General features: G+C 40.4%; 3 protein-coding genes across 17 annotated transcripts; 2 read left to right on the top strand and 1 right to left on the bottom strand.

Annotated features, from left to right (window-relative positions):
• Positions 1–31685: 31685 nt before the first annotated feature.
• Positions 31686–63925, bottom strand: HDAC11 (histone deacetylase 11). Of its 3 annotated transcripts, XM_064518868.1 has the most exons (11): positions 63784–63906; positions 63315–63349; positions 61904–62052; positions 58629–58729; positions 53655–53771; positions 46188–46230; positions 44497–44573; positions 42736–42798; positions 40427–40523; positions 36698–36876; positions 31686–33643 (listed from the first exon to the last, which is right to left on the bottom strand). In XM_064518868.1, exons 3-11 carry the CDS (start codon positions 61968–61970, stop codon positions 33401–33403), a joined length of 987 nt encoding a protein of 328 aa, XP_064374938.1. In that variant the 5' UTR covers positions 61971–62052; positions 63315–63349; positions 63784–63906; the 3' UTR covers positions 31686–33400. The 3 variants fall into 3 exon arrangements, with proteins under 3 accessions (XP_064374938.1, XP_025955338.1, XP_025955339.1); XM_026099553.2 differs by lacking the exon at positions 63315–63349 and having other exon boundaries at positions 63784–63925; XM_026099554.2 differs by lacking the exons at positions 53655–53771; positions 63315–63349 and having other exon boundaries at positions 63784–63925.
• A 176-nt stretch (positions 63926–64101) lies between these two features.
• NUP210 (nucleoporin 210) lies at positions 64102–157595 on the top strand. 2 transcript variants are annotated; one of them, XM_026099549.2, is made up of 41 exons: positions 64102–64234; positions 79139–79204; positions 96885–97021; positions 97858–97989; positions 103693–103789; positions 106441–106591; positions 109590–109722; positions 110531–110689; positions 111163–111231; positions 111562–111668; positions 112726–112866; positions 114158–114295; positions 118189–118344; positions 121636–121834; positions 123317–123462; positions 125675–125896; positions 127182–127355; positions 128655–128847; positions 129122–129228; positions 131234–131338; positions 131470–131571; positions 135839–135967; positions 136685–136812; positions 137732–137867; positions 138175–138237; positions 138863–139042; positions 139235–139315; positions 140346–140477; positions 140661–140819; positions 141378–141469; positions 142965–143139; positions 146161–146336; positions 147698–147915; positions 148448–148584; positions 149392–149515; positions 150395–150541; positions 152511–152761; positions 153383–153602; positions 154176–154271; positions 154407–154490; positions 155626–157595. In XM_026099549.2, coding segments are annotated over exons 3-41 (5361 nt in total). In that variant the 5' UTR covers positions 64102–64234; positions 79139–79204; positions 96885–97020; the 3' UTR covers positions 155727–157595. The 2 variants fall into 2 exon arrangements, with proteins under 2 accessions (XP_025955334.2, XP_064374936.1); XM_064518866.1 differs by lacking the exons at positions 64102–64234; positions 79139–79204 and adding an exon at positions 87686–87921.
• Positions 157596–229198: 71603 nt separating this feature from the next.
• IQSEC1 (IQ motif and Sec7 domain ArfGEF 1) lies at positions 229199–569961 on the top strand. Of its 12 annotated transcripts, XM_026099533.2 has the most exons (17): positions 229204–229708; positions 293209–293238; positions 389736–389822; positions 413471–413515; positions 516578–516860; positions 520313–521577; positions 537587–537748; positions 540199–540321; positions 541120–541286; positions 544561–544700; positions 546425–546454; positions 548824–548949; positions 551913–552012; positions 555475–555636; positions 556288–556464; positions 563865–563914; positions 565213–569961. In XM_026099533.2, the coding sequence occupies exons 1-17, from the start codon at positions 229434–229436 to the stop codon at positions 565825–565827; spliced, it is 3837 nt and encodes a 1278-aa protein (XP_025955318.2). In that variant the 5' UTR covers positions 229204–229433; the 3' UTR covers positions 565828–569961. The 12 variants fall into 12 exon arrangements, with proteins under 12 accessions (XP_064374931.1, XP_025955318.2, XP_064374925.1 ...); XM_064518861.1 differs by lacking the exons at positions 563865–563914; positions 565213–569961 and adding an exon at positions 560235–560548 and having other exon boundaries at positions 229199–229708; XM_064518855.1 differs by lacking the exon at positions 293209–293238.
• The last annotated feature ends 6755 nt before the right edge of the window (positions 569962–576716 follow it).

Raw genomic sequence — 576716 nt, 5'->3', positions numbered from 1 at the left:
AAGTGAGGCTGAAATTCTCCCCAGTGCTTGAGCTTCCAGCATCATCTTGTGCCTGGATCCTGGCCCAGCCAAAACGGTATCGCTAACTGGAACATTACAAAAAGTAGCAGGCTATGGTAGCCACTCCACAAAGTGCCCATTTTACAAACCACCAATTATCTGCTGCTTCTCACTAGTGGTCTGTTCTGCCTGTATTTCTACCTTGCTCATATACCATCACGGGGAGATGGCAGCCTGCCTAGTCTGCTCGGCATCTGCGTTCACATCCAGCATTTCCTCCATCTCACATACTTGGCTACACATACCGGGAGTGTCAGATAAACAGGGCTGGGGAGTCAATGGGGAGGAAACCTATGCGACATTATGGAGGTATTAATGACGGTGGTTAAGACAAAGGGAAATTGAAGAGTAATTTGTCTTTTGCCAAAAAAGAAAAAAAGGCAGCTCTACAGTGAATGTGCTTTTTTTTTTTTTCTTTTAATCACAAGGTGGTATAAACATTTCAAGCCACACTAATTATTTTGTGTTGTCATAGTTATTCAGTGTGAGCAAGAGGAAAAGGGGATGGAAGCATTCAAAAATGCATTGGGAAATTGTACACTTTACCTTACTCTGCTTGTGATCCGATTCACTCACCAAGAATATCGCCCTGGACCACCAGCCGTTGCGTGCGGGATCGATGCCCGTCTGCTGCAGAGGGCTCAGCACCCCCAGCGCCGCCCCAGCCGAGACCCTTCCCGACGAGGGCTCGTCGGCGAGTCGTGGCAGAAGGCTGTTTAGCAGAGCGCCGCTCTGAAGAGAAAAACCACCACTGACAGAGGCGGGCAGAAAAACTCAGAACAAAAAGGCAGAAAATACACATGTATGCTAGAGCTGAACATGACGTGAGGCCAGTTAACAGCACCACTCTCTTCACAGCATAAATCATTAAATGTCACTTACATTCATTTAAAAAACAAGGTTGTGTTATCACTGGGTTGTTTGATTTGATTCAGAGGAACTAACTAATCTGTTTTATACATTTTTTAAAAATTGCCCAGAATGCCCAGCACGTTTGGGTGGTTGCTCTTATTAAAGTCAGTAAAAATCAAAAAACAAATAAGATATTCCTGGCAACCCAACATGATGCATCTTGCATCTTGCCAGTTCCAGATCCAAGTGGTGCACACACTGGTACCTATTTTCATCTGGGAAAGCCTCTGCGAATGCATAATGCTACTTCTCCAGCTGAAATAATATGCAGACCTGTGTGAACCAAATGTTCACAGTGGGCACATTTTTTCTCCTACTGTTTCCAAACAAAAATCAAACATAAATAGTAAGACATCAGCTCATCTCTACTAATGAATGGCAGCATGAGAACATCAGAAGTGTTTCAAGTGAAACTGAATTAGGCTTTTCCTGGAGTGGAGCAGGAACCTTTGTGCTTGAAAAACTCATTTTCCTATGAATCCATGGGCTATGGACAGAAGAAGCCTTCCCTTTTTTTTAAATACTGACTCAGTCTTTCATTTTAACCTTCCATTCCTTATAAGCACCAAATACACTGTTAAACTAAGTAAGAATCTGATTCCAAGCACTGAAATGAATCATTCTGTCAGCCAGAAGACACAAGATTTAATTGTTAATTTACTTTATGACTTATCCTATTACTCACCACAGTTGGCTCCTCTCTGCAGTGGCTCGTTCACCTTCTCTGCCTCCTCTCCTGCTCCTAATCCCGTCCTGCCCTCTCTCAAGCCAGGCAGAGGCAGCTTGGAGAGCATCAGCAGCAGGTAGGGGGCTGCGAGAAGCTGCCATTCTGCCCCTTTCGTGGGAACGCAGACAGACTTCTTACAGTTTAAACGACGCTGCTGTGCATGATTCAGAGGAAAGGAGACTTAAAAGGGGGGGGGGGGGTAAGAGGCTGCTCTGACTAGGCAAATTGCAAAGTGACATCACGTTGCTTGAGATAACGGCACCCGCCACGAGGGAGGTGCACTTGGGGGGCCACCACAGGTCCCTGTGGTGCCACAGTGTCCCAGGAGTCATGGGCACCTGGAGACACACCAACCCCAGCAGCACCAGGAAAGGCAGAGATGCACCTGCTGCCTTCTGTACATCTCCAGCCAAATCCCTCGTAAGCAGCATTGAAAAATGGTTTGTACAGAAAAATGAGCTTTACCCACTGAAATCAGGAGGATTATACCAAATCAAACAGACTGAAAGCTTGGGCTCAGCATGCATTTACTCCTAGGCTGCTGCCCAGGGGAGAAGGGCTGCCTGAAGGACCTGCTCCTCAAAGGCGCGTGACAGAGAGCTCGCCGGCGGCTCAGCCCCTGCGGAGCAGGGCGCACGGCATCCCTCGGCGTGGGCACGGGCAGGGACAAAGACCGCAGGGCCCTTCTGTCGTGGAGGAGCTGGATGAACGAGGGACCCGTGCCCAAGCCAGCTCAGCCATGCCCGTGAGGAAAAGCAGCAAGAAGGTTTCCCAAGTGAGCGTTACGGGAGGGAGAAAAAAAGTGAGGGTTCAGGAAAAAGGAATGTTTCATGCGCACAGAGGCTGTCTGTGTAATATGTGTGTATTTTCACTTAAAAAAATTCATATATATATATATATGAATCTTTTTTAATTATATAATTATATTATTATATAATTATATATATTATATAATTATATTATATATATTATATATAATATATACATATATATTTATATATATATATAATAATTATATATATATATATACAATGCTCTTGAATCAGAACTAAGCTAGGAAAACAGTGGTGATAATGCTCTCTAATGCCCTGGAAATAAACCCATGCAGTCCCAGAATTTCCTCAAGTTCAGAGCACGTAAAAGGCTGCAGTCTGTGCCAAGCTGCCACCTCGCTGCTCCTTGCAGCTCCTGGGAGTCTGCAGGACCCCCCAAAGCAGGTGAAGCGGGTGGATGAGTAAGGGGCCGTGAGGCTGCTTTCTCCTGAGCAGCCTCCTGCTCTGGATTCCCCTCCATGACATTCTTACAGCTTGGGCCATTGAGCTACAGGAAGCTTATGAATTCTGGGTACTTCCAGGAACTGACTGTATCCCTGAATATTTTGGTGCAAATTCAGTGAATCATTTCTTACTAGAACATATTTCCACATAAAGAAGAATAGGGCCTCACTGACTCGAAGAGCCTCCCACTGAAGGGGGAGCTCCTAACACGGGGACTGCTGAAGTGCAGAGGCCAAGAGGTTCTAGGCATCCTGCCTGCAGGCCAGGACTGGAGCAATGGAAAATCCACAGTGGGAAGGAAACAACAAAGCAGCTGTTATTTTGAAATACGGCTATAATTTTCCTGTGTATTTTGTCTATGAGTCACTAGTGACAGATTGAGAAATTTTGGTGCAAAGCTGATGCCTGTGTTACCTCAGTGTGTGCCGTTCCCCGGGGGACTGAGCCCAGTGGTGTGCTTGAGAGTGGAGACCTGGGGAGAGATCCTGGAGCCGCTTCATATGCTGAGGGTTAGTGTTGTTTCTGGGGGCAAGGGAGAGCTGCCCTGGAAGCCCGCGCTCCCTAGCCGAGGCGTTGGAAGAGCCCTGTGTTCAGGAGACAGATCCCGTTTAGATGGATGTGACAGCGGTGCCTGCACGAAGGAGAACTCAGTGAAGATACTCCCTAGGGGCACAAACACAAAACCCACGTACGCTTCCACCAAACCGTCAGAGCTACAGTTGCCTGCACCGACACTCTACCCTTACAGCTACTACCCCTTCTGTGTTACTAAAATAAGATATGTATATAAACCGTATTCCCACGCGTGCCGCGGGAAGCAGCATTAACCACCGACTGAACGCCAGCAGCAGTGTCCCTGCTGCTGCTCGTGGCCTCTGCTTCAGCCGCTCCACCACAAACCTCTGCTCTTTCTTTCCCCAACCCCTGGCAGCAGCCCCACTGCTCTGCTTTTCCCCGTTACAGTTTGCTGCAGCAGGAGCCAAGGTAAGGCCTGTCCCTGGTAAGTAAGAGACAGAGAAAAAAAGAGAGAGCAGAGATGGGCACCAGGCCCAGGCTGCCCTGGTAGTGAGGATGAGGAGGGACAGCCATTCCTGAAGTAGCTGCAGACACACAGACTCCACTGCCACCCCCACCCCTGCCAGCAGCAGGGCTCGCTTTTTAAGCCCCAGTAAATAGCGAAGCTCTGATGTTTTGCTCTTCCCAGCAACATGGTGCCCTAGACAGCTACTCACACCGAGCCAGCCCTGCTCCAGGCACGGCCAAAAGGAGCAAGACTGTTTCTCCAAGATTTCTGACGGGAAGAAGAGAGGCCCAAAGCAGGTACGCCAGCAACAACATCGATGCTTCCAGCTGCTAGCTAGGCACCTCTTTCCTCGGGAAGTCTTTCTTCCATTGGCATTAGCAGGCGATGGTGGAGAAAAGTCGCAGGGTGCTGCTGCGCGGGGAGGACATGCCTGCAGGACAAGGGCCACAGAAAGCATCTGCCAGCAGGAAGAGGAATCGCAAGCCTTCATGTGCCACTACTGCCAAGCACCGTTAAAAGAAAGCAAACGGCAACGGAGCAGGGTATTTTCTTTCCATTAAAAGGCCAGCAGGACCGCAAGCTGTTGTTTGTGTATAAAAATGTCAGTGCAGAGATGGAGGAGTAAACTAATGGTAACATCTGCTCTGAGAAGCCCTCTGCAAAACGATCGTGTAATATCCAGAGAGAAACATTTGTGCAGTGGGCAGCAGACAGCCATTGCTTCAGCAGGAGAGTAGCAGGACGAGGGAAGAGGAGGGGAAGGTCACATTCAGATTCCCCCGAGTCAGGCGTCCTCATCAACGCCTGGCAGCGTTCGCAGCTGAAGAGGTGTGAGAGACGCTGCAGGAAAAACAAACTGTCCCTCGGAAAGGTCTAGCAACTGAAAAACGGGAAAAGAACAACAAGAAAACACCCTTAGAAACCTTTCGTGTCCATTCCAAATGCCTGAGCAGTGAATATGCTTGCACAGGGTGTGTTCAGTCCTCTTCAGTTGTCAAGAGCAGAAGGATCCAAACTGGGATCTGAATTTTGTCTGGTAAATCACTGCAGAACTGGACTCAGAGCCTCGTGGTGCAGTCAGGGCTTTAAGCTCCATGCAAAATACATACAACCACAAGTGACAACCACATCAAAGATCAGCACTTGAGCAAGGCATTCGAAGTTATCACCAGAAATCTGAGCTATGCATAGGGCAGAAACGACTATCTGTCTCACAAACACTTGGGAAAAGTCCGTACCAGAGCCAATGCCCTTGTCTCTATCCTTGTGTGCAGGGTCACCCTGAGATGAGCCCGCCGGGATCGGGGAAGTGCATGCAGCTGAACTGCCAACTGCTTTCCAGCATTATGCGGGGCCTGGAGCGCGTCGGCCGCTGCCTGTGGATTGCGGTGGAGCTCAGGAGATCCCTCCTGCGTTGCAATGCCCCGCGAGAGCGGCAGAGTTACCGGAGCAGCAGGAGGAGCATCCCACCATCTTACTGTCAGAATAAACCTTTGCGCAATACATCACAGTCCTTCAGGATACTTCTGTCACTACGCTTGGGTGAAAGGCGTGAGCATTGGCACGTGGCTGTAGACACCTCAGGAACAGTGAGACGTATAAGGCGGCTGCAGGAAGACTCTCAGGTAGAAGGGACAATACCATTTTTCCCTCAAAGCCAAAACCAACATTTCAGAAACTTTGAGCTTCCACTGCTTTGAAACCTAGGCCTCTTGTTCCTCAGGAAATTCCTGGATGAGAAATAGCTCTCTGACTACATATCAGTGGTGATAAACAAGAATGGATAAGTTTCTATTGAGATACACAAGGAGACAAAAGGAGATATTGGTCATGCAATCAATCCATATAGTGAAGAAAACTGTCTGTAAATAAATCCCACTACTTTAATAGCTGTTTTTTCACAAAAAGTATTTTTTCCCCCCATCAGTTAGAAATGATATTTAGGGATAACTCCTAAACCCAGAGGAATGCACTAGAAAAAATATAGCTTCTGCAGTCCTACCAAGGCACTTTGGCCATAAACCAAGACTCCACAGGACTACATATTGCACAGAGGAAGGAGCGAGCAACAGGGTAAGCAGAAGTTGTGGTTAACCAGCTGCTGTCACGGTTTAGTCAAGCCTGACAGCAAGGCAGGCTGCTAGGGGATGGCAGAGGTGTATGGAGATGACTTTGTAACTGAGCTAGAACAGCGCAGTGACTTCTTCAACAGCGAAACTCTGCATCCAACCTGTGGCTATTCCTACATACCATGTCAAGAACAGATTTCTCTTAGCAAAGAAATAATCAAATAAGACAGATGTCGGCATACATGGCATGGAAGGGCCTAGCTGCCTCATCTCTCTTCTCAGCATATTCATGCTTGGCTGAGCTAACTGTCCTTGACAGATTGCTTTCTCCCCTATCAAGTCAATACCACATCCAAAAGTTAACACACACTTCATAGCTAGACTATGGGGACCTGGTTTTCACGAGGATGGATGGAAGCCCATATCCTTTTCCCTATAACATGCTCCCACAGGATTTTATTATTTGTTGTGCCTAAGAACCTGAAGTCTACGGCAGACAGCAGCCCGGTGCCGAAGCACACAACATAGCTGCCAAGGGATAGCTCAGGTCCCAGAAGTGATACAAGGAGCACAGAACGCTATGAAATAATCTACCCTACACTAGCGCAACAAGCGGAGCAGAACAGCCCTCGCAGAGCTCCAGCCCGCCAGACTAGACTGCTTCCAGTTTCCGAGCTAGTGAGTTCAGATTCCTCTTGGGCAGTGAGATGTCACGGCACAGGCCGCAACAGAGGGCAGATCCCAGGAGCCCATGATATTCTGGGCAAGCAAAATGACACAAATAAAGAAAAAAAAGAAAATGTCCTTGCCTGCAGTGTAACTCTGTATTATTTACAGTAGTATGACTATACTCATTTAACAATACTAGGTAAGTGCATTTGCCTAGCTGTGCTGCTTGCCCACTTTCTGGGAGCACTCATGTTACATGAAAGAATGAAATGCAGACAGACAGAAGCACAGATTATTTTAATGACAGCAAGAAGCAAATAGTGCACTTCAGCTGTTAGTTGAAAGGGAAATGGTAATGCCATTTTTCTTCAATAATTACTTCCTCACAAAAGCCCATTTTTGATGCAACATCTTTTCGCTTCTAAAAGAATGAAATATTTTTGTATATCTAGTTTTAGATCTGTGTCGACTGAGGTAGATATAAAGCAAGCGACCTGAGGAGATGCGCGGGTGAGCGATGGCTCGGTCTGCCTGGCCAGCAGCGGGGTGCTAGCAGCAGTCCCCATTCCAGGAGTCACACCGAGCCTGGAACTCCCCCGGTTCTGCGTTTGCACACGCTGACGAGAACCAGGGCCCTCGCGCCCTTTAGAGAAGGTTTCAGGACACGATCTCTATCACAACTCAACATCTTTTAGTCAAATCATCCTCTTTTTGTGAAATATCACCAACACCACTTTCAAAGATCATGTACACCTTAAGGAGTACGTTCCCTGGCTTTGGGTTTTTTGGGGGCAGTGGGGGAGGAGGAGGAGGAACAGAAGCTAAACATGAAAAAAATGTTTAAAAGCTTGGCTGTTGTCTTTGTTTTCCAAACAATGATAAATCACAAGAATATTTTTTGTGATACAAAATAGTAGCCTTCCTTTGAGACCCAAAAATCCAGTGTTTAATCCAACTCTTGTCACAGCTCCGGAAAAGTGAAAATATTCTGAGAATTCCTGCAGAACAATGATTAATATTTTACAACTAATTCTTAATCTTTACTCTAGAACGCACTAAAACATTCTAGTGAGAATTAGCCTGCTGTAGACAATCTTTTTGGGTTGGAGACTTGCACCCAATCACATCCAGGTAAGTTACAGTCTTGGCAATTTAGCCCTTTTCAAAGGTACGCCAGGGGATTTTTGTTTATTTGTGTATTTGCAAAAATGTTTCCTGGATAGGACATTTCGGAGAAGGTAACGTACTATAGCATCTACGGGTAGGGTTTAAACACTGCAGAATGCAGGAAGCTCTCCCAGCACCCTTCCAGCCGGTCAGTGACGGGACTTGAAGTCCCAAGGGTCTCAAGCAGTACACATCGCAACGAACACCAAAGCTGTGAACACAGTTCCTCTTTAACATCTATACCTACATCATCCCTAATCCTTGATATTCTTAAGGTAAATTTCACTAGGTAAGATTTGGGCCATAAATATGGATTTGGTTTACTGTTGTACAAACTCTTTCTATCTCTTCTAAAACTTTCCAGGGGGGATTTCTTTCAGCTTTCTGTTCTGCTCCACTGGGAGATAGTCAGCCTTGGTTGTTTCCCCTTCTGACTCCTCCATAGACAAGCCTTTTAAAGAGGTAGCGCAGCATGTGTTGTTCTGATCTGTCTTTCCCAGGGAACTTATTCTAGTGCTGTAAAAGACATTACTTTTGCAAAAACAGCTCAGCAGGATTTGAGGAGCTTTATATCCTTGTTTACATTAGCTTGTTGGATTCTCTGAATAAGAGTTTAGCTTTCGTTGAATGATATATTTCACCTGGCAGAAGAACTGATGCTCCATTTCTTAAAGGCTAAACTCCCATTGACTTTAATAGCTGTCTGGCCAGAATAAGACCTGGAAAACCATTTAATGAAGCCATTTAGTACTGAAAATGGCCCAATATATGTATGAAAAGAGGCTTGTTTAAATGTTGGAGTCAATTAGAGCATCCCTTGAATTAGTCAATGGCAAATCTTTCCATCTCCCTCCCTCCTGTCCATGACTTGCAAGCAGCATGTTTGACATAGTTCTTTTCCCCAGAAACTAAACTATGCTTTTTTATTCTGGGAAAAAAAGCAAGCACATTGTGTGTTCTCATCATCATCAGAATGAGTTACCTAATACAGTATGATGTTAACAATTTAGACTGTGGAAGTATCTCCTCAGACTGTAACATTGTATCTAAAACATTTCTATAAGCTGTTATAAAACACACTGTATTATCACTTGAAAGCATAGAAATATTACAATGTTTAAAAGCAGCAAGATACAGCATTACAGTCTGGGCAAATAATTCCAGAGTCAACCATAGCAATATGAAAGCATTCTTCTCTAAGATTTTTGACTTGGTCTAAACTGATACCACTGTCTGTCTTGGAACACGCTGCATCGAAACATTTTGTATCCAGAGAAACTACTTATGGAAAAAAGCAGGCTGAAGGAGAACTCTTACTACAGGTAACTCATCACTTGCAAGAATAACAATATCATCTTGCATTAGAATTGTATTTGGATGTAGACCAGAAATAATATCTGGTAAAATGAAAACAAGGCAACAAGGATCCCTGGAGCCCACTTGCAAGCTAAATGAGGAGGTCCCTCCCTCCACTCAAGTGCATTGAGACGGAGCTGAAGCGGAGTCCACCCAGAATGGCTGGCCAGATCTCTCCCGAGCTCACCACGCTTGGAAAGTGCTACGGCTGGTCTGGTTTTGAATGAATTCAGAGCTTTTGTACCTGTAGCAGGCAGTCAAAACAATTAAATAAATACTATTCAACCACGGAGAACAAGTCGGACTGAGTTACCTTGCAACCCTGAGCTAGTCACTGTCCTGCTTAATCCCAACTATAGCCTGCTGTGCTGTAATTTAGAATAAGCTGCTCTTATTTTCTTATAATTTATTATATATGTCACATATGTTAGGGTCATGACACTGAAACGAAGGAATTGAATCGGTGTTAGCAGACAGCAGTAGCCAAGAAACAAAACACACTGAGAAGGGACCTTGCCTGGAAGATAGCCTCACAATATTTTGAGAGAACAGACTTGCAGCCGGGGGCATATTTATATTACACACATATTTGCATTACGTTCACATATTTTTACAGCTTTCTGAGGCTTGGTTGGCTAGGCAATGTCATCTATATATTTCTGCAGAGGACCATTAGACTTTTTACTCTTTCTTGTTACTTTGATTTATTTTTCTCTTCCCAAAAGATGGAGCAATAAAGGTTAGAAGCCCCAGGGTCACTTTTTCAGAAGTCATCAGATGCGTCTTTACAACGACGTACAGAAAAACAGTTGTTACCTCTCACCTATGCATTCCCCATTTTGCATGTACAGTTCCAATAGTTTACGTGATCAAAAGAGGATGCATATGTGATTTTTCTGGAGACATTATTGCTCATAACTAGAGCCTGTGCTGGACATTGCCTTTAAAAATAAATGTAAAACTGATAAGAGGAATTAATATTTCAAAATAAGAGTTAAAATATTCTCTAGCTCTCCCAGAGATTAGTAAAATTCCTCCTACACATACAAAATTAAAGAATTGCAAATACTGAGAAATGAAAAAAATTAAGACCACTAGTATTTTCTGTCAAAAATATTTCCCCTTCCTTGTTTACCAAAAACTTAATGATTTTCTGAAAAACAAAAAACTTCAAAAAACTTCAGAAAAATCAGAAAACTTCTCCCAGAGAAGTGGGACCTCTTGAGTCAACTGAGACTCCTCCTTCTCCTCCGCGCTCCCGAGCAAGCCCACCTTCCCTCCCAGCACCGCGTCTCTGCCGTCCCGCCGATCGCGAGGTGCAGCAGTGACGCACAGCCAGAAGAGAGGTGCTGGCAGTACTTCCCTTCACATGAACATGCTGTAGCAATAACCACTCCAGGCATTTTCGCACTCTTACCACTGGAAACACTACACCCCAGCTTCTCCTTCAAAGCGTCCATACTTTTTCAAAACAGCCCTGGTCCTACATTCAGCTCTGGGGTTTCAGAGAAGGAAATACAACCAGTACAGTGAGGCATGAAAGGGGGGCGGGGGGAAAGGTCAACTTCTATGGACTAAATACCTCTGCTTTAGGATTTTTCATACTACTTCTGTTAAAATTTCTTCAAAGTTTAGATATTTCTCCATTTGGGTGTGGAAGAAGAAAGAGTACATGAAATATCTTTAATTGGAAAGAAAACAAAAATCCAAACACAGCCATGTTGTCCGTAAAAAGAACAGACAAAATGCTTTTGCTGATGTGCTCAGTACATGAAGTACTGCAAGATTCAGACTTCCTGCCAGAGTTTCATATCATCCATCCAGGCTAAGTCAAAGTATTTCTTTAATAAAAAACAAACCCAGGAACTCTGATAAAAAAACTAGTTTTAGTTGTGACCAAGGTAAATGCAGAAATGGAACAAAAAACTTAATGTTGTAGTTGGACTGGGCTGCATGGCCAAATCACCTGAAAGTAAATCCCTTGCAGTTACCGTGGGCATTTTAAAATGCGTTTGTTAACTTTAAAAGGAGGAATGAAAAATGTCTCTTTTGCTAAAAAGATAGCTATATTGTTGTGTAATGAAGAGCAGATGTCAAAAAGTATTTCAAAGTCTTTAAAAAAAATAGAAAAATAGTACAAAAGCTACACGCCATAACTTTCTCTGAGCTGCTACAGTATCAGTTACAAGCTTTTTATGCTACATGTGTTGTCACTTTGCTTTAATTCGATACCAAGGTCCCTAGGAGCTAAGGCATATATAGTATGCATACATCTACCCCTTCCACAGCACAAGCATGTCGCTAAAGGGTAAATCTCTTCCCAATATCAGGGAATTTGTTCTAGCGCAACTAGTAGCAAAGCATGAGCCTTTTGGAGGGCAAAAATACAAGATGGATGTGAGGTGAATCTTGCCTTCCTCCTCTCCCGAAAGCAAACGTGCACTTTGCCCAGGAGACGGGAAGAGGGCACCCTGCGCGGGTCCAGACGCGAGCACCGGGAGACACTCGCCCTTGCCTTCCCTCCGCACCAGCACAGCAAGGGCCAGCGCAGAAGCCAGGACTCTCCCACTGAGAAAAAAGGGCTGGATCCTCCTCCGATACATGGCAGCGGAGTTGCTTTGACTTTATGGAGTACAGCCAGCTTACACCACTGAGAAACCAGCTCATTCTTTCAGTGTGTGTTTAAGCTGCAAAATTGAGTTCAAGTTTCATGTACAATTTTATTAGAGGCCAGAACTGTGACCAACTGTTTATCTGGTGTCTGGCCTAAGTGCTGATAAAGATTTGGCTGAAATTTATACAATCTGCCATTAATAAACACAATTTATGATAGTCTCAAAAAAAAAAAAAAAAAACCCACAAAACAAAAAAAAAACCCAGATATGACCACTGCTGGCTCCATTAATGGCATTCTCAGCAGAGGCCAGGGATTTAGTCAGTACGGAGACAAGACTTAATCCTTTTCTTCTCACTAAATGCTAGCTTTTTTAGGTCAGGCCTGGGACAAAAGACTACGTAAATCTAGAAACTCCATGTCAGAGATGCTAGGCTTTGTTCATATTTGCTGAGTTGCTTCAGTACAACCCAATACTCCATAATTCCAGAGACCCATTTAAAGAATGTATTGGCTCCAACACCCATGCTCCAGTTAAAGTGATAAACTCTGAACCTGAAATGATATATGTACAAGCTTAATTTTACACACTAGAAGTAGTTATGCTTAAGTGCAGTGGGACAAATCACAGCTCATAAACACCTTTCCAGAACTGGAGGCATAGAGATTAGAGACAGAGAAAAATCTATTACATCATTTAGTCTGGGACCCTTCTTTACCCCACCCCCCACCCCCTTTTTTGTCTTTGTGCTTTACATTTGTACAGTACTTAACATAGCAGGATCCCAGTTCCAGACTAGGTCTCCTCAATGCTACCCATAGCACAACTGCTAAACACCACAGTGCAAAACACTAAGGAAAAACAGCGTATGCAAATTGACAAAAACTGAGTATACAATAATGCCTTCAACTTCCATTCATGATGTCTGATCAAACAGAATTCAAGAAGGAAACTAATTTATTTGGCAAATGTTACCATATTTAAACCCAGCTTAATATAATACAGGTACATATTTTATTGTCTACAACACTAAAATTTGCACTTACCAATAATGGAATGTACACAAATCTGATCCTTACGTAAGCTCTACATATTTAAGGAACTTGCATTTAAATGTACATATACTTTGCAGTTTGAATTCATCATTTGAAAATTCCATGTCAGTATTCAAAAGCCAAGACACATTTCTTTTCAAGATCTGTGATGAATGAGATCCAGATACAGGATTGTTTCACTTAAAGTATCATCAATGCCAAAATCTTCATCCAAAGAAAAATTCCAAGAACAATTATGAGGATCTAAATATCAAAGTACTAGTTCTTCTGTATTCCTAGTGAAAAAGAAATCTAAAAATGCATGGATAAATCGCTTTAAAAGTACATGTCAAAGACATTAAAGGCAGGCACCTAAAATAATTTCTAAAATATTGCTAAAAGAATAACTTTTGGATTGCCTTTTCAGTATCTAATATAGCATTCCTGTGATTTAGTGCTAAGAATATATATATGTTTACTCATTATAATATGGTATTTAATCAGCAGAATTTAACTCCTCTAGCTCTATGGTAGGACAAAAGTCCAAAGAAAGCTTGAAAATAATGACAAAACCTGCAAAGTTTCACTGAGAAATGTTTTAAGATTCATCTAGGTTCCTGTCTCCCTTCATCTGAACCTTTTTTCTTTCAACTATCGAAGTACGCCAAACCAGACAGAACAAAAATTCTTGGTGTTCAAGGTTACCCCACTGCTCAAATTTGGCTGCACGTATGAAAACACCAGCAACAAGATATTGATATATTCTCTGACAGCTCTTGCCAAAAGACCCCAATCACAAGCCCTATGCCTGCTTTGCCCATGCTGTTCCCACCTCTATTTCCCCAGCACTTCAGAGCCATGGCATCCTACACTGGCTGCCCACATGTTGCAAGTCCAAACATTTCAAACATATAGTCCTATCACCACCATAACTGCAAAAGCCTGATTCATGAATCTGGACACTCCGTATCTACCCACTCCTTGAACTTCAAGGAGTTCCTAGTGAATGGGCGTTTTTAATGTATCTTAACAGCAAAACAGAAGGGAAATTGTGAAGGCTTCCAGCTGAGGAAGATCTGGTGCGGTATCAGTGAAGGCGGGCACCCCACGCTCCGGCAAGGTCAGCAGACTGGACTGGCTGCTTTAACAAAAACAGCAGTGTTTGCAAAACACTCCCTGGTACTAAAACATCTCCAAAGAGCTGGACAACAGCCTCTTGATACATTTTTGGAACAGGCCCTTGTTAGCAAACTTTTATTGATTTGGCAAAGAAACAGTGAAGTTTAAGCAGAGTCTAATAAAAAACTGTACACACAAACCTGAATTTCTCTTGTGCTTTTCAGTGAGTTTGTATCCTTGCACTGCTGGTCTGGTGCTTATGGAAAACAACAGTTCAGGGCAATGGACACAAATATATGTAGGAGTTGGGGCATTGCAGCATATAGCTTGTTTACTGATTTGAACAAGTCCTGAGAGAGATGAAAGGTAGTGAAGAAGTCCAGAGAAGAACTAAAAAGTAACTCTGATGATTAAAAATAAAAAAAGAAATGAAAAAAGCATAAGGTGCAGGGAGGGAAGGGAAAGGAGGGGGAGAAAGACAGACACTGGGCAACAGGCAGAAGACTGTACTCCATTAGACAACATCCTGAAACACTAATAACAGATGACCCCGGGGCTATATATTGGTATCATTTCCATCTGTAATCCACAGCAGTTGGAATGAATCAGTTATTAAGATAAATCCAGCTTACAGCCGTTAATCAAGATTACTTATTTGGTCTTCTTTTGGAATCAAACTAGAAATGACAATGCAAAGGGGTGAAATAGTGGACAGTATAATTTTTTTTTTTTTACTTGTAACAGCATTTAAAGTACTGCTACCACGTATTTCTCCACCAAACACCTCAATCCCGGCCCTGCTCAGCTGTCACCAGTGACACAGCTCAAATGCCCAGTCGAAGAGCCTTGAAAACACTGCTTGGAAGCAAGTACAGCAGGCTCCCTCAAGTGCTTGAGCTGTGATGGAAACAACTCTCTTCTGCATCGCAAGCAGAACTGGGCAAACAGTGAGCATTTTTGAGGTAATACTGAACAGAACTGAACTTCAACGTAGCCATATTCATCTTTGTTAGCATTCAGAAAAATGGCTGTTGATTAAAAGAAAGTGAATATTATCATACCTAAGCCATTAACCAGCAATTTTTACCTGGAGTATGAGGACAGACTTCACTCAAAGGTTTGATTTGCTCACTCAAGACAAAATTTGCATTAAACTCATTCATGAGCTCCACATACGCTCACAAACATTAGCATGATAACCATTTAAAGCACAGAAACATGACGAGACTTAGGTGACCCATAACACTTGTATATCAAATCATTAAAATGATTTAGAATAGCAGCATTATGGTTTAAAAAATTCCAGAACTTCAATAGTGAATGTATTTATAAAAAATACTGCTTGTTAACAATAAAGCTATTAAATTTGCTATATAAACTGTCATATATGGCATAACTTGCATTCATACACATGAATCTATCTGGTTTGTTTGCCTGTAGTACGCAGGCATCCTTTGGTAAAATGCATGAGATAATCACACTTCTGGTATAAGAGAAAACTATGGATTTACTTGACTCAAAAACAAAACAAGAACACATTAGAGTAGGTTGTACAGAAAATCCACAATGTTCGTAGGGTTTTTTTGCTTCTTGTTTTTGTTTTTAATTTTGTGGGCATACACAGAACCCATTGAGCATAGCCATTTCAGGCTATTTTCACCACAGATTCAAGTTAGCTGCACTCAAGTTAACTCCTCTTGCATTAACTTTGCTTAAATGAGAATGGATACAGCATTAAATATTATTGAAACTGCACATAGATTGTATTAGCAGCTGGGGAGCTGTGCTAGCTCATGCTGTAAGCAACATCCCCCAAGAGGCAAGCCAACTCAAGTTCAAAAACACCAAACTCTCTGCATGTGCAGACAGGCCTGGGAGGTATAACTAGAGGTAAAACTGCAGTGAACATTAGCCTCAGCAAAAATCACCTATTATTTCATTTGACATAGAAGAGAATTTGATGCAGTCCTATAGTAAGTTTTAAAGACGAACCTACATGTTCTCCTAATAAAATGAACACGAACCGTATATATTCGCCATTGCTTATGTAATTGATTTGGGACTCCAGCTGTATAAAATTGAAAAGCTCTATATATTTCCATGTGCAGAAAATCGTTACTAGCTCTCCATGATATTACCAATCAGCCTACAGCATTTTCTTAAAATAAGTTCAAAATTTATGAAGGTTGCAAGCATCTTTGAACATTCTGAAAATTCTTATTCATGTAATTTTGCAGAATAGTACAAATTCCTTCTCAAGACACTGAGATTTTTTTTCTACTTGTGTTTCTCAAAAACAGCCATTACTTCATCTCTCTTCTCCCAGAACGATTATCTTTGTTAATCAGACATTCTAATACGCCAGTATTAAAAAGATTCATATTTCTTTCATGAGGTCCTTTATCAAGACCTTGGTGGTTTTTCTTATATTACACATCCAAGAAGCACCGTGTTTTGAGTTTACACCTCCCTCTCTCCTCCTTACCTCCAAAGCTTCAGGGCTGCAAAGCTCAGGCATCTGTCACTCAAAACTAGGTTTCCCATCTGGACGTCTTTCAGGCAAATCAAGCCTCAAGAGATCTTTGCACCAAAATGATTTGCAAAACGGAAAAGCTAGTCCTGTGTACAAGAAAAAGCATTCTCCACAAGTGTAACATAGGAAATTAATAAAGCTGACATGCATTTGTAACTGTGATAGTGCTTGTGGCAGCATTAAGCAAGAAAGTCTGCACAGATACTGCCTAACAGAGAAATACTTCCTCGGAAATGAGAAATGTGCTCGTTTATCTTCAAGACACAGAACCTACTAGTCATGTTTAATGGGAATCATATATGCGGACTATAATATCCATTTACCATATGATAATTTCCATTATTTTTCCTTTTTCTTGGGCTCCATGAGGTTCTTTGCATCTCCATCATTAATACAACAATAGGAGATTTTCTACATAAAAGGGGTATTTTACATAGCTTACATTTATGGGGAGCAGATACTATTATGGATATTAAAGAATCACAGAGGGAGCTGCTGAAAATCAGTGTAAGATCTGTTGCAGATAAACATGATCAGTTTTTATACAATACACATGGGCACACTCATATTGAAACTGCATAGGAATTGACTGATGAATACTTGCAGTCTATCATATTTCCTCATGGTTATAGTATCATTGTATCAAATTGGATTCAGTCTTGGACATCTCTCAGTGATTCACAACAACTGAGCAGAACTTGTTCTGTGACTTAACCCAGCAAATTACCTTTTTCCAATCTGCAGGATATATGGTGCACAATATACAAGAAAATAACCAGGTCCTGGAGGAGATGCATTTATCTGATTCATGAGGAAAGGCTTCCAAATGCAGTATGTTCATGATACAATAGAAGTGAGCTGTGGGATTTAACAGAGAACATCTACTACTATGTTCAGATATCCGTGATGGTTGGAACAGCTCTGCGAATGCAGTTGCGATATTTAAAAGCTAGGTACATTCCTGATGCCACCAAGGGATGAGGTACAATTAAATACTGCAATAAGCAAAAAGAGTAACAAGTTCTATCAACTGATCTTGAAACTTCTCTATATTCTCCTGTTCAGATACAAATAGAGGAAAAAGTACTTTTTGACAGAGAGCCTAGGTTTGAAGCTCAAAGTTTCTGAGACAAAGATACTGACAAAATAATAATAATTCCACCTTCTTCCTTTCCAGCAGAGAACTGGAAAGCATGAGAACATCATGCCAGCTCTGCCATCACAAGCCTGCCCTCTGCAAAAAAGGCACACACCTTTCACAGCTGCTCTCAGCCCTGCCTGGGGCTGGACAAGGCAGCCTGGGCTAGGGGAAGGCCAGCGCATGGCTGGTCCCTCCCTCCCTGCTGGGCTCACCACACCAGCCCCGCATCGCCCTCCCCTCCCTCAGCCAGCTGCCTCCAGCCTCAGTGACTGCCATATCAGTGCCTGAGGATGGGGAACATCAGAAGTGGAGCTGCCCAGAGCAGAGGTGTGGGTCTGGGCAAAGCGACCTACTCTCTCAGACAAGCCTTACTGGAGTGCTTAAAAGCAAAGGCCAAGCTTAGGAAGCCTCAAAGAGATCACAGCAATAAGCACGATCCTACTGATTGCTCACAGATGAGAGCACTCAACCAATGCACTGCTCTTAATATTGCAGGTCTTTTAGTGTTGCTCTGGCTTCCTCAAGGCACTGAGCAATAAGATCTGGTATTTGCTTTCACCTGAGGATGTTATCTTTCCCTGGGCATTTATTCAGCTCTTAAAGTAGAATCTTAACATATGGCAGCACTGTGGATAGTTATGGTGTGAAATAAATAATAATAAAAAAAATCTTATCAGAGATCAAGCGAAGCCAATAAAGAGACAACCCCTGTGATGTAGCAGTTTTAAACATGTAACACTTAATTTCCCAAATAATAATGGGGCAGTGTCCTCTAGTGGTTAAAGTACTGGACAGGGAATTACGAGTCCAGCAATCAGTTCTTAGCTTTGCAAATAACTTGTTATATAACCTTTGGCAACTCGCTTAGGATGCGTTCCATAAAGCTGGTAAGGTGCCTAACACCCATTTGATTTAACAGGAATTGAGAACTAATTAAGCACTGGCTACCCAAAGAGTTTCGGAAACTTGGATCCAAGCCAGCACTTACTGGTGTCCTACCTGCAGTGTTTAGCATGAACACGGATATCTCCCAGTGCTAGCCTAGCATTTCTAAAAGGACAGAATAGGGAGGATACTGGGAAGGGCAAGGACAACCCTTCAGCTTGTGGGACCACAGGAAAAAACCACTGGGAGGCCCACAATGCATAATATGCTAGCTCTGCTTCTCCAAAAATGGAAAAGCAACTCACTGTGAAGACTTGTGAAACTGGTATGAAACATCCACATCCTAGCGTAAGAGGTCTAGGAGATCCTGCGTATCAGAGAGTCAAAAATATTTAGTACACTCAGACTCCATTGAACATTACTGTCCTATTTTACTGTAAGCTTCCTACATTATCAAAATCCTAAGACTGGAGTGGTAACAAAAGAAGGGTTTTGTGGTTCTGTACACAAAACACTGCTCTTTCAAGGCTGAACTGAAAATGACAACTCAAACAATAACCTGTTAGAACACCTCTTAACAACTTGCTCAAATACACTTTACGAAAGCCAAGAAAAGTCTGTTGTTTTAAATTTCAGTTATGCTGTCACGCAGTTTTCGATTAGAGAATAGGTGCCATTGCAAACCTTTAAGCTTGGTTAACTTAAGCTTTTTGTATTTTCATCTGGAAAAATCACATTCCACACAAAGACCAGCTAGAAGGACTTGTAAAAATTTAAGAATTAGATAGACTGAAGTGAAACATTACAAAGAGTACCCAGCTCCTTTGGTTATAACAAGGTGACAAGTTCAGAGATGTTTGCATCTCCAAGTTTTGTTTTTAATCACGCCAAGTACACTTCTCACAGTACAACTCATTTCTACTTTAGCCCAGATTTAAGTGACAGGATCTGGCCTGGTTAAGTTGATTACAGATATTGCAATTAATAAAATTAATTAGATAAATACTCCTGTAACTAAATTAATCCTGTCAAAAGCACATATACAGCAAAACGATGGCATGCCACACAAGTTCAGTCTGAAACCAGAAAGGATGGAAATAATTTTAATCAGATATCTCTACGAAGAGAACACTATCTAGCATATATAATAAATATTCTCAGTTCATTGTAAAATTGGTGGATTTCCAAATAATAATGATTGAGATGCATTGAGACATGTTACTAGGGAACTTGATGAAATGTTATAGTTCAGAGAAAAATTTTTGACCTAGCGGGAGTCCTGGAATTTCTCAGAGCATAACATATTTCTATCTTTATTTCAGCCAAAACCAGCAGGCCAGTCTTCAACCTTAAATGTTTCTCCAGAGCACTTAGAGCTTCTATAATGGAGACAGAAAACCTAATCACATTTTAATTGAGCCAAATCAGACTTCCAAATTCAACACACATTCAAGAGATTTCCTCCAGTTAAAATATAAAACCGCTAGGCCCTTCTCTAATAAGCAAGTAATTCAGCAAAGACAGATTGGAAGGTTTAAAGATGACTGTGTGCCAAGTTGAAAACACATCTTCTAAAAGTGTTACCATTAAGATGAATACTGGTATGTGCGGGCTTCAAGACACTGGATCTTCCTCCCCAAGATTATGCAACCCATCAGAACAGCTGGGTTCCCTATTAGCTTATTGTAAACACTGGTCATCTTTCCCATTACCCTGTTTTCTCAGACTTTTCCTGTGGAGAGAGGCTGAATAAAAGATGGTGGTAAGATTGCCATAGGGCCAGAAAGGCAATTTACTGGAAACGAGCTGGGCCACACAATGACATAATGAGATGTAGACCAAGAAGCAGCTCATGAAAAGATTTACACAGTGGCTCAAAGCTTGTTAAACTGAGTACTTTTATTTTTTAATTGCAGAGCACTTAATTTGTTATAAATGCAGTAAAAGTTTAAATAAATAACTTAATTTCTTAATGAGCCTCCTGATGTTATGGTACCTAGCTGTTTAACCAGAGCTGTAACATATCTGTTCTGAAATGATACCAATCCAAGACCACAACCCTCTGAAGCGGTCCATCTTATAAGACTCTGATTGCTCCTGCCACTACATATATAAAGACATCCTTGCTTTTAAACACACAGACAATCCCATAGAGTTAGGCAACAAGAAACCCTTTTGGAGAAGTGGGTTTTAACTGGGTCAATGGAAACAGTACACTAGCTTCAACATGGCATAACTAAGTCTTTCAAACTTGGAATCAAACATGACTGAACCTTCCCTTGTATAATGCTGAGGGAAACCTGCCTAAAGCCAGTCAAATTAATTCCTGGGAGAATCACAGTAAGTGTCAATCTTGTTTGTATGCCTAAAGAACTAATTGTTTTCATCTTGGAAGACATCACAGATGCATCATACTGCTCTTCAGCAGTATTCTGAGACTCAGGAGTCTCCAACATTGAACTTAGCCGCTTACAAGTTTGTTTAGGTCCTCCACTCCCCCCCCCCCCCCCCCCCAAATTTTTACATCTCATGCAGCATCAAAAGATCCTTCTCAGGCAAAAGTACTAAAAATGACAGCAGAGACATAAGAGCAACACTTATCTTTATTGACGTTTAAATGTATGTATTCTAAAACCTTATCACACTTAATGATGATTCTGCATTCCTCCCCATATCAAAAGCTCTTCCAAGTTATATCCAGTTTTAATCCTACTCAGAGGACTCTAAATGCACTGTGATAACATACACACCAAGATGTAGTGCAGACTTCTCCCCCCCACACACACACTTCTCTACAATATGCAGTTAGAAAGGTATATTCCATGCTGAAGGACATACACTTCAAAAACCATATGCTGTCAAAAAGCTCAAATGCAGAAACACTAACGACATAGCACTGCCTTCCCAGCTATCTCTATTACTTCAAGGAACAAACATGTTTTTATCTATGAATAAATAATGTCTACAAGAGTGTAATGATCACAGAAACTAAGTCTGATTCAAATAAACAGTTCTGCTTTTCTAGGGCAGTTATAGAACTTCTTTAAATAGGAAAAATAAATGTGATCCTCTGCCTAATAACTGATATTCCTCTGCTAATACTTCCTGGTATATTGCAGGTTACTTTAAGACACCTAACTTTTAACTGCTTTGACAAAAGTTTAGAGGTAATTTATTTCTCTCATCATCATATGACTAAGTTTAACGGAAATTTATCATTTGGTTCAAGCAAAGTATTGCTATTTCCTCTATGGAAATGGAAACAGTAAATCATACATTTTTCTCACATACCATATTTTGAAAGGTCTGCATTCTTTCACGTTTCAGGCTCAAATGTTCCCACAACTAAAGCTTATTATAAAAATGTTCAACTCAAAGCACTCCCACCTTCAGTAACCAATCAACCCACAACACACCCCGCTTTTACATGTAGCCTTATTCATCCAAAATAAATAACTTAGTCTGTTCACTGGAGATTTATTATCTTAATGTGCTCATTTCATTGTTGGCCTTGGCAGAGATGTGCGGGTTTAGAGTAAAAGATAGTAAAAATCGACAAACCTTAAATCCCAGTGTTACAAAGTCCTATTAGGTAACAGATGGAAAAGATAATTAGCCTACAACTCAACCTTCTCATGCTTAATTAGGATTCCTATCTGAGAGACACATTCTCTCAGATTTTATTTTCATGACAATAATGGCTATTATTTTCAACCGCAGGTCCTTGAACCAGAGGAAACTGAGAACTCCTGAAATATGGAAAAGAAAAAAGCTTATGTTCTTCTCTGTATTTAGTAGTTTGGTTACACATCACAGCTATTTACAGCTGCAAGATAACCTCCTACACAGCAGTTTCAGGGCTATCTTGGTGACAAAAGGCCAGTCTAAGTCTCCAAGCCAATCTCTCTTTGCAAGAGAGAAGGAGTTATATAATCCTTGGCTGCAGCAGGAGCTGATTGAATAGTCACCATGCAGCATAAAATATGCATACATATACAGATAGCAATGATACTTATGTCTTTTAACTTCCATGCAAGCAAAGTTAAACCGAAATTCTGTGACCTCCATTAAAGTTTGTGAAGGAATTTTGCAACAGACTTGTGCATCTTGGGTGTACCTTTCCTAAGGAGGTTTTGTGTCCTCACTCTGATTCTACAAGTTATTGTTACCCACAGGAAAAAAAAAACCTTTTCAGTTGTCAGACTGACACCTCAGCCACTGCATGTCCATATCTTTTCCACTGTTTTGCTGATAAACTTGCCTACTAGTTGTATTTTCACTCAATTTTTAAATAGTTAAAAATTAATAATTAGATTTTAAAATGAAATGTTCACCGATTTCTTTGTATAAAATCCTGCACCACAGGAACCCAGTTAAAGTAGAGCAGAATACCACAATGCTACCTAATAACACATAGTAACTTTTAAAGACAAATTTTCATACATAATGTTCTTCCATTTATGTACTGTCAACTACCAAAAATGACCAGACCTCTTGTTGATGATACATAGATATTGAGTCCGCCCCATCTCACAGAAAAAAATAATTTGAAAAACTCCTGTATAGACTGTAAAAGAAAAACAAACCCTTTCATAGAAGCAATGGAAGTAGAATTAGGAAAGCAGAAAATTTTCTTTCAGATCTACAATTTTAATCTCAGTGGAATTCTTCCAAATAGTCAAAGGAAGAGGAACTCAGCCAACCCTTTGACTTGGAAAATCTCTTCCATCTCCTTTCAGTAGCTGAACTGCAAAACTGCTACAGCAGAGGTGGAAAGAAATGAGATGCAACCAGAGCCATAAGTATTAGATATACTAGGAGTCCAGTTTGATAAGCCTGAGCCACTGCCAGTAAGGGAAAGAAATTAAAAACAAACAAAATTAGAACATTTATAAACATTAGAACAATTAAACTTCAAGCCTACACTATAACCCTCATTAGTTATCATTCTCCAAGTCTTTGGATCTTTATTCTCCCTGTGCAGATTTAATCAGTCCTGTCTAAATGTGGAAGGTTAACAGTCATTGTCTAGGGTGAGTGACAGCATTCTTCTCTCCAAAGTGAGCTACCATCAAAACATATCTACTTGGATATTACTCCAACTTCATACCTAGAACTCTTCTCAATGACTAACACCACCCCTTGTACACTCATTTAAACAACAGAGGAAGGAAAAAATATATTTCCACATTTCTAAGTGTCCCCAAAACAGTCATATTGTCCCTGTCACCAACAGGGTGACATGCACCTCAAAAGTGACATAGGCTATCTTCCTAACACATAAGTATAGGATAGGGGGATAATAATGCTTCCCAGTGAGGAAGCAGACATGTATCAACTCACTGCATCTCAAAGACTATTTCCTCACAGTCTGTAAAATTTCAAGGTCTTTGAATGTGCCTCAGAAAAAGAAACAAGAAGTGCATCTCTGTTGTGCAGTTGTGCAACCACTGCTGATTTCATTATCTCCACAGCCTGTGCTTTTTTTTTTTTTTTTTTTTGGGGGGGGGGGGAAGGGGGCATAGCAATGCCTTCATGATGAAAACTAAATCAAATCCAACCCTCCAAAAAATGTCCAAACACTGCACAGGGAATCAGGGCCAACTTTACCAGCACTATCCTTGACAATACTTTATAGATTTATACTGTATACAGCTAAGCTTAAATATTCCTGGTGCCTAGCTGGAAAAGGACTTGCATGTGAACTAAAACTCACAATCCCAGTCTCCTGGCAAGAACTCTAATCCCCCTCCCCCAGTTTTTTTTTTTCTTTTTCTTTTTTTTTTTAATAGAATTGACCTTAATCAACAAATCATTCAAGTAAGAGAGTATATCACATTTCGCTATTTGTTTTGGACTATACGAGATAGGGCTTAAGTAATGATTGCTCATCTCTAGAGAAAACTGAAAGGTTTATCTTTGATTTTATCTGTACCCTGAAAATGTTTCATTTCAGCAACTAATTTGAAGAAATTTAGAGTCTGAAAAGGAGACAGCACATATAATTCTCTAGTTGTGAACAACTTGAAAATGTCTATGCTGCCACACAGGAATGCCTGATTTTTGTTGCAGCATATGGCAAAAATCAGCCTTCCACTTTTAATCAGGAAGAATATAAACAGATGGTAATTGTTTTGGATTCAGTTTATTGCATTCTTCATTTGGTGATTCAGCTTTACTTCCTCAAGCTTTGTAGACACACCACATCAAGAACCTTAGGTGTTTAAAAATAAGATAGAATTATTGCCACTACATTGTGAAAGACAGTTATGTATTATGGCTTGTTAATACTTTCAGATATGAACATTTGTTTTCAGAAGTCAAAAAATAAGGGGTTTTTTTGACAACCTTAAAGTACATTCACTACATCCAGTGCTCAAACTGTAGCACTTGAAGTAATACAGTGCTTGCTGTCCTGTAAGGAAATTTGTCTACAAATACTGTACAAAACAGATTTACAATAAGGTATTTTTGCAGTAGTGAGGTGGCCTGCTATGACACTACAATAGGCGGTATCTTTAAGGCTGACATTCCATTGTGACAAATTATTTAAGTTATTATAGAATTTAACTTGAATAGGTGGTGTTACATGTGCACAAAAGGTTACAGAAAAAAAGATCTATATATTACTAATAGTCTGCTTTTGTGACTAAGCTAAAGATGCTTCGCATACTGAGTGGAGAACTCTGCCTTATACTTCCTGCCATTTAAAATTTAGCAAAAGGCATCTCCTGCAGTAACACTTCAGGAAACATACTGTAACTTCAACAAGGAGCAAGTCCTTTTTCAATGGCCATTCATGCACCCTCAACATCTACACAGAGCATACTCTTCCAGTTGCCATTGACACAACTTCTGTGAGACAGAATGAATTCTGGAAAGAGCTTTTGAACAGCATTAAAATTGACCTTTGCTTTTCATCCTTATCTCAAAATTTAACAAAGTATTTTCTGAATAAAGTGTTACCTTTCCCAAGACATAACATTTTTTTTAAAATGAGTCTTTCCTTGAATTAAGTTTTTGCATTTAACCAGCATGGAAATACAGTTTAACTTTTCAGTAAACAAATTAAGCCAAACTACAGAGTCTGTATATACTTCCTGAGTTTTTGTGACAATATATGGAAGACTGTCCACAACAGCTGGTATATCTGATTAAGAATTAGTAGTTATATGGTTGTATCATGGACAGTTAGATATAGGACTTAGCAGTTTTCAGATTAAATTTTCAGCTTTTGGTCTTTTATCTAATCATAACATGTACAGTCCTATCACTCATCGATTTTTGTTTCAGTATCTTACTCCCTATAGAGTAAATGAATGCATGCTAGAGAAAATACAAAGACTTCTCTTGCCTTTTAACGTAGTCAGTCATTTTTTTTACTGCAGCATTCATAAAACCTGTACCTGCTTTTAATGAAGGTGTGGGTAAAACATGGATCTGTTCTACAGCTCAGTGAAACAATTTGGAAATGTCTGAAGTGTTAAAACATTAAAATGTATTCCCTTACTGGGAACTCCTAAAGCTTTCTAACACTATCAACAGTAAATATAAGTCATGAGGAAAGTTTGCTTAAGATGCATGGGTTTATTTATCTTTGTCTATCATTTGAGCTACATGGAGAAGTTACTTCACTATATGATGTGTTTATAAGTCAGTAAATATAAGCAGTAAGCAGAAGGAGGTATCGGAAGAAATTGCTGAGGAAGCAAGTTGGTAGAATGTATATGCTACTCCTCCAGAAATCAAAACAAGGCTGTCTTTTACTGTGGCTTCCTTGAAATCTGCATCCTTGTGACAATGCTTACATCTAGAAACAGTAACAGAAAAAAGACAAAAGATCAGCACTATCTACAGAGCTACAAAGACCGCAGATGCTACTGCATACTAGAAAGAGAATGAAAGACAGAAGTTGACTTTTCTTCTTCTCAAAGAAGGGCTGAAATTTGTTTTCATACAGTTTTTTTTAATTTTTACCATCTAAAGTGATTCTTTGACTTTCAGTACTCTTAGTTGCCAATTCTGTTCAATAATAGGACATGAAGCTCTGCTCTGGCTTTATATCCTCATCACAGGATGTTTCTTTGAGCAGTCGGTACATCTAATTCATGTTTGTAGAATTTTGTTCTGATTCTAACATGCTAGCTGGAGCTTTAAGTGCATTATTTAGTTGTATGCCTAAGTACAAATGCTTAAAGAATTTCCTCTTAGTTTCTATAATGTATTCAGCACTGCTAATGCAAAATTGCCCAGAAGTGTGGTTTTTTTTGTTTTGTTTTGTTTTTTTTTTTTAAAAGCTGGCTTTTGAGAAACAATGGCCAAGATGAAAAAATTAGCTTCAGGGTTGATTTCAGAGACAGCATTCCGTGAAGCTGAAATAATTAATCCAAAAAAGGTAAATTTCACCAATATTCCCATTGGCAACTTCAAATGGCCTAAGGACTTCCTCTAACAATATTTTAGGAAGTTGTTGCAACTCACATTAGAAGATATGGATGATAATAATCAGTGTACTGTGATATTATAGGACTACTGGAAAACCTCACATACAATATTGTAAAGTTCAGAACTAGAAGCCCAATATTCAGAGGTGTTATCACCTTTCTTATGGATTGCAACTGGAGCTACTCAGCTGTGCAGAGAAGCATAGCCCCGAAATACTCCTTGGCATGCCTGAGACCAAGCCTGTGCTTAAGTTCCATGCTGGACTGCAGCTGAGCTGTGACCATTGCTTATGACATCACTTTAAAGATGTATAAATGCTATGACAGAATCTGTAAGAATCAATACATTTTGAATAAATTATCACTCAAATCTCACAATGTTCAAATAATTAAATATTTTAACTGATCTGGAAAAAATAAATATGAATTAGGATTTTTAGAACCCTTCAAGTGCTTCAGGACTTCACACTCTTGTTCACATCCACAAAGCAACAATCAGGACTGCATCTTATACCACTATTTCCTCCACTAAACCAAAACAGTGCTATTATATGAAATCAGGAATGATTACATTAGTTAATTGTCACCTGCAGCAATACTTCCCCTCCCCCCACTTTCCACTAATCTGTACTTCTGTAATTGCCAAGACTACATCTTGTGATAAAGAATAACTTATCTAATTTACAGTAATACTTCAAGACAAGCATAACATCTGGAAGCCAAGAACCATCAGATGTAGTTTCTACATACCAGTTTCTGCAAGTCCCACCAAAAAAAAGCTCCATCTACTTCTAGTATTTGTTTTGATTTTTTTTTTTAAAGGAATCAAATTAAAGTCAAAGATTTTGTTTCCATTTTTGAACAGGTTATTATGAATTATTTCTATTCAGGCGGCAATCAATTATCTCTTTCTGAACTAGGACCCTATTAAGCTGCTTATTTGAAAACACAAACAATTGTCAATAGAATTTGCTGCGTATACATACCACTTACTCAGGTGCGTATGCAGAGCCTGCTTTTACACATCAGCTTCTGAAAGTCTCGTGCACTAAACACAAGTAATAGTTGTGGGAACTGAGGACCAAAATGAGTAAGCCCAAACTGCACTAAGCCCTTATGCTGCAGATTTCTAATTGTCTGGACACCTCTGAAAGGTGAAAAACTGGTTAAGCTGTACCCACAGGTATCTGGCCATTGGAGAACAGCACCCAATCAGAAAAAGTCCTAGTCACCATCACAAACAAGCAGAATGTTCTTGGTGACACTTTTACTGGATGACAGTGGCAGGAAAGATTAGCAAAGAAGCAAGAAAGATAGAGGCCAACATACAAAATATTGAAGATGCAAATGAATATCCTGATACCTACATATACCAGGGAAGATTCTACTCGATTCTACAAAAAGCAAAGAGGGGCTCCTGTTGACTGTAGCTCTCAACAACACACACAAGAGGAGTAAAGAGCAGGGTACAACTTCTAACTTATAATTAGCTTTTCAGTGTCATTATCTCAACTTTGCTATTATCTTAAGCCCATTTTGCCCTCCTCTGTACCTGAAACAAAACTAAGGGCAAAGCCACAGAACAAGTGACAAGCTACCCTTTTGGCTAGCAGAATTGAGAGCCGTCTTAAGACATCAGAATCAAAAGAAATCAGACAGATCTCCTTGCTTTCACAAAGTATTTCATCTGTTACAACTCTATTAAGGATTAACTTGAAGAAACTATAAAGACAAGATGCATTATCTTATCTCTGAAAACACAGATATTCAGGTAAAAATGAAAAATCAGTGTATTCAAGGCCAGCCTAAAATAGTCTGTCCTTGTCAAGCTCAAAGGATGTTACATCACAATTGGAAGGGCATGCAAAACTAAATAGAGGTTAGATCTTATTAGTGGAAACATGTAACTAGCATTATATCTGACAACATATGATTTAACTAATTATCCGTAACGTTAGTTTTGAAGGAAAATGATTTATGAAAGCATACTCTGGCTCCACAGACCATTGTATTGACAAAATATAATACTGCAGGACTGGTAACACAAGATGTGCCTAATATTACTTGTCATAATTTCTATACTTAATTCATCTCCAGCCAAAAGTTTGATCTCAGGTAAGCTGCTGAGGTGGAAGTCAGAATTGTACTGGGCTACCACTCCAGAATCGCAGTTCCACCACAACTATTTCCTATGTCTATTCAACCTCTCCAATCAAAGTAACATTTTATCTTAGTTTCAAAAAGTCACTATACATACAGCACATCACATTTTTGCACATTCAAAATGCTGTACGAAGCAAAGAAGGAGTTATTGTTTTGCCGTAAGCCTCATAACAGTCAGTACTACACCTGCATTGACTCAGGAACAGAGCGAAGACAACCTCCTATTCTTATTGTCGTGATAATCATATCAGAGAATTAGATCTAATAATAGGAATTAGTCCTTCATACAGTCTTCCAATATTTTTTTTTCATTCTATTCATCTTTGGTAAAAGTGACTGGTTGTAGCAAAATGGGCTGCATAAAAGAGAGAAGAAAAAAGTTAGATGGATACTGGATGGGAAGTCTAACAGATTACCAGAAATATCAGCATCAAGGAAGACTTAAATAAACAAAAGACACACCTATTTAAAGCCTAAACTAAAGGCTGGCATACACAGACCAATTTGCAAGCTCTGGACCTTCCTCTAGAACGGTTAGGGAATATACAACTCATACTAAATTCAAGGCAAATTCAGCTTGGGGCACAGTATCACTTGAGATCAAGCCCTTTTTTATTGTTTCTCATCTGCCCTGCATTTTAGAATCAACCAGGGGATAAGGAAGATTGTCTTTCATCAAGTAAAGATAGCAAGTGAGCTTGCTTCTTCTCCAGGGGAAAGCAGTTTTCTTGAATGAAGAATGTTTTACGATTATTCAACAACTGCCACAGCACATAGCACCAAGACCCTCAAGCTTTCTGAACTCGGCAAGTTCCTTTAGTGCCTGGCAGCACAGCCTGAGCAAAGACTATATCCCAGATTACTAAATTATTAACTTCTGTATCTGTTAGAGGAGCATTGTTCTCCTCAAACTGGCTATGTTAGTTATGTAGTGCAATTTGTAAAGTACAAGAAATTTCTGTCACTTCAGAGACCATGAAAAAGGTATACAGCCAGCACTAAAGAGTGTGCATGGCTGTACATGACAGAGGGCAGAAAGGCTGGTGAACAAGTCTGGTAGCATGACCAGGTTAGAGAACAGTTTCAGAATTATTAGGTTCCTCAAGTAATGAGGGCAGCAAAGAGTAGGGACCCTGGAAGTCAGGATATGCACTACCTACACCACACATACAAAGCAGACTACTAATTCATTTTCTTAATCTCCATATTTTAATCACAATTATCCAAATACAGCATTTCTCAAATTCTTCCATGGAGTACTTCATGATGCAAGTCTGAATTCTGCAATGCAGAGTGTTAAAAAACACCAAAAAGACAAAACCACCACCACAAAAAAAGCCTTAAATTCAAAGGAGACTGATATTAGAACCTACAGCTAAAATTTAGTCAGTATAAGACCACCATCAAAATCCCTGCAGTGTTTTGAAGCTAAGGTCTATGCTCTAAATCAGGGTAAAACAAAGGTAAAAGGGGCTGGAAATTGACAAACTGTCAAATCAAATAGATGAAACAAACTTCTATTAATTCTTTAAATACATTTCACAGAAGGTGACTAACAGTAAACTCATGTTCTGAAGCTACTGCGCAATCCAAATTAATACTTACTTAAACAATTTGAGTCCAATGTCAGGATCTACTACATCTTTCTTCAAGGTCTTTTCTTCATTATAGGTTAGGTTATTAGTTCTGAAATTCTCCTCCGAGTCCCACAAACTTTTTGTCAAAGCTAAACATTTTGATAGTTATTGGTAGCTGCAAGGTTTCCATGATGAACTGTTAACAGGCAAAGTGCACTGAACATTACAGGAATTAAGAACCCACAAACATCTTTCAACTTAGAAACAGCTTCATCTTTTGTTTTAAAGAACAGTGGTCATTTATCTTGAAATAGCTTCATAAGGTGTAGGACTGCATCTTGTTTAACAACTCAAATATTACACTAAATTACAAATTCTGAAATATATGGAACAGTGTGCTGATCCTAACCTTAGAGTGAACACTGAAAATGCAATCAACACGTCAGTGGTTTAAGCAGTCAAATTTTACTTCAAAAACTTGGAGGCTCTTCTGCATTTAGTTATCCCTCTGCAAGGACAGTCACTTATAAAGACCTCCAGCAAGCAACTGTAGTCCTTACACAACTTAAGCTTATAGCTTAATACCTGTAATGATAAAATAACTTAAAATGGGAGTTAACATATAAGTGAAAGAATGTAACTTAGAATTAGTAGGTGTCTTTAACCCTTTATGAAAATGTCTTAGAAAGTGTTTGGACACAAAGTTTCCAAGCTCACTTTAAGAGCACATTACCTCTCAGAGAAATCATCATCCACTGTTAGCAAGCATTGGACTCTTTACCCTAAGACTTACTGCAATTTCAGTTACATTTTACATATGAAAAATGCTCCTCCTTGTCTTTTCAATGAACTATTCCACTCAAAATCTTTGTCACCCAAGATGTGTAAAGTGAAAGGAAAAAATCAGTCAGCATTATTCAACACCATTTTAATTTCCAATGAGGGAAAATATAAACATGTTAACACAAACAAAGTGTTTTGGAAAAGACCATATGGCACTACTACAGAGTTTTAGTTCATAGAAATATAATTTATAATTTTATAAAAATTATAGGAAAGAATAGCAATATCTTTAAGTAACACAGTATAGAAAAAAATAAATCTCAACATTAGTACTTTGACCACCCATCTAGTAGGAAATTTAAAAGTGCTTTTTAATAACAGTGTTGCAACTCAAGATTAGTGCAATATGCCAAATCTGTTCTAAAGCAAACATAGCAATTGTGCAAATTTCCTACAAATAAAAACCCTACCAATCTCGAAATTAGCATTAACTGAGGTAAGTATCCTAATTAGATTTAAACACTCCTTAAATGGCTTACACACTAATTCTACTACCATGAGGAAAATACTGGTGTCCCTTCTTAAGGAGGCTCAAACCTTATCACATGAAACTTGTACTACAAAGAAGTGAATGCTTAGAAGTTAAAAAAAACCTCCTGAAAAATATACAGTTTAGTAAATTTATGACCCAATGCTATAAACAGTATCTAATGCAAAGTATATTAACTTAAATAAAAACAAACTTTGCTGTTAATAAATGCACCTAATTTGCTTTTGAATACACTATTTTGTTCCCAAATCATAGTATCTCCTAAAAACTCTCCTATAAAGATATTACATAAGCTTAATGTAGCAATTTCACAGTATTTTTATTCTACATATGAACCGTTTGATTACCAACTATGACTATAACTATGATTAACACTAGTCTGAGCACATGAAAAAACATAGCACTAGTAGAAAAAAAATCAAAATTAACTCTCCAGTGACGGTTGATACATGACACAGGCTGGTTAGTACCAGTTTATTACAACAAGAGGTACTCTGAACTTCCACTAATTTTATTTTCTACAAGATTTCTCAGAACTCTAAAGTTAATTCTAATTTCATCTCTTTATTATGCAGTTTTCACTGCATAGTAACTGTTGTCTTTTACATGCAGGCCTCATTTTTAGAGATGCAGAAAACAGACTGTTAATGCTGAGCCCTTAGGGATCATTTGCATATTGACATAAGTATTTCATATTCCTTTTCTGAAATTGTTTATAAAGCAGAATTTAAGTCACTGTCAATAACAGGAATAAAATATAAATTAATAAACTTTCATTCTAATAGGCCATGGCTTAAAAGCCAAATAATTGAACTGTTTTTCATAGTATTGCACATGAACTTTAGCATTAAACTGACAGTTGAAGACTACACAGAATTCTTAGTTTTCAAAACAATAAATAAAATGTAACATATTTAACAGAGAATGACAAGTTGGGTTCAGTCCAGATTTCTCCCACCACTGTGAAAAACACATCATCTGAAATACGTCTGGGACAGTCTTTGGATACCAACTGCATAGTTCTTTAAACATCATAGACTATCCATAACAATAAGAGATTTGAAGTTTCCTACAGTAATATTATAAACTGAAAGACAGTGTCCTTCAGTATAAGTCTAAATTAGCTCACAAGGATATAGGTTCAGAAGTTAAACACAGTTATTCTGTGACCATGTATTATCTGTACTTTATTTTACAGGCAAGTTAAGTCCTTTTTGAATATATTAACCCTGGTAATGACATGGAGACCTCCTATTCCTGAAACAGTAAGTTGTTTCCTAATATTTGGGATCTTGTCATTGCAGTGACAAGTTGGTTAAGTCTGCAATAGAGTTTCGAAGCATCTGTTCTACCTTAGGATTTACAGCTCCACTGGTTGCTAGCTCCTTGTCAATAAGCCCCAGGTTGTGCAAATTAAGAATGGAATCAGCAATAATCCGCGCTGTCCTCTTCTGATAGCCTCCAGACGTCACCATCAAGATTGGAATTCTGCGGCTTCTGGCAGCCTTGAATACTACTTCATCTCGCTTCACAATTCCCTACATATTTAAAACAATTACAAAAAGGTGATACAAATACAGTATTTTAGTCTTTAGAATTCTAGCCTACGATTTACAGTATTAGATAAGCAACCAAGCCCTGTGTTTTATAGCAGGAACAAAATACTTCAAAGTCTCTTTAACAGCTTTACAAGATCAAAAAAACCCCTCCCCCCAACACGGCAAAACCAGAAATCTTTCACTTTGTTCTTAGAAGACACAAACTGAAGTCCCCTTCTAAAATCTCCTAGAAGAATTCCTGCCCCAAAGCCATAAAATCTAAACTGACCATGTGATCGAAGTTTGAAAATTTTCACCCCATTTTACACATGATGAATTGAGACTAAGAAAGATTGCCTGAATTCACAGAGCATTTCGGCTCAACTTCTGTAGCACTCCTCTCAAAAGCTAAGCAACCTGATCAATTTTTCCCACAAACCTGCAGTAAAACCAAAAATTCAAATCCGATCTCACATATCCACATCTATTTCCTTAATTATAAGCTTCTAGTTTCTTCAATAAAAGCCTGTATTTGATACTAGAAGAGTATCAGCTCAAAATTTAAATGTTAAAGTACTAAAAGAGTTGGAGTAAGGGAAAGGGATTAAAAATGCAATCAAATACAAGAAATGAAGAAGAAGCAGAAGTGGTACAAAATGAATCTATGCTAGTCAGAGGGGTTAAAGTGGAGGAACACTTTTTGTAAATACATTAGGAAATACTACTCTGCCAAAAAAAGAGAGAGAGGGAGACTGACCACATGTAAATGGTAAAGGGAACGAATAAAATTCAAATGTAGCTGAAAAAGTATTTTGTAAAACCATGCAACAATAAAGGTTTCTTTATAGCTTGAGACAGCCCTGTAAAAGAGGAGGAATCAGGACTAATAAATGAAAAACAAGACAAAGGAAACAAGTATTTTATTGGGAGTAATTCCTTAAAGGAATTAAAAGAATTACAGAATGAGCTATGAGTCCCTTGAGAACCATCACTGGATATAAGAAACATTATGCCACAAGAACTGTAAGAAGTCACAGTTCATAAGAGCCTAACTTCCTCCTTCCTCCTCCATGATCTCTAGTGGCTGATTCCAGAAGAATTCAGGGAAAAAGACTGAATTTATTTCCAGCATTTGCTTGTTATCAGGAAAGAAAATACATAAGCTGAAAATAACAGCCCGATATAGTTGCCACTTACAAACGAAGCTAACAGGGACGTGCATGCTGCTACTCAAATATTCTGGCTATAACCTGAAGCACCAAGAGACTGCCACTAGTAGCAATCTATAGATGCGTAATTTTGAGTACAATTAACACTGTGGAAAGACTTTAAAATACCAATGACATTTACAACTATATCACTGAAGACTGAAATAATGAGGCATGAAGAGACGAATTATCCAGGCTCAATGCCTTCAACTTTTGTATTTCCAATAACCTCAGAGCTTACCAAGCTTGGTCAAACATGTCATTCACATGTAAGCCAACAAGATCACAAGAACAAAAAGCCCAGCCCTCCATTCAAAAAACAAAAGCTTGAGCTGCAGAAATGTTTTCTCCATCAGGGACCTGAACCAGTGGCTGCATGGAGAGTGGACATACTCTGCCTTTTAACTCAGCTTCTACTCAAAAGCATCTCTTCACCTTTCTTTTCCCCCAGCCCCTATATTCTGTCTCTCTTCCTCTGCATAGCACCCAACAAGGTGCAGCAACTAATTTTCCTTGGCAATTAGCAGTATTCCTTCTCGCAGAGTGCACAAAGTTTCAAAAAAGCATGTCTTAAAGTTCTTTACATATATCACCAGCCTCCATTTGTCTTGGTGGCCACTCCTTTCCAAGAAGCTCTGTTCCATCAAATGAGATCTCGCAGCTCAAGCAGTATCCTCTCCCAGCTGAAAACCAAACAACTCCAAGCCCCTCAGCACTTCTTTCCAATTGGAGATTTCCACACAGTCACATGAACAAAACCTGGAGATCCAGTGTAGTTCCTGAGTTGTTCCACCCCTGGCCCAGCAAGGACTTCACATGCAGTCAGAAAGCACTGAAGAGACTCCTCAGTTACATAGACTGTAAGAATGAGGAATTGCATAAGGAAGTAAACAAAAACAGCAGGGACCAGGGCTCTATGCAAGCAAGAGAAAGTGTTTGAGAACTGAGGTAAAATGAACAGGCTAAGTGATTGCTCAATTAGAAAGGATTCTGACAGTTCACAAATCAAGAATGCATTTCTTCTGTATTGAAGTGGTGGAGGGCAAAAAAGGACCAAATATAAAAAGCAGGAAGAGACTGAGGAATTGTCAGAGGAGGAATCACACAGAAACTGGAGGAAATAAGGGATCTGTAAGTTTTTGTATTTTGAGAAGTGGGGAACCTGTTACAGCAGGAAGATCAATTCCTCTGTGAAGCTATATAGAATAAATCAAAATTTAAATCAGGAACTAGATTAAGGAGGAAAAAATGAGAACTGAAAAAGGCAAAAAAACTGAGCTGAAAAAGGGCAGTGATATTTGAATAGAAAAGAATGCAGAAAGGGAAAAAAGCTGTTTGTTAAGAATATGCAGACAGGGGTGCACAAAATAGCTAGAATTGGAAGATACCAGAAGAATATTTGGAAAAGATGGGAGTGCTACAGGGAAATGGAGTGCAAGGTACCTGCTAGGTGTAGGTGAAAGGAGAAACAGAGAATGCATGTATGTATGGGAGGAGGACTTCCTAAACATAAGAAAAAACAGGAGTTGAGTGACAAGTGAAGAGATATACCTCTCTGGGTACTATGTGGATGTTCAAAAGCAGTACACTTCATAGAGAAAAGATGAGGTATATTGAAACAGGCACATGAAGAACAAATATTTTGCGTCAGCAAAAGAAGAGAAGATAAACATGGGGAAAGGGCAGAGAAAGAAAAATGTATCTGTAACAGGAAAAGGTTCTGTTTTAGTCTGAAATATGTTTCTTATCTTCATCTAACAAACTTCCACAAGTAACTCATTCTGAGGCCTACCTTTGGTATTTGTTGAGAAGAGAAAGTCTGTATATATTCCAGTATTATACAAACCTGAGGCGAAATAGCAAGTCCTCCCAATGGATCACCATCTAGAATATCAGTTCCAGCATTATAAACAACGATGTCAGGTTTTAGTTCATTTAATGCTCCTTCCACATGAGTCTGTACCTTCTGAAGATACTCTGTGTCCTCTGTACCCCACTCTAATTCCACCTTGCGTTTTATGGCACCTAGAAAATGGCCCAGTGTTATTGAATATACAATTTGCTATGAAAGAAAAAACAAGATGTAGATAACCAAAGAGAAAAAGATAATATTTCTCAAAATTTTGAAAGTACTTTACATTTTCACAGAATCTTGAATTAAAAAGCTATTCAACAATTTGTTTTCCCAGCAAGCAGCAGCAAATGTAAGCACAATGACCTGGAAAAAATTCTATTGAAGAGAGAACATTCAATGTACAAAAAATTTCCTAAAGACAATAAGTAAAGTGTTATTGAAAAAGGGTGATTTACCAACCAAAGAAATGAGAAAGTCATTAAATTAAAAAGTAACTTACTTAAAGGGCAAGGGAAAGAACACACAACTGCTAATATAGAAAATTAGTTGGAAAAAAGCAGATGAATATCACTGAGACAAATAATTAAGATTATTTATTTTTAATCAAAACTTCACAAATTCATGATCATTTGCTGTTATGTCCTTTATGAATGCCTTTAGCTTTGCCCCAAGCATTTACAATTTAATGTTCTTATCCTACAATCTGACCAGAAGCAGCAAATACCTATTAGTAATTTAAAGCAAATTATTTCTAATGCTTCTAATAAAGCAAAAGAGAAGGGTTGATGAGGTAGAAGAGGAAAGAAACTCAAGGTTATACATCCTAGCTTTGGGGATTTTTAGGCACTTACAACTCAAAACATGAGCTAATCAAATTATTTCAGAGGTCCTTCAAGGTACGACTTTTGCCTCAGCATACTGACTGCCCTGAATTAAATGACTGGAGGCCCTAAATTTTAAGTGTGGTTTCAGCACCCACTGAGTACGCATGAATGAATGCAACATGATGACACTTACTCATGCTAGTGATTGTTGGGCAGTTCTTGTCCTATTTCTCATGCTTGTCCAACATTAGGGAAGGGTCTTTTCCTTTCTATGTTTTTCTCATATCAAGAATAGTTTAAGATTTGTTTCTTTACAATATCATCTTTCCTGAATTCCTTTCTTATCATTATATAAAACATTCATAAAAGTCTGCACAGCTGTACTCCTCTGAACAACACTTAGTCTCTTCAGGGTAAAGAATATGCTAGATAGAGCTTTAAAGAATGAGGTGAACAAATTAGCATGGAGAACAAATCCTAATGGTTTCATGGGAACAATACGTAACAAACTAACACTCATGAAAAAGATTTCATGCTTCTGCGGGCATCCTGTCTTCACCTCCAACACACAAACCAGAATTACATTGATTAGTCATTACCCAGCTCAGAGTTACTACTGATAGACAGTGAAGGATGCATGAGGTTACAGTGAACAAAATTTTTTATTTCACAGCCTCTCTCCCTTCCCTCCATCTACTGCTAGTTAATGAGAATACTTCTAAAGCTTTCAAAACAAGTAAAGAGACACTCAGTCCAACAGCAAAGCTTTTCCAGGGCCTAAATTTTGAGCCGTAGCTGTCAACTTTATATTGCTCACCCTTCAGTGAACTAGGTCTTTTCCCAATGTCTCTCCTCCTCTTCTCTCTCCTCGTAATTCTAAATCACTTCTCAGGGACACAATATGCTGATGTTTGGGGCTAAGCATTATGCAATGCTAGTTAGTCTTTTTTTTAAATGAAGTATGCAGAAAAACAACTTGTACAGAACAGACTCCTCTATTAACACAGGAAAAAAAGGTAGTAACTCCAGGGAGACAAAGATGAGTTAGGATTTACCCTAGGAATTCAAACTCCCAGGCTTAAACCTATAATTCCCTTCAAAAGATTCCCCCTCTGATCTCATCTTAGGCTGGTCACCTAGCACAAGAAAGTTTGAAATATTCCAATGTTGAACTCTTATTTAGACACCCTTATTCAACCTACAAGGAATTACATATTCATGTACCTTTGAGCCTTCAGTACCTCATACTTCATCTGTAGAAAGGGAACAACAATATTTCCAGCTCCGCAGGAGTGAGGAAACCCCCCCCCCCCCCCCCACATACCTAGGGTGCATTCCAACACTACTGTTGAAAGGCCATACATGTACCTGGAATAGCTAGGTGCTCAGGAGTCCCAGGTAATCAAGAGAAACCAAAAGGCAACTCTCCTCAGCACAAATATAGGGTATACTTCAATAGACATGACAGTGAGACTCTCCGAGCAGCAATACTTTTAGGACTGTCACATACCTGTCTCTCAATACAAATGTGTGTGTGTGTGTGGGGTGGGGGGTGGGGGGGGGGGGGAAATCAAGCACCAGCTCTTAATATTTGAATGATTTCATTTTTTTTCAAATTGCTTCACATTCAGATATGTCTTGTTTTCTAAATGCTGATAAAGGAAGTTCTACAGATAAGACAGTACCCAAATATGTTACAAATTACAACTCTGAAAAGAACATGAACTTTATTCACATATTGTTAGCTAATCCTGAATGATTTCTTTTAACTTTAGTCTAGGGAAGCATTCCGAATGAATCTTTGTAAATGTAATCTAGGGAAACATCAAATTCTAACAATTATCTTCAAATCAACAGGATTATTTAATTTACTGTTCTAAACTTGGCATGAGCTTTTGAATGAACTGCTACCACTGACCACCCAGTACTAACCCCTTGCATTCTAGAGGTTTACTTGTTATCAAAACGGTCCACAACTTCTTTAAATGTTCAAAAGAACTGCAGAACACTGTCTTATGGAGAGAATACAAGAATAGTTTCACAATGGATACTTTTTCAGTATATTATAAGAAAAAAGACTTCAAACAGCTAAGCATTAATATACTTAAACTAAAAATTGCTTTGTGCACAGATTAGAATGTAAGTACATTCCTCCGGAACATTTGAGAAAAATATCTCCTGACTAATGGTAACAACTTATTCCTTTTTTTCCCCCCCTCCAATTTAGGCTTTAAATATATGATCCAAAAAGTCCAAGCATGTGATGCAAGTCTAAAAAGTATATTTAAATGTAAACAAGCATATTTAAGTGTGAATAATTCTTTACTCAGTTCTTCCAAAATTGCTTCACTCATTATGACCTCAAAATAGCAGCTTGCTTCATGCATTTTTTGACCTCAAAATAGCAGCTGTCCAATCTTCTGTTCAGACTATTCCATGACTTTCCTTTTATAAATAAAAGTTCAGTGTCAGCAACACTTATCCTTAAGAACTCATGTACAGGGATATAGAGTTATCATGAAATAATATTTCTCCCTTGAACTCTCAAATTCAAATCCCGTGTGTTTATAGTATCTTATACACCTTATGTCTCCAAGTTTGTCTCCCTAATTGGGAGGACATTAGTTTCAGGCCAAAAAAGCTTCTAGGCAAGAGGCAGATAAGAAAGTATACCTACAGCTCCAGGAACCAATTTCAAATGCTTCTGACATCCCAGTGAAGAATATAGCATTATTACGATTGGGACTTATAATGATCACTAGAAGTGGTATGTTCAATGTAAAATACAAAGAAAGTTTAGTTAACACTACTGCAAGGAGACTTAGTAAATGAAAAAGTTACTTAACAACACAGTAGCTGCTTTACATTTTTGAATATTAATTTCAAATATACTTACGTTTAGCAAATCCATCCCCTGGATAAATGTATCTATTGTATGCATCCATAATATATACCCTATTATCATCCATGAAGTCCCTCTCATGCCCATTTCCCTGAAGGAAATTCACAGTTAGTTTTTTTTTTTCCCCCAGCACACCCATACAGAACTAAATAATCTGCAATTTCTACAGGTAATTAAAACAAAGATCTAATATTTAAAAATCCTGTGACATTCTCATGCTTAAAGTCTTGAAGGTTGTTTTGACGTGTACAGTTTTGGGGGTTTTGATAATATCAGTATTTTTGTGTCTGAAGACTGTAGGTATTATAAAAATCAACATAATACCCTCGTGAAAGCCATAAAGTATCACAGTTGTCCTTATGCATTTAAGTGAGCAAAAATTACAAAGGTAACTGTGACTTAGACCAAAGAATAAAACTCTCACCTTCCAATTTTGCAAAAAAAGTCAGTTCCAACATTTAGAATAGCCTGCTACAAGGGTATTTTAAAAGATCAGACTAAAGTTCTTCTGATAATTCAAGTCCTTGTGGGATAAGTAATCCTTGGAAAAGTTATAAGAACTAAATACCCATTTAATTCAATAGTTTTAACATTTTCTGGTTTTAAACCAGAAAATCCAACAGAAATACTGTATTAGCTGGAAAGATGGATGCTCAAGAGAAAATTCAGACTCTGAACGCTTTTCCCTCCATCTCTGAATTTAGATGGTATTCTTTTGGCTCTCATTTAGACTCTTGTCACCTAGCATAAAACAATCTTCCACAGCAAACTCTAAGTTATATTTGCCAAAATTAGTGTATCATGGGAGTCAACTCCAAAACCCACAAAATATTCATTAGAATTATTTCTTTCAAACTACAGAAACAGAAGTCCACAGATAAATCTTCAGTACATTTTGTAGAATCCCTTGGACAGTTTAAACTACACTTCTACTATGACTTCTCCTCCTGAAACTAAAAAATAAAATTGGAATCACAGGGTTAAAGCTAGCCAATACATATGAAAAGAGAAATTGGAAGCATCAGAATACCCCACTGTTTTTGTTTAGGCTAAAAATTAGGCAGCTCCTACTCTTTCTTCATCACCTTTGGTCCACAAAGGAACAGTTAATTAACAGAGACTTAAAACGAGAGATTCTGGGTGAACCATTTTATTATGACAGGTGAAACTAGCAGATGTACCAAGGATTAGGACACTTACACAATGCAAATGTCTGTATACTTAAAACAGACCTGCTGATCTACTACTTCATAAACCTTTGGTTCCTCCCAAAAAGGAAACAGTTACCAAAAAGGATGATTTAGTGTGCTGATTGAAGTCAGCAGCACAATACCTGAAAATCAAAACATATTTCAAGGAGTCTTAAAAAAGAGCACCATTACAGGATGACAGTCATCCTTCAAAAGAATAATATATACAAAGCATCTTTTTATTGCATAACTGTGCCTTTATTTCCACAGCAATTTTAGGATGCCTTAACTTGCAAATAGGAGAAATGATGGAAGGCTTTTGCAGCCATTAGACTTCCTCACTGCAACCAAGCTGCTTCAAAAGTGGATTACTTTCACCTGTTAAAATATCTTTGATGTTTCTGATTGATCTTAACTTTAGTACCTTAGCTACTTTTCTATAATAATAAAATTTTATTTTTTTATATATATATATATATATATATATATAAATATAAAATGTAAATAATTTCTTCCTTTTTATTTAAACAGAAAAAAGTTATTTATAAAGTGGACTAATGAGTTTGCAAAACAAATTTAAAAGTCTCCTTTTAGCCACTTACTAGAATTTGTGTTAGACACCCTATCAAACATGAGATTTATTTTCAGTACCCATAGTAAATCACTTTTCCAGGTGAACAGATATATTCTATTCTTCATTAGCCTGAAGTCAGGTTTTCAAGTACCAACAGCAAAGGTCAAATTCATCTCCTGCAGAAGCTGCTGCAATTATCACGCATGCTGAACTAACTGTAATGCTGTTTAAGAGATTCTTGTTTCTTCTGCAATACTGAACTATTCTAAGATGGTTATGCTACAGACCAGCATGCAAGTAAAAAATATTTTTACATGTAGCCACATGATGGAGCTACAACTCAGTTCAACTTTATTCAACTGGTTTAATAGTCAGTTGGAGCATAAAACAAACTAGGCTGATCACAACTTCTATTATCTATGATTAACTTTGTATTCTGTGATTTGCCACTTTATAAAACTATTAGGAAAAAATGGTATTCATCACCCTTGTTTTTCTAGCAAAACCTATGCAGTACTGAACACAGATAAGTTACTCACCTGATGAGCATCCAGATCAATAATTGTGGCTTTAGAGACTCCTTGTACTCTTTCAAATAAGAACTGAATATATAAGCAAAGAAAAAGAGATAATTAGGTGACAGATTAAACTGAAAGCTTGAAGCTTGCACAGTTTTGACCTGAATGAAGTACACAGCATATGCATTTCATTTTCCAAATAAAGGGCTACACAATTTCAAAACACTAGATAATGAAAACTATTTACTTCACATAAAAACCTTATGGTTATAGGATAAAAACCCTATACATTTGCATCATATGAATGAAACACTTCATGGACGTTTCTGCAGGTGGCTGCCTACCCGAAGAGAAAGTTTGCCAGGAGAAAGAGTAAGTTCCACTCATCTCCTCTTTCTCTCACAAAGTACCTGACACAATGTAGGATCAAGGAGTTGTTTCTACAACATCACGTACTCTAACTTGAAGTGGGCTCCACAGGCAAGGCATAAACCCAACAGCAGCAAATAACAGAATGGAGTCCATGGTAATACACCCTGTTAGATTAGTATTGGCTCTACACAAGCATAGTTGGTATGCCTCTGCATCACACAGCAGTTAGGCCCAACTAGGGCTTATAAAACCAATCCTAGCATTGATGCCAGAGGCAGGAGTAGAACCAGTGACAGCAAGAACATGAAGAAAGCAACAGCAACAACTGTAGGCTGGAAGAGAGTGAAGCTGCACAGGCCCTGAAGTGCCAAGGAGCTAACTTTATAAAACACAGATCATAGCACATTTCTCAATGAGGCTTATCAGCAAGAGTGGAGAACTGCACTGTGATGACAACCAACTGTACACGTATGGAATTCCACCATTAAAAACAAAAAAGCTGCAGAAGGGGCCATATGCCTTAAAACTACTTTTTAATCTAGTACAATTAATTTGTTATTGCATGTTTGAGAAGAAAAATACATTTAATTCTCCAAGTCTTAACTTGGAGCTTGGACAAGCTACTATCATTGACACTAAAAAAAAAAAAAAAAAAATCTATTGTTCTTATACAAACTATAACCAGCTATACTTTCCCAATCTGTGTTTAAATGACAGGGAAAACAGAACACTATATATTATTTTCTGCAAACCAGTACATACAGAAATTAAGGTGTTGTGTCTTAGTGTGCTGCAATCCTTAGGGCTTTATGTTTACTGATATTTTATAGATATTCTAGTACAGAAATATACTGTAGCACATTTGATAAAAATAAGCCTTTGTTACAGAAGGCTCTTGCTTCAGCCTTTCAACAGCTAATACCAAATGTATTTCTTTATATCCCCTGGTTACTTCAGAGATATTCACAATTTTATTCAAGTCTGAGCCTTTCTTGCAACTTGATTCTGAGAGAGGATTTCTGTCTCTACATAGGCCTTGATTGTAACCACTGAAGCTCACGTGGACTTTTCAGATTCAACTGCAAGACAGGGATAATTATCACTGAAGATACTAAATGACAATCTAGTTTGATTTCTAGTGTTTTTTTGCAAGAAAACATTAACATCACAATTTTAGCAGGCCGTATTTCCATTCATAATTCTGATCCCTGCCTGCAATTCTTCACTTCCATTTAACAATAGCTGCACATTATGTATTGCAACATCAAGTACACCAAATCCATTCTCCTACTTGTCTACAGATGGTTTTATTTTCTCCTGTTAAGACGTAAATTAGGAAGTGCTTATAAATGTATGATTCTTTCCCACTTGCACAAATGGTAGAAAACACTATTTTAAAATATTTCTTACCTTAATAGCCAGTGTGATATCAGCATATGCACAAAACCCTCCACCTTTGTCACTTGAACAGTGATGAAAACCACCCCCTAAAATAAACATTTTAAAGAGGGGTGAGCAGGTAAATACTGAGGAACATGTACTGTCTCTATAAAGAGAGAGTTCACTTGCATGTCAGGCTTTTTTCTTTAGCAAGTATCATACCTAGAGCTGTCAATCCCCTACACAGCAGCACAAAACATCTGTATCTATCTTATATTTGGCCTGTCAGGTCACTGAGCAAAGGATCAGCACATGCCCATTTTAAAGGGAATTGTCCCTTTAATCTAGCAACTATGATAAGAACTAAGTAATATAGAAATGTAATATGTGGCACCTACATGACAAAGTATACTATGAAAGTTCAACTACTCCCAGGCACAAGATCAGAGCTGCACTTTGTTCATGCCCTCAGGCAGCATATCCTAATGAAGCCAAATTAACATTATGAGGCGATTGGAAAAGATAGCTTTTTTCCATACCAAACACTAGGTCAAAAAAATACCAAATAAGAACCATTATGTTGTCACTATTTGTACACGTCATTACACTGTAAAAGAAAGCTTTTGCAAAGACTCAGAGCAGAAGGAGACTTTAAGAACACCTCTAAGACACAAGCATGCATACACTTTACACCAAAAAGTACTTAACCTCCCTGCAAAACACTTCATATACTAAGCCACAATTTTACTGAGAAATCTGCTACCAACATTTCAGCCAGAAATTTAATAAAATCACTCATTTTGTGTGTCAGAAAATGACAAGCTTTGGGTTTTTTTTAATGTCTGTTTTGATTTCAATATTGGATATTTACTTTGTGAAAAACTATATTTTAGAGTATTCCTTACTAATAGTGGAGAAGTAAAAGATAATTTTCTGTTACGCTATACCAAATCGTCCTTCTATTTGAAGGTAGAAATTTACTGATACTTAAAAAACAAACAGGACAGCTGCACAGATGCCACTATGTAGTATTTACTGCCTTTAGAAACATCAAGAAGTGTAAGAAATAATTGAAAATTCCAGCATTGATGAATTCTAGGAAGTCTACAAGCAAGGTCTCACATGACAAAACATTGCTTCAGTAGTTTACTGGTTTTGCACTATTTGATAAGAGCAGATTTCTATTGACTGTATTCTTCATAATTTGTTCATTCATTTCTTTTTCAAGAAAAATAGAATTAAAGTACAGCACTGCCAGAAACTAACCAGTACAACCCAACTCTCCAGCATATCAACTAACCCCTGACTTGGTGTCAAACAAACTGGCTGATGGTAAGGTCTATGAAAATCTATATATAATTTAATGAAAATAATTTCTATTGAAATATTTAATTTACTCCAAACATTTTCCCCAAACTTATCTCACTAATTCAAGCCAAACACTTTTCCTAGAAAATAATCATATATCTTTACCTAGTTACCTTTTTCCCCTCCCTCCATTCAAAGAGTATTTTAACTACAAAACTGCAATATGCATGACAATGAATGAGAAAACAAACCCTGTACTTTTTTCCTTCCCCCCCGCCATTAGAGTTGATTTTAGGTAGGTACACTTGAGTCACTTAGTTATTAAAAACAGAATACACATCATGCTAAATGAGAATAATATGATTTTAAACATGTTGTTTTAGTATCATTTAATTTGCTACATTTGTACTTACCCACATTGATTGCCCAGCCTCTATCAACAGCAAGCTTTCCTGCCTTAAGAAAATTACAGTAAGAACTTCATGAATGAATGAGCCAACCATTTAGCACTACAGGCTATCCTAAATGCAACTCTTTGCATTTCTAACATGCCCACTGAAGTTTTGGAAGTTTCACCTCTGCAGGTCATTCTGAATCAGACCTCTCAATACAAAGCATACAAAACTATTCTCTGCATAATTAGTGAAGAAATACTTGATATCACTTATGTATTTTATGCTCTGGCAGTCATACAGCTCTAAAACTAACTGTGCTTTACAAAGATGAACATCGATCCCTAGTAGACAGGTGAAAAAGTGAAAAGTGCAGGATACTTATAAGAACCATTCTTAAAACTGGTAAAATCTGAGGTGGTACTGCTTCCAAAAGTAGAAATATTGGTAAGAGTAGAAAAATGAGCAAGAACCACTTAATGTTCTTCCTGTTCATGTAAAAATAGGAGGAAAGCAAGCTTTAAATCCTAAAAATATAGATTAACATTGTTTCAGCAAGGGAAGAGGGAGAGAAAAAAACCCAAAGTATGAAGTGTGTCCTGTGACACATTTTTTAAATGATGTAATAAGCATCATACAGACTATTATCTACACCCCCTCCCCAACAGACAAACAGTGGCTGTTACTCTCCTAAGGACTCAAATTACATTCAAGAAAGGGAAAGCATTGACAGAAGAGATACATAATGCTTAAATGATGAATTTTTAAATGAAAAACCTGATTTTTTTTTTTTTTTTTTTAGCCAAGTAGAGTCAGGCAAGTGTTTAACTGCAATATTCTTAAAGTGTCCTGTTAGAAATGGGAGCTATTACCAGTTATAATAAAGAGATTATTTTTCCAAAATTATGGAAAGAACATAATATATTTTCATCACTTATGCAATTCAGTTGAGTGCTCCATCAATAATATTTATATTTGAACAGCTCTAGTTACTAAGGAAACTTCTGGGGGTAGTAAACATTGCCCCATGTTTACTACTGGGGTAGTAAACATTAGCATACTTCCTAGTGATTCCTCATAAAACAAAACCAACAATCTTCCTATATTGCTAAAAAAAGTCACTAAAGTGGAAAAACCTCAACAGGAATTTTAATGATGAACAGGACCATCAGCAATTGCTGAAAATAGTCCATACTTTTAACTCTTAATGTATAAACTTTACTGTCTGATGAACCAAAACTGCTTTTAAACAGTACATATATTCCCCCATAATGAAAAATAAAAAAGGCCAAGATGAATGCATACAGCAGTCAAGATCAGTCAAAAAAGTGACAGTGATGTCACCAATATTTCAGGAGGCTTACTATATTAGGCACAATACAAACATCATAGACAACTAATGACCAAAGAGCACACTTAATATGCTCTTCTAGATGAGCATGATTTATGACTAGTGAGCACACTTATGAAATTAGAGATAACAAAAAGCATAATGCAAAAGCATCACGAAACATTGCATAACAGTATTGACTAGTTAGAATCAAGTTGAAATAATAGAATTCACATGTGTAACCATCAAGACCCTCAACAGAAAAATCAAGGCTGGAATATTAGGATATTCTAGACTTCTAGACTCTTCTCTATACTTTTCTCCCCAATCATTTCCTTCATTCCTTAAAATTGTTCCTGTTCAGTAAGCCCATTTGCCTATATAGGACTCTGCATGTTGCTGTCCAGACAAGCCTTTGCAGACCAAGAAAATTCTCATCTCAATAACAATTAGTGACTCCAGTCAGAAATATAATACAGAAGGAGAGAACTGCCTAGGAGTCTCAAGTGATGCTGATAGACTGAATGGAGACAGAAGCGAGCTACTTGTCACTCACAGAAAACAACCAAAAATTTTTCAGTGACTACAGCTATAAGAAATGCATGAACTCAGAAAGCTATTTTCTTTCGCTCTACTGCTACCCAGTCTAGACATAAGAAATTAAATTAGTGTTTAACTTGTTAACATGCTTAAAAAATATAGTTAAAAAAACACCCATCAAGCTGTTTCAGACTTTCCCATGCAAGATAACTACACAGATATCAGCAAAGACAGAATTTAGTGCTGTCTTCCAACTACTGTTGGTAAGTTTCCAGGAGACAATCTTCCAAATGGCTTGTCTGCATTTGCTATGGGGAGATATACTACGCTCTGGTTCTGCCTTTTCCACTTTTGCCAGTTAACATTGCCTAAAGAAGTAGTACTTTTTGTCATCTATCCAATACCATCATCCAATAAGCTCAAAAATGTATCTATAACCTAGCATATTCTTTTCGAATTCCTAATACACTTAAATTATCCTTAAAGGCTGGTTTAACATTTTCAGTATTTTATCTGGTTTTCTCATGACTGGAGATTTTTTAGGTTTTTAACAAAAGCATCAGAAACTGTTACAGTGTACAAACATATCCACTTATTTCCTACCTTACTGTTTTTTGATCCTAACACGTACATCCAAGAAGAGAACAACAGAGGAAGAGTATTAAAGCAGAAATATGAAATGGAATTTCAGAGGTGAGAACAATAGCAGCTTGGAGGGTCCAAGAAGGGCAAAATAACTTATAATGAAACTATTTTCCGCCCACAAACCTACATAAAACCCAAATGTAACAACTTGTGAGAATGGTAAATGTCACAGGATTCACTATTGTCCTAATGACTTGGGAAGAAGTCACTGGTCATTTCTATTTAACAGTTCAGATCAATACGCAGCAGCTACCTCGCTTCACAGTAGATAGTTTCAGGATCAAGGAGGTGACTCTCTAAACTTCCTCGCTACTTTTCTGTGTGTCGGAAACTTGCTGAAAATCTTTCTTTGAAAACCTCCTCCTTTGCTATTGTACCAACTCTCACCTTATCCTCCACACATAAGCAATATTTTTCTAAACACATCTATATCTATGTAGACAGATTTTTAACTACTCTTAGTACTTTATACTATTATGAAAATTTACATTACACATTATAAACAATAAAATGTGCCAGTTTGCAAGACAGCTCAAACCTGATAATACATTCAAACTTTCTGAAGTGATCAGGATACTTCAATATCTATGACCAATAAGTAAGTCTTATGCTTGTAACAATCAAATTGCACCGTTAGAAGATATTTCTCAATCTTAACAGTAGATATTTAAGCCCAGGCACAAGTCGTCTATTTTATTCCTTTCTCCACTATCTTGTGGTGACAAAACCAACAACTGGCAGAAAAAGAGTCACAAGTAAATTAAAACTCCATTATAGTTATGGAGTTGGACTGAGAAATTTATTTAGCCTGCAGCAGTAGGCAGAAATATTAACAAGCCAAGGCAATTCCTTTCATTAACATATCATGCTTTAAAAGTATGCGTATGTGCCAAATACTGTAATGCTAAGTACAAAATTTCAAGTGTTAACTTGGGAAAAAATATATTAAAAAATGTAAGGTTTATAGCTATCATACAATCAACAAATAATTTGTCTAACTAGTAGGGAAGCTGCACTAGTCATTTTTTTCCTTACTGTGATAGAATTTTAATGAAAAGAATGTGGGTAACTTCCACTAGAATTGAACACTAGACACCTTCCTTGCTAAGTTGATAAGTACAATGCAGAAACTCCCAGAATCCACAACCTACATTTAGACGGTCTCTGCCCTGAAGAATTTACACATCAATGGCACCATGCTTCAATAACTCATGCATGCATTTACATTTTTTAACTACTTGGTGACCCATAAAAAAACTGGTCAAAAGGCATTAAAAACAAGTGTAGAATTGGAGATAAGTGAGAAGTTGGTAAGAAAAACACTACAAGTAAAAAGACAGATGGGTGGAAAGGGCCTTGCTCAAACTTCAGGTAAGTGACCAAGCAGGGTCAGGGTTTAAGTACAGATTACAATCAGTATTAAAAAAAAATGCAGGAAGTTTCATCCTTTACACTTTCCTCCTACAGACTGCAGTTACAGTGCCTACGTAAGGGGCTGATTTGGCATTCAGCACAAACACAGAACCCAAAACTTCCCACAGGCCAGGAACAAGCAAGCCCATCACAAAAATGTTCTGCCAATGCTAGGAAAGGTTCTGTTCCGATCATACTTCATTTCAGAAGAATTCCATACGTCCACCTCAGACTTCCCCTAATATTAACTGCTGGTCACCTCACTGAAGGGGTTCGACCCTTTCATTTGTGCCAAATGCTAACTCAGTCTGTTTGGGAAGGCAGAAGCTCACGGCAGCAGGAAAAAGATGAGACAGACTTAAACAAAAATGTTTTTGAATAACTAAATATTGTAAATACTAAGTCGATCATTGTTTAAGGACCCTAATTAGAATACAAGTATAATCACTTGCAACCTAGTGCCATATTGACTCTAGCTCAGTTTTAAGGGCTTTTGAGACAACTTAAATTTAAAAATTAAAAAAATAAGGCACATGGTTTCTTTTGACTTGACAGAAAAATCTTTTATGCTTGAACCTTGTAACTACCAAGATGATGCCACAGACACCAAACAGAGGTATTAGGAGACAAAACACCATCTCTACTCCACTGCTTGGTTTCCAACTTACATTGCATTTCACAAAAGGATGCCACAAGCCTCAGACCATTTAGAGAATTAAATTTTGTTAGAAAATATGCTCTTAAAACTATAAAAATGAAGTTTCCTATACATATACTGCTATATATATTTTAAACAATGTGAAGTTCAAAATTGTCACGATCAAATGCGTCTCCTCTTGTAGCAAATGAGGGATTGAAGCATTTTTCAGCAATTAATAACATACAATTAAGCACCAATGACTATCTCTTCTGAATTCTTATCTCTTGACATCCTAAGCAGTTGCATTAAAAGTAAAGGCTTTTACTTCTTCTACAGGCATTTTTTAATTTCAAAAACTTAATATCATATCAAAAAGTTAATATCATATATCCTCTTATTTCTTCAGGAGAAGAGACCAGTTTCCCTTGGTTTTATGTCTGCATCGAACTGTAAAAAGAGTACATGCCTCTAAGAACTGTAAGATAAACCCTTGGTTATGTATGTTGTCATATTTCCAAAGCTCAGCCTGAAAGAAAAATGCTACAGAAAAGTAATTTGAGTACTGGCATCAGAAAATATGAAAGGCTGAAAAAGCCTGAAAATACATTTGTAAACATACTAATATTCACTTGGTATTGCTTACAGGAGGCTTCTTGCCTATGAGCAGTGATTAATACTGCTATATGAAAGCAAACACAGGACAGGACATTTTACTCTATGCATTTCAGATCACTGCTGATACAGCACTTCTTCAGGTCACTTTTTCATAGGTCTACTGACTTCTCTTTTGGGAATAAAGAACTTCTAAAGGTAGCATCAATATACTGAAGAAATACAAATAGATGTTTAACATTCTCTAAGTCAGTATTTTCAGTCTAACATTAAGCAAAATAAGAAATTAAAATCATTTCATTTTAAACAACGGTCTTCATACAAATGATGTTCTCCTGCAGTACTAGTCAACAAATACACATACCCACATATTTTGGGCACCTGGGATGAAAATTCTTTACTTAATTAATTCACAGCATGACCATTAACCTTTGAAAGCTGAGAAGGTATACAGTGTTAAAGCCTTCAGGTACTTTTAGATACTCATCCCCAAATCTACCAGTTAAATGCGACACAGATTTAACAGAGTTAAAATACCGAAAAAGACTGTCTATATTTTTTTCCCTAATAATGAACTGTGATATATCAGATCAGGCATTGAACAGATCTACCATTAAAAAAGTAAATACAACAGGAAAAACAACATATTTCATCTTGCCTTAAAATCTGATAATAGTTGGTTATCTACTTTCATTTCACATAGTAAAACCCACGAGGACTGAAACTTAATAGTGCCCAGATCCACTTATACACACTAATGATAGTATATTGACAGTTAACCTCAGGTCAGCACAACCAAATACTTGTAAAGCTGCTTCATCAAATTCTTTTGGGCTCACTCACATAATTCTCTCAGGTCAGACTTGCAAACAAATTCATCATTTTCATTATTTTGAATGTCAGGCTGCACTGCCTTTTATGTATTAGACATAAAAGAGCTTTCTATATTACATGCATCTTTAATAAATCCTTGATACATTCATGAAAGCAAGCATTTAAAAATAAGAAACCTTATTCTAGTGTACCATCTGATTCCTAAGGACCTATACGCTGGTGACAGAAATGGGAAGCAACCTAGTAGCCTATTTCTGAAAATAATGTCATTACTTTATCATTCATTTATGGCTTCTCCACTTTTAATATCTACTGACTGCAATGAATTGTATTCTTTTATCTGGCACACACGCAAAAAGGCTTGCTGATCTACAGAAAAATGTTCTTCAATAACTGGCTTCAAGCAGATAAAGAAAATCAATCTGGGGCTATCCTTTTCACATGCATCTACTCTTACAGCTAGCTTCAGAAAGAGCAGCTAAAATGCAGCAAAGACTCATTTATATCATAATGTTAATGATTTCAGGTAAAATTGTTTTCCATTTACATAACTGCCACAGCTCAGTGCCTGCAAAGACAGACTGGGGCTGTCACCATCTTCTCCCTGCACCATGCAGTACCATTTCTGAACTTGAGTTCTAACACATGAAGGAACGACAAACAGAGCAAAAAGCTCCATTACTTATTGTCCTACTAGTTTACAGTTACGAAGGCATCTTTTCCCCAGTAGACAGTTCAAATAACACTCCTGACTCCACCTATTGTTTTCTTTCCTCCTTGTTACTCAACATCTCTAATAGCCGTTTTCAGGCAAAATTAAATGGCTAGTGATACTTACACAGCTCTACTGGCCAGAGCACTCATTCAACTAATTAGCAAACAATTCTATTAAGATGAAACAAGATATATCTTACTCTGGTTCAGCTGAGCTGCCTGTAGAGCAGTTACAATAGAAGAAGCAGAGAAGCTAACTTTCATTATTACAATTATACACTGAATAAAATGAGCAAGGTCATCTGATTTTTAAATTTAAACACTTAACTGTTCTCAAAAATAACTAACCCATGCACCTCTTTCCCTAGAGTAGCAAAAGCTTTAGTAAATGATGTGCTTTAAAAATAGTTTTATGTTATCAATTTTAAAACCTTGCATTCCTAAAATTTGCCTAAACTAACTCAGTCTCTGTATTTGCTGTAACTCTGCCATATCTATCATTGCCTGCATAGGCTGCCCCTTACTCCTTTCCCTGCTGCAAGCTAGACCCAGTAACATCAGGTCCCTGTCCTTTACCTTGGTATTTGCTAACAAGTGCCAGACTTTGCTCAAGCTTAAGACTGACCACTGCTAACCCACTTCCTTCCATAAGGCTTTAAGGCTTAAGGCTCCAAATTATACAAACTATCACCACTCAAAGATTTCTAATGTTTAGATCAACACATTTGAATATAACAAAACTGAATCAAGAGCACCTTACCATTATTGTTCCTCCTGTTTGGGTACGTAGAGGTTTCAAAACCTTTCTCTGAACAAGGAAATTGGGAAGAAAGAGAACTGGTGGAATTTCTGTAATTGTAGCGACAACAAATGACCACTGCAGGGGGGAGGGAAAAAGGTTCCGATTAATGATGACATTAGAATTCGTCATCAATTATTTTTTACTAGAAGGAGCTCACAGGGCTTTTTTGTACAGATCTCAGTGCTCACAGACTTATGTTCTGGATGCAAGTGACCACATATTGTTATTACTAACCTCCAAATAGGTTCCTCCTCAAGACGCAATTATGAGAATCATTACTTCTAATCAAAACACCATCACTATGCTTTTGGAACTTTATATCAAATGCTGATAAATCAGTAGTTTTTCAGTAAGCTCCCTTAAAAAAACAGTAAAACAAAACCCCCAAAACTAATAGCCCTGAGGCTGCAAGAGAGAATTGCAAAGTTTCTTTCAGTGGTATTAATAGCTATCTGTACTTAATACTTCATTCAAATCTAAAATATCTTTTCCAGTGCTGAATCAAAAAATATACCAAGGAGAAAGGAAAAAAATCTTAACTAAGAAGTTCAAATACTGAAGCAAACACACAGTGTGAGCTTTAGCATGGAGAGCTGACTAGAATTTATTTAGCATATTAAAGATTCCTAGAGTATGTTTCAAGGAAATCTTTTGTTAAAACAGTCATATCATCAAGAAAATGATTTGAAGGTTGGAACACAGAAATACTTGCAATATGCGAACACTTATTGAAAACACATGTAGATTATTTCAAAGAACTTCTACTAACATTGCTACCAGCAATAAAACTTCTAAATGTATTTCAAAGCCTAAGTCACAAGTAAGACTATATATCCCTTCCACATTTCAAATTGTTAACAATACTAAAACATTCATGTACCAAGTATTATGAATTGAAAAGCCCGTACAAAGATTTTGAATGGATCCCACTTTCTTCAGTATTAGGAAATTTCAACAGATTCTGCATATGCTGTAGCCTCATTACTGTTAGCTGTATGTTTACAAATTATAGGACATTTGAGTAGTCAATTTAACCAAAGACAATGATATGCCAATTTCAGGGTTTTCTGATATTCGAAAAAACTTAAGTTACTTTGACTTCATAGTTGTCAACCCCTCAACTAATAAGTAGTATATGAACCAGCATGGAGGGGGAAAGGTGGTATTGTACATAAGGTTCTTGTGCTATGTATAATTTGTCAACAGTTCAGTTTAAGCTCTTAATACTTTTATATTTATAAAACATTGTTATATAACCTCTCCACCACTCACAAAGTACTTTAGTTATTTTGTAATAGTCAAATGTGATAAAATCATTTTGCATGATATTTTGCATTATATTTTTGCATATTTGCATGATATCATTTGCATGATATACTTTTAAACAAGTATATTGTAACAAGCTAGATTCCACCCTATTGCTCTAAAATGGAATTGCAAGAGATCATATTTGGTTCAAAATAAATTTTGATATGCAACGTGAAACATCACCAGGAAATCTCAGAAAGTTTAAACAGGCAGTTAAAATTTTTTATTAATCCCAAAAGGAAGAAATGGTAGCAATAAAAACTCAAGTCAGTAAGTATCCGTTGCAGATTTTTAAAATCAATGCAAGACCTTCATGCACGGTATGAGTAAAGAGTAAGCAAAGCTTTCCATTCACAGTTGAGGACATTTACAGAAGCATTCTGAGTAAAGTCACTGCTTTGAACATAGGTTAAGTCCTTTACTGTGTTCACGTAATTCTTAATACATGGGGAAAAAGTCATCTAACTAAGGAAAGTCTTGGGATTCAGGAGCACAACTACACACTTTCACAAAAAAAACTTCTTCAAAAGGGTTAAAAGGTTTAAAACTCCTTTAGACTTTAATTTTAAAAATCACTATTTTTTGCATTCAAATTGTATATATCATAGTAGAACATCAGTTACTATTTCTTTTGGGAGATATTTGCTCTCACTCATCCATCATCAATTAATTGATTCTCTAATAAAGTACTTGTAGACATGTACCTACGTAACTTAACCAAAATTGCAACCGATTCTGGGTTCACAAAAGAGTACTTCAATAGTATGCCTTCATTTATTCTCTCTGCCTATTAACTCTATTTAATCCATTTTCTTTATTACTGTCAATCATAAGATTTTTTTTAATGCCTTCCTGTGTTTCAGATAAGTAACTAAATATATGAATTTAAGTCTCCGATTTTTCAAAATTTTGCTCCCTCTTTTCTTCAAGAGAAGAAAGCAGTCAGGTGAACCATTAATTTAAAAACTTTAAAAAGGTTAACACCCTCACCCCAAATTAACCACTAGGCAGCATCATTAACTTCGACTAAGTATAATACTGTATCAAGATGTTACATCAAAAAACCCAAAAAACTTCAGAAACTGTAATTTTCCTAACTTAAGCCCAAATTCTATAACAACATCCAAGTTTAACTTCAATAATGAATAATTTCTTGAATCTTAATACAGCTACCTATATGAAGTCAAACTTATAAATGTACTACTTGGCAGAACTTCATTTGAAGTATATTACTATTAACCTCAGTTCCCTTAACAATAAAAACACCTTCTTAGCAAGGTTAAAGCATTTTCCAAACTGTATATATGGCAATAAGTACTCAAGAACTACAAGTTAAACTGAAAATTAAAATATTGGAAAGAAAGTAATTGCTTTTATGATGATACATCCTTTGCTAATACAAAATTTGCTCATGCAAAAACACGAATGATCAAAACCGAAGTTTGATGTATTATTGCCTTTCATGTTATGCATTCATTACATTCCAGAATTTTAAAATAGCAAAGTCAAATAAAACTATGCAATTTTGTTCTTTAGCATCTAAATTTAAATTGTGTTTAAATCTTTGATAATTTTCTGTAGCAAGTTCCAGCTTCAAGGGAAAATTCATAGAACCAACACCAAGCAACTAATGTGATGTTATTTTTAGAAGCTCACTGGGGAGCAGGCTACTTAAGCCCATCTTCAGCATATAAAAAAAGCAAGTTTAACTTGAATTAATACAAGATAAAAATCTTAAAGACGACATGCAGTCTTCTCCATGGACTTTCACAGAAGTCTCCAGGTCAAGGTAAGAACACACTATTAACAACAGTAATAGGGTACTGCACTGGTACAATCTAATGATAGCCAGGTGCTAATCCCAGGAAAACCAAGCAGCAAGCAGTTTAACAGATACTTTAGCTGCAAGGAATGCTCTGCAGCGTTCCCTACACAGGAATGCTGCATAACACACCATAGTGCAAATATTTATATCTGCCAGATTTTGTTACTTGTAACCGAGTACCCTTGTTCAATTTTCTCAACACACATATAAGAATCCTTACCATTATAATAACATTTTTGTACATTTCTACAGTTCTTAACCTGATAGATTAACATCTGCATGGAAATTTAGGTGGGGGATAAAAGCCATTTTTTGATCTCAAGAATGTTTTTAGAAAGCCACTGAACTACACAAAACTTTCATCAATGAAGTTTGAAAAAAAGGCAAGGAAAAGCACAGTAACATAGGAAACAAACTGAGACAGTAGATGACAGCATGAAAAACACATGAGCTGAGGAACTGGACAGGGGAATATTAAGGACTTCTGAAGGTGCTCATTTTATCCAGATCAAAACCACATGTTTTCAGCCGCCATATCTATGGCCAACTAAAACAACACACACAGCCCAAAACTCATTCTGTGATGTTTGCTTGGATACCTCAAACAGCCAAATACATCATAGGCTGAAAGGATTATTTTTATCAGCCTACTTCTGCTGTGTTAAATCTCCAGTGTCCTACAGCCCTTGCTAAATACACCACCTGTAGCAAGTTCACTGTGTGACAAACAGGCAAGCACCTCTTGTCACATGACAGATGCACTTGCATGATAGGGCAGGAGGAGTCAAAGCTTATTAATTTTAACTTTTTTTTTTTTAAACTAAAACTTGCATAATTCAGAAAGATACAAAACTGATCAGGTGAGTTTACAAGTTTTAATCACCTGTGTCACTTCTAGAAGAGCAAATCCTGCATACCACTGACACACAAGCATGTTCCATGTCATTTGACTTTCAGTATTCACTCACATGTTATCATAAAACACCTGACAGTCAGATAAAAATGATTCACATGTAAGACTCGTATCATCTGAAACTCTGAAATTTCTAGGTTTAATTTCTTTGCCTATCTCCTTCCAAAATTTCATAATGCTTATATGCAGAAAATTCATTATTTTACATAACACTAAAACAAAACAATGAGCGGAAAAGTACTGCAGGCAAATTGTACAAAATTCTTCATTACCATAGGGATCTACACTCTTCAAAGGTAATTTGGGAGAGGAGAGAGGGGAGGAAAGGGAGAAATCACCTCAATTCAAAAAGCCAAATTTTGTTGCAAAGATTGCTCATGTTACTTTACACAGGGCAACCCTTCCTCCTAATGCAGATCTAAATTTACAGTATTGCTTGATCTACTTTCCACATACAATTTTGTTTCTCTTCAACCAATGCTCAGCCTATCTTTAGGTCAGCTTCTTCAGCTACTGTTAACACACTAAACACCTCCTCCTCTCCCAAATGTGTATGGAAGTTTCCTAGCAAATTCATCCCCAAATTGTAAATGAAGAATACTCAAATGATCCATTATTTTAAGAGACCTAGGCATTCCCAGAAATGCAAACACCATTGTAGTCTTCAGAGATGATGTAATAACATAGAAAACTACGCAAATTATTTGTCTCAATTAAAAAATTAGCACAGTAGATTTCGGGTAAGACACAACAACATTGAATTCAAAATATGATGATACCATTCTACAGTATATAAAAGTTGATTCTAAAATGAACTTAGTAGGATATCTGTTGCCCTTGACACTAATTCCAGACAGCTTGCTTGAAAAATACATAAGTACAGTACCTTCAATTTATTAAGGTAGCGCCTTGTGTGAACAACCAAGAGATCATCTTCAGTAGCTTCTCGTGCCTGTACAATCAAGTCATCTACAACTAGTTTTTCTTCTGAAACAAAAAGAGAAATAAGAGTTGGCACTGTATATCATGGCAGGGTGGAATATGGGAAGTTAAGCCAAATATGCTACTTTGCGATTCCTGCATCCTAGATGTGAATCACTACAACACCTTTTTTGTTTATTCAGTTTTTACAAGTTCTCCAAATACATACACTCTATACATGTAAGATACTAAATTAGTGTGAATATAACAAATATTGTTTATGAGAAATGTTTTCAGAACACTAACTTCTTGTTCAAACTGAAAGACAAGACAAGTAGGACAGAGATACAATAAGAATCACAAGACAATCTAGGGCTTGATGCACTTGAGATATCTGAGTGCTCATACCAAGAAGTATTCACCTCCATCCTTTAATATGCTTTTAGAAATTCCACAGCTGACATTAGTATTTAATTCCCTAAGTCAAAGCAGAGAGGAAGAAAAAAAAAAATCAAGATTCAAAACAAAATAATTACTAGGATGCTTGCAAAATTGAACACAGACTTAATTGGGATATTTAGCTCTAACACACCCCTACCTACATTTAATTCAAGAAATACCTACGAGCAGCTATTTATTCCTTTCCCTCCAAGTGACCAAAAGATAGCTTATTTAAAACCTAATTTTACAAGAGCAAATTAGGAAATATCCCTCCAAGATTTCTGCATGTGGCAAAGATGATACATTTTAAGGCATACATCTAGCTGTACTTGACAGAAGATTCTTCAAGTTAGGTGTAACAAAAAAAGCAGTGCAGAAAAACATTGTTGCTTTGCATATTATCATGACAAACAACAAATAAGGGTACAACACTGATCTTCCTAAACAAATTTTGATATTTAATTATTTCGGGGCTACAACTGTATATCTCCTCCTATTTTATACTTCTACACTTGAAAAAATACAACTTATTAATGAGATTTTTTTTTCCTGAAGTGTTATAGAACCTTGTAGAATAGAATAGAAATATAGAACCTTGTAAGAACACCTGTAACAATATTTGTTCTGGCAAGCTTATGTTCCTCCTGACAGACTTGAAAAACATTTCATTCATTCTTGTCAGATAGAAAGCCAAAGTGCCAACAGTGTCATCCTTAGGGAAGGTAAATGCAGAAAGATATTTTCATCCCTAGTTTTCTAGGAAGTGATCAGAAACAGTGTAGATCAACTGTTTCCAGCAGTTGCTACAAAGTCAGAGAGTGTTAAAAACTGGGAGCTTCCTGGAGTATTTTGTGGCTTCTTCCACTTTCACAAAGCAAGAAGTATAAAGTGACTGGGGACACAGATTTTCTGTGAAAGGTGGAAAGTAAAGTGTGGACGTTTCACAGAAGAGCTAGAGAAAAAGCCTTTACACAGAGAAGAACAGAAAGGCAAAGGCACATGGTATTATTTAGGGAAATGGCTGTGGAACTGAAGACTTAATAATTTAAGGCTGTTAGAGGGAAGATCCAAAACCTCAGTAACTGAAGGGACTCTTAAAATTAATTTAACTGACATACGAGCCAGCCTGAAGTAGGAAGGGCAACACTTAACTGCAAAAGATCATCAGTTGAAGGACTACATAGATGGAACAAGCCTGGCTCTGGGACTACCTTTGTCTTGGCAAGAGCAAAAGCACAGTGGGTTTTCTGGATTTTTTTTTTTTCCTCCAAACTTGATCAGCACACTTAAACTTCAGATGAAGAGATGCCAAGATTTTATAGGCATCCTAACCTTGATTCTTTCATTTACAACTCCTTAAATTATTTCTGCATGTATCTTAATTTGGTTAAGCAACAGCACAAGAATTTCTGCCCCTATCAGAGGCATCTCAAAGCTCTACCCAAACACTACCACAATAACATCCCAAGGTTGATACAGAATGTGTCTATACAAGCTGCATTGATCTTTCTGCTTGAAAAAGGCTCTTTGCCAGACTGTCTGCAATCTCAGAAGTTATGCTCCACGTCCATTTTATTGCAGCAAGCTAGTCATTAACACTTCTAGTTTTACAAGTCAAATGGAATGCTCCCTTCCTTGTTACACCAGATATAAAAGCAATGGAAGCACACTGGCTATATAAAAGTTACACACAGTAGTGCTTGCATTGCAATTCAGGTCTTGCAAGCCAAACCATTTGTAAGCTTGCAGCTAACACTGGAAGGATTTTCCATTCACTTTAACAAAACTGGAGTCTGTGTTCAGTTTCAGGTCCAGGTTTGGTCTTCAAAAGACAGAAGAAGAAAATCACTGCTGTTTGCAGTTCCAGTTTAAGAGCTAACTTAAATACTTTCTTTCAGTTTTAGATTAGTGCATGAGGGCAATATTTTTACTATTTACTAGTCATTAAATATTGCCAAGTATCCAAACATGCAGCTCTGGGCTATGCGCATAAGACTCTAGCATTCTGCACCTACCTCAGGTTAGGCTTAAGGTCAAGATTATGGTGCTAACTTCAAAGTTAAGCACAGAAATGGTTCTCAAAAATTCCACATGCTTGTTTCTTGTGAAGCCCAAGCAATGAAATTCTACATTGTTCATGCTTACATTCAAATTGTAAAGACCAGAAATATTTTAAAATAGCCTATTGTATTGCTGCATTCATGTCTCTTCATATTCCTTTTTACTCACAATTTTACCAAGCTCTGAGCCAGAATGAAATTAACAAAAACTAGTTACTCTGACTAGTATTATTCACGCCTCTAGAGAGAGCAAATTGTTTAATGAGCCTGCGATTTCAATCACATTTCAGGAGCTTCATTCTGCACAGACACCATGACTGAGACAAAACCAGAGCCGTGGGCTTTATCTAGTAGAGTGGGCTAAAAAATGTGTTTTCAAAGGACTGTGAAACAAACCTATTTATGAAAAAGCCGCAGTGTGAATGTTTGCTCTAACATTAAGCACAATGTCATCTTTTAAATATTGCATATGCAAGTTCTTCAGCAATGTACAACAGATGACATTGAATTCACCTCAGAAATCCTAATGACCAATTTAACTTGCTAAGAATTAAGTCTCCAAATATATAAAAATATTAAAACACTCCAAATATAATAAAAGGGCACAGCTTAAATCTACAAAAGAAGCAATGAAGAAATACAGCCACTATTATGTTGGCAATTACTAATGCAAGTCTGCAGTAATTATATTAACTTTTGTGCAAATATTGGTCTAAGAAGTACCTTCTTGTTATTTTACCTTTCAAGAAATCGATTACTTTTCCCCATTTCCCTGCATCAAAAGGATGCAGTTTCTCAAGTCCCATAAATGTGATGTTGTAGTCTGGAGAATACACGATAGGCCAGCATGTTGATGGAACATCCTGATACAACTCAGTTCTGTGAGGCCTTTAAAAACAAAAAATAAACTAGTCACCATTTCCAGCAACTATATACGAAAACGAATTATTAACTTAATTCTAAATTACAAATTTGGCATTGTTATTGATATCAACTTTATATTAAGAATAGTTCCTGAAGATGCTATGTGCCCTAGTTACCAAAGGGAGCACTTGCTTGTTGTTTAATCGCTCTTCAGCGGTAGCATCAGGGAGATTATCATATCTTATTTCCAACTCACACAGTTAAACTCTTGAACAAACAAGTTGTGGGGGATAAAGGGATAACAAAAGACTGAAAAATGTACATTAAGGAATTATATATACTAACTTCATTGCAGAAATGAATGGAAACATTTGCTTCCCTCCTCCGGCCTTTCCAAGTTCATTAAGCAGTAACTCTAGCTTAGAACATACATCCAGTTTTTCAGTCAACATAACCTTAAATAGACTCACAGACTAGAGTCATGTTTTAAAGTCTGTATCTAAACATAGTTTCAGAAAATCACTCTTCCTACATGTGATGCATCTAACACGTGACGCATCTAACAATACATGATTGAAATGACTTCTGGATCCTTTTTTCCTAAAAGGAACAGATTATTTTACAACCAGCCCAGAAAAAGTAATTGGGTTTGTATCTATGTACCACTCAACCACAGTATGATACTCCCAACTCCAAATCTCATGTCCACAACGCCTCTGCTAACCAACTGTTATCTCTCTCCAAATTTTTATGTTCTCTAAAACTCAACAGCACAGCCAGGTCAGATCCCTCCTTCACAACGCCTTTACAAAACAGGCAAGAAATGCTGTGTTTTGCATTTAGAAACATACATGTTGTCTGTTCAGCTAAAACATGTGTGCATATTGGTCAAACAGCCAGAACGAAGAGAGTTCTCTTTCCTTTGCCCCAAACCCAGCGTTACCAAACTACGCCTGTGACATCTCTTGCTCTGCAAAACTAAGTTTGCAAAAGGCTTCACAAGTTACTGAGCAAGACAGAAGGGTTCTTTGTCAGGTAAACAATACAAACAAAAACTCCCTTATTTTCAGCCTAAATATGCTCAAAAAAAGCGCCTTCTAAAATCCAATTTAAAAACAACAGCAAAACACAAAGACACAATTGAAGTTTTTAACTTAAATCTGCAGCTTAGATTCCCACATAACTCCCACAAACTGTTGAGTCAGGCCTCGCTGGATTGTTCTGTTGTCGCACCAAGTGTTAAAAGACAATTTCTGCAAAACGTAAGAAGCCCGAAAACGCTCTACCCGCTCTTTCGAAGCGGTCCTCAAGCCTAGAAAAGCTGAGAGAAAGAGATGTGTCATCCTCCCGGCGCGGCTCTTCCCCTCCCGCAGCTCGCCCCTGCCCTGGGCACCTGGCCCCGCCCGGCCCGCCTGGCCGCGGAGCCGGCGCACCGCACCGCACCGCCGGGACCCGCTTGACCTCCCCTTGGCGCCCCCCGGGCTCGCGGCTGCCCGCAGCCGCCTAACCTCACGCCCCGGAGGCGGCGGGCAGCCGGGCAGGCCAGCGGCGGCCCCAGCGGCGGGAGGCCGCCCCCGCCGCCCCGCACGGCGGCACCTGGCGGCCAGCACCACCTGTTCCCGGGCGGGCCCAGGGCCGCGGCAGGCTCCACACCCGCCTTCCCCGAGAGCCGCCCCCGCCGCGGGGCCCCGCAGCTGCTGCCGCCCGGCAGAGCCGCGCCCGTGCCGGCACCGCGGGGCCCAGCGCGGTACTCACATCCCACCGCCTTCCGCCGGCAGCGCTGGCAAGGCCGCGCGGGGCAAGGGGCGCCCCGGCTCGCACAGCCCCAGCGGCCCGGCCCGGCCCCGCCCCACCGCTCCGCGAGGGCGGAGACACGGAGGGGCGGGGCGGGGCCGGCCCGGGCAGGGGGCGGGAGGACGGGCCGCCGAACGGAGCGGAGCGGAGCGGAGCCCTGCAGGGCCCAGTTGGCGGCTCCGGCGAGGAGAGGGGCGGGGCGGGGTGGCCGTTAACGGCTTTTGTGGCGGTTGGCCATTTCCCGACGTGCCCCGCGGCGGCCGTTAACGGCTGGGGGGCATTTCCCGACGTGCCCCGCGGCGGCCGGCTCAGGTGCGGCGCGATGGAGGCGGTGGCTGGCAGAGGCCGCGGCAGGGCTGCTGGCTTAGGTCAGGAGTAGCGTTGAGGCCACGGGGAGATGTTACTGAGGAAGGTAAAGTCACCTGTTTTTGAGGTCTGGTTTCCTACAGAAACGGGACTCGCGCGCTCTGGCTCCCTTATTAACTAACACACGTTACAGTGGCCAGGCACGGTCGTGTGTGACAGAGGTGCAGAACTGCCAAGCCCCCGCGCTCCCAAGTCCCGAGGAAAGGCCGTGGTACCTGCGAAGCATGGGGTCAAACTGGGGCCAGGCTGACCCTGCGTCGCTGCAGGAGCCCGGGTGTCCCTAGGCCTCTGCGCTGGGCGGCAGCGTGCAGGGCTGGGGGCAGCTGTTGCTCTCGCAGCTGCTGAGTGACGAGTGCAGGAAAGGAGCTGGGGTGCTTGGGGAGAGCTTATGTCTTGTGAAGGCAAACTAGCGATTTTTGTAAGCACGAGGTAAGAGCTGACACAAAAGGTGTGACTAGCAGAAAGTTGGTGGAGTGACAAAGAATTCTCATATGTGGAAACTCATGTATTTTCGCTACTCACAGAAAAATGTTTTTAATGCTGTCTTACACATAGGAATGTATGTGATCTTAATGATAGAGAAGGACTACAGAAGATCAACTGCAAAATCAGCCAGATAAAGGAAACTAGGAGATCACAAGAAGATTAGTTGATTTAATGTCAGGAATGTTAGAAAGTTTAAACCCTAATACTAAGGGGTTTATGTCACCTACTGCAGTGATTTTATGTTGAGGAACTCAAAGCAATTCCACATTTACAGTATTTCTAGACAGGAAAATATCATTTTCATTTCAAAATAAAATTAACAAGGTACCAGTGAGCAAAGAGACGTAGAATGTCGGTAGTAGAATAAGGAAAACAGAGATGAAAAAATGATTTTATTTAAATCAGTAGCAGAACTCCCATGGATTTTGTTAGGTCAAGATTTACCGCGAATCTTATTTCCAACTTCACAGGTACTAGACGCATCAGAAAAATAACTTAGGTTCAAGTCAAAAGCCAATTTCTAAGTGTACTTTACTTATCCTACTTGAGTATATACAAAAAGCATTTCTTGTGTAATTGTACAGCTAGTCAAAAATACCATCATGAAAAATGGTTCAATAGCAGTAATATCCATCAAACAACTGATAAATGTACAGAGGTATTATTTTCTCAAGAGGAATAATGTCTTTTTATGAGAGTTCCAGATAAATGACTTTCCTCTTAAAATATGCTGCCTTTGGCTTGGCATTCAGTTTTGATGGATGCCTGGACTTCACCTTGGTATTTATTTAGCAGCAGGAGACTGTTATCCCAAGAAAACATTCTATCCCTTTGACATTATCTTTTAATTAACATTTCTTTTTGTTCTGGCCCTTTGTGCACATGCCTCAGTATTAGTTCAGTATATCTACCTTTTGTTCCTCGTTACTGACTGCTTAATGCTTGGTGCTTAATTAGCATTTGAGTTTTGCTTGGTTAATTAGTTACAAATATAATGTGTTATTCCATTTTCATATGAATTAACTTTTAAAGTTGAATTAAAAGTAAATTTGCAGACTGTTTCCTTGTTTGTTGAATGCTGTAAATAATTTTTTCTATGCATGCTGCCATTAATCATTTAGATCCAAACTATGACACACCTTTCAAAATGGAAAGTTTACTTGCTATTGTTTTCCCCCAAAAAATCAAATGAAAATGTCCTCTCATTCATTCTGCTTAGCTAGGATATTCATTGCTTTCGTCTTCCTCCTCTTGTGGCAGAGTAAGCTGGGTTTTTCTAACTTGCAGACAGGGCTCAAGTAATGCTGATTCCTAACAGGCTACTCAATAGTACCTTTATCTTTCTGCATCGGTTGCCAAGGTGTGCTCTCTTGGAGGCCCCCCAAGAAAATGCTATACATATTCAGATTAATAACTGCTCACTTTTGCAGTGGTCTGAGTCTTTTTGGCTTCAGCATAAAGAGAAATATGATCAAGATGGATACCTACTTCAGGGTGGGGCAGACTATTTAAAATATTACAAATTATGAAATATTTTCAGTAATTTCTCTGCATTCTAAATGTATTTCTCATTTGAGCATTTTGTGATTGTTATCCTTAATACTGCAGTAATTCCAAGGAGTTCCAGTTATGCGCTTGGAATACCCTATGAGCCAGCTGCAAGTGGACAGTCCTCACCCCAGAGAATTTACAACCCAATTGTGCAAAAAATTGCAATTAGTTTCATGACGGCAGTGAGCCTTACTGCTGTCAGTTAGACTACCAACAGGTTTTAAAGAAATCATATGAGGCATAGTGTTGTTGTTCGGTCTGGTCTTTTTATGTAGGAAGGTAACAATTTCCTCATGAATTAGCCATGCTTGATTCATGCTTGACACCCTCTGTGCTCCAGTGTTTCTTTGGCAGCAGAGTTTTCAAGGCAAGTGAATCAGGAAAACTTACAGATTGGTAAAATTTAGCAGAAACAGAGCTGAGCTAATAATGACATTTTTGGCTCACTAGTCACTCTGAAAAAGCTTTTTAAAGAAAATTTGGGGCTCAAATAATTTTTTATGTCATTGCAATATTTAAAATAAACTAAGTGAAATTTTAAAACACAAATCAGTTTATACTGAAATTGTGTTTATTTAAAATATATGTGAAATATTTTGTTTAAAAAAATCAGACTCCAGAAACTTTTAAATTAACATACATTCACAGAATGTATTGAAATAACTGAATCCATACTTTTTGCTGAAAAATAGTTCTGCTGAGTTCTAATCTTCAATTTACAAATTAGAAAAGCAAAGCAACAAAAAATAAGTCAGCAACAAATACAGGAACATGACCTAAGTCTCCTAGAATAAAAGCATGTGCAGAAAATCATCACAGACTGTATAGAACACAGCTTTCTCTAAGTTTCCTGGTATCCTTTAAAAGTAGGCCCAAACTCACAGTAAAAATGAGGAAATAGATTAATTACAACCCAGCTTGTACAGTATACTGACATTATTTTCAGACTGATGGCTCTATCTTCCCAAGACAAAGGAAATGTTTTCCCCTTACACAGTTCTGCTTCTGTTGAGACAAAGTGCAACTTGAATGGTTTTGACAATATTATGGATAACACTAGTGTCCTGTTGTAAGGGAGTTTATTAATTGCCACAGGCTTGAAAGCACAGGCATATCATTGTTATAATAAATAGCCAGCAACCTATTAACTCTCAAGGTTTGGCTAGTTTAACATGCCCTTAATCATCCAGATCATTCATTTCATGCTGAAGATTATGAAAAGCACCTTTGAGAAGAGAGAGTTCTTTCCAAAGAGATTCAGATAAAGACCCCTGGAATTCTTTTCAAGCTATTTATGTTATTGCTCTTTTTAAAGTGCAGGGATCCACATGTGCAGATCCATTTGAAGATGGATCTTAGAGTCAGAATTGCTACCAAAAAACAACTTTCAGACAAGCAAGAAAAATCTGTCTGAATGGTGTCCCGTATGAAAGAGGTTGGCTGGTTGGGCCTGCCAGTAATTGCATCAGTTTATTAAATTTATTCATGTAATCTGTATTCAGTCTCTAGTAGAACAGAACCTATCAATACTGCTTTTATTTGATAGAGATGGTGATGATAGAAGAATGAGGGATGTTTGTTGGCAGTCTGCCTGATTTGCAGGGATGGTGAAAAACCATCATCTTCTCAACCTGTCATAGAACAGGTGATGACTTTTCAGTTCTGATGTTTTATGATGGTGAAATGACTGAAGCACTATGATGAATGGTGAAACATGGTATTTTACTGTATCAAGAAACAGTAGGGTTATAGTTAGAGATAAAAGTCAGTGATAGCAAACTTCATGTCACTGTGAAAATTCTTTCATAGGTGAAGCAGTTTCATAGGTAAAGCAGTCCGCCAAATTGAGAGTCATTGCACTTCACAGTATTATTTTAGCCTGTTAGCAACTTTCCAGCTGGAATTTGCTTGTAACACTAGTAGATTGCACTGGAAGAGCAGGAATAATTCCAGTAGGCTTGATCGTGGCCTGGCGTGTGCAGCTACCCTCCTCCATTATCAGGAGGCAACGTAGCTACCTCCAAAGTCTCACCTCCATCTTTTGTCACAGCAGAGAGTGCTCTGTAGAAAACTATGCAGATAACCTCATTTTGTTTCAGTTGTGAGATGCAAGATACCCTTACATTAAGATGTGTGATATACCCTCAAGACTGAAAGAAGAGCTTATTCACAAATCATTTGCTGTAAAATTATTATGAGTTTATGGTCTTGAAACAGATAGCATGAAGAAATGTGCTCCAGATAAGATCAGAGATGAAACACCTTTTAAAGGAATGTAAAGCAAAAGCTGGGATTTTCATTTACGTTGGCACTTACTTTTCCTGTAAACATTTTTTATGGCAACACAGTACATGAATTTCCAAAGAAATTTTACTAGATGTTTTTCAATCAGAAAAAAAATAATAACATTTTGAGAACCTGTGGTGCTTTAGTCTCTTTGATCCTGAAGGCTTTTATCTGTCATGTGGTGACATGACTGACGTCAGACATTTACTTCCATGGTGTGTAGAGAATGTGAAATTATTGATTCCTATAGTCCAGCAGAGCAGAAAAAGGTCTGTGCTTTTTATAGCTCAGAAACTGTTAAAATTTTCTTCCCTTACTGTTGCTCAGAACAGCTGGAAATGCGGACCTTAAAGATATTATTCTCCTCACAGTCTTCTCTTCACTGTTATTAGCTTAAGTCCTTCTCCCTTGCTGAATTGCACCTAGCCGAAATCTTCAGTTTTTAAAACAATAGAGCATGCTATCACTAACCCCCACTTCATACCTTCAGTGTTATGCCCTTTTCAAAATGAGAGATGTAGTCTGTTGCAGCAGAATGCAGATGATACTAATCCCAGCAAGGGTTTTTTCAAAATAGGCTTAAAATAGCCTTTTCAATTCACTAGCGTTATTCTGCTTAAGGCCTTGAGCCAGCTAGTGAAGGAAACGATAAGATTTGCTTTGCTCTCTTACAGTATAAATATCTGTAGGTCAATATTAAAATAGGGAAAATTGTATTTAGTGCAATGAGGTGCTTTCCAAAGCAAGAAGAGTTTTCAAAACAGTAACTCATTTGCCAGTCCCTTCAGAAGCACAACTAGATCCTTAACAGGGTGAACATGAGCATAGGAGAGAAACAGAATGAAACTAGTAACACAATCTCTATTACCTCAGATTTGTCTCTGCCTTAATTTGTTTGCATTCCCCTAAAGCATATTTACAAATATATGTATAGTATAATTTCAGTGCCAGTCACAGTGAAAAACTGAAGGCTAATACTCTGATAGCTATCAAAAAAAAATTGTGTATGTGTAAAGTTTTCATAACATTCAGCCACGAGAACAACCAGATAAGCTAAAAATGTTTTCATATAATAATTAATATATACAGCTAAGCACATTTAGTTGACATTGGTTCTGTTCTGATTTCAAAGTGCTTTGATAATGTGAGTGATATTTAGTCTGCTTATAATACACAAAAAAGTTGAGAAGTAAAGTACAAATTTCTGTCCTATATTTTCCAGTTACATTTGATACGAAATCCATTCAGACAGTGCTGACTGTATGAGCTGATGGTACTCAGCTGATGGTAAAAGTAATAAAGTAATAAAACATTGGTAAAATATTTGAAAGTATACTATTTCTTATTCTACAAGGAAAAGATTAAACTCCGTATTTCAGGACTTCTTTTTGTTTCTGATGGTGTCACACATTTCCTATTTTATAGGTAACAATGTGTGCTGTGGTATTTAATTAAATATTTTTTAAAAAGAAAAGAAAATGAAGTTTTATGGAATATTTCTACAAATGTCAACAAGTAAAATAGGAGAATTCCCATTGGAACAAAGTGTAGGAAAAAGATGCAAATGTCCAGCCCAAAAGTGTCATGAGAAAAGATTAATTGGGACGATTGGAAAGCCCTCTATATACACATTACACATTTCTCAGCATTATAACATTCTTCATAAAATGTACTATACAGTAAATAGTTCAAGGACTTTCAAGCTAATGTTGCAAAACATGATACACAAAATTTCAAATTCCCATGGAAGAATCATCTCTAAAATGATAAGTTAATATACAATGGAAACCTGATTTAAATATATAAGGCAATTATATTTGACTGTTAGTTTACTACAGTTAAGAAGTTAAAACCAAGCATGCAAGCAATAACTGGGAGCATGAATTTTCTGCTACCAGCAGCACAGTTAGCATTTGCAGTGATGAGGAACACTTCTAATGTCCCAAGGGAAGTAAGTGGTTCAGTAAAGCACGTGAGATGTTGCTTGTGGAAAAAATTAGTATGACACAAAATAGATACTTAAGACATTTTCAAATCCATTAACCCTTTTGATTTTTTTCATAATTGTGTACTAGTTTTAAATTCATAAATTGTAAAATAATGATGCTGCAAGAGATACCATGAAGAAATTTCGCTATTAATCTGAGCACAGTCAACAAAACAAAGAAACCACATTAATAAAAAAATTACAAAGAAGCATCTCCAGACATATCAGCTTTGTTCCAAGCTTTAAAGGTTTGATATTCAGAAACTCTACTTTAGAGTCAAAAGCCTTTAGCCAAAATTCTCTACTAACACCGTGAGATGTTTACATCTAGGAATAACTAAGTTGGACATTTCATTTGATCTCGAATTATAGCACAACTGAAAGGTGAATTCTTAGATAACTAGTACTCAAACTGTATTAGGCATCACAAATTAATATCAACATTTTGGATTACCTGTCTTAGCAAACAGGTAGCTAGTACAATCTGTCTCCTTATGGCTGGCAATACTAAATAGATGTTTCAGTTTCTGGATGGTTATGATATAATAATTATAAGAATACCAACATGGTAAAAATACAGTGGAATAAGGCAATGCAGCTTTTGAGATAATCACCTCAAATCACTGCATCAAGCCAAACTGTGATTATTGAAGCAAAGAGCTAAAAATAGCCCAAGCTATTACACAAAGTGTTTCACAAGAAAAGTGACATACGTGGAAGGATGCTTGGGATATTCAGAGCTTACATAAAGACAGTGAAAAATACTCATGTCTTGGAGATCAGACTTGCTAAGGAACTTCCCAGTGGCATTTTTAGGTTCCTTTTTAGGGTCACTGTGAGCAACATTTTTTAAAATTTACTTAATTACTATTGCTCGAGAATTGGATATTCTGCCTAGAGTCATTGACAGGAATGGGAAGGACTCTGTAGCAGTGCTCGCTCTGGTTTTTGTCTAGGAAACTCTTAAGGAAGCCAGGAATCTGTGAAGGAAAGATAAACCCCATCAGCAGGGAGATACAGTGGCAAGGGAGCATCTGCATTGGCTCTGTGTAGTTAGAGCACGATTCTGGGATGCTCTCGTGGGTGGTCAACGCAGCTGTCATTCAGAATCTACCCAAAATCTAATATGAGGTAAATACTGCCACATCGCGCTCTCACGTCTGCAACATGATCTCTGGGTTTATTTTCCAGAATGCAAAATAACATTTCTTATTTGTATTGCAATAAAAATTCCTGCTTACGAAGAACTCTGCTATAACCGTGATAGAAAAAACATGGGAACGGAGACAGATTTAGTGCACCCTGATACAATCCCAGTTAAAAAAAAAAATTGCTCTTTGGAAAGCATCTAAGCCAGGCACCCTTCTTAATGTCCGTACAGAGGAAGGGAGTTTCAGAAAAAGATAAGACTCTTCCATTTTCCTCCATTATTTTCCATCTGACTATCAGGCAGAATTAGAGCAAAAGAAAAACACATTTTTCAACTGTCTCAGCAAAACTTCTCTTTCTGATTAAGGACCAGCTCATTTCTCATTTTAGTTCCGCAGGAAGTTGTTTTCACAAAGATATGTGCTGATCACACAATGTGATGGTAATAAACATCCTTCATTTCTAAGGCTAATAGGCTGCTCGTCAGTTGAAGTATGTCAGTGACCAGCAATTAGCACCATTCTCATTTAGCTACTGTGATTACACCAATTCTTGTATTAGTACTGCTTTAATTGTAGCTTATATCATCTTGATTCATGGTGGGTGGTGTTTTAAGGCATCAGCAAGGGGTGGATGACTTTTCTTAGCTCCTTGACTTACAGGAAAGCTGGAAAAAAACTCCAGTGAGTAAGGCAGCTTAGCTCCCTGCCTGCTGACCTGCTGTGTGTCGTGGAAACCCACTTCTTCTTCCCACCCAGTCCTTCTCTCTAATCAGCAAGGTGTTCATAAGAATATTGGCTCTCAAGTCTAGCTATTAATTTGTTCTTTAGACTAAATAAGGGATTACCATCAAGGTGACAAAGTCCTGCAGGGTCAGTCTGGTACAGTAATTTAGTTAAAATCCTTGGTCCTTATAGAATCCATGTATCCTCTGGTTGTATGGCTGCTATCAGGGAGACAAAAATCCTCCGTTTGGAACATGGCTGAAACCCCAGAAGTCTGCAACCTCACATCTATTGAAAAACACCAATTACCAAGTGTGGTGAACCAAAATACACAGCAATGTCTGTTGTCTTCCAGGCTCTCTCCATTTGAGAGTGGTATCAACCTTGCCTCTGAAACAGAGTTCTTAATAATTAGAACCAAAACTTTGCATAGATGCTCACAAATTATGCATTCTTGGTGGGGAGGGGGGGTAAAGTTGGAGCTCTATGGATGGAATTACAGAGTTGTTTGTGCATAAAATTAAGGAAAGCAGAATTTAAACATATCAAAGTTATAAATCATTGAGTTTGCCCCTAAAACTGGACATTTAAAATGAGTGGTTGCTTATGAATTGTCTATCTCTGTGGCTCAGTTGTTCATCACTATATTTAGTATTATTAATACTCTCACAATTGTGTCTCATACAACTCTTCTGACTTGCTGGGATGTTGGGGAAATCAGTTCACTAGTGTTGGTGCTTGGATGGGTGGATGTGACAGAAAAGGAAGGTTTGAATCATGTACAGTAGATGAGGCTTCAGGGCACATACTTGAATACTGAGAAAGCAAAATAGCAAAGCACCATCCGTTCTGTGCCCTTGAATATCACAGGTTTTTTTCAGAGAGGTCCTTGTCCATATACCAGCACTGTCTGAATAGGCAATTGAAGACTTCAAAATCATACATGTGAAAAAGGAAGCATGTTAAATTTCCACAGATAACCTCGTTCTGGCATTTCCTAACTTTTCAGTGCTTGTTCTTTTAATTTTCATACATTTTTAGCATATTTTTATTTGAAATATCTGTAGGTTTTGTAACATCTTGTCCTCTGGCAAGCTATTACTGGCTTATTTGGATATTTGCATGACTGAAAGTGGTGTTTGGTGAAACACAAAGCAAAAGTAAACAGTAGTTTTCCCTAAGCAGATTAACCTCCTTACAAAACCCAACATTCCCATCACCACAGTGCAGATGTTTCGTTCATGTAAATTGAACAGTTGCAGTATGTTTCATTCATGTAAATTGTCAAGACAGCTAGGTCTTTGGGGAGGCACCTTCCTCATATTTTCAAAATATGTTTAAATAGACAGAACTGGAAGGCCACAGGCGTGAGATCAGTCATCACAGACGATTTTTACCTCACTGTGAATGCTCCATTGATGTGGTGTGATACCAGTGCCCTCCTGAGAAGACCACAAAACCTCAGTGTATTTTGGACTTGAGGTTAGCTGATAGATAGGTGAAGTCACAGGTAATTAGAAGCAAACTCCCTAGTGAAGGCATAGCTCCAGAAACAGAAGATTGTGAATTATTTTATGTGGGTTTGAAATAAGCTACATATAATAGTTACTCAGATGGATGCACTCTCCTGGTAATGCAATATGCCTTGATAGTGCTTTATGCTTCATCTTTCCCATTTACTGGAGTGCTGGTATGGAGTTGGCTGACCAGCGGTGATGTAGTCAAGGATAGGTACAGTTTATCCCTTTTTAATTTTGGCATCATACACACTAATTTGACCTCTCTGAAGAGTTTACCTGCTTTGTTAGTTCTTAGACAATCACATTTGTCTGCTCTTTTATAAACTAGGACAGAAGGGGTAGCTGACAGAAAGGGGAGGAGGAGACAGTTCCATGCAAACACAAAACTTTGGTTACCTTCCAGTTTTAGTCTTTGATATGCAAGTTGTTGGTCCATTAATGGAAAAGCAAATTCTTAAATGTTACAAACCTAAAATTCAGCAGTTTGCAAAGCAAAGCAATCTGTCTGTTTCAACTGCACTATTTACTCTAGTATGTAATACCCATTTGTAATACCGTAACTGGAATGTAATTAACATTATTCATTCATTATCAATATAGGCTAGAGCACTGGGGAGTTGCTCTGGTATCAGGCAAAGAGGCAACACTGACAGATGAAGAGTAAATGTCGAACTGCAACAAAATGTAAAGTCATAACATATGTAAAGACATGATCAGATATAATCAATGGCCAGGTGAAAATTCAGGTCACCAGCCTGAGCTAAAAGCCCTGGCTTATGCTTGCAGGACAGACGAGCTCTGTTTTGGGAGTAATGTATTGTCTCCTATTGTCTCTAATGTGTTAGAAGAGTTACCTTCATTTTTATTTTTTATTTAAGTAGGGGAAACATTAAAAAGATGTGTTTTGGTTGTCAGTTCATTACAGTCCCCTCTGAAACAAAAGTAGATTTATCTAATTAAAAAGATACCTTGCTTAGTCTTCTAAGGCACCAATGATTTCCCTTTAACCTTAGTCTAAACCTGCACCAATGCAATACTAGTAGAACAGAATGCAGTCTGTAGCAAAATTCAGGACAATATTTGCAAAATGCTAACATTTGCAATCAAATTCTAGGCCATATATCCTTTTCTCAAATATGCTCATTTCATAGGATTGGATCAATTTATAGCAAAAAATGCAATTTAAATATAACAATTTACAAGGCATACAGTGCACAAAGATAAGCATATCCAAATCTATTGAGGAGTAGAATGTAATCATAATGATGCAATTTTTTAAAGAATTTGGGAAGTCAATAGTATATTTAGTTATTTTACAGATGGGTATTGCACTGAAGGAATATCATGTGCATTACTGAATTGGTTTTAGTTAAATTATATCCTCTACAAGAAGCAGATCTAGAATTAAGAAAATGGCATAGTTAAGAGACTGACATATGTGTAATATTCAAATTACTAAGCAGATGTTAATATTTTGCAAATATAGTACTTGCACATGCACATAGTCCTGGAATATAACTAATCTGTTTCCTTCAGTGCAAGGTGAGAATCAGGTATAAAATGGAAGTAAAAAAAATCTTTATGGAACTTTCAGTGTAATTTTTTTAATGCAGTGGAATTACTCACAGTCCATAAAGCTAAGCAGATACAAGATCAGATCTGAAAGAAAACTCCGTGAAGGTTAAATAGAATGTGTTCAGAAATTACTAAATCAAAGTATATCATATTACAAAACTACGCAATGGATAGTGTACATTTTTTTCTAATTTAATTTTAAAGTTAAAACTATGCGGGCTATTCATTATTTATACAGAAAAATCTCATTTGGCTTCTATTTTTCACCAAGTACTTTTCAATTTGAAAGGGTCATTTGATTGTAATTAAGCCAAATGTTAATGAATAATTCACTAGCTTTTTCCTTCATCCTGTCCTATTAATTACTTTCAAATAATAACAAATCTTTATTTAAATAATTGGTAATACTCAGAGACTCAAAGCTGTTACAGCAGTCAGTCATGAACAAAGAAGATTCTATTTGTGAAATGAAAACTAATAAATAAAAAATATTTTTTCATCAGCTTAAAAATTTCCAAAAACTTAGGCCTTCATGCAACATACTATTGGGAATCTATGTGTAATGTCATATGATAAACACAGAACTAAAATTGGCATCCTTGTAATTAATTTACAATGCATAAAAATATTGAGGGAAGAATTCACAAAGAGAAACTACATGCTGTAAAGTTACTTTAAATCTTCTTTCCTTTCTCTGTGAATTATGTCAGATACCTAGTTATATAGGACAGCATGGCACTTTTGGAGCTCCTATAATTTGAGGTGTTTAAAGAACTTTACAGATACTAAGTAGAACACCATGACTGTAAAATAATGTAATAATGAGCCAAATTCTGCTTATTTTATTCATGTGCTTCACCCAAGTTGTTGCAAACTGGTTGCATGAGAAAAGTAAGAACAAATATTGGTGACTGTTACTAAAATGAGCCAAAATTTAAAATGTATAGGGAAACCTGTTTGGAAACACTGTACTAGTAGTTTTGAATTTGGGTTGCATTCATACCTACAAAGGACTGTTTGTCAGTCCTACTAGAGAAAAAGCCAAATGCTGCAATTTTGCCCTGAAACAGAGTTTATCTTACAAGAACCTCTAGTCTTGTAAGGTTTCTGTTGCTTACACTGTAACTAACCTTGGCCCTACCCTCAGCATCTGCAATGCTAATACACTCTTATATTGATCTCCCTGTCTCTTTATCCCCCAATCAGTATGCTTGTTGTGCAGATAGTCGATGTGAGATAAGGATAACTTCTAGCCATACTTAAAAGGAATGAAAAGCAGTAAGAAAAGTAAATGAGGAAAAAAAGAGAATACAAATGTGTCTCTAGAATCCTGAGAGGAAACATTTATAAAGAACATAAAAAATGGTGTCACCAAGATGCCAGCTAGTTAGGAGAAATAAAATGGAAGATTAATGTTGATGTGCTCAGGGTGATCATAAAGGAATAAAAATGAACTGATGACATCTTTAGAGAGCAGATCTTTTCTTGGTAAATCTACAGAAATACATCCAAGAGACTATCACCAAGTGACACTGAGCTTCATAATGAAAAGTAAAGGGAGGCAAACCTTTTTCACTGATCCACATGTAACCCAGCATCTGTTATAGCAATAGGTTTCCAGCTTCTTGCATCAGAAATGAAATGGAATTGAAGATAGATTTAGGAATTATTAGACTTTGTCCTGTCCTGTCATAGCTCATGTGAGATGAAATGACCATTAACTTATTGTGAAGTTTAAAATAAAGTTGAGACTAATATTTTTCCTGCACAGCAGGTCTTTTCTATGCTTTCTTTTATATTATCATACCTTATTTAGATTTTGGCTCCTGCTGATCATTGAGCAGAGTTTTTAATTGTACTGGGTGACCTTTTCCCTTAGCACTTGGGGATAAGTTAGGACAGGGTCATAGAAACAGGCAGTTCAGATTTTTCGTTCTAACGTGTATTAACTTGCATTTGTCAATGTCCAAATTTCATCAGCTGTCATGCTGCCTATTTGTCTAGTTCTGTTTCTCTGAAGTTCATCACAGCCTCCTCTTACAGGAACTTACACTAAATAATTTTGTCATCTGCAAATGCTGCTGACCTCCATTTTTGTTCTACCCTCATCCCTGCCTTTCCAGATAATTGATGAATATATTAAATACTAACTACAGTACTGATCTTTGGGACATACTGATATTAACCTCCTGCTGAATTGAAAACTGACATCCTAATGAATTAAATTCTCTATATAAGAAGAACAGTGTTGACAGTGAAAATCAGGATGACTTGTGCTTTAGCCTTAATCTAAAAAAAAAAACCCAAACTCTCTGTGAGTACAAACACCTGCAATTCCCACTGACTCTTATGGGACTTGTGAAAAACAGGCCACTGAGCATATATAGTTTTAGGCAACTCAATCTGACAGCTATTGCCTCAGCTTGAAAATGCTGCAAATATCCTAAGTAAAAACCAAAACCAAAAAGATGAAATCTCATTTCTGTATACCTGCTTCACTTGCTGTTTACAGAATCATTAAACTATCCAACAGTACTATAAGCATTTTCCCCATGAAATTGTTACATGCTCCTGGGCTAGAATATCCTTGGAACTTCAAAATGAATTTGGATATTTGATCCTGACAGGACTGTCTATAGAATTGAGAGCTAATCAAGCCTAAATTAAAAGATGAAAAACACAAACAGCTTGAAAGTCCATTTCTTTCATACTGATGACTATAGCTATAATCAGTATTGGCAAGACATGCTTCCTTGCCAAAGTCATTTAGCTTTTTCTGGATATCAGAGAATTTCTGGAATTTCTCTGACATTTTTATATAGTATCTGTAGCAGACACTTCTGTATGCAAAATATGTGTGTGTGTATATATATATATATATATATATATAAATACATAAAAGTATCACCAAGCCACACAGAAAGAAGCAGTTCCTTTGTGTTCTGTTAATGATGTATAGAACCTTAAATATATAATGTACATCAGCCAAACTTTGAGTTATTTCTGAAACTATTATACTTCAGAATGTAAAAAATGCATGGGATTTATATAATAGCTTTAAAATACTCTAGTTAGTATCCTCCAAGTACAATTCCTGTTTGAACTTCATATCAAAGAATAACTAGCGGAATAATGCAAAAATGTTAATGAATATTCACATGCTCTTGAAATGCGTCTCCTTCATCCATGAACATTTTTTGAGAGATCAAATTTTATTACCACAAATGTTCACAAAAAGTTTACAAGTATAATAATGTGATTATGTTATCAACATTTTAATAACTTGTATTGCTGAGTTAATAGGTCTTTTCATATGAAATTTTATACCTATGAAGTTCTTTGAAAAATGTGCCTTTCCTCACTGAAGTTTGCTGCATATATTCTGTTCAAAGAAGCTTCCTCTATTTAGGTTGGAGGAAGATTTTTGAAAAATGCCTAAGGGCCAGATTTAGTTTCATATCGTGTGATGCTAAGCAAATTCTGCTTACGTTCTAAAAAATGGAGCATTCTGCATTTGAAGTCTAACTGGATGCTATGTGCATCATTAGGCCCACGCTCACTTTTAATAGTCTGGATTGCCAACATTAGAAACTAAAACCCAAACTCAAAGACAAGTTAGGAGCCTAAACCTAAGTGGAAGTCATTGTAACCTGGCTATGCTTTACTTTCAGTGGTCATGCCTGAGAGGAGGACAACATTGTGTCTCGTCATCCATCTCCATCTGTCCACCATGGCAGGTTAGAAATCTGTTGTTTACTGGAGCATTGGACCAGTCAGATACACTGTACTTAATCTGTAGATTTTAATATGCATAACAGATATGTCCAAGATTTCCTTGTGTCCAGCAAAAGCTACTGCTACTGTCCAGCCTGACAAAAGTCTCAGTGTCCAAATTTCACCCAAATCAAATTTCTAGATATGATACAGGCCACCCGGGGAAACTAACATATAGTAGACTGGGAGGTGCTTGGTATATTACAGAGATGGGAGATCAGAAGTGAATTTCTAAATTAATCTCAGACTTCCTTTATGGAATTTGGTTTCACATCTGCAAAATGGAGATAATGGGCAGCTGTGAAAGCAGGTTAATTAAATGCTTGTGAAGCCCACTGTGAAAGAGGTGAAGTGGGAGATTAGGATTCAGGACAGAAAGGGCAAAAGTGAAAATGAGGCCTGTATATGACTAAGAGTCAGAGAAAACACAGAAATAGAAATCAAAATGGGAAAAAGACATATGTGTGTGGAGATGGCCACAAGCAGCAAAAGTCAAATCTCAGTTTCAAAAGCCATGGGGTTTAACTTGCTGTGTCATGTTTGCTAACCTGGACACAATTTTACTCATGCAAGCTGTGTATGCATTGCTGCTACTCTACCTTAATTTGCCAAGATTTGGGATGTATTTTTAAAAAACAAGAGAAACCTTAAAATCTCTGCTCAGCAGCTGATTATCTGCCATGAATTTGCCTCACTCATACTGTATTTACCTTTTTTTCTCACAAATTCACAGTCCTTTCATACTGCAGTAACTTTCTTGTTTCATGAATGACATTTCTTTTCACCACTGAATATTTCATTCCCCAAGGTACCTTGACTGGTTTGTGGCTTTCCTGGAGGAATGACCCTGAAAGGAATTAAGGAGACAAAATAGAAATCAGTAGACTTTAATGCAGTGTATGTATCTGACTTCTGTGCTGGCTCCTTTACTTCCCACGGTCGGGTCACCCAGCAGTCTCACAGTTTTACTGTCAGGCACATAATGGAAGCCTTCATGGGATTACCCAATAAGACCTAGGTCTTACTATGACTTCGTACATCTCTTGATACATGATATTATGTTGTGTATGGCAGCACTTCCTACTTTTTCTACTATCACTCTACTACAGTAACATAAATTTCCTTTGGAAGAATTTGTTATACATATAGCAGAATTTGTCTTAGGCTTCTTCATTATCAGCAAGGTGCTGAATTTTTTTGTATTGTTGTGATATTAGAATGGAAAAAATAGAATTTTTCATAAAAGGTATAATTACATTTGAAATACACATTATGTACTTCTAGGATGTATGGAGAAATACAGCAAAAGTCTGACTGTCTTGCTGCATAGGTAAAAAAAAGCCCTCTGGATCATTGCCAGTGCTGAGATACATAAAATCAGAAGACTTCTATAGGAAGAGAATAGGAGAAATAGAAGATGATGTAGTTTTATAAATTGTCCCAATGTGGTCTTTAAGGCACAGAAAAAAACAAACCAATTCAGAACAGTCTTAACATTTAAAAAGACTCAGAATTGCTCTTCTTGATTGCCCAATTAAAATTTCTGAGGTGTATATGCCGTAATTTGAAACCAAGTAACCTTGAGAAGATCATAATTCACTTTCCTCAGTAATATTAACAGAGTCATTGAACATACTCACATGCCTATTTATATTTTATTTTCAAGCTTTAAAAAACTTCTTTGCTTTCATAAATTTCTTGGACGTATTTAAAAGGAAAACAAAGGTTGGGATTTTTGTTTGTTAGAGCTTCTTTCTTGTGAGTTCTAATCATTCATGCATTCATTCACTTATTCAGTGAATAGCTCATTAATATGATTTCTATCTGTGTATAAAGGCACATGGCAAGAACCGTCTTATGTAATAGTTTGAAAAGACAGCTATAAATAACCTATTTTAATAACCATAAATTTACATTAGAAAGGTAGATAAACTCTGCAGTGAAAAACATTTATTTTTATCTGATGATACTGTTTCATAACCTCAGTGTTATCAGACTCATCCTGAATAATGTAGTAAGGTCTTGGGGTTTTGTACCATCTGGGAAATTCTGGCATATCAAATGGATTTATGTGATAGGAATATACATTTAAAAAGAGCTACATTTCTCTTTTGGGACTCAATGATGCTTACCTGGTACACATTCAAAAACTCCCAGTGACATCCATGGTAGATTAGATTATGCAAAGAATGGCAGGTTGGGCCCCTTTTTTACTGATTTGCTAAACATAAGTGCTTCTTTCTGAATAATTTGAAACAAGTCAACCTTGGTGGAGTTTTAAATTTTCCTTCTTTATTACCATTACTGACTGCCTTCATTTTAGAAATTTACTGGATTTATGCCTTACTTTTGCCAAGCTTCTAGTCATCTTATAGTCATACAGCTTGGAAGAAAAATGCTAGCAGGCATAACCGAAGTGTTCAGGTTTATAGTTGCTATCAATCCATCATTAGCTCTGTAGAGAACAGTTGTAAGGCTGAGAGGATGTTCTCATAAACTCTTCAATAGGTGTATGGAGATATATAAAGTCTAATACAGTAAATTGAACATGATAACTCTACTAGTAGAAAAAGTGATAAAGAAATAATTGAAAAAGGAATGTTATTTTATGTGCTGTGCAAGTCTGTGATACCTATTTTAAAGTAATGAAGTGTAATGCCCCATATGACAATTAGATCCCTGTAGACAGACACAAGCAGCTGAACAGAGGCATAATGCAGAGGCAGGAACCTATCTATCTCATGCACTTCTGACTGCAGCATCAGTGCCTAATTAATCAGAGTTTTTCCAGTCAGTCTTAACAGCTGTGCATGTTTGTATTTAAGTAAAATCTTCCATTTATTTTTTAAATATTGGATGGTTATAATCAGATACTCAAATACAATATCAGTGAACTACTAATATCCACCAGCTTGTTTTATAGTAGTAAGGGATACCAGTTGTGATCTCTAGTTCCTTTGATGACTATTTTTAAGCACTTTTTTTGCATATTGGACGACTTTATATACTTCTTTGACTAATGGTCTTTTGATGGAGGTATTTGGGTGGTCTTTGCAGCTGTAACCACAAGAGGATGGAATCAGACTGCAAACCAGGTAGGAAAAAGCAGAGTAGTGAAAGCCACAGACCTGGTCAGCCAGGACATTATTTAACGCATTGTACCTAGAGAATAGAGATGAGTGAGACAGAATGGGGCCGCCTTTCTGGGCAGATGTATCCATGTGCATCCACTTTCCAGCAGCAGGTGCCATTCAGATTGCCAACACTGACTTTGAACCTCTGAAGCTGGAGTGTTATCGGATGCAGCCTGCTTGCCTGTCTGAAGGAAAACTGACCAGCTTTCCCAGCTGCTTTGTAGCAAACAGCTTTATTCTTCAAAATTAAGCACAGCATCAAATACAAAAAAGCCCCATCACTGTTATTCTCACCTTAAGTTACTATTTCCAGACACTTTCTTTCTGAAGGTCTATGAACATACCCTTTGCATCTCCTGCTCAGCCTGGTGCAGGCAACTCCTGATCTCTTCTCAGCCAGGTCTCTTTGTCCTTAAAGGAACGGTTTTCTTCATTAAACATATTACTATTATTTAATTAGTCTCTCTTTAGCCTTTAAATCAAATGTTAATTTATTTGAGAAGCTTATGAGGAGGACAGTGCAGAGTGTTTTTCATTGTTCTGCTGCATGAGCCCTGATTCTTCCAGTTTATACACATTTAATTGTTGATGCAACCCAGAGTCACCCCAAATTGTTCACACACATTTAGGTACATATATGTAAGGGCTATGGTTGGAACTGTCCTAAAAATTGTACTAAGCTTGGCCCAGTATACTTTAATATATAATCTCCCATACCTCATTGCTTATCATTTTGCTAGAATTTTACTCTCTGAGTTGTAATTTCTGAGAGCTGCTTTTTGTGGGGGAACATTTTTAAAGATTTTTAATTTTTTCAGACATTTTAAAATATCAAGTGCCTGAAAATAAATTCAGGTGTTCCTCAGCCGGGTTTTTTAGTAACCTTTTTTTTCTGAATAAGCGCTAGAATGTGAGGTTTTCTGCAGTCAAAATTTGGCAGAGACTGAGGCCTCGATCCACAAAAGCAAATACACACACACACTTAATATTAGATACATGCTTAATATCCATTTCAGGTTGGTTCAGCCTTCCTGAATGTGATGAGCCCTACAAATACTTGTATTGCTGAGAGATGCAAGGTATATACTGTATACCCTTGAGATCTAAGACTCTGAGGCAGTTCAAAAGGAAGACCAGCAAGCAACCAAGCAAGCAGCACCACTATTGTGCCATTGAAATGCTTGTTTTTAAAACAAGGATTTCAAATTGTTTCACTATGAACAGAAAATCACCTTGTGATATACTGATACAGGTTTTCTCTAGCTTTATTAAAAAATCTTTCCACCAGCAATTAATTAATTTAAAATATTTAATCCAAGTATATGTCTCCTTGCGTTCCTTGGTAGTGTTTTCAGATTTCCAAAACAACCAAATGAGTTTGTAAAATCCTTCAGTAAGATTCCCCCTTTTATTTTAGTATTTCAGTGTAAACATTATCAGTACCTGATGTTTTGTTATTTACTGGGTATATGTTGATTGTCTCTTGAATCACTTTAAAATGTAATTCTTCCACAAATGGTTCAGCTGCTTGGAGAACAGCCATTTATTGTTTGCCTTTATCCATCTCACAATTAAGCAGCTCATTAAAGTACTCCCTCTATTGTTTTATAATTGCATTCTTTGTGACTAAGAGATTTCCATTTTTGTTCTTTATCAGACTTATTCACATGTGCATTGATATGCATTGATATGTAAAATTATCTCATATTATTAATACTTCTCTCCTGCTCCCCATCTCCACCAAACCATGCCAGCTAACCACCCCTCTGGATGAACATATTTTTAATGAGTATCTTTGCACTGTCATTCTAGTCTCAGAAGGATGTTTCTGACTCTCTACAGGTCCCATCACTGCAGTATGGAGAAAGAACAGCACTGCAGTGACTATACTAAGTCAACCTATGATTTTAATAACTTCTCACAGAGCCTGGAGCCAGACTGTCTGCTCCCTTACCTATTCTTCTCTAGCTAAAATAGTCTCTAATGCTAGTGCAATACTGCAATGCATGACTTTCAGTTTAACTCAGCAGAAAATTCACTTGGTAATTTTACAATGCAAGGGAAATTGCAAAGTTGCTCTCCACCGCTGAGGACGTGAATGTCTATTGCGTTAATCTACTCCTACTCTCCTAAACTTAGCATGCTTTCAAGTATGCACTTAAAGATACATCAGACATTTAATTGATGTACTTAACTATCACATTTCCTCAGAAAGCTTTAATGTCGTAACTCCACTTTGCTGTTTCTTATGAAATATTTTAAGTCACCAAGTCTAAGAAATATTTGAGAACAACAGTAATTTTCCAATAAAGCTTTGAATACTCATCACTATACACTGCAGATGAAAAAAATTAATACTGAGATTGCAAAACCCACTTTTAAAAGGTAGAAATACTCTTTATCAGCTTATTCAGAGCACAGGCTGCAAGGTGCTCACTATTGACTTCTTATCCTCTTTGTTGTAATTACATTGACGGTAAACACAATGTTTTAATTTTATCATGGGCTATTTTATTACATCCTTCCCTAATATCTGAGTGTTTATGGAGCTTACCTTCATAACAAATCTATGAAAAAAGGTTAAGGATTGAATGACAGAAAGAGTAAAGACAGAAGTATCCATTTATTTTAGGGAGCAAACTAAGATGTAGTGGCTTTATTTGTTAGAGCATTTAACATTTTAAATATTTCTGGGCCTAGCTCCCAGTGACTTAAATTGCAGAATTTAGCTCTTCTGTAAATCAGACCACACAATTTCAAGATGTACATTCAGAAAATGAGGAATATACAACTAGAAGCTACTACAAGAAGTGAACTGTCCAGCAGCACGCAGACCTCTAGGATACAGAATGGAATAGTCTTGCTGATGTACTGATAAATAAAACAGTAGGTGAATATATATTTAAAAAACCCTCCTAGGTAAATAAAAAGCCCCAGATAAGTTTACTTGCTCAGAATAGGTGAGAACTAGTTAATCTCTATAGTGCCCAAATTAGAATTGGGCAAACTCTCAACTATGTCTCTGGACAACATCCAATCTTCCAGGGCAGAATTCAACTACTTTAATTCTGAGATGATCCACATCTACATTATTTATCATACTATTTCAGTGTACACATTGCAGTACTAATAGTGATGCTAACAGCTAAGCTAAACAATAATGTTTTTGTCATAAAAATATATTTTCATATCTTTATATGTGGGAAGACTGCTTTTCCTGTGCTCTTCATGCCCTCGGAAAAAAATGGTAGACAGACTAAAAGTCCTTTTTAAATATCCTTTTAATCTCTGAATATATACCATCCCTTTTCCATACCTAAACAAAATAGGTCCTCTATACACAATAGCTTCATTCACTACATAGCTTTGATTAATTCCAGGAGTGTGATGTTTCCCATGCACTGAATGGTGAAGAGATCTTACCACAAAAAATATGTTGCTATAATTATATAGGTAAACGCATATAGACTTAAGGATAATTAAGACTGCAATATCAACATGACTTTTGACTTACAAAATACAATGACCCTTCAGAATACTTTCAGGTAATGTTCTAAGTTTCTAAAAAAGCAAATCATTCACTACCCAGAAATTCCATCATATGGAATCATATTTATCCCAACACAAAATATCAGTTAATTTAAAGCTTCAGCAAAAACATCTGTAACAACGTTACTGAGTAGTACAATGTTGTCAGCCACTATGAGGTCCAGTCACTAGCTGGAAATAAAATATATACATTGCAAGATATTTACAAGATACATTAAAAAAAAAAAAACAAATTGAGAGTTGTGATTTTGGATTCCGTTCCAGGCTCTGAACACTTAAATGATTACAGATCATTTGGTTCTGATTAAATCTTTCCTTTTCTCTCCTTTTTCTTCTTCTTTCACTGCCCTGCTTCCTATGCTGTTCCAACCGTGCTTTTGAGTAATACAGAAGAAGGTCAAGCTAGGTTAGCTGAAGAAATCTAGCTATTTACTCTGCTCCCTGGAAGAGGTCCAAGCTTCTCCTGCCAAGACTGCTTCCGCTAATTACCTGGTTTGCCCAGTACACGTACCCCCAAGTTCCTCTCCTGAAGTTCTTCACCTCCCGCATTTTAGTCTGTCTACCATTTTTTCCGAGGGCATGAAGAGCACAGGAAAAGCAGTATTCCTATGTTTAAAGATATGAAAATATATTTTTATGACAAAGGCATTATTGTTTAGCTTAGCTGTTAGCATCACCACTAATACCGCAATGTCTACATTGAAATAGTATGATAAATAATGTCAATACGGATAGGTAATATCCATATCCCCGAAGGATTCCTTAACTATCAGCCCTATTTTAACAAATGATGCCGCAGTCCCCAGAGGAGCGGCGTGCAGCGATGCCCTGTGGCTTCACTGGGGCCCGTGCGAGGGAAGGCGAGCCCGCAGCCGCCTGATCCCCGTGCCGCTGCCAAGGCCTCTCCCGGATACCTGGTTAATGCTGAAGGACATGCTCCGTTTCCAAGCAGACTGAGGCGAGCTAGTGCGATGATTTAGACTTTGGAGGAGTACCCTGTTGATCCTAACCATTAGCTTATCACTTTCCCAACTCTGCAAGAAATCCCAGGGAAACCCAATTCCTGTCTCAGCAGCCCCAGGAAGCTTGTGCACTTCCATTGCACGTACCCCAGAGCAGGCTTTCAGTTGTGCCAAAATCTTCAACAGTTTTACTTGCCAAATATTCCTCGCTTTGACCACAGCCTTTAACGTTAACATTTATGTCATTCAAAATTGTCTGCATCATCCCAGCAAATACATTCACCACCACTCACTAGGTTTTTGCCAGATATTACCATCACAACCAAAGCACTTCAACAGCCCTTAGCACTGGGGATGTCCTTCACGTGAGACCCAAATTAACCTCCATTCTGTCCTTATCTTTTATTAATTTCCTTATTAGTATTATAAAGCAATTATCCGGCCACGGCTGTTTCCTGGAACTGAAGCAATTGGAAGTAAAATTGCCTCTCTGAGTGCACCGCGCACTGCTAACGGCGCGGCACCCCCCGGGGGGGGGGGGGGAATCCCGAGGCGGCGGACGAGTTACCCAGCTCCGCGGCGGCCTCCGGTCACAAGCGCAGCCGCGCCGACAGGGGCGGCCCGGCCCCGGCCCCGGACCCCAGCCCGCGGCCGCCGTGCGGTGCGGCGGGGGGGCGGCGCCCCGGCCGGGCCCTCGCCGCGCCCCTCCGCCCCCGGGGGCCGGCCCGCCCCGCGCGGCCGCCCTTTCCCGGGCGGGCGCCTCGCAGTGCTGCCAGCGCCGCGGTCGCAGCCAGCGCCGGCGGCCCGCGGGACCTCGCCTGCCCCCGCCGGCGGCGGCTCCCCGGCGCGGAGCATGGCTGCGGGCGCCGCCGCGCCGCGGCCGCCAGCGCTGCTGCTCCTCCTCCTCCTGCTGCTGCTGCTGCTGCTCTGCCTCGCCGCCGCCTCCAAGCTCAACATCCCCAAGGTGCTGCTGCCCTTCACCCGCAGCACCCGGATCAACTTCACGCTGGAGGCCAGCGAGGGCTGCTACCGCTGGTGAGTGCAGGTGCGCCGCCCGGCCCCGCCGCCCACACGTGCGGCGCCGCCACCCTTTGTCCGCCGCCGCCGCCGCCGGCCCGGGGCACCTGCGCGGCCGGGCCGGCGCGGGAGGGCGGCACTTATTGCGCGCCGCGGCGGGAAAGCGCGGCCGGGCCCCGCCTCGGCCTGCCGCCCGGAGCGCCGCGCTGCCCCCGCTGCCTCCTCGGCCGGGGGGGCGTTTCGGGCGGCTCGGGGGGCCGCGAGCTGCCCCGGCGGTCCCGGGCGCTCCTTCCCGGGAACAGAGGAGCACCTGAGGGGAAAGGCCGGCGAAGGCTCGGCTCGGCTGCCCTGGACAGCATCGTTGTTTTCCACGAGGCGCTCTGAACCCGCTTGGCCGAGGCTGTGAATGGAAGCCAGGGCTGAAAGGTCCTGAGGAAAGTCCCTGCGGGCTGGAGGGCACCCCGGCAAAGGCAGCGCGCCGTGCCGTGCTGTACCGCGCTACCCTGCACCATCCCAAGCCGTCCCGCGCCGTCGCATGGCACGTGTGGCCGGCTGCTGGGGACCACAGCATGCGGGGCCTGCCCTCGCGTCGCCGCTGGGGAAATACGCCTGTCCCTTGGCAAGCTCTGTCACCAAGGATGGGCAGTTTGAACTTGGTTATGCTGCTTTGGAACATAAAGAATAAGGAATTAAATCACAAAGCACTAAGGTGAAACAGAGAACTTCTCAGTGTCACAATAAACTTGGGCGATACGGTGAGCACGTTGGCTTGGAGGATGAAGTCAAAAAGTCTTAAAAGATGAAAGTTTTGCTGGGGCCTGGTCTCCTGGAGGCTTCGCTGAGCACATGGGGTGTAACCGAGAGCTTCCTGCCCAGGGCCCCTTCTCCCGCCCCGGGTGCGAGGAGGCATGCGGAGGGGGGCTGCCGGCAGAGTAGCCTGCTGAAGGGATGCAAACTTTAGCTGTGTCGAGCACAAGGGGTCTTCAGGCAAATACCATGGTGTGTGCAGGCTCTGTTGTAGTCTTTCTGTTAAGCAGGTGCTCTCTATTCCTCATCTGTCCTTTAATATGCTAAAATTGCAATTTGGATGGATAATGAGCAAGCAGTATCCATCTGAAAAAAAAAAAAAAAGCAAGTCAGATATGTTTAGGGTGGTACTTCCCTATATGCCAGATTGTATACTTACACTGTTTGTAGCAGTTTTTTGTTATTAAGTTTGTGGTTGACAGTTACTGAAATACAACTCCTTAGGCGATCCTTCTTGCTCTCTGTCTGTTTGCCACTCAGACCTCTGTGTCAGAGCACATTTCCCTGGTGGTCCTATATGCGTCTCACTTCTGGCCTGGTTACAAGTCTTTGATCTGTGACAACCTAAAGTCTGCAGGTGTTCGTGCATAAAAGCGGTAATAACAGTTGCACCGAAAGTTGACCAAAAGCAAGTCACTAGGTGCAGCTGCATGTGTTTGTGTGATTTAATTTCTGTAAGGGCTGTTTTAGTGAATATCTCTCAAGTATGGGGTTTGTCTTTTTCCTTACCATAATCTGTGAAGTCCTTAAAAGGATATGGCATAATTAGTACATGTAGTAAAGTACATTCTAGTAAGGCAGAAGATGGACTCATCAAAATGCTAGTGAAATTTGTGGGGCGTAGCTTCTCTTTCCTGTTTCGCCAGTGATCTGCTGGGTGATGCTGGGCCAGTTACAACCATTCCCACATGTGCCACTGTTTAATTATCAGGAGAAGTGTGTAGACCTTTGTGAATCTCCTTAGATCTCTTCATCTCTTGATCTCAACCTTATACTCTAGGGAATGCCAGACTTGGAGCCCACATTTGACCTGTTCTGTCTGTGCCTCTGTAACGAGGGTGACTGTGTAGGCTCTTCAGAGCACGTTACACTGGTATCAGGTGCCAGCAGTGGGTCGTATTTCTTGTCTAAATAGGCTTCAACTTGTTTTGCCATTTTCTCCCTATATCTACCATTGGGAGACTAATTTTGGTTCAGAATTAAGGAAACCATGCTGACCTCGTTTAAGGTGTGCCATCAGCGTCTGCTCTGGGGTTGTAGATGTGCACTCACTTCCCCTTTGCAGGCCCTGGCAGGATGTGGGGGGTAAAGTTCTGCGTGTGCTTACAAAACCCTTAGAAGGAAGTAGTAGCTGGGGGGGGGGGGGGGGGGGGGAATGAGTAAAAGCAGTAAGGGTTGTAATGTGCTCTGAGCGCATTTGCTAAGGTGCATCTGCTGCTGTCTTTCCCCCCACTCTATGTCCTAGCCCCTGCAGGCTTCTAACTGTGGGAGATTAGGAAGAGGTTTACTTTGGGGGGCAGATAGCTCCACATCTGTTTACTGACAAGTTTCCCATATTTCCCTGTGAAAGCTGTTGACACTAGCAATTATTGGAAGGAGGCAATTAAACTAATGAATTTAGGAAGTACCAAATATAATGTTGTTAAAAGTTTTAATTATTCTTCCCCCAGTATCTGTAAAATGATGAGTGGATTTGTATGTGTGAAAGCAGGAATTCAGAATGGAAACTATAAGATTCAAGCTCTTTGCCTCTGAAGAGGGAACTAAGGTTGTGTAATATGGATGATTGTTAGAAGTAGCATATGAAAACTATTCTCATATTTCAACAGCAAATTTTTTTGTTAGAAGTTTTATTCTCAAAGCTTCATTTTCAACGCATATAATGTTCCTGTTTGTAAACATTGTGCATGGTGCTATCTTCAGGTATAAAACACAGTCTGTGCGGATGTAGTCAGCATTTAAATTACATCTGTATTTATCTTTTAATTACCTTAATCCAGCAAATACACCTGGAAGAATGAGAGCATTCAATAGCAGAACTCTCTTCTTGAAATCTGCCTAAATAATTACATTTAAACATTATTTCACATCTGTTAGAATTGAGATACCTCAGGAGAATCTGTAGGAAGTTAAACTTTAAGAGCTAGCTTTAAGAAACACAGCCATTTCAGCCATTGACCACTGAGGTCAAAGTTGTTTTATAGAATATTGTATTATTCAGCTATTTGAAGGTGATAATGGTCCAATATAGTGGTGTTTGTTGCAAATGCAGTGAAAGAGTTTGTCTTCCTGAATAAATGTTTTCATACGAGAATGTCACTTACTATAATATATAAACCTCATTCGCATTATGGGAACAGGTGGCTGAATACTGGAGTAAGAGATCCAGTAGTTCAGTATTATTGAGTCACATAACTTGCAGAGATTGATTGCACTGGTACTTGCGGAGAAATCAAAACCTAGATGCAGTGCTGCTGTTTGAGTAGGTACACAGCAAAGTTCAATTCCCAGCTCTTTATCTTGTGGTGTTTCTGATATTGTTTTGTAATAAGTTGGTTTAGACAGATATGGTGGATTACAGCATTTAAAAAAAAAAAGTAAATACAGAATTGCTGATCAAATATTGCTTTAAGGCTGACAGTCTCATCTGCATTATTCTTTTATATATATATATATATTTTTTTTTCCCAACCCCTAGCTATGTGTGTTACCACAATCCATCCTTGTTTCTCCCAGAAGAACGTCTTATGTGAGATACCGACTGCCATTTTCCATATTCTGATGAAGAGGCCCCTGTAATCCTTGCGCCTTTCTTTGGTTCTCACCTGCTCTGCCTTTCCCCCTGGTAAGGGCTTCACAGCAGGTGACAAAACATCCCCGCTTTCCTCTGAGAGGTGCCCACACCGCTGACCGCAGCGTAGACTCGGTGTTCCGCCGCGTATACTTCTCCAGCACGGCTTTCAGCGAGCTCGCTGGAGCAGCAGAAGCAGCCCAGAGATGGGCCAAGCTGTCCTGATCAGTGAGGCGGGCAGGGCTGCGCTGTGCTGCGCTGTGCTGCGGCGGCTGCGCTCTTCTGCGGGCCCGAGTACAGCAGCGCGGGCAGCCGAGCCTGCAGCGCAGGGGTTCTGCCAAAGCTGAAGAGGCGAAAGGATTCATCGTGCTTTTTTCTCTTGACAGACCTGCAGCACAGGTTTACTGTGGAAGAGAACTCTTCTGAGTCTGAGCACTTCTGCCAGGGGAGGAGGACAGAAAGAGCAGGGACTCTTGTCAGCTGTGGAGTTTCTGTTGCTGAGCACCCATGAAATGCTCTAAGACTTTTGCTTTCTCCATGTGGATCTTATCTTAGCGATCTAAACTTTAAGTGTGTGTACATACGAGAAGGTTTAGCAGAACAGATATTTTGTGATAATGCTAAATGTCACACTTGTATTTTGGAATAACACTACCATTTTTAGAATTTTTCTTTTTCTTTGTTTGCTGTTTGGAAATTAGGGTAAGCTAATTTCAGAACAACGTGTTTAGACCAACCTTTCGTTCTGTTCATTGCATCGGCTGTTATTTCAAAACACTGAGGTGACTAGCAGACTGATCATGGCCTCTTCCTTAACACAGCTAGAGAGGGTGCAAAGTAAGCAGTTACAGTGAAAATACTTTTGGCCACCTGTTGATTTGACAAAATAAATTGATTTCAGTTGGGCGTCTGCACAGGATTTTGAAAACAGTAATCACTGGCTTAAAACTGCTTCCTTTGAAGTTAATAAGCGTGTCGGCTGAGCACCCTTAGAAAGATCCCACAAGCAAAAGCTTCATCCTTTGTTCGTTCTGTGGTGTGTGATGTTTCCATTTGCCTTTAATGCTGAACTGGATGAAGAATTTTTTGCTGCTTTGTTTTCCCAGTACAATAAGAGAGATCCTAGAAGAGGGCTGAGCGAACACTAGAGAGAGAATTGTCTGCTGTGTAGTTAAAAATCCTTAAGATGCAGGGGAACTCAGCCAGGCTCCCTATGTGTTTTCTTTGGAATGGATTCAGTTCCCATATCCTTGCTTCCCAGGGAATCTGGTTTTTATCGTACAATTACAGTTGACTGCATGCTGTTTTGTCTCTTGTGTATTCATTTTGGTGTGCAAACAGTGAGTTAACCTGGAGAGTAAGGCACAAATTAGGCACCTGATGTATTGGTCAATCCAGTCTTGTCAGGCTCTTGACAACCTTTACTTCCCGGTTTCACTCTGGCTAGGTATCTGCCCACATACCCGATAAACTCTAAAATTTTAGATCAACTGACAGTTGCGGCACATCTTCAGAAAGGCAGGTTTCTGCTAATGCAGTCAGTTGCATTTAGTCCAAAGAGTTGACAAAACAATGTAATACGCTGAAGCAATAAAAATAACAGAATAATGTGAGAGTTGCAGAGGAAATTGTTTGTCTGATCTTTAAACCAGCTGCTGAACAACTTAACTGGAATCCTTGAAGTACTCCAATGTGACATGATAGAAAAGTCAATAAGTGGTGTGGGAATAGGATTGCGTAGATCTGTAGACATAATCTTGGCACATAGTTTGTGTCCATGGCAAAAAAATTCAGGAATGAAATGGAAATCGGCAAGAGGACTGACTGACTGTAGTGCAAGTTTTGTAAATACCTTTGCAAGTAGAATCTCATTCTGAGAGAAATATACTGGGACATATGTTAGCTTTTTTCCCCACTTCCTTGCTCTTCTCTCTCGTGCTTCCTCCCCTGCCTTTCTTCTAGACCCTGGCATGGGATTCAGCGCAAGTGCCAGAAATGCTTCCCACTGCTTGCTTCTCAGCGTCTGATTTTGACCTCCAAAAGGACTAGCGCTCAGTATCACACGCTGATGTGCTGCCCAAAATCTGCAGGAGGTGGAAGATGATACAAGATGCAGTACTTGGTGTCATTTTAAAGCAAAAGTTTCTTGTCCGTGTAGGACACAGCAGTGATCCCAGTAGAGTAATGCTACTGTAATTACAAGAACTATAGGCACTTTGATTAGTGCCTTGTGCTTTCTGTACTTGACCCTGAATGGGATGTATCTCTAAATGGAAGGACTGTGCTTTTTTGGTGTCACTGAGTGACATCCAGGGGTCATCTAATATTCCATAGGTCATGGTATAAAAAATGATAGTCATACACATTGTTTAATAATACAAATCCCCGGCAGGGCTTGCTTCACCTGCCCAGTTCAGGAAAATTAACAGAAGTCCTGTTTGTTATATAACTAAAAGTGTATTTGTACTGTATAAAAATTGTAATGACTTCAGCTGGTATTTTACCTCTGATTTTTAACTACTGTTAGAGGACAAATCATACCTAAAGTCAAGTTCACTGTTCCAGTAATAGCTAAGAATTAACCAGCATTCAGCTTTAAAAGCGTAGAAACTGCTGTATAATTTTAGAATGCATGCAAGTTTACAGCTGTAATTAAATGCAAACATCTAGTTTATCTTTTTCCTGCCTTTTTCTAATCTGAAAAAATCCTATAATTAGACTTTTACAGTATGGTTATTAGTGCAAACTGTAGTGGTTGTGTGTTACAGTACATAACCATGTAGTAGAAGAACAAATAAAATGCACAGTGAAACCCCTTTCGTGTTTGGAAATGCAGTCTCAGACTGTAAAAAGCAAAATCTCACTCAAAAATCTTGTGGCAAAGAGTGTTAAACAATGCAAAGAACTATGTAATAGAACAAAGTAGAAGTAAATTCCTTGGATGTTTATTTAAAAGTATCTGCATGCATATTGAGTCAAATCTGCATGTTCAGCTTAAAGAAACTGTTTGGCTGTGAATACTAACATTGTTAGAGAAACTTGCTAAAACTTGGAAAACTGTTTCATCATTGCCTGAGAAGTTACAGAATGAAAGGTAAATAACTAGCTGTTATTATTAAATTAAACACTGTATAGCAAAGTTGAAGCTACTAATTAAAACGGGTAATGAACCATATTCTTATAGAAACAGTGCAAACCCTAACATAAAAATATGTTCACATACAAAGTGTGCATTTTTAAAGTATAACAGACTTCATCTTCAGGTTTAAACTTTTAATTGGTGTTTAAATTGTCCATTGCTAAGTGCTGTTAGCAATCTGTTGAAATATTTCAAAACTTCCGTGTTAGCAGTTGCTACTATCATTTCAAACTCCTTTAAATGGGGTCTTTGTCTAAGGAAAATATTCCTGGAAGCACATCAGTAATGTGAATTAATATTTCATTAAATTAGTGAGCTTTGTCCAGAACAGCAGTATTATGCCAGCTGATAAGCAGTGTCTGTCAACCTGTATACCTACACTGGTATGCCCAGCTAAAAATGTTCCGACTGGGTTCGTGTGCCCTCAGATTACAAGCTTTTGGGGGCCCCATTGGTTGCACAGGGTAGTGTGGTAAAGTGCAGCCCTATAGGTAGGGAACTAGAGTGCTGACGCAAATGGATTTTTCTGTCATATAAAGTTTCTCTGGGAGAAATGTAGTGTTCCCTGTCGCGCTGCTTTGGCCTGAGCCCTCTCAGGCTTGTGTGACTGGGTTTGTGTTTGGAATTGAGCCTTTTATTACTTCGGTTTGCGAAAGAGATCTGCAGTTTTGTTAGTGATCACAACTGGATTGGTCCATGAAATTTGAATATATCATGTTTTTGTTTTTTCTGAAATTAATATGTTTTTGGTCAACAAGGGACTGGGGTTTGTTTGTTTTCCACCAGTTTGGATTGGTTGCTTCTGCTGATAACAAAAGTAGTAAACCCTAAATCTGGGGAGGAGAGCATGTATGGTATTGCTTTTTCCTTGAAACTCTTCTCCTCCAGCCCCTTGCAGATTTAAAAGACTTTTCCCATAGATCATAGGCATTCTTGGAAAAGCTCCAGAAGAAAGGTCTAAATCGTTCCAGCTTCGCCATCTTTACCCTTGGGGTCTAGCACACAGGCTAATTATATTTATCGGATTACGCAGTGGCTTATCAGAGCAGCTGTCATCATCTGCGAAAAGTAATTCCTAACCGTCCCTGCCATCAACAGCTTCTTTCATTGCTTTAATCCTTCCCAAGGCCCTTGGGCCAGGGCCCTGAGCGAGGAGCGGCGCTGGGCCCAGGCGGGGCGTCCCCGGGAGCTGGAGCCCGCCTGCCGCCCTTCTGCCACCCCCGCGCAGGGGGAGCGGGAGCCCTGCGGCGCGCTGCCGCCCGGTCCGCTGAAGCCGCTGGCCAGCAGCGATTCCCCGGGGGGAGGCGGGCTGCCCGCCTGCTCAGGCCTCGGCCCGGCGCTGTCAGTGTTTCAGATTTGATTTCAAGATGCTTATTTACTAATAGCTTGTTTTAAATTGATTCCCCCCCACACACACGTACTTTGAAACTTTTGGGGCGCAAGAAGTGAGATTTTTGGGCTCCGCATCCACGGTGAGCTTCCCACAAAGCTCCTTCCTGGAGCAGTTGTCTTCAGAAAAGTGGCAGAGGTCAGAGGGGGAAAGCGGGAGATCCATCAGTTTGGGGTCAAAATTCCATGTGGGCTTATGTTTCACCAAAGATGACTATACGAGCTTGCATGTTTTAGTATGTTACATGCTTTAACTGAACAGAAGAAATCCATTTTTATTTTCTTAATTAAAAAATATTGTTTCTCATTTGTTCTGAGCTTCTGCCTTAGCAAATATAAGGAATTGTGATGTTCTGTAATCAGGAAAAGCTTCTGATTTGTTTGGAAGTTTACTTTGGCAAATGTTTTGAAAATGCCAGTTACAAATGATGAATGGAGTTTTTCATGTGGCTCTTAATTAAAACTTAATTTTACATCCTGCTTCAGTATTCTGTATTTATTTTTGCTTTTTATTCCACCCCTCTCAGCTCACGTCAGAGGTTTTGTAACTTTGCAAACAGCTGGTGGTAACTTTGAAGTGACTGAACGGCATATACCGGTGAACATGCTGCAGTAAGGGGAATACTACTGCGCTTGTCTGCCTGGGCTCTCGGGCAGCTTCAGATCTGTGCTTTCCTCCTGCCCCAGGCAACCCCAGCTTTTGCTGAGGTCCCCAAGTGATTCAGCTTGTGGGAAAGTCGGATCCTTATCACATAGTATGTTTTACATAAAGTATGCTGGTGGCTTTTAAACCAGTCCTTTAGAGTTTCTCTCTAGTGCTAGCTTAAATCCTGCTAACACAGGCAAATCTTGCAGGTCCTCCACCAGACCAGAGGTTGCCAGCATAGAACTGGTGGATCAGGGTGAGCACCAGTGTTCCCAGAAAGCTCTCGTCCAGGCACGGTCCTCGCAGCCCACGCGTCAGACAAGTATCATTTTTGCTGAAGATATAAGTAAGTTTTAACTTTCCTGTCTTTTTCCTATAGGCAAAATGCACATCACTGCTAGTTTATGGACATCATGGCATTGTTCAGAAATAAAATACAGATTTAGGAATACACAAAACAAGAAATATCCATTCATTTGCATAATCATTTTAGACTTTCCATAGGCCTGTTCTTTAAGTTCTGTCTTTTAAAGACCGTAAATCAATATTAATGAAACATCCAGGAAAGCAGGTAATCCTAAAATCTGAATTTCTTAAAAATTTGGGGATTGCTGATATCACTTTCAGTATGTGTTTTTAATATAATGCAAATACAGGTGTTTGACATTTGGGAAACTGAAAGCTGCATTTGTGTGTCTGTCATATAATCTATCCTGTTAGCTTATACAATGCCAGATATGGAAAAGGAGATGAACAAGTAAATGTCTTGCAGTCACTAAATCAGGAAGTACACAGGGTTTTATGGATTCCCTGGGTAAAAGTTATTGAGTCCTTTAGGATGCGGGCCATGTCTGACAGTTGCACTATACAAACTCTTAATGTGCAATTAGAGAAAAGATTTGTTGCTGTAGTTGGAAACTGCAGATTTTTAAGATTTAATCTAAAGTTCAGTGAGGAAGGCAAGTGCTTTTCTTGCTTGTTTAACCATAATCACCCTTGGACTGGGTGTTTCTTAGTCAAGGTCATGACCTATTTTATGTTCCTTCAATGTCAGCAGCTTGTGTCATTGGCTTAAATTTGCAGGGCTATTCGAGATGTATTTTGTCATGTTAGCGTGGTTGTTTTCATGGTGAGCATGTTCAGTGTTACTGATTTTGTGTCATCTTTTTGGCATCTCTTAAGTGACTGGACAAGTGCTTCGATGTGATGCTATAGTTGATATAATTCATAGCATCCAAATTGTGTCCACAACAAGAGAACTCTATCTTGAAGATTCACCACTGAAGCTAAAAATTCAGGCCTTGGATTCTGAAGGTAAGATATCTCCTAGTAAGATACAAAATATATTTTGAAATTCTTCATTGTCTAATATATGCATGGTGTTTATTTGAGACAAAATTGAATGTTAGAAGCCAAGCTGAGTAATTTATATGGGAGTCCTCTGGATAATCACTTCAGTAGCCTATTGTAATATTTTTGTTAAATTTTTTTTTTATTGAAAGAATAAAACCTAGATACCCAAGTATCTAAATAGGAGAATAAAATGCCACTTGATTTCTGAGATCTTTTGCTTGCTCTTTTTCTTTATTTTCCCAGTAAACTTAACTCTAGTGTCAAGAGAACTTTTAAGTATCAAAATTTAAAATAAAGATGTCAGCTCTTACTCCTGACTTGGAGGTAGAAATCCTAGAATGTAGTGGAAAAAGTCCTAATGTTTGTCTCAATTAAATGACACATCAGGATTTAACTAGACTAAGCAAGGCTGCACAAAAATATGAAGTAGTATGTTTGTTTTTTTATGAACTGAAATAGTCTAAAGAATTTTGCAAACTGACTTTTTTTTTTTTTTTTTTTTTTGAGTCCAAGCAAACATACAACAGGATGTTTAAAAAGATGGTGTTGAGGACCATCTACCAAATGCTTGGATTAATATTCCTTAATTATTATAGAAAGTTTTGCTATAGAAAGGTATGATTAAGGTTCATGGGAATTAGTGCATTTGGATGGAATCTGTAGTTATTTAATAGGAGCAGAAAACTTCTGCTTCATATACCATCTCTAGCATCAGAAAAAGAATCTTGGTGCTAGTAAGAATTTCATGCTTTGGTTTCAACGACTGATTTTTATGCATGCATGGACGCTCACACAAAAACTGAATGATTCTTGAGACAGTTACTGAGTTGAAAGCAAATGATATGTAAAAGCTTGAATCATTTGTGTTTGGGGTAGTTAATGAGACCCTGCCCACATTTGTTTATTTCTTAATCGTGTGTGTCGGGTTATGTACAGCAAAATGTTAGTAAGTAGAAGTAATTCCATTTTCTTATACTGTGTGTAACACCAGATGCTTGGCTTGGTGTTTCTGCAAGCTCTCAAGCATGCTCAGTGGACAGATTGACTTGGATGACTTCCAAAACAAAAGTTTGAACGGGAGCAGTGGTTTGAAACCCACAAAGAATGTTTAATCTGAGTGATTGAAACAAGATGTTTGTTAGAAGCCTTAGGCCTAAACTTCTGAATCTCAGTTAATGGGATCAGAATACACCCGAAAGCTCTGAGAATGAGATCCTTTTCATCTAAGTAACTTGGGGGGCAGTTCCTTGGAGAACTTTGGACATACTGCAATCTCAGTGATCTTTCTCTGCAAGGTGTTTTTTTTTGTTTTTTGTTTTTTTTTGGTTTTTTCCTTTCTCCAAGCATTCAAGAAGAGTGGCTAGTTTATTGGAGGAAATAATGTTTAGGTAAAATCAGAGAATTGCATAAATTTTTTTTATATGCAGGAGGTGCAGAAATCAACACAAAATAAGGATAAGTGGTTAAATGAAAATTGGGATAAATCTACTTAGGTTTGCTGAAAACGTGTATCACAGAACACATAGCAAGCTTCTTGCTGAAATCCCTGTTTGTGTGTGTGGGGGCAGGTGACTATATACTTTGTATCATCTGGTATGTATACAATGTTGCAGTCATGCAAATATTTTGCTGGTATGTAAAGAAGTTATAGTTGTGTGGATCTAAGGAGTATGATATGTTTTGGGCTGATGGTGATTTACTGGATTATTGCAGCTGGTATAGGTCAGTTTGTTTGTTAATATTGATGCTTCTACTCCTGTGTGTATTGATGTATCTTCAGGAATAGTTTCTTTCCTTATTCTTCTGTATGTATTGTCAGATATTTTTTCATGAGCTGTATATACTAATCAGCTGCATTAATTCAGATAACTTTTGTTAATAACCCACTCCAAACACAAACTCAATCCCCAAGTACAACTTTTCAGAGACTGCATGGGGGGAATCTGGTCTGAATAATGCAAGAGGGTAAGATGATTTTGAATATCTTTGGCCAATTTAAGTATATTTTATCTCCATTAGCACTCATCTCAAAATAGCTTCTGGTTATGCAAATTTTTCTAGTTATAAAAAGAAATACAAGTAGTTGCAAAGTGTAAAAAAAAAAAATTGTAATTGTTTCCTTTAGAATGTTGAACTTTTTTCAAGTTATTTTACTATGACTTAAATAGAAGAGAGTTAAAGAAAGGAAAGACTTGAGAATTTTTCTTTATTTGTAGATAATATTGAGGAATTGTCAGAATAAATATGAACTCCTTTACTTAATTTCTTCAGGATACTGTATTTACTCCACATCTAGAAAAAGTTACAAAAACAAGAGTAGTTTAATTCATGTGATTAAACCACTTAAGTTATGGGAATCAGAACAACCTTCTAGTCAGCCTTTTAGGTGTTTTGAAAAGGTAAAAGTCCCTTAATTTAAGAACTGAGTTTGTCATGCCAGAGTAACTCTCGTATGACAGAACTTCAGCCTCTTAAAATAGAGATCTAAGAAAATGATGAGTAACCTGAGACTTACAGAAGGTCTAGAAAAGTTGCAGCTTTGTATGACCTACTTATTTTTAGCAGCCTTTGGACCTAATACTTCAGAAAGATTTCTGAATGTTTCCTACTTTGCTAACTTCCTGTGAATGACATTTCAGTTGCATGCCATAGTAAATTTGTTTTTAAAAAAGAGGATTTTTAAAAAATTTTAAATATGTTTATGATGTATGTGGTGAACTTGTCATAAGAATTCAAGTCAAAAGTATTTTGTAGAGTAGAACAGAAAAAATAATTTTTATTGCTTTTAGTTGATTTTGATACTACTTTAATTTGAAAAATAATTTTCTACATCAATTTATCTTTAAGTATTTTGAGCCATCTTCCCAACAGGTAGTGTGCTAAAATTACTGTAATTTTTTGTATGCTGGGAATAAGTGAATTAATTTATCATAATACACTGGGATACAGGGACCTGAAAAGGAATTTAAAATGGAGAAGCAACGTCTACATAACTAAAATGCGTTGCAAACAACCTTTGTAAAACTGCCTGAAGTAGCCTGGCACAAGCTTTATGTGAGAATTAATGGGGGTTATTTTGGGGGGGGGTCTAGAGTGCGTTCAGTCTTGAGCAGAGAGCGAATGAGATCATTATAGCTCTTTGCTCTTCAGCTTATTCGCAGAGCCAAATCCTGCCACCCGTAGAAGTCAGTGGAGCTCTTGCCCCTCACGGAGCCAGGCGGTGGGATCCAGAAGGCCCCATGTTTTGTCCCTGTTGTTCCGACACGGGGTGTAGCGTCTTGGGAAGATGACTTAGTTCATTCCTTAGGTTGCCTGAAACAGCTTCCATCTGTCTCCCACGTCCGATCCAAGTCTGTCGAGACGTCTGGTAATTTAAAGGGCTGTGAAAGAGTTTGTCCCTTGCTATTTATATCATTCCAACTGTTTCTTAACTGCTTCCAAGATGTCTTACCTAGCTGTAGTTTTGTCAGTAATGACTGCCTGTCTCTTCCTGTAGTAGAGGTTCAACGTGAGGCAGCAGTTCTGTCCTTCATATTTTTTTAAATGAGCAAGCAAACAAAAAAACCCACATGGAGTCCCCAGTTACAGAGATCTTATCAAATCTGAATAATTCTGGGAGAAAATTCTTGGGTTTTGGTGGGTAATCGGTGATTCTCCCACTTCCAAAGTATCAGTCATCTTCTCTGGCTTTAACCCAGGAAGATGTAGCAGCGCCCTGCCTCCCAGACCAGTCTTGAATCTGCATTCACTATCTCTGATCTGATGATATAGGAGCGTTTTTGTCATCACTAGTTTTATGAAGACTGCAAATTGTTTCTACCAGGCAGTACTGCATCCGGTGACTCTTCCCTGGTAGCCAAACGGCATGAAGGAGGAGATGGGGAAGTGAAGGGGGTACCTGCTCATGCTGTGTGAGCTTGCATTCGCTTGGCTCTGAGCGTGCCGGGGATATTGGCCTCCTGCCTGGGTAGGTCAAAGCCTGGGGGTGGTGCCCCTTCTCCCCCTTTGCTGCGGAGCTGCTGCAGCCTGGCCAGCGCGAGCTGCTTCGCTGCCGAAGCCTCATGAGGAGCTCTCAGAGGAGCAGCTCTAGGCCAGGTTGCGGGCTGCACGGGGAGCCTGGGGGACCTGAGAGCCAGGTGATCCTGCAGGAAGGGAGGAGGAAAGAGGCTGTTGATGAGAGGGGCCATATCATCCTTCAGACTCTCCGGTGCTGCCACGGGTAGGCTTAAGCCCCTGGGCTCCTGTTGCCATCCATGCTGCGGAGATAGCCCGTGTCATCCGAGGGATGGCAGTGACAACCTGCGGTCGCCTGGCTCCTCTTCTGTGCTGAGGGACCCGAACAGGAGCCAGGGCATCCAGGCCAAAAGGCAGTGCAGAGGCTGTAAGGATGGTGTTGCGCTTTTGCCACCAGCTTGCTGTAGCGCCGGCCGTGCCCGAGCGTAGCTCCTCCGGGGTGCCGCAGCGTGCTCATCTCTGTTGGCCCCGTGGTTTTCCATTTGAGCAAGACCAGAAGAATATAATCTAGCTTTGCAAAACTAAACTGTATGTTATTAAAGAAAGGTAAACTTGATTGCATGTTAAATAACACATTCTCAAAAAATTTTAATTATATTGACTTGTGTGCTTAGAGTTTTGTGTTTAAAATTCTGTGTATTTGGGATTTAGAGCTGCCTGCAATAACTTGTACAGAAATGGGAGAAATAACATAGGCTCTGAGTCATGAGTTTGGGTTTTTTTTTCTGTTCTGTCTTTTTTGTGTCTTATCCTATCCTGTATTTTTGTGGCTTAAAGATGTCAAACCTTTAAGCATTAGGACTTGAGAATGAATTTGCTTTGTTTCATGCTTTATTAATACAGAAATGAACATGAAAGGGAAAGAGCAGATGAAAATATGTTTAAAATACAGTAAATACTGAGATCTCAATTCTGTATTTGTCTCAGTGGACACTAACTCAGAGCAAGATCCATTTTTAAGGTTATAAGATCTCTCAGATTAGCAGCTCATTATGCTTTCATGTAATTATGATAAATCTTTGCTCTCTGTTTATTCCTTTTGCTATTTTAACGTGTATTATATCACATGTTCAAGGGGTTCAGAAGTTGGAAAAAAAAGTGTTCAGTTTAAGTTCTTTAAGTGAAGACTGTTGTCTCTATTATGGATAAATCAATGTTGTGTTCAGAAGCACAGCCGTATAGGTGGAAAGTGTGCTTCACTACTGCTCTGAACTCAGGTTGCCCGAATAATGTCTCAGATCTCCGTATTTCAAAATTCTGAACTGGAGGTTGTTCAACAAGTTTTTTGGTGTCCAGCCAGTATCCAAAAAATGCTGGGGTGGTTGTGGTCGAAGGGGAAAGGAGGTGACTAGTGCCCAGGAAATCCTAGGAGGTTGAACGGTGGAGGATAGGTTGCGACACCTGCCCTGATCTAGTGGGTTTTAGGAACAGCATGTGACATTCCAAGCTATGACTTTCCCGAGGAAATTTCACTATCATATCCTTAAAGGAGCAGCGTCACATCAATATGAAATCAGTCTACCTTGTTTTACTTGTGCAGATTCAAGTTGTTCCTGTTAACTGACTTTTCTGTTCATAGTTTGTATTTCTGGAGGACACTATTGTTGCTTTTTGTTTCTGTTTTAATCTAACTGTATGTCTGGTTTGTAGGAAACACTTTCAGCACGTTGGCAGGGTTAGTCTTTGACTGGACAATAGTAAAAGACACAGAGGCTGATGGCTTCTCAGACTCCCACAATGCATTACGGTAAGTTCATGGACTTCCCCCACACACACACACAAAAAACCCCACGTATAATATATGTAAAATAGTGCTTATGGGCCCATTGCTTTAGGGGTTGTGGGGGGATTGTTGTTTGTGGTGTGTGAGGGGGGTTGTTTGTTTGTTTTTAAAACATTCAGCAACCTGGACACTGTCCTTCCTAGTTAATTTATCAGTTGATGGTGTTAATGAGCAGCCTGGGTAGCTCTTATCCAACAACTATAAATACATAGATATGATTGCTGATCTCTGTCAAACATCTTGGGCAGGGGAAGGTTTGATCAGTAGGGCTGTTATCTAGGGATTCCAGCTGAGGGATTCTTTAGAAAAAAGCAGCCCTCTTCCACTGCAGAAAGCATTTTGCTGGACTCGACCAGTTCTAGGTTTCAGTGAACATGCAGTTCTAGCATTGAAATAGCCTTAAAAGTAGCTAAGCTTTAAATCAGAATGAGTCAAGTGACTGCTTGCAAGCTAGATGCAGCTCGTAAGACTGGATGAAATGCATACTAGTAATTCAACACAAGTTACTCAATATACTGTCTTTCAGACAGAGTAATTAATGAAAAGCATTTGCTGAAGACCACATTGTGGTGCTTGATTCATCACAACTACTGACTCAAGAAATAAGCTGACTGGAATTTAGAAGTACTGTATTTTGTGGAAACTGCTATGTAAAAATCTTATAGTGCTTTCCAACTCATTAGTGAGAAGGTTTTTCAGCACTCCTGTGTAATAGGGAATGATTAATCCCTCCATTTAATGGAGATGAAGTTCTTGCCCAAAAGATAGGGAGCTCATCTGTGGCAGGGATAGAATTCAGACCTTCTTTTTCTTTTCTTTTTTTTTCTTTTTTTGACTCCTACGTTTGTTCTCAGACCATCTTTTACTCTGTTTTGTTATTGCTTTTTATTAAGCATATGCTATATGTTTTACAGTGTTGACTTCATTGTTCTGTTCTCCAGCTTAAAATAATTGAACTTGAGTGACTTCCATCCTTATTAAACTTACCAGAATTGACGAGTACTTAACATTACCTCTTCTGGGGTATTTTGGATTTGGATTCCCGAAGTTTTGTCTTTACACTGACATCAGTGTGCTGGAAGTAAACAGTTAGTACTGTTTCTGTTGTCTAGCAGTGCTGTGCTAGTATGCATCATATTAAATGCCACAATGAATGCTGACTTTACTCGCTGTAAGTGTTAGTAGCAAAAGTGCCTCCCAGATACACTTGCATTTCTGACTAGACTAGGAACACATGAAACATCCATTTTTCCAGACATTTCTCAAGTAGAACAGTAACCAAGCCCCCGCTAACTTATAGTAAGGTTGTAAAATAATATAGATTTAAACTCGTATGCCAGAGGCTTCAGTTACTTGAGAAAACAACTTACAGCAAAATTTAGGTGAATTGAGAGTTATATGGTAATGCAGGAAAGTGTATATCTTCCTTTAAAAGAACTTTGCTTTATTCATATGATGTTTGACTATAATGTGAGGAGATGAGCTCCGTAGTAGAGCAGAATGGTTAAAAGGTAATTTCCATGCTCAAGCCTATATTCTAAATGCATAGGAAGTGGGATATTGGCGGGGGGAAGCAAACATGAGTCTTTGCCGCTGAGTAAACACAAAACCCAATTGTTCAGCCTTTGAATAACATCAGTACAGGAGCAAACACGTGCTGTCACCTGAGAAAGTCTGCTAAGCCCATAATAGACTTGCAGCTGCAGGTATATGAGTGTATATGGCCAGCATCCACAGTGAGACCCCGACAGCGTACTAATTTTTCAGTGGGGCTTATGATCCAAGTCCTAGTCTATACAGAGCTTTTTGCTTCAGTAGAAGTATTTAACTAATATTGATGTATCTTCTACTGTTGGCATAGCTATAACAGCATAGAAATATTTTAATGGTGTTATAGCTTTGCAAAATAAATGAACTGTCATTAGTATGTGGATATTGACACCTGTTCTCAATATGGCTTTACTGTTTTTGCTGCGTAGGTGTAGAGAGAGCAAAACAAATTATGTGCATATATAAGCTGGCTACCATTAAAACATGATCCTTTTCAGTTTCTGTCCTCCATCCTTTACCTCTTCACCACAAATTCCTTTCCTCTCAATTGTCACGTCTCATCAAATTTTCTAACAGTTACTGAAAATATTCTGCATGTAGGGTTGTGGGGGTTTTTTGTTTGTTTGTTTCCCCATAGATGTTTATTAAATGCATCCTAGATACTTTGGATAGGTCAAAGTTGTGTTCTGGTTTGTTAAGCTGCTGCTTTTGTAAACATAAGTTGTGGGTCTTTTGCGTCTGTCATTGCACAATAATCTAGAGAGCTTTTGCAGTCCACACCCAGGGTATTTAAAAAAAAAAAAAAAAAAAAAAAAGAAGAGTCATTATAGACAAAATGTGCAGCCTTCTGATATTTCTTAAAGGCCCACAAAGAGGCTTCAAACAAACTTTTATCCGTCACACAAATTAGCTGCAGATATATTCAAGAATGAGTGGAATTTGGATATCTGGTCCCAGGCAGACATCTTAAATTTACTTAAAACATCTGAGCTGGAAATAGATACCGTTACAGTTTCTGCATGGTTTGACAAAGATTGTTCAAAATTTTTCTGTTCACCTTTCAGTATACTCAAGTTCTTAGAATCCACCTATATACCACCTTCCTATATATCGGAGATGGAAAAAGTTGCCAAGCAAGGAGATACCATTTTGGTGTCTGGAATGAAAACAGGGAGTTCTAAATTAAAAGCAAGAATACAGGAAGGCGTCTATAAGGTAAGAAACTTGCATTCATCGTTTTTTATTTAGTCTTATATCCAGCGTTATGGGAGTAGTCTGTTTGCCCTGCCACGCTGTTCCATGACATCTGTTCCCTTTTTGGCTATCACGGTGCTGGGTCTCTGTCCTATGGGTTCGAGCCTGTAGCCTGTATCGCAGAAGGGGACAGTGCTGTGCTCTCGATTGCCCTGAGAAGGGTTTGAGACTGGTGCAGCTTCCTAGCTGTAGTTATCTTACCCAGGGTGGGGCATGTCCCAGAGAGAGTCTCTGAACCTGACTCTCTCTCTGACAAAGGCACTGTAGCAGGGGAACACACTTCAAATACTTGCGTACAATTCTGTTATTCCTGCAAACTAGAGTCATTCATATTGCATACCAATATCACTATGTAGTGTAGGCCTCTCTAAAATAAATAAAATTACTGTTATGTTGTATTTACCTTTATTTCCTGATGTGCTTAAGATGAGACTATCCCTGGCTTTGTACAAATACTTAGTAACTAATTTTACCTCATTAGATCCTGGTCTCCACGGGCTTTGGGATCAGAATGTCAATATTCCAGGAGTGTTTAACTGCAGTATTGGCATTCTTCCTAGCTGTTATACAGATCCATGCTATTTCTTTCTTTGTAACTGTGGTGACTGTGTTTTTCATTTAACTCTAGTAACAAAGTTGTTGTTTTCTCATGATAGAATTTACAAACACCTGAGGTGGTTTTTATGGGTTGTTGCTTGCAGGAATACTTTGCATTGTGTTAATATCAACTTAGTACTATACCATGTAAAAAATACATCCATGTATACAAAATCGTGGGGGGATTTCTGAAGTCCATGTCATACCTGCAGTCTGTTGCTGCAGGTTTGTACTATTACTTTTTGTACTTAATGCTTCTGCTTAAACCAGCATTGCCTTGCACTGTCTTAACTATACCTGAGAAAAAGTGTTCTGTGAAAATATTATCTAAATGTATGCAATGCTAGTAATGTTTCAGGAATAATAGTGCATCTTAAGAATTGTATTTTTGTTACATTTTACCTTTGATAAGTAATTCTGCTGATTGTATTTGTATATATTTTTTATTTGTATGATATCAGAGTCTGAATCTGGTCATTTTGTTCATGTTTCTTGAACTCATGAGTTGGTTCTGAGCTAATACTGAGTGTAATTGAAGTGATATTATCCCATTTGCAATTTTACATGGCTTTCTGGTTACTGTTTCATTTAAAGCTTTCACTGCTGCCAGACTGATCATCTTCAGCAAACTTCCCTCAAACAACTGTAATAGAACTTACACAATTATATATTGTATTCCTAATTTCATAGACCAATGAGTGTGATACAGAAGTTCTGTGGAAGTACCTTGTTTTTACAGTGGGGAAAATACATTTCTACATGTCTGAATAGTCACTGTGCATCTGTCTCAAGTATGTCTCCAGAAAACAACCAAAGTTATGTTCAAGACAGACCGTGGGTTTTTTGGGTTTTGTTTTTTTTCCTTTGTATGGTATTACTGAACCATGTATAGATTGGAATTGCTTACCCATTTTAGTTGTTGGGGAGACTGGCAATGAACAGGGAATAAAATCAGATCAGGTTGCTTCTGGAAGGTGCCCGCTGAACTTTCATTTCACTTTTCTTCTTGAACCATGGTCAGATTACTCCTACTTATCTCCATTTCCACATCTGAAAATGGGTGGAGATAGCAAGTATTTGAAGTAGAAGATATGATTCGTTAATGCTTATCGATACTTTTGAGATGCATAGCTTCTTAATGGTATGCTGCTCTAAATCATCTGCCAGCTCCTGTGCTAAATCAGGAGTTCTAAAGTTGTTGTTCTTCTTCCTAATTTTTTTTTGGACTCAGTATTAGTGCATTTGAAACTGTGACAGTGGACCAACACAACTAAGCTGTTGCGACTAGAGCAACCATGTACTGCTATATGCGGTAGGTTTTCACAGTAGTATTGGCTCAGGTGATGGATGCCCCGATGCTATGAGAGCAGGTTCAAGCAGCAGTTGTGGCTGGCTGCAGTCACCGGTGGTGTTCAGCGGTGCAGGTCGCTCTGCAAGGGCTGGAGGGATGTCTCTGAGCTGTGGGAGAGCTCAGTCACCCTTGTAGCACATGGGGCAGGAGCTGCAAGGAAGGTGCTGGAGGATATCGTAACTCACATGCCTTAGTCTTCATCCTCACTGTCAAGCAGAATGGTTACCAGCTCGTGCCTGTTCAGAGAGGGTTTGTGTCAAAAGTGCTCTTCAGACTTTAGGGCTTGGCATAAATCCCCAAATTCTTATGCAATAAAGACGTAACTTCATTAACTGAAATAATTCTGAAAATCTTTTTTTTTTTTTTTTTTTTTAGTACACAATCCAAATAGCTGCAGTGGTCTGCAGTGACATATTTTATTGGAGTTTCAGGCTGGGTGGTGGATTCCAGCTGTGGTGAGCTGTAGAAGGCTTTTCACAGCCCTTCCAATCTCTAAGAAGGTCCCCCTTTTTTTCATACTGGCCTTCAGGTGGTTTTGCCCTGCACTCTACGCTCACACTTAGTGTTGCAGAATTTCGGCAGTAAGATACTCTAGCAATCAATGTCAACATCTCTGAGTTCTTTGGCAGTATGTTCCTTCCTTTAAAAAGGAAGAAAGAAAAAAGAAGGAGCAAAAAAAAAAACCTTCCTCCCCCCCACCCCCAAGGTATCTTTCTCTTGATACTTACTTGATAAAGTATTCATTTAGTTAACTTTTTAGGGGCTTGCACAGATTCAAATAAGTGTTCTTATCTATTTTTGCTTATTTTCTCTGGGGAGTTAACATATCAGAGCAGATCTGTATACCATTCATTGTCTTGTGCAGTCTTCTGCCTTTACAAATCTAGAGGTGGTAATAAAGAGCTTATTACAGAAAGTGTATATTTTTCATTTATAGATTGTAAGTTATTGCTACATGATACTTGTTTCAAACAAACAAATGAACTACTTATTCTTTTTCTCAATTGATAGAATGTACATCCTGCAGAAGTCAGATTGCTTATTTTGGAAAACATCCTTTTAAATCCAGCATATGACGTTTACCTTCTGGTAGGAACATCAATCCAATACAGAGTTCAGAAAATAAGACAAGGGAAGATTACAGGTTTGTCCAGTTCTTTTTTAACGTTTGGTGTGAATTTGTCATTTCTGAGAAACTTTTAATTGTATTTGGACAACTTTGTTAATATTTAGTGGTGTTTTCCTAAACTGTGATGATACAGCCGTTTAGTCTTTTCTCTCATAAAAGTTGTGTCTGTAAAGGATGTAGTGTCAGATTTGTCAAGGACGTAAAGGCAAGGGTAACTTAGAGGAATAGGAGCTAAAAATATAATTTTAGATATGTTAATTTGTTTCACATTGACTAAGAAATCAGATAAAAACTAAATTTTAGGTTAGTTCTTTTGCTAATGGAGAGTATTTTCTGATGAATGGATTTGCCTTATTTTCACAAGTGTCATCTGACTTGCTTTACCCCCAGTTCAGAAGTCTGTGAGTTTGTAATTGCATCTGTTGTTTACAGGGAGCCTGTGCTGTTAATGACTTTTTTTGTTCTTTTCTAGAAACTAGATATGAGATACTTTAGACCTGTCTTCAGCTAGTAATATGGAATAGAGCAGCAAAAATTTTCAGTAACTCATAGAAAGCAGCTTTAGCACTTTTGAAACTGGAAATTAATCTGATGTTAGGTCTAAACAGTAGGCAATTTTAGCTGGTAGCTGTAGCTTCAAAGAAATGAAAGTTAGGTGAGAAGCTCGTGTGTGTTGATATAATCAGAAATGCATTTTCTACAAAATAATGACTTAATGTGTACACTAGGCATCAATAAAAAATTAATCAACAGTAATTAGCAGCATCCAAACACTGACACGTTTGCTTTTATTGCTTCATATGTCGTCTTGTTTTATGTACAGAATTAACAATGCCATCTGATCAGTATGAACTGCAGCTACAGAACAACGTGCTTGGCCCTGAGGGAGATCCGTCTTGGCCGGTTGCCGAGCTGGATCAGGCAACGTCAATTGTAACTGCATTGCAGCAGGGACAGGCTAATCTCATTCTTGGGCACAAGAGTATCCTTTGTGTGTCATGCTTTTCCGTTCAGGTCCTCGTGGCAGGAGACAAACTTCCCACTCTTTGCAGCACAGAAAGATAAAATTATCCACGCTTGTACTAGTGGTCTTGAAAATCGGGAGTACCTGCTGAGGTCGTGGAACGCAGCATTGCTGAGTTCAGTCTCGGCAGAGCTGCCTGATGCTTTGACATGTTCTAAGACGTTAGACTGGAATAAGATCAATTCAGTCATGTCGGTTCCCCTCAGTCAATGTGGGAATGTGATGAGGCTTTGTTTAATTTTTATATTTAGAGCATTATATTCTAAAATGGCGGGATCTCGCTGCCAATGTCTTTGGGGATAGTGGGGCTAATTTGTTTTCCATGTACAAATAGCTTTAAATATCCAAAGAGGCTCAAGCAGCACCAGAAATGAGCTGATTTTTAACTTGACTTTAGAGAAAACTTTTTTGTTCCTTTACGGAGACTTCAGGTATTCGCATGCAAGGGGTTTCCAGACTACCAAACAGCACTATCTATGTTGTGAATCCAGGTTATTTAGGTTGGTACTGGCCATAACTTTCCTGACAGCTTAATATCATTTCTTACCTTTGTTCTTGTGCTGGTGTTGGGGGTGTGTGTGTGTGATTTCCAAGTCCCTTTTGTTTCTCTCGTGACTTGTTATTTTAGAAGAGTTGTCACATTCATAACATTAGCTGAATGTGGAAAGGGTTTAGTGGTAAACCTTTTTCTCCTTCACTTTCACCTTTGTATTCAACAACTTGCAACAATTAAGGTGCATCTTCAGAACGTAGGCACCAGAAGTGAAATGTTTATATTCATTATGTAAAGAGCCTGTTGTCTCCGTTATTCATTATTTCCTGTTTTGTAGGATTTACAGTTCACCCTGGTGATAGATGGATCCTAGAAACAGGCAGAACTTATGAAATTACAATTGAAGTGTATGATAAATCAAGCAATAAGGTGTATTTATCTGACGTAAGTGTACATATACTTTTTTCTGAGTGTCTGTCCCCTAAATCCTGGGTTCCTTTGAGCAGTTGAGGTTGAGCAGTTTCTTGCTTACTTTGAGTTGGGACATTTCAGGGCTTGTTATTTCTTGCCTTTTTCTTTTTAATAAAGTTTTGTGGGTGGTTAAAGTTCACTAGAGTCTAAGTGCCGTAGGAAAATGGGAAGAAGTCTGACAATGTTCTTCAACCGTGCCATACATGCAGTGCACTGGAAGTTGCAAACCAGTGTAACTGGTGGAGATCAGTACTAATGTTGTTCTTAATCTCATCTGCCTCCTCCAAATACAATTTTATCACCTCTAGAGTCAATCTTTGCTATTTTCAAAGAATGAGATAAAGCAGGTTTACAACGCTCTGGAGTAACTAGCTATTTCCTTTCAGTTGTTTATGGGGAAAAGCCTTGATAACTAGTTAGCATTTAAACAGTTTACTTTTTATAAGATGAATTCTAGCTAATATGTTCTGAATCTCTGTTACTATTAAAATCTAAAGGAGAAAAGCTTTAAATAGTTCATTTGCAAACAGATTGATGTTATTAAATTATTGCTGTTCAGAATATAGTGCATCTGTGAATGTTATTTTGTTTGCCCTTATGATTGCTTCCTGAAATACAGATCTGAGTTTCAGTCAGATCTCGGGAGAAATGTGTTATTGGGGCAGTAGTCAACATGTTTTTCCCATATTGTGTTTAAGAATTACAGTTTAATTGTTGTAAGGTTGTTTAAAAAAAGATAATTTTTAAGAGGTGTAAATACTGCTGCCTTTTTCCATGTTAAATTACATGTTGCTGTTAAATGAAAAAAAAAAGTACGTTTTCTGTGGAGCTGGAATTGTGCTGTGTCTAAAATGTATGATCTTGTTAAAAGACTGTGACACTTTTATGGGTGAAAAGTTCGTCAGCTTCAGATAAACAACTTTGAACTAAATTACTAAATTTCTGTTCCCTCACTGATTTGTTGCTAATCTGTTTATGGCTATTAATGTCAGTTATTTGTGACAATATGTATTTAATGTTTAAATTTTAGAATATCAGAATTAATACCAAGCTGTCCAAAGAATATTTTGAGGTTCTGAAATCATCTATGAATGGATCATATCATTATGTGAAAGCAATAAAGAAGGGTCAGACCATTATTGATGCTGCACTGACATCTATAGTAGATCAGGTATGTTTTCATAATTACTGTTCTGCTTTACCAGTAGACCTAAAAAATGCTTTACTTGCACATTAGTGGCTTAGTAGTTGGCAAGCCTTCTAAAAGGAAGGCTAAGAATTACATGGGTCTAAGCCATCATTGTTTGAATAGATTAAGAACGATATCCTGAAATTGTTACTTTAGGAAAACTGTCAACTAAGTCAACAGAGGATTTGCTTAAGTAAAGACTGTGGGATTTTGCTACTGTGTGTGTGGCAAACACCTGTTAACTGGTGGTGCACAGCACTGACTTTTCTCTTTTTTTTTTTTTTCTTCCCCCCCCCACCCCCCATGGCAAATATCTTACATGGGCTCATAACATATCCTTGTGCTGGTGCAAAGGTCCTTTCACATTCTCTGAGCAAATTTTACAATTTATTGTGGTAGGATCATCAGTGTCATAACCTGGCCTTGTTCGGCATTCAGTTACATTTGGAAAGTTTTCTGTCATTTGGTAAGTGATGTTAAATGCTGGAATGAAAATCTGCCAAACGTATCAGCCTACAAATCTCTTTAAATTAATATTCATTAACTTTCTGCTAATTGGGCAGGCTGCTGAACGTATGGCTAACTAGGAAAAGTGGTGTGAAAGTGATCTGCTCTTGCTCAAAACTGGAAAGATTCAGCACTTCAACCCATCTGCTCTGAAATCTTTTTAGTGACTTCTTGAGTAGGATTTAGTGGTCTGGAGTAGGATTTAGTGGATCCTTGTATATGATAGGCACGTTCATTCCCTGTGTCAGACAAGTACTCCTGAATGAAATTAGATCTACTGAGAGCTATTAATACTTTATTTCTCGCTGGAGTTATAAAAGAAAAGAAAGTATATTGCGCAGGAGTGTTATGGCATTATAGCAATATGTAAAGGCCAATTTTTCAGGATGGGTTGAGGAATGGGTATGTTAGGCTGAGATGCAATGTCTTCCCCTGCTATCCAGTGTGGAATGTGTGAGGGTAAATGTAAGTGTGGAGTTTCCAAATTAGTTCTCAAAAACTGGGAGTTATGGAAGAGTATATTTCTTACTGCTGTTTGCCTTTGAATGGGCCTGGGCACCTGTATTTCCATAGTAATATTACTTAATACAAGAGTACAGCTTGCTGCAACAAGCTCACAAATAACACTGCTCATAACAAAGTGACCCTAAATCGTTGCTTTGCATTCTTTTTCTCAGAGGTGTTTTCAACTACTTGCCTATAAATAAAGACTGAAAGTTGTTCCTAGATGGTAGTACTTACAACACTGTACTGTTGCTTTTTATAGGATGGAGGTGTTCATACATTGCCAGTTCCAGTGCGAAACCAGCAAGATGTTGAAATCTATGTTCCAATAGTTCTTTCACCCAGCATTTTGACATTTCCATGGCAGCCAAGAGCAGGAACCTACCAGTACACCATACAGGTATGCAAAAGAAGCATCTAAATGCCGAAAGTATTGCTCAAGTGAATGCAGTGAGGCCTGTAATTACTTACGTAGAAACAGCTTAGGTTGCTTCAGGCACAGTAATATCTAAAACTTGTTTGGAGGAATTCCTCTGGATGTTAGTTGCAGAAATTAACGTGTAGTTTAAAAAAAAAGTCATCTCATCTTCTGTGCATGTGCACACACATGCCCTGGCTTGGAATTACAGAAAACATCCTAGTTACAAAACTTCATAACAAAAGAAAAAATAGAGGCTGCCATTTACTGTAAACTCAGAGTATGATTCGAAAGGTGCAATGACGTGCAAAAAGGGCATGACAAGATGAGCAACCAGCTCCCTAGAGACCCTCAGCATCAGTATCCTTCACTCTCCACATATCTCTTGCTTTTAGTAAAAAGCCGTAGGGAGGGAAAGGCCACGTCTTTATTTACAGTATGCCTTTCTAAAGAGACTTTTTTCTTAAGTGTCTTACATCTTGTCTTTGCTCCCACACTGCTAATCCTTTCATATGCTTCATAAAGCCAATTGCTTGTCTTTCAGCATCCAGTGTATATTCTAACCGGGGAAAAGAACCTCATGCAAAACCCTTCCTGAGTCAGGATTCTCACCTCAGTGCCATCTCCTCCAGATCCTCCTCTCAGGGGTTTCATGCACAGTTCCTGCCACTCTGTTTTAGCGTAAAGTAGTGCTGAGTTACTGGTTTACCTTCAAGTAAATGGTATAGGAGGAGCAGAGGCAGCAGGACACATGGTGTATTTAAGGGGAAAAAAAAAAACACTGAATGGTTACTTTTGCATTTCTCAAAAGGATAGAACTGTATTCACTGGTGCAATTCTGAAGTTAAGGTCATTGAGTTTAATGTCATCTATATTTTTACCTTCTATGGGATTCAGATTTACCTTAGCTCATGCTATGCCCAACCACACCAGCAGAGTGTGGTAAAAATTCTTGGTACCAAAATGCATTTTCAGTGCTTCATTAGAACTTCTGCTAGAGCCCAGTGAGGAAAAGTAAATGTGGTGTTCTCTGTTTTCCACCTCTTTTACAGATCTATTCTTGTCTCTTTGTCTTGTACATATCACTAAATGTCTCACTACAGAATGTTCCTTCCTGTTAATCAAAAAATCTGCATTATTTTGTACTGTGTGTTTTTCATTTAAAAAATAGTCAGGATTTTTTTTCCCCCCTCAACATTTGAATCAGATTGTATTTACTGAAACAGAACACTTTCCCAAGCTGTCTGTTCAACAATACTAGTGGTTGTTTACAATAGCACACAGCGTGACTGTTGTCCCTGCTTGCAGATTAGTTTTTGCCTCCTACTCGATAGTTTTTGAGTCAGGCTATTTTAAACCAGTGAATGGACTCTCTCTGAAAATAAGTTTAAAGGGATTTTGGATCTAGGCATATTTTGTTTATAGCTGAAGAAGTAACTCTTTCCAGATGGTATCAGAACGGGTTTTGGGTTTTACTTTGTCAGCTGTCTGTTTTTGTTGGTTGATTTGCTCATATTTGCATTAATAAGATGGCTTCTGTTGCAAGTAAAAATGATAGCCTGCGGATCTTTTTCCTTCTGTGCATTCGAGAAGCTAGGTGCCATCCTTATGAAGCTTAGTACATGGCAGTCAAACTGAGGGCTATGTTTTTCTGGTGTGGGCATCACCCTTACTGATAATACAGTCTGTGGAGTGGAGTTTAGCTAACAGTCTGTGGATCACAGAATAGGTGGGGTTGGAAGGGACCCCTGGAGATTGTCTGGTCTCACCCCTGCTCGAGCAGGGTCACCTAGAACAGGATGCCCAGGACTGTGTCCAGGAGGGTTTTGAACATCTGCAAGGATGGAGACCTCACAATCTCTCTGGGCAACCTGCTCCGGTGTTCAACCACCCTCACAGTGGAAAAAGTTTTGTTAGGTTCAGACAGAACTTCCTGTGTTTCAGATTGTGCCCGTTGCCTCTCATCCTGCTGCTGGGCACCACTGAGAAGAGAACAGTTAAGCTGAAATGGGAACTGGCTTATTCTTTTTTCTCAGTGCAAACTGACTGCTAGAGAGAAAAATGTAGTAATACATCTGGCTTACATGGCAAGGAGATGTGACTCTGCAGAATTATGAAGAATTTGGTATTTCTTTGTTATGTCTTCTGCCCATTTCCTTATTTTAGCTGAAGGTATCGTTACAAAACACTTTAAACATTTACATTCCTTAACTAAATGTTTTTCGCCGTATCTCACACATTTCCTTCTGTCAAACACCATTACTTTTTTAGCCATTCATCTTTATCCAGTGCTCTTTGTGTAATCGGGTTGTACAGGTGCTTATGGAAGAGAAAAAGAGAAGTGACTGTTCCTCTCATTTTCTAGGAGAGGCCAATTAGATAAGTCCAGTTTAGTTTAGATTATTTTCCATGCTGCTCTTCTAGACAAGACTTATTTTGTTGTCCATTCTTACGTCAGTTTAATTATGAACCAGGTTAGAGCAAATGCTGAGGAAGCTAAAGAAACGAAAAAAATGCATGTAAACAAAATCTCCTTGCAGTGTTCACTGATGTTTCACCCATTTTTTCACTCCGATGGAACTTTAGACTTTTTAAGTTGCTTTAAAAATGCAATTTATTCTCAGTGTACCATATTGTAAAAGATTACTCTTGACACTGTCTGATGTTCCATAATGCTGCTTAAAAACTATGCTTTACAGAATCATAATGATTATCTTTGTTCAGCAGCTAGTGTTACAGATTAAGGAGGAGAATATTCTGCTTGTGCTGGCAAATGGTTTTTTTTGGCCCTTTACTTTATAAACCTGCAGCAGATGTTACCCTGTCCTGACTGTCAACTGTTCCTATTACTTAGTGTAATCATTTGTGTCTGTTGGCGTGGGCCATGATATCAAGTAACTCATTCTTACCCTTATGTGGAATAATTACATTCACTTATGCTCTTCTTATCTTAAAACAGCCCTTCAATAGCTGGGAGCTTTGGGGGAAAGGGCTTTTTTGGTTGGCTGGTTTGGTTTTCTTATTTTTGGAATCTCCGTGATAAACCTGAGCTTTTAAGTTTCGCAGTTACTGAATCCTCCCTCGCAGGAGGAACCCGCTCCTGGGAGCACAGCCTGTGTAACTCTGACCTCCGTAGTGCTTGCAGCACATGCAGGCGGTTTGCATTAGTGCCTGTCCTTCATTCCCTGACTGGTCAGGTGCTGGAGCAGCATATTTGTTAAATGGCCACAGGTAGATGTGCTGATCTTTAGAACAGCTACAAAGATCTAATGCCAAGAAGTGATTTTTTTTTTTTTTCCTGTTGTTCCTTTCCCTCCTTGCCTCCCTCTTCTTTTCTTTTCCTTTTGGATCCCTTAACAATTTCTACTGGCAGCAGCTAGTTGATACAGTGTGTCAGGCTAGCAGCTCTGAGACCCAGAATCTTTGAGTTTGCTCTTTGGTTGTCAGCAACAGAGATGCAGTGGGAGTTTTCAGAAGTACAATAATCCTATGTGCCAGGCCTCTGGCGTGCCAGCTTGTGAAACACTGTGCTGTCTCCAGGCACTGTCAATCACTGGGACCTGCAAGTATCAGACATCTGCAGCTGGGAGGGAGAAATGTTTGGGTTAGCAGCACTGGTGAGCACACAGTATATGTGCCTGAAGAAACCTGAAATTAAAATGAATGAATTGCAGTAATCTTCTCATCTCTTACTTGACCTAGCTTATTTCGAAGTGCTTAGAAATTATTTTGGTTGTATTTCCTCGATAGTGGCATGATCAATGCTCAGTGTGTTCACAGCTTTTCATGCAAGGTGTTCAGGAGCTTGACAGTTAAGAAACATGAAAACCATTCACTTTGTAAAAATATTTGAAAGATTTTTATCTCTGTTCTAGGCTTATGGTGGAAGCGGAAATTTCAGCTGGTCCTATTCTAACCAGGCGGTTGCTACAGTGACAGTCAAAGGAGTAATGACAACTGGAAGTGACATTGGTGTCAGTGTTATTCAGGCAATTGATGTGCAGAATCCACTGCATTATGGAGAAATGAAGGTAAAACTTTACATTCCCTGGTCACTCTTGAAGATGGCTTTTCAAAAACAATGAAGAAGCTGAGCATCCCATAGGCCTTCCCCTTTGCAAAGTGTTGCCAAATGATTTGCCTCGCTGCCCTGTGGCAGGGTAAGTGATCAGCTTCAGAGTTTATACTTCTGGGGATTCGAGCTCTCTCTGCTGCATTGATTAAAGTTCCAGTTTGTCCCCCTCCTTTTCTTGGCAACTTTTTCCATGATGAATATTTTGAGTGCAAGAAGGAAGCAGTCATTTACTGCTGGCTTAGCCATCTAAGTAGACAAGCCAAACTAAAAATACTTTCTGCAGGGGCAGAGGTGGGTGAGGGAACAGAAGCAATTGGTTTTCCCCTTGATATAGAAATGATGAACGTTAACATGAAGATGTGGTAAGGAAGCGGAAACTGCCTAGAAAAGTGCCCAGAAAAGTGGCCAGAATCATATATGTGCCACTCAATAAACCTAGATCCCGTAGCTGACCAAGAAAAAGAATCCGATAGGAATATTAGAGCATGGAGAATGAAAACATATACTTTGTGAAGAGGGATTTTGTCATCCCTATGCAAATCATATCCTATTCTTAGCATTTTGTCAGGGCGTAAGGTATAGTGAAGAAATACAGGGGTAGTATATGTGATCTACCCGCAAAACAGTGCGTGCAAGGATACGTGAAGAAGTTTCTCTAGTTGATGCTTATTGTAAATCTACAATCTTCAATATTTTTCCCTAGAATTTTACTGATTTGGAATTTTTTCTAGGGACACAAATGATTTTCCTTAATGAAATCATGCCAATGCTTACTCTCTCTGTCAGGCTTTTCAGAACTGCCAGACCAGTAACTTGGTAGAATAGAAACTAAAAGTAGGTACTACTGCATGCTGTATATTTACTGCCGTGAAGTAGTACTGCTCTGCTATCTTCACAAAAAAGGGTATTGGCACTAGTTGATCTGGTCAAATTCTAATCTGGCTAGGTGCCTGTCGAATCAGAAATAGTTTTTGCAAGTGCTGTGTTCAAGTAGTTATACAGTGTTGCTCATGCTATTAGGATTGAAGGCCCAAATATAACCTGTCACTTACGAGCATGTTTAATTTTAGACACATGCACTGTGTTGGAGCAGTAGCGAGATATTTCTATCACATTTCTATGAAATGCAGCTTCTGCAGCAATAGCACATCCTGAATTCAGGCATTTGAATCTGTACTTCAATTCTGTGCCTTTTGCAAAGAGCTAATTACTGGAATGGAAACCTGACAGAGAAGAGAATTTTGCTCCTGACCTGAATAAAAGTAAGAGAATATACTGAACACATGTGATTATGCCAGAGTCCAGAGACTCTAGGCTTTTGTCTAAATGCATAGTCATAAATAAAACAGGCTTGATTATGCCACACAGATACTGTTGAGGCGGGCAAACAACCTCCATCTGGTTAAGGCTTTATGAAGATGGTGGTCCTGGTTTCTGAGGAAGCACAGCAGCTGATTTAGGAAGCAAGTCTAGCAAGCCCTTGGCAGCATACGTTCCTTCCACGACGCATGCATGCAATTTAGCAGCTGGTGGGGAACAAATGATTGGATTAAATCTACATACATTAGCTATACAAAATATCTCATCACTCTTAAGTTTTCCCATGTGCAGCATAGCTGTAGCTTCTGTATTGCACTTCTGTTGCACCAGAGTACCTTTTAGCAAAAGTGTTAAAAAATGTTTGGTCAAGACTGCCAAGTCTGTCCCATAATGAAGAGAAAAGTATGTAAGTAGAAATCTTTTTGTTAGTATGAGTGTTTTGGGAAAGATATTTTTAACAAAATTCTGCTTGAAACAACTGCATCTACCAATTCTGTTTTTTAAGGGGCAAATTAGTTTGTTCTTTTCTGCTCAGATTAATTATGTCAATTCTACAAGATGCATTTGAGATAGACATCACATTTAAAATAATGACTGTTCTGGTTGTTAAAACTTACACAGAACCTAGTTTACAAACTTGCTCTAAGATTGCTCCCTGGATAACCCAGGTTCCAGTGATGCTGCTTTGTACCAGTATCACAGCTACCAGTGTACCAGATTTAGGAGTGAGGATTTTTATTTAAAACCTTTTATCCTCAAACATAAATTTAAGCTTGAAGATGGAAGAAAATATTTCTCTCCGTGTGAGCTTTCAGAGCTGTGTATTGCACAATCTGAATAGGTTATTCTTTAACATCTTTGTTCTTGTGTTAAGAATTACATTCTTCTTTGAATAACTCTGAAGAGTTATTTATTGACCTCAGTGAGCAAGTATTAGGAATAGTTAACTGTGTTCACAATGATTGCAATTTTAATACTGTACCGCAGGGTTCAACAATTTGTCCTAAAGCCATTTGTAGGTAGTCAAGAAGTTTAGGTACTGCAGATGGAAAGCTTTGATCACAGCAATTATTATGCAACCTGCAGTCAATCTTTGGAAGATTCTTTGATGCTTTTGAAAAAGTAGCAAATCAGAGTAACAAACAATACACTTAAGGCCTGTCCATCAATGTAACTGATATAATAGCTTCTAAGATCTATTTCTGCTAGTCTTATTTTTGGAAGTAATCCTTTTGATTTGCAAGGTATTTCTGACATAAGGATTACTTGTGGAAGCAGAAGGCACTAGATGTGTTTACTTATTTTAGATCTCTGATATATTACGGGGGATTTAAAATACTATTAAAAATGCCCTGCCAACAGAAATACAACAAGAGTTAAGCCTATAAGAAAATCTTTGGGCCATTGGTTCCCGTAATTTCTTCTACATACCTGCCGCTATCAGCAATGCAGACTGAAGGCCACGGGAGCCTTGCTGAGGTCTAGCTCAAACATTTATGCTGTGGAACTCAAGTTCAGATACCAGGTCTGGCCCAGCTGGTCATAGTGCCTCCTGGAGATGTCACGCTCTTTAATCCACACTTTAAAATCTATACAGCAAAAGGGAGGTGGCGGAAAAGAGAATTAATACAAGTAGTAGCAAAAGGATCACTAGGCTAATGTGACCTTGGACTGTTATGAGAGAAGAGGACTAAAATGGTTGAGAAATCTTCCTGGCACCTTCTGTTACCTTTCCTTGTCAGGTGAAACAGTAGCAATGTTAAATCTGAGAGGAATTGTTTCCAGCTGTCAGAGGGAAGTTAGCTGTTAAGAGATGTATATACAAGGGCTAGGGAAAATGAGGAGACCATAATGAAGTCTTGTTTTCTGGCACCTTTCCGTGGAGTTGTTTGTGCATCTCTGTCGTCTTGTTCCTTTCCTCCCTCAGGTGTATGTGACTGAACCTAGTGGGATGGAGTTCCTGCCCTGTCAAGTTGAAGCACGTGTTGGGCAAACGTTGGAGCTGCCCCTGCGCATAAACGGTCTAACAAACGTTGAAACGGGCGAGACAGTCCCGCTGAGTGACTGCTCACATTTCGATCTAGTTGTGGAAGTAGAAAACCGTGGTGTGTTTACACCGCTTCAAGGTGACTTAACCCCTCACTGTTTTGAAAGTTAAATTAAAATGTTACTAAGTCGCGTATCTTCTTTAAATTACTGTTTTGATTGTTGTGTAGAGGATCGCTAGAGAGGTGCTTTACTTCAGAGGTGGGGGTCTGAGGAGACAGGAGATGTTGTTTTGAGGAGGTACTTACTTCTTATGCAGCAGAATTTCCCTTTGAAATTTTTGATGTTTTAAAGGACTCTGAAAGCCTTTTGGCAATTAGATGCTGAAGAATGTGCAGTCTCCCACATCCCTTTCTACTGCCTTAGTATTTTTAATGTGCTGCTATAACAAAGCTGATGGGTTTTCCCCTCAGAGGGGTCCAGGTATATTGTGCTTTCATGGTGAATTGGAGGATTTGCAAGAATACTAAAATTAATAACCGCTTAGCCCTACTTGCCCAGCTGTACCTTTCAGTTCTATAAAGGCACTAGTCATTATTCACTTCCAAGAAGCGAAGACCAGCTGCTTAAATTTTGCCAAAGCTGTGTCATTCTTAAGCTTAAGCTCGCAGCTTTGAGAAGCACATCTTGTCGGGTTTATTAAGAGTGTAGAATATGTTTCTCTCCCCCTCTCCCCCTCTCCCCCTCTCCCCCTCTCCCCCTCTCCCCCTCTCCCCCTCTCCCCCTCTCCCCCTCTCCCCCTCTCCCCCTCTCCCCCTCTCCCCCTCTCCCCCTCTCCCCCTCTCCCCCTCTCCCCCTCTCCCCCTCTCCCCCTCTCCCCCTCTGCCCCTCTGCCCCTCTGCCCCTCTGCCCCTCTCCCCCTCTCCCCCTCTGCCCGTTTGCCATTAACGGACACTGGACAGTTTGTCATTAATGTCCAAGCAGACAATGAACAACCTGTTTGTCCCTGTGTCTGCTGAATTCAGTATGTTGTTTGGATGTACTATTACTTTTTCCAAGTGCCTCTTGAATGGAAGCTCTTTCCTGTGCTATTGAGCCAGTAAAACCAGTCTGCATTGTACCATCTGTGTGCCTGAGAGGCAGCGATTTTAAAATGTCACTACATAATTAGCTGTTGTAGTGCTTTTTTAGAAAAAGGAGAGGAAAAAAAAAAGCAAATGTACACAAAAACTGAGAAATGTCATGATAATACCTTTCCTTCAGCCAGTGAAAACTTCAGTTGTAGTCAATACTTCTGTGCAGGAAAGCTGACTTAATTACAAGCCGGTTTCACTTGAAAACAGCAAAATAAAAGTACTCAATTAAGAAAACTATATTAATTTGTACTTCAGAGAAAAGACTTGTGTCCTGCTTAGGACAGTGTGAAAATAAAGAAGTTTGAGATATGGATACTTCAGTAAGTGATGGGTTTGATACAAAAGACTGTGAGCATTTTACCCATTTGGTTGGTGAGATCTACATACTTCTGGTGGAAATATTTCTGTCAAGAAAAGCCATCTAGAATTTTAATTAAAATGCATAGCCAGTTCTATCCAAAGGTGCTTTTTTTTTTTTTTTGACAGGGAGACTTAAGCCGACTGCTGATTTTTGTAGTGGAGTCAGAATGAAAGCTGAAACTCAAGGATACACAACACTTGTTGTTAGTTACACCCACGGTCGTGTGCACCTTAGTGCTAGCATCACCATTGCTGCCTATCTACCATTAAAAGTAAGTCTTTTTTTGCTGCGCTTATTTAAAAAAACAAAAAACAAACAAAAAAACAGCTCTTAATGTCTTAAATGACAAATAGCAAGCTGATATTATGTAACTAGTATGTAAAAAAATTGAGGTGGTGGTTTGATTCATAGGAAAAAACTTATGATCTGTCTTAGAGAATCATGTTTTAACCCTTTCTGTATGGAGCACATATACTGGAGTTTTCCTACGTAAACGCTGCAAGATATAACTATAGAGGAATGGGTAAGTTGGTAGTGAACTAACAGGTTTTTGCAAGTTTTGAAGAAGAAAGTGAACATGATACTCCTGGCCATTTTTCAGATTTTATGGCAAAAGAGTCACAGTTGCTGTTATCTGTAGAAACATGCAGGACAGTAATAGGAGTCAGACCTCTTCAGAGTGAACTGCAAAGGAGCAGATATTTTGAGGGTGAGGGATAACAACATTTGTCTGTAACACTGAGTTCTTTCTAGCTGATTTGCAGTAACCTGATTTCTAAAAATTCTAATTCACTCATAGCCATCTTCCTTCTTTAAAAAAGAGAAAAAAAAAAGTCTGTAGAAATTTGAAAAACAGCTTTGTATTACAAGAACACCTAGACAATTCATTCATGAAACTGAATCCTTCGGAAGTTGGGCATGTCTTGTTGTACACAGCATAATTATTTGAATTAGTAAGTTCGTCTTCATCAGACTCTAAGTGGGTTGAAAATGATGCGAGACTCAAAGCCTTTGTTTTTCAACTGGCTTTTTTAACTGATTCCTTGTAAATACGAAAAATATATCTCACTGCTGGACAGTTGAAACAAAAACTTGGAAAGAAAGAATTTGAATACGAGGTCAGTATGTGAAAATACAACAGTATGCTCATGTTACCCTCTCTCTTTAGAGATCAAGCACTGAATCCACAAAGCTTAAGTCCAATATGTTTGACCATAGTATTCCCCCCTCTCCCCCATCTGGAACAAAAGCTTGTGCAAGTCATATGACTGTGCGAGTGTGATGATGACTACTTCTTAAAAATGCTTTTCTGTCAAAGATCTTGAATCGCAGAGAACGTAACACTTGGAAGATGCTGAGACATCCTGAGCAGTGTATGTAATCTTTTCTGCTATTGGCAGTCAACGTGGAAAGGTTTAGTCCCTTTAATTAGGAATTATTCATATGCATGCTATCATTCACATTCCCTAACAAAGCCCCTTGAGGCATTATAATGTTGCTTTTCATGTACAAAATTAAATGCCTCTAGGGTACTTAGCAGAGCCCATATGTATTAAGAAAGAGCTTGGAAGAGTGATTTCCAAATTTTCTTTTCCCTCCTATCAGTAGAATGAAATATTTGTGATCCTCAGAAAAGGAGGACCCAGGCATTTTGCTGTCAGATATTATCCATTAAAAAGGAATTTATAGCATAAAAAGTGAGAGAAAGACAAACAGGAGTCAAAAGAGCAGGAAGACAATTTTCCAATGGGTTTTTACCTTTACCTATAGTACAAGTATAACCAAGGAGTAACTGGGAGGAAAGAGGAATGTTTATAGCCAATCCTTCACGCGCCTCCCACCAAGCACTTACAGAAAGAATTAACCATCCTTTATGCTGGTTACTACTTCTTTCTTACCATATTCTGACAAAAACGAGGTTGTGGAACACAAGCTGCAAATGATAGTTGTGTATTAAAATGTCAAGTTAATTTCTGTGGTGATTAACAGCACAGGCAGTCCTGGTGATGTACATCAGAGTGGAATTTTTGTAGAGGTTTGAAGTGAAACTTTAAGTCATATGTAGGAGAATGATTACATGCACAGAACTGTTGGAGAGAGCACTGTCAAGTGAAAGGATTTTAAAAAAGAGTAAAACTTGACATTACTTCAGTCATTACAGTACTATTTTAAAAATGTAGTAGAAAATTATTTCTCTGGATATATTCAAAAGCATGTATTCAATATCTTTTCCTTGCTGTAGTTTTTCATCAAAGAGATGGGATTAGAATGTACTAAATATTTTTCTTCAGACTCTTGGAGTCCATTGGATATAACCTGACAGATTGTTGCTTACAAACTGTTCTATGAAAAATCATAACCTAATCAAAATAATAAATAAATATAGCTCTTAAACTAAGAAAGTGAACTTCACAAAAGAACGTTCTATCGAAATATAAGACATGTTAATAGAATCATTAATTCATAACTGTTGTTCATTTCAGACTATTGATCCTCCATCTGTTGCTTTAGTGACTTTGGGTTCCTCTAAAGATCTGTTATTTGAAGGAGGACCCAGACCATGGGTACAAGAGCCTTCGAAGTTCTTCAGGAACATCACTGCTGAGGACACACATAGTATTGGTCTCTCTTTATTTGGACTTCCTACATCTCGGAATAATATCCAGCATTGGGTTAGAGCGTCTTGCAAAAGCCTGGGAGAACAAGTAAGTGCCAGAAAGTATTTATATTGTTCTCCATCAAACACTGAGCTAAGGCAATTGAGGACTTGCCTCAGACAGATTTATGATACCATATAGCTTTTAAATAATGAGTACTTTTTATAAAAAGCTAGTAAGGAACTCGGATAAGTACATTGCTTATGCATTTTGTTTGTTGTGATGCTGGTACAGGTTTTAGGGGTAAGCTTTTTATAAAATTAGGTTAGCGAGTGGTTTATGATGGGTTTATTGCAGTATAAAGCCACGGGAACCTTTGTTGTGGTTGATAATAGAACAGATAGATCCTAATAATTGCAGCTTACTTTGATTTTCATGAATAAGATCATTACAGGAGGTTGCCGCAGAAGGCTGACCTGTCAGTCTGACCTGCTCCTCTGAACCAAGTTACGGCCCAGTATAATTCTGTTGATTTCAAATAAATGAGTCATATGAGTATGCTAGCCTAATATTTAGGCAGCCTTTGAAAGTAGCCATAGTCATGTTCGACTTGATTTTGTTTCTGCTGCTTGCAGAAGAGATTTCTCCTGCTTTAATGATGCTGGCCAGTTTATAAAGCATTTAGCTTTGATTTTAATGTTTATTTCTCCTGTGATTTTGTAAGGGCTAAGCATTTTAGTGTGGCTGGCAAATTGTTTTACTCATGTCCTCGGTGGACACTGCTATTTCTGTAAGTGCAAATTCAGAAAGGAACAAGCATCTTGCTGTTGTCTCTGGCTCTGCATGCCTTGGCTGCTGTCCTCTGTACTGTACAGCACTGATCACATCTGTATGGTTTGGGCTAGCATGAGCACAACAGTGGTTAAGACAAGTAACCAGAGCTACCTCAGCCTACTGGGATAGCCTGCTTCATGATTACATCATATGTGTTTCATTGAGGAGTAAAGAGGGAATGTAAAATAGAACATAAGATGTTTTTAAACATGATAAAGTGATTATAATTATTGTCTTTGAGCTATTCTATTCTTGGTGACAAGAAAACAAACAGCTTGTTGGCTTCATAAGTTATGAAAGATTTGTCATTTGAATTAAGTTTGATAGTAATAAACATGAAAACCCAGGAACAGTTCACAGCAGATAATGATATGGAACCATTCTTAAAATATGTCTCCTTTTACATCTTTGTACGTCTTCATTGGTGCTGTAAATCCACAAACATCATCTTTTTGCTTGTTTATTCCAACACCGCAGTATTACTGAGATGTGTGAAATGAATGTGCTTGAACTAGTAGTCTTTTTCTCTTCTCACTTTCCTGTTTTCCTGATTGTACAGGTTATTGCCTTAACAGTTGGAAACAATCCCACAATCACCAATCCTTTTCCAGCAGTTGAGCCTGCTGTTGTGAAGTTTATCTGTGCTGTCCCTTCACGACTCACTTTGACTCCTGTTTATACAAGTCCTCAGATTGATCTCTCGTGTCCTTTGCTGCAACAAAACAAGCAAGTGGTAAGTCTGAGAAAGCAGTGACAGGAGAACAATGTTCTTATAACTTGCCATCAGTATTTGGACTGTTGCACAGAAATACCACAAAACAGCTGACTTGAAGGCTGCAAGAGCAGCAGTAACTCCAGTGTTTGGGTGGCACTAGTTCAACACACAATCTATTGTTCTCTATTTCTGCAGAGAACAGTTGGCATGAGATTCCTGTGGTGATTGTTCAAGTATATGTTTATAAAAGGGACCATATCAGAAAATAAGAGCATATACAAAAGCATATGGGTTGTGGCTTCTGAGAAAAGTCCTCCTGTGAGGAGACCTTTCTGTGTTCTCTGAAAAAGCAGGATAAGCAGAAAGGGAGAGGAGAAGGAAAACAGGACAAACTTTAGAAAAGCACGCATGCACACACACAGCTTTCTTAGAAAGTTTGCCAGCAACTGTTTCTAAGGAAGGTCCTTCTTCCCTATAGCATCTCATTCGAACTATTCCATTCGGTATATAGAGACAAACTTTACTATGCAGTTGTTATTGCGTGAGTGCATTTGTGTGTGTCATATTTGTACAGGAACAAAGACAGCAGATGTAAAGCAGTCTTATAACCGGGGAATATTGTTCAGTGACACCAGGTGCATTCAGCTTTGTAAATCTAGGCCCCAGTAGCTGGACAATGCCTGGGTATAGGTTATTAAGCATAAAGAACTGTTCTCTGCATCCAAATGGCTGCAAGCACATCTTGTCTGCTGAGTAAACACTGTATTTGTCATGTTAATATCACCAGTCATATATACAAGAAATCCTAGTTTAATAAAACTGCAATCAATACTGATTTGATGAATCTCACTAACTTCCTGTTTAATAAGGAGAGGGGAAGGAGACTGTTGTATATTATAAGTCATTCTTGAGTTCAACTGTCTTTCTTGCTCTGTATGCGTCAGACTTAATTTCACTACATCAGTAGTGAAACACGCACTACTATCACTCATACTTTTCACAAGATGCACATTAGACTTCTGATCTGTATCTTCTGGGTAATAGTAGTATTTTTCTTAATTTGCTTGAACTCTGAAGACTACTCAGGCTGTATGTGTTTTTTGCTTTCATTTGTTTGGCAGTGAGTTACCCTGAAACAGAAAACTCTCCAAGTTGAAGTACAGATTAATGACTGCATCGATAGCTCACTTTTAATGAGCATTTCTCACATAACGGATCTTTTAACAAATCTCATGGAACTCAGAATATAACTTTTTTCTTTAATGATTAAAATTACTCTCGCATCTATTCAGTTCAAAATCCTCATTCCTTTTTCAGGTTCCTGTTTCAAATTATCGCAATCCGGTATTGGACTTGGCTGTGTATGACCAACAGGGCAGTAAATTTGATAATTTCAGTTCTCTTAGTGTTATCTGGGAATCAACGAAAATGTCCTTAGCTAATATTGAGCCTGATATGCCAATGGAGCTCACACTGAAGGAAGATGCAAGTGGTCAAAAGAAAATGCACGGTACGAATCAGTTTAAATGAGTATTTCATTGCTTGAAGAAGGCGTGGATTAATCCTGTTAGAAAATTTCTGAGCTTGATTTACAGAAAACAACAGCAATGACAACACCAATTACTGTAATCTGTGAAAGTCATACTGCAGCTTGTCCTCAGCACACATTTTAAGTGTGTTTTTAAAAAAAATTGTTTAAAATGATAGTATAAGATATTAACAGTGTATGTTTCATCTTCTTCTTCCCCATAATCAGATTCATTTGGATTTTTCTTTTGTTCCAGGCTTGCAAACTGTTTTAGTTCACCATGAGTCTGGAACCACTGCTATCTCTGCAACTGCAGCAGGATACCAGCAATCTCATCTCAAGGCAGCTGAAGTGAAAATACCGGTACTCCAAACTTGGGTTTTCTTTGTCTGTATTTCCCCACAATGCTTAGTGTATAGTGTTCCTATATATGTATTTCCTCAGTGATGCATGCATAATACATAATAATCTAAAAATAAGGCAATTCATTAGCTGCTTCTGAAGATAGATTCATACCACTGCATTTTTATAACATACATGAGTGTTCCTGCTTTTTTTTCCTCCCTTACCTTCTGCTATTCATATCACACGCACATATATGTGTGTGTGTGTGTGTATATATATATATTTTTTTGTACCATCTGGACAAGGGGATTACAAAGAATTGTTTCACTTAAAAGCCTAAATCAAAACAAAAATTTAAATGAATTGGTGGAGCTCTGCTGCTTTTCCTTCACTAAAGCAACCATGTGCTCGGTGCAGCTGTCACCAGGGAAAGCAAATGTATTCATGATTTCTGCTGGAAAACAGAGTAGAGAGGTTCTGCATGGGCAAAGCAAAAGCTGACTGATATCATCAGACTATACGTAAAACCTGGGCTTTGATTAATACTCTTGTACTTTGACTTCACTTCTGTCTGAAGAGCAAAACTTGGAGCGCAGCTTGGAGTACTCTTAATTCAAAGCGGGTAACAAATGGGCACTAGCAATGTGAAATACCCTGTGACCCAGAGTTTTGTTAGTGTGGCCCAAGTTTGGCATCTGGGTATGAAATTTCTTTGGAAGATAATCAGTATTGCCATTTGGCTCTTGGTTTTTCAGTGAGGTTTCCCCGTCTGCTCCTGTTGGCAAGCAAGGTGCAGATGCATGGCTGCTGAAGACTTTGACTGTAACTTAGTCACAATTACTAGAGTAGAGATCCAGTCCTTTGCCTTCTAAGCTATTGGGTTCTTTTTTTGTTGTGGTTTGTTTGTTTTTCCTCTCAGGAAAATTGAGTTGTAATAAGAGCGTTTGGTGTCCTGCTGTGTTTTGTTATTCACTGTGCTCTGCCTTATTAAACCAATATTCAATATTCTCTCACACATTTAGAAGTAGCTAGAATAGTGAATTCTCTAAACATTGCCTCCTGAGTTCAGAGAAGTATGTTGTATTTCATTGTGGGTGCGCACACATGCAAAATGGCTCTGAAGTTCTCTTAAGTCCTAGTCTTTGTGTTTAAGCTTGGGAGGAATCTCTTGGTTAGTTGGAGAAGAGTAGCTGGAGATGCCGCTTCTGCTACTGTTACAAAGGCTCATGTGTTGTTTGTTTAAGCTGCATGATTTGCCTGCTGTTTTCAAATACATTAGAAGCAGTCTGCTGTACTCAGCTTTCAAACTTGTCCATACTTTCTTGCAAACAAAAACTCAAAAATCTAATTGATGGTATATTAAGATGTCTTGATCATTGTTCCCTGTTTAAGCGGAGCATCCTATTATGTCATTAGGAAAAGATGACATCCTTTCTACATCAAGGAAGTAATTTTACTAATTAGGTGAAATGGGTACATAATACTAACTTCCTCTAAAAAGCATTTTCCCTATTTAAGTTAATGGTATTAGGAGTAAGTGATTAGATTTGTATCTGGTCTAGTGCTTATGTACTTATATGTAAGGGAGAACTTCTTTTGGTGGCCTGTTCAGAGGAATCCTAAAAAGATGATCTTGAAATAGAAGAAAATATCCTCTCTAATGCTTTGTCATTCTGTGAGAACTTATAACATGTCTCTGAGTTAATAGGCCAACCTGGTATGTTAGACATGGTTAATTATTCCTGGCAAATCTTTAATGCATAGGCCTGTGTTCTTTGACCTGGACATAACGCAGAATATGGCAGCATGTCCTGTATATAACCACGCGTGCAGAAATGAGAGAGCAGCAAAGCCAGTTACTTGACTTTTTTGTGGATGTTATATTAACCTAAACTTTTCTTCAGGCACTGGCTCTTTGCTCATCTGCTTTACCTGTCCTTCTCTGCGTATACAAAAGACTTGCACTGTTTTCTGACTTTGGATGCTTGGTATAACAGCTGGTAAATAAAATTGTTTCTTTCAGTATGAACCTCTTCTACCAGTGTCTGCCATTGTTGAACTAATACTAGTAGAAGATGTGAAAGTGAGCCCTACCGATGTCTCCATTTACAATCATCCTGAGATCCAGGTAATGAATTCTAGTGCTGCTTATTTAACTGGAAGAGGATGATGATGGGAATTATGACATTGGTAAAGATACCAGTTTCAGCAAGGTTCTAGAAAGATACAATCTTATTTTGTATGCTTTTCTGTTTTTAGGCAGAACTGTTCATCAGAGAAGGTTCTGGATATTTTTTCATTAACACAAGTGTTGCAAATATTGTAAGAGTGGCTCATGAAGAAACTCAAGGTATTGCTCTGGTAAGTGAAGTAATTTATTATTATATGTCTTTTTAGTGATCTGAATATGTGATTATTTCTGTTGTGTGTCACTTTTGGGACTGGAAGGAGTAACTTTTTTCTGAATTCAGACTCATGCTTCTGCAGCGTGCAGCCTCTAGGCCATAGTGAAGAGGTTACAGGCATTCAACAGAACTACCAATCTCCTAGAAAACTAATAAAGCCTATTTGACTGTGACAAATAAAGCTTATTTGACTAAAATATTGATTTCATTCTTTCATATTTATCCTATTTAATTTTATTGACCTGTTAGTAGAGATGTGAGAAAGTACATGTCTTATGTTTTGATTTTTAATATCTCAGATTTTTATTTAGTCTGAGAAGAAAGTATAATCAACTATAGTGATATATTACAATGATCTAATTGTGTATTTTAGAGCAGAAGGAAGACTTGGGTAAGAAATGAACTAAAATATATGCTCAAACAATTATCTTTTATCATAGCAATAAAGCTAGCTGCATGATAGACATATGCTGTGTTTCAGTACACTGGCAATCTACATCTTCTTTCAAAACTGTCAGTCCATTTTAGCTATCTTTGCTGTTCCATAAGCATATAGAATGAAGTTTCTGTATCAGTACCATTGCAGCTTAAAAAAAAAAAAAAACATGTTCAGTCATAACAAGAAATGTATATTATTTGAGTCCCTTATCAGGAGTTCTTATTGACCTACATGCTTGTATGCAGTACAGTATATGTCTCTCCCTGCATCTGCTGCTCTGATGGATTGAATTTAATTTACAAGGCAGATAGCAGGTGTATTTGGCAGTTGTCAAGAAAGAAATAATTAACTGCCTTTTCTATCTTAATGCCTTATATGAGGGTAGGAGTCAGATTTCCAAGAGAATCCAGACTGACACACAATCAAAATATTTAATAAGAACTTGATCGCAAATACTGCATAATGATTATGAGAACTATAAAACTGAGATGTGTCTGTGTGGAAGTGAGATTAGCATCTGTGAATCAAAGTTGTAAATACTTTAACTGTGAGCTTTCTATTAGTTAAGAGACAAATCCTTGTGTATTTTGTGGATTCAGAGATGCTGGGGATTTTTTTTCTCAATACACAGATATACTTGGATGGAATCTCTACATTTGGCAATTATCTGACATTAACATTTGAGTTCTTTTGTATCATGTAGTTTTGCAAGCTATACTCAAATAGAGATCTCACAAAAGTAAGGTCAATGGGCTAGCATAACAGAGTAGGGACTCAAGTAACACATTGCAAACACCATTTGATTTATATAATTCAATATCCTTCTTTCACTGAAAGTGGTGCTTATGCACAAAAGTTTTGATGGAAGGTAGCTGTGCTGTGTTTAGAAGCAGCGCGTCCTATTTTCTGTTACAAATGCTATTTTACCATTACCACATTGTACAACTATTGCCCTACCATTTCATTGTTGTTGGTAGTTTTCTGATATGCATGGCTGGAGAGGCAATAAATGAATCTTGGGTATCATGTTCAAGCTTCATGCTGGGGTCTCTGTACTAGCAGTTTAAAGTACTGGAAATTGTTTCACTACAGTAATGATGCGTTCCTATACAGTGTATTTAAAGGATAAAAGCTAGTACCAAAATTTTTTTTTCCTATTACAATATTGTAGTAAAATATTCCTGATTTCATAAGCACAAAATGACTAATGATGTGACAGAATTATTCAGGAGCGTTATACAAAAGAGGAATTAGTTTCTTCAGTGATAATGGAATCTTTGTTGTGAGTCAGCACTGTTGAAATCTTCAGATTCTTCTTGCTTCCTACTAAATATCTTGCCATCAGTATTTCATCCTAATATTGAAAACAAATATCTGTTAGAGTTGGGGTCATCTCCCTGTTAAGTCTTAATTTTTTTTTCCAATAGAAAATGCGATTAAACTAGAGCTATGCTTGACATCATCAAAGGGCCCAGGGTATGAGATGTTTTCTACAGTGAGCAACAGTAAAATTATATACTTGCATTGTTGGGATCATTAGACACAAATTGAAAATGACTTAAGCTATTTTGAAGAGTATTCTTTTACATATACAGATTAAATTTATACTTCACAAAATAAATTAGTTGTGAACTAATGATGATAAAGGTGGGGGGGTCATTGATCAAAGTATAGAAAGAAGTACATTTTGATTCTCTCTAGCTGTGGGAAGTGAAGGGTGGGAATATATTCAGAGACTGAGTCAGCTGGACATGGGGTGGGGGGGAAATAGAGGGGCTTATTTTTGAATGTCATACACTGTCTCAGTTCCTAACAGTTCTTCAGCCACATCTCCCTCATGGGTGTAGCGTTGCTTTAGCTGATGTACACATGGTAATTTCGGAACAGAACAGTGAACTTAAGCAGCGCAGCAGTGCGAAGAAGGCAGACTTTGTGAAGTACAAAATGAGATTTGTTTTAACTACCTGTCAGATTTAAGAAGGGAGAAAAAAAGAAAAAAAAATACTTTTTTTTTTAATGTTGAAAAAACATTTTCAAAAAACTATTTTAAAAGCATATCATTAGTCTTGTGCGTTATGCTTGAGTTAAGTATGAATATCGTCCACAGATTTTCTTTCTGTGGAACCCAGCAGAATGGTCCGTGTAGAAAAATAGCAAACTCCAGTTTTAAATACCAGAATGCCGTGTCAGGTATCTGCGGAGCCACACTGGTGTGGGATAGTCTGTTGGCATGACAGTAAACTGTTGTGAGAAACCAAATCCAAGTTATCTCATGCACCAATTCGCAGACTGTTTACTGGGATCCCTATTGATACCTTCTGTATCAGCTACCTGATTTTTGGCTCACCAGTTTATCTGCATGTGGGTGGTGGTATGGGAGAAGGAAGAATAGTGGGAATGAAATGAAATGCACCCTAGACTAGGGAGCTGCTGGACACATAATAGGAGATGAGAACAGAAGAGGTAGCCGGGACAGGAACGGTTCTCATTCTTGTTGTCATGGCCGTGCTTGCTTTCCTGTCCTGCCCCCTGCTCGGTTAGCTTCTCTTTCCCTTCTCCCAGCCTGAACTGGGGCCCTTGTCCCTGTGGCCGTGCTGCTTCTCCTGGCCACATACCTTCTCTGCTTCCCATGGGCGTATATATACAGCCCCCTTATATATAAATATATATATATATAAAAATATATATATGTATATATAAGCTACCCACTTTGGGCATTTCTGTTCTGAAAGCTGATATTTATTCAAACTTTATATTCCTTTTTATTTTGAGGCAAAACTAGAGTGATGCTCTCAAAGAACAAAATGACAGCTAGTCCAACTGTTCTTACTATTTAACTCCTGTGGTGCTGCAAAATAGTACTAGGAATTTTATTAAATTCCACTGAATTGGGAGACCTGGCTGTCTATGAAACCAGGTTTAAGAGCATTCTCTTTTGTGAGCCAGATGAGTAAATAGCGTAGGACACCAAACATCTGCATGTTTCTCTGGCCAAAGTGAAAACACCAGTGGTTGAGAGAATTGTCAGGATTGTCTGAGGTATGCGGCAGGATCAGGCAAATTGAAAGAGAGAACTCCAGAGATGGCGTGAACAAGCAATGGAAACATGGCTTGAGAAAATGTGCCAAGACGACCTTGGGCTTGGTATCTTTTTCCGGGGGCTTGTGTTTTTGAGCAAAGGTCTGGTTCTTCATTGTTTGATCCTTGCTGTGTTCTGGCAAGTGTAATGCATGTTCTTTGTTTAAATAATAATACTTATATCAAAGAAATGCCTGGTTTTGCTGATTGTCCTCCCACCCGAAAAGATCTACCACCAAATTTTGGCTATTTGTTCAGATTAAAAGCACTAACTGTAAAACTATGTATCCTTCAGGAAGCAATACCAGTGCTTTAGAGGGATAGTCTCTGTCCCTGTTTTTTTTTTTTTTTCCTTCTCATTGTTTTGTTTTTTACTCCACTAAGAAAAGTTTCATTGCTCCAAATGAGAAAAGAGAATAACAGGATGCCAGATTGCTTCTAGATTAAGATCTGTTAATTCAATTGCTGTCCAGAGGCCATTTGCACTAAATGAATGAAAAGAATTTACACTAGCTCAATCGTATGATATTGTTGAAATATGCTTTACAGCTTTACTTTTGCTTTAGTGGAAGAATCATCTGTGTCTGAGACTTGGAGACTCCTGCATCCAGGACTTCTGCCCTAGAAGGAAAATAAGTTTCATCCTATGGATGATAAGCAAATGAAAATGAAAAATGACGTAACAGAATTTTCTTTTGGCAAATAGGTGCATCCTTTGCTTCCAGGATCAGTGACTGTAATGATTCATGACTTGTGTTTGGCTTTCCCTGCGCCAGCTAAAGCTGAGGTTTATGTATCTGATATACTGGAACTGTACATCCGAGTTGTTGACAAGGTCAGTCACTTTTGAAGCAGTGCTATTAGCTCACCCAGATTGCCATGATTCCTTGTGCTGATCATGAATATGAAGCTGAAACAGATATGAGATAATGTTGTGTAGTGCTCAGGACCCTCCACTACTGCTGTGACCTGAGAGAAATTGTTTGGTCTCCCTATGCCTCTGTTCTTCTCTCCCAAACTTACCTGTTCAGGTTATAGCACTTCTGAGTGAGTGTCAGCTGTTTCTTACTTTGTGTTCAGTGTGGCGGTGATCTCAACTTTCACCTTTACACAACAATGTAATGTAGTTAATTCATAATTCATATGTGCACGCTAATTTGCATTTCCTGTTGTTTAAAGTACATGAGAGTGATTCTTTTTGGAGTAAGTTTTGCTCCAAGGTCACTTTCCATATGTCATGCTTTAAAAACAAAAAGAAAGTTCACCTCATTTTACTTGCAAACTTGAGCGTATCTTATACAAAGTAAGTGTTGATAGTTCTGGATGTTCTGCCACCTGAAACATCTGAATTCATTTATTTAATCTGACACTAACCATAGCTAGCAGGGTTTATCCTTTAAAATCAGTGCTAATCTAACTTTAGGGCCTTATCTTTAATATGCTACCAAAACTGTAATACAAAATAAAACAAAAGCATTTATGTTAATAAATAAGTGATTTTTCTTTTTTAATATTTAAATGAAAAATTACTCTATGTAACTATACATTTCAGGTGGAGATTGGAAAAACAGTTAAAGCTTATGTCAGAGTTGTGGATGACTCTAAGACACCTTTTCTGGCGAAATACTTTGCTGTCATGGATCTAAAACTAAGGGCAGCATCTCAAATTGTTTCACTTGTGTAAGTTAATGGATTTTTTTCATTAATCTGTAAATATGTTTATAGGCAGAATAAGCAAAAATACGAGTAAAGGTACTGGTTTGGAGAGGTGGTAATATACAGTGACTGAGTCTTTTGATAATGCAATTAATTCAAAGGCTGTATTTTTTTAATGGAGTGTTTCAGAGTTTTAATTACCAGTTAGGTGACTTAAAAATAATTATTTGTAGGGATAACTACCTAGGCTTAACCTTTCAGTCTTGTTGACTCTGACTGAGAGTGTATTAACACACTACAATATTTCATTGAGCCTTAAACAGTGACGTTGCAAATAATGTCACATGAAAACTCTGTTTGTGGAGACATGTCTGATGTTATCAAGCTCATTCTGTCTGTTACTTAACCTTTTAGAAACAGGTAGGCTGAATCACCTAGAAACTTGATTTTCCAAGCTTTAAACACAATGATTAAAATCACAGAGAAAGAGAGGGTTTTCTTTGAACTGTCAGTTTTTAGAGTTGAGATAATAAGTAATAAATATTCTACTATGTATGAGGAAGAGTGTGTTTGTGTGTTTTTGCATGTATGTTATGCAGTACCACTTGACTATATTTATACTAGTCCATTAAATAGTGTCAGGGTATGTGCTTGAGGCTTGTCCCACTGTTGTCCATACTGGATAAATTGTTTGTGGGCTCTCTGGGAGAGTTTTGGTCCATACCAGCCAGACTCTTCTTTAGTATTTCATTTTAAGATGAGATGTAGGCTACAAAGAGACATTTCATGATGTTTAGTGTTGGACTGTGGTGGCTACAATTATTTTAAGATTGTCATTTAGCAGCCGTTACGATGAAACTGCTCTGTGTTAAGTGCTTCACATTCATTATTCATGTGATTTATTCAATTAACTTTCCTAATTCAATGTGTGTGTTTGCTACAGCCCACTCAGTGAAGCTCTCGATGACCACACTGCCGCTTTTCTAGTGCGTGGAATGGCCATAGGTCAGACTAGTCTTATGGCAACTGTCACTGACAGAAGAGGACAAAGAATCAGCTCTGCTCCACAACAGATTGAAGTAAATAATTTCAGATAAAATATGCATATAAAGAAAATGTATGTTATGGTAGCACAGGAATAGTATGGATGTGTTAATTTGCTGTAATGATTCATTTCCTTTTTCTGTCCAGAAGTTTACCAAATGCTAGTCCATTTCACATTTCATAGTGCTCTGCAACTGCAGGTGGTGAGATTAGTTTCTGCAGGATCAATTTACTGTAATTAAGCAAATAAAGACTTAATTTTACTTTTGTATATACTGTTGTGTGGCATAATTGATCTGATTGAAATAGCATCAACACAAGTATCCATATTTCCATTTTTAGGTCTTTCCTCCATTTAGACTACTGCCAAGGAAAGTGACCCTAATTATAGGGGCAATGATTCAGGTAAGGTATCTCACTTTTTTTGTTCCTTTTATAATTCCTATTTTAAAATAAATATATGCAATTTTATTCTTCAAGAGAAAGTATTCAATATAGCAATATAGCTGTGTTCATACTGAATGCTCTTCCCCAAAACAGAACAGTTTCATTCTTGAATTACCTTCCATTTTACTGTGTGAGACCAAAGGTTCTATATTTTTTTTTGTGTCCAATGAGTGTCAGCTCTTCCATTGGGAATACTAGCATTCAATGAACTAGGCAAATAAAATTAGGCATAGTGGGCTAGTCATACAAACTAAAAATGGAACAGAACTACACCACTTGTGGCAAAGAGAAAGCAAAGTAAATTTTTCTTAAACTCTCTGGGTTAAACATAGTATCAGCCCATTATGCTCCACAAAGCATGCGGTCTGCTTTTGTGCTTGGCTTCACATACTTCCCAGGCCCTCTTTGTGGATGGACCAGTGTGCTGGGGAAATAAGCTCTGAGATACTCTGGAAGGTGCAGACACCCTTTCGTTACCAAAGACATTGTAGAACGCTGAGCAAAGAAAGGTGCGCACTGTTACATTGAGCAGAACAAGTATCTGATGGCTAAATTCAGTTGTTCTCTGTGTTATTAATTACAGATCACTTCAGAAGGAGGCCCTCAACCTCAATCCAACATAATTTTCTCCATCAGTGATGAGAAGATTGCATCAGTGAACAGCACTGGACTTGTCAGAGGAGTGGCAGTCGGGAATGGGACAGTGACAGGAGTGGTGCAGGCTGTTGATGCAGAGACAGGAAAGCTTGTTGTGGTATCCCAGGTAATGTTTTATGATACTGTTTGGAGCTGTAAGAGTCTCCATTTAACTCAGGTTTGGTTCAAAAAGGGCGAATAATCTTTTCACATTAGCATTTTCATCTTGTGCACTTTGCTGGTTTCCCTAAGGTGATGGAAGACTAGTGTTTCTTACGTTTAACAAATGCTTACAATGTCTTCCTTCCATCCTTTTTAGGACAAAGTGGAAGTCGAAGTAGTACAGCTGACAGCTGTTAGAATTCGTGCACCAATTACACGAATGAAAACTGGTACACAGGTTAGTTGATTTTCATTGCCTTAAAATTCTGACCTGTGAGTTGTGACCATTCCTATTAGACCTCCTGATGATAATACCACCCCAGCTGGCAGGCCTTCTAGTCTGAGGGATAACACCAGGGCTGCAGGGATGAATGTGCTTTCAGTGGAGAAGCTCTTGGTTGGACATACTGAGGAAAACTGAAATCAGGACAAGTTTACCTCGTATACCAGACTGATTTTTTCAGAAATTCAAGACCTGCTGAAGAAGCATGTTTGTATGACCAGCAGGGAATCTCTGAATGTGAAAAAAGCTTCTCTCATCGTCAGTCCATTTTCAGTGGAGGCTTTCCTCCTTTGTATGTTAAAAATCTACAAATTTTTACTGTATCCAGTATATTTATTATTCAAATTATCTTTCAATAAATTGTTTTCAGAGCCTATATTTCCTCTATTAGTTACTCATCCCATTAACTGGAGGCTTCTTCAGATGGCCAGTGATGCTAGCTGTAATCTCAGGTGAATGAATCGCATCAGGGAGGGGAAAAAATAAAAATTCCTGTTTTGTGCTCTTAAATTAAATTGTCTGAGGGATGGAGGGGAATTTGATGCCCAGAGAGTTAACCAGGGAGATCATCTAGGAAAAGACATAGAAAATACTGAAATACATAACATAACTGAGATGAACTGATTTGATTCTACAAATGGATAAATGGATTACTGAACTAATAATTTTCTTGATGAAGATGGGCACTTGTTTTTTGAGTGTGTAGCAAATGGGAATGAATCAAAACTTACCTTGTACTAGGTGATGCTTATCTGAGTCTTCTGTCTGGTATACCTTTACAAAATATACAGTAGCCAAGCCATTTCCTTCATAAGAAATACTTCTCATAAGAAGTACTGTCTCTTGGTAATCTTTTTCAATTGTCTTGCTGAATTAAATTTAATTATATTTGCTCTGTGCACATTTAGCTAGTGTATGTCTCAGAATTACCTAAGAAAGTTTTTTTTTTTTTTTTTTTTTTTTTTTTTCCCCTCTGTGTTTCCAGATGCCAGTTTATGTGATGGGCATCACCAGTAGTCAGACTCCTTTTTCATTTGGCAATGCAGTACCAGGATTAACGTTTCACTGGTCTGTCACAAAGAGAGATACTTTGGATATCAAGACAAGACACAATGAGGTAAATGCTTTGTGTGTATACTCCTGGAAAAGGAAACTGCTGCATAATGGGAATTGAGAAAATATTGTTGCTTCCACTTACTCAGATTCAAAGAACCATTGTTGATGTTGGGTGTGGCGTTTCCTCCCTAACAATTCTAACTCAACTTGTGAGCAAAATTTTAATCGTTTTCTCCTGTCCAAGGCTTCTTTTCAACTTCCGGCAAAATATAACTTTGCAATGGATGTTTATGGCAGAGTAAAGGGAAGAACAGGCTTGAAAGTTGTTGTGAAGGTCCTTGATCCTTCAGCTGACCAATTTTACAACATGGCAAGAGAACTGTCAGATGAAATCCAAATTCAGGTATAGTGGTGTTCTTCATACGTCATTTTAAGTATCTATTTCAGAGCTAAATTAAAGTCTGAAGAGCAGGGTTTTGAAAGGCAAAGGTGTCGTTCTGGCCTTGATCCATCTTGTTGTGCTACTACTCTTGTTGGTATGTTTTTCCCACTATTTGGAAACCTTCAAGATCCCCAAGTGTTGGCAGGTTTTGCCACTGAACAGCTACACACCAGTGTGGTGTCTGAATAAATGTTCAGCAGCTAGTTTTTGGTGTGGACCACTCCTGCTGAGACTGAAATGACTTGTGTGCTGCAGGTGAGCAGTTAGAGCTATTCAAGAACCTTGGTGCTGTATTTTCCCCTGCCTGTTTAATACTTCTTGTATATAGGGTTCATTTTGTATGTCTGTGTGAGTGTGTTTGGATCAGCAGTTAGCTTCTGAAATGAATCTCCTGATTTACATTATGTTGGTGTTTTAGTTTTATTTGGTTTGGGGCTTCTTGTTTTTTGAAGGTGAAGTAAATGGAACGAAATTACTTGCTGCACACAGCAGTAGGCTAAAGTGGCTTTCATTTTCCAGGTATTTGAAAAACTTCACCTAGTTACTCCAGAAGTAGAAGCAGAACAGATATTAATGTCACCAAACTCCTTTATTAAACTTCAGACAAACAGGTTAGTGATAATTTTTCATACTGTGATTTGTCAGCTGTTTACTGAAATTGTAAAGCATAATTCTATGCTTAAAATAACTTTCATTTCAGTCTTTTAAAAAGAATATCACAGAGCATCCATTCAATGCACAACTTATCATGTGATTAGTAATATCTTACTCCTGTGCTTAGTCTCTGTCAAATCTTGTGTTGGTCAGGTTGTAGCTAGCAAATGCAATAGCTGGAACTTTTAGATCCTTATTTTAAAAGATGCCAATCCCCTAAAAGCAGTAGCCCACTTCCACTGGATTTTTTTCTTATGGGTGATCAAAGCTCTATAGAAAATAGGTCTCTTTACTTCTTGCATAGAGGCTGTGACAGAGGCTTTGGAGATGAAAATGTCCTTTCCAAATGAGATGCTGTTTATCTATAGTCTGTTTTCAAAGATTAACATTTCAGACTTGTCTGGGGCGTGATATTTGGTTTTCCTAGCATAAGAATGGGCAGATACAGTCAATAGGACATTCACTGCAGAGAGAGGTCAGATGCATTTGCTTTTTAAGGAGAGGGAGAAGTTAAATTTTCACTGGAACTCAAGTGACCCCATGACTCCATGTCTGCTTTTGAAAAAGATATATGGGAGCCCTGTCATTCATAGTCACTTGCTAATGTTTTTGCTAACTGCTGCCTCTTCTGAGGTGATGCCAGCAATTATTCTGATAAGCTCATGGTTAAAACCAGTTCATGTATTTTTCTGTTCAGTATTTCCACTATCCACTGTTGCAGCCCCAGTATCTGAAGTATGACACCAAAACAACTTGCATTATTGCCAAGAAAAATGGGAACTGAAATATAACTAGCATGCTATGTTTCCTAGGATGGAAATGGAGTATCTTCATCTGAAAGGGGGGAAGGGGAGGAGCGGGGAGAGCGGGAGGGATTGAGAGAGATTTTAGAGCATGTATTAAGTGATACTTAAAAATAACTAATGACTCAGAATGCCCACTAATTACAGTTTATGTATTTGCTCACTTTATTAATATGCAAATACCACAGTGAGAGTTACTCCAGAAATTAACCTTATGTACAGAACCATCTCCAGGAGACTGATGAGATCTACTTAATCATGTCCCTGACTTTATCTCTAATATCGGCATTGACCCTGGCAGGCTAATATGCTTCTAAATATTGTTTACAGAAAGCGTTTGCAGAAGCTGTATGCTCTAACCTTATCCATTAGTATTAGGAGTCAAGTTCACGTCAGTGAATGATGACACTGCAGGGCTGTGGGCAGCAAGTAGATCCAAATACATGCCTAGGCCCAGATAATACTTTTTCCAAGGGAACTTGAATCAGAGCTTGAACGTTTCTTTCTTAGATTAGAGCATAGACTTTGCAGCATTTATAGCAAAACCTAAAAAAGCACACATCAAACAGCACACTTTCATGGATTTGAATAATATATTGCTGTAAATATGGATATACTTACTTAAGGGAGTCTCCTTTTCTTTCTGAAGGGACAGAGTGGCTTCACTGAGTTACCGCGTCCTGGATGGACCAGATAAAGTTCCTGTTGTGAAAATTGATGAGAGAGGTTTCCTTAACTCTGGGTCTTTGGTGGGATCATCAACAATTGAAGTAATTTCACAAGAATCATTTGGAATCAACCAGACCATTGTAGCTGCAGTTAAGGTAGTGTTTTCTCTTTTTCTTTGCTGAAGTCAGAACTGATGTTGTTTTCTGTGTTAGAAGTATATCTTTATTACTGCATCAATCAGAAATGTTAACTGCCCATTTTAGACTTCAGTTCTGAGAAATGTGAAGTATAGGACTTGTATTCAAAGCCCAGATCTGATATTAAGTGTAGTACACAAGCTAGACAGAAATACAGACTAAATCCTAGCAGATTCTTAAATGTGGTACATTTTGCAAAAAGGCTTTTGTGTGCATGTGGCTTTAAAAGCTTAAGAAGAAAAAGGTTTTCTAAAAATCTCTTAGAAGGCCAATAACTACAGAAATTCAAATAAAAGATATTACTGTCATAACCCCTGCAAAATGCAGAGAGTGAAAAAGGTAAGTACCTAGATTAATGAGTATAAATGCAGCATCAGTTATGAGGCACATAAGTAATACCTAGATTTTTGAGATATCAGGGATGCAGCTGTACAGCACAATTAATTAAAACATAAGACTTTAAATTATTTGTAATTTTAATAATCTTATTCACTGCGAAATGCCCCCTCCCCCCCCCCCCCCCAAATGTTCAGCTCTGTCTGTAGGACAGCATGTAGATTCGTCCTCCTGGGAGAAGAACGAGGAAAGAAATAGTGGTTTAGTTCTTCTAGTACCACTCCTGCTGTTAGGTGGGGGCCAGTGAATTCCTACAGCTCTGTTAAAGGTGACCTTGTTTCTTCTCTTCACTGCTGGATCCAGCCACTGAAAGGCAACTAATGACTTTGAGTTGGCTCAAGTGATAATTAGCATATAGTGGGACTGAAGCTAAACTCCCCCTTCATGCTTTCTCTCCATACAGTATTTGCATGTCGTAGAACTATGGAATCAGTAGGCTATGATTTTAAACCTGTGAGCTCTTTGTAGTAGGAAACATCTTTCTTGTTCAGCATCTTGTACAACCAATTTGTTTTCCTAGGCTTATTAGGACTGCACTACTTGTATGGAAATAACATGTTTAACCTCACAGCGTCCCTGTGATGTAACGGGCTGCTGCTGCCTTCATTTTATGGATGAAGAACTGAGGCATGGGGATTTTGAGTGATTTCTAGCGAAGGTCGTGGAGAAAAACTTGTGACAGAAGAGGGCATGAGCTCAAGTCTGTTGTGCCATTCCAAGACAGGTTCTCTCCTTTGCACTGTCCTTTCTTTCCTAAGCTCTTGTTTTGTCTACTTACAACTATACACAATTAAGAACCAAACTGCTGCAGCAGCATCACTTAACACTTAGACTTTCAACTTTGCTCGGGAAAAGACTATCTTGTATAAGCAAGGAGGACAATGGAAGTGAGGAGTGACAGTATGCCAAAGCTTACCGTGGAAGCAAGATAAGCACTTGTCCTTACTGGCTGTACTTAACTAAAATATTTTTTTTAATCACAAAAATGCTTTAAAAACTGAGATGTTTTAAGAGTAAATAGCTGCTTTCATCAGTGTTAAATTTGGCAATTGTCCCTTGTGGGCCAGTTTCTGAGATTTTAAAGTAAAGCAAGCTTGAAAATCTGTCAGGGAAATGGCTTTTTTTTTTTTTTTTTTTTTTTTTTTTTTTTTTTTTTTTTTTAGCTTGTTACCTCAGCTAGTTGGGCAGATGACTATATGCACTGATATTTTAACTTATTATATCAGCCTGTGGAGCAGACAGCTGTATATACTTGTTAGACACTTTTTTTTTTTTTTTTTTTAACCAGACTCACTGGAGATGCTATTTGCTTGAGGGCAAATTTATCCTTTCCTTTTTAAGTTTTGACATGTACATTTCGAGATAGCAGAGTCTTGCATTTTAGCTGAGCCTCTTAGGTCAGAAAAAGGGATTTTCCTACAGGATAAGCTTGAGGGCTTCTTTTAAAATAGTTTTCTCTGTATATTTAAGGTTTTTTGTTTTTCTTATCCTTTCGCTATTTATTTTCCAAAAGATGCAACTGAAAGAGCAGATGTCTGTCTTTCATTTTTGCTGGGTAATTTTGTTAGTTAACCTAGCTAAGTTATTTTAAACAATGTAAATACTGTTCTTGATTAAGTGTTGTGAAGTTATTTTCTTTCCACAAACTTTCTGTAGTGGAACGTTCCTGCAAAAACGTGGGTGTGTGCACATGTGGATAATGTGGCAGATTTCTCTAAAGCATTTGAAGGAGAAATCCCTAACTTCTGTCTTGACTGAGGAGAGGCACTGAAGCAGCAGAACGCAGGCTGCTGACCAGCTAGGACTTGTCAGGTGCAAGCCCAGACTGCTCATCTCCTGCACTTAATTTCTGTCAGCCCATGCCTCAGGATAGCTGAGCTGCAGCAGGGGGATAGGCCTAGTCGTGGGTCAGAAAAGCAGCACCAGCACCGACCTGGGAAGCATTTGTGGGTAGTCTCCCTCCCACCTCCAGGAGCTCTCTTGTCACAGAGACCATTGTCAGCCTGTCTGAGGGGCAGCAGTTTGTATTCTTGGCAAGGATCATTAGAGAACAATTTTGTGGCTATTACTCATGTTTCCTCCACCAGGCAAACCTTCTCCCAGATAGACCTAAGACTTTTCGAACCTGCCTGTATCATCACAGCTTCCTCAGCTGGTGCCTGGGAACTGGGGAAATGGCAAAGACTTCATCCCCGTATTCTCACACATTGCAAGTTACTTGCTTCTGTTCTTGTAATTTGGGAATGAATTAAACTCTTTATTTCAAGACTTACTAGGAGGGAAGTCTAGAGGCAATTGGTTCTCTTGCATATCCAGGGAGTCTTAACAGTTTTACTTCACAGGATAATAATGCAATTTCTGAAGTCTGTGATATGGGTTCTACATCATTATTGCTCTCTTCAACTCCCAGTGCTATTGGAGAAAAATATAAAGAAGTAGATGTACTGATATTAAAAGTTCCATGTGTTGGTGCTGTCATATGGCTTTGTATATTTGCATCATAAAAGTCCTTTTAGATGACTATTCTATAGATGCACCAAAAAAAGCAATTCGATTTTGTTTTTCACTGCTGATGTTTTTCAGGTCTACCCCATCTCTTACCTAAGAATCTCCATGAGTCCTATTCTGCACACACAAAACAAAGAGGCACTATTGGCTCTCCCGCTGGGTGTAACACTAACCTTTACAGTCCATTTTCATGATAACTCTGGAGATACCTTTCACTCACATAATTCTGTGCTCAACTTTGCAACGAACAGGTAGGTATCTACCACAGGTGTTCATTACAGAGACAGCACGAAAGGCCAAATACACATACCTGAGTCACAGGAACAACAGAGATGTCAGTGGAAGATAAAGCCTGGACTGGGATTAATAAAGAGGGTTTCATCTCTGAGGTCTTCAGAGGCACTGTCTCAGAAAGAAGAGTTCCAGTTAGCAGCTGGCATGCTCCAACAAAAGGAAAATAGGTCTAGATAAGCATGATCCTTAGTGGGGTCTGCTGAGGTACCTTTTTACTTTAAATGATTCTGAACCATCAGCTTGCACATATCAATGGCCTATATAAACAATTGATCTTATTAGCATTTTTCTTCTTCACTTCTCCTAGTGCTTTGTTACACTGACCTACTTAACCAGTCTTACATAAGACGGTGAACTTTCTGGATCAGAGAGACTGTCATCAGATATGCTCATACAGCCTTTGCACAACAGAGCCAGGCCTCACAAGGCCTTTTGGGCCTTACCTCAAGGAATAATAAATATTATAAAACAATCCTCTATGGTCATTTGTGAATGCTCATTAACTCCACTTATTAGCAGAGTTTGTTTTCTACAGAGCACCTGGTAGTTATACATCAGTGATCATGATTAAAAGAAAGAAAAGGGGTTGGAGGCAGTATTTTTTCTTTCTTCTGTCTAAATGATCTAGAGGCATTTCTATAGCACACAAAGGTCCTTGAGAGAACACTGACCTGTCTTCACAGCCAGGCGCAACAGAGCTGCATCAGCATGTGCTCATTACTAGCCCCAGAGAGAGAAGCAATGCTTATTAACCTCAGGTGCAGCACTGCGGTGCTCCAGCTCTACTGCTGTCAAGACCCTGCTTAGTATCCTTGTGTGGTACTGCCTTGGATACCACCTTGGCAGTCCCCGTGCTAGGTGCACTTACGTGCTCTCTGTTAGCATGTCTGAGAACGCTGAATTTTGGTAAATATCAGAATGTGGAAATACATGAAATCTAGCATTGTGAAGTTATGGCTGAAAAACTGCATATTAGTGTCTTAATTTCTTTGCTTCTTACCCCATGAGAAAAGGGGAAAGAAGAGACTTAAGCTCATTTTAAAATTCTAGAATAATTAAAATTAGGAAATAGGTCTAACACACATTTTTGACCCCAGTATTTCCTCAGCATAACCTTGTGAGAAAAGAAATTAGCCTCAGTGACAGTTAAATCACTTTTATACTTTCTTCATTTCTGTCAGTCGTCATTAGAAGATAACCATCACTAAAAACAAGGAATCAAACCAATCTAAAAAGAGAGTTTGTACCTACTATATATGGCAAAGATAAAGACATTAGAAACTTGGCTTAATATAAAAGCCTTTCTTTTTATCTGTAGAGATGACTTTGTACAGATTGGGAAAGGAGCCACAAACAACACATTTGTAATCCGAACTGTAAATGTGGGCTTGACCTTGCTTAAGGTTTGGGATGCAGAACACAGCGGAATTGCAGACTATGTCCCGCTCCCTGTGCAACATGCCATCTTTCCTGAACTCGTAGATGTGGTGGTAGGCGACGTCCTGTGTTTGAGCACTTCGCTTATAAATCAAGAAGGTAAGGAGCACTTCAGTCACTGTGTTTATGCAGCTATATAAATTCACTTCAGTGCTGACTCTTTCTCATTCTCAGGAAAACTAAATGCATAATTTATGATGTTTGTTCAGAATCAAATGTCACTGTTCTTGTTAATGATAAAAATAGGTTTGATCAACTCCTCTAACTTTAATTGTACCTGCAATATGTTGCTTGTATTGAATTCACGAGTATCAGACTTCAAACATTCCCATTCTGTTAGTTTGAAAGGCTTGTTTTTATGGGAATGATGCAAAGAAACAATCAGGAAGGCCTAACTTCACTCCCAGCTTTTAATGCTTAGCATTAATTTTTTTTTTAAGAGTAGAACTGCAGGTCAGTTTGGGGTTGCCCTGCCAGCCTTCTGTCAAGTGAGACCTGCAGATTTTGAAGTGTGTGTTTAAACCCATGCTGCCCACGCAACGGGTACGAACATAGAGACATCAGTATGCAAATGAAGTGCCTCAGTTACCATAACTCTGTTCTGCAGTGTGCAAACGGTGTGTCTTCACAGGCGTGCCGGGAGTGTGGAGCTCCTCGTTGAGCAGCGTTCTCCAAGTCGACTCCAAGACCGGCGCAGCTGTGGCGAGGGATTCTGGCATTGTCACTGTTTACTATGAGACTCCTGGGTTACTTAAGACATACAGAGAGGTGAGGCACTGTTAAGTCCTACTAGAACAGTTAAAGTCTGCTTGCTTCAGGTGGACCCTCAGCAAAAAATATATTCTATGGGTTTTTTTAGTTCTAAATATTTAGAAACTGTTTTTTAAAGGAAAAAGAAATGTATAAATATGTTCCTCTTTAATCAATGAAAGCATTTGACATGTGTCCAAATGCATCATGTTTATAGTTCATATCATCTGTGTCAGGGAGGATTATTTAGCTTAATTTGTATTTTTAGCCTATACTGTGTTTATATCAGACATTTGATTCCTTTGCTTGGCAGAGTTGTTTCCAGATGCTAAACAATTTTAGTAAAGATACTTTTGTGAATGAAGTTTGGCAGGGTATACCAACAGGAACTTTCTGAAGTGCTGCACTATATATACCGTGCATCACCAGTCAAAATTTTTTGAATTGTTTTGTTCATTTTATCTACTGTGCAGTAATGCCATTGACTTACAATTCACTGTATCAGCAGACATAAGCACCAGACCTTTTTAAAAATTGAATTTAGATGTAGAGGTTTATGCCTGTTAAACAGACTGATTTATGTATATTGGGTAGAAATGGAAAAAAGTCTTCTTAGCTTAAATTGCCTTGAAAGGCAATTTGTAAAATCAGAGGAACGTAGGATTTATTATAAAGAGCAATACAAAGCTTGGGGTCTTCTGATCTGTTATGTGTACAAGGATGAGTGTACATCTGAATCAATACAATCTGCTCTTGCCTTAATTATTGTTTGTTTAAATAGTTGTTTGTAACAACACACTTCATCCTTTTTCTCCCCTCCCCAAGATACTGATTAACATACCTCAGAGGACTACAGCAATGCATGTAAGTGGAGTGAAAACAAGCTTACAAGGAGTTGCAGCCTCCAAAGTAATAGTTTCAATTGGGGAAAGAAGTAAAAATTTGAAAGGTACGATGAAAAAGTCTTTATGCTAATTGTTTGTTGCATGTTTCTGTATTCATGCTTAGCTTTTTGAGGGGGAATGTTTGTTTGTTTGTTTGTTTTTTCAAATAGCCTGTGAAGTTGCTGTAGCAAGATCTCCATCTCTAATGCCTGTCCAGAGTCCTAGGGGTTCTAGGAGGAATCTCAGGGCCATACTCGGGGGAGCGTACTGGGATACTATTATGACTTCACAACTAATAAAGTCAGCAGATAATGGAAGTGTCACTCTTTTAATAACATCAGAAAACAGCTAATAGGCAATCAGCTGATTGCTTTATTTTGTTTAATTGCCTCCTTGAAGTTGATGTATTTTTCACTCAACATGTTTAAACTAGTTATCATCCTTAAATCTTTTACAAAAATTTTAATCAATTAGAATCACTTAATATAAAGATAAAACATCACATTGTGTCTCCTAATCAATAAACTGTATTTTGCTTGATCACAGCACCTTTTAGTTATCACTTTAATACTTAGCATTTGTTGCAATGCTATTTTATTGCATCTTATGTAAATTACTACCCTACTGAAAAACTTCTTGACAGCTACTAAAGTATAAACTGAGACTCCCAGAATCATATAAGTTATTCAACAGATACATCTGAGCAGAAAATCCTTTCTGGTTCATTATTACCTGCAAATAAAATAAAATAAAATAAAGTTTTCATTTGCTGTCTCTTTGGGATTAGATTTGAGACAGGACAGCTGTCTGTTCTTCCCAGCTATTTTAAGATCATCTTAACCTTGTGGAACCATTTTAGAAGGTGTGGCAGAGTGACTTGGTATTTCAAGACATGGTTTTCTTCTACAGGGGAGCCTCATAAATGATTTTTTTCTTCCCCTTAGGAGAGTGCTTGCCTGCTCAAATTGAAGCCATTGCTGAATTACAACCAGAGTCCATTATCAGTTGCCATCTAAATTTTGACAATGATGCGTTTGATTTCCCAGCACGTGATATTTTCATAGCAGAACCTGGATTTGATGCAATTTCAGGTAAGGTGAGAGAAGATGCAGCACTGAAAGCAGACACTTTGAATTCTGCTGTGGTTCAGTCCAAATGCCCTTTGACCACTCAGAGGCTTCAGCAGAAAATCTGACAATCTTAGCTGTGTAGGTTCTCCAGCTTCAGTGAGTTACTAATGTGAATTCTTCTTGTTTAACTTTAGTTTTCTGCACATGGCAAAAAGACGTTTATTTGTTTTTAATGAAATCTGGAAGTTGGTGGCAGCCCATTCCACATCTTTCTTCCTGACTCTCAACTGTGATTTTGAAAAGCTCTGCCTTATACAATGCTGTGGAAGCATTATTTTAGTGGGGCAAAACCCCAAGCCTAGATAATTTTTTCAATTACAGTGAGCCCAAATTTAGGTCCTAATTTTACAAATTGCTGCTTACATACTTGTAGGTAGGCTACCTTGAGACAGAAGTGATGGTAGTACAGAACATTGGCATAATGGGTCAGGTTGACCCGCTTTACAGAGCTGGCAGCTGCCATATTTTGCTCCAGCCAAATTGTGCAGAAATAGATTGCCTTGTAATGGGTTAATTTAGGAAAGAGTTTCAGGCCTTGTATCTGTTAAACTATGGAACTAAAACCCATCCTACTTCAACTGCTACACACTAGCACTCAGGTGACAAATATTCCAAAACTGGGAGCCTTTGCAGCAGTAGAAGGCCATTAGCTCTTTTAGGTGTTTTCTTGCCAGACATTAATTCCTTTCCCATACACATAAATGCGGTAGAGCTTAAGAGTAGGGATAAGAGAGGCAATCATGAGCTTTAACTTCTGCGTACCAAAGACCATTAAATTTCATGAAACTATCCTCTTGAGGTAAATACCCTTTGTGTTTAATGCTGGCTTTTTGATAGCCCTGCTACACGTTGTTATTGCAGTATAACTAACCTCAATGATTAAAATGAAATAAACTGTTTAAATGTGAAAATCTTGTGGAAGTAATACATCTTGATTTCTTTGTATTTGCATTCTGGGATTTAAACGCTTCTGGAATTTATCATGCTGTCAACCTTTGCCCTGCAACCTGAGTGCTATACTTTTTTACGAATGCTAGAATTCTTATGTATTCTCTAAACATCATGAACTGGGGCTTAAAAGGGGGGGAAAATACCAAATACTGTGGAAATTTAAAAATAATGTTATGTTTATGAAACACTGGTATGTTGTAGACAACTTTCACAATTTTATTTCAAAGAACAAAAACACCACAGTTAGTATAGAAAGACAAGTTTTTAATTATCCTTTAGGTTAGTCCCTGTATCCTTTGTGTAATATACTATTATACTTTGCATAATAGTGGCTGCCTCTATTACTCAGCAAGGGAAAGAAAATAAGGGAAAACGTGTCTGGCAAATTCTGCTTGTTACTTATGTTTTTTATCCTCCATACTGTGGGAATTTTTTGTTATATTTATCGCTAATAATAGACAAATCCATCTCGTAAATTAGAAACATGGTGAATATCTAACCTTGAATGAGATTATTATAAATAATAAACCATGTCTCCACAGAATTGATTATGTTCACTGAACACTGGAATTCTAACATTAGATGATGAGTGTGATATATGATGTTAGATTTATGTTTCAGCAAAGATTTTTATGTAAATATTTACATATACAATATATTCAAAGTGAAATCGAGTCTCACTGGCATATTAAAATGAAATCTCACAGGGGCTGAAGACTAGCTTTTTTTTTTTTTTTTTTTTTTAATCATGAGGTTAAGTCTGGAGCAAAATATCTTCTGTTTCTTTACTACTGGGATTGTGATTCTTGGATAAGCGGACAGACTGTCCCATTCACCCACCCTCTCCTGATTTTGCTGTTTGTTGAATTCAGCTTTCTTCCTTAGCTAGACTCTAAAGGGCTTACATAGATCTCCCACCACATGGAGAGAAAATCATAAAGATAAGCAATTAACAGTCAAACTGCTTTTGTTTTTCTAGGACATTATACCTGTTCCATCACAATGCACAGGCTTACTGACAAGCAGCTGAAGCATCTCAGCATGAGTAAAACTGTGCTCAGAGTTACAGCTTCAATCCAAGGCAGCCATTTCTCTGGAGAGCAGATCAGCGCTGAGGTGCCATTCAATCCTGGGTTTTTTGCTGACCAAACAGAAATGCTTCTAAGTAACCATTACACAAGCTCTGATGTGAAAATATTTGGTGCCACTGAAATTCTTGATACTCTAGAGGTGAGTGTGCTTCTGAAATGTATCAAAACACAGCTGGAAGCATTCTGAACCCTTGCATGCAATTTTCTAATCAAAGGAACTTTTTGCCGCCATTACCAGCTCAGGATTGTTCCCAGGGTGATTCTGAGATATTCATCGCAGGTGTATTACTCCTCAGTTTTCACTCTTGCTTCAAGGTAGAAGAAGTGTTTCAGGTTCCACCTGCAGCAGATTGATCCCTGTGTGCTAGTGGGACACGTGGGTGGGGGGAGCAGGAAAGCTGCCTGTTCCCTACTGCCAGGGGCACTTGCCCACTCACTTGTTTGACTCTGCCCAACGTTCGCAAAGCCCAGCAAGGGGTACTTTGATTCTGCCTGTATGGGGTTATCCCACATCCACAGAAATAGCAGTTATTAGGGCAATCTTAACAGTAAACAGAGGTGAAGGGCTGCTGGTATCAGTGTGAAGTTACAACCCGAGCCAGCTCCTGCTATGAGGGGTGAGTTGCTCTACATTTCTGTGGAATAATATATTTCTGAAGCATGGCCTGGGAGATGGACATGTGCTGTGTTTTATTTATTTATTCATTCATTCGTTTGTTTATTTCAAAGAGTCTGTTGTGGGTTGTTCTTTCTTTGGCAGGTGAAATGTGGGTCACCAATGGTGAAGGCATTTAAGAAGGAGAAATCCTATGGACTACCTAGTTACGTAGTCTACACTGTTAGTCTGTCTGATCCAAGAGTTTCAAGCCAGGGATCCTTATCAACCACTCTAACCATCTCTAGTCCTATGACTGACCAGTCTATCACTATCCCAGTGACAGTGATTTACTTGACTGACAGAACCAGTGCACAAGTGAGACGTAAGTTTATCTCTCGACTTCATATGCCAGAATAAACCTCTAACTTCCATTAATGTTTATGCGGTCATAAAATCTGGTGTGTTTAAATCTGAGCTGGCAGCTAACATTGTCATTGACATTTAAGCTGCTCACTGTGACTGGAAGACTTGAATGCAGTTGTTCATTATGACTGAAACTGAACATATTTCCCTGTTGGGTCAGTCCAGAATGCTCTCTTAAAGTTAGCATGAATATCCTAGTGCTAAAGTATTCTATAGTAGTGTTTTGCTTTGTTTTCATTTACTGTCAAACATACCCTGTTAGTTTGAAAACCGATTAGCAGATTGGGGCTGAGAAAATAAAGAACACTGCATATCAATGTCTTGAGTTGTTGTGGGCAAATTTTGAAGACTACATTGGAAATAGTCATTCGAATCTAAGTCATTACTGAAGTCGATCAAGTGTATTTAGCATAAATAAAAACTCAGACTGAAACAGCCAAAAGTAGGGAAAGAACTGATAACTCCTAAAGCAGATTGGAGAGATGAGATGCTCTTTTAACACAATGTTGTCTCTTCTTAATTGGTTCTACAGATGGAGCCAGTTTATTCCAGCACTTTCCTGATTCCTATCAAGTAATGTTCTTCACACTCTTTGCAGTATTAGCAGGGACAGCTATTATGATCATAGGTAAGAGAATGAAAGATTGCAGTAATATTTTTTTTTCCTGTAACTTTTTACAGTGTTAGCTGTAAGATAGGAAGGAATAATTTCATGCTTAATGACTGGGGTTTTTTGTTTGTTTGTGTTTTGACTGTCTTGCAGCCTATCATGCAGCTTTCTCACCAAAAGAAGAACAAACTCATCCAGCATTTACCCCAAGGACAACTCCTCAACACAGCCATAACAGTAAGCAGCTGTTACACAGTTATAAATGAAATTAATTGGTTAGTCTAGATATTGCATTTGAATTGAAAGTAGGGAGGTATCACAAGGAGAAAGCCTACATACTGAATTAAATTACAACAAGCACTGCACCAGTTTCTAGAAAATGTTAGCCTGGGTTCCTATGGTGATAAGGCCTAGGCAATGATTCACTTGTTTTCCTGTCTATCTTCCACCCACCCCCTAGTCGCTAATACTTCTGACACTATTGGCCAGTTGCATCTACATTGGAAATGGCTAGTGTGTTAGAAGTGTGAGAATTCATGAAAATCAGCAGATGGAGAGAGGAGAGCAATCCACAATTGTCCTCCTACTGAGGGGAAGCAAAGCGGAGGTTAGTTGCTAATACAGTGTACCTGGCAGCAGCTGGCAGGCTACTCAGTTCATTGACACCAGACTAGCTGCAGCATGTGCAGCCGTCCTTGGGCTGTCAGCACGCTGTGAGGTCGCGGGAACTGGGGCTATTGCAAGAGGTGTGGAAGTGGAAATGTTTGGAAGCAAAGGACACAAGTCTACAGAAGACTTGGTTGTGTTGTTCAGGGAACAGTTTGTTCCTTGACTGGTTTTGATCTTGCAGCCATGTTTTATCTGTATCATTTGACATCATAATTACTTCCAATTTTACTTGTTTGCAATGGAGCAGCATAATCAAGCTCTTCAGAAAGGAGTTTGCAAAAAATAGCCGTTCACTACAAGATTCTGTAATCACATAGCAGTCGTTATTAAAATAGTATTCCCATTATTACAGATATATGTCTAAGATATCGGTGAGCTGAAGTCTTGTTCGTGGAAATACATGCCTGACATTTCAGGTGACAAAGCAAATCTGAACTGGAAGTTATTTGCTGAAATGCAATGTATTTTGCCCCCCTCAGAAGATTTAATCAATTCTTTAACTAATAGGAAGACTTGCAAAAAGTTGATAGTTATTACCTGTTGAAAAAACATACTATAAGCTAAAGGGATTATTTCACTTTGAATGGATTTTTAGACTCACTTGCCAGGTATTCCAACAGATGATTAACAGCAGCTATTTGTTTCCTACTTCCTTTACCATTTTTGAGTATGACTGTTTTTCTCCTTTTCTGCTGTGTTTTAGGTTTCTCTGTATCACCCACACCTTCCTTCAGTCCCCTGTCCTCAAGCAGGAGGACAAGCCCATCATCCACGCTCTGGAGCACTGATTATGGCTCACGTTAGAGGCAGCAGGACTCATCAGCGTACACTAGGGCTTGAGAATAAAAAAAATTGGTGCCTTTAGCAAGTTTAAGAACTTTCACAGTTTTGATATAATTCAGGTCATTTCATAAATGTAACTAACTTCATAATTTTTTTTAATACTTCAAGCTGTTTGAATCTTTTTATGTCAGTGCTTCAGTTCTTTAAAATTTATCTGCTGTTTTATGCTCAGTTAACAAGGATGACTGGACAAAAAATGTTTGTGCTAAGCTAGCTTTCTTGCACTCTTCAAACAATTAGAAGTTATGTCTATAGGCAAGTGATACAAGTTTTTTATTTACTTTCTGTGAAAATTAACTTTTTTCTTAATGAGCTTTTTAAAAAAGGAAATAGAAAAGCAGGTCAAACATGAGCCAAAAATGTGAAGGATTGTATATTTCAGAGAATTATAGATTTTTATTTGGAGTTCCAAAGACTCAGGAATGTACTGCACTGATAAGTGTTCTTATGTTTAGCCTTACAATGTGATACATCATTATAATTTGCTTTTTTAACATTAGGAATGCTGGAACAACTGTGAATAGATTTTGAGTTTGCTACAAAAACAAAACAATCCAAAAAGTGTGGCTTCCCTTGGGTACAATTGCAGTATTCCTTTCTTCTTACTGTAAGCACTTTTTTGGGGACTGAAAATGTGAAAGCATGTGCCTTCTAAGAGGACCTTTCATTTGATAGTACATATTTTTAATTGAAGGCAGTTGTTTTATCTGTGTTCTCATATAATACATTTTTATAAGTCATTTTACATATGGAAGTACCTCAATGGAAACTGAGCCTCCTTTTATTACCACTAGCCAATTGGTGCACTGGAAAATAAGTAGCTTATTTCACAATTACCATTAGTGGTCTTTTCAGTTTGTTCAATCTGTTTGTCTCTGGTATATTTGTGTACATACTGATACAGCCACATCCACAATCTTAACTTCAGCTATACAGTAAGATATTACTGGTATGACCAGATAGGGAATATTTGTAGTATAATATTCTACTAATAATTGCTCACTTGTATGTCCATAAAATTACAACGTAGCATAATCAGTATTACTGATTACTGGATTTTTGTTTTGTGTTTGTAACTTTTCTTACTGACTAGGACACAGATATAAAATGCACAATTCAGGGTGCACCAGAATGTACTCTACTAAATCAGAAAATTGATCACTGCATATGCTCAGATGTGTTTTGCTTTCTAAACAAGATGATGGCAGTGAGGTATGCTGACCTGAACTTTTTTCCACATTAATTTTAAACACACAAAGATTAACTGGCTCCAATCCTTAGCCCTAAAATATTTCCCTGAGGATAGGAAAACACCTCAGTTGAGATTCTTGAAGGACAGAATCCTTCATTTTAGGGATCGTAATCATAGTCATTTTTAATCCATAAGCTGTATTTTGCAACTATCAGGTAGGGGCTTTGTTTGTATATGAACAGTGTCACAGTTGCAATTGTGAATAATATTCAGGAGGCCTGAACTCTCATCCTCAAGGTCTCATATGGTCTAATGACCATAATGAAAATAATTGCAATTGTTCTGTTTCGAAGAACAAAACATCTCATGCAAAATATATTAAATATGCAGAATTATGCAGGCAAATAGTCAAAGGAATGGAATGCGCACACAGTATATAGCCTATAGTTTTGGTTTCATACAGTATTACAGAAAAGCAACATCTTCACATATTTTCACTGAGTCCTATATAACTTATTTGCTAGTTTTTGAGAAATTGTGCCTTACATGCTAGTACTGCTTAGAATTGACAATTTGGATGTAAATAATAAGCATTTGTATCTGTATTATTTAATAAAGCTTTGTAAGATTCCTTAGTATACTGTCTCTGAATATTCTTGTCTTGACTGTTTAGAATTTATCATTAACTATGTTGTGTGTACTTCATCTCCCATAATTCATGCCCACTCATGTGAATATGCTTTGATTTTTTTTTTTCTCCTACCCCTACCACAGTGTGTCATTTTATGTGACAATCTGTATTTTTGACTGGTTCCTGCTGGCTGAATTTTAAAATACATTTCCCTGTCACCGCCACCCCCAGTCCTAGAGTGAGAGAAAGTTGTTAGCTGGGAAATCCAAGTGTTAGGTTTAACAATTAAAAGGGAGTTGATGGGAAAAATCAGGTGAAACAGGATCAGGACTTAGTTTTTTTTGGTTAGCTTGGAATCACTAATAGAAGTGCTGCTCTTAGATTGTTAGTGTTGTGTTAATGTTAATTGGGTTAATTAACAAAATTGTGGTGTTCATAATGTACTCTATTGTGCCTGTTACAAAGACACTGCAGTTTAAAATGCTTTCTACAGCACATAACTGGAAAATGGATGCAGTGAAGCATTTGAACAAGTGAAGTGTCCATTCAACTTTTTCATACGTTGTTGTCTCCTAATCTTATTCCTTGCTAAACACAGTATGTTAGATCATAGATCGTTCATTTTATGTATGTATTTGTTTTTATACATGCACTCCCTGTCTCCATCCTAGGAAGTGGCTGAGAATGCTATCCGAAATAGCGAGCTTCCAGGGCACGGCCGCTGGGCCCTGTCCTTAAAACTTCTCAGTATCAGCGATCATGATTTTACATTCTTAATTTTTCATTTTTGTTGGTAACTTGATTTGAGATGCTTTGTCAACTTTTCATCTAGTATTTGTTGTTAGGTATTCCCACTTTTCTCTGAGCATCTTCAAGGCCTACTGAAATCAGCGGTGGATGAAGAGGTTTGTCCAAACTTCCCACTTGATTCATTTGGATTTTTAAGGAGAAATGTCCTCTCTCTCTCTCTACTTCCTTTTACAGAGAAATGAAAGGGCTGGGAATATCTCAGTGCTACTGTGCTAAGCATTTCAGAAGTGCTTACAGGAGAGGTTTTACTCTCCTTGTCTTCCTCCTCCTCTTTTCTGCTCAGCCCACCAGTCTGGCAGCGCGAGTCCTGAGAAAGGAATCGCTCCAAGCGGTGGGAGTACTTTGGCACATGCCTGCTGTTTGGTTCACCTCCGGAAGCAAGTGCTTGCAGTCTGCTGGCATGCATCTTCAGGAACTGTGACTTGCCACAAACTGCTGGAGCTGGAGAAATCGGTGTAACGGAGTAGGTGTGGTTCCTGCTGCTGACTTGCAGCGTTAAGAAATGGGTTTTGAGCCGAGAAACTCTGGGTGCTGTCAGACAGCCGCTGTTCTGGGGGCTATTTGGGGATAAAGTGTTTCTGAGTATGTTGCTGCCAGTGTAAAGCACAATTGCTGAGAAAAAATTCTTAAGGATTTGACTAGAAAGAGGTTTGGACTTGGCATCTAACGCTGGGCTCCCCTCTGTACGCTTACTGCTGGGCTCAGTGCTGCTCCTGCACGTTTCTGCGGGAGCAGACTGTTGGGGATGTGTGTACTCTAAGTTAGAGGTCTAATGGGAGTCGATTTATCCTTTTATCAGTTGTTAAAGTATCAGTTGCTGCACTCAAACCCAAATCTTGGTCCCTTCCCATTCAGCAGGAGCTTTTGCATTAGCTTTTAGTAGGTGCAGGATTTTGTCCATGCAACAACAAGATGTTAGTTCTTGTATTAAAAGCTTGGTGTGATGTGGTTTTTTTTTTTTTTTTTTTTTTTTTTTTTTTTTTAATGGGCTGACTAGAGCTAGGTAAACTATGGAAAAAATCAAGCCAGCCTTGGGCGTAGTTGGTCTCCGTGCCCGCCTGCCCGGAGCCGTGGGCGCCTCGGCCCAGGCTCCACCATGGCGGCCTCGCGGAGGCGCCTTCCCGCCTCGCGCCGGCCTCGCCGCCCGCCCCTCCCCCACCGCAGCGCCAACGGCCGCGCGCGCGGCGGCGGCGCCTGAGGCGGCGGCGGCGGCTGGGCGCGTGCCCGGCAGCCCGGGGCAGTAGCGCTCCTCACGGGGACCGGGAGCCGCCGCCGCCCCGGTTAACTTCCTTTGAATGAGGGAAAAATCCCCTCAAAGGTACGGCGGCGTTCAGGGCTAGCAAAGGGAGGAGCAAACTGTGCCTTTGAAAGGAATTACCGTTCCCGAGGGGGAAGGAAACGTCGTGCTGACAAAGCAGGCGATGTTTGCTGAATGTGTTTGGCAGATGTTCAAATGCTTGTGTTAGTAGGAAGTGTTAGTAAAACTCTTTTTTTTTTTTTAATATAAACATCATACTGAAATATATCGGGGGAAAAAACAAGAGTACTCATTAGAATTAACGTAGTACTATTACAGTTTCTGAATTGTCTTTCTCTACTAATTAAAGTTAGCCTCAGGTCTCCTGTGCCTCTCTGAGGCAGAACTATTGAATGAAAATCTATTTCAATCTCCTGCCCTTTGGTAAAGTGGCTTGGATTGCTCTCCTAGATACTGTCACTAGAACATAATTAAATGGAGGGTATTTACTTGTGGCAGCAGGCATAGAGTCCTGAAAATGTGATGGGTTTTAATCTGTGCAATGTAGTTTCTTCTTACAGTTCTTGTGAATAGGAAAAAAATAAATCTTGTTTGTGGTATTTTATGTGAGTGTGAGCACAAATTTTGTTGAAACAGTCTCGAAATACCTGGATGTGCGTGTGTCTGTTCACGCACACAAACCAAGCACTGCGACAAGACAAGGCACGGATGGTACCTCGAATGGGTAGGGGATAAAGAGCCCACTTTCTGCTCTAGGTTGTCTCATTGCATACAGAAAACTGCTGCCCATCAACAGTGGTTTAATAGCCAGACTGCAAAGAATCACTTAATTGGATTAGCCTGACTAGGCTAATGCTATACTTCAAGTCAATCTACTCACTAATATAACACCCCCAACATAACATAATCATTATTTCCCCCTCTCTCCACTTAAGAGGGAAAAAAAGAAAAAAGAAAAAACCTGTGTGACCAGATAGTGAATAAAACGTTGCACCAACTTTTTCAGTTAGGAGTCCTTTCTGATTAGGAGTGAGGATAACTACATAGTGCTTCAGGAGAAGGTTGTCCCAGCAGCATGTCTGCTGTGTTTTTGTTTTTAATTTTGGGTTTTGTTGTTTTTGTTGTTTTTTTCTATAAAGAAGTTCAGTTTTACAGGTGTTGTGTAGCTTTTTTCCTAATCACTGCATGTACTTTAAGATAATGTCCAGATCTGCATCTCTATTTGGTTGTCAATATGTGCATTCATGAGGTACCTCACTTTTTTTACTGTGAGGGTGACTGAGCACTGGAGCAGGTTGCCCAGAGAGTTTGTGGGGTCTCCATCCTCAGGGATGCTCAAATGCTGCCTGGACATGGTCCTGAGCGACCTGCTCTGGATGAGCCTGCTTGAGCAGGGAGATCAGACTAGACAATCTCTGGAGGTCCCTGCCAACCTCAACCGTTATGTGATTCTGTGACCTACCCAAAAATGTCCCCTGAGGATTTCTCAGTACAGATCTCTTTAAGAAGCGTGGTCTGTTCTCTTTTCAGTTTCTCCAGTCGGACATACAGCTGGAGGAGACCAGGGTCTAGTCAGAGCATGTTGCTCTGCCTGCCTCCCTGGCAGAGGGTCTTCAACAGAGATAACCTGGCTGCTTTGTCTTAGAACTCACCATTAGGCCTGTATGCAGAATCTGGGTGCAGTGGTCAGCTTTATTAGTATATATGCATATATGTCAGAAATCACTGACCTACCATTGTTTTTTTACCATGCTGGGTACAGGCGGGGTTCTTGAATGAATGCCAGGGGAATAATCTTAGTTAAATCTTGGAGACTAGGTCTTGCCTTGCATTGTTTTGAGGAGGCAGTAATAGCCCAGGAGTGCAGGGTACCTTCTACTCCACAAATGCAACAGCCAGCTACTTGTAGCAACTTAAAACCTTGGAAGCTTGATCATTACCTGTAACTTTAACTGCACAGGTTGCACAAATGTACATTGATACAGTGTATTAGTGAATTACATATCAGAGTAAATAAGTTGTTATTCAGGTATAATGCAACTGTTAGTAAACCTGCATATAGGCTGCTGGCTTAGATCTGCATGATACTGGTGTATAAATATAGTCTGTGGCTTGTACTACCAGAAGCACCAGCCATTTCCCTTTTAGAGAAGTAGAAAGGGGTAAATAGCAGAGCATCTTTCCCTGTTTTTTGTAAATACCTGTACTTTCTTGCAGGGTGGCTCCAGAGATCCTCTGCCAGCAGTGCTCCTCTGTACGGCTGCCTATGCAAGACAGACTTTGAAACTTTGATGTTCACCAGCATCTTTCTTGGCCTTTTTTGTGACATGCTGCTTGCACCTACATTATTCTGTTTCTCATCGTTTCACTATAATTGCAGTGAGACATCCTGATAGAGGAACTGTAGATGGAGGAGCCCTGCATATAACATGTGGTCAACAGGCAAGGTATCTACTTTCAAATTAGTTCCTCTTCTTTTTTTCCTGATAAGGTAACTAGATATTTTATTCATACATTTAGTTTCGTGTAGCTTTATTTTTAGTTTGAATGAATCTAGCTTTACTTTTCAGCTATTAACTTCAATGGGACTACTTTTGTGTGTAAATATAGGCACGGGATTTGGAAATACAGTTTCTCATGTTCTTCTCTTGAAGCTTTCAAAATTAATATAAGAATGGGATGGTGATTTTTCTCATTTTTTCATATTTGTTGTCATTTTATATGAGCTGTGCATTCTGAGTTTCACTATCAGTAAGCAGAGAACCATTTTCCATATTTTCCCTCATACCGTTTGTCCTTTCTATATTCAAAGCTATTTTTATCACAGGTACTGTGTTTACCACTGCAGGTGGCCTGCTCCAGAGCTTTTTGTATTAATAAAGCATTTCCTGCAGTTCATAATGTCTTCACAGTTCGGCACAGTGTCTTGTTTCTCTGTTTAGTGTGCTAAACTGCCTCTATTTCAATGCTTTGGGGTCTGTCTGTTTTGCCATAATTGCTAAATGGCTTGCAAGATGCAGTTGCTGTTTTCCATTTAGCGGACATTGTGTACATGTTTATAATTCACCCAATCATCCATTTTTCTGAATTCTTTCTCTCTCTTTTCTTAGTTGCCATGTCATCTTTAAAGTGCTGTTTCTATTCTGCGCAGTCCCAGGGACTATGTTGTCTCTGGGTTTTGCATTAGCATAAATAAGTATATTTTCAAGCTGTTGTGGTTACAGATATGTCACAGCATCACTGTTGTGACATTTTATTCATTTTCTTTTGCTTTTCATATGGGAATGGTTTCTTGCTGATCGAATGTGAAGCAATGTAAATAATAACTTAGATGTGAAGTTGTATTCCAAAACAGGTATATTTTGTGTTAGAACTCTACAACTTTAGAAACTGTTCTTGTTGCTGTTCAGGAAAGATGACCGTCTTCCAGTGCAGACAGTGGGGAAATAATATTAAGCCTCATAGTATTACATAGCTTTATTTCTACATATAAACTGCATGAATCTAGATGTTCTGTTGGGTAAGGTGGTTACTTGGTACCTGTACATATTTCTGCGTGAGAGGACTTTAATGACAAGCTTCTGTATCAAATGAGAGAAATACTGAGTTCTCCTTATATGTTGTCTTTTCCTGGCAAGACTTCTGGTAAGTGTCACATCACATGCACCAGATATCTCAATATTATCCTAAGCAGAGGCCTGGGATGTTTCAAGGGGTGTTTCTCCTGCACTATCCTTCACAAAGGAAAAGAGACAGACCTCAGCAGAGTTAAGGTACTGAGCTCACACAACCCTTGCAGTTTGCAGGTGTTTAGCTCTTGCTGCAGTGTCATCAGACTGAGTCTATTTTGAAACCTGATCTGGAATTTCCAAGTGTGGAATGGGATTGTGGACAGCAATGTGACTTTTAACACTGCTGATGTACTGTGCTTTGGATTTCCTAAGGAAAGAAGCAGAAGGAATAGAGGAAATAGCAAATGGGTTGAAAGTAGCAAAAACAGAATCTAGAAAATGAATTAATATTTATAGGAAAAAATAGCAGAGCTTCTTGAATTCTAAGACAGTTATTTGTATTTCCATCAAGGCTGAATTTTGACCTAAGAAGGAAAAAAAGAGAGATCAGAGTTAAGAGGAAATGCAATGAATAACCAAACAGAGGAATTGCCTCTATTCTCTGTGAACACAAGAACAGATCAGAAGCAGTAAGTCTGGTGGATTTAAAGGAGAAAAAGCTTTAAAAGCAAGGATTATGATGGGTACAGCAGGAAGTACATTTGTCTGTATGTTGCTTTTGGCAAAGAAACCATGTGAGAAAAGACAGCGTGTTGCCTAAACCCAGAGTTCAGTGATGAGGTCTGAACTGCAGTAATTACAGAAGAAGCATCCTGTTATGGGAGATGTCTGAGCCAAGGGATTTTTTATTTGCTTTCTGAAGCCTCCGACGTCCAGATGGTAACTTTGGGTCAACTGACGTGAAACACGTGGCCTAGGATATACGTGGCAGAGAGCCCTACTACAGTTGCGTCTCTCCGCTTTACGCAGGGAAAGTAAGGATAGCTGCATCTGCATTTATGAAGATCAGAGAATGAAGATGATGCTGACTTGAATCTTTCCCTCTATCAGGAGAGATGTGCTGCTGTAGGGAATGATGATTGTTCATTTGTGAGAGACAGGTACAGAGTCAGAATCTTCTAGGAACAGGAGACATTAATCTGAGTCCCAAAAGCTGATCTGTAGCATTAGGGAACCATGTGAAGGTATTTTCTGGATCTTATCATCATGGATGTTGTTAACTTAAACTGCTTTAACAGCAGATAAGATAGTGAGGATGTCATCCAGAGTGATCCACTATGGGTAGGCGTAAAGGAGATGAGGTGAAAAATCCAATTTCTTCCATTGAATGATCTCAATATACAATTTAAGTGGGGACTAGCCAGACAGTACTAGGCCTCTCGTGAGGTAGTAATCAGAGAAAAGAGTGAGAACACAGCAGCTTCCTCACACAAAAGCAAGTTGGCTGAACTTGTAGGACTGCTAAGATCATTAAGCATATCCACAATAAGGTGACGCTACGATACGTAAGGTAACACAGAAATTATTTACATCATTTTCTGGGGAGAACGTCTTCTGCTTTCGTAGTGAGGAAAAAATGAAGGCCAGAAGGACTGACTAAGCTGTCGGGAAATAAGAAACTTCGTAGTGTTCTCTGACCCAAGAAATATTCCATTCCCAATTTTGGAAGCTAATTCCAACCTGGGAATGTCCTTTGACATTTCGTATGTGAAAGCAAGACATAACTTTCCAGTAAAGTCAGACCAGATAGTCCTGCAAACAGAGGACTTGATTCTTTGGTTGCAATAAGAGTATCCCTAGTAATTAACTTTAGGCTGATATATGTTAATAGCTTACTGTAAACACCTTTTTTTTAAAAAAAAAAAGAAAAGTGCAGAATTGTCTAAGTAAAATCCAATTTACTGATAAACAACCTCTGACATTCTAGAACTAGTTTTAAATAATTCTTCTGTATCAAATGTATTCATCTTTGAAAGAAACAAGAGGTGGGAGATGCTTTTGTCTTTTGTGGCAAATAATTTATTTAGAAAATAAAATTCTGAGAATCTGTTAAGTAATAAGAAACTGCCCTTAGTAATAAAGTAGTGAAAATTGCCATATTTTACCCAAAAGGAAGGGAAAAAATTCACTTTCTAAAGTAATAACTTGTAATTTGACAGTATGAGTCACTTGCATTATTAGGAGTGAGTCATAAATAGAAGAGGCACTAAAAAAGTTATTTTTTCAAAATATATCAAGGTAACAAAGAAAATACCTCTTATAAAATGTTGCTAATAAGATAGTAATCCATGGACAGTCTGAGGCAAAGCTTATTTGCAATGTTTAACAAAATTTACTCATCAAAAAGGCTATTTTTACAAATGTCTCTCTTACAAGTTAAAAATGAAGGGTAAAAGCTGTTTTCAGGGTTTTTTTTCTACAAAAGCCAATTAGCCTGCCTTTGGTGGAAAACTGGATCAAACTTACAATTAGAAAAATGCTATGAAGCCTTTAGTTTCAATATTATGATGCAAATTCACCAAACAGAGATCTGCACTTGAACTCTTCTGCCACACAGAGTTTGATTCAAGTCAACATGAGCACAAGCAGAGCTATTAACAGTAATTGGGCCTCATTACATCATGATTGTTCCTATGTATATTTGATCTTTACCGAGATGTTGGGATAAATTGAATCTAGGGGGGAACTGGGAACTTCAGAATAATAGTAGTGATATTTTTAGCCTGATTTTCCAAAGAAAGGAGGCATGTTCAGAGACATGCCTATGTCTATCTGCTTCCACTTACTGTTTTACTTTTGAACTTGCTCCCTGATCCCAACCAAACTGGGTAACAGAATGGGCATCTAAAGGATTACTAAGTTCCTATGAGTTTTGCAAAACTAAATTGCTATGTAAAGGAAACTCTGTAACTCACTTCTTAGTGCAGTCAGTCACCTCTTGGTAGCCTCTACAGAAAAAGACATAGTCCTTTACAAATGCCCAATTTGTATGAAACTTGTGAGTTTGCAGTCCACCATGAAGATCAAATCTGTAGGTAACCAAGCATCAGTAGCCTTACTTTTCATCCAAAATAGAGAAGGATTTGATTATATGGCAGAAGTACTCCAAGACAGAAATTTTTTAAAGATTGTGAACAGAAAAAAAAATGAAATAAAGCAGAAATGTTCAGTGCAGTATAAATAGAATCGGTTGTGGCAAGCTGAAGATTTAATGAGACAAAGCCTCATGAATGGTACAAGCTAAAACAGTAAAGAATAAAGTCTGTAATTTACATCTTAACAATTGTTCTGCATCATTGAATACATTTCACTGTTGCTTAGAGTGTTTACCCATTATTAACAATAAAATCTACAACAATGGCAGGCACAAAACTAATATTAAGTGGGAAAGAATGAACTTGAACAAAAGGAGAAGCTAAGAAAGAGGAAACGTTAACTTGTAAGCAAGTTTGAGACAGAGAAGAAAAGAGCGACTCATTGCAGTAGCAAACGTTACACAGAAATAATCACTCAAATTGCTCTTGCTACTTAGTAATGAATAATGCAAGATAGCACCTATCTTGCATTTCTGAACTTGAGAGTTCTTAGCTCTGTAAATTTTTCTGTATTCTTCCCCACAAATACACATGTATAAAATGAAGTTTCCTTGGTTTTCTGATGACTAAATGGGTAAACCAGTACGCACTACTCCCTTTGATGCAGCAAAGAGAGAGAGAGAGAGAACAGTCATTTACAACATTCGCTTTCCTAAGTAGCTGAGACAGTGGAAGCAATGTACTGTAATCAGTGTGCTTGTTAGGGAACCGAGAGATTGGAGTACTATACCCACCTTTACTACAGATTTAAGGACTGAAAGCATGTTTGTCCACTCAATTTCCTCTATTCTTTGTTTAGTCCACCACTTGTCTGATGTAATTCCAGTTTGTGTTTGTACACTATGTGGCAAGACAGTGGGCTGAAGGAGGAATGGCTGGTGTCTGCCAAGGTCCGTGTATGGTCTCGTGATCTCCAGTAGCCTTAGAATTTCATTGGCTGCTCCTGATACTCTTAGTGCCCTTCAAAATTCACACATTCTCATGTCAGATGATTTCAATGCTATCATAGACTTTGTTTTTATTTTCTCTTCTGGAGAGTGTTTTGAAATAATTAATTTCGATTATATTTTGATTCTTTATTCAGTGGCTCTTTATATCACATATAGGTAGAAAAATTATTTATCAAAGACATCAGGGAAATGATACTGTTTCATGAATTTTCTTTTGTTGTTATATACTGTGTAGGGACAGCAGATTGACCTTAAAAATGTGTAAATAGTTATCTAACAGCTACGTGACTCAAAAGAGACTCTGAAGAGGCTGAATCATGGGAGTCTAGAATAACTCTGCCAGTTTGTGATATTCTTTGCAATTTGGAGGACAGCAAAAAACTTGGAAATTGCTGTCAGCACCCACAGACAAAGGAGTTAGTGTGAATCTGACCACAGTGAGGTAAAACTCAAGAGCTCAAGTTGTGGCTGACTAGGTAAACTGCACACCGAATACTGCCCATTGTAACTATCGATGGGTATGTACACAGCTCTCTGTACCTTTCCGCCTGCAAAAAAGACTGCACTCTATGCAGTCACGTGAGTGACTGGATGTGGTTTATTTTCTCCCCATAACTTTCTCTTTACACTTCTCTGTCTTTCGGCGTCACTCCCTAGTGTCATCTTTGCATTGGAAGCTCCTGGCGAGGTTCTGCTATAATTTGGGTTTTCATTCACTTGCTAGATTAATATTTGACTTTAAGTTGGTTTAAGAATTGCCAATAGAAGTAAATGGCCTTGAACTCCAGCACAATAAATATCTCCTGGGGAGAAAAAAGAATGTCTTATCTTGAGCATCTGACCCCAGCTGGTTCATCCTCACTGCCAGCTGTTTCTTGCAAGGGAGGAAAATGAATAAAGTTACCAAACAAAAGATTATTTTCAGCAAGTACCTAAACATTTAAGGCTAAACATTCTCCTTGGAACTCCAGGATCCAATTCCAAATAAGCTGCTGAATTGAAGGATTATTTTGGTAGCTTTATAGAAATATTGATCTACTTCAGGTGTTTAAAGGTCAACTAGAGTTTTTTGTTGTTTTTGTTCTGTTTTGTTTTTTGAGTCTGACATTACTTAATTTTGGGTCCTGGATTCTGCCTTCATACAGGTTGTGGCCCAAGATGCTGGGACTTTCATCATCTCTATGTTAAACAGATTATTACCATTTGTAAAGTTTCCATATTCCACTCTTACTTTACTAGAGAAATGTGGAAATGGGTCATTTTCCTTGTCTCACTGATACGAGATTGCATCTCTTTCTTCAGCCAGAGTAGATGGATGAGAAGTATTGAAAAAGTGGATAATAGGCTCTACCATTCCATTAATAATTGGATTATATGATTTTAATTTATCCATATGTATCTTGGAGGGGAAAAGAAGAGTTTAGGAGTAAAACATGAAACAGCAACTCTGTTTCTCTTCCAGTTACAGTGAATATCCTATTATAGGCAGCCAGGTATAGACAGGGGTTTTTTGGCTGATTTTATATTTATGTTGTGCAGTAACATAGTACAAAATGCCAGTGTTAAGAATGAGGTAAAGGTAACATGATCCAAAATGCTGAGTTTTGAGGCCCCAAGACACTGTAACACACCCTCCAGATTAAACCCTGTAGTCTTTGTGACTCCCATTGTGTAAACAAATACCTTGGATATCAAAACTTTTTCCTTACATTCTTCAACTGAAAATGCAGCAGTTACAGATATTATTCAAAGAGGAAGATAATCATACAGAGTTTAAGTCTTTTCTGCTGGGCTCATCTACTCCCTCTGCATCACAAACCACAAAAACCTCTCTGACTGCATTTTTTTGGGGCAAGAATGTCCTGTAGTTCCTTTGACATAAAGCTCCTATTTCTTAGTCTTAAGACTAAGATGTTCCCAATACTGAGTGTAGGAACCCCATCACCTAAGCATAGCCTCTGAATTGCTGGTTCCCACATTCTGCTGGCATGTAATTTGCACGAGAAGATAGTTTTGCAACTTGTACAAATTGCTTAAACTTGATGATATGAATATCTAGCTTATCACTAAAGGTCAGTGTAGATGTCTGCTTTCTTCTTATCCATATCAATCATTACTGAATTTTAAACCATCTTTTCTCTCAGAAAGGTTAAGTTATTATTCACAGCCATGGGTATTTTTAATGGTATTTCCTACATGAGCACCAACATCCCTTGTATACTTCAACGAAATGGGAATTTTGCTGCCAGCTGCCATAGCATTTGAATTAAAGAGATTAAACATTAGTGACCTAATTTAAAATTAGATTCAGATTTTTATTTTTGAGACACTTGAGAGACATTGGAGCAACACTTGATGCTGCCAAGACCTTGCTCGTATGTTGTCACTTAGCTGTCAAAGTATGCAGCATTTCTTTTATTTTTTGTAGAAAAGTAGTGGTTTGCAATAAGGTTAATGCATGCTCTCAGCCTGCCTTGAAGATTCCCATTTTTCCCCCAATTTATTCCTGAGAGTAGCATTTTACTTAAACATAATTGACATTTTCAAGGACATTTTTATCAGATATTTGAGTTTTGATTACTGCATTGTTTTTAAATTTTATTTGTGAGTGTTATTCAGTGTGACTTAGCTTTACCAACCACCTGTGGATTTTTTTTTTTTTAAGTTGACACTTAAAATGTTAGGTTTTATTTGCATTTCCAAAAACAAGACCTGCAAAATTGGAATTTACATTTATTGATGTATTTATTTGTTTATTAGCTAGTCTATTTCTGGACAAGTTAATACGGAGAGAATTATCTCAGTAGCAAATTAGGAATATACCTAGAGGGGTCAACATAGTATTCACTCATGGGAGCACTGACAAAGGCACTACTAACCTGTGGCATAATGCTACTCCCATTTACACCTACAAACCACAGTAAGTGCAGAACTGTGTAAGAATGAAGTACTTCCCTTGCCCTTCATTCTGATGAAGGGAATGGTGATAAATACATACACTGCCTGAATCTCAACGTTCAGAGTCCATAAAAGATCCCATGGTCTCATGGTGCTGATTGTGTTGAGAACTATATTGCCTGTTGGGCAGAGAAATTACAGTCTATTGATATTTTTTCCTCACATTTATGTTCTACTAATATGAGGCAAGTGTCCTGAGCAGACTCTGGTGTAGCATCAGCCCTTTCCTGTTACCAGCACACCTCACTCAGCCTAAGCAATTTATAAAGAATAGGCTGAAACAGCTTACTGACAGAGTGTGAGAAACTCCTAATTGCTTGTTACTGTGAAATGCAGTTCATAAAATATATGTAGAACATATTCTGCAATAGAAATTATTTCTTTTCATTCTGTTTACAGATTAATGTGTAGGATTGTGTTAGTGTTGCCCTGAACAAAAGCCATCATTTTTCACCAAAAGAAGTTGTTCTTCTATGCAGCAGATTCTGAATACTTCTCTTGGGAGTAACACTTAGTAATCATCACAGCTTAGATCATGAAAACAGGAAAATTGCCCTGTAGAACATGCTTGATCTTCTTGGAGCTGTATTGCAATGTGTAGGTAGAACTATAAATCAAATTTTTATTTTTTTTTAAAAAAAAGCTCCTTCTAAAACCTTTGTTTTACTTAAGCCTTGGGTGCTCTCAGGAGTGTCCTAATAATGATGATACACACAAATAGATCGAATGTGCCAAAATGCATAAATGAGGCTTCTATTCTTTCTTATGTTTCCAGTTTTTATCTAGTAAATTCCATATCCATATTTTTTAAAATGACATATTGGAAGTAAAGCTGAAAGATCTGAGAGTTTTTCCACTTCAGATGTTTGAATTTATCTTTTTAGAAAGTGGCACTACTAATAACCTTAAATCCTCATATGCCACTATATCAAATGTGCTCAGTTTATGTAAGAAAATAGTTATCATAATTTTACCTGGAATCTGAAAGTCAAGCCATGCTCTTTCTAGCTGGTGGGTTGCCCCCAACTCTAATGAGTAACACCATTTTTAATGTGTTGTGCTCATTTCATCCTCCATTTATTTTTGAAGGATCTGTGGTTACATATCTTTGAAAATCATGGTAAAGTATTGTGTAATTCAAATGTATCTAACGCTTCTGTTGATAATATGGGAAGTAGAATGTAATACTACTCACTATACTACATCCGTGTGGGCTCCAGAAGTTAATGATGATAAAAAAACCTGTCATTAATTTACAATATCCTCTATATTAAAATGAGCAGAAATGCCTGTTCAGTATGAAAATGATTTACTTTTCTTTTTCTTTTTTAACAGTCATTTATCTGCATGCACGTTATTTGCTTAGAGTTCTATGGTTTCATTTTTTTAATTCTTTTTTTTTTGTAGTTTTAGAGAAATGAACTGCGTCTTAAGACTTCTGCTTCCAATACTGAATGCCTGGAATTCTTTAAGAACACATTGTTTTTCAATTTATTTTTAACACATGCTTGCAAATAATTTTCCTGTGAAAAGTACACTCTGCTTTCAGTGTTCCTTATCACAGTGTATTTTGCACCTAATAAGAAGCTTCAATAAATAGACAGATGCTTCATTTCTTATGCCTTCTGAGGTACTTAAGCACAACTGAATCTTGTAAAGTTTAAGGCCATTCTCAGATGAGGACTGGGGAGGGGAACTGAAGGTTTAGAAATTGCCACCCAAAGCTGATGTGTTGTGCAATATTTATCTGGATGAAGGTATATGATGAAAGCATAGGAAAGTACTTTGAGTTTGGATGATTGTATCTAACACAGGGAAGGAAACACCAGTGAAAAAGTATATGCGAAAATACATGGAAGACTCCTGCCAAGCAGCAGTCTTGCCTCTTAGTAACTCAGTACATCTTGCCTGTTCTTTTTGAAGGTCCTGTTTCCCATGGTGTTCTCGGTATCAGTCGATCCATTTAGAAACACAGCGTTAGCCAAGGAAGATTTTTTGCTGGCCCTTGGAATAGTAAGTTTGTCTTTTCTGCTGCCATTACACAGTTAGCCTCTCTGAAAGGACTGCTCCTATCTCAGTCTAACAGCGATGAGCAGTAAGGTTTGCTGCTGTTGTTTGTTTTTTAATATCAAATCATTTCTATTATATGTCATTAATAGAGATTTGATCCTTTCCTGCAGATCAGCCCTTCAATTTAAGGGTGAAAAGTTGTGTATAATAAAGCAGAAAGCTCAAGCTCTTCAAAGTCAGAAAGCTTTGATTTTTTGCAAGGTGGTGTAAAGCTGGATGTTTCTTGGTGACAGAACACCAGGACGAAGACTTGCTATCATTCAAAGCTGATTAATTTGCCTACAGTCTGCATACCTTTAGCAGTTTAATCTTCAACACTGTATTAAAAATGAGGAGGGAAATAAATTAAAATGGACTATTGCTCCATATGAAGCAATAAAATTTCCTCTGCCAAAATAACATAGCAGAAATTATAGGATCAAGGTTAAAACTTGACTACAGATATTTAAGAAAAGGAAATTTTCTATCCATGTTGTCATTTTGGCAAATGTGCATGTTTTGTGATTTGGGTTTTGGTCATTCCCCCCACCCCCCCACCCCCATGTCACAGATACAAATAGGAACTTTGCATCTCAGAAAATTTTAAAGCTCATACTGCTATTTCCAAACTCTGTAAGATGTTTGAGTGTATCTATAGCCTTTTCTTGTTTACTGTTATCCCTGTGGGATAACAGGTCAGCTTTGTGCAAGTACTGTGTTCAATATCCCTTTACAAATGGTTTTATTGCACCAAAAGTGGTAACTCCTACATACAGTCAAGTTTAAAGAGGTTTTATAGATGCTAATTTGTCTTATGAACAAATTGCCACAGGACAGCCAGATCTCAAAATTTTTCCTGATAGGACCATATACTTATAATGTTGTAGGGGAAAATGATCTGATGAAAATAATTTGAGTATCCTGTGTCAGCTCTTCCCTGGGGAAGAATAAAACCAGGGTGATTGTGTATATATAACATGAGTCTGGTACTGTCTAAATTACTTGCATCTGATTGATGAAAAACTTCCCTTTGTGCTGAACATGGATCCAACTAACTTCATTTGATGGCCCCTAGCTGCACTGGATGAGCAAGTGACCATTTGATCCATATAGCTACTTTGCATGCCTCAGGATTCTGTAGACCTCAGTTATATTCCCACTTTTGTCTCATTTACAAACTAAGGAGTCTCAGCATACTCAACCATTTCTTGCATAAAAGCCATTCCATACCTTTGCTCATCCTCATTGCTTCTCTGGAACTTTTCTGACATTAATATGTTTTTTCTGAGATGGGCAGATCAGAACTGCATAGTGTATTCAAGGTGTGCCTGAGCCATGAATTTATACAGCAGCATAAATATGTTTTCTGTTTTAACTCATTAAGAAAGAAATAGACTTTCACGGAACTATCTATTGTAACCCTAAGCTTTCATAAAACTCTCCTTTATGGACAAACTTACTCTTTGAGCAAGTAGAGAAGAAAAGTGTCTGTTTTTCCTTGTTGCCTTTTGCTGGTCTATAATGGTTCCAGCAGTTTATTGGATGACAGTCCTTTGGTCAAGATCCCACATTAATTTCATCAGGGAATGATTAAGGAATAGATTTTTTTGGTACAGTCTTTCTCTAAGTGGGGCCTGTTTTTAATGGTTAGCAGTGTACATACTTAAAATCTGCATTGAATCTTGTGGCCCATATGTGATATAGACGCATAATACACAAGATGAGGATATAATCATAATTTGAGGTACAACACACTCTCCATAATTTCTTAAATTTTGGTTACAAAATCCAAATCTGTTAAAATAATGATCCTAGATAATAGGATGGATTTTCGGTTCTGTGTCATCTAATCTAATTTCATGCATCAGGCAGGATAAGACCCTACCATAATATTGCTGGAAACTTATTTTGCTTGGTCATAAAATTATCCAAGTCTGTTGTAATTTTGTAGGTGAATATTAGTGCAGTGAAGTCTGTGATCATTTTCTGTCCTGGCTTCGAGGGAGAGGACTGTGTGCCACGAAGGAATTTATTCTCCCCTAGTAAGATCAAATGAGGCCAAACAGGCTACTTTATGCTATTAAAATGTTACACTTTAATTTTGAGGTCATTTAAAATGTTTGTATTCTCACTGTTAACTATATCTTCTCTATTATATTGCCTTATCAAAATAAGTATCTTCTCTAACTACTTCTTATACCCGTCAGCTACTTAAACTAAAATGCTGTACATTGCCTTCAGTTCCTATCCAAGTATTGTTAATAGAGTAACGTCTGTGCAAATCAATCTCTACCTCCCTGGCGACAAGCTAGTTTGTCCTCTGTCTGAACTCTATACTCTCACTCAGCTGCAATTGCAGTCATCACTGTTCCAGCCCATATCCACTCCGGGTGATGGTCACCGTGAATTGATGTGCAAATATTGTTTAGTCTTTCCTTATTTTTCAATACAAGGTCCAGCAGTGAGTAACAGAAGTACGTGTAGTAAGCACTGGATAGAGAAGTTTTTCTTTCAGAATATGAGGGGGGGTGGAAAGGGGGCAGTATATTCTCATACTTGAAAACTATGCTAAGCCATAGTTTTGAATGCAGCTTTGGGACATCAGATATATGGGATTTGGGGTCTTCAGATACTTCAGATACATAATTTAGATGGACGCTGTGATATTCTGGGAAGCCTTTAAAGTGAACTGTTTTCCTTCCAAAACTAAACTGTGCAGGTTCTCTGTATCCGTTACACCCACGTCTGGTTTCTTACCTGAAGTGAGCATCTTTGTAAATGTAAATGGGCGTCTTTTTGTTCACTGCTCTTAAGTCCATCAGCAGCACTTCTCCCTCTGACTTTGCATGTGAGTTGTTCTAATGATTACAAGTGCCTGACTCCCAACCCTGTAAATAGAGATCTTCTTGGCAAAAAGACCCCTAATTTCGGTAATGAAACTCTTAGACCAATGTGATGGATTCACATTTTTCAGAATTATCCAAATTATCTCTGCAGTCTTGTTCAACAACTCCATTTTGTCATTTAGACACCGATAAATTAACATAACATTTGCCAAAGCAAACCTTCTGTTTGATTGAACTGGTGTCTTTCTGCTGATTCTCCCAGTATGTGTAAGAGGGGTTATTTTGATATGGTTGGACTATGTAATGTGATGTACATATATTTTGATGAAATCTGTCAAATGTCATTGTAAAGCCATTCAGTGTGCTCTTCAACAAACCAGCCAGAATTATAGAGCAATATGACTTTTGAGAACACTATTGTAAATGTGTCAGAACATATTCTGGCTGTTACATGGAGGCTTATCTTCAAATAGCATCCTGCTGTTACAATTGGTAATTACTATCGTCAATAAAATCTCTCTGGTTTCAGAAATAAAATAAGCCAGTTTATATATAGAAGCCACTACTGAATAGGACCTTAAATATTTATTTACCACTCTTCTTGCCAAATGGTCTTCAAGGTGAATCCTTTCATCCAACAAAACCATTCAAACAGTAAAATCCAGGTCTTCAGGCAGCCATGGTTTTGCAAATGACTGAAGCAGGAAGCAAATTATGAATGTTGTTTGTCTAAATAAAAAGTCATTGATTCTGTAAGCTTGAAATTGTAGAATTATGTCTTACTAGGATATAAGCTTTGTAGTGATCCCAGCCCCAGTCAGCATGATCTCGCATTTCAGGCTACTTAGAAACTCCAGGGTAAGTAATTAGACTTCAGTTGTTACAAATGTACTATCTACTGTGTTTTCACATAAATGTCAGTCTTGGCATTTTTCAAAACACAATAGTCTTGACTTTGAAGTTTTAGAATTAGTGAACCACTTGCGGGGAAAAAAAAAAACATAGGATTTGGTTAACCATTACATAAAATACCAGTGTCTGGTTCTACAGTTTAGTTTTACAAATGAAAGTCAGCAACAGAAAGCAAAGCAGTTTGCCTTTTAGGCATACTGTTTGAAGACTTTTAGGCCTCTGGAGAATTGAAGTAGTTCTAATTAAAGACTAGCCAAAATTTAGAAATAGTTGGAATTAATCTTTGGGGGAAAAGGGGCAGACAGAATCTCTTAAAGATTGATCTTAAAGAATTATGGTTTAGGTAGAGGGTAGTATATGAGAAAGCAAAGACCTTTGGAAGAAAAATAAATCCAGAGTGAAATAGTCTCATAAATACAGCAGGGAATGTTTTATGCAGTTTTAGGAAAAAGAAATATAGAGAAGTAAGAGGCAGCTTTTACTTCCTAAGTAGATTTGTATAACATAGTGAGACTAGCAAAGGAAATAATGTTAACCATCTTCATCTCTCATTTTTATGAGAGGCTGGATATGTGGAATAAAACTATGTGAGGAGACAGCAAGTGGGGAGAGGAAGGTTTTCTCCAAGTAGCTCAACTTAATTGTGAGTAGTGTTAAATTCAGTGTTGTCTGTCTTTCAGGTTAATATGGTATACCTTCACGTGAGCTAATGATGTTTGTTTTGCTGGTAGAATTTGGCCATAAAGTTTTTCTGACAGCAGGTCTCAGGTATTGCACTGTTCAGTTGTGCTTCAGGTGTTCTATTAAGTAATTGTTATAAATTTCTCTCAGTGTAACTGATGCCATCTGCATGAATGGATGAGACTGTGCTAAGTCTACTATTAATTTTTTAGGTTGTTTCATTCCAGGTAAATATTTAAAGTGAATGTTTTTCCAGTACATGCAGCTATTCAGAAATAAAACACAGTACATGCAGGTGAATTCAAGCAACAAGAAGAAGTGGTAACATAAAATCTTTCACAATGCTAATGAACTCTAGTAATTTTGTTGTTCTCTGAGATCAAGTAACTTCTAAATCACTATTCTTTGAATACTATAACTTCTGTAGTTTTCTGCCCAAAGGTTCAGGCAGTATTTTTAATGTGCGATGTGTTGGGGATCCATTTTTTTAAAGGAATAGTTCTTCTATTTTCAGATAACTTCAGAATTTCTTAACTTTGGTTCCTTGTCTGGTCTTATAGTGAAACTGGAAGAGCCCATAAATCCCAGTGTAACATTCAGGACATATAATTTATTCCGTGGGTACATTCAATCATATAATAAGTCAGATATTTTAACTGTCTACCATGATAGTTGATTACTTTACCAAAAACTCGAATGTTTTAATTTCACTGATGCATTCATTTGTAATGAAGGAAGTAATAATTTAACTTGTATCTTCTCTTAAATTTGATTGTTTAACTAAAGCATGTCAACATTTATTAAATAAATGTGACTTTACGAACAAATACATCAGTAAGCTATGGACTAAACACAATGAAGTTTTGTATGCTAGTGAGTGTTTGCTGTTTTAAGTAATCATCATTTCAATGCAGGCATGCATGTGAATAACATCGAACTCTGAGTTATGAACTCTTCAAACCAGGTGTTAACTCTAGACTCATTTGTAGCTAGGCAAGCTCAGATTCCCTAGAAATTGATATTGGTGAGATGGTAAGCAGTGCACTTTTCTCTAATGGCGTATTTAAGTGAGTCATGTTAACACATTAACTACCTGATGGTGTTGTAAAGCATATAAACATTCCTTACAGTCATGTTTGTTTCTGCATACAAAAAATTTGCCATATAACATATAAATGACTAGAAATTCAGTCATCCATATGCTTTGCATCAATACCAACTTCTATTCTAGAGTAATGAATGAGAGAGTTGATGGTTTTCTCATGAAAGAGAAAAAACAATATCTGTTAATGTACCCTTAAAAAAAAAGTGCTTTTTATGTTTGCTCTAACCAGATTTCAGTGTGACTCGTGTGTGATCTACCTGCCTAGCCTTTTCTAAGATAAATATCTGATGCTCATTTGCTATATCGCTTTACATTGTTAGAAAGGAGAAAGAGCTCAAAGCTTAGGTCACTGCAGTTTTTGTGAAGAATTAACTGATGTATTTGTGTGTGAACCAGTAAATACAGATGTCCTTGGACAGCATGGGGCAGGTTCATTTCAGTGGTTTTCCTGTATGTGTATCCTACTCTCTGAGCCTTTCTTTCCTCAGCATCTTCTTAGCAGTTCCATTTATATACTTGTACCTTTTATGAGTGACTGAATAGCCACCGATTCCTATAGATTCATTTGTCTGTCTTCTTGGTTCAGCTATTCCTCAAGCTTCTAATTCAATATATCTTTCAGTTGCTGTAATGTTTGTAGTTTCAGAAAAGCTCTTAGCATGTTAATGTTGCACCTGTATTGCTCAGTTGTTACTTGCGATTCAAAATTTTTAGCTGTACATCAGTGTGTTTTGGGGGGGCTTTGGAGCTCAAATGCTACAGTCTAGAATTATTGCCAAAAGCACATTTAGAAATCTGTACTTTGTTTATAAGTGGTGAAATAATGGGAAGTGCCAGTCTACAGTATCAGGTAAACTTGTAGCTCCAGCAGGAGTATGTCCTCTAGAAGGGGTGTGCCCTTTCCACAGACACTGCATCCTGCAGTTTTGTGACTCTACAACTGCTGATATACAAATGCTTGTGAATAACAGTTTCAGCCATTTTTATCTGTGTATGTCTTAATTAGTATGACTATGCAAATCTGTGGATACCCATTTGGGTTTCATTATATGGATTTGCATGTGCAAAAAGACAAGTTTGTTCCTGGCATAGTGGTTCCTTGATTGCCTGCAGCTGCTGAATTTGCATATGCCTTGGATATTGATCATAGTTATTTGTAAAAATGCAAAGGCATTTATTCAAAGTTCGTAAATAGCTTATAATTTTCCATTTAATGATTAGAACATGAAACCATGAAAACTCATTTAACAAGCGTGTCCAAAGCAAGCTAAGACATGGGTCTAATTTAATTCCTAATCTTAGAAATTAAGTCATGTTGTATTGGCCTCCTTCACAACATGGTTCTTGGCATTCCCTTCCCTTGGTTTACCAAGGTTGTAAGACAGTGTACGGTGTAGTATTCCCTTTGGTTAAATTAGTAGAAAGGTGTCCCCGAGAAGGAGAGGAACTATAGATTAACTCATAGTACATCAGGGAGCTTGTTCTTTCTCCCTTCCTCATCACTGTATTGCATGTTTTCCTTTATGGACCTTCATTTCATTACTGTTTCATAATGTTATTTGCCATTATGCAAATTTTTAATATATTTTTATATCCTGTACACTGATTGTATGAAACATTTAAACCTATAAAACTCAACTGAGGACTGTTTGTTTGGATTTTTCAGCGGAGAATGAAGGAGAAGAGAAAGAAGGGAAAGAGTGATTATTTTTGGAACATGCAGCATTATTTTAGTGCTTGATTATATAATTGTAAAGTATTTTGAACTCTGCTGTTCAGAATCCCTGTATGCAGAAAGTCAGAATTGTTAACCTCATCTTATTTTTGGGGAGGCAGAAGTACACAAATGATTTGCCCAAGGTCCCTCTCACGCCAGTGGCAGAGCTGAAAATAAAACCTGTGTTTTATCAGTTGAGTTCATTGCTCAGTCTATGACATCTAACACTGAAGAGAAACCAGGGTAGAAATGGAGAGTACTAAAATACACACAGTGATGCACTCAAAATGATATAAAGCTCTTTTCAATTCCCAGACATATATTTCTGGAGATGAAGTTTGTTAACTTTATATAAAATAATTTGCTTACAATGTCAAAAGGCTAAAACTATTAAGTGAAGAAACTTGCTGCAAATCAGTAGTTAATAAACCAGTACTTGTTTTAAATGTTAAAATAATAAAACTACCTCTACTTTTTTATCAGGTCTCCACGTTTGAGTACATATCCAAGAATCAATCAAACATCTGCTTTACTGGTGGCTAGTTGTGCATGAGAAGGGCAGCCTAGGGCTCAGAAAGAGAAGAAACATGCTGGTTTTTGACAATCTGCGTTGACAAGCATGTGAGCAGATTGTATCTTTGAATCTTTCAGATCAAGATTTGTTTACTGCAGCTCAGCCAGGCACACCTGATAGAGTAATGCCACAAGTCCAATGCTTGATGTTACTGAAGCTGACTTTGTGGAGTTGAAAGTGGAAGGTGATGTTTTGTCTAAAATACTTGTTTTTATTTGCATCTCATTTGGAAATATTTTACTGTTAATAAAATTTAGTTCATTACCCATGTAGGTGGGAATCTGATTGCACTATGTACATTACATCAGCAGCATTATATATTTCAAATGAAAAGATATTTCTGTGTTAATCAGAAGTATGACAGTCTTGCCCAGTGGTATTGCATATCTTTTGGGGTCATCAATCTACAGATAGGAGAAGCTGAGACTACTGAGCTATTTAAGTATCAAAATATGTTATCTGGAGTGATTCTGGGATAAACTACTAGTGCATAGTTTTTGCTTTCTTCTTCCATGTTCCTTTAGATTTTCCAGTTTAAAAAAAAAAAGTGCCTGATTCATCAAAGTACTTAAATATGTACCTAAAATTATGCCTAGTTTAATTAGTTCCATTTATAGTTGTTCTAATCAAATGCATAAACTTTTTAACATACTGCTGTTATGAACAGTACGTTACTAGATCAGGGCTTTGAGAAGAGAAACAGATCTATATGGAAATTATTTAACTGCATAGAATTTCAGTCTGTAATTCAAAAGCTTCCTGCTATGTTCAAAGCCCAAACAACCAAGTACTTTTCAAATAATTAGTTGATATGCACATATTCCTGAAGGATTTTGAGATGTTTAATCTAGCAGAAAATTACTGTCTGGTGGACAACAAGGGAAAAAGCTTAACAAATTTTTACTTTAATTTTTTTTAAATGTAGACAATTATAGTTAGACAAGAATAAACCAGTATAGTAAGCTAATGAAAGGAAGGGGAGGTACTTCCTGACTTTCACTAAAATTAGCTTGATGTGTAGCTAGTACAGATATTATTACCTATACATAGTATTTTTCCTATTAGATATAGGCAGTAAAATCATTCCTTTAATAATACGCCTATCTTCTCATTCTTACTGTAAAGTTGTAAATAGTTAATGAAGTAACATTGCTTGGTTATGAGGCAGTGGGCAAGTTCCTAAAGTTGGCAGTGATCTGCAAGGTGGATCTGTACCAATTTCCCGGACTTGAACAGCGTATGCAAGAGTTTGACACTAGTGCTGTTATTCTAATGGTACTAGCAAGGCACTCATCTAGAAGGTAAAGACTGTAGTTCAGACTCTCTGCCAGAGTATTGCTTCCCATTAAATATTTTCATTTGTACTGTAATGCATTCAGAGTGTGTGTGTGTGTGTGTGTGTGTGTGTGTGTGTGTGTGTGTGTGTGTACACATATGCATCAGGAGACTGAGGAATCCTTCCAGATGGAGATTACTTCAGGCCACTATATGGCCTAGAAAATCAAAATAAGCACTAGAGTTTCATAACAGTTTTTTGACCTAACATTATTTTATTGTTGCAGTGGTCTAGAAGGGATGAGCTGTGCGGATTTTCGTGTTTTGTCTGTGTGACTTTTTTTCCTTTTGGATGAAAGGACAGCACTAGATCAGTAAAATAATTTTTATCAAAAAAAAAAAAATTCAGCAGCATTATGTCTGTGGAATAAAGTGGCTGCCTAGAGGGGAGAAAAAGAATTAAACTCAATCCAAAGTGGTGACGGGCTAGGTGTAATTCCATTAATAAATCTAATAAGGATGTAATTGGAGTCTTTATCCCCACTTTTGGTTTATTAAAAAAGGTGTTATAGGTAAACTATTTACAGCAACTTAAAAATTTATAATAGTCAGGATGACTGTATGTACAGCCTGTTTCATGCATTAAGTGAAGGAAGCGCAGGGTTTTCATGTTAGAATGGAGGTGTCAGTGGGAGAGAGAAGGAGGAAGGATTACAGAAATTTGGCTCTGTATTTACTACTGAGAATGGTAGGGTTTACCATGGGATAACTAACCCAGATTAGCTATCCTTCAGCAAAATCCCTGTGGAGCTGATCTGAATGGAAACACAGTGTTCCTGCCAGAAAACGGCAAACACACATAGGTGTTTGTTCATTCAAGGTTGGTTGTTCGTTTTACTTGTTATTCACGTTCTACCTGAATTATCTGCCAAATCTGTCACAAGACAAGTTCTTACATGTAAGAGCTGCTTGATTGGATGTCCCTCTCAAAGGGATAGCAGTCTCCTCTCCACGTTCATGGATGTGATACTGGAAAGGTATATCTGTATTGTGCTACACTGGCCCATGTGAACTTATCAGCTTGCATGTCACCATTATGCTCCAATGACTAGTATATATGTGTCTGTGGCATATGCTGATCCAATGTGGTATAAAATTGTATCCTTGGAGCTCTTCTTATTTTCACTGACACATCCTGAAGAGAAATCTGGGTGTCCGATTGTGCAGCACACATGCATCAAGTGTGAAACGTTGTGGCACATTAGCCTTCTCATTCTCCTCCTTACACATATAAATCCATATCATATAGAGGAATCTGCAGGCAGCACAGGATATTGCGGAAGCATGTGAGCAAAACCATGAGCTCCAAAGCAGGAGTTTCTCCTACAGGTATTGTAAACAGTTCTTACCTGGAATCATCATCTACTCTAACCTTGAAAATAATTCCCACAGTGTGGAGAGCTATTGAAAAAGACCCTGACAGAAATTATTTGCTTTCAGCATGGAAGTGGCAAATACACATGCACAAAAAAGTAACCTAAAATGAAGGGTAAACTTCTGGCTCATTGAAAGTCACTGATGAAACTTTCAGGTTGGAATCTCATGAAATAAGCCTTTAAGCATTTTGCTGAAATGAATATTTTAAGAAAAGTTAAACCAACCAAAAAAACCCTTTCTGGAGCAGTTAATGAAAAGTGTTGCAAAGGAAACACTGTGACCTTGAGATATGACATAAATATCCCATTTCCAGAAGTGTTTCTAGAAGCAAATCTGACACTGTAAGAATATAGGCAGTGTCCTCTATTCTAGAAGGGGCTGTCTTATTCTCCTTCTTTAGATTTGGCAGACTGGGGAGGTGTAAGACTGTGTCACAGTAAGGAAAGGACTGAATCTGTGCAGATACCATGTAGATGTTGCAACTCTGTCTTAGACCGTAATGCAAAGATACATGACAAGTCTATCCTGTTCCCCCACATAACAATATGGTAACTAGGGCCCTCATTAGAAAGAGAAATGCATTGGTGTTGGCTAGCTGCATTTGCATGTGTCCTTTGAATAATGGCTATGGATATATTTTCTTTAGAAGGCACAACCTTTTGGCAACCTACGCAAAGATTTTTCCCCTACTCATTTAGGTTGGCAAGATAGCGAAGAAATTAATAGTTTATAAATAATATTACCTGCAGAGTTGTTGAACTGCAATTTAACTTTGTGCTATTTTGCTCTGCTGGCAAATTTACAAGCCCTCTGGAATAACTTGTCTTAGCTTTTTGGTAGGTCATTTGTAATGAGGACATTTCCCTGTGTGCCATTCAAACACACAATGACAATCACCCCAGTGGAAGAAAGCATTCATTATTGCTATGGTATGGCCCAAGCCAATAAATTCTGGTGCTACTGTTAATCAGGCTTGCCTATTGCACAGAAAGTATCCCCTGCCTCTTCCTGATTAGAGTTCAGATCAGCTGTATAAACATTCAAGGAACAAATCATCCTAATTACAAGGTATTTAGAAAACTAGGAAGATGAATTGATATTTGTTGTTCTTTGAACTTTAGAATTACTCTGATAATCAGTATATTGTGTCTATTTTTTAAGGTTAGAGAAAGTTCAGGCTCTGCAGATGCATCTGGAGTGCAAATATCCAGCCCACAGAGTTCTGGCAACCTTAGTGGGGCTTGATGTGGCTCTGAGTGCTCTGAAATCTGATGAAGAGCATTGTAAAAGAACGAGGTGGGGTTTATTGCATGAGGACTCTACTTACATCTTTTCATTACACTTGAGGAAGGATTTGTGTTCTTTTCAAAACATTAATGCCAAAGCACATGTCCGCAACCCTGACCTCCACAGTTCTACATCAAGTTCTCATCTTGAGTGGCCTTTCCTCCACTTATCTAGGATTAGTATAGTATAATCTTCATTATTTTTTCTTGTCAATTTGCACTTATTTTCATTTTTTGTGAACTATACATTTCTGGTAGGGGTTCCAGAATTGTAATTATAGATCAACTAGGTTAGAAAATGCACAACTAGAACTAGTAAGGACCATGAGTGATCATATAGTCCATCTTGTCATGCAAAGGAGGATTAAGTATACCTAGACTGTTCTTGATAGGTGTTTTGTTGAAACTCCTGCTTAGAAACTGCCAGTGAAGAAGTGTCTGCAACCTCCTATGGTTACCTGGCTGCTGAAGAACTCTCAAGGCAACCTATTTGAGTATTCAGTTACTGACATCTTAAGTCTTAGCCCTTAGTTTGAAGGGCAGCTCCCAGATGTAGCTCCACAAGCAGTGCTCTTGCTTGATGCATGTGGGACATTGTGTTCAGCGAGTCTGAATTCACTGGGCATGCTAGTGCGCATATCTGCAGCTGTACATAAGCTGTCCCAGGTTTTCTTGAATCTTAAAGTGAGCTAGCTCACTTTGAGACTCATCCATGCTTATGCCATGATTAGACTGGTGGGGAAGACTAGAGGATGTTTTTGTTTTGGAGGATTTTGCCTAGTATCCAGCTTAAATATTCTCTTTTGCAATTTAAAGTTTAAAATTTCTTCTTGTATTCTCTTCAGCTGTCATAGAGAATGATCTTTACTATGATGTTGTTGTACTGGAAAGTAGTACTTTACTACAAAGTTGTGCTACTACTGCTTTACTACAAAGTTTTCTTTACTACAGCACTTGGAAGACTGTTGTCATGCATGTGTTTCTCTCATCCTTTCTTTCTTGTTCTTCTCTTTTCTCACAGAAATGAACCTACTTCCTTTGGTTAAGATTCTAAGCAGAGTATGTTTTCCACCACATTTATCATACCCTCTCTACTAACTTTCAAAGCATGCAGCCCAAAACTAGATGCAGGATGCCAAATGACATCTTACCTGCTCAAAGTAAACACAGAATAAATGCCTCCTATTTCTGGTGTATGGCTCTTCTCTTAACACAGTCTACAGTCAGATGCTTCACTCTGACTGCTAGAATATCTTCTTCCACAATACTCTATGAACATTTCCATGCAATGGTGTTTTTAATCAGTTGTGCATTCATTTATGTAATGTTTCACCCAGAACATATTTTCTTAATTTGTTTTGAAGAATGTTTTGCAGGACAATGACAAAACCTCACTGAAGTTAAATTACATTGTATGTATGTTCTGTTAATCTGTCTATTAGACTTGGCTTAAGGTGAATTGTTTTTGAGTAAATTGGTTGTAATCAGTTTGTTTGGTTTTTTGTTTGTTTGGTTTTTTTTTTTTTTTACACCTCAATATGACTTAATTAGATACAAATTGATTGTTTGATAACGGTTTAGTGTCTTTCCAGGAATCAAATTAATCAGATTCAGCTGCAGTCAGTTCTTATTCCTCTTATTAGAGAGGTTTGGCCTTCTTTAGTTCTCTTGGATTCTAAATCTTCTTGAGGAATTCCTGAAGACTGCTAATGCTGAGAGATTGCTTTGACTGATTCCTTAAGTATTCTACGGAAAATTTCTCTTTTCTGTCTTTGTATCTATCCCAATATTAAAATAAATTGCATTGAGCGTCTGGTCACAATTGACCCTTTTTGTGAAGACTGGAAGCATTGAATATTACTGTATGAAATTCAGTTTTCTCTGTTATCTCTCTTCCTCCATTATTAAAGTCTCCCAGTTATTGCTGATCTGTGACTTTGGTACATGGAAATCTTCCTGTACCTTTTTGTGTACCACAATATCAATGACTGCGACTGCTTCCAGCTGCTCTGTAACAAGCATTGTATGTGCAAGCAAAGAGATATTCCTGCGACTTTCTCCCTTCTGTTGCACAGAGATGGCAGCAGTGGAGTCTTCTAGCTCTGTGCTGGACTGCGTAGGCATGAAGGAGTTTGGCCTTTGGGCATCAAACGCTCCTACTGCATGGTTCTCCATGTCATGCAGGGAAAAGATGGTGGATTCCTTTTTTTTAAAGCAAAGCAAAACATAAACAACTCTGAAGTAGATTGTATATCCTCAGTGTCACCTTATCACCTGGTCTTCCTGGCTGACCAGCCTGCCATTCCCCGGAAGTTGTTGGAGTCTGCTTATTCTTAGTATTAGTGTCTTCATTCTGCCATTTTCATGTCATCAGCTTTCTTGTGACTTAAATGTTTGGAAGTTTTTTCACTTGCATTAAATTAGTTTTCATCATTTGATTTTTTTCAAGCAGTCTTTTCTGTTTGCTGAGTGAGGAGGATCCATGACACTACCCCATCCTGCTGGAGTGAGGAGGATCCATGACACTACCCCATCCTGCTGGAGTGAAGTCAGTGTTCTAGCAGCTGCTGAGTGATAATTTGGGGTTTTAGACCCAGACAGCAGAGGAATAACTTCTGTTTATCTTCCTTGCCTTGGTCTCTGTCAGGCTGCACAGGCAGATATGCTTTGTTGAATCTTGCCTCAGGAAACATGCTAGTTGCTTGACTTTTTTATTATTTATTTTTTACTGAAGCAGGCAGCACTGAAAAAGTAAATGTGATGATTTTATGCCTTTAGTTATGATTCTGAGCCAGCCTTGCATAGGAGATGAATGAGGTTAATGCACAGTACCTTCAGAACTATCGTTTCTGACTAACTGTAGGCTAGAGCAGAAAATTCAGTGTTGGTTTATGTTCTATTAGCAGGTTAACTTTGCAGCCATAGGGCTAGAGGATTTTTTTCTGCTTTAAATATAAGCTTAGATTTCAGAATACTATTAATCAGCAGCTTTAACGGGAAGGATATTTATGCAGCTGTATAATCACATTATATACAAGACACTGATCTTGAGACATGGTATATTTAAAATGGACAGAGTTGGCAATTATTATTACTTTAAACCTGTAGTTCATTTTAAAATCCAGCGTTTAATACTGCTATTACAGGAAACTGATTTTCACATTCTAAAAGCTTGCACAGCCCTACTCCCCAGCACCAGTCTCTTGGCTACCATTCTGAATTTGCTTTTTATACCATTATATTAGTAAGAGTCTTGTTATCACTTGGACAGTCAACTTAAGCCTTCTGGCCGCTCAGAGGAGGTTCTGTTACCATTCAGCTAATGTACGTGAGACTTTTGGCTCCTGAGGCTCACAGTTGTGTCCTGAGGAATTGATAGTGTGAGGTTCCCATTTCACACTCACTTTCAGGAAACAGAAGTTGGCCAGTTTAGAACTGTGCTTCATCTCTCCAGCATTATATTGTACTAAGCTATTTACAAGCCAACAGGGTGGTAGTTCATGCAGCTTCTGAATTTGATATTGGCCCGCATTGACTCTCTTGTCAGTAAACTTTTACCTTTTTAGCATGATTCATATTATTTTATCTAACTTCCTGTAAATTTCACTACACTCAGTTCAGGCTTATGCTGTTGATGTTTGCCTAAATCATAGCTCATAGCTCGTGCCTGAATGTATATGTGTCATTATTTTATTATTTTTTTTAAAAAAAGAAAAGCTCAATAAATCTGTCATTCTAGGATAAAAAGTCTGGAAAAATGACAAAGATAAGAAATGAAGGATCAAAGCATGTAAGATAAAAGCAAATTCAGAAGAATACATGTAAGAATTGTAAGACTAAGAGGCTATTTAGATTTGCTCTGCAGTGCTTTATAATTCTGTTTTAACCCACTTTCCCACACTTTGTTCATTTCCTTTTGAATGTTTATAATGACCAAACTGTACAGATAAATTATTTTCTATTGGATTATCTTTTTACTTTATTTTTGCATTTAACTGGACCATTGAATAACAGGTGCATTTGTGACTGTAGGCTGTGGTTACATCCTGCTGATAAATGGCCTAATAGAATCAGAATTATTTAGGTTGAAAAGTGACCTCTGGAGGTCTTGTCTAAACCTCCCTTTCGAAGAAGGACCAACTTCAAAGTTAGGTCCAAGTTATCATAAGGAGGAAAACAGTGTCATAAAAGATACTTGGTTTTGATATTATTATATATGCTAAGTATTTATGGGACACATCCATAGAGGGTATTATTATAACATGCAAGTGTATACACTTGTTTATAGGGGATTTCTTGAAATGTTTTCAAGTGAGTTCTGGAGGTCGCTGTGCCTGAGTTTGGTGATGGGGTCCCTGGAGAGTTTACTGTAGTAGAGGTATGAGAGATGCTAATGAATATCTTGTTATCATAGACGAAATGAAGAGATCTTAGGTCCTGTGTAACAGTTCTTTCCCTCCTTCCCTCCTTCCCTCCTTCCCTCCTTCCCTCCTTCCCTCCTTCCCTCCTTCCCTCCTTCCCTCCTTCCCTCCTTCCCTCCTTCCCTCCTTCCCTCCTTCCCTCCTTCCCTCCTTCCCTCCTTCCCTCCTTCCCTCCCTTATCCTATTCTGGATGAGTTTGTGTCAGATATAATCTGCTGTCCATATTTGTATTCCTGTTCTGCTATCTAGGGATTTTCTATTTGGAAGCTACTGTTGTCAGAATTATTCTCCTAAAATGAGTAATGGGCGGTATCTCCAAACAGTCCTTCCATGTGGTATGGGTATTGTCTGCCTCACCATATCACAGCAGTATTCCGGTTTTTCCACTGCATTTCAGGTGATGTCCTCTTTAGACATGTGACCCTTTGTTTGCCACTGAATTAATCTCTCTTTTTCTGAATGGGAATTGTTCAATCAAAGGGTCAAGCAGCAGTTCTGACTGTTTTTATAACATTTGTTGGTATTTCTTTTCTAATCTCAGTCAGTATTTCCATCAAGCAAAAGGGAAATGTAGCTTTTAGCCTATTTAGGTGGCCTGTTTTCATGTTGTTAAGATGCCACCATCCATACTCCACAATATGCCTGGTTCAGATGGAAAAGTTGCAGCATGAAATGGCAACAACAGTTCCCCTCTTCTGAGGAATCTTAGCGCTATCTTTTTTGTGTGCATTCCTCCTTTTCTTCAGCTGCAATTTGGATGCATTCCTGTAGTTCCTGCTGGGAGGCTGAGGTTGCCAGCACAAGTCATCCATTACTGTACTTAAAAGAATTCAGCTTAATTCCCAGTGATCCCTTGGAGGCATTATAGTTCCCTCTTATCAGCATTTCTGACCAAAAGCACCCAGGTTGATTCGAATCTCAGAGTATATTGCCCAAGTAACTGAATCATTCTGATGCTGGTCTCCTGATTTCTAATTTTCATACATTACAGTTTGGTTTCGGATTTGTTTTTACCTTGTTAAAATACTTAGTAGTTCAAATGCTAATAGTCTTCTCGCAAGAAAATCTCAAACCTATCTTGAATGGTTATTGTGTTACTTGCAAGAACATTTGTTGAAATAACTACTTTCCAAGGCCTAATTTCAGACAATAACTTTTATTTAATTTTTTTCCTCTCTTCTTTGCAGGTTCGCTAACTCCAGTCACCTGTGATTTAAAGCCTCTGATCAGAACCTACCTCAGCCTAAATGTTTCTGTTGTGAAGATCTGTCCGTGGAATGAAAACAAATGTTGCTCTCTGCAATTCTCCATACACAAGGTAATGATCGAGAATTCCAAAAGCATCTTTAATGGCCAAGAAGGATGTTGGGGTACTCCATAAATACTCTTCTAAGGAACTCACACTCTCAGAAGACACCTGCTCAATGCTCAAATTTTGCAATCACAAATCTGGCAGAGAAGAGTTTAAAACAAAGGTTTTAGGGTAAATAGCTGTAAAAAAAAAATTGCACTAAATTATCAAATTACTCAGAGCTGACAAAAATTAAGGTGCTGCAAACTTACAGTAGTAAATTCAGCCTAGGCTCTTGATATTAAATCTTTTCATCTTTTTTTATGTGCTTGCTTAGAGACAATAGCTATGGGAAGCTATAAACATGGGAGAACACATATGATCTATTTTATCACAATCTGGCTAATCTGAATTTTGTTACCTTGAAGATGCTGGGAGAAGTTAAACTTCTTATGCTGCCACAAATTGACCTTAAAAGCATCTCTGCATGGGAACTTGTGGATCCATTTTTTCCCCCAGTCAGTATTTCCTGAGCACTCAGAGGCCCTTTCACATCTTCTGATGGGACTGACAGAGCGCCTCAGTCCTGCACCATTCATTGTCTGAGGGAAGAGCCATCACACCTCCATGGGCCAAGAGGTTCCCCCTTCCCCTTCCTCATCTGCTTTTTAAAAAGATCAAGAATCCCAAACTCAGACCCTTTATCTCACCTTATGATGAGCTGCTCCCAGAATACAAGGCCTTTCCTAGAGCTGTGTTTAATTTATCAGAATAGGTTTTGAAAGTCTAGGAGTAGGGAAAATAGTTCCTTCCAATAAAATGCTGCTTCAACTTACTATAAAATAAATAAACCACTTGCCTAAATCTGTAACTTATTGGTGAAGTAAGATGTAGTTACCTCAGTAATATCTCAGTAAAGGACAAGAAAGAAAGTGCTGAGACTAGTTAACTAGAAATTAAGAGGGCTCTCAGGAAGAGCAAGTGTATGTCAGGTGTCAGAGAGAGAATTCCTTGGAGATGTAGAACTGCTCTCTATGAGCTTTGTGCTTGGGCTCCTCTACTACTAACATGCCCCCACAGCTCAGGCAGAGGCTTCAAGGTGCTGTTTGTTCTTTTTGTGTAACGCCCTCACATTTTGCACTTTATTTGTTACTTAAATGGCAGTACACTTTTTTAACCCAGAACTAGTACCTGCTTTGAATAGAGAACAGAAATGGATTTGTTTCAGTGAGTCTCTCCTGTCCCTGCAGACTGCAGTGCTAACTGCTACAATGATGATACCCCTTCCATAGGGTCTAATTATTGCAGAATGTCCCTTGCCACCTCAGTGAAAAGAAAAAAGAGAATACATTGATGTAGCTGAGAGCCAGTCTTGCTGACAGTTTATTCTTCTCTGTCCCTGAAGTTTTCCTTTCATTCTAACCATTTAAAACAGCCAGAGGTTGGAAAAAAAGCTAATGAGTAAAACTGGAGAGACTTCTTCTGTAATATTTGGCTGTTCTTCCAGCAGCTTATTTCTCCAATGTGACCTGAAAGCAGAGGATGATTTGCTTCCTTTATGGCACTGTAACTCTGAAGATACAGCTTTGAGAGACAAGATCTGAACCCAGGAACTTTTTTCTACTTTCTATTTTGGAATGTAGTTAAACATAAAATTAAGGGAAAAAATTAATGACACAGAGAAAGAGCTAGTAAGCCAGTTTAGAAAAGCTGCAGCTCTGTCCCACAAGTGTGACACACCAATTTGCCATACCTGTTTTGTAGTATTAATGAACAATATACAGGATGTAAGCATACATGAAAGTATATATTTATTTATTTATTCCTAAATTTGTCAGCTCTTTTGTGATCAGGACTGCACTTGGATCACCGCACCACCAATACAACAGTATTTCATATAATACCCTTTCAGAAGAGTACAAAAAGCAAATGTTTTTAAGGACCATGACAAATGCAACTCAGTTGTTCTTACAAATAGGTATTACTCTAGTAACTCAACCATAAAAAAGTACTTCTTGGGATTTGAGTATTTCTTTATACCAAGGTAATCAAAAGAACTCAGTAATACTTCAGTATACAAATAATTTTCTTGCTTTAATAAAGGCAGTTTGTCTAATAATGTAAGCCATCAAATCAGGGCAAGTCTACGAACAACAGCATTATTGCTAGGGGAACTTTCTGAAATAGAATAAACTCTAGGAGTTTATATAGGGTTACAGATTTTGTCTATTTCTTTTAATTTCAAAAATAAAAACAGCTAAGTGACATTGAGTGTTTACAGTTAGCAACAGTCTATTGGATGCCTATTGGTTTTAAAGACCAACCTGTTTTATAATAAATATACACTTCCTAATGCTAACTTACACTCTCTTAGGCACCTATGCCATCTGGTATTTCTTCTCATATTTGAAGGAAAAAATGAAATTTATGGGGGATATAGAAGAATATGTATTTATATATCAGATATGGAGCTCACAGTCAAATCCAGGTTCTGCTCCTTCTTTTTTCCATGGACTTCCAGAGTAATATGAGGAAAGCTACAATGTGGTTTAGACTTTTGCCAATATTTAGAATAAGAATTAAAGTTAACAGTTGCACATTTTTCTTTCTCTTCTCAAAAAAAAAAAAAAAGTTTTCTTAACATGGCAAGGGAGTACACTGTAATGCTGTCTTATTAACAGTAAGCAGACCAAGAATTCTGATTCCTGAACTGCTTTTCTTAATCTTTAGTTACTAACATTACTGCCTTCTCAGAATTTCCTTTGTGTTGGATTGCTATATTTTTTCTTGTTAGATGTCACCGACTCTTTCAGTTGCTGCTGAAGTGTTTTGTTCATGGTTCTGACTTTGACCCTTCAGAAAAGCCTCTTCACACTATAATTTTATTGTACTTAATAACAACACATCACTGATACTTCCTTAACAGAAATGCTTTGCCTCTTCCTTTTGAAAAAATAAAAATAGAATAAAATAAAGTGACTGCATGAAAATCCTGGATACAGTGTTCTTTCAGGTACAATAAGCATGAACACTGGTCATGTACTGAGACATTCCATATAAATTATTCAAATGTCATGGCTCTTACCTTTCTGTCTTTAGAGCATAGAGTGTTTGTGAGCTTTGGAACCAAGGGCTTGGAATTTTTACAGCTGAAACCTGGAAAGTGAAAGAGACCCACTTGCTTGGTAATTGTGTGCCCAAAGAGTGCACTGCTGCCTGCAGACTCTGAATTAAGCCATAGCTTTTCAGAACTGCAAGAGGAGACCATCACAGCCAGGAGTACTGAGAAATACTGACTTGGTTCACAAACTGTAAGCTTAAACTTATGCTTCCTGGACTGTCCTCAGCATTGCTTATGTCCCTACTCTGCCCACATGCCTAGTTCTATTCACTGGCTAACTAGAATTGCACTTCCATGCAATCCATTGAATTTTTTGCTCCCACAAGTTTGATTAATGCTGATCTAGATTAGTAGACTAGCACTGAAAAATCTACTGTCAGCGTCCTCAGTGAGCCTTCACTGGAGACTCGGAATATCCAACACTTGCAGAGCTATATATCCTTGTAGTAAAATCAGTCCCATCAGCCAGATAATTAAGCCCATGCTTAATTTAAAACCTATGCAGTAGTTCCAGTGAAATGAGACTAGTACCCCAGAAAATAGTCATCCAGTTCTTTCAAGTCTTTTCTAGTTACTCAGACTACAGTAGAATAAAATAGCTTTTTTCTGAGCTGGAAGCCAGTTTCATATTCTGATATGCATGCTCTGATATTGAATATGTAATTATGTATAATAATTATAATATATGATGTATGTAATACGTAGTTTTATATGCTTCAGCACAGGACATTAACCATTGACCTGCATTAGCTGTGTTCTTGTTCAAAGCTGCTGGGATTCTAATCCATTTCTCACTGAAATCAATGAAAATGCTTTCATTGTTTCAGATGTAGTTCCTTTATTTAAAAGTATAATCCTTTCCATGATAATTTGCAGATGTTTACCCAGACATTTCCTTAACATAGCTTTTGGGGGTCTTAGACTTCCTATGTTTTGATTTTGGGTGTCAATGCTTTGTTCTTTGGTTTCGATTAATTTTTTGTGAGTCAGAATTGTGGAAGTTTCTTACTAATCTCACCTTACCAATGATAAATATTGGAAGGAGATCAAAACAGCACTGTATCTTTTTGAAATGTATGACTTGTCTTGATAACAGCATAGCAGAGAGTGTTAAAAATGTAAAAAAGAAAAAAATAGCTTGACACTGTTATTTTGCAAGTCAAACAGCTTATTGTGAAATAAATAGCCAAAATGAATTTAAATAAAATTCTTCAATGCAGTAGTTAAGACAAAGTATTGAGAGGGAGGGAAATCCATTCCAAATGATAAAATCCTCCTTAATGAAAGTTGCTGATTCACATTCAGTGAGCAGACAGCTGTGAAGATTTAAGACATTATTCTCACCAGCTGTTAATCATTCTTCTCCTGGTGCTTATTGCCTGTGGAGTAGAGTTGGCAAAATGTAATATGTGCCTAGGTTTCAGAGACTCACAGGTCAACCTAATAATGCAAATCCACCATCGTCAGTGGTTTGAATGAATATTCAGTAGACAAATGGGTATACCTTCAAATCTTCTGGGGGAAATCACCACTACCAAAAGAGCAGGGCAGATAAGCAGGACTTAAAGTGCAGGAGCAATATTACTTAAAGCTCTTTTCAGGAGGGGCATGTCTTATGAGAGTGAGTACATCTAAATTGGGGAATCTGGGACTGCAGCCTGAGACTGGCTGATTTCCCCAGCCATATCCCCTCTCCAGTGTTGGGGATGACACACAAGCACACATTATTTTTCACCTCCACTCCTGCATTCCTGGTATCAATAGGGAGAAAACCAATGCTCAGTGTTAAAAGGGAACTTCAGTGTTCTCTGGCTATTTAATTTATTTTGGGCCTAAAATTAAATACAATGACTTCATGGAGACTTTTATTTACTACTACTTACTGTTTTCTGTAATTCCCAGTTTCCTTTAGAAGCAGAAGTAAAAGAAATTGGGCAAGAGAGTCACTTAGGGCATCTGAGCTCAAGTGAGAGTTAGTCATACGCTGAGGAAAAGGCAAGAAGCTTGTCAAGTAGTATTTCAAATGCAAGGGCCAAAATCCTTGATGTGTTGCAAACTGTTGTAATTCAGCTTTTTTCAATGATGCTAATTCTTGCTAACTGATAATCTGTTTCCTCAGCAGACTGACCTCACTTGTAGAGTGGGGGCTTAATGTTCATGTTAGTTAACAAGCTGTAATCGGGAATGTCCATGATGTTTGTTTTGCATCCTTCCTGAATTCAGTGATAGTTTTAATATAGCCCTGTAGCGTAGGAGAATAGAATTTTTCAAAAGCATCAGGCATGATCATGAGCCAAAGGTCCGTTTTTCAAATATAACTTACTCATATAAGAAACTTTGGTTCATCAGTTTCTCAGGAATATCCAAATCAAAAGAAGAGCAAGCATTGGTGAGTGCAGGGTCATGACAATGAAATCAAGGCGGCAAGCAGGATTCTTTCAAACTGGCATGAGCAGAAATAGAATAACTAAGAAAGGTGTTAGATTGTTCTGCCTTCAAATGAGAGTTTTGGTAGAAGTTTTAATAAAACAAGTTTATCCCAAGACATCCAACTTCTTTAGGCACTGAGTCTTCAGAAGCAAATTGGAGAAAAGATTTCTAATACAGAGAAGAGTGTACAGAGAAAAGGCTATCCTAGAGGGGAATAGAGGATATGGCCTTTTTGACCTGCTCTGCTGTCCTGCTAACATCAGAAGTTCCAAGGATACTTGAAGATGATGGTGTAAGCTATAAATATACTACCCGATTCATGGAGTGTTCTAAAACTATAGTTCCTGTCCTCAGCTGCTCATTTGCTAGTTGCTTCAGAAAGTAGAAGGCAGTAGCAACCACCAGTCGTTTGCCAAAAAGCATCTTGAACGGGGAAGGAGCAAACTGTAAAAATGAGTACAGAATAGGGATCTGAATTTTAACAACCATTGTCTCTGGGGTTTGTATCTGTGGCTGTGACATCTGGTTTGCAGTTTGGGAGCTTTGCTGTGATGGTATAAGAAAGTCTGCATGTAATGAGGAAGAGTTCAAAGTATCTCATATGTTGTTCTGTGCTGAGAGAGCTGGCAGCTGGCCACACTGCTTTCTTACTGTAAAGAGCCAAGACAGAAAGCTGATATTATGCCAGTTCCAGTTTTTCTGTTTTGTATTTTTTCTCTGCAAGTGCTGTGCTGAGCTCATTTTAAGCTATCTTTTGTATTGTATTAAAAATATGCTGGAGTTATGGAGATTATGCTGAACACCTGCTCCTGAGCACAACCATGCCATGTTTTATGTAAAAGGATCCCAAAGCACCTTACAAGCTGGGAATCTTGCCCCAAAACTTTAACCATGTGAGCATTCAGCGTGGAGCTGGCTCCTCTCAGTTCCATGAGCCTGGCTGTGCACTGAAGGCCTGCTGGAGCCAGCCTCCCTCCGAAGGGCTCTCTTCCCTGGGGCCTGAGCCACAGCCCCCCACAGTGCAGAGCAAAGCCATGCCACACTGCAGGCCGGCTCCTGGGACGGTAGATGTGGCAAAGAAAAGAGATTAAGGTGGGCTGCGGTTGGCTTGTACTCCATGAGAATAAGCAAGTTTTCTTGTAGTGTGTGCTTGTACTTTATGAGAGAAAGACATACTTTCTTTAAAAATTGCCGTCTTTAACTCACTGTCTTGCTTCAGAGTAAGATTTTCTACTGTGTAATGATTCAGTACCTTCCTATTATTGTGAGCCAAGTAGAAAACTGTTTCAGAGGGTTTCCCTCACCTTTTCTTGCACCTCTTCTGAAATTCTCGTTGGTCTGCTGTCCAACAGTTGCATGTGCTGATTCAGATTTGAGGTAGATATTGAGGTACTGCAGACGTAAATGCACACTGTATATATATGCTACATATTGGCCCTTTGAGAAAGTTGTGACAAGGTAGATGGAAACGTAGCATTTGGGAGATTAAATTGCAGGAATAGTTTTTCAGAGATTTTCCTCAGAATTGCTTCTCCAATCATTCATGCCTTAAGAATTTTTTAGAAATGTTTATACTTTTGATATACTACTGTATCAGGGACTTGTTGAAGTAAAATGGCTGAAATGCCTATTTTATTCCATGTAATTTCATCTTTCAAATCTAGTTTTCGCAGAGGTTGCAGTGCCTATAACCAGTCTGCCTTGCACTGACATGATTCCTTAAAAAAAAATCACTGTAAATAAGAACTGGAGCTACAAAAGGATCCAGGCATTGTGATGTTCAGTGTTGCAATGTCAAATTCTTATTTATTTGGCTCCACAAACCAAAATATTAGTGGTTCTGTTTCACATATAGGGAGAACTGTGCCTCGCAGTGGACAGCAAGCTGAGTGGGGAGATATGTCAACTAAACAAGAGGACATAGCAGTGATCTTAAATCCTGCCTATCGCTAGAATTTAGTGCCAAAACTTTGACTATTGAGATTCCCAGGCCTTTTCCTCTCAAAAAGAAAGAGGCCTGTTTGTATACAATAGGCTACTGTTTCAAATGGTGTTTCTCAACTTCTCTCTTTAAATGAATGGCCATGTAGCCCTTGGGAGAAAACATAAATCCAGGCCAACATCTGGTAATGCTGGACTAAGGAGAGGGGAAGCGATAGGATCACAGGAAAACCCGTGTTGGAAGGGGCCTCAGCAGGTCACCTAGTCCAACCTCCTGCTCAAAGCAAGGTCAGCTAATAAGTCAGACCGGGATTTATCCAGCCTGATTTGAAAACCTCCCAGGACCGACAACATAACCTCTCTGGGCAGCATCATCCAGTTCTTGGCTGTCCTCATGGTGAAAAAGTTTTTCCTTACATCTAGTCAGAACCTTTCTTGTTTCAGCTTATGCGCATTGCCTCTCATCTTCCCACTGTGCACTTCTGTGAAGAGCCTGTCTCTCTCTTCTTGATAACCTCCTCATAGGTATTGGAAAGCTGCACTTAGGTCCCCAAAGACCCCCCTTCTGCAGACTGACCAAGCCCAGTTGCCTCAGCCTCTCCTCGCAGGGCATGTGTTTCAGCTCCCAACCAGTTTGACTAGCCCTCTGCTTAGCTCATTCCAGTTTGTTGATGTCTTTCCTGTATTGCAGAGCTGAAAACTGGATGTGTTATTCTAGATGTGGTCTTAATGAGTGCTGCGTAGAGGGGGATAAACACTTCCCTTGATCTACTGGCTTTGCTCGATTCAGTACAGCCCAGGATGCTAGTAGCCACCTTTGCTGCCAGGACCACTGCAGGCTCCTGTTCAGCTTGCCATTCACTGTTGCCATTTTACTGTTTGTAATTACAGATATTTCAATGAAGCACGGACACCTCCTGATAGGCTGTTGTTAGCTATGCTTGTCAGGGGGCACTGATACTTACTTACAATTGTATGAGAACATGTTTGTGTTGTAGAAAGAAATGGGAGAGGATGGAAGAAAAAATAGGCAGTCATTTCATAGACAATGTTATATTATATTATGAACCATAGCATGAGTAATATGGGCACAAAGTACACACCTAAGACTTCACTGCAGCGCAGTCTAAGAAACAGGAAGGTGCAAGCTTGTACATGCCTCCTACACTAGAGGCTATTTTGAGACAAACTTAGTTTTTGGTCCATCATCTGTTTGTAGAAATGCCACTTCCATAAAGGAATTCAAGCTCAATGAGATAGAGAAGAGAGGGGGATTGAATCACTGGTGTAGGGATCAGGCTAGTCAATTGGCTACTAGTTTCTAGTTCAGGGACTGATTAAACAGCCACTGAATACGATGTGGTGCCCAGGTTTTTGCGTGAGTTATGCAATAGGTATTTGAGTTGTTCCGCGTTGTCAAACGGGATATTTCTGGGTCTGCAGCGGAGGCTGAATTTTAGATAATGAAGGAAAGTTAGTGTCAGAAAAAGAATAGGTGCCTGGGTGAGATGAAGTATGAGGATCATATTCTTGGAATTAAGCATTTAAATTGAACCTAAATTCCCTTTTTTGGTCTAGACCAAGGGCTTTGAGCCAAAGATAATTGCTGAAACTGTCATCCCCTTGGACTTCACCCAGGACTGGGAACAAGCTGAACATTGACAAGAAATTATGATCATGAACCTGGGACGATAGGAGCTGTGTATCTGCATATTGCTTTGTGGAACCTACAGGCTGTTAGACTATTTGAAAAGGACAGAGGCAGAAACTTTGCTGTCATGCATTTGACATTCAGTATGGAGAAGGGAAGAGGGCAGGATGAAAATGACAGAGCAGAAACCTTGCCTCACATTCATTTGAATTTCCATACAGCTGTCAGAACTTTGACCTTCAGCACACCTTTGAGCACTAATACACGTTCTTTTTTCCACACTGATTTTTGATGGGATAGCAGCTCTGCTTGCGTTTTCTACCAAAATATATTACAAAGGAAAAGCAAATTACCTTGTCATGTGGCTGTATGGCTACTCATTTAGGTTTGATTCTAATTTGTGAATTTCCATTCCTTCCTACCTTTGATACATTCTTCATACTAATGTATGAAGCCCTCTGCTTAAAGGCTTACCTGTGATTTTTTTCTGGCAATTACTTCAGTGTTCTTAGATATATAAATATGAAACAGAACACCTGTAAACTTTTGTCAGCAATTAACTAACATATCCACAACAGCAAGCTGTAGTAATTCCTTAGCAAAATACTTTCAAAATCTTTAAGAGTTTTAGGAATCAATTGTGTTCAGGATGTATAAGTATAAATCCATTTAGTATCAAAAATTATATAGGAAATGGTGGATAGTTTAACTATTTTAAAATTCAGGATGTTGTTAAATGCAGGAAATGGGAAGTTGCCTCCTCTTTTAGAATTTTTATTTTTGAAAATGGGAGGACAAAGGTGTAAATACAGGTTTGATTTTACACAGACTTTCTAGTTAAGTGCTTTATGTTGAATTGAATTGCATTTAGTAACTGCAGATACTAGAGGGACTTAAAATTTAAATGAGGAATAATTTAACAGGCTGTTGCTGCCTGAGGCCATAAAAAGTGCAGAGGTTAATGGTAAGGAGGAACAAAGGTCTCCACTTCCTGATTAAACCTAATCCTCTCCCAGTCTGTTTCCTGTTCTCCATGGGGCATCATCATTTTTGCTGTTGTCTGCCAAGGTTACTTTGTGTTCCTTATTGCCCCTGTGATAAAACTAATAATCTATTCTTGTATATGCAAAACTTACAATAAATGCACTGTGATTTTTTGGTGCATAAGGAATGAAGAATAAAGATTTAAGACCTAAAAGTTGCAGACAGTGGTACCATGCTAGCATTTTTACCAAGGGAAATTAGCTGATGAACTACTATTATCTTTAGTGTGGATCATGCATGCCAATATCATAATCCATTATCAAAATCATTAGAAAGAGAGATGTGTTGAGTTGTTTTACCAATATAAGTATCAAGATATGAAGATTTGTTGGGCCCTGCCTAATCCCAGTTTGAGTGAGATGATTTTTTTTTCCTGTGTCCAACTTGATGACAAACTCTAATCAGTGTGCAATAATGGCAGTTTTTAGACTGCCCGCTTCTCATCCCATTACAATCTGAATACAGTGATAATATGAACTATTAGTACTTCTTCCACTATTGTTATTTTTAAATCCTATTTCAGTTGTTCACTGCATCCGTTTAGAGAGGAGTCGATTAAAAAATCCAAAATACCTGAGGCAGAGCATAATGGACTAATACCATGAGCAGTCAGGAATCATGAATAAAATAACATTACAACTTCCAGCAGCAGATTAGGCACACAGGATAATTCGAAGTTTTTATCAACACAATGAACTGATTTTGACCTTTCCCTAAGGAGGTTCTACTTGACTCTGAAAGCAGGAAGATTAACCTACGTGAAGAGAGAAGAACTTATTTGCCTACACACATGAATTTCTGTATTGTCATTCTTACATCACCTACATCAAAAGTAGGTAATGTAAGTAGCTGGTGGTAAAAAGAGATTCTGACCCAGCTTCTTCTTGCTTTTCTGCTTCAATTCATGCAGCAAATGTAGAAATCTGAAGGTATCTGCTTTATGCTATAAGAATAGAAAGTTTCCAGATTTGATTCAGAAAGTGGTAGAAACTGAGGGGTACTTTTACAAAATAATATTTAGCTTTTGTAGAGCACTTTCTATAAAAGCTGTTACAATGTCCCAAGAGAAACTGAGTCAGGGAGATGAAGCATCTCAGAATTCTCAATCAAAATTCAAAGCACTTATCAGCACATGATAGATGAGAGAAGGACTACAGATAAATACATTGTTAAGCAGTTGTAAATTATCTTTTAACAATTACACTTGACTGTACCAGTGTATTTTATTAATCCTTTATAAACCATGTATAAAATGGTTTCTTCTTTACTACTTCTTCAAGGTATCCTATTTCTTTAAAGTATGCCTGAATTGCTGAAGAGCCTGTCACTCTTGTGGGTCATCCTTTCATCTCTCTGGTGGAAGATCTGAATGCTGATAAGTGTTCCTGTGCTGGGAAGTCAGTTGTACCGGGAGGTAACTCAGAATAAAAGGTATTTATTTGTCCTGTGGAAGCCTTTCCAAATTAGTTTCTGAAGCAGTGGTGAATGAACTGAGGAAAGAACATGTTCTCAGTGCTTTTTTGCATAGGAAATCAGTAGTCACTTTTCATGAGCTTATGTATGAAACATATAGAGACAGGTACAAAACACAAGATATTAAGTATTTCAGCAAGATGACAGTGAGAGAAGTAGAAAGAGGATTTCTTTTCTTAATGGATCAAAGTATCCTCAGTGTCTACAGCTATTTGACCTGAAAGAAAGGATTTGAGAATACTTTTCGCCCACCCTCCCCTACAAGATTGGTGTACTCTTTAACTGAGTAATTTTGATGTTGCAATAATGATCTTTGCAAGGTTTCTCTCTAGAAGGCATCACCTTGTCTCTTTAGTTTTATTTGAGCTTGCTGCAGTTGTCCATGACAGAAACTCTTCATTTTGCACTGTTTTTACAGCACTTTACACTACAACATCTGGTCTCTGACTAGGTCTTCTAGGTACGTGGTAATACAAATAAGGAAAAATAACTGGGGAAGTACGGCTATCTGCATTGAATAAATAGCTGCTGCCCAAATCTTGGTATCTTTGCCAGTATTTGAGGATAAGACCTAAGGATTGGTAATTTTTTTTTAATGTATAAGTAACAACAGTGAAAACAACAAATAGGATGATCTTGGCAAAGGGAGTAGTCTCCTACTGAGGGATTCATTGAATGGAAGTAAGTACATCCAGATTATCATGAATTATCTTTTTTATAAAGAGAGTGAGTTTATAATGTCAGTCCCAGGTATGGCCATGTAAGAAAAGGGCAGTACATGCCTCTGCGCTTCAGGGTCCTGGAGATGTAGCCCAACAGACTGTGCAGCGTGAGTAGTGATCCCTGTCATGCTCAGTGAACAGGCAATACGAGGCAGCAGGCTTTAGTTCACAATGGCAGGAAGTCAGTAGCACATGCAACTAGGCAGATGTCTATGAAACACTGCCTGTAACTTCAAAGGGACCTTTGAAAGGTTATCGTGAACCTTTTTAGAATGGGAAGAAGATAGATGAGGTGACAGGTGTCATGGATACTTGTCCTAAGTTCAAACTATGGCAAGACTGAACATGTGTATTATTGTGTTCTTTCGAGAATGTGAACATACTACCGTGTCTAAGTCAGAACAAGCCAGGAGAGAGAAGTACCTTTGCTCCAGAATGTGTTCTATGAGCTTCATCACCTGAAAAAAAATTGAAGTTTTCTTTTATAGCAAATACTGCACAGTGTATGCAACAGAAAATCTGCCTACCGTGTCAGAGACTAAGTTACTACTAACCCGGACAGTTTATCAGTGACAACTTATGAACAGAATTAAACAATTACTGTCACCCACTGCATATGAACTCAAAACTTAACAGACATCTAAAAGCTACCTAGTTCATACAGATTGAAAGCAGTGTATTAAGAACAACAGTAACGAAAAGGGATTCATTTGCAGCCTTCTGAGGCAGGGCACATGAGGGAATAAACCAGAACAGAGCAGGCACAAGCAGCCTGGGGCTATCACTTTTGTATTTCATATAAATATTTCTTTCCAATACATCATTTTATGTCACTAGAGCTATGCTTTCCTTGCACATAATAAAGAGAAGATATCAGATAAAGTGTTTACGGGGAGGAGGCTTATGAAATGAGAGGAGCCAGAACTATTTTTCAAGAAGGATTCCATTCCCAAAGAGCATACCTAAGTCAAGTGATGGGAATGGATAAATGCAGTGAACCAGGTCAGTTGATAGCATGCTGACTGGGGAAAAACCTTTATTTCACGAAACACCTGCTTAAGAGAGTGAAACCCACATCTCCTGCTCTCTGTGAGAATGCTGGGAAAGCAGAGGGATCCTCATCTCTTACAGTCCCTGCAGCTTCTGGGTCACCAGGAGTAAGGCAGAACGTCTAAGATCTTACAGCATAGCGTCAATACTAAAAATGTAAATGTATAAATATGCTGAATATGAGCTGTGCTTCACAGAGATCATGCACTGAGTTCCATTTGTTGTTCTCAGATGCAAATTTTGTTTTAGTTACATTATATGATCAGAACAGAAAGCACTGGGAAATGTAGTTCATGACTGCAAGGGTGCGTGGACATCTTCTGGAACATAAAAGAGAGGATCCCAGGCTCTGAGGTGGCATAAAGTAGTAAAGATGAGAGAATTTTAGAGGAACCTGTTACAAACACTGATCCTTATTTCCAGTTGTCCTTGCTGGTCCTCCTTAGAAGAGGCAGGAGCCTAATTTGCCTTTACCTATTGCCACCTATCTATCAGCTTGAAGCCTGTATTGCTGCTTCAGTGTACACAAGTTTGCACATATTGTTCTATTTAGTTGTTTTACTGAATATGGTTATGGTGCATTTTGATAAAATTTCAGTAAGGAGTCACTTGTAATTACTCCCTGTGGGAGAAGGAACCTCTGTAACGGAGGAAAGGAGATGATGTGTGTACTGGGACAAAAAGCTGTACCAGCATTGCTTCAAGGTGCTTTGGCTGGTAAGGTATATTATAGCCCTAGAAAGAGACTTCTTAAAGCTAAAGTCCATCATTAGCAGGGGTGCCAGTGTGAGTTTCTTGACCCTGCCTTGCAGTCAGGAGAAGAGTTGGTTAATTATTGGCATTTAAAACATAGCACCAATATCAAAATGTGGATGCTGCATCAGACTCATTTATAGTGAGTCACTAGACAGTTCTGTATGTTGGAGACAACTTAAAATTAATACTCACCTTGGATTTATCCAGAAGCGTAATGTACTCTGTTTTTTCTCATTACCTGAGCAAGTGGTCAGTAAGTACACTGTTAATGTTATCTCAGTTATTAAAGAATGTCTCATTCTAATTCAGATACATCAGTATAATCTGTGCCTTCAGGATTTGTTCATGATCATGCGTATGGTTTTGTGCTCCTTTTGATTTCTTTCTTGACTTTTTAGACACAAAGCCTCCCTTGACGGCAAAATGTCATTTTTATCTATAGGCTTACATTGTTTCGCTGTTTTAGCAACAATGGAAAGTTATGATTCTAAATAACAATGCAAGTCTGCCCAGTCCTGACCCTCCCACTGCTCTCTGTTATCATGAGTGAGGCTCCTGTAGTTAAAAAAGTTATTATGCCGTGCTCACAATAGTTCACATTAGGCAGATAAGAAAGTAGTAGTTTTCTTATATGCTATTCTAAGCTTTCTTGGAGTCTCTATATTTTTGAGTTTTTTTTTTTTTAAATAAAGGAACATCTATATGATGGATGACTTGTAATTTAGACGAAAAAGCCATTTCCCTTTCACGTGAGTTTTCTTAGATTTTCTTGTCTTGCTAATTAGTAACATGCTTGGGTTTAATAATGATACTTATCATGAACTTGGACCTTCTGTCCAAGAGGTTTTCCTTTGTAGCTATCCAAGCTTTTTGAGAGCATTAGCTGAAGTGTGAGACTGAAGTACAGATTACTTCACTGCACCTTATAACTCCTGTAAGTATTAATTAGATTTCTTTTAATTAATTAGGTTCTGTTTTTCAGTAGTTAGGCATTTCATATATTGGGAAATAGATATTTCAAATATTTTGAATGTCTCACATCATATGGTATGTTGAGAGATGGAAAAGTTCTTACTTCATAGAAAATTATTTTTTACTGAAGTTATTAAAAATACTGATTTTTCATTAAAAATGCTACACCTAGAAATTTCAGTTCTGAAATGCTATCACAGTGCCTCATAGGAAACAAGACACATAAGAGACACAGTTCATATGTCTCATTTGTCTATTCCCTCGTAGGTGCTGGCTGCCCTTCTGGTACCAGGAAACACTGTCACACTATAATCCCAAGGCCCTTTCTTATAAGCTAATTACTGTAAACAGTGCCTGTATTCATTCAAATTCCCCCTTATCCCAGCCCTTCTCCCTACATGGGGAAAGTTATGAAGTCAAAATTCTATGACATATCTCCATTTCCATAGCAGCCAGCTCTGACTTGATTATTATTTACATGTTACTTTTAGAAAAGTATAAGTTATAGCTGAGTAAATTCATCACAGGTTCAACTTCTGTAATTGATCTAGTAATGTTTTCTCCTCGCAGACTGTGGTTTGAGGGTATTCAATGCTGTTCTACAAATTGGCTATTTATTCTAAATCAAAACCGTTTCTTCTGTTAAGTCTAATGTGTTCCAGCTGAATGAATGCACAAACATTTTGGGTCCCAACAGTGAAATTCTCTTGCTTTCCATTTCTGTGAACAGTTGTGCTAGTAAATAAGACTCTTCATTCAGATTTAAGTAGCCCTTTTCAGAGGTCTTAGTGGGATCAGGTCCAGCTACCTCAAAGGCAATCAGTTACTCCTTCAAGGCTACTACATTTAGAAGAAGCTATGGCAACAAAGATTAAGGAATCAGGATTAATTTTGCCAGATATCCAAAGAGCTATAACATGATTTTACTGAAATCAGTGATTAAACTTGATCTTCAACAGAGCAGGGATCTTCCCAAATATCATCAAGAGAGGAAGTGTAAACAGGAAAAAGGAAATGTCAAAATATGGATTGCCAAAAAAAGAGAAGGGGAGGAATCCACATTTTTATTAAGGTTTCTCATTCTGGATTAAACCATTTTAGTGTTGTATATCTAATTCCTTAAAATGCAATGTAGGTGTTTGATGATTTGCACACTTATTTATTGCATGCATATTGTATGTATAGTAGTGCACCTCTAATTAAGCAATATATGTACATGCTGGCTTTTTCATTTGTTGACAGTGTTGGTCTTGTGAATATTCAAATTTCCTGTCCTGTTCCTGACAAGTGCAAGTTTTTGCATTTGACAAATAATGTTTGCACGGCAGGAACTTCTGAGTATATAATACTTCTATTCCTCAATATTCTACTAGATTTCGATCCATTAAAATGAACAAAAGAACTTCTAATAAAAAAGTTCTTACAGATGAACACAACTTTTTATACTGCTAGATGAAAGAAATATATTTTTCAAGGTAGTATGTTTAATTGTCATCTTTTTTTGTGCTCATCAATGGACCTAAAGAACCAGATAATAAACCTTGTGGCATGCTCCGATGTTGCTCTGAGAATAGTGTGTTATACTTCAATAATGATATTTTCTCATTATTTTTTCACACTAGGAGCATGCTTTTGAAGATCCTGCTGTTAGTTGCATGTCCTAATGATAAAGGAGCAAATCTAATTTTTATTGAAAATAAATGATAGCAAGGGAGTGAAAATATTACTGGTAGGAAGTCTGGGATTTGTTTGTTCCAAAACTGAATATGTCAAATGAAATCTGCTGGATTGTGAAGAACCAATTAGAGCCTCGAGTTCAGTATCTCACAGACTGCTGGCAGTGGGAAAGAATGCCACCTGTAGCACTAATATTAAACTGACAAGAGTGATGCTAGACAACATGTATGCATATTCAGAGCTAAGGAGAAATCAGACTTTAAAATAGTGTTACTGTGATTATTTCTTTTTCCACCCTTCGTGTTCCCTACCCTTCTTCAGCTCTGATATCTCTCACTGCCTACTTTTTCTTGGAGTCATAGCTGGAAACCAGGAGTGGCAACTTTGTAGGCATTTCAGAATATTAGATCTCATATGCTTTGAAAACATCCTGTCCTGAATTCAGAAGGGCTGAGCACTAGTAGCGTCATTTGTACTTTATGGGAGAAGTACAGGTTTAGCAAAACTGTTCTTTTATGAGAGTTCACCAACTAAAATTCTGGTCAAGGTGAAGAGAGAGAAAAGTGAGATGTCAGTGAGAATCAGAATACACTGTGGAAAACCAGTGTATTCTGACAGAGTGGGTCAAGAAATTCAGCAATAGGATATCTTTTAGGAACATCAGAGTTTATCAGCTTCTGAGTGATTGGTTAGAAAGGAAATTTTTGGTGATGGCATGCAATCACTCTTTACATGGTGGTAAGACTGGCATTTCAAATTCTCGGAAATTTTATACAGAAAATAGTCATTTTATAACACTAAAACTTTTTGCAGTTTTGCACTAGATTCTAGTACAGGGAGAGTTCTGCCTGCAATGGTTGTGATAGAAAAGATCCATATCCTTGGATTCAGGCCAGGGTCTTCTATGCAATGTGCTCACATCACAGATAAGCAGTCTAATAGTTTTATATGCAGTTCTCAAGCGAATGTCTATCTTTCATGATGAGAATTTAGGTAAACATTCATTTTGTAATGAAATATCCACTTTATGCAAATCTTCACTGGAGGAGAGGGACTATATTTATACATAGTTACACTATATTTATGGCCATGTGCAAGATCCTGCTTCACCTCCGATTGTAAATTAAAGTTGAACCTTCTTCCTTCAAAAGGAATGACCCAAATTCTATGACACTCTGGAAATGCCCTCACTCCTCCCCATCCCACTCACCAAGGAAAAACTTTAAAAGTCTCAGTTTTCTCCTGCTGTGAAAAAGGAAGGTGTTTAGTAACATGAGAAAAGTAATGGATTTGAGGGTGGAGCATGAGGAGGACAAAGCAGCAGCCATCAGCTCTGTGTGAATTTCAGGTAGCGGTCACCTATGCAAAAAGCTTAAGTTACCTTTGGGGAAAGCCACATCCAGCAGTCAGTGAACGGGGCAGCAGGTATTACTGTAAAGCTGTGTTCCATAGCTTACCCAACACTGTGTAGGGTTCTTTGACCATAGATCTAGTATGTTCTCAAAATTTCTAATCATTTCTTTGTCCTAATACTTTTACAAAAAACTCCTCTTATGTGGAGCCCTGCAGAGACAACTACCCAGGAACTTCATTTTAGTGCAACAGGGAGCGCGAGGAAGTCTGGCATTCTTGCAGCCACAGGGACTTCAGGAAGACTTGACCCAACTAGATGATCTTGCTGTAGCTATAACTTAAATGTCTCCAAATACCTCACTCTAGAAAGGAAATAACAATTTTATTGATTTATTCATCATTTAGGAAGTTGTGGGGACTTAAAGGCAGGTCTCCTGAGTCTCAGAACATCCTTCCTCTCTAGATACTGTAGTTCAGATATAGTGCTGAAGATAGAGGGAAGAAAGCAGAATTCCATTTGCTTCTTTAAAAAACAGGAACAGTGGGCTTCCTTGTGTAATACTTTATAGTGTGTGTGTCTTGTTTTGCTGGAGAATGAATTAGCTTTTCTGTGCTGGTTTTACTTTGGCTCCTCATTTTGCAATTGGAAATCCTGGAAAGGCTGATCTAAATCTGTAGAGAAATAACATAAACAGTTGGTTTTAATTTCAACAGATTTGAGTACTTTCAATATTTCATGGGATGCTGATAGCCTATCAGTGGAAAATGTATGCTTTGAGAGCCTGGCTATGATTTATCTTCATATGAAGTCTGGCATGAATTTCCAAAACACTTCTAGTCAATGACAACACGTTTTTTTATTTTACTTCCTCCCATTGTTATACAGGAAAGGTCACCTGATGAGTGGCTACAAAACACGGCATTAAAAGTTCTAAAAAGTAATTTTTAGTTATGCACAGGCGAAAAGAAAATTAACTGAGTTGCCAAATGTTTGAAATACTCATTTTGCATATGTTCGTGTTCATCAAATAAATTGCAGTACATAAACAAATTATGCATTGTTCACTTCAGCCATTAACTGTAAACTTATTAATGGTGCTTAGGAACTAAAATCACCAAGTGTTATTTCAGTTCCTTGATTTTATAGCTGAAGAGTTTTAAACTCAAATGGAGAAGAACTAATTAATTCAGTTTGAAGTAATTCAGACAACAATGCTATGTTAAAAAATCCAAACACAAATATTTGAATTCTAATCATTTTAGTTGCCTGGGATGACTATGATGTGAAACAGAAGCTTTAAACTTGTGAGGACAGAGAAGTAGGGTATTCTTAAAAAATTTGCTTCAGAAGTATAGAAAAAATTCTCAGAAACAGGAAAAAAAGTATAACGGATATGTATAAATGGATTTCTAGCTTTATGTTGTGAGATTGCAGCACTCAAAACTTTTTTATTTTAATTACCTTATAATTTTTTCAGTCAGGATTAAAACTTGGAATGACCCAAGAAAATAAAGTGTGTGAGCAATCTGGAAGCCAAGCATTCTCTAAACTAACAGATTTGACGTTTCGACTGAAATGGATTGCAGATATCAGTGTATGTCACTATCTGAGCAAAGGAAGCTGGTTTTGGCAGCAGCCCTTTAACTACGTGGAGGCTGATGATGATATTCTGCTCTTGAGTAGGAAAAAAATATACAGAATCAGTAGGTCAAATTGTCATGTTTCTGTTAAAAGGAAGGTTATAGAAATATCCCTGTTACAGCATTTCCCCTGGAAACCTCTGTAATATGGAAACAAAGCCAGGTTCACAGTCAGGAGATAAAAGAGCTGAGAAAACAGTAACAGCTCTAACATGTGACTGTGATAAATTAAAAAGAAATGTGAAGGCCAATCATTTTAGTCCTTTCTCAGGCAAAATTCTTTTTCAAGCTGTGAGCATTGGTGTTTTGGTAATAATGGATAATTGTAATGGCAGGGCTAATAGTTCTTATTACATTATCTACTTTATTAATCCCTGACAAATATTTAATGGGATTAAATCTATCTTCTACTTTAGATTTATATAGCACTTTGAGGGCATAAACTTTATTAAAGCTTCATGTAATAGATATTTGAATTCTGATTAGAATATTTCATTTTAAAACATCACATCAGCTTTATGTTCTTCATTTTCTTCCTATTTGATCATTGCTTTCCAAACTACGCTTCCATTACTTTAATATTTTTTTCTATTCCCTTAGCTGCAGCAGCTTCTAAGATAGTCCTTTCAGCAACTGACCACTCACAGTAAAACCACACGCTTTCCACCAATTTTTATAGAAGTTGTTCCATGTCTAGCAAAGAGCTGTGCATCCTCAATAATTATCAAAATCAGTGAGAGTTGACACATTCAGTACAGAAAAGGGACTCAGTTTCTTGCAGGCTTATATTCACAGTCGTCCTGTCTCTCTATGGGTTTATGTATGGGCAAGTATGCATACAGATTTTCCTGTAGAAATCAAAAATAGGAAGGAAAACTCATCTCCACCCATTTTGTGCTTTAGTCAGGAAAACACAGCGTTCATTTATAAAGAGATACAGATTTCCCTTCTCTTTACTTCTACAGAATTAATGTGCAGCCATTACATGAATCTATTACGATTCCTGTGTAATTGCAACCAGGCAAGGAATCTGCCGCTCTCCCTTAGGCCACTGCATAACCAAAGGTACTTTGCAGGATACGATATGATTGCATGGCCTTTTGCGAACAGATGTTAACTTCTCTGCCCATGCTTCAAGCCAGAAAAGAAAGAAACCAGCTCAGATTCGAAAGCTGGATGTACATATTCAACAGATCCTTTAAAATTTGGGGCCCAAATTCGCAGCTGTACAACTATTATTTGAACAAACGTGTGGTAAAATCAATGTATAATTAATTGATTTGCTGAGCTAGGTGCTGATCTGAATAGTCTACAGTTATGCAAATTTTTCACTACCAGCTATGGCAGTAAATTAAATGAGTTTGGTACATGCTAATATATATTATTTAGAATCAGGTCAGATGCTGCATTGTGCAGCCATCTTCTGCAAACCATTAATAAACTTTGCACTGTTTTCACTTAGGACCTAAAAGAGAGGAGATGTCTCTCTGGCAACAGTCACGTAGTCCTCTCTCAGCAGTCCTCCTTCTCAGCATCATCTCACTGTCATCCTTACCTATGGATAAATTGTTCCTGGTACTCTTTTAGTGGATTAAACATGCACCATCTCCACGGTTAGTATAAGCAGAGTAGATACCTCAGTGATTACGCTGAAATACTGATCACCTAGGAAAGTAACAGTAGGTATATTAAAAAAGGAAAAGAATATGACATTATTGCCTCTCTCACTGTTTCACACCATGGTTTATTTGTTTATTTAAATGCAGAGCATAAGCTTCAAATACATTGGGCTTCATAATTATGCTGTCAAACAACCCTCTAAAGTCTTATATGAACCTTCAGATCAGTTTAATCTCTTGGCGTTTCCTTAGCTAAAACAGTATTGCTTATGCCTGAAACAGAGGTGTTACATTAGCTGAGTAGCTTTGGGATGTATAAACTGGCATCTGCCTTCTAAATAGAAGTTTGTATTGTGCATTGATGAATGAACTTGTGTGCATTTCATTTAAATGGATGATCAGAATTTTTTTGAAAGTAAATATCTACCTACGTTAAATTACATTTTAAAAAAATGTTATATGACTATTAGTACATAGCTGCTCATAAAATTAGCTTTTCCTGTCATGATGGATCCCTTGAAATTTTCAGCTAAAAGAATTTACATTGTTTAAGATTCACTGCTTAATGTTGAAATTCTAGAAAGGCTGTTTAGGTGCAAGTATTTTTTACCTTACTGTATGGAACTGCACAATGCAACCTATTCTTTTGCTGTCATTCCATTGTTGCGATGGATCCAATTATACAGACTTACACAGACTAAAGAATCTTGCATTTTTCCTTACTAACTCATTTAAACAGTACCTATTCCCCCCACCCTAAGATATTTACTGCTTACAGCAGGGAGAAGAATTGTTCTGCAGCAAGCCAAAGTTTTGCACCTTTAAAAGAGTGTAAGAGCTGCTATATAAATGATTTAAAAATAAGAATTAAGGGCTAATTTAAAATACAGTTGTTGTGGACATGACATATCAATTCATCCATACAGCACATAATGAGGGTGGAGAGTAAGGTCAGCTTTTAAAATATTCATAACTGAACTGAGAAATTATACTTTCAACTATTAGTTGAAAATATAAAGGCAATTCCTGCTTATGGAGCAACAGCTGCTGCCTGAAGTCAAGTGAAAAGACTAATGGCTAATTATTTTAATAGTGATCTAAATATATATATACCTTGAAGCAACTACTGCACGACAAGATGGCTGACTCTTTTGGGCTCAAGGACTTCAGAGTCTGAAGTTATGAGACCACAAAGTCATTAAAAACAAGCTCCTTTTCAATACAGCAAAGATCGGTGTTGTTTTGTGAGGGTTTGAAGATTTCAAGAGGCTGAGGATAAACAGAGGCAGCAGAAGGGAAACTAACTTGGATCCTTAGACTCTAATCAGTCCTGGATGTGCTCAGGAGGTATCTAAACAGATGTGGTTGTTAAGCTCTCTGTATCAACAGTTCTGCTCAGTAGTTAAAATACTCCCAAGGAACTACTTCAAAGTTAATTGATACAGTGTCCCTACCAATATTAGACAAGAGCTGGAAAACAATAGTAAATGTGAGGCTGTATTCAGGTGCTGGAAGCAGGCAGTTCCCTAGTTCTCTGCTGTTGAGCTTTCAGGCATCAGGACTGGGTTTCAGCTGCCCGTACCTCCATGCAGGGTTTGCCTAATTTTGAACCCAAACTCAGCGGTACAGGTAACCCTGGGTTCTCGGCATGCTCAACAAAGACCTTTCCTAGGATCTTTCCTAGTGTTTCTAGGATTATTGTTAGTAAAACACACAGGCAATGATTTGTCTATAAGAAGTTCAAGTGCAGTATATAAAAGCAAGAATCCTGCTTGTTTGCTTGAACCTAAATGGGAAATGAACAACAGTGAAGAGGCCACCGAAGTCGCCTTCCAGGCAGGTGGGGTGTTGTCTCAGTGTTCTGCTAGGATTTGGGATCTGGTGCTCCTCATTCTTCCCTGTGGAAAACTTTCAAGTTTCTGGAGAAACACCTCAAGGCACTATGCTGAAATGGCCTTTGTCTTGTCCTAGAACTTGTATTTTTTCTTTCCGTGGCATGGGGATTTCGTCTCCTCCTGTTCCCTATCCCTCAATATTATTGCTGTTGTTCACTGTAGGCATTCTCACTAGCACAGTGTAAATACTGTATTTCCTGTTTGCACTGCAGCTCTTTGTCTTTCTTTGCTATAATGCTTAGAAAATCAGTAAAATATTGCAAATAAACCATTGCCTTACTTCATCACTGCTAAACTGGAAAATCAAAATGTAGGAGAAAAGGGAGAAATAGATGAATGAATTGTTCCCTCCGGTTGTGTCTTCCTCTCTTCTCGGTCCATTCAGTAAAGTATTTTGCTAAATGCTACTTATTGTAATTTTATTTCATTGGTATTCTGCTTGGAAAACACACTCGTTACTTTGACTGCCGGGGAGACATTTTGTAACTATGCCATTAAAAGCTCTCTCGGCTTCCTGTTTCGTGACATCGTTTTCCTCTCACAGCACAACAGACTGTTCTGGTCAGACCGACATAGAAACACGGACTGCGATGGCAGTCCCTGTGACTGTTTCCTCATCCTACCAGAGCAATTAATGCAGCAGTGCTTCTCCACCTTTTTTACTCCTCCCTTTCAAATCTTTGCCACTAACCTTCTGAATCATTTAATTTGATGGCTGAGTAGAAAAGGCTCCATGTACCAGTGGTGGCTTCCAGATCACAGTTTCAGAACCATGGGAGTATGCAACCAGTTTTGATACTGTGCCCAAACCTGTTTCTATGCCCTGCTCCGCAGCCTTAGCCCCATGAGCGATTATGCATGGTCAAGTTACATGGCTATAAAAATGATGGCATTAGGATCTGAGTCACTGAAATTGTAGCCAGGCACCAGGACTGTTAAAGCTCAGTAGGTGCAGCAGTTAGTGTGATGGACTCGACTTGTATCCCCCTCTCCCCACCCCAGTCAAACTGCATCTTCAGTATTTACAGTGGCCTCTGAGCAGACTATTTGCCAGGCCGACTGCCCTCTAACACTGTCTGCCCCATTTGATGAAGTCAGTGGTGCCAAGAGACAGTGAGCTGAGCTGGGCAGGCTGCTGGATGCTTTCTCTATCAGGTATTCCGCAAGAAGACCCACCTCAAAGACAGCCCTGCTACATGGTTGACTCATGTCCTTTTTGCTTGACAGTACCTGTTGACACTTACATGTGTGAATGATTCAACTAAACATGTTTTCCTCCCTCTCACTTATCACTGTGTTGCAATTGGGCATTCTGCATGTGAAAATTACAGGTTACTGTGAGCTGTGTTCGAAAGGGTGATTCACAGAACAGCGTAACAGGCAATTGTTGCTAGCATCTAGTGATGACTTCATCCCTTGCTATTGTTTCAGCAACAGAAAAAAGCTTTATCTAGCATGGGTTTCTGACCCTTCGCATAGTTTTTTCTATCCTTTACTTTATTCTTGTCCACCATCAACCCTTTTCTAGTTGCTTTGCACCCTTAAAAGCATTAGGGTGAAAAACGGCTTTGTACCCTCAGTTTTGCCACAAATGGTGAAGGTCACTTTTTTTGTTATTCCCCTGGATGTCCTTGGGCCAGAGATCAGTGTGCTGAGCCACTTTTGCAGACAGGTTTGTATCATTCTGTGTAAAGTCAGGAGATAATATCACCTAGAAATGAGGTCAGTCACACAGCTGAGAGAAAGTGTATACAAGTTGTACGTTGCAGTTGTACATTACAAGTAGTCAGCAACCAGAGAGAGGCAAATGACATTGACCAGTCGATGGGGAGGGATGATTCTCTCTACTGGGGCACAATAGCCCCCAAAAGTTGCAGGTGTTTGCTCAGCATTAAAAACACAGATAGCTGAAGAGGACCAGCCAATTGGCTTTCACCGCGTTCAACACAAGGACAGAAACAGGGTAGATACACACAGCTACATGTGACCATCAGCAACCAGTTTTCCTCCAGAGAAAACCTGTTCAATGAAATATGCTTAGTGGTGAGTCTTAAGACCGAATTGTTTCCAACTGGAATGGGACTTTTTAAATTCAAAGTCAGGCTCCTTTCCTAGTGGGGGATAAATTAGTGACATGAAGTTACACCCTGCAGGGTTTATGATTCTTAGTCAGCAACTCTGCTTCGAGAACTGACATCTACAGACAAAGATAGAAGGCAAATCTGCCTTCTTATTCAGTTCTCTCTTCTCAGAAGGTTTTCATAACAGATGTAACCCTGCCACATAACATGTCTTCTCAAGACTGAACATTTCCTTGTATACTAGGAACAAGAACATGGAGACCGTGTTTAACATCTATACTGGCCAAAATATACATCACTGTACCGAACTGTATTTCCAGGTACGCAAGTATTTATGAGAGAGGCCAAAATACTGAAGAAAACCTTCCCATAGAACGGAGTCCCTAAACATAACTTACAAAGATGAATTTCAAATTGTTCCCCCAAAGGATTTTCACCTTTTCATAAATGTCATAGTAAAAATAGCTTAAGCATGAAATCTATGAATCTGACTTGGCTAAAAAAGCTAAAGGTTTGGGGTATTTGTAATAAATCATATATCCCAAAATAGATCATATGCAGAAGTGAATAGTGTTTTTGCAATGCAGAACTGTATATTTTCCCTTTAGTAAGGAAAAGGTGGTTTTCCCTAAAAGAAGGCATTCTTGAGGAGTCCAATCATGAAAATCCATAAATGGGGGCAGTTAATAGGTCATATACATAGACAGTGAGTGGAACAAGTTTCATCTTTTCTTTTCTTTTGAGATGAAATTGGGCATTATTACACTGTAATATATGTACTAATATGTCATTTACCTGGGCATGATGATGAGTCATGGACCAAGTTCTATTTTAAATCTAAATTGTCTTGTCTTTGTGGGAATCTTTCAAAACTAGAGTGAAACATATTCATGTGTTATAACATAGACTCGGTTGCATGTATCTCCTAAAGGGAATTGCATGGTTAAATACCTTTACATTCTGCTGGAAATTTATCCTCTAATAATCCTATAAAATGTTTTCTGCAGATCTAATTTTTTTCTACCAGCAGATGGCACTTGTAGTGGGTTCATTTTGGGAAAATAAATGTATTATCTACAGCATGCTAAAGCAAAGCATTAAATTCAATTTAAAGGCGGAACACTGTTTACAAACATGGACTTGGCATAATAAAGGACTGCTTTCTTTGCCAGTTGGATTTGGTAAGAACTGATATGCAGTATTTCGTTGAGCAGCATATTTACTTCCTTCTTTTTAGAAACAATGTTTGTGTAGACCTTGTCAAGAAATCTTCGTAATTTTGCACTGAAGCAATGTAATAGGAAGGGTTGGATGTCTCAGTCACAGTTTTGCTGACCTTGCGTTCACCATGTGATGCTGTAAATGCTCCTAAGCGGAATCTGGTTGATAGAAAATATCATCAAGCACCTTTCCCATGGAAAAAAAGAAAAAGGAACAGGAAAGGGAATGGGAGAGGGAATGGGAGAGAAAAAAGAAAAGGAAAAGGAAAAAAGTCCCTTGTCAGATTACAGTTGTGGTTACAGCAAGCAGAACAAGAGCTTTGTCTGTCTACTGCAGGTTGAATATGATGGTGATAAATCCCTTTTGTGTCAGGTATTCTCTGAAATGATAACAAATAAAAAAGCAAAGGTCAGCATGATTTCATAAGCTCTCTTTTTGCTTTGGGTGGGACCTAGCTTCAAGGAGAGTGTTTACATTAGGTAAATGCTTCACGCTTGCCTTTCTACCTTGTATGGCAGATGTAGTGGCAGAATTTCTGTGAATTTAAAGGAAAAAAAAGCTAACAGACAATAACAGAATAATAAAATAGTAACAAAACCTGACATGACATTCATTTCTAAAGAGATACCATACACATACTTTCTTGCTGTTGAAAAACAAAGACCATATTTGTTTTTATTAATATCAATTTCATCATTCTCTGGGAAATGGAGTATTAAGAAGAAAGCATTACAAGAGACAAAAATATGAAAGAGATGATGAAAATAACAAATACAAAACTACAAAGTCAAAGGGCTGACAAATCCTTACTGGAAGATCCACTTCTTTTATTTTGAAAGTGGGGTAAAGCCTGCAACATTTGATTGTTGTTCCTTAAAGTATGAAGACACACAGAAGGAAAATACATTTTAGTGTATATATAAACTACAGTCAAAATAGAAAAGAAAAGAAATGGTGGCAAAATAGAATACTCTGAAAAACTAAAAAGGAACAGGTTGAAACCTGCTCACAGTTGTGGCCATACCCTTTTCACCAGATTAGATAGATGTTCCCAGGGCAGAATTTATTCCATTCTACATCAGAAATTCCTGGAAATCTATTTTAAATGTCAATTTCTAGCTAGCATTAAGCAGAGAAATGATACAATGATGACCATCACTTTTTGAAGAGCTGTAGCTGGAAAGCAAATTGTCTGCAATGTGAAGAGAAAAGCAGGGCCTTCCCAGGCCATATGTTATATGAAGGAACTATGTTCCTCAACAGAGCTGAGTAATATGAATACAACTAGGAAAATATTTTCTTTATATTGCTTTAAGCATCACGAAATACCTTTCTAGAATAAAAGGCAGACCCCAACATTAATAATATATCTTTTTTTCTGTAGTAATTCCACAACTAGATGCAGTAAGAGATTTACAAATTTCAGGATTGCTGGTAGGGAAAACAAAAGCTCACTGCTCCCAGTCCTATCATAGTGTGCTTCAAAAATAGGGTTCAGGATCAGGCACCACAAACCAAAGTAGTTCACTAGTGCCAGTTTTGTGTCTCGGTCAAGAACTACTCACATGAATTAATTCAAGATACAAAGGATTGTTGTTGATTACATGGGGTTATGAAATACAAAGCTCAATACATTTGAAAGCTTTATACTGAGATCTGCATTTGGTTTTCCATGTGGGAAAAGGACCAGATTTATCACATAATTCAGACTGCACCTTCTCTACCAAAAAGGTAGCAGCATTTCCAAAGGTAGAAGTTCACTTAAAATAAAGCCTCCTGAACAGGTTGAGGATCAAAACCCTTATAAATAAAACTGAATTAATTCCAATGCAAATTTCAGAAGAGGGTAGGAGAGGTTTTAAAAGTCAGCACATTTCAGTCCAAGATCCTCCTCTGTGATTGCAACCTGAAGCGTGCACAAAGACTGAGGCCTCCCAGTGATGAAGGTAAGAATCTACCACTTGTCAGACACTTGACTTTTTTTTGATTACATACATATATTAGATACAGTTTTCTTACTTTCCTGTTATTTGGGTCTTTATAAATCTTTGTAAATATGTTACCTGTTTGGGATTTTGTAAATAAATATTTTCATTTGTTCATAGCTTTTTCCTGGCTTGAACGAAGGACAATTTCAAGGTGACTCACCAACATCAAGACATATTTCTATATATTCTTCTTGCAGTGTGTAGCATACTAGTAAATCTCTGCAAGGCTGCCAAAGAGTAAAGAGAGTGCACCTGCACTGCTCTGCACAGGCCTCAGGGAACCTGGAAGCTGAGAAGCCTCAGCACATGGATTATCCTTGGGTGATCGCTGTTCACTGGGAAATCTTATGAAGCAAGTTATTTTGGAGTGTTCCTTAGTCTAGAAAAACCTGAAGGAGTTTGTCACAAACTCCAACTTAGTCTGTAAGACATTCTTAAAAGTCTAAGATTTCAATCCCTGTTGAGGGCCTGGGAAGAAACTAAATGTGTCATTTACACTGAAAACTACTTTTGATATGGTATTTCTCCTCCCATTCAGTATAATAGCCTTGTCAAAGGGAAATCTCTGAATATCTGATTAACACTTTGTTGGAGATCTCAGAGATGATTCAGAACATTATTATTTTCCTGATAAGTGACCTTGTTTCATTTTGACAAACTAATAGGACAAAATCAGAATTATGAAGGAAACAGTTATTTCTTGATATATTGCACTTCCAGAATTGACATCTCCATAATGAATTCTTTGTAGAAGCAGCATATTCTTCTTCTTATTTTTCCTTTGAGTTGAATTTCAATTAATCTTTACAGTGAATCAAGTTACTTTTGCCTTGAGATAGTCATTGACAAGGCTAGTTCTGGAAGCTCCTTGTCCTAGAAAAACTGTTCTCTCTGCCAATCTGTAATCCACCATATAAGTGCTCACTGAACATTTTGCTGCCACAATATTTTGTCATCCCAAATGACAGATTTTCAGTCTCTGTGATAAAGCCTCCCTTTGAGAGATGGCTCAGATATGAAAAAAAAAAAAAAACTTCCAAAAGCAAGTACATTGCTTTTTTTTTTCCTTCAACTGGGAAGAACCCAGCTTCCAGAAATTACTTCATTTTTCTCAGACTCTAAAAAGAGAGCACTAACAGGGCTTTTCAGGAGTACCAATCCCAGTGAAGCCAGCTAGTCATACCCACCAGCACGTTAAGATCCTTGTCTGTATGACCAAATACTAAGAGACTGGGGAGGCACTATGTTCATGTGAGGCATTTTAATTGTAAGTGGTTAACAGTATCAGGAAATGTGATGCTAGAGCCACATACTCTGTAAGGACAACACACCCTTGAGACTAAAGTCCTCCATGTGTCCACACTGTTTTGGAGCCCTGCTTATGCAAGACTAGATTCCTATTGCAAGAGTAGAAAAAAAGGAAATAACAACAACAAAAAAGCTTCTTTTCCACTATTTGGCAATTATAAAGCAGCAGATATATTTTTTCATGTTAGCTTTGACAGAAATAACTCCCTTATCTTTAAACCTCCATAGAGTTCAATAGAGCTTAACTACATTGCTCTAGGGCTTCTCAATGCAGTTGCAGTACAAACAGTCATAAAACGGAGAGAGGCTGACAAGTTACAAATACTAGTTTGAAGATCAAGTGATAAAATACCTTCCAAGGCTTCTAGGCTGAAATTGTAAATAACGGACCATTATTAATGATACGCTCTAGCATCAACACACTTCACCCTCCTCCCTTATCCTCCTCAATAACATAAAAGAGAAGAGATAAGACTGATCTTGTTCGACCTTAGTGTGTTATTGTTCAGTTTTCCATTTCCTCATTTTGAATTTTTACATAAGACATCTTCTTCTCTTAAGATTTAGCACTGTTTGTTTGGGTAAGAAGCAATTGAAATTGATTTGTCCATCTTGTGATGCATTTTCTTTTTCGGAAATGGATAGAAGAGTTTCCAGTCTGAATTTGCAAATCTATTTTTAAGTATTTGCAGCAAATAAAGTGAGAGAACTTAAATTTCCCTCAGCTGTTGCCACTGATTCGGCTGGGGTATGCTTTTTACTCTTCATTTACAAATGAATAGCTATTTCTCTTCGCATATATACATTGCCTCGGACAGAGATACATTACTGCTTTCTCCCTGGAAAACACTATATGGTATAAAAATACCCACAACTGCAGGTAGATGTGAATAAAAATATGGTTAGTCGGAACAAAAATAGAGTCTTCTGATTAAATTAATTGAAATACACCTTTATGACCACAGTATCAAAAATTTACTGATTTTCTCATAGTGTAAAACAATTGACTGGCAGATATAGGATTTCTCACTTTCATCTTTCTACATATTTCTTCATCAATCTCTAGGTCACATTTTCATGGGGAGAGGAGGAGAAAAAGTAATTTAAACTATGGATAAATATGCCATAGTCAAGGCAAGTAGTATACCTCAACCCTTCAGGTAGAAGTGCCACTTCTGTTGCCTACATTTAATGAAATAGCTTTCCTCGTTTGCTATAATTTAGGTCTGTATTTTAAATAGGTGCTTTTTCCCTAGCACATAGCTATTTTTTGTCATTGAAGGTGATGTAAAATCTCACTATATAGGACAACATAGAGCTCTGTGAACTAGATGCACATTAGGGTGCTCCAGAGTTGAAAGTACGGCAGTTGTCAGCACGGTGCTGTGGCGGAGCTAGTTAGCAGGGCTGATCGCCTGCTCCCGCTCAGGGAGAGGACTTGCTGCTGCTGATCCTCGCTCCTGCGACCTGAGGTAGCTCTCCACACGGCACTGCACTGTGTAAGAATCAAAAAATAAAACCTCTTGTGGGAATGGAAAAATTTCCGGGGACTTTGCCTTGTGCCGTTTTGTTGGTGTAAAAGTACCTGCACCCTCACGATACTCTTCAGAGACAGATGTGCATTACAGCATCCATTTTGCAGATGGGGAGATGGAAAGTTTAGTGCCTGTTATCACAGAATTAGGAGCTGAGCTTGAGATTAGCGGTTCTCAGTAGCAATCTATAATTATTTGCAAATGGTCTTAGTCAATGACTGCCTGTATTAACATTTAGCTGCTAACATATATTAAGGAATAAAATGTTATACTTTGTTACATATGTTACTTTGACAGCAAATAGCATAGCTGTCCTAGGGATGCTATAAAGTTAAAGTGTGGGTAAAGTGGTCCACAGCACTAGTAAGACTGGCCAAATAATGTATATATGTACAAATTAAAAGGTGGCCTACACTATATGAAAAGCTTAGGAACCCAAGCCTTAGGAGCTATGTTTTATGATTTATATGTTGTTGTGATACATAAATGAGTAAACGGTTCTTTTCCTCCACGTTTTGTTGATGACAGGGATTCACTAAACTAAACAAAAAAATAATTGTTATAGATGGCAGTAACAGATTAAGCCTCTGTAATGAGCTTCCTTTTCAGACACATAAGTGCTTCTCGGCTGATCTGTAGATCTTAATTTTAACACCGTTTTAAACCATTTGTAAGTATACAAGATTTCAAATGAGTTTGAACATAAAATATAAAGGTTAGAAGGTATGGGATGCGTATTACATGGAAAGATAGCCAGGGCTGAATATTCTAGCATTCAGAAGTCATTAAATGCAAAAATTAGGCTTGTCCGTAATTGTTCTTTTTGATCCTATATATATGTTATTGTATACCCTGCATTCAGATTATTTGCCATTTTATCCATTCAGTTTGGACAGAATGAATATGTATTCAAAATACCATTTTATACTTATTTTTAGTGTTTTGTCCAATATTTTATTTATTTTGTTTTACTATTTTAACTTGCCTTTGAAGACAACTATTTTTTCTAATGTAAAATATATTACTATGTCATCTGAGTCAGTTTCTGTTCATAGCATCCTCATGAGTGAGATAGTATTGTGCCAGTTACAGACGGGAATTGAGAACAAAAAATTAATGAAAAAATTCATTAGAATTTTCATTAATTTTAGGTGTCCAATTTGAATTTGATTGCAGTATGGCAATGGAAATGTATCGAATCAAAATGGAATATAACATCTTAAAATGAAAAATAGTGGGCTAATTTAACTAAGGCAACATAGATAATTATTCCTTTAAATATCACATGGGAAAAAAAACACATGTTCATGTGAGAAAGTGTTATCTATTAAGTTTTTCTCCAGAACAGGCATCTTCAAGAAAAATATCTATTTAGGGCTTCTTTTTGCATTTAATTAATGTTTGATTTCTTTAATCTATGTTGTATGCTAATGCTTTTTGAGCTCTAAAAAGAAGCGTGTTAGAAGGAAGTTACTTGTAATCACAAGCAATGGTAATGAAAAATTAAAATGAATCATTTAGCAATCTGACGTTTATCCTTTTGCTTTCAGTGAATTCATAAAGTTGTAGTTCTGGGTTTTCTTTATCTCCTTTCATTTTTTAATATTCAGCTTCCTGATCTGATGTCTAAAGATTTTTTTTTCCCACCCCATAAACCTGTACTGTTCATCTTTATCTAATGTAAACTATTATTTTCCGGCACTTAATCTGCTCTTGACACTAAGTATTTGATGTTGTAGTATAGATTTTTCTTCTTCACCCACAGTTTCTCTTAGAGCTTAAAATATTATGTTTTAACAAAGGGTGTCCTTCAGTCCAGCTCTGGTTTGGCTTGAATCTCAGCTTAAGTACCAGGAAAATGATTTTCCGCACCATTTATAAGATAGCTTGTTTAATTATCAGAGAAACAATTACAGCTGTACTCAGAATTTCATAATATTTATTACTAAATTTGAGTTACAAATTCCATTTAATCCTCTTTTTTAAATTACTTTCCACTTTCACAGCAAAATTCTTTTTGGATTGAAATTGTCTTGTTTGTTTTCACTCTGAAAAATTAATCTGAATAAGAAGAGTCACAAAACTCACCCAAAGCTCTTAACCTATACTCTCAGTCTGAACTATCATAAATTCAGTTTTAAGCAATCTTACTTTAATCTTGTTTGTTCTTATAAGAGGTCATGAAAATCCCTGTGATCACTAAAACCAGCAAGTTTAAGTGGCTCCAGGTAAATTTATAGCCCAAATACCCTCACGAAATTTAACACAATTAAAAATCACGTTTGTTGGACCACGTATCAGAAGTAAATCAGTATGTGTAAGTTCCTATCTCTCACTGGTTTTACAGATAAGCACTCATCTGTTGCCACAGTGCACACTGCAATAGCAGATAACAAAATGTATTTTCATAGACATTTGGCAGAAGCATGCACACTTTCTTGGGGTGATCCTGTGCTACGGTATTTCCCAAGGCCCTAGCACTGCTGATACCCAAGGCCTCACGAGTGGTTTGCAGATCCTCCACTAACCACACTAACTGCTGTGTTTGCAAGTGCCCCACATTTCCCCCCACTTTGCTAGGACACGGCATCTCTCCCAGCACCCAGAGTCTCAGCACACATCCCCGGTACACACGCCAGCTGCGCATTCAGTGTCACTGCCGCACCATACTCCGCAAGAAAAAGTATCTGTGAACCATTTCTTCAAACAATGTACTCTTTCCTTTACAAGTACATCAGAGATCTTTCTTCTTTCCCTAAAGGAGCAAAATATTTCTTGCTAATTTCTCCCACGCATTTATATTAGAGTTGTTTAATACCTTAAATTAACAGTGCTTTTTATGTTATAGGACAAAAAGAAAGATGTAGCCCTTTCCCAAGGAGTGTGTATTAGGATACAAATTTTTGCCTACTAACATTACCTACTTGATATTCTTACCAAAATCAAGGTACATGGAGAGAATTGACAGAAACTAACAAAAATACAAAGGAAATATCTTTATGAAAGGCTCATTAGAGTTAAAGACTTGATTAAACTTATCTACTCTCAGACAGATTAGCTCTGGACCAAATTCTACAGGTAAAGTTCTATGAACTTCAAGGTTAAGCTACATAATCCAGAAGAGCCAATTTTTTATTATTACTTTTATAAATAAATCATACAAATAGTAATAATGACTGATACACTTAAAATCAGAATTCATAAAGTTAAGATTGAACTTTCTACTGTCTTGTGTGCATGCCTTAAAATATGGTCTGTAGTTCTCTCATGCTTAGCTTGCTACATCTCACGTAGCTCATAACTTTGTCAGGGCCAAAACGCAACCTAATTATTCAAGTGCCATGAAAGCTATACAGATACAACGTTGTAATGCACACAGTATGCTAGCAACTGCAGGTTTGAACTTATAGCTATCCACTATTCTTCCATTTTAGAAGGACTGAGGTACAAAATCCAAGACAGGGATTCCATGGAGTGAGTTTCAATGTATTCCATTTATCCAAGAAAAAGTTAAAAGGTAATACAATCATGCTAACAAAATCAAGAGATTATCATGAAAAAATACTTGTGATGGGAAAAGGCACAAGGAAATTCAGTACTTGGAAGGCAAATCAGATATACTGATACAGAAAACAAGATGTCAGTTTTTAAAAGTGGGCTATATGTAACCACTGGCATGGATAAAACAAGCTAGAAACACAGTAGGTTCTTAGAAGTTGAGATCTTTGGGGGCTAAAGATCTTAAAGGCTTTTAAAAACTACAGGTCTAAAACTTTTTTTTAAAAAAAAAAAAGAATATGCAATTTCTTGGAGTCAAATATGAGTCTCATGGGCAGTATATGGCCTACTGGGACAATATTGCATGTCAGCAGCATAATTTCTGTTGCCTTCTTTCTTCAGGGAATCTCAGATGTGTGCAGCAAACAGCCTACAAGCAACGTTGATTCTTCTGGTATTACTCAGCTGATGCCCCATCGTCAGCCCATGGGATATGAACAAGCACTTCTGGGTATATGGTGAGTACGCAGTTAAGTGATAAGTAATGACATATATGTCATGTATCATTAGAACACATGAAGGAGGATATATATATGAGGCACATGGGAGGAAAGAGGTCAGTACCTACAGATTGGATCCTGTGACTGAAGATTCATTTAAGTTAAACCTTGTAACTGCTGCCACCCAGGCACATGACAGGACAAATGCATCTGTGTGATAGGATATGGCAGGATTGCCTTGTCACAGCTGTGTGACAAGGAAAGTATTAGCTACATGGTCCACCCTTGCCTGAGGGCCACTGCTGCTGCCTGTTGAGAAGTTACATGCCCAATACAGAATTTTTTTAATATTAAAAGTTATTTTGACTCTGTTATGCAGGAGAGTAGTCTAAACTGTAGTAACAGATTTAAAATTACTTAGTTTCTAAATACAATGCAGCAAACCAGGGAGGGAGGGAAACAGAGGAACACAGAGGGAGGGAAAGAAATAGCAAGGAAGAAGCGTCTTCCATTCCATTTTTTTCAAAGAGATAGAGGGCAGAGTTAAGACTGAGCACAAATCACTGCATGAGTTGCAGGGACTTGGGTTTTTTTATCTCATACTTATCTAATTAATTAAATGGAAAATATGTATCTGAGGCTTTTTCCTGGAATTATCTTACTTTGAAAAAATTACTTCAGCTGTTTGTGTGTTCACTAGTATAAACATTATTAGCCATGCCAAACTACTTTTCAAATATTAACATTACAGGCTTAATTTTTATAAAGTAAGAACCTTTATAAAGTAAGCTTAAAACTGATAAAACATCCAAACAAGACAGGTGCATACCACATACCAACAAGAGCCAGGTTTTCAGAACTGGTCAGGCAAACATGCCCTGTTCTCTCTTGGGCATGTAACAACACTGAGCCACACACCTTTAAGTCCTGCAAGCAGAGACGTCTCTGAACCCCAGATTGATTCAGTCAGAATTTGTAGAGGACATTGGAACTAATACCACTACACTCACAAATGGCACTCCACAGAGTATCAATTGACCAGAAAATACCAGGATTCTGAGACAGACTAAAATTGAGGCCATCTTCAGGATTCTCCAAAGTGTGATGGGATATTTATTGCTAACAGTAAATTAGAGAAGCTCACATACTAAATGAACATTTCCTTTCATATTTAAGCCTTCCCTGGCACTTTCCCAGGCAAGAATTAACCATGTACTGCTTAGCTTATAAAAACAGACAGTCTGAGGGAAGGTATTAGCAAGTAAAAAGAATGCTATTTTGGTAATTTTCATATTTAAAAAGGTTAGGCTTGATGTCACTTAATTTTCTAACTGAGCAAATCTGAACAATCTGGATCTGCTTTTACAATCTGTGTCTGACACACAGAGACTGAATATATTACTGATTTCATCAATATGCTTATTTTCTAAGTTTACCTCTTCTTGCTGGTTTACGGAGCGTGATGAAGCATACAGGCCTTTTGTGTTTCACAGAAACAGTCCCCTCACACACAGTACTCCTCCCTGCTCCTAAATACTCAGTGCTAGCAAATAACACACAAAGTACCTCAGGAACATGGCCTGGGAGGCCAGGTGCTAACCCAAGGGGATCTCCGGGGGTTTACTGTATTTTCCAGTCTAATTTATGGTTTCCTGGGAACAGTCTCTAGCAGGTTTGATTTTATCCATGTTATCTACGTGTAATCATAAGTAGCTGGGCTTCTGACTGGCAGGTGATGTCATTAGCTTGTTAATGAACTCCTGAGAAGCAGTAAACTTACTGGTATCCTATCAAAAAAACCTCCAAATGCAAACAAACAACAACAACCCAAAAGCTCCAACCCTTCACAAACTATTATTCCTTCGTTAGCTTATCTAAGAAGACTGTAAGCCATTAAAAAAGACAACTTCAGCATTTGGGAACTGAGACTTTCGGTTTTGATCTATAAAAGAAAGAAGGAGGTAGGTAAGAGGCGTATGCCTCTTCAGCAGTGTTGCTTGGGTCCCACAAACTCAGTAATTTCTACCTAGCAAAGATGCCTTTGAAACAAGCACTAGTTGTACTAAATGCTGCTGCTCTTCCACTTGAGCTGCCCTTTTTGTGAAACACTTAATAAGCTTTTAGTGTCTACAGATACATTAATGAGTTTTGGGCATCTTGCTCTGCATTTTATTTTGAATATATGAAGCAAGTTCACTTGCTCTATTTATTGATTTAACTCTCTGATAAATATCCTAGCTACATCAATTAATACTATGCAGGTTACCCCAAAGAGAAAGTGTAATCAGCATTTCCTACCACAAAGAGCACAGTAAAACACTCTGCAGTGATTTATTTTGAGTAAATAGTATTTTGAAAAAAACTGACTTTCAACAATTCTAATGAAAAATTCTGATCAAGTTGGAAAAGAAGCTTTGGCCTTTGTATGAATTGAATACACAACTCTTGAAAGATCAGCCAAAGATTTTTCTGTGAATTCACGATCACCACTAGCACTGTAAATTAGTCTTTCGGGCTTCAGTCACTTCCATAGTGACAACAGCTCTTTGTGGCATATGTGTCCAGAGCAGAAATAACAGTCTTGCTGATACCTTGTTTCTGTAAAGAAATATGAATGCATATGCAAATTGCCCGATAAATCTCTTCTCTCCTAGATTTATCCTCCCTTCACACCCCCCTTTTTTTCCAAAATTGTTAAAGAAACTGTAAGGGGGGGGGGGGTGAGATACACTGTCAGTTTTGGAACTCTGTACCAAAAGCTTCAGCCCTTTGCTCCAAGGACGGGGCCTAGAGTCTCCCACTGCCGTAGCACCACGGCTGCTGTGAGCCCGCCACGTCCTCGCTCTGCTGAGCCAGCCGTACTCCAGACGCCACGCGTCCTGGCAAAGGCAGGTGACAGCTGACACCACAAGAACGGGCTAGTGCATTAGTGACAGCAACAACCACTATAAAAATTGTAGTCATTGAGAACTTGCAAAGTTCAAAGGTGGAAAGAAGAGGTAAAAAGAGGAGGAAAAAATCAGGGAGACAAGGAGAGAGAAAAGCATTTCTTCACCTTCCTATGTTCTTCCTGCAGATCTCCCCGTTTCCTTTCCCACTCCCCGTGTTCATGAGCATTCCCACACGCGCTCACTCGGGATGCCACAGGACCCAAATCTCAGCAACTTTTTTGGCCTGAAGCAACCCCGACAGGAAGCAGTGCTTCAGCAACAGAGGTTTTACACATCCCGGCTGCTGGCGGGAGAGGCAGAGGTTTCCGTGCCACGCAGCAGCGAGCACGAGCCCGGCTTGCAGCACCCTGCTAGGGAGCTCCCAGCTCCCGCACCCAGCGCCCCGCCGCTCCTTCAGTAATGACAACGCGCGGCTCCCCGGCGGCGCCTCCGCTCTCGCCCCGCGGCCCGCAGGCCCCCGCCCCGCCCCCGCCCCAGCCCCAGCGCGCCTCTGCCAGGGCCGCGGCCGGGGCCGCCCCGCCGTGGCGGCGGGCAGGGGGCTCCGCGGCGGCCGCCGCTGCCCGGGGCCGCGCCCCCGCCCGCCGGGAGAGCGCGCCGCTGCGCGGGGAAGGGCCGGCGGCGCCCCCCGCGCCCGCGGAGGGGCCGCGCCGCGGAGCCCCTCCGCCGCCAGCCCCCGAGGAGGCAGCGGCTGCTGCTACTTAAAGCGCATCCCGGCGGCGGCCGCGGCGGCTGGAGCGGGCGGGCGGCTGGAGGGGGCCCCCATGCCGGCTGCGAGCTCCGCGGGGGCGCGGGCGCTGCCAGGCGACGGGCGCAGCCGGCTGCGGCTCCGGCAGGGCGGGACAGCGCCCGTGCGCCAGCGGCGGCGCGGCGGCCGCGCTCCGAGCAGCAGCAGCGGCAGCAGCCCCGGCCGCCGGCTCCGCAGCCCGCGGCGGCCCTGCCCTCGCTCGGCGGCGGGGAGCTGCGCGCCTGCAATGGCGGCGCCGGCGAGGAGCCGCTGCGCGCCGCTCCTGCGCTCGCCTGGGCGGCCGCGGCTCTAGGAGGGGAAGAGCGGACCTCGCAGGGGGGCTGGTTTCCGGCGGGTTATTTATTTCTTCCCTCTCGCTTAAGTTCCCAGCGGAGCGGGCTGGCCGGCACCTGCGCCCCCCACCTGCTTCTCGGAGGGTGGAAGGTGTGGGGAGGCCATGGAGAGCCCGGCGGAGAACCCCAGCAAGGCGGCGGAGTACCTGAAGGAGCTGAACAAGATCATTGAGACGCAGCAGGAGCTGCTGGAGAAGCAGAAACGGAGGATAGACGAGCTGGAGCAGCAAGTGGCCAAGTTGTACCACGAAAATGCCTGTCTGCAGGACGAGCATCACCGGCACCTGGCCACATGCAGGCTCCAGCAGGGCGTCCCCCCCGCGTACCCGGTGGGGGCAGCGGTGCTGAGCGCCATCCAGGAAAACGCGAAGCACGAAAAGTAAGCGCTGCCCGGGTGTGCGTGCCCTTTGCGAGGAGGGGGTCTCTGCAGCGGGGCTTCCCTTCCTCTCCCTTCCCTCTCCTGCCTTCGGTCTCCCGGAGCCATCCCGCTTGCGAGCCCTAGGAAGCGGCGCAACTCTGCAGCGGGCGCCCCGGAGCGAGCTCCGGGCTGCTCGCCGCGGAGGAGCGGTCCTCGCCCGGCAGCGGCGCGAGCGGAGCGGTCGCTGTGTCGCGACACCGCCAGCCCGTCCGGGTACCGCTGCCCCACCGGGCTCGCCGGCCGGGGGGCTGCGAGCCGCGGCCCCGCTGCTGGAGGCTGCCCTGGGCGGGCGCGCTCGGCGGGGCCGGCAGCCCTCGGCGCTGGGGGCGGCGCGGCCGGGCCCCGGCACGCAGCCCTCCCCCAGGGCCGGAGCGGTGGGGCCGGCTCTGCCCGCCCGGCTCCCCGGGGCCCGCTCCCTGCAGCGCGGGCAGCCCGCCGGGGCGCCCGGGCAGCGGCAGCGCTGCGGAGGAGGCGCGGCGCGCGCCCGCGCAGCTCGGGGCAGGGACCCCGGGAGGGGCAGTGAGCGCTGGCGGCGGCGCCGCGCAGCCTGGCTGGAGCCGGCGGGAGCGCGCTCGTCCCGGGGACACGCTTGGTCCCGACCTGGGCATCTGTTTCCAGAGTCTGTAATTAATCATATGCTGCTTCACGGCGTACGGGAAGCTGCTTAATTGCGCGCGATTCTTAAGTAACAGGAATTCAAGAACAGCGGTAACTGAAGTCGTAGCGCTTACCCGACTTGTTTCTGCTTAGGGGAAAGTATTTAAGACTCAGTTTTATTCGACTGGAGTGGGAAAAGCATGCATCGCATTAGGAGCCTCCTTTGCTGTTCTGACACAGCACAATGGGCTATTTGTACTCCGGTGTAGCCGAATTCCCCGTACTTGTGAATAAGCGCTCCGGTGTAGCCCGGGTTTCGCTTTTCCGCCGAGTCCAAGCCGTCCTCGCGGAGCAGCGCTCCGGTGAACTTCCCCACGGCGGTGCGCGCCCCGGGGGGACGGGCGGCGGCAGCCGGCCCTGCCCGTCGCCGTCCCGGCGGTGCCGGGCTCGGGGGGCCGGCGAGGAGCGCGCGGGGAGCCGGGAGCGGCCGCGGAGCGGAGCGGAGCGGATCGGCGGGAGCGGCCCCGGCGCGGGGCTGAGGGCGAGCCGTGCGCGGCGGGCGGGCGGGCGGGGAGGCGCCGCTGCCCGGGGTCCCGCGAGTGCGGCGCTTTGAAGTCGCCTGCGCTCAGCGGGGTCGTGCGGGGCGGACGAGCCGCAAGCGACGCGGAAAGTGTCGCTGGTCACTCACTGCCGCCTTTGCCGGCTCCCGCTCCCGAGTGCTTCTCACCCGTCTGATGCAGCAGGGTGGAAAGGGAGGCACCTCTGCCGCCCCTGCCTTCGTTCCTGCTGTAGGACTGATAACGTTTAGGGATTTTTCTGATGATGCTGGAGTCCCTTTTTAGGCTTTTTCTTTTCTTTTAAAACAGAGATCCGGTTTGGAAAACAAACAAAAAAGGCTCCATAACCAGACAGGAGAGCATATGCTATTGTTTAACAAGCAGTCCTCTTAGAAAGAACCATTTTCAGAAAGTATAGAATATTTACCCAAATCCTGCCCTATGCACTCACATCTAGCACTCAAAGCTTTTGTGGCTCTACTCCTAGTTTGATGCATCAACTCGGCTATCTTGTCACCTTTACCTCTGGCAAATTACGTTAGTAAAAATTGTACAAATAGCTTGCCTTGTTTGATATTTCTTTTCGACCAGACCAAGACTCATTTGCAGAGCCCTTTCTAGGCAAGCAGCTCTGAGGACTTGGAGGCTTTTAAGTCTCTTAAGTGGATTTGATGCTGGGATCAGAGTTAATCTGGGATATTTATGGCAGAGTTGTATTGCTTGGAGGCATAGCCTGCAGGGCTTAGCAGGGAGCCTGGGAGCCAGCCATCCTTGCCAGTCTGGTCCCAGGCCGGGCTCTTTGGCCCACATGCAGGATGCTCATCCTTGGGGAGATGGCTGCTGCTCTCTTTGGGTGTTTGCAGGGCTCCTTCCTCTGAGGAGTTCTGCTCCTCTGCCCCCAAGGAGTTGTCCTTTTTCCCGTTCTCTTCTAGGGAGTGAGCTTTTTCCCTTTTCCAGACCTGGTGTCGCTGGGTGGCTGGACCTTGCTTTTCCGCCAGTTGCACACAGGATGCCTGGGGCAGTGCCTCCTGCAGTTCCAGCCACCAAAATGGCTTGCTCTGGCTAACTGCAAAAAGGTGGAGAAAATCTGCCTTGGAGATTAGGAAAAACCTATGTCTTAAGGACTTTTTCCCAGTCCTGCAGTTATCCTGGCTTTCTGAAAACATTCACAGAGGAGTAGTCTCAGTATCCCCAGAATTGAATGTCATGTGCACCTTGTGTGTGTTTGGGGGATAAAGGTCCCTTGTTTGCTGGTATTCTGTAACAATTTAGTATAAATAACACTTGCTGACAGGAGATGGTGTGGGGGTGGCATGTCCTCCTTGTTCCCTTCAGCCCTTGGTGCGCAGCTCTTGCCTCTGTCCCCTTCCAGGGGCAGCACAACTGCCTCACGCCTGAGTGTCAGCAGCAATCACTGTTCTTTCTTACCCCTCAATACTTCAAAGCTAAGATGATTAGAACCCTCTTTAAAGGAAACTGGGATGCTCTTCATTAAATACTTACAGAAATCAGTACTTTAGAAGTCACCTGTAATGCCTGCACCTTGAGACTTCAATAGCTTTTTCCAGACAGTGCAGGCTTCTCTCTCCACAGCAGTGTGACCTGTGTAAAGTGGATGTGGATCACTGTCTGCATCCACTGATGTGGATGACTGTAGTGTTAAGGCAGCTGTTTCATACTAGCAGGTGGTGGTTGAGTTAACTTGGATAACTTGTGTGATACAAAAGAAAGCATGGAAATGTACAGGAGAATATACTTGCATTTAGTTTTTATACTTCATAAATGAAAAAACACCCTACAGAAGTCCTGAAACTTCTCATTTCCCACGATGGGATGAATGTACAGCTGAAGCTTGTTTAAACAAGCTTCGATGAGCCCAGATTTCTGGAAGAAAAAAATCCTAAAAGGTACAAATACCATTTTGTGTCCTTGTAAAAAAAGGACCGAAGTAGAAGTAATGTTTGTCTTTTGTGTGGGTTGCTGGTGTGGGAGAGAAGAGCAGAGGCAAGGATTAGTAGGTGCAGAGGTGTTTATTGTCTTGCAAGCAAGGCAGTATACCAAAATAAGGTTTGAGTGCTGTTTCATTTAATTTTGTGGTAACTTGCTGACTGTGAATCAACCTTAAAATCCATAAGTGGAGTTGTGGATGATCAGTTGATTGCAAGGCTTTCTGTTAGAAGTAATGAATTGGCATGTTAAAGATAACAATAGGTATTTAACTAGCTGCAAAAACCTAATTTCCAGTTGATACATTTCATTTAACACTTGAGAAAACAGCAAAAACTTTAAAAATAAAAATAAAAAAATAAAAAAACTTAAAAAAGCTCAAACTCAGGTCCTCAGTGTAAGGAAGGCATGTTTGACATCTGTTTTGGTTATGTACTTTTTAGTGTAAATATGCAGAAACAGACTTACTGGATTTTTCTCAAATATGTAAGTACAGGAAGTACTCCAGCCCTGAAATTCAACAGTGGCATGTTACTAGATTAGGTTTGTACTTAACCTAATCAAGTGGAAACTCTGCTGCTTTTCCAATGAAAAAGCTCCCAGTGAGAGTTTGGGGAGGTGGTTGCCTGCTAAGAAAGAAACAATCTTAGAAGGCTGTTATTTATAATTTAGTGTAAAGTCTGCACCTGGCTTGATGATTTTTGCTTCATTTTTAAATGAATCTTGGCTGCCTTTGTTCTATGGCGGGGGGGGGGAAATAGTTGCAATTTAGAATTCGAAGAAACCCTTACCATCTTTAGAAGATAGCTTCAGTTGAGACTGACGTGTACGTAGTGTAATCTAGTAAATGGAAATTGTCGCTATGGTGCTAGTCACATCTGAAAGCTGCTTTGTGGCCTATGTAAAATGAGTTTGTGGCTTTGCATGTTGCTGTTGGCACTGAGTGCTATCCTTGCTCACAATCTCAGCAGGAAGCCAAAGATTGCATTAGTGTCGAGACTAGCCTGACCTTTTTTTTGCCTCCAGGGATGCTCTTTACTGAGACAGACTGTTGGTATGATGTAAATCATGTTTCATTGCCTGTGCTGCACTTTAACAGAAACTCATTTTTATTTGCTTTGGTGAAAGTAGGGGTGTCCAACTTCTACAAAAGTATATGCATGTTTGGATTAGACTTTGCTTTCTCTGCCTTCTTGACAGCAAGCATGTAGATGAAGTGCTTTTGCTAGGTCCTCTATCTCAATCAGCTGAGGAGGAAAGTGTGATTTTTGACTGACAGTCTTGCTGGGAGAAGCCTCTAATAGAAGTGCAGTGTAACTAAAAATTGCAGCTCTACCTATTTAGCTTGTTTTGCTTTGGAAGTATATCTTTCTTTACCAGTGCAAAACATAGTTTTTGTCCAAAATGAACACTTTACTGCTGTGGTATGCTAATTATTCTGTAAGCCCTATAGTAGTGAGGGATGACATGATTCTGAGGTTGGACAGAATGTAAACTCATATCTTCAAGTAACTTAAAACACTGCTCATCTTGTTTTTAACACTTAGCTCAGTAGTCATCCCTTTCCTGTTGTGTGAATAAGAACTTCTCACTGAAGGGAGTGAGGGAGTGCTTTTGCTTTTGAAGCATGTGTTTCAACATCATTAGTGTGATTTGCACATCAGCAGATGAGTGAGCATCACTTAAAACAGGCATTTGTTGTTCTGGCATTCTGGCAGACTGTAGGAAATCAATAGTGTGAACATACGTAATAAGACATGAACTTGCTAACTAAACTATTTTGGTTCTCTGAAATGTTGGCAAATTCTTGTATTTAACATCTGTTCAACATTAAGTAAAATGAGAACACATGAAGACAATTAATTTGACAATTGATGGAGAGCATATAACTAATAAACAAAAAAACCCATGGTAATGACAAAAGGGTATGCTGGTATCATGAACCTTGGGAATTAAAGGATGGAGAGAGAACATGGGCCATGAAGAAAATGGCGAAAATTTGTGCTGTTTTGTCAGGGAAAAATAAATGCAGCAGAAAGTAGCCCTTTGTATAGCTTAATGAGATTTAAAGATGATTTCAAAACTGGAAATGAAGTAAACCCATCCCATTTAAAGCATACCAGACCTAAAGAATTCAAGTGCTCAGTGGATCAGGGACCTTTCTCTATTGAAGCCTCTTATTCTGCTGACACAGACCATAATGTTGAGCTCCCTAATTTGGGGCTTCTGGTGTTGGGAACTTCAAGAACAAAGTATGTTTTCCTGCTAGTTAGCGCTTTGATGTGCTGCTACTGAATTCACTACTGACACAATTGAAATGCATTTCCAAAGATCTGCATGTGGAAAATGTTTAGTAAAGTTCATGGACTGTATGTCCCTAGTGAGTGGATGAGAGCTACTGTAATTACTGAGAGTAGAATGCAGGTATGAAGACTCCCTTCCCACTCCTCCAAAACAGCCCCTCTCCAAAGGAAGCCTGTATATGATGCCCATAGTTCACCAGCAATGTATTGGTTATTCTCAGTTTTGGCACGAAGTAGAGAACATGAGTCTTGGTCTTCTAGTTATTATCAGAAAACGTGGCTGTGAGTGCTGTACGTTGGCCTGAGTGCAGTAGGGGAACTTAAACTTGAGCAACTGTGTTCTTAACGTCTCCTGAAAAGTCAGTAAGTTAGGAACAGTGCACTATTGTCCTAATAAGCTAATGGCTTTGGGGTCAATCCTAAAATTAATGTAATCTTCAACATAGTAATCACTGTTTGTCAACACAGTACACTTCTACATCCTTAATTGTATGTTAGAGGGATGGTCCTGAACAGCCGTATAGGAACATGCTGTATGGGTGCAGGGGGGGAAAGCAAAAGTGTTTTTCACAAACATGCCAAGCACAGTGCTTTTGAAGAGGAAGTTAGCTTGCTATTGAGCAAGAGAGCTTTGTCCTTTTCCACTTAATAAAGTAGTAAACGGGGGGGGGGGGGGGAGGAATTCAGCATAGACATACATGTTTCAGAATCTTATTTGTAGTCTTCTTGGCTTGGTTATTTGTGTAAGAAGACAAAACTTCATCAGTCATTAGGGAAGGTGTCTCTTGGCAAAAAACAAGTTTCAGTTTTCTTGAAAACCTGAAGCAAAATACATCATGCTCAAAGGAATGTATCTGCATGGAGAGCTTTTTAATAGCAGATGGTAGAAGCTATGAGAAAAAAGAAAAGGTATTTCAAGGTGTTTTATCACAGCATACTGTTAGGAGAAGTAAATTATTAAAATTGGTAAAGGATTTAATGCTTCTTGCAAATAGTTTTACTGGGTATAAAAATGAAATTAGGTGGCTGTTACTCATGAGCTGGTCGAATGATGCTAGACAAGGTGCTGTGCCAGATCCGGTGTTGTATGTCAGACCATGGTCTTAGATGCCGAGTAGTTGCAGAAGTACATGTATGTTTCCAGGTCTTTTTTTTTTTTAACGGAATGAGGCTTGCTAGGAAGGCCCACAGTGGTGGCTTCCTCTGTACTTCCAGTTTTGACATTGCTCTAATTTTGTTGGCTCCTGAAGAGTACAGCTGTGTAGACCTGCAAAACATCACAGTATAATGAATTTCTCCTGAGTTCTAGGCATTATGACCCTAATATGCAAAGAGTTGCCTGTAAAGTAGACAGCTGACATCCAAGATGAGTTAGATATCTGCTTTCAGAGCCTGTTTCTGTGTGAGGGCTCCTGCCTTCCACTTGCAGGTGGCAAGAAGGTCATTTCATGTTATTCACCCCACACTGGGGGTGTGTGGGAAGCTGCTTAGGTAAGTGGATTTTGCAGGCCACAAGTACTTCCTGATATGCAGCCCACACTTGTATTATTCTAATTTCATCCTATTATTCCTACTCATGCCTGCTTTATTATGTTAATTCCACCTTTTTTGATGGCTTATGGTCTGTAGATACTTTTAGGCTATTCTTGCCAGTGTTCCTGTTTTTCATCTTAGCTAAGTGAGTCTATAACTTCATTTTACCTGTATCCTTGCCTAATTGCCCCATTTTTCTCTGCAGAACTGTTGAATTAGAAGTTTGGACAACCTGAACAGGCTTCATTGCAATAGAGCAACGTGATTTAAGGAGGTGGTATATGATGTGCATTCTGGCTGGATTCTAGGTCTTTGGTAGCTATCCGTGCTGTGGGCTGCTTTTCTTCCACCCCCTTTACTAGGGGCTTCCTCTGGGGATTCTCACCAGTATTCCTCTGAAATGCTGATTCTCAGCTGCTGTAATTTACTATATTAAAGACAGTGGAAGCAGTGTAGGCTTGCACTAGCTAGAAATGTGATTGAGGGTTGTTTTTTGTGATCATTTCCATGGTATTGTGATTAAGGACAGGAGTAGGAGTAAGAAGTGTTCTTATTCCCAGCTGGTGACCTGCTGTTTGCCCTTGACAAAACTAAGCATGGAGATAATGATTTTTATTTTGCAGATGGACAAGTCAATGTTAAGGTTTACAATCATCTCTTAACAGACTGCTCAGAGCTTTAGGTGGAAAATTATTCCATCTTATATTGCACTTGAGACAAACATCAAGCATTTTTCTTTCAGTCTTGAGTTTCTTCATGGCTATATATCAAGCTGCTTGTTCCTACTGATCTTATTTGTATAGTTAGTGTAGAGAAAATCTAATGTTGCTGTAGAGTGGGCAAAGTATTTTAACAGGGTTAATGCTGTAAAGCGGAACAGCTTTCACAATAGAATCCGAAAACATGAGTCTTCTGGTCTTGCCATTGCTAGGTATATAAATGTATTGTTGCATTTAGCAAACTATATAATTCTGGATGGAATCTCACCCCTCCACGCTCCGCTTAAAATACCCTGTATATCAGTGTCTCAGTGACTTGTACTCCCTCTGCTGGCTGGCTTGTAATAGTTCACGCCTCCCTCCCCCATATATATTTTCTGTGGGAAACTGGTATAGCAGCTACTTTTGAACTCCAAGAGCTATACTTCTTGTGCAGAGGTAAACTTTCCTTTCAAACAATACTATTCTAAAATATACACAGAAAAGAAATTAATCTGCTATGTGGCATATGTGTAGATTGAATGAGTCTCACTGCAGTGATAGATAAGAGATACTGCTATTCAATAGCTCTCTACAGCAGTTGCTTGAAACCTAATACATGTTATTTGTATGTCAATAAGATTTCCAACCAGATTTTCCTCATGAACATGAGTAAGAGACAAAGACATACATGTAGCACATCACTTAACTGAACGACAGTAACTCAAATTTTGTGAGTATAGAGTTTTGTTGTGAATAATTGGACAAATATAGCAGGGGAAGGAAGGTGGGGAAGCAGTCCTCCTGTCCATTCTTAAAATCTAAGACAAGGTAATGAGTTAATACCTGTCTGTGTTCCTGCATCTTCACTGGATTTCTAGTAACTGAAAACATCTGCAGGTTGTTTTGACCACTCACAGGTGGGAGTTTTTAATGACACTCTTTGGGCAGTGGAACATGCAGCTATAAAATGAACAGACTAGAAGTTTTATTAACAAGCCAAGCTTGCCAAACAGTAAGCACATTTTTCCAGGCTGTGGGAGAAGGTTGTGCCCATCTCTACAAACTAATTTCTGCTCTAAGAGGGTTTTAACTGACAAGTAAATTAGACTGCCAAATGGTGTTTGATAATCGTGCAGGAAGAGACAGGGGTTGTGGAGGGTGAGTTTTACATGTTGACCCTGAAGAGCTATAAAAACTGTAGGCTAACGAATTCTTGAACCTCCCTTCCCCTGTAGAATGTGAACCATCTTCTTGTAGACTTAGTTTCATGAGTATTTTTAAGGAAGAGGAGAATATGACCATGTTAGTACCTGTAGCTTTAACATGCTTTTTTCCCTACTCACCTCTGCCATCTTTCTGTCCACTGGAATAACACTTGTATATACTATGAAGATGAATATTAGATCTGTAACTTCCTTTCTGTGCCTGTGCTTTTTCTGCGTTCTTATTGGATCTCTCCAAACTTTACGTGTAAACTTGAGTAGCACAAGGTCTGTGTATCTGAAAATGAGTATTGATCAAGGGGAGATTGACCCACTTCATGACCTTTGTACTAATGTGGATTTGCACTAGGACTGGGAATGGTCATTCCAACACCCTATCTGGAGTCTCCTGAACTTCCTTGTGGTGCCAGTGCCTGTTTGGGACTTGCTGCACTCTTTGGGGTGGCTAAATGTACTTGTGCAGCACTTCTACCAACCAGTTCTCCCAAAGTAATCATGCTGTAGCAAACAAATCCTTGATGGGTTTCCTGGCAGCCAGTGTTGAACCACTATGCAGCAAACTATGTATCTGGAGAAGCCTGAGGCCCTAGCAAATTAAGTGTTTTTAATATCTGTTCCATTTATTAAGAGTGATACTAAAACTACCATTTGTATTGCCCTCTAACTTCTCCCACTTCTTACTTTCAAGTAGTTTGAGCTCTCTAAAACAGATCTTTCATTTTACCGCGTTCAGACCTTTGCTGCCATATCAAATCCCGTCTTCTGGGAGAAGTTTAGGGTTTTTTTGTCCTTATAGTTTTTCATTGTGTAGTTGTGAACAGACTGATCTGAACAGTGAGGGATTATTTTGCCTGCACCATCCTGCAGTGTGGCTCTGAAGGGAATGCCTGCCAAAATAGGAGCCAAGGGGGCACAGTCTGAAGTACTGTGTGCTGTTGGATCTATTATGGGGTGCCATGGGGATCACTGAGTCCAGGATGTGCACAAGCTGTTTCCTGAAGTTATTTAAAGACGACAGTTTGGTATTGCTCAGTTGGTTCAAAGTTGAATTCGAGAACTGAACAATGCCTACTGCTTTTGCTTAATCAGCTGGCAGTCTGTGGCCCAAGGTGTTGCCTTTCTCCAAAATCTTCCACAGCTCTTGTGTGCTCTCTAAAAGCTGGGAAAGCGGGAGCAGGAATCCAGCTTGTCTGCTGTGTAATACAGAAGGTCTGATAGTTGCTAAGGTTATTGCCTCACTAAGCTTACTATTGGAGAGTCCTTGCCCACTGCCTGATGTGACCTTCTGCTTAGAGTGATAGGCTGTGGCAGTGGACTGCACTCTTGGATCAGTAGACCTCAATATATAGCTGGCGCTAGTTGGGGATGAGAACTGGGATATTGTAATAAAATGAGGAGAACTCTACCTTTGTCTACCTAACTGGTTTAAATTGCCTGTATTTTGGAAGTTTGCTACAGCAAAGTCATGTTTTTCATTGACTTTCTAGAGATGTTATTGATCTCCGCTCATGTTTGGGGAATTAAAATCTTCTATTTGGGTGCACTTTGTGCACTCTTAATGATACTGGATGTACAGCAAAATGTCAAGGTGTGTGTGTGAGATTCTAGACAGACTATTGTCTTGCATTTTAGGTTCAGGCATGTCATGTCAATCTGCAGTTCTGATCTGGTAGTCTGGCTGTCTCTGAATTTGAATACAAGATTGAAGAATCAATGGCAAACCAAAAGCAAGTAACATCACTTCTAACACTCACTGCTACACTACAGTAGTAGTATATATCAGCATTTTTCCAACTTGGTCTGTTGGTAGGATAGAGATCTATAGAAATGTCTTACTCTTCATCCTTCACAGGTGCTCTTAAACAGGAGCAAGAGCTTTTCTAGGAATTTCACGTGCGTTTATTAAGCCTGTTGCGGAAGTACTTGTGTTGCATCTATTCTGTGGATGTAAAGTCTTCTGATATGGATGTTAAGAGCTGAACTGTGTGGACTCCGCTCCTGCTCCTTGCATATTCCTTCCAGGTACAAAGCCTGAGTCTTTGGTGCTTTTAGCTGTTCCAGTTCATGTAGAGTTGCCGTGCATCATGTGCCCAGGGAAGGCTGCAGACAGGCATCAATCTCCCACCCTGCAGTATAGCTGGGATGTTGTAGTTGTGCTACATTCAAAGGGACTTCTCTGCAGCTCTAGTCACAACGGCTGCAGTGGAGGAATTAGAGAGCTGCACTCCTGTTCTCCGCTCTTGCTGCTTACCTTGCTGCATTCACTTCATCTTCCTTTCACCAGTGATTTGGAAGTAGAAACTGGTTCAGACTGCATTCTGCTTGATGGTCTTCTGTTTCCTTAATAAGCTGCTTTCCTTAGCTGGACACTACATATGTTCCTTTGGAAGTTAAACTTGAGCATTGTTACTCAAATCCAAAATAACTTGGTGCATCAGCATTTTAAATTTTAAGCCTGAGTAGCTGGATCCACTGACACAATGCACCCCGAGGTGCATGTATGTGAGGTGTTGTGTGTGCGCGCACTGTATTTTTGACTGACTTGCTTTCTCTAGATTATGCAGCGGTGTCCCCCGTCCATGAGTAGATAGGGCTTATGTGAGAGGTCCTTATGGTGACAGCTGAGCAAAAATTCATAGTGGTAGGAATATTACTACTGTTTTTTACTCCCTGCTAGGAGTTATGATTAACAGTGTCTTGTCATGGAGAGTAGGTATATTTTGGCTTTTCTTGTATCCTCTCTCATGTCTAGACCTGTAGTGGAAAGATTTGAGTAATCTTGTTTTCAGGTTGGGGGAAGTGTATTCTTCAAAGCACATCTGCTTCAATATTTGTTTTTCTACTTGGCTTTCTGCTTGTAACTTGTTTTGAGTATTCTCTTCTAGAGCAAGGAAAGCTGTTGGTAAATTAGGCACCAGTCTTGTTTTATGTACAGGCCAAGTGCATCGTTGGAGATTAATCTGTTTACTTCTGAGAGGCTATCTTTGTCTTATGCAACTTTTTGCTATGTAAATATCTCTTAATTGCAAAAGAACCTGCTTTTTAGAAATGCTTAAGAACGTGTGTGTGTTGGGTTTCTTGTTTGTTTTTTGTTTGCTTTGGTTTTTGTAGAAGTAGCATGGCATAACTGTTTCACGAGTCATGTTTGTTAGTGAAGGAAATTAAACCTCTTAGGCTAGATGGGGAGTCTCTGCTAGACAATCTTATTTAACTGAAATTATACTTTGCTTGTGATAACCAGTGCAGTGACCCTTGATCTTTAAGTGTCTTTGTTAACATGCTTAATTTACTTTATGAAGGTAACTGACTTGCACAAATGTCACTGGAGCTTTGTTTAATTTTATAGCTTGTGTAGATCTTTAATTTTGTCCATCTCTGTGCATTATATTAGTATATGCTCCTGTACTGTGGCTAAATGAATAGCAGTGACTGTTTAATAACTTGCTATTGTAATAATAAATATTAAGTAAAACTGGTCTGATGAGCTTTGTAGTTTTTAAAGTGAATCCAAAGGATTCTGGACAGTACAACTAATGAGGCGGCTCTTGTCTGTTTCCTCTGAGGGAGAGTTATAAACTTTAACCAGTTTAATTTTAAATACTTTTTGAACCAAGCCCCAGAAGTTCACTTCTAGACTGGGTTTTTCATTTAATTTAAAATCCAATAAACTTTTGGAAATAGTTTACTGCTGTTTTGGTAGATTTGGTTACTATGTTGAGTGCAAAATGTGAAAGTTAGTTTACTGCTCTTGCTCAACTGAATAATGTTTCTATTGGTGGAGGGTTAACTTGGCAAAAAGTCTCCTTTGGACAGAAGTAATTGCTAGTAGTAACCTCTTAACTGTTATAGACTTGCTCCTTTTCCTGATAATGGAATTCTTTCAAGAAGTCTGTCTTAATAATTGATGTCCATCATATTCCATTATTGTTGCCAATTAAAATTAATTCCTCCTTTATTTTAGGAAGAGAGAGTAATAGGAAACATTCAAACTTGCTGCTTGTAACTTTCTGCCAACTTAATTGTGTAGTGATTTTAATTGAATTTGAATTCATTGTCAGCAACAGATTGATCGACTTGAGCAGGCTGCTTTTGTTTCCAAAGAGTAATGACAAGGTAGGGTAGCTTGATCTCCCTGCTCTGGGTAGCTTAGACCGGTAGATTCCTGGGAGATAGAAAAATTTGCCCTCTAATTAGTGGAAGTCTGAATTAGCTGAAATAGGAAGATATGTCACAATAAGTAGTAATGCCTGGGATGTGGTGAAATTATCCAGAGTAAATTGTAATGCCTTGAGGATTCTGAGGTCTGTGGTGGTGTCAAAGGAGATATCTTGTTCGCTCTTCTGTTGGCTGATTTCATATTGGCCTGCTTTAACATCGTATGCAGAACTACTGTTCTGCCCAATACATTGGAGAAAATGTAGTAAATAAAGTACGGTTGAACACATCAGCTGTAGCTTGGCAGTTTGAGGCATCCTGTAAGGTAATTCTTTGAATTGAAAAACTTTCAAAGTTGATAAATTCAATCCTTATTTTGCAGATGTAGGTGAGTAAGTTGAGTCTACTATCTCAGTCAGCAAGGACGTGTTACATGTCAGAGATGCTGGATCCTAATCCTGACTAAGTGCATCTGAAAAATGGTGTACTTCCAGTGAGGAAACATGGCAGTGGGATAACTTCTTGCTAGTGTGGGCTAACACAGGTCCTGGTGAGCTGACGCCCCATGCAGCAGGTGAGCAGGGAGACTTCATGAAGCAGGCTTGAAACTGTCCAACTGCAAGGAGGTGAAATACCAGAGTGTTCTAGAAAACTGTTAAAATGGCTCAGATGTGACTCTGGAAATTCTGGCCCCAGTACAGGAGTAGCAAATGAGATGCAGTACTGAAGTTTCCTTAACCTTACTAAAATAGCTCTTGACTTACTCATGCACACAGAATAAGGGAGAGTAACACTAGGGTCACTGTGTGCGTGTGCACACGTACACTTTTTCTTACGCTGCTTGCATGCGAGCAAAGGGGAGCTAAAAAGAGATTGGGGCTTCTGCTGGAGAGAGCTGTGTGTTTGTCACCTGTCTAGCACTGTCGGTGCTGGTGTGTCCCGGGTCTGGAGCCAGTCCTTGCTAAGTGGATACCCTTGCACAGCTGGTAAGATGTCTCACACCTGAGGACTTAGTGGATGCTGGCGTGTTGTCTTGGTGACTGTAAGGCAAAAAATAGAAGTTCTCGCCCTTCCTAGTTTAGGATGTACCCACCTGTGGTGGTTGCTGCTTGATCTTTCCTAGGCCTCCTGCTGAGGCGGTTAGGGAGGAGAGTATCCTATACGTTTGCTGCAGTTCTAGTAAACGTTTGTTTTGCTAATCAAGTCCTGGAATTTTGTTTACAATATTTTAGTAGTGGGAAGGAGCGAGAAGGCAAGCAAGCTGGCTTTGGTGCTTATCCCCTGCCACATGTGTATCTCTGTTCTGAAAAGAAGAGGGGTTAGACACTTGCATATGTAGCACTGCATGTTCTTGGCATATGAATGCATGGCGAAAGTGTGTTCTTCTAGTGTACTTCAGTATGTTTAAAAAAAAATGCTATTTCAAAATACCATCTCCCTGAGCAGGGCAGGTGGAGTAAACTATTTATCAGTTTAATTATGATGTCTCCTCTGACTGCCATATTTAGGCAGCAAACTACCTAATTTCTGGTTTGGATTTTGCCTTCTACTGTGCGTTCTCATTTTCCCCTTGCAAGGAGAGAGCTCCTCCTGCAAACCCTCGTGCCTTCCTGATGCGTAGTTCCTCGCTCAAGAGCAGAGCTTGCTCTTTGTGTTCTGCTGCATCTGGAAAGCAGTGCTTCTGGGAAGCCTGCTGCTGTGCTTACTCTGTTTAGTTGTTCTGAAGACACTACAGCTGTCCCCTCTCACATTTAACTTTCTACATTTGCTTAGCTTTCCTAAACTCATGGGAGTCAAATTTAGGGTCCATCTGTTATCTTGGCCTCAAAAGACAATTTTGCATGGGCTTGTTTCTCCTTATTTCTTTCATGTAGATGTGAGTTGTTTGGGTTTATTTTTAAACTTAACACCAGTATCTCTCTGATGTTGTACTGCCCAGAGAGCTGTAGATATTTTTATCTGGATGTGACCCATAACCGAATGTTAAACATCAAAGTCAGTGTTGGAGACTTCCTGATGGTAAAACAGGATTATAAACATCCAAAGGTAGCTACAGAGCACAAACCTATTAACAATTATCTTATTTCTGTGTACAGTAGTTGCCTTTGGATTTGCTCCTTTAGTAGCTCTGGGGAAAGGTTCCTCACTGAAGCTGCTGGGTGATAATCTTACGTGCTTTTGACAGAATGTGATTCTCTGTAATGGAGACTTTGCAATGAATTAATACCTCATTGCGGTAAGAAGGCAGACTGAAGAATATAGCGCTGTTTGCTGTCTTGCTTTGATATTGAGGAAAAATTCCACGTTTCCTACCATTAAAAAAGAAAAATACTGTGGACAGTAAATTATACTTTAGAAAACTTCTGTTTGTCTGTTAGTGTTTTCTTTAAAAAGAAGGGAGGGAAGAGGAATGCAAACACTTCTGTGGCCCTTGTAGAGTTCATACTCTTTTACCTTACTCAAGCAAACATGGCAAAACAGGCACTGATCCTGCTTTACCATTCCCCACCCAACAAAATTTTCTGTGGTAAACAGAGGTACTAAATAGAGTACAGATAGTATTGAAGAAAAACAGAAGACATTTCTTCTTTGTCATCTCCCCCCCCCCCCCCCCCCCCCCACTATTTTCAGAGAACATTAATCTGTGCACTTAGCCTTAATATATTCTGTCTGCTTGCTCAGGAAGAACTTCATTCAATGAAACTTGTGGGTAGCTAAGAAGTTGAGAAATAAGTCTTAGTCTTATTACTGCATCTTAGAATGAACCTAAAATGCATCATTATTCTAATTCATGATGTCTTTCACTGTGCAGAAGAAAAATGTCATTTCTATCTTGTCTTCACTTACTATGAAATGCAGCTTGACTCAATCAGCAGTGATCATCTAGCTGTTGCTAAGTATAGCAACTATCGGGGGTGGTGAGAGACTTTCAAGTTTGCTTTTTAACATAGTAATAATTTTGTCCTCTTGAAAATACATTATTTTTAGAGCTTTACAAATAAGAGTGATGTGGAACAGTTTATAACTAGAGGTGGTAAAAATGAGGCACAGTGAGCTCCTATGCTGAGATTTTTCTGTATAAATTTTCTTTTAATGGAATACCTACAGTGCATTTGACTAAGCAGTCTCTCTTACCCTGTTTCTTCAGTGGTTATTTTACCAACTTATAGATGAAACATCCCAATTCAATTCACCTTAGAAAGCCCTTAAATGGTAGTCTTATGTAGTAGCCAGATCCTCTTTGTAGGTTGGATTACCTTTTGGTTTTTAGTGTGTTTTTTTTTAACACCAAAACAAAACAAAAAAAAACCCTCTAAAATGTGTTCTGACTGCCGCCTTGGAAAAAGCTTTTATACCATTGGTCTTTCTAATGACTTTAGATACCCTGGACTTCTAAGGCAGGTTCTTAGAATCAGTTTTTTTTTTTTTTTTTTTAATCAAAAAGGTAAGAATATCAGGAGTGGGTTGATTTGTTTGGGTTTAAGCTACTTGCAGTTATGGGTAGCTATGAAACAGTGTCCTAGTTCAGAAGCGTTCTGCTACTACAGAGTGCTTCAAGCCCATGATAAACTTAAAATCCACAACTATATTATGCTGAAAAAGAAACTGCAGCATTGCAGTAGAAAAGAACATGGTAAGAAGTTTGCTGTTACATGGAGCTCATTTAAAAAACAAACAAAAAAGCCCTACTTCCAAAGCAAAATGAATTTCTGTCTGAACAATTCTTCATAATTAAATGAATGTGTCAATTGGAAGAAAAGACCAGAAACTGAGTGTGGCAGTTCTATTCTGGGTGTCTCAGTAGCTTGTATTGCTGACGAACAAGTCTTTGCTTAAATTTTTAAGTCTAGGTTTTATTTACTACTGGAGTTCTCAATAGAAGTGGGTTTTTGAGTATCCCAAAGTGGCATCCAACAGACTTGTTTGATTTACTGCTTTCAATATTGTAGATTCTTTAGCAGCATTTTGCGTTTTGCAGATCCAGGCATGGAGTGATAATGGATTACATCATGAATGTAGATAAATATAGCTGGGAGGCTCTTGACACTGCTTCAGTGGGAGTTTTGCCATTCACATGTCAAGACTGCTGGCAATATCTAAGTTTCATAAAAGTAGGTGTAGAAAGCCTAGCTATAATGCTAATGCTTTTCCTGAAACCATCTGGTGTTGGATCTTCAGCACTAATGAAAATCTGTCTCCTCATTTAAGAAAGGAAAGAAAACCCTTCCAGAACAGTCAACCTAGAAAACCGACTGTCCCTGCCTTTTCTCCCCAAAGGAAAGAACCTAACAACAAACATGGGGAATGCCCATAAAAGGTGTCTCACTAAATGCCTTGCTTAGAAAACATCCACTGATATGTTTAACCCAAAGACAGAAACTTCTACTGTGTTACTGTTAACGCTGAAAAGTAGGTTTCAAGATGAGGATCTGAAGATCAGATGGTTTGTCTGCAGTTATTTAAGGAGCAGGCTGCTGACCTGCATAGATTCTGAGTTGCTCCTCTTCCTTGTTTTGTATTCTGCTCAGTAAAAGCTGACTGTGGTGAAAACCTTGCTGAATTACAGGGTGGATGGAGCAGCTTGTCTAAAGTGTTCTTCTTTTCTGGCCATGTGCAACAGCAAGCATTTCAGCGAATACTCTTCTGCCCTTAGCGGGAATCATATGTCAGTATAATGTGTGAATGAAGAGCCTAGAGTTGAATACTTACAATTAAAAAGCACTTTAGTAATATAGCTATGAATTGAAAGGTAGGCTTGGTAAGTGTGAAGACTACTTTCCCAAATGAATTAAGATCTCATGCTTAAAGTATTGGGGGAAAAACTTCAGGCTAGAAGTTGCAATGCTATAATAACAGAAGGCAGTAAGTCTTGAAAAGCAAGGAGCAGCCTGCATAAGAACATATGTTTCCATTGTTATCCTTCAGTGATGGGAAAATAGGCACAACAAAAGTGAAGAGTAAGCATAAGCACCACGACGTGAGATGTTTTGGCCTGCATGGCTCATAACGATTACCAAGCTTCCCTTGCCTGTGTTATTTCAGAGGCAGGACTGGCTTCTCCGTCTGTTCTGTACAATGCCTGGGACTCCAGTCTCCCAAACAACTGACTGCACTAGTTTAAACCTGCCCAAAATTAGGTCACTTGTATCATACTCTGATAGCTAAAGGATTCTTGAACAGTAGCTGAGTTCACCTGTTTATGCAGCATGAACTTCTCTTGGTAGAAGTGTACAAGGTATAATTTCATTTGAAATATAAAATAAAGGAATAATTTGTATTTTGGTCAACTTTAATGGCTTTCCAAATGCATTTAAATATTTAAACTTAGCTTCTAGTTATGTTATTTTGATAATTTCTGATGAGCTCAGAGCCAGGCAATAATGTTATATTTAAGAATCCTGAAAGTTTCTAATCTGTTTCCATTGGGTTTTTGTTCCTGTTCAATTGGCCAAGCATCATACATGAGCACATTTTAAAACAAATAGTGTGAGTATTAAAGCTGGTGTCTGGTATATCAACCTATGCTTTACTACTTCCAGAGCTCTATTTTCTGTGGATAGGGCATGTATCAATATCTGCCTTCCAAGCAGGTTGCCTGGTGTTTTTATTACGTGTTTATCGTGATGCAAGTGGGGCATTTCTAGGATTTCTGCCCCTCCCCCCGAAGGTAGTCCTTCTCCCAGTATTTTCAGGAGTTTTCCTGTCTCTGATCTCTCTACTAATTTGTTACTTTCACTCATTGCACTCAAATTTGCAGAACTTCCATCAGTAGGATTTGGTGCAAAAAGGAGGATAGGCATGTGTACATGTACAGAAGAAAATTAAATGGTTGAAGAGTAGCAAGCTGGCAAGCATGAATTTTGAACTTTGTCTAAAAAGTGCATAGAGTGAGTGCTAGTTTAATTTTCCTGCCCATTGCCACTAGTACAGTAACCCTCTTCTGTTTAGTTTCATTTTACATTAGCAGCAAATAAGGTACCCGTCTAAATGCTCACGACACTATAACATTGGACAAGGATGTAAAGATACTAAGCAACTTTGACTTCATTTAACTGATGAACCAATATTCTTCCACTCTCATTTTCCCTCTGGTATGTCTTAAGTCAAATGCTGAGGGTAAGCAAGCAGGTATTCTTATTTCTAGCTGTTATGAAATGATCACCTTTCTGTTGATATTTGGGCTCATTTTAGTCTCTGTTGCTATCCAATAAAAGTACTGGATCAAATCACACCTGTTGTCAAACCAAATGAAGTGAAAACATTCTGGTCCAATTCCTCACTACTTCTGACAGTATTGGATGTGATCTGATGACTTGACTGTAAAATATTACTATGATTCTTCATATAATCTTTCCTTTATCTCCTTTATAAGATTGTGCTACACTGATGCATTCTGTCAGGTTTGGTTGTGCTATTAAAGGTGTACGGTATTATAAAACCCAAGTATAGCAGGTTATCACCATGCAGAAATCAGATATAGTAGAATAGCTGTAGTGTCCTTGTTAGTACTTTTTAATAACCCTTTTAATTATTCATTATGTTTGTGAATTAGTCTGATATTTTGCTGTCGTTTTGAGGCATATATTAGCATAGCTTTCCTGGACTTGGACAATTACTAATGAAAATGAGGTGCCTGAAATTCCTCTAAGTACTTGTAGAATAAATGCATACAGCAGCTTATGTTTATATAGATGTTGACTTAGTTTTATTCGAAACAGGTCTCAGTTAAGTTACCTTCTCAGTAGACTTGAAATACAGTTTTGCTGTTGTAGTGGCGAAGAGTCTGTTGTCATCTCCTGTTTTGTTCCAGTAGATTATAAACTCATGCTTTTATGTGCCTTTTTATAGATAAGCTTCCTATTTCCAGATCATGTGTTTCAGGGCTGTGCGGTGTAACCTGTCTTGGTAAATCAGCTCAGCTGTAGGCTAGCTTGCAGCACATAGAATGATAATAGATTTCAAATTTAATAATACTGAATGATATAAAATGTGCTGGCAAGCTTCTAACCATCACCCCTTGCAAATGGTTTTAGTAGACTTGTAATTGATATTTGAGGTAATTAGTGCATACTAGAGGTTGTGCATTACTTGAATTTTCTGCATAGATCAACGGACTGATTGCAGCATAAAACGTTATTTAGAGGTTCACAAGCGCATTAAGGACATCCCCGAGCTCTGCAGTAATGTGTTCTTAATACAAACCAGGAATGTGTAGTTTTGCTTGGAGGGAAATTTAGGAGTAGTGGCTTGATTTGCCTAGAACAATGAAGTGTTCCTGTCACTTCCAGGAAGAGCTGCAGATGCGGAACTGACGAGAGCTGTTAATAATGCAGCAGGCATTTATCTTTGATGTAGCAGTATATGCAGCTGTGCTAGAATATCACAATAGGTGTTTAAGAATAATCCAGTATTAATACTTATGTGTGAAATGTATTTAGGAACCCACTTTGTCTTTGGAATTGGAATGATGTTGTTTGAATAATTAAATATACAATGAAATTTATGGATGTCTGAGGGTTGTTCTCCTGTACTTGTAGATGGCTTCAGAGTAAACTGCTCAAAAGGTGGATATGACCTGACAGCTTCTCTGCATATGTTCTAAAGCTGTGGGTGGCAAAGCTGCTCTTGACTGAAGAGGAACTGAGAGATTTACCAATAAAGGCTGTAAGTTCAAGAGTAGGTGCCCATGAATAAATGCTTCTGTGCTGTGACTCTGACAGTTTGATTCTTAATAGTATTCAGTTTCGTCCTTATCAAATTCAGTTGAAGCTTAGCAATCAGGAAGAACTAAGCCTTGCAAATCCTTCAAAATGTGTTAACTTCAAGCACACTGCAGTTAATAAAGTCCATGGGACTACTGGTAGGAATGCACTTAAGGGGCCTGCTGGATTAGGATGTATATTTTCTGAGGATAACCAAGCAAAGCTAGTATTGTCATTGTTAGTCTGCGTGCCAGGAGACCTATGTGAAGACTCCTCTGTTGCAGCATTATTTTTTTTCCTGTGCAGAGTGTTCAGCATACACAAAGTATGCTGGTACCACTGGAAGCTGGTGCTCCAGGATTAAAAATAATAATAATAAATAAATCTACAGAGCTTCAAGTATCTCTATTCTGTTCCAAACAAATCTCTATCCAGCCCCTGGCTGAAACTTTGTAGCTGTGGAGAGGAGCCAGTCTGTGGCCAGGAGGAAAGCCAAAGCCAGCTGTCAAGAGGAGAAGCTGGCAGCTGGGTGAAGCATTTTAAAATAATTGTGTAGGGAGCAATCAGTAAAAGCTCTCACTGATTTTGCTAGCCATGCTTGTCATTTCAGTACACCATTCATTCATTCATTCAAAAAAAAATCTTCAATATAGTCATATAGGAAGCCAGAGAATTCAGTCATGTCAACTCCCAAAGTACAGGGGGGCTTGGGAAGCACTGCTGAGGCTGTGTATGGTGTTTGGGGAGGGTACAGAAGTGCTGTTATCTCGTGCTTAGTATCTGAACTCCCACCTGCTACAGTCATGTTCTAGAACTCTAGTTTTTGTTTTGGAGATGATAGTGATATTTTTGAGCTGTCCTTTTGATGGATTTTGTTATGGCATGTCTTAACTTTCCTTGCTACAGGGAAAAATTCTTGGCTCCCAGTAAAGTGCTGGTAACTGTGGACTGACCTGTATTTTTACTTGCAAAGGGGAGTATTTTGTTTGAAGTCTTTGCCAAAAACCTGACAGCTTGAGAGCAGGGATGTAAGAAAGGGGCTCAGTGTAATCAATTTGTGAGAAAGCTACTGAGTTCCTCACTGCAAACTTCCAGTTTAAACATATAATGCTTTTCCAATCCAGGCACACTAGATATGTTCCACAGAAGCTTTGCAGCCAGTGCACTTCTTAATCTGTAAATGCTTAAGAGTATTGCAAGCAATAATGGTATTGACAACTGAAATATAAAGTCTTAAAGTGACAGCACTGAATTTTTATTTTTATTTGCTGTGATGGAACTTTAATAATCTGCTCTATTAGCAGATGCTTATTAGATGCAAAACCTTAATTTATACCCTTTCTTCTTATCTCTTGCTCAACTCCCTCTCACTCTTCCCTCCCATCCTGGCAATAAAGCACTCACTAAAATTTAGCAGGCTTGGGGCAGACCTGGGGTACCCTTGCATTCAAGGATCTTCAAGCAGTTTATCAACCTGCCTTATCCAGGTTGCATGAAGCAGTGATTCTCACGGCACTCAGAGGCAGTGTAGCGAGCTGCTTAGGTGTTATGTCATCAAGCAGTGTGACCTGTTTCTGGTGTTCTGTATTTAGATTACCAGCAAGACTCAGGGCACCAGTGTAAAGTTATTTAAAATTAATTTACTTAAATTTGAGTAAATGCTTCTCATCAGATGAGAATAATTACACTGATATACTTGAGATTCAAGTAAAACTAGGGAAATCTAAACTGATAGTGGTGTGGTTAGTAGCAAACTTAGTGTGAAGCTTTGGGTGTTAATATTCTAATTACACTTTGACGTGTGTGTATGTGTATGACGTGTGTGTATGTGTATGACGTGTGTGTATGATGTGCATACATATATATTTATACACATATTAGTGGCAATTTGAGGGCAACTAAAAGAACAAAATTAGCTTAGTTCCAAGAACTTAAAGCTTCTTTTTTGTGGGAGTAGGGAAGCTGAGAAGAAGGAAAACTAAAAGGAGTATCAGTAAACTTTAAGAAGCAGTTGCTTTCTTGCTTTAATTTTAGTTTTCACTTCTAAGCTTGCAGATGAGCTGTGTGTTACCTTTTGAATTGTCCTCATGAGAACTGGCTTTGCGTAGGTCTGTGATCTTAACCTGTCTAAAGTCTAGTAAATAGTGGGAGTGAATCTTCTAAGATAAAAGTAAAATATCCTGATACTAACAGGATGAGCTGTGGTCCTGGGACTGTTGCTATTGTGGGGTCTGTGAGCCTGTGCAGTAAAGTACCTTTTGCAAGCTGTGTGCTACCTTCTACTCTGTTTTTTCCCCTTATTAAAACAAACCAAAACTGAAACAACAGTTCTGCTTAAAATATTTAAAACCACGTATAGAATTTTATTTGTAACAATCCTTGCTAATGCCAAATTAGCAGTGGCATATCCTTATATGGTTTATTCAACTGTTTCATACTAAATACTGGTATTTATGAACAGATAAAAGTTCCTTGTTAAACCAAACAAAATTAAGTTAACAATATGGATCGCTAAGCTGATGTGGGAGAGGGAGAAAAACAATTTCTTTTCCTTAAAACTACTGTTTTGTTTCTATACTCCTTGTATAATTTTAGCCTAACTTATTCTATAAACTAGCACTTAATTTTAAACTGAGGAAAAGGTGGGCAGCACTGCTATTTCTCGGGTGTACAAGTGCAAAACTGCAGCTTCACATCAGTTTTTGACTGATTTGTTGGATCTGTAAACAGAGGCTCTGGTTGGGGGTAAGTTTTACACACCTGAGAAAATGAACAACTGGATCTAATGATCATGTCTTGAATGATGTGCAAGATTAGATCTGTTTTCCTTAAGCGGTACTTCTAAACGCCTTATGGCTTGTTCTGAAGTAGGAATAGAAATACCTGTAGGATTATGGTAACTAAATACATGGAAGCATATGTCTGTACTTGTTTGGGACAAAAGGAGTATGTTAGCCATCCCATTTCAACTTACTTCAGTGAAAGTTTAGACCTTGCCTCAGGGTTCAGCTGCCCCCTCCCTTGTGCCTTTCCCCCAGCGCTTTGGGGACTAACTGAACATAACATGCAAGTGAACGAGCTAGCCTCAGAATAGCCCTTTAACTAAAAATCTGATTCCAGCCTTCTTATGCAGTATTTGAAGCAATTTGGTGAAATGCATACTTCATTCCTTCATTCGCCTTAAAACCAGAGGAATCAGGACTCAAGTGATGTGTACAGAAAGCATTGTTACAATACTGACTTTTGTGGCCCGTTGCTGATGATCGATAAACATGGATAGATAAACAATATTGTGTGTTCCTATATGCTGTTGAGTTTGGATCAAGGTGATTCTCAGAGGAGATATTTAGAGGGGTGAGGTGGTTGAGAAAATCATCTGTCACTCCCGTCAGAAGCCTGGGATGGGCTTTGGTGCAGAATTGAGATCTACTGGTGAAAACTAGTTAACCTGTGTTGTCCATTCTTTGAGAGGCTTTCTTCTCTTGACAGCTGGTGGCAGCTCACTGCTATGCTGGGTCACTTTGCAAATTCTCACTAGATGAAGCACAAAAGAGTCCATTGCCTTTACTGTATTTCTTTTAAAAGGTGTACCTGCATCTTGAGCAGTATATACTATCTTTGAGCCATTGCTAAAAGTGGCCATTAGCGCTCTCCTTATACTACTTGTCCAGATAGTTTTGTTTGGTACATAAATATCGTTGTTAGGCTAAAGGATATGTGACTCTAATGCAGTGTTCTTTATTGAAAGTGAAACTTCTGCAAGAAAAATGGCAGGAGTTGTATTACATAAGCTGACCACCTTGAGCTGACATCTTTTCCCTGGGGGAAGTAGTATACTCCCTGTGAGTGGGCACATGTCCACATTAATACCTGGGTAGGAATACAAGCTGTTAAGCAGTCCCATGTGTTAAAAATATTTGCTTGATTTTTTTTTTTCCCCTTAATGCCTAGATAGAATTTTTGCTATAGCCCGCTGGCTGGGATGCCTGTGCTGAGGTCGAGAAGATATATCACTGTTACAGCAGCTCAGAGCTGGATTAACTTCAAACCTCTAAAAATAGCTTGCACAGCCATCAAAAGCAAAAATGCTTTTTTCTCTAGTGAATCATGTATTCTGAGGGGAGGGCACATGAAAATTAATCTGTACTGCCTTCTCCTTGGAATCTGGCAGAGAACAAGCCAAACAGGAGAACACAATGCTGCCGTACAGCTTGAAATGGAAAAATTCTGCAGCAGTATTACAGAATAACACATGACAAACAAGGTTTTAAATTTGATTATATTAAAATCTACAATAAATTCTTCTGCCTCTGAATACTTTTTTCAGGCTTCTAAGGTTGCAATTAGGAGACAGTTATGTCCCAGTGTATGTATCATAATTTAAATGACTATGAATAGCTTTAATTCATCCTTTTTTCCTCTCCAGTCCTTCTATGCTACTTCAGCATTTTGTAATAGCAGCTTTTGTATAGCTGGTTATTAGTGATCACTGGTGTTGATTAGGTAAAGTCCAGTAGCTTCTGGAGTTAAGCACGCTGTTCCAGGTCTGGTTTCACTGAGATACAGTAGGAAGGGCTAATTTTCCCAAAATGCTGCTTGTTGGCTCTTTTTTCCCTTTTATGTTTCCAGAGAGATAGCGCAAGTCTAACTCTGCTTCTTCCGCATTATCCCAACTTTTCAGCAGTAATCCTTCTGCTGGTGGTTATCTATGGAAATACAAACAGGTTCTTTCTAAGCAATGTCACACTTTGCTTTTGCCTGAAGAGTAACAATGGGAAGTAAGCAGTTCTCACAGGTAATTGCTCTACTTTTACCCAAAGGGTTTTATAGTTCTGTATTAAGCTATGATATAGTCTGCAATGGGATTAACCAGTAAGTTGTTCTTTAGAGTTTTGACTGTCTCTTACTTATAAAAGCTATAGAGAAATAAACTAAGGTAACGAATTAACTGCTCCATCAAAATACAGATGTGCAACTAGTCTGGATGCTATCACTTCTAGACTTTTTTGAAGCAGAAGAGGTGAGATGCTTTACCTGAACCGTTCCAGAGGGGTTGGTTCCACCTGTAATGCCCTGGTGGCTTGAAGGACCAATTAGCTGCAAGATCAAAAGCTGCGAAATAGATATCTGAGGTTGTTCTTAGTGGCAGGATGAGCAGCAGAGGTGTTTAAGAGCGTGTAAAGCGCACTGTTTACAGAAAGTGTAGCTAATCTTACAAGCACAATTCAACTGGATATTTCCATTTATATGTAACTTATATTGTCCTGATCTGTAAAAATACAGTTTAAACTGGTTCAGCCACTATTGTTCGCAGCAACAGTATGAAAACATGTTAGATCCACGTTTAAAAATAAAACAGTTGTCACTATATAGTGAGTTGGAAAATCCTTGTTCTTTCTGTGCTGGTTGAGGACCTAATTACTCTAGAGCAGTTCCAGTTACAGCTGTTAGGAGTGAGTGAACAGGAATACCATAATAAAGAAGGAATTACTCCTCCTAAACATGTATTTTTAGTTAATGAGGCTTGGAATAGCTGCTGGCCTGTTGGGACAAGTGCTATTAAAACACCCTGCTGTCTGCTGGAAAGAAATAGTTGCCATAAGTCACTGTAAAACTTAGCTCTTCCTTCAATTATGTTTTTACAGGATGGAATGACTATAAAAACAGGGCTTCTATTATAGAAAGTATCTGTACTGAAAAATCTCTTTAATAAAGGTATTTTAGACATGGAAGAACTGTTTTGCCATGCTTCTTGTTGACTCTTTTAACTAGGAAGGGAGCAAAAATTCTAGCGCTAAAAATCTTTTTTCAAGGGTTGTCACTGCAAAACTTTAGCATTGGTCAGGACTGCCATGTGCTGTACCAACTCTCAGCTTGAAACTTGCCTTTTTTTTGTATTTGTGTGTCTGATCTTAAGCACCAAGTTTGGTTGTCAGCACAAAATGAACGGAATGAAATGAATGTCTTCTGTGCTTTTAAGGGTGATGAGAATGGAAGGGGACCTCTTCCATCCTAAAGGATGTAAACATAAATGAATTCATTTAAATACATTACATAAAATACATACAAATTACATAAATTCATTTTCTGTGAAATTTCATTTCACTGATGTAAACATAAATGAATAGATATCTTAAGCCAGAAAACTGAATTGCATATTGAATTTTAATCCAGCCAAAACTTCTGTTATAGTCATGGAATTTTTCTTGTTGGTTCATTTTTAAGGCCTTGTATTTTTGTTATTCATTGTTTTCCTGCTTCCTTGAAGTTTTCATTCTCTTACCTGAGACACATTGCAGACTAAAGCGGTTGCTGCTGCATTTCCTATCTGTCTGAAGCTGGAAAGTTTCATGACTTAGAATAAGGTTAAAAGATGCTTATTTTAATTATTCAGCCCCGCTCTCATGGTTGAAACTCATTATATCTGTTTTTAAAAAGGGAAAACATGTTACTTCATGCATTGAAGTTACTACGGAAAGATTTATACAGTTTTTGTCACGCTTTAAAGAGGGTGTTCAACTCGCAGCAACTGATGAAGTGCCAGAGGTGGTTGAATGAATAGTGGCATGCAGGGGAGTGTTATGTCTGCAGAGCTGTGTGGAGAGATGGGCTGTAGATCTGAAGTTAAAAGGAAAAAAAAAAACTGTTAGAAAACTAAATATACAATACCTGTGTTTGCATGGCTTTTAAACTTTCCATTGCAAAGCTGTGTAAGGACCACTCAATGCCATGTCTACTTTCCGAGGATGCTGATGAATGTCTGCTCTGTTTCATAGTATGCTTTCAAAGACTGTGTTGGCTGTTTAAGCAAATAGATATGGATTTCTCTCATGAGCTTCCAAAGCTCGTGGCTTTGGAATTTTAACCTCTTCATATTAGAACTTAAAGCCCACTTTTCTTGAAAGCCATAAAGAAACTGGTTCTCAGATGCAGCTGTTCTAGTGCTACTGTTTAGTCAAATAGCAGTGATGAGACATTGTTTACTTCAGTTCCAAGCTTTATTTTCTAAGTAGTTCTTATTTTTATCAAATATTTCTTGTCAGGATGAGTGAGAGCAGTTAAGTTTCCAATACAGAGAATAACTCTCTTAACTCAGCTGTTCACTGACTCTATGTCCATAACCCTTTTACTGACCTAGTCTGTCTTTAAGGAGTGATGTGGTGATGTGTCAACAGAAGTGACAGTGGTCCCTGAAGCTTAGTGATATTGTCACTTGAGCAGCCACATAACTTCAGCTCATTGGTGATATTAAACTAATTGGTTATTAGCTCCTGGGCTGTGTTTTTAACTAGTCAGGCCTCTTTGTATCTGTGAAATAAGATGATCTTGTAGTTTTTGAAATGAGTTATTCAATTAGACCTTGGTGTGGCTTTCTTCTGTTTCAATAACTATCTTAAATGGAGTGCAGGAGAATATTCAGTTGAGGTTAAGCCATCAGATATTGCAAATATCAGTTTTGGCCTGTTTGAATGTATAGAACAGCGGAAAGGTAAACAAATACTACTGCTTACCTGGATCCTAGAGTGCCCCGGTTGGTGTCAGAGAAACAGAATTGTCAACTCTCATTCCCATTGACTGCTAGCTCCTCCACACTTGGACGTAACTGCTTCTGTGATGAGTCACTGACAAATTTAATTACTGTCAATTATTGCCTCTATTACAGAAGTACTTTAGACATGCTGAGTCTGCTGCAAGCTTTCTTCTGGAAAGGCAAATAAATGACTCTTGGGAGACCTGATGGCAGTGTAAAGTCTCTAAGGAGCAGAGCAGGGTGGCACAAAGCTTAGTCTGGTATGAAGTCTTTTTGCTTGAACCCATTGGCTCTATCAGCATAACAGCAGCTTGCTGAATGAGGGAGGTACAGCAGGAGAATATAGGATTGGTGGCTGGAGTCAGTGAACCAAGTGTCTGGATTGAAGTGGCAGCTGTTCTGTAGACACCTTCTTTAAGTCAATAAAATGCAATTCATAAAGCTTCTTGTTCTGTTTGACAAGACTTGAGAAGTGTAACTGAACTCTTTGATGTGAAATTGTATTTATTCTTAGTTCTGAAGCTAAGACATAATTATCTTAAGCTTGTAGGCCTAACGTGATAGGAAACAAATTTTTGCTGCTAGTTGCTCCGCCTTTATTTGGCCATGCTAGTTTTAAGGGGTTGATGGAGAGCGGTCAAGGATTTTTGTCTTACATTTGTCCTCAATCTCTGAAATGTACTTGAAATAGAGTCTTAGAATTTTTCATGGATAAAACAGCTCAGAGAGGTAGTAGTGCCCTTCTGAGGGGTTGCATCAACACCAAGTAATGTGTTCGCATTGATGGGACAAGGCTGTTTTGGATGTCTATCTCGTGCTTGTATTCATGTAAACAGGCAGGCTTTTGCATTGAGGATGGGTTTCTTTGGCACTCTTCCAGGTTGCAGAAACAAAAAACAGTACCTTTGGTTTTCTTCCATCTCTTCATATTTATTAATAGATTAATTTTTCATATTTTTTCATTTTTAATTTCTCTTTTTTCCTGGTGTACAGCATACAGACTGGCCTTATTTATCTAGGTTATGTAACTTAAATCTACAAATATTTTAAAAGCACTGAGGATAGCATGCATCAGACTTGCATTTTCAGGAGTAAAATGTGGTTCATCCAGCTGAAGCTAGATGAGCTCACTGGTGTTCACAGCTGCTTTAAAAATAATGTAACTGGTAAAAGTGGCTTTAGGTTACACATGACTTGAAGCTTTGATTCTGAACCAAGTACTTATTCCTGGTTCTTAATCTACCCTTTTCTTGGCAAGCTAAGGGAGTCTGTGTGAAGGCAATACTTCAGGTGAAATCCTCATTCTTATGAGGCTTCCTTAAGCTCTCTGTGTGGTTCATCAGCTGTTTAAAACCAAAACTGCAGGCACTCCCAGGTCTGGCCCAGTGTTTGTAGCTGTTTAGTCTTCATGGGGAGGACAGATGTTGCATGAATTTTACACCTTCATCTTACCTATTAAGACTTGCTATCTTTCTTTAACTGAATAATGTCCCAAATATTTTTGGAGTGTTTGCTGAGCTGCTGACAAATGGTCTCAGAGTACCATTCTGGAGACTCTTCACTTCTGAAGGAGTGTGTTATTAATGTATATGTGCATACAACTAATAAGAGCATCTTCTGTTCAGACATTTATTAATAAAGCAACAATAACTTTAGAGGGAGGGGAATAGGAAAGAAACTGAAGTGCAAAGCTGTTAATGAAACTGTTAAAAACTGTGTAAAAACTGACAATTAGGAGGAAAATAGACCTATGTTTTAACTGTAACCACTAACTTGTGATACTTGATTTTAATCATGGATAACACAGAAATAGCAAGTCTTAAACAATTACTTTCTGAATCTTCATTCTGGAGGCAGCAACCTGATGTCACTGATAAATACTGCTTTATATGATTAGTACTAATTTATACCATAGTGGTAAATGATTATTACATAATAATTTATATAATAATTTGTATAATTAGTACCAATCTGCGTAATTACTATAGATGTCGAAGTGAAATTTGGAGGGTCGAAATTAGATGCTTAACAACATACTTTCAGTAAACACTAAATATCATTCTGCAGAATTATCTTTTAGAATATTGTAGATGCTTGAAGTCTGTGCTGACTATGCAAGCATACTGCAGATATACAAGAATTTGGGTTTTCTGGCTCTCTGTGAACTGTTGTTCCTTTAGTTGCCTGTCTTTTATCTACCCAAACTTCAAAAGTTTGGGGTATTTTTATCTTTGAATTGTATTGAAAGGATCATTTGTTATGCTTTAATTGTTTTTTTTTTTTTTTTAAAGTAAAGATGTGTCAGTTCTTTTTTTTTTTCCTTCCCCCCCCCCCCCTCTCTTTTGGAAGGCTATTAAATTAATTCCTGCAGGCTCACTGCTCTTTTTTGTCCCCTTACTAAGAAATAAGAGGATTTTCTTAACAATTTAATAAATATTTATAAAACGTCTCTCAAATCCAGCAGAAATTTTCAGCATTTGTTTTCAGTATCCAACTGTTAATACTGTATGACCCCTTAATTTGGTATGTAAGTTTATGTAAGTTTTACCCTTAGGTAATAGTCTGACTGAAGAATTTTTAAAAAGTGAGCTGAAAATCTCCACCAAGATTCACTGCTGAAAAACTGTTTTTTAAAGTTGGAAGAACTCAATGAAATCGCTTTTGCACCATAAACACAGTTCAGAATCATGGATAAGCAAAGAGTCAAATATATATAAAAACAAACAAACAAAAAACCCACCATAATTTAATGGCAGTTCAAGCTACTGTTAGACAAATTGTGAAAGAAATAGTGAAACACAGCAGTATTCCCAAGTTATTCCAAGAAGGTGTTTAAAAATAAAATCACTTAGTTGGAGGCTGTATGTAGCACTTTAATTGGCCTATGGTAGAGATTAGATTAATAAATGAATCTGAAATTTCTTATTTGTTTGTACATTTTTGAGACTCTCCAAGAAAACAGGCTGAAGTAAGGGTTCTTTCTAATAAGAAAGGCCATGTTATTTCATGAACTGGGACCAAATTGAGAGGGGAAGAGACAAGCAAAGGGACTAGGGGAAATCAAGTCTTTAAAATTATGCTTTATGATATTCATTAGCAGAACTACACTTTAGAGTCTTAGAACTAGCAGCTAAAGTCCAATTTCCATACATAAACATGAATAACATAGTCCCTTCTTAATGTGGGATTGTTCCTACAGGAGTCCTAAGATCTCCCCTTCCCCTGTCTCCTACAAAGGAGAGTTCCTGCAAGCGAGATAGCTGTCTAGATTGCCAGCAAGTGGAAATACTTCACATGCAACTTCTTCCTTCAGAGAGTCTCCAAGAATGGTCCTATCTATCTCCTTAAGCATCAACTCATCTGCTGTAAACCTGGTTTATCCTCTTAAAATGGGGCCCAGGAGACTGCAGCAGCTTGTCCCTAAGAGCAGCGAGCCAGTGCCAGGTCAGGAAGTACCTTTTGGTCTGTCCCATGCCCTCTCCAGTTTGTACTTAGTCTTTCTACCTGATGCTCTTAAAGGTCTATGGCCTTTAATGGGGCCATGCACTGCTTCCAGGGAGACTAGTTCTGTTGGCAAGTGAGTGTTTTGAAATGGACTTCTGAAGGTTTTCTTTCAGTCAATGTTAAGTTGACCAGTGTCTTATATAATGGTAGTTCTGTCGTAACTACTTTTGGTCTGTTAAGTAGAACAGACATCAAGAGCCCTGATGGCTCTAGAATTTTGGTTCTAGGCTTTTAAGGAACACAGTGCTAACAGGTAACCAGAAAGTTCCTCTCCAAGTAGATTACAGTTTAAGTGCGTCCCAAGCTTTGAAACCTAGCAGTTGGGCATTTTTCGTAAAGTATGCAGCTCTTAAATTCAGCCAAACCAAATGCGTGGAGTATGCTTTAGAGAGTCAAGCTCTGGGTTGTCATAACACAAAAAATTGGATTGTTAATGTCTCTTGTAACTAGTGTGTGGTCCTTGAAGAAATTTATTTAAAGCTATTTGTTACTAGGAGTAAAGCATGCAGTTTTAGTGCATTTTAGTAGTTAATAAAGCAGATGATATGGTAAGGAATGAACTATTTGTGAAGAAAACGTGTAGCTCTTTGTGCACATAAATACTTGTGTAGCCTAATGAATAACTGACACCATAAAATCTATTTAAACTCTAGCCTGCTTGATTTAAACTCTAACTTGCCTGATGCTCTGGTTTAATATGACATTGATTTTTCTCTTATTTCCTTTGCTTTTTAGTTTATTTTATGTTGAAGGCCAAATACATAGGGCCTTCATACGTAGTACATACATAGTACATAGGGCATTCAGTACATAGTACACATGAAAATCTCTTCCAGAATCTGCAGTCATGTGCAAGCCCTAGTTGCTGGTTGCGTCCTTTCTGTCACAACACTGACATGACTTGCAGCGTTGGTGGATTTTGGAGGAGAAGCTTTGCTTTTCTGGGCAAACAGGTCTTTCTGTTCTTACTCAAACCATTGAACAAACAAAACAGAAGTGATCATAGCAAGTTCATTTGCTTGTTATGCTCCTGGGAGAAGAATTCCACCGGGAATAAAGAAGTCAGTAATAGGTTTGTTTGCTTTAAAAGCTGGCTCTTGCAGTGTGGGAGTTATCTTTTGGATTGGGCTGTTCAACAGTCCAGATTACTACTCCACTTGAAACAGGTGATCCTCTGTCCAGCGGGGACGGCTTCTAAAAGAATGTCCTTCCTGAACCGTGGGAAACGGAGGAATTGGTGTCTATTCTAAACTTGAATTTTTCCTGCTTAAAGTAGCTCTAGATAAGTGGGCTTTCTTGCCTTTGTTTTAATGTCAAGCTCTTGTTAAGGGTGTGCATTTGTTGTTATTCCACTTCTGAATAGTCCATTTTTTTTTAAATGAAGTCCAGCAAAGACTCTTAACCATGATATATAGACTGTCATAACTGATGTGCTATATTTTAAAATAGAAAGTTATCATGAGCAAAAAGGGATCATTTATGGGAAGAAGTCTGATTCAATGACTTCTTGAAAACTTGGGTTTTTTGGAAGATAAAGGTGAATTTTCCAAGTTGAACTGTGGTTCCCTCTTAATTTCCTTAATGAGGAACATAATGCCCTTTCTGTAAGGGGGGGTTGTACCATGAGAGAAAAGAACTTCCATATTTCCTAGTGATTTTTTTTCCCTCAAGCTAGCTTTAAATGAGCTCAAATGCCAGATACTAGAAACAGCTGAGATAGACTAGCGTGGAGCTCTGTGATGGGTTTTACTGAGGCTGATGGCTAGCTAAGTCTCTGCTTTGCTGTGGTCTGCTAGGCAATTTCATGTAAAAGATGTACTTGAGTGTTGGCAGTGACCGTGTTGGTGATGTTAGGATTTTTGGTTGAAAAATCTAGCTAAAATCTTGCACTGGATGTTAGAGTTTAAGCCTTTCATTTACAAGTTTCTTGTAACTGCTGCAATAAAGATGAAAAGGGTAGAGGGAAGTGGCTTTAGTGGGGTGCAAGTACAACAGAACATGTCAGATAAAAGCTTTTCTAAGACACTTTTTTTTTTTTTAAGCTTCTTAATAGCTGTGGCGTTCTTCAGTCTATTCTATTACTGCTGGATAAATCTTAATGTGTTTCTGCTCTGTTTAAGCATCTTCTGGGCTGCATATATAGTCTAACAAATCTCTGTGCTGATAGTCTTCTATAGCTTGGGTTCAGCTCAGTCAGCCTGTTAACTAATGTCACTGCGAACCATGCAGGTATTGGGGGCGGGTGGCCCCATGGCTGAAGTTTGTCGTGTTTGATACTGTGTGGAGAACTTAATCTGTTCTATACCTTTTTAGGAACAGCTGCTTCTGATCCGTGTGCCATGTTCTCCAAAAGTAACTTTAACTGGAACAGGCTCTGATAACTCACTCCTGAAATGCACTTCTCTGAGTCTTTGCTAGGAAATGGCACATTTGGAATAGACAGACGTGAATTCAGTATTCTTATTTTTGTATCTTGTACATGACTGTCGCATGTCTGTCTTGGACAGAACAACTTCATTGCATACTCTTGGGTGGCAAATAAAATTATGAAAAATTCTTTCAGTGGCACTTCTGATGTGACAGGGAAACTGTTTGAATTTCTGTTCTTCGTGCTAAATCACTTGATTCCTTCTACAAATAACTGTCCTTCATGGGGCTGTGCCCTTGGCCAAGAACTAGGGCATAGATGACCACTCTTCTGCACAAGATCAGACCAGGTTAACTCTCTCGAAATAGTGACGTAGTTTTTGTGGGCTGATCTTTCCTCACAGGGATACTTACTGCCTGGATTTGAGTGGGGGGCCAGGAAATGGAAGCATGAATTGGAGATTTAAAAATACAAAATTGTAGTATTTATTACCTCTTTTAAAAAAATGAATTTACTGCTCACTTGAATTATTAGATCTTAACTGGATTACTTCATTGTTCTGCTGATGAAAGAATTAGGGAATTTGTTTTTCTGTTTCTTGAACTGAGAAATCCAGTTTTGTACAATTTTCCAAGCAAAACAGGTTGCGGATGCAGTGACGGAACCCTTTGAAGCTCTTTGCTTTGGATGCTGGGAGAACGTTTGGCTTTCTTAGCTTTATCTAAAATATACAGTTTTTCATGAACTGCAGCTCTATGCCCCTGTTTGAAGAAACAGAGCAACTTAAATGTGATTCATAAGAATTAAACTAGGAATATAGTGATGAAATGTGACAAAGAGCATAAAGATAAAGCTGAGGTGAAGTGTATCTGAAATCTTCCGAAGAGTTGGACTCTTCGGCTCTGTCTGAAGAATTCCACCTAAATATTAGCTGTGAGAGAACAAAGTTGTGACATACTGACAATGCTTTACCAATTGGCTTGTAGAAGACATGCTACAAGTAGAATTAATTCTGAAAAATGAGTGTTTTGAGCACGATTAACAACTGCAATGGAAAAATAACCTGAGTCTTCTGCTGCAGGAATAGACAAACCTGATTTAGGTGACTTGCTTTAAACTATGACAACTAATAATAATGACAGCTCAGAGGCTGTATAACTGACTTGCATGTTCTTTTAACCACGGTTCTTATACTCTCTTTTTGTTACTGCTGTTTCTAAATCTTACACAGGAAATGTTGTCTGGAGTGAAAAGTCAAGATCTTGGTCAGCACTTAATGTAAGGTGACGCTCACCATAACCTCCATTATGACAGTGTAGAGTGCTTATTAGAAAATACATATGTAGTTATTAGGTACAGTGAAATTCTGAACCTGAAGTGGTACTGAACCTTTTTCACCTCTGAAATCCACCATTTGTCCCCTCGATGATGCACTAAGCAGTCTCGGGTTAACCAGGATCCAACAGCTTTTGAGTGAAAGGAGCTGCAGTATGCTCCTTATCTTCCAGTGCTTTATGGACTGTCAAAGTAGCTTTGTTTTCTGAAATAATAACTTTTTGCTGGAATGGACTTAATCATTGCTGGTTTTAGGCAGAGCGTTGTTAATCTTGCTCAAATTTAGGACTGTTAATCTGAAAAACTACGAACCAGATTGGGGCCCATTTTGCCCATTTCTAAAGCCTCATTTCAGCCTCTGTCTTTCTGTCTTGTCGGCTGTTGTTGCAGCAATGATTTATCAGTAGGAAGGCAGTGACTAAGGTGTGGGAAGTTGCTTACTATTTTTAGCTGTTTTTGTTTAATCGAGTATATTCACAGCACACAGGGTAATGACTCCAGGTTTTCTGCTTGCGTCTTGTGATCGATACTCTTCCTCATTAACTTTGCCATCTCATTTTCTGCTGCTTGAGAGTGCCAGCTGTGGCTATCCATCTGCACTGGGCAGCTGTTTATATTTTTCCTTCCAGTGCTGCTATGTGAAGGCTTAGCAACTCCCTGGCTCCGCAGTACTTACCAGAAGTATTTAGCTTCGAGTATTGACAAACTGTTAAAGAAAAAAGCAACAATAAAAAAAAAAAAGTTGATTCAATTTGACAGTCTTCGGAAGAAAATTGGCACCTTCTTGCTTCTACTTTGGGAATTGTTTATTCTGTTTGAGGGATACTGGATCAAAGCTAATGGAGTAGTTGTGGTTTATTAAATTGTATTAGGTTACATGGAGACTGGTAAGGCTTATGGACAGAATCCCTTTAACAAATGACTGAAGTAAGCTTTTGAGGGATGCCTTTTTTCATGTTATTGACTGCATACCAGTGGCCTGGCTGAGGAGGAGAAAATCCGGTTCCCAGTTGCTTCCCCGCATGAAGCGAGCTCCTAACGCTGGTAGGCAGGGAGGTGCCACGCAGCCGGGGAAGCAGCGTGGCCCCCGTGGATGGCTGCTGCTCCCCTGGAGCCAGCGCTGCGTAGGCTTTGCTGCCCTTGGGTACTGCCAGCCCATCTGGGCCTTCTGTGTTTAGCTACCAAGTAGCTTGAATGCTAAATGGTGGTATTGTATGTTCATATGTATATTATTTTTTTTCTCTGAAGACTTAGGTAGTCAGCATGCCATTCTAAATGCTGTATGGCTTTCTGTTTGCTACCTGTGTAAGCTACCACTAATTTGAAAGTATACTACAGATGATACATCTTTCTAAAGGCTGTCTTTCCTCTTCACCCTGGAAACGTATTGAAAAGATGGGTAACAAGTGAGATATGAGAATTTGGGGGGGGGGGGGGGTGGTTGCTGCTACCCTACAAAGGTAGGAGCTGTAATCTTTAGTGTTGGATAGGAAACATCCTGTGGAAGCAGAGTTTAGTCATAATCCAGTCAAACTGCCGAACTGGGATGCAAGTCAGTATACTTTTATAGGAATAAGTATTAATCATGTATCTACATGATTAACACATGATACATGTCTACTGGCCATGTTGTATTAAACCCGCATGATAGAAAATTAATTTTTTTAATGCATGAGAATGATTAATACTTGGCCGCTGGGTGACTGCTGCTTTGTAATCAATCTGAAACACTTAAAAATCCAAATGAGAAGTCTCGATAGGGTGTATGGTTCCTGCAAGATCCAAGTGGTGGAGAACATTTATATTATTGACATTGATATATGTATGAGCTGAATTTTTAATTGAGTGGATGTATTGATATTGTTGGGTAAATCAGACTTTAATTTTCTGCATTCAAATTGTACTTTGAACTACATAAGCATTTTTGAAACAATCTTTGATTTAGCTGTTTATTTGAAAATGACCATTTCAACATTAACGAGGAGCCTGTGTGCACACTTTGCACCTACCAGCTTCCCCTTTCCTGCAGGCGCACACATACTGTCTTTTCATCTGTTTGCAAGAATGTGAGCAGGGGAGAAGACAAAAAGGCAGTCAGAGGCTGGGAATGTTATGCAGAGAAATACCTTGGCAAAAGATAACAAAATGCCTTTGTAGTCTGCTTTGATATCTCAGGCCTATACAGATCCGCTGTCAGGAGAGCAGTGTGCTGCATGTTTAGACTAAAAGCTGTCTCCTCTGTTCCTAAGGATTCTCCTTTCTCTGGTATCATCTAGTGAGAAACTTCATTTATAGTTCCGTTTCTGATGGAGCAGCGTGAAGGAATGATAATACCGAACTCTCTCTCTTTATCTCTCTCTCTCAGCAAAAAAAACCCAAAAAACCAAAAAAACAAAAAACCTCCCTCTTGGCATTTCAAATGAAAAGTGTTTTAAACTTTGGATGTAAATTTAAGAAATTGAAGTTGACTTTTTATTTGAAGTGTTTGGGACTATGATAAGTAATATTTCTGAACTACTCTTTATTGCTGAGCTTAGTTATGGTATTAAAATAGAACAAAACAAAATTGTGCTGTAGAAGCCGAGAGCATCGCTTGTAGCTGTAACAAAATTCTCCTAAGCACTTACCTGAAATAGCTACCGACAGTAGAATTGTTCTAAATTTAGACTGTTAGAAATGTTGAGTGAACTATGTAAACAGGACACAGGTGAAAAATCATATGCAAAGATGCTAATGCCTTGGAAATAGCTGGTTCTGTGTGCAATCTATTTCAGTAAGAAATGAATCAAGCTGCAGGTGCTGCATTTTTTTTCTTACTGAACAATAAATGATAGAGGATTGAAAAACAAAAACAGCCAGGGAAAGATCTTGTTTCAACAGATGGATTTGGTGTAGTCCCTCTAGTTGTACCTCTAGTACTTTCTTTTGAGTTTTGCCTCTGCAGTAACTTGAACGTTCTACTCAGTAACCCAAAAGCACCTGCTATATAACTGCTCATCTTGATGTATGGAATAATAGCAGATGTGCACTGCTCCTTTGTATGGTTTAATGTACAGCCTTCTTTCTGAAGGCTTTGGGTGTGAGTGGTCAGATCTGATTAAATTCATCTAGATCCCTTAATACAGAAACAAAGTTAGCATTTAGTCCTTAAAGCAGGAACAAAAGAGGATAGCTGTTGCAGATGATGGAAAATTGGTAGCTGATAAGGCACTGCTCTGAACAGAACAATTTCCCAAAGCCTTGGGAACTGACCTGCTTCCGGAAATGCCCTATTGAAATGTAGGAAGGGTAAATAGAAGGTAGTAAGAAGGCTCACCTCATCAGCACAAGTTTGAGTAACATACATTAGTCTAGAGCTTAAATGAGCTTTTCACTGTACTGCTCAGCGTTATCTGGTTAATCTGATTCCCTTTTACTGAATCAAATGGGTTTGGGTGCATCAGCTGACACTAGGGAGTGTAGGAGCTTCAGAGATGTGAATTTCTGTAGCTTGAACTAAATCTGACTGTCGAGTGTTTTAACAAATCCTTACTGTCTAGGGGTTGAATGAGATGTTACCTGTTCTTATCAACAGAACTTCGTTTGAAAGGGACAACTTGGCATTGGTACCAGTTTGTTGGTCAACTTTCAGTTGACTGACACCCAGTTGATAGCCCACCTTGAAAAACCTGAAAATCATCTTTTTGCTCAACTCTTCTGCAAAAGGTGTTATGTGCATTCCCCCTCTCCTTCCTTTCTGGAACTGTCTCTGATCTGTCATCAACCACATGATGAAAACTGTGTGTGTGTGGGGGGGGAAATAACTTCGATAGTAGTATCTTTGGCTTATGTTAGTTGACTCTACTGACTTGAGACTGAAGCCAGAATTGCCTGATGTGCTTGAATTGGCACAACTGAATCTTGAAATTTTCTTGAATTGAGACTTGAATCTTAAACAGAACACTTGATTTCTGTTACTAATAATAGCTGTCTGCCTTGGCTCCTGTTCATCTTTCTTGGTTCTCCCTGTCTACCCACTCAGAGCCCTGTTTTATATCTAACTGCATTATTTTTGTCATGTGGAAAAAAAGCCCACTAAGCATAAACTAATGTGGAAGTGTGTGTAATTTTAGTGTCATATTTATAACATATTGGTAGTGTCTTAGAATTAACACTGTAGACCAGTCGCACCAACTTAGCCAGATGATAACCATGTTCTAGGAAGTAAAGCCTGCAAAGATGCATTTCTTGTACAAGGTCCTTGTTTTGACTTTCTACTAGGTTCACTCATCCCTGCCAGAGGCCCTTATTAGTCTTATTTGAGTAAGGAATTTAGCAGTCTGGGGATCACTATTAATGGCGTAAGTAATGAGGTGGCAGTGAGGGCTGTAGAGCTATGAGGTGGTACCCTACCCATGTCATGATGTAGGACGAGCTGTGTACCTAGTCATGCTTCTAGGAAGGAGCACGTATCCTGACTGATGGGCAAAATTTGGCTTCTCTTCTCTTCCACAAGGAGCTAGGTAGTGTGCAAGCTGTAGCCCTTGCATCCTTCCCGTAACCTTCATCGTGAGGTTGGAAGTCTCTTCTGCCTTCGGTTAATCTGTTCTTCTGGTCAGCTGCTCCAAGGGTGCTCCATTCTGCTGCAGAGTAGGCAGTTGTGTGCACAGTGCTGCTCAGAGGTGCTGTACCTGCCAAGTAGCTGTTTTAAAACAAAAATATATACGCCTTGTTTTCAAATGTCACAAAGTTTTGCCGATTGTGAAAACTAATTAATTGTAGAAGCGCCAATGCAGTGGTATCTTCTGTGAAACTTGTCATAAATGTCCTAAAAACAATTTTCCTGAAGTATAAAACTTGCATCGTCTAAGTGGAAAATTTGGCTATTGTGTTTCAGTTCTGTGACTGATCTCAGGAAATGTTAAGGCCCATAATAAATCCTACTGCAATAAATAATATGCAATAAATAAATTGGTCTCATTACCTTTCTTCTATATGTAGGAATTTCCTTAGTCTCTGCTTGTAGGTAAACTTCCTTTGCCTATGGGAGAAAAATGTGTAGGCTGTGATTCAGTGAGGTACTTGAGCATGTGCTTTATGCTTGCGTCATGGAAGGCGTTCGGCTGAAGGGAACGCTGCTTGAGAGCTGCGTGCTGCTGAGCCCCAGCTTCACACAGTGGCCCAGAGGGCATCTGCTCTCCAGCGAGAAACTGCGAAGAGCAGAATATGCTCTTTGCTGCACTTGAATGTCAGATGAGCAACAGAAGATGAGACTACTGTGGGCAGCAGACACACGGCGAGGTGAACACCATTGCTTTGCAGATAGTTGGTTTGCTGTGTTCTGTTTTTGTTTTTCTTGGCAAGTTTGAAAACTGCCTCGGTTCTTTCACTTAAGTGAGTTTACTGTGACATAGAGAAATACATGATTTATGAGGGTCTCATGCTTAATATAAACTAATGAATGTCTGCATGTGCTGTCATTTAAATTGCTGCTTAAACTTTTGCGTAACAGCTTGGATCCTACAGAAGTAAACAAATGTCCCAATGTGCCATGTAAGTGATGGGAAGGCTATGTAAGGAGCACACCATCCATGTCAGGGAAACCTTAATAGATGATGAGATTAACAGTAACACAATCCTTCAAAATTTGCGCATGGTATCATTTTGAGAACTTAAAATGCGTAGGTGGAAACGAATCCAAGGATAGCTTGTGACTGATCTTAAAGCTGAAAGAAATTCTTCTAGATTGTCTGAAATCCTTCTAACAACTTTCAGTAAATTGTGTCGTTAACAGGAATGTACCTTTCTGGCTGTAAAACAAAGCCGTAGAGTGGAATATAAACCCAGGACAGGGAGCTGGCAATCCAGGCAGCTAGCCTGTTTGCTCCAGCCTCAGGTTGGAGTCCAGCAAAGCTGGTTTCGCACACGGCACCGACGGGAGGGGCGAGCTGACGGCGCGAGCCCTTGCTGCTGCTCCAGGAGGCCTCTCAGAGCCGCGAGATGCTGCAGTCAGTTATGCTGGGAGCTTGCTGTACCGCTTGGCAGCACGTGGTTAGAAGTTTTTTGCTTCCCTTCAGTTACAGGAGCTTTTCTATCGACTTGTGTGGTATTCAGCTGCAGGACTCTGGACACTGGTTTTCACGTGCTAGTGGATCTGTCTCATGTCTGTGTTTTTTGTATCAGTAATGCTGGTCCCTGACTTGTGCAAATGTAGCATTTCTCAATTTAATTTCAGAAGAAATCATTTGTAACTTATACTAGTGAAGGATTTTGGCTGTCTAGATTGGCTTTTTCATTAAGACAATTTTTTAAACTGTAAACTGAGTTTCTCCTGATTAGACACACCAGTCTGGATTCTCTCCATATGTTGTTTATCTTGATTAGCTCTAGTTGTGTGTTCTTTGGGCAATGTGCTATTGTTTAAAATCAACAGCTTAAATATTTAAAGTAGTAGCAGCTGCAAAGGAGACCAGTTCACAGCAAAATGTAATGGCAAGCCTAGGCCTAACAGCTGGTTTGTCTGCCTTTAACTGAGCTGTATAGGAACCACAATTACCCCGGCTGAGTACCCCAAAAATGCAAAAGCCAGTTTGCATGTAAAGATTAAAGATGTTTGTTTGACTTCTCTAATGTTCTGAAAGCAGTGTTTGTTTAAATGCTAGTTCACTCTTCCAGATGCTTGGATTAATTAGGAAACTAAAATATTTTTGAATAGCTCTTGTAAAGATCATTTTGTAAGCAAATTTTAGGGCACTGATTTCTAGGAATCTAAAAATGTTCTCTATAGCTTAAGCGATTTTGCAGGTGGTCCTAGTTTATGAATTGCTTTTAAAGATGGATTGATAGTATTTTAGTGCTACGAATGCAAACAAACCAATAAGCCAAACCTCAGGCTCTCTCTGCTCCTAATTCTGTGCTGTTTTTGGCATTGATAACTTCACTAGCAGCTTCCCTACTGGCTGTCCCTAATGTGTATGCTCTATGCAGTTACAAACATAATCTTTAACTGTGTGTGTATATATTTGTATATATGTATGTGTATGTATATATGTAGGTAAACATTCGTTTACCTTTGCTTGCCATTATTATTACCCTGTAGGTATTCAAGTTTACTCAATTGTCTTGACTTAATTTCAGTTGCATATGACCATCTTTGTCCAGGTAGTGTCTGGATTCTGCGGGCTAGGCGTTAAGTAAAATATTGACAGATGCTGAGAAGCAAGAGATGAGTATCTTCCTTGGCATCAGTGTGGTGCAGTGGGCCTTTAATGCTGTTTCTGTATATTCACTTCAGTTATCAATATCACTTTCTTACTTTTTAGTTCATACTCCTACTCCCTTCAGTTTGGAATTAAACATTTAAAAATAATTATCTGTAAATATTAAGAGCTGGTAAAACAGAAAAGGATTTAGATAATCATCTCATATTACTGCTGCCTGCTAGTCTTAATCTGGTTTATTCTGCTGCTCTGGGCAATCTGTTAGGAACTAGACTGCAGAGTACTTCTTGTCACAAAGCGGTAAGTGAAACGGGAAAGCTGTCCGTAACCCCCGATGTGTACGTCGGTAAACTGAGATAGCGAAAGGAATGGCTGTGTGTAAGAGAAGGCTCCTGGGTGACGTGGGGATTGTTAGTTCCTAGCTCACGGATTTGAAGCTAGGGCAACTATGGAGTTCATGGGGTGGAAGTGGTCACCTGGTCCCCAGTGCCACCCCCGCAGGTGGGTAGTCGTGGTGGGACACCTGCCTTGCTGGGAGCGCACAGCGATGTGCGACTGTGCTACCTGGGATGCTGGAACAAGCAGGAGAGCGTGCCTAGGATCAGTAGCGCTAGGGAAGCGCGGGTGGAAGCAAAGACCTTTGAATTCCTAATCTCTCTTAAGCACAGTGGCAGTTGTTAATTGTACTGAATCTTCTTATGCTTCTGTAGTGGTGCTGTCAGCATAGTGAAAGACCTGTGTTATTTCATACCTGGTGTTAATCATAGCAGCATAATTGGTCAGTACGAAGAATGGGCTGCGAAGCATTTTGTGTACTTGGTGCAGTCAGCTTCGTGAGAGGTGTGGAGCCCCCGGCAGCTGCTGAGCCCTTGGTCACTTGGGCTGTTTGGCATATGTGAAATGGGGCTTCACGTAACACCCCTGTTGGATGCCAGCATCCAGCAGTGTCTCTGAAAATGCTCCTCTGCAGCAATGCCAAAGACAGGCTTGCGGCAGCAGAGTATGGTATTTCGGTGGAAGTGATCCCAGAGTTTCTTTAGTACCTTTACAAGGGTTCCTTTAAATCCTCCTAACTAGGATCCCAGTTAGTGGACTCAGAACAAACTCGGGCTCTGACTTTTCCTGAACTTCAAAATTGGAGATCAAATGCTTCTGTTTTAGGTGTGCTCAAAGAATACGGGAGTGATGACTGAATGCAAAACTTGATTTCTTGCAGTGTTGTTATGATATACAGTACTGGAATACTGTGCAACTTGTCTGATGGTATCAAAAATAATGTTATGATCTGAGATGACCTTTGTGAAGTAAACTTACCTGAAAAAATTAGTAGAAGTATATTTGAATATGGTGAGCTCTTTCTCGAGTGGTGTGTTTAGCCATAGATGTGCCTAACAGAACAGGTTTGCTTTCCTCAGGATCTAAAGGAGTTTCATTAAGTCTGTGCTGGGAGAAGTGATATTGTTAGGCAGAAATGCTTTAATTTTTGTTTTACTTCAGCTGAATGTGTTTTGCTCTGTAGAATAATACTTGATTAAAATCTGAAATTAATTTGCTGCCCCTTGTGGCTAGTTCATTTGAATAAATAACCACTCTTACCTACTTAAAAAAAAAAAAAAATCACAATGTTAACCCAAACTAGACCTGTGTTCTTGGCAAAGGTGAGCAGTATGTCATTTCTCTCCTAGAATGCATATCCAAAGCATACTTGTAACATGGTAATGTGCCACTTCCCTGGGTGGCATAAAAGACTGCGGACTTTTTACTACAAGTTGTTTTTAGAACAGCTATGCAGAAAATACAGAGAACTTGCAGAAAATGTGGCATTTGTCATCGTTAGCCTTTAGACAATTGACTTGGGGCATGGATGCGCTAGAAATCTTTTGCAATATTTCTCAAGCTTTTGTGTCAGACTTCTAGTGAATAGAGAAACGAGCAATTTGCCTGTGGAATTTTTCTTTTGGAAAGTCTATTGCCATTCTAACAGGTGCGGGAGCAAAGACATGTACGATGAAATTCTGCAGTCATAATTATTTAATAGTGCAAAGATTCATCTCAAATTAGCATTTGTAGAATTTGAGGTTTAACTGGCCAGCTTCCAAAATAATGGTTAGGATTATGCAGTAGATCATTTATCTGAGATTCCCATTAATGGAAGAAGTAGACCTGACAGGGAGTAGAAATGAATTTACAAATTTGCTGTAATGTATGGAGATGTCATTTCTGTAACATAAGGGATAATGAGAAGGGACGCACTTTTCATGTTCTTTGGCCAATGTTGTTCTTATACACATAATAAATGAAAACTTACGAAAATGAAGCAACAGAAAATTGCATGAGGGGGGTGGTGCGTGGGTATTGTATGTGTGTTTTTTTGTTTTGCATTGATGAATGAAGAATTGAGAAAATGGTACTTGAGTGTAGCTTACGTAGTTCACTGATGGTCACTGCTATAGCAGGAAAAGCTCAGAAGCAGAGTTATGTCTGCAAATAAATAGCCTATATACAAAAATGAAAAAGCCAAAAACCCATGAAACTGACTGGGTAGTTCATGGGGTATGTAAATAGCTCATGACTGAATGAAGTACTTTATGTAAGGAAAAATAGTTATTTTTAGAACTTAAATGTCTGCCATGCAGCAGTTTCTAAAACTACATTATAATGGCTTTACTGTGCATATCTGTAGGTTAAAAATGCTTTTGTTTCACATACTTTCTGGTCATTATTAATAACACTTTACAGTCAAAAAGGCTAGTACTTAAATTTTCTACAGTCTATTTATTTTTCCTGGACTACCAACTTATTTCAATGTCACGGCATTTCTGTCCATACAAAAGTCACAGCAATGCTGTGAAATAGAAAGAAGTAATACAACACCTGCTTTCAGCAGCAGCTCTCAAAAATAATTTTTTGTAGGAAGAAGTTTGTGTCCCAAATGACTTCTGAGTTTGTTCAGCTTTTTTTTTTTATCATGGCAATTATGAAAATACGTGGACGGCAGAAATCATGACTAGTAAGTGCACATGAATAGCCAAAATAAATGTGGACTTGCAAAACTGAGGAATATTACAGTATGTTTCTAGTTCCCTTTTTTGAAAAAGAAACTGGATGTATAAACTGCTTCCAATTTTAAAGGCACTGATCATATCTCTTACAGCAGTTAGTATGCGGCTTGTACGCAGTGTAATGCTCTGATAGCAAGAGAGTGTGTTACTTCTGAGCAGATGTGTGCTAGAGCATATTGTGTATACAGCACTTCAATAACGAGGTAGCTGTGAAAGTGATACCATGAGTTGTAGACTTCAATACTAAGCTTATTTGTAATGTTTCTACTGTTAATTAGGGTTTATGTAATATTGCATATAAATCAGTCTGCTACAGAAGTATAGGATTTCACCTTCTCTGTCACATTAGGAAGCTTTTGCTCTTTGTGCACCTCGTCGAGGCACAAGATGGACAGAATTTTATCCCAGGTCATTGACAGCTCCTAGGAGTAGTCCAGACTGAACTCTTTTTTTGCGGCGCTATAAATGACCGTTTCTGATTCTGACCAAGCACCTACTCCCTGGTTTGTGAAAGATTCTGAGGTAGCATTCTTAGAGCTGTGATATCTTTCTGCGGAGAAGCTATTTTAGGACACTAAGGTTTTTATGACTCTGAGCTTCTACATTTTGATGTGTGGTAATGGTGTTGCAAAACCTATTAAAGTAGATGTCTGACTCTAGTCAGAAAATACTTTTTCTGGAACTCACTGAACTATCCAGAACAATACTGTGGAATAAAGACTTTTAGGCCAAACCAAAAGATGTATGGAAAAGAGTATGACTACTTTTGGGACTTTAACTCTCCCTCCAAAAACTAACCCCTTTACTCTTCCCCAAAGAAACTTCAATCAAACTTGTCTTGTTATTGCATAAAACACTGAATGCTCTGACCTCGGGTGGTGTGATTTCATCTAACGTAACCGTACAATACTAAAGCACTTAAGGTCTTTCATTTAGTCTTCAGAACAAGAATTAGGAATCAGTTACATGTAATGAACTGCTGGAAGCTCGCTTTATAGATGCATGCATGTGGTGTCTCGTGTATGCAGTTCTGATTTGTGGACTTTCCCAGTGACCGGGATGGCCACGTGTTTGAGATAGCCTTCGCTGATGAGCCAAGTGATGTTTTTTGTTCTTACTCCCAGCACTACGAATATACTGTGTGTAGAGGGACAGTTTAAATGTTTGACCTGGAGTGCACTGCAATAGCACCCAAGTGAAACCTTCAGAGCTGAAGGGTGGGTGTTGAAAATAGTTCCCTTACTGATGGATTTTTATGCTAGTACCTTTGCTGAAGGCATCTTTTATTTAATGCCACAGTTGGAGTTTTTCTCCTTCTGTTGAGGTATTGTCAAGCTTTTCATTTATTGGAGATATTTATATAGATATGCCCTATTGAGTTATCTCCAGAAATGTCTCAGTCTTTTTTGATGTCTCTTGGAAGCATCTTAGCTAGAAAAAGTATGACTATCAATATCTGTCAGTGACATATGTGCAAACTGTGCTGGGGGTGCCAAGCTGGACAGAGCTTGTACTGAACCTGTCCAAACCTTCTTACAGTAAGCTTAACAGAGTGCATATATATGCATTCAAGCTCAGTCAGATATTAGACTGAAAACAGAACTTGTGGCTTTTTATTTAGGAATTAGAGATCAGCAAAACAGAATAAGGAAGAAAAAAAAAACCAAACCTTGAACAATCCATTACACACACAGCCCTTGCAGTCCCAGCTTGCCTTTGGGCTTCTGGTTGCAGTGACATCCAGGCTTCTCTGTTTCTAGGATGTTCTTTATTGTGGCTTCTGAGGCCTGGCTTCCTTCTCCAAGCAGTGCGTAGGGTCTTTGGGGTTTGTTTGTTTTTAATGTGGTGACTGACCACTAGCTAGTAGATAAATACGAGAAGGTGTGAGAAGAGGAATGTGACCCACTAGCTATGTATTCATTTGTTCATTCCTGCTTCCATGAATGCTGGCATGATTTTGTATAGATTATAAAAGCTAATCCTGAAGCCCTGCCAATTTATGATCAACACTTAAGACAATATCTTGCATCTTTTTTCAAATCAATTCTGCAGTATTATTACATGACAAATGATGACTAATACAACCCTCTTACTGCTTTCTCTTTAGGGTAAAAGCAATTAAGAGCTATTAAATGTTAGGATTTAACAGGACATTGGTATGTGTTGAGATTCATTTATGCACACTTAATTGAAGGCAGAAGTGATCAGCAAACATCAATGTAATGAACTGCACTAACCTTGACATGCTTGACTAATGTAATTATGCTTTGTCACTAGTGGTATGTGTTAATCTCAGTGAGTTATTTGCCTATGAATAATCTTATATAAAAGATCCGAAAGCAGTACCATGCAGTCATCTTTTCATGTATATCCTTAGGTGTTTCACATAACACTGAATTACTAGAAACAAACAAAAAGGCTTCTAGCGCCTTAAAAGAAGGAAGTTTAAATGTCAAGAATGAAATCATCAGGCTTGATCCCATAGGTGTATGTTATCACAAGACTATCTTTCATAAAAAGAGTACAGAAAGTAAGCAGACCAAAATCTCCACCTTCTGTAGAAGTGCCAGAAAGCATACATCATGTCTTGTATCTGCTTACAGGATCTGCTGCATCCTTTCCTTCCTGTTTGCTGTAAATACTTGCAGCAAGTGTGGAGGTAGATGAAAAAATTACACCATAGACTTTTGACACACTAGATTTGGAATTGCTTTGTAAGTGCTATAAGCGCAAACTCTTTTTAATTAGGGAATGGAGTATATTTTTACATTTTACTTGGGTTTTTTTTGAAGTTGTTAAGACATACTTGAAAATTAGACAATCTCTTTTTGTAAGTCTCTATTTAAATATTCTCACTGATGTTTTCATACAAATCTGAAGTGCTTTCAATAAACCTAACCTTGACTTGACAGTCACTTTCTCAAGGTTCTAGTCCATTTTAATAACTCAGTTCTAGTGAATTCTTGCCAGTTTCTCGAGCTGCACTTCTACAACTGCTTAAATGGCATAGCTGCAGCCACTAGGCAGTAAATCCACCGTGAATGAATGGTGCAGACCCCGAATTTTCTTTCCTAATGGGAAAGAAAGTATTAGTTTTTGCTTAGTAGATGCTCAGTGAAAACAGCAGTAAGCAAAAGAGCAAGGCTCCTTTCTTAGAGGTTCTCTCCGATGTGTGCATGACCAGTTTAAAAAACATATGAAGTATTAATAAATGTTTCAGACTGTCAGTGTTGGTACTCCTTGTTTTTAGGAGAACTGCTGCTTCTGTGTTCTTCCACAAGCTATACAGAATGAGAGGAGACTTGTTACTTGTTCTGTTGCTCAAACTTCTCATTTTTCAAGTTAGTCATCATCTGAGCAACAGGATCAAAATATTACTGCTTCAGTGTTTTGGGACTTACTGTTAAACCTAAGTGTTGATATTTAACTTTCTCACAGTTTATAGTTACATTCAGTAAAATATAAAAACTGTATCTTTGTTTTTAAGCTGGATGTGAGCATGCTTACAGCATCGTCTGATCTGTTCCTCTGCATTGTGTCAATAGCTCGTATCACAGAGTTCAGCAATGCTTATGGACAAGCTGGTGCTTTGCAAGTGTTTGATCTGCTGAATAACTGCATTACCTGAGCAGTGTTACATAGGTATTTTTCCTCTTCATTGGGTATCTGTTTTCTTTAAGACCGAACTATCATGCTAAGAGGCAAGAATTTGCTGTGCAGGGAAAATGCACTTCATTCTTCAACTTTTTCTGTGCATCCTTCTCTATACAGGTAGGAGCTGACACATTCTTTGGTGCTTTCCAGTAACTGCTGGGTTTTAACGCCAGCGTTCGTTCTTACTCTTTGCGCTGCTGATACATCTGTCCTAGTGAAATCGCTTGCTGCCCTAGGCTGGATTTAAATCTGCGGTGTTTTCTGTGAAAAGGGAAACAACCCTAAGTTAATACCAGTCTGTGGACAGCAAAAATAATTTTCAACTCTACTACTGAAGATAGTAGATAAATGTAAACTGTGGCTGATAGCAGGGCTGGGGGAGCAGAATTTGGGTCAGAATTCATACTTGTAATATAATTATTCCTATCCTTAATTACACTTTCTAAATAAAACTTATGTTCATGTTTGAAGCTTATAACATGAGCTCTTCTCAACTGTTTTTTGGACTTTCTGCCACAGTGAAATTATTAAGTAATGGTAAGAACCTTATTTGCTGTCCAACCCTTTTCAGTCTGCTGAAGCACATGAAAATACTAATACAAGTAGGAACACTTCCATCTTGCCAGAAGAGGAGAGAATAAAATTTACTATAGCCTGTCAACATTAAGAGGTTGAAATATATCTTGTGTTGTGGTTAAAAATCAAATACTACTGATAGGTAGTATGCATTTTGAGGTACTGAAATGAGGTTTTCTGTAGGAATTTACTTCAGTCTTAACTTAAGAATTACTGCTTTTCTGGCCAGTTACTTAACTCTTTCCCTTAAAAATTTTAGGATTTATAAGGTTTCTTCTGTGCCTGTCTTCTGGGCCTTGAATGATGTGGATGATACAAGTAGGATAGTATATTATGGCTTGTGCTGCACTCGTTTTGCATTCTGGCAACTTGTGCAGTGTGTTGTGATGTGCTTATATAGTAACAGTACAAAACTTTTAACATGCCTGTTTCAGCTTATAGTTCTAAAACTTTGATTTATTTCAGTGTACTAATGGTGAGCTGTTGCTGTAGACAAGTGGCGAAATTAGTATTTCTTGCTGTAGTGTTGTGGCTCAGCTGTATTTACTTTATAGAACAAACACTTGGATTGGTTCATGTAATCTAATAACAAAGTTCCTGTAGTATTCTCTAAGCTTCCTTAATGAATTTCACATAAGGGATGAACTTCTAAAGCTTAATGTTTCAGCAATATTCAGAGCAAAAGAATTCAAAAGAAGTTCTATTCTTCCAGTAGTAACTGCTTGTTCTGTGGGGTCGTCTTGAGAACTGGGAGAATAAGTAATTTTGGTGACAATAGCACAAATGTGATATTTTGTAGTTAGGTTGCACTCATATCTTGGGCAAGCTTAACAGTGAATTTGCAAGTACGTTGTGTATTAACTATGCAGTTCATACTGAGGCTATTGAACCAGAATTGTAAGCTGGATAAAAGTACCATAGGGCTAAGGGGAGGGAAAAAAAAATCAGTGTAACTTAATAGTCAAATGAACACAATGCATAGGTCATTCAGTCCTATGAAGTTTGGTGCAAATGGCTGAAACAAAAATAGCCTAGTGACAAATGGTATAGATTTCTCGATTTTTTTTTTTTTTTTTTTTTTTTTTTTTTTCCTCAGGCAGGATGACTTGACTGCCAGTTCACAGCTGCAGCCCAGCTCCTTATACAGAGGAGTGGCTGCACAGCAAAATGTTAGAGTCGATACCGCTCTCTTTTGCCTTCTCGAGGAGCATGTCACGATGCTCGCCCAAGGGAAGTCTTCAGGAAAGCAAAACTGTCTTCAGTTCAAGGCACATCCACACAAAATACGGGCTTTCAGATATGATGCAATGTACACAGCCAAGTCTGTATCAAATTCAGCAGACTTTCTGCTTTTGAGCCAGGAGTCAAGAATACAATTTTCCTGTCTTCAACCTTCTCACCAGAAGTAAACTATTAACAAGATGAAGGATTGCATTAATAAATGTATACCTGTGCACTGTACTGTCTGTACAGAAGTAACAAGGATCGGATGTCCTCTAAATCCTATATTCTGAAATAAGTGCGTAACATAAGTTTAATCATATTTGGATATTTGTAATTCTTTTCAACCAACTCATCTATTTCCATGTTATAGCTAAAATAATTGTTTAGCACTGTATTTTCCAATCTCTCATCACCAGCAGGCATAACTTTCCTAACTTTAATTTAGTTATAGCTCAATTATAAAATGAAAGTACAGCAGAAAAGGCTTCAGCTGCCCAAGGAAAGATCAAGTGTTTTTAGTGGAACCAGTATTTTGTGCTGATGTTGCCATGAGAATCGCCATGTCCTTGCTGCTATTGTCTCTTACACTATTTGAATTAAAGTTAATATCGATTGTGTAGAAATTACACCTTTTGATGGTAACCTAACTTCTATACGTATAAAACAAGCAGGACACCAAAGTGTCCAGTCTCTTGCTTTTTCCCCACTACTGCAGCCAAAACACTTGCTGCTATGCAAATACATGGATACATAGCCTTTGCTAACACCTGAAAAGCTGCTGAAGATCTGAAAAAGAACTGTGCTGAAAATACTACTAGCAGCATGACATTTGAGTTGATCTAGAATTGTAATGGTCTCTCTAAATAACCATTTGTAGAGCAGAGATGTTGTACAGCTTTCAAATGTATAGGTATGTTTTCAAGCAAACTATACTTTTCCCTGTAATCTCTCTTGTCCTCAGCCTCTGTTCAGCAGTGACTGAATAACACACATCTGCAATAATTGTAAATGGAGACTAGACTAAGATGCTGGAATCATTATCCATGGTAGCTGCGCTCCAGGAGGAGAGAGAAGTTTGTGAACTTGTGCAGGTAGCAGCGGTCCATCAAAATTTCATGAACTAAAGAGACTAGTCAAATAGTGACAGTTGATTTATTGTAAAGCAAAAAGGAATCTTTAATTTCAGTATGTATACGTTAGATCTTTGAGCTTAGCTGTTTCCATACAAGTGGACTGTTACCGCTTTTGTAGCGTTCAGAGCACCGCAACAATGGGCTGTCGACGCGTGAGCACCTGAAAGGATGCTGCTCCCCCCGGTTCCGCGGCCACCGCATAAATCCGAGTGCTGGGTAACAAACTTGAAGGTATTGTGTTTCTTGCACATTTCCAGTGTGACTGCCTAGAGGGCAAAGTCTAGTTAAGCAATTAATGTATTGAGTGCCAGACAAACCTTATCATAATTTTTATTACTTTGTGCTAGTGCTACTCATTGGGCATTATTTAAATTTTGATAGCAGCTTCAGCATTGCTAAAAAATACATTAATCTGTTTATAAAGGCTTTTTTTTGACAACAGCCAAACAAAAACACATTATCATATGTTGAGCAGAAGGCATGAAGCCAAATAAGTGCTGTCTTTGAATTTGGCAAAAACTTGCTGTTTATGTAGCTGAGACTTATTATACACCTGTTCTTTCTTTCCCACCACCCCCACTGTTTCCCTTGTAATCTTCTTCATATCAGTAATCTCCTATCTAAATATAGTAGGTTGGTTTGCTGAGTAAACAGCAGCAGGCAGCATTCTGTAAATAGTTCACGCTACAGAGGAAAAAAGACTGAAAAGTGGCAGCAAAAGGTCTGCAAAGACAGTATTCAGGGAGGGAGTGGAGCAGCTGGGGCCTTAGAGTACCTGTCCTTGTCCATACATCAGAGGAGCTAAGGCTGAGTATACTCAAACACAGGCGCATTTGGGCTTTGTCGCAGTAGATTTCCAAAAGTTACCTAACAGTCCAGAGGTCCCCTGGCCTTTCCGGGGAGAGGGGAGGGAGAATAGTCTGCATTATTATTTCAGTAAAACCAGCAAGGGCAAGAGGAGGAAAAGGAATATATAGAAAAGAAGTAAAATTATTGCACAAGCTAGCAGCAAGCTGTGTGCTTAACCTCTCAGTTGTACCATCTGCCTGCAATGTCAAAGGAACAAAGAGGGATGCAGGCAGCGGGCATAGCAGGAGCCCTGAGTTAGAGTCTCCAGTCTAGGTTCCCATTGCTTTAATGGTGTAGACTGACCCACATCAGTGTGAATCAACCTGAGAACCTGGTACCCAGCTAAGTACTTGATGTCCTCCTGTTCTTCAGAAGGCTTTTGCTTTTGTGGGGTAAAAGGCTATAAAATGCTTTTTAGCAGGCAAATCTAGCCTCAAAAATGTGGTGCTGTGAATATGCTCTTGCTGCAGGTGAACGAACACAAAATCCGCTTTCACTGAAGTAGTGTGCTTATTGTGTCACCTGCTCTCAAGAGGAGCTCTAAATTTGCAGTACAGCTATTTACATCTGTTCTTTAAAATCATTCATGTATTCAAAAATCAGGATTGAAATGTGCTTCTGTGAACAGTGACACAAAATATGATTTAGGACTGTGGGGTTTTGGGTGCATGTTCAATTCGAACAGTAAGCACTTGCCTAGGAACACTAGCAGTGAGAGAAAGAAAGGGTAGAACATAGCATGGTTAGCATGTTTGTCTTTAAGAAAGCACTTTTATGCCACAGCTTTATGAATTTCTGGTTAATAAAAATGTTAACCATAGGGGAACAGACTTCAAATACTGGACACCGCCATTCTAATATGAATTTTGCTGAATGGCAGGAAGGATTGGAAAGAGGTGCTTTGGGGATTAGCTGTGTGGGCTGCTTTGTGAAGGGAGGGGGAAAGCAGTTGTTTTTTTCAATGCTCACAGCATTATAAATCTGATGACTTGCTGGCAGTGTCTAGGTCAGCACGTGGTGTTGGTGTGCTTGGTCCTAAAGAAAATGTAGTGTGCCGTTGGCAAGAGGCAATGGAAAATACCAAACCAAGAAGTGAGAAAAACCGGAAAGACTGATAGTACAGGGGTCTCTGAGGGAGCTGTTTCAGTAATGCTTATGGAGGATAAAGAAGGTATTTAAAGTAATGCTTCTAAAAGCTGTATGGATTAGTTAAAATGCTCCCTGAATGTTGTAATCATACTGAAGCTTGCTTTTTTTTGAGGGAGCAATTTTAAACCAAAACAAAAAGCCCGCATTTTTCAGAAGGCAAAAATTAGGCTGTGTTACTGCATCCCATGTCAAAATTGCTTCGAGAAATTTTAACCTTAAGATTAGATGATGATTAGTGTGGGCATTTTATTTCGGGGATGGCTTATTCAATAGTAACTGCCAGTTTTAGGACAGATGGAGTCTGACTAGCAGCAAGAAAACCATTAGCTGTAAGGATAGCCATTATAATTGAAACTGAGACCTCCAGGCCTCTAAAAAGAACCCAAGAATCCTGACTATGGAATTTTTTTTTTCCTTATAGTATGGCATGTTTTAATTTCTGCATGCAAAGACTGAGAAGCAGCACTGTAATTCACAACTAAGATTTAACTGAATAGACTAGATCAATTATAAACGAATTTAAGACTTGAGTTCCATCCTTCCTAATGCCTTCTGTCTAATGTCTTATAATATTACAGTGTATGTACTTGTGTTTTGTATCTTTTTAGGTTTTCTGATTTAGTGTTATCTGAGAAAAGACTTACATCAGTGGCAACAAAAACTCAGGTTGCAACTGGTATACCCCTATGTCCACTGAAATCATATTGACTTCAGTGGCAGAATAACATGCATAGAAGTCAGTGTAGAATAATATGTAACATCAGGACTTAAACATCTACCAAAAATAATCTGGAAAGTGTCAACATTTGAGTGCCAACATGTCTCTCCCGAATGCAAGCCAAAGCTAGACCACTGGGAGCAAGTTTTGCCTTCAGATGTTTCAGGCTGTCTTTGTATCAGAATTATCCAAGATACGGCTAGTTTAGACTGAGGTTAATTCATAGGTTAGCTATCTTACTATTTTAATACTTTTCTTACATCTGAGTGTGAAATATAGCTTGAAAGCACCACTTTTTTATGACTTTGCCATTTTAATGATAAATCACACAGACTTTAAATAAGAATCTGTGTGGGAGTTTTAATGTACAGATCTCTGCTTTGAAATAGGATTTAAGTCCATCTTAAATAGCAAGTTTTATGCAAAAAGTAGTATATCTTACTTAACATCTTCTGATGGTTTAAGTTGCATAGGGAAGTCTCAGATGGTGGATTTTGTTCTGTAGTTATTGTTGGATCAATGACTGAATGAAATCCTGGGATGGAAGGCTGACATCTGTGACCCAAAAGCTTTATTTGCTTTTCTTCCTTATGGAATAAACATTGTGAGATCTTATGTTGTATAAAAGATAAGTGTATAGATGTGCTGGCATCCAAAGCCTGAGGATTAAAGACACAAATTCTATGGGAAGAACATCATTTGTTCTTATTGAAGGCTCCTTGGTTGCTCACTCTTCCTCTAAATAATCCAAGTGTGTACCTAAAATAAATTTTGACAACAACTGTATGTAGCGGATTTTATTAAGAAGACCCCCTGCTGCAGGGGAAAAGGTGGAATTAGCTCACTTGTGTAGTAGTTAATGGTGTAATAAGAATTAGCTGTCTTTTGGGTTTGAAGCAGGTGCACCATTTCAGTTTTTGTAATACCAATGGTTTTGTTTTAAGCAATTCCAAATTACAAACAGCTGAACATTAAGCAAAAGCAGGTAAAATGGTCTTGGTGGATCATAAAACCAAGATATTTTAATCTGTTTTCAGATTCAATTACTCGTTGTTCTGACACTGACTTTAAGAGTGCCCCCTGCTCAAAGTGAAACATATACTTTCCTTCCATATGGCTATTTGGCACTGTGCTTTCTTAGATCATAAATTGGCTTCACTGCATGTTCTAATTGCTTAATCTTGTGAGATGGGTAGCGATGCCGGACTTCACGTAAAGCAAGCGGCAACTTGAGCCTTTTTAGCACAGTGCAGCATTGCTCTAGAGGCAAAAGTTTTGCTAAACCCTATGTGCTACCTGCTGCAGAGGAGGGTAGTACAAAACACTTGTAAATGAAGCTTTTCTTGTGTGTTGTGCTTGGCTGTATTTTGGGAAGGCAAAATATTCTACAGATCACTTTCTCTTCTACTCTGTAGTATATGTAAAGAGGCTGCAGTCTGGATGAGGTGTCTAGAGGACTATAACTACCTAGAAATGGTGGAGTTCTTACGGCATATGCCCGGTTGCTTTGGGGGAACATGAGAGAGATTGCCCCTTATTTTTTGCCTCTCATTTAATTGCTTTCTCTTCCTGAGACAGGCAGCAAACACTTTGGTATAGGAAAAGTAAAAATATCTTCCAGTTATTGCATGTTTAGACCACTGCTCCATCAGTCTGCTGCATGCAACTTCATTAATGTGCACCAAGCAATGGCCTCTCCCCTCTCTCCCCACCGTAACATGAGCAATTGTGTGTGAAGGGTAGCAGTATTCCTCAGGTTAGCTACAAGTGCTGTGAGGTAGTCTCAGCTGTACCCTGAGCAGCTTTCTTATATATGCATTTAGCAATGTTCTGTTAAATAGGTACTGAAAGCTATTCCAGGTGGTAGGGTGACGAAGCATCTGCCCAACGTGGCTATTTATTTGCATGCTGGAAGAACTGTTTCTGTGCCTCTCACTGGGCAAGCAGATGGTGTTGCTAACCTTGATATCAAGCACACAGCACAGACTGGAGGGATTTGCTTTTTATGAAAACATGTGGGGCTTTGTACCCCATCCATTGCGTCAAACTATTTTCAGATGTTAGAGGAAAAGAGAATCTAGGTTGCTATAAAACATGTCGTAAGTGAACAAGGTGATAGAGAGGAAGAGCTCAGCCCAAATGCTAGCTAGCCTGAAGCTCAGTAGCGTGTGCAGCAGAGGATAATGGCTGGGCAACGAAATCAGTCCGATTTCTTCATGAACTTGTCATCAGAGATCCCTGCAAGAGCATTTGGAAGAGGCACTCCTGGACAGTGCTGACTGCACACGCTCCAGAAATAGATATAACAAGCTCTCTGAGGGGACCATATGCCAGTGGCTACACTTGCTTATCATGGATTATAAATTATCTATAGGAGAAACTTTTGACTTGACTTACCAGATGCTGTGGGTGTGGGACTGTGAAACCATATTATACTCCTGTCTACTTGTGGGGTCTTAAAGTGGGTTTTAAATTCTGGTTTTTGGTGGGTTTTCTACTCTGTCACATAAAGCAGAGTTTTGATGCGTCCTGAGCTTGTCATCTTAGACAGTTTTACAAGTGGCTTTACTGCTCTAGCTGTTCTGTTTTTACAGAACATTGCAATAATTGTAATCCTTGCCCAAATAACCTATCTGCTAAGTCTGGAATTGTTGCAGGAGCAGTTGCATGATGCATCGCTCTGTATAATATGCCTCATTGGTTGTAAACAACATCATTTTGAAAATGGTTGAGCCGAAGACTTGTTAAAGTCTTTTGAGAGAGGAAAAGCCCCTGAATGAGCTCTGCCTCTGAAGTTATGCCTTTTCTGAGTTTAAGGCCCTGCTCTCATCTAAATCCACAAGGGACGTGAATATTCATCTTTTACATTCCCAGTTCGGGTGGCTTTTCTGTCTCGTACTTTTCTGAAAGACTTCAAAATTGTTGTGTTCCTGTAAATTGCTTTCAATTTTTATGAACTGACAACTTCCCACCAAGAATGTTTTGCTGAAAATTACCAACTAACTCAGTAACTGGAAGCCGAGGTACTTTGTTAGTAATTGCCTACTTGGTGCATTTACAGGAAGGTAATGATGACTTATCCCTTGGGTATGAGCAGAACAAAAGATGATATTAAGACACTTTTGTAGCTTAGTGAGCTGTCTTCTAAAATCCCCAGTCTTCAAAGATGTGGGCTAACAGAGGGAGGATGGTGGCAATATTTAATTTAAACTTAAACAAAAAGTATTCAGGATTTTAAGTCATCTTGCTCATTTCCTGTCTCGTGTAAGTCCTGACCAGTAATGTGTTTTGTCTTTGCTTCGTGTTTCAAGGTTTGTTATGATAGTACCTGTTTGTCCTGGTCTCTGCTTGAAGTGGAATTACAGTAAATACTGATATTAGCCAAGATATTTCTGCCTCTGACTATCCCAATCATAAATAGGATTTGTTTGCCGTGGTTCCCTGGGTCAGGAAGAAGCCAGACGTGTGCTTCGGTGGGGCGTGCAAGCTGATACTTAGCCCTGCTCCCAAAGGTGGTGGAATAGCGGAACCAAGCAAGAGATGGCAGGAGGAATCTCTTGAGAAAGTTGCAGGTCATTCATTATTGATATATCTTAGTTGTATCCATCGATTATGTTCTGTTTAAACCAAAATACTGTAGCATGGAAGATATAGATTTTATACTTGCCCCTTCCTTTAAGCTTGCAAAGTAGTGCAATATATGACTTGAGACACTTTTGCACGCTCACACCGTTGTTTCAGCGGTGACTGTATCCTTGGTCTTTCCAGGTGAAAAGGAGAGCATAATCCAGAACCTAGCACAGGCTTGCAGCCTAAGCAGAAATGCTAAATATTGATCTAAAAAGCCTTAATTAAAAACTTAAAGATAATCTAGTGCTCTCAGACTTAGTTTTTTTGTTTTCTTTTGTTTTTCTTGGCAGTGTGTTCATTCAGCCCTGCAAATAAAATTACTTGTTGCATGGGTAAAACAGAGACCGTCTCTGAATAATTCCGTGGAATTTACTTGAGTAAATCTTAGCCTGGAGGATGCAGTTGCAAAATTTAGCAGGTTTTTTTTTATGTTTAGCTATCCTGAAAACAGTTGCTCATCTGCAAAGGGAGTAACTTCAGAGAGCCATTGATGATAACCTTTGTGCAGCTCGACACAACATGATGAATAGCACATTGTAAAGGCCCAGTCTTTCCCTTGCCACCTTTGCTTGCTTAAAAACACCTTTATAAAAAGTAAGCCTTTGATTTTAGTGATAAGAATAGTGAGTTAGTGAAAAGGTGCTCCAGGGTGACTGACTGCTGCTTCTCAGGAGCCCGGGATGCTGAGAGCGCTGGAAGACGCGCTGCCTGTGTGCGGGTGTGCTGCTGCCTGCTGCTGCCGCTGCCTTTGGGACCCTGGTCAGGGGGAGGAGCAGGAGACTGAGGAGTTAAAAATCCAGTTGTCTCAGCTATATTTGAAAACTTGATAGTACAAGTAGTTACATATAGTATTTTTTATAATTGTAAGGTGTATGTTCTCCAAGATGTAATTTGCTGAAAACTGAGTGTGGGAAGGTGTCAGTTTAAACAGATTTTATTCATTAATTTTTTCATTACTGATGGTGATGCATACGTGAGTTGATTTCTCCTCTTCCCCTTGTGTTCAAGTAACTTTCAGGGATACAGTAATCATGTAGAAAAAATTGCTTTAAAGTTGCCGTTTGTCTACTGGAACATGTGTGCATATCTGAAACCTGACAGCTCACAGTGACCAGATAGACAGGGTCCAAATGTGTGGATGGAAACATAAGAGATTCATGAATTAACATAGTGTCAGTGTTGAATTAAGTTGCAGCCTGATGCTAGAATTTAGCCCGTGCCACGCTCACCTCTGTCCTGCTTCATCTGCATGTGCTAAAAGGTGACACGGAGTGTATGAAGGCAGGTCGTCAGACTGCCTGTGTCGTTAAGGCAGGCTGCCAGGGTGGAAATGCAGAACATTTCCATAATCTCTAAGGTCTTACGCGTATGCTTATACTTTGAAATGTTTTGAATAAAATGAAGTAACATGTCATTAGCCATTCAGTATCAGATCCTGTCTCTTAAATATTCATTTGAGCGCCCTTCTGTATGTGGATTTGTGGGATTGTTTTTCTATTCCTTGTTTGTTTACAAAATCTTTTCAATATGCAGTAAAGTAAATCTTGTGATGCCAATAAGGATGTATGGTAATATCAGTAACAAGTCATGAGAAATCTTACAGAGGTCAGGATTGTTCTTTTTAGATACTGTGTTGGCATACAAAATGATACAGTATGTTTATGTAGTGGTGAAAGATCCTGTTAACTGTGAATTGTTCTTAAATGAGGGATGGTGATAATTCTTCATCACTTCAAGTAAAAAGACAATTCTAACAATTTTAGAAACCTTTTCTGAAAGGTGGTTGTGCTCAACTACAGATCTTGAGTTGCCTCCTCTCCTGGATGCTCCAAACTCGGAGGTTATGCAATGCAAATACTTACTGCATTTTGCTTCTAGGCAGAAGTTGTTTCATTTTCCTCTGGGCAGTAGAATTTGCCAGTGCACTGAATTCCCTTGTTCTGTTTTAAAGTATTTTTATGGTATTAGCTGTCAGTATGCTCAACCAAAATTCTTTGTAGCTATATGTGGCCACCTTTCTGTAGCCCGGTCCACTGAACTACAGCCTTCAAGATTCCCAGTGCCAAAGTATCCTATGTGACAAGAGACTTTCTAACTTCATCCACTGTATTTTTTCCTCCTTTACTTTCAGACTGTACTTCTAAAAGATTTCCTTGAGCTTGAGGAAAATCAAGATAATGTTAGAACATGTAGTGGTGCAGGGAGGTGACAAAAGTCTTCAGCACCTGTTTCTATGAGAGATCCTGAAAATTAGGTTTTTTTCTGGCATAAGAGTTATGAAACTTCTGCTAGTCATAACTCTTTCTGCTGCTGCCAGCATACTATGCAAATTGTCACAGGAGATGAAGTCATTCTCATACAAAAAAATCAGTCTCTTTTCAGTCATGACCTGGAGAAGATATGAAATATTTAGCATTTCATACATTAAAGCAATACCCTTGCCTTTGGTTCTAAGGAGGCAACTTTGGTCCTAACTTATCACTACTTCAGTGCTAGAGTTTGCAAACGTTAGTTTACTTGACAGAATTTTCTTAAGCGTAACTACGACTTTTTTTAATTAAACTGAAATCCAGGTGTTTTTATCATGTGAGCCCTTAATGACTGACCTGAATTATCAGCAGGACTTTTTTTTCAGGCTCCTGAGGTAGACCATTAATGCAGAGAGGGTAAGTGGTAAGGTGGAATCTGTTACCTTCTAGAAAGACCAGGTTTTACTAGAGAAGCAGTGTAAGGCCAGCTGGGGAGTCTGACAACAGAGGAATCCAGGACCTTTGGTTCGAGAACAGATCCAACCTTCTGCTTAGTTTGTCTGTACTAGCTTTCTGCTTTAGCTTCTGGCGCCCTCGTAGTCTTTTATCATTTTCCTTACTGGTCCATCCTGCTACCTATTTTGAACCGATAACCAACTATGCATACACAGTTTGTCTCCTGCCTTCTGCCATGTCCGACCTATCTGAGTAGAGAAGTCAAACTTCAAGGCCTTGGCTAGTAAACTCTACATAGTCTCATATTTTCACAGGGATGGTGAAGCCATATACGAGACACCACAATGGTCTGTCTGGTAGTTTTTAAACTGTGCTTTTCACTGTAGTCTCCACCTATACTCGTGTAGAGATTTGGATGTGCAGTTAATTTGTGAGAAGTACAAACACTTTAGCTTCAGCATGAAACTTCTTTTCTAAAAAGAGGAAAGTATTGTGTATAACTTAGTTTGTAAAAGCAGGCAGATTTCTGAAATTTTCTAAGCTAGTTTGGCCTGAGGCAGACAGCAAGCATGGAAAACCTCAGCCAACCCCCAAACGGTTGGAGGTATCGTATGTCGCGTTAGATGCCCCACTTGGCTCTGAATGAAACGCTTGCCTGCGTGTCTGTTGGGGGCTCTACCAAGATGCTGGCTGAAGCCCAAGAAGCAGCACAGCCCATTATCCCTGGTTCAGGAGATGTTTCATGGCGTGGGGTATCTGTGTTCAGTGCTATAACTTCATCCAGTGAAGCTTGGGAATATGTTTATAAACTACAAAGTCTGCAACAGAAAGTGGCAGACTTGTGTTTCGCAGTGCCAGCGCGTGATTTGAGGACAGAGTGATCGCTAAGAAGCTTCATCTGGCTCTTTGATCTGGAACTGGATGACTATGTTGAAACAAATGTATTTGCAATAATCTGAATTGGTTCATTTTTCTCTCTCACTGATTATTAAGGAATTCTGGTTGTATCTTATGCCCTGCTGTACACAAAGTTAAGATGTGGTGGCTGGTTTGTGCAGTCACCATCATGGTTCTGCAGTAGGCAAATAAAAATCTATGTCAAAAGACAGATGTTTAATGCCCTTTACAAGTTTGTACTGATCACCTTTTTATTTGAGTTCCTGGGAAGGGTTTGACATGGAAAGTGTGTTTTGAGGTTTGGTTCTTATGGGAACTCCTGCTTTGATTTATACACTTGACTCCTTTTTCTCAGCTTTACCTTGCAGATCTACTGATGTATTTAAGGTTTCAATTAGCACTGAGGCTGCATTGATTTGGGGTGAGGAGGGAACAGAATTGAGCAGATGGCTGCATATATTTTGTTATGGATTTTGTTTACTTGTGAAACGCTAAAAGTATTGTTTGTTCCTCTTCAGAGGAGGAAACTGTTGATATGTATGATATCAAACCCCATTTCCTCACTCTAAAAACAAAATGAGGCGAAGAGGTTTTGTTTCAGTTTTCATTGATAAAATTATCTGACTTTGAGAAAAATATGGCTTTTAAGAGCACCTATAATGTAGTATATTTTGTCCCTCATTTGGCATAATTGTGAGAATCAGATGTGTGAGTTATTAAATGTTTTAGATGACTTCTGTTTGCAAACTATATCCCTTTCTAGTAGTGCCTGATAAGTCTGGAGGTTAGATTACTAAATGTATTTGTCTATGACCTTTTCCAACTAAAGACTGAAGAAAGGCTAAAAAAGTAAAAGCTAATCTGCTTTTAGAATAATGTCAGAGGCTGCTGTTCTTCCTTTACAATTATAGAGCATAAATCTATTACTGCGTGTTTACAGACGATCTTTATGAGGATTCAGTGGATGACAGCATATATGTAATTATGCAGTTATTGACCTTAACTGTTATCCTTTCTTTAAACTTCTAAGAGATTTATTCTAAGTAGTTTTTTTAATGGTTAATTAATAGGGGAAGTATAAAAAGCCTTAGAAAAAGCAAGTGAAATGCAAAGGGAGAGATGCATAGGGAATTCTCCCATTTTTAGACTAGCTGGCTTATAAATGCTAAAAGTAGTAATGTCCTGACTATCTGTGTGTTAATTTACAGGTCTGAAGGTGAAAGTTCAAGAAGCCTCAGGTATGTGTTCATTCTCATTCCCTGTTTCTGTCATGCTGTCCTTGTTCTAAGAAAATACTTTCTTTATTTAAGAAGTGCTACTTTATTTAAAAGCACAAAATAGAAGCAATGTTGTTTTTAAAGAAATGTGGTTTTAATTTGGTTCTACTTAGCATGCCACTTGTATTTTCTGTAAAGGATCTTCTACATTGGAGAAGTCTAGTAATGGATAAGATGGCACTTCCTGAACTTTTCTGTCTGTAGTATGGTTTAATTAAGACTTGTATCTTATGTTTTTTTCAATTTCTTAACAAAATGAAGCCTGATAACTGCTTAAAGTTAGTTTCCAGGGTTTTCAATCAAAATGCATACTAAATGGTCATTTGTACTGGCAAAGGAGTGAGCTGGCTGTCATTCTTGGGGTGCACCACAGTGAAAGCAGCACCTGCTTTGGGAGAAGTCCACGTGCTTGTTCTAGCTTGGTAGAATCTCCACTTCTTTGCCTGACGTAGAAAACCTTCATTTGCTGTCACAATATTGCTGATGCGCTTGGAAGACTCTGATGATTTAGTGAATTTAATGTAATTATCAGATACTTCCCTTCTATAACTTATGCATTTAGTATTTTACACTTGATGGGATTTTTTAAACCTACCTTTTTGAACATGTGGTTGAGTCAGACTTGTAGATCTCCTAACAGTGCTTTAAACATGACTGAAGATTTAAAACTATGCACTTGAATCTGAAAGTTCCCTATGCATTAGACCCTTACGGTTAAGTAGATGCCTTGCTTCAGGAGGAGTGCGGCCATTGATTAATGATAACAAGGTCCAAAATATCAGGGTTAATATTCTGCGGTTTGCTATTCTCAGAATTGTCAGGACTTTTCATTTGTTGACATTTTACATTATTTCCTTTATTCCAGGAGGAGAAAAAAAAAAAAAAAAAAGCCATCACTTGCAGTATTAAAATCCAGTTCTTGCCTACCAGTATGCAGACTATCCACAAAAATAAGTGAATTGTGGAATAATCGATCCAAATCGGGAGAAATGAAAGCTTGGAGAAAATGACCAAAGATATTCTGAAAGTAATGTTTTCTTTTGCCACAGAAATCAAAATCTGTATGGAACTGACCCCGAGTGAAGGGTGTGCAGAAGGTGGTAGCATATTCTTAATATACAGTAACAGAACTGGACAAAACCATTAGCTGCTATAGTTCAGATCACAGTAAGATACCTGTGTTTTATTTACTGGTTTTTAACTCTCAGTAGAGTTGCCAATATGCTTATAAGCTATGGAAGGAATAATGTTTATCAGCTGTTGGAAATCAAAAATAAGTCCACTAGTATGTGAATTTACGGAAATATAATTGAGGCTGCATTTTCACCTGTAATACTCGGTCTCATTTTGACCTGTTGAACCTCCTATAGGATTTGGTTATTTGAACAGTGCGCGGCATCGCTGCTGCTGCTGCCCTGCGTTCGGTAGCAGTGGGGCTCACCCATCAGTGACCATATTTTGAGGTATTTTAGAGCAGATTGCGTAAGCGCAGCTGAAAGCCACTTACTTTGGAGCTGCTTTGGGTGTTACCTAAAAAATAAATCTTAACAGAGCTCTACCAGTGCCCAGCCCATGGTGCTAGCACACGTCTTAATGAGCTGGGGGTGGGGGGCAGGTACAGCACAAAATGCAGGACGTTTGGTGGGTTTTCTCCTCTCTCCAGTGAATTAACTGTGTTATTCAGCATGAGCCTGAGTTACTGCAAGGCATACTTCCATCCTTTCACAACAGCCTAAGGTTAGGCTAACGGAGAGGAATCCAGTAGCAGGCCACTCGAGCAGAAGGAGCCGAAGGGGGAATGCTCTCAGGCAGCCTCTTCAGTCCTGACCTACTCTACTTGCACCGTTTCCTCAGAGCAGAAGTGAAATGTCATTGAGCATGTGCTTTTGTATATTTGCCTACATAAAATCCTGGTGAGCGTTTGTTTTGTCGCGGACGAAACTCACTTATCTCTAGGTAGCTTCTTCACCTTGTGGCTAATTTACTTCATACTGTTTTCCTTTTTCTTATTTCTAGATGGATGAAATTTAATCATCTTAAACGAGGTGCTAAAGTCAGTTTAGGGGATAGTGCTTTTAAGCACTGTGGGGAAAAGAAATCATCATTTCTCCTCATGCAGTTAAAGGCATCTGAGTACAAAATACTCGCACGATCAATACGCTGCCCGTATCGGGTCAGTGTCCTTGGCCAAGCTGAGTGGAAGGCGTGAAGGGAGCTGCAGCAAGGAGCTCCTGGCAGCTGGTGGGCCACCAATGACAGGTACTGTCCCAGCATTAACTGGACAGGTACCAGAAGTCCTGGACTGATTTCACTCAATATGGTTGCAGTTAATAAGCAAGAGAGTATTGGTTAGGGTTGTAATGTGTTTGACTCTTGCTAGCATCAGTGCATAAGATACAAATATAGCTAAAACCTGAGAGATGCAACCACTTTTTTTTTTTTTTTTAAACTTCTTCTCTGGTAGAAGTTTGTTCTGAGATCAGATGGATAATGAAATTTGGCCTATATTTCTCTGTCACTAGATACTTGTATCTCCTGACAGTTTAGTGGCTCCTTACATAGAAAAGAGATCTTTCTCTCCCTCCTGCTTGAGTGACACGGGCATGGGAGTAACCAGTGCAGTAATTAACATTCGTTTGCATTTCTAGCAGGTGTATAGAGGAGCAGCTGATGTCTTGAATTCAGTGCGGGTCAGAACTGAGACCTCTGACATGGACACTCACTTGTAGAGCGGGTTTACCTTGGCAGCCAGCTCCATTTTTCCCCGTTCGTATCCCCTCTTCCATCCTGTAAAACGTGAGCTATCACCATCCTCACTGCACTTTAAGTCTTCTAGGAGGGTCCTGTTTAGCAGTTCTGCCTGCCTCTATGAGCGAGCAGTAAGGGGAAGAAGTAGGATGCAAAAGGGAGAGCAGTATCTTCTTCCTTCCCCCCTCCTTTCTTTGTAAAGCCTGTGATAGGCACCTCTGTTTAGCAGACTGCAGAAGTCTGAAGCGCAGTGTGCCGGTATGGGTGGGGTTTGGAAACGGCGGGTGCAGTTTCAGTGGCTCTTGGAGCTGAGTGAGTATAATCAGAGCCCTAGCTTGAGAGTCTGGTTTTGAAATAGCTGGCTCTTTTTTCACAATGGAATATCCAATACAGGTATGTCCTATAACTTGATACTGTTGCAGAGCTGCAAAAGTTACTGCTGTGATAGATTTGTTTTTAGAAGCCTTATAGCTTTTCATAAGTCTAAAAGTTTATCCAAAAGACATCATTTTGAAATGCCCCGAATTTCAGTAAATGCTAAGTCTGACTATGCAGAGGCATGTTTCATACAGAAAAGAAACATGGTTCTAGATAATCTGCGGACCTGCTTAAAAAGAATAGGTGGGGAGTCATTCTGACTTTTCCATGGCTTCCTTACTGACTAAAAACTATGAATTATCCCTTTCTGGAATGACAAGGGATGTTGTAAAATACATTCTGCTTATAATATTGTTGCATTATGATAAACGTGCATTGGTTTTCTCTTGGTGAATACCATGCAATTTTCAAGCATGGGTATTTATGCTAAAGCTATAAAATAATTTATCTTGCTCTGAATACTTTACATTCTCAGATGTAATGAACACCTAGCCAGTGAGCTGTGATGGTCCTTTTTAATTACTTATCTTTGTTCATATGTTTTCAGTAGAAAATGGAATTTGTTTAACAAACAATGTTAATGTTTAGTAGTATGATGTTGTACTCTGGCTCTCATTCTCTTTCCCTTTTTCGCTCCTCCGAGAGGTTAATGGCCCTATGTCACATGGTGGCTCCAAGACCTAAGTTTTCATTAACCATTTCCCTCGGTATTCCTTTGCTGCTTTTTCTACCAGTAAAATAGGCGAGCTGTGAGGCGCAGTTTGGCTGGCCCCAGGTGCTCGGTGCCGTCCCCGGTGTCGCGCCGTCGCTGCTGCTTGGGTCGGTTGCAGCAGCGCGGAGCCCCTCGAGGCCTGAGCTGCCCTGGCCGCAGCCCTCCTGCGCAGAGTGCCTCGTCAGTGGGACCGCGGGGTTTGACCTGTCCTCTTCAAGTATTTGTGTTCCTTCTCAGTTGTGAGCTTTGTAAAAGAGAAACGAAATGTGAAATGGGGTAGGCTGTAAGTAACTAACAGTACTGTAAGAAAGCAAGTGGTTCTGATGGCTCCTGAGCTGTGACAGATGCAACACTACTGCCAAAGCAGCGCGGTGTGCTGTGAATAGCCACGTAGTTTAAGAAATAGCTGAAGAAAGAGGAGAGAGCCTGGAGGAGAGTAACAAATAGGGTGGTTTAAGTATTAGCTATGGAGAAAAATTCAGCCAAATGACTAAATTTAATAGAAAAGTCCAAATGAGACTGTAATTACTATCCATGTGTAAAAGGATGGAAGACAAAGTTTTCTGTGTTGAGGGTCATACAAAAAAGGCTTAAATTCTTGTGAAGATGTAGATTAAATTAAGTGGAAAAATAATATTTTAATTTGCTTTAGAGTGAGAAAGGATTGTGAAATACCAGCCTGATTCTGTGCTGAGTGGCGAGTGGGAGGAATGGCTGTTCAACAGACCTTGACAAACTTCAGTAATTGAGCCAAAGAGAGAGAACGTCTGGCAGGAAGCAGAGGTGTTTTTTTCGTTTTTTTCTTTTAATATGATCTATTTTAACTGTGTGACTCAACCTCTTCTCTGATAACCTGCAAAGTACAAGTTTTGGGGAAATAAAGACTTACAAACTTGTAAAAACTAATTTTCAAGGTTCTGTATATTGCTTTGAGATCTACATGATTCAGTAGCTACATGTAAAGGTCGCTGTTTCTGGCTGCTTTAATTGTTGCATAAAGGCTTTCCCTTTTTTTTCTTTTCTCTTCTTTTCTTTTTTTCTTTTCTTTTCTTTTTTTTTTTTGCAGTCCTAGAACAAAAAAGTATAAAGTCATTATTTGATACTAATAATAATAAAAAAAATATTACTTTTTCTTACAGTTTTCTACATAAAACTCAGGCTGGCCCTCTGAAAAAGAGTGGAGTGCGAGTTGTAACATGTTAATTTAAGTGGCAGTTTTATTACTGCTAAGAGAAATAAAATATACAGAAACTGTTTCTAATAGCTGAGGTGACTGTGCAGTTGCCAACAGCTTTAAAATTACGTAATTACATTAGTTCAAATTAAAAAGAAAAGTGGATAGCAGTACATATGCATCAGAGCTGTTATTCCCCTCATCTGTAATAGTTAACTCTATGCTCCTGGTGTTAAAAATGTATATGAAATTTTCCCCCTAAAATAGTGTGAAAAGTCTACTTTTACAGAATAATGTGAATGAGTGAAAATTGAAAAATTTGGGAAACAAGATTGGGAGTACCTATTCATATTTCTCTTTACAATAATCTGTCACCCTGTGCAGTCTGGAATCATGCAAGCAGTGCGCTGTACGTAACACGTCTGCAGGAGATGCTGTGGTTTGAAGTCTTAGTGCAGAGTGCTCTTCTCAGTAACCGAGAGAGATGCCCAAGAAGGGAAACCACAAACAAATACTGTGGGCAGCTCATCCTATGTACTGCATACCGTATGCTCTTTGTGTGTATATGTATGCTTAACAAATATTTAGGAATTGACTGACTTTGTTGGGATAATTAGTTTCAATCATTCCTTTGTGCTTCAGTTTTGTACTGCGAGTCATTAAATTGGGTGCCCACATGATCCCTGAGGCTGCTAAGGAAGAAATTTTAGCCGATACAGAGCAATCCTTTTGATGAGAAGATGGTTGTAGTTAGGTAGTAGCACAATATCGGAGCTCCTTTGGGTGATCAGAGCCCCAGTCCTGTGAAGACTGCATGCAGAAGAGCTGCAATGAAGCGTGGCGGGAGGCAATAGCAGGCGAGGTGAGTTAACTGAAGTTAGGGGGTCGGGGACACAGCACAGAGCAGACTCGGGTTCTGTTCCAGTGTCTTACCCCGTAGGCACAGCTAGAGGCTTGCACAGTATTTGGAAGATGCTTGCTAAGCTGGAGGAGGAGAAGGTGGTGCTGCTTCCTGCAGCCCGGTTAACTAGTCTCGCGTTGCTGTCTTATGCAGCGGTGTGTCAGAAATCCTCCCGCGGCCTCCATCTTCTGCCCTGCCGCTCGCGGTATCCTGCAAGTCAGCTGATCTCCTTAGAGATTTTTTTTGAACAGTTAGAGAGCAGAACATGAACATGTATTTGCTGTAGCTGACTGGCAGTCATGATTTGAACTCTGTAATATCATGCTTTTCACAAATACTTGTTTCGCTTCATATTCATCTTACTCTCTGCTCTTGTAAGTGCAATGTATTCCCAGTTGCAAAGCTTTTTCCTCAAGTGTAATTGTATTCAGAGTAATAACTTGCCAATGGCAACAGCGGCTTTTTAGGTACTTCAGTTTTGGGAAAGGGAATGTAGAAATTGATTCTAAACTGCAACGAGACCTTCAAGATTTCCTGGTGATGCTGAGTGCCTTAATTTTTTTAAGTGCCCATTTTGAGGTGTTTTAAAACTGATTTTCAGTGCTGACTGTGTACCCCAGCAATTGGTGTGTTTCAAATTACATCTGTGAGTTGCTGAATGGAATTTCTAGTACGTTTCAAAAAAGCTTGCCGGTCCAGTGTTGCTAGCTAATCAGTGATGTTTAGCATTGAGTGGTGAAAAAAGATGTTTTAAGTAGTCCAATTTAACAACTCTGTTAATATAAGTGAGGCACATACACTGTACTTCACACATCTCCTATTGTTTTTATGCATCGTCCATTGCAAGAAATGCCAAAGCAGAAAATTACTTTCTTTTGTATTGAGACAGCATAGTCAAGAAACTGGTTAACTGCATATTAGTTCTCAGGCAATACAGCCAGAGGCACCCAACTGCCTCAGCATGATGTGTAGCTGCGTGGTAATACTAGGGGAAGATTGTTGGGGAAGCTCTTTAACCTGACAATCTTCAGGAGAAGACCATGATCCATGAATATTCTGTACTTTGTATGGTAAGATTTTTATCTTTATGGATGTTTTTTCAATGTACTAAATCTATGGATATAATGTTTCATGACTCAAAAGCTTCGCTACTGTAAATGATTGCTTACAATCACAGCCATGACATCAGTTATGTTTTGGGACAAAAGCTTTTGCATGAACTAAGGATTTTTTCCCTTATTACTGTTTTCCATACGTTCAATTGGCAAAGAAATATGATAGCATGGAATTAAAAGGTGAATTAATGGGAAAGAGGGCTGAAAACAGATATCTGTTTTTTAATAGCTGTGTAAACAAGTCTTTCCAATTTAATGAGGCTTTCACATCAGGTAATGTATGATACTAGTATTTTGACTTGTGAGTTACTGAGATTCATATTTTCTACTGAAAAGTAGAATTGATTCTTGCTAAAATAAAATCAGATACCATCCAGGTGGATAAACTAGCATATGCAAGCATTTTGCCTAAAATTATTTCCACTGGAAATAGACAGCTGTAATTTATGCAAGTTTCTCAGTGCTGATTGTGCTCAATAGAATTCTCTTGACAGGCTGGCAGTTGTTGAATTTGCAGTCTTGAAGGAAAGACAAAGCTCTGTAAGTGGTTTCACATTAATTCAATGCAGCTAATTTTTATGCTCAATTCTTGCAGGAGTTGTTCTTCGTAAGTAGTCCCATTGGTTACAACGTAAGATAAGGCTTGCTTAATGAGCAACATGTGTGCACAACTTAATTCATAAGTTGAGTGCTCGTAATGCCACAGGATTTGTCTTTTGTGTAGATAAAGTAGTTTAAATTTCCTTCATGATTTTGCTGTTCCATGGTAAATGCTGAGTTGCTTTTGTTCTTTTCTGTTAGGCTTCACATGAAAAGCTGGCTAAAACTAGGGGGTAGAATATGAATATAAAGAAGAAAAAGTGGAATATCTAATGCTTCCTGTGTGATTGGTGATATTCTTCAGTGGCTTTCGTTAAAGTTGGTTTTGCAGCATCTGCTGAACTGCTTGTAATTACTTGGTTAAATTTTCATTACTGCTCCCTCACACTAGTCAAGTCGGCCTCCAGTGTTCGGAGCTCATCCTGAAGAGGAGCAGCATGTGTTTCGAGTAGTTTAGCACAGCTATTAGAGAGGGTTCTCATTGGGCCCCCAACCAGCTATGTGGATTATTGTTTTAGTAGGGCGAAGAGATCCTGCTCTGCAGCTTATACTAAATCAAGTTGCCTTCCTGGCTTCTCATGATGTCTGCGCTTCAGAAGAGTGTAGCATGTGATGGGCAGTGCAAAGCTGTCCTTGGTCCACGGGCGATTCCACTGTTGCCTGGAGGAAGTGTATTGTTAGAAGGCGAAGTTGTCACACAGTGAGTCCAGGTAGCCCCTCACTGCTGTGGCTGTGGCTGATGCTCCAGAGGACAGACTGTGATCTGAAGTTGGCTTAGTTTATGAATTTGAAGTAGTTATCTTTTTTTTTGTGAGACAAGTGATTGCATTTGAGTAGCCATGTAAGGAGAGGAATAAAACCTGACTTCAGATTTAACTGGCATATTTTTCTGTCCAGAATACTGAAAATCTAGTCTATACTAACCACTGGGAATCTGTGTGTGTATGCAAACTGACAGGGTCATGAATAGGAGACAACAAATTCTGTTAATGACTTGTCTGTATGTATGTGCAGTGGCAAAAAAAAAAGCTGTGCTTCTTTGTACGTGACTTGTTTCTTTCCAAAGCATTCCTAGATTAGACTTTAAGATTCTAGGCTAAAGCAACCTTTGGCTTGGATGCGGTGTGACAGCTCATATGTCATGTATGCACATTGACGACTTAAAATCAAATGGGAGAGAGAACTTCTATAGTACTGCTTCTTCCTGGTCTCATTGCTTTATTTAATTCCAGTCATCATTAGACTAACTCTATCCAACAGGAAAAAAGGCAGCAAAAATAGTTAACTGCTCAAGAGAATTTTAGAGGGCAATCTTTCATTTTTACTTTTTTAATCTGTATTCTGGACAGTTTTGTGGCTCAGTGTAATTCAAGTGTAATTCATGAATGATCCTTGGATTAGAACTTAGCGGTGATTTAGATATCTGGTTCACAGTCTGAGCTGTTTTAATGATGCTTTTGGAAGGATTCCAGTAAGTGCAATTGGAAGTAAATGGAAGATCAGCCGAGTAAGCTATGTTTTGGTGAAACTGAGAACAGCATAGTATGTTAATATAATATAAGAATAAAAGGAACACTTTGGGTTTAAAAAAATCTAAAATATGCAGTAATTTGCTATCAGCTAAGTATCCTAATTTTATTCTTGGCATAAAGATTCAACACTTCATTTGCAATGTAACCACTTTATAGGGACTATTAAAATAAATTTGTAGTGGTCAGCAATGTACATTGTGGCCTAGGTGGTGATTGGTCATCTTTCCTGCAGTTCTTGCTCTTTCTGATGAAAGAGGAAAGAGGATTTTTCTTTCCCTTTTATAGGGTTCTCACTAGCTCTGCCTTTTCAAAGCTCAATGGCTCCTAGCCTTCAGAGGCAGTGCGTTCTCATTTAGAGGCACAGAAAATATGCCATTAACAGCCTTATTTTTACCCAATAAAAAATAAATAAAAATCCTCATGTGGATGTTTGTGCACCAACAAAAGATTTTTGACTAATGTAGCCCATGAAATTTGGAAAGTAAGATACAAACTTTGAATGATTTGCTTGCCTGACTTGGAAGGAGGATAGGAGGAAGAAACATGCCAGCAGCAGGGAAGTGCTGCTTGTGTGGGTACTGTGCTTAGAGCTGTGTTCACAGGCCCCTGAGCTGCCACGGCAGAGACTCCTGCCTGTTTTAGAGAGCAGGAAACTGTTTCTGAGAACAGCTTCATGCTTTCTTAGCACTGGTCAGAACTGTTGGACAAAAGACTTGGATTTGGGAAATGTACGGTGTCTTTGAATTACTTGTAGTCCAGAGCCCTTGACTGATTTGTCGTTAGCCTCAGTAACTGTCTAGTTTGTACTTTAGTGACGTTGTAGCTGCCTTTCCCACCAGCCATTCTAAAATTGATTTCACCGTTACAGGAGAACTGTCGGCACTTCCAATCTGTGCATCATGCCTATCACGAACTGATCAAAAGTGGAGGAGGATGGTAGGGTTATGCTGATGCTGTAATTTTGAAGAGTGCAGAACTTCTATATTGCAAAAGAAACAAGTTGAGACATGTGACGGAGACCAAAGGTGGTGTCATGCTACCTCACTTGCCGTCCCATCCCTGCCAAAGCCCCTGGTGCCTGTCACTTTGCCCAGATGCTGGCTAGAAGACCTCATCGGAGTAAGACCGATTGTCGTGGGAGTTCTTCTTTAGTTTGTTCTTCTCTGTCCTTTGCTCTTTTGTTTTGGCATTTTTTTTGTTAGGTGAGGGGTACTACTTATGAAACTAAAACTTAATTTATTGAATGAAGCTGTAAACTTGTTACTTTAATATTTGGCTCCAGGATGTGACTAATAGTAATACAAAAACTGTTAAAGAAACTTTAAGAATAATATTCCTGTGAAGACATCCAGTTACTGGGTTGGAAGGTAGATTACTTCTATTTAAAAAAAAAAAAAAAAAAAGAGAGAGAGAGAGAGATCCTGTAGCAAAATCATGAGACCATTTAAGATAGAGACATAACCCTTTTTTTTCCTGCAGCAATTGAGCCCTGCTTAAAAAAATCTAGGATTAAAACTGGCACTCAGGAAATGGTCATAGCCCATGTGCCAATTACTACATTGAGTTGGCGAGAGATTCATTTGGCTAGCTGAATGGAAGTGCGAAAAAAAAAACCTGAAGTGCTTTCACTCCTGAAAAAGCCGTTTGGAATTTTTTAGGCCATTTGCTAGCAATAAGAACAAATGAGTCTGCAATTTTAAGGGGGTAAAAATGCAGTTGTGACAGGCTGTGCAGGTGCTAAGTTGGCACTCTGGTAGTATAGCATGTTTGACAGATGGGTGCAAGCTCAGACTGCATAACTGATGTCTGCAACTGTTGGCATGATTGCCGATCAAACCAAAGTGCAAAATGGATCGAGTGTGGAGAGTTAAGCATGTCTGCTCTTCCTTTTGCAGAGGAATGGTTTGACTAGGGATTCTTTAAGGGTGACCTGCTCACTCCTGGTTGTAATTTTTATAAGCATATATTTTAAAGGTGGTTTTAATGTTAATCTTGTCCCTCTGCATCATTATTTGTGTTCCCAGGAAAAGGAATTTGAAGATGCATGTCTGTTCAGGGAACCGTTCTTCCGCAGCGCTATGAGCTCTGTAGCAGCTTCGTGACACCTGTGCATGCTAGCGGAGCTGAGGGGATGCTGGCACAGGGACTGTAGACTTATGGGCAGTGAAGTAGCTCTGACTCTGGAAGTGCTCACTGCTGTGTGCTGTTTGGAGATGATAAAAGGGTCTACAGAGAGAGGAGGAGGTGCTTTTTGTTCAATCCCTTGTTTAACCAGCTGATTCTGCCTAGGATGTAGCTCTAGCCCTAAAGTGATGAGTCTTCTCTCTCCTCTTGCTCTTGCTGTAAGACCCTTATTTTATTGCAATCCATTTATTGCAGTCTTTAAAAACCGAATGGGTGGGAGATGGTCCTTTCAAGTCTTTGCTTCAGCAGGTGAGAGTCATTTGTTAGTGCCTCAGGATACAAAACGTACCTTCTTTCTTGTGACGTGCAGTGATTGCAGTGCCTCGACACTATGAATATAATGCATCTGCTGTTTAAGTCTGTTTCTTTAACAGCAGTCTTCTTGAAAAGAAGCAGTAGACAAATTTTGGGAAGACATAAGAAAGCAATGCCATTTTGATAGCATGAAACAGAAAGCTTAAATGCTCTCAGGATCTGCACTGAGTCTACACTGTTTCGTGTTCTAAGGGGTTTGCATAACAGCTTGTGCTGTTGTTCCCTCCTAGCATACACTTGATGATAACTACGTATTTTCCTAAACAACTCTAAAGTAAATCTTGGTCACATTAAGCTTCTGTTTATAGAATATATGGTTTCCACAACTTCAAGACCAAACCAATCTTCAGTTGTGTGGGAACTTTGAGTTCTTCCGATATTGTTCCAATAACATGCACGTTTCCCATTGATATAGCGTATTATACTGATCTGAGTGTTAAATAGTCAGGATTTAAACTGAACTTAAAAGAATATGAAATTTTGAATGCATTTATGTAAATATGGATCCAAAAGGGCCTGTGAGAAGTAGTTGTGCTCTATAACAACATTAAATACATGTGATGACTTGTGTGCTTAAAGGACTCAGATGTCTTTAAGAATGCTAATTTTCTGTATAGAAGCAATTCAGTCAGAGTCATTTTAGTATATGTGTCAATAAAACATACTGAATTACTTCTAAAGAAATTCACGTAAGGCATTTAAATACATATTATTTGACAAACCTTAATCACTCTTAAAAGAATAGTCTGTTAACATCCTGTTAGAACTCCATACTGGGTACCAACAGGAGTGTGTGCTTCTGGAACTGTGTAGGGGAAAAATGGGATTTTACCAGATTTTTCCTTCCCTTTATCTGAATTATTTTTGTAGCAAGCAAGTAGTATGAACACATCCTAAGTGAGAAAAGCTGAAGAAGCCAGAGGGAAGCTTCAAGGATGACTCCTCACTTCAGCTCACTCTAGCTACATTTTAGGGAGATCCAGTAGGTAACTGGACAGACAGATTGCTCATAGACATACTTAATGTCATACGCACAGTACTACCCTCCATATACTTAATGTCATAGGTACAGTACTATTCTCCAAAACTTCCTTGATGAGTATCAATTCTTGAATGCCTATATGTTCTATGTGTGAATAGAATATATTCACTAGCACTTAAATGCATATATACTCTATATGAGTTTAAGTGCTAATGAGTCTTGAACACTGTTCTTGATGCTCATAAGTAGTTGTTTAGCTTTGTATCTTGCTGCAAGTACAAGATCATTGAAACTATAGTGTCAAAAAAAACATGTAATGTTGGGTGGTATAAACCTCCTCAATTTAAAAAAAAAAAAAAAAAAAAAAAAAAAAAAAAAAAAAAGCTCCTACATCTACTGAGCAACAATGAACAGCAGTTGGCCTTTCATTCTGTTAAAAGTGTGTGTAACCTAAGTCACTACCAGTCTGAGGCTTCTGTGGAGGGCATTTAATGTACGATTCAGTAATGAGCGTCTTCATTATCACTTCAAGGCCAGAGGTCCTGCTGCTGTTCCCTGACCAAAATAGGGCAAGACAAATGGTTTGATAAGAAAATAATGGAATCTAGCTTTGTTTTTTGGGTGGCTTTTGGTGGTTTTGTTTGTTTTGGTGCTTGGCTAGTGGCAAAATTGGTATCTCCTCTTTGGAAGAACGTAGGAGGCTACTAGGCCCCAGCCAGTGGAGAACTGGCCATAGAAGAGGGATGTAAAGCTGCAGTAAGGCTTTTCTGTAGACAAGTGAATTCATAGTTCTTTATTCAGAAAGGTAGATGTGGATCTTAAAGCTTGGCTGTTCTCAGTTACTGTTACAAGTGAGAATTTTTAGCTTATTAAATTGATTCAAGTGAAAAATCTAAGTGCCCTTAACCCAGCCTGCAAGAGGTGTTAACTTTTGTTCTGAAATCCATAGGTTAAAACCTAGGCTACTTTTTGTCATACTCTCCCCTAACAGTAACAGTAGTGAAAAGTAGTATGTGAGTGGAGAATTTCATCTTAAACCTAAGAACCAAGCAAATGGACAGCCTGCACTGATCTCTGTGGAGTATTTGCAGGTCCATTCTTCCCGCTGTAGATTCCCCAGATGCCGTTAGCTCTCCCTGACTTGAGCGTCTTTGTTTTGCTGTGGGGTGGAAGTAGGAGAACTATCCTGCATAGGCAAACACCTGTAATAAAGCTGTGCAAGTTTCATGCAGCTGTAAATAATTCTCATTGTAGAATGTAAATTTGTCATTTATGCTCACTTTTTTGGATGGTAAGATATTTGTTTTTGAGCTTAAATTATGAGTTGTAGCTATTACCTGTCAATTGCTTTGTAACAGTTGGAGCTGATGCACATTGCCTTCCTACTGTAAAACATAATGTGTGCTTAGCTGACCCTTAAATGAACTCTTGCTATGAATCCAGATTGAGTTTGCTATTTTGAAAGATGGTATAGTATGGATTTACCTTTTTGGAATATCAGGTAATGAAAACAGAAGTGTTTTGGAGGTTAAACTTTTTCCTAGGGAAGAGATTTTGAAGCAGTAGTTGATTACTTTCCCCCCTCCTGCCTCCCCCCTCTGCGTCAAAATAATTGAATCACATCAACAGATATCTGTACAATCTAAAACTACTTTTGCATGTCTTCTGTGGCTTGGTAGGTCAGATACCATGGTGTTGGAAGTCTAAGATTAAAAAAGAGGTGGTAGAAGTAGTATTAAGGCCAGGGGCACAAGACGTTCAATACTTGCACTAGAACGGGAAAAGGGGCAAGAATTCCTTACGCGCTCCAGCTTTGCTTTGCCCCCAGGCTCGTAGGTGAATTCACACGGGGAACTACTAATACCTTCTAGAAGGATTTGTTCTGCTGTGAAGTGCCACAGCTATCCTGAGCTGGGGGCCTATGCTGTAAGTGTTTCTGGCTTGGCTGGGACCGAATTTAAGCAGCCAGGTGGTGAATTGAAGTGGTCAAGTGCCTTACTAAGCAGAAAAGCTAATTGTACAAAATAGGAAATATTGTGAATTATGAAGACAAGGTGAGTGTTTTTGTGTGTGTGTGTGTTAAATGAATATAAATTTAAGACTGTGTATCCAGATCAGTTATTTTACTTCTCCACTAATACTTGAAGATAAGCTTGACACAGGATATTAATTTTCTGTTAGCTTGGCATCTATAATGAAAGCTACCGACATTTAAAATAAGGAATAAGAAGTAGAACATGAAACAGTACAAGTACACAGTGAGAAGTCAGAAAGTGCTTAGATGAAAGCAATCTTACAAAAAGTGATAAATGTGGCATTGAGAGGTCTTGATCAACAAGATCATATCATGTATCTTCCGCGTAAACTTGTTCACACTGAATACCACAGGGTAAATTTTGGTAAGCCTAGTGAAACGTTCACTAGGGTTCCTGAAAACTTTCCCTATCCTTACAACGCAAGTAGTCCAAAGGCATCCCGGGTGTGAACTGGGAACAGGTCAGACTACATGTTCTTGCTCCCTCCCCTAGGGCAAGCGGGATGCTGCTCCTCAGGCAGCGTCGTCCCCACTGGAGGCTGTGGTCGCCTGTCTGCGCTGCAGCGCGCTGGACTGCTGTGTGCTGGCGCTGAAGGCCAGAGAACATAACCTCGTCTTGCCTTTCGCAGGAATTCCTCAGCCGACCCAGTTATTAGTACTGTGAGCTATATATTTGGTGGAACATTTCTTCCTTGTTTGCATTGCACAGTGGCAATGTTACTTCACATAAACCTCTGTACTGCCACTGCCAGAGCCACGCGAGCTGAGAACCTGCAGGCTTTGGGAGGCTGCTGTGGGAGGGAAGGGTCTGCTCAAGACTGACTGCGCTTTCCCTGCTTGTGCCTTCTGTGGCCCTTCCTGTGAGGAGTGGCCGAAGTGCAGGATGCTTACCTTCTCTTTGTGCAAGGTAACGGGCTTGACTGGTGAAAACAGTGGAGAGGGTGTCTTCTGGAAAGATGGAGGTAACTTCACTGTGATGGATTTCAAGATGTATTTAAAAAAAAATAGTTATTCTTTATAGCTTATAATGGAAACTTGCAAAGGACTTAAAAAATCTGAAACATGAAATAATAGGTGGTGGTGGTATTTATTCCCTGCAAAGTCTGCCATACTTACGCTTAATATATACAGCCAGGAAGGGTTACAGAAGTGGGAGAGAACTGAATTTTTTTAATCACTGATAGTTGGAGGGGAAATGCCTTCTGATAAATCATAATGAAATACTAGAAAGAAGTTCAAAAATTCTAATACTGAATTACAAATTTTACAGAAGAAAATAAGCTTAGGTAAATAGACTAAGTATAAAGTAGCTTAACTGTTCTGTGTGCAAAGCCCTGCACGGGTGGGGGGCAGGGGTCTGCCTGGTGTTTCCATGTGCCTGGTAGCAGGGAATCTTGTTTGGAGTCTGCTTCTTTCCCCTCGGCCACCAGCCCCTGGCAGCCCCTGAAATGTCTGAGTGCTGCAGCTCATGGGGAGCAGCTTGACCCCGGCCCGCCTGGAGCAGCTCTCTCCTGGGGAGGCAGTGGCTAAAACGTGGGAGCACAGGCAGTCAAGGCCGGCTGTGGTACAGAGAGCTGCAGGGGGGGAAAATGCATTGGCTGTGAAACGTCCGCATCTGTTCAGAAGGTCACTGAAGGAGTGTGCAGTGCGAGTCAGTGGAGAAGGGGGCAAAGCAGGAGCTAATGAAAAGTCAAGATAGGAGATAAGAGATTAGATTAGATTAGGAGAGAGGAAGGTTAGTGCCAAGACAGCCTTAAACTTGGGTGAGGATAATACTAAGCTTTTCCAGGGAATTGGCAGAAAGAGGAGCCTGAGACAAGATGTGTGTAATGTGACTTGGTGGATGTTGAGGGGATGGGATGTAAGAGGACATTTGAAACAGAAATGGGGAGAAAACATTAATTTTTGATAGTAGCCTACAAAAGTAATTGGATTCTTTGAAAGTGGCACTCAGTGCCTGCACAGGGGGAAGTAATGGGATCTGACCCATTTTTACTGAAGTTGCATAGACTTAAATGATTAATTTTGAGTCCCAGCAGTGTAAGATAGCTTTGGTGTGCTCAGCCAGCTCTTCTTCTCAAGTAGAAAAATTTTAAGGTAGTGTAGCTTGTTTGTTTTTATTTTAAAGACATTCAAGGAGAAATGTAATTTAAAATTCAGAGAATGGCTTGCTGCTACCACGTATTAATTTAAATTGGCAATACCTTCAGTTAGATAAACGGAGCTGCCCCTCAATAACAGGGAGTAATAACAGAATCAGAGACTGATGGAGTTGCAGCACAGTAAATGAGGTGGCTCAGCCACAAAGTAAATCTGTAGTGAAAGGCAAACATAGACAAATATTCAAATAGTCATTTCTGCTACTTAATCCAGGATGCTTGCTGCACGTTTTCGTTCTTCTGGCAAGGAGAAATTTCCTGGGGAAAGTCGGTCTGTGTGCCCTGCACACGGAGGGGAGGAGCAGAGTGTCCCCTTCTTGAAGGAAGACTCGGATCAGAACCGATGGCGGCTCCGTAGGCGGGTGCTGGAGGCAGGATGCTGACCAGGATCATTGGAACGAATGAAACAAACCTGTTCAAAGCACTGCTGAAGAGCAAAGGACTTCTGCGGAGGGTAGTCTGTGAGGGAGCTCTAGCTGATGGCTGTTCTTATTCCTGATGATTTACCACCCCCATTGCCAAAACTCATAGATGGGATGGTCGCGAGTATGTGCAGTGTCCTGGCAGTGCTCAGGGGCGATTGCAGCCAAACAGGACAGTGTGCTAGGATGAATTTTAGCTGCCTTTTTCATTTGGTTTTGAGGAAAGTGGGACTCTGGTCAAATCCCCAAATAAAATAGGTGGTTTCGGTTATGGGGTGTGACGGCCGGGGAGTGTTCAGATACCAGGGAGTGCTGCTAGGAAGAAACGGGGGACTCTGACTAGCGAGATCAGTCAGTTTGACAGCTCTCTGCTACTGGAACATCACGAAGTGCTGCAGTACCTCTGTGAATAGAGACTGGGACGTGCAAAGGAACCAATCAATTGCAAACCGTAATTAAAAAGAAGTGGCAGTGACTTCAAATAGCTTTTTAAATGCAATTTTCTCTACAAAATAATGACAAATACCTTGCGATAAGAGAAGGCTTAGAGTATTTTAATATCTTTGTAATGAATAAATAATCTCCTTTGTGAGGTTAATGAAAGTGGATATGATGTGAAAAATGAAATTGTTGTTGCTCTTTAGGAGCTCCTTTCTAAAGCATATCCCTCTAGGGTCTTGACCAAATACGAGCTGCTCGCAGAATAATTGTTTATGGTGTGAATTTATGGTGTTGATTGTTTATTGCATGCAGCAGTCTTGCCACCTAGTAAAACTAGTCTGTCTCCAAATATTTACTAAACTGCCTCTTAAGTCAACCTTGCATATCTAGCCTTTCTTCTAATTACATGACTATTGGTCTGCAGTTTCATAAACACTGAAAAATAGCATGTAATTAATCTCTTTTATTGGTAAGACCTGTCATTGAAATGAGGGCAAGCATTCCTAACGTGGTGCAAGCTTCTGCTTTCGTAGACCCCTTTCTGTTATGCTGACACTAAGTGGGTATTTTGATGTGTCAAGTGACAAGATAAACACAGCGCAGTTGCCATTGCTGCTTTTTATAGTTCCGTAATGGCTGTTCTATACCTCTTAAAATGCACATAATGCTGCGAGGCAGCAAGAATTCATTCATTGTGACTTACTCATTTAAACCGGCCTATAAATAACTACAGAAATTGCCTTACCCATTTAGAGGTAAAAAGCCAAAATTTATTTCTTTGAAGTACCTTACTCTTTTTATGTCTGTCCTTGATTGCTCACTAGCTGTAAACAGAAGTCAAAAGCGAGCACCTTCGCGGTGTCTCTGTCCCTGCAGTCCCCAGCCCGGATGGCTGCGGTGACACCTGCGAGCTGCAGGCCCGGCCCTGCCCTGGGTCCCCCCTGCAAGCCAACGGGGCCTGGCCTCAGCCTGCAGAAGGGAGGGAACGGCACTGGCTTTCTTGGGAACCCTAAAAAATCTAGGATCATCATATAGAAATATGCAAGTCTACAGTTTTAGTTGGGAAATAGTTATGTTTAACTGTACTTGTTTTCTTTTATAAAACTGCAGTAGATGTTTAGAACACTTTTCTTCTAACCCTGCTTGCCGCGTCTTGGACAGGAGCTTCCCGGCCCTCTTCTGTTTGTGCATGCATCTTTTTCTGCCGGCAGTTGCCAGACATCTGGGTAGACAGGCTGAAAATATTACTTGACTGGCCCTTTCTCTGCATTTTAAAGGCCCTCTTTCTTTTGATTTGATTTTTAAAAAACAAGGCTGTTTTGAGAGTCCAGCTTTGTGAACTGGATTTTGTTACAGTTGGTTCTTGGAGGTACTTTGGCTGCTTGCTGTAAGTTTTTCTGGAACATGTGACAATAGTTACATTGCATTGTTTTGACAGTGATTAGGAAGGAAAGCTCCATTGCCTGAAGGATTTTAGAAACAGTCTCAAAGATGCTATTTAACTTCAGGACTACTGGTAGACAAAACTCTGTTCTGCCCACAGTCTAAGTTACTTCTGTTCCTAACACTGGAAATTATACTGATCACTAATTGGCATTTCAAAGTGCTGTAGTAATGCAGGTAATGCTAGCTCAGATCAGCTTTCCTGCTTGGGTTTAAAGTACTTGTGTAAATTACTGTGGGTTCTCTGTGTGTGTGGTTTGGTTTTTTTGTGTGTGTGACAATTCATGTTTTCAAAATGTTATCTGAAAAGATGCTTGTCATAGTTTACAATATGGTCATATTACAAAGTCTATTGAGTAATATAATCATAGCTTTAAGAGAGTGTATTCTGGCTGTGCCCTCTTGTCCCCTTTGGGGTTCTCTCTTTCGCTGTGGGGCACAGGTAGCTTCCCCCCCCCCCTTCTTTTGATGTTGCTTTATCCTTTTTCTAGATAAGTATTGTTTGAATCAAGTTTCTTTGCCCTATTTAAGGTTGTGGTATTTCTACAGCTTAGATGAATGAAATGTGATTGCTCTATGCTTTGTATTATTTGTTGGCATATTTACGGCACTGGCTGATTGCTTGTGTTGTAGCTTGCCATGCAATTGGTTTATGCAAAGGAAAAAATAGAATCAAGTTCCTGATAAACAGAACGGGGAATATTTTTAGAAAACCTACTGCTCAACAAACCCTGATCAAACAACACAAAACATGTCCTGTCAACACCTTCTGATGAATAATGAAGCAATGCTGGCCCTCCATCTCTCAGAAAGAAGAATTTTTTCGAACACTTGAATCTGTGCCTGTTTCTGCATAAATACTTCATTTTATGTAATAGATCCTAATAAATAATAGTGAATTGTGAAACTGGCAGTCGAAAGATACTTAACGTTTGTTCCAAACCTTAACCACTTAATGTTCAGCAATCACTAAAATGCACATTACTTGCTAATAAACTATTTCCTGAAGCTCACAGCTGCATTTAAGATGTTTATAGACAATTTTTACCAAAAAGAGCTCGCTATGGCTCGCTGAGAAATCCTTGTTACGTAAGGGCTTTTTGCAGGCAGTCTGACCGTGGCGGGGTCACTCTCAGAAAACCTGCATGGAAGCGTGTGCTGCCGGGAACCGGAGCTGGGGGCCAAGGTGCTCCCAGAAGCAGCGGGCTGTGGGAGATGGAGGACTTGAGGTAACCTGGGATAAATTTCCACTAGTATTGCTTGTGCTGCTTGTTAAATCAATTCTCTCTAGTGAAAGTATATAGCACTGGCTTTAGTTAACAGGGGCTTCTTTGCAAATAAGTTGTCTTGTCTTAAAATCCAGAGGAACTGTCTTAAGTTGGCAAGAGAAATGCTTCTAGTTGGTGTTCTTTTATATAATTGTCTTTAGGAGGGGAAAACCTATTTAGATCTTCCTTGATAAAATACCTAGTTAAACTTGGCATGTGTGCAAGCTACTGCTTGCAAAAAATAGTGTCCTGCAGCCTTTGAAAAAGACATTCTAAAAATGTCAAAACAGAATATTTCCTGCTGGGAATTCATGGTTTGATTTTTCAATCTGAGCCTCTTCGCAAAAATGGTGGAAAGCACCAATACCAAAGTTGAAATATGTTAGATGGATTTTTAAAGTGTCACTTTGTGTCAGTGCTGTGGTGTTAGCTAGTGCTTTGTTGCCTTTTCTGAAAAGCAAAGTGAATTACCCTTGTAGCCCTGGAAGTAGAGCTTTAAGCCCATGCACGTGATAGTAAGATGCCAGCGTAGGTGATGTGCAGGTGGCGACATTTAGCAAAGATCTGTTCTCTGTCCTAAATGAATTAACAGGAACAAATTATTTCAGTGCTTTAGATTCTTGTTTAACATACTGATGTGTTACTAGAACTGTAATAGCCAAGTATGAGGGGTGATTCCCCCCTCTCAAAAATTCATAAAGGTCACAGTCTTTGTCTCAAGTTGCTTTTCCTTAAGTCTACTGATGGGAATATCAGTGGTGAAGGGGGGAGTAACAGCTTTCTCTTGCCAAAAAATCCTCTTCTTAATACTGAAGCTGAACAGCTTATATGAAATGCACAAAAGTTGCTGTGCTGTATGCAGAAAATACAACAGATAGATAGCGAATCAGAATACAAAACAGCTGGTAAATAGAGTAATGGAAATTTAATAACTTAATGTTATCAGGAGTTTCAGTATTAGTAAAATGCTATTAATGATGTTTTAAATTACATTCTGGGATATTTTTGAAGTGGAAGGACAGCTATAATTCCATAGGAAAAGCTGCATTCTGAAATGAATTTACTGTAGCTTAGTGAAATTAAATCAGGAAAATGCAAATATGCCAGAATTTATGCAAGAAAAATAATACACAAGTCAAATGATTTCAGTTGATTTCAGTGACCTCTCAATTTTTTTCTGTAGCTTTTGTTTTAAGCGTATTTTCAAGCAATGGAAACTTATCTTCAAGGTAAACACTTTTGACATGGTTTGCATGAATGTTACAAACAGATATATACCAGTACAAAATGTGGCACACACCTGAATCTTCAGTGTGTCTAAGAAATCACCTTCAAGAAGTAATTTTCTCCATAACATGGATGCAATTTCCAATTCTTCTCCATAGGGCTATAGTCACAAGCTGTCTTTAGTTAAGATAAATTTCCTTTCCCTCTAGGAAGTGCAAGAAAATAAGCCTTGCCCTTGTTAACGATGTACTTTGCTTTCCTTTTATACCCAGTTTAGGTGGGTTCAAGTGGTCCTTAGATGGCAGCTACCTAAGTTCCTGGGAGGGGAAAAATAGCTTACAGTGAACAGTTGGTGCATCCGGAGGCCAAAATGTGAAAGGTAGGTAGGTAGCCGTAGGGACCTGGGGCAGCAGAGATCTCGGAAGGATGTTTTGGGGATCAAGGGAAGGTCGGAGGCAGGAGAGCAAGTGGAAAGGGTAAGAAAGGGTGGGACAGAGGCAGTGAACAGGACTTCAACTGGGCGGGAGGGAAGCAGCAAGTAATAGAAGAGGGATAGGTTATTGCAGTTGCAGCCTCATGTCAGGGAGGGCAACGGAAGGGAAGACAGCTTTCAGTCATGAAAACACTTGCATTTGGTTTTATGTAGACTTAGCTGGGAAAGTGAGTGACCACATGCAGATTTAAGAAGGGCCCTGTCCCCCAGAGTGCCAAAACAATGAAGAGACACTGAAAAAGCAATTTTATTTTTTTCACTTTTTTAAACTTGGTCAATTTTAAGTTGGTCAGATGGTTCCTGGAATTTTGAGTTCCTGCTTTCTGAAGGATTGGCCAGAAATACTGCTTTTGTTTTTGTGGTGTTTCCATCTTAACAGTCCCTTTCCTTCATAAATCCTAGAAGTTACAAAACAGAGGGAGACTCAGACCAGCCTTCATGCACAGTAGTCCTGAGCCTTGCTGAGCCAGCTGGGGGGGTTGATCTTTCCATGCCTTGCCTTAGGAAGAGCTGGTTTCTCTAAGCCAAGCCATAAGGCGTTTGTTTGGTTCTGGATTAGAGCTGTGATTCTGGCAGGAGAAGGAAGAAAAAAATGCTTGTGTACACTGATGTGCCAGGTGTCTTAAATACCCAAGCAACAAGCTAGTAATGTCTTTGTAAACATACTGGCTTTACACCATAAATGCTATTGCAGGGGAAAGGGAGAGGAATGAGTGAAGGATGCTCCTGGCAGAAGATGTCTGCGACCTCGAAATTAAACCACCGAACCTGCCTTGCCCTCGCCCTGCGCCTGGCGGGTATGCCCTTAGCAGCCGGGAACTGCAGCGCGCTGAGCAAAGGCTTCCCTTCCTACACGTGCCAACTGTGCACTTTTTGAACTACCCCAGCGAAGAGCTATGATAAGTTCTGTTCTTTCCCTGAGTGCCTCACTGGCCACTTATAAATTGATTTCTCTTGTAAAAAGAGCCACTATAAAGTGGAAGAGCTGGAAGCTCCCCTGCTGCCTGTGCTTGAGCTATGAGCAGGGTGGCAGGAAGCAGGAGGAGCTTTGACTTGGTGACTGACGTGGTGCTTACAGAAAACTGGTGGGACTTGCTACCCTCAAATAATAGAGCAGCAAAGCAGGGAATGAAAGTCTTGGTTAATCCTGGCTCAGGGCAGGCATTAAATAGTTTTTCCTAGTATTAAATAATGCAGGAGGAAAGGGTGTGCATATATAAAAATGCATACAACTTAAGGCCCATGTATTTAGTCCTGGTGAGCAACTTTTGATGACTTTGGTTTTAGTGCCTGTGTTCTTCAGAGGTAGGAAGAAGGAGACTAGGGTAATAAAGTTAAAATTTGGAAAGAATGGCACTTAGCAGCCGAAAGGCATCTCTAGCCAAAAAAAAAAGACTGCATCTAAAACCAGTGAGTATCTTTTACCCAGCCGTGTGATTCTGCTGTTCAGTTGAACTTTTTTGTCATTTTTCAGTTCTCTGCTGTCTAAAGATGGTGATTCAGGTGACAGGTAAGGCCTGTTCTTCCATTTAGTCCTTCCCACAAGAATGCTACAAATTGTCCTCTACAATACAGTTCTAGCCCTTCGATACCTGCTAGTAAACTGCATGGCTGGAGATGCACCCTATTTGAGCTATCCTGGAAAAGGTAAAGAATTTAAAAATAGATAAGGAGTCAAGGTGCCTGTTCTTCCTTAAATCTTCCTTGCCAAATTTTGAAGTTCCAGTTCTGAGACCATGTAGTTGCCAGTTTTAGTACCACTAGGTTTAACAGTAAGGGTCATTCATGTGAAACCCACATTAAAAATAAGCAACGTGCTTCTCTCTTGTATCTCAGCGCTCCAGTCCAAAAAGGCCTAAATCCTTCTTTGAGCTGTGTTTTTGATTTGTCTTTGTGATGCAGAGCAGACGGGTCACTTCTGAAGTGTTGTTTTTAACTGGTTGTACCGAATAGAAGTGGTTCAGAACTGCACTGTCTGGATCAGGCTGCGCAGTTCAGAGCAGCTCTAACGTGGCTTTGCTGGTCTGGCTCGGAGAACGCAAGAACGGTTTAGCCAAGAGGCTGGATTCCGGCACAGGCAGTGCTCCACGTACCTCTGCTTTTTACGGGAGTGTTTAGAAAGCGTGCAGTAAACTCATGGTGAATTTACAGCATGATATTAACTACTCCCTATTTACTTTCCATGTAGTCTTGCTGCGTGCAAGTTAGGCCTCCCTTTATTGCACTAAGTCTTTGCAGAGAAATGGTAGGAGAGCACTGGTACTGGCTTTACAATATGGAGAAGCTGATAATGGTTTGGAAGAAGAGACTTAGTGTCAGCTTTCGGAGATGAACAGTGCTGGCTGTGATGGGTTATGCGCTACAGCACAAAGCTGCAGTCTGCCAACCTGATGCATGCTTTTCCTGAGCATACATAGGTGTAAGGCTGATATACACTTCCTTTTTTTATGTGGTGTGAAAGATCCTCATATTACTAGTATACTTGATAGAAACTTGCTTTCAAAAGCATTGTATGGCAGTGAAGGTACACGTCATATCTATGTCTGTAGTCAGATTTGTAAGACTATAATACTTTATTCAAAGGCTGAAAGATGGTAGGAAAGATTTTGCTGCTGGTTCTGGAAACAGAAGTATATAGCTAATTGGTTGTATAGCGTAAGATTTCATGTGTTGAAAAGTCAAGGTTTGTAACTGATATTAGGCAGAAGAGTTTAGTCTTCCACTTTAATCTGTTAATTTAATGAAAAATACATAGATTAATATGTGAGATATTGCATGTGGTTTTTGACGGCATTTTTAAAGCACTGCTGAGTGTTTGTACAAAGTGAGATGTGGGATCGCTGTCAACTGCAGAGGAAAAGCTAGTCTGTAGGAGAATTGGCCAAATCTCAGCAAATGCTACAGAGGCCAAGCTAGACATCAGAAAGTCGAGAGGCAGCACTGAGTTTCCAGTCGGTGTAGCAGGGGAATAGAGTCCCGCTGTGCAAAGAATATCTGCCTTACTGTTTTCCTGCAGTAGCTTAAAATAAAGGGTGAGCAAACTTAGTTAACTGCCAACAAAAAGGTTAAAAAGTGTCATTTCTTTTTGTGACAAACACTTTATAGCAGGGGGAGAGAGCATGAAAACATGAAGGAATTCATCATTAAGATTCATGGGGAAAAAAGTAAAAAACAAAACAAGCAAACAAAAAACCCTAAAACCTTAACCCTACTTAAACTGTAAAGCTTCCTGCCCTAAATAGGGAATTTTCCAAAACCCAATTTGTACCATATCACATGCTGTATTATCAATAGCTGATAGCTGCAAAAACTGATGTGTTCAGATACAGAAGCTTCACATCAGTTTACTCCAGATCAGGATGCACCTCGTAATGTGACACCTGTGCTCAGCTGGGAGGACCTGGGAAGGGAGCTCGTCTGTGCGTGCATGTCAAACTGGAGCCCTTCAGAAGGAGCCAGCCCCTGGCTGCACCACACTCTTCTGTGCAGGGGAACCCTCCGGTGCCGTATGGACAGTCTGTGCCTTCCCACCACCTTTCTGTTGTATTTAGCAGTTTAGGTCCTAACCAGCTCTTCAGGCTCTTGGCATCTCGCAAAAGGGCTGTGACCCTGCACAGTAAGGCAGGCACAGTAAGGCTAAGTGCCAAGAAATGCCTCTGCTCCCTTCTTCCTCCCAGAAATTAATATTGGAGCTGTGACAAAATGGATCCTGACTTCAGTTTTCCCCTTGCTGATCAAATTCATTTTTTATTCAAAAAGGAAAAAAGAAAATGAGGCAAAGTCTCAAAGTATCCAGTGTCATCTAGGTGTCATAACCATCTCTGCCTTTTGGTCAGGTTCCCTGGAGAAGCTGTCCAAGTCCTCTGGTGGGCAGTATCCCTGCACGGGTGACCTCTGCCCAGCCCTCCTAAAACTTGGTGCTGCCCTCCAGAAGTCATGCTGCATTGTAACATAAAGCGCCTCAGTCACTCGAGACATGCGTCTTTAGTCCTTGTAAGTGAATTTTGTTTTCTCTACAGAAGACTTGGATGTACTTGTTTTCCTACTTTTGCTTTGAATTCATATTTCGTTTTATTTGAGGGGAAAGCAAAGATGGAGAATAACAAGTAGTTCAGTTTGCCGTGCAAAGTTCATCTTGTACAAAGCGCTGGCACAAGACCTGTGAGTTGTGTAGTTCAGTCCCTGTGGCACGATTCAGCTGACACTAAAGTTTGTAGGAGATTTCTCATTGACTTGGTGGAAATGAGATGATGCTCTTAAATTATGCATAAGCAGTCTGCTGACTGCTGTGGTATGAGTGATTTTTCACCTCCTGAAGATAGACAGAATGTTTTTCAAGATATTTTTATTGCAGTTTGTAGCTAGGCACAAATTGCCTTTGCTTTTCTTAAACCCTGCATGCTTTCCTCAGTGCATTAAAGTTTCATATGCATAAAGTGCAGCAGTGATCTGAGATTTACACAAGACTAAGGCTTGGAGAGTCAATTACTGTGGCTGTAGTAAGAAGAGTTTCTGAGGTATCTTAATAAATGCCTCTGTAGAAGTGGAAACTGCCGTACTTTATTCCTGTTTCTTAATGAATGGAAGTTGTAAGTGGTGCTGTAATACACGAGTGTAAGGAAAATGACTGAGCTTTGTGGAAGGTAGTTGTCACATTACAGAAATGCTGCGCTATAGTAGGGTGTGAATTGCAGGTAAAAGAGGATGGGAGCAAGGTTTTACCTACGCCGTGTGATGCCGTGAGCGGAGCTGCTCTGATTCAAATGGGAAGTTAAAACCTGTTCTCACATGTGCCTTTGCCTCTTGCACTAAACCCACGCTTGCGGCTCTACCCCCTTCTGTTCAGAGCTGTCCGGGTCCGTGTCTGAGACTCCCGAGTATCTCCTGGCTCTTACGAAGATCTAACAGAGCAGAAGTTGATTGCAGTAACTGCTGGGTTTGTATCCTTGCTGCTTGTGGCAGGGTTGCCCTTCTCTGCTGAAGATGACTATTATAAAGCACAGATCTTGAAATTACAGCATTTTTGCTCTGCTAGTCATGAGGTTTTTCGGGCTGAATATGATTCAAATATTTGTTCTTTTCAGCTGATGCTTTCTCTTGGAAAAATCAAATTGTCTACAAAACAACCTAAGTACATATTTGAGGAGAACAGGTTGTATTTATGCATTAACATTTAAGATACTGCAGCTCTATCTTTCGCATTTAAACATTTTTAGGAGGAAAATAGTTCTGTGTATTTAAAGCAGGAAGAAAAATATCCGGTGCAGATTAGCACAGTAACGTTAAACAGTGGTACCAGTGGAATTTTTTTTCTAAATGAACCACTGAATATTGACACCTCTCCATGAATAGTTAGTGCAGTAAACTCTTAAAAAGCTATTTCAAACATACTATTAGTGCTTCAGACTTTTGTCACCACAGGACAAAAGTGAAATGCACTGGGTGATCTGCTGAATGTTGGACAGAATACAAATATATCTAATCTAGGCTTAACCTCATTATAACATAAATTTTAATAATGTAACATTGAAACTGCTCTAAGCTTCCAGTTACTCTTCTGAGAACGTAGTCTTCAGCAAATCTTGTTGTTTCTGGGCGTGCAACTTCAATATGCTTCAGAGCCCCAGGACGAGAGAGACGTTGGAACCAGTATTTCCTGTATCGTTTCCAGCGACACCAAGAAAAGGGCACAACTCCATTGTGTGGAGTAGTGTGCTGAGAAACCTTGCATTGCCTTTGGAATTGTTTCGATAGAAAAAAAAACCATGAAAGTTGTTGTATAGTTAAGACTAAAAAGTTACTAAGTAAAACTTGTTCATAAAGCAGTTATGCCCTGGTTGAGGTTTTATTCAGCTGGTAGCCCCATGTGGGCAGGGGAAGCCCTATATTTAGGGTTTAAGTATAACATGACTTTTGTTGGTTCTGCTCTACAGAATTGAATTCTATTTCTGGGTAGCTGAATTAGTGTGAATGCATAAAAGTCATGTCCCATAATTATATAAATGGGTGATATTTAGAAATTGAAGTTAGAAATCGCAAGTAATGATCTAAGTCTCTTGGATTAAATATAGCTATTCCTGCATTTTGAAGATTTTATCTTTCACAGATGAGATGAAAATTCACTCTTCTTGGCCTTTTGCAACAGTGCCTTCTTGTCTGCCTAAATAGTGCTTAGATCTTTGATTAAATATGGAAATTGTCTTTAATTCTTATTGTTGTGTGCTGCTACTGTCAGATGTTAAATAGCACCTACATTTGTTGTTATGGTGAATGAATAACCTTGATATTGCAGAGCTGCGCATTATAAATCCTACTGTCATAAATGTTCAAACTTAAAGAATAGGATCTGCAGTGCTGAATGCCGTTAAAAGTTGACCCAGAGATTATAAAGTATTTTGCATGGCTCTGGGGCTGTGAGGGCATGGTGTAACATCACAGGGCTTTGGAGCTGTGTAGCCCTTCTGTGTTACTACCTTCCTTTAGTCCTCTGCGCACTGTTGTCCTAACTTAATACACCGAAACCCTAGTTTTGCAGTGGGAAAAATAGGGCAAACAACCCAGAAACATAAACTATGACTCTTTCTTAGATTAGACTATAAAAAACTAAATGTTGGGTGGGGTAATTTTAGGATGGAGAAAGCCATTTAAATATCAAACTCCTGCAAGGTAGGAGAAGCATTTTTTTACTTTATCGTTAGTTGCATGCAGATATTTGAGCTGTCTCGTTACTGTTCTTTTAATACATGGTAACTGTAGGTGTGTCTAGCTATTGTCCAGCAATATTTAGGTGTATCTATCTATCTATTATAGTCTGGACTACTTTGCAGTAAATTGAAATATTGCAGGGAGGACCCTCAACACCCTCACCCGCTCCCCCCTCCCTGGCAAGCAAAGGAAAAACTAATCCTTTAAGGATTCTTGCCATTGCAGCACATTGATTAAAAACAAATATAAGTGGTTGAAACTTCACAAGCATGTGGTTGTGTATATCCTACATTATATATATATGATATTTTCATGTTGTCTGCCACTGCACTAAACAGCTATCTCCCTCTCCATTCAAGAATCTGTCGTGCCTGAAGTTGAAGCGTTCCGATGGAGAAGTGGCCATGTAACAAGTCAGAATTCTGTTTTTTGTGAAAGGAAATTTTTGTTGGGCTATCGTACCCTGGAGTGACTACATTAAATTGGATGATAGCTTACACTTTAGTCTCTGCTAGATAGGCATTCTGCAGACTTGCATGCAGATTGCCTGTCTAAATGTGAATGGTTTGGGCCTGCATAACACTGGGATGAAGGAATGCTCCTGCTTTCGCTGAGGCAATTTCTGATCCCCTAAGGAAGGGTATGGGCAGCTGTATTACAGCAGCTGTGTACTCTTTCTCCAAGTTCAATGTTGAGACGGGTTTTGGATGCTGTAGACTGAGGTTTGTTCAAGTGTTTTGATACCGTTGGAGTTAGAGAAGTCACTTGGAACTGTTTTGGCCCAGTCTAATCAGTATTAACAGCTGGCATCAGTCATGCTCGGGATAAAGCTCAGATTTGCCAAGTCTCAAAACCGAACTTAGCCTGCCTACGCAACACAGGCGCATAGCTGCGAGTCCCAGCAAACTGCACATTTCTGGTATGCTCTGAAGGGAAAATGCACCTGACTGCAAAAATCAGTGCTGAGCCCTTACTTCTTGTATCAATCAGAATTAAAATGATTTTGTAAAAGGTAAAGGCTTATGTTCAAGGACAAAAGAGTCCTGCTTATGTAAGAAGACTGAAGATGACAGAAAACTGTTTATGAATGGCTGCTGTGAAAAATCTTAGTGAAGTTTCTGGAACAAAATATACTCAACTCTGTTATATAAAATGAGGCATTTGAGTGGAAACGGGATGAATAATAGCAATCTTGTGTTTCAGATCCCTGCTGCAGCTCTGCCAGCCTGCCCGCATCAACCTGCGGCTGCGGGCCCAGGAGAGGCCGCGTCCGGCCATTCAACAGCAAAACCTTCCCGCAGTAAATTATGGCGAGAGATGTAACATTGCCATAGGTTAAAGAGCAACTTCTATGGGCAGCGTTTCCTTGAACTGACTGCTGCCAGGGCTGCTGTGGAGGTGCTGCGGAGCCGGCGGGCTGCTCTGCGGTTGCTGCTTCTCAGCCTTTTGCAGCCCTTTTGCCATCGGGAGCCAATGAGGCCGGACAGGGCGACCGCAGCAGGGCTGCTGCCTTCTCCCCGCACAGACTGCATACTTTTCTTTCTCTGTTCTTCTGTAAGTGGAAGCTGCACGTCTTTCGCCTGTAGGCTGGATTCAAAACAAAACGTGTTGTTCCCCTTTGCAGGCTGCTTTTTTTTTTTTTTTTTTTGCGTCTCATTAGCACTTCCTGCTTGCAAATAAGTGATCGGCTACTGCAGGTGCCTTGAAGTTTTAATTGCCTTAGCTTTATTGGCAGAAGAATTCGGAACACCTTTAAAGACTGTATTTTTTTCACTTTCTGTTGAAAGACCTTTTCCTGAGGGGTCTCCTTTCAGCTCTGATGCTCTCTAATGAGAGCTGAAGATCTTAAAATGAGTGGTCATCCTTGCAGCCTGCTGTCTTCCCACTTTCAGTTGTCTTTCTCCAAATATGAATTATTCACCTTTTGGTGGAGGAAGGAGGACTGTTTTCTTATGAAAACTTGTTAGGGAATGCTTTGTCCTCCTGGGTTTTAAAAGCCTGGTCCAGTTTGGCTGAGTTGGCCACCAAAACCAGCCGTAGAGCAGCATTGCTCATATTTGGCCTGAGGGACAATCTTTCCTCTTTATGTTCATACAGAAAAGATCAGGCCTTCTGTATTTCTTGCCCCAGTCCTCCTCTCAAAAATGGTTGAGCTGGGAATTTAGGGAATCCTTCTGGCAACACTTCCCATATTTTCTGGTTTACAACAGCTGGTGTTCTGTGCTCAGGACTGGCTCAGTATTTAAAAGGGGGAAAAAATCATGATTAAGAGCTAAAAATCCATGTAACTAGCTGGATTTCAGGTTAGTTTCATGTTATTTCAAAAGCTTTAAGTTTTTTCTCCAAGTGCAGCCTTTTGCTGTATTATCTTCAAATATTCACTAAACTTAGGTCTTCATCAAGCAGTTTGAGTTATATTTTTCATAATTAAGAACAAACAGTCTTTTAGTTTAAAAAAAAAAAATCCAGTATTTTCTAGGAAGCATTTTTCAACAGCATTTACAAAAGTATAAAGAACCTTTTGAGTGTATATAAGAATTTTTCATTGAAATCCTTGGAGGAAGGTATTGAAATAAGTCTCTCATCTTGACCCTTTCCACCACAGGCACGGATGTGGAGTGCAGGAGGAAAAGAAATAAAGAAAACCTCCCCTGTGATATGATTTGACTTCAGCTAACACATTGTTTAATGCTCCATCCTTTGAAAGATCCAGGCTAGGGTCCTTCCGTTACTGCGCTGTTGCTGGATACAGTTGTTCTCGAGCAAAGCACCATGTTATACAAAACCTTCTCATGTTCTGCCTGCTCTCTGGTGAAACGCTGCATGTATACACCACGCGGTATTTCTGTGGCATTTCTATTACACAGCTAAGGCTTGGTGGAAGGCTTAATATGGACAATAAATATCTAAGTAATATTTCTCAAATATTGTACCTTTGGGGGGGAGGGATTAAAAGTTTTAGTAGATGTTGGTAAATTTAGCAAATCTTAAATAACCAGACTTAGAGGTTTTGGTAAATTATTTTCTTTTTTGATCCCAATATGAATTCTTGAAATGAGATTATCAGCTAGTTTGAAATTCCACTATTTTTTCTTCATGACTCTAAAATCCTGGTAAAAGTTGACTTTTAAACATTTTTTCATCATGTGAAAAGCTTCAAGGGTTTAATTTTTTTTTTCTGTTTATTGATTTATTGACCCAGAAAAACTCGTGCTCTTTCTTCCATGCCCCCACCCCATCCATTGTAATTGTAGTCACCTTACTTTAAAACTTAAACATTGTCAACTGTGGTGTTTGCAGATTGAAGAAAAATGGAAGAAGAGAGCTTCACCCTTGTCTTAAACACAGAACGAAGGAGCATGGTGTATCAGGTCTTCTGAACGTCTCCAAGGGCGTGAGCCATGGCCCTCTTCCTGACCTCGAGCCTGTGGGCTTGCGCTGAACAGCCTCAGGGGGGGTGGGTTTCGGTTACTTTGCAGGCAGTGCTTGGTAAGAAAATTTGAAAGAGTTGTGAGTTACCTTACTCTGTTCACTACAAGGAGTAGTGCAGAATGATTTAATTCGGTGTTCATGTGTTAACAGCTATTCATTTCTGGGATGTGCCGGTAGGAGCAAGCATGCTTGTTACTGGGTTGAAAAAGGAGCAGGGAGAAAGGGACAGAACGGTCACTTTAACCTGTATTAGCTGTTTAAGGAGAAATTGCTGGTATCTCACAAAAAAAGAACGGGTCTGACTTGGTGCCTGGAATTCACCTGCTGGAACAATTTCTAGTACTTAGGGGCTGAATTAGTGCTGGTAGAGAGACTCCTTTCATGTGAAGCCTTACTTTGAAAATGAGCGGGGAACACAAACTGTAAAACTTAGATTCAGTCTTGAAAAGTACCATAGCATTTAAGCTTTGTGTGAGTTGTGGGACTAATACTCCTGAGCACTGAAGTTGCAAAAGACCACCCGAAAATTGCCTCTGTAGGCTGAAAAGGCAGTGAGCTGAGCAACCGCCTTCCATGCTTTCTCCTGTTGGCGAGTAGCCCTTGATCAGCATTGCTCTTTCCTTCACTGAAGCTGAATGTCTTAGTCCTTTTCACCTTTTGTATTACAAACAATTTTGCGGTTTTAAAGGATGGAAATGAGATCAAGGATCAAGCTTTATAATAGGCTTGTCCTTGCAAAAAGGAAAAGAGAGAGATTCCCTTTCCCCTGTGAATTTAGTTGAAGTTTAATGGGCTTTTCTGCTTTACGACTATTTCCACTGCTGCTCTTTAAAAATGAGGGGGTCCAATTACTACAGCATGACTGCTTTGTATTTTTTTCCCCCCCTGTTTGGCTTAAGGAACAAAATAAAACATTAGATAGTTGAAGAAAAATAAATGGTGATACTAACTCCTTGTGGAATTTGTGATAGGGAAACATTTGTCCTGCACTTTGTCAGATCAATTAAATCACCTGGGCTCAAAGCATCCAGGCCACAGCTCTTGCTGAAATGACGAGCAGATCCTTCAGAGGGATGCGAGTCTGTGATGTTTGTAGGAGCAGGCCACTGCAGTGTCGATTTTTCTGGTTGTGCGTTGCTTCAAGATGTTCCCCGAGAAGGGTTGTCATCTTCTGGGGTGGTTTTATAAATCAGTAAAGATGAAATAACTTGCTGAATTTGTGAGCGGAGAAGCTAGAAAAAGCAGTGTCCCGCCAACCCACCCTGTTTGCCCAAATGTGGATCAAACGCCACTGGGGGAGCAGGACTGCGAGAGCGGGGCGAGCTCCTGGGCCCAGCACGCGGGGAAACCTGCCCCGTGCCGGCCCCGCACCGCGTGGCGGGCTCCCAACCCTCTCCCACCATAGCGTCTGCACGGGTAACTGCAAAGTTTCTCAGTTAATAGACTGTATCAATCAATAGCTGTTGCCCAGAATGTCTGCGTTAACTCTTTTGTACAAGCTGCCCTTGAAGTAGGGCTGTGCTGACATGAGGAAAAACTCCAGCAAGGGAATACTGTTGGTCTGTTCTCAAATTGCAAAATTCAAGAACTACTTTGCAAATTGCTTTTACTGTTAATACTTCCGATTGGGGTATGAAATAGCCATTTCCTTATGAGCTTATGTGCCAAACTTCAATGACTTTGAGTTCTCAGACCTTTTGATAGATGAAGGTCTGAGAAGCATTTTTTAAGTTCATTTTTGAAAAATGCCTCTTCAACTGTCAGCTTTTTTAGTTATTGTTGCAATGCATCATGAAATTCAAAATCAGGTTTTTTAACTTTTTTTTTTGTAAATGTGCCTGCTAATTATCTCTGTACCGAATCTTTTCAAGGCTAATGTGTCAGTCTAAATGTATCCAGGGTTAGGAAATGAGAAAATACCCCTTCAGTAAACTGTGTGTAAGCTGCTGACTCCGCAGACTGAAGGGAATAAATGAAGCATCAGAATAATCAAAAGATCAAAATAAGCTGTAGTCTCAAAGATTATACTTTATTTCTGCTCTGATAGTGTGAGTCAAGAGTTTCCTGCCAACTAAAACTGCGTAATGGGTTTTGTCTTTTAACCAGGTTAAATTGCATGAGGCTTGCATGTGCGAGTATCATGTCCTATTTATACTACATGCCATCGGTGTAGGTATTGCCAGCCGGAAAGACCGAATGAGTATTTGACAATGCTATCTTTAGTGCTATCTTGTAATAGCTGTTTAAAACGCTGTACCTCTGGCACCGAGGAGCTGAACCTCCTCTTTGGCATAAGGATGTTTCTAGTGGCTTTGATTCTAGAGCATCAGACTGCAGAGGGAAACATGACAGCTGTCTTTTATGGGTTTGTAGCTTCATTCAGCTTGTTCCCGGCCTCTGAATCACGAGTGGCGTTAGTTTGGTGTGCCTCCCGGGAGTTCGTGTCGTCCGTGTCGGGGCGTTCAAACAGAACAACTGTCCCAGCACAGCGCCCGCCCTCCCTGGGGAGGGGGCGCTTGGAGTACCGCGGAGCAGGAGGCGATGCGCCTCAGATCCTCAGCTTCTGCTGTAGTAAAAACTAAACTGCTTTATATAACTTGCTGCTCTTTTTAATGGTTGCAGACACTTCTGATACTCATTGAAGTGGTAGCTTTCCTTCACGAAAGCAAAAAATGCTAACAAAAACACTGGTGCATATCATGACCAAACCCCTGTAGCGTAATGATAACTTCTTGAACAGAACTACCTGAAGGGAATGGTGTGTGCCTTTTTTTAAAAGTAGCTTTCCTGAATCCATGAACTTCTTAAAATTATTTTTTGAGATTGAGCTATAATCTGGGTTTCGGGTTTTTGTGAAGTTGTTTAATTCATAGTGTGCATCTACCCCCTTTATCAGTGTTTCCTCCTAGAATCTTTAAAAAAAAAAAAAAAACAGGGGGGAGGCCAGCCCCTTCTGCCTTTTGTGAGTGCCCTGGTGGGATCGTGCAGCATGTCCAAGGTGTGAGGCTCATTCACAGCTTAATCTGTTTCCCTGGCTGTAAACAGGATGGTACTTCGCTGCTATCTGTCTCCCTCACGGCAGAAATTAATCACTAATATTTTAAAGTGCTTTGACGATGAAAAGCAGTATTAAATGCTAGGTATTATTTATCTCACTGAAACACTGACAAACGTGTGCTTTATGTAGGGAGGTATGATTAAGACTGTCTTGTACATTAGGATAACTCACCTCCTCTGGCCTGTCAAATGAAAACTTAATGATTATCCTTGCAAACATCCTGCATTGTGAGCTGCTCGGGAAAAAATCAAAAAACCCCACCCCAAACTGCCCGCGTTAACATACCTTTTAAAAAATATTAGAATTGAAACAAAACCTGTTTTGTAAATTTGTTTTTACTTTGTCAGGGCACAGATGCAAAGCTACAAGGAGAGAAAGCAGAGTATAAGTCATCACCAAATGAGGTGTCAAGAAATAAGCCTTTTCTCAGCTAATATGAGCACTTATTCAGTCCTTAAGAAATTACAGCTGTTGTTCATGTTCGGGGCTGGTTGTTTTTCCTTGCTCAGGAGGAGCGTTCCCACTGCACCAGTTCCTTCCATTATAACTGCCAGAAAAACACAGCCGTGCAAGCGAGGCATTGAAGAGTCTGTGCTACGGCAGCCTCTTACTTGTCAGCTTTCTAGCCGAGCTGCTGGGGGCCTGGTGTGCCGGGGCTGTGAGCTCTACCACAGCGGTGGCAGAAGCTTCATGGGCATCATGGATGTCCAGCTTTAGTCGCTGACGAGTCAAGATCAAGGAAAGTCATTAGAGTTGAAGCCCACACTCCCGGGCTGCTTCATAGATGTGCACAGAAGGAAGAGCTCAGCAACCTGAATGCGAAAAGGAAATGAGAATTATTGCTGGGGGATGTTTGGGTCCCCACGGTGTCAGTCAGCTCAGTCCAGCACTCCATCTGGCTGTACGGCTCAGTGGTGCCGGGAGCCTGCACCAGTTTGTGCAGCTTATTACCAGTGTCCGTGCCTCTCCATGCAGAGTTCCCAGTGCAATCCCCATGTTTAATGGGGCCGTTCTGCTGAACCTTGCTCAGGTTCTTGCTGGTAGCTCTTTCCTGGACATCATGTATACCAGATGCTGCTTGTGATGCTAATATGATAAAATTCTATCTAAAGGTTGATAGCTAAGAAACAGCCCCAAGTTGGTTGTTCTGTGGTTTTGGTGGTGTCACTGCCATCCTGTCTGCACCAGGTCCTGGTGCTAAACAAGCATGGCACAGTCACGCTTCCTCTGGCTTCTGTTACCAAAAACTGCTTTGGGGGCTGAAGCAGAGGGTCTTATGTTGGGATATGTTTCACCTCTGCTTCAGTCATGCTTGCTGTTCATCACTTGCAGCACGTCAGCCTGGTACCCTTCTCCCTGTCTGGCTGTCCTCCCGCTTGTGGTGGTTGGGAGGGCTTCTGGGGGGTAGGCGCTAGTGGACTCTGCTGCTGGGAGGATTCTCGTTTGCCGTTTAGTTTGTGATAGTGTTGTACCGACGAGCCAGCTGTTGTATTTTGTCTGAACTCTTAAAACCTTCTGGTTTCTGCAGTCCTGAGTGTAGCTAAAGAATCATTTTGGGGGGGGGGGGGGGTGCAGAGCTGAGGTGAGTTCAAAAGTCCGTATAGAACAGAAGAGACGACAGAAGGGCTGCGGGAAGAAAACGGGGGGAGGGGGTGCATGCTGTGGCGGAAGTCAATAAAGCCTCTGGGGTCAGAGCTACAGCCAACATAAAGCAATGGACTACTTCTTTTGACCTCAAAGAAGTCAAACTGATTTCTAGCCTTGGAGGATGCTCTTTTGTCCCATTGCTGCCCAGGACCCTGGCCTAGAAACTTCATGCTTGTGCAATACAAATGTCCTTGAGGTGATATAGCACAAAAGGTTATTTTTGAACTCTTGTGTTGCCTATTTATAATTTATAGTGTTTTTCACCTTGAAAAGAGAAATGTATCAGTGCTCTATCAGGGAACTGAGCAACTTAGGAGTTGTGTGGTGTGAAGCAGCCCACAAGAGCCCACAACATGATTTGCACGGTTGCTTGTGCTGGGAGGTCGTGGGGATGCAATGGTCCTTTTGAAGCTGCCTTCCCAACACCTGTGTTAGCTAATGGCCTGGTGTTACTCTTCCCTCAGTGGTACCTTCCAGCCCACGCTGCTGTCTTTGAGTACCTGTATTTTCTTATGGGTCGCTCTGTTTCTTTACTGTGGTGAATGTCTGCACACATTTTTACCTCTTTGCCAAGCAGGTTTAGTTTTAAAGGTGTGAAAATGGGTCAGCTCACAGTTGTAGTAGGAAGTATCTGAAGCCTCTAGTATTACTTAAAATATGTGCACAAGTATTTACTGTTGAACCAGTGCTGACAAAAATATCAATATTTTCTTTGAAATTAAATGCCTGAAGAGATTCTCCTTGCAAAAACACTTATGGCATTTCTATGCACTTTCAAAAAGCTTGGAGCTGGGATCTTCATCCCAGCTCCCTTCCCTAAATTCCTGCTCCTGGGTGAACGTGCTGCTCCCAGGCACGCCGCGCTGCGCTACAAAGTGCTGCGGCTCTTCTCAAGGCCAGGACTGCTTTACTGCAGTAGACTGAAACATCCCGTGTCCACATGCTGTCTTGCATGAACTAGTCGCTAGAATAGGTTCAGGTGAGATCCAGGTTCACTGGACTCAAGTTGTCTGAGAATTTTGATCTAGAGAAATGAATATTTATACAAATGGTTTCTTTAATTAAGATAACATGGATGTGCCTGCCGTGATCGCTCTGCTGCCAAGTTCTTTGGTAAAAGCCCGGTGGGGCATCTTTATATGCATTGTGCACGTCACTGAAAACACCACCTGTATCAACTGAGTGAATTTTTGCCATTTTAATAAGGAAGAGTGATCTCTCAGAGGCTGTCTTCATAATATTTGCATGACATATAGCAGAGTAGAGATTGGTGTCTGTTCAGGATATCTGAGTTATAATCTAGGAAAAAATACGTGCATGGGATGTTTCTCACTTGTAAACTCTGTTTTCCCCATGAGTCTTTTTGGTGAGCTTCCTTTTCTAAACTATTTAATCTAAAATCTTATCAATTTTTGGCAAGAAAAATATGCAAACAGTATCTGTCTCCAGTTAAATATTTGGAGTGTAGGTTATGCTATGTAGTGTAGTTAATAGAAAGCAGCATAAATTGAAATGCTTGCCTCAACTTAAGACTTTTGAAATTGTGGCCCAGTATCTTATTCTCCCCCCTCTGACTTGCAAAAGAAAGAATAGAAATCAGAAACATTCTGGGTACTTGCACGTTAAAATTTTGTCTGATACAGGCTACTTCAACTAAATCTGTCCATACTCAGAAGGATCAGATTAATTCTGTGATAAAGATGGCTTCATGCCCTGATGGTATTTTGTCGCATCATCCATCTCTTGGTTAACCCTGGTCATACCAACTTCTCATGGCAAGAAATCCTGTTACATCACAGAGAAGACTTGGCAAGGGTCGTACCCTTTCCCGTTTCTAGGAAGCTGAAAGCCAACGCGAGGGGAGGGCCTCGCCAGCGCTCCAGGAGGAGGGCACGTGCAGCCAGCAAACCGCTAAGGGAAGCGGGGAGGGGAGGGCGTTTCGCAGGCGGCTGGTGTTAGACAGGGAGGTTGGGATTCCACCTGCTGAGGAGCACCTGTGTAGCCTTTCCCAAGGGGAAGACTTTGATATGTCTCTGAATTTGGTGATTTTAATATGTTACTTAAAGACTTTATTAATTTACAGGTAGTTTAGTTTTGATTATACTTTTCACTTTAGAAATATTCTGAATTTTGTTTTAAAACACTAAAGAAAATGCTGTTGTTTTATCAGCATAAAGAAAACATGCAGATTTGCCCATGTGTCTGCACATATAAAGAAGGAAGACGATGTTCACACTTCTCTAGGCAGAATTCAGTGTTTGCGTGTCTGAGTCTCACAAACCATACGTTAGAGTGGAAGTAGTAGAGGAAGTGGAACTATGGCGGCTTGCGGTCGGCTGAGGAGCGCAAGTGTCTGAGGAGCAACCTAATGCCGAAACTAAGCAACACAAATCTGAGTTTTAAAGCAGAGGTGACAGAGCACAAATATTACATGTGTTGAATCTCTGTTTTACCTTTTCTATCAGCTGTAAAAAGGAGAGCGTCCTTTTAGAAATATTTTTGTAACAGTTCTAGTGTTTGAGAATTAATCATGGAAATTAAATACTTAAGCTATTTCTGCTAATGTGTTTAGTGAGTAGTTTGTCTTATAAGAATATTTCCTCTTTCTTATATGTTCTTAAATTGTGTTAGATTAGATTGTGTTGTGATATTGAGGTAAGTCTTATGCTTGTATGTATCATTCCTTTTTTAAAAATGTGTGATAGCCATAAAGGGGCAGGGGAAAATGCTGTCTATGGAAATACAGGCTCTGTGGGAGTGTTTCTTTGGGTTTAGATACGCATTTCAGCAGGTTTTCTGGGACAGCATTTAAAAAATTTCAGCCTTTTGAAAAATATATGGGTATATTGACATCTACTTTGGAAATCTTTTCAGTACACCATGTTTGTGCATTTTTTTTGAAGAAGTACATCTTGTTGTTGTTGTTTTTTGAGTAGGTCTGATTTAAAATGTAATTGAAATAGGTTCCTCTCTGAAAATCACAGCAATTAAATGTACCTGTAAACACTTCAAGATAATGGTTTCAGTGAAAATTGTAGCCAAAGAAATGTATAGCTAAACTGCAGCATGACGGGTCAGAATAAGTTTCAGCATCGTGGGAGATCTGCAGCACCTTCAGGACCTCGCCAGGACTCCAGCAATTGCCCAAGTTAACGTTAGCACAACACGATCTCTTTCGGGAGCTGAAATGTACTACTGCTTTTCGTTCAAAGTCCTACTGTTCTGACTTTCCAAATCCAGTTTGGAACAGAAATGGTCAAAACACTAGCCCTTGCACTGGAAAGGCCGTTCCATTATTAACGTATTTCTGAGACTCCTCACACCTGAAGATCCTCTCTCCTGGGTAGGAGAAAAAATGTGACACCTCAGGAATATCCACCCTAAAGCCTGTTTGGTAAAATTGTAAAGGTGCTCCTTGAAGTTGTGTAGATGCTCTGTCTTCTGTGGTTGAGGCTAGTAAATGCTTTTTGCCTGCTAGTAATGGCAAAAACAAAGCCTGTGGGTGTAGTTCAGCAAAAAATAATAAGAAATATAAGATTTACTACCAATTTAGATGATTAATAGAGCTATTGGTAAACAGGTGAATGGAATGCAGTTAACTGATTAAAAGTAAATCACTAATATTATAATACACTGGGTAAAACAAGAAAAAGCTTCTGTGTTTTGATGTAGCAGTATGTGTATTGATTATATTACTGAAGTGAATTCAAAGCATAACCTACCTCAGAACCTGCTTTGTTCCTATAGCTGACTCTTTCCTGCTTGCTGCTTAGATAAAGTAACTCACCTGTGAAGGATTTGTATTGTCTGATTTTAATTCTTTCTGTGACCCTTCTTCTGTAACGATTTCAATATTTCAGAGAATCTGCTGCTTCTAGCTGTAGTGATGGATGAAAACTTATTTACTTAAAAGCCCCTTAAATATTTAACCCAAAGTATCTGGAACTGCACTTTTCTGTTGAAGATTAGACAAAGTAAATGTTTTAAAAGGTTTTTTTTAAGCTTTTTTAGTTATTTTCTTTAGTTTCTCATCCTACGTGACCTTTTATGTCTGAATGGGTACCTGAAGCAATGGACAAAGGGGCATGGCACGTGCTGTCCTCGCTGGGTCATTGCCGTGTTTGGAAGGCAGTTGTGAGGATGGGGGGGGGGGGGGAGTTGTCCTTGCTTGGTTGTTTTATGGCTCTGGGTGAGTTTTTGTTTTCATTTCTGCTTGAGAAGTAACTTTCTCTTCTCTATTTCCCTGGCTCTAGATGAGTGCCTGTTTTGTAATTAGCAGGGGATGGCTGCTGGGGCCCTGAGCTGCTCAGCCTACACAGATTGAAATGCGAGTCGCAGGGAGGAGGAGGGACAGGGAATATCCCCAGCTCTGCCTTTCAATTATCTTTGAAAGCAGAATTTAATCAATGGTAGTCACTGAATGGCAGGAGATAGTGAAAACAGTAAGGAGAGCTGGTAGTAGCCCCAAAATTAAATTACCTAATATTTTTTACTTGAAATACTTCTGCAGTTCTTGTCATGCAAGACATGGTCTACTTCTAGTGTTTGCAATGTGCCCATGACTTTAAGTTAGGGGAGCAGCATGGGGCTAGAGAAGTGCCTTTTTCTTAAAGAAATTGTTCCATTTGCACTGGGGTAAACACAGTTTCTTTCAGTTGTCTGGGAAAATGCTGGCCACCAGTCAAAATTGTAACTAAACATGTGAATGTGTGAACATGTGAATGTGTTACTTCGAGTAACTCCTGTCCTTTTCCCAGGACATCAAAGGGATAACTGACTGGGCTAGAGTAACTCCATAGCAAACATCTTTCAAGTCCTGAACCAGGTACCAACAGAACTGTTCACTCCTCTTCAATGTCACTTGGTGACATGTGGATATTTGGGGACAAGGAGAAACAAAATGGAGAAGGAATCGTGTGTTCATCTCTGTGGATAATCTGGCGTGAGTCACTAAGTGACTTGAGGTGGTAATTTTAGAAGACGCTAGGGAATCGTTGTTCTGTACCTCCTTCCAAAGTGCCTCGTTTTTCTCACATCTAGTAGGTAAACTTTTCTTTAAATATGATGCCTCTGAGAATTTGTTGTTGGTTTGGAATATCATACTAAGCTACAGAGTACACATGCGTATGTCTGTATATGCGCATGCACACCCACACGTTTCCCCGTTCAGTCAGACCCCAATTGCTTTATGTCTTGTATTTCAAGTTAGTGGGAGTCTCCTGCTTGCCCATAATTTGAAAGTGCCTGAGGACATGAGATTTAGCACTGTACTGAAATCGTGTCAGGTTGGTCTGACACCAGCTGTAACACTTCATTTCCTCAGTAATAAACCCTGGTAAAAGCATGGGCCTACCATGAAAACAGCAGGTAATAGGTATCATCACAGAAGGATTCAGTGAAAGACACAGTTTCAAATAAGTAGACCTGTGCTACTTGAATTAAATAAAATTCATATTTTTGGTAGCTCCTTAAAATATATACAGGCTCATTTGGTTTATAAAATGTCTGAGGAATAGTCAGACAGCAGCAGCCTTGAGACTAATAAAAGCATCTTTTATGTAACTACTTATATTTAAAAGGCTCTCTGAAGATGCAAAGAAAGGGTGTTTTCTTTTAGAATTAAAATTTTGTCGTCTTTATGGAAGAGCTACAGAAGGGGAATGCAAGAGTTTTCAGACAACCTTGTGGCTTTGATGCAGTTCTTGTAACTGAGCCTGTAGGACGACTTCAGCATGTTTTAATGGCAAGCAGAACAGATCGTGTTCCTTCTGCGCAGAAAGTCATTCCCAGACTAAGGGCATCAGTATGCTATATTATTTCTCATTTCTGGAATGATAATCCTGTAGGCTTTACCTGACCCTCAAGCAGACAGGTAAATTCTGTCATACACTGAACATGGGTGTAACTGCCAAAAGGGGAAGGTACAGAGGACTAAGGGCTTTAAGATGCCAAACTGCATAAGGCTGGAATGTATCCCAGTTCTGGGTTACAAAGCAATGTGGATTTATTAGTGGTGAGAAAGAGGTGGAATGAAAATTAAAGATAATTAACATAGATGCTGCTTAATACTGAGCTTTGGTATCAGAGCAGCGTGGTTACCAGGGGAGAAGTGCTGCGATGGTAACTGGACGCAGTTACCTTGTGGAGTCTAAAACACTTCCAAATTCCAGTTGTGCACTGCTTGCCAAGGGAAGAGTGGGGCCTGTCATACCCATTTACAAGAACAACTTTGTAAAAATAAGAAAAGGAATAAGTGGAAAAAACAGTTTAAAACAAAAACACTATCGTGGATGTGATAGTCTGAGCTTCCCCGAAAAAATCAGCCACCTTAAGAATCCTGAATTTAGGTTTTCAAATCCAGACTTCATGGCTGCCGATCTCCTTCCCAGCAATATTCCTGCAATGAAAACAATGAAATGGCTGTTTTTCTGCTTCTAGCCTTATTTTCAGTTTGTGGTTGGCTTGTGCTTTATCCCATTCAGAGAGTAATCTGCTCCAATTATTTGAATTCCTGTGTTAAGATTTAGAGCTGTCTGTCTCCCCAAGACATCTGGTCTGGGAACTGCCTCGCTGGCCCTTCCCTTGCCGATAGGGAGAGGAGCCTGTTGAGGGGTCGGAGGCATGAATGTGTTGTATCTCGTGTCTAACGTAAATATCTTACTCAAACAGAAGCATCAAAATGATCTTTGTATGTGAGTTTGTGTGATTATATATAAAAATAACTATATATACCTATACGTATATACATGCACATACATATATAGAGAGAGAGTGTGTTATCTGTGCTAGAAGGTGGTTCTTATGAAGAGCACTGCCCTAGTCACAGTGTACACAGGCTAAGTAGTTGCACCATCAGCACACCTCTGAAAAAAGTGCATACTTAATTTTGCCACCCATATGCTAAAATATGCATATTAGTATCTGAGAAATCACTTTTTATCACAGGCTTTATAGCTTGATGATCCAACGCTTTCAGGTTTTCTCCCTGATGGGAGGAGAGATTGCAGTCTGCACAAATAACAGAAATTGTAATAACCTAACATTCCCATTTGTACTGCCAAGAATCACAATGCAGTGAACAGAGCTATATCTGAAACGATAATATGAAATGCTGTAGAGCAAATATCAATTTAGATCTCTGTGTTCTTTTTTTGTTATTCATACGGTTTGACAGTCCCTGCTGCGGTTCCTTATTATTGCTTTAGCCTTTAAAGGCATACTCACAAGTAACACTTGCAAGTGAGAAAGTAGGCTATTTCAGTTAGAGTATCCTAAGAAAACTAAATCAAATATAAAAAAGGGGTCAGATATAGCAATGTTAGTGCTTCTATGACTTTCAAATCTTGAACTTTTGAACAGTAGAAACCCAGCAAGAAAAAAAAGACCTAAGTTCCAGGTCTGAACCACTTCTGAGTTTTAGATTTGAGGCTTTGCTCTTTCTGCTATCATGTTTTGATTATTTACTGTCACTTTCTTTTACATTTTAAGAGGTTACCACTGCTCTCTTGTGATGAATTGTCACTGCTTCCCCTTTTAATGACTCTGTTTGAGAACTGGGTGTTTCACCTTAAAAGACCATCTCTATCTTATTTGCCTCTTGTTTTAACTCTTCATGGGCTTGCCCACCTCTGAGACTGATACCAGCACTGCTGCATAACCCCCCGGGATGACTTCCTGAAGGCACATCACACACCTTTGCCCTGAAAAACGAAGGGACCTGGGCCTGCCCTGCCTTCAGCCCTTGTCTGCCACACTGTTGCCTTAGCTTAGCCTTGGATTCTCAGAGAGGGGCATTGCTGACAGAAGTGGGCTCAAAGGGTCAGATATTGCAAGGATAAAAGCTGCATGCTATTAAGAAACAGAAGCATATGTACACCGTTACGTGACCAAAACATTAAGTAGTGGAGCTGGCACCTTTTTTTAGGTATTGGGCCAGATCACCTGCCTGTAACATTGGGGACATCCATTGCACAGTTCTGTTATACTGCGGAGGAGGAGTTAATTCCCTTCCGGAGAGCGCCTGGGCTGGAGAGACTGCCTGCGGCCGAGGGCTCCTCTTGGAGTGATTCTGACAAAGTGTCCAAAGAGTTTGTAATGGTGAGGGCACAGCATACGTCTGTGTGCGTAGGGTGAATACAGTGCTGCTGCGCATCCGCAGCAAGGAAGCTTGAGCTATCACTGCCATCTCTTGGTAGGCGTTACAGAAGTGAGCCACCCTCCGTGGTTTTCAGTGCAACTGAATCCAGAGCGTTTCTGTTTTCTGTTATAGCAGTGATACTCAATAACTGTATTGCTGTTGATGGCATCCTGAACACAGTCCTTGGTTATTGTAATGGCTTTGCTGGCCAGTTTTCTTGTGAGCAGTACATGCTGTTCGGGCTGACTTGTTTCCCTTGGAGACAAGGGACTGACTTGCAGCAATTTTTTCAGTCTTGTGTTACTGAAGTTTGTGCATTTTGGTACAGATGTGTTCCTAGAAATGCCTATGTAGTAGATTAAAGTAACCTGCTACAGTGATACATAAGACATAACTGAATCGGGTTTTTTGACTTGAAATTACTTCCCCTCATTCATAGAAGGTTATTTGCTAGACAATATTTTTATTGATCTTTTTCTCTTCCTCAAGGCTGCTACAGTCAGTGATTTTATTCTACAGTGTAGATGACTTCTGAAAGAAACTCAGTAATGTAGGTTGTGACTCATGATATCAGAATGTGTGAAAGCTATAAGCCTCTACTACTATGTATAATCTTACAAATGCAAGTTTTAGAAACTGAAATGGTGAGGTAAACTGTACATTTTTCTGCAGTATTATCAATTAAGATACAATAGAGAAGCAGCATTCTTAATTTTTGGACTCCCATTCATATTATGATGCAGATGCAGCTGCTGGAGTAGGTGGGCTGTTTGTAGCTGTGGAGCAGCAATGCCAAACACTGATCGCAACCTGCATTACTGGTAGATAGTCTGAAGTTGCCTCTCAGACAGTCTGGTTTTAGTTTCTGCCCTACTGGAGGCAGCACGGACACTCCATTTGCCTTAGTAGTGGCATAATTAAGCTAGTAGCGTAGGAATGACCTGGCTTTTCCCTCCATGGCCTGCTTTCCCTCCTTTAGTTCTGGCAAAAAGAGTGAACCAAAAGTTCCCAATAAGCTAATAATTCCCTTTCTGGAACCAGTGAATGTATCAGTTGCATCTTGTGGAGGTAACCTGAAGTGTGGGAAAGCAGCAGTGGCGCCTGATACTGGACCTACATCGGCTACTCCAGGCACGTGTCTGCTTTCCCCAGGCGCTATCGTGCAGCGCTTGATCAGAGCAAACGCAGAGCTGTGCTGGGTTTTGAAGGACACGCAGGTCTTGACCACTTCCTCCTCCTGAAGATCCTATGGCACTACCTAAATGAGTAAACTGCTGCTTTTGGTATTGTGCTTGAGATTTGGATGGCAAAGGAGGAAAGCTGGAGAGTTAGAGGAAAAAATTACCTTATGAGAACTTCTGCATTGTTGCCTCTCAGATGTTTGAAACTATATGTTTGAACATAAGTGCAAACATCATTTTCCTGGCATACTCTATAAATTACATCTTGTATATGTGAAAATAAATTTTTGGAGGGAAAAAGCACTTTTTTCCTAACCCTACAAAAAGATAGGAATAATGCTGTCCACTCTGACTTATACCATAATTTTAAAATTCCCTCCAGAATATTTTCTGGATTCCTGAAAGTCTCTGAAGCCTCAGTCACCAAACTCCTGTTTTCTCCTGAACAAGCCCTTCCCTTTTCCTTGTCATCTCATTGTCTTAGATGTTGTGCTTCTAATTTCTTGTCTGGTGTCTGAACAAGCATATACTGTTATTCACCACCTTATTCTGTCCTGCCCTTTTCTTTTCTCACTTGCATCTTACTATTTCACTGACTTTGCCTAAAGTTAAATTTGCAGTCAGTTAAACTTGTCTTGCATCTGGAGACTGGTATGACCTTATGGCTAATTAATGGCTTCTTGTGACATTACTTATCTATGGACCGCTGTTACCATATTTTTTCACTTTCCTCAAGAATACATGTGGTTAACTCTTTGGGTGAAGAACAGAACTCAGTGTTAAGTGGTTTGCACAAATTGTGCATCTATTCCATAACTGGTTAGGCTGTAATCAACTGTATCTGAAACTTGACTGTGATCACAAGGTTGCCATGTCGTTTTCTTAAGAGCACTTAATGATGAATATTGTTCCGTACTGCGGATGGGTGGCCCCAGGGTGGGAGGAAGTTTAGTGGGCTTCCTCCTCAGCCATTTAGTGGTGGGACATGTCTCTGTGAAAACATCACTTTGGTCTTGTTCACCTGACTCATCAGTTAGAAGGGTGAACTTTCTGGGGCTCCCAGGGATTATCTCCTATTTCAGACCTTCCTGCCATGTGCTCCTCAGCTGATTTGCAGTAGCACTGAAGATTAACATAATTGTGTCATCTGTGCGTGGGACATGGAGGGACCTGTTGTACTCTTCCCCAAGAAGTTCTAAGGATTTCTAATAAATCTATAAGATTAATTTATGGAAACAAAAAAAAAAAATGACTGGAGGAACTTACAGATTCCCTTAATGGAAAGCTGATAACATTGGTGCAAAGCAGGCGGCTTGGGGGGCAGGAAATAGTTGTAGTGTCTAGTCACTGAGATAACTGGGAGCCTGGAGAGTTATATTCAGAAAAGGTACTTCATTGCATGCTTCAGGGGCAGTTTATTAAAATTAATCAGCTAGAACAGAGTTGATTGAATAAACTATTTTTGATTGCAGATAACATCTTTATTATACACTGAATATAAAATTACCAACATTAATATTTACATTAAATCTTTTAGTGTCTATTAAATGAAACTGGTTTAGAGTGCCACTGGCTGACTAGTTCAAAATAAATAAGAATCAGCCCATCAGCACCTTTGAAAGAGGGAGGGGGGAAAAAATTACTGGTGTGACTAAAGGCGCCTAGGTTAGGGTCAATGCTGTATCGTTAGCAACGGTTCAGACCTGCCGTACGATTTGAGGTGGCTGTAAGGAGTATGTTCTCGGGCCCGGGCCGGTAAGCCTTGCTAGTAGTTCTCTGGTTGCAAACATTGCATGAAGGGTAGTACTGAGCAGTGCTATTGCTTAATCCCATATATTAGCTAATGGAAAGGCTTGTTTTTGCCACTAATCTGTTCAGTTCATTAACCAAATGTTGTCGTTGAGCATAGGAATGCGTCTTCATTGTGAATTGTTGGAATGGGAGCATGTACAGCAAATGCATGATAATTATACGGAAGTCTTGATCAATATCCAAGAAAAGAAAACACAAGCAATGAGTGTTCTCTTTAGTTCTGATTACAACAGATATTTGAAAACTGAGAATTGTATTAGAAGTTGAATTACTTTTTGGATTACTTCCAATTCTTTTGGTTTCACATTTATAATAGATACTTTTAATCTATATGGCACAGTTGCCTCACTATGTCGTATCCTACTGGAAAGACTTCCATAGAACCAGCTTAAAATACAAATGTGTGCAGTCATGAAGTGCGTAAACTTTGTGACTTGGTCTTTATCTTTAAAAATGCAAATTACTATTTTTGCCTGTCTTTTCCCTGGTTTCATCTTTTAGCAATGTTATCCAAACTATTATAACTGACCAGTGCTACATGCAGTAACAGGAACTAAACTTTAAAACTTGACATATTGAGCAACGTTTAAATAAGTATGTGCGATGTGAACCTGATATACTTTCAAACTCAAATAAAGCTGTGTTGTAATCTCAGACATACTGTGCAATTTCAGTAAATGATGATTTGGTCCTGTAAAAGGGGAAAGAAATAATGATGAACAGTGATATTTTTAATGATGACTGTTTTAGAAAAATGGGAATACATTATACATAAGAAAAAGTCTGCATCACCTAGTCACTTCAGCAGCATTGTATGGCCCCTTCTTTGTACACAGGTGTCCCTTATGGATGGATGAATTTTCTTCTGGAGGATGCCAGGTTCAGGGGGAGGACACCTGGGACAGTGCCTGTTTGTTTTCTCTTACAGCTTCTTTTGAAGCCTCCCACATAAATTCAAGGATTTTAGTTTCTTTTGCTCATTTGGATGTGCTAGAGGTTCTTGGTACATTTTGTTTGTTCTATATCACCTTCGGTTTATACCCAAAACCAGGATGCTTAAACTTTCCTTGATGGTGAGCATCAGAGTTGTTCCTTGATACACGTGCGCTCTCATCTGCGCCGCCTGGAGCTCTCGCTGCACGTTGGGAAGGTGAGGAAAAGCGGCTTGAATTCAGTGTGGCAAAAACATCGAAACCTGTAGAACAGCTGTTAATTTCGGAGTTGTGCAAAGAAAAACCAAGGTAGCAGTTGTCTGTTTTTGCTGATGGAGTAGGCTGGAGTACTGTGGATTCAGGAGAGAGGAGGAGTTTGGAGAGACTGAAGTTTGTCGGGGAAGGGAAGGAGTCGGTCCACCAGCACAGGCTGGAGATGAGAATGAAACACAGTACGTCAGATATGTCCCGTAGATTGTAAGCCTGTTTTTTGCCATTAATTTTGCATTAAAGGGCATTTGTTTTTCTGTCATGAAAAAGGGCTTCTGCATTTTCTGGAGCATATCTATCCTCTTCCCTCACTTAAAATTTTGGGGGAGGGAGGGGTGCATTGGGGATCTATCGTATACTCTTTACTACGTTGAACATGTAATCGTGTAGCTTGGGAGCAGATACTACACAGATGGCTTAGAAACATAAAGGAAAAATTGCATTTGAAGCTCTTGGGTACTTCTGACCTGATCTGTTTTGTATATTGTGTGTTTTCTGGAAAAAAAAAACCATGAATTTAACAGCTGGATCCTAAGATCAGGGAAACAATTTTGTGGATGTGGCGCTCCTTTACCATACAAGAGGTATGCCACGTGGCACAGGCACACTTTGTAAAGTAACTGAGCTGAGGAATTCAGCTTGGGCCATACTAACTATTAACTTGTCAGTACCACTATTATCCACTGCGAGAAGCTGTAGGTCTCAGTTGTGCTTTTATAGGGGGGAAGTCGGTGCTGTTTCTCCAACTGAAAAATTGCAGACTTGGCAATTATCTATTGAAATGAATATTAATAATTTTACAATATTGATAAGGCATAAGAAAGCAACTGTGTGCCTTATATATCATTTAGAAAAAGTGGCAGCATTGTATTCAGTTGCTTCTGAAAAAGTCTTTTCAAATGGCCGTAGCACAGCTGGAAAAGTTGCATTGGGAGAACTGTAATTTTTAAGTGATTAAACGGAATGTATACTCTTATGTCTATAACAAATTATGATAATTCACTAAATATTATGAAATATATCTGTTGTGCTATATTACTGCATTACACTAGCAGGTTATCATAGGAAAGCAATATAACTTGCAGGGGCAGAGGGTAGATGATCCAAGTGTAAACTTGCTGCAAAGCAATGCCCTGCCAATGCCCAAGACCTGCTTGTGTGAGCATATAAATGCCATCACAGGCCGTTGCCCACATGTTTTTTATGGCCTAGAGCTGGCTGAGGCTCCTGTCGTCTTTGGAGTTAGTGGGAACACATTACCCCTAATTTTCTTTTGCCTTTTAAAGATTCTGCACAAAAGCCTAGCGCAAAAATTAAATGCGGGGAAGGATGGGATATAGGAATTTCAGAATATAGGTGTTTCAGAAGCAGAAACAAGAACTACTTGGTTATAAATATCCTTCAACGCTGTTCTCTGAAGCAAACTACTGGACAACTGGGTTGTACAGAAAATAGTCTATCCTGCAGGTAACTATGTATCTATGTACTTTGCCCAGAGCAAATGCAAATGACTTGTCTTTATCCAATAATCTTAACATTAGTTACAACCGATGCTTTCTGTCCTTTTGTTGGAACACAGTTCAAGTATGAGAACAATGAACTCTTGGTCCGATGCACAGGAATCTGTTAGCAAAGTCACAGGAACGTTTTATCCCTGTCTAAATTTAGTGTATTCCAGCTGTTGTGTATAGAGTATATTAATAAAGTCAAAAACAACTTAACATACATAGTACTAGATTAACAGCACTCACTTTTTTTTATAGACCTGCTGAAGTGCAGTGAAGCATCTGCACATGTCAGGAAACTCTCTGCAGAAAAGAGTTCAGTTTCCCAATCTCTGTGAAACGGGGACGTAACGGGGGGGAGCACTAACACCTTTGCGCTTCATATCCTCACGAACTGTGAGCACAGACTGAGCACAGCCTGTCCTTTGAGTATATGCCTGTTTAACCTTGTCTGCATTTAATTCTAATTCTGCTCAAATTTCGTGCCTTTGCCGGATTTGAAGGTGTGAAGAAGCTTCCAGGAGATCTTGGAATAAGGGCCTTGCTCTTGATCCGTATTAGTGCCTCCTACCAAGCCTTTCAGCTGAGCCTGTTGAATCTGCAGGTAGAGCTGTGCAGAGCGTGATGCAGCCCTTGGTATATCAGTAGCTGTGCAGTGTTTCCGGCAAGTACCACACTTAGCACTTTGAAAACGTTAGCACTTGAATATGCACTTCAAGAAGCGTGTGCATGTTCGCTAGAGAGACTTGCGCATGTTCCCTGTGTGCGGAAGAGAAGAAAGCAGCAATAGAGTCAGTACCGCAAATACTTAATCACTGCTTTAAGCGAAATGTGTAGTAAAAAGATCCTGAGGGTTTCTGTGAAAGGCTTTTTAAAAATAATTTGGTCATAGTTGGGGTAAACTTTATCTTCTATTGGAGAAATAAAGTATTTTTTCAGAAATAACTTTTTCAGAAATACAGATTCAATGCAGGGTTTTTGTTACAGTTGTGTTTTGCCAACACATCCTGCTGAACAAACCAGAATAACGTAATACGTACTACAGACCACCAAGTAGTTGGAGACTTAAATTCTGAAGTCCTTTAATATGCTTCATAAATATTTCTGCCTTAAAGCTAAACAGAAATAATCTTTGGGTTGTTGTTAGCCAAAATGGATCCATCTAGCCCAGGGGCTGTGTTCAGGAAAGAAGGAAGCCCGTGTAATAGTGAGGAATTTGTTCCAAGCTTTGCTGATTCCTTATACCAGCAATTCCTGGGAAGTGCTGTGAAATATGGGGGGAAGGGAGGAGCCCACTGAGAGATTGGTGACTTGGTTAAACCAGATTGCGCATCAGTAAGTACTTTCCAAATTTGAGGGAGAAAAAACTCTTTAAATGTCTTGTTTAACAGTTTTCTAAGAAAAGTATTTTTATTTACACTCAAATGACTATGTTGCTTTCAAATTCTTTAATTGAAAACCTTAAAAATGAAACAGAGTTGATTGACCTGAATCAAATTTTTCAGAAGATAACTTTTTTTGGGGGGGTCATTTAGATGCTACATTTCATCATAGCTGTAGATGAGAATTTTCTGAATATCATGGGTTTTTTTTTTTTTTTTGGGGGGGGGGGGAAATCCTATTTACCTGTGTACATAGATGGTAGGTGTTCCAAAATTTTAGAATTACTGTTCCTCCCTTCCTGCAAGAATAGAGAGCAGTGAATGCCAGCCTCAGTAAAGCGTACCTGTGTCCTGTGCAGAAGGTGGCTGCTTTACGCGTCGAGCCCTTTCCGCCGTACAGCAGCGTGCTGGCGCGGGGGTTTGGGGGCAGCTTGTAGAGGAGGCGATGGTGGGAGCCCTTACCGTTCACCAGCTATGGTTTCCTACCGAAGTACTGATGCTGCCTGGCTGTGGGTCTGCTTCAGTTTACTGAAATACTGTTACTGTATAATATAATACTATTAGTCTCTTCTTGGTTTACTGGCTGTGCACAGTAGTCAAGTCAAAGCTGAAACACTTTTCTGTGTAAATGTCTGGCTGAAGGACGTCTTGGCGAGGTTGACAGAAGGGGCTTGTGTATGTACAGGGGTTTTTATCAATTGTACTAACTTGCAGAAAAGTAGTATTCCTATAAAATGTTCTTATTACTTTGCTTTATGCTTTACACATAATGTTTTCTCCATCCATGCAATTGAATAAACACAACAGCTATATTGATAAGCCCTATCTCTGAAGTTATATTGAAAATACTGTTGGGGCTTATTCTGGAATCAGTTGCTGCTACAACTACCTATCTTTTTGCAGGTAGGCTGGAAGAATAGCACTTGAACTGATACCTTACCTTTTGTAATGTATTATGTTACGTTACATACATAACCAATTGCATTTTTCTACAGTATCCTTAATTCATTGGACAAATAAGTTTTTTCTTCCTTATTTGATGAAATATTAATTTGTTTCTATACACTCTGACAATGTTACTTGCAGCAAATTGATATAATGCAAAATGTAGAAATATAGGCTTAAGTCTTTTTGGTCTAAATTGTAGATATTTAACTTATGTTTCAAAAAAAAAAAAAGAAAAGAAAAAAGAAAGAAACTTTACGTAGCCTATTTCAGTCAGACTCATTTCCATGAATCTTTAGAATTAAATGTATTTTCCCAAGCAATAAAAAAGGAAAAATAGTTTTTTGTGTTAAGTTAAAGCTTTTTCGCAGCGTTTTCAAGGACCGGGTGTGCCATGCCCACAGAAGCACCTGCAGTTGTGTCAGGGTTTAGAATCCTGTTATAGACCCAGACTCCTGCTGTTCTCTTTCAAGGAAAACGGTAAGAAATTTGCCAAATATCATACAAAAGATTTGATCCTAAACAAGAGATGCAAGTTCTGAAGAAAGACCTTGATAATATCACAACTATAAACAGTTGCATTGTAATTATTTGGGGACAGTTTATTAAAAGCCCTGGCAAGCCTCAGAGGGGTTATCAGTGCTGGGCTCCCTTCTCTTCTGAGAGCCCGGCTGCTTCCTCTTGATGAACAAAGCAAGCTGCCTCCCAGTTCTGCAACCGATGGATCTTTATTCATCCAAGTTTCTTATCATTTTTTTTCTTTTAAATAGCTTTATGTATTTGGTACAGCACTGAAGATTTTTATCTAGCAATTTTGTTTTCAGTTTTGGCATGTAAATTCCCAGAGTATTTGCAACCAGAGTGAAAATGGGAGTCCCTTTGGTGCTAAGCAGCTGCAAGGTGGGTGAGGTTTTAAAAATCAAGTTTCCGAACGGTTGCAAAGCAAGGAAGATGCATGTAACTTTAGTCGTTATGGTGCTGGCTATAAAGCTAACAAAATAAACCAGCTCCTTTCTGGGCAGTGCAAAGATGTTTATGAAACGGTATTAGACCGCTTCTTAAAATTGACTGATACAATGAAAGCCCTTTTCAGGTCCTTTTTTTAAGCCTTAATTTGTGGTCTCACAAATACTGATAACACAAGGGCATGAGCCTTTTCTTCAAGCTTGCTGTGCACTGTGTTCACTTAGCTAATGTGTGGTTGGTGGGGGAGGTTGTTTCTTGGGTTTTTTTGGTTTTGTTTTCTGTTTTAAGGGTTCATTTGCTGCAGAGCTGCCCATTGCACCCCCTGCTATGTCTTTCTCGTGACTGCTTCCCCTTCCTATGTATCAGAGTGGGATTAAGAGATAAAGAAACATGTTAACTGCTTAGTAGGATCAGTATCTGCTAATGGGATGGGGTACTATGGTCAAACACTGGTCTGTCACAAATCTGCTTTCAGATAATTTGCTCAGAGCAGATTTGTTTCAGTGAACTGGATACATGTCCCACTTGGGACAGACAAGCTGTTAGAAACACAGAGGGCTTTTTGCTATACCCGACCAAGCGCCGCAGGCTCCCATTCTGCTGAAATATGGCAATGAACTGCAGCAGTTGTGGGCACCCGTGTCTGCTGTAAGGCTCCCGGTGGTGCTTATTTCACTCGGAGACGGAAGGAAATGAAGAGCCTGTGACTGTCAATGCGATCCTGCAAATGTTGTTGTTCGTACCTTGTCTCACTGACCTCAGGTGGAATATGGGTAATTAAATTATGCACCCAAAGCTTGATCTGGCAAATATTTATCAAAGAATGGATATGAGATGTTCATCTCAAGTTGATTTTAAAAAGCAGCTTGTTACATTGGGAGAAATAAATATAGGCTTCCCAGTAATGATATTGCAGAAGACAGACGAGGGGGTAGCGTTCTCCACGCCTCCAAAAGATTGCTATATTGCTAATATACTGGTATTACAGAATGGCTAAAAAAAGTAGGAGGCCCACATGCCATCAAAGTATTTTGAGAATAGTTAGGTAACTGTAGCTCATTAAGGTCCAACTCCAGAGAGAAGGCAGAAGGAAACCCTATTTAGAAGCAATATTTGAGTAGAAAAGAGTAGTTTGTAACATTATGTGAGATGATTAGTCATTGAAAAACCCAACAATACAGAAATACTTAGCTTAAGAAAAGAAGCATTAAGTAGCTTAACGTTCTCAAGCTATGAGGAAAACTGACCCACGCTTGTGGGAAGCAGGCGGAGAAGACGGTGTTTGAGCTTGATGCATGTGGGTAGTGAGTCATGTGCTGCATTAGCCACCTGCAGATAATGTAGAGTTCTGTCCCATGGAAAAATACACAGATAGGGAAAATCAGTAAACTCAAATCCTGCTGTTTTCTTAAATGTGAAGATAGCAAATTATAACAAAACTGTATGCTGGTGGCTGATAGTGCCTTTGGGCCTCATGCTTTGGAGTGCAGAGGTGCTGTTGTGGTGGGGGACAGCGGAAGTCCTCAGGGGAAAGAGGTGTAAGCTCTGCCAGTGTTCATGTGACTGCTTAGTAATTTTACTATAAAAATATTACAGCAAAGCTTTTATTTCCAAACACTTAACTTCTGCAAGATAAAGCTAAACAGCACTTTTTTCAAATTCATTCACCTGTGGAAGTGTTGAACAAATGTACAAAATATATTCTTTGCTTTTAGAGCTTTATTCTGGACTTGTGATAGTTTAGGGCTTTAAAATTTTCATGAGCACTTTGCAGCTTAAGTAAGATTTATTTTTGCGTGAAAGGTCGACTTTCTTGTCAAAGGAATGGATAGCATTGGCTACTTTTAGAAAATAGTAGTGTTTTCCAGTGAGATAGTCTCCAGCAGAAACCCCTGTGTCCTTGCATTCTTTTGATAAGTTAGAAGATAAGCGGTTCAGACAAAACAGTGACTTCTTCACCACATGCAGAAAACAAGCAAACAGGGATGTTCAGGCAATTTCCTCTTCCGAGCGAAAAGAAACTTGAGTTTGTGGAGCAGTAACAGGAGCGGGGGTGAAATGAGTGTGTAGGAGCGTGGGATTTGGCAAAGAGGAGGTGTGCAGCTGGAAATGAAAGATGGAGGCAAGTCAACAAGGATTAGAGAAGAGATGCAGCACTAATGAAGAACGAGGGGTAGCTGCTGCCGAAGAACAGAATTGCTGCTACGCTCCAGCGGGAGAGAATTACCCGATGAGTTATAAACTTGGAAGCTGTTGTTCTATAGCTTTATTAAAGGTGATGTTCTGAAGCACAGAGAATCATCTAAACTGAGAATGGCAGCTTCCATCAAGCATGAAGAAAATTACAAGATGTGTGAAACTGCTTTCTGTTTGTTGGAATTGCCTTTTAATCATCTTCCTTCTGTACCCCAGTATAGCAGAGTTGCAGTACTTGCTACTCTAACGCATGGGCCTTGCACTGCCAGATGTAGAAAGCAAAATTATTAGTGCTTATTTTAGTGCGTCCATGTTTTCAAGCTGAATTACTGCATCAAAACCAAATGTTGTAGTAAACCACTACGGGAAACCTACAGATAATGGAAGGTTTCTCCCGCGCCCTCCAGACTTCTTGCTGGATTCTCAGCACGTGCAGGAAGGCGAGCGAGGACTGTGAGCGGCTGCTGTGTGGTGCTGAGGGCCACTGCTGCGGTCCTGCCCAGCCCTGGGGCGGCGGTGACTGGGAGCCGAGCTACTTCCTGCACCCCAGACCGGGCCACCCAGCCCTGCTCTTCGTGTAACGACGACTTAGTTGCTCATTTTCTGTGTTCAAGGATGTAGGTGGCAGTCAGGCTGTGAGGAAGAATTGAAAATACTTGTTTACCTTCACAGAAGTAATTGTGGTGGGTTGCTGGGAGTACTGGTATGAGTAAGGTGAAGCCTGCTCCTAAGAGTTGGGTTCCTGCTTTGCTAGAGGTGATAACGGTGCCTGGGTGACAGTAAAACACGGTGAGGTTAGGAAAGGGAGTTCAGCTGAAAAGCACTTGGGTTGGTTGAGCCGTTTTGCCCCCAGGTGTGTCGGTGGGTTCGGTGGGTCCCAGCGAGCGCCGGGTGCCGCCTCGGCGCTCTGCTCCCCGCCGGAGGTGGCCGCCGGGCGAGGGGCGCTTTTTCCAGCCCAGGGCTGCAGGCACTGTCGCTTTACTTCCAGGATGAAAGTAAAAACAGATAAAAACAGAAACGTTTTTGCTTGGCTCATTGCGTGCGGTGTGTTCCCCAGTGCGATAGGGACGGTGCGCGTTCGCCTGGGCGCCGCGGGAGGGGTGCGTGCCAGCGGGTGCTGGCGCGGGGCAGGCGCAGGGAGCAAATGGGAAGAGCTGTCTTTTCAAAGGCAGAAGTGTTGCTCACAGACATGAAATATGCTCAAATCTTTCAGAGACTTGTGTTTCCTGAGTATCTTTAAGGAAGGTGGGAAAAAAGCCTCACATTTTTCCCCTCTCCATACAGTTTCTTTCCATTTCCAGCCCCCCAGTTTCACTTTTGATGTGTTTACTCCAGCTTTGTCTATTCATCTTTTTTCATCTTAAGTCCTAGGGCCAAATATATTCATTTTTTGAAGCTTTCTTTTATGCTGCTTAAACATTGTGCTATGGCAAACATGACAGTTGATTGCACACTTTGCACATTGTAATTTTTATGCCGATTGCCTATATGAAAAGAGATGTCATCTAGACTTCAAAATGTTAGAAGTTATATTCAAAGAATGTTTAGGCATTAACGCTTGATTGCTTTACCAAATGTAGTTCCTATTGCAAATGCTTGTGAAGCTAGCAAAAATTAGTACATATGAAATTAATGCAATGTAAATAATTGCAATTAAAAGATCATCAAACAGATTTAAATTTACTTTTGTCTAGTTAGGGTGAGCTTGTCGTGACCTCTAACAAGGATTTAGATTCCTAATGCTGTGTCGTTGCTTGCCAGAATTTTGTACAGCCGCTATATCTAATAGGGAATCACTTTATAGAGTAGATGTGCAGTTTCTTGTTATATTAACAAGTGTAATAAATCCAAAGGACAAAAGATAAGTAATTAAAAGCTCACATGTATTGCTTTTCTTGCACATGGAAATTTATGCTAGAAGCAGCGTTAGTATTTCAATTCAATTTCCAGTCCCAGTAGCACATTTGAAGATTTGATAATACATGGAGTTGTGCTTTTTGTTTCTCAGTACAAAGAAATAGGCATGCTCTAAATGCATGGGATAGGAGAAAGGAGGATAAAACAGCTTTTTGCCTACAATTTGATTTTCTAATGGGCCATATCCAGCATGATTTGGAATAAGATTAAAATTGAAGAAAAATATAGCAATATCAGCCTAACTCTTCTCACTGCTTTATAGTGTCTGATATAAAAGTATGAAGGTCAGCACCCCCACACCTCAAAGATGTTTTCAAAGCAAGTTATAATCATACCTATAAAGCATATATATTTGTAGATAGGTGATGCCTCCAGTAAGATGGCTTTCTTTTGAAAGGTTACATGGAAACAATTTTATTTATTTATTTATTTTTAAATCTTGTACTCTGGTATTTCTTGTTTCCTTCGTGTTTCAGCCTGTAGGATGAAGCTCAGCGCTGGCAGGGATGAGCAGAAGCGCTGTGCTCGGGGCAGCGCAGGCAGGGCCGCGGGTGTCCCTGGGGCGCCGCGGGGCCGCACCGGCGCTCCTCTCGTTGAAAGGCGCCGTGAAGCGTATCTGCTTTCGATGTCTGCGTGGTGGTCGTTGTGCTTCCCCGTGCTTAGTCACGATGGGAACTCCTTTCATCCTCCTCTCTCCTCTTTCCTCTCATAGAGTGGAAACTCCTCGTTCCCCATCTTCCTGTACCGTTCCCAATTGCTCTGGTAAATGGCGTTTCAGGAACATCTGCACGTTTGGGGCATGTCCCAAACGCCTCAGATGCGTCTGCGTTCTCACGCGAGCACCGCAGGTCCGTGCTTGGTCAGTGTGCTGGCCCTCTTACCTTTGTCCACATCCATCCCAGCTGAGTAACATTCAGACTATCTAACTTTGTATTTATATAAGCACTTTAACTTCCTCAGTTGGTTTAAATACTTGAAGTTACTGATGGACTCTAAATGGTCTTAGCTGTGGGGAAGCAGCAGGCTCACTTACTGAAGTCTAGTTCTGGTACTAACTGAAGTGGTTTATCATTAAAGAAACAGTGTCTTATTCAAAACATGGGATGTAACAAGGGACTAGGATTATTGAGATGACCTGGCAGCTTTGGCTGGTTGTTCTGGGTTGCTGCGCACGTAGCACGAAAGCCTCCTTTTTGTATTGGAGATGACAGTTGTGGTTTTGAGCGCAACATGAGCAGGACAAACACGATGGAGGAGCCTGTGCACCGTGGGGCAGCGATGCCCTCCAGGAGCCTCGGCCATCTGTCGGCGTTCAGAGGCTCAAACCAGACACAAGAAATCTCTCGGAGAGGCTCACGGGCATTAAGCAACATGCACTTTGGTTGTCTTTTGTGCCGGATTTCGTGTGTTCAGTAGTTCTTCACGCACATGTTGGAGTGAACTATGCTGCTGTCACTTTTCCTGACTACAAGGGCTGTAGCACTTCATCCAAAGCGTTTCTGATCAGCAGCCCAGTATGTTCTTGTCACTCCTGAGCTCTGCGGATCAGCACTGCCACTGATGGGCAGCGTATTTCACCACTGTGTGTATCCCCTTAGAAATCCTATTACTTAATCCAGATGCATCTGGCTGATCTTGTAACCTTGGTGGGATAAGGAGTTGCTGCCAAGGCTCACGTAAAATGCAATTAGTTTCTGTTTGCAACCACAAAGGAACTTATGAAAAGTTCACTTCAAATTCTGGACCTCTAGACCTAGTGTGTATTAACTCTGATGGTGTGAAATAACACCCTCCGTGCATGCAACGATCCTGTTCTCCTCCATGATTTCACACTACTGAAGGTGACCTCTGTCTTTGTCTATTCCTTCTGAAATCTGTCATTCCCCTAGTGCTGTCCCAAAACGTAGTAATTGTTCGAAACTGATTAAAGCTTCCTAAGCCGAATATGGAAATATTTAGTGTGGATGCCTATGCGATGTTTAGTAAATGTTGGACACCTACGTACATTTTTCTGTAGCTTTGTTTACAAGTGTGCTAGAATTCACCTTGTGCAGAAAGGAGTTTGAAGACAAATAGTTATTTGTCTTCAACATTATAAGCTGTAAGAAAAAAAATTAGATCTGCAGTTTCTCTAGGTACTCTATTACAGCTTAATATCTGAGTAACTAAGAAAACAACTCCAAATCCACTGTTTTATTTCAAATACTGCATGAATGCAGCATAAAGGTGCAGAGCTGAGCTTGCTAGTAATCAGGAAATGTCAAATTTATTGTAAATGGTAGTCATTTTTACCAGTTTTTCTGGTTATGACTGCCCAAGTGAAGCATATTGAAGCTGTTAAACAATCCTATCACAGCAAAGTTTTCCTGACTAGCTGTACAATGCGGTATCATACTTGTATTATTCCAATTTGGACTGGAATTTCTCATCTTGCTGGGGGGGGGGGGGGGGAATGTTAGGAGCTCAAAACTTTCCTTCCTGTAATGGTTGTTGGATTTGTGTCCACTCACTGCTAGACTAGCTGAAAGGGCAGCAGCACATCAGCTTAACATCAGCTTAGAATGGGTAGGCTAAAAATTCATCTGCTAGAAAAATGTATAAAATAAAGCATAGCTATCTCAAATTTCCTGGATGAGTTTTCTCCTGTTCTGTGTTTGGGGCAGAAAGTAGTTTCTGATCTCTCAGGCTCAGGCTTGTGACGGTAGTATTTCTGTGAAGGAGCACGGGAGGTGGCGTGGCTGGCAGGTACCACGTACCGTTGTTCCTCTCGTCCTTAGGGAGGTCTCTTCCGTGAGGGGTTGCCTCTCAGCTGATGTCCAGCAGTGGGGACTTTCCATAGCACTGGCATAACACTTGGCCTTATGACTGAAACTACATTGTCTGTCTGCCTTAATTTTTACTGCTGGTATCCTCTTACTGTTTTCCCCTGCTCTGGTACTCCTATTTTCTCTGTCCTCTTATTGCATTTGTTAAACGCTATGAATATCTTGGGAGTACTTCAAATCTGCCACCCTTTAGAGGAGGAAAAACTCTTTTGTGGGGCTGAAACCAACCACAGGGCTAGAAAGCCAGCGCAGGATGGCTCAGTTCAAAATAAGGACGCGGGTAAGACATACTGTGAGCAACAAATGGCGTCACTGATTTGCCCTTCTCCTTTTCATCTCCTTGGTGGCTCGGTCCCCCAGTGTATTACGGGTCACCTGCGAGGTGGTGAGCTGCATCGCGCAGGGCTGGCGCGTTGCATCATGGAAAGCGTGGGGCCGTCACCGTAGCCCCAGGACGTCACGGCGGAGCCGAGCTCTGCTGCTTAGAGGAACTAGAAAAGAGGACTGGTTATTTCAAGGCAAGAGTAGCTGTCCTAAAAATGGCTAGATGATAATTTCAAAGCCAAAATATGAATGTCTTGTGCTCTCTTATGTACTTAATCATACTATCGTTTTTAGAACGCCTTTCTTGACATTTAAGTTTTGCATGGTTTTACTTTTAGATTCTTAAGTGAAGTGCAATATGTTAACTTTTCTCAGTATACTTTTGTAAGAAGAGTCTAAAGATCAAACATGGCATCTGCCAGTGATTTTCCTATTTATAGATACCTGTTTTCTAGCAAAATTCAGAAGGTACCACTAGATTTTTTTGGACTTTGGTGTTGTGTGGCTTTTTTTTCTTAAACTAGGTGAAAAAAATGTTATGCATAGCACATAAAGATGGTTAAAATAGTGCAGTGAAGTAGCTTACATTGGTTAATAAAATCTGAATTAACATTGGAAAAATGCTTTGTTTAAATATAATGTACCAAGAAGAAAAAGACTTAAAACTAAATATTTGAGGTTTATTGCATAATAGAGGTTAGATTTGTAGATAATTTAGGCAGACTGGTGGTGCTTCTGCATTGCTGTTTGTAGAACGTTACGATCCAGCAAGGGGGTTAATGGAGAGGCTGAATCTGATGTTTGTACCTGGGGATTTTGAACCAGAGAAATCTGACTTCTATTTCTGTACCTGCCTTTGTTTTTCTTTCTATGAGAATGTCAGAATCCCATTGAATCTGGTCCCTCATCTTTACAGGGAAATGTTAGTACTTACCTTCCTGACAGGGGTATTTAATGAATTAAACTATATCTGTCTACATAAATTTCAGATCTTTTTTATGGAAAAGTTGCCAAGTAATTATCTGTAAGGATAACAATCTATATTATTTTCCAAAAAATCAAGCGGGTTGCTTCTGATTCTTCTAAACAAAATGATAATCTCTAGCTAGCGTTTTTGTGCTAACCCTCATTAGAATAGCTTAAGGAAATAATGAACAAAGCAGTGAGTGACTAGCATTTTATTCCTATAGGAAAGTGAAAACAGGTTAGTGTCAGGAGCTGGCAAAAAAAGCTCTTGTCTTAACAGTGCTTTCATTAAAGATGTAATCATACAGAATATGTTGCAAAAGTAGTAATTATAATTACAGAAAACTATGCCCTGCAGTTGGATAGCATAGTATCATTGTGGGAAAAATTTGGCTACTACTCACATACTGTCTCCACCATTCTGACAGGGTGTTTACAGTTTCTTACCACCCTTGATGGCAGTCGCTCTGATCTCTGTGCAACAAATGATTTCTTCTCTTTGGGGAGTGAATGGTAGTGAGATGTCAAACCTTTCAACTTTTAGGTCGCAAGTTGATAACAAATTTTAAATGACAGACAGCAGCTGATTTCAGCACGTTCTCCATCCTACATGACATGAGTTGAGCATCCTGTTACACTTCCGTACAAACAACTACAGCTGTACCTGACTGGTACAGCTTCTGGTGGAAAACTGATTTTGCTGCCGTATGCAAATATGGAGAGCATACAGGAGCAGCTTATGTGAGGAGAGGCTGAGAGCTGGGGCTGTTCAGCCTGGAAAAGAGAAGGCTTGGGGGGAATCTCATTAATATTTATAAATATCTGATGGAAGAGCGTCAAGAGGGTGGGGCCAGACTATTCCTAGTGTTGCCCAGTGATAGGATGAGAGGCAACGGGCACAAACTGAAACACAAGAAATTCTACTGGAGCTCAGAAAAACACTTCTTCACTGGGAGGGTCACTGAGCGCTGGAGCAGGTTGCCCAGAGGCTGCGGGGGCTCCAGCCCTGGAGATGCTCAAAACCTGCCTAGACACAGTCCTGGGCAACCTGCTCTAGCTGCCCCAGCTTGAGCAGGGGAATTGGACCAGGTGATCTCCAGAGGTTCCTGCCAACCCACCTGCTCTGTAGCTTAGTTTAAGTGGTATGAAAGCGGCACCTTCAGCTACCGTTGCCGTAACTGCCTCTAACAGAGCAATCTGGGAGTTTAAGTGCTGCACTGCAATGAGGCCTTCTCAGTAGGGGAAGCTGGGAAGACCGTCAGGCCATAGCTGTATTGCCTGAGATTTTAATCGGCCTGGGGATTGGGTCTGGACACAGTATCCAAAGCTATCAGTCTGGTATTTTTCATTGACTCTTAAATCACATTAAAGAGCTTTGAAAACACCTACACAGGCATGCATGCACACACACAAATACCAAAATCTCAATGTCAGTTCTATTTTTGATGTAAGAAGTTGTGGGAAGTTAAGAAAATGTTAGCTTTGTGATTCCAGGACTGTTAATCACAGCACACGGGCTAAACATTTTCATTTTTAAGTTATGTGAACTTACATAGAAAGAAAACCATCTCCAAAGTGCTGTTGTTGTAGTTCTGCTCCAGCACTGGATCTTTATCTTAGCAAATCCTTCCCGTGTTGTGCAGTGATAGCCTTTTGTGTACACCGGAGGAGAAAGCGAGTGCGAGCTGCTGTCTGTCAGTCTGCCTGTGCGTAGTACCTTTATCTCTGAGTTTTGTACTTTGAATCTTTAACAGAATAGTTGCACATGCTTCACTGAAGCCAACATTTGAGATATGATCAGATTTTCTCTAGACTCAAAATCACTGCAGTCAGCAGAGCAATTAAGAGGATATTTATGGAAGAGGAGCTATGGCTTAACAATACTAGCAGGTAGCAAATGGGTTAGCAAGGACTTTTAACTGGAAAAAAACAGTACTTTGCTTTCCTTTACATGAGTAGGAATACTGGTTAGTACAGGCACAATAAAATAACAGTATGCTCCTGAAACCTTGCATCAAAATGCAGTATTAACATAGCAGAAATGCAGGAGGTCCTACTACCTAAACTGAAGTGAATGCCGACGGTAAATTTCCATGAATACGTATTTCATGAAGGAGCGCTGGAGCCTGCTGCTTAGCACAGCTGCAGCATATCTTTAGGCATTTCTGAGTTGGATAGTGGATTAATGGTCCTTTCTCAAATAAAGGAAACATGGTATTGCTCACTCACTGTTTCACATCCGTTAGGTTATCCTAGGTTGAATGCTGGGTTTGTTTCCCTGTTGTCCTTGGGAATTGTCAGGTAAACCCTTTCATAAGCCCATGCTAGGTCTCTCGCTAGGCTGCTTGGCTGTTCAAAGGCTATTTTAGAGCTTCTGCCCTTCCAGCTCCTGTTCTGAGGAGGTCTGAACTGCTTCTTTAAAATGGTGGGGCAAATGAAGCTGCTGAATTCAGCTGGTACTTTTGCATTGGCTTTCTGGAGCCCACCAGACTACAAGGAACTTGCAGGATTTCTTGTTCTGATTTAAAAGGGTTTGAGTGTTAAAGCGGCCGTTATTGACCTTTTATCTAATTTCTAATGAAAAGGAAGGAGAATCGCCTTGCGTTTCTCCGTGCCCCAGCGAGAGCCTCGGAGGAACAGAAGGGCCCGCTGACGTGCTGAGAGCCTGCTGGTCCTGTCCTGCGATGACAGTGCTTCCCAGGTGTTACGCAGCAAGTTAACTTGGATTTGGATTTGAAAACGATTGGTAGATGGTCTCCTGGTCAGATCACCAGGAGAAACGATGAATTGCTTCCTTGCTGAGTAAACCTCTTTAGTTTTATCTCCTTTAGTAGGAAGCTAAAATGTAGTTGTTCCGGGTGTCTCTAGTACTGACTGGAAATGAGCAGGATTAAACTGAATCATGCTCTCTTTGCTTCCTTTCAGAGTATTTGCTTGTGATATTGCTAATAGCGTTACTGTTTATTCTTGCTTGCCTACAGCTGCTTTTTCTGAATAGATGAGCAAAGGGAATCGCCTGCTAGCTCTTCTCCGAAGCAAGACATTGCCCTCTGCTGGATCCTGCGCGCAGAGTCCCCACGGGAAGGGCTCCAGCCCTCGCCTTGCGCGCCCAGGCGGGTCTGCTAGCGCGTTAGGAAAGTCGGCCTTCCTGCTGAACCAGGCTGCTCACCTCCAGTCTTTAATGCCTGTTAGGTTGTGATGAAATATTAAAATGTAATGGGGTCTGCATTGCAAGAGAGCAACCATCTTGGGTGACAAGATAACTTCATTGCATTCTGTCTTATCAAAACTCCTGCAAATTAGGGACTCATCTGCTGACTCACCAAAAGGGTTATTTATAATGTAGTGGTGCTTCAAGTAACATTGTTTTTAGCATGGAACAGTCTGTTCATCTGCCTCCTTTCAGCAGATGCTTCGCCTAACAAAATAGTCGCGCTGTGAAGGTTGAATAAGATACTGCTGAACATGAAATGTATGTGCAATATAGATAATAGCTGGGAGACCAATTGTTAAATCTTCGTATTTGGATATTTTGCTGAATATCTGGCTGTCTTCAAGAATGACCTTTAACTAGTGGAATAAAATCTTTGATATAGACCACGTTAAGAAAATCTGTTTCTGTAGAGGTGAAGGACAGTTGCATTAGTCGAGGACAGTGCTTAGAAGATGGAGTATCTCTCTTTTTAAAAAAAATTAAAAAAAAAAAGTCTGTTACTGAAACCTGCTAGGTTGTTTAACTTTTGAAGAATATGGACTTGATTGAATGGCCTTCGATATTCAGTTGAAAGAAATAACTGCATTCACAGCATCTTTTAATTCTGTTTCTAAAAAAAAATCCACTTCAGCAGTTCTCTGACTCTCTTGAGAAGTTGCATCTATTTTCTTCACTATCTCCTGTACCAGTTACAGAAGTTCTTTCTGATTTAATGTGATTTCACTAGTTTCCTCATGTTGTTTGAAAATGACTGGCATTTTCATACTTATCTGGTGTTTTCACACTTTCTGTTTACTAGCACAAAGCTGGTACTTACGGACCCAGCATAGGCGCTTCCCTGCCTGAATTGGTTCTGTCAGGACAAAATGTTTCCATGCCTGAACCTGTTCAAAGCAGATGGGGAGAGGAGAATAAGCAAGGAAAAAAATAAGTTGGCTTTGAATTAGTTAATTTTGGTCAAGTTCAGAATTGAAATATCAGAAAAATGAAATGTTCGTTGTTCTCAGAAGGTAGGATTAGGTTAGAAGAAACATCGCTCTGATCTGAAGCTACAATTCTTATTTTCTCTCCTGGAAGCAGGCAGCACTGAAAGTATTGCAAGAGAGCCTCTTCTTGCAAAGCATCTCTAAACACATCAAAAAATAAAATAAAATTCAGATAAAACTGAGCTCCAATGCCCTCTTGTGCTTTGATTTTCTGTGCTGAGTGGGTCTGTATCTGGAGAGGAGAACCTTATGGTGCTGTGAGTAGTGACACGGGATACATAATTTTCTTTCCGCAGTTTAGCAGAAATAGGTGTGCTTAAGCTCTGCATGTAGACAGAATTAAATCATCCAGGAAAGTTTTCATGTGTGTATTTTGTTTGTTGCAAAATCTGTCTCCTTGCAACATGCCACTGCAGGGACTGCACTTACAGGCAGTGTTCCTGGAACTGGCCGAGGAGTTGAGGTATGCATCATGCTAAACTTCTCTGCATATCTAGGCAATTCATTCCTCTCTTTCTTTATGTTGTTTCACAGTAATGTCTTACAGCAAATCTTTCTATAAATACAGTCATAGACTTGACCTTAGTTTTCGTGAACTTCTAATGAGAATCGCGTTGTAGTGAAAGGCCCTTTCACTTTAGGGAGTTGGGTATGTTACTCCCACTGAAAATTTTGGAAACTTGCGCTTCAGTTTTGTCTCCAGACTGGTATATTATATCTAATAAATTACATCAACATTTATGGTGTAGGTGGACAAGCATGTTAAGTGATGCTTGATTTAGAGGGGAAAAAAATCCTCAATACCACCGTGAAAAAGGCTTTATATGCCTAGAAGCAATTTAACTGCATTTGTGGCCTTGCATCTTAGAGATACTATTTTAGTCTAAAAAGTGACCCTAAACAAATGTTGCAGCCTTTTTTGTTTTGTTTTGGGTTTTTTTTTGGCTTAGCAAAATGCATTGCAATTCCATGCAGGGAAACGCTGCATTGCTGTCAGTCCTGTAAGTTGGTTCCGGACTGCGAACGTCACGCTGTGCTCTGAGGGGGCGCGTGGAGGTGAGGGAGCACTGCGGGGGGGGGTGCCTGTCTGCCAGTCTGGTTTATTCCTCGTTCTTTCATCTCTACTTACAAGTTGTGAGTTTGTTCATGCCGACGAGCCTTTCCTGCCCCCAGGAAGTGAGGACAGAAGATAGCCGAAAAGAGGTTTTCCTGGTATAGCATGGATAGGTTATCTTCCCCCAGGACAGCTTTTATGCTGGAGCTGGGTGGCTGTGGGGTCAGAGAGTAATGAAAAAAAGCAAATATTGTTAATTTAGGTCTAAAGGCAGTATATAGTCTTCTAAATGCACACCAAGAGAAGTTCCAGAAGGAAAACCACATACTGAAATAAAATAAGACTTGCCGAATAAGCTTTTACATCCGGAGTATGTATTCAGATGTATTTAGTCAAATCCCCGTGTCCCTGACGATACCTTTGGGCGCTGACTTTTTAACTGCTGCTTCACTTCTTTAAGAAGGTGCCTTTTATTAGTCAGTGACTCAAGCCTCTATAAATACACCTTAACTAAGGTGGACTGGTGCCGTATTATATCAGTGTCTGAATAGCAAGAGCAAGTGAGAAGTGAGTCATCTCCCGCGCACGGGGCCCGCGCTGCTCCCGCCGGCGCAGAACGGAGCCCGGCTTGGGCAGGCACGTCGCGCTGAGCAGGGCAGCTAACGGCACTGGGCTCATGTGTAGCGGAGATCGTGTCGAAGCCTATTTCTCTCCCTCCGTGGTGACTAGCCTGTATTTCCTAGCCATCTGGCCTTCCCCGCAGCAGCTAGCTTATTCCTTTCACCTGCCAAGAGAAAAATGAACGTCGAGGTGGATCCTGCGAGGAGGGGAGCCCTCGTCCTGCGCGCGGCGGCTGCCGGGACTGTCGCGCCGCTGCGCCGTGTCTGGCGGGAGCCGATTTATGCGACGGGGCCATCAGCGGTTGTGGTTTTCCACCTAGGCAATTTGGGTTGTTATAGCAACAAGGTAATTCACGTATTGATTGTGCGGCAGCTGAGCTCATTCAGCTCGGATCCTTCTGCCGCTTCGTGCAGACCTGCTCACGCAATGTATATTAAACGCCCCTTCGTATGTACTGTACTGTCACGTGGACGTTGCTGGAGCACCTGTTGGCCTCCATAAGAAAAGTGGTGTTCTGGGGTTTTGATTTTACTGGTGTGGAATAACAATAGCACTGCATGAATTTCTGGTTTGGGGGTTTTTTGCATACATTCACCTTGAATTTAAACTTAAGACTAAAGTCTGAACCACCTACACTAATAACTTTTGCCATCTTTCTTTTTTCATTTTTTAAAAGCCCCTTATCCCTGTGTGTAGCTAACTACACGTTCTAGAAGAGCTGCACGGACTGGTAGCAGTACCCGCCGCGCACCGAGAAAGCCGGGATCCCCGGGAGGTGCCGGCGGCTCTGTGTATGTGTCACCTTCTCCCTGTGGATCGCTCACTCTTGCCATTGAAGTTTCTGCATTGGCCAAAAGCATTCCTGTCTGAACTAAAACACTGAGGATGTTCTCTAGCTCCGTCGCCTTGCACAGGCTTGTTCTTTATTTTTCCCTTTGCTTTCCCCCCCATCCGAGGGGTTCAGCAGCCTGGTTGAGCAGGACGGCTGAGCAGTGCCGACAGGCCGGGCAAGAGCAAAGCGTAATGCGCCGTCCCGGCAAACACGACCGCCCCAGCAAGCCCTAGTGCTGCGGGGCAGCTCCTTTCCTTTCCGGTGGGAAGGGTAAACTGGAATTTTTGTAATACCTTATGCAGGGAGCTTTAGGAAAATTCTTCTGAGGGGAAAAAAGACTTTTTTTTCTTTTTTTTCTTTTCTTTTTTTTTTTTTGATAAAAAACTATGCTGTAAGAAAACTGTCTGACCTGGCGTGGCATTAGCTGCAGTTCTTTGAACTCTTCCCTCTTCCCTGCTGCCCTCCCCATTCTGGAGGTAACAACTTGGGAATCTCCATTCCTCAACTGAAAATCCTGGCGGGCGGGAAGAGCTCCCGATGGAGCTTGGGCGCTGCTGGTCTCAAAACCCTGGTCTCTCCCGCGGGAGTGTGGGAAAATCTGAAGGCTGCAGCTGCCCAGCTGGGAGACACACAGCTGCTGCTGCAGCCCTGCCGTTACAGGTAAGGGCTGTTTCCAGGGAGGAGCCGGGAAGGCTTCACTTGGAATGACGAACGGTCCAGCTGCGTTACGGCCTAAACCGGCACTGCAGCCTGAACTGAGACGGTTACGGCTTTCCTGTTTTTTTTGTTTTTGTTTTTGTTTTTTTTTTTTCTTTTAACATGAGCCTTGAGCAGGGGATTTCTATGTCTTTGTTTGAATCTCAATTTTGGCTTAACTAATAGGAGCATTCTAAGTTTTTTATTAGACCTAATGATTAAGACCTAGCTATAAACTGTTTAATGAGAAACAGTCGGTTTCTAGATAAGTCATGACTGCTTTCTTCAAGTGATTAACCTAGGTCCTATGGAATAGTATCAATACTTTTATAAGGGAATAAATGCTTTTATAAAGAATAAAAATTCTCCCATAATTCCCCTCAAAATAAAACAAAAAGTTTGCAAGGAACACTAACCCCTCTTACACGGGTCATTCTGTACTGGTCGAAGCCCAGGGTACTTCTACCTTCCTGACAGCCACCTGGGACTGGTGACATGTCACAACAGGCAACAGGGGCCACTGGTCCAGTGCAGCCAGGTAGTATGTCTGCTCTTAGCGCCTTAAAAATAGTCAAATTCCAGTGATGAAAAATCTTAAATAGGAATGTGAATAATCAATATGCTATCTAGTGAGCATCTTAATCAGAAGTAAAAGTAGAAGTTTGACTGCAAGAGAGAAACAATCTGTGGTACAAATTGATCCAACTCTTGACTAGTGTCTGCAAAAACATGAAATATTTTCTGTTCACTAATCGTTATCTTTTATGGCTGTCAGCAATGAAGAAATGTGAAGAGCTTGTTTTGCTAAGAGAGAGGGGGAAAAAAATCAATATTAAGCTAATGCCAAACAAAAATCCTAACTTTCCTATTTCAGTTCAATGGAACTTGAAATTATTGATACTCAGAAGAAATTACTTCTGGCTTAACAAATGTGATCATGTTGTTGTTAAGCCTGTTCAGCAAAGCTGGAAGTGATAAGTTCTTCTGTTAAGAAAAGTTGTTTTTCTCTGAAGACATGGTGTGCACTTAAGTATTTAACCATGGCTGAAGTATCTGCCTTGAAGGTGCTGTGAGTGATCTGTTCTGTTAAGAAGCTGGAATGGTTTGTGATCCGAAGAGCTTGCTGCTGCGGTCAGTCAGGAAAAGCTTGGCTCTGCAGAAGTTGTTGGTTTCCTACTTAAACTCAGTTGTCAGAGACGTAAAATGTAAGAAGACTTTTGTAAACCAAGGTAGTAGATTTGGAGACTAGATTCCTGAAAATTCTCCAGAAAGGAGAAACCATCCTTTTTGCCTTTTTGGTGGTTTGTACCGCTCTAGCGAGTAGGTTATGCTGGTCTGTTGCTATGGGTAAGCTTCCAAAACTAGCCGGTCTGGCCTTTGGGGTAACTACTCTCTAGCACGAGGATGGAGAAGCTGTCTCATACGGCTTCTGCGTGACAGGGGTAGGCTTAGGAATAAAATGTATTTGGGGCTGTTCTACACTGCGGCAGTTACCGATACTAACCAACCTGCGTTAGGAGACAACCTGACACAGGATTTGGCCCCTTTGGTCTCTCTCAGGGAAGTCAGCCCTTAGCTGCTGTTGCCATTCTTCCCCAAAACATTCAACTCTCCTTTTGGATCGCTCGGAGGAAAGCTTTGTGTGATCTGGGGAGAAGAAATGGATGGATTTCTGTGGAGGGTAAACGTAAACTTAGTCCTAACTCCACAGAGACTTTTTACGTAAAACACACTACTGAAGAAGTATGGCTAGAGCATTAGTAAAATCTTAACGTTAATGCAGGATTAAAGAAGCAATGTGTTGCACTGTAGGTCAAACATTCAGAAAGGCTTTTCTCCTCTACAGCAAGAGAATAGTTGGCTTGGCATTAAGTATATGGGTATAGGTATTCAGCTGTTTGCTTTAATTAAAAAAAAAAAAAACAAAAACACCTTTTGTCAGCCATGTCTATTAAGCTGCAAACCGTGCTGACAAGTTAATAAGATATACAGACGTGTCATGCCTAAACTGACCACATTAGCTTTGCGTGATAAAGCTTCCATCCTTTCATCCTTATTGCCAACTTTCTGCTACAGTTAATACAGCCACCTGCGAGGAAGAGCACGATGCTGCTCTCGTGCGCAGGAGCTGATTAAAACCCCAGACGCCCAGACTCTCTGTCTGTGCTATTTCCTCTTGAGGCGTGACCCTCGCTCTGCTCCCCCCGTGCTGGAACGTGCCGAGTGAGGCTTCCCGTGGGATTTCCCAGGCTTGCCGAGCTCCTTCACGCGCCTGTCCTCTGTGCCGCCCTCTCCGTGGAGTCCTCTTTCAGCCGTCTTAGCAATGCAGACTTTGGCTTATATAAGTGAACCCGTATATCTTTATAACCTTCTCCAATACTAAAAGGTTAAGACTGTCTTGCAGACATTAAATTTTTTTGTTAAACACTTACAAACTGAACCGGTGTGGTCCTCATTTCTGCCTGTACGAATATAAAAATAGGCTTTTATGAGGAAGCAGGCAGTGGTGTAGTATGCTGCAGCTCTGCGTTATTATCTTAAATGTAATACTGAATATGAGGAATTACTTTTTTTGGAGAATTTTCAAGGAGCATCAGGTCCTGTATAAAGAATAAAAGTACTGTTTAGATGTAGCTCTTCGGTGGGGCTGACTGGTCAGCTGTCTAGCAGCTAACTGCATCGTTCGTCGTAACATTAGCACTCTCAGAAAGCGATGCCCACAAAACTACCGTTTTCCTGATATGTTTGCAGAATTAGTTCTGGATTTGTGTTTGTGGTTCCATTTTAAGTTAGCTTAAAATTAGTGTTTTTCCAGAGCAAATGTTATGAGGAATGCCTAGTATACCATTTAAGTAAAATGGAAACCAATTAACTTTGCTTCCAGCAAGAAAAATATTCGGATTTATTTATACCTGAAATATATTTGAATATTTATTTTTTCAAAAAGAACAAAAATACCCTACACTACCGAGGCTTGCAAAAACTGAATTAAAGGCATGCTTTTTTGAAATTCCTCTAGCAAATATAACAACCTCCACAATTATGAAAACAGAACAGATTTTCCTACTATAACTTTGATTGCTGCCTCCAGCACCATCTGTCTTGCTTCTGATGAGCTCAGGTGGCATATTGCCCCACTCCTCATCGCTCTTCTGCAGGAACACAGAAGCAGTGAGAAACTACAGAGACAGTTATGTATGGAGGTTGCAACTTAAACTCCTCAGAAAAGTTTCTTCCATCATTTTTCAGTAGGCCACTGATGGTCCAGGTCCTAAAGGGGAAGGAGGTAAAAAGGTGAGGCTGCTGCTGCTATTAGAGCTCTTGCTATTAGCGGAGTATTTTCTTCATTTCTTACTGTAGTAGAGTGGAAAAATGGAAGGAGAAAGGAATTGGGAATGATCAAAGGAACAGTTTCTGTATGAGGAATGATTAACTATCCTGTCCTTCAGCCTGAGGGGTGACTTGGGGAGGAAATGCAAAAGGCTGACAGGGTTTTGGAGTTCACTGATGGAGTACAAGTGTTCATCTTCTCCTGTAAGCATAGCTACTGGGCAGAAAATGAAGGCTGATACAAAATTCAAAAAAAACCTTTTTTCATGTAAAGCATAATATATCTTTCCAATGCTCTGGCATGGGACATAGTTGTCATTAAGAGATCATACTAATTCAAAAGACACAGTCAAGGAACGAAAAATTCCTCAGGGGTTGTTAACCTCCAAGGTACTCCTGTGGTTAGGGAGTCACTGAACTGAGTTCTTGAAAATTGGAAACTGTCTGAAAATGATTGAATCAGTCGTTCAAGTTGGAAGTGACCTTGGAGGTCATCTACTCTAACCTCCTGCTCAGAGCAGGATCAAGGCTGAAATTGGACTAGTTTGTTCCAGGCTTGGCTGCTCTCGGGTCTTGAAAACCTCCCAGGATGGAGGCTCTGTAACCGCAGGGCAGCGGCACCCTTGCCGTGCTCGGCCAGCCTCGCGCTCCACGTCTCTCCTGCGTACGCGGTCAGTCTCTCTCCCGTTTCAGTTTGGCAACCGTCCTGTTCCCCAGCCCTGTCCTTCAGTAAAGAGCTTGGCTTTGTCTTCTCACTAACCTCTGTACGACATGAATCTGCAACAAACTTATTTTGTAATGTGCTGTTCTATTTTAAGGCATTTTCTTAGGAAAGAGACTAATGGATTTAGACAAACTTACGCTCAAGAGCCTTATGGTTAGAATGCATTATATTATTTCTGTGATTTATCTTCCCACAGAAATGCATATAGTGTGTGTGTGTATATACATATTTTTTATATATATATATATATGTATAAAAAGATTTGGAGAGTATTCGTATTTTGAACTTCAGTAAGAGCTGAATAAACAGCTTCATAAATTGTAATTGTGTCATTAATTATATCTTTAAAGTGAAAAATTAAGGCAAATATACAGTTATGGTGTGTATACTGAACTCAAAGTATGGTGAGTACTTTATTTTTCTTCTCAGAAATCAGTTAATGAAACACAGATGAATCTTTTTAAAATCAGTTTTATTTTCTTGTCATATAAACCCTGATCTTTTTCCAGTTATGCTTCTAGTTCAGAGAGCATAGCTCTGAAAACTGTGGCACAAACTGTTATAAGTGAGTGCAGTTCAACTGCTATGTCTACACGTTAGAGCTGATTTTGGCTCAAGGATTAAAGGCAGGTACTACTTCAGAGTATTACTCCTTCCGTTTTGCTTTAAAGACCATGCAGTCTGTAAGCATGCATAGTCACAGTTCCCAATATCTTTAAAAAATGAAGACTTTTTCCCTACTGCAATAAATACAGTTAGCATTATAGATAAGCCAGTTGTCCGCTTACACTATATTGGTGTCCATGCTGAAAGCGGCCAGTATCACTGTGATGCTTCCTGCTCTACCCGGGCTGCTTTGTGAACTGCACTGAAGTGTGAATCCCCGTCATGGAGCACACCTCAATTCTCGAGCTAAAGTATCAGTGTAAACACTTTGAGTTAACGTGTACGAGAGCTGGCTGAAACTCGAGCCTCAGCGAGTCACACTCGTTGTGCTGAACAGGATCACGTAATCTATCTAGAGTCCAACTAAAACTTCACCAGTACTTTTGAAATATTAACCTAGTGCTGTAAAGAAACCTTTTTTTTTAATCTACTTAAATATGAAGGAGAAATTATGGCCCTATTGAGGCAATTTAATATGGCTCATATTTTGCTTACAATGACAAAACAATAAAAGAAGAAAGGAGTAATCCTTTGAGTATTTTCTGTCTATTTTGTCTAGCTAATTGGTACTGCAAGGGCTGCCCTAATCATTCATTATTCTAATATAGTTGTAAATAAGTTGGTAGTTGCCATATGTGGAAGAGAATTGAAATGGAATAAACATGCATTTTTTTCCATAATAATCATTCTGAATGCTCATATCAGAATTTCTGAAGTTGCTTCAAACTATTTCTGTGTATAAAATAATAAATTGTTCTATGACTCAACCTTATTTCCTTCAGACTTTCAAAAATGTTGCCCTGGGTTGAAGTACTCAGCTGTCAAAATTCAGCTTGAAACGCAGATGTCTGCCAAAGCTGTCCTGTGAAAATGACCTATTTGTGACCACAGACACTTGCTATGAGCCGTGTCATTTGTTTGGGTTGGTCATGTCTGAAAGGTAATTTAAATTGCTTAAATACTTGCTTTTAATATTTATAACTGAAGAGTGCTAGGAAGATTGAAGTGTGGATAAGGAAGGGATGCAATACACACTGGAAAAAATTGGGTAGAGGTTTTGAGGATTCTTCCAGCTGAGGTCGACTTCAGCGATTCCTGTTCCCAAGGTCATTAGGGTCCCACGTCGCTGCTCTCCGGCAGGCCGGCCGAGGCGGTGGCTGGCTTCCAGAGAGTCTCGGGGAGGAGAAGCTGGCCAGCTCGGCCGGCGTCGCCCGCTCCGCTCAACAGCTGCTTCGCCAGCCGGGTGCCTCTGCCGCATCGGGGGAAGCCGGCCAATTCCACAACGTCTGCTGCCAGAAAAAAGAACTGGCAAATGGTACTCGAGGGGAACTTTTTGTGCCTACAAGTGCATATTCGATAGTCCTTGTGAGCAAAGGACTCTTCTGTGCGTGATCCTGAATACAGTAGTCTTTTGTACTCCAAAGTCTATGTATGGGAGTATGCTACTCATTAAGGCTTTTACAGAAAAGCCTTAGAAAATGGTTACTTGGTTTCTCATTTACTTTTAATTCATCGAAAACAACACTATAACCCTACCTATAGGCATTCTAAAAGAAGAGCCAAAGAACCAGCCCCCCCCGGGGGGCAGGGGGGTTGTTGGACAATGCCAGTTTGTGATTTTTTTTTTTTTTTTGAGGGAGTTTTGGCTGACAGCACTATTCACAATTCTCAGAGTTGAATACTTTTTTTTAGAACTAAGCTTATTTTATAAATTGTGGTGTGTAGTGGAAAAACATGATGTTTCAAGATAGTGCTAGGGGTTGTGTTTGTCTAGTTGCTTTGTCCAGTTCATGATGTGCATTATAAAAATGAACACGTGGCAAGAGTAAGGGGAGGCCATAAGAAGTGTAACAGGGAACCATACGCCAGGGTGTTGGTAATGTGAGGAAAAAATAAGCTATCGAAGGAGTTGCCTTCCGGCCATGGTTTTGTATAGATTGACCTGGACTGGGTCTGAAAAAGTGCGCTTGGGCATGGTGTACTGGTGAAATGCTTGTGGAAAAGAGCTTTGCAACCTGATGGCAATTTCATTTGAGTTCCTGCATTAAGTGTTCTTAGCTGTACTTGTCTCTGCTCCCTTTGGAGACATTAATTAGCTCTCTGCCATTCAAAGCTCGGGCACTGTATATAAACCCAGTACAGAAAAGCAAATGCTGTGTGGAGAATGGTGGGGGAAAAGGAAGCATTTCTTGTTTTTTTTTTCCTGGGATGGGGGATGGCCTCTTGACCAAGAGGCATTTTCATCCATGTTTCACACTAGAATACAGTTGTTTTATTATTTTAACCATGAAAAATATAATAAATGAAAGGTATAGCTTGTGTCACTGGGGGGACTTGTTGGTCAGATGGAACCATCTCGGAGGTGGGTCATGGATAGCAGGGGCTCGGTTTCCAGAATGTAACGTCCTATGCTAAGTCATTTAATTAAGAAAAAGTCCTATGATTTGAACCTTTAACTCTATAATCAACTCTCTAATCCGGCATTTAACAGGCCTCGGGAGGGAGAACATAATTTGAAGTATGTTCTTCGGATTCTTGTGTTAATCTTGAGTCAAATCTCAAATGCCTCTAAGTTTCAGGAGGACTTGAGCAAGAATAATGTACTTTATTATTATAAGCAGCAAATGAAGTCCTTCTAAAGTAGATTTTTTAAACTTCTGTTGTCTTCAAACTGTCACAAAAAAGTGCCCAGCGCACGTGTGCCTTAATTCTGCAGCTAAAGCTATGAAGCTGTACACGTTTGCAACATCTGGCCCTTTGGCTTTTTCTGCAGATAGCAGATGATCATCTTGGAGAATGCTGTAGATGCTTGCTCATGTACAAATTTTCTAGCGGTTTTATTGTCTGCTGTAAAAGTACTATCGGCATGCAGTATATTGGCCAGGCTTTTTTCCCCAGGAAACTCACTTTGGATAATTAATTGCTCTCTTCTATAAGTTTTATCAAGTGTAGGTGTGCATGAACCATCTTGTTCTCCATTGTTCTTGCTTTGATCGCTTCACTGAAATGTTCTTTGAGGCCTGCTCTTATTTGGGTTCATGGACCCTACATAAACACAGCAAACTGGTGTTTGCTGTCACATCTTCCAAACCGAATGATTGCCAGTGTCCCCAAGCACATATCCAGAGCATTGTGGTCTGACCATCTGTTGACCTTCCTCTAAATTGAACATATGTTTTTAAAACTAATAAACAAAATGGGTGACTTACAAATGTCAAGGATAAGGTGCCGCTTCCGGGGTGCGAGCCCAAGTATTTGCGTTTGACACGCAGATTTGATAGCATCAGATGGTGGCATTCGCCTTCTGCCCCAGGCCAGGGTAGGGCAGCTCTGCAGTTCCCGTGGTTTTTGCCGCGGGCCGTCACCTCGGCGTACAGTCTGCAGGCAGCGAAAACCGAAGCGCTGCTCGGGGTGCCGCCGCGGGCGCTTGCCCGGGAGCTCGGGCGCAGGGAGCAGCCGGGTGCTCCCCGGCCCTGCCCGCGAGCGCCGTCACCGCACTGCCGCTCGGGACCTCGCCTGCGGTTTCTTTATCTTCTCCCCCAAAACACTGGTTCGCCTTTCAGCGTGTGGTGAATGCAGCCTGTCTGGTGCTCGTGGTCATCGGTGTGGTGATAACTTCCCGCGTCAGCCAGGAGCGCGAGTGTGAAATCGCTAGCTGGATTTCCAGCTGGATTTTCCCTGGGGGGAGAGAGGGCATTGCTGTCTTTATTAACGTATTGACAAATTTATTGAACTCGGTTGTCTTCAGTCTTCTCCGTTTAATTAATGTAATTGATGCACAGAACAGCTAGGTAATATTCTGTGGCAAATATTCTAACTAGTCTGGTTATTAAAATGGAGTCTAATAAGCTGTTATTGGAAAAACTACTGCTGGTCCGGTTGCCAAAGTAAATGACTGTGAATGTTCAAATTTTCCTCCATCTAAATGTTTATTAAGCTGGATTTTTATTAAAACAGTTAAGGACAAAATATTGTAAAATATTACTATGTTAAATTAATGGTAACAAATAATAATGAAGTGCTAGCTTATTTTTAATGTAGAGAAAATGAAACAAGTAATGTTAATGTGTTATGTAAGATCCAGTAACTAGCAGCTGAGGTCAGTAAAGTTTAAGAAATAAAATGTGTAAATAACATCAACAGTATATGTTCAAAGGATGTAGAAAATATTTCTGACCTTTGTGGGTTTTTTTGTTTTTTTTGTTTTTTTTTAATCCCTATGGAATCTTTTCCCAAAAAGATGCCCTGGATTAGATAGTTTTTGGTGGATGATTTCATAAGTCTGGGTCAGGTCAGAAATACATGTCCAGTGAAGGAAGGAACACTGCTGTACCATCTAGTGAATCACGACATCTTCAGCTATAGAAAGGTGATTCTCTTCTCAAATAATGTATTACATTGCCCATTTATTAAGTAATGTTTGCAAAACATCTTACAGTGACAGATACGGCTTTATTTGCAGACCAGAAGATGTGCAGGCATTAATCACGTTCTGCTCGTAAGTGCTCACTCTTCATCCATCCTTCTGCTGGTGCCTATCGGCTATTTTATACCATCCGACGTACCCAAAGGTGCATGTCGCAGAATTTTTCCAGCTTTTTGCATTTCCTGCTCCATCATCCAAAGGATGAAGGAATGAATCTGAATAAATATTTTGTGCTTATACTATGTAACTGATAAGGAAAGGAGTATATATCATTTTAAAGCTAGCACTTAAAAACTTATCCTAATCCTGAAGAAATGTAATTGCTTTCCAAATACCTATTACTGTGTGATTCATTAACAATGTGTTGTTTTATTAAAGAGGACAGCAGATGTGACCTGATATCATGAAGCCCAGAAGAGTGATTTAGGCCAAAATATTGTACTTAGTCCTTGTCCATAACTGTTTCTAGGCTGTGTTCCAGGTACTCCTGCTGCTGCTTATAATTTGTGTCTGAAATAGTTCACTCTTGGCCTGCACCCTTCCTATGTGTTTTGACCTGTTGTTTAGTTCTGCTCAAGCCTGTAATTTCATAGACTTTCTTCAATATTTGTTCTCTATTCAAGGCACCTTCTGAAGCCTTCATGTGTAGGAGAATTTGGATTATTGTGTCTAGTGAAGTGCCTGGGGTAAAGATCCTCCACAGTTTTAGAGAATTATTCGAAGTGTTTTGCAGGCTTTGAGGTAGTTCCTTTCATCTTGATAGTAAAGGGACGTAAACAAAATCAGAAATTTAATCTCAAGTAAAATCTTGAAGCTTGAAATTCTACAAATTGCTTAAGAATATTTTGGTTTTTTTAAAAAGAATTTTAACTGGTATGCAGAGCTGTGAAGTCTGGGGTTGTCTAATACATCTTCTAAAGCTGCTTCTTGCCCTGGGAATTCGTTCTCGAGGGTGATGATGTTGCACAGCTACCGGGAATCAAGAGCTCTTTGAGTCGGGTATTTGGAGCTGATCGGTTCTTGTTGGACACTGAGAAGAGCCCTCAGCTGATGTAATACCTCTTGTGAAGTATTCCAAAAACAGATATAAGGAATGAAAAGATGGACATGAAACAGAAGAGTGACTCGTGGCTAGAGGCGCAGCATTATGGGATCGGGATTACCAGAAGTGAGTGTCACCGAGCAGCTCTCGTTCTGCAGAGCTCAGTGCTCAGAAGATGTGCTGGAAATAACAGCGACCTGTTTGGGTCATCCAAGTGCTCTTCCTGTCATCTTGCCCAAAGACTAGAGTAGGTTTGCAGTGTTCAGATGATTTTGCATATGTGGTTTGAGTGAACGTAAAGCTACTGTCACCTTCTGTGTTCTGGGAGTAATCCTGTCTGTGGGGCGTCACAAAATGCTGCTTCATGGAATTTAGTGGTTTAATTTTGCAGAACAATTTTTCTTGCATTGCTTTGTAAATATTTACTACGGGGTGGCCTTAGCGATTAAAAAAATGGTTACTTTAAAGTCCTGGTTTCTCTGCCAGAAACCGTGGAGTTTCTGGTAGTTAAATTTATAATGCTCTTAGGAGAAGTGTGTTAAACCTGAGATACCTAAGGAAACAGCAGTGCTACTTAGTGGCCTAAATGTGTACTACTTGGAGGGCTGTGCTGAAATGATAAGTACTGGCTGTGAATTTGTATTTCGTGGTATCGGTGGATATTTGAAAACAGTCCTCTGTTTCTGACAGCTGTCAGAAGAGAATATTTGGTAATCATTTAAAATAGCATGTTACCTGAACAGGTTAACGTCAGGATTTATCACATGCGGGCTAAGGAAATAGGATGTAACTTCCTTGCATTTGGATACAAAAAAAACAATAGCAGGTACTGTACTTGAGCACAGCATATCTATATATAATATCCTCCATCAGCACAAATTTCTACCAGTAGCTTGATTACGTGAAAACTTGGAGGCTGTTTTGTTAAGTTGATGGGATCACAGCGATACCGTACGCTCTTTCCTTTCTCGCTGAAGCACGGCTGTGTTTGCGACGGGCGCGTCGAAGGTGCTCGGATGCTGCTAGGCTGCTGTGCCAGCTGCTCCCCACCGCTATCCCCGCGGGGGAGAGATGCCCGATTCCCCGGGGCTCCTTCCGCTCCCCCTGCCCGCGTTCACTGCGGTGAGCGCGATGCGATAAAGCAGCTGAAATGAAAGGCAGAAAATGGGTGCACCCCTGTGTCAGGCCTGACGGCTTTAAAATAGCCTTGATTCAGAAAGGATTGGTTCTTTTGGTAGGCTTTATCCTTTCAGGGGAAGCTGTTTTGTGTAGCAGGAGGAAATGTGCATGGTTATTTAAAGCCTTTTTTTTTTTTTTTTTATTTTTTTTTTTTTTAGTGCAGTTCTTTAAAGTGTAGCTGTTTCTCGACTTAGGGCCGAAGTTGTTTAGCAGGTAACAGGCAGGCACGCTAATATATTGCGTGTGACTAGAGAAGGAAGTTACTGTGGGAGATCGCATCCATCCGGGTTCCCCCCGCAGAGCTGTGCTGCCAGGGCCGGCCGCGCTGGCACTGCCCCGGCGACGCGGGCGAGCGGGTCGGTCCAGCGGCCGCCGAGGTGGCGTTCGGCCGGGCCCCGCTCTGAGGGGCTGCGGGGGCTCCCGGGGAGCCGGGCAGAAGGTAACCGGGATCTAGTACGTGTGAATTTGGGGGGAGGAAGAGGGTTTCTAGGGAGAAGGGAATAGTTCTCAGTGAAACGGTAAATACAGCGCTGGCTTTGATGATAAATGAACAAACTTGGAGAAACGAAGGGAGCTAGCTTTGAAATGAACAGCTCGATGCTTTAAATGCAGAAGAGGCATGTGACTGGGCAACGTGGGGTTTTCTTAATGTAGGAAAGACTTTGGCTGTTTAGCTTAAAGTACCTTTAACTTGCCTCTGAAGCAAAGAGGCAAAATAGCAGGGAAGTGTTAGATTAAATAACTACTTCTATGTTAAGGGTAAATGGAGAGTATATAAGATGAAATAGATAAAATAGATAATTCATCAGGAAATGTGTAGCGAAGCTCAAAGCATGGGGTAAAGTTAATAAAGGAAAAAAGAGCGAGAACGTGTAGCTACCACTGAGCAGCAAACGTGCTGAGAGTTAGAAGATGCTGCCTAGTCGAGCTGGGAAGCATCTTCCCAAAAGAAATGGTAGAAAAAACATTCAGTGGCTGCAGGATACAGCTACATACATTTATAAAAAAAGATTTCAACATGTGGTAGACTGAAATACTGCACTCAATGACCTGGGAAATTTTTTGCAGTCCTTTCGCAGATGTTTGGCTTTGCGCTGTGCTTGTCGATGCCATCCCTGCCCGCCATCCCTGCCCGCCGCCGCTTCCCCGCGGGGCGGTGTGTGCCCTCAGGAGGACCAAAGTTACGGGGCAGGGTTTTACCCTCCCCTCGGTACCCGGAGAGTCACAGCATCTCTGGTATAGCTATGGGATTTTTATGGCTACTTTGAGAAGAGACGTTGTATAATAAACGCACAGACAACTGTTCTTATTGCCTGTTTCACTGTGCAAGTTCTAAATTTTCAGAAATTATTCACGGGCCTGTGTGGCAGAACGAATGAGTGAATTCGTGCGGGGCTTAGCCGATACTGCACGCTTTTCCAATAGGGTTTTCTTTAAGTTGTCTCGGGGCACTGGGTGCTCCTCTAAGCAGCAGAGCTGTCAGCTCCGTCTAGTTCCCTCTCTGGTAGCCTGGGGTCGTCCGTCCTGGGCAAAGCCACTCATTTAAAACTTTTAAGCATTATTTAAGGCATTAAAAATACCTCTTCTCAAGTTCAAGTAAGAAACATCAATGAAACGCTGTTTTGTATGTTATGTTTCAGGAACAAGAGGGTTAAATGTCCCTTTCGATGCCAGGGAAAGGGAGTGGAAGGGGAAGAGGGGAACGCCTCGTGTCGCACGGAGCAGTCGCTCGGTTGGTAACGCGATTAGTGACCCCCGCGCAGGGCAGCCGTCCCGTGCCGTGCCGCGTGCCCTGGTGGCCGACAGCGGGAGGGCACAGTTGTCGGTTATTTAACGGCGCTGACTTTCGGTGCGTGAAAGGGGGGCAGAGCAATTTGTCAAGCCGCTGGCGTGGGGCAGCCGAGCGTGCTTGGCTCTGGGGCGCCGGGCTGCAGCCCCCAGGGCAGGGTCGGCGGGGGGCCGGCAGCCCCGAGGCGGGCTGGGCAGGGAGGGCCCGCAGCGTTCTCCTGGTGCCAGCAGCGGGTTAATGTCCCTGAGGTCCAACAGCACTGATTAATTCCAATAGTACAGACCAGCTTTTCGGGCAGCAATAATAAGATCAAGTAGAAAAATGTCTCAAACTGCTGAATCCATTTAGAGGGAAATTTCTGAAGGAAAACCGGGAGATCTTTGAAGCAAAGGGTCAGGTCCTGGTCTGAAGTCCCCCATAAAGCACCGAAGGCAGGTGACGCTGGCAGCAAGCAGCGCGGCTGTTCCTCGTCACCCTGGCGAGAGCAGAGCTGGGTGTTGAAGGTTTTGTTTGGGAAGTTCTGCTTTCGGGGTCTGGAGGAGACTTGTCTGGCGATGGAGCTGAGTAGGTGGGTTGGGACCTCGTGGGGGCAGCGGGAGGGACGGGTGTGCTTTGTCCCGCAGGGCCGTGCTTGTGACTTCAACCACAAACCCGATTTATTCTCATTTTCCTGAATGAATAAATAGCTAAGCGTCTTAATCCAGTAGAGACCAACATGTATTGTAAATAGTAAACACAAGAATACAGTATAGGTTAACAAATGGTTTTGAACAGTAGTATATCCCAAAACATTAAATTCAGGCCTTCATTAAAAAAACAAACAGACTCTCTACTACTTGGCGGTTGTTTGTTTGTTTGTAAACACAGACACCTGGATGGTGCACGAAATCCCCCCCCCGCCGTGCGGTGCCCAAGCTGCAGTGGCTCTGCGGGAGCTCTGTGTGCTGCTCTTCGGCATTGCCTCGGTGACCTGCTCGTGTCTTACTGTAGAGCAAGGAACAGAAATTTGGGCAGAGGAAATGGATTTTCGGGAGCAGATGGTTCCCTGGCTGCACACGCAGGTTGCTAATGTGGGCAGGGCTCAGCAGGACTGAGCGCTTATTGCAATGAGCTGCCCCTGCCGAAACCCGCGGGAGCCCTTCCCAGTCGTTTCGGTGGCATCAGACTTCTTCTTTATGCTTAACACTTTCAGATGTGAAGTGATGACGCAAACTCCTTAGGATAACGATTCGGGCATCTCTTGCACCTCGATCCATCCCAGTGGTGTTGAGCGACATACTGCGCAGGTAATGATCCTGCGGAGCGGCCTTCACAGCGTCAAGGCAAGCCGCAGTCCTGGCTTTTCCAATACCTGTCCTACTTACCGCGTCCTTCATCTGGAGGAAAGGGAAGACTCTGTTCCGAGCTGAAAGCTGAGGCTGGATTGCCTGCGCAGTTACTAACTTCTTATTCTGAAGTTTTCAAACTACTGTAAAAACATTTTAAAGCATTCTGCTGAGAGACAAATGTGGGCAAATTTTATCATGCACTCGTTCATCGTGCCAAATTCATATTATTATGGGAAAATTGATGAAGGCAATGAACTAAAAATGTGTTGCCTCAAGCAACAGATTGAGCACATGCTTAACTAACATAAACTATGCAAGTAATGTTATCTTGAATAAAACAGTAAGTACGCTGATGAACTGAGAGCCAGATAGTGTTTTTTAGTTCTTTCTTGTGTCTGAACACATCAAACAAACTGCAAGCTTGAACCATATACAAGAAAAACAAACTGCTGTGCATTGTAAAAGCTTCATGACTAGAATACTGGCTAAAATGTACCTTTCAGTGGTGTTCATTACAGCAGGGGAAGGAATAGCTGTTGAATTACTAATGCATCTTTCATACATGAACAATCAATGCTGAAGGCTGCGTTTGGAGATACTGAGTTTTGGAGGCTGAGTTTTGGAGATACTTGGTATTGGAAGCAGATGTGGCGGATGCCCAAGTTAAACCTGCGTGGCTGCAGAATCCGGCGTGCCTGGAGCCGCTGGGAGCCCTTCTGGAGCGTAGGACTGGCAGGATCCAGAAAATGCATGTTTCTTGTGCAGCTTGCTTTTGCTTATTGATTTGCCTTTTCAGTCTTGTTGTTTTTCATGTCCCTCAAAACCGGGCTTTGGAAAAATTAAGTTACATGATTCACTGTTTCACAGGATTGGTACATTCACTTACCTGCCCAAAATTTTGCTTCCTTGCTCTGGGTGGTTATCGTCCTGAGAGCCCGCGAGTACCCGAACGCTAGTTTCGTTCTTGTTCATTCAGTCTGTGCACTGCACTCCCGTATGTCCATAGAAACTGGGTTTAAAAACAGAAGAATCAGACCAAGCTGAAAAGACTATTTGTGTATTCTGCCTTATACACTAGCAGCGATTAAGGTGCTTGACTTTATAAAAGGCTGGAAATCCGTTTTGTCATGGGACTCTACAGAAAAGTTTTATTTTCTTAGGGGCATTTGATCTATGAGATGTTTTGCTATTAGATGGTTTTGGCTGTGAAGTACAACTTTAAAATATGGAGACGCCTTTTAAAATAGTGGTATTTTTTTAAGTGCTTTGAACTTGGTGTCTGCTAAAAATGAAGTAGTACTTGAATCATGTAAAGTTTCTCTGGAAAAAGGGAAGGCAGCCTAAAGGTGTAATAGAAAAATACTTAAGCCTGTATTTCTTTTGATTATCTTGATTTGTGGAAAAGATGTTTAACTGGCAAGGTTAGCAGGTATGTTACAGTGTTGCAGTAGTGTTAATGTGTATTTACCGAGGTCTGGATGCTCAGTTAGCGAAGGCATGCCTGCTCCCTGCCATGAAAAGCCTGTGTGAGTAAGAGTGACAGGATCAGGCTCAAAACCTTTATTGTGAGCTCTAGAAACAAAACTGTTCAAGAATTGCTGTGTTGGACCAGAATCTGTGTGATTCACTCTTTCTGCTGCCTGGGGCAGCATCTCTTCAAGTGTGTGTTTACACAGACACAGCTTCCTTAAAACAGGTACCAGCTAAGCAGCTGCTGATGCAGTATCCGGGTGTAACAGGCTGATCCATGTGGGGCATGGAGAGTCTTTTCAGCGGTGGAAGGCTAAGTTTATTAGATAAAACTAAATGCACGTCGTCTAAACAAGATCCGTGTGTTGGTTTCCAGCATAGCAGGGGTTTGTGTGGCGGATGTGTGGGAGTGGGGTGGGCTTGCAAAGCTCGTTACTCAGCTTTGGGCAAACTACTCGCTGCAAGTGAGCACCTGATGGTATTGTGACAGAAGAAATCTGGTCATCTGCTAATCAGTTTTGACCAAAGACAGTTGGAATAATTCCTGCCTACACACTTTTTGTTTCCCAAAGTTATACAGTTTAGCGGCATCTCTGACAGTTCGTGCTTCTCTGCAGCCTGGGGAGCTTCCCGGGTCCCGCTGGGATACCTGGCACTTGGCTGGCCACCTGCGCGCTCCTCTGCTGGAAACATTACAACGGGCCGTGGAGCAGCAAGGAACTGAGCACTTGACCGTAGTAAATGAGCTGCCCTCGTCAACGTGCTTTGGTGTATATTTAACTTAATAATGTGAGCAGATGGTTGTTATATTGATTTATGTACCGAGGGAGGAAACGTGGCCATCTTCGTTATGTAAGAGCCAAGTGCTGGGCTTTGGAGGGGGGCAAGGAGCAGGAGAAGGGGCAGAAAAAGGAATGTTTGTCTTTTGGACAGTAGTCCACTGTGGACAGGAATAAAATAAAAGTGAGTTTGACTCATCGAGCCTGTAATATGGGTATTTCTCTGGAGATAGACACTTAGTGCACAAATATGATGCTGCTGAAATATCTGTGCTGTTGGAGGCGCTTAAAAAAAAAGCGTGGGGTGGGGGGAGACAGTAGCTTAGAGAATAGCAAGGCTTCTCACTCTGCCATTGCTATTGGTGATGAAAAGTCTTTCAAGGAAACTTTGAAGGGAAAAGATCATATTAAAGTAATAGTTCTACAGTAGTTTTCTGCAAAGAACAACTTTGCATAATTGTCACTGTATTTAATAAAGTATAACCTAATTCTATAAAATACTTGGCAGCAATCCTTGTTAGCTAAACTGGGGAAGCTGACAAATTGCTAATCTGGATCAAATAAAAGGAACAGTTTGAATTGGTTATTTATATTGTAATTTTCCCGTGACAAATACTATATACAGGCAAACATTCTCTGGAGCAGGAGCTTAATCTTGTATTTTGGTGCTTGTTTCTCCTAGCTGCTGATCAGCTTTGCTGTCTTATCAGTTTATGTCGTAGTATGTGACTATAAATTGACTTTGCAGTGAAGAGGGAATACAGTTCGTCTTCACAGATGCTGCTGTTACCATGGAGATAAAAGGACCAATGGCCTTTTTTTGGTTTGGACTGTACTACAGCGTTCATTGAGAGATGGTGAATTCTAAAACGCATCATTTGTTGCTTTTATATTTCAATCCAAATATCAAATGGGAAAGCATATTGTTTTTTCTTAGTGAAGAAGTTTAATAATAAATATAGGTTTGTGTTTTTTTCTGGAAGCCGAAAGCGAGCCCACCAGGGATGTAAAAACAGTGTGGCTGATTTATGCTTGCTAATCCTCCTCCCTGGGAAAAACCTTTTGGCTTTGCAAAATATAACCCTGTAGAGCCTTCAGGGTTTATCTGATGCAGTGTTTGATGCTGGTTACATCACCAGCTTACTTATCGGTGATGCTCCGCCGGGCTGAGCCTGAATGAGCATGCAAAAGCTGTGAATGTGATCTTTTTTTTTTTCCTTAAGAAAGACCATTTCTACCTCAGTGCGTGAAAGAAAATATAAATACCAAACCCACAACACGTTTGAGGATGGCTTGCAGAAGGTGTTATTTGTGAGTACCTTTTCCTTCTTCATCTGTCGTCGCGGCTCCGGTGTCTGTGTTGAGGACTCCAGGAGTGGGAGTAGTGATCAGTGTATTGTTTGGTACGTCTCCTTCCATGAACCATTTTTAGGGTGTTACCTTTTTGGCAGATGAATGATCTGTATATTGGAAATGCACAGATGATGACTGTGTTTAGACATATGGGTATTTAAATATTCAGCTTAATAAAAGTGAATGAGCTTCTAATAGGCAGTGAAAAAGAGATTCTTTATGGGGAGAAAAAAGGAAACTTTGTGTAGAAGCAGCAATGCAGAATGGTAGGAATTGTCTGTGATGTGTCAAGAATCTCTCCCATTTTGTATGAATGCTCTGTCATATTAAAATGTAAGCTGTCTTTTAAAAACATAAAAACCTATTCAAGGAAATAGACTAAAGTCTTAAGCAATAGAATATCAAGAAGGCAGAAATTTATTGCTGTGCTTTATGGTTGCTGTATGCATTTGCTGTAATCCTAAAGATGCATTAATTGCTCATGTTGTTTACTTGAACAGTTTCTCAAACATTATAGTGAGAACAGCTGGAGTTTAATATTTCATTCATTTAATGCAGTGCAGCAGCTCTCCGCGAGTTGTCACGTTTGGCAGAAGAGCTAAGTGTTTATCCACTTGTAGCCGGAGGTAAAACGATGCTGAAGTTTGTGTACGGCTTGTGACATTGCAGCATCAAAGTGTCTGCGGAAACCACAGCGCGAGGAGGTTTCATTCGGCTGAACTGTGGTTCCACATGGCTTTTACTCTGAGCCGTCTCGTAAACCGTGCTGCTGTGTCGTTCCCCTCCAGATAAAAAAAAAACGGAACAAAACAGACCCAAGTGTCCAGTGAAGCCATCCTCTCCCACCCACGCTCGCCAACAGCAGGGGTTCACTCCTAAGCCACGGCGGTTGGAAATGTCCGTTCCTGGTGTTTGCGTATCTGAGCTCACAAAGATCCTCTCCCTTTAGGGTTAAATCTCGTTTTGCCAGAGTACCCTGTGCTAAGCAGATGCCAATAATATGGTTGTCATCTGTAGCCTTTTTTCAGTCCTTTTAACAGTGCCTGCGAGGGTCCTAATCTCAGTAAACGTGCGTTGTGTTCGGTAGCGCTGTTCACACGCAGCCAGGGTAATTGCAGCAGGTGAGCAGAAACTGCCCGAGACGGGCCAGGAGCATCGCCGTCTGTCTGCTCCAGCGTTTCGTGTGGCAGCAACGGTGAAGCTGGAGTGTCGTAAAATTAGAACAAGCTTGGGACTGCACCACGGGAAGTCCCAATCCAAAAAGTCCACTCGGAAAACAGGTTGTGGCCTTCCAGTGTGTGTGGAGAGGCTGTGGAAACGCTGCCGTAGGCTTAGGCGAGAGAGGGAAGATGTGTGCGAGCCTCCATTTTCCTTTGAGTCCCGGGATTTGGGGATGTCAGTGCCGTCAGCAGGGGACGGGAGCTGTTACGGTGCGTGGCTTGCGGTGTTAAAGAGCATTTCATCCCAGAGGTTACTTACTTTGACGGTGATGTTGCAGTCTCACTTGCAGAACCATCTTGTACTGTATTTTCTCCTGTTGCTGCTTACGTGTTCAGCATCTTTACGTGCCTCAGCACACTGCTGTGGGAAGCAAGCTGTGAAGCATGACGTCTCCTGTAATTCTGTATTTTAACTCATCCTTAGGACGGTAGATGCTAATAGTAGAAATGAAGAAAAATGTGAGTCTAGTTTTCTAGAGCTGTTTCTCTGGAATATATATTAAAAGTCTCCATGTTCTTTAAGACTGATCTGTTCTGAACGGTAATAACATGTTAAATAGTCTGCTACACCAGCTCTTTGGTGTATGAGTTAGCTTTGGGACTAAAACGTAAGCAAATACTATAACTGCGTGCGAATCCTGCTAACGGATGCACAGCCCTTAGCTTTGCCGAGGAGGTTCACGGTTTCGGATGCGAGATGCAAACAGCTGGATCGCTTCATAACCTTTTGAAAACAGAAACAATGCCAAGCTCTTCAGATTAGCGAAAGCATTGTTTTTCCAGCTCCTGTGCTGAATGCGACATATGTCACTGTACCGTTGCTCTAATAGGATTTGCCTTACTGTAAATCTCTTATATGCTATTTCTTTTTTATTTCATTCCTTGCACATTACTCCTTCTCCCCTTTCATGGGTTTCAAATCCAGTGTATGTAAATGTGGCTATTTAGGTTTCCCTTTATACTTTTTACTAGGATTAACACTTTGTGAAATCATGAAAGTGGCTGTGTTATGTCTGTGGTGAGAGTTGTAGTTTCCTGAAATTGAGACCTATTTTAATGATGAAAGAAATGTAGAAAAGATGCAGTGAATCCATCTGTTTTCTCATTTTATCTAAAACACTTTTTTCCTTCTGTCATTTGCAGTTCCGTGTCTCTTTGCTCTGTTTTATTTCAGGTTTCTTAATAAGACTTAATCAAAAGGGAAATAATGTTCCTAATTAGAAGTGCCTACATATTAAAAATCTTAATTAATTTCACCCTAGTTACAGCTAACCCACTACTGGAGACTTTTTACAAACTGTGCGTAGGTCAGGATGTAAAATAGGCAAGAGGCGATTCTTTTTATAGGCAGTACTTCATTTTCTTGAAACAGTAAGTTTTGAACAACAATTTTGAAAATAATCATCTATAATGTTAATAAGCATTATGTGTTCTAGAATGGGACACAAATAACTGATGTCTCAGTATGTTTTGAAGGTACTGATCATCATTTCCTAAGAAGAGATGATAATTATTTTAAGGCCATTTTGGTGGAGTAGAGGTCAGCGAAAGCCTGGCTGGTCGTTCTCTTGAAAAATTCAGCTGGGGACACCTGAGCTGGAAATACAGAAAGGGTAGTGTTATTCAAAAGGACTATATTGGTTTCCATGTATATTTGTAACATGCATAAATGCTGATATTTAATCATTTTGATGGCATAATTTTGGTTTGTATTCATGAGCAAGATTGTGTGGTGTGTACTCCATCCTCCACGTGCAGAGCTCCTGGAACGTCAGGGTTTGCTGAACATCCTCAGTATTCAGTGAAATTGCCTCCCCTTTCTAATTTTCATTAGGAAAAAATCCTAGGTCATAATGCAAATCTAAACCATGGCTTTGCTACTGTGTGATGTTTGGGGGGTTGGTTTGTTTTGCTGTTTGATTGCAAGCTGCGCTGCAGGGTACTTGTATTGCCACTTACTTGCCATGAGGCATCTTGTTACCTTCCTGCGAGCTGGTGGCCTGGAAGCTGTGCACAGAGAGCCATTTTGTTGAAAGAAAACAATAGAAATAAAATCCTGGAAAAGGTATTAGATGTCTATAGTCAACTGTTTGGGATCTCTAAGCATTTATTTGTTTATTTATTTGCCATAGAAACTTCAGTACTTGCACATAACAAAGACCTACATAAAATACGTTTACATGTAGAGGGCAATAGAAAGGCTACTGGAAATATCTTATTAGCGAAAAAGTAGTTCTACAAATTCTCTAGTGCAGTCGTTAATATTGATTTACTCAGCCCATTTTTCAGAGCTCTCTCTTCGCATTGAGATCTCTTTCGTAGTGTCTGAAGATCCCTTCCAAGTAGATATGAGCTCCAAGGTTGTTTTCCATATGCAACTATAAAAGCAATAATAGCATTTAATTTCATTATTTGCCATTCAAAAAAGTATGTGTGTCTGGGATATACTGTAATTAATTAGAGCACTCTAAAATAACCATAATATTTGCTATCTGCCACCACAGCCTTTCCTTGGCGTATTTGGCTGCAGGTTGCTGGACATAAAATAGGATGAAGTTTAATAAAAATGGAAAAAAAAGTTCTTTTAGTGCTACTTCAAAAGCCAAAACACTGTCATGTGTATTTTGGGTGAAGATCTGAGTAGCGAAAGGAAGATCTTTGCCAGAACAGTAGGAATTTGTCCTTGTACGCGCGAGTGGATCATCCGCTAAGAAGGTCATGTCTCTGCGGACATCTCTGCAGACAGCTGTGATCAAACTTGGATTATGAGGGGTTTAGCTGCCGTATAAAGCTATCTGCTGTTTTCACTGGGACAAATTTCTGCATAGGAAGCTGTCTTCTGGACACAGTGCGTTTTTCTGCAGGTGCCTCTAGCGTGATTAACAGCACCTTGATAAGCAGAGTTTGAGCTGGAGTCGGTGCGAGTCTGTGTTACTGTGACTGGTATCGCTGGTTGTTCAGATGGAGGTCATTTTGATCCCATTTCAAATATTTCTTACAGCAATAATTAAATTTATTTAAGCAACAGCAGGACAGACTTTACCAGTTTAATCTATAGTCTTTTCTCATCTCAGCTGTAGCTGTAACTCTGGATTGAAGTGAGGGAAAAAAAATCAGCTTGTAAAATAATGTGATTCTTCATCAGGTTCAAACACTGAGAGGTGCAAGTGTTCCCTTCACCTGTGGGCAGGAATCCAGGCAAACGGATCACTGATGCTGAAGCGAATGGGTTTGTATATGTCGCTGAAGTGAGTGGGTCTGTGTAGGGAGGGACCGATCTCCCACTTCGGCTCTTTACGGGGCAGTCTAAACGCGGATCCGTGTTAGCTAGCACCAGGGGTATGGACTGCGTGACGCAGTAGAGCAGGCGGTGCCGATACCAATTTTTGGTAATACTTGCCCATCTTGTTAGAATACTGCACCTTGTTTAAAAAGAAAAGAAAAAAAAAGTGCCAGGAGAGAAGACAGACTTTGGGCAGATGGAGGTGAACAGCTTGCTAATTTATGCCAAGTGATTCAAAGCACCTCAGAAAAACACATACCAAGTAACAGCTTTGGAAAAATGTAGTAGCTGAGGTAAACATACCTAACGAACTCCTGTCGTCAGCCTAATAATCATCACCCTCATAAAAACATCGTTTCTCCCAGAGGTGGGCCTGTGCTAGCACAGTTTTACCAAGTGTCCGCGAGACAGCAGTCTCTCCGGGTTGGAAGCTGGAGAACCGTGTTAGAAAGAGCTTCCACGGTACCGCTGGTTTGATAACACTGTTAACCTACTTACTGTTTTATGCACATTTAAAGGACGTCAAACAGGAAAAAATGTTTGCGCGGTTGGATATCCCGTCCTGGTCGACGTACCTGTGCTCCGGGGCGCTGGGCAGCCGACCGTGCCGCCGGCGGGCAGCCTTGGCCGGAGGAGGTGGGCGCCGCGCCGGCCGGGAGCCTGCCCTGGTGCTGGGAGCGTGGGGACGGCTGCCATCCCCCGGGGCGACGTTCGGGAGCCGGGAAGAGGCTAGGCCATCAAAGCCGGAGCAGGTAGCCGAGCGTTCTTCCGCTTTGCTTTAAAACCACAATTGAGAGATTCGGTTACTGAGTTTAGAGGCTTGTCAGTGATTGTAGGAGAAAATGAAAAAATAATCATGTAAAGCTACAGCTACAGGTTATCTGGGTTTTTTTGTGTCGATCTAAGCAAGACTCTAGCACCAAAAGAATTTTTAGAAAGACTGTTTCTGTGCAGTTGATGAATATGAGAATATTCTTAAAATGGGTGCTGCTTCATAGCAAACATAATGGGAATTTATACTGCGGTGAAAGGAGGAGTTGGAACTGCTTGGGGTCTGCAGACCAACTTTGTAGCTTCTGCTTGTCTCCTACTGTCTCTAGTAGCCTGAGCGAGAAGTGATTTCAACATCTTATTTTGGATTTGGTTCTGGATTTACTGTTTGAATAGCCTGTTCTCAAAAGATTTCTTTTTTAATTGACAAGTGGTTACCTGTTCCTGTGCTTGTTGAGTGGGAGGTGTCTCTTGGGGGACCTGAAAGAAGCTTGTGCCGGAAGGGGAGAAGTGCAAAGCGTCCAGCTGCTCTGGCACATCACAACGGTGTTTTGGAAACTCCAATTACCAGAAGCAGCACTGGTCAATTTAGGCGTTCTCCCTTGAGTCTGTGCTCTAGTCTTTAATAGAGCTTTGAAGACTGGAGGTCTTAAAAAGTGCACTTAATAGAGCCAAGCATCTCTGATACTGCAAACGGTCTGAGGGGAAGTGATTACTTCTCTCCCAGATTATTTAAATGTATTTTTTATTTTATGTTGGATGCAAACGTATGCTGAAAGTGGACTGAAATGGCTCCATGGCTGTAAAACATCTCGCTGTATAGTTTAAAAACTTTTGGGGAAATTTTTTTGATATATTCTAGAGGAGAAAATAAATGCAAGTCCTAATGCACAAGGTGAGTGAAGGCATAAAATGCCAAGTACTGATCTTAGGTGGCACCAGCAGAAGGTGGATTTGCCCTCAGTGTAAGTAACATGCTGAAAGAGGCCGTGGTCCTGAGCCTCATCTGTTACCAGGCTGTTTGGCATCAGTCAGCAGGATCTGGAGAAACCAAAATACTGAGTCAAGGTATTCCTGAATTTTGAAGTTTGGACCAGAGTCTGAACCTCCTGCTTGCTTCTGTAACAAGTTGGATCAAGAGCCTCTCTGAAGCCCCAAAGAAATGGCCGAGATCTCCCTTTGCGTGTTGAACGTGCACCTGCAATGTTCCTGGGGGAACACGGGAAGGGTACGTGGTGACTTAACCACCCACCGGCAGCTGCACCTTGGGAGCCGTTTCCCCTGCTCCGTTCCTGCGCCCGCGGCACGGCCGCGTGCCGGTGTAGTTACCACTTGACAAACCTGTAGCACCTCTCACTTGCTGTCAAGGTGGCTGGAGTTTTGCATTTCTACTGCACCTTCGAAAGGAAACTCGGAGCAGTTGACCTGCTGAGCAGCCTTGTGCGATAGGTGAGTATTAAGCTCCGTTACAGACGAGGACGCCGAGGTGATGGTTTTCCTCGTGGTTTGGCGTGCTGGAGGGCAGGCAAGCCGCAGCGGGGCGCGCTGCAGAGGACATGGCCTGCCGAGAGCAGAAATGCGTGTGACGAAGGGCTGGGGTGAGAGGGAGGTCGGGGCCACCCGCATACTTATTTCCTCCTTTTGCTTCTGCTGAAAGACATGAGGCACTCGCAAAGCCGGGAGCAGTGGTCTTGGCAGCGTGAGTGGTCTCTCCCCCACGCGAGGCTTTTTCACCTTGCCATGTGCACTTATAATGTGCTGCTCTGGTCCGTGAAGCGTGTGGAGCACTTTGTGTGACCGTCGTGTGTTTTCCTTGTCAGAAAATACCAGTTTTACATGTTTGTACTGCTTTTATCATGGTCCATTCATATTTTTTCAGCAACATTGTCCATCTTCCTTCTGAATTGCTGTACCCCCCTTGCAGGGGGGACGCTACCTGGTAGCTTTGCCCTGCGAGGCCGTAGCAGGGCTCGTCCCGCGCCGGGCGCCCGCCACGCGTGCCCCGCGCCTGAGCTGCGCCCCGCTGCCGCTGCCCGAGGGCCAGGCGCTGCGCGGGAACAAACTTTCTGGCACAGAAAAGCTGACTCGTCTTGGCCTGGCGGCTGCAGGCACCCGAAATCAGAAGAGGCTGCCCCCCATTTGGTGTTTTGGGGGGGTTTTTGCAGGGGAGAGAGTGGGGCTGAGAGGTGACGGATTAGCAGCTGACTCCTTCCTTCAGAAAGACTGAGGTTTGGGGCTTAGCCGCTCCGTGGGATTGAGGAGCGAATGAGCTCGTGGGCTTCACTCTTCGCCACAAGGATCCCAAAGAAGCAAAATCAGTCGCCTGAAATGTTCGTCAAAATGCTGAGCAAAAGCTGAGAGAGACACTGTGTGTGTATACGTACCCGCATGTGCGTTCTCTGTTAAATAGTCAGTATTGGGGCTTGAAGAAAGAGTATCAGTTTAATGGATACTTCTTCCATATGTGCATACTCTAAGAGTTAGGAAATAGTGATTTAGTTTTTTGGAGTCTTTTCTAAAGTGCTGTGTTTTAGGGAATTTGATCGTGGAGGGTGTTGCTGTGCTAACCCTTGCTTAGTGTTTCCTGGCACAAACGTCAAAAATGCTGAGAAACGTCCTGTACGTTGCTTGCAGCTTGTCTAAGCTTTACTTCAGATGCAATACCTTGTCTTGTTTGGTAACTCTTGTATGTGATTCTTAGTTTAGTTTAGTTTAACTTTTAATTAATGCAAACATAATGTGAGATGCAGAATACCTTTTTCTGTTGTAAAACTTTTTTTATTTTTCCATGTTGTGAACAAATGGCCATAATTAAATTAATAGTGCATGCTGCAGAATGTTGTTTAAAGCTTAGAGATCCTTTCAAATTTTTAAGCAGCATATCGCGATATATTTACAATCATTGGGCCTGAAGAAAGCTTATGCTCATATTCATCCCGTTATCTGTTCTCATGTTTAAGCACTGTTTGTAATTCCATTAGCAAAGAAGCAGCCTGACTGGTGCAGAGTAACTTGCAAGTCTGAGATTTTGTTTCTATAGGAATTTTAACCCTCAACCTTTATCTTTGCCTCTGTTCCACATGGCAAGGCAAAAACAGAATCTTAAATTGGCTTTTTATTTTAATCTTGCAACAAAAGTTTGATTCTTTGTTGCAACAGTCCATCATCGTCATTCTTGATGCATATATTTAAAGTATGGGACTATTTCCCTCTTTATTTCCTGGGAATCAGAATTGACTGCTGTACATCAAATCTCATTCAAATTCATGGAGAGTTTCAGATATATCTATTATCACCTGCCTTTCCCTAAAAAGCCCATTTCTAAACAGTTGGTGTTTTGACTCTGTGTTTTTCCTTGTGTCGTAGGTCTTTAAATACTCTGCACCAGTTTTGCTGTCCAGCTCCATTGTACCATACCCAGCTAGCTGTCCCTGCCACACACTCAGAGTACAGGTAAGAGTAGATATGGTCCACCCACTTTCTATTTTTGAAGACAGATCTGACATTATCATTTGACATAAGAAAAGGAATAGTGGATTGAGTTAAAAACTAGTATTAGAAAAACATATCAAACCAATTTTTAACTTTATGTAGGATAGTTCTATTTGCTTCTCTCAAGCACTGTTGATTTATACAGTAAAATTAATGTGCTTTAAGAAGCAAATCCCCCTAGACTCTTTGAAAGGTAGGAATGAGCTAATTGTAGATTTAGTTCTCATCATCAACATATTAAGGCACATAAATTATGTAAAAATTTAAATAAGATATTGATGTTGTTCTGAGCAATACTTTTTTTTTTTTTTTAAACCCCTGAATACTTCATGACAGTACATGAGGTAAGCCACATATATGGTTCTCCCAGGGTTAAAGCCATGGACCTGTAAAAGCTGAACAACACTGCCTTTTGGTTTTGGAAGTAGGGGAATTTATTTATAAATGAGAAGCCCTCAGTGCTGAGCAGAATCAGTCCTACATATATCAAAAATATACAGTATCCAGGTAATAATACTTCATTTAACATAGGTGTCTTTATTGAGTATGTGTTTTACAAGCTCTCTTCGATCAAATGTGGACAGCAGTTTTTATGTATCTTATACATCTATGCATCATTTTCATTGCCAGAGCATTTACTGCGAGTCTTTTTATAGACGCATCGAAAGACAGGTAACTGATGTAATTGGACATGTGAAAACTTAAGGAAGTGTGCATAGCATGAACAAGCTACGCTGTCTTTTACTTTTACGTTTACTATTAGTGAATAATTGGGTGAAAATTGCCAGCTCATGAATGATATTAATATTGAAATATTGGAAGTCTGGTGCTGAAAGATCAACTCGCTTTGCATTGGTAATAATGAAAAACAAAAACCAACACTGAATCCTAGATCTGTAAACGCATGAATGTACATTCTCAGTTCTTAATCTGCCATGTCTCAGTCACCTTTAACCATGTGTGTGTTTATTCATCCTGTTTTACATTACAACATCTATTTGCCTTTGTATGTTGTTTTTTCTTCCATCAGACCTCTGCAGTTTGTCTTTGGTAGCAAATCCATAGCCTACCTGGAAGGCAGCTTGGTATTCCTTCAGTGAGGAGCAGGGGCCCCCCATTTGCTTTTTAATGAGGCTTTTGTTTTCCTCTGTCCTTAGTTTATATTGCCTTAATTTTAAGGATTTGTTAAGAGAACTTCCTGTGGGGATGTTGACATAAATGAGAAAACTACAGAACTCTTTCTTGAATGTTTCAATATCTTGCTCCATGTGGGTTATTACTTGTCTCTGCAAGAATATTATTATGGCTTTGAAATTAGAATTTATACCAGCGTAACTTCATGCTTAAGAAATCTCAAACTTTTCTAGCTTAGTTCTTCTGTGTTTGTATCTTTGTGCAGGAAGAAAATAAATGCCATAGGTGTGGTTGGATCTTTAAAGCATATACATTTTTAGAGTACTAATGCATGAAGAGCACAAAATGTAGATCCTGACAGTGCCCAGTATATGCCGTAAGACTCTTAGCTTTTTGTTTAAGGACTGGGATATGTGAAGAAACCCATTGCTGACCTTGTTTGCTCTCAAGGAAGTTTAGGTCTCAAACTTTTCAAATTTTATGTATGTATGTATATATACACACATATACGGACCCACACATACTTATATGTGTGTGTGTAGAGTATAACTCTACACACTCAACCATAACTCAGAATCAACGGAGATCTGGAAATTTTCGGCAGTTCGTACGAGGAAGGAGCATTGCCCATGTTCGGCTAATGGGAAACGAATTGCTCAGTGGGTCAGTCGGTTGCTGGCTGCCAGAAGAGCGAGCGTGGTCTGCTGCTCCTCCTCCTCCTCTGCTTGTTCGCCAGCCTACGTCTGCCAGAAGCGCATGACCTGTGCGAACCCTCAGCCTCATTATGAGATTAGACAAGGCGAGTTTGGGGATTAGATGCAGCTTTCTTCTCTTACTTGTGTCCCCACAGCAGTTACCTGGGTGTAAGAGGAGATTTTTGCGGAGGGTGCAGCGAGGTGGCGGCGTGCCCGTGCGGCGCGGGTGGCCGGCCGGGCAGGGCTGTCAGCGAGGGGTTGGGGGAAGCAGGTCTGCCCTCGTGTCGGCACTTGTGCAACCGCCCCGGCACGTGGCCAGCTTCCGCCTCCCGGGAGCAGAAGGGCATCGGGGCACTGGGGCACGGCTGGTGGAGGGCCACCGCGATGGCCGGGGCTGGAGCGGGTGACCCATGAGGAGAGGCTCGGGGCTCCCGTGTGCCGCCTTCAGCTGCGCAGACGGGGCGCATAGACAAGGAGGGGGCACGGCCAGGGCAAGAGGCAACAAAGAAGCGCGGGCAGGCCGGTTCCAATTAGATACAGGGAGAAAGCCTTTCACCACGAGGGCAGTCAAACACCGCAGCGGGGGTCAGGAGGGGAGGTGCTATCTCCAGCTTTGGCAATACTGAAAGCTCAGCTGGACACGGCCCTGAGCAGCCTGATGCCGTTGGTCCTGCTTTGAGCAGGGGGCTGGACTGGAGACTTCCAGAAGTCCCTGCTGACATAAATTACTCCGTGATCCAGAAGGACTCTGTCCATAGGAGGAGGAAAAAAAGAGATGAAATTTTTTCTTCTTTGGGCTGTAAAATGTAGTTTCATCTTATACAGTGATGTTAATAATATCCCAGATAATATCTCATGCGTGAACATGATGATGTTTTAGAGCCAAACTGCTGCAGTCATCTTCATGTCAGGCTTACCCGTGAGTTACGTGTCTGAGGCGGTTGTATCCAAACTGATTCTTACAGCTTGACAACGCTGTGTCAGTCATCTCAGTCGAGTACAAATTCTGCACTTGTCTCTCTAAATGGCCTGTATTTGGGAATGCTGTTGCTGTGAATGAAAGTTAGCTACTAGAGGGCTAACAAGATTGAGCTCTGCATTTCCATATACATTTAATGACATTAAATTTAGCTTTTAGTCCTTCTATTTATCAGTTTATAAATAGAAATAAATAAAAACAAGGCAAACAGAAATGGATGCTCCATTCTTACTTCAGATTTGAAGCTTTCTTTAGAAAATACACAGAGGGATTAATTTTGTAGCCTAGAATTAAAAATTAAATTTGCTCTGAAAGAAGCAATTAATGAATGCACTACAGTGAAATCTGGAGCATCTCTGATTTGCTGTTAGCTAATTGCTGGATGTTTTATTCACTCCAGCAGTTTTACTTCCAGTCAAGATGATCTTTGGCATCTGTTTTGAATTGTTAATAAGGAAATAATGCATTTTTAATAACTGTAGCTATTGCAGTAATCCCTTGCTTGCTCATTTTACACTGTTCAAAACAGACAGAAATAATACAAGCTATCTTGTATTCTCCTACTATAAGAGAAGTCTCTTAGCCTAAGCCTATGCATATAATGTACTTCATCTAGGTATTTGTGTGTGTTCCAGTTAGCCCATATGCCTCCTATATTTTCTGGGTTTGATTTTTCTTGCTTGGAAATTAAAAATACATGTAATAATCTGCAGTTCATCTGCAACATCTGTAGCTTGATTTCTTTAACTCCCTTTCCTTGCCTGCCTCTCAGAGTAGGGTTTTAGAAATGACGTATTCTGGAGCTGACGCTGTCGGTTCCAAAAGGCCCTCTGCGTCGCACTGGTCATCTGGATGCAGGTTTCGTGTCTAGCAGGAAGGGCAAAGTAAAGGGGGTTGGTGTGTACCAGCAAGGCTTCAAAAAGGGCTTGGATCCAGGTAGTCTTAATTGTACTGCAGTTGCTAAGCCACTTGCTTGGTATGGCCTCCAAGCCTGTCTCGATGCCTTTGCAGCTCAATTATGTGCAAAGCAAAGCCTAGACAGATAATGGCAGTCAGAAAAAAGTAAATTTAACCATATCTATTTCTTGGCCGAAGAACAGCATTTTGTCAAACACTTAATTCATCTTCTGTGTAAACAAACTTAGTATTTCAGTCTATCTAGGTGGTAGATATCTTACTCTAAGAACATGCCCTTACTTCTCTGCACCTGATAGTTGTCAGCTTGGACTCCCTCACTTTGGCTTTCGAGTTCCTCAGCTGTTTACGCCCTTTCTGAACCTGTAGGGTGCTTCCACAGGTTGAGGAGAGTTCACCAGCCAGCTCTTGAAGATGAGAAGGCTTCCTAGTCTACCAGAGTAAGATTTTTTTTTTTTTTTTAATGCCCTGTAGCCCTAATGCTGCTGCAGCTGCCAGCTGTTGAGGCTTCTGTGTGTGATGAGAGTTATGGCAGAAATGACTGCCTCCCAGCAGGAAGATATAAAAAGGAGGAGTGTCCGTGCTTGAGAATATAAAGTCTGCACTCTGTGGATATTAGGCAGGTATATGCAACTACAACTGCAGATGGATTTGCTTGCCACTAATACCCGAGGATCTTTTGATCCGATGTGTTTATTCATAACTATACAATTGCCTTGTTCTGTCTTGCAGGAAATGTCAGCTCTCCATCATTCCTTTCTCCATCCACTTTATCTTCCATCTTTCTACATTTTAGCTGGATGCCCTTATGTCTGAAGACCACTTTCAAAATCTTGAAGCTAGAGATTTTTCTCTCCCTGCCCCTGTGATACCCATGAAAACAAAAAGATAATGCAAAGGATGTTGTAGTACCAAAGAAATCCCATCATTGCCTTGCAGTCCCTACCTGCTTTATGTTTAATCAGCACCTCTCACAGGTAAAATCATTATTCTGAGAATACTGTACTTACGTGAAATTTTAACATGGACTCTGTTTCACCAAGTAATGTTGGCTTGCATGCAACCAACCATTGTATCTATGATAGCAGAAGGATTAACTGAGCTATTCCTTTTTTGCCTTGAGCCAGAGGTGTAGGCATTGTAGCTGTTACCATAACTGGTTAACACAGAAGTTTAACATACAGTGGTAATAAAAGTGTTTAGCTGCCAGATGCTTTTATATTGTATAGAGTGGTTTAATTCTTTTTATAAGCTTTTCAAGAGCCTTGTGGGAATTCTTGCACAGTAGGCACAGTCAGGTAAAACTGGGAAATTTTTATTTAGATTCCTGACAGTGGAAAATAGATATTTTTCAGGTAAATTCACCTGACCAGCACTATATTGCTTCCCAGACTTAGACAACTAGCAAATATTTCTTGTCCGTCATACAAGCATCTGTAAAGGCATCCCATGTTACAGAACCGACTCCTCCGTCCTGTGGTGGTTTCCCAGTCAATGACTAGTCAGAGACAGAGCTGTAGCTCCAGCAGCTCTGCTGCACCATTTTTTGTATCGTTGATATGAAAACATTTTATTTATGTTTTCCTGTCAATAGAACTGTCTTCTTTTTTGGGAAGAGAGTTGAATAAGGAATCTTACTTCTAATTGTATTTACTATCAGTTATGAATTTACTGGCAAGTTGCTAGTGGTAGAGCTTAAGCACTGCAGTCTCTCTTCTTTACAATATGCAGGGATTTAACAGCTTGACCATCCTTCTTCAAGGCAAGTAGAGGAGTGAAAGTGAGACAGTTCAGAGCAGCCGTCATACTGTTCCTAGTTATCCTGGTTTTCAAGATGAACAAAGCAAATGGGTGCAAACACTGGCCAAATCACGTACTCTGTGATAAGTCAGTATAAGATTCAGATGATTATGTAATGCATCTGTGTTCAAACTACCCTATGGCAAAGAAAGCTGGCATAATTATAGTAATACTTGTAATTTTCCACTTGATGCCTGCGTGATCTAGTGATGCAAAAATGGTGTATTGTGAGACACAGCAAGCTGCTTGAAAACAATCAGAAGTTGGCAGAGTATCATGAAATCTACTGTTTTGTTTTGGATTTTCATATTTTTCTTCCTTCACTGTGCTCCTTTCCATCCTCCTCCTTTAGCTTGCTTTTCAGTTTAAACAAACTGACTGCTCATGGGTGTGTTACTGATTAAAAAAAAAAAAAAAAAAAAAAAAAAAAAAAAGTGACATCGCACAAGCTTCCCGCTAAGTCAGCGCCCTGTCCTCCATCCACCATAAAGCTCATTATAGCATTACAGATGTAGGTATTCCCACTGGTTTCTCCGATAGCTCTGTGCCTGCTGGCTTGCAGCACCTGTCATGATGCTGGCAACTCTGGGAAGACGCTTCTGCCTGCCTTAAAATGTGTGTGTGTGTTTTTGGGGGGGGGGGGGGGTAGATCTGTCAATCCTCAGTACTTCTGCGTGTAAATCACCAGCAGAAAGGTAATGCATTGGTTCTGCATTTTCAGTGAAATATGTGCAGTGAAAATCATTGAACATGTTAATAATAAAGGAACCAGCAGGCTGGGTATGCAATTTTACTTATGGGAGAAATAGAAATTGCCCTTTCAAAAACAGATAGACATTTTGAAACAGCTTTTGTCTCAGTTTAACTGTAAAGTTGGCCTGAGATAATTTGGTTGTTCTTCATTGCATTGAAAGTCCAGTCTGAGATTGAAATGGGTTATTAGTTGGTACTTAGAAACAAATTGCACTGTTTGCAGATTAAAAAAAAAAAAAAAAGAAAACTTGAAGCTTAACTTTCCTAATGCTGTTCCCTGTGATTCTGTTCCTCTGTCTTCTTTTTTTTTTTTTCTTGCCCCCCTTCTTCTTGGCAGGGAAGATAATGTTCTTCACCAGTTCTGCTGTCCACCTTCGGGGTCTAGTAGTCCATCTTCAAGATAACAGAGAAGCTGTGGTCGCTCAGTGTGCAGTCAGTGCCACACCTGTATAGTCCATCTCTCCTCTCCTCTCCTCTCCTCTCACTGGTGTGTATGGGACTGGCGCTTGCATGGATGCCCTATCATTCTGGTTCCGTTAAGTTACTCAGAATGGCGCAGCTGTAAATTTTTTTCATTGGTCCTTGATAATCTCCTTTCCATGCTCCTCAACTTTCTACAGCTCTTCCTTGTGTCCAGTATTTAAAACACATAAAACTGTAAACAAATACATAAAATGCACAATTTATTTTGAACTAAAATAAACGGTACCATAAGTCTTTAAGTCTGCTGTGCATTTTGTTACTGTACATGGTCATGTGGTATTAAGGGTACAAACTAATGTGATTTCTCTCTTGAATGCTGGGGAGAGATCGTGGCAGGACTGTCTTTTATCTGTTTTAGGTTAAGCTTTTTCTGCTAACAGTTATAAGTATTTGTTTCAAGGTTGAGCGAACATGAACGCCACATTTTAGGAATGTTACTATATGGAGATTATACTTAACTATTCCTTGTCTGTTTTTCGACTGTTACGAGGAACCAGCAGGTTTATGTTCTTACAGCATGTCTTTAGCTATGAACAGTACGTTTCTTAATGCCTGTTTTGATGTCTGTCTTCTAATTTTGTTTGCCTAAGTTTATGAAAGTCTTTATGCGTTAGCAAAGGTACAAGAACATTGCTTATATAGTGCTGGCACCTAAATACTTTTCTCTAAGCTGTGCACAAGATCGTTGTCAAGATCGTGTTGTAATTGAATGGCCTTGTAACTCTAACCAGATAAATGTGAACATGTCTGTGTGCGTCTAAGAATAGAGTCAGAGTTGTTATTGCTCAAAAGGTGCTGCTTTGATTGCATCTCTCTAGACACATCTTGTAGCTCTAAAATAACTGGAAAATTTCTAGCGGTTGGATCTTCTAAACTTAAGCAGTGCAAGCAGCTATTCCAGGAAACAGAATTTCTGTGGAGTGGCGCTTACTAGCCTCAGGTTAGCAAGGAAGCAAAACTGAAGAAAAGCTGTTTAGGTGGTAAGTCTGTTGTTGCTATCATAAGTTAAAATATTACTTCAAAATATCTGGAGCTCATGCAAAGGCAGAGGTGGTTGGGCATAGGGTGAAAAGCTGGTGCTTATTTGCAGTTATATTTGGCTTTGAGGATTGCATAAAAGGGGAATTATCAGGATCAAGGAGGGAAGAACAGAGAAGGTAGCATAAAGATCATTTTCATCTTGTATCATGTTTTTGCTTATGACCCTGAAGGAATCTATATAAAAGAACAGAATATAGGGTATTTGCTTTTCAGTTAGACTCGATCTGCTGTTTCTTAGTCATGTGCCAGTATTATGTTGTTAAATGTTTTCTTGTGCTTGCCTTGGGTGTCTGAGGCCTAAGGAAGAATTTGCTTGAAGAAGGCTCATCTGCCTTCATGTTTCTGTAAGAGGTGGTCTGCTTCCCTCAACCTGGCTGGGCAGACTGTAACCTGTACATGGCTGCTTCGTTTATTTGGTGCTGAATGCACCTTAGTTTCATGTGTTTCTCAATCACTTGGTAGTAGAAGATATATAGTGTGTGTTCATTCCCTCTGCAAAATTTGCAAATTATGCATGAAGAAATTGAGTAGATGACTTCTTCAGCGGAATTCGTCTTGGGGAGTGTTCTAGTGTTTACAGGGCAGGGTAAAACATTGAAATGTCTGAATATTGCTGACAATTTCTTAGTCTTTTACTGCTGTCATTAAATAGGCAAGAATTTCTGTGTTGCTATCCACAGAGAGAAAGAGTAGGATTTCCTGTTATTTAGGCTTGCTTATCTCCCTCCCCAACGTAAACAGTAATTACCTCTCTCCACTCAGTGCACTGAACTGAAGCACTGTAATTATTGTCTTCCATAGGCTAAGATTTGTCCAATCTTTTAATAAGTATCTTTTATTTGTGGAAAAGCAAACCATGAAGGAAGTCCAGTCTTTAAAAATAAAAATTAACCCCCCAAACTCTAAGTGCCAGCCTTTTTGCCTGGAGCAGAAGAGAATTGATTACTCTGGATGTGACTATAGTTAATAATGTGGCTCGGGAGAAAATGCAGTCTGAGGCTATTAGTTGTAACAGAGGATACTAGCAGTGGTTGTCTTCTGTGTGCTAGTTTTCCAATTAAGGGAAAATAGTGTCATTATGAGTTGCTGGCACTTGAAGCAATTTGAGTTGGTATCCATCATATCACCAAATCGTGGCAGTTACTCTGCATGGGCCACAAAGAGAAGCTGACCTTGCCTGGCGCGGCGGAAGTCAGAAATGGAGAAGTAAACATTTTCCTTTTTGAATAAATCATGGCTGGTGAAACAAAACATGCTGTGAATTTAAGGATTTAGTACGGGAAACTAGTAGGGGATCTTTTTTAGTTAACCAGAGTTTAAAAGTAGATAACCTAAATAATGTTCATTATTATAAAACAGAAGAGAAAGGCAGCAGGGGAAAAATTTCACTTTGCTTCTGATTTCTAGATGCTTTTGCAGTTGTTCTTAGTGAAGAGTGCAGCTTGTCTTCTATTTGTGCATTTTGGTATGGAAGGTGGCGTAGAAATGACATTTTTCTTGTTTTTGTAGACCAGATTGCCTCACACGGGAACTCATGGGGCTGCAGAGAAGGGCTGCTGCTGCGGGAGAGCTCAGTTAGCAGACCTCTCCTTTGGCGCTTACGCGCTTGCATCGGTTGCGATTGAGCTGCTTCGTTTCTCTCCTGCCATCTCCCTTGGCGTGGCGTTTGCTGCGCGCGGCCCGTGCTGTGGCCCGCGGCAGCCGCGGCCGGGAGAGCTGCGGGCAGGCTGCACATCGCCTCCGCGGCGGCCGGGCCCCCATTTCCCTGCACCGCTAGATGGAGCAGGGAGCGGTCCCGCCGTGGTGGTTTGAGACTCATCTGCTGAGGCAGACTTAAAAATAATTCTAACCATATGAAGCAAAATGTTTTAGAACATAAGGAGAAGCAATAAGCCCGTGGAAAATGTATTGGGGTGTGGATCTTTCAGTGACTCAAATCAAGCTTTCAACCTTTTCCCTGAGCCGTTCCCCCAGCTGCGTAGTTGAATATAAATTGCCACAGTTTTGAGTAACTCCAGGTTTGTAATGAGTTTGAACTATTTGTGGTTTCTGGCTGAGGAAGCTCCTTACTTGAACAGATACCTGGGAATTGCGTGTTTGGGGAACGTAACCTGCTGAGCAGAGTTAAGGGCATTAATGCAGCATTTTGAAGTAACCCCTCGAGGCCCTCGTTGCTGCGCCGGGCACCCGTGCGGACGGGGCTGCCTGGCTGCAAAGGCTCCTCTCCTCTGCAGCCTCCTGCCTCCCCTTCCAAAGGGCCGCGTTCACGCTGCAGCACCTCCACCCGCAAACGGCAGTCTGAGGTGCGGCGCCCGGCCGGCCCCTTCCCATCCCCGCACATGGAACAGGAAAAATCTGCATGAGGATCAGCGGCAGCACGGAGTCCTTCATGCTGCCGGGACTGAGTGTTGCCAGAGAGTTTTAAGGGAGGGTTTTTTGGAGGGGTAGGGTGGGATTTTTGTTTGTTTCTTAATATATTAACAATTGAGTAGTTCCTGAAATGGTGGCTAGAGGGAGCTCCAGTGCAGTCTGTTTCAAAGCTTTCTCAGCAAGTAAATTGTAGAAAATCTGGCCTGTTTTATTACCGGCTGAAACTGTGGCTAAAAACAGAAGAGGAAGCCATATCTATTAAATTATATTTACCTTTACATGCTATTAATACTAGAGATGGAGAAGTATTAGATCACATGGAACAACTAAATGGTATATATATACACCAGCACGCCCTGCAGTCAATTTTGTTTCTATGCTACGACTATTAACATCAAGGCATTGAATCTGCTTGTATAATTTTGTTTGCCTCTCTTTCTCAAGTTTTATTGTGGAATTTGTCCCAGGGAGAAAGTGCACGTGTTTGATAACGATGTATGAACGGCCGTACCAGGCAGGAGCAAAGACGCGTCTGCCCTAGCGCCAGGTGCCTGCCAGCTGGCAGGAGAGCACGTGCAAAGAGGGCGAGCGCACGTCCGTGATGCTTCTCCGAGGCTCAAGTAGATTCTGGCAAGGAACAAAAGCCAGAGGTGTTGTCTTGTAGGTTTTAAAGTGAAGAAGTTAATAATTAATACAAAGAGTTTGCCTGAAACGTAATTATAACTCTGCTAGATAGGTATCTCTGGTCAAAGCAGCAAAACCTGTACTTTTACTGTCATACCCCTGCTGAATTAATTAGAGAAATTCAATTAAGCATATCAGACCTGTATTTTCAGGGCCTTGATACCTCCACATTAGAGAAAAGGTTGTTTTATGTGTTCTTTTAACTTCATGAACTGGGCAGAGCAGCTGCTCGGGCCGGGTGGAGGGTTGGTGAACAAGCCCAGCTGCCCAGCGAGGCTGAATCATCCGCAGCAGCTGGATGTGACTCAGCTGAGGGTGACTCTGACTTTCCCCGGCGCTGTGTGCTGAGGGCTCTGCCTGCCGTTCTGGCAGGGAGTGAGGGGTGCAAACTCTGCTGCCGCCGGGGACCAGTCCCCAGCCAGTGTTGGCAGAAGATCACGTGCTCTCAGGGGTTGACCAAAGTGGATAGACAAAGGGGAGACAGAATTGAATTTAGTCAGTCCACAAGGAGCAGCAGCATTTAATGACTTCACTGAGTTTTGCCTGGTTATGTTTGGATCGAGCTCAGCCTCCTGCTCTCTGCTGCCGGGTGCCCTGTGCGACTCGCAGGGTCGCACCACTGCTGGGCTTGCCCCAGCACAGGCAGCGGTCTCGGTTCGCTCCTCCCTCCAGGTGACTTCAGATGCCCTCCTGGGGGTCGCGGGGTCTGCCTGGGGGAGAGAGATTTTCCCTGTCAATAACAGAATGAAGATAAAAGAGCATCCAGGTATCTAACCTTTTCTGGTCTGCTGCGTAAAAGCATATAGCAAAGCTGTGGGTGCGCATTAAAGACTGTACCTGGTAAAAATCCTAATCAGGGTGCGGAGGTTGCAAAGATGCTGATTTTTATGGCTTCCTTCATGATGAGTGACCATCTCCATCTGAAATTAATGTATTTTGCTGTGGTCACTTCTGTAAAATATGGGTGTTGCTGTTTTCCCTTGAAAGAGCTGGGGGTTGAATCTCAGAAAATTTGCAAAGTTACTGGTATTTACTGAGTGAGCTGGGAAGCTGGAGTCCCTGATGCTATTTCTTCCTACAGTTATGTTTGTTGTTTTCCACGGTCAAGCGAAAACTTGTACACAGGTATGGGTTTTCATGAAAAGAAGTCCCTTTCTAGTATTTAAGCAAGTGCCTTGTTTCCACACCCATTAGTTCCTTATTTTTACTTTTGGATGTTATTTGTATGCGCTTTGACCACGGGCTTTCTCAGCTGGATGCCTTGATAGCGCAAACACACATCAACCCAGATTATGATCCTTTAATGTAAACATGCTTCCTAAAGAAATTATGTCCTACTTAATTCACCTCTGAATATCTTCTATCTTCTTTCACACCTGAAAATTGGATAGAATTGAAATCTCCTCCTCAATTAAATTGGTCTTTAAGGAGGATTCAATTAGTTGTAATTGATATTTTATGAGAAGACTCTGCCAGAGGCTGCTGTAGTACAGATAATTAATCTCAGTCAGGAAATGTTACTGAAATAATTTTATTTTGTAATCCTACAAGCTGTATTATTAATCAGGTAACACATATGCTGACACTGGAGAGACTGGGTGACTAGCGCACTGCTTAATCTCTTGGATGTAGCAGCTGTTTCTGACAAACAAGTTTGCTTGCTGGCCACGAGGTGTCTGATTAAAGCAATTCTGCTCAGCTTTGTTCTTTGTTAGTGGGTGAGCTCTCAGCTGCGCCTGCCCGTATCAGCTGGCCGTGGAAGGGATGAGATTGCTGCTGGCGGCTCAAGGACTCAGCATTAAACTGAGGTGCTGTTCAAATGGGTGTAGTTCTTCTGAAGTCCACAAAGATGTACCTTGTAACGTATAATCAGACCTTTCCAAAAATGAAAAATAAAAATAACATTTAATAATAATTCTTAGGGAGATCAATAAAAATATATTTAAGCTAGTGTTGCAAATACATGTAGGGTTCTAGCTAAGAAGTGAACAGTGGTGGTTTGGCTGTAGTGCCTTCTCCTCCTCCCCGCAACCTGGCTGGTTAGATTTGTATCACTTCAGTGCTTCAAGGCAAGAAAATAGACAGTGCTTTTTAAAATAATAATAATAAAAGGGGTTGAGTAATATGTATTGGTCAACTCATTTAACATTTTTTCATCAAAGACTGTAGGATGCTCAAAGAGCCAACAGAGAGGCAAGGGTTTAGGTGTATACGGAGAACAGCAGGAAGCCTGTATGTGAGCTTTGGGTGAGGCTAAATGAATCCTGAGCTTTGGTTTCATGTTTCATTTCTCTTTCACAGCCATGAAACTTAGTCCATTTTCAGAAAGTCCACTTTTAGCTTAGCTGTGAATAAGAAAATGTGGGAGGCAAATGGTATAATGAGTAGTCTCCATGTAAGATGCTTCCTCTGTGAAACCTTTGGGTGGGGAGGAAACTATAGCTGTGGTGGCTAGACCTGAGGATGGAGGTGGTGGCTGCTGTAGCCTTGTTTGCGAGCATAGATGCCAGGTGTGCACGTTCCCACCGGTCATCTGTTTCATCCAGTCCTCTGGTACCGAAAGTTAAATGGTATCATGGTGTTTGGGTAACGAACACGAAATTGAAGAGTAGGGAAGACCTATGTGCTCTCATTAGATATTTTGATTTTTTCTTTCCATATTCTTTGTGTTTTGATGGCTTTTTAAAAACAGTTTCATAGTGTGTCTATCATCTGTTCCTCTCATACTGGCGAAACCGCTTTTGCGGAGGTTTCTCTGGTGAGGTTGTTCGCAGACCTTGCGCACAGCTGCATCCATGTGGCAGTGAGGGCCCCGGCCCCCTCAGGCAGGCACATCTGGCACAGCGCAGTGTGTTTGCTTTGTTTACATCGCAACTGTTCTTGTTCCTGTGGATACAAAAACATCCCGTACCGATCTACTGTAAATACTGTTGGACCTTAGAGTGAATATAGCAATCATTTTCAAGCTCTGTAGTTATATAAAGTATACAGTCATCTTACTGCAGTTTCAGCTGGCTCCTTTTGTTACGAAAAGTCAGCATAGCGAAAATTATCACAATAGATTCGGTTAAAATACATGTGTTATCCGGTATTCGTACACTCTGGTATTTTTATAAATTCCTGAAGCTGAAGGTCCCAAACACTGGACGGCAGCCACTGCAGGGCGGCCCGCGGGCTGGTGCCGAAGCCCCCCCGGCTTGTGGCTGTGGCTGCCGCCGGTGGAAGCAGCCGGGCGCCTACGAGTCCCTGGTTCGGGGGATTTGGCCACCCGGTCACTCTTGTTATGGGACTGGCTGCCCAAATTCTTTGCACGTTTGAGGATCAGCGTGCCTCTGTGGGCTCGTGCAGCACACCTGTCAAACTTGAACTGCCGGTTAGCTGAGAAGTCGTGTGCTCTTCGCGTGGGTTAGGCTGCTCCGCTGCCCCGTCCCGCTTCCGGCGTGCGCGCTGCTGAGCCCTCCTCTCGTCATCTTGCCGCAGACGTGCTGAGGTAGCTCCAGTTGTGCTCGTGTTCAGATTCTGTAACAGTTTGCTGGTTGTGTTATAATTTACGTTTGTAAGCCTTTTCTTCCAGAAAACAGAGTTGTTTTTAAAAAAGAAAAAAGTCTAACCCCATTTTCAGTTCAGTAGGTCTGTAGCCAAACAGTGGGAACTGATCTAGTGAAATGCTCACTGTGGATGTGAAGGGTTCGAAAGTTTGTTTCCAATATTTAAAAGAAATGTCACCTTGTGACAGACTGACAAAGCAAGACACTCCCTCCACTATAAAGCATTGGTTCTGACTCTGCAGTTTTCTTTGTTACTTTAATTTTATCGTCTCTTAAAAACAAATATAATAGATTCAGCTTTAGTGAGTAATAGGGAAGCAGCACATTGATCACAAGTCTTTGAATTCACTTAGCCGCTTGTGTAATTTGTTACACTTCCTGGAAAATACCAGGATTGCGCCCACTGGTCCTTAGGTTTTCTTAGTAATCTGCTGCTGCTTGTCTGAGACTAGTTAAAGAAAAAATCACTGAGACACAGGAGGAAAAAAAAAAAAGAAAAAGTCACTATTTGACTAGAAGTGAATCTACTGAAAGAGATGGAAAGTCTTATGAATTCTTAAATTGTAGTAATGATGCTCCTGGCCAGCTACAGCAGCAAATTGCTCTGTCGTGTTAGGTAAAAAAAAGGTTCTGGCAGCAGAGGCAGTGTGTCAGGCCGTTGGCAGATCTGTACAGGGAATGAAGCTCGTCTTTAGGCCTTTTGCTGTCCCGCGCGTGTGTAAGCAGGCGCCCTGTGCGGGCTGCTCCTGGTCTGCTCCGCGGCAGGTGGTGCGGGGTGGGGGACGCGCGGGCCTTGGCGGCAGGGGACTCGCGGGGCGGCCCTGCTGAGCGGGGGGAGCGAAACCCGCCAACGCGGGGATCGAGAGCAAACGATCAGTCCCTAGACCTGTGTGAAAGCGGGGTTAAAGTCTGTCATTGCGCTGCTTCTGTGGCACAGCAGCCGCGTACTGCTCCCAGCCAGCACGTCTGCTAGGCTTTGATCTGTCTGCGAGCATAAGGTCCGTAACTGCCCGTGAAGGATTCACCCAACAGAAACGGTCCCCGTGTCGTAAAGGATGAAGTCTTTAAGTCTCCCTGCTCTCAGGGTATAGTGTAATGGAGCTTATGTGTTGTGTTATAGCTTTTCTTTTCCTTTTTACCTCACTGCGTTGCCCTTGTGTGGAGCTGTGCTAGCTGTTGTACAGGGACAGCAGCAGTATGGCTTGCAGAGGGGCGTGCAATAACCGAGCACCCGTTCAAAGCTACAAATCCCTTCTAGGTTTACTCAACAGCCTTTATTTTCTGTTATTCTTCAAGTGATCTTGAATACTTTGCAAGGATACTGGCAAAATTTGGGAATTTGTCATACTTGAAGAGGTGTGTGTGTGGCAACTTGTGCAAAGTGTCCTTGCGTCTCCGGAAGCTTCTGTGCTTTTCCCCTGCAAATGGCATCATGCTGCTTACACTACAGGTGAGCAGTCGCGCAGAAAGGTAACGATTAGCCTAACTCCGTTACTCAAAGTACGTAATTCACAGTAATCAAGAAATCTAGCACATACTGGTAAAGCATTCTCAGATTTATGACATTTATAAACATTGTTTTTTCGCAGATGATTCTCAAACAAAAAAGGGAAAGCTGTCTACTTCTGACCACAGTAGGCACAAATGAGAATTTTTAATGGAGAGTACGTTTTCAGCCATATCGTTGAGCAAGGCATCTTCAAACATTTCAGTTCTCAGATTACATTAACATCCTGGACATTTGCCTTGCAGAGGATTAAACGTAGATTTGGAAACTCTAATGTCCGTAAATTGAATTATATACAATCGGCTGCTGATTTCAGCAATGCACTTTCTCTTCCTTCTTTGGAAAACCTCAATTCCTGTGATGCATATATGGGTTCATTTTGTTCTTACGGCTCTAAACTTGAGCTGCAAGCGGCAGTGGATATAAACATCTGATCTTCATGTAACTCTGGGGATAAGTGTGATTTAAACGATGGGGTTTACTTCTAACAAATGAACCTGAAACCACATTGCTGCCGCAGTTTAATATGAAAACAATTCTGGCAAGATACCACCCTGAGTAACAATGCTGATTAGGCGTTTGATAGATAATAAATTCATAACGATTTGTTGACATTGGGATGGTTCCTTGATGAAGGGGGGGGCTGTTTTCCTTCAAGGGTGCAGGTCCAGGGGACTTGCAGCTCCCTGGGAAAAGCTGGATGGAGGCATCCCAAGCCGAGTGCCTGAATGGGAGGCGTGCACAGTTGCTGAACTGTTAAACTGCATCATAAGACAGTAGTGAAGAGTCTTGACTAATTCTTCCTTAAAGCTTTTGTTTTTCTCTGCTATGTTCCTTTCTTTGAGGCAAATCTTTCAGTCACTTAGCTGTGTGGTACCTGGAAAAGATCCAGCAGAAAGCTTTTATCAATCAGTTGCTTTTCTCAACTGTTGGTTATCTGGGCTTAGACTCATAATCCGGCTTTAACTGTTAGAGACCTTGGGAAGTGAGCTGCACCCTGTAAGGGTAGGAAGTGGGATGTACTTCCCAGCTGAAAGCTGGGCAAAACCTCTCTGCCAGCAAACTCCACTGAACTCCGCTCGGGAATCTGCCAAGTCATTCAAGCCCCAACTGAGGGAAGCTTTTTATTCCTTAGGGCAGCATTAAGCACGTATTTAAGTGCTTTCTTGTCTGAATGGTTCATTAAAATGCTCAGAGCACAATGTATGGGAAGGGAAATTAAAAGGGAGAACTGTTTAAGGGTGTTCTTTAAAGTTCCTAATGACTCCTCCTTAGTGCTAACTTTTCATAGGTGACCAGCACCAGTTATGTCAGAAATGCTGTTAAATTGTATATATATTAAAAAAAAAAAAAAGGTTTAATTGAACCATATTTTCAACTTGTGTAAGTTTTTGTTCCAGTGACTAATATCAGCTGAGTGATGTTCAATTTTGTGCTGCCCGTGCCCTGCCGTGGAAGCCTGGGAGGACGACTGTTGCGCTTCTGCAGCTCCACAGCTCAGACGGGCTACTGTGAGATGGGTTTTGTGAATCAGACCCAAATATAAGTGTAGCTACCAGAAGCATTATAGGATTCCTAGCTTCTGCATTTAACATGCTCATTTTTAAAATCTCGCAATATGTCCCCACACAGAGTAACGAGTTGCTGAAAACAGTGGGGCAGAACGGAGTCATGCTGCAGCAGAGCAAAGGTCTGCCTGGGCCGGGATCTCCTCGCTGCCCCTGGGCCAGCGCAATGCCTAGGGGCACGTATAGGAGCAAGACAAGCATGCTGTTACACTAGTCTGCCTGAATTTTCTAAGGTATTTACATTCACTTGTATTGCACTAATTAGTGGAGGACACAGCTGCTTGTCTGCTAAATGGCCCTTCATCCAGGAAAGACATTATATGAGAGCTGTTAGCCATATCGGCATCAGATTCCTCTTAATTTCGGGGTGGAGCCTAATCTCCTCATTAGTTTCTGATCCCTGATATTCAAAGCAGAATTTCCTGCAGCTCGTTCCTTAGGGCTCAGCAAGCACTGAGCAGCCAGCCCCCACCGGCTCCGGCTGTTCTCCAGCGCCTCGGGAGCGTGTCCTCCCTCGTGGCCGGGCCCATCCCTGGGCAGATCTGTGCCTCGCTAATGAGGGACTGCTCAAGCTGAGCCAGTGTGCTGAGCAAAATCGAGAGGCAGGAGGCTAAAATTGCATTCCTGCCCCTCCATTTCCCCCCAGCTGGTAGCTCTGTGCATTTTAAGTAACTTCAGAATAATGTCGGTGCTTTTAGGCCTAAATCGCGGAGCCGCTAACTAAACGCAAGGCGATACAGTTACTGTATGTCACTGAACTACGGCATGAGGGAGGTGGACATGATCCTGTACAGTTCTTGATACTCTAAGCTGTTAATAAGGTAGTTATGGCTTTCTGTCGCAGCTAAAGAGTTTAGGTGGCAAGCTAGACATCCTGGGGCCCTGTGAGCACTAATGAAGTTATATACCAAGTTCATGAGGGGTCTTTGGTTTCAGTGAGGAGAAGTGAATGCGGTGCAATTCCATCGAAGCTGTTCGCGTGCAGTTACCAAGAGCGGCTGCTGGGCTTGCGACATGGAGCCTTAGGAACCTGCAGTAATTTTTCACCCCAGAGTTCCCAACCCTGTAACTTGTGTTACCCTTCCTAACATATGTCTTTCCACAGATGTCAGTGGGGCTAAGGAAGGAAAGGTCGATAATTATTTATGCTGCGTTGATTAGCAACCAGAAAAAGAGGGGCTGATTAGGTCCTTAGGTCATTTGCCCAATGTAATAGCTGGAATATAGCTTCCAGTTTTGTTTTGTTCACCTCCAGCCCCACATAAATCTGTGAGGTTGGACAGGGGTTGATCCTTCCGCTGTTGCATTCCTGTTGCTTGCTATAAATAGATGTTTTTTCCTTTATCTACACAATGCAATACTACGACAGGGATGCAAAGTATTTAGCAGTGGCAGCTTTCAGCCACCCCGCAAAGGACCTGCACTTTGGAATACAAATAAATAATTTGGGTCTCCTTTGTAACTCAGCGTGTGGAGTATCACAGCATCAGAGCTTTCTAGCGCTATGGCGTTTCTTTTGTGCGCTGCTGGTTTAATAGGAATTCATATCTGTACAGAGACACTGAGAAGCAGCAATTTTTCACTGAGCAATATCTAGCACAGTGTCTTAAATATTTAATATATTTTTCAGGATTCCTTTGCTCAGCATTAAAAAGATGCTGTGTAGTCCTGCTTGTAGTTGTAGAGCCTGTTTGGTTTGGTGGAGCTCTGAACTTTTCCTTTCCCCCATTCAGGCACACTCCAAGCTGTCATTTGCAGACAGCATATCTTTGTTTCCAGGGAGTTTCACTTCTTAACCAAAGATGGCATATTTATTTGGGATTTGATCCAACTAAAATTACGTAATCTGCCACCATGGTGCATTTCTGTGCCAGGTGAAGGACATGCTGGCTTTTCTTGCACTAGAATTTTTTCCTGGTGTTCATGCAATGTCTGACTGTGATATGTAGTTACTTGTAGCCTCTGGCAGCATTAGGATATATGCAGTACTGCGGTCTCATTTACCCTCTGGTTAACCAAATGAAGCAGTTGGGATTCTGCAGCCGTCTGCACTGATGGGAACGGGCTGTTCCCACCAGACCCCAGCGTTATTCGGTGGAGCTGAGCCTGCAGGGCCGGGCGCTGCCCCCGGGACCGCAAGAAGGGGCAGCAGCCGTAGCCGTGCCGAGCCAGCACCACGTACGGGCTCTCACAAATTTATCCACTCAGTGTGATGAGAGCCTCCGTGTAACGTCGTGCTCGGTCAAGAGCATCTGAAGGCTCATAGCACAGCCCCAGTGCTAGACTGCTGGGGTTGCTGTCAGTGTCTTCTATTTCTCCAGTCCAAGCAAGGACAGAGTTACGGTGTGGTGCTGGTATCAGTGGCTGCTGTAGTCACACTGATGTCTGTCTTAAAAATACCGTAGTGATTTAGAGTGTCACTGTCCTGTACTGAGAAACAGCATAATTCGAGTTGAGGTCTCTGCCTGCAGTGCTCTTTCCCATATCAATAGTACTCTATTTATTATTAAAGCTGAAGAAAGCAAGACTTTAGATTGTCAGTTCTTCAAGGTGTTTATTTTTTTTATCTTTTCTGTGTCCATATGGCATAAGGAACACCATCTTATGCAGGCTCAGAGGTAATTTTCAAAAAGAGTGATTTTGCACCTATGAGAAATCAACATTTTTTTATCATAAAAAATAACATCCCCAGAACAGAACATGTCATTGCTCGAGATACCAAGAAACTGATCTTAAGCGTCTCACTTAAACCTGCTAAAATATTTTGGAATATGATATTTTAAATATTACTTACCTACTCTTAGAAACCCTGTATGCTCAGGTTTGTTCATTGCGCAGCTTTCGTGAGTAACACATATAGACAGCATTAATAATGGGTGTTGTAGCCTGTGGTCTTGGACTTGGCTTAAAGACCAAGCTCTAAAGTAGAATTGAGTTTACTCTCCTTGTCTCTGGAAACCCAGAGCATGCTGGATGAGACAGCAGCTGTCTGAATTTTGGACTGATGATTTAGGAATATTATTTTCTCCTGCATAATACTCTGAAGCAGTAGGCTATTTTATAATATTTGTGCTAGCTAAGGGAAATAAATAAGTTCTAAGAAGGTTTCTAATTCCAGAGTTGCATAAATCTGTAATTCCTGGAATTATTTTGGCCTTGAAAAGAGTTTGTTGCTACCACCTGCTATGTCCGTTCTTCAAGCTTCATACTGACCATATTGGCTTCAAATAATCCAGTTGGGCATAGCCCATCGTGCCAGGTTTAGTTACAGTTTATGCGATGAGTAAAACGTCAAGAATTTGTATGAACAAGAGCTGTCATTCAATTGACTCATCGGCGGTTCGTGCAGGCTTGCTCAGCTCCCTACCTTGCCGGCCCTCTCAGGCTCCATGGAAACAAGCTGCAGGCACCAAGCAGCTGCCCGGCTGCTCAGGCCGGCTCCCGAGTCGTGCAGGGCTCTTCTGCCCTGCATTTTCTTCCGTCTAGTGGAGTTTTAAGTTTTTAGTTCAAATTGCATTCGGGTCCTTGGGAATTCTACAATTAATAATAGCTACTTTTGTTTTTAGGCATAGAAGACGTAAAACTTAAGTAGAAATTGTACATAGAGAGACAGATCTCATATATTTTTAATAGCTTTATCTTCTGATGTGTGAAATTTTTTTATCCAGACTACAAGTGTATTGAATCAGTGCCCCATTACAGAATAAACAGATAGGAGTAATAGACTTTCCTGCTGTTTAGAGCTTTGTGATTTTTTCCCCCCAGTTCTGTTCATTTGAACAAAGGCATAAAAACCAAAGCTTGCTTTGAAGTAACCTAAAACAGAATGGTTTTTGTATGCTTTTTTTTGTAGCAGAAAGAAGAAAAAAAATATTTTGTGTAGAATGGGGTTTGTTTGGTGTAGCTTTAATGACACTGTGTTCAGGATTTGGGTTATTTTTATGTTTTAAGTTAACTTTCCATCTTTGAGCAGCGCTTGGAAAGAAACCAAAAGGTTTAAACAGGATCTTGGATGTAAAGAAACAAGGAGAAAGATGGTAATAAAATTATTCTGTCAATTCAGTGAGAATTAACTAATTTTCCGTACTCCAAGTCTGGATGTTTCAACAGATATTAGACTTAAAGACCTTTCCTGTCTCTGCTGCCTTTCTCCCTTGCCCGCTGAACTTCCCCCCTTCGCCCTGCTGTCAGTGTGTGGCTTTCCCACAGAGGCAGGCGCGGGCTGTAGGCGGGGACCAGGCTAAAAGCTCAGCAGTAGCTTTATCTGGCCGGTAACCCTCGTTAGGGCATTTCTTGGCTTTCTCTTTGCTTGTCGGTGGTGATTCATTCTGTGGCTCTCATCCAGAGAGGTTTTTTCTGTTAAGTGCCGTTCGCGCAGCTTTTTCTGTGTTTGATGCTATTTTGATCACATCCAAGAAAAGCGCGAGCAGACCTTTCCCCGCAGGAGCGTCCTGCTCCTGTAACTGATGGAGGAACAGGTCTCACAGGGGTGGGAGGTTCCTGCTGTTGGCCTTCACCCCGAGGTGCCGGCGCAAAGGCTCCCGCTCCGGGCGTCGCGGGCCGGGGCCGTGGTCCCCGCGGGAGGCTCGCCGGCTCCCCGCCACACACCCCCGCCCTTAAACCAGAGAAACTTCCCGAGCGTTTCCAGCGCCGCGCATGGCGCCTGCGGGACCCGCCGGGCTTGGGTCACCTTGGCAGCAACCAGACTGATTAGACCGGTGGCGTTTGGGGTTTGGGGTTTCCTAACCGCAGTGATGAAACGTGTGAGCGCTGTTGGTAGCAGCATGTTGAACCGCCCTCAGCGGCAACAGAGAACCTTCCGGAAAATCACCTCAGTGCCGGCAGATCCTTTAGCCAAGGTGGGTGTTTCTGTGGTGGGAATGCTGCTTTCTTCCTATGCACTTATTTAAAACAGTCATATTGATAGTCTTTATACGTATAAAGCAGGCCTGAGGCCACAGCCCACGCGGTCCCGCCCGGGGAGGCTTGGTGGCCTCACTGGCGTCTCGTTAGCAGCTCCCTGCCCGCGCGCCATGTTGGCTCTGCACAAAGACCCCGAATCTGTTAGACATTTATTTATAGCAACGAGGGCCGAAACTGTTAAGAGAGGATTTCAAAACCCGTGTTGAAAGCAGGGCGAAGGGTCGCGCTGGGGAGGGAGCCGGCCCTCCCGCAGGCCGGCGCGGTCGGCAGCAAACCCGGTCATCAGGGCGTCGGGGCGACCCCCTCCCGTCGTCAGGCGAAGGCTGAGCCCCCCTCGAAACGCATCGCTGCTCGCAAGGCCTGAGCTCTGCTGGAAGCAAACGAATTACAGGGTGGGAAAACCTCTTAGCTGTTTTAAAGCTATGTGTGTTCTTTAGTTGGAGGCTGTTTGGACAATACAGTTTGTTTCCGTTCTTGTACAGCTAATTCTCACGTGTGCTGTGTTTTGTGCCTTCCTCCCTTCACACGACCCTATTGTTTCTGCAGACGCACTAGTAATCTTGGGAATAGGAGATCTGCACCTAATTTACTGGTACCCGCTGTAAATATAACTAATGGAATTCTAATGCTAATTTTATAAACCTCCATAGACCAGACGCATTTGTGACTGTATGATCAAAAGTTGGTCTATGGCAGTTTGTGTGTAAGGAACATAAATGGATAAGTACAAAAAAAACATTTAAAATTATTTCTAATGCCATGGCATAGTGTTTATTAGTAGGCTTTGGCTAATGTTTTACTACAGCCTGTGGGGAAAATTTTCTTTTCACCCCAAAATGTCATTCTGTACCGTATACGCGGGGCCCTCGCGGGAGGGTTTCGCCCGCCCCGGTTCCGGGCAGCCGCGTGGGCTGTGCTCGGTGGCCGGGCTGCGGGAGAAGGAGCTGCATTTTGACTAGCTGAGCAAAAATGTTTCTGCAATTGCCCTTACTCTGGTGTATAGGAAATATAGGAAATGGCTGTTGTTTGTGTTTTGTTTGTTTGTTTTTTTTAAGTATCCATAATATATTTAATGGCATGCTAGGTACTATAGAATGTCAATAAAAAAGGGGGGGAAAAGTAAAGTCATTAAGCATTTGACATTTATGTGCATAGGTTTTTTGAATAGTTTTAATACTTTGCAATTTTATTCTTTTGTTACCATCTCAGGACCTCACTGGAAACGCGAAGCAGCATCTCAACTGATCCGCTCAGGTACTGTAATGATATAGATATTAATTATAAATTTAGAATAATAGAGCTGACCTCCATTCCATATCAAGTGTGCATCACATACCTTAAGCTTATAATGCAGAACCAGGAAAGGCTTCGACCAAATGATTGGGTGTTTGAGGGTGTTTTATTTGGGGTTTTTTGTTTTTATTTTTGAGAGAGAGAGGATAGCTCGCTCTCTTCTAGAATTTCCAACTTGAAATTCAGTTCTAACTTTTAAATGCTGTGTGTTCATTCTCAGATGCGCACCAAGGAGAGGGAGGGGGTGTCGTGTGTGTCCGTGTACACACAGGGTCAATCTCTCTTCAAGTTTTATAACCTTAGATTGCACTGAGGATGTCTGACCTTTCCTAGCAGTTTCATACACCTTTAAGTGAAAATTAATGATGACTGTGTCTAAATGTCATTGATTTTTTTTCCATTGGTCAGCATTTTGATGAAAGCACGTGTATGAACTTCAGAGAATACTGTCATATAAGACCGCAGTGACTGAGACTTTCCTTTGATCACTGGATTTAGAAATGCTACACTGTTAATATTAGATATCAAATGGGTAGCTTGTGTGTTTTCTTCTCATAGCTGCACATTAAAGAATGCATCAAAGTCACTTGCTTCCTTTGATTAAGCTGGGGCAGAGTCCCTTTTTATCAAACTGACAGTTGTTTTGCTGAGAGTCTTCATTTAGAGATGGTATGTGTTAAGGATGACTTTTTTTCCCCTTCCACGTTGTGTAGTTTTAACCTCTTTTTGAACAAAACATTAATGGGAACTGTTTAGTTTAACCATATTCAAATTAAATGCCCTCTATCTATTAATAATCTTGCATTATTTTGAAGTGTATGAACTTCTGAAAGTAAAGGGCATGCCTTGTTACCATTCCCTAAAAGCTTGCAGGAGGCCCTGTGGTATGATATTATCTGTCTTCAGCTCGGTGCAGCGATGCTGGGCAGCGCGGGGCCATGGCTGTGGTTTTGCTCCCAGCCTCCTGGTTTGCCGGGTACACTGTTCCTTTGTGCAGCGGGACAATGCGGGGGATAATGTCAGCTTCGGCCTCCCACCCTGCCCGCCGTCCCCCCCTTCCTGCAGCCTTGCTTTAGCGAGGGCACCGTGAAGCTGGCTTCTGACCTGCTGTTCTCTGGGATAAAGTTCCCAGCACCAGGCGTTGCTGCAATCGTTATTCCAGGCTAGATAAACCTTTGTGAAAGTAGCAGATTTTATTACAATATTTTTCCTTCTGGTGCAATTCTTCCCATGGGAGGGTGTCAGTAAGGAAGATTAGGAAGAATCTGATAGATGTAGGAAGCAGCAGAGTTATAATGTTGTTTGGAAAAAGGAATGGGGAATATTCTTTGAACAGCTTTAGTGTGACTGAATAGACAGATTTTCTGGAAAATCTGGTGCTTGGATTATTATAAAATGCTATGAAATCATTGAAGTATGTGAATATTTTCTTTTTTAAAATTATTGCTTATAAAATCAGACGGTGTGAGTTACCGTCTACAGACATGGCCAGTGCCTTTGCTGTATGCCTCATGAAACAAAGTTTCCGATTCCCAGAGTGAAAGTGTTAAGCTGGATGGTGGTGTCTCTCCTGAGCCCACATTGGTGGGTTGTGCTGCTTGCTTAAGCCTGACACAGAGAGATGCAGTCTGCTGAGGAATCCTCTTTATATTTCAAAGAATAGTTTTATAATAGCTCATACTCTAATAGTGTTTCTTTTACAAAAGGTTTTCTTAAAAAGCTGTAAGTTACTGTTAGAGATCTTGAAGTTTTCCTCCTTTTCTCATTTACCTCTATACAACCTTTGTGTTCAGTCATTTGCTAAACAAATACAGATAACCTTGGATCTTGTATTTTCTACAGAAGTGTCCCTATAAAATCTTACTTGGAAACAAATATATTTGTACTTGGAAAGCTGTTTTAAATTTTAAGTATTGGGGTGAAACGATATGTAGGGAGTAACCAAATGAGGCTGTAAAAATGTTCCTCTTAACTATGAATGAAATAGTTTTATGATATTTAAAAACTCTTCAGTAAAGCAAGAGACATAATGTCTCATAGAAGAGACATTAAAGGAACTTCTAGGTGATATCAGCTAAAACAGTGAATTTATCCTAGGGTTAAAAAATTATGGAAGAAACAGCATGTAAAATCTAGACTTGAGTAGTTCAGATATGCCTGTTTTGGAGCTGTGATTGAACGGTCTTGAAGGTCTTTGCTTCAAGTAGAAGGAAAGATAGTAGAAGACTCCTTGTTACTGAATGTGTTTCCATTAATTTGTCAAGCAGATTTGCCATTGGGTGACCCATAAAATAGATGTACCAATGACCTCGAACCCATCCAGCATCCTGTCAAGCCACTGGGGTTTTCTAGGCAGGCTACTGTTTCTTAGGCCCGCTAAGCTCTTGTCCTCATCAGCAAGGTAAGTTTGCCCCCCCTATGAAATGCTCTTCTGGCTCTCAGCTGCTCTGGAAGATTGTAGTCCAGACAGCTTCTTTTTATTAAATTTCAGTTATACACAGACTCCACACCAGACGGGTCCATTTGGTTGCACTAGATTTATTTAGACTGCACTGGCGATCTGTTGGTTTGGTTCTAGATTTACACAATTGTATTCGAGATCAGATGGAAACCCAGTACCGAAAGAATAAAGGCAGCTGGGAAACATCATCTGCCTGTGACCTGTTTGAAGTTGAAAGTCTGCGCAGGCTGGCATGCTGTACATACATACACACATATATACACACACGTATGTATGCATATTTTGTTCTGCACAGATTTTCTTATCCCATGCACAGTGTGTGTTCTGGGTATTTTGAGTTGGACTCTATCAGCTTTCGGCTGTTATTGGAAAAGATATTTTTTCCCCTAACATCTGAATCTTGATGTGGGCCTTCTGGAGTGCTATATAATCAGACTTGTTTCAAACTTTCTAGAAATAAGCTTTGAAGATATTTGAGGCCTATTGGTCATCTTCTGTCACAAATCAAGCAATCAGTGTTATGAATTTAGGGAAAAGACATTCAGAAAAGATATTCAGGGTTGAGAGAACAGGAAATTTCTAACTTTTATTTTGTGAAACTTTGGCTTAGAGGCTTAATAACCTGAAATGAAGGATAATATCAAGTGACTATCAGTATTCATCTGGGGGGGAGCCCCAGGAGTTTGAGAGTTGCTTGAAGCAAAATAAATGTGTTTGAGTTACTGGAGCGTTTCTAGGCAGCAGCGCTTCCTTCCCGGTAAGGAGAGGAGAAGGGAGAGCTAGCTGTGCCTTGCTTGATTCCCCCACTTGCCTGCAGAGCACGCGAGCGGGGTGCCGGGGTGTCGCGATGGTGCTGCGAAGCAGGAGCACGCCATTCCCGTTGCCTCCTGCCTTTCCCCGGCGGGCAGGGCTCGCCGGCTGCGGGTGCGCCCAGAGGCACAGAGAGCAGCCAGGAAGAGGGATCCGACTGCCAGGGCCGTGGGCGCAGGAAAGGCTGCCTTGCCCTGTGCACGCGGGGCCGAGGACGTTTCCCCACAAACTTGCGTGAAGAGGCTGTTTGATTGCCAGCGTCAGGGAAGGGACCCTTGTGCCCGAGCCGCACGTGCTCTCATGTCCTGGCAGCCGCCATGCCTCACGCCTGCTGGGTGTGCTGCTCCAGGAGCTAGTCATCCGCCCAAAACCGCGTTTCCAGCACCGCTTTTATATGTACCTTGGCTTGCTGCGTGGAATATAATCCCCATTTTTAATGTGATGTGCACAGCGAGCATCATGGAGTTAATACAGCAACTGCCCTTTCTCATTTTCCTGATCTGCTTTAGCTCCCCAACTTACCCATCGCCAGCAGTAAGACTTTGTGTGCGGCTACCGAAGTACTTGCCGCTGTAATCAGGAAAGGATTCGGGAAAGCGGAGACCTCTTGTTGCAGGCTCCCCAAATGTTTGTGCTCTGGTTAAGAAGACAGATGCACTGGTTTTACTGGGCAGGTAGAATATTTTTTAGTTTTGTTACTGTCATATAACTGAGGGTGGAATAGATTTCCAAATCGGTATAAATCTTAAAATACATAAATTCTATACTAAAGATTATGTAGCTAGACAAGTCAATTTTCATGAATTTTTTTCAGGATTTGGAATCGGTATGCAGCTAACTGTAGCTGGCTCTGTGCGTTTTATGCAACACTCTCCTCAGGGGGTGGCTTTAGTTCAGCCTCGGTGCTTCGTGGATTGTCAAGACGACCATCTTTGGGGGGGGGGGGTGTTTTCATTTTGCCATTTTTTTAATGGCTGCTTTTGAAGGACTTGTCAGAGCATTCAATGCTTTGCTGCCAGAGCCGCTTCTGCACCGTGGATCCGTAAATGACTGTAGAAATTGTGAGCATACTGCTCACTTAGGGCCACAGTGCTGAAGCTGCAGCACATCCAGAAATTACTACTTCATTAGGCCTGGGAAGTCTAAGTCAGAGGTAGCAGTAAATGCCTTTCTGAAACAACTAGCTTTATATCCAGGGTCAGCGTGAGATGAAGCTTAATTTTCTTTGTTGTTTTCCTCAGGAAGACAAGTAAAAATGAAGAACATGTTGAGAACATAGTGCTTTTCATTTGCAAAAGTCCTAATTAGCATTTCCTCTGCATGCGGTGCAGTATAATCGGCATTAGTTGTTGTCAGAAAATTCGTGGGTACATAGCTGTTACGCGCTGAAAGTCCAGTATTTGGAAATAAATAAAGGCGATAAACTGCATGTTTTTCTGGAAAGCATATGACTGAGAGAAAGAAATTGCTTTACAACATGAGCAGCTGAAAGAACAGCTTTCTGACAGCTCATTTCAGGAGCGAGTGCTTGGATGGCGTCTCGTGAGCCGCGCGGCCTCCCCCTTGGCTGTGTGCGTTCCCGAGCGGAGCCGCTCCGGGCTGAGGCTTTCCTTGCTCGTCCATGGCAATTGCTGCAAGTTCAGGCACAAAAGCCGCCTGCTAGGAGCAAAGCCACGGTAACTTTTCTTTTGTTCCCATCTGCTTGTTCTTGGGCATAAAAGGAGAAAGTTGTCCCTGGTATCATTTTCTCAGCAATGTAGTGCACTGTGGTGATGAAGGGACTCCGCCAACAGCGGCGAGGCCGCCCCACGCACCGCGAGGAGGGTGGTGGCCACCGCGGCCACTGGTGGCTCGCAGCCCCCACCTCCTCCCGCTCCCTTTCTCCTTAGGGAAAACTGTTGACGGAGGCGCTGATATTAGGGGTGAGAAGTGGGGAGGGGAAGGCTTTGATGGGAAAATTTAAATATTAGGTTTTTTCCCTAGCATGATGGCATCACTTCCTTGGAAGTTGTCAAGCCAATAAAGTCCAGGGGAATATGAGCTCGGTAAGTAAATAGGCTTTCGTAGTATCGTGTATTGCTAGGGGGTTTGCTCCCCAAAAGTGAGCAATGAAGTGCTTTCCTAGGAGTCACTTCAGCAGCCGTAGCTGTACTGCTAGGAGGGAGCAAATCACAGCGAGTAGATGTTGGGCTCACATGCACACACTTGGTTATTTTAAAAAATCTTTAGGAAATTCTTCTTTAAAAAGGCCCAAATCAGATGCCTGTCATGTTCCTGCCTTTTCATGCAAACTCCATGGGTGTTTTCCCATCTTCTGTTCATGGTTTCCACCACTCACCCTGTGGTGTGCATTGTATTTTTAGGGACGTACCAGCCCAAAGTGTGACATGACTTTTTTTGGATGCTCTTGTCTAGGCATAGCTTGTCTATTTGTGTTTACTTCACTGCTAATGAAACTGCAGATTCTTCCTCAGATATATTTATAACTGCAGTTCAAGTAAACTTGCACAAACCAGTTTTCTAAGAAGTTGCAAGGCACTTATGTAACTGAACAGAAACAGCGACGCTGAGTAAAACCAGAAACCAAAAGGATCCCTAAATATAGCGTATTATCCTGGCACTTGAGCAATTAGATATGTCTACATGGAAAGGAGTCTCATGGTAAGCTTTAGGGTTTCTTTTGGTTTTGGTTTTAGCTCTTTTTCTTTCTTTTTCTTTTTTTTTTTTTTTTTAAGCTGTGTTTAAAAAGAAAAAGAATAAGAAGTGGCCAGGTGCCTGAATCTTTGCCTTTAAAAGTTTCTTTGGATTTTGACTTGTTGTTGCTGTTCCTGTTGGAAAAAACGAATGCTCCTTTGGTGCTTTTGCAAGCTATATCCTGAATGCAGCTGTTTATTAGCTATATTTACTACATGGTAAGAATATACCTAATCCTATTAGTGATTTTATTAAAAACTAAGCAAAATGAGAAATACTACCCAAATCATAGCTTCTGGAAAAGTGAATTTAACGGCAAACTGAATCTAAGAGTTAAACATCCCATGGGGGACTGACTGTTTTCATTTCTTAACAGCACCAAAAAAGGCCTAAAAAGTAGCAAGCTGCTACCAAATTCTTCTCTCATGCCGGTAGCATCTCCTGCAAGCCGCTGCGCTGGCCGCTGCGTGAGCCCCTGCGCGGTGTCCTGCCGCAGCGAGGCCGAGGGAATCGTGAAAGGCCACCGCGCTTTGGCATGGGGCCGGGAGGCGACCTGGGCCCCTATCTGTCAGAAAAGACAGCAAAATGCAATTCAGACTCTTTATTTTCAGAACATTTGGCTGCCTGCTTTTATCTTGTCTTCACCAGAGAAGTTAAATGGAAAATGCCACTGATTTGGAAGCAGGCCGTGAAGCAGCTCGCTGCCCGTTGCACTGTGCTCCCTTCGGAGCGCAGCGGCTCCGAGTTTGGCCGGGGCTGGGAAGCTGCTGCTCTGCGCCAGGCTCCCGAGGGCAGCCCGCGCCGGCGAGGATGCTGCCGGACCCGCGCGTCCCGCTGCCAGGCAACGCGCGGCCTGGCCAGGGAGGCGGCACCGCGCCGCGGGGCTCCGCTGATTAGCTCTTCGTCACGCAGCCCTCGCCGGCAAAGTGTGTTGGGAATAAGATAAGCATAATTTGTCTTGTGAGCGGGGAGGGTCTGCACTTGGGCGCGTCATTTTCCCCCCCTTCCCGCTGTCAGCCGGAGCCCCCCGCGCTCCTAGGTGCCGGCAGACAATGGAGCCGCTGTGATTCACACGCGAGCAGCTGATTAGCAGCGTGGTGCTGCTTCCTTCAACATAAAAAAGGAAGAAGAAGAAGGGGAAAAAAAAAGGGGGGGGGAGCAACCCTGCAGCCTCCACTTGATGGGATCATAGCACTGCTGTGATTATAGGGCAGTTGTTGTCGGATCTAATTGCGATGATTGCTTGCGTTTTCCTAAGTTCTGGGAGCTTCAAGGATGCTTTCCAAAGGGCCTTCGGAAACCCTGGCTGGAGTACATATATATTGCTTGCTCAAAGGGCTTTTAGGATGGCCTAAAATAGCCAAAAGGAGAAGTGGGATTTCTGTGTAATAACAGCAATCCTGCTAGTATCGGAGACTTTGGGAAAGATAAACTGCATTCAGGATCAGGGAGCGCAGTAGATGAATTTGTAGCCTTTGTGCGACTGCCTCTTTGTATTAAAGTAGGATACTGTAACTGTGCAGGTGCTGTGCCATGTGCATGCCTGGCTGCATACGTTGGTGGCAATTAGGAACACTTATGCTGCAGCAGTAAGGAGAGGAGTGCATTGGATTGGTTTTGAGTCATTCAGATCGCAACAAAAAGAAGTCTTGTTGCTAAAACCTGACTGCAAACTACAGTGGCTGCAGCAGAACTATTTGAAAATGCTGAAGCTGAAGGCCTTCTGCTTGGATTACTGGCAGTTTTTATGTCTCCAGCCTCTTCACGGTTTCTATAAAAGGTAAGAAAACATTAACTCTGAAATGCTTTTCAGAACTGGTGGCTGCACATGATGCCACCAGTGCTTTTCCTTGCTATTCTGCTCTCTTGCTGAAAGGCGAGTGTGCCGGGAGAGAAGGGAGTGGTAGGGAATTAATGAGAACTTGTGACAAAGATTGTAAAGCTGCTTTTTTATTGCATTAATTGTCAGCCACTTTTGTCTCTGTGCATGCAGATGTGAAAGGTAATGCTGTTTAGTTTCAACATTCACTTTAAGTCAAATCATCTCATCTAAGACTCGGTACTTTTTTCTCTGATATTTCATCCTTAAGTAAGGTAGTTTGTGCTGTGTGATTTACAGACTGTGAATAGCACTAGGTGATTAATTGAAATGTCATGCAAATTTATGTAATGTAGAGAAGATCTTTTTTCCTCCCTTCCCCCCCCCCCCCCCCCGAGATAGCTGGTAATATAATAGTTCATCTTTCATTTCCCTCCCAGTGTAAAGTGCACATCACAGTCATTCAAAGCAGTGGGCACTTCAGTCAGGCAGGTCTGACATACAGCTTAAATGATTGATGGTGAATAGTGATCATAAAGAATAGGGCTGGGTGTCGGATGCATTGAGCTTGCCTATTTAATGGAACAGCAAAATAAGCAATTCCATTTAACATGTCCCTGAACTTACTCTGGTGCTTTTTAATCTATAAACTTCTGTTTCCTTGCTTTTCAATTAAGCTACTAAATATAGGGAATTAAATGCATCTGAATTTTCTGGGGAAGAGAAAGTGGATCGTTTCATTGTTAACAAAAACCATGCAATTCTTTAAAATAGGATTCTGTTCTTGTTATGTACACTTTCTGGTCTCACTAGCTATTGTCAGTCTACAGAAAGTGCTTTGTACTAAATGCTAATTGCAGCTGAATTTTTCATGCAGTGACTGAAGGCTGGAAAAGGGAACTGTTCCAATCTTTTTCAAGGTTTAAGGGGAGCCCCGCACTTTCTGGCATTGAGTAATATAGGACCCTCATCTGTGACCATTGGCTTGTGAAGTTTCAAAAGATAGCTTTATTCTCTTCTTGTTGCAGCTTTTCACAGGTTTCATTTCTAAGCCAAACAATTTCCAACCTATTCCCAGCCCGTTGCAATATCATCCTTTTCTGCTGACAAACCATATAAAATAATAGAAATGAAGCCAGACTGTTTTGATGCAAACAAATACAACTAAACTAAAGTTTTATGTCTTGGGTTCCTGGCAAACTCCCAGCTTTGTTGCACATGAATTACCCTAGAGTTATTTTGCATCTCCTAATGGAAACCTCAGCAATAGCTAAGTCCATTCGCTTCCTTGTAGATAGTTAATTTATGTCTTCAAAACGTAGATGTGCTCGGGCCCCCATCCTCAAGCATGTTGGTATCAACAGAAGTAACAAGAGGACTCAGCACTTACAGCACAGTGACAAAACCAGGTGTGAAAAGCTAATGGTCCAGAATGAATAATGCAACTAATTGCAAGGAAGTCCATATCGAAAAGAAAAAATATGCCACACTTTCTTGAGGCTTGCTTTTAACTACTGTTCATTAGTAATTATAGATTCATTTAAAATGCACTTAGAGAAGAGCCAAGGGGCTTTGGGGAAGAGACTGTATGTCTTTGTGCATATGTTTCTTATTTTTAATATAAAATAAGATAACAGACATATGATTTGATTAACATTTCCATTACACAGGGCTTAATATGTGAATTTTAGTATTAACATTAGAGTTACGCCATGGGGGAAGACACACCAGGGAGCCTGGGCAGGAGCGGAGTGAGTTGCAGACATCCCTGTGTGTGATGCTCCCATGTGCCACCGCTAAGCCCCGGTGACCATCCGTTCTCCAGGGCTTGGTGCGGTGACGAGTGCCAGGGAAGGGGCACCGAACCGCCGAGCCTTCCTGGGTACGCGTGCAGCTGGGACGGCAGCTGGCTTTCCCGAGCAGCGCGTGGGCTGTCCCTCTCCTCTTGGAGCGGGGATGTGGGGTGGCTGGGAGCCTGGCCAGCCGGCATGAGAGCTGCCCCTCACTGCCCCAACCCCTCGCCCTTGCCGCCAGCACCCAGCAAGCTCTGCGGGGCAAGGAAAGCGCCCGGCCCCCTCTCTCTGCTTGCGGGCGGCCTGAGCAGAGCACGGCGTTGCTTTCAGTTGTCGTCAGTGCTCAAGTCTGTTGTAAAATGTTTCTCATGTCTTCAGGCGCCCTGTAGCTTGCTGCTCGGCATCCAGAGATCCAGCAGGGTTTTTCAGCTTTGCTGGTCAGGGAGGCTTATGAGGTTGCATCGGTTTCCTGACCTGGACAGTTCTGATTTCTGGTATAACTTTTCTTGCATTGGGAACCACTCGCATGGACCTTTGCATCCGTGTGGAAATGCAGGGGCTTCAGGAGAGCTCTGTGTGGGGCCTGTGGATATACTTCCTTTTTAAGCTATTTTTTTTATGTTGGCGGTGACTTCAGCAGCCCGGGCTTCACCCATCACATGCGTGTTTACGCAACGCGATCAAAGCTTCCACGAGGCAATGGTGGTGACGCCTCCAGTAATGCGTATATAAACTGGTCTGATTTTACCCAAGTTCCAGTAGATTGTATACAGCCAATTGGGGTGACTGGGACAGAAACTTTATCCAAAGATGTTTCATAATTTACTAATTCATGAAAATCCAAATTTGGAGTCTTTGTGGCCAGTAACACTGAGTGCATTTTGGTCAGTGCTGTAATCCTTCACTTAAGTGCTGGTTTTCAGTATCCTTTGAATACAAATGCTTAAAGTGTAGAGATTTCATTCCCTAACAGATTAGTTTAAGATGAGCAAATCACTGTAGGGTTTTGTGGGATTTTGAGGATGAACGTCTCATGCTTACTCAATGGATTACTGTAAAACCTTGTGACTTCAGGTTTAGCATGTGAAAGTGAACATTTTCTTTAGCCACTGGGTGCATCATACTGTGCTGCTGCCAGCTGGTGTGTGATAGCCCAAGTGAGAAATGTTACCATTCGCACTGCACTAAACCTAAAGCATAAGGTGAGAAGACTTGCCACTGGCAGTAGAGGCTGTAATCTTAGTTTTAGGGGGCTTTTTCCTTCCAATATTTCCTCTTCTCTTGATAGTAAGCTGTTTAAAAAAAAAAAAAAAAAGAAGAAAAAAAAAAAAGAAAAAAAGCATTAACCTTTTAAAGGTACTTTGCTGGAGTCGAGTTGCTTGATGAACAGAAGTTGGTAAATGGTTCCTTTTCCCTTCTTATTTTTCTGCCATCAGTGTGATCTCTGAAAGTAAGCATAAATGGATAGAAGAGGAGTTGGGGGCCTTTCTGATTCCAGCCACACCAGTGTAATAAGATAAGTGAGAGATGACGGGCGCTTTTGATGTTGCAGAAAGCAGGGATTAGATGAAATTTTCTGCTGGTCTCCAGGTGGGACTGGCAATTCCAGCACTGTGGTTCAGGGTAGAGCTGAGCGTGTGCATAAGCCCACCTCTGGGTAAGAACAGATTTGGTATATAATTCAGGCCCATTAGGGTGTTTCAGCGATGCCTGTAAATGAGAAGCGCTCATATATTTGCTTGGTAGGAGCAGCTTATTGCTGCTGTATCAGATATCGCAAAATAACGGAGTCACAGAAGCTGCTGGAAAAGCCGCCGAGTGTTGCGCTCTGCAGAGCGTCTGCAGCCCCGTGCTCGTGCCTCTGCCCCTCCTGCTCCCCAGACAAGTTTGCAGCATTTGAAGCCCTTAAAGGAGTTGCCGACCCTAATTTAGATGCAGTTTCAAAGATGGCACATGTGCTTTAGATGATCGATGGCAGGGTTGTCCTCTGGGTTAACTCTTTGTTTAAAATGTGCTTTGATAGTCTTTGTTCCTCGCCTCTGCTGTTGGCAGCGCTGGCTGCTGCTGCTAGGGTTGCGTGACGCGGGTTTGCACGTACCCGGCAACCCGGCTGCTCCCAGGCGAGGAGGAGGGGCACTGGCCGTCTCCTTTAAGCAAAATGGAGCATTAAAAAAAAGCTAAGAACTTGCAGTTGTCATATGTTGTTACATACTTAAAGGGAACGCTATTGTTAAATCCATTATTTAAAAAAAGATTTATTAATGGAAAAAAGGTTTCTGGCTATTGCATTGCATACCATACAGTGATGCCATATTGCCGGGAAATGGTAGCTGCAGAGGAGTTACAAATCACAGTAACAGGAGAAAAACCTCCCTAGGTGCTAGTCTGTAAGACCAAGGAACTTCTTTTGCTTGCTCGCAGACAGTCATGTCAGGTGATTTTCTTTTCTTCTTGCTGCCATTTAAATACGGAGTTCCTTTGCGATCTGTCTTGAACCGAGCAATAGCAAAGTGGGTGGGTGAAGTAACCGAAGCTTTGCCTTGAACTTGCGTTTGGAGTTCACCATATATGTTGTTAGAAACAAACAGTTTGCTCTCACTTGACAGTGACTTCATCCAGAACAGGGCTGAGTCATAACGCCTATACTACAGCTCTCCGGGGAGGCTCATGTTTGGCAAAGTTTATGCAATTGCAGAGCAGCTGAGAGCATAAAACTGCCTCCTTCTCCCTGTCCCCTAAATCCCCCATCCTCTTGCAGAGCAGCCTGCAAACAGTGCAGATTGCAGTACTCTTATGTCAGCATAAAAGTGATTAGATGAAACCCTTAAAGCAACGCATGAAATAAGGAAATGCCTTAAAAGCAATCAGAGGGCTTGTCTGCGCTCGGGGAAGTGAAGTGATTTGAAGCTGATACATTTAAATTAAAATAACTGGAGTACCTGTTAATTCTGGTTGAAGCTTTCATTGTAACAGAATTAGTGCTACTTCACGTCTAACAGGGTGTGTTTGTGCAAGTGTTTAAAATGCTTCGTTTATATGCATTAAATTCATAGTTGTGCTTTAACTTTCTAGGGAGTCCTTTGCCCCTCGCTGGTGGGCAGTCGCCTGGCGGCATCCCTGCGCTTTCTGCGCCCCGCTTTCCCCAGTGCCGCCACGCTTTGACGTGGCCGTGCGACCGTCCAGGCTGGGGGATGTCCCCACTGCTGCCGTCGCTGATAGACCCGGCGTCAGGCTAGCAGGCCGCACTCTCTGGTGTATGCCTCTCTTATTTTCCTGCCTCTCCGCAGTCATCCGTAAGCCCAGTACCTAGTATCTAAGCCTTCGGCGCTCAGCCGCGAACAGCGTGCGGGTCCTCGGGTTGCCCGTGCAGCACACCTGGGCAGCTGCAGCCTCTGCCTGCCGTCCCGCAAACAGCTGTGCAGGTCCCCGCGAGGCCTTTGCAGCCCCTGGCACCCGCACGGGGAGTCTGGCGGGTGCAGAGGGGCAGGTGCCTGCCCTTTAGCTGCAGCCTTTGCGAGCAGGCTGCTGCCAGGCTTTGCTTTCCTCGCTGGTCTCTGCTGTAGTCAGAGGCACGTGATGGGCAGGCCCTGGGGCAGTCACATTTTAATTGTGCGTTTGGCTACGAGCCTTGCCGAAGGCGATGGGGAGCTTTCTGCGTTTCCCTTGATCGTCTTCCAGGAGGAAGCCCCTGGCAGAGGGAGCCTGGAGAAGGTGGAGGCCTGGGGGCGCGCGGGGAGGCTGCGCAGGGCTGCACGAGCCTGCCAGCTCGGTGGGCACGGGAGAGGGTGCCCTTTAGCAAAATGCCAAAATCCTGCTCGCTCCGTGCTGCAGAAGGACTGGTATGTGGCTGTCACCGCTATAAACTCCCCCAAAATATTGTTTTGCATTCTCTTAGGAATGTTTGTGAAAAATCAAAAAGGTTAAAGAGGAAGGGAAAAAAATACAGTGAAAGCTAAGAAAATGCACAGTGAAAATAGTTTTTTTAAGCTTGTTCCCCTATCCACTAAAAATGGTGACTTCTTACAGATTAAAGATTTAAAGATGCCATAAATTGTCTAAAAAGCCAGAATGCTTTTCAATTTAAATATTTAAATCTATCTATTTGCAAGACTCCTTTCCATCCTTAATTGGTAACAGTGGTTGTATACAAGGAATGCTACCTGAGTTAAAAATAGGTCTGGAACTGTCCTGGCATCCGAAAACACATATGGGTGCTAGTGCCAACACTCTCAATTTGCTTTTGTTAAATGCTCTATAAATATGATCCATTTAATAATATAAATGCTCTTAAATTCTGTTTCCTGATCATTTTGTGCTGGAAGAAACTACATGAAAATAAGCGAATCTCCTTCTTCACTCTTGAACATGCTCTACAGTGTATTTGTTTTCCTCTTCATGGGAATGTTGTACTAACCTAATTTAGGAAGAGCCATGTACATTTAAAGCAGTAAGATTATCTTAGCTGAAAACATGTCATGTGTAAAGTGATGCATGCATCCGGAGCACATGACTTTATCAAAAAGCAAATCAGATAAGATGTCCTGGGTGCTCGGTTTCACCCAGCCACTTCATAGCAACTTCCACGACAGGGGCTCGGCGCTGCCAGCCCGTCTCCTCGGCTGTACTGCGCGGCGCTGCTTATCGGGCGAGCTTTTGTGTGAAACGTGGATGAATCTCAGTGGGAGGAGAATAACAGAACGTGATCCTCCAAATTAAGTATTGCCTTTCTATTCATATCATTTAAAAGTAATACACCACCTACAGCTTCTAAAAACCTTAGCTCTAGTATGTTTAAATACTTGGAATGATTTACATCACCTGTAACGTCTTTGCCCTGAGCAGCTTTATGTTTCCAGTGTAAAAAATAGGAAAGAGTGAGATTAAAATCCTCCAGTCCTCCTTTATCTATATCCATGCCCTCTGTACCCTACCCCACATGACATTTTGTTTTAAGGGTCCTTAACTCTCCTTCAACATATAATGGGCTAATAGTGGCTCCAGGTCTCCTAGCAATCAAAAACTTTGAAAGAATTATATTATTGTTACTAAAAACACGTAGTGTGTCTTTGGAAGTGGCTTTAGCCAAGTTGAAGGCTCTGACAAGCAAGTTACAGTGAGTTTTTTTCCAGCATTTTAAGATATTGCTTCTTCCAATTGTTAGTTACCACTTTCTGCTCCAGCTCGCCACTTCTGTAGCACAATCAGCAGAACACAAAACGTGCCTCTGTCTCAGCCGTTCCGGGCTGTCTTGGTGCAAACGCACCTTGGTCAGCAGTTGTAGCCGGTGCTCGAGACGGCAGATGGGAGCAGCTGAGAAGCAGATGCTCCCCTGTGCTGGCTGCGCCAGGGAGAGCAGTGACCTGTCGGAGGAGGTGGGCACGTCTTCCACTGCCTCAGCGACTCGCTCAGTTCGTGTAAGCTGCTTGGGAGTGCCCGTGTCATAGGATCATCTTTGTCCAAATTGGAGATTACTTCTATATTTGAGTTAAAGATTTCTTCCTAATAAGGTTAATGATAATAAGATGCAAAATATTTTGCAACATTGGGAATTGGTTTTCCTGTTTCACAGACGTTGAGGTACATCTCTGCGTGACCCACTCTGCCCACTTAATGCAGAAACATGGGAATAGACTGGGGGAAAACTTAAGCTTAATGTGACCTGCTGATGCAGGGGCAGCACTCTATTAATATGCGATTAATACATGCCGTGAAAATAAAACACCGACTGAGTGTCCAAGGGAGCTGTAATGATGCTGCGTTAGGAAAGGCCAGTGTAAGGACGTGGGAAGAGGTTTTGGAAGGTGCAGGACTTTGTCCTGGCAGCTTAAACAGAAACTGGAGAGGAGAGCACAGCAGCGTGCAGCGCGGGAGCCGCTGGCGGGGCACCAGCGCGGGTCCTGACCCCGCAGTGCTGCCGTGGCCCCTGGGGAGGACAGCTGTGTGGTACAACAGCAGCAGGCAGGGAAAATCCAACAAAGATTTCAAGGGAGTACAGGGGAAGGAAAAAAGTCATCAGACTAAGGCTGTCTGTTGGGAGAGTCTTGCCCGTGCCGGATGTGGTCCCGTGCGCAGCCGGACTGGGTGGGTGCCCTGATGTCCTGCAGCTGGAAAATGGGCTTTTCTGTTTCGAGGGGGAGGTAGTGCTGAAGCTTTATTGCCGCACCCAGTGAGGAAGAACAAACCAGCCGGGCCACAGCCGTCCCCACGCAGCCCCTGCTACCAGCCCCAGGCTCTGAGCTGGCCGGGGTTGCGGGGCCGCCCGCGCCGCTGCGGGAGAAGACTGTGGCTGGAGCCGTGACAACAGATTACAACTGATGCACAGAATGGAAAATCCATGTTGAAGACTGACGTGATGCCAAAAGGGCTCTACAGTGCTGGAAACAGGCTCTCAAAAACATGAAATCATTTGATATGCTAATCTGTGCCTTGTTTCAGGCATGGTAATGTCACTGGGAACAAAGGGAAAGAAAGTAAACAGCTGAGACGAAAGGGACTTACTCTCTTATTACTGCTGGAAAAGTTCTTCTCTTCCTGAATAAGATTTTTATTTAATAGTAAGAAATAGTTGGTGAGTCAGTTTTCTCTTTGATACCCGTTCTGTCACATCCTTTGTAATCTGATTACCAAGGAACTGATTTTAGAAAATGCAGCCCATCATGAGAGACGTGAATTAGCCAGAGGTTTTGATTAATCACCGGTTCTCCATGTCTCTGTGTACAGAAATCACCAGCTATTAGCTGATGCTATTAGCACCCAGAGTAGGTCAAATCAAGCTTTGTTTCCCCCTGCCCTCTTGAAGCTTTGCAGGATGCCATTAGGCTTAAGCATACCCCTAAATATCATTTCAAGAAGCATTTCACAGTAATCTGTTGTTCATATTTACAGCTGTTCTCATATTTACACCAGAATAAATAGCATTTCCTTACATCTGAGATTTAATCATAGAACCAAAATACTAGAATTATATTAACTCTATACACATGATTTTCATAGTACTCAGCATTTTTGGATGCATATTATTATGTCTCTATTGTAGGTTGCCTGTCAGACCCAAATTATTCCAAATTTCAGTCTTGGCAATTTGAGCTCTGGTACACCCTTCCCTGCAGAATTAATGCTTGCTCAGTGGGCGGCTTCCTTGACTTGTCTATGTCTCATTGTGAATTAGTGGCCAAACTTAGCTTAGCAGCAGAGAAGCTGAAATATTCTGCATGCTGTTTCATAAAATTATAGTCTCTTCTATTTTAAATGCTGTAGCAGTCAAAAAAAAAAAAAAAAAAGCATCTTAGCTTTGTCCTATGATACTTAAAGAATGTTAGAAACATGAATGAAGCAGGTGATTAAAATTTTCTTGCCTTGCAGTAGATCTGTCTGACATGTACCTTAATCTTTCTTCGGAGACAGATGCATCTAAAATACTTTTGTTGCAGATACCGAACTGTCAAAATACTGCAACTGAGTGTGAATGCAGGAGCGTTTAATCTAAATAAGCCAATTATATTAATGAAGCCTCAAGTATATGCTCAAAGAGATACAGTAGACACAGCTAAGCATGCTGTTTGATACCTTTATACTACACAGAAAATAAAATACTATCAATTTTGTCCTTTCTATAAGATGGGCTTATTTATGTTAAATAAGAATAGGGCACTTCATCTCTCAGATTTCTAAGTTAAGATAATGGACAAGATCCAGCTGGTCTGCCTGAATGTGTGTAGTTTTTTCCATCATTGAAGTGTATTTCAGTGATAATGTTAAGAACAGATCTAAAAGTTTTCTAATATAAATATACTTTTTCTCAGTTAAACCTGATTTAAAATGTATGACATGCAGTGGAACTTTTTCTGACCTTTTTGTGAGCCATCAATAGCCTGTTCCCAGAATAGCTGTCAGAAAAACACTGAGCAGAATATATTTCAGAATAGTAGCAACAGTCAGGAGATCTTATATAAAAAGGTCTTGTACAAAATGGAGTTGTGCAACAGAAAACAGACATTTAATCATAAAAGCATACTGTTCTGTGAAAAAGCATGAACTCAGTTTCTTGCTTAACTGAATTTTATAATATAAACATGTATTTAATGCCTTTGATCCAGAGAATCTCTGATAGCTGTGATGGTGACCTCGCTGCGGAGGGGCGTGTGGTCTAGTGGGCCAAGCTCAAGGCTCAGGAAGTTTTAATCTGTCATAGCAGCACCACCAACTTTCTGGGTGGTCTTGGAGAAACCAAAGCAGAACTTGTCCTTCAGTAAAGATAGCGATAATAATGCTTGTCTGTGAGGGTGACTCCCTGTATGTGTTTTGAGGCTTAAATTCAACTTTTGGTGATGTATTAAATGCTGTGTCTTTAAACTTACTCCTAGGAAAGCAGCATACAAAATTATTCAGTTTAATGTAAAAAATGTTGGTGTAAATATGTAAGTTGGCTCATAAATACCCATAGCTGTTCAGAAGTTGTGTGCTGCCCTCACGCGTGGGGGCTGCTGGCTGTAGGTTTTTGAGGGGTGGATACTGCCGTGAGCAGAAAATCCCCGAGGCCTTTCCCTGCGTGAGAGGCTGGAGCGCAGTAAGGGAGTTCCATGGGCGCGGTGAATAGGGGGTTTTTAGTCAGATCTTGCCATTTCATCTTTCATGTAATTTATAGGCAAAGTGTCAAACTGACATACTCACTTTTGAAAGTCATAAGTTTGTGTTCACGTACAGCCCTGGAAAATGACTCATAACTTCTTTTGGCACCAAAAAGTTTATTACAGTATACAAGAAATTTTGCAAACAGTTGGGAGTTTATTCAGCCTCAACCATATGATTTAGGGTGTATTTGGTAAGCATTTAGAGTTGATTTGCATTGAGCAATTGAGTCCCAGATTGCATTGAGTGATATTCTGGGACCCTCTTATTGTACTGTTTTTTAAAATGGAATAAACTAGAACCAACTATTCTTAAGTGCTGCATAGGTAGGTTTTCCTTACTTGACAACTTGGAACAATATTATATGTAGCTTTCTGAGCAGCCTCTGATAATCTTCTCTGGCTTGCAAATAATGTAAACAGCAAGTCATGTAAATCATGAAGAAAGAAGTAACCCGAGACTTCAGATGAGAAAGCTGGCTTCCCTCTGCCTTCGTTTGAGTGGAGGTCGGAGGAATCACTTGGAAATCGTGAATCAGTGCTTGGCTGCTCCGTGAACCTTGGACTAACTTTGCCGTGTGCCTGCTAAACTTGCTTGTTCCTGGAGTTATTTGGAGTCTCTTTAATTTTACAAACGCTTCAGAGGAGGTCATGAAGGGAGATGGCAGTGCAATGTGGAACCTGATGTGGAAATACTGCATTTCTGTCAGGACAATCAGGTACAGTGAGAACACTTAAATCTTTGCTTTGTGGTAAGTCTCTGAAAACTGCATGCGTTAAAGATGGTCTCTCCCAGCGGTGGTGTTCTTTTGCCCTGCACGGTTAACTCTTACGGAGGCTGACATAATTGTTAGGTTAGAGTCCTGCTTATACGGAGGCTTTGAAAGGAAATGTTTTACTGTATTACTGCAAAAAATCTGTTGAAAAGTGGAGCTTTCATGATTTTAGAGTCTTGGAAATACCTCAGTCTCATTTACAAGCGGGCGAAAGTTGCAGTATGAAAGAAACCCTGTTGTAATGACTATTTGCCTATCATCATCATTTATTTTATCTCCCAAATCCAGAGATCCAGCGTGTGCTGAGCGCACCACGAGCATCCTTTCCTTCGGACAAAGGGGAAGGGGGAGGAAAAGGAGGTGGCTTTTGTGGCCGAATAAAACCCTGAAGTTTCAAATGTCTCCGAGCTAGCATCTAACTAGCATCTTACCTGCGTGCGCTGTGCGAAGCGGCAGCCGCTGTAAACCCGCCGGCGGGCTGTGGCTGCCATGCGTCGCCGCTCGCCGCCTTGGCGCGGTTCGTGCCTGACGGGCGGCGTGCTCCCTGCCAAGCGCCGCGGCTGTGCGTTCCCGCAGGGTCTGTTCCGGGAACGGAGCTGTGGAGCGAGACACTCGGTGATTGTGTGCTCGCAGCGAGCTTAGGTATAATATTTAAAAATAGCTAGTCGTTTTCATGCTGTAATTTCCTCATGTTACAGGGTTATATGCTTTGAATGGTATGTTTTGTCATGCAAGCTTCCCTCGAGAAAGCACATAATCTAAATAATTAGTGTGTTTCGCGCTGCATAATTATTCTGTGCCAATGAAATAGTTTAGAGCCTGGATTCCTGCATGAATTTTCATGACAATCAAAATGAGACTGTAGAGAGCTTTTATCATGAGGATACTGAATTAATGCTAAAAAGTCCTCAGTTCCCAGCCGAAAGTGGATCTGTACATTAGAAACTGGAGATAAACCCTGAGGGAGGATTCGGTCAAGACAAAAGCCATTTGTCCTCCGGGTTAGGACCAGAAGCACAGGGGAAGCCTGAGATGGACCAGATTGGTGCTTAAAGGCAGAAGAAGCAGTCTTTACAGCACAGATGTTCATCCTGACCTGCGCAGAGCTCGTGGGCTACAGAAGCGCACGCTCCTGCCACGGCCAAGCTTCGAAGGTGCCGCTGGGTGCTGGGGTGCGGCTGCTTTCCCTGCCGCTCACGGTGCAAGAGCCACTCGCCTGCGACCAGGTGCTGCCTGCTTTTGCTGGTGAGCTTGCTGCTGCGGGGAGTAGGAAGGTTGAGCATTAGCTTAATTGCCTACAGCAGTGCTTATTTATGGAGCAGCTCGCTGTGGCTGCTGCAGCTAGCGCCGTGCAAATAAAGTTCCTCTTTGTATGGCGCTATGAATGTTTTCAGTCATGTTGTTGGGTGTTTTAATGGATAATATTTTTCTTGGAAGTTTGACACCAGTGGGTTTGGGAGCAGCATAAAAAAATATTTCCTTGTGGAAAAACCATTGCCGCCACCTTAATTTGCTTTTCTGTTATCCCTCAGAAATCCCCAAGTGCTGCATGTGCTTTATAATGCTGTTGCGAGCCAGTTGTCTTTCATGCTTCTGCCCACCAAATATCCGGCCGCGCCAGCCCTTCCCCCCCTCGGCCCCCTCCCAGCGCGAGGGGATGGTGAGGCCCGTGCAGCCCCTGCCGGAGGGCTCGCTCAGCTGGAGCGTCTCTTGCAGCAGGACGTTCGTTTGTTTCCCCCTGCGCGTGTGCTGCCTGCTGGAAGCGCTCCCGCGTGCCCCAGGCTGCTGCGCCATGGGGCTGGGGTGCCCCCGCGTGCGCGCAGCCTTGGCATGGGGTGTCTGCGCCCGGGAGAGAAACCGCCCCGCTCCCAGAGGGAAATTATATCTGGGGTTTAGGGTTGGTCCTGTTTTCACTGGACTCTCATTGACACGTCTTTGTTGTTGCTGTTTTAATTAGAGGGCAGGAAATCGTCTGCATCCACACCGGTGCGGTTAGGCGTGCTGCCGCGAGCAGACCCTGAAGCCGTCGGGCCGTGTCCCCCAGAAGGCTCGCGGGACGAGGCGGGGGTGGGCTGCGCCCTCCAAACTTGCAACTCGAGGAACTCGCAGCTTATGAAACTCTCCAAAACTGGCAGCTGCCCGCCCAGAGCCAGCGCTGGGGGCCGCGGTGAGGGAGCGCACTCGTCGCTGGCTGCCGTCCCCGTGCGTGGGGCCACGGCGTTGCCCTCCTCTCGCCAGGCCTGGGCCCACCTGCGCAGCACCGGTGCCGCCCCGCGCCCTTCCCGACCCTCCCGGCACCGCGGTCGCTGCCTGTCCCGCGGCGGGTGCTGAGGGCTTCTGCCAGCAGCGCGATAAGCCGTCCCTGCTACTTCGGGAAAAGGGAATCGGGATGTTTGTTGCTGGCACTGCAGCCGGGATCTCCGGCGGTGCTGTGGAGCAGCCACCGCTGCTGCTGCCTGCTGCTCTTGGTGGGGCCGTTCCTCCCCCCATGCCCATGCCGAGGGCAAATACGGCCCGTCCCGCCGCTCTTGGGTCCGCTCCGAGGGGCAGCGCACGAAGTCGCGCAGCACCGTCCCCTCCTGGGGAGCGTCTGCCTGTAGCGGTATTACAGGTGCACAACCCTCCCCGCACCAGCGTCTGCAGAGCAGGGACTGAGAGCAGGGGTTAAAGTGTCAGCACTCGTCAACCTGTGTTCGTTTTAGTACCTTGCCCCAGATGGGGGATAGGCGAATAGTTAACTAGAAGATTGTTCAGCAGCGTTTTCAGAGTAGCCATTGGGTCACGTCAACGTGAAAACAGACGAACGCGCGTTACGTGAAGCCCGTGAGCGGCTCGGTTGCGTCCTGCAGTAGCTGTGCTCTCGGTAATGTGCCCCGTGCGAGCTGGCCGGCCGTGCCGATGGGCTTCGTGGTTAGAGCAGCAGGCTGGGGCCATCTGAATCAGCACATCCACAGCCCGCAGGGAGTAAATTGAAGGGTTTATGGTGGTGTAGCGCATAGTTTTCAGGTTGCATCTTCCAGTTCCATTTGCAAGGAACGGAGGAAAATAGTCAACAGTGTGCTGCACATCTGGAAAAAAGCAGAGATTAGCCCTCAGTATGAGTTGTCATGGAGTTCCTTCCCCTTTATTTCTTCTGCAAACATTTTCCATCTTGGTTCAGTCAGACTTTATTTTTAGTTGTCTGCTTTGTTGTTTTTTTTTTTTTTTAATTTTCTCTGCGGAGTGACAGAACAGTGCTGCTTTTTCATCAGGAAGAAACAGCAGCCTGAGGAGCGGCAGGTACTCGCTTGGCCTGCCGTGTGTCTGGGGCTGCGCGAGCTGCTGTAGCTGGGCTGGGGAGGGGGCTGCCGGCACGCCTGGGGCACAGCCTGGCGCGTCCCGTAGTTAGGGCCTGCTTGTAAAGCTCCTGATTATCCATAGCTTGTCACAAAAGCTCACTCTTCTAAATAATAATGCATTAATTCAGTGTTACAGGGAAGGAATCATAGCCTGAATCTGTTAGTCCACGGTGACATACTTGGTCGTGGTATTGCGTGAGCAGCCTTTGCGTGCCCGGCCCCGGCCCGCAGCAGCGTCGGATCACCGTGCCCAAAAACAGGCTGTCTTCCGTCCAGACCACGAGGCCGCCCAAAACCCCTCCTTGCGTCGGGCCCCCGAGCACGCCAAGCAGCGGTGGGAGAGCGGGCTGGGGCGGGCGCGCGGCCGGAGCGTGGTCATACCTGCTGAGGGAGGAGCCGGGTGAGGACACGGCACTGAGAGCCGGGGCTGGAGGCAGGTCACCCGCTGTAGTTCCTTGGCAAGCAGGGGCCAGAGATGCTTTAATGTTGTTATGGTTACTTAACCGTTGTGTGCAACCGATGGTAGTGGGGTATATAATCAGGTCTTTAATTTACACACACCAGCTTTCTGTCTAAAGAGGAGACTAAACCACGTTGCTCAGATAGGCCTCCTGGTAGCTACAGAGCAAGTCTCTCAGCCCTGCCTCGGAGCTGATGCCTGTGCTGTGCTGTTACGGTAAGAAGCAATAGAGTTAGCAGCACCCTTCATTAAGAGCAGAAAAGTGATTTTGCTGCAGTTATTTTATGACTTAAATACTAGCAGGTATTCCCCCAAAAACGCCCCAAACAGTCTGAAGTTTTCCATGGTGACTCCCGTATTTTCAGAAGGTGTTTATTTTTGCGTTCAGTTTGTATGTGGGTTTGTTCAGCATTTTGAAAACTGTACTGTCAAATCTGCAAAATACTGAACTTCACCTGCAAGATAAATGAATGTAAGTTGTCATTAGCACTCTGGAGACTTTAATCTTCCTACAGGGTACGGCTCACTTTATAGCCATTATTCTTGTGTTTTAGTATAGTACAACAGTAATCATTTTAATGCCAACCTTCCTTTGGGTTAAAAGATCTCCTCCAAATGGCAGCGCCAATAGCTACAAAGCACTTCAGGGAATTTTTAAAAAACTCTTGAAGCCAATATGACAAATGGCACTGGTGTTAGGCAGAAGCTGATACCTGGAATTCTGTTACGGTAGGAGTACGTGGATACGTCCTGTGCATTTTGCATAATAAAATACAGTAATTGGGTGAAGTTTACCATGTTTCTCCGATTCTCTGGTCTGTGCATAGAAATCTGGAGAGGAAATTATTTCAGCATTAATTTAGTTGAGCTCAGTTGGTCTACCTAAAGCAGACTTGCATTAATTTGGTTTGGGGTTTTTTTGATATTGGGGGGTTCCTGTTATAAAAACTCAAGACACTTTACAGACTTAATGGCAGCATGTGCTGCATGCTTGGTTTGTTTGGGGGAGGTTGTTTTTAAGAGGGGCCAAAGGCAGATAGTTGCAAGAAAATGAAAATGCATTACAGAGCAGTGTGAGATTTGGAGGCTGGTTTTAGTCACTGCCTCCACTAGCCATCCATTAGTATCTTTAAAGCCAGTTTAGGTCTTGCATGTTAAGTCTGCGCCTACAGAGTTGTTCGGGGGTAAAAGGAGCTGAAGCTGGCTTAGCTCATCACTGAGAAATGGAGTCAGCTTGGAGCAACTCTTACGAGTTCCCGTGTCTCTGCGTTGAGGTAGTTGTATCATTTTTTAGCTCTAACCTTTGGTTTGGGCCAAAACCAGCCCTGGGTTTTAACTATGCTGAAGCTCGGGGCTTTCGTGGTGCAGAGCATAATGATACACGCTGAAACCCTAGAAGGCTGAAACTCAGTCTCAGGCAGCCTGGAGAATGTGACAGGGACTGTTTTATTATTTATTTACACAGCTTTCAGAAGGGCTTAGTGATGCAGAGCCATAGGTTCCTGAATGGGTAAAATTATTTGTCTAGAAATGGAGTTAAATGATATTTAAGATAGCTTTTGTGCTTTAGTGCTCGCTGTAGGTGATGCGTATGGTAAAAATGTACGTGGCAGCATGCATTTAGAGCAGGAGTGCTGTGTAATGTTTATAATCCTTTCACTGCTCGTCTTCCTGCTTGAAGTCTTCTCAGACGCACCTAGAAATTGTCTTTTAGGATTTGTACTGGAAAGATACTGCTTTTGCTCTTGCTCTTAGATTACCCAATCATTTGGTTTGGGTTTTTTAGCATATTTTAAAAACTCCTGAAGCAGTGTCTCAGCTTGTGCCTTTTTGCACTGAACACACCCACAAAAAAAGAAGCAATCTATATGGAAGTATTGCCTGCATCTTAAATTTGAACAGGATTATTTTCTAGTGGATTATAAAGCAAATTAGGTAGAGGGAAAATAGAGCTCTAAGTTTATCTGCTTTTAGCACAATCATCCCTTCTCCAGAAGGAGTCAGATGACTTTTTAGTAATTGGTGAGTACTGATGAATTTAATGAGTTATGAATTGTGTGATTAACACTGGTGGATACTGTAAGTAGATCATACTATGAAAAGCATGGTATTTGAAATTATTTTAATGAAAACTTTTTTGCTTAAAAATCTGGTAAAGGTATTATGACTTTTCTAATAGGAATTCGTTTTGCTATACAAGTATAATTTCTCTCTTTTGGTATGTGCTTTTTGCATGCTATTTAAGGATCCTTTGTTCTTTTCCATACAATATCTGCATAGTAATCATTTTCCTTGACAATAAGTATAGAAACAACAAGAATTTATGCAGTAAGCAAAGTATCTGCATTCAGTCATCTTTTAACAGGAGACAATAAATTAATTTCTATAATTAACTGCCTGACAGTTAACAAGTGACTGAAGTGTTTTTAAGTATTATTACTTTGGGTTTTTTTTTCCTTTACCCCATCACTGATGAGGAAAAAAATTAACTGCTTAATTAGGGGAGTTTAGAGTTTAGCTGTTATGAGAGGTCTCATAATAGCCTCAGTAACAACCAAAAAGAAATTAAAGCTGTTCACCTACGTATTTACTTGAGGCCATCAAATCTGACTAGTTGAGATGAAGTCTAAGCCAAACTCGAGGCCGCCGCGGCACGGCTGCCTGACCTGCTGTGCTCGGGGATGGTTTCCATGAGGAGGGCGCATTGAGGTTTAAACCTGCACGCCCCAAACTGATCAATTAAAAATTAAATATGTTCTTGAGTTCGTCACACCTGTGTTGATCTTCTTCAGAAGTCTCAGCAGCACGCATGGCGTTTTGCATTTAATGAATTCTCATTAGTCTGTTTTGTCAGAGTAATGAATAATATTTTCTCATGCCATCAGGAGGCCGCTTTCATGGTCCAGTGGGGCCCGTTTTGTGCAGGGAGCGATGCCGTGCCTGTAAATCACGCAGGACTTATTACCCTGACACGGAGCATGCTCAGCTCTCCTGAAAGCTATTTATTTTCACATAAATTGTTTTTGTGATACTGGTGTGTTCTTGGGCACTATCATTACCGTATCAGCTTGCGGAATAGGCTATGTTCACAGCCACAATTTTGTCACTTTTTGCTTTCCTGAGTATAACTTTTCATTTTTGGGGTATCAGCGAAAGTACTCTTTCAGAGAAGATCCGTGATTAACAGCTTCTGGGGACTTAGGCTGCAGAATTAAGAGGGATGGAGCTCCTGTGACCACGTAATACCTGGGATAGCTGTTCTGTGTTGTCTGTCGCTTGGCTGCGTATCATGTATGAGCAAAGCTTGCACGACAGCTGAGCTGCTGGAGAAGCTGCTGCTCTGCCGGCGCCCCGTTATGCAGTTAGCGTTAGCTGCCTGTGCTATTCGCTCCTTGGCCAGAAGCATTTTGGTGTGACCTTTGGCAGAGGTCCATAGTACTGTTTCACCTGCAGCTGGTATGTCTTTTGTGTTAATGCAACAAATATTTCCAAAGATTTGAGCAGGGTGTGATAACTCCTGTCAAAAAGGCAGAATGGGAGGGAGCAGGGTCGTGCAAAGGGAAATACGATCCTTTTTGACACTTGGGAGCCTTCCCAACGTACTGCAAGTCTTATAACACAATATTTTCCCTTAAAATGACAGTTGGATCACTGCTTCATCCATGTCCATAAGTGCACCCCAAAGCCTGTGTTACCCACAAGCCTTGGAAGATGCTTTGGCCCTCGTCTTCTGACGGTCTGTCCCACCTCTCTGGCTGCTAAATGACACCTTGGCCATTCCTCCGCTCGTGGTAGCCGCCAGGGAAAGTGTGTGCCTGCGCTCCCTCCTTCCTCAGCAAGGAAGGCATTTTCTTGACCGCTTTTTGGCAGTCCGGCTGGGAAGCACAGCCAGTCCCACAGCTGCCGCGGTCCTGAAGCTGTGGCTGGAGCATCTGGGTGAGTTTGGAGAAAGCTGGGGAACGGAGATGCCGAGCTTCTAGATGCCTCCTGGAAGAGAAAAGGGAGGTTTCTGCTTTTTCCCTGGACCCTCTCATAGAGGAGTGATTCTTGCCTGTATTTGGAAGACCTGGGTAAAAATAAAAGCTATTACTGGCAGATACAGCTAAAAAAAAAAACTTTTAGACTCTTAGCTGTAAAAGTGGCTTCAACGCTGTTGTTGTTATTGTTGGGTTTTTTCATGTTCCTGAGGAAAGGAAAACTGGTTTAACAAAAGTTTGAGGCAAAATTAGCAGTACCATTTGTTAAAATGCGTATTTTTAGTTTAGGCATCCAGCTTAGCTTTAAAGCCAGGAATTCAAAGTAAATTGCATCTGGGATGTCTACAAAATGCCTGTAGACCTATATACTGCTAATGTCAGTTCTGCGCGGGCGGGCATGTTGTTGTCAGCAGTTGTGCTTCACTGCCAGATTCCCTTTCACCTTTGCCTCAGGAAAGAGTTATTCCCCCAAATCAATGAAACAGGGACAGATTGATCTTTTCAGGAAGCTTCTGGTTAAATTATCTTCTGATGTTTGAAAATGAGTGAAAACTAGACAATGTGAAAAGCATCCTTTTTAAAATCTGGCTATTTGGGAGAGCTCAGTCTGAATTGCTGCAGGGGCACTGCTCTGAATTTAAGCACTTTTCCACAAGCAGGAATACCCGAGTCCTGTCCTGTGGCGTGCTTTTAGCCGTGTGATTTTTCCAGACACGTATACAGAGATCTGATGATAACTTTCACTCAGTCTATATATTTTCAAATTAATGTAACACTTGTGGAAGGAAAAGACCAGTGAGATGGAGAAAACTATTTGAATTCTTTCCAAATGGACAGTATTAATTCTTTAAAAACAAACATGTGGAAAAGAACCCAAACCTTTAAGGCAGCTTCTTGAAAACACTTGTCCCAAGTTGTTTATTTTCCAGCATTTGAAATCACTGCATGTAGCTAGTTATTCCACCTGCTTATTCTAAGCACTTGAGCAGATTCGTCACTTGGGTCACTGAGGCTTGCGCAGGAGTTGGTACGTGCTCCTTGTGAGACTGTTCCCCTTCTTGATGCTTGTTTTACAGACGCGGTCTTGGAGTTTCTTGGAATGAGAATGGGGTGGAGAGTGAAAAAATTATGCTAAAAGGGGTATAAATGATAATATATAAGTATTTCTTTTTGTGACAATGCTGTTTTTAGCTTGCTTCCTCTCAGCTGATTCTTCTGACACTCTGGTTTTGTTGGAGCAACTGTTTGTTATGTGAAGTGGTGATAGATAAGAAAAGGAATCCAGGTTAAAAATAGGCTCCCCAAAAGTGGGACGGGACTAATGGGTTAGCATGATCAGGGCTTCTTAAGCCACTGTCACTTCTAGAGAAAGTGTTCAGCAAACAGAAGCATAGCCTCACTGGCAGAGCTGTTTCTTCCAAAACAGTGAAGCTTTTAGAGAAACAGGGAATGGGTGTATGTGACCATTTCAAAACAAAGGTGAAGGTGGATGGCTGTTTACGCAATGTGATTCAAAATGAAAATCATGCACTTGCTGAAAAAGCCACAGATCCCTTATTAATAAAAGTCCCATTACATTTAAGAGAGGACTTGAGCATTGTACAACAGCAGCGGGGCATGTGGCTGTTCAGCTTGTTCTTCTTTAAAATAGAAAAAAATGCAAGTTGCTTCTGTATCTTACCCTCTAGATTTCATAGTATGTATTCAGCTGTTAAGCTTACTGACTTAGTAGTGTTTCATGTTAATTTTTAATGATTTCTTCAGATTTTAAAGAAAAGGAAGTGTACTGGTGGCACTTGTGGGCACACTGAGAAAGCTGTGTGAGTAGTCAGTGTAAAACTGTTTTGAGGAGGAGAAAGATGTGGTCTGTATTTGTAGATACACATCTAAGGGTTTAGAGGGGTTTGAGGGGGGCTTCTTTGAGTAGTTCAGATCGCCATGTTGGGAAACCCAAGTGAGGAGGACTAAGAATGCTTTCAGTTATAACAGCGAGTCTTGAAGCCTTAACACAATTCATTATTTTACGGAAATTTTCATCTTGATTATTGGTGACCATAAACGATCTGAATTCGGGGTCTGCAGACCTCCAGATATGTAAAATCCAGGACTATCTAGTTATCTGAAAAAGTAGGAAGGGCTAGAATGAGGCTGAATTTTCTAAAATGACAAATAAGCTCAGGAGGGGAGAAGAGAATCTTCTACATCTTCCTTATGCTTTTAAAGAATGAAGAAGCAGCACTAAGACACCCACCCCCCTTGTGTGCAGCCTTTCAAGAGACGCTTTTCTGGGAGGCGATGACCTGCTATCTCTTGGTGCCTCTTCACAGCCATTAGCTGGGGCTGAGGCAGTTTCGACCTTCATTTTTAAAGCGGGGACGTCAGGCACAGGATCTTTACCACCTTCACACTAGTGCCTGATGATGCTATTAATAATGGGGACTGTGTATCTAATTCTTTGTCACATAAATAGAAAATACATATATATGTGTCCTTAGGGTGCTCATATCCATCTGTGTCTGAAACAGATGAGAAAGTGGAAAGAAAACAGACTTGTGATGGCAGTCTCAGCTTTTTTCCTATCTGTACCTAATTTTTCATGTCTGTCAAAGCACAAAAGATGGATTTCACTGTGTCTAAATCTGCTGAAAGGGAAGGGAGGGGAAACATTTTGTCTAAGTAGTCAGTGTTCATTAAAAGGGAGATGAACTTTCATACAGTGCTTTAAAAAATGGCTTTAAAATCTTTGGGCTTGATGTGTGCTGTTTGTTCATCCTTCATAACTTCCCTTTCCAAAAGCTTTTGAAACTCCTAAACACAGTGCTAGGATGCACATTAAATTGTGAAATAATCTTTGCAGACCTTGGAATTTTTTTTTTCCAGTGGTAATTTCAAAGCTCATATGTCAACAAATCTGTGTATGGTATTATCATTTCCCCCTGGACTTTTAAAATTTATACCTCCAGGGGAAATCTCGGGCCCATGTGATGTCAGGTCTGAATATATTAATAAAAATCAAATGTAACATTTGTTAAAGATAAAATCTTTTCATCAGGGAAACATCCTCATTTCCGATTAAGTGACATGTCAATTTTCTATCACGTTGACTAGAAGTGTCTGGATTTCAACTACACTGAGAAGCTTTAACCAGCTTACAGATACCGGGAATCTTCCTCTTGGCATTAAAATACACAAACATTTGCTAAAGTAATTACTTCTGTTGAGTGAATCAGTGGAGCATCCTGGGAATTTGCTGGTGATGAAGTTTTTTTTCAATCTACGTGTCACAAAGCAATTCCCAGTAAAGGCTGCAAAAGGCTTAATATAATCGGTCCTCATGCAAATAAATATAACTGCATTAGTTCTTGAACGGAAGGGAGACACTGCAAAGAGCTCAGACTAAGGCATATTGATCTTTGGCAAATATTTTTCAAGTGTTTCCCCCTCTTGAAACTGGAGTTCCTTCTAATTAAGCAAAGAGGACGAGAGCGGCCGGGGGTCAGGTGTAGAGTTCAAATCCCAGATGGTCGATCTCTATATGTGACTTATCTACCAGATGGGTTCCCATCGTGTTCCACTGGATCTTTTCTTTATTCTTTTCTCTCACCCTTTTACTATTAAGGCAGTTTGTTATAGTCCTATCAAATATTTATATTGCTGTTATATTGAGTTTTGCTGAGGATCCTGCAGCTCGGAGGACGCGTTCCCCTGCAGCACGCGTGCTGGCGCTTGGGACGCGCTTTGTGCACCCTTCCCTTCCCGCCGATTGCTTCGGTCAGAGGAGCTTCCCAGCCGTCCTGGTAGCGCACGTGGTCGCGGGGATGAGGGAAGAAGACAGGTAACACTGGTGGTCAGTTTTACTGTTTCTGTGGATGGTTAAAGCCTGTATGTCTGTTACATAATCAATTACGATAATTTTAACAATTTCCACTGATGAAGCCCAGGTGGACTGTAAAAGCTTACCATCAGCGTTAGCTACGTGCAAATGGGCACCGTCTTTCTTTGGGATTATTTTTATTATGGTATATCACTATTAAACAGCCTAGATAATGCAAACAGCTATGTGTTGATTTAAATGTATTTTGTAATCAAATTTTAAATATTGTAGAACAAGCCTTCTCATGGAGATGAGGATTACGTATCTAATTTCTGCTGTTTCTGGACTTTTCTTTCTTTCTTTTTTGGAAGACCACAGAGTATGTGGTTACAGTTCCTACAAATCCCAGCAACAAACTGGTTCAGGAGTTTGCTTATAAGCAGTAAGTAAGGCTGAAACAGATTCTGGAGTCTAGCAGATACAGCAAGAAGGCCTGAACAGAACAGAAGCCACGTACTGCACTTATTACTCTTCTGTAAAGTATTTTACATTAGATTAAGTCCAGAGGTAAAACCAATGGTATTCCCAAGCTGTGGTTAGTATTCAGCATATCCTTAGAGCTTCAGATTATAAATCTAAGATAGATGAAAAAGTGAGGAAAAAGTTCTAGAGAGATGCTGCTCTTTCAGATGTTTTGTATTTGTGAAGACGTGGTATTCTTGCGCTGCTCACTAGGAAATTGTTGAACATGGGAGGAAAAAAAAGAAAAGGAACTTCAAGGTTTAAACTTCCATAAACCTGGAAGCCAGGTTTCCCTGAGTTTGCCTAGCTGGCCTGTTTATTCCAGAGAGTTGGGTGGTGGTTTTTGGCAGCACATTTATAGATGGTCTGTGAAAGTCTGTCCATGCTGTTTAAATGCTGCTCTTGGAACTGGGAGTAAGGATGAATTTGTATCCTGACAGTTACTGCGATCGCTTTTTTATTGAATCCAGGTCTGAATATGTCTGATGTTTAAATGTGATTCAAACAAATGATTTATGTAAGGGATTGTTTTGGTGCCACTGAAATTCAGTGAAGAAATTCCCGCCAACTTCAAGGATTTCCCTCTTGCCCTCAATAGGAGGAAACCAATAAACTAGGAAGATGATTTGAAGTGTGCTTGGTATTAGTGTCATTACTAAGGTACGGAGGAATATTATACACTGATGGCTTTGGGAATGGTTTTCATTCACTGATACTCACTTGTAAAGTTCAAAAATTGCTAATCGCCTGTCATTCGCTCTTACAGACTACAGCCTTCGGTCACCTCTAGCCTTCCGAGGCTTTTAGCAGTAAAGCAAGCTTGGGAGCTCCTGCTGCAACAGAGATAAAATATTTGTTATACGGACTAGGCTGTGAGTTAGTCTGTTCCGAACTGGAAAGATAGCATTGGAAACAGAGGGGTGCCAGGGTTTGGAGGCATTTGTTGACAGGATGCGTAGAAGAGCCACTTCTTTCTTCTCCATAGTAAACAATTTCTACTCGTTTGGCCAGTTTTGTGGCAGCTCTTTCTTGCTGATCTTACCATGTCCTGCTTCACTTTAGAAATAATAGGTGTAGATTCAATTAAATTTGTGTAATGACCTGATACTAACCCAGAGAGGTGCCTCACCCTTCCAGTGATCTTTACAAGGGAAGACCTACACATTTTTAATTCTGTCCCCTCTCATCATGTCTGTACTGCTCAGGGACAGAAATACGGTGATTGGAGTAGGCGGGTTCCCACACACGGCCACTTAAGCAATTGGGCTTGGGATGTGCTGAACTCCACAACGGGAAACCTATGCACTTCAATGAAGAGAAAAACTCATTTTGTGCAATGTTGCTTTGTTCCTTTACGTAGATTCAGGAACTTGACACAGACGGTGTCACTCAGGGCAGTTAACGTGTCGGTCACTGAAGCCCTCCTGTTCAAGGGCTGCGGCTACAAACCACCCTCTAGGCTTATAGTTTAAAGATGCTTCTTAGTAAAGGCACTAGCATGTCGTAAAAAGGATGTGTTTAAAGACATAATAAACCTGAAGTTTAAGATACAAAATGTTGTAGAAGTCAGGCCACAAAAATAGATGTCTTTTTGCATCTTTTTTAAGGATCTTTTTCTAAGGATCTAGATAAGGATCTATGCATCTTTTCTGCATAGATGTGTTAACTCTTTAGCAGAAAACCTGATTTTGACATGTCATTTCTATATGTAAATAACAGTGCCGCACTCTTTTCCTGGTGTGAAAATTGTGTATGTTTTAGTATATGTTATGGAATAAGATCAATGTATGTTTTTGAATGCTGCTAATTAAGTTTCCTCTCCATCCACAAGCTTCCTGGCTAGATAATGTGGGTTAATTCAGGTACCTGCCCTATTGTAACTAATGCCATGGCCAAAAACCTGTTAAAACTACAAGCATAGATGGCTGGTTATGTTTTATTCATGGTTAACATGTTTAACTTTAAAAATCAAATGCAAAACGCAGTTTCCAAGAAGCTTCCAGTCTGGCTTCTGAGCCGTTCTGCAGTCACCCAGCCTTCAGCTCACAAGCTTTTGAATTATTTACCCAAAATAGGCTCGGAAGGGTTTAAAAACATGAAGTCTAAGCCTAGATTTATTGAGGCTTGATAAAGGAATGGAACATAAACAGGAGCTCTCAGAGGAGCACTTGGGCTTCTGCTCGTTTGTGTTGAACTGGGTGAACTTTGGAAGTCTCGAGATGTTTTTCCCCCCATTTCTCCTCTGCTCCCTCCCCGCTTCCCTTTTCCAAAGCTAAACAACTCCATCTATTTTACGCATTTGTGGCTTAATTAGTTGCTTTCAGAGATCTGTGCTGTTACCAGGTGAAGTGATCCGTGCGCTCAGTTAATATCATCTCCAAATCGCCGCGGCGCTGCGTTTGATCAGCTGGCTGGGCTGCAGATGATGCCTCCTGGTTTGGGGTTTTTTGTTTTTTAACTTGGCTGTAAAAACAAAAGCGGAGCCGTGCATGCGGTTAACGCTGGGATTGCTGCGGTACCGGAGGGGCCGGACAAGCTGCCTGGGCAGCTGGTGGGCCCACGTCTCTGCTTTAATGCACGCGCGAGCCTGCTCCCAGTCAGTGGCCCACATACAGCAGTCTGTCTTCGCCGACTAAATTAAAAGCAGTTTTAGCATATGATTAGCCAGATAATAAGACAGCGCGAGGGGTGTGGAGAACAAAGAGCGCAGGAAGGCAGGAGGACACACATCCTATCATTTTGTGTGCTGGGATTTGGAAAGCAGCAATCGCTTTCTAAAAATTACACTTCATACAATGGGAAATGTTCTCAACCAAGAGCATTTTAGAGCAACAAAAGATGCTAGACGTTACTGTTGTAAGTCTGTAGGGTGTTGCGGAGGGTTTAACCTTGCGTTGCGACTGCTTCTTGCAGTGCCGTCCGGGGCTGTTGCCTGCGTGAGGGACCAGAGGTCCATAGTGCCCGGGCACAAGGCTGCAGGAGCAGTTGCTTTCGTTTCAACTGTTCTGCAGTTTAATGGCTTTACTGTTTAGCCTGCGCAGTGTCTAAATATACTTTCACAAGGAAAAAAGGTTTCTGGTAAACACATGGAACTGAGGCACTGTGAAAATTACTTTTTCCAGCACTTGTCAGGAACTTGCATAGCTCTTGTATCTGTTTCCCTCTTCAAAGTATCTCTCCCTTGGTGTTTCCAAGCACATACTGAATCTCAAAATAATTGTACAGAAATTCTGTCAGGGCAATATCTAAATGTCAGATACGGTGACTGTGCGGCACATGCCTGAGCTCCTCAGCTCCTGCAGCTGTGGTAGGAATACGGGGGGTTAGAAAGGAGCGTCTTACTGCACTGGAGGTGTCAAATATCATTGAAAGGATGTGGAATCTATAAAGTAATGGTTATAGCTTAACAACTAAGGAAATAATTGTATGTCATGTGATTTCTGTGCCTGTTAAATGATTTACACTATGGTGAGCAGACTTTCAGCATCGTAATGTACTGCGGTTGCAGATGCTTTGTGGGCAATGGAATCGTGGGATGCTGAGACTTTGTCATCACACTGCTGATTATTTTTTCTTTACCAGCTTTGTGCAGAAATAAAACATAGGCGCTGCTGGAGGGGAAAGAGCGGTGTGCTAGAGGGCCCCGTGGTGTGCTGCAGGGCCGCGCGCTCCTGGTGTGCGGGGAAGGGGAGCTTGGCCGCTGCGCCGGGGGGGAATCCAGCCCTTTGCCTCTGCGCGAGCCTCTCTGAGCCGCTGCGGGTGTTATTTCTCACAGGAACAGACGGAGGCAGCTCGGAGCTGCTGCGTTGTGCCCAGTTTCATTTGAGAGGTCGAGGGGTTTCACGTGACAGCCAAGGGCACCGCGGGAGCGTAACGCGTAACCTAGCATCCAGCCATCGACTTTTGGGGGCTGGATTGTGGTTCCAGCTGTGCGATTCAGGCCCTAACTCCTCCAGTGTGATTCAATACTGAGTGGAAAGGGAGAAAAACCAAAACCGAGTGCTGATGCCTGGGAGAGGTGAAATGCAAGCTCCGAGCGCAGCTGCAGGACACATGGTGAAAATGGCGAGCTTGAGCCAGGATGAAAAAGGTGTTTGGGGAGACCTCGACTCCCCTGAGGCGCTGAAGGGAGCCCTATTCCGTCCTCGGGCTCTGTTATCGAGTCGGGGTGCCCCCTCTCGCCGTATCCTGCCGTGGCAACGCAATCTTCCCATCTTCTGCATGGCAGCGAAGCATCACACGGGTATTTTGGTGGTTTGAAGTTAGAAGGATATGTTTGCGGATGACGAATAGTTGCATCTGTGCAACAGCAGCCACAGCAAGTATAATACGTGACTGATGTAAAAACTATTAGTTATGAGTATTTAGTTAATTATAAGTATGCCCTCCTGGGATTTATTCTGGAAATACAAAAAACATATGAAGATCTGGAAGATGTTTTTAGTTTAAATATTATATAAAGCCTATAGTATAACAAATTAACTGCTCCAGACAAGGGAGAGCAGCCCGTGTTTATACGCACGGGCACATACCTGTCCAGGTGTGTAAACATGCGCTAAACGTAATAGACTCCAAATAAAGTCTTGTTGTTTCGAGGTGGGGTCAGATTAATTCAGCTCAATGCTTTTATCATGTACACAGCTAATGAAGTGCAAAGCCTGTATATTATGGCTGTTCTCATGAGCTGGGTATTTGCTGTTACCCTCATACACAGCTCAGGCCTAAATTTTTAAGATAACGCAATATGTCTTAAAGGCCTTCTAGATTAGCCCAGGGCTCAGAGCTGTTGCCCATATGTGAACTTCTGACAGGCTTTGGAAAGGCTAGATTTTGCTTCAGGCTTGTTTCTAGTTAAAAATGTTATGAGCGGGTCAGCTATAAAACCAGAGGAAGATGCTGAAACATCTAAAGAGAGGATAAAAAAGCCTTTATTTAGCGGGGAGATTAAGCATGAAATGCCACAGCTCAACAAATAATTTAGACAGACAGAGAGTCGCGCGACTACTGGAAGGAGTATATCTGGAGTGTCACTAGTTAGGGGTTACTCATGCTTTGAAACTGCCATTTCAGTTCTGTGCTCATGGGTGTAAAACCCTCAGCTTCCTGCTCACTTCCATTCAGGAGACCTTCAGAACCTTTTGATTTCCACCTACAAAACAACATTCAATTTTTACAATAGGTTGCACTTCAATGAAAATATGTATGTAAAATTAGAAAAACTAAGAGTATGTTACTATATTGTGCATTCATCAAGCGGTAACATGCAAAAAAAACCCCATTTTTTGAACTTGTGTGCAAAAAAATTGGTGATAACTTCTAAGAGTAAAATATCTGTCATTAAATGAGCAATGCATATGTTCCTAGTTTGCCAGGGAAAAAGTGAAGTTTAATGCATTTATTTTCATTGGAATGAAAAAATAAATTCTGCTTACAAAAGGGATGTTTATGGGAATTGAAATTGCTTTCAGGCAAAACCCCCTAGACACGTCCCCGCGATCCGTCTTACCCAGCACGGTCGCAGCAGTCCAGTGCTTGCGGGGAGACTGAAGGTGGTGCCATTTACCCAGAAAGCCGCCCGCAGCGCCCGGGCCGGCGAGTGTGTCCTGCGGCTGGCCGTCACAGGTGTGGGCAGCTTTTTAAATATTAAAAATTCTTACGGTATTCTAAATTCTTATGGTAATTCTAAAAGGTATTAGTTACAGTTTGGTGAATTTGTCAATAAGGGCAGAAAGAGCAAATTCAATATATATTTATTCTGGTTTTGGAGATTTTATTAGACAATATTTTCATAGCTTCTGAAGTAGTATTTTCTAGTCTAGATTTGAAGAAGATAAAGAGCACCTGTCAAAGCTGCACATCTGGATAAATGGTATCAAATATTTTTAGAAAAGCTGGCCAGTGAATTCTCTACACCATTTAATATTCATTTTTCTTTGCGGGGATGGGGAAAACAGAAGCTGTACCAGTGCAAGCTAATGTTATAGCCATCTTCAAGAGAAGAAAGGAATGATTTAGACGATTGATATTCTGTGCGAGCCTGATACTCAGTCTTGAGAGAAGAGCAGGACAGCTGGTATGGAGCTGTGTTATCCTGTGTCATTAATTAATATGCAATGTATGGGCATAAATTTTTTGAAACTAACTTGATTTTTTTTAAGCATACAATTTATGTAAAGCAGTATTGGTTGTTGCAGATTTGGTCATACTTGTGGTGTGTGGATTATCTAAGAAATAAGAAGCAACAAAATGTGTTTGTAGATGTAATTCTGACAGTTCTCGAAATATAGCTGTAAATTTGAACTATTGCTGAGCAGGTGAGTTTCTGTGGAGGCACAGGTACATCCTACCACATAACTTCGAAAGGTCCTGTAAGAAAATAAAATACTTGCGGTATCAGTCGGTGACACAGATACGGGGCCGGAGAGGACGGATCTGGCTGGTTTGGTCAGTAGAGCACAAGCACACAACGTGCATAATTTAATGCAATCAAATGTAATGTTGAGTCTCTGTAACCCAGAGCCGAAGGCTGTGCTGGGGCCTCTGTCCCAAGGACGCGGCTCTGCAACGGACGTGGGAATCATGTTGGATAATCAGCAGACTGGTAAGAGGCAAACTGAGCGTCAGGTGTGATTCCCTTCCAGAGGGGAATTTCAGGTGACACAGAAATCCGTACGCCCGTCACCGTACTGCAGCATGCGGCGCGGGCGTTACGGCTGTCCCGCAGAAAGGGTTCTGCCAGCGGGAGATCTGTCAGAGAGGGGCACTGGAGATTTAATTGTGTATGTGCAGGTGTACACACATATAGAGATAAACAGGTATATTGGGAGACTCAAGGAGTAAGTGGGTGCTGGCGGTGCTGTTGCATTTGAACTGGACTGTGCTGCTTTGGCCCCACTGAGCACAGATCTGCACCTCGCCTTTCTGCTTTGGGCGGGTGAAGTGCGGAGCAGGCCCAGTGAGGGCTTCAGTGCGTGGTGGATATCTCTGGAAATTAATATTATGCTCTGAAGTGCTGCGTTTGACTGTTGCTGTACATATGGGTGCAGAAAGGCCGCAGTGCGAGCGGGCAGTGTGCGCGAGTGCCTCGCGTTGCTTTGCTGCTGATGCGTAAGCCGTGCTGCTGGAAAAGGCTAGCCGTGTCCTCACGAACCGGGGGTGCACAGCACCATTTGGGTTGTGCATGTCTGTTCTTGAAGACTCACTGTCTCTCCTGTTGCTTTTGTGTGGTATCTTTATGTATTTAGCGATGGTTTGTGCAAAGCTTGCCCCCGCTTTGCAGAAGTACAGGCTGATCCCATTTGCTGGTGAAGTAGGAATGGTCCGTGAGCAGACCCTGGCATTTCGTAGCCATGCTCCGCTGCGGGCTTTCTCGGTAGTTACCTGAGCACTCGGTGTGTCAGGTCTCTATCACTACAATGAGGGATAATATCTTTCTCTTAACGTACAATTAATTCTGACCAAATCTTTAACACCAAACTTAGGAAATACTAGCTTTCATTGTTTACTACATCAAGATGTCACCATAAAAAACAGTAACATTCATCTCAAAGAGGTCCTGAGACGTTTGATGGCTTCCAGAAAGATGCTAATACTGAAAATGCTAAACGGTGCTGGTGGTCACGGCAGCAGGCGTTAAACTTGCACACCTACCCGTGCTGTGTACCCGTCGTGCCACTTCAGTTTTCTCCTGATGTCATGAAGAGTCTAAAGCTTATGGCCTTTCTCAGTATATACAATAGAATAATTTTTTATTGTGAAAACATTGGCAAAGTTGCTGGCTTTGCTGATTCATACACCAGTGAAAAAGCTTTCTGAAGAGCATGAAGGGAAGATTAATGCTATGTATTCCCTAAAGGCGGGGAGAGGCGGTAGGTTTTGCAGACTCATCATGTAACTGTTTTAAAGTGTTTTTGGTCTTTTTGTTTTGTTTTAAATGGCTATTTCACTCTTTCTATACATCTTGACGTGATACCCTTATTCAGTTTTCTACTCACACGGTTTATACCTACTATAAGAACCTCATGAAATTAATAATTTGCAGGTCACGCAGAGTTAATTGGGAACTGAGTTATTGCCATAGGCTACATAGACATCACTGTTTGAAAACAAAAATTGCAAGGGTGCCTTAACATTCATTCCCATCCTGGACTTTCTGAACAGCTTTGTCTTCTGCCTTTGCAGCTGCAGGGGGCTAAAGCATGGTCATTTCGAGTGAGCCTTTGTGGGATATTGAAAACCCATCTGTGGCAAAGTGTAGTGAGACGGCTTAATGGTCTGACACCAGACCAATCTTACCTTTCCATTATTAGCATTAAATACCCTTTTTTAAATGCACGTATCTCTATGAACTGTGGATTAGTATCATTCTGCCTGTATTTCCAGCTTTCAACTGCCAATTTGGCATGTTAAGAGTTTTTTATAAAGCTGATCTGATACCAAAAATCTCAATAGTGTATCTCTAGCATTTGTCATGATTCAGCTCTCTTCCTTGATTCAGCCAAGTCCTAAGCGTGCACATACGAGCAGATACCCAGAAATGAATGGCACAGGCAAAGGAAAGCTAGGTGCTTTCAGTGGCTTCCTGAAGTCGTGCATGAGACCAAGGTCCTAAAACCAATTTTAGGAGAAAAGGACTGGCAAGACCATAAACATTTTTAACAGAGTAAAACTTGATTATTTTTAATTTATTTATTTTTGCCTATAAGGAGCTGGGCAAATTCTACCTCACAGAAATCCTACAAGGGCACCAAAGAGCAGGACTGACCTTGCCACAGCTGTACCATTCGTGATGGGGAGCTGGCCCTGAAGGCAGGGCAGAGCTGCCGCTCATCATGGGAAAGAATACTATCTAGATTTGTTCAAAGTAGCCTGCAGGGGTTTAAGCCATTGAGTGCACGCAGAAGAGAGACTGTTTTTATTAGCCCTCTTTCAGCGATATTGAATATTGCAATATCTTGTGCAGTAAACAATGAGTTTGCAGAGCAGTCCATGCCCAGCGGTAGATACCTTAAATGGAGGCTGAGCAGAAATCTTTCGACTGTAACCTCAGCTGTCAGCTTTTTCCTTGTGTCATTCAGAGAAGTATTTAAACTTTGGCAGAAGTGCAATTAAAATACTTTCAGCTTTGTTGGAGTCACAGATCGCAGTGAGGATCTAACCCTCTGCACTTTTAATTTTTGTGTTTCTAAATGTGGAATGATTGTTCCTACACAGCTCATAGACGTCTCTTTAAAGATACAGCAGAATTTGCCAACAGAAGAGCTAAGCGCTGTGGTGATTTTGTAACAGAAGTCCAGAGACTGTGCTTAGAGCATCCTTCGTAAGGAAGCGTCTGGATGAAAGAGGCTAACTGCATTTATGGAAAAATGGGGCTATGGGTGGTGCAGAGAAGAGCCATGCGCAGGTACAGATAGGTTGAATGCACAGAGCTAGATGAAGCCCTGGCAGTTTTAATAGCCCCTCCGCCTGGCGTCCAGCCCGTCCAGCTGCTTCGAATGAGACCTATAGAAATGGTGCTGGCTGAGCCCAGAGCTATGCCTGACACTTGCTAGAAGTAACCCAGAGCCAAAAATACCAGTTGATGATTAACATCTAAAGCAGCAACAATTACGGGAATGTAAGACTAAAATGGGGCTTTCTGGATTACCAGTCCTAATCCCTGCTATTGCAGGCAGCTGTGTTGCATGTCTGCCTGTCATAGTCCGCTCATGCTCCCCAGTTTTGCTGCTTGCAGAGCTAGAAATCTTTATATTTCTATTTTAAGTTAATTTGGTTCCAGTTTGTGCCCATTTCTTCTGCCAGTGCTGTTTTTCCATTTATAGCTTATATGCTTACCCCACCAGTATGTATTTTGAAAAGCAATTCTTCTGTCCTTTCTCAGGGTGGTTTGTTTTGTTTTGTTCGGTAGACTAAAAACCCAACCTTTTGCAGTCCATACTTGTCAGAGAAGCTTTCCATTTCTTTAGCCATCCAGAGAGTCCTCCGTTGCACCCAGTGCAAAGTTTGATTAACTTCTCCTTGGATTTGGAAGACCAATGCAGTTATTCTGGCTGGGCTCTCACCTTTGTTTTAGAAAATGCCTGGCTGAAGAGCAGCCGCAGGGGCTGCCTGCACGAGGAGCCCCCACAGCCAGCGCTCCCCAAAGGAGGCATCTTGGCGCCAGCATCTTGCTTGGGGACCTGGAGACAGCTGACGACTAGGTGGCCGCCTACACTCCGTTTTCCGTGGTTTTATGGCTTGCAGTAAAATGATTTCTTACCTGTCTGCCTTTTGGCAGTCTATTTTTAGGGTTTTAATGCCTATCATCCAGGCTTTTCCTTATATCCCTACATCTTGGCTTGACAGTCAGTCGGGGAGGGGCACCTTTCCTGTGGCCCATAATTTTTATAACTGCCAGTTTGATACTTCCAGTGAAGGTACCAGTAGTGCACCTCAAATCCCCGCGGTCATGTTAACCTGCCTTACCTGTTTCTCTCCGATGTTTAATGTTACGGGATGCCTGCCAGGGCAGTGCAATAAATGTGCATAATGAACTGCAGGAACTGTGAGAACTGTGTGTATGTGCATGTGCACGCTCATTTTACTTGTTTAGAAATGCTATCGTTTTTACTTCTCCACTTTAAATTAAAAAAAAAAAAAGATGCCCTGAAGAATTTGGGAGATAAAATGCGACTTTTGCTGCACGGCATCCCCTTTGCCTTAGGGAGACGATGCCCAGCATTGGCGCAGAAGCTGGCCCGTGGCGGCAGGCGTCGGTGCAGCCTCCCCCTGCGCGAGCCTTGCAGGCGTGCTGGGCCCGCGTGGCAGTGAGCCCCCGCGGGCTGGTGGCCCCCCGGAGCCAGCGGGGCGACGGAGACCGCGGGCGAGACGGCAGCGCCTGCCGCTCGCCCCTTCTGCGCCCCAGGGAGGTGCCGGGGCGCCTGCGGCTCCCTCGGTCACTCGCAATACCAGTAAGTCAAACCCTGGCTGCGTAATGATAAACCGTCCGTACCTGGGAAACGACCAACCTCCACGTTTGGGTAAAGCACGGAGAGGGGCCTGGTTGGGCTGCGGGGCCGTCTGCTGAGGGAGCTAAAGGAAATAGGCCGATTTGCGAGGTGTGCTGGTGAATCATGTGAATAACTTAAATAAAACGCCATTATGAATAGCTTGTAAGAAAATGAAGCAGCTTTTTTTATCTGCATGCGTATTGAGCCCATATTTAACTTACATGTATATACAAGTAATTTCCTTTTACTTGGAAATATGTCTGCGTTTACTTGGCTTTCGTAGTCTGTAAGAATTCAAAGACCTACTGGGTACCTGTAGATTCAGAATAGGCTACTTCACTTTCTCCAGTTTCAATAGGCTGAAACAGAAAGGCTGCGGGAGCCAAGCCGTTGCCTGGTCTGCCTGACCACCACCGCGTGCGCGCGCTGTGGCAAACGCAGCCCCTTCGCTTGCTCCTCTCCATGAGCCCCGACGGCAGGGATTTCAGAAGGAAACGGCCCCTTGCTTGTGCTTGTGCTTTGCCTCCTCTACATTTGTAAACACAGATTCTGCTGCCAGACCCACGTGACTTAATTTGCAATGTAATTTTTGATTTCATAGATCAAGTCCTTTAACATATTTTTGTATGTTGTATGTAATGTTATTATTGCAAATCAAGTTCTTTTCTTAAGCTTTTGGGAGGGAGAGGGAAGAGGAGGCTGCAGTTAAAGCCAGAAAGCAAAGGGGTGCTGGTGAAGCAAGGGGCCTTTTAGCCACATGGTTCAGCTCCTCTTTAGGCAAACGTGGTCTTGATGGAAATGCTCTTTTGGGGTAATTTTTGTAATAACAGTTTTTAATTATAATGTGCCAGAACTTCAGGGTTTTCCAAAATAAATTCTGCATCCCGACTTGTGCGTATCCTAAGGCACAGGAAGGTTCATTTCGGAAAGCAGGGAGAAAATAGCTTAGCGAGTGGTCCGAATGCAGATTTGGGAGATAGGAGTTAGAATTCTAATTGCTGTTCCAATATTGATATTGCATTTCTTTAACTCTTTTTCCTTTGCTTTTCCTTTTCTAAAGATGGAAAATCCATCTCTTCTTTACTGCATATGAGAAGAAAAAGGGTTATTTAAAGTGAATAAAAATTATTGTACCAAGTATTGAAAGTCAAGAGACACGAGTTCTATTTCTAGCTCTGCGGCTGGCTCATAATTGCTCTTTGGCAAGCGAGGTCATCGTGACGCACATTTAAATGGGCTCTGCCTCCTAAAATAAGCACTTCTTGCTTCTGTGCTGCGATTGCTGCACAAGCTCTTGTGCAAGTGTATGAGGCAGTGCCGTGAACTGGGTGGGGGAACTGATCCAGCTGAAAAAAAAAAAATAAAACAAAACAACAAAAAAGAGGTTGTGAGGGAGAAGAGGGTTCGTTTCTTCAGCCAGAGCAGTTGTCTGATCCACTTCGTTGTCCAGGAGCGCTTCCCAGCAGGTAGCGTGTCAGGTTGTCGACCTCGATGCTTCTCATTCCCTCATCTGGAAGAAAATATCTTCAAATATTTTCTACAGAATATTTATCTTTTAGGTAATGTGGCTCCCTTGAACTAGACAAGACTCGAGCCTAGTCAGGCAATCTAAATAATTGTCCAGCAAAGCAGAAACTGAGGTTCTGACCTCGCGTAGACATAAAGATGGTGCTGCTCCATCAGTTGCTTGGTGGGGTAGAAATGATATTACTGTAAAACCACCCTGTATTAGGCAGAAACTTCCTTTTTTTAAAATAGTCATAATAATATCCAAGGCAAGGTCATTATCACATAACCATGCTGCAGATGATTTTCTGTAACTTAGCTTTTCGACCGGTTCTTAGGCAATAAAAATGAACAATCTGTTCTGGGAAACCTTTACAAGTTATAGTTATATACATAGAGGCCCTGAAAATTAAGCCTAGTTATTGTGCTTGTGCTGCTGTAGACACAAAACAAAAAAGAGGGGATGAAGTAAGTGGGAACTGGAGAAAAGGATCAAATTCTCCGTATTTTCTTGACCAAACAGTCGTATTGAATTAACAAGTATTGAATTAACAGTTAATGTTTCTTCCCAGTTCTGTACCTGGGCATTTCTTTTATTCAAAATTATGTTGGTACAATTAATCATTTTGTGGTTAATCGGTTGTAGGAGCTCTTTTCGGGGGGATATTTTTGGTTAGAGTGCTCAGCTGTGCAGGAAGTGTCGTCTGCCTTCTCCAATAACTGATGCTATTCCTTTCCCTCTGCCCTACATTTCTCAGTGGACGTTTAAAGCAGGCTGATAAGCTTCATGTTAGCAGCTAAGCAGTTTATAGTCATTTTCCTGGATGTTTATACTGCATTATCCCACTGTTGCAGAGTTTAGGTTTGAAGCGCTTTAAAGGAGCGGAGAAAATGGGTATGTTTTTCTAAAGCAACCACATAGTAACAGGTTAAATCCTGATCTTACAAAAGATTTAAATATTTGGAAACATGGTCTACTTTGCATTAAGTGAAACATAAGTATCTAATTGTTAGATCCCAATTTAAATTATACTCCATTAAAAGTATTAACAGGTAACTATTTGATGGATTTCTTAAAATGTATTTGTGTCTACATCCAAATATGCTTTATCTTTCAGATTATATTTTGTCTATAGTTGTGGCAGGTTTTCGATGAGTCTCAGGTGGTTTTGTTTTGTTCGCTCTGATCGCCCCGATGGTGGCACGTGATGACCGCAGTGAGGCCCGTCCTGGCCGTCTCCTCCCGCCCCGCGACGCATGCCCTGCCAGCCGCGGAGCTGCCAGCTGGGAGCGAGGAGAATGTGGTCGAGACTGTAGCATTAAAGAAGTGAACATACATCAAATAAATTAGAGCAAAATGACAAAAATTGTCTCTCTACAGCCAGTATTGATAATGATGCAAGTGAGTACGACAGTCTCCAACTAAAAGAAGCAAATGGCTTCATCCATCAATGGGCAAATTGATCCCTTCCCTGAAAAGTGAGTATCATTCCAAGCAGCGGGGTAACGATCATTCTCATACCCGAGAAATGCCCAGCATAACCCTTACCATGCAGATTACAGTCAAAATGTCTGTAAAAATTTAGTTATTAACATCTGTGAGAAGATCAGGGTGCAAGTTCCAGCAGACATCAGTATTAAGGGTGTTTAGCATTTGAAGACACATTACTTGTTTGTGTTTCAGTTTTTAATAAAGGAGTGGTGTGTGCAGCAATTCTTTTTTAACACAAATTTTTGCCATTGACTGTTTTCTGCCTCAGTTTCCCTGCCTTTGAAATATAGATGGTGATAAAAGGTATTGCCTCCTTCATTTCGTGCTGTAGTGAGCAACAGCTTGGACTTTGCTTTTTGAAGAGTAAAATGCTTTATATAGTTTTGGATGTAATAGTACCACAAAAGTGCTTGTCTGTAGTACAAGTTTTATTAAAGTGTAACGTTAAGCCTCAGGAATGGAAAATAAGGTACAAAGGTATGCTCAGCAGAACAGCAGCTTTGTGTCCTTCACACAGCTGACTTGCACACTTGCACACACGCAGGCTGTTTAAGTCTAGTCTCTAGTCATTTAGCATTTCTTCTGTGACTAAATGGCCAACATGAAAAAAATGATGTAGAGAGTGGTACACCCTTGTCTCTGTTTCCGAAGAGACTGGTTTGCAGGTAGTACAGCATTCACAGCTTTGTTTCATTTCCCAGCAGATTCTCCTCTTTCCAGACTGAGAATGTGTCTGAATGCATAGCATTCATTACTGCTTTCACAAAAAGCAGTAATGAAATATCTTGATGCTCTTTTTTATCTCTGTTTGCAGGGCTAAAGTATTCCCGGCAATATAGCTACAGCTGCCCTGCCTGTCTGTCCTCTAATTTCAAGCCTTCTCCGTGTTCATTTCCTACCCCTCGGCCCAGCGTTATTCTAAAGGTGATTGAAATTCTGCCGCGTGGGGCAGCGTGCAGCGGCTGTCTGCGGCTCAGTGGGGGCAGCCGGAGTCCCAGAGCCCGAGAAACTGTTTGAATTTATCATAAAAATTATATCACGGGAGACTCTAGTGAGGCTATGGTGAAATGATAATCAAAATAAGTTACTCTTTGGGAGAGAATTGGTTTCTCTCCTATAACCAGTGGGGGCTATAATTTTTGCACTCAATAGAAAAAATCTGCATTAGGTTTGTCTGCTCTTACCGACATATTTTGTAACGTGTAGGGAGGAATTCTGTGAGTTCATGAGCATGCCGAGACCTTCCGCAGATGTATATGTGAGCTAGAGAAACGTTTCTGTTGTGCTGGAGCAAGGAAGCCCTACGCTGTACCTCTGAACTCTTAAATCTGTCGCCGTCAGAACAACTTTCAAGTGAGACTGGTAAATTATATAGCCTAAGCTGGCATATTTTGGCTCTGTGGAGTGCAGTCATTGGTACTGGAGGAATGAGACAGTGGCTACGGTCCAATGCTCAAGGCTAAGTTTTCCCAAGAAAGCAAATGTGTTTATTGGGTATCAGACTTGGTTGGCCTTCTTTTTGCCCTTGCGTTGCAGCAGCAGCAGAGCTACGTCACCGCAGTAGTTGCTGAGGGTGCTGCACGCGGGTCGGCTCGCGTGACTGCAAGGCTGCGTGGAGGCAAGGCACAGCTTTCATTAGGGGCGTTCCCCCGGGTAAGAACTTGCAGTTGTTACCTTAGCATATATTAAAGCACCATATAAAACACACTGCACGTATTTTGCATGTGTGCATGTATGCCTGAGGCAGCGGCGAGAGGGCTTGTGTATGGATTTTGCTCAGTGGCTAAACAGAACTGAAATTGCCCATCTGGCACCTTTCACGAGCCTGGGGGGTGGCAGGCGTGCAAAATGCAAACTGCACAGACGAGCCATGCGAGCCAAAGTGGCGATAGCAGGCATAATGCATTTGAGATAAATGTCCTTTTAGCTGCAAATTGCAATCTGCCTCCTTTCACGGCAAAATCTGTGCTCACTGGAGGAAATTCCTGTCGCTTTACCTTGTCGTAAGGTCTGTTTTAGCAATGGGATAATTCTGATGGATGCAAATAACTGTTTTCCTGGATTCACTGTGGTAAATAAGCAGCATCAGAACTGTGTGATCTTGCACTTTTTCTGCTTTGATGTTCAGGGAAACTTCCCTGAGAACGTGCTATATTCGCGATTCATGTAAGCAGGGGTAGATGATGCTATGTAAAAACCGAGCAGCCGTTTCAGGGTTATTCATGCAGCTTTTATCAGGATTCCTGCTAACAATCCCCTTCCTGGGATCACTGAGGCCTTCTGGCTTCCTTGCGCCTGGACTGCTTTCCTCGCGCCTGCCTCTGTGCTTGCTCCCGTGTTTTGCAGAGCGACATACTCGTTCCCTGACGGTCCAAGTCCTCTTGGTGACGTCGCCACTGATCTGCTGTAAAACGGACTGGTGTCACTTGAAGTATTAGGAGGTTTGAAGTAGAAAAGAAGCAGGACAATCAGATGAACTCTTACGAATAGCATCAGCAGTACAAGAAAAATAACTCCAAGAAGCGGAGCTGTTCCCAGAGTGTAAAATTTGTCAGACTAATAGTTTGTGAGGTCTAATGTAGAAGAAGGATGAACGCCTTCCTCCCGTCTCCCGCCAGCTAATTAGATAACCTGATACCAGCAGGAGATTTCTCCCCAGCTCCAGCTGGTCTTGAAGCAGGAAGACTGGCAGTCCTCGTGATTTCATCTTGCTGAAGTACTAGAAATCGTTCCTACCAGTGTCTTTTCCAATATTTTGCATTTACTTGGCGTCTGTCTTTTGAAAAGCTCAGAAGTGCCTAACAAAAGGGAGAGAATTTTATCTTCCATTTTTGACACAGGGAAAACTAAAGTAAGCCGTTAAGGACTTGTGGTGTGTATTTTGGAAAGGGGCATACTTGGATTTTGAATTCAGAACTTGTTAGCTTTTTCTGTTACCTTTTTACCTCTGTACTGGAAAGAAAATGCAGAGACAGTTACAGAAGACGTCAGGGTGGGGAGTTGCGTAGCCACGGTGCTGCTCCATCTGCAGGGAAGCTCTGTGCAGGTTACCGGTTTGTCTGAACATGTGTGTTTAACCTTGAACTCCAGAACAGGGAGGTTTTTGTTAGGTGATGACAAGCTGCATGGCAGTGTTGAGGAAGGAATCACAGGGCAGGCAAACCGTCACAGATGACGTCTATACAGAAATCTGCTGAAGCGTCTCTCCAGACCCTCCGTGTTCCAGCAGCGAGGTCCTGGGTGGGCAGGCAGGACAGAGAGAGGTTGTGGAGAACGTGGACGTGAGCCTCAGGAGTGCTCGGGAGGGAGGAAGAAGGCGAGGTGGGAGACCTGCATTTGGGTGTGTTTGTGCGTCCTTTTAGTCCCTTTGCATTTCCTGCCCTAGTTGAATTACCCTCATGATGTTTTTGCCTGGCCGTGTTTACCTTTTAGATACATGCTCACTGCTCACAGCCATCGCTCTACGTTGAGTTTGCTTGGCCGCAGGAGGAACTTGCCCAAAAATGTGCGTCAGCGCTCCAGTCCTTCTGAACGTGCTATTTCCGTCTACGTGAAAAGCAGCTGCTTCGTGCTTCCCTGCAGAGGCGACCCGCGAGGCTGGAGGGATCACGAGGACGGCAACCTGGCCACCAGGAGCCGGCGGCTCAGCTGCGGACGGGGGAGTCCCAGCGGCCGCGGCCCCGTGCGGGTCTCCATCCCGTGGGGAAGCCAACGGAGGGAGGGACAGCGGCCGGGCATAGGGAAGGAGACGTGAGCAGCCGACAGCCGACGCGCGTGGCTTGGTACGGAGGGTTTGAAACATGGCATCCCGGGGTGTGGCAGTCTGGTTTCAGCCACCCTGTGATTTTCAGTATGGTGCACTTTGCTTATCAAAAGGTGGGGAAAAAAAATGTCTACCCTGATACAGGCTCTCTTTGAAAGTAACCGTTAATAATACTATCCTAGAAAACTAATAAAGCTGAATGAAACAAAATAATTTTATGAACAGGCAGTCTGGTAGATAAAAAGGGAAGTGAAGCAATATGTAGTAGTTCTGTCTCAGACTTGGGAAACCTAGGTTTGGGTTATTTCTACAGATTTCTACAGATTTAATGTATAACCCCTGTAAAAATCCTTGGGCTCCAAGTTCAGTCAAACAACTCACTACGATCCCATCCCAAATGGAGAAGTGGGGACCTCCGTATCTCAGGCTGAATACATCCAGCATCATTTATAGTCAAATACTCTGCTAACAAGCGTTATACAGATATCTGACAAGGAGGAAAAACTGCATGCAGTACTTCATACAGTATTTCTATTTATTATACTGTTAATATAAAGCCACCGTACATGTATGCAAAAATCCAGAGAAGTAGTCAAGAAATTTTTGTTCAGAATTTCACCTTTTCAAGGGTTATCAAAGCCTCTCTGGCAAAGTAATGAAAAAGACTTGGGATTTGGTTGAACAGCTCCTGTTTTGCTTTTTTTCATTTCTCTGTGATTTGCTGCTGTATGAGCTTGTGGCAACTAGGGAGCATTAGTGGGGTTGGCTTGGTAGCATTTGCTTGTCCTGAAACTGTTCTAAAAGACATACAGACACGAGTAAAAGCTTAGCCCGAGTTTCATGGGTTAGATGGAAACAAGGAAAACATTGCTGAGTTTTATAGTTTGTGATTTTGAAACCTAAACTAACTTGGGCTGCCCTGCACAAAGAAAGACCAGCAAATCTAGCCCACACTTTGGATTTTATTTCAAGACGTATGGAAAATGCTGCAGTAGCAGCAAACACAGGATATGCATGCCAGCGTTATAAAAGGAGATGCGAAAGGCTCTGTTTGCTTGCAAGGTTGGAGAAGCCCAAGAGACAAATTTTTCCATGAAAGGTGCTGAGCGCCCGCCCGGGCGGCCGGAGTCGGGAAGCGTTGCAGACGGCCGGCACTCGTGACATGCAAAAGCGGCTGAGGCAATGGGCAGAGTTCAAGGAACACAGCGGGAGCTCCAACAGGCCGATACGGCTTCTGCCTGGGTCGGTGGTGTTTAACAGGACAAGCCAGGGGAAAAACACGGAGATAATGGTGACTGAAGGATAAAACACTTTCTGTCATCTTAGACACAGATTTAGACTTCTGCATGCAGATACTTTTGCATCAGTGGCGTTATTGCAGATTTTGAGCTGTAGTCAGTAATATACCACATGCTGGGCTGAGCAGTATAGAAATTGAATATTGCCTGAGATTAGTATTAAATCTAGAAAGTGGTTTTGTTGCGGGGAAGCACATGTAGCAGCATCATTTTTGTATGGTTTAGCATCTGCTGTTTAAGCTGCCTGATACGTCTTGTAAGGCTGAAAAGGGTACTGACCTTGCAATGAGACTGCTTACTAGCCAGAACTGCCGTGGAGATGTGGTCTTTCTCCGGGCACGTTCGGGTATGAAAGCTGCTGAGCAGAAGCTGCGAGGTCCGGCCCATCACAGCGACGTTAGGTAAATGTGCTGATCAGTACAGTATATCAGTCAGCGAAGAGCCCTGCACTTCCCTGCTCCATAACGAGGCACTGACCCAGCTTTATCCTCCTGTAGGACCAGCTAGCTTTTTTTTGATATTATTACTGCACATCCGCTGCGAAGGGAAGCCGTGACAGCTCCACCTGGATGTTTGATTTTATTTATTCATGGCCCGTGGAACAATGAAGTCAGAGGTAGGTGAATGATGCAGTGCAGGAAGTTGCTGCAGCAGTAGCTTCGCTAGGGAGATGATGATTTAATGTATCAGGCTATCAGCGGAGGAAAATATTAATAAAAATCTGTTTGTGCATGTGTTGGGCAGGGGTAAGGGTAGCACTTGCAAAACAAGGCTTTCTAGGTGCAGCAGATGACGTTTTCTAATTACATAGCTTTCTGTTATGCCTGAAGTAGTGATGCACAAAGGTTTGGCTTTGCTTAAAATCACAGAAAAGCCGTCTTTTCAAGGGAAAGGCATGCCTTTAGCTCACGTAGCGTTAACAGAATGTCATGTTTTGTTCTTATAAATGCATACCAAGTTCTCAGCAAAAACCGAACATGTTAATCATTGTCGCGGATGTATTGTGTTGTGTAGATGGTTAGCAGTGATTCTGGACTGTGGGCTCGGGTTTCTTATTTGCATTTAGTCAGCCAGCTGTGAGCCCCCCCGAAATCCTGCTGGTGAATTTCTGTTCAGTTTGTTGCTCAGGATATTTATTCTTCTCTATTTATTTGCTTTTACATAACTCATCGGAACAATAAACAATCCTACAGCAGAGGCAGCAGAATATCTCAGGAAGTGAAATCTTTCTAATAAATCGCATGCAATCTATGCAGTTTTTAAAGGAGGGTTTTTAAATTAAACTACGCGTGTGTTTGGGGCTTTCAAAACCAGCCCCACATCTGTTGTGTGCGCAGAAACATGGGGAGTCATGGCACAGAACCGCGAGCAGGCTCTCGACGTGGTCCCCAAAGCCCGTTTCGTACACTGGGCTATGTACAGGGGTGCTTGGTGGCTGCATAAGGGGAAGCCAGAGCATGTGGGTAGAGTGGTTGAGAGTTAGGTGTTTTAGTTTGCTTTTTATACCCCCGAGCATCGGTGATACCCGCCTCGCTCTGAACAGCTCTATGGAGCAAGCGTGTTCGTTTCCGTCAGTGCCGCTGGACCCAAAAGGCGTTAGTCCCACTGTCTTTTGAGCTTAGCTCCGTGGAGTATTAGTCTTAGCTGCTTTTTCCTAAGCAGCTGTCACTCTAGGTGGTTTTGAATGTGGCTGGGCTGTGTTGTGCCGGGGCCGGGGCAGGGCCGGGGCAGGGCAGCTCACGAGGCGCCGGGCAGGACTCTGCCCCGAGCCGGGGCTCAGGCTCTGCGCGGGACGGGGCTTCGGAGGTGGTCTTTCCATGCTCTTCCAACGTATGCGGTTGGAAGTGAAGGAATGAAAAATTCCCTCAAATCATAAGCCTCGCCCAGCTAGTTAAAGTTAAAATTCATAGCCAGATAGATGTTTTATGAGAAACTACATAAACAGAATGAAAAACGGCCTGACTTGTCGTATGCTCGTCGATATAAATGTCAGCAATGTTTGTCTGCTGTAGACTGGCTAGGGAGCGTATGCAAACAGTAAATGTGAGTCCAAGTTTTACATGCTGTAGAAGTCCACTGGTGGTCAGATTTGGGGGGGCTGAATGAGGCTGACTCCTGAATGTGGCATTTCTGTAGGTAGGCTGAGAGGTGTCAGCAGCATTGCATCAGTGCACTAAAGGGTATTTGGGGGTGAGAGGATCTGTCGCTCTGGGAAGGTCACAGAGGGAAATTCAGCTGGGTTCCTGCACGTGCAGGTCTGCGGTCGCTGCCCGTGCTGGGCGGTCCGCTCCCGCCTGGGCTCCGGCGCAGCCCGAGGAGCGTGGTGCGGCCCTGCGGCCTCCCCGGCGCGTCTGCCCGCGCGCTGGGCTCCGGGGTGACGGCACTCCTCGCGGAGCAGCCGGCGAGCAGCGCCGGAGCTCCCGCCGCCAGAGGGGAAACTGCTTGGGTTTGTGCTTTTTTTGTGCTTTTGAAGTGCTTGGTGAGGACAAAGATGCTACTGACAATCACTTTTTTCATTCACTAAATTATCCTTTAGTTTTAAACACGGTAGCCTTTAAAATTATTAATCTAGTTTTTCCTAAATCTTTTTTCTGAAGTAACTTAAAACACTCGTTCTAAATTAAATGAGAATAGAAGGTATTATTTTGCAGTCCAAGGAAAAATGTAGGCCTTGGATCTGTAAATGCCCAGCTTCATTAGAAGTGAACTACTTGTGCCTGTAGTTAAATACGTGATTATAGGCTTGACAACTTGGAGCCTTTCGCATGCATGGTTTGGGTTTTACTGTAGTCTGGATGCTAAAGATTGCCCAAGTTGGATGTAAATGTTTCTTATTCAGTACACAGACTGGGAGGGGGCCTGGGGGACTTGATTCCTCCTTAATGAAATCATTATTTTTATAGCGGGTCGACAGAGGAGCCACGTCTCTCGTTGTTGCTAGTCAAGTCATGCGTCTTCTGCTGAAGGAGCTCCAGCAGAAAGCGAGGGGCCCCCGCCGCACGGCAGCGGCAACGAGCCCCTTCCTTTACGTAGGCCCAGCTGCCAGCTGGAAACAGTGCTCGCGAAGGGCAAACCCTGCATCAGCGTGAAGCTGGAGCATTTTTTTCATTAGTCTGTCAACAAATTTAGAAATTTTTGATGTAAATGCCACTAGCTTTGTGTTGATGCCCAGGGGAGGGCTTGGTGGCCCGCGAGCGTCTCCCTCCCTCGGAATTCGTGGTTAAGAGCTCCAGAGGGAGATTGGTGTTTTCAGGCAAAAATCCTTACTGAGAGGAGAGATAGGAAACAATTGCTAGAGGCAAGCTGACTCCTGTTTTGTCGTGTAACTTTCTGGAGATTTTGGCCAGTCGGAAGCCGTTGCGTCTGTTGGAGGGGACTCTTCGGAAGCAGGAACTTCAGATCCGTGGAAGAAACCGTAGGAGGTTTTCAGGCTGCTGTGCAGAATAGAGGACCCAACTGCTCCTGAAGCGTGGGAAGGGAGCCGGGAGCGAGAACCCAGAGTTCTCCCATGACAAGTACTTGCTTTTCAGCAAGGTGAAATTATGTCATTGCCAGTGGTAAGAAATGGCATAACGGGCGACCTCCTCACGTGGCCAGATTTGCCGAAGTGAGGAAACAGCCGTTGGCTGCCGTTTCCCAAGGAGCTTGCATGAAGTAGCTATCTGAACCCTGCCGCAACTCTGTTTAATCCAGACTCCTGGTTCTTTTAGGCCTCCAAAAGGCACAGGCGTAATCTGTGTGAAGAACAAGCGGCCTGGGGTTTGGGAAATGTTTTTGCCACTTTGTTAGAAAACAGTTTTTTCGTGTGAGCGGTGCCGAGCTGGTGCCCCCGAAGGGTTTCCCGGGCTGGCGCGCGGCCCAGTTCTGCACGCGGAGGTGCGACGCCAAGCGCTGACAGCTGCCGCTCCGCGTAGCGGCGTTTGGCGGTACGCGCCGGAGGTGTGGTTTGGAGGAGGAGAGCTCAGTCTGCTGGCTTGTACTGTGGTTTTTTGATGTTGGGATAGCTGGTAGGTGTTCGTCTGGAGTTGCAATGAGATCTCCTTCGTATTTAAGCTCAGTTGTGAGGCGCCTTTGCCATAACCTTAAGGAGACTGAGTTTCATGGACTTTGAGACCCCTGATGAAGCTGGCGTTGGGGGGGTTGTTGGTTCTGTTTTGTTCCACAAAAATGTAACTGAATGCATTAAATCAGAAGTGTGTAACTTTTCATCTTCAGATCATTTTATAAACATTGTCTGAGTTATGTGCCTAGCACAGGCACCCACAGTACAGATGGGAATGCTTTCGTTTTTCCAGACGGAAAGACTGAGGGAGAAGGGAGAGTGGTTTGTTCAGCTGCAGAGGAAAGTTGATGTTAGAGGCAGAGACTGATTGCAGAAACCTTTGCTTCCCAGCGCCGCGCTCACCCAGCTGCCTAGGCAGGCTCGACAGTACGTATTGCACATACTTGAACAATGAGAAAGAGAAATATTTAGCAATGAGTGATTTTTTTTTTCCCTTTTTTTTTCCCTTTTTTCTTTTGGTTACGTTGTATATGTGATGTCTGCAGAATACAGTGTCTGGAAGCATTTTTAGGTGTTTAGAGGGAAACCAGATCTCCAAGTGAGTTACACTTAAGTAATGTCTTGTAGGCAATGCTGAACTGACAGTTTTATTTAAATGGATGTAATCGTATGCTATATGTTGTAATATAACTTACTGCCTCCCACTTTTTACTTCTGTATTATTAAAATACAGAAGAGACGTAGTTGAACTTTCTTTAGACTTTCAATAATAAACATAGCAATCAAAATAATGGAAACAACTCATATTTACAGAAAAACAGAAAAAGGAAAGTTATGAAAATATACTTCAGTCTTTCCAATTTTCCCAAGCTTTAGTGCAAAGCTGAAGTCCATTTTGCAGATACAAGAAGCAGCAGTTCAACAACAGCTCCGCAGTGCAACTGTAGTGCAACCATGCTGGAGGCCAAAGGGGAGAAGCCCCAGCTTCTTGGGAGGCAAGGGATGGCTGTGATGACCTGGTTAGGCTTGAGGCAGGGAGTTTAATATCGGTGTTGTGCCGTCCAACAGTATTTTTCTCAGATTCAAGCCAAGAAGAGAATGAACAGTTACAGCCTGCAAGGCAGCGATCAGCAGAGGGGAGCGCAGGGAGCAGAGGGCCGCGTGAGCAGTGGCCCGTTGTGCGGCTGTGCCGTCATTAGGGTGCCCGGCGTGCGCCGTGCAGGGTGCTGGTTCAGCTGCGTGCCCATCCAGTGCTGCATCCGGAGAACAGTCTTGGATTCTGTCCCAAAACGGGGGGGAACAGTACGTTGCTTTTTAGACACTGCTTTCTTTTTCCTTGTTTGATAACTGCTGCCAAAGCAGGCTGGTGTCAGATGTGCTTCTTTCCAGTGAAGGGCAATGTGAAAGTATTTACTGGTGGTAAGACTTTACTAGTTGGCTTCTGTCTGTAGGACATGTTAGTATAACTGTGATCTTGTGCGTCTTGTGATTAACATGATGAATAGGCTAAAGGAAAAATAAAGCTCCCGTGTGTTATCAGTAGCAGCACTGCTGAGATAGGCAACGGGGAGGTGAAAGCAGCACCCTCTTTTCCGTATGCGTGCCTAGTCCATTTGCATTCCCACAGAATAGCTTCTCTGTGCCTTTCCCCTGCTGAGCTGGTAGCGCACGTGAATTTCAGAAGCATTGCTTGGAGTTTGGAGTGATAGAAACATTAGCCTTCGGAAACGTAAAAGGTTGGGTTGAAGGAAACAAGCCAAAGAAAATAATTGCATGGTTAAATTTCACTCAGCTCTCCTTTCCTCCTTCCTTCCCTTCCTGTTTGTGTGTTACTTTGAGCCCTCTTGTCATGGGACTCATCTGTAATGCCATTTGCGTTGTCACTGCATCCCACCCCAGTGCTTGCTCTGAACTTTATACCTTACCAATCTTGCTTGCTTGGCTGCTCTGTTAATGTCTTCACACCACCCCACGCTTCAGAAACTCTTGTTCTTCTCACTCAGCAAAACATACAACCACAATCCAGTATGCAAGTTCACCCTATCCAAACAGTGCAACTGCTTATCTTGATCCAGTTCCTAGCGAAACCTTTGCACCGCCCGGCAGCCTCGCTGGCGAGCTCAGCAAAGGGGCCATGGAGTAAACGCCGTGTGAGGAGCGCCTTGCCCAAGACCTCGCAAGCGAGGACAAGGAAGGCTTTGTGCGTTGGCGAGAGGACTCTCGGGGAGGACGGGTACTGCTGGCTCGGCGAGTCTGGCGCTGGCTGCTCACGCTAGGCCGGCTGCTGCTCTGAGTGAAGCTGCAGAGCGCAGAGCCTGGCAGGATAGCTTTGCATGCCGTTGGCCAGGCCGTGGTTCAGCTGTCAGTCCAGCCACCTTTCCGAGCACAGAGTTCACATTCCAAACACTTCTGAAGTAGAAAGCAGGGCAGAAAAGGAACAGAAATGCAGATGACTGGTTTTCTTCACAAACATTTGCTTATGCATTTAGCAGTCCTAAATGAGGATTTTAGTTGACGTATTATCTGATTCTGCTGCCTGTGGGTCCATTCGAGTCACAGTCACACTAGGGTTCCTCCTAGAAATGGGCCCAGACCAAACAGTTACTTCCCACCACCTCGAGCCTTTGCAGAAGTCTTTACAGGTCTAGAGCTTCTATTTCGTTCTTGTCCTTGTTTCTGCCAGGGACTGGACCAACAGCCTAATTCTACCTTTCAGTTTTAGTCTTTTTCCCCCTTTGCTTGAAAAGATAAAGAATCCTACAGCCAAGGTTTACCTGCATCTTCTGCTTCATTCCAGAGCCTGGAAATCAGCAGAAGTGAATGAAATAGCTGGAAAAGAATCCAAAGTATTAGCATGCAAAGGAGCAAAAACCAAGCAACTCACTTTGCTACTGAAGTTTCTACATCTAGTACAAGCTGTTTGTTATGGCAGTGTCAGATCTAGGAAGTCTGAAATAAAGCAAGATGCCTCGTGTACATGTTTGCATATCAATACCAGAAGTGTTTTCTAGCTTGCATCTGACTCACGGCATAACTGGTGCTCGGGGTCAGGAACAAAATCAGTTTGAAATGTTTGAGAATACGGTTTGTCCTTCTGTCTGCTTTGTAAGCTTTCTTCCCTTGCAACCTCCAATTAGCAGTGTGAATGCTATTCCTTCTGTGCAATCTCCACCACTTCCAGGTATTGTCACATCATCCTTTTGCATGTTCTTCAACTCGGGATATCCGAGATGAGCGACTTCTGCCCACTGTAAAAATTCAGGGTCTGTCAGTCTGTCTAGCAAAGATTTCCCAGATGCTTCTCTCTGCACAGCGGTGTCCTTGAAGTCAAACAGTAGTGCTTACAAAAATCAAATCTGTGAACCAAATCACCAAGTGGATAGAGTTTTCTGTTTATGTAACCTTTGGTTTTAACCAAATTGTTAACAACCGGGTTTGCCCCTCTATTCAGTTTCTAGTGAACTCACGTCTGTTTTCAAGATTGTTATTATTAACTATTTTAGAAGATTGGGCAAAGATCCTGTTTCATCAGCCCTGGAAGTATAAACTGGAGAGTACGGTGGAAGTATGACAGTGGAGATCTATGCAGAAAGCTAACTTTTGTTTGTTCTTGCCAAGGCAGAGTGCAGAACTTAACTGTTTTAAAACTATTTGCCTATAAAGGGGGAGCAGTATTCAAAACAAAGATTAATAGGTTAAAATGTGTAAGTTTCTGAAGGACGTTCTTAGTGACTATCAGAAGTTCCTTCAGGATCTCAGCCTTGGTATTAGAGTAGGACAAAGTGTGATGAACAGAGCTGCATTCACTGAATGAAGGCTGGAGGAAAGTGCACCTTGATTTCTTGTTAGGATGCTGCCCTGTCTCCCTTCCCTGTTGCTCAGACTTCAATAAATAAAATTATTTATAATGTTTACGGCCTGAATTGACTAATGTCTTGGCTGAATCATAGTAGATGGACACCCTGATCAAAACAGGGCTAAATCACACTTTCAGTTGACTGATGCTTTGGAGAACACAAATTAGGTGGTCAGTGCTACCTACCCCTTCATGGGATAATGATGGTAGGAAGAGAGAACCAGACATTGATGATGATAAACAGTAGCTGCTGATACGATCAAACATGGCCCGACCACGGTGGATCTTGGGCAGAAGCTGTATTCTTTTGTTTGCTTGCGGAGTAGGATTGTAGCTCGCAGAGTAGAGGCTGTGCGATAGGCTCTGAGTGCCATTGAGTGGATTTTATCTTCCTTTTTTTTTTAACGGAAAAAATTGTGGGTATTTGAACAATCTAGGAAAAGTGAGCCACCCTCTTAGGATATGTTTACCCAATCTTTTAAAATGTTCACTTCCTCTGACATTTTTATTTATCTTGGCAAGTAAATGCTAGTCAAGCTGTTTCCCCTTTCCTGAGCTCAGTGTTTTTAAAGGAAGCTAATGTTCAGTTAGCTCCAGTTAGCTAAAAATTTCAGACAACATGATAGAAAGACTGCAGAAAAAAAGAACGATCCCATCTTGCAAGAATGTCCTCGCAGGTTTTCTGGTTCTCGTAATGGACTAAAATCTCAGATCAGAAAGGCCATATACTATCAATGCTGTAAGTCTTATCCCATTCTGGATAATAATATGATTACTGGAATAGTTTAAAAGGTTAGCTGATGTGCTGTAAATATATGATCTTATTATATGAATCTTATTATACTGAACCTGTCTAGAATGGATAAAACAGCATTTCAAAGTGCTTCACAAGGCCTGTCATTTCAGTGGAGGTTTCTTAGCAGTCTTTAAAAGTGTTTGAATTATTGTAAAATGATATTCTGTCATCTTTTAGGAAAGCCCACACTCTTAACATTTCTATACACAGTAGAAATTAAAATGAAATTGAGTAAATTCAGTGTCTCAAATTTTTAGACTATATCTAGTGATTGTCTGGGCGCTTTATATTACATGTGGGCTTATATGTAATAGAGCTTGGTTATTTGGAACAAAAGTTGCAAAATGTAACATAGGTCAGACATGAGATATCAAACAATAACTATTTCCGTACAGTTTAAAGTAATTTGTGTATACTAATCATTATATGCACGGTCATGCATTTATTCCTTTTCCATGCTTTCGTATATTGAATTGGGTTTTTTTTCCATAATTAAAATATTGGATGAAAAAATATTTGGCATACAAAAGAAGCCAATTATTCTAAAAAGCCTCTGAAAACCTATGAGTATAGGTGATAGGTTGATTTTTGGGTCATCTGCATGGGTGCCATTTTTACGGTCTCTTTGGAGGCCCTGTGTCAGTCTCGGTCCTCGAGCAGGCTGTTAGCTTTCTCAGGGAGGAACTGATCTGCTCTCTGCACTGCAAGCCCAAGTAAAATTCATGTGATCACATCAACGAATCAAGCACAAACTATCACGTGTGCTTACCCCTTTTTATAGGGGGCAGTGATGAGGTTATTCAGGGACATCAGAGGAAAAAATATCTGAATGTACAGCTCATACGTAAGACTAGTTTTCTATGTAAGCGCTGATCTCCCACACAGTGACCACAGTGAGGTGATCCCAAGCTTACGCTCCTCAATCCTTGAGCTGCGAACTGTGTTGTCCTCCCCAGTTAGAGCTGTCACTCGATATGGTTTGACTTTCAGAATGAATCGTGCCCGATTCCTGCTCTGAAGACGTTGCCTGCATCCTTTCAGCATCAAGGATGCTGAAGGCTCAAGCAACAGCAGATGGCAATGTGGGGCAGGGGGAAAGCAAAAAGTCGGGGAAAGTGATAAGCAGTTCATCACTAACACTGGTTGGAGCCTTCTCTCTCCTGCGGCATTAAGATAGTTGTAGGGAAGTAGCTGAGCATACATCCTTGTGTGTTTGAGCACAAGCATCGCTGCTTCCTGGGGGTACCCAGAGGTGGCCACAGCACCCACTTGGGTGGGTAAAAGCTTCCACTGACCTCTCTACAGTTTAGATTAGCTCTATAGCCAAGTGTACATTCGTCTCTCACACAGCTCATACTGAAATTGAAATGTGGGACACAAAAAATGGGGCTGGTGCATGAACTTATACCATGAAACAGTACAGAAAAAAATAAGTTTATCATAATTTTCATATTTTTAATGTATATGGAGATGCAGCAGGTTGGTTTGGTTTGGGTGTTTTTGTTTTTGTTTTTTAATCTTTTCAGCCAGGCAGCCTGAGACCTTGATTCATCGCTTCATACACACATCTGATCGATCAGGTACAATCTCCAGGCTAGCAATGTCGGCTTTTACTGAAACTTACTGCAAAAAGTAGCATGTATGGGACCAGTCAGCAGGCAAGAGAGCTATGGTGGCTGAACCGTGTCCCTTTCCACTTACTGTGTAAATACAATTTCTACTTCTGGGGCATACTTATGATACTGTATTGGCAGAGGTTTGCTTAATAAAAAAGAGGATAAAGTATGCATTTTTTCAGTCTAGAACAGTGGGTAAAGTTAAAAATTGAAATCTGCAGAAGTCAACTGGTCAAATAATAAGCTAATCTAATGCAGTAGAGTTGTCAGATATGATCTTTCCCATTATGAAAAACTTGTATTTTGTATAAGGAAATGCAGAAGTTTACATTTCTGCGGGAAAGGGAATTTAGATGTGCTGTGTGATATTTTGTGGTTTGCATCTCTGTGAATGTATCTTATGAGCTGACTATATATTAGGAACAGGACTAAAGTACTCAGTTCATGCTGTTGTGGACATCCCCTCCCCCCTTTTTTCTAGGTTTTAGCTGTGCATACATAATATTTCACTGCTAAAGACTGGTATGCTTTAATTCCTTGGGTTCTTAGAGGAAGAAAGGTTGGCCTGTTTTTCATGGATCTGGCATGCTTAATGAGTGAGATGACGCGGCCTGGCTGTGCTGGTACAAGCACTGTTCCATTAACAATAGAGAAAGTAACTTGCGACCCAGTCCTCGCAGCACAGAGTTCTTCTTGGTGGTTTAAAAGATATAAAGATTTGCAAGTGCAGTTCTGGTGAGTCTCAGTCTGGAAGTATTCTAGAGAATCAGAACTTACGGAAAAGAATGTTTTAATTATCTATTCAGTTGTGCAGAAATAACTAGATGGTCTCTGTTCCCTAAATAAGAATGGAAATATCTGTGACCAAAGCTGATCACACAGCAGACCTGTTCAAAATGACTGGATCCCAGCAAAGAGCTTGCTTGCTTTAAACGGCCATCCTATTAGCTGAAGAATGGTGGAATAGCTCTGGGAGGCATTTTTGTGACCTTAAATCGTATCTGTGCAGTATTTAATTTCTTTCTGGGTTTGACCTTCATCTGCCAAATCCCAGCAATCCCAGCTTGAGAAAGCCATGCCTAACCCCGAGTGAGATCAAGCCTGGCCAGTTGAGATACCTTATTTAATGGCTTCTGGCCCAGACCTTCCTGATGTAGAAATACAAAGCAGGTTTCCTCTCCCCGGATGACTGGTGGGACTATGTTGTGAAGCAGTACATCTACAGCCGTGGGACGTTTAAGTGAGGGTATGCTTTCATGGCTGTGGGGCTCGAGAATTGTGCAAAGCCCTTATGAGCCAGTAATCCCAAAGGCTGTTTTCAGTTGAATAGGGGCTTTAATTGTACAAATATGTTTGTGTCTCAAATTTAAATACTTTAGTGATGTTCTTGTGAAGCACAGCAGCTAGCAAGCTAAACTGTACGCTCACTGAGACAATTTGTGGGAGAGTATGATCAGCCAGAGTTGCACAGACCTGAAAAGCCTCCCCAAGGGAGATGGAGCTGTTAATAGTCAGATAGCTGAGACGTGATATGATGTTTTACACAAGAGCAGATTGCCTGGCTTCATTTACAGAGCTGACTCCTACACTGAACAATTAATTTTGAACTAAAGTTTACCCTCCACCCCCAAATGACATAATTGCATTGTCAGCATGGAGAAGCCATGAAGTAGCTTCTTCTAAGCGTAACATGAATTTCAGCTCCTGGTCTGTGCTTTGCTGTAGATGCTCGCCAAGACCCTTCCTATGACAATGGAGAGGGGCTTCTCTGAGTAAAAATACTCATGATGTTTGGTTGCCAGGGCACCAAATGTTTCTGGAACTTCGAATTAGGAGGAAGTAAGTTTTGATTAGAACAGCACATATTTGTGTCTTCTGTGGCAAGACAGAAGCAGGTTTGGTGCCTCTCAGCCATGTTCCTGAAACCGTCCCCAAACGGGGTGACTTCCTTAGAGGACTTGGGATGCATTTTTGTGATTACTGTTTTTCTTTTAATTTGTATTAGGAAAAGAGGAATATTTAACTAGAGTTAAGATGGAATAGCTTTTCAATATCCATAAAATGTTCCAAGCAACTGCTTAGTTTTATTTTCCAAAATAGGGTGGAGTAGTGAGTTTTGTGATTGAGATCACCACCACCACCACCAAGAGAGATGATCTGTTGGCTGTGTATTCCAGTGGTGATGTAATTCTAATTTAATGATCATCTTTCTTATTCTGTAATTTTAGGGCAGAATTCTCAGTATTTTTTTCTTGCAGTCTCATCCCTCAGATTCCTTAGTAGCTTGTGCAAAATGTCCACAGTTAAATTCCCTCCTGAATATGAATATAGTTGTTTGCTGGTTGCATCTCTAAACTTCTGAACCTCCCCCTACCCTTCTGACGATGAATGCAAATTCTTTCATGGATTTATTTTGCATAACTTTTCTGCAAGGGCAGAAATGAGAGGGACTTTTCCTGGGAATACAGTCAGTTCCCCTTTTGTGGGCCTGCGGTAATCAAACGTGCGCTCGTGGCCAGGCATGCAGGGCAGTGCCCTTCTCACCCGCCAGGAGCTCAGCTGTGGCTTTGCTTTGGAGAAACCTGCTGCTGAAATTTGTGGCAGAGCCCTTTTCTATCCCTTGCGCTGTAAGACTCTCCTTGGTGCGGTTTGCCTGGCTGTGCCCAGCTGCTGGCCCTAAGCTCTCATCGGCGGTAGCACAAGATGCCGCGGCGCGCGTTTTCTCGTGGAGCGAGCTGGTGTTCCCTGACACCTGGGTGCGGCGTAGCCTGATGCCTGGAGGAGTGAGAGCGAAGAGGCGTTTCCAGGGTCTCGGGAAATGCAGCATTCCCAGCGCTCCCAGATGCCGTTGCCTCCTGGCAGCAGGTTCCTCCCGTCAGCGGGGCTGAGGAGCGCCGGCACCGCGCTGTGCCGCGTGGCGAGGCCGAGCAGAGCGGCCGGCCGAGCGCGGCCAGTCCTCGGCGCTGGCCCGGACGAGCTGCTCGTAGCCGCTCGCGTGGGGAGCTCGGGAGGGCTGCCCGGCTGGGGGGACCCTTCCAAAGTACCTCTGGAAAGCTGCTCTGGCAGCCCGGCGTCCTAGGCAGCCTCTTTAGTCAGGGTAAATACCCGTAAGCAGTCGCGTGTTAGACTTTGAAGGCGCTTTCTCGGAGCAGGACAGTGCAGGGCAGGTGTGGCGAGGTGAGGGAGCCCGGGGGGCTCTAGAAGCAGAGGGGATGCGACTCTGCCCCCCACCCCAGCATGGGTGGCAAATCTGCGCTCCCGCCGGGCTTCCCTCCTGGGTGAGGGATGGGGGACGAGGAACAGAAAAGACTGCAGCTTTATTGTTTCTTCCAGAAAGCAAACGAAATGTTCCCAGGTTTTGTTCCAGACTACATATCCACACTGTGTAAATAAATTTGAGGTGAAAGCTTTTAAATGTGTTTGTACAGTCTATTTTGGAAGTAACGGAAGTGGATTACCAGTATAAAGCTGCCATGGAAAGCAAGATGTACTTATTTCTTTAGGAAACTTGACCTGAGCATAAACATGACCTGCAGTAATAACAACTTAACAACCTGTACAGCAACAACTGATACACGTGAAGAGCTGTTCAGGGTCACAGCTACTGGTGTGTATGCACACAGCGTAAAATAGCGTACGTTAGTATAAGTACTTTTTTAAAAATAACCAAACAACCTCCTATAGTGTGTGGCCCAAAACAGGAAGGTGTGTAGCACAGCACAGAAACCATGACATGTTGCTTATTGTGCAAGTTACTTGTATCCATCTGCTTTTGTCCGTGGGACTTCACGTTTTGCGCACCCTGAACAAGCAGTTTATAGCAGCGTTTTGGGCATCTGCTGAAGTAAAAATTCAGAAGCAAATGTCCTATTGGAGTCCGTTAAAGGAGACCTTTCGGTTGTTTTAAGGACCAATTCTACGTCACCTGCTGCTCTCACAAGTCAATTCTAGCATAATTTAAAAAATACATTGCACCCAGCACTGCTGTCTTATTTGCATCTCCTTGTGGGTTTGAGAGCATATACCTTCTGTACAGCTTAAAAAAAAATGCACGTTATGCACATCTACAAAGTTGTATGTACATAGACAAAATCAGGAAGGGGACTAAAATATTACTTGTAAAAGGACAAACAAAATTGTTTAACCAGTAAAGGATTATTTACTTTTTAAAGATTTAAGCATGGTGCCCTGGACAATTCAGGGCCGGGAAGACTCTGCGTGGCTTCAGCACTTTCTAGATCCCAGAGTAAACACCATGGCGGTCTGGGCTGTGGTGAAATGGCCAGAGCAAGATAGCCACTTGGATACTGGCACATGAATAATGCATCAGCTCATAAATACAGTTTTAAAATTCTGCAATGAATAGATTTGTTAAAACACTATTCCTGCCTATTTCAGGAAAAGTTCTTCTGTTTATGAAACCATAACTCTAACCTGCCTTTTGGAGCTGGAAAAGTGCAACTGATGTTGTTTCATAATTACGATGGCACACCAACGTTTAATGAGAAACAGAAGACATAAAGCTTTCACTCCCTGCAACTCTTGGCCTGCAGCAAAGATAAATACTGAAACTGCACACTTCTGCTGAGCGGCCGTTGCTGAGCGTAATGCTGGGGATTCTCGTTAGCCTCCGATCCCAGCCTGAGCAAGCAATTAAGGCTTGAGGAAGCGAGCGTGGAGCTGGCTGTGTGGGATTTTTTAATACTGAGAGAGGCAATTGACTGTAAATTGTATGTAAGACTTCAATAGTGCAATGTGCAGTTCATCTTTCATTCGCCTGCATGTTTGTACCTAAGAGTTAGCCCACTACATCTTTGTTTATTTACTGTTTTGGAAAAAGATCTCGTAAGAGAATCTCTTCTTGAAGGTGTTTTGACAGTGCAATTATCTGTCAAATCAGCAGGTATTTACTGCTGATGAGGCAGGAGTCCGCCTAAGTGAAGAGTGACAGCTTGATTATGTGGAAGAACATTTTCTTCAGCAGCACTTCATATTAACGACTTTGGGTCTTGTGATGCCTGCTTTATGTCACAGCCTGTATGGCCTCTTCCCGCCACGCTGCAGTCTTCTTTCCATGATGTTACTCCTTAACTTACATTAAGCGATGTTTGCAAAAAGAAGGAAAAAAAAACCCCTCGTGCTAGTTAGAGGGAAGAAAGGGATGCTTTTCTCCCTCCAAAATCCATCACTGATGCTGTTCCGCATTGGCAGAATATTGCAGGATTATATTTTGTATGACATGGAAACTCTGCTCATAACTGTGAGATGCTTTGCTCCTGCTAAGTTAATATCTGTGGCAGGATCTTAGAAGTGAAAATGAGACTAATATTAATGCGAGTTATTTTTCTTAGCTCATTCTGTGCCAGACAGTCCTTTTATTAGTAGTGTTATCTGAACTGCAGCGAGCATGAAGGCAAAACTGTTCTTGCTGGTTCTGTATGCTTCGGCCGTGCTTCCCCGTGGCTGAATCTGGTAATAGGCACATGTGGTTTGAGGACTCAAGTTCTGCATTTGTGCATAAAATAACCAGTTGAAAAACATGCATACATTTCCCCAGTTTGAGTGCGTAATTACATTAGCTGTGTGCAGAAGGAAGAGCACTCCAGGTGAGCTTTCTCCTCATCCATTCCTCCTCTTCCCAAATGTTTTGGGAATCCTAGAAATGAAGCTTTGGGCTATCTCCGGAGCACTAGGTCCAAAGGGGGTAGCAGTGGTGGCTTTCCTTGGCCTCGAAGGAAGAGGAGAGCATGGGCGTGCGCGTGCTGGGGTTCCTTGTTCGGGGCTGGAAAGCCGAAGGCTCTGCTGCGGTGCTGCAGCATCGCTGCTCCTCCAGCCTGGGACGCGGCAGCAGCGAGGTGGCGAGTCTGGCAGTGCTTTACTTCGTCTTTGAGGCAAGTTCAATTATTGCAGCTCTTCCTCCTCCTCCCCTAACCCCTCCAAGAGTCATCTGCACAGAGCCACCATGGCTGAGATTTTCCAAAGCAGAAGCCTGTATTTCAGCATTAGGCAGATATTTTCAAGAGCACAAGCCAGAATGAGGTTTTCGGTGCCCTGTGAGAATCGGGCGCTGGACGCTGTGCCTCCAAAATCCACCCCCTCCGCCTGGGAGTTAGATTTCCGCCTCCTTCCCAGAAGCATTGGACACTGACTTAGTTTCCAGAGGTGACTACTCAGTTTTGAAGAAGGAGGCAGAAGCCTATTTGTGATTTTAAATTAACTTCTGAGTATCTCGGTCCATTGTTGATGTGCAAAACAAGTCCCCTGACCTTTTTATCCAGGTTCCTCATTGAAGAAGGACCTTGATAAACTTTGTAAAAACTTTAATCATATGTTCATGAAAGGTGCTTTATAAAAGCTGGCTAGTAGTGGTAGTATTGGCAAACTCTGCTATGGAAAGCTATATTGACGTGGTAAAATCAGTGTTATCATTTGGGCTTCCACTTTTCAGATTCCTACCAATACTGTGCAGATATTTTGGACCTAAACTCAAATGTTTAAAATTGTATATTCAACCGAGACTGGAAAGAATAGCAGAAAAGATTTGAATCATCTCAGAACAATATTTGTGCTCTTCTTTGTCCATAAGTATTCTTTTAATCTTGTTTGTGATTTGTGTAACTGTGAAAATCTTATTCCCATTCTGTTGGAATTAAATATTTATAGCTGCAAATGCTCTGTTTTGCATATGTAAATTTTTTCTTTGTAATATTTATAAATCCCACAAAGCATGCTTGCATTTATATAGGTGTTAATGTAGATTTTACATTCTCTTATATACAACGTATCTTAATAATATAACAAATTTAAAAACTGAGGTAGAATACACAGTAAAAAAGCTTTTACTGTACATAGAAGAAAAATAATATTATGCGTTTACAAATATACATAAATTCATTTGTTTCCTTCTGTTGTTTAGAAAAAATGAAGCAAGTGATGCCGTTCCTTTACATCGCCTCCGCTCGGGGCCCTCAGCAGCTGAGGCTCTCCGCCGGCGCTGCAGTAACGCAACCGTTTTGGTTGCAGTGGAGCTACGAGGCGTTATGTCCATATCCGTGTTGGATACTGCTGAAAACACTTGCTGTATTTTTCCATTCACCAGTATTTCTCCCTTCTTTTCAGATGATGATGTTTCAGTAAGATACAGGCCTGTTTCATTAGTCACCTGTAAATCTAGAGCAACTGCTGAAACAAACTGTATTGGAAAAACACAGAAGAATGCTACTGCTACTACTAATAATCTCCGCAGTATTTAACACTCCTAAAAATCCCCTATCTAGATTATTCAGCCGTCTATACAAGCAGTGTCCTCCCTGCGTCGTAGCGGAGGGCTGAGGGCCGCGGCCGGGCGGCGGAGGCGGCGTCGCGTGCAGTGGCTGTGCCTGCGCCCCGCGCGGCACCGAGGTGCTCGCAGAGCGGCTGCGGCCGTGGAGAGCTGCGCTGCTGCTTGTCATCGGCTGCGCCTCACCTTACCTCGCCTTATCCTCATCCTTCCGACAGTAAACGACGATAAATTGCTCTACTGCCAGTTGGGGTAAATCCTAGCAAGTTATATCTGAGAGATTGGAGGAAAAATGTTTTCCAAAGTAAATCTTCAGTGCTGGTGTTTCACTCTTCCACAGCAACGCACCTCGCAGTGATGTGCGCCGTGTGTCACCTAATCTTAAATTCTCTCAGGTGTGAGAATGGCAACATAACCAACGAGCGGCAGGAGAAACTGCTTAAAGATATAAAAAGTGCCAGAAATTTGGCATCAGGAAAGCTCTGACTCTTTGTGCAGACTGACCGAGCTGCTCTCCAGCAGCGTCAGCTGGAGGAGCACCTCGCCTGTTTGGCTGAAGCATTTTGCTCTAGAGTAACATACATATACATGAATATGCTTTTCCCACAGGTAAATTTGTTTCTGCTTTCGTCAAAGCTCGCTTAACAACAGTTTTATCTCTTAGAGTGTTCTCCAAAGAGCTGAGTATAAATACGGAGCTATCTCAGTAGAGGCTTTGTTCCAGCTTTTTTTTAGCACCTATCTCCACTCTCAGAGTTGCTCTGCTTACTGTCAACTGCGTGATACTAGCGTCCGACTTTAGGGGTTGTGACATTGCGTTGCTTGCTTCAACTTGAAAGGCTACTTTGATTCCTTATGCACCAGCCTCTCCATACTATATATATAAAAAATACATATATATTGCGCCTTTTATTAGAAATCATAAGCGTAATCTATTTTAATATAATTTATTGGAAAATCCATATTGTTTCTGGCATTTAAGTAGAATCAGGAGACTAAGTGAAGAGGGCACTTCCCCCAGCTTGCTTTTGCTTTTGCTTTTGAGATTGCTTGTTACTTGTGGAACTTCAAATTTACAGCTTTTAGGAAAGGTCACCAAGAGCCACATATGGACTCCAGGTTTTATACCTGGTATTTCATACTTTAACTGTAACTGTAGCCCTCTTCACTCATTTGAGCTGAGTGGGTTGTCAGTGGGTGTGTGGTTATAGCAGCAGGGAGCTCAGGACTAACTTTGCAGCTCAGGTAGGTTTTTCAGTCTTGCCCTGATTCCTCTCTCCGAAGGCACCTGCAGAGCCTGGCCCGGGCAGGGGGACGCGCGGTGGCTGCGAGGCACAGCTGATGCTTTTGCAGCCATTCGTGGGCAGATGCGAGCTGCTCACCAGCAGCGCGGATGTGTCTGGGGGCTGAGCCCCTGGAATACTAATTTTCTTTCAAAACTGTGCGGTAACAAGATCAACCAGCAGCTTCCTGTCAATCTAATTCCTTGCAGGTGAAGTTAATAACCTCTTTTTCAAAAACAACAAATAAAACGCAAGCACGTTTAAACAGTTGTTGTGCTGGCAGCGTGGCAGAGAGAGTCCAGGTGACCTTCTTTCTAGTAGCCCCACTGAGGTCAAAAAAGAGAAAATGATCCAAAGAATGAGCAGAGAAAGCTGTCAAAATGTGGCTATATGCATAAACAGTATATACCTAAAACAAAAATCGTATGTCAAAATCACAGGTTAAATTCTCTTAGTAGATTAGAAGCAAGGAAAACCACTTCAGCATCATGCTCGTTCTTGTCTGGCCTCTTGATTAAAGTATGGTCTGGTGATGCTTGTAGAAATGTGACAGGATGAGGTGCTTTTTCTGTGCCTTTGCCTTTGCGCTGGAGGGGGAACATTGTAATGGCTTCGGTAAATTGATTAAACTATGATTTGAAGGATACAGACTCCAAACTTTCAGTATGTTTCCGGATGCCTCCTGTGGCAGGAGCTAACTTGCTTCAGGTGTTTGTCCCCCCCGGGACGCTGCCAGCCTCCCCCCGCAGAGCTATTTGAGGCAGTGACTGTGGTTATGAGACTTCCAGAAAGCCTGGCTAGCTACCCTCCGTAGCCGAATCCTGCGCCTTTCGCTTTGGTGTGCAGTCCTTTTTGCAAGTCATCCCTCCTGCCGTCGCTAGCACAGAGCGAATTGCAGTCTGTGAAGGAGGCGCTGCGCTGTGCACCCCCACCGCACGGGCACACGCCTCCGTGCTGCCGGTATGGCCTGAAAAGCAGAAATGCAGAAATACATTCTCCAGGACAGAACCGACTGTGAAATTGGTTTTGAAAACTTTCTGGTTACTTTGCCTCTCATTTTATGTTTATATCGCATACTTAAAGTATTGCATGAGTATATCTATAAGTAGAAGCCAGGGGGGCATGCAGAGCCCTCTATGTACAGAGCTGAGTGTTTTAAGGAAAAATAAATTCCAGATAGAGAAAAACTGACACACAGTTGGAATTTGTCTGAGTAAAGAATGAATCCCTGAGATTTTTATGTGGTGATTTACTGGGTGTAATAAAATCTATAAAGGATTAGAAGCTATTTTTATTTGAAAACTTTATAGAAGTGTCTGGACTTCTTTACTAGCGGTTTTAAAATAATTAATCCTTCATTTTTGGAAATGAATTAATTGAAGAATGTATGTGCCATTATGATTCCCCGCAGGACCACCACAACGTTATATAAAGCCAAACAGAGCATATGCAGAAATTTTCACCAGATGTCTGATGCAAACTCATTGATTTATAAGAAGTCATTTGTGAGCAGAATATTCAACTTGTGTTTAGATGGCAGAGAAAAAGGAGAGAGCGAGTGAGCTCGGATGATACATTGCACTTCATAATAACATCACATTTAAAGATTTGGGATGAACTATGAATGGCTTTTTTTCTTATTAGCGTGTATGTCCTGTGGTGCTCCCGGTGTGTGAGCAGGACTGGCAGTCGGAGCACTGTTACCATGTGGAAGATGGATCGTATTTCTGAACAACCAGGCAGAAGCCGCGTTTGCGCTAGCGGCTGGTTTCTGCGTGGAATGCGGGTGCAGTGAGTGCCGCTGAGGCTGGAATTCAGCACCTTTCATTTTAGAGGGTGTTTTTCTCCTTACACCTATTTCTGTTTGTATTGGAGGGAGGGTAAATCCAGACCAGTGAAACAGGCAGTATTTTGGGGGAGCTCTTGCAGGTATATTTTAGGCAAGTTCGAGCTGAGTGACAGGGCAGCCCGAGGAAGGTCACAGTAGCACTGCATGTCACTGCGTGGAGGACTTCTGCTGTCCTTGTTGGTGCAGCTTCTTCCTGTCACCTGCAGAAGCCTCCTGGTACAAAGCCCAGTGAACAGTATGTGCCAATACTAGCACTGTACGTCACCGTTTGAATGTTTTCTTCAGATTTTAAAAAACAAACATACAAAAGACCCACGTTCAATGTCACTGAAAGGTAAGGGCACGAGCTCTGAAATATGGCTGCCCAAGAACCACTTATGTTTCCTTTCAGTTTTCCAGTAGATGTGGTTGGAGTCTTGCCTGCCTGAGGCTTCATCCCAGGGCCCAGTGTAGGAGCAGCCAGGTGCTTGTGCACAAACAAGCAAGGGCGTTTTCTTCGTGTCATCTTCTCGGGTTACTCTGAAGAGTCTTAGTCTCTCTTGGGAGTGGACACTTATGCAATATCCCTCTTGGGGAGATAAATGAGGAGTAGGCTTTGATCAGGGAAAGTGGCTGTAAAGACCAAAGTCAAGGAAATCCACGAAGCCGCTCAGGCCATCACCCTTCCCTTCAGGGGCCAGGCAGAAGCCATCCTCCTTGCCTCTTTGAATTTCTCTCATTTATTTCTGTCCACTGTGCAAGCTTCAGTCATGAAGATAGACACTTGGGAGAGATGCATCATCTTACCTTACCTTTTCGGTTGTCCCTCAGCCTGAAATGATCTTTCCATGTCCTTCAAAATGTACTTTTTTCCTGTGGATTTTAGGAAGAATCTATTTGAATAACTCCAGCATGGCATGAACTGTTGGATTATCTCATTCCTTCTTTTTCTGGGAGAGGTTTCAAAAAAGTACAAAAAATGATGCTTTGAGTACTTTGCTATTAGGGAAGCTAATTTGATCAGTAAAAAGCAAAACCCAATGAACACCTTCCTGCTATGAATACCAAAAGTTATTTTCATCCTTAATAACTAAAGTATGTTTGTGAGTACACAGGTAATACAAAATAATTGTAAGAAAACATCACTGACTAGTGAGTATTAGGCAGTCTGTAGGCTCTGCTGACTTCATAAGCCAAGTCATGGCAAAATGAATCACATCGTTTGTATTCAGCCCAGGTAAATACACTGGGCTGAATACATTTATTATGGAAATAAATACAATGCATCTTTGCTGCCAGTTTTCAGTTAAAGATCTGTCATGTGTCTGAAAATAATTACTTGTTTAAACTTACTGTGCTGGCTAACAAAAGCCTGCTCTATGTGTGCGAAAAGAGGAGAATTACAGAAATGATTGTCCAAGCAAGCAGCTAATACAGTTTAGACACATTAAAGTATTTTTGCAGTTATTTTATAAGATTTTTTTAATCATTTCTACCTATAAGAGTAACTGAAGGGTTTTGTTGTCAATTCAGAGTATCTGAAAGTTATTTTGAAATCAGTGCAGAGTAGCAAGATTAAAAATTGATTTTTTCTAGGTTTTTTGTTTGTTTGTTTGTTTTTGTAAGAAGAAAAATACCATGAGTTTAAGTGAGGTATGTCTGAATTTCTTAGGATAATTTTTAGCTGGCTGATCAATAGTTCCCATTTCGGTTGCTTTGCAGTTCCTAATTTACCCGAAAGATGGCGGGATAGCCAAGCTGCTGATCCAGTCGGGTGCCCGTGAAAGGTTTCTAACACTTCTTGAGATCAGCTGCGGGTATCTTCACTTTACTTTTGTCTCTAGGAAGAGACTTAAATACCAAGGGTTTTAGGTGATAACTAAATACGTAACTAAATGCTTGTCCTCTACTTTATTCCTTCTTTTCAGTGGGGTTGCAAGCAGCATCGGAATAAGCAGAGGTTTAAGTTTAAGGCGCACGTTCATTAGAGTTCAGCGGTGTACTCCTTGGGTGCATGGCTCTTTATGGGGCATCCTCCTTATTAAAGAGTATGTCAGAAGTCCAACTACTAGCTCAATAGGTTATTTTTGTGTTACAGACTTCAGGCCCGCAGCAACAGTCTGCTCATGGTGAATGATACTGGGTGTTTTGATAGTACAGGATATTGCCAATATCCCTTGCAGGCTCTAGACATGGATTTCAAAGAGACCTGGTCACCGAGCACCAGGGCGAGGTGACGCTTTTGGACACTGCTGGAGAATTTGGCGGGGGTAGGTGAGTTTGCACACAGGCCACAGTAGGTGAGGTTTCTCTCAGCTCTCGCTTTCCACCAAGAGTACAGTTTATCCTTGTGTTTGTCCGAGAAGAAGGTATCTGCGATACCTGAAAAGAGGCTTGCCGAAAAATGCATTAGGCAGGTTATGCCACCTCTTTGGTTTCACCCTTTTTGGTTCCCCTGACAGCGCGCGGGGTCTGCAAGGGGGCTGCTTGATTGTCTCCTGCGAATGTGCGTAGCGATTTTTGCACCCTAAGCTTAGCTTTAAATTTGATTTAGGGTAGGAGTCTGAATCTATAGTCTGTAAAACACTGTTTGTACTAGAAACTTGTACAGTCTGTCTCTCTAGGGGACCTCCAGTCTTATGAAATAGCCTATTTCGTCATCGCCTGTACTTGCAGTACCTGTCGTGCTCATTCGATGGGAAAGCAGTGGTCAGGTTTGCCCAGCGTCGCACTGCTTGCGGCAGAGGCGTTGCAGCCGTCTTCTCCCACCCCTGTACGCCTGTGGTGGTTGGTACCAGCTGCGCGCAATTGGCCATGCGCTGCCCTCAGTTACCACTGTGCGATCCCTTCAAGAAAATAAAATGTTCTTATAATTTAGTTTTCTGGATTCTAGACAAACAGAGCTCTGAGCATACCGAGATAAATTCAGCCCTAGAGAATGAGGAAATCTCTCTAGTCAGTTAACATGAAAGGATACAAATTGATTAAATTGCCAGTGCTCTTGCAGTCCTGTGTGTGTTGAGCGGAGGAGGAGGAGGAGGAGGAGGAGAACTTGAGGAGTCCCTCTGAGTCCCAAGTATCTTTCCTCCATATTAATGAAGATAAGTAACATTGATATAAACTAGTTCACTGAATAATCTTGTGGTGAGCTCTAAAGATCACCCGTTTACAACAGATCCTTTTTTATTTCTCTTTATTAGCTCAGGGGTCATTATTATTTGCCAAGCTACCGCAGTCTGCATCGCAGGCACGTGGATTAGAGAAGAAAGGTTTTTCTCTTTGTAGGGGCAAAGTAAATGAATTTACATTGAAGTTGCTTCCTCTTTCTAATCTCCATGTTGTTCACCAGCTTCTCCTAGGAGACTGGGGGCAGTTCTTACTGTAAACTAATTGTCTGCATTGGAAAGCCCTTGTGCATACCTAGCGTTAGCTCTTCCAGGTAATTAATTAGTATAATGGCTTTCCATTTTCTTTTTAAGCCAGGTCTGCATGAGACTCGATTTATTAAATACGTTCTGCAATGGGGCAAAAAGTCCTAACAGTTAACCGTGCCTTCAGAAATGTAGTGTATTGCAAGGTAATCGCTCTGTTATGGGTGACAACATGTGACGATTTATTTTGCCTTTTGAAAGCAGTGACTTAAAATACACTTCTGTTTATGGTGTAGGTCCCCTATTTTATCCTTGAAAACTTGTGGGGCAAGTGGTGGTTGGTGTTCAGCAGAACTTTCCCTTGGGGCAGGTGGGAGCCCAGCGGGCCCCGCTGCCTGGCGTGCCGCAGTGGTGCGCACCGTCCAACGAGACAGGATTGCGCTAGACACTGCTGGTTTATGTTGCGCCAAGTGTGTGTGTGGGGGAAACGTATGTTTTTAAATGTCCTTTTAATCTGGATTCAAACCAAGGGCCGCTGTAAGTAATAATTTTAACAGGTGAAAACTAAGCAGCCAGGTATCTTGTCGTTATCTCTTTGGTCAGTGTGCAGCTGTGCCAAAACACAGCCTGTGGGTGAGAAGGGAAACGATGGGGGGAAATGTATCTGACTCACTTCGGAATAAACGTCTCCTACACAAATTGCTTCTGCTGTTGATATTTTGCTAACGATGCCTTACAGAAGTATAAGGCAAATCTGGTACGAGCCATTTAAACAGAGACGGTGTCTGTCTCCCGGGCTGCCTCCTGAGCGGTCCCTGGGGTCCATCAGCGGGGGGACCTGTCCCTGCTTTCACTTAACCTATTAGCAAGTGTAATTAGTTTTCTGTGCCTTAGCCCGGCGAGGAACAGTCTGGCACCTTCGCAAGGCACAGTGCTTTGTACTGGGGAGGTTCAAAGGGTGATTTTGCTGGCCCGGTCCTCCCTCGGCGTACCAGGGCGGGCGCAGTTTTGGTGCACGCATTCCTAGCTGAGCGCGCGCCTGCGTCCCGTCCTGGTGTGCTCAGGGCGATGGGCTCAGGGTGATATTAAGGAGCAATCTGTGAGGGAGCGTGATGGAACAGATATTAAAATCTGCTTATCCTTGAATTTATTACTCTGAGGTCATGCATAACCTGCTTCTAAATCCCTGATGTGTTGCATGTAACATCCAGTATAAATTTAATTCCGTATTTTCTGATGATTTCTTTCCTCTCTTGTTTAATAATGCCTAAAGAAGTGATTGAACATTATCCAAATCTTTCACATGTTGCCCCATCATTTTCTAGTTCAGAAAGGGGGGATGTCTTTTCAGGTGTAAGAGCTGAGAGCTGCCGGAAGCCCCGTGGCCGCGGTCGGCCGGGCAGCGTGCCACGCTCCTCGCCTCGGCGCAGCGCTGGCGCACAGAGCTGCTGCGGGGCTGGCACGTTTGCTCTCCCACGATAAGGCAGAGCGCGTCCCACCTTCCTGTAAAAGGCTGGTCAATGCTGCCCAGTCTCATTTTCTGGGAGTTCATCAAAATTCGATAGAGAGGACACCGAACGTGCCGGGCTGCTTGTGGAGGAGCCCTCCGGCCTCAGCCGCGCAAAGCTGCGGAACAAACATATTCCTCTTGTCGTGCCAGCGATGCTGCGTCGGTGCACAGCGTTTCTCTTCTGAAGTGCGTTTACTGGTTCCTCTTGTAGTTTTGCTTATTTTATATCTGTCTCAAAACAAAACAGTGTTCAAAGGTTTTATTAGCTGTAAGAGCTACCATGGAAAAAGTCAATATTTGTTTGCATAATTTACCCTAGGGTTAAATGTTATTTCCTCCATTCCCTACTTGCAGCTGGCCCACATAAGAGTTTTTATGGTCACTGAGTCGAGTTCAGGGACTTGGTTGATTGGTGGAGGCTCGTACTTTGTCACCACGCAGAGTGGCGTTGTCAGTGCCACAGCTGTTTCCTAGGGTATAAATATATAGGGTGACCTTAGTTCAGTTACTCACTTTGCTATGTGATCTTTGGCGACTGTGGTTTGGGGGTTTTGTTTCTCCTTAACGATCCCCCTTTGCTGCATTAAACACCCAGCTCTGAGCATCAGACTTCCAGGGCGTTTTGCGCAACGGGACGCTGGTGCCCGCACCGGACAGCAGCAGTATGGGGAAGTTTGCCTACCAATGTGCCTCTGCCAAAAGGCAGCACCTTGTCCGTGAACGTTTCTGCATTTGCATCAACTCTTTTATCTGAGTGGAGGGATAACAGTGCGTCTCTGTACTGGTGCGTTCAACAAGCAAAACGTGAACGTAGATAATTCCCTTCCTGAATTAATTTTCATATTGCACAGTCATGCGCTAATACTGAAACTATCATTATATTTTACTAAAATACTTTCAAATAAAACTTCCTTAAGTCAGTAACAAGACTTGCCCTGTAACCTCCTCCCTCCTGGTTTATTGAAATATGCAGTCAGTAAAGAAGTGACTTCTTTAGATGCCTTTACCTTAAAATTGGACTTAAGGCAACTATTTTATTTATCTGTGGGACTTTTCAGTGATGTTTGTCATTGCAGTAACATATTTTAAATTTAATGGTTGCTATCAAAATAAACAACTGTAACACAAGCTGGCATGTGTACGGTGCAGAGCACGTAGGCGGGCATATCTCCCAGGCACATGCCTTCTCGATAGAGCGTACTATCCTCAGCCAGAGGACACAATGCTAATATAAAGGCGGTTTTATCCTGAACATAAATTAGCAGCATTCAGGTATGCATTTTAATACTAGCTAGTAATTACCTTCATAAGTTTTCAGCTAGTATTTGTGGGGTTTGTGATTCTTCACATTTTTGTTTGAAGAAACACAGTTCTGAATTTTCCAGAATGAGAAAATATTAGTAAAGCCATGTTGAAAGTAGTCATGCATTTTTGTACTTGACTTTAGTGTGTGCCTGAAGCACAATATGCACCCACAAGCTCACTCCTATTACAAAATTGTGAATTGTAAAACCAAAAAAAGTCTGTTAAATTCTAAGCAAACAAAAGTATGCTTTTCTTGGGGATTGAGAGCTGTTGAGATGATGTTGATTATATGAAGCATAACCAAGCACTGTTAATCTTGGCTGGCCATTAATCCCAAAGAAATTCCTTTCCCAGAAAACACATTATTACTGCCATAAAACAGAGAGAGGAGATGAGGCTGCAGGGAACCTAGATGTGTGTGTGTATATATATAAATATATATGTATTTTAAAGAATGGTTCATTTTTAGTTGGTTTACACGAGGTGTTTCAAGAGTGTTAATATACTGTGCATTAGCTAGCTGGATTGTATTAATCATCTCAGTGCTCGTGTTTTGCCCAGCCTCATCTGAAGATACTTAATCCAGTGACAAGTGTGTTAACCATTGCGTAGACTGTGCAGGGAGCTTTCGGTACCATCAGTCAGTGAACTCCCTTATGGCTTTTTAGCAGTTGTATTTCGTAATACTCACATGTCACAAATCATAATGATGTTTCCATTATATTCTCATTTGGATATAATACTGTAGGGCTTAAAAAACAAAAGCAAAAGTTTGCACTGGTTTTCTTTTGTGTGTTAAGTACAGGCACAGCAAGTCTCATCAGTACTGTTGCTACTCAGCGTGCAACTTTGACATAAATGTTTCAGCTCATATAGATCGGAGACATACTAGATGCAAAATTAAGGTGCCAGGAGACGGTTGGTTTCGTGCCCTGTTCCACGGGAGCAGGTGAACGCTTGCGCCCGCCCGCGGGAGCGGGGAGTGTGCCGAGGCAAGCACCAGACCGGAGGGGCAGGTAAATCCTGCTGGGGTGGCAGTACCAGCGTAGGCTCATCACAAAACTGCAGTGTTTCTTCAGAAAAGGTTTATTAGGACTAAATAACAGCCTGGCCAGGGAGCTCGTGGTTTCAGCTCGCTGTCTGTGAGGTTCTGTTTCTTGGCGCATCAGCGCGTATGCCGTACGCTCTGGGTTTCGGGGCTGCACGTGGCTCGGGGGTCCGGCGCTCCCGCGCAGCGAGCCCTGCCGCCCGCTGCCCTCGTGTCCCGGGGCTCCGGCTGAGCCGTGAGCTTGCCCACATCTGCCCAGCAAGTCCGGACCCATCAGCGCAAACATGGCAGTGAAAGTGAAGATAATGAAGGCGCTTCTGTAGTACGTGTTTTAATCTTAAGAGACAAAGGACTACTATGTATGTAGTGGTATCGGCAGAGCTGTAAACTCCAGTTACATAGTTTCACAGTACAGAGTCCTGGCTTTATTGCCCATAAAAGTGGATCAAAGGTTTTCCTTTCTTTTTTCTTCTATTTTCTTCTATCGATCTACTATTTCTGGCAATCAAACGGCCTTCATTGGCTCCCAGATGAACCTCTTTCCGAAGGGGCTCTCTGGCTCCTTGGCCACTTCTGTACTTTCCTTGGGGGATTTCCAGGCATCCACTATCCTTCTGTCGGTGGATCTGTGGGAGGAAAGTGGCTTTTCCTGAAGACCCGCCACTGCTCAGTGATGGACCGAGACTGCAGCCTCTGTTTCCCAGGTATGGCTGCCCAGCTGGGGTGAGTCCTGCCAACACTGGCGACTGCAGAAGGGGCGCCCTGCAAAAAATTTTTTCAAAAGAGAAGTCACGCGCTATTCACACAGAAAATTAATCATCTTGCATGCCTATGGATCTGTCAAAAGAAACTGAAATATTTTGATGTTATTATAATGAAATGCAGTTTTCTAATAACTGCTGAATTTTGTGGCACGCCAGAAGTGTGTCTTGCTGTGAGCCGCGCTGAGGGGAGCAGAGGCAGAACCAGAGAAGGTAAAAACAGTAGCTCAGTGATCGGTTTTCTGTCGTTCTCAAAGAAATCTATAAATTCTGTCGTAAATAAAAGCTCTGTCTAATACTGTTTCAGACGCTGTTCCAGTGGATGTAAATAATCAGTCCCTATTGGAGTGCACCAAATAATGTTGTTTACACTTGCTTTTGGCACAAGCGAAGGTTTGTAGGATCGACCCCTGTCTTTGAGGGACAAAATCAGTTCAGAGTGACAGCAGAAAATTTTGCATCAGGAATCCTGGCTTTGGTCTCATGGTTTGACTGTGATCTAATCCTCTTTATGGCTTGCTTTTCTCATCTCTAAAATTTTTTGTGTTTTACAACCTGCTATAGTTTACATAGTTGTCTGCTTTGCATGCTCACACGTTGCATAAATGAGTGTGTCTTAGCATCCTGAAACATCTTTATTGTAATGAAAATTCCTTTTTTGCTCCAAAATTGGGCCCCTATCCAAATCTCCTCACCAGAGGTTAGGAGAGAGTTTATTGCAGACTCCTGCAGGCTTCTTCTCAGAAGTCAATGACGGACCATTTTCTTTTCCCCTGCTCTAAAGCAAAGTATTTTGTTTTATGCGAGATGGTAAAAGAACAGGAATGTGTAGCTCCATGTTTCACTTTCAGTTTTCCCACTGATCTGCAAGGTGACTTTGAAAAGTTATTCTGATTTTCTTCTGTTAGGGCTTATGTTCTTTGTGCTTTGGTACTCGCACCTTTCAGGTAGGGATAATGCTGCTTTATTTTTTGCAGGGGTTTCTTTGAGGTACATAGTTGAAAAGTACAGTTTCTAGTCTACATCCCCTTGAAGTGAGTGAAGATTTCCATTGCCTTAATAGGCTTTGGATCTGTTCTTAGAAGAGCAAAATGACTACAAAGATTCATTGTTTTGCCTGCTCCATAGCAACAGACACCATAAAGCCTTTTCCCAGATGTGTTTATTTAAAGGAATTGTAAGTTCAGTTAAAAAATAAAGCAAAGTTGTAGCTATTGTTTTAACACTGATTTTTGTACGTCAATTTAAAGGGGAAAAAAATAAATAGGACACTACCAAAGGAAATGAAGCACTTTTTATGAGAGATATGATAAGAAATCCATTTGGGGGCATACAAAAGTATGGTGAGTATAGTGAAGTGTTAGCTTATAAAGAACGGTGTGGCATATTTGATAATTCATATGAAACTCCAGGTCATTTGGAAAAGTTATCACAGTATACTGGTTTTTTTACAGTTAGAGGATCAATATTTGTTGATAATCATCACACACCAAAAGAGAATATTGTGAAAGAGCATTTCATGTGCAGTACACCCTTGTAACTGATATATCACAAGATTTTTTTTAATTTTTGTTAAAGAACGCTTCATTTTCATTAGGTGTACAGGGTGAAGGGAGAGTATGAGAAGCAGAGAATTCATGGAGGAGGAGGAAGACCCATGTTATGGGTTAGCAAATTTGTTTCAAGGGATTAGTTGGATTATTGGAAATGAACTAGTATCCCCCAAAAGTCCAGCATGAGAGGAATGACATTTTGATCTGTGTATGCATTTTAATTTAGGATAGTTCCTGGTTGCATTTATATTCTGAAGGAAGATCCTCCCCGGTAGTTTTTTCTTTGTTTTCTGGACAAGCCTTTGCTTTTATTCAAGTAAAATGCAAAATAAATACCCGTTTCAGCCTTTTAGATCTTGGAAATAATGGTGTATTAAATGTGATTAAGTTGCGAATTACTCTTAAGCAGGGTCATAATTACTGTAGATTTAGATGACATGTTGTACAAATTGCTGTGTGCTCTTAATTACAAATTGAGTTTGTTGCCCTCTGGGGGCTTATAAACCTTATCTTAGCTATTAACACATTAAATAACAGTGATTTATGTAAATTACTGGATAACCCCAAATTTCAGTGTGTTGTGCTTACATTAAGGTTTAATTATATTTCCATATTAGAAACAAAATGCGGTTAGTTTTAGCAAGGACGATTGCATAGTCTAAGGATAACATTCTCTACTGAGACATTGATAAATATAGTAACGGTAACAAAACTGGAGCTGTCTTTGTAAGTCTGCTGTTGTTGGTATTTACTGGTCACAGTGAAATGAAAATGGGGGTGGTACTGAGTGAGTGAACTAACAGCTGCAGTCAATAAGGGATGAGTTGTCAGTCCTGAGCTCTCCCACTGCCGCTGTCGTTGTTGTGACATGCTGGTTTCAGGATCCTTCACCTCCTTAAGTTTTGGACTGATCTAGTGAAGATAAGTTCATAGCTTGAAACCTTTGTTTGCTTCCTGTTGCACAGAAATAGCAAACATAACTTTGTGTTGCACTATTAGCTCTGCTCCCAGAAATTGCTGGGAATAGGGATACTAAGGTACAGAGACTTAATTCCCTGTCTCCCTACTCTGCAGTACATATATCCACAATATCTTGGTGGCAGCTTGAATGTGAACTAGGTGTCAAATGGCAGCTGGAAAACAGCAATATATAGGAGCCTCCGCATGTCCCTCTGGTTGTGCCAAAGCTTCCTACACAAAGAGCAGATGGATAAAGTGGTACAAAAACCCACATCAGCTCTGTGCTGTAAGAAGACCCTCCCCTGGCCCCCTCTTCTGAGGCCTGAAACAACACCTTGATATATTTGGCACGCAGCACTGCACCTATCTAGTCAGGACAGCAAAAATACGTAGCTATGTACTTCCAAAAAATTGTCCTAAAAAGTCAAGCCTATGTCTCTGTGAAAAATCACAGCCTGTTACCTGACTGAGGATAGTTTATGCAGCATGGATTATGGCTCAGTGAAGATGATTTGGGAATGTTTAAAAACAAACATTAAAAAAAGCTTTCCAAAAATAATTGCATCAGGCTGCCTTAACTCGCAAACCACAATGCCATCTGCCTAGTGCAGCAAGAATTTGTTTTTCTGCATTTTAATTTCCCCTGCTGGAATACATGAGAGAAATTATGTTTTGAATATGTACAAGATCTTGATGTTTAGTCTCTACCTTGGGTTTTAAGGACTGCCACTAAAAAAACAAAATGATTTTACAGAAACTTTGTAGCAGAATGGTCAAAACACAAATTTGAGAATTTGAGATTCTTGAAATTGGGGGGTGGGAAGCTATGACAATAACGTAAGTAGCATTTGAAACAGGAGGTATGTTGGTATCACACACCAACACAGAAGGAAGATTGTGTTTGAAATGGATGCAGAAAAGCATTTTCTTCAGATAATTTGGTGACTACTTTTGACATCTGAGCTGCCCTCTCCAGTACGTATTCTCCTTCACAGCCTGCGCTAAAACTGTCTGCACCCGGTTCCTCCTCCGGCAACCGGTTGCCTTTCAGTAGGTGACCTGTGGACTACTTCTGCTTGCTTTGGGCTGGTCTCTGTTTACAAGACGAGATGACGATGGATGTGGGAGGGCATTGAGTGGGGACCAGAAAAATGTGGGACTGTTGCTAGGGACCGTCTATCCGAGACTGGGCTCCCCGAGAAATTTTAGATACGATGTCAGAGGCTCCTGTAGTGGCGAGTCTGTCTGGACAACCACTAGATGTTGACAGTAGGCAGTGCAAGTGTAAGTAGTCGCTGGTTATTGACTTGCTTTAACTTTACTGTCAAAATGGTCGTTGTAGGCGTATCTTTAACACATTGCAGTCTCACGTAAAGCTAGTTAAGTCTATGCTTATATGCTTTGTGGGATCTATGCCTAATGCTTCCTTAGGAAACTGTGCAAAATGCATATTAGATCTAAATATTTAACCGGGCTGAAGTGAAGTTGCTTTGATTCTTTTATCATCGAGAAAGATGTGATCAGCTCTTGTAGTGTGTGTTATAAATAAAAGGTATGTTGTATATACAATACAAGGACACAGCTGGGCCTTTCATTATGCTCGCTCTTGTACCGGATTTGTTTGAGCAACATTTTCAGTTTCTAACTAAACTTCAGAGTTTCCCCAAACTGCAGAGATCAGCCAGTGTTTCTTTTATTTTCTGGAATATTTTTATTCCTAAAAAGTATACTGCACATTGCTCTGTCCCCACAGAAAGCTTCAATAAATATTGTGCAAATGATTATGAATGAAGCCTTTTGTGGTGAACTTACCAAAAAATAAAATGGAAAAACGCCCTACAAGAATGGTTCTTGTTTTCTAAATTAGCTTCCCATTCTCCAGTCCTCTGGCATCGAATGACGCCCAGGGGTGTCTGTGGTTGGGCTGTTTGCTCAGCTTACGTAGACATAATGCTTATTTTGATGAAGAGAAACTTATTTGGAAAGCAAGTGTTTCTGATGATTCTGTTAAACGTTTTCACAGGAAACTCAAAACTCAAAACCAGTCTTGCTTTTTTGTGTTATTGCAGGGTATTAACTCTAGGGGACTTACTGTTTCTCAAGACACTAACTTCTTTGTACCTGTAGGTAGCACTATTTATCTGCTGGATTTATGGTGGAGTTTCAGCTGGGTTGTTGTTATCCTGTAAAGCTAAAAGCGCTGTAAGACTAGTCCACCAAAGAAACTCTTGCTTAGCAAGTTCTCTTCAAAACTATTTATGGTCTAGCTGGGAGGAGGAACTCCTGCTGCATGTTAAGGTGGAGCGGCCAGCTGATCTGGTGATGTTGACTGGGAAAGACGAGTTGTGGAACTGGCTTGTTCCTGAGGCTTTCCGAGCTTGGGTTAACCTTCCGGATATGCTGTAGACACTTTGCTGTTCTAGGCTTTTTGGGAGGAAGGCTGGGAAAGCATCATGAAGAGTAAGCAATTTTGTTAAAATAGATAGAAAATGATATTGCAGAATCTACAGTCTTTCTAGACTAGGATATAATGGGATAGCAAAGGATGAAAGGACCTTGAAACTTATTTGAATTATTTATTTTTATCCGAAGTTCTAGTTTTGATGGGTGCATTTCTTCTGTTAATCAGTCTATCATTCCTCTCAAAATTGTCTGTTGTTCTCCTGCCAGGAGGCCTCGATAGCCATTACTGCGTTACCAGCTGTACATTTGCTATGTGTGTGCTTCACAGGACCAAAGTAATGTTTTGCCTTGCAAAACTGCAAACCTCTAACAATCACGTGCTAGTGTAATATATATATATATATAATGTTTTATCGAAAGTAAGCAGCCTTTGGATCATTGTGCTAATATTTAGAACAATAACAGGGAAAGTGAAATGCTATTGTTTCAAGAGACTCCGGTGCTGACAAAAGTGCTGAATTGCCTTGCCTAGCTGCGTGCCTTGGAGTAAGCGTATGGAAAATTAGCAGAATACTTGCCACCAGCACAGCTGCTGTCATTGCATTTAGAATTTTTTAAAAAGAAGCTAAGTTATTTTTTCTGTTCTTATTCTGGTGCATCGGAAATATTTTTAGCGTTGCTGTTTTATGTTGCGCTCTCCCCGGGCTTTTCTCGGCCCTCAGAAGCGCCAGGCAAAAGGCGGCCGAACCTTCTGCCGCAGGGGGCTTATCTGCTTCTATCAGATGCTTCGAGTGCCAACGTATGGCTAAAGATAGTTTAAAAGATGCTTGGCGTTTTTTCTTTTTTGAGGCTGATGGACTCGGGACAGTGCGAGGCCAGCTTGGGCCGCCCGGCACTTTGCTCCAGAGGTGCGTGGTTTGAGGGGCCCGGCACAGCCCACCCGAGCTGCGCGGAGCCCCGCGGCCGCCTTTCCCACTGCTTAATCCCTCCCCGGGCGCTAACCCCGGTTACAAGCCGGTTCCGCTGCGCCCGGGCGGCGGCAGGGCCGGGAGCGGCGAGGCGAGGCGAGGCGGTCTCCGCCCGCCGCGGCCGTTGGCGCCCGCGCGTTGCCCGGGAAACCGGCCGCGCCCGCGCGCGGCCTGGCGCTGCCGGCGCCTGCGCGCGGGCGGCGGCGGCGTTGGGGCGCGAGCCTGGGCCGGGCGCGCGCCCGCGCGGCTTGGCGGCGCCCCCCGGCCTGTGCGCGCAGGGGGGCGGGCGGGGCGGCGGCGGCGGCGGGCGGCTATGGTGGCGGCGCGGGGCTGCCCGCCTGCGACTCCGGCCCGGCCATGTGGTGCCTGCACTGCAGCTCGGAGCGCACCCAGTCGCTGCTGGAGCTGGAGCTGGACAGCTGGTAAGCGCCGGCGGGGCGGCCGGGGGCCGTTGGCGGCGGCGGCCGTTGGCGGCGGCGCGGGCCGGGCCCGTGCCCCCGCCGCTCTTTGTTAAGTTGGCGGCGTCTGGCGGAGCCGCGCCGCCGGGATCGGGCCCACCGGCGCCTCCCGCCGCGCCGTGTCGCGACCCGCGCTGCCACCCCCCCCCCCCCCCCAAAAAAAAAACTTCAGTCCAAGGGCCTTTAAAGTAGGCACGCTGGGTGACTGATGCAGGAGAAACGACCCCCAGAAAATCGTGTGTGGTGTTGATGCGCACATAGGAGCGTGTCTTGTTATGGTGGTGTAGTTAACTACTTAAATAGCGCGTGCCAAAATTACAAAAATGCAGTATGCTATTATATAAACCACTTCGCGACTAAATACACAAGCCAGCGCACAGGCACGCTTTTCGTGTGCAGTGCTGTAAGTTCTGGTGGGCTGAAATAGCTGCTCCGGCAAATGATTTGCAGAATAAATGTATCTTCTGTACAGCGTAAGAGTTTACTACAGAAATAATTTCATTACCTTCTGAACTGATTGGCTGTTAAAGAAACATCCAGTTTTAAGTTAATATATGCAACGTCTTAAATTGTGTATGTGTGTGTGAAAATAGTATAAAAGGAGGAAGTGAGTAGGCTTAGTGTGGCTACATATGAATACAAAAATGTCTTTTCTATAAAAGAAAGGAAAATGCTTTTTGATAAGAAAAATGTTTTCTAGTACAGCTTACAGTCACACGTTTAATAATCCTTAGGTCAGTTTTTACCCTTGAGAAAATATAAAGTTCAGATGGAAAGTTTGCTGTGTGGAGTTGGTAAAGTTTGCATAAATGACATTACAATGGCATGGTTTGCTGCATAACATAATGCATATGTTACTTTAATGGCAAATTGCCTGTATTCGTACAGTTATTTTGCTACATGGTCATTGTTTCAATCTTTTTTTCTCCATTTGTGCATTGTTTTGCGCATTGCGCTCTTCCTTTCAGTTAAACTTGATTATTCTACCTTAAAAGAAAAATTGCTGAGCACTTGGTTCAGATAGTTGTATGTACCTGTGTCTGTTCCTGTGGCAGACATCCCTCGTATAAACATGGAGTTCGTTACGTCTGTCTAGTGCTTTTGGAGCATGTCAGTCTTGCTGATTACAATGACCTCTTCTTTTGTACAAAACTTGTTTCGTTGTTGTGATCTCCTGTTTGAATTCCTGAAATTGGTGGTGGTGGTGGTACTGTCATACGGGAGCCAGCAGGCTTTGTTCTCCTGGCTAAATAGGTGGCCTAGGCAGTGTTGAGATTTTGTGCGCGAAGTCAGTGTCATCCAGTTTGCTTCATATTTGTGCTCCTATGAAATAATTTGTTATCCTCAAAGATGCAAATTTAGTACAAGAGCTGAGTTAACCAGTGGAGGTTTTAATACTCAGCATATCAACAAAGTTTGTTTCTTTGCCCTTTTGGAAGCTGTCTGGGAATCCTGATGCAGTTAATACACAATTTGCGTTTCAGTTCTGCTGAATAATTTGCACCTTTCAGGTAAGGAAACCCAAAGGATTCATTTTTTGACTTAAAAGTGCAACTACCAAGTTGAACTGGAACTCTGATTTGTTGTTCTTGTTACAAATCTATATTGAGCATCCCTAGCAGTTGGCATGATGAGTTATTGTGGATCGCTGCTGGGCAAGCAGCCCTTCTCTGATGGAGAAGATACGATCACTAACAGTTGACAGGGTGCTTCGCTTGAGAATTGAGAAGCAATTTCTTAGGATAGACAGCACCACCGCCTTACATGGTTTTTCTCACCCGGTGACCATTTCAAAATGAAAATTATCTGAAGAGAATTGCATTTCTATTCGTGGGGTCATAGAAGGTATTCCTGCAAATATGGAGTCTTCATCATGAAAATAATCATCCATCACTTGGAGGCTGAGATTCTTTGAGGGTCTAAATGTGAGGTGCCAGGACTAAGAGTGGAACTACAACTCCGAAACACAGGTGGTCTTTATACTGATGAGATTTTCTTTGAAGTATAAAGATGAAATGTCAAAGATCAAACTTTCTGAACAGGAAGATTTCACAATTTGTGTGGGTGATTAGTGCACTTGTGAGATTATTCTAACCCTGCTTGCAAAGTGCCTTTGCCCTGAACACCAGTAGGAAGTAGCTGTGATTCTGAAAGGGGGCCTAAAAGTAGCCAGTCTCCTGTTGGATGCAGGTGTCATCGTGGACCAAAACCGGTACTTGTTTCTGCAGTGCTACCCGTAGGCATTTAACATGTCCTCAGATTTCAGTTGTGCTTCTTGATGTTTAACACCTCTGAAACTCAGACTGCAGGCATCTCCAGCTGAGCACTGGGAAAAATAATGCTAGAATTGAGACCGCTTTCCTTGTACAGTACATCCTCTTGCGTGTTGTGTGGTGTTAGACGTTGCATTGCCTTAACTTTATAGCCTCAGCTCCTTTACTCTTAATGAGTAGCATTGGATTTAGCCCACTTTTAGGGCAGCTTTTTTTGGAAATAGTAATGTCATAAAGCTGTCCTGGAAGTTGTCCACTAGGTCTTCAGAGAATCTCAGGATTCTCGCGGGGGGACAGCAGACTAACCCGCCCTCTTTGTCACACACCCACACGACTCCAGTTTTTGCCTGATTCTGAGACGTGCAAAGGAACAGTTCTTCCTACCCTGCCCATTCTCTGTGTGTTCAAAAAATACGAAGGATCACTACCTGGGGAGGATAAAAACAGTTCTCTACGTCAAGCGTTATGAAGCATGGACACATAGATTAGCTGGGTTGTGCTTATTATGCCTCTCCATTGCAATGATTTACCATCATTTGTGAAAGACATTAAGGATGCAATTCTCCTACTCTTTCAGCATTTACATAATTTTTTTTCCATCAGAATCAATGGCAACTTTGTCATTAATTTCAGAGCAGACATATTTTAATCACAGTAGCTGTCAATCAATTACAGCTTTTATGTTTATTTAATAACAGAGCTGCAGGAGATCTCAGAAACTGTAGTCAAGATGGAGCCCTGATTGCACTATTTGTTACATTAAATATGTGAGGATGTGCCCCTGATCAACAGAAGAACAGCTGGAATTACGAACAGATGAATCATATGGGTTGGGGGAGAAACTGTGTGTTGGTATGTTGTTTTTGTTAGCAATGCTTTGTTTAAATTTCACTTGTGTTTAAACAGAATATGGGCCACAGGCCAAATTCATATTCTCAGTTTTGCTTCTACATTTTTCTTGCCTAACAAGATTGAAAGAATTTGAAAATTAATTTTTAGCATCTTGTATATTGTCACCTAATACCAAAACTTAAGTAAATGCAGATTTTGTTTAATTCATACAGCTTTGCTGTGCAAAGGTAATTACTGATCATGGGCTTTTAGCAACACTTATTAATCAAAAAAATCTTAGTCACATACCAGTAACACTTCTTATGTCTTGCTGGAATTTATTTTAGTTTATTTATTTTGGGAGAGGAACAATAGTAGTTAGGGTACAGATAGAGGTGGCAAGTTTACTGCACTGCTGTGATTTGACTTCAGTTTTCCAGAGCAGAACAGATGCTGCTTTAATCCACTGTTGCACAAAGCCCTAGTATTACATTAAGGGCGACTACAAATTTGGCTAAACAAATCTTTTGCTTCCTTATAATAGACAAAAGACTAGAAAATTTTTCATAAAATATTTGTATAGATGTCTTTATATATATATATGTATATAAAAGCATTTGATGTGACTAAAAAATCAAATGTTTTTGTCTGTGCAGGAGAAGCAGAAAATTAGAATGATGGCTTTGATAACATTTAATACAGGAAATTGATGTTGTATATCTGTTAATCAGATTTTTTCTGTAGTTCAGTGTCATCTGAGTTAAACTTGTGCTTAAAAACAAAGGACCCAATTCCCTCTAGCCTTGTGTTGTGCAAGCACAAACAAAATGTAATGGTTATGGTTTGGTTTTCCTTTATATAAATGACTAAATACAGGGCAGGCAGTAGAAGAAGAATCACAAAGATGATTAATCCTTTTGAGAGGAACTTGGATTGTTTAGTCTAAAAACTTCAGTTGTCCATAAGATCTGTTGGATTAACAAGGACAGACATGTCATGAGTTTAAATGTTTTGGTAGGAAGAGAGAAAAAGAAAACAAAGCTGCTTCTGCTTGGTGATACATATGCGACCTTTCAGGTCATCTTCATGCAGTGTAAAGGAAAGAAGACAACCCAGACAAACCCAGAGTGTTTTTCGTTACAGGGTATCTTTTACAGAAGTACTTACAGCTAATCCTAGATCTGCACTATGGAAAAGTTCACAATTTGACACTCCTACCGTTTTCACTCCCAACCTGATACCAGAATGGACCGAGCTTGATCTACCAGTCTCAGACCACTTGGGGAGTTAAATGCAGCTGTAGCTCTGAGCATTGCTGTGTGTTGTGTTGCATTTAACTTGAGTTAGCGTGTTCGTTTTGTCGTAGCCTCTAGCTGTAACAATTGCTGTTGCTGTCCGGTCAGTCTTCCTGAGCCTAGGCAGGGGCAGGCCAGGTCGGTACTTGCACAGGGCTCTGAGGGAAAGCCTCCAGGAAAGAATGGGTGACTTAGCTGGATGCACTCCTGCCTTTTAGGGGAGTACTGAAGACAGTGTTTCCCCTGTCACGTGTGGAGGTTGTGTTGCAGAAGTCACCATTCAAATGCGATGGACAGCCATGTGCCTGATCCTGCTGTCACAGTACTTCTAAAAGAACAGCCTGTTTAAACCCCTGACTTTCTGGTCATGCTTCAGCTTAGTAGCTGAAGCAGTAGCTTTTCTCTCAGCCTAAATTCTCTCTGCACTTTCCACTGGGAATAAAAATTATCTTCCTTCTTATGTGGCTCTGCACTATTGTGCTGTGCTGTTAAACAGCTGCTGAATTTCCATTCCGGAGGTGACTGGGGTGAGACTTATGCTTTGAAGTTAATGACGTTTCACAGGGTGTTGAATGTTAGATAACATTTTTAGCTATTCTTGAATCCTCAAAAGAAAGTTCAGTATTGCTGTTTATATATTCTTTTCTTGCATTTTATTCTGTGAGCCTTGTTTGTAAGATGCCAGTGTTGTGAAGCATTGGTAGAAGCAGTGGTTTCAAAAAGGAGCTGACTATAATGCTTGAAGTTTTTGGAGAACTGACCTTTTCAGTTCATAGATTCCTATTGATACTACTAGTTAATATTTTGTGGAACTGATGGAGAACAGAGGGTTGCTCAGCATTTACTGGTAATTGTCACAAATGGTTGCAACTTGTTGCAGGCTTGGATTTGTTGTTAGTAAAACATGATTAAGATGGTTTTGATTAGGTTAATCAAGAAGAAGAAAAAAATTTAGGCTTTCTTGTGCTATCAGAGTGCAGCATGTTACACATGCTTCTGACTTTTTGATTGACATTTCCAAAATCTGTATGTAAAGAGCCTGTATGATACTTCATTTTTGGTTCCCAAAATGGTGGCTGTTGTTTTCAGAAGTTGGACTTTTATTGTTGTCCTAAAAGAGCATTTTCTACTGTGGAAAGAACTGTGAATTAAGTTATGGTGAAGAGCCTATAAAGTCTAATAATGATCCAAGCTCTTCTTTAAGACCCCCCCCCCTTCTTTTCTAATGAACCAGAAGCCCAAACTCTCCATTCTGCTAACTTGACTTTTCAGAAGAAACAACGCAAAGTGATTTTACATCAGCTAGAGAGAGATTCCTGCTGGAGCATCTTCTTTCTGTTAGTGATTCCACATGTATTGTAAGGCTGGCAAAATGGTGGAGCCTTGTGTTACAGCCCCTTCTCACACTGGACGGGGTTGTGGTAGCATTGATCAGCCTTGCGTGCAGTCCCCAGCTGGTGCAAGGCCTATCAGCAGAAGCCAGGAACGGTTGCCTGTCCTGGGAGCAAGAGTTACGGAGCTGTGCTGGGCATCTGTCTGCTGCATCTAAATGAAGCTGCTTCTGAAGCTTGCACTGCAGTGCAAACTACCCATGACTCTAGTTCTGTGTATGTGCAATGAACGCTCTATTGTTAAGTATTGCTCCAAAGTAGCTTATAAAATTATTCATAATATGGGGCAGAACTTAAAATTTGATAATATATAGGCTTTGTAAGGAGAGAATTCTTGGCTTGCAGTAAGCTTTGAAATAGCATGTATAGGTTGCTGAGACAGGAATTGCTACCTGTGTTCCTTTTTTATTGTGATCAGTGAGGTGGGTCAAGCTCCTACTGAAAGCCTGTATTTAATTCCTTACTAACAGAGAAAGAGCTGTTAAAATGTACCGGCTCAGCATAAAGGAGAGGAAATGTAAAAGGAAGGAAGTTTGGGAATGAGAAAAAGCATTTGTCAGCTCTTTAACTGATTCAGAGGCTGTAGGGAATCTTCTGGGGTCTTGTTTGGACTGAGAGTAAAGATTTACATGCAGTAAGGAATTAGATATCTTTCTGAGTATGTCTGCAAGTATCTTCTGTATTTGAACAGACTGCCCAGGATCTAAGTAATGTTTAAAACATTGTCTTTACTACCAGGCTCCGTACTGCAAACATAAGATCTCTTACCATATTGTTTCCTTAACTATTATGCACTGTACACTTTGATACAAACCTGGGATGTGTTGCAGAGGATAAAAACCTCACTTTCATGAGGCTGTCTGTGATTAAAGACTGCTCTAGCAGTGATTCTGCTCCAGTAGGTTATAGCATAGACCTCTTTCAGAGTGTGAGGAGTGCTCAAGGCCAGTTCCCGTTCTCACTGAAGTCAATAGCAAAGCTGTACACTTCATTGGAAGCAGGACAAGGGCTTCTGTATTCTCATTTATCCATTTTCTTTCCTGCCAGGTGAGAGATTGTATGCATTTGTATGCTGGGAGTGCTTGTATGCATTTTTGCGTGTTGAAATTCCGTTATTTTCTCTTAACACTTAATGGGGTTTGTCTTTCCCCCACCCCCCAAACTTGACACAAGGTAGGAAGTCAAAATGCTGGGTTTGCATAGTGTTAAAATTGAGCAATATTTATGTATGCATATATAGATATACATGTGTATAAGTGTGTGTGTGTCTACATATACAGTAAAATTAAAGTTCTTTTTCTGGTTTGACTGTTAACAATTCATCTTCCGTTTGGATTTTGGCTTTTGTAAGTGTATCGCTCTATAACCTCATAACATTTACCTGTAACTTTAGGGAGAATCCAAACAACTGCTAGAAGTTGAACATTCTGATCTTACATTTACAAGTGGAAGAACTTTAGCAGATCACTACTTCAATCCAAGTGCGAGAACAAAGTATTCTGTTTCAGTCACACTCTTTTAAAGCACGCTTCAGTAGTTAATGACTGTATATTATTAACTAACCAAAATGGGATCCCTTGGTTGTTCTAAATAGGTTTTTTGGTGTAATGTTTGTTTGCTGCGTAAGTGGAAAGTATGGTCTAAAATAAATACAGTTGTGAGGTGATTGTGACTTTATCCAGTACAATGTTTGTTTTTCTTGTCGTTCCTGTTGCATGGGCCCTCTGCATGCCCTTTAACTGATGATTCTTAATTTTCCGCTGCCCAAGGATGCAGATGGACTTGAAGAAAAAGGCTGGCCTGCTCAAACTTTTTCCCCAGCTTCGTATACTGTACTTTATTTATTACCCTTTCAAATAGTAACAGGACAAAATGTTAAAATGAGTCAAATGATAGACTTTATCAAGTACGTTTGATCTAAGATTATAGTTTTGTTTTATATGTGAAATTTCAGTGCCTAGAACACTTTCCCACTCAGTACATAGCATTTCATTAAGGATCTTTAATTCATGTTTATGCTATATCAGCCTATAAGATAAACACCAGCCTATAAAGGGGGAAAAAAAAGAATATTGTCTACCAAGGCCTGAATGGGAAGAGAAAGCTGTTTAATTTCTTACAGAACCTAAATGCCAGCAAGCTGATTTCTGTTTCGGTGTCATTCAGCATCACCTCTTCCTCCAGTTGGCTTGACACAACAGCTGAAGCCACAGCAGAGGTCAGCAGCAGAGGTGAAATACAAGGTTGGCTGGTATAGGAGGCCAAGGATTTTTGCATTACAGCAAATGCTGCTTCAGCTGTGCATGCAAATCGTTTCTTTCTCAGCTGTAGAAACTAAATCTCTGTTTTTAAAATTAGCATTGTTTAAAGGTCATGTCAAGATAATATAAACATTAGAACGCATGTTAATATCTTACTATCTTAAATGTATGTTGTATATAGCATATGTGCACTAAATAAGAGAATTCCAAATGCTGAATAATATATTTGAATAAATAATGAATAGTTGAGGTCAAATGCTGCCACGGTTTTGTTCAGAAGCTCTGTGAATTTGTGAAATTTCTCTTACTGTGTAAGTACACAGTACTTACAGGAGTACTTTACACAGGAGGAACAGGATGAAGTCTGTAGTGGTAGGTAGATTTTCACAGGTTTAATTAAATAGTCAGATACCACAGATAAACTTACTTGTTAGCTTTAGTCCCCATAAGAAGGTAAATACCCTTTTGAAGCCTTCATGACATTTTCTAATGTTAGCATGCTTTATTTATGCTGACATATTGAGAAGCTCACCATAAAAATTCTATAAAACTTCTAAATTTGAGAACTCCTCTTCTAGTTACAAGCCTAAAATTATTAGTGTAGTCTCCTTCTGCTAATAACATTTTCTCTATTTTTTAACAAGTGTAAAATGTGGAATACAGTCACTGCTAAGCAAACATGTATTTGGTGGCGATTAGCACAGATTAGCCCTGGAGTGACATTCTCTTTCCCTACTTGGGGTGGGAGTTAATGTTTCTAAGCTGTGTGCAAGTCTGTTGATGCTGTCAGACTCATTTGATATTTTTGAACTGCTAAATAATGAAAATAATATAAAGCTTTGTCGTTAGCAGACAGGCTTCATAATACAGTAACTGGGATGGGGGAGGGTTTTCTTCTCTGCTCTGGTAGATACTTATCTGCTAGTCAACATGCTGTCACTGTTTGACTTAGACAAAGATGATGGATAAGGAGTTTAACCTTCCTCCTCCTCCTTGGAAGCTGAAGATAATCTCAAGTAAGCTCTCTTCAAATGGATATTTTTAGTGCTTAAATCTATTATAAAGGTTGTTCTCAAAAATGAAAAAGTTGAGTAGATTTCTGTTTGGTTTTTTTTTTCCATCATGCTTGTGTGCACATCCTGCTCTGAAAAACGGTGCATTAATTCCTGCGTTCCCTTTCAAAGCGGGGAGAAGACTCTCTCTTCTTTTTTTTTTGCCTACTCTCCATTGTTGTTAGTGGTATATAAGATTGTGGGTCAAAATGCAGGGTGGAGAAAAGAGGGGTGTGTGTGTGTGTGCTTTTTAATGACTTCCATGGGGTTATTTAGTGAGAATTAAAATTTGGTAGTGTCCAAATCAGTAGGTGTTGGGAGTTTCCCTGTAAGCTTGAATACAGGATTTGGACCAGTGAGTAAATGAAATTTTTGCGATCACATAGTAGTACTTGTCCTTGGAACCTTGCGCGTTCTCACTCAACTGCTGGGACTGTTCCAGCGTAACCTGGGTGTTACTGGCAGTCTGTCACACACAACTCTACAGGAGAGCGTGGTTGGTGTGTTTATTAGTTGTTACTGTTCACTTCTGAGAAACATGCAAATGTTGTCTGGATTTTTCTTGCAGTAATATTTAACTTCAATAAGACGAATTACCTGGGACATTACTTTGATGCGCATTCAAAGGTTTCGTTTGTTTTTAACAGAAACAGCTGAATTGTTAAAGTGCATTCTTAGTAAAATGATTTGGTCAGTATTTCTTTCCTGGATCAAAGCCTTTGTCAGTGACTGAATACTCTTGTCCATCATGATGACTTTGAACTGTTGGCAGCAGATATTTGAAGGTAGATTGGTTTGTTAATGTTATTACTTTTACTGAATTTGGGATTTGTGTAAGTTCTATATATAACTGACTTTTGTTTACTAGAATAGTACAAAACAGAAATGGTAATGAGAACTAGATCCTAATCTCTTGCAAATGGTGCTAATAATATACTTTTGTTCAAATATTCTCACTCCAGTGGGGAATACTGTAATGTGGAAAAAAAATACTGAAGAACTAGTTTATATGAACTGCATATGGCTAGTTTCGCATTTGAAGTTACATTACGATTTTTTTGTGGAGAGTAATTTGAGATAATACAATGCACACATCAGAGCTTTAATTAAATACACCCCCTCATGTATAGTGGAATGCACCACAGGTATTGAAATCTAAGCCAACTTTGAAGCAGTGGGGTGCACCCTTGTGTCGAATGAATACTTACGTTTGGATTAAGTTGCAGATGGGGAGTCATAGTTTTACTTAGCAGTGTTTTGCTTGTAATTGTGGTTTAAAATTTCTTATTTAAATTGGGGCTTAGTTGCCCTTGCAAGGGCAAAGTTATAGGCAAGGAATGAATTTTCTTAAAGATTTGTCCCTATGTGGAATGCCTTGATTTGACCTAAACATTTTTGCCATTTGAATGTTTTTTCCAGATTTCCTATAGGGAGTGTCTAGGCACAGCAGCTGCTCTAGCAGCTGCATTGGGCCTCTCTGTTGCTTGGAGCTAGTTCCATGGGTGGCTTCTGGGTGCGTTCTCTGAGCTAGGTAGAAAATTTGGATCCGTTTCAAGTGGATATATGTAACTAGGAGTTATGATGGGAGTTGGACTTTTTCAACCTCCAGATTTGAAAAAGAGGTAGTTGGGTAGAAGAAATAGGTAGCCCTTCTTTTTTCCTGGGCATTTGGGCATATTTATATAGCATATTTATTTTTGATTGGGATGGAAGTTTTATTGGGAGTCATGTTTATGAAATAAAGGTTTCATTCAGAAAGCTTCACTGTTAGCTTGGCATTTAAATCCATTTCATAAATCATATGGGAGAATCCCAAGGTATTTAGATACTTCATTTGTAGACACCTTGTTAATGTTTATGGATAGAAATATTTCTGTGACAAACAAATGACATGGCTTCAAGGAAGAGTAGACAAGTTAACAGTAGAGAAAGGAGAGATTTGACTGAAAACGTTTCATGAAGAGCAGTTCTTGCAAATGCTCCACAGTTGAAGCAAAATATGAAATCCTGAATGTGTAAATACTTTGTTAGGTTCTGTTTGAATTCAGGTTATGTGGGTTGCCTGGAGTCTTGACTGCCATCTCTGACAAGTGGTGCTCTACCGCGGTGATGCTTCAGTAATTGTCTGCTTCCTAAAAAATGGAACAGGGTGGTGCCATGGTGAAGCTGAGTAATGGTTTTACCATCTGATGCTGACTAGAAAGAAGAGAAATTGGCTGTTTTTATACTCTATTCATAATACTCGTGCACACCTTCCACAGTTTAGGGGTAAAAGGATTTGCTGTGTTTGAATTCATGTTCATTCTTTTATGGAGATGATAGTCTATGGAAACCATTTTTAAGGTGTAGAAGCCCAAACTTACTGTGTCGTCATACTTCTCTTCATTATTCAAAACAAATGTTTTACAGAATGAATATAATGCTGATTGGTTCTCATGCATGTACCATTTAATTACTAGGGCCTGTTTTCAATTTCATGTCTTTATATTACACTGTTGAAAGTCCATTCTAGATGGATGATGAAAATAACCAGTGATTTCAGAGAATGTTCATTGGTAAAATCATTTCTCAAATCTTTACTGTTTCGCTCAGTGGGTCATTTGGGTCTATTTTAAGATATTGCGTGCAGTTTTGGTTTGGCTTTTACATTATTTAGAAGCATGTTGAATTTCTTTGTTATTTTTAGTTCCAAGCAAAATCTACAGCATTACTGGCCTGAACATTTGGATGATTTCTGTAAGCATATGTTCTCATCATCCTTGTGTTTTAGTCCTACATGCACACTGGGACACTTCACTACTGGTAAAATGTGAGTTTTTTAGGGTGACTGGGAATACTGAATAAATCCTTGCATCTGATGTTATTGAGCTGTATATTTCATCTTCACATACGCATCATTTTAAAGATAAGCCAGTGGGCCTCAGTACAAAATGGGTTTCTGTTTTTCTGGTTGCCATCTCTTTCTTTCATAGTGTAGCCTTTCTGAGAGTTAAATGTCTGTGCCCCTGGATCTAGACTCACAGCTTCTCTGATCATTTTGCCATTACTGTCAGTGGAATGAGCAAATCTGTACTTATGGAAAAGCTTGGGCTTTGCTCTTCACTGAAATTTAGGGCTTGAGGGCCCTTTCAGTTTCTCCTCTTAAGCTCAAATGTCCGAGTTTTGGTTTTGCAAAATTTTGCCCTTATTTTGTTTGTTCTTGTTTTGCTAAGATAATAGTTGACAAGATTTGGAAGGAAGGGAAGGTATGAATATAAAAGCAAAAAATAAATCTCCAAGAGTAGCGGTAGATATTCAGACATTCTGAATAATATATTTTAAAATACAGTAGTGGTCTAAGCAATTAGCTAAGTGTAGCCTTTGTGATCAGAAGTATTAACTGAAGGTATAAATTGAGACACAGGGTAGAGAAGACCTGCCAGGTTTACACCAGGAGAAGAAATACTGTGTTCTGGTTGTGGACTATAAAAGCTCTATTTGCAGCTATAAAGGGTATCTTAAGCTAACTGTACAACTACATTTGGGGAGAGTCAGATGGATGAAGGAGGACAGATCTTTTCCTTAATAGGTAATTCTTGAGATGAACCTGCCACCTGAAGAGTGGGAAATAACTTTAAGAAAAATAGACCTCTTTCCAATTAGCAAAAGCATCCACTTTGTATTTTGTTAGCCTGGGTCTATTGTATGCTACTTTAGTCCAAAAGATACAGCCATGCACCACGTTATTCAGCCTTGACATCTAGACAAATTAGTTAGAAAATCAGCTTTTGGCAGCCACTGCCTGCACATGGGTATTACTCTTTGGTTCAGACAGAGCAGTGAGCTTTGCTTCTGTAGCTGCTTGTGCTCCGCGTGCATCATGGGTAAATGCAGGGTGAGCTGCACTGCGGGGTGAGCCCTATCTCACTGCCCTGCTGATGAAGCAAACGCGTCCTGCTCACGTGCACGTATGTTCCTTCAGTTGGTGTATTCTGATTTAAAGATGTTTGTGGAGCATGTGGCTTAGGTCTTGCAGGAAATCTAGAGGCATGCATGCAAAAAAGAGGAAAATGCTTGAATCCATCTATATTTGATGTTTTGTACTGGCTTGTATTCTTTAGAAAAAGTAAAATTGATCTGATTTTCACCAGTAGTTTTATGCATCTATGGAGATATTTATGTACTCAGTCTGTTTCCATTTTATTGAAGTCTTTTTTCTTCCCAATGTCGTTAAAATACTGGGGGCTTTTTAAACATTCTTACAAGTTGATGTCTATGCAGGCAGAAACTTCCAGTGTCAGCTTCTCAGAAAATACTGATTCAGTCAGTGCTGGCCACTCTTCCAAGAAAGTAATTTAGATGTAGAAAGAAACGTGTTTTTCATAGCTCTGTTTTAAACCTTTGTTCATGCAAAATCATGTTCATAGTACTAATTACTTTAAATACTTAGTTTTCCATTTTCACTGTTTAGCTGCTTCATCCTATGCTTTTCTGTGAAATACTGGCAAGAAATCTTTCTCTTTTTTTTTTTCCTGGTTTGTCATATAATGAATCTCTATTTTCTGCTGAGACAGGAATGTGATACTACAATTGGAGTCTGCAAAACAAAAGGTTGACTTCAGCTGTTTTCCATTGTCCTGGTGTTACACGATTGCAATACTGAACATATTGAAGCTCTCCCTAGTAGTATGCCATTGTATGTTGCAGAGAGATAAACTAGATTCATCCACTAATTTTTTTAAGTGCTGAAATGGTCAGTAGTTCCACTGGACGTGTCAATGGCAGATGCCTCACTTCAGAGACCTGTGTTAAGAAGTTCTATTCCTAGTCCTACTTGGGACTGAGTCAGTGTTATATTCTCTGTTTTATGCAGTGCAGTGAATTTAGACCTAGCTCTTTTTTATAATCCCTGGTTAATTTAAAAGCCTCCTTTTACAGAAGAGGAAGCTAATGAACAGAAAGGTAGCTCTTGTGTTTCTGGAAATGGTAATTCCTTTTAGAAGGAAGGTGCCTGCCTTGAGATAACTGGAAGCTGGTTTTCAGAGGTGTTCTGTGCTCAGTTGTTGATTTGCGTTTCTGTTGGTTTGGAATCCTAGAGTGTGTAGTTCTGGAAGATCAGGTCCTGAATATTCCAAGTTAGAAATCCAAAATCAGCAATATTTTTTTGAAAATTTGGGTCTGCTTGCCACATTCCTTGTGATAGAGCTGCAATTAGAAGCTAGGTCCCTTGACTGAAGTCGCCGCATGTCATTGCACAGCCGCCACTTGTCTGATGACATTCCAGTTTGCATTGACGTGCCATTTCCATATCGGGGGAAATGAAGCAGTGTTGGCTGGCTCTGCCTGACTAGACTGTCTCTTTAAAAGTTTAGAGGAAGGTGAGTGAAGAAACAGCAGAAGCTGTGTGAACTCTCATTTGCTTTATCCTTATTTGTAAATACATTTTTGGAGCTGCGTAGTAATAAAATGGCTCCTTTAAAAGTTCTTGTATTTCCTCCTCATTCTTTGGTAGGTTTGGATGGAGAAGAGTTGATTACTTCAGGTGTGTAGGTTTGATCTTCCAGCCATTAAGCAACTCTTAGCTACGGGAGAGTGTGCAATCTGGCCCAAGAAGCTTGTTAATATGGAGTAGTGCCTAGTCTTTTCATATGTGGTGGTGATAAAAGAAAGCATGGAAATATAAAAATGGGCAGAAGCAAACAGAATAGGGGACAATACAAAATGGTTAGAGCTGGAGAACCTGAAAATGATTGCTTTTGGTTATTGAAGAGATAAGGAAAGAGTAAAAGATCACAGGAATTAGTGTATAGCATTGGTGGGGAGGAGAGAGCGGAAGAGAAAAAAATCTGCTCATCCATACGAAAAACGTGTGTGCAAGGTGGACGCATGGTGTTGTACTGGAGAGGTGTCTAGCTACTCCCCCAGTCACAGGGGACCGTACTCTAATCGTTGTTGCAAGCCTGCAGCAGAGTCCCTGCCGGTTGTGTGTGTGTTGCCATTTTCCAGTGGTTCCATCACTGGATAGATGAAAGGTCCTTCTAATAGACGTACTGTGCTTGGCTCACGTCTCCACTCTGGTGTGGCCCAGAGGAACCCTTTTCACATGCGGCCTTTTGGAATAAAGGTGGACAGGATGAGCTGATATGATACGTACTGCTGCTGCACAGGGCTCTGTTCGCACTTACTTCGTGATGGAGCGGTGAATTTTGTTGTCCTTAAAACTTCACACAAGACCTCTTTATTGAAATATTTCTCCTTTTTACGAACATATATAAAGTAGTAATAAAAAGAAAGCAAGCTGTTTTTCTTTGCCAGTGGATTTTCTCTTTTATGAAATTATTCTTACGAAGCTTCTGCTGATTTTAAATTAATGGATGAGGAAGGGTCGAAGGGGAGAAAACCTTCAAATGTGCAGTACCAGTTGTGCATGCTTGTTTGCTGTAAGGGTCCGTCGTGCTGTTGTGCAGGAGGCATCGTGTTGTAAAAGATAATTACTTCCCTGCTTCAAAGGTCAGACGTGATGGCAGGGAATAGGCCTATGAGCAAAATGAGATCAAGCATTGCAGTCATTCAAGGATCGTATTTATGTCTGGGAAAACTACAAAAGACAAACTAAAAATAAAGAAGAAATCCTCAAACTTTAATCAGAATTTGAGGTAGACCCCCTTTGAGCTTTTTCTGACCAGGGCTGTAACCTTATTGTTGACGACATTAAAAAGGTTTTGAAGTGATCCTTTGAAGGAATCGTTATTAAAATGCTGACATGAGATTATAATTAAGGTAAAACGATTATTAAATAGTTTGCAGTTTAGGGGAGAGGAAGACAAAAAAGTCACAGAATCTAAGAAGGGGGAAATACTGGTGCTTCTTGACTTCCTGCTTATTATGAGTGTATTCTGAGACACATATCCCAGGCTCGCTCGTAAGTAGGCTTTTGACTGGGAACCCCTGATGAACAGAATAGCGTGGCCTCACCAGTCAGCAGAAGAAATGTATTTTATTATCGAAAGATATAATACGAAACATTTTAATGTAATATTATTTTAATAGATACTTTAGAGAGAATGATTTGTTTGTTGTTAATGGGTGGTTACACGTTTTCAATGTCGCCAGCAAAACTCCGGCTAATTTATCATTTTTAAGTTGAAAGCCAGCTGTATCATTGAGGGAAAGGGATTTAGTTTCCTGTCAGCTTCCTTTCTGGAAAAAGTGATGTGTGCGGACTGAAAATATTTCCAGCTTGGGTAAAGTATGTTTGTAAATGCCTTTGGGGAGAGTCATATTTTGATGGGCAAAGAAAGGACTTGCTCTCAGTTTTACATGTTTATAGAAACATTTTGAGAGATCTAAGGGGCTTTTTTTCTCCTCCACTTACGGAAAAGTACACTCTGTTCGAGCTGGTGGAGTTTTGTCAGCGTTAAGCTTGCTCTGCTCTGGCGGTGCAGCCCGGTGGCGAGCGTCCTTTCACAACCCCCTCTGTACTTTGAACTGTTGCACGGGCTGGGGGGGTTGCACGGGCTCGGGGGTAGCGCAGATCGCGGCATTTCGTTTCTGAGAGGCAGCAGCAGGGCTTTACTTTTTAAGTTTGCATACACGTGTGAATGAAAGCAGCACATGAAATAAAAGCCATGGGGAGAGCGTGTGGAGTTTTACTGCTTTAGAGGATGTACCTGTTCTTAAATCAAAAGGTAGGGAAAGTAGTGCAAATGCATATGCTTATGTGTGGGGCAAATGTGTTTTTCCTAAGGCTTTTGAGTGATTGAAAAAATAAAAGTTTGTTTCTCTATCAGTGCTCTGTGTACACAGGGTGAAGCAAATAATAAATATTTATGTGAAATGTATAGAAAAGAGACGCTGTGGAAGACTCGGAGCACACACACTGTTGCAGTGCGAGAATGTGTTACTGTACATATAAGACAAATACAAATCATCATTACTTCGGGATAAGCCTTGACCAAGATTCGGTTTTGAAATTATCACTGTTGTGTGATAAAGTATTTGGTATAAAGTATTTTTCTTTCTTTTATTCCTTAGCGGTAACAGCAGTCATGTGAAAACAGAATGTTTTATTTGCCAGATAGCTTCTGCTGTGTATTCCCTACCTGAAACTATTTTCCTTTCATTAGCTAGAAACATCATCCCTTGGGATGCTTTATTATAAAGCATGCCAAAAATATCCCATGGGAGCATTCTTTTGCTAGCAGAGAAATAGATGAGAGTTCTCCTATAGGTATTTTTCCCAACTTTAATTTCTAGAAACGTAGTAGCTCAAAAGATCCATTAAATCCCATATTTCCTTTGAGTAAAGGTAAAATAATACTTTCATGTTGAATTGTAATATGATGATACGAAACTACCGTTTTATTTGTCATAGCAAGGAAGAAGATACAAATAGGCATCTGTGGTTTTGAAGCAGACCAACTTGGAAATGGGTGGAACAAATTCTTTTAAGAAATGAATAGTTTTCATTTATTTTACGTGGCAGTTCCTAAGTGAATTACTCAGGATATTACTAATAATTGCTAGGTAAAGTTAAGTAATGCTTGAAATCTCCATTTTCCTGCTTGACTCATGCTCTAAACATGACCTCTGCAACAAAAATAGAGATTTGCTTAGGTTACAGTGAAAACTATGGTATTTGACATGGTACCCACATAACCCTGTAATAACTGCATTTGCATTTGAACACAGTGTGCTGGACGTCTACATAAGATGATATTTAGCAAAACGATGCTATTAGTTGCTGAGAATTTTGGTACACAGTACTTATTTGAGGATTTTCCTGTTTTTTCTTTATCCATCTAGTGTTGAGGGCGAGGCTCCAAGTAGTGAAACTGGCACATCTTTGGATAGTCCATCTACTTACCATCAAGGACCTATAACGCACAGTTCAGCGATAAGCCCGGACCATTACGATCATTCTGCTTACGGGCTGTATTCTGTCTCCCCTGGGCAACAAAGATCTCGGAGGCCCAAACTTCAGCACTCCACATCCATTCTGCGAAAACAAGCAGAGGAAGAAGCTATTAAAAGGTCAAGATCACTTTCTGAGAGCTATGAACTCTCTTCAGACCTACAGGATAAGCAGGTATTTGAGCTATGTTATGTCGCTTATGGAAAACGCAGCATGTCTGTAAACCAGGAAAAATGTTCTGGTAACTTGGGTTGTGATGCTGAAAATACCATTTTTTCTGCAACCAACTTAGGTCAATATGAGCATAGTATTACTGAGCTTTCTGACTTTTTCTCTGTGCTTTCTCTCTCCCCCTGCCCCCAAAGAAACACCTGAAAGATGTTAATAATATTAAAAGTGAAAACAGTTCTCCCAGGAATTATGTTTTCATACTCGGGACTCATATTGTTTATAAGAATGCAACAATGCAAAATATTTATCTAAGAAAATGAGTCATTTTAAACTCAGGATGTCTTTGTTGCTGCTGAAAGAAAGGAAGAAATTATTGCCACTAACGTGCTCTCAAATCTGTGGGATGAATTTGAGGTCTTTGCCTGGTTGAGTAAAACCCAGTAAAACTCTTTTAGGCTTTGCTAACAACTGGATAGAAGCTGTGTAAATGAACAAAGCCTAAGAAGGCACTTCTGTAAGACAGGGAGCCTCAAGTGTACATTTCAGGCTTTACTCTGAGTATAGTCTTATTTGAAAAATGTTTATAGCCATGTAATTTCCATATTCATCTTTAGAAATCAACGTCTTGATAGTTCAGGTAAGCAAATATGCAGTATACCCTTGATTTCAGTGATAGCTGAACAGTAGCTCACACATCAGTGTATGTTTTTGTTAGAGATCTTTCTTGCCAAATGATACTTTGTTTACTGTGAATCTTTGTGGTATTTTGCACAGTCGCTGGGACTGTATGTGAACATGGACAACATGAAAGCAGGCGAAGTGCTGCAGATGGGAAGCAAGCTATTCCTGATTTTGGGCCATATATTGATGGCATGTTAAATTCATATGGGTTAAGTCTCATTTGCCATCTGTTTGTTTTCCCAAAGGTTAAGCTTATGCCAGCTCTGCTATTAAATTGGACTTCCTTCAGAGCTCTGAAACATTACTTGCCTTTCCACCTTTGACAGTCATTTTTGCTAGATGTTGCTTAAGGGATTGCTATAGAGTGTTAGGCTTACTAAAGAAGTCTCCTGCACTGCAGCTATTCCACAGAGCCTAATTCTGCCTGTCCTTTTATGCCAGTTTGACAGAGAATCAGGTTTGCAGATGTTATTTAGTATTTGTTCAGGGAGTCCTTCACAGTAAAAAGTCACAATGAAGATTGATACCTGAGAGTTGTTTACTGCTTTTGAAAAGCTCTCATTGAAATTTCAGAAGATACTTAAACTATTTAGGGAAAATGTCTTAAGACTTTAACCAAAGGCAGTATATGCATTAAAAATTATTAGGAATTTTAGCCACAGGTCTAGTAAATCATGTAGGTAGTTTCCAAAATACTCTTGATTTAAAATTCCCACCAGAACCCCCTAGTTTATGATACTCAATGATGATGTCATTGTCTTTGTGAATCCAAAGGACAATAAGCTTTTTGTAGGAATAAAGTCCAGACAATTTTTGAGATAGTTTATTTTATAGAATTTTAGATTATATTTAATTTTTTCACACCAGCTTTACAAGTTTTCTTTTCCTTTGGTTTGACATTTAATTTTGAAAGGGCAACTAAATTAATGAGTAATTCATAGTTTGTTTTGAGATTAGTCCAGCAGAATAATCTCTTACAATGCATTACCCACACATGACCTAATGTATACTACTGATAGAAATGGCAGCAAATGTATGACATCAGTGGCAGGGTTGTGATAGTTTTTAATTGTTCTTTTTTTTAATATTGAGAGTGCCATATAAGTAACCTCATTTCCTCTTCAGGCAACATGTAATATTAACCCCACTTTAAGATGAAAGACTAAATGACTTGTTAAAGAGGATGTAGAAAATTTTTCAGAGAATTACAGATTCCTGGCTCAGAGATCAGTCATAGCTTTTTGAGTTTAGTTGAACGAAGTTTCAAGATACAGTCAGAGGAGCATTTCTTTAGCAATAGTCCTGTTCTGAGCAGCTAGCTTCCTCAGTTATGCCAGTAACTGTGCAAAAGGGTTTATGCATCCGGATACAAAAGCAGATCAGTGATTTGAATTTAAAAACAACCTTGCCAAAAAAGAGATCATTTTTAATGTGGAAGGAGAATGGGAGCTGCTGAACCTCACAGTAGCACTGAAAAAAATACTTCTCCAACTATGCCCAAATAGTAGATCCAATGGACTAGAGAATATTTTTAGTAGTATTTAACCGCAGCTGGTTACACAGAATGGAGAAAAAGGCCCTCTGTGCATCAATATCTGAACTTAACAGTTGCTTAGAGAGATCCCTCAAGTATGGGGTGTGTGTGCGTGTAAATAAAACATAGGGACTAATGGAAAAGGGTACCTGCATTTGGGAGAGTGGAGAAATGACGTTTGAGTCATTTGAGTGTTTTGGAAATTGCATGTGTATAAGCAAAAAAGCTGCCAGAGAACTGGCATTTTTATGGGTCCTGCTACACATACTGATTTGTCATGGGTGTTTTGTGTTTATGAATAATACAGATCCAGCAAAGACTAATCAGGAAGACAGAAATTAAATACTGGGAAAAAAAATTGGAACTAAAAATAGATACTCATCTGGTTTAGTGGTTTCAAATAAGTGATGTTTTTTCATATTTTGGAAGGAAATGTCTGAAAATATCTAATGAGTAACAGTGTTCCAAAGTCATTCCAATGTCATTTTCTCTAGGTTAAATTGATATCATTTATAATGTATTTATTTTGCATATTCATTCCATTAAATGGAAATGCTAGTAATGTTGAATGTAATTACAAAAATGAAAACAGATTTGAAATTTCCTTTAGAAACTCTGAAAAATAGAGGCAGTGTGCATGTTTTTAATCTCTTGAAACAACAGCTCCTGAATTGTGTGGTCTGGGAGGTTCAGATTTCCTTCGATACCAGGCTTGGCTGAAACTATGCTCCCTGGTTTTTATTCGTGTAGAAAGTGACACATGCATGGTAAGACAATTGCCTCTTGTAGAATTTATTACCAAAATACGTCAATTTGTGTTACACCTGAATTCCACCTTTGCAACAGCTTTCCCTACAAAGAAAAAACAACTGCATCATGCCACATTAGAGTCCTATTTTGTCTGCTTTGACAAGGGCATGCCAATCTAAACATATGAAAACTGAAATTTAAACACAGACATGCACACAAATTACCAGCACCTTAATTTTGTATGACATGGTTCACATACCCATACTTTTGTGTCTGTATTTTTATGGTGGACTTTGCAAATGACTGTCCAGTTCGTTATTTGTGCAGTTGTTAGTCTGGAGCTTCACAGTTTTACTTTGAAAAACGGTATACACCAATGTGAAAAGTTCTTGATAATTATCTTAAAATCATTTTTTAATACTTTGAAGACATTTGTCGTGTTATAACCTGCATCAAGTTACAAAGCAATTATGTTTCTTCCTTTTTGTAGGTGGAAATGCTAGAACGGAAATATGGAGGCCGTCTCATAACTAGACATGCTGCTCGTACTATACAAACAGCTTTTCGCCAGTATCAGATGAACAAAAATTTTGAGCGTCTTAGAAGTTCTATGTCTGAAAATCGCATGTCAAGACGCATTGTACTGTCCAATATGAGAATGCAGTTTTCCTTTGAAGGACCTGAGAAAGTCCACAGCTCTTACTTTGAAGGAAAGCAAGTTTCTGTTACAAATGACGGGTCAAAACTGGGATCCCTGGTACAATCTGAATGTGGTGACCTTGGAGAGCCAGCTACAATGAAGTCTCCAGCAGCATCTACTGATTTTGCAGATGCTATAACAGAACTGGAGGATGCTTTTTCCAGGCAAGTGAAGTCTCTTGCAGAGTCCATTGATGATGCGCTAAATTGCCGTAGTCTTCATTCTGATGAAGTCCAGACTCCAGATCAAGTCAGAAGTCGTGAAATGGAAAGAGATAGTTGCACTCAAACTAAACCAGCAATCCATAACGTGGATCACAGGAAGCTTGATGAGATGACAGCATCGTATAGTGATGTTACATTATATATCGATGAGGAAGAGTTATCCCCACCCCTTCCCCTTTCCCAGTCAGTGGACAGACCATCCAGCACAGAATCTGATATGAGGCTTCGATCAGTGAACTCTTCTCAAGAGTACTGGTCCATGACCCACAAAGATGATAAAATAGACACTGATACAAGCTGCAGGAGCACCCCTTCACTGGAATGTCAGGAACAGAGGATGAGAATGGATCATCTGCCATTGCTAACTATAGAGCCACCCAGTGACAGTTCAGTGGACTTGAGTGATCGCTCAGAGAGAGGTTCATTAAAGAGACAAAATGCGTATGATCGAGGAATCACTAGTCAACAAGGAAGCCCAAAACACATCCCTCACAGTATTCCTGCCAAGATTATATCCCGAGAGGAACAAGACGCAAGACATAGGCCTAGGCCTATAGATAGTCATTTAGCTATAAATGGCACAGCAAACAGGCAAAGCAAATCGGAATCTGATTATTCGGATGGAGACAATGACAGCATCAACAGCACTTCCAACTCTAATGATACAATAAATTGCAGCTCAGAATCTTCTTCTAGAGACAGCCTAAGGGAACAAACCTTGAGCAAACAAACATACCACAAAGAAACTCGTAACAGCTGGGATTCCCCTGCCTTCAGTAATGATGTTATCAGGAAACGCCATTATAGAATTGGACTGAACCTTTTTAACAAGTAAGTACGGCGTTTCCTCCTCCTCTCTGTGTAAGGTAGAATTGCAGCCACTGGCAAAGAATGTTTAACTTTTGTCAGATAAGTAAGACTGCGGTCTGAAATTGGCTTTTCCATAAAAGAAAGAAAGGAAAAGAAAAAGTACATTCCTTTAGTGGAAGTGTGGGAGATCTTTAAAGAAGTAACACTTTAAAAGAAAAAAAAACCTGTTCTCAAAGATCAGAATAGACAGACATGGCAATAGGCCATTAGGTCAAACAGCTCCTTTGCCTGCTGGTGGTGACTCTTCATGTTAAAGGGTCTTGCAAGTAAAGCAGACATCTTCACAGTTAATCAGCTTCAGGGGAAAAAAAAGATCAACTTTGTTTTATAGTAAACTATTCGAAAGGATCAGATCCTTTCTTGTTGAAAATTGTTCCTTTCATCCTGACCTATTTTTGGTGTTTGTGGATTCAACAGAATAGATTCAAGATTTCTTCCTGCCCTCGTCATGTAGGTGTGGAAAGCTTGTCATATGGGCATTAAAAATAACAAGCAGTATGAGATGAGTTTTCCTGTTTAACTTAAGCAGGACCTGAAATTTGTTCAGTAGATTTCATCAAAACTTTGATAGTAAAAAACAATGCACTGAATATATTATGCCAAATATTTTAAATACAGCATTATCACTAAATATGTATTTCTCTGTCTATTAATTTTCCCATTTATGGAGTTTAAAATTCTTGTAGAGTAACATTCTTGAGCTTCTTTATATTTTATTGGAATACTTTTGGCATTACTGTATGGCTGTAGAAAACCATGAATATGATGACATAGGGTAGCAAACTACACTTCTGAAACTCTGTGTATTCACATTACTGGAGTTGCACCGATCTCATTTGAGCTCTCATAATCTGAAGGTAAGAATGGGTAGGCGCTTGGCACTACAGGTCTCAGAGTGTTTTCTTCACTGCACCATCAAAGCCTCCCAGGCCAACGTCCCTGCCTCTAGCACGGGCATAACGTAATTACCTGGCACTAGTGCTTATAAAGCTTCTCAGAACACTCAGATCAGAGATGCCAAATGACAAAATCCGTTCTTATTTTTCTTCCAGATATTGTTGGCAGCTTGCAGTGTGCTTGTAGAAGTTTTTAAAATTCTCTGCAGAGTACTTCAGGATCTCTCTATGAAAACTGTGTAGCTTCTGAAGAGCTAGGAGATATTTCAGAGTGTGTTGCCATAGACCTTGACTCTCAATTTCCTACAACTGAAGTTCAGCCCTCCTTTTCAGCTTGCAGTTCTGTGATTTGTTTTGTTTGGATTAATAGATCAGTGGTTCATCATACAATAAATATGTTGTAACATTGGAAATAATTTAAGTCTTTTGATGCCTTAATGTGAGGTTATGCATTACAGTACCAGGTATGGATCAGGCAAGTTTGGATGTAAAAACTTTCAAGTTTGTTTTTAAATCTTTGTAGAAGAAGTTAATAGGCCATTTTACGAGTCTTTAACCAATTGGAAGTGTGTGAGTCAAAGGTTCTTTGCAAACTTTCTGTGCTCAGGAAGTAGACTGGGCAGGAAGGTGTGGCAGTTTGCTTTTTTAGGATATTTGAAAACACTAACACCCTTTGGTGGAGGGAGAAGGTGCTGGTACTGTCTGGCTGATACTTAAAATACTTGGTGTTTGCTCATTATTCGTATAGTAATTAAGACTTAAGCAGTCTATGATCAGTGAACGCCTGGCTTGGTAATATAGTCTTTTGAGTCAATTGCAGAAGGCGGAGGAGAAAAGGATGAATGGAAAAAGTGCTCAAGCACCATGCAGAGATGAATGGGAGCATGGGAAATTGTCAGATGCTTCCCAGTCATATCAGTAGGAGGCTGAGAGTGAAAAATAAACATCAAAAATAGAAAAAAAATAGAGGAGACTGTTCTTTGAAAGACATGTAAGACATCTTGCTGCATTGAATGCTGAAGAATAGACTTTAAAAAATGTATATATATTTTTATACTTACAGCTTTTGATTGGCTAGGAGGTGACTTGTTGCAGTTTCTGAGCAGTGAATTCTAAACCACAGCACTGCACAGAACTCCAGGCAGCAGCTCCGTACGTGGTGATCTGCTGTGTTTTCCATTCCCCTCACCCTCTTTTGTCTCCTGTATTGATCTGGAACTGGAGGTTCTCAGTACCTTCTGCTGAGTCACTCTGATTCTGTGAGAGCTCAGACAGTCCCCCATTAGCCCGCATACTTTGCTTTTAATTGTGGCTCTTCGAGTCCACAGAGATTGTGATATTTCATTAATAGCCTTATTTCCCCTCTTTGCTGTGTCAGCTGTTAAACCATCACAGAATCTAATGGAGCGTGAATCTGTGCTCTTTCAAAAAGTTAGCTGGGAAAACTTCCAAAGCTTTGTTCTTCAAAAAGTTCAGAAGGAGAATATGAGAATATATAAGTGGGATTGCAAATTGCATTTTTGAGGTAACTAAAGAGATAGAGATTGTTTTGGGGTACTTGAAGGGATTTACAGGTGATGGTTTCTTCAGTGTGAAGAACCTTTTCTGCATAGTTGATTTAGTTTCAATTAATTTCTGAGCAGCATGCAAATAATATAAATTAGCCCATCATTCTCGGCATACAAGGAGTGTCGTAGTATCTTATGTGTCCAAAAGTTTCTTAAAAAATAAGTCACATCCAAGATGCCAGTTCCTTTGAAGTCTGCTATTTCACATGTAGGACAACGGAAAGGAGGATTGTCCAACCTGAAGTTCATTGTTACACACGCGCCAAGTTGGCCTGCAGGTCAAATGGACTGTTTCCAAATCAATCCCATCTTCTCAGTCTCTGTCATGACTTGACCAAAATGCAGCTGCCCAGCATCTTGTATGAGAATGGTGTGCTTCCACATTCAGTCCTGTGTTGCAGACTGCTTGCGCCTCCCATCATGTGACCAGATGTACACCCACAATGTGATGGGATACTTTTTTTTAATCTACTCTCCAGTCATCAAGTCAGTGCAGTAAAATCGTTGGGATGTCTTTTGATCGTGTAATCATCCATGACACATTTATGATAGTGTAGCGAGGGAGGAGTACCAGTCTCTGCAGTGAGTTCCTGAGAGGATGTGTGCTCCACCCATGCAGCAGGACTCTGCACTGGAGTGAAAAGCAGCAGCTTTGGAAGCTACCTATTTCGAGAAATCAGGATTTGTCCAAAAGTCTGTATGTGGCGGAGGAAGTTTTAGAGCTGGCCTTTAGAAGTTGTTCATGTTAATTCTATTGTATCTTTGGAATCTTTCTTACAAATTAAGAATCCCAAACCTTGATTAACAAATAATCATTTCATTTCACTTCTTTCTTGTGTATGAAGCTTGGTTGAAATACAAAAAATTTAGAACTGAAGAAAGTAAATGTTTGACTTTTAGCAGAGAAAATCTTTTTGCTTAGTTCACTAGGAGTGTTGAAAGAGTAGGGTTTTAAAACACATGGAAAGTCACTATCCCTTAGCACTGTTGAAATTTCAGGAGGTGCTTCATGATTTTTCTAGCTTTCCTTTCACAATAATAATTTTCAGAAGCCAAAGTGCAGCTTTCTTCCTAGAGGCCCTTTGTTAGAATAGCTGATTATGGGTGGAATGGAAGTTAAGCGTGACTGGTTCTAGCATGTCTAGTTCACTTAATTGCCATCTTTACATTACAAAACCAAAACGTTAGTAACATAACAAAACATTTGTAGCACCAAGGTCGTTGGAGAATGGAGAATACAGGACAGTAGAGAAGAAAACTGGGTAAAGTGGATGTCATTTTTAATCAGTTTTGTCACTTGATCATAGAATTTGTTTCAAACTATAACTTGGCACTCAGCTTGGGACCTTAGTGTTGATTTTATAAGGGTATTTTTTAAAGATGTTCTGTGGTATCTGCTCTACCAGAACATCTGCTCTCACCAGAGCAGAATGATTTCTGCGGCAGAATTGCAACAGCTGCTGTACGCACTCGGCTTTTTGAATGGCCGGAGTGAACATACCTGGCGGTAGGCTGGCAGCTTGTGTGTTAACATTCATTGCCTTCCTAAAGGAAGGGCTACAGGTAGTGCCCAAAGTACAAGGGCTCCCAGGGAAGCCTGGTGAGGCCAGCTGTGCTGAATTAGGCATTTTCCTCAGCATACTCAGAAAGGGATGTGGTCTGGGAGAAATGACTGTAGAAACCATTCTTTCCTTGTAGGCAGGAGGAGAACACTACTAGAAGAGTTTATTTTGCAGGATCCCAACCCTGCCCACGCAAATCCAGCCTTTGAGACTGGTTTGATTATGAACAAGGCTTCAAGAGGGCTTTTGACTGCTGCTTAAAAAGGAAGGGGGGGCAGGGAGAGGGACTGTGATTTTGTTCTCATGTTTGTTTTGACTGCAGTCTGGAAATACCAGGTTTACCAGTTACTGCAGCCCAATGTGGTAGGATATTCAGGTTCTCTTCTGCTACTGGTGCACCGATAGTCCCAATGGATTAAATAGGACGGGATGGTTTAACCTCAATGGTCTGAAGAAACACGTCCTACCCTTGGATCAGGTTTGCCGTCAGTAGCAGCAGATCCTAACTCTGTGCTGCACTGTGCACGCGTAGGAAGAACTATATTGTCAGATCCCTTTCCCCTCTTACGGCGGCAGCAAGTCTGGTGCCCTTCCGGTTATTTGGGGCTATGAGGTGTGAGAGTAGCAGGGCAGTGTTTGTTGTTAACGCTGGCCCTGATTCCTATCTCCGCAGACCGAAGCGTGATGCACCCAGTCGGACGGTATCAACGGGAGTGTGGGGCAGTGATTATTCAGCAGGGGCACATACATACATACATACACCCGTCCTTTACTAATAAAGTGTTGTCAGCACAACTTGGGCAACATTGGAGTGGTTTGAAAATATGCTGCAGCTGTGCCCGGTATTATAAAATGTGGGAGATAAAAGTTTGTGTTTCTCAGATTCGTTTGTTAATCTAGCAGGGACTGGGTTCATATGTAGCATCTCCCTTGGGATATGAGACATTGGAAGGCAATGGTGCTGTCCTCTCCTCTGTCAGTATTCATGTGGTGGTTTAATTTTTTTCCATGTCAGCCAGTCTTTCTAGTGGTGTTGTTCTTGCAGATTTCTGACATTGTCCATGGAAACAGACTGTAAAGTATTGCCTGTACCGTACCATTGTGCTTTTTGTTATGCTGTTGCATAATTTTGTTGAAGAGGGGGTTTTTGTGTGGTATTTTGAAGGTTTTACAGCCTAACATTGCATGTAAGTCTTGGAGGTAGATGAGTGTAACACTGCAGCACAGTACTAGAACAGAAGCTAGGCTATAAATATTTCTACAGTAAAACAACTCTGAAATATTCCAGGTGCCTCTTCCTCTTTTGTCCTCTTTTATTTCTGGAAAAGGTAGTGACGTATGGAAAACTGTTCCCTGCATGTCTCCTGTCCATTACAGCTTATCTGTTTTAAATAAGAGTTTTCTGTAGCTTCCTTAATAACAGGCTGTTATCAGAGTTCCCACTCTTCCAAAGTTCTCTCAAAGGATTTCTTGACAGGGCTAGAAAGGGATGAGTATGTATTTGTGCTATGCAGCGATGCATCATCTTTTGACCTCTAAGCCTTGAAAGCCTTACCTTCTTCATTTTTTGCATGATGGATGTGATTTCATTTAAAGTTTAAAAATCTTTAGTGGTATGACTTGGATATTAATTCCAGGTACAGACATCTTAAAACATGCCTAGAGTTGCTGGAATATTAAGTATTTCTTTATTTTGCTAAGCAGATGGAAGAGGAATTTGTCTTTTGCTAAGTGCAGGTGGGATTATACTGAATGGAATATTGTGAACTACAACTCGTGGAGAAATTCTTGCTGGAAATTTGACAGATAAGAATGTAATATTTGTCAGAAGGCATGTTTGTCATCAGCTTTTCCACAGGCCTTTAACTGTTCAATAGATGTGTATAGTTTCCATCATTTACGTTTAGATATAGATTGAAGATTACATTCAGAAAGAGAGACTTTTCTCCATCTGAAATCCTTAAAAGTTGCCGTATGATATTAAAAAAAATGTTTTGCAAATAGCTACCAGCTTAAATACTGTAATAAGCCTGCTAATCTGATGTTCCTCCATTTACACCTATTACATGCCTCATGAATTTCACTTGATTAAGATGCTGAGCATGCTTTCAGTATGAGCTTTTAGTCAGCTCTCATGTCATCCATTCAGCATTGTAATGTTTGGTCTGAAAACACATATTTGTAGACTGCTCCCCTTAGAATTTTAAGTTGAAAGCTTACTGGAAAAAATTTCTAATGCTCTTAAGCTTTGTAAGAGCATATCAGGTAGGAGGGAGAAGGTGTGAATCAGACTGTTTTCTTTACCTTTGAACATTTCTGAATTCTTTTGTGTTGTCAGTTGGCCTCTGCTATCTTTGCAAATCATATTTCTTGTGTGATTTTTTGGAAGGATTTTATAGAAAAAGGGAGGGAAGGACAGGAGGCTTGTTCAGGATTTCATAACAGCGAGCTGTTTGCTGTCCCTGAAATACTCAGCATATGCTGAAGGGGACTTCACTGTTGTTGCAACATCTGGACTGCAGATTATTCAGCCACAGACAGTTCCAACAAAAATTAAAATCAAAGCGCTCCATGAAGCTTGTCCTCTAACACGCAGAGGAGCTGAGTAAGGAGAGAAGAATGTTTGTAGTATTATTCTCATTATTTCTAAAAACATTTAGCCCTAAGTGTGGGAACACCCAGAGGTAAAACGCTGTGGGTTTTGTTCTGTGCGTGTTTTGTGTTTTTCTCCCTGAGGACCGTTTCCTTTGTGTCCCCGCTTTTCCAAAGTGGGTGCTTTGCTTAGCATCCATAGTGTCCTGCCCAAAAAACAGCTGAAATGTATAACCACGAGGATTCAGCCAGTGCTATATTTAAGTGCTGGTTTCAAGTATGGGCATAAGGATTCCCTTTGTTGTCATTAAAGGGGAGTGTAAGCTTTACCAAACGTTGAAGACAGACCTCGCCTTTGAAAGGCGGCAGTGCGAGCAGCGCTAGCTGTGTGCGCGCGTCCCCCAAACTGCGCAGGCGGCATTACCTCACCCGCCACCACCGCCGCCAGCTCCGCCTGCCCTTAGACATTCGGGGCACGCGGCTCCCGCCCGCTGCTGCGTGCCGGGAATGGGTAACGGGCCGCTTCTGGCAGCGCCTGCGTGCCTGCGCGGGCCGAGCCGGTTCTTGGGAGATAACCATCTGAATGGGGAGGTTTGACTTGGGCGGCTGAGTAACCGATATGACTCAGGAAGCCAGAATTTTAATTCAGTTTTTTTCTCCCTTCAAATCTCAAGTGACCAGATCTTGAGAATGAAAAATGTGGCCAGCTGCCTTTTCAGGCATGCTGAGAGCAGTGTGAATAGCAAGTTGGGAAGGCTGCACAGAGACCTTTGGAAGCAGATTTAAGGAAAATAGAAGATGGCACCACCTCTTATCTCCTTTTTAATAATAATCAGCTGTCTACTGAATTGCAGTTTGGTGGATCTATAGATGAAAAGTGTGAAGATCTTTGATTTTTTGCATTGCTAGTTTGAGGTCCCTTTTAAAGTAAACACAATTGTCAGTATTTTCAGATTTGCAGTCAGCAGAGTTTCAGAAACCAAAGCTAAAACATTTCTGTTGTGTGTAACTAGGGGTGAGGGTGTGGAAAGAGAATTTAGGGCAGGGACACCAGAAGCACTAAGACGGGGACTGTTTCTCAATTCAAGGACAGAGTCATCTTAGTTTCTCATTTATGACTACAGTTAGGTAAACATGAAAGCAATACTCCATCCTAGCAAATGCTTCTGAGAGCGCCTGCAGGTTTCCTGTGTGCTCTTGTCTCCAAGTGAAGTGTATTTAGTTCTGCTGGATGCTACAAGCTTTCCTCTACTGTTTGAGAAATGCAGACTTGCAATGGGATCAGAGGAGGTGAGAAAATCGTAGTAGAGTCTTTTAGTCCATTTATTCCAGTAAAATATTTCCTTCCTTCTTGTAGGGAGGGAAGAGGAGGCAAAACAGCTCAATCTGTCCACCACCAAGAGAGGAAATAATGAAGAGCTACAAAAATTGCTACAGCATGATGACTAGGGTTGTTTTTGCTAGCCCGGACATGTACAGCTGCTGCCTTGCAATTGCTTGGGGTGCGCCTTGTGAGTCCCCTAGCTGCACTGACTGCTGTGGTCCTCCAGGCTGATGCTGCTCTTACAGAAGAATCATGTTTCTGGAGTAGTTTTAAACTGTTTTTCCCCTTTTATTAGAATAACCCTGAGTTAATCTGCTTGGACCCTATAGCTACACCCTACGCTCTAAACAGTTTTGTAATCAACTCTGATTCAGGTGATAATTTTCAGACAAGCCTAAACATTCAGTAGCAGTCATATTGTTTAATACATAATTTTGTAGCACTTTATCATCTAACCTAAAGAAACTACTTGATCACATGGAAAGTAATAGTAGAACTATTTAGGTAAGTTGTTTATCCAATCTTCTGAAAAAAAAAAAAAAATGCCTGCAGAGGTTCCTCCCTTTACCACCCTCCCACATCAAATAACACCGGACACTGAGATCGCTTCCTAGTAAACATGTTTTTAGTGACAGGAGTATAAATGAGCTTTCACTAAATAGACATTACACTAGGTAATTTGCTGCAACTGAAAGTAATTTGTGACCTTCACACCTGTGGTGGTGGTGGTCTGTTTGTCTTGCATGAATGTAGGCAAGTTACTGAGAAGAATAATATTTAGTAATTTAGTGGGGAGAAACTTTTCCCAGTAAACTGTGGGTCTCCTGCCCAAATATTGCAGACAGCTGTCTCCCTGATGGCAGGAGATGCAGAGAAGCTATAAGAAATGTGCAGTTTATTTGCTTATTTTCCTGACTGAGGGACTCAGTTACCAGAAGATGCAATTTATACCTACTTCTTCTTTCTCTTCAGTAAAAAATTCTGTAACATTAGGAAGACACAGAACAGATTTTCCAGACAGTTTTTCTACTTTTTCAGTCCCCGTCTTGCCTTGCTGTGCTGTTGAATGAACTCTGACAAACTGTCTTGGCACTGGTTTGGGTAGCCTTTTAAGGATGTTGGGTTTTTTTTCTTCTTTCACAGAAGGTTTAAAATAGGCTTAGCGATTCTCTTAGCTTCTTTGCTGCCCCAGTAGGGTGTTCAGCAGAAGTAAAGTACAACCATGGAAACAAAATTCAGCTCCCTGCCAAGATTAGGAGAGTATTCAGGTCATCTTATTGCCACCTCGAATATATATTTAAAAAAAACAAAACCCCAAAAAACTGACTTCTTAAATCATACTAAGAGAAGTCTTAGATTCTTGCTATTAAAAAGGTGTCCCTGAAGCAAGATTTTACTAGATTGCAGTGTTAAACTAATGCTTTGTTTTGTGAGAATTATAACTATTTTCAAAACGGGGTTGCCTAATATCAAAGGCAAGGGAGATTTATTTTTCTGTGGAGAGGGCTGGCATTGTAGCTGTGTTGGTTTCTCCAACCCCAGCATGAAAGATTTCCCTGGCAGCAGTGTGTTTATGAACTGTTCCTGTTTGTGGTGCTGACAGCCTTTAAGCAAGATCTGTAGCCTTTAAGCAAGATCTGTAGCTCTGGTTTGCTTGTTTTCAGGTTCTCTCCACTTAAAAGTCCGTTCAGAGTAGTGTGTGTGTGCCTAAACGTAGAGGGGAAACTAAAAAGCATAGATGTGCCATTCAGGAGTACTGAATTTCTTCCTAAATGCTTCACCAAGCTTCTAACTTTGAGTCAGGCTGGGTTTATCTCCGCTGACTCAAACGACTCTAAGAACAGTATGTTTATGGTTATTTACATTGTGTGAATAAAATCCAGTTCTACCTCCACAGCTGCTTTTGCCCATTGCTGGATGTTGTGAAGATACACTTGGGCAAGCTGCTTTCTGTGCTCATTTATTTATTAATGCTGCCCTTTTACAGCTCTGTTATTGTTTGAACATCTAAAAGGAAGCACAAAGAGTTCGTGTGGATGCATGTAAGCTTTACATGTTAAGCAAGTCAGAAATAGGAAAGGTTTTGCAGACCCTTGTGGTGTTGCTTTGGGAGGCCGTGCGGGCTGTCCTCGCTGTTGGCCGTTGCAGAGGCAGGCCCTCAGCCACGCCGCAGGGCAGCTGATGGCACAGCTACCTGGGGAGCTCATCTGGATTTAAAAACAAAGCAAAAAAACCCTCCAACAAATAAGAAAACAGCCAAAGCCACTTTTTCTTCTAGTTCGACTTGTCAGGAAGTCCTAAATCAGCGACGGGGATGAGAGAAGAGGCAGCTGCGAGTGCAGGCGCTGCCGTTGAAGTGCTGACCAAGCTACAGTTTAATTTCTCTTGCAGTAAGACCAGCCCTACCAGTAAGTCTAGCAGATAACAGTAAAAGCTAAGTTCCTGCTGATCTCTTTCTTACCGGCTACCAAATTCACTTTTCAAATTCACTGCAATGTTTTGGCAGAAAAATCCCTACAATTTCAAAGGTAACAATTTGAATATTCAGATAACACAAAGCCGTATTTCCCACGTGCGACTAACTTGGACTCTGGCGTTACTTTATATCCAACAGCAGCAGCATATGGCGTCTTTCTACGCGGGCCTCGTTTTTTGGCTGGAGCGGTACCTGCGTGCGCGTGCCTGCTCCTGACTCTGCCTTTCTGCCTGCCTTACATCTTTCCATGTCCTGCTCTGCACCAGTGTTTCACAAATGCTGGTTGGTGTCAGGAGCATCTCTGAAAACAGAATTCAAGCCAAAGAAAGGTCCAGCCAGTGACTGGAGTTACATGATTTTGAGAGTCCCTATGTAGTAATCCATGCAACTCTAGGGCTTTTCTTTTTTTTAATCCCTGGCAAGCAAGATTTTCTGCAACCACTAGTTTGTGATTGTCTTTGTGGATTGATGATTTGTGGGCCAAATTCTCATGTGGTTTAAATCAGTGTAATACCCGGTATCCTGAGATTGCCATTGGTTCCTCAATCAGGTAAAAGTGACTTAAGACAAATGGTGATGCATTCAGCGTCACCGATGTCAGGATCACTTCACTCCTTACTAATTTGTTCATGGCAATAAACACATTAGGAATGTGGTGTTTGCTGTATAAAGATACTTGTGGGTTTTAGGCTACTAAAAAAAACCCTTCTATTTTCCCCTTTCGTAAATAAGTGACATTTTTCTTGGGAATGTACAGACTTTGGTTTTCCCTATTTATTTTTCTTTTCTTCTCTTCTACTTCCTGTGCTCCCCAAAGGAGAGTTCAGTTTTTAGAAGAGCCTAGTACATCAGTTAGATTAACTGAAGTCCCAAACATGCTGACCTTTTTGTGGCTTTTTGCAGTTCAATTTGCCTACCTCCTTTTTTTTTAAAAAAAAAAAAAAAAAAAAAAGCAACAACTCTTGCAGCTGTCAGCTTCACACGCTGTAAATGCTCGCCCAACAAACAGCTGCTCTATTGAGATCCACACAAATGTCAGCAAGTTACATGACCTTCCACTGAAGCCATACATGCAGAATACATGCAGAACTTGCCAAGTAAATAAGCCACTTCCTTCTAGCTACTAGTACACCTTTTGAATTTTCTAGATATTCCTCTGTAAATGATTTTTAGGGAGTGAAGGAAACAAATGATGTGCAGGAATTTACTATTTTCTTGGGGTTTGGGGCTGCTTTTTTTCTTTTTTTTTTAATTATTGTCTTTGTGTGTCATTCTGTTGCAGTCTTCATTCCTGTAATTTGCTTCCTTTTAAAGTTTTCAGTTTTCAAAAATTACTGCAGGATCTAGTATCTGCTCAGAAAGACACAAAAATAAACTTTTTATTGGATATGACCAGTACTGTCTAAGAAGTATGCTTATTAAATCGTCCTGTTTGGATGAGTTATTTTGAAGTTTGCATGACCTTCTCCATCTATGTGTTTTTCACCTAAATGTTGCTTTAAGCCATCCTAAAGGCCTTTTTAAATCAGTTTCAGGCAGACTCCTTAGCCCTTTATGCAACATCTGAGAAATCTCTTGTTTAAATATCTTTTCCACTTCTTTTTATGTCTATTGATTTTTTTTCTTCTTCCTTTCAGTAGATGCTTTTCAGTACTTTTTTTGAGATAGGAGGTATTTTTAGCTTCATATTTTTAGCTTCGAAGTGACTGCATTGTAGCAATCCTGTAAATACAAGAGGTCCTGTAAATATGTATATTACAGATTGCAAGCTGTTAGAGGGTGTATTTTAATATTAGCTAATTAGAATCTGAAAACGAGTATTCTGCTTATGAGGTTCCACTGTTGCTATTTATAGACTTCTCGTGCTGGCTGTTACCGTGGGCCGGTGTAATTAACAAGTCGTCATGGGGAATTGGCCTAATCACAAGGGACTAAGTTGTAGGTACAAAACCACCTACGCTGGGATCAGAGTAGGCAGAAGTGAGGATAACCTCTGTCCTTTCTGTCATCCCATTCCCTGTCAAGTCCATGACTCTGTCATGTCCCCCCACCCCATCCTACCCTTCTTTTGGAAAATTAAGGTTTGATGAAAAAGAAAGTGTGTCCAACTAAAACCAGCTGCTTTTGCCAGCACCAGCATCCCCACTTGCCTGTGTTGTCTTTTAAAACCTGCCCTCCTAGAAACCCTGTCAACTACGTGGTATTTTTTGCCTTTCATTGAGAAGGAACAAATAATTTTCTGTTAGTTTACTTATAGCCAACACCACAACCTATTTGCCTTTTCAGTACATCTAGGAGGCAATTTGTTCATGCTTACCAAGATTTGAAGTGTACAGATGTTGGGGCAGGGAGGGGTTTGACTTAAATTTCCATGGAGTTGCTTAGTTCTTTGATTACTCTGAAATCCCAAAGAGGGAAAATATTTCCTATGTTAAAGGAGAGGGAGAGAGAGGGCATCCTTATGTGCATTTTTCTCTTCAACTGTTGTTAACTTGACGTTTTAAGTAAAATTCTATTAGAAGTTCAGCAGTTCAGAATGCTCTTATAAACGCACACAGCTCTATTAAATACTCCTCCCGTTGCATAACATAGTGTCAGTCCGTGGAGGGGTGAGGAGAGCCCAAAACAGCAATAAAATCCCCTGAATCTCCCTAGCTTGCAAGCTGATGCAAGGGGATTGTTCTCCCAAGAAGCTGTTTGAAAAAATTTAGTTTGTATTAAATTTAAATTTCTGGTTAAAAATGGTGAATGACTTTGAGGTTTCAGATCATCAAAACTGCAGATGTGAAGATAATTTCATTGGCAAATTAGAGACTACCAAAACAGAGACCAGAGTTAGCATTTATGAACGAAATGGGAAGCTAAGGAGGTGGCCACAGGGTAAGAAATTTTCTCTTCCTTTGATACCTAATACCTAGCTGTAGTCACAGAAACTTATTGAGAACTTCATTTTTGAAAATCCCTGCATAACCTTTAATCTTCAGAATTCTCCTGTGAACCAGATAGTATATGTTTTGGTAATAGGAAAACTGAAAAACTTACAGGCTGTGACTTGCGTGACCAGTGAAACCCTAACAGCGTCAGACTGGTACCAGCTTCTGGCTGCTCTTCCTTTCTGCTGTCCTTCAGACTGTACTACACTGTAGACTCTCATTACTGGGGGTGAGGTGCCAAAAGACCACCTGAAGCCTTCGGCTCTGTCATTAAGAGCAATTGTCCTGCACTTGCTTGCTCTCTGGAGTCCTTTATCCCCCTTACAGCAGTGACTGCCAGAACCTCCCAAGATAGATGCAAGTAATATTAAAGGACGTTGTGGTTCTCATCTCCAGCGGTAGGGGGGATTCTCTACATAAGCCCTTTAATTCTTGGGTTCTGTATTTTTAGCAAAGGCTCTTTATTAGGTGTCAGTCATAGTCTCTGGGTTTAGTGTTCAGAGTTAGTTTTTGGTGAATAGATTTCAGAAGAATAGGATGCCAGTTTTTGAGCTTTATTTGGCAAATTCAGTGGATAAGGCCAGGAATTAGTAAGAAATTAAGTTAGCCTGATTAGCTTCTCTGTTGTGGTTTGTTGCTCTGATGAAGTTTATGGTACTGCTACCACAGTTTGATTTACCAGATAGGGAAATGGTAGTCTTTGTTCTTACGGTTTAGAGTTTGAAGTATTGCTTTCATGTTATTACAGTTTAGAATTTTCAAGTATTTCTTTGCTATTACAACTTCTCTAACAAATAGGGCTACTTCCAAATGATCCTAGACAGCATAACCTCATGCCGTTTCGCTTAAGCATGAAGAAGGAAAGGAAGGGAAAAGAGCCTTTGGCTTCCAGTAGCTAAATGGATTTTTAAGTCTGTTTTGGAGACTTACCTAGTTTCATATGAAGCTAATTTGAATAAAGGGATTTTGTATTGCCGAACCAGAAGCAGAATTTCTTTTGTGAAAAATCAGACCCTCTGACTTGTGTAAAATGATACAACTCCAGAGGAACTGGCCCCAAGTAAGTCCTTTGTCCCCTTCATGATGGTGTTAAATGTTCAGGCTTTTGGGGTGGAATGGGTAAGAATTAAAGCTATGGTGTAGTATAATAAATAATGATTCAGCATTGTCTGCTTCAGGTAAAGGTGATCTTTGGATCAAGCTGGGCTTTTGGATAGTCGTCTTTGTTTTCTGTCTCAGTGTCTGCTTGAAGGAAACTCTCTTGGGTTCGCATCCCTCAATTTTGTGGGCAAATTCAGTTCACTAGCAAGGGGGGGAAAAGTGTTCCTGTTTTTGTTTGATGGTATCAATTTAAATTCAGAAATATGAAGAATTCTGAAATCCAAATAAAAAAGCATTTTAATGTAGCACTTAATACTTTTAAGAAAAAAGGTGGGTTTTGAGTAAGGAGGAGATGGTTTTACAAGATTGTACTTAGAAAGTAACTTTGTATGTGTCATTTTATTTCAGATGAAAAGAGCTAACAAAGCCTGATAAGAGATTGAGATTTGAGAATTCCATTAAATTATATAAATTCCTGGGATCTATCTAACACTTAATAGAGTATTAAGTGTGTAATAGTGTAATGTAAAAGAGTATGAGAACTGAATGGTGAGGTATTTAGTAATGTTATTTTCAATTAAAAAAATCCAGAGGAAGTGTTATGGTTGTATGATCAAGCTTGTATAAAAATAGTGAGGTCACCTTGTCCTTTGAAATTGGTTTTGCTTGCCTAGAGAAAGGACATCTCTCTCAGCTCATCCAGCATGCTACAAGCCCTTCGCTTTTACAGGTGGGCTCTCTAGTACCGTTTCTTACAAAATGAAGATGGTGATGGAATTACTGGCTCTGTAAAGATACTCCTTAAATAGAGTTAAAAGAAATTTTGGATGTCTGTTTTGTCTCACTGGTTGAAAACACAGTGCGTAACACATGCTGTGAGGTGATTTTTATGTCATTTTAATATGTAAGCAGCATTTGTGATTTTAAACAGTAGATCTTATTGCCAAAAAACTCCCCCCCCCCCCCCATGTAATTGCTGCTTTTCACATGACTTGTTTTAAGGATTCTTTTCTTGTTTTCTGTATTCTCAACTTTCAAGTTAACCCCCTTCAGGTATTTCTTTGCTCAGTGAGTTTAGGTTGTGAAAGCAGGGTGTGGGGTGATCTTTCTGTTTCGTGTTTGCAGTCGGGGGGGGGGTATGTGTAGGGGGAGGACTGGAAGGTACAGCTCTTCCAGCCACAGGGGCCTTTAGCGGCTGGTGTCAGGCCCGGCTTCTGCACTGCCCAGTGTTTTGACTTTCATGCCTGAAGCTTCCTGCATACGAAGCCTCCCTTCGGAAGGGTTACGGGGCAGGGAAATGTGTAAAAACACATCAAGATCTGGTTCAAAGCTGGTATGCTATTGGAAGAGAACAGTATGCTCTGCAGTATGGTTACGCTGATCTTAAAACCATACTGGCCTGGCTTCTAAGTCAGTCAAATGGGATTTGCAAAATTGTTGTAAAGTCTCAAGGGAAAAACAGATGTCTTCAGGTCCAGTGGAAGAAATAAATGGTTTTACGTTTTTATTTCTCCTCAGAAAACCTGAAAAAGGAGTCCAGTACCTAATTGAGCGAGGTTTTGTGCCAGACACTCCAGTGGGTGTTGCCCACTTTCTCCTGCAAAGGAAAGGTCTCAGCAGACAGATGATTGGAGAATTTTTGGGAAATCGGCAAAAACAGTTCAACCGGGATGTACTAGAGTGAGTATTGCATGGGGGAGGGGATAAACATGTTTTAATGTTCAGGTAAGATGTTTCCTCAAGCTAATGGGGGTAATGTTCTCTGAATGTTTTGCTCATAACTTGTGAATATTTTTCTATTTCTATATTCTAGAGGGGGAAACCAGACTCTACAGGTTAACAAAGAAAACACACACAAATGTATATTTATTTCTTCACTTTCCTCCTAAGTTACTGTTTCTCTGATACTGGTCCAGCCGGATGCTTACAAGGATTTATATTCTCTGCAGTCATGTAACTTCACTCTAAATTTATGTTTTAATTTCACTGGGGTAGAGTGTGTCTGTTATTTAGAAGCCTTTTTCCTTGCACAAGCTCTGTAATAATTTATTGAATGAAACAAAATAACATTATATGCAGCATAAGGCTTCATCGGTAACAGAACATAAAACTAATTACTACAGTTTCAGAACCATTTATTATTATTTTATTTAATTTAAATGGCTCAAATATTAGATAAGCAGGGATTTCAGTATGTGGAGGCATATGCCAACAAGATCTATGCAAACTGTTTTTTTTTTCCCCAAAAGATTAGTTAAACAAAAACTAGTTTAAAAAACAGAAATTCAGAGTAGCAAATTAGACTTTTAGCAGTTTGCTGATACATTTTTAAACCTTACATACAAAGTAGACTGGAAGAAGAACCTGCTTCATTTTAAGAGGATGTTCATTTAAACCACTGGTTCTTTTCAGGACTTCATCATTTCAGTTCTTTCCACTACACAGTTCTCTGTAAGAGTTCAGGAAAATGGTACAATTAAGGCAGTTGTAGGGAAGCTTACTTGACCTGCCAAATGTTAGGCTGCTCTTGCCTAAATTCTGTGGAGAAGTGGTAAGTAGGAGATAGGTCCTGGGGAAAAGTTCCAATCATCTGCCTGTCTAGAAGCAGTGAAGCCCAGCTGCCTCTTGCTCTTTTTTGTCTGGGAGACATAGCTGTAATAGCACAGATGTGATCATTCAGCACAGGAGAATTCATCCAGAGTACTCCAAATCTCCTGCAGTGGCTGAAGTCCATTTAATCGTGTTCTCTTTGTCATTATGACCCTTGTTAGCAAAATTAGTGTGCCTGCCCTTACTACTTTTATGATTACATTTGCTGTATAGATCTAGCCAAAGTAATTTATGTTCCCATGTTTGGTCATCACATACCCACTAGAAAAGTTTTGTTTACTATTTTAAAATATTTAGAGAAAACTACTGGTTCCAGTTAACATTAACCATGGGAGTATCTACTGTAGCTCATACAGGCAGCTTGCTAGCTGGCATGTTTCTGGAGGTCTTTATTTGCACTAATTACTTCAGTTTTCAGTTTGACTCCAATTTGTCTGCACATATGCTTTTACACCCTTTGAAGGAGGAAAGAGTTTTTGAAAGTGTTGCAGAACTTACAATAGGTAGGAAGACTGCAAACGTTATTGCAGAACTGACGGTATGTTTTTAGCTGTGGACTGGAAAAAGCATGAGAAATATCACACTTGCTTTTCCCTTGCACTTCTGCATAAAAGAAAAAAATATACAAAGTAAAGTGAATAAATTGCTTTAGAATTAATTTATGGTAGCTACAATGTTAGTAGAGGAAACCAGAACTACTCTAATTTATCACCGTGTAGCTATATATTTAAGAAAAAGCGTTTAAAACTGGATTGTGCTTTCTTTCTGTGGTTCTGCATCACAGCGCTGTTACTTGCAGTGATTCATGTCTGGTTATTTAAAAACTAAAAGCCAAGTTTAAAAGAAGGGAAATTTATAAGCTTCTGATTTTAAAGTAGTCTTTAAACAAAATATTAGAATGACATTTCCCATCGTTGATTATGTTAGACTGGTTTCTGTTTTATTATTTGTCATCACAGAGCAAGAAAATAATTCTTTCTCAATAAATGTTAACTGAAGAACATGGCAATGATAGGGAGATGAGAACTACAATAGTAGTTAGAGTCCCAAAACAAGATTAATTTTTTTTTTCCTCAGCATGTGAGAACATTCCTAGATACAAAGCCATTTGGTGCAGGCTGTTCGAAAGTTGGTATTTCAAGCAGTATAAACTCTTTATTACTATTACAAGCACTGAGTAGTAGTAATTGATTGGTTTGAAAGCACAAAACCAGTAATTATTCATGGCAATGACACATCTCATGGGTCGGACATTTGCAGTTCCAGCAGCTCTGCTCTTGAAAAATAAATATGGGCCTGCTTACATGTATGCTTTTTCATTTATCTATTTTTTGCAATCCTTCCTTCGTGGTTTGCCTGCAGTTGTTGCAATTGCTGCAGTGTGTTTCTAAAAATTCCATGAATTGATATTCTGCTGCAAGGGAAGGAAAACTGAAAGATTTTTCTTATCTCAAAATCTTCTCCTTAGTAGCCTGTTGTTAGAAATGAAAAGACCCAATGGCAATATGTTTTTATCCTAGCTGTGTTGTGGATGAGATGGACTTCTCAACAATGGAACTGGATGAAGCACTCAGGAAATTTCAGGCTCATATTCGTGTTCAAGGAGAAGCCCAGAAAGTAGAACGGCTCATTGAAGCTTTTAGGTATGATGCTGAAATAATTTGTTCAGTCAGCAGAAACCTGCTATTGTCTAGCTGTCAAACTGGAGAACTGGGGAAGTTGAGTAGATCTACGTTATTTCCCTGTTTATTTGCCCTGTCCTTGTGAGCAGCATACAGTTTTAAGTATACCACGTCATCAGTGCTTCTGCTAAACAGACAATAGGAAATTTTGCTTGCTGGTGCTGTTCATGTATGTTGTTCGTATTAATGTAGCATGGTTTCTGAATTAAAAGTTCTCTCTGGCATTAATTGGGAAAAAAAAAGGTTTTCTGAATGTCTGTAATAGAATGTATTTGCATAAAATAGTTGATATGCAAGAAAATAGAGAACTGTTTACATTTATGTATATATTGTGTCAACCTTTCATTAAGCTGTTCATTACATAACAATAGTGGCATAAAGAGCATTACCTTTTTAATGCTAACACAATTTACTTTATCCAGGGCAGGAGATACAAACCAACTTGCAGCACCAAGCTACAGTCAGCACTGTATTCTTATCTGGTGTCAGTAGGTATTATTCACTGATTAAAATGAAATACTGAAGTTACTATAGCTCAGGATCTAGTCTAAGAAGTGAAATTTTGCATATAATAGGATGTGGAAGGCTTTTGTTTTCTAGGATTGGCTTACGAAAATACATGAACGGAAAACTAAATTTATGTGTGGAACGTAAATAATAGCTTGCTCAGCCTCTGCATTGTAGCTGTTGGTTTATTTGATGGTAGTAGGATAGTAGTTCATAGCTCTGACAGCCCTTACCTCTCTTTGCTTTTTGCAGCCAACGATACTGTATCTGCAATCCAGGTGTTGTGAGACAATTTAGAAATCCTGATACCATCTTCATTTTAGCCTTTGCAATCATACTGTTAAATACAGATATGTACAGCCCAAATGTGAAACCAGAACGCAAAATGAAGCTAGAAGATTTTGTCAAGAATTTAAGAGGTAAGCAAATATTTTGTGATGCTCATGGAAGCTTTTTTCTGTAACCGTCATTGGAGGGACACGGTGTATTTTCTGGGAGAAGACAAATACGTGGGGCTGGATTCTGATTTCACTTGGCTTTTAAAACCATTGTGATTTTTACAGGCTTTAGTTGTTGTTTCTGGAAAAGTGGAAACAGAATTAAGCATATAGTATTTTTCATTTTTTATCTTGTCCTTCTGGAGAGGCTCTACTGTCAGGTCCTTTTATTCTCAGTTCTTACAATGTAGCTGAAAAGTGACCATTACCTTATATTCAGAACTCTTCAGTGCCTCGGTTTCTTAGCTATAATTGAAATTTGCCAAACTGACAATCTTCCCAAAGTCAAGGGGCAACTCTTAAAGACAGTGACTTTTATGCACACAAATGAAGGTGAAAAAATTCTGTTGCAATAAAGTTACTCTACCAAGAATGTGTGAGCGTGTGTGTCTATAGATGTATATATCTTTCTGTATATAAAATCAGAGTCACTGCATGTTGCAGACTATTTGTGAGAGGAGGAGCGTGGTTTCTAGAGTGGACTACGTCACTGCACTGCAGCATAAGCTTACTAATGAGTTCTTATAGAGGTGCTGTCTTTGTAGTTGATAGTTTTTGGTTTTTCCATAGCAACCAATGTAAGAGGGATATCAGCTCTCTAGTCTGAAAAAAATCACTCAAGTAAGCGTTCTCAAATATTTTCCAGAATTTTATTCTAAAAGGAAACTTCTTTCCCTCCTTAGTTTCAAAAGCATACATTTTTTTATTTTTATTAAGCAGACACGTAGAGGGGACTGGTGAGCTTTTGTCTCCTTGTTTTTGTTAGAGAGTTACCAGTCTAGGAACCTAAGCACTGTAACAGCTTTCCATGTTCTCGGAGATGCAGATCAGTGACTTTGCTAGATGCGTGTATATAAGGTGTTGCCATGGAAGACTTTCACTCGCTAAGGCTGTATGTGTATATTGAGGAACAGAAATCACTGTGCAGTGATGAAGACATTTGGAAATAAACTAAAGATTTAGATTCCCTGGAAAGAAGAAAAACCCTAACTCCAAAACCCTCCTGAAAGGTACTGGGGATCCAGTAAATAAATTTTGCTTTGGTATCTTGGTTGGTATATCCTCTGATCAAGGAACCATTTGCCAGCCAACAGCATGCCTAAAACTGTAGTTAAATTGCCCAACCTTTTCTTCAAACCTGTATCTCAGATCTTTCTATACTGGTTCTTTTTGGGGGAAAAGAACAAATTTTTGTGAAGTACCAATTCAGCCAGTGCTCAGCTTTACCTAACAGAAAATAGTCACTGTGGAGCTGAGGGGAAAGATGGTACATGAGCAAATAAAATACCTCCTGCTGTTCCTGGGCATTCAAGGACAAATGGATCAGACAGTGTTTACCTCTTATCATAGAAGAATTCTCAGACACTGGAGAAGAAAAATGAGGCCAAAGTCCCTTACCCCATCCCTCTTTTCCTTTGAGGTAGTCTGCCCCCGTAGGGGAAAAAGCATCTTTTATTATAGTTCTATTATCGTGTGTTTGTGTAAAGGCCAGGAAAATTGCCTGCTCAGTTGTTGCCATCCTCTCCTCCTCCTCCTCCTGCTTTTTAGACAAAGGACGAGCGCAGCTTAGTGCATGGTGTTTCTCCTTTTGGTAACGCTGGATGTAGCGGCATGGCAGCAGAATAGGCCCACTACTGCAGGGACCAGCACGTATTAATATCTTGTTTAGCAGCCACCTTCTCAGTGGTATCTAAAAGTGAGCTTAATGGCAGAAAGATGGATTGGAGTTGCTTAATGTGTAAAAACATATTGTCACATCTCAGATGCATGGCAGTTTATACTCACATGCGCATGTGATAATTTCATTTTAGTGCCAGTGAAAGCAGATACTTGTGTTGTTCTGGAATTTCAGATCTTGAAATGAAATTTCTATTTGTTGATTTTATTTCCTTAAATCTGTGTAAGACCATCAGTGAGTGATCTGTTCTTAGCAGAAGTTTTAGCTTAGCAAAATTTAAGTTAGTTTTGAGATTTTATCTTTAAGTCCACAAAGAGATTAAAAAATGCCCTGATGTTTTTCTCCTATGGTAATATTGCAGTCATACTCTCTCTGAACTCCAGCCTGAATGCCAACAATTCCTTATTATAGAGATTTTTCTAACAGACTACCTTGCCTCTAGCTTTAAATGACTGGTCTCAAAGGGTGGTTTGTCGCACACGTGCTGGTGTGCGGAGGCTGTTTTGCTTTGTTTTAGTTACAAAGGAACCACGTTTTATCACAGTACTTTTTTCACGAGCAGTTTTTTAGGTGACGAAAGATCTTATTTTGGCTCCTGGGTGTGAGATAGATTGTTGCTCTAAAACCTATTTAAAAATAAACATGCATCTCCTTGCCCCCAGGAAATCCAGTTTTAAGTCACTTACTGGAATTGGGCTCCCTTCCACTGCTGTTCAGAATTCAGGATCAAGACTCTCTGGCCCGTGTTAAAATACTTCTGTGCTGATAATTTTTTAGTACTGTGTGATTTTCAACATTGTAACTGGGCTGTTTCGTGAAAATATTTTTCCAAAGTAAATTAGTTGTTTTTGAAATCATACAGGAAGTATTGGTTAAAAAAATTTTACCAAGTTATCCACAGGGTTCTCATCTAGAAATGATTAGGAGCAGAGTATTGAGAAATACCGGGGGAGGGGACAAAATGGAGCGAGTGTGCTGTTGCCTCCCCGTGCTGTACTGTTCTGAGGTCAGAGGGAGATTTTGATGTCTAGGAAGTTATTTAACTCATTGGCGCTTTGACACCGAGACAGAGGAAATATTAACAAAAAAAAATTATGTGGGAAATTACCCTTTTTATAGGTTAGCTTTAGATTAGAGTTGTGAAACAAAAATGAAAAAACCTAGGTCGGTAATTCCAATCAGTGTCTTAGTGGTAAAGTATGGGAGTGGTAAACGTGCGGGCAGAAATCAGTGCTGTGGTACTGAGGAACGTAACTTCTGCCGCTTAGGTAAGGCAGCCGCCCGAGCAGCGTGGGAGATGTTAGCTTGCAGAGTACTGGCAGCTCGAAAACAGGAGCAGCGTAAGCAGGCGCATCAGCAGTCCTGGGCAACGTTGGCTTTGCTGTTAGCAGAGTAAACAAAGATTGCTCTGTCTGTATCTTGTCCCTGCTGAGAAGCCTACACTGCAGAGAGGCGCTAGGGTTTGTTAGTGGGATCATCGAAAGCCAGACTGGTAATGAAAACTGTTGGCTTCTGCAGGCGTGGATGATGGTGAAGATATCCCGCGAGAAATGCTGATTGGGATTTATGAGCGGATCCGCAAGCGGGAACTGAAGACAAATGAGGATCATGTATCCCAAGTCCAGAAGGTTGAAAAACTCATAGTAGGAAAGAAACCAGTAAGTTCACTTTGCACTGACTGTCAGTTGCTAAGTAATACAGAGCTGTAGGACAATGCGCAGCATGGAACAATACAGAAGTGTGTTGCCTAGAAGCATGAATTGGCCGGTAAATGGCAAGAAGTGGGAACAGTGTCAAAATACTAATTTGCTATAGAGTTGTTTCTAACTTTGAAGCATTCACAGTGCAGATGAATCTGTCGTTGCAGTCTGGTATTCATGAGTGATGAGATCCCGAGTCTTAAAAACATTTTCTTTTTTTAATAATTTTTCCAACATTTTTCTCCCCGTGAAGCTTTACAGTTCTGGAATTAGGCTCTGAAATACCTGTATTTTAGGCATCTCTCATGTTTGTTTCAAGAGAATTGAAGTGTGTTGCTGTAAAGTGATGCTTTAGAGGGTCATATTTCTACATTTTTGTTATCAGTTATGGCTCCATGAATTGCAAGAGTAATAGAAACTCTTATTCATATCAGTGTCTCTCTCAGCCTTGCAGCCAGCTCTGTGAACCAGTGTTTAAAAGAGAGGAGACTGTGTAACTACAGTGTCATTTTGTCCCAGAACTTACCTGGGAATCAAGTCCCAGCAATTCTAATGCTAGTTTTGAATGTTTTTTTAGACTTGAGCAGCTCACTTAAATTCTCTTCCTCACTTTCACCTTCTCTATAATTTGGATATTTATTTTCCAAAGATAACTCTCATTTTGTTGTGGGAAACATCCTGAAATACTTTGCTATATAATTTAATCACCAAAGCATCTCTTGAGAAATGAGAGAGAAAGGAAGGCACAGTGTTTTAAGCTGTATTTTAGGAGTTGAGTGACTAAGACATGGAGACATTAAGAGCACCATTTTACATGCTAGCAGTGGTATCTAATGTTAAGAGTAACCGTGGATACTCAGCTTTCCTGAATTCAGCTTGTGGAGTCACTTTCTGAAAATCTACGTGTTTGTAGTCATAAAGGCAGCCCAGAACAAAGCCAAAGGAAGACTGGACTTGCCTGTTCCTAAGTTTTGCATGAGTTTTTAGCAGCCCTTAAATTTTTCTGCTGTAGGGACTGATTTAAAAACAAAAAACAAAACAAAGTTGAGCAAGGATCTTGGATTCTCCCTATGGATTCTCATCTGGGGAGGAAAAATGAGAGACCACCGCTATTTCAAACAAACAAACAAACAAAAAAAAACCACCAGCTGATTTGTTTCAGTTTCCCAGTAATGGAAGATTGAGGGGATCTCTTAGAAGAAGCAGAGGAGAGAGAAAGCAGAATTTCTAAGAATAATAAGTTTTGCATATTTTTGAGAGTAGAGGGGGAAAATATTCTAAAGTTGACAATCACTTATGCTTTCATATGAAACTTATTTTCCATAATTGTTTGGAGGTTTAGCTTTAATATATAGGTTTCTGTGGGAGATTATTTTTTTCCTGCTGCCTGTTTTCTTCAGGCATGTGGCAGTCCAAATCCTGAGATTAATCTTGGCCTTGTAAATTTAATGGGATTAAGAAAAAAATGCCCTTGAGGCATAGGATCAAGGACTCTTCTGTTGAGATACTTTTTAATTGTGTGAAAGAATTTAGGAAATAGCCAGCAGTGTTTATTGATAGATATATTTGTTTTTACTTTATAGGCATTTAGTCGTAGTAAGACCGTGACGTATTTACTTGCTATGATACAATACTGTGTTTCTCTGAAGTTTAACGAACTTGTATATGTCTTTCTACTGTAGATTGGATCTCTGCATCATGGACTTGGTTGTGTAGGTATTTTTCTTATACTCATTCAAAGTTTATAGTCATTTTAACTGGCAGCATTTTCTTTAACTGGCAATAGAATGTTCTGTTACGTTTTAGCTTTTTCAAAAATTGAGCTTCTTTCAAGCAAACCTTTTAGTGCTGTTGTAACAAAAATGACTCTTGTCTCATCTCCAAAATATAAAGATTTACTTAAAAATGTTTTTCCCAGAGCGACTGTTTAACTTATTGTCTAGAGTTTTCTAGACTTTTCAATACATATTTTATGCATTCCAAATGCTTTGGTCACCATAGAAACTAGATAGCCAGTAAAAAAATAATTAAATAAATGACAAAAAAATTTACAATTGCATCTCTCCTTTCCACCTGGGCCACGATGCGTTTATTATTTCTTGCACGATTCAGTATTGATGTGCTACAAAGATATTGCAGGTTAATTTAATAGCTTCCTTGTAAAAGATAGGTGGACATAGAAAATACTGACTTCAAATTTAAGTTATACACACATTCAGTAATACTCCTAGAGCTGATTCTTCTTACACACTTTTCAACTTATTTTAGTTTCAGGCTAACATTATTGCTAGTAGTTGAATAACAAAACAAAAAAAACCCCACAAAGTTCAAGGCAGAAGAGCGAACATAGTATGCTGAAATCTGACCTTTTACAAATTTCGTCTTCATCAGTTTTTCTCAATTATAACTTTGCTGTGCTTTAGTATCTTCACTCAGGACAGCGTAGGGAATGTAGTTCAAACTTTCTTTTGTTTTTTCAGTCTCCTATTTGCTTTTGTTTGTGTAAACAATTAAAATCATGCAAAGCTAGCTTCATATTCCTCAGTGAAGTATCTGTCACTGTTTCGTGGATGCATACCAAGCAGTGCCAATGGACTGTAAAAACAAACGGAAAGATGTAACCTCTGTACAATGTGGTGGAAAGGAATCTTACCAGATCGTCTCTCCTTAGGCTTTTGCTACGGTTATGTTTCAAGTCAAGATCTCACTCTGGCTGGTTGTGAGTTCATGGGCTCGGTGACTACGCTTGGGCTTTGTTATCTTGCAGTAGCAAATCTCAGGCAGCCGTGCGCTGGGGGGGCGCTCGGTCTGGAGGCAGGGGAGCATGAGGAAATGCAGCCTTTGCTGCTGTTCCTTTCCACTGAGAGCACGTGTAAGCTGTGCGGTTTCCAGCGTAGTCAGCCTGCAAATAGAAACAATTGATTTCTCCAGCATTCTTCACCACGTTGGCTCCTACAGAACATCCCTCCGATTTTTTTTAAATACCTCCTGGCAAGTCCAGGGAGGGTCCGTAACTGAGCTAATGCCAATAGGCAACAGATAAAATGCTAATAGCATTTAATTCAATAGCAGAATTACCATTTGATTTGGGGGGGGAGAAAGAAATGTCACCAAATGACATGTTAACCAGTCAGTAACGGGTGTGTTTGTCTTTGGAATAAAATACAGGGCAGATAGGGAACCCTAACTCTTTTCCACTCCTTTTTTTCCCTGCTTGCTTAGAGGAAGAGGAAGTATTAGCTGTCTTTGACCGTTCTTCTTTGCCTTGTAAATCTCAGAATTCCTCCATGCAGAATCAGATATTATAGACAAAAATAAGATACAAATTTAATATGTCTAGTTGCCAAAGAATATTTTCTGCTGCACATTTTTAAAGTTTAAAGGACTCCTTTTAATATTGTTGACAAGACAACTTCATTTGCATTTGAAAGAAATGAAGTCTTGGTAGGTTGAAAATAACTGTTTTTGTAAGTGAGTTCAGCAGACATTTCAAATAATAAAATGGAAAATTATTCTCAGTTTTCTTGCCAGCATTAGAAAATAAGCTAGCCTGAAAATGCATTTACTTTTTTCTGATGTCAACTTTTCCTTGGTATTGGGGAATGAACAAATTGAATTAATTCAATGGCTGACAAAAAGTAATCTACAACATCAGTGTATTCATCATCTCACGAAAGCTAAAGTCGCTTTGCATCCCTTGTTCAAATATAGATATGTAAAAATGCTCAGTAAAGCAAGCATACTTTTCTTTGAGCTCCCGCTTGCTTAAACTTAACTTCTTTTGAGGTTTTATGGCTTTACAAACTAAGGTCTACTCCTATCGCTAATGAACTTCCATTGGCATCCATATTCAGCATGGGAGCTGTTGGAAAATGTTTTATGTAAGGATATTATTGACGTTGAATGTGCTGCAAGTTTGTGGCATATAAATCTGTGTTCTGTTATTGGTCATTTATGAAAAAGTCTATTGGTCTTAGAGGTAAAGATATTCAAATTATTCCAAAAAAGATTCTAGGCATGAAAGGCCCTCTTTGTAGTCTAAACATTGCAATGTTAACTGTGAACTTCTGTATTATCATAGGTCCTCTCTCTGCCACACCGGAGGCTCGTTTGCTACTGTAGGCTCTTTGAAGTTCCGGATCCAAATAAACCTCAGAAGCTTGGATTGCACCAGAGAGAAATATTTTTATTTAATGATCTTCTTGTGGTATGTGTTTTCAGATTCAGTTTTTGTTTATTTGTTTTTAAGAGTACCTTTACTAATGCAAAGATTCAGAGAAACATCAAATGTGTTCCTTGTCATTTAACGTTTTTTTACTCTGCATTAAACTTCATTATGTTACTAAACTTCCACTGCTGTTCATGTACTTGTGTGGAAACAAGACAACTTTTAGCGCGATACTCTTATCAGCGTGTTTTTATATGAGAGTTAAAGACTTTTACATGGGAGAGCTTTGCTGACACTATCACCAGGTTGCTCATGACATGCTTCTCTATTGCTTGTAAATTTGGCTCTCTGACAGCTCTCTGGCTCTCTTTGGCTCTGCAGCAAATATCTTTTTTTTTTTTTTTTTTTTAATGTATTTATTTGTGTTTAACAGTCTATAGGCGTGGATAGTCTTCTAGTGAGATATTCAGAAATGCCTTTCTCCCTGAAATCAGTGGGAATCAATTGCACATAGGCATTTCCAAAAATAAACATCAGTTACCTGTTAATCTGTACCTTAGGCATCAGAACTGCAGAATTTGGCAATTAATTTCTCCAAGATGGAGCCTGTTTCCTTCAAATCCTTCAAATGTCTACGGACATTAGGGCACCAAAAATTCAGTTATGAACTGTCTTTGCAAAGATTCAGTGCTTCAGATCTGGATTTGACCAGATCTAAACGTGAGGTTGTTACCTGCAGTCCAAGTTAACGATAGCAGTTTGAAGAGAAAAGAACAGAAAAATACTACTCAGTGGAGAAGGGCAGTACTAGATTCCTTATCTCCCACTGTTCTGCTACAGCTCTGCAAAGGGAAGTTATGACTACAGCTTGAGAAATGATATCAAGGAAAATCTGTTGTCCCATCATTTTTCCAAAATCCAGAATAAAACAGTGTGTTCTGAAGAAATTTCTCTGTGTATTAGATCAGGGTCTTCATTCTGAGGCAGTCGTGGTCCATCCTGGTTCCCCTTTCTGTGTACATGTATGTAAATCACTTAGAGGAAGTGGAAAAAATATGTATTTGTAGAAGAGCACTGAAAATAAAATGAGTTTTAGAAAATAAAAGTTTGAGTTATTTACATGTATTTTTGTAGTACTGTAAATCATGCCTGGGAAATCTGAAAAATGCATTTTTGAATATGTGAGTTTGAGGAAATATCACTTATATCAAGGATCTCTGTTGTTTATGAGTCTTTATTAAAGATTTAGATGATCAAATTTCATTTATTGTTAAATGAACACTAGTGTAGGTTTATTTTGCCGCATGCATCTTAGTTTTCTGGTATGTGCACTTAACCATGAGACAAGATTTTTTACAATTTTAAATGTAGATAAATGGTGATTTAGGAAAATTCAGACTCTAAATTATGTTACAGTTGGCACATGATATGTTTTTTAAGCCTCGAATGATCTGGGAAGGATTAATATTTAAACTTTCTTAGTTAGATAAGAGATTTTCTTTGATACTGAAGCCTTTTATTAATTGCTGCATCTGACTATAAGAAAATGCTTTGGTATAGTAGCTTTTATTATAAAGAAAAGAAAAGTCCCCAGTTTACCCATTTACCTAAAGAATGTCTCTGTTCCATGAATAATGAATTTAAGTGAGTTACTTGTGGAAAAGAAAAGAGTTAAAATCTGCATATTGATTTGTATTCTGTAGGTGTTTTATAAACCAGACATGTTTATTCACTGGAATACAAATCAGATGTGTTGAAATACATTTTACAGTTCACTTTACTTTCTAGTGTACATTTAACCTGACCCAGTCTTTTGAAAAACAGACGTACAAGACTAGTGACAGCTTGGAATTATTTGGTTGATCTCCTCTCAAAAATAGGAAAATTGGTTGCACTCTGTTTGGAATATATTTGACTGTTACCTGGAGAACTAAGAAGTTAAATATTTCATGTTTTATTATGAAAAGGCACATGTCAGATATATATTTTTATTGTGTATAATTTTTACATATGTGCAGACATTAAAACCGGGGGGTACATGAAAAAAATCTTTTACCCCTTTGGTTGTGAGTACAACCTCCCAGTTGTAAATGTGAACTTGAGCATAAGTTGATGGAACATTGTCTTCCTCAGGCTGCAGGCGTTGTGTTGCTTTGTATTACTTATTCAGCTGCTTGGTAGTTCGATAAAACTTTTGGAAGTAGTACAGACCCATTTTGCCAGTTCTGGTAAAGTGGAATTCCACATCCAAAAGTTAAAATTAGCAAGAATTAGTGAAAATAAACTTCTGAGAAATAAAGATAAATTGCACTCACTGTGCAGAACCCAAGAATTGATGGTAAGAAGTGGTATGTTATTTATATTGCAGCAAAAAATACAGTTTTCCACTGCACTCAAAACTTTTATTGAGATAGGTGTTCTACAAAACAGGAAAAACAGAGCATCATTAGAGATAAAGTGCAAGACAGTAGTTGGAGGTGCTCAGAGGCAAAGCAGGCTTGGACGGAGGTCACAGAGCAGGGCGGAAGAGGAAAGTAAGCTTATGTTGAGAGGTCCTGTCCTGTCTATAGTCAGACTGTAACAAAGTGTGAAAGAAGGTATGGCAGCAGTTAATTTTTTTAAAACATAATTTAAACATATTTACATTTTTGATAGCATGTACAGTGCACAAGAAGTGTGCAGTCTTTTTTTCTTGAATTTCAGGAAGTAAGGTCCTGGAGATAGGGAGCACACAAGTCTTCTGCATCTGAATAAAATACAGAACGTTCTGGCTAAGAGATACCAAGACTTTGGAACTGTTGTTTTGTTTTTCTTCTTCAGTAGTAGTAGATTAAATACACCAGTTGCAGTACAAAAGAGAAAAAAATTAAAAGTTCATATTTTCTGGCAGATCAAAGCTTTCTTTAGCATAAAATGTTGTCATATCCTAATTCTTATGAACAATAATATTGCATTAACACATATGGTAAAGGAGGTGTTTTATGTTGTATGATAATTTTCAGGTGACCAAGATCTTTCAAAAGAAGAAGAATTCGGTTACGTACAGTTTTCGACAGTCTTTTTCCCTCTATGGAATGCAAGTTCTTCTCTTTGAAAACCAGTGTAAGTCTGTCCTCTCTTTTTAGATGGTCATTTTATTTAATAATAAAACAAAATTGAATTGTGTGAGTGAAAAAGGATTGACAGGACTTGATTCTAAGTGATGGAATAAAATTACTGTGAATTGAATTTGGCCTGAAGTTTAAAACAAGATGTTTTTAGCATAGGAAACAGCAGGACTGCTGTTAGATTTCTGGTTGTAGCCAGAGACCAAATCTAGCCCAAAGTGATGTGGGTGGATGCTTATAAAGAGCAGAATGTTTGTAAAGAAACAACTATGGTGTATCTGTTGCTGAGCCTACGACACAGTTAGCTAGAACTGAATGTATGGTAATAAATAATGGCTTTAAGAATGGTTTGTGTAATTCAAGTCAGTACTTCTTTTATTTTCTTGATTTGTAACTTCCCCCTGTGCCTAGATAATGTATATTCATTATAACGTAAATACAAAGCAGAATTAGGCAGAGAATCTGTATTCAGGTTTTTATTTTCCACCCCACAGTGTTTCTTATGTCGATTGTAATCTGCATCAATCCCATATGCATTTTCTCCTTAATGTTTGTCAAGCTCAGTTTTAGGAGACAACAGTCCAACAAAAAAGCAAATATTTTGCTAATGCTTCTGCAGATTTTAAGTCCAGAGACAATATCCGTAAAATGTAGCAGAGCGTAGTTGTCTGTTTGGTACCTAGGGTGACAGTCCATTTGACATGACTTCATGGTTTATAACCCAAACTTTGACCTTGATGATAAATTGGATGCGGTTCAGTGTGACATTCAATAGTTCCTGTGCTTTTCTGTTGTGGAAGGCACTTAGTTTTCGCTTGTCCTTGAGAATGTGTTCCAATAGCTCATCTCACTGAAAAGAAGTTGCTGTATTTTATGAGTCAAAGCGTCTGGAGATTTCAAAAGGGAAGCTCTTGTGGAGCTCCTAGCAGCAGTGCAGCCTGGAGATTATTTATATGCAGGCGCATTCGCTCTCTCTCACATGCACACATTATGTAATGCAAAATTCATTTCTGAAGAGCACTACCAAATATTTCTATCCTTGGTTCTGCTATAAATAGAAGAATATATATTTCCTCTGAAGTCAAGTTAAAGGGGCGGAGGAGAGAAAAAGGACAGCACAGAAGCATGCCAAGTAGAAACATTTTATTCAAGTAAATATAAAAATCTCTCTAGCGGCATTAGGAACAAAGGCCTGGATTCTTCCCAGTAAACTGTAGGCATCTACTGAGACACCTGAGGGGACCTGCAGTCATGCAGGCTCCTGGGCAGGCCATTCCTGAAGCGGGGACAGGGGAGCTGAGTGTGCTTCTAGTGTCCGTGCCTGCTAGGTGGGATGTGGTACTGTTCAGCTGGGAAAGAAAAACGTTCTTCCCCTCTGCTTTGTAAAATTCCTATTAGCAGCTCCCCTGCCCTCAGCAAGTGGAGGGGTGTCCTGGCCAGTGCAGCCATGCCATCCCGTAAATCTGTGTATAGCAGCTGTCAGCATCAGCTGGTTTCGAGTGAATGAAATGTAGTGTCACCAAAGCAGAAGCAACAAAAATACTGATTTGGCTACTGGTGAATTGACTGAAATGATTGGCATTGCACAGTTAATGATAGAAGTAAATTATGGTGAAGGCTGGGTTAGTTCCAAGGAGGAAAATATTGTCATTTATTTCTAGTGCATAAATAGACCACAAGGAAAGTACATCCTACATTTTCAGTGGAAATCACTGAAAATAGAAAGGAGATGATTTTATGCAGTGTTTCTGAAACTCATGGATACTTACACTGGCGTTTCCTGATGCTTAATTAGTAGGATGCAGAGCAATATCATTTGGTAATAAAATATTTTTGTTTGTTTAGCATGCGGAGTCATGTCTCAGGGTGACTGCGTAACCTTGTCTGCAGTTACCAAGTTGCCTTTTATTGTTCAGTTTGAAAGGCTGCTTTTTTTCTTTTCCTCCCCTATTCAAGTACACCTATTGCTTTTGGTTGCGTAGGCAGTTTCAGTGTTCAAAGCAACATGCGGTGAATATGTGTAGGGTAAGCCCTTCCATTAGCTCGCCTGGCATCAGACGCTACTGTATTTTTGGCCGTTGGCTATGTTCTGCATGGCAGCAGCTGCAGACATCTGGAGACAGCTGTCCGAACTGACCGAAAGTAGCTGCAGTTGTCGTGTCCTCAGAAGCAGATCAGCGATAATACGCTGCTTCTGCACAAGATGTTGGTGTCAGGCAGGAGCCTTAAGCTATTGCTCCCCCCTTCCCCTCCCCTATATCACTTGAAGTTTGGGGTAGCTGGCTCCTTTTCTCACCTGAGGACAGTAATTGGACATGCTTTGCCTTTAGTTTTGGCTCTCTGATTTGGAAATGAAGGTATCTTTTAAAAAGCAGCAGTATTTGCACTTGTTTCTTAATATTTTTAGGCTGTATATTGTTGAAACCTTATGGCTTTGAGGGAAAAGACTGCCTTACATTATCTGCTGGTTCTTGAGTGAACTTTTAAGATGTGGGAGCTCTTGAACTTCAGACTGAATACTAAAGCAAACACTTGAGAGCTTTAGTTGATAAATAAGGTCAGGCAGTTGAGTTTAAAAAAAAAAAAAAGACCGACACTTCCTGAATTAAAGAGCGCACATTTTGAGTTTTTGTGATTCCCTATTTTTACAGGTCTGCGATTGAAACAGAAGCTTACTCTGTTTTCTGTAGCAGAACAAATCTTCGTTATAAGTTATCTTTCTGTCTATAAACCTGTTTGCTCAGTTGGGAGATATTTTTGACCAGCTGTTACAATTTTTAGTTTCAGATGTGTAGCTAGAAAAGAGGCAAAGATAATTTGCAGAAAATTCTCCCTTTTATTGTAAAAATGTCCATAATATGTGCTACCAGGCAAAAAATATGTGCCACCCTAACTTCCTCAGTATGTAACTTTACAGATAATTTCTAAGTAAAAAAAAACAAAATGAGACAAAAATAGGGTAACTAGAAAACATAATTTGATAAGAAATAGTAAGTCATACATACTCATGTTTTCTCTGACTTTTTTCAAACATTAAGTTAGAAGTACAAGAAAGTTTCTAGTACTTGAGATATATTTGAGAAGTCTTTACTCAGCAGAACTTTGATGCATAATCGAGCAAAGGAATTGGATCAGTTCCATTAAACAAAAATTATCAATCTGCTTCCTTTTTTCTCCTTTTTTCAGAGATTTTTCTTTTATATTGTACATTAAGGGCATAAAGACTGACTGTCTTTCAATATTTTTAACTTCACAGTTAAACAGTTCCATTGTATGTTAGGGCTTTTTCATTCTACTTCTGTGTCCTTTGACTTTTGTTTCTCTGATTTTGTCCCCATATGATAATATTTGTAAAAAGCCTTTGGGCTTTAAAAAAAAGAAAAAGGACATTGAAAGTAATTGATATGATTGGGGCTTCAGTATTCATGTCTTTTAATTGACTCTCTCTCTCTTCTAGATTATCCCAATGGTATACGGCTCACATCAGCTGTTCCAGGAGCAGATATAAAAGTACTAATAAATTTCAATGCACCAAATCCTCAGGACAGGAAGAAGTTTACAGATGATTTGAGGGAGTCAATTGCAGAGGTTCAAGAAATGGAAAAGCACAGAATAGAGTGTAAGTACAAAGGTACATAAAATAGAGCATTCTCAAAGTAATGGAATTCGGAACATCTTCAGTCTATGTATAAACTCTTTTAAAGTTCATAATAGTGTGGGTTTTTTTCATGACTTTGATTCTAGAAAGTGGAAAAACCCGGTGACCTGTCAAGCTCCAGCTGAGTTCATTGATGTTTAGTGCAGTATAGCTGCAGTAGAAATTTAGCCTGAAGAAACAGCAAAGAGCAATGGACAGAGGAGAGATAGATTTGCAATCTGTAGTATAAATTACAGTAAAAATTTTAGGGATAGTTTACATGGCTCTGAAACTTTGAATGATGGTCCTTCAAAATGTTTCGCTGTATTTTTCTTCAGTTCTGTGCTTGTGTTTTTGTCAATTAAGCATAGTACAAATCCACATATTTTGCTGGAAATTACAAGACCGTTGAAACAGTTTTTCCTGCAGAGGGAATAGCCTTTCATCCTATATGTTGTATTATAAAGCTCTCAGGACAGGAACCAACTTCTTCTCTGGCATTTAGCAGTTGCAAAATGAACTCTTACTTTTGAATTCATAGTAATACGTGATCACATACAGAAATGATGATGTTACTGTATGCATCTCATTATAGTCACTAACTATGAATTGCACAATTATTCTGTGTTTCAGCTGAGCTAGAGAAACAGAAGGGTGTGGTGCGTCCGAGCATGTCTCAGTGCTCTAGTCTGAAAAAAGAGTCTGGCAACGGGACACTGAACAGGGCTTGTCTGGATGACAGCTATGCTACTGGGGAGGGACTGAAAAGAAGTGCCCTGAGCAGCTCCCTTAGAGACCTCTCTGAAGCAGGTAAGCACTGCCTTTATTTCCTTGCTCTGACTAGTGCATGTAAAGATGTGTGGATGATGCATATAAAAGCACAGCTCGCAGTGGGCTGTGAGAACTGGTAATACTGAAATTTGAAACATTTTTAGTACTCCTCTTTGATAGCTTGTGTTTAATTTCTGTTTGTTTTTTGTTCTATTGAGCAACCAGTATTTGAAAGCATTTAAACCATTTTAGATTACTATATATACTTGTAAAGGAGAGTGAAGACAGAGGAAAAATTGTAAGTGTTTTGTAGAAAAAATGGTTGGTTGACTTGTGCTAGGAGTTGCCCATATGGTTTTCCTTTCTTTTCTTCCTCCCCTTGCCTCTTCCCCTTGATACAGTAGGCTTAGAGGGGGGAAAAAAAAAAGAAAAGAAAAAAACTGTGGTCTCTGTGTAATGACTGCTTTCTGTGTATTTTTGTGCTCAAGTGTACCTGTGTTACTACACTGATGAATGAAATTGAGTGAAGCCCTACTAAATTCTGTTTAGAGCTATGTAATTCAGTTACGCTATGTCACTGATAACTTTTATTGGTTTGCAACTTAAGATACAGTTCCTAATTCTTGCAAAAGCAGCTGTTTTGTGAAATATTATTGCCAGTATAATAAAAGAAACCCTAGTGAACGAGAATACTGATATCTCCCCCGCCCCAAACACTGTTGTGTCTAAAACTTATTAACTGATTAATATAACTGAGGACTGGAAAGGAGCACTGGTGTGATTTATTTGCTTAAGAAAAACAGAGGAAGTTTGATCTGTTTTAATTTTATTGTTTGCCTCTGTTATACACAACTGGCATACCTATGTAACACAGGCTGCCGCAGGTAACCCTGGGTTCCAGTGTTATATACACGATCCCTGTCATTAGGAGAAGTCATATCTGAACACCATGCTCAGTATTCAGAAAGTACTTCTGGGGACAGTATCAACTAGATATTTATTTATTTGTTTTAGTTCATACTCTGTGTTACGTGCTCTGCTGTTTTCCATTAATTGCAGTGATGATTTACAATATAGTCATAATGTCAATACTACATATATCTTTGGTAGTAGACGCTTCTTGTCTTTTCCTTTTTTTAATTAAGGTTTTAGCTGTGCTGCAATAAATAAAATCTTTATAAACTGAAATTAAAGCCTGTGTTTTGTGGGTATATGTATGTATGTATGTGCATACAAATATGTAGAGAGTGAGCTCTTTCATCAGTTGTGTTTTATTCTCTGTTTAGGCTTTCATACTCCTTTGTCCATTTGCTTCCTTTAAAAGACCTAGGACCTTGCTCCAAAATCATATTGAAGTTGGAAAGAGTTGCTTGATTGACTTCAATTGATTTTAGATCAAGCCACTAGTCTTCACCATTATTGTATCTGAGATTCCAGAATACTTTCTTCATCCTTTTCTGTTGTTTTGTTTTCATTTCATTAGAATGAGAACTGCCATATTGTTGAATATGTGAGTTCAATGGGTATGTGTACTCATATATGTGATTCATGATTAATTTTTTCATCCCATATAAATTTTTCATCCCAGTCTTTCTAACATTACCATATATTTAAATTCATGTTACAGGTTTTATGCAATAAACAAGTATTTGTAATCATGAAAGCATTTCATGTTTCCACAGGGCATGCCTAAAACTGGCATGTTCATTACCGAAAATAACCTTTTTCCATAATAAGTAGGAATCACAGACTAGAGGGTTTATCAATGAGTTTGTTAAACCCAACTAAACTTAATTTTAACTTTAACAAGTTGAGAATTATGGAGAGTTTCTGTTTGGTCTTGTGCAGTGCAACTGACTTGAGAAATGACATACCTGTAACTTGCTTTGTTCTTTGCTGTAGCTATGGTAATAAGATTATGGATGCTTTTTCTACCTTTTTTCCATGAATAGCTTGCATGTGAAGTTGACATTGTTTTAATATGGAGAGTTGATCCCTAGGAAAACAAAGAAATCACTTTATTAGCAAGATCACTGTGTCCCAGTGATTATACCATATTAAATTACTTCTGTAAAGGCATACTGAGTAGGTTGCCTCAGTTCCTTGGGTTTTTTTGTAATATGAAACACAGGATTGAAAAGGAGGAGGATCAGGAGTAGTGAGGCAGTGTGTATGTGTGTTTCTGTAGGAAATAAGCGTATGAAAATGGATTTTAGAGTTCCCTTCTGTATTCAGAAAAAAAAAAAACTAATTAAAGTGAGCAAAATGCCTCGTTGCATATGTATGCAGTAAGGCAGATAATTGCCCAGTGAACATTGCAAAAACAATTTGAAAATTTTTAAAAGATTAGTTCAGTGAAGGGGAAAGCCGATTGAGCAGTACTTTTGTTGCATGGCTATATGACAGCCCTTTTTAAGAAAACAGCCCGTTACTCTCTGCCAGATGACTTAGTAGTAAATGGTGGCTGCGGAAAGTGGCTTCCCTTCTGGAAACGAGTGAAGGTTCATGAGCTTCTTAGATCTAATGAATATCGATTTCCTGAACAGTTCTAACTCTTAAGCCATAAACAGTTTGGAAAGGCAAGATTTCTCTGTCAGAAAACAAACGTCAGGAGTTGTTTACTGATAGTTGTTTTTCCGCTCATTTGCTGTGATAGCTTGGCTCACAGTGGCAAGAAGGATGTGAATGAGGGCCTTCTGATTGTGAAGATGGTATTGTTCTTTGTGAATTGACATCTGTTTCCATGAAATAAAAAGCAGAAGTGGGAACTGGCACCTGACTGTGTTCCAAGACGTGAATGAGTCAAAAAACATTTAGTGCTGTATTATTTCTCAAAAGAAAAAAATCATCATCATTTTTTATTACATATAGCTGAGCTGTAGTCAAGGAAGAACTGAGCTTATTCATTCCAGAATTTGGAATTCTTAATTTACATTAAAATACAAGAAGAAAGACAAATTTTAATGCAGTTAAAAAAAGCTGTGAGTTCTGCCAGTTCTGGTAGAACTAGTGGATCATTTCACCACTTACTCCATTTCTGATTATGCGATTAGTAGGTTTACACACAGAAGTGAAAGGTGTAAAGTACCACTGTAGTCATTGGTATGGGGGGAGAATGATTTGGTTGCTAAAGCACAGACTGGTTGATTAAGCTGCTTGCGTTTTTGAGTTGGTATCTGTCATAGTTTTCTTGACTGATTTTAGACTAGTCAGTTATTATCTGAATTCCAGTGATTGCGAGTTCCTACAGGACCTGGTGCTTTTACAATGAGTTGACAGTGGTGTGAGCACTTCCGGGAAACTGAGCTTTATTCCCTCCTTTCCCAGTCTGTAAAGTGGGGATAATATTTGCAGGCTGCATTGGATTAAAAGTTGCAACGTATTGGAATCTGCATAGAAGTGCAAGGTGGTATAATGGTTGCTGTGAATAAAAGCTCTTCTTGTCTCAACATCTCTTGAGCTATCTCAGATAATCATATCTCAAATAATCATATATAATCACAGACCAGTGTTGACTACCTAAAAACAAAGCAGAACAAAAACTAAAAAGCTAAAATAGTCCAAGCATTAAAATAATTCTGTTATTTGTATATTGCATATAATCTAATTTCTTGGCTTTGAACTTTTAAAACATTCTTTCCTACCCTCAGGGGAAAAAAGCATCTTTTTTTCCTCTTTTATTTTTTTTTTTTGAACTACTTCATTTTTTTTTTTTACGTTTCCTATATCCCAAAATGTAATGGAAAAGACTGTGAAACTTTGCTATACTGTAACTCCCTTATATAGACTCTGATTTCATGCAATTACAGAACCCCTCCATCTGTTGAATCAGTCTCTGATGGGATGGTGCAGTCCCTTGGCTCCTCCCTCCTCTGATGCAGGCAAGGTTACGAGGTTCTTTGCTCCCTCCTCTCCCGTGCATTTTGCTGCATTATGTAGGACAGGGGACACTAGCACGCTTTCTCCCTCATCAGAAAAGCTTTCTAAGGAAGCAGGGAGAGGTTTTCCTGTCTCTTCCCTCGTCAGTCTTGTTAGCTCTCCCTTCCTTCAATGGGATATCAACAGCAATGCCAATGATACAGTTCACTGTTTTTTTTTTTTTTTTTAATAAAACAGATTTGTGTGAATCAAGTTTTTTGTGATACATCCGTGTCAATACCAAATCATTCTCCAGATATGTTGTATAAAGGTATCCCTGAATGTTTACAACTTCTCTGGCTTATGGAAGAGGGAGTTCAGCAAGGCAAGGTGTAATTAATGCTGTCTCCTCATTACCTGGAATTTATTCAGTATCTTGAGAATAATCTGCTTGAAGTTGCCAAGAGACTGTTTTCGCAGTTGGTGTATGTTCTCAGGACTGTACCTGCCTCATCCAAAACACAAGATGAAAACATGAAAGGTTACAAACAATCTTTTCACCCCGGAAAGAAGCCTCTCTAATTATGGATAGAGCATGTTGAGATAATTTTGAGCAAGTTGGGTAGTACACCTTACCGCTTAGGTGGTTGCAGATTCTGCTGGGAATACCAATTCCACAACCTGTGGAGGCTAGTATAATGACTCAGAAGAGCTACTAAATTAGTTTGCTTCACCAAAAACATCATCTAGAACTCTTCCAAAATGATTTTGCCAAGAATTACAAAGTAAATCATGTGTTTTAGATCTCAATGTCTCTCATTGGCATAGAACAGAGATTTCCAAGAAATGCAGTATAGTAAGAAAATAAATATTTAACATTTCCTGAAATGATCTGCACATCTGAGATCTCTTTCGTCAAGGTAGAGTGGATTTTCATTAACGAAACCCTGAATTTTCTCCAGGAGTTTTCAAGTTTGCAAAAATATTTACTTGGAATATTCTTAGTCCCATATGAGGCATGTACATACATGGGATACATGATACTTGTGTAAGTTAGACATATTTCTCAGAAAGAATATCAATATATAACATCAGTGGATTGGTTGAATGAATCAGAAAAGATTAAAATAACTGAAATTTAATTTTATAAGAAGAAATGAACTACTCTAAATAGCTTTCAAAAAATGTCAAGTTGAACAGAACATATTAAGCAGAACTGGTCTTCAAATTTGATAAATACCACCTTGCTTTATATTGCAGCAGTTAATAATTATGCTAGTAGAGTATGATGCTTATATAGGGAAATTTTAGTCGAGAGTCACCATTTTCCTGAAAGGCATCTGAACGCTGCAGCTCTAGGGAGACGTTTTTGAGGTGGGATGCCATCTCAAAGACCAGAGAACAGTCGTTTATAAACATGCTCTGGCAGGAGGAGTGCTCTAGAGGATTTAGTAAATAGCTTTCATATCACACTGTAGACCAATACAGAAACTGGTTCAATTTGTTTTTAAGAAACTAAATCAAGCTCTGTTTATAGTAATAGTGCCTATCTGAGGGGATTTACAGGCATTTTAAATAGGATTTTCCTTTTGTTCTTGGCTTTGCTAGTAGTTCTTTGCCCTGGAGTTATTTTAAGCAAACACCCATCTGTCTCTTTTTGTCCATATATACTGTGTTCATGGTCATTTTATTAAACTATTTTGACTTCTGCCATATGCAGAAGACATGAGGTTTTCCTATTTTCCTTCATTTTGGGCCTTATTTAATGATTTATGGCAACTCTCAGTCTCATTTACAATATTGACTGCTAAATTAGGAGATGGGCATCTTTCTCTGTGTTTATGGATGGACAAGAGTTAACATGGTTAACAAGTGTTAACCAGTACTAGTTCCATTAGCAGAGCAGAAAAAGATCAAAGCCTGTCAAGAAAAAAATAAGGGATTATCAAAGCCAGTTTTTCTTTGTGGTGCATAGGATGCCATAGTTTTTGGTCAGGCTAAAACTGCAAGGAGGCATGAGCCACAAAGCTTTTGACGAAGAGCCTGTCTAGGGGAATTGAGCAATCTCCAACAAACTTGCAAGCCAACCAAAAAACCTTGGCCGCAGACACATTTCCCTCAATTTAATGTCAGGGCTTGTACTGGGGAATAACTCTCAGTGATAATGAGAGAGAGAGGGAAGTATGTCATGTCAGTCCAGAGACTATACAGTAGCTCTGAAGTGAAACTTGTGTTGCAGGGCAGTGTCCCATGACCAACCAGGTCATGGTGATGCTTACAGATCTGATAGGTGCTGATTCCCAGGAATCACTGTTGCATCCCACTTAAAAACGAATCCCCAGGTTCTTCTCTTTGGCTGTCTGAGTTATGCAGCAGATGTCTTGCGGCTTTTGGTCTTGTAAAGATAAGGGCATGTGGCTTACAGGGTCAGTGATGCTGAAATCCTTGCATTCATCTCCAGCGGTGCCTGTTGGAGTAGAAGGCTGAAGGCAGCGATGTTCCAGTGTAGTGTGGAGATTGGCTCTGAATTTGGCCTTGCAGGAAAGCAGTGGCATTGAGAGAGGAGCTGTCGTTCTGAAAACACAGTTTTTAAGAGAAGCTTTGATAACCTGGCCAGTCTTCAAAGGTTAGCTTTGTTTATACATCTCTCCAGTGAAGTATTTTTACACTTTCCAAAGCAATGCTCAACAAGCTATCTTCTCAGAAATATCTGCTGTCACTTCAGCCACATGCTATTCTCTCTCCTATGAAATGAGAGAAGATCTGGGGTTGTGTGTCCTACGTACAGCCACTGAGGTATTCTGGCTCTTAGGCAACCAGTCTGGTGTTTCATGTATAGTTTTAGTCAAACGTCTTTGGCAATTTGAGAATGTTGTAGCCAGCAGCACATCCATCGTACTTAAAGCACTGCACAGCTAAACAAACAAAATCTAGCCATAATATCGAGAGATTCCAGTTTTACTGATCAAAAATTAAGTTTAGTTTTTTAAAACATCATGAAAGAAGATTATATGAAATCCACTGAGGTTCAAAATTGGAAGTGAAATGATGAAACTGATGCCCCTTACCATTCCCCCACATTGAAGTTCAGAATAGGCCAATATTAAATTATATCTTTAAAGTAATACTACCCCCCATAAGTACATATTAATACTATCAGTGTTTAAAGAAAAAAATTTCAGAGAGAATTAGCTCCCAGGAAATCAAGCAGTTTAAAATCCTAGCTGGTCAACATCATTGCCACACTACTAAATATAGATGCTAAAATATACATATATTAAGAGTTTTACAAATAAAAGAGTCTCACTCCAGCAATGATAGCTGATTCACAACAAATATTTCTTAGAAGTTACAGTCAGGTACAGAAACTCAATATAACTAATGGCCTTAAAATTTAGATTTTGGCCTTAAAATCTAAGTTTCTGCTTTAGTAGCTACTGTACCAGTCCAGTGCAATGTGAACTCCCCTGCAGCCCCTCTAGTTGCATTTAGAGACTCCTCTAGTGATTCAGGGAAAGCAGCTGTTTTTCACCCGGGTCTTGTCTCAGTCTCTAATCTATGGTGTTGCATGTCCTGGGCAGGCAAGCGTGGGCGACGCAGCAGTGCAGGATCGCTAGACAGCAATATGGAAGTAAGTAGGAAGTTACTGATGTCTAGCTGGATGTGATGATGTGCATTTCAAACTTTCTTTTATATACATATTTTTTTGCTCTTTTTTCTTCTAACATATAACCTGCCTGCCTCAAATAAAATGCATGCCTAGGCTACTCACTTTGTATTCTTCCAGCTTAAAAAGCACTGACAGCTTGTTTTAGACCAGTGCCATTTTTGGTTTGAGCTAACCTTGTTCCCTTTGTTCCTGCAAGCATGGTTAAATGAATATGATGTGTCCTTTTGCCACCATTTCAGTCTGGTCCCAGCTTAAAAGCCCACTTGCTCTTTGTTACAGAAGTACACTGTTCTTGCTGTTTGGTATTTAGCTAAAACTATTGACTTTCATGCTCAACCATTCACATTGCTTATTTTCTAGTTAAATTGCTAAATGTATGCAGTCATGACACCATGGAATTGCACAGATAGGGCATGGGAGGAAAAATGAATAAGATAGGTGAATTCAATGTGGATTTCATGAGATTTCATTCATCTTCAAACCATTTATATATACTGTTCATGTCTTTGAATTCAGCTTGCAGACTTTTTTTTTGTGTTTGCTTTAGGTAGATTGCAGTTTAAATCTAGCACACTTTGCATAAGTACTGTTGTGTCCCGTAACTGTCTTTACAAAATATAAACGCCAAACTTCCAGAAACTAAATAGACCATTCCAGGCTAAATAATAGAAAGCATTGGACTGTAGGTCAGAACAACACAATCACATAGAAATCTTAGTGGCAAGGGTGGTATGGTTCCATTTAACATACAACGTAGAGTAAGGCTTGAGAAGCAGCACTGTGGTATATAGTAGTAACAAACTACTATAATTAAATTTTAAAAAATGATTTTGAAATCTGAATTGTAACTGTAATATTTGCTGCTGTGTGTTTAACTATTTAGGTTGAATTTAACGTTTTATTTTTTTGTTTAAAAAAGTAACTATGTTCTCTTAAAGTATTTTAAAATGTACTTTTTCTTTAAAAACACACTTCTACGTATTATGTCATGTTACTCTTCCGTGACATTTTCCTACTTAAAGTGACAGCTTTCATGATTAAAGTATTGAAAGAAAAACTATTAATGCTTAAAAGCATCCCAAGAAGGGCATGAATGCCTCATTGGCAATTTAGGAAAGCTGGAAATAAAAATTCTCCTAGAGCTCTAACATAGTCCACCCATGTGAGCACCTAAGGAGGAGTTTGTGGGTCAGTGTGAACTTTTTCTTTTAAACATTTTAAGATTTTTTTAATTTTTATTTCTATTAATTTCTTTTTAGGGGTCCATCATTAGCAGTCCTCACATGCGCCGAAGAGCTACATCAACCCGAGAGTGTCCATCTCGCCCTCACCAGACTATGCCTAACTCTTCCTCACTCCTAGGTTCCTTATTTGGTAGTAAAAGGGGAAAGCCACCTTCCCAAGGCCATCCACCTTCCCAAGGCCATCCGCCATCTGGCTCATCACAGCAACCTCCGCTCCCTCCAGTACTCCCACATCAGCAGCACGCTCAGCATCCTTCGGCCCTGCACCACGCAGGGCCGGCTGAGGGGCAGGCGCAGGCACAAGTGCACTCGCACCATTCGCAGTACTGCCACATGCAGCAGAACCCGCCGCCCTACCACCACCACCACCACTACCACCCTCCCCAGCACGTCCAGCACCCGCACCAGTATCACCAACACGTGCCACATTCCCAGCATGCGGCACACTCCCCGCATACTCCGTACCTGCAGCACCCCCACGCGCAGCATTCCCACTCTCCGCACCCGCCACTGCCCCCTCCACACTCGTCTCATCCCCCGCACACTCAGCATCACCATGGACCGCCACCGCCTCCCTCCACTACAGCCAGCACTAAGCCCAAGCACAGTGGCATCAGCACAATAGTCTAGAACATAGTGACCCTCCCAGTAACTATTGTTTTTAAATACAGTTACAAAGGCACTTACAGGAAGCAACAAGTAATATTGTCAGTTTTTACCTAGACAGTTTAACTGAGTTGTGTGAGCTTAAAGGCTTGCTGATACTAAATAAAATAATTCGAGTTAGGGCAATCAATACCAGTTTTACTTACCTACTTGTTAGACACTTGCCATCTGGTTAGTTATTCTTTCCACACACTGCCTTGAAAACATGCTGCTTGCTGAATATGAGTAAAGCTACCTTTTACACCAAATCCCGTGACAATTTTACATGCATAATAAAAACTTAGCCTATGAAAAAAGGAAAAAAGTGATACAGAACCAAGTGTTGCATTCTTGCTCTTTTATTGTCAATGGGCAAAAAAATAAGTAGACCTGATATGGTTGATGAAAGTACGTAAGTAAACTTTATATAATATAAATATATACATATAAATATATATATACTGTATAGTTAACATTTGTGCTTGGAAAGAAATTTTTCAGTCCACAAAACTAGCAATATAGACCTTACAAGGAATTCCACTTACTTGATAGGACAGTATAATAGATGAATAGCGTATGAAAGAGTAGACCAAAAATATTAAATGTTAAAAACAAATTTCAGACATTTCAGTATTTTCTTTAAAAGTCCTCTGAACTCACTGAGATTTCTAAGCAATCATTACTAAATGTGCCAAGTAACATAGCATTTAAATGTTGTAGTCAAATATTGCTTTGTATAAATTCTTATTTTATTAACATGATAATATCATACGTAATCAGTATTATAACTGCTCTGCTATTTCAGGTAAGCAAACTTGTTAAGATGCAGTAGTTATACCGTAGCAATGTAGGGTGACCGTTTACCCGGTGTCATCTTCAAGCATCGGTCACACCAATTCTTAGACACTTTAAAGGCTGTGATAACTGTGAATTTACATGATCCACATTTCTTTTGTATGCGTATGATTTAATGAACACACATGAAAAGTTACAACAGGTGCATGTATACACTGCAAAAACATTCATCTCAAACATGAAATTGCAAACTTTCATCCTTCTCAGCTACTTTGTTTCCTGTTTGCCATATTTTCTCATTTTTACCCCCAATTAAGCTGAATTCTAGTGTGAGAGTGTTTCCAGATGGAAGTGCTCTAAAACTTGAAGGTTTGTTTTAGAATTTAGTGTAGGGTTTTTTATACATATATAAATATATTAAAAAAAATCTGTAATTCCATGTAGCCATGCGCTAGCAACAAAGTGGCTTCACCATTTTTACTCATCACATTTGTTAGTTTACAAGTACCCAGCACTCAGCAGGCTGAGTTTATGCTCAAACCCTCACTTTCATAGCCCAGATAGTTGCAAGACATCACATAAAAACAGGCTGTGCTGTTGTTGCTTATGTGTTGTAATCAAACCATTTGCAAATTTATATAAAATTTTTATCCCTAAGTCCTGTACAAAGTTATACATGGCGCCTACTTTGTAGTTTCAGCATTTTGAGCCACTGCAAGGACTTTACACCTAAACAATAGAAACAAAGGAATCACAACTGCAAAACTGTACCAGCCTAAAAGCACCTTGAAGAGGATGCGCAAAACGTTCCAGTGTGAGATGGGTAAAAGTAGTAACAACAACTAATTAATTGTCTATTTAACAACAATAATAAGCCTGTCAGGAATAATGAGGGAAAGAGAGCAAGAGGATGATTTTTCTTATGGAGCTGCTCTTGGTATCTCTATTCGGGGGGGAGGAGGGGGATTTTTTTGGTAATTTTTTCCCTTTCATACCATTGATATCACAATACCAGCAAACTGCAAACTGAGCACTTTGTTAACCTCCACAGAGAGCAAATACAGCAATCTAGAGTTTAGCCTTTTGTTTAAAACATGTCCATGTTTGTTCCTCACGTGTGCAATATGTTTTCCCCTTCTGTTTCTTCTCCTATAAATTATCTTCCTGAAAAGAAAAGAAAACAAGTAATTACATTATTATTTTTTAAGCATCTCTCATGCTATTTTAATTCTACAGCTTACCTTAAGAGGGCTCATGTGGGCCCCATGAGGCTCTGTTCCTTGCAGCTTAAAAAAATATATACTGTTCTTATAAGGGAAAGTAGAACTGTCTGCATGTCATCTAATGTTATTATTGTGAGGCTACACTCTACATATTGTATATTTGCAAAATATATCAGTGTTACTGTTGACATTAGTTGAAGTAAAGTGATAACATTTAAATATGTAGACTTTTCTTCATACCTCTGTACCAATGGTAGAGTCTAACTGTAATTTGTAGGTTGTTCCAGAAAAGATAAAGATACTATTCAGGTACAAACATCTCTCAGAAAGTGCATCCTTTAATTAGGACAGAGGTAAGAATGCTCCTCTTCACCGAGTGACATAGCCTGTACTTTTTTCAGATGCAGACTTCTTAATGTCAGTAAAACTGCCTGTGTACTGAATAAATGCAGAATATGTAGTAGCAGTGGAAAGGAAGATCTGACCCAAGCTGAGTTACTTAGTTAGCAATGAAGACCTTAAATATCCCAGATCTGTATTTGTTTTATGTTTTAAAACCCCTTTCATTCATTTAAATTAGAGTTACATATAAATATTACAAGTTTGCACTGTAAGCCACATTTTAATGCGTGACCGCTGATTTTCCATGTGCAATCAGATATTCAGAAGTCACAAATGCGCATGCAAAAAAACCCATTTAGGCATGATTTCATATACACGTGGAGAAAGAGTTTATGCCTACTCTGTAGGTATATTAAGTTGCATGTGTAAAATCACTGACCAGAGCAACTAAACAACCTGTCCATGTAAGAGCACAGTATTTGTAAAATTTCTTATTTCAAGTTAGTGAGGAGAGAGACAGTGGACTTGATTCCACATCCCCCCTCCCCCCATGTATTTGTACATACTTTTAACAAGCAAATGTGTCTTGGTGTCAGCATAAGTCTTAAGAACTTTGCTGCTCATTTAGGGATGTGTAGTGTAACCTGTCTGAATCCACCCTTGAGTAACAGTTGCTTAGAGCTGTGTGGATCATGCCTAGAAAAGGAAAGTGACAGTACTTCGATACTGTGTGTGGTTAAGAAAATGAATTTTTGGGGCCTGCAGGCAGGAGCAGAATTGGGAGGGTTTTTTCTCAAATTCCATTGTCAATTAAGAACTGGTACAGAACAGTATAGAGTGACTATGTTTCTCTTTTCCCATAAGTAATGTGGCAGAGCAGTAATGCTGGTTTGAAAAAATGAAAGGGAAACCTAAAGAATGAAGGTGGCAACAACAAAAAAATCTTTTCTGGGACAACAGTCAAATATATATTTGGGGTTTTTAATTTTCTTTAAGTTAAGAATGAAATGTACAACAATGTAAAAACAAAAAAAACAAGAAACAAAGTTCATCCTAATATAATGTACGTCTTGTATTGCTAAAAAAAAGTCTAACATACAGTGTAGAATGATTTCCCATCATGTACTGCATGCAGCAGAAGCCTCTTGTTTCTTGATAAAATGAGCTGAAAGACAGTCAGCAGATATTTAAACAATGAATCTCTAGATGTTGACTTGCTGTTCCATATGAAGCTGTGTGTTTTCTGCAGTTAAGCATGCATTTTGCCGTTCCGTTGTAAAATATCATCGCACTTCTTGCCTGCAAAATGGATTATTGTGTATATATTTAAAAGAGAAATGGAACCAATAACAAGATTAAATTTGGGAAAGAGAAAAGGGGGTGGTGAAAATGGGACCAAGTAGGGGGAATAGATAGTTCTCTAAATTGTACATAGTGTGTAAATTAGTATTACTATAAGTCTGCAGTCACTTTGAAGTTGCCTACAATACCTATCTCCTGTTAGGAACTTAAATCAGCTTTGAGTTGTATTAAACAGTTAGAATTAGGTCTTGAATGCAGACTGTTAAAGACTTCAAGAAACATTATGCTTACAAGAAGCTTCTGTTCTCGGGAGGCTTGAGACCCCTTTTGTAACTATGGGGAAGAAAGGAGTGCTTTCATTTTAATATGCATTCTGTTTGTAAGTAGTAACAGACCCTATTGATGTAAAACTATAACTGTGATCATGTGGAGAAATCAAATAAATCATTTAAAACTCTTTGTTTCTCATTTTGTGTGATCCAAGAACTTCAATGCTCCAGACTCAAAGAAAATTCCCTCCTATGATATCCTGGCCCCACTGAGTCAATGGGATTTCTGCTGCTGACTTCAAAGGGGCCAACATTACAGTCTTCATCTTAAATTAAAATAAATTGGGGGAAACGACAATCAGTGCTGTGGAGATTGTGGTCGCTTCTCGATAGGCTTTGGTTTGTTTGCGGTACTATGGATGTATTTAGTTCCTAAGTAAGGTAAAGGGCAGTACCACACCTAGATCTGCACAGAATAAGAGGCAACATGGAAGACGCTTTTTTCTGTAGCATCACCAAAACGTTCTAACTTTGAGAAATAGTAAGGGGATTTTGAAACTTTTTCTTAAAAATGAACTCCCTAGCACGTTAAACTGATCCCATTAACTTTGTGGTTATCACGTTGCCTTAGGAGCTCATGTTCAGGTGACTGACTGCCTTTGACTCATACATGTTTTAGTTTGTCCTTTCCAGGGATGCAGCCCTTCGTTTCCTAAGTGTAACCTGCGTCCTTTGGATCGAGCTTCGCGAGCATTCATTGCTTCCGTGCACCCGCTGGCAGGGAGCCATCAGCATCCTTCAGTAAGTGATGTAACTGAGTAAGTATTACCCAGTTGCTACTTGTACGTGTATTTGTTTGCTGTGTGTCTCAATTTACACCACAGAAGGATCACAGCATGGGCATATATGCCACACGTGGTCTTCATAATATTTGGTGTTACATTTGCAGGACATTTGATGTCCAGCAATTACTTTAGATAATAACCTGTGGCATATTCAGTTATTTTCATGTTGTTTTTTAGTTCATTTCCTAGATAAAGGGGATTATAGTGTGGCTATAAAACCTCAGTTAAAACTAACATTGAGCTGTGCATTTAAACAAAGTGTAGTGTTCACTTTTTTTTTCCTGTGAATTCTAGAAAATTCTTGAATTCTTTAGAGGAAATAGTTGACTATGACCTATTTCTGAATGGCTGTAATTACAGAAAGTACATCCTGATCCTTTTTTTTTTTTTTTTTTTTGGGGGGGGGGGGGGGGAGATAGGTAAGTACCTGTTTATCACTAGATAGTCCAAAATGTGTCATCACTCTGAGTTGTGTGGCACATTAGGAGAGAGCTGCTGCTACTGCCTCAATAGAAAGACACTGTTACTGGAAATAGAAGAATTTTCCGTGATGTTCTTTACTGGTCCTTCTATTCCTGTTTTAGAAACTCTGATTACTTTGAAAATTTTTGATTCGTCTACATTTTAAGAAGGCGAAGAGTCTCTTCTCTGTAATTTAACTCTCTTTAAGAGACTCCTGAGTGTTGTTATAAATCTATTTTTTTCCTGATCCATCTTAAAAGGAGGACCTAAATAACACCTCTAACTGCTGCTGCTTCCGACTGAAAACTAGATTGAAAGCACTTAAGATTTGGCACTGAAGGAAAATTAATAGCCAAAGAAACCTGAGCACCAGCTGTGGTCAGTGTGGACAATTTACACCAGTAGCAGCAATGCTGAGTAACTTTAAAAAAAAAAAAATCAATACAGATAAAGCCTTTGATACAGTATAATGCTCACATTTTAAAGCATTGTTCATAGAATGTAAATTTTAATATCCTTATGAGTCTGAGATGCTCATCTTACAGGAGCAGCGTATGGAAAGTGTCTGATAAAACTCATATGCACACACCTAGTGAAAAATGACTTCATTTAAGAAGTTATGTTGCCTCCTCACTGAGGATTGGCAGTCTAACCCTAAAATTAAGGAAAAGGTCAAGGATTTTCTGTAATGAGCTGTAACTGAAAATAACACATTTTACAAGCCATAAGTCTAGTCCTTGAAATCTTTTCTTCAACTTTGTCCCTGCGTTGTGCATTTTTTTTTTTGGGGGGGGGGGGGGGGGGGAGGAGGGTGTCTGTACGCATATTAATTGCATGAATTAATTTTCATGCAATAGCATATTATTTCAAGCTCTTTCAGATAGCATCTTTTTAATAGGAGGTTACTTTGTAAGTATTTTGTGTAATATTTTGGTTGAAACACAAAGGTAATATTGAAATGACAGGAAAATGATCTTCATAAAAGTTTTGCTTCCGAGAGCTCTGTTTTATCTGCATCTCTCTTCAGGTTTTTATTGGCTTAGCAATCTCATATTAAAGAATTCTGTCCAACTTCCTCCCAACCCCCCAGTCTGCAACAATAGTTGATTTTTATTGAGGAGTTTCATGTAAAACAGTCATATTTGCACTTTACCATATATTTATGTCGAATATATATAACAGTTGCTTCATGTATTCATGCAACATTTGATGTTGTGTTCATCATTTATTATCTGTGAATGTGTGAGATTTGGGAGCCCCAATTATTTTGAAGTTTGTTGCACAGTATTGTAGTCCCTGATCTTACAGAGACCAGAATATCCTCATTAGTTTTAATTGGCACTGTTGCTTATCCATCTGCATTTTATATTGAGCTTGAAACATTTTAAGCCAACTTCTAGTCTTTCGTGTAGTTACTCAGATAGCTGTGACAGGATGTCAGAATTATGATGCTGTTAGGACTGTGTGATAAATCAGCATATGAATGTAGTGATAAACTTATTTGCATAAGATGAACAATGTAGTTACAGTAACATGCCACAATAAATCTATACTGGTATTATAACTGTTGTACACACTTTTTTCAAAAGGAAGCATACTGGGCATTATGCCAGCTAACTCTTAGTGGTTTTTGTTGCTATTGGTATAAAATTCAGAGAGGAAAGGATAGCACAGCAAATTTGAGAGAGATGTCTAAATTACATGAATGATGAAAAAATGCTTCATTTTAAGTAGATTTTTGCTAGACTTTTTTGTTTCCTATTATTTCAAGAATTAAAGCCAAATTCTGTATTACTTGGCAAAACTAAATCAATGGTGGGATGAGGGTGATAATGAATGTTAGGAAACATTTAAGTTAAGATCTTTGCTCGAAGTGACTTAGGTCTAAGCTAAATCAGACTTAAAAGAATTGATGGTTGATGCTGGATTGAAACGATTGCTTTTTTTTCAACTGGCTAGACTTACTATTTTTACCAAATGTATAAATGCATATTTTATGCATAAAATGTTATGAGGAAAAAATCTCCTTTATTTAGCATTGTTGCAATAATTGAGATGTAAAATTAGCATCCTGGTTCATGAGATGTATCAGCCAGCTCAGATAAATCACACACGGATACAATTTATTAGCTGTTTTGTAAAATAACTTGCAAAGCTTCACCTATCATTTGTTTCATCATATTTAATCATAGCAATTTTAGCAGGCGTAGGTAATGAAGAAAGAATCAATCAGTCTTCAATAAGGTTAAGGGGGTAAATTCACAAATGAAATTTATGCGTGCATAGTGGAAAACAGGGAAAATATATGTACAACTTCTCCTTTCTGCTACAAAATAATGTGTTAACAAGCGTTTGGCAAAGAAATGTGATTTTTTTTTCTTTGGAAAAAAGTTACCACGGGATCTTTTTATAGTCACCCTTGTTCTCTCACTTATCACTGTCATTTTTGTGTGATACAAAAAGCAGTTTTGCTTGCTGCTCTTTACCCACATGTGTGCTCATACAGACTTTCACTGTAACAGCTTGTTTCCTGAATTGAGAGTTTAGGTTATATCCTTCATGGACCAAGAATTATGCTCGATTTTGATACAGTGCTTGGCCTGCTTTTTGTCTCTTGACAAAAGCTTATTTGGTTCCAAAGAGCAGTTTATAAACCTCAATTGTCTGAAATAAAATACTTCAGAAAATAAAAAGCTTAGAAAAGCAAGATAATTTTGTGTTTCCTTTTGATCTAACATGACAGAGCTAATTGATGATTTGCCTGTAAGTGCCACCTTAAGGTGTGAGGAGTTCCTTTCACTAACAATATGTGTCTGTTTCTTTTTTCAGGCACTTCTTACAACAGCCACGGTACAATAATTCTGGATGCACATTAGCCTGGGCAAGCATGTTATAAAGTGACAGTGTTAACATCAGTGTTTCAGACACATTGCATTACTTCTACAGCATGTAACCAGGAGCAAAAATGGAAATACCAGTTTCTGTTCTTACCTTTCCCAAGTTATACTTCTCTAAACCAACTTTCTTTAAAATATTTGGAGACAGGAGAGACGATGCAACGAGCACATTATCACATGCCCACAGGGAAGACAGTTATGAATTTCAAGGGCAAAACTTTCCCACCATCTCTCTGATTGAAAAGGAGAAAACAACAATTTTATAAAGAGAGGAGAGGCTTCTAGAGGAATTGTATTTATATTTTCATGGAAGTACTGCAAAAATTGAGTATTTTTGTAAAGCAATTCAGAGCTACAATTGCACTTCTTAAGTAAGTAAAATATCAGTATCTCAAGAATGCATATTTTCAGATGTTAATATTAAATATTTTTAAACAGTTATCGAGAAACTAGAGTAAAAAGAAAAGGGAAACTAAGGTAATTTCATGATGCTCATTTACTGATCTATATCTCTGTTGTATTAATTCTTTCTCAAGAAAGCAAATCTCTGTGGAACAGACTGAAATGGGCATCACTGTAGAAGTCAAGGCTGACCACAAAATGTGAGTTTTGAAGAGCTCTCTAATAGAGCTGAGTGGTCAGGGGGCCGTTCCAGAAAGGTAGTAGTGAAGAGGGGTCTGCTAGTTTCAAAGGAAGCTGAAATTTTATGAACATGTGGATGAAAGTTGAGTAGCAGGGTAGGGGAAGCAGAGATGAGATATAGACAAAAGTGGGAGAAGAAAAGGTTTGGGAACATTGCTAAAGCAGAAGGCAAACAAACGATTTTATTTGCAGCATATTGTGTCATTTTGTGCTGTGCTGTTTGAAAATTTTTATAGGCCAGGATGGTGGAATTACGGTGCTATGGAGAGTTACAGAGAATTGCAGCTGTCAGGATTGTGCTTTCAATTGTGGTTGTGTATCTGTGACAGCATTAGAGTTGCAGGTATGGGACAAATTAAATATTGATCTGATGTACTAATGATGCCGACTTTAGAGCTGTCAGCACAGAAACAGAGGATGCTCTGTCTGCAAGCAATAGTTCACTTGTACTTCATGCTGGAGATATGATAACATGGTTTGTTCTGCAACTGGAGAATTTTTTCTCTGCATAGGTGCTACTCTCAAGGTAGCTCGCAATCCCGTTCTCATGCTTAGCAAACGAATGCACAGGGTGGAGTGTGCTGGCTGCTGTTTAAGTTCCTTTGAACTTTCCAGTGAGATCTTTTACATGCTGTTTCCCAACTGCCCAGCCTTGTTTTCTCTGCTGAGATCATTTTCTTCAAGTAGTCTTTTATTGTGCTTTTTGTTTATCCTTTCTTCAAAGTTGCCAGGTCACCCCCATTTCTATTGGCCAAAACTAGTCTGACTTGTCTCTCTCAGTAGAGCAACATATGTGCACTAGAGAGCTTCATCTTTGTCATCAGCTTTAGAATGTACTTCCTCAGCGTGTTCAGTTTCCAGAGGATGTAACTGGAACGAAGCCTCCTCTTTTGGCCCTTGGACGATGTCTCTTAATGTCATCACCTTTATCTGGCATCAGGACGTGGTGCTGGTGTGGTTTTAGCACACCATCTCACCTTAGCATCAGCTTCACACCGGCTCAGGTCCCCTTTCAGTGATGTGATGTTAGAAGGCCTTCTGCTCTATTAACCTGATGTGTTATGAAGCTGAGCTTTTTACTCTTCCACACTATCAACCAATTACAGATAGAAGTGCTTTACCGCAGCAGTAACATGCTATCACTCCGCCCCAAGAATTGCAAAGTGTTGGAGCCAACTCAGCGTTTCCCACTCGTCCGTCCTGACAGGAGGGCTAAGTATCACCTCTTGCTTTTCCGTCTTTCAAGATGACTTTGGCAGCGAGTTTTCAAAAGGAGTTTGGCAACTTGACTTACCAGAATTGAACATGCAGAGAAGCTCAGGATCAGTTTTGGTAGTTGGTACTCCTTTATTCCCATAACCATGAAACTGTGAAAGTATTGTAATCTTACAGAAAAGCAGGGTCCCACACATGGCCTTTCCTTCCCATTTGTTGCAGCGAAGGCCTTTATCAAAGGGCTAGCCTAGAATAGCTAATCATCTTTCAAAAATGAGGTATCCATGTTCTCATACCAAGGCAAGTAGTTGGTAAAGATCATGAAAAAAATCACCTTATCACCTTTCAAGAGACTGTCTCAAAGTGAGCACCCAATAGCTGCATCTTCTCCCCAGTCAGTATTTGTAATTCATGGAAGCAAGGAAGCAAGGAGTCTGTGATGAGAACCTTCCTTGCTCAAGATATGTTTGTTTCATCAGATTTCTTTATGTGCTTGGACTCAACTTTGTGTGGTTGATTCACCAATGAGTGAAAATATTTCTTGCGTCTTCCCAATGTACAGCATTACATAGTTATATCCTCCCTCTTGCCAGGTTATACCCCTGAGATTTGAGACCTGGCTGCAGTCTGGTCAGCATGCAGAGGACTGACAGCTATCTTTATCTATTTATGAGTGCTTGGGATTTGAGGATTCCTGTGATGTGAATACATATATATGCACACAAAAAAATAAAAACAGCTGCTCGAGCTGGAGATCACAAATACATTTTCGTACCCTTTCCCTGCCCCTCGCCCTCAGAACTATTCCCGTGTTGCAGCACAGTATCTGAGAGACCACAGAAGTGGCGCTGGCTCTTGAGCTACTTGCGCGACCGCTGAGCA

The sequence above is a fragment of the Dromaius novaehollandiae genome, chromosome 12 (assembly GCF_036370855.1).
Source record: "Dromaius novaehollandiae isolate bDroNov1 chromosome 12, bDroNov1.hap1, whole genome shotgun sequence".
Classification (NCBI taxonomy): Eukaryota; Metazoa; Chordata; class Aves; order Casuariiformes; family Dromaiidae; genus Dromaius; species Dromaius novaehollandiae.
This window is presented reverse-complemented; position numbering and strand designations above follow the sequence as displayed.

Bases quoted from the DNA above. Each gene is read 5' to 3' on its own strand.
- IQSEC1 (XM_026099533.2), top strand. From the start codon at position 229,434: ATGGAGAGCCCGGCGGAGAACCCCAGCAAGGCGGCGGAGTACCTGAAG. The intron at 541,287-544,560 runs GTAAGCAAATAT...TGGCTTCTGCAG, and splicing joins TTTTGTCAAGAATTTAAGAG to GCGTGGATGATGGTGAAGAT. The intron at 563,915-565,212 runs GTAAGTAGGAAG...ATTTCTTTTTAG, and splicing joins CGCTAGACAGCAATATGGAA to GGGTCCATCATTAGCAGTCC.
- HDAC11 (XM_026099553.2), bottom strand. The intron at 36,877-40,426 runs GTAAGTATATTT...GCCATTTTCTAG, and splicing joins AGGGGATGGATTTGCTAAAC to GTGCCATAAAACGCAAGGTG. The intron at 33,644-36,697 runs GTTTGTATAATA...TTAAATATGTAG, and splicing joins GACTTGCTATTTCGCCTCAG to GGAATTGTGAAGCGAGATGA.
- NUP210 (XM_064518866.1), top strand. From the start codon at position 87,740: ATGGCTGCGGGCGCCGCCGCGCCGCGGCCGCCAGCGCTGCTGCTCCTC. The intron at 131,572-135,838 runs GTAAGTGAAGTA...TTTGGCAAATAG, and splicing joins AAACTCAAGGTATTGCTCTG to GTGCATCCTTTGCTTCCAGG. The intron at 153,603-154,175 runs GTAAGTTTATCT...TTGGTTCTACAG, and splicing joins AACCAGTGCACAAGTGAGAC to ATGGAGCCAGTTTATTCCAG.